At 40.7% G+C, this 576,716-nt stretch overlaps 3 protein-coding genes and 1 long non-coding RNA gene across 8 annotated transcripts; 2 read left to right on the plus strand and 2 right to left on the minus strand.

The window, feature by feature from the left end:
* The first annotated feature begins 32,929 nt into the window (after nt 1-32,929).
* On the plus strand, nt 32,930-164,952 carry RGL1 (ral guanine nucleotide dissociation stimulator like 1). The gene is made up of 18 exons (XM_082655042.1): nt 32,930-33,065; nt 34,017-34,127; nt 72,135-72,343; nt 96,669-96,746; nt 113,566-113,750; nt 119,669-119,793; nt 121,179-121,394; nt 125,344-125,447; nt 129,020-129,104; nt 139,502-139,591; nt 142,238-142,324; nt 143,753-143,785; nt 145,788-145,909; nt 148,396-148,485; nt 153,129-153,315; nt 157,155-157,409; nt 161,977-162,091; nt 164,760-164,952. The coding sequence occupies exons 1-18, from the start codon at nt 33,039-33,041 to the stop codon at nt 164,945-164,947; spliced, it is 2,307 nt and encodes a 768-aa protein (XP_082511168.1). The 5' UTR covers nt 32,930-33,038; the 3' UTR covers nt 164,948-164,952.
* Nucleotides 164,953-168,433: 3,481 nt separating this feature from the next.
* LOC309822963 lies at nt 168,434-173,482 on the minus strand. Of its 2 annotated transcripts, XR_014296790.1 has the most exons (5): nt 170,847-173,482; nt 170,257-170,344; nt 169,798-169,887; nt 169,240-169,440; nt 168,434-168,572 (listed from the first exon to the last, which is right to left on the minus strand). It is a non-coding gene; the product is annotated as an uncharacterized lncRNA (long non-coding RNA). The 2 variants fall into 2 exon arrangements; XR_014296791.1 differs by lacking the exon at nt 170,257-170,344 and having other exon boundaries at nt 170,847-173,479.
* A 6,423-nt stretch (nt 173,483-179,905) lies between these two features.
* COLGALT2 (collagen beta(1-O)galactosyltransferase 2) lies at nt 179,906-313,945 on the minus strand. Its single transcript, XM_082655052.1, has 12 exons — nt 313,854-313,945; nt 246,890-247,000; nt 244,313-244,430; nt 242,427-242,561; nt 238,299-238,503; nt 232,367-232,486; nt 214,546-214,622; nt 210,614-210,720; nt 201,171-201,303; nt 199,925-200,052; nt 182,942-183,148; nt 179,906-181,445 (listed from the first exon to the last, which is right to left on the minus strand). Exons 2-12 carry the CDS (start codon nt 246,901-246,903, stop codon nt 181,169-181,171), a joined length of 1,521 nt encoding a protein of 506 aa, XP_082511178.1. The 5' UTR covers nt 246,904-247,000; nt 313,854-313,945; the 3' UTR covers nt 179,906-181,168.
* A 13,635-nt stretch (nt 313,946-327,580) lies between these two features.
* Nucleotides 327,581-366,435, plus strand: TSEN15 (tRNA splicing endonuclease subunit 15; the record flags this gene model as incomplete). 4 transcript variants are annotated; one of them, XM_082675932.1, is made up of 5 exons in its annotated part: nt 327,581-327,721; nt 329,918-329,999; nt 330,281-330,416; nt 363,228-363,369; nt 366,222-366,435. In XM_082675932.1, the coding sequence occupies exons 1-5, from the start codon at nt 327,599-327,601 to the stop codon at nt 366,279-366,281; spliced, it is 543 nt and encodes a 180-aa protein (XP_082532058.1). In that variant the 5' UTR covers nt 327,581-327,598. The 4 variants fall into 4 exon arrangements, with proteins under 4 accessions (XP_082532058.1, XP_082532056.1, XP_082532057.1 ...); XM_082675930.1 differs by lacking the exon at nt 366,222-366,435 and adding an exon at nt 363,922-365,252; XM_082675931.1 differs by lacking the exon at nt 366,222-366,435 and adding an exon at nt 363,922-365,252 and having other exon boundaries at nt 363,228-363,265.
* Between the last annotated feature and the right edge of the window lie 210,281 nt (nt 366,436-576,716).

Consider the following 576,716-nt stretch of genomic DNA (forward strand, 5'->3'; position numbering starts at 1 on the left):
AGTCTGCTATCACCACGGGGCACAGACCTACCATCAGGGAAGTCTCTCTAGCTCCAATCTACCCACCTTGTATCTTCATATTTTTACCCCTCGGCTCTTGCTGCCAGAGTCCCAAGTAGCCCCATGTAAGACCATTTGAGTTATGGCGTGAGGTTTCCAATAAGCTTCATAGTATAAACTAAAGGGGGAGACCCCCTGATATCAAACGTTTCATATTGGTTACTTTTCAGTGTTGGTGTTAGAAGGTGCTCGAGTACCACCTCTTCAAGGAAGACATCCTTGACCCCTCTGGTCAGGGTTAGTGACCCTACCGTGTGGTCCTACCTCTGCTTATCTATCTCATAAGACTCATCACATGAATGGTACTTGTATGTTTATGTATTGCTGTCTCTCAAACTAGAATGTAAGCTTCTCAAGGGCAGGGCCTCTGTCATATTCATCTGTATATGCCAATATTACGCACAGTGTTTGGCACTTAGTAGGTGCTTAAGAAGTATTTACCAAATACAGAAAATATATAGAGGAATTAAGAGCGTGGACTCTGGAGCTAGACTTGCTGTGTGACCTTGTTAAATTTCTTAATCTCTCTGTATTTCAGTTTCCTCATCTGTAAAACGTGTATACTAATAGGTTGTGAGAATTAACTGAGTGATATTATGCAAAATGCTTAGAACAGTGGTCCTACATAACAAGCAATAGATGCAGACTTTTATTATTATTGAATGAATCAGTGAGGGGGGAAGAGTACAAAATGTTACACCATACTGGCCTACTAATTTTACAATAGTTGCTTCTGACCCATGCCGTCTAAGCTCAAGATTGCCCCCATGTTCTGGAAGGCCTCACACTCCAGGATCCTTTTTTTTTTTTTTTTTTCCGGTACGCGGGCCTCTCACTGTTGTGGCCTCTCGCGCTGCGGAGCATAGGCTCCGGACGCGCAGGCTCAGCGGTCATGGCTCACGGGCCCAGCCGCTCTGCGGAAGCCCGGGGATCCTTTTTATGTTTTAAAATTACTACAGGGTTTGAACTGGAGACACAGCTGCCTGACTCCAATGAGACTGCCACCACCAAGGTTCCTATGGGTGATCTTTCCAGGAGGAAGACAACCCCAACTAAACAGCACTGTGTTGAGATATACAGATAATTCCGGGGAGTGGCCAGATAGGGGGGTTTCCGAACCACTCAGCTCCTCCCTCTCTCCCCCGTGGGTGAGGAGGGATGACACTTGAGCCAACAGTGTGCTCCTCAAGGGCCTCTTCCTGAAAAGGAGTAGGCAGGCTGGGTTCTAAACCTTGTGTTATCCTAGCTGCTGACTCAGTTGCTCAGGTGACCATTTGAGTGCGAAAAGGCCAAGCCCTTTTAGGAGGATAAAATTGTTATGTAGAGAGCTTTCTCCTGTAGAACTCTCTTAGACATTTGCAACCAATTTAGCCTGTTCTGTTTGCCTCCCAGTCCTAGAATGCACCGCGCCTTCACGGTATCAGACATGAACATTTCTTTGCATTTTGCTACAGAGAGTAAAGGAAACTCCAGGTGAATTTAGGAAGGAAGGGAGGGAGGGAGGGGAGGAAGGAAGGAAGGAAGGAAGGAAGGAAGGAAGGAAGGAAGGAAGGAAGGAAGGAAGGAAGGAGGAAGGAAGGAAGGAAGGAAGGAAGGAAGGAAGGAAGAAAAAGTCCATTTTCTTGAGGGCCTGGAAATCATTCCTTCATGGGGCTTGCATTCATGTGGGTCTTAGGTCTCCAAGAAAAAGTTTGCAAAGTAGTTCTGTTTCAGCTCATTGTTTTCCAAAATGTGTTCGTTGTAAACCTCAGGGTCTCTTTTTATTCCCTTGAAAACTCCATGGCGTCAGGACAAGCTTGGCATGAGGCAATAAAGAGGCAAATGATGGGAGGAGAGGAGCTTACACAATGAAATAGTGCCCATGAAAGGGAAAGAAGTGTCTTCTGTCCTTTAGGCTTATCTCTCCTTCGAGGGGACAAATATGAGAAAGAAATGACATTATTTAAATTTGTCCTTGGATTACAAATGTTGGGTATTTGGGAGAGATTCAGTTCCTTCCCACAGCAGTGAGTAGCTAGTTCAAAGGCTCACTCTCTTTCAGGGGCCCAGAAGAGGAAATAGTTGAAAACTTTCACTATAAACTCTTCTCTTATGACCTGGCATCTGAGAAATGTACCTGCTTTACTTGATGAAAAACCTGGGTCTAGGAATCTGAGGAAACTTTATAAAATTTTTTTTTTTTTTGGCCACACCGTGCAGCCTGTGGGATCTTAGTTCCCCGAACAGGGATTGAACCCAGATCCTCAGCAGTGAGAGCACGGAGTTCTAACCACTGGACCGCTAGGGAATTCCCCAGGAAACTTTATAGATGGAGGACATTTCAGAAAGGTAGAGATTTAGGGGTGGTCACTGGTAGGAAAGGGTTAGCATTCTTTAAAAAATTGCACTCTGATATCAGGATATTGGTAGCCCCAGTGCATTTGCACATCATGCTGTCATCTCTGTTTAGGGTACCCTTCCTTCCACTTTGCCTAGCTAATTCCTATTCATCCTTCAGACCCTGGCAATTTCCCCTGATCTCCACAGACTATGTTGTATGCCCTTGTCATTTTTTTCTTAACTTTTTTTTAAAGTACCCTGTGGTTCCTTTATATACATTTATCACATTATATGGCAATCACTTATTTTATATTCTTTTCCAGTATACTATGAGCTCCTAACATGAGGAACTGTGTCTGCTTTATTCAAAGTTACATCACTACCTGTTGAGACATTTGTTGAATGAATGAATGAATGCGTGCATGAACAAAGGAATGGACGGATAAACAACTATCTCATGTGTTAATGCTTACTCTGAGAACACCCAAGTGACAGAATTTCTAGGGGTTAGTGGTGTTTTCTCTGACATCATAAAAGGACAGACCCAAGGCCCAGAACCATATGATTTATTCCGTGGCGTGTACTTGCCAATAATAGGAACCATTAGAATTTTACTGGATTTCCGAGAAATCAACACCATTTGTGTATAGAAAAAAATACAGTGACAATAAAAACATATAGCCTGATGAAAAGAGTCCTCAGTAAGCAAAATAACCTCTCCACCCACTCTTGTTTACCCTTATGGTCAAACCATGCTTACAAACTAACTTGTTGCTTCAGAACATTCATTTTAAGTAGGATGGATGCAATACAAGGACAAATCTGAATTGTTTCAAAGTAAAAATGTTGATCAAGGAAGCTAAGAATGGCAAAAAGACTTGAAACACTAAGATGGAAGAATCATGCTCTATCAATCAAGGTAGGAGAAGTTATTTTTAAGGAATCATGGAGGGTGGTAGACATGGGAAAGCAAGAAAGAGCCAGGATTTCAAATGGGAGTCCAGAAGTATTATAACTTACTAAGAGAAGTCCAAACTGCTGACAGCACTGTCACAAAAAAGTGAGTGATTCCCAAACACTCAGGACTTACTGGAAGAAATATAGCCAGCCCTTTGATACAAAGTATACACACAGGGACAGGCAGTTTCTCTGGGGGCAGGGAACAAGGTGTCATCCATTTTCTGAAGGGAGACAGGGAACACAAGAGAGAAAGTGCAGGGGCTTAACCGTACCCTACGTGAACTATAGGGCCACACACATGCCGACCGTTAAACAACCGTAAGAATTTGAACTGAGAGCCTAGAAGATATACTGAGAAAGCCAAATTATTTATCCCTGGGTTTCATATGCTTAACTGTTAAGACAAAAGTATAGGACACTGCAGAAATCATAAGTGACAACTGAGTTTTAAATATGACTCTTGAATATCTAACCACCTTGTAAAGTCTTTTCATACCAGAACTACAACATTGTAGTCCTTGTAGGACCAGGATAAACTTTCAGGGGCCATCTAATGTGAATGTAGCTTGTCATTTTTCATCCTTAACCTGTGTGAAGTGGGGGTGGGAGGAAATCTATTCAGCCTTTTAATGCTATTTTCTCATTGCCTTGATGGTTGCATGTTTCTTTTGCATTGGAGAAACTTCCACGGCATTATATCACCACTTAATTTATTCACAGCTAAATTATTCAAAATGCTTGTGAATGCCGTGCCCTGATTAACTTAATTTTCTGTGCATTTATGAGGTAACAGCACACACCCTTAGTAGGCACTTAATTGATGTTTTTTAAATGAATAGATGAATAACATATGTGAAAGTACATTCTCTGGCTCAAAACGTGCAAGTGCCTTCCAGATAAGGATAGGATTTGAGGATCTAGACAATAAGGGGCAAAGCCCCGTGGATTTGGATTTAGTTAGAATTTGGTTTGAACGTGGTGGTAACGTTTACTGGGTTTATTCTCTGAGGCAGTAGTTAATCGTCTAAGTCTTAGTGTCTCCATCCATAAAGTGTGGATAATAATATTCTCTTAGGACGGTTGAATATGGAGTATATATAAACCTAGGACAATGATTAGCATGTAGCTAGTGCTTAATACTGTTTCCATTTTTTTTCTCTCTAGTTAAATCAGGACTGATCACAAAATCACCTGAGGTTTGGCCCTTTGAAAATAGTCTTGACTAGACCAGAAGTACCATGCAAAACCGTTAACATTTGTCAATTCCAGATGGTGGTAATACGAACACGATTATCCATTTGTATTTCTCTTTTACAATTCTAAAAATTAAACATGTCAAAACAAAACGGTTAAATAAAATGACTGCTGTCATTAAATAAAGAAAACATCTAAAATAAATTAATCCCTACCTTAGTAAATATAGAATAGTGAAATTGAGTCATTGACTCAATAAATATTTGTCGAGTACCTACTATGAATAGGACTCATATAACCCCTGCCTCAGGGAGCTTACAGTCCAATGAGCGATACAGATTTTTTTTTTTTAATGCACCGTACATGTGATCACGGCAATTAAAAGGAAATACAGGTTTTAAGGGAGCATATGTGAGGTATATTTTTACCTAAATTTGGGAGGTTTGGAAAAGCTAAGAGTAATTAATAATGTGTAGGAGTTAGTGATATATAATATGAGACATGGAGAATGACTAGGGTAAACTACACCAAGGGATGAGGTGGGGAAGGAAGTCCTTTGCATGTGCAGAGGGAAAAGCATGTGCAAAGGCATAGAGGTTAGAGGGGATGGAGGAATAGAGAGTACTTCAATATGGATAGAAGATAGGGTTCAAAGCAGGAGGTGTTGGGAGACATGAGGCTTGAAAGGAGGGCAGGGGTCAGATCATGAAGGGCCATGAAAGCGTTGTGGCTCTGGGGGAGAGTTTGTCCTCCAAACGTCAAGACCCCTGTCTGCCACTGTTGGGGGGTGGGTCTCCATTTTTGTACCAATGTTGGTGGTGGTTAGGAACTGATAATTCAGTGCTTAAAGACTAATGGAATGCCGTGTTTTCTGGGGAGCCTGAAATTATGTTGCTATTTTTAGTGGACAGAAAACTTTACTCCAAGTGAATAAAGTGTATAGAGTATAGAAGTTCTGTCTCCTACATATTTCCAACCTAAGAACTTTCATAGATGGCTTGAAGCTGTTCTGAAATGGTGTCCTGTACACCATTTCTGCCTGCCATCAACAGGAGATGGTTAGCAGTGACTTGTTTAATATCCTCCTGGACTTACAGTGAAACAAACTTGAATGTAGCCTTTGGGAACCTGATCTGTAAGCAGATGAGCTTTGTAATAAAAAGCTAGTTTTATCATATTTTTCTTAGACTGCTGATGTCCTCTTGCGTCAGATGGATCATGTTTGTGTCCCTGATCTTGAAGTTAGCCAGAGTTTTTGAAACTAATAAATAATTTTACAATCTGGAAGATTTTTCTTTTAATAAAAAGAATGGTATTTGTCTATTATACTATGGAACTAGGAAGAATGGAGTTTGAAGAATCTGGAACACAGTCGCACTGGGACAGAGACAAAGAAGGATGATTACATTCTAATGATAGTCATTCACATTATCTGATCATGTTCAGACACAGGACCATTACACATGGTTTCATAATGGAAAATAAATGGGCCAGACAATTCAGTATACACAAACCAGCTAGTGACCTTGCCAGTGACTCCTCAGGAGGGAGTTGATAGGAAAACTGATGATCTGAGATTGTGATTTGCCCAAAGTTGCTGAATAACATCATTATACTCTAATTCCCAACTCCATGCATTTGGTATTTCCCAACTGCTTAAGGGTCTCAAAAACTCTAAGCTTTGCAAACTCTTGTTACATGGTAAAGTTCCTGGATGCTCTCATTTGGGAGTATACTTTTTATTGTCACTTGAGTTCTTCATAATGAAGTCTTTCCTTTCTTCACTCCCTGCCCTGACCTGCATCTTCCTTTCATTGAGAAAATTGACCTTAAATTTGGGAGTGGGATGTTTGAGGGGGCAGATCATCTAATAGTTTGTTGTACATGTCCAAGAAAATCTTTAAGCTACACCTCTGGGTAGCATTTTTCTTTCCTCCAGTTGTGTTATTTTTCTTACTTAATGTAATCAGTAGTTCAAAGCAGGACCTATTTATTCTTGGCTCAGTTTCCACCCCACTGGTTATGACTTTTAGATGTATATGTGGAATCTTGTTCTCAGAGGAAGATCTAAGGAGGCTCTGTTATAAGTGTGGGTTAACCGCCGTAAGGCACAGCTGGTGCAAATCAGCATGATGCAGCAATAGCTTAGGGTTATTGGCAGAGCCTGTGTTTAGAATTATATAGTAGTGAAGAAAAGAGGCTCTGTACTACAGGATAGAGAAGAAGGGAGAAGCTAGGGAGGGAGAAGAGGGATATCAAAGGTAAACAGGAGAGGGAAGACATTAGAAGAGTAGCAGTTTTCCTAGTGACCTCATAGATAAGTAGTGAGGAGGAAACTATATACACTGTGTACAGTTCTACTGAGTAAAATGATGTTCATATACCGTCCTCCATGGTTTGCAGGAATTGGGGGCACCTTATTTTAAAATATGTTCCTGTCCTTTATCAGGGTAAACAGGGGAATATGGGATAGCTCGATAGCCCGTGGAGAACTGGGAGAGGCTCTTGAAAGAAGCTGGGAAGCATAGAAATTCTAGGATGGAAAAAGGTGTGGATTCCATATCCCAGATTCTCTGTCCTCAGCCCGATTTGATGTATGTCATCCATGGCTCAGCCACAAGCCTTAGGTTTTAGATCAAGATTTACATAGTCAGCGTAAGTCTCTCTGAGTAGGGTGACATACTTTCTCAGATCACTACCAACCTCCACAGAATTAGCTGTATCTTTCCTTGAGGGCTGGCTTCAGGCTCCTCTGAAGGCAAGTGAGCAGTGGTAAATGGAGGAGTTTCTGAAAGAGAAGGTCTCATTCCAGCCCCTTACCTCCACCCCCGGCAGAATTTTACGCTTGTCACTCTTGGATCTGGGAGCCTCTGTAGACTCTTTTCTCAGTCTTTCAAGGGACATCTATAGGTGGCTGGAAGGAAAACAGAGAAAGCAAGACTCCCTCCTCCCCCAGAGGACAGATTCCTACCAGTAAGGGAGCAGTGTAGCTGCCCGTTTTCTGGGATCAGGGATTACAAACGGTGATTCTTATTTGTAGTATTGCAAACTTTTATTATCTTGAGGTCAGAGAGTTTACAGTTGCAGATGCACTCAGATTTCGAAGCATGTAAGGAGGCCCTCAACATTAATTCTGGGTCAAAGTGAGTGTGTGAGACAATCCCCAAGGTTAATTCTAGGTCTTTATATGTGCTTCAGATACTGGTGCACATGGTATTTCAGATATTGATTATGTTTGTGGATTGTGTTGGGAACTTCAGAAACAAGGAGCTAGATAGAAGTGTGAGAAAAGACAGTTTGGAAATTTGTTTCTTTTTATGAATGGTGGAAAAGCATAAGTATTGGGTTCTGTGGACCAGTTGAAAAAAAGAAGGTATTTTATGCTTAGTATATGGGTGAAGAACATATTTGTGAGGAAAGAACTAGGGCAATTGGAAGAACTATCAATTTATAAAAGAAAAAAAATGAGTATGTAATTAGTGTGAAAAACGCTCAGATCAAACAGTGACCAAAATGTTCATTTAGTTTACTTTTTATATAAAATACTTAATGAGATATAAAGGGCAAAGAATTTTATAAAACTCATCTTGATTTCAGTTTCCTCCCTAAGGGACTACCTGTAAACAAGTAGAAAATTCTTTATATACTAAACAAAGTAACTTTCTCTAAAGAATTATTTTAATGGAAAAATGGGTTCATGGTATGATAGCCTTCTTTTTAAAACAAAAGTGAGCTGTTATGAACATGTAGCTGTTTTCTGCCTGATGACCAATCTCGCAGTTGTGTAGATCTTTGAGATCTGCTTGGTGTTATTATTCCTGATCTCTTTGGAACAAAGATCAGGTGATGTAATTTCAATATTTTTAATATGCTGTGTGTCATTTTTCCAGGAGCATGAGCTCATGAGCATGAGCACGATCTTGAACTCATACATCTATGTTACTTTGGACCAGTCCCCCTTGTCATCAAGGGCATCCATTTTTGAAACAGCTGTTTGGGTTGAGGGATACAGGATATGGCCATGAAACAGATCAAAGCTAATTGGCCCTCAGGGTAAATAAGATCATGACCTTGGCCTTATTAGCCCTGTGCTGTAACTGGCTGAAGTAGCCTGGCCTGGGGGAAAGTCCACTTCCCTGAAGATGCTCCAGCATTTAGAAATTATCCAACGAGGCTTATAATGACCACCCTCCTCTGCCCTGGTGAGGAATAACTGGATGGTGAGTGAAAGAGGGGAACATTCTGTGCTTACCCTGGGACTGGTGGTCCTGGGATCACCATCACGTAGAAAATAATGTTAAAGTTGTGCTTATTTTATAGGATTTGTATCTAGACTAATGCCGTGGATATTTCACTCAGATAAATATTGACAATCTCGCTGCATAATGAAAGTCACTGAGGTTGGTTTTGGCCAATAGAAAGCCTCCATGTGTATCACAAACAAGAGTCGTGTGGCCGGCGAGTCTTTCAGTGCAGTGGACTCCATTGAATCTCAGTCTTGTCTTCTCTCTTCACTCTGTCTGGGTGGACAATGGCAAATGCCACAGCAGCCTGGACTGTGAAATGGATTAATGAAACTTCGGTTCTTCCCCAAGTCCAAGAACACAAAAGAGTCATGCTGTTCAGTAGAAAGGGAGTCACCAGCAACTCCGAAAGTTCTGTCCGCTGAGGCTGGTTTACAGTCCTCCTACTTCAAGGTCTACCCTTTGTCAACATTCCCTCTGAACACCTCTTTTAGTCTTCCGATTGGCCAGTGGGGTGGAGAAGGGATGAGTGTTCCTTCCGAGTCTTTCTAGGTAGCTAAGACAACGTTTTGGCCCCTCATACTCTTGGGCAAGGGCTAGTTCCTCTTATCAAAGTCTTTCCGAAGTAAAACAAGTAGAAAAAATTAAATTCAATTAAAATCCCACATGAGGCAATTCTTCTTCTTCTTTCCACTTCCCCCTCCACCCTAATACACAGTGAACAGTTTTTGCAGAGGCCGTCTTCCCCCTCTCTGTGGACTGGAATACTTCCTCTTTAGCTGAGCTGGCTGAGGGCATTATCGATCTCTCAGCCAAGAATCTCTTTTTTTCTTCCCTCTTTGGCCACATAACCAATTTCTCTTGAAGACACTAACTTAGAAACCATTTAAATAATAACAGAATATTTATTAGTTTGTTGTTGTTGTTGGTTTTTTTTGCGGTACGCGGGCTTCTCATTGCTGTGGCCTCTCCCATTGCAGAGCACAGGTTCCGGACACGCAGGCTCAGCGGCCATGGCTCACGGGCTCAGCCGTTCCACGGCATGTGGGATCTTCCCGGACCAGGGCAGGAACCCGTGTCCCCTGCATCGGCAGGTGGACTCTCAACCACTGTGCCACCAGGGAAGCCCCTATTAGTATTTTTAATAATGGGTAGTACAAATAAGAAACCTTCACTGGTCCCTGATCTCTCTCCCAAATGCCACCCTGCCCTATTAAGCTGGTCCTCCACCCATCTCAGGTCCTTTACTCAAAGTTCATCACTGCTAACCATTTCCTGAGATGCTTTTATGCACATGCCTGAATGTAATGATGTGCTCCTCTCCACATACTTATGTGTATTTTAACACTTAGGGATCACACTATACATACTGTTCTGCACTTGGCTTTTTTCCCTTAGTGATGTGTCATGGAAATCCTTCCATATTGGCACACCCAGATCCATCTCATTCTTTGAACTAATCCACGATACGGATATGCCATTTTTATTTAACCAGTCCCTATACTGATGGACATTTTGATGTATTTTTTAAAATCATGACAAACAATGCTTCAGTGACCATCCTTGGACATATGTTTTGTTGAAGTGTTCCATGTATATCCATCAGGTAAATTCCTAGTGGTGACATTACTTGTTCAAAGGGAAAGCGTGTTGTTAATATTGATAGATATTACCAAATTGTGCTTTAAAAAGGTTATGCCCGTTTACACTCTCAAGATTATAAAATCTATTTTGAGTAGAAAGAAAAATAATGTTTTCTCAGACTTGTGTAGCTGATTTCTGTTTTTATTCTTAAAGTGCTTTCTGTGTTTTCGCTTCTGGAATCTGATACATAAATAAATAAAGCTCACATCAGCTCTCTCCTTCCTGCCTCCCTTGAGCATCGTCACGCTCTAAAGCCAATCAATAGAGTAATTCTTGTGCCAAAGCATAAAAGTTAATTTTCAACCTGTGTTGGGCCAGAAGAGGATGTGGGTTCTAATTATGAGGACTGTCCACTGTGATGGAATTCTGTCTGCAGGGTACCTGCCACAAGGACACCAGGGCTTCGATTCCAGGTAAAGCATCTAAAAGATAGGGCTTGACCATTTTATCTCACACCAGACACATGAGGTTTTGAGAAGTCACCACCAACTCTGCTGCTTCATCAAGTTCGTGAGGCAAGAGAGAATCTTCTTTAATGTGTCTAAAGTATACTCAGCACTTTCAGCTTCATCAGGGATTGGAGCTCATTGCTCAGACAGGGAAGCAGGGAGGAATGACTAACCACTTGAAAGGCTTTGAAGCATGTTTACTCACAGTTAAATACTTCTTCATAAAACCTGGCATTTTGATGTCTGTCTGGCATCATAGGATTCCTGACCATTGGGCCTTTAGATCTCCTGGCCTAGGATCTGGCACTGTATATTTTTATAGTTGAATGGGAACGTTAGACATGAAAGCCACTCAGATGTCTAATGTTACAGAATAACACAGGTAGAGCAGACCTTGTGGTGGGCGGATTATAAGCATTTTATTTTTCTTGGTAATGTCCTCTACCTAACGTACCTGGATTTGGTGAGATAGTTGTCATGCTTTGTAAGAATCTGGAGCTCCTAAGAGGAAAGCTGGAAAATGAGTGCAAAATAGTGATGCACCATGAGCTTAACTCTCCCCCATTACACTGTGGCATAGACGTTTGGCAAAACAATCTCCGTGTCCAGAACGCACTGCTGTAGAGTGAACAAGAGGCTGAGTATCATTCAGCGTTCAAGAACTAACTTTGCCCATTTTAATAATAAACATAAACACCCACTCTCGTCAGTCTCGTTTTCCTACTCATGCTAGGGGGAAGAGCTGTGTCCCCTGGGTCCATGAGTTTCCTTCTATCACTGGGGAAAGCTGCTGTGCCCCCTTTTGTCACACCTGTGGACCTAGTAGGTGCCAAAAGGGGAACTGAAGGGATCTAAACTGGGTAACTGAATTTATTTCAGCTCTGTTCGGGGAACTATCAAAACTTTGGGTGGGGATGGGGGCTTCCAGATGCATTTGGGGTTGGGGTGGAGATGCAAAGAAATAACTCTAAATAGAGAGGCTATATAGAATAATAATGTATTATTACTTAAGGGGCTCTCAGTGAATTTCCTTGAAGTCTATAGGGACAGGGGCCCTTAACCCCCATGTTTCAGGAATGACTTAAGGATGCTAAGCAGGCACTTGACAGTGTGAGCTTGTTCACTTATAATCCTTGGTGGACCATTACTCATTTTGTGAAATTGAGCCAAGTCTCTCTTTCCCTTCTCCCCTCTCCCCTAGCTATTTTGCTTTGCTAAGTAATCAGACGTGGATCTTATTCCCAAGATGTTTATTTATATTCTTAGGGAGATAAGACATTTAAAATAAGGAAGAATGTAATAAAGTCCATAATGGAAGTCCAGATAATGAGCTGTAGGAGTTCAGAGGAGGGAGATGTAATTTGCAGTCAGGATGGGGAGGAGAGTATGACTTGTCATATTTGGGGACTTAATATTTATTAAGGGGGCTTCCCTGGTGGCGCAGTGGTGGAGAGTCCGCCTGCCGATGCAGGGGACACGGGTTCGTGCCCCGGTCCGGGAAGATCCCACATGCCGCGGAGCGGCTGGGCCCGTGAGCCATGGCCGCTGAGCCTGCCTGTGCTCCGCAACGGGAGAGGCCACAGCAGTGAGAGGCCCGCGTACCGCAAAAAAAAAAAAAATTTATTAAGAATTCCTCAGAAAATGGGGATGAAATGGGAGAAAGCCCTTTCCAGGCTGAGTGGTTGGGTGGAATGAATCAGGGGTCAGTAAGCATGGGGCACAAAAGGCAAACGATAATGAGATTATTTTGACTGGAGTAAAGGGTACACAAACATAGTGAGAAAGAAAGTTCAGTGGTGGGTGGGCCCTAATCTTCAGGGCCTTGAAGTTTAATTGTTATAGCTCAAGACATTGTTAGAAATGGCCTGGTTCACTGCCAAAGATAGAGCGAACTGGCAGAGACTAGATCTGCCCATGGGGATGGAGCAGGAGCTGCGAGAGAAGTCTAGGCTGGAAGACAAGGTGTTGGAAGGGATAGGCAGAGGAGTATGGCAACAGATGACAAAGGCGGTCACTCTACTTGCCTGGGTGAGTAGAGTTGGCATTGGGAGGTGGGTGACAAGTCTTGAGGCTGGGAGGTGCTGGTACTGGAATATCTAGCAACAGGTGGCACTGAGAACTGTAGTCAAGAATAAGGAAATAAGAAAGTCTGTCAGCAGTTAGCAGGCTCGTGTCGCTAAGCTCAGGTTCACAGGCAGACTCCCAAGCTCTGGAAGGAGGAAAGCGTGGAATGGAGAGCGAGAAGCGGGGCCCCCGCCCCCAAGGGACCAGGCAGACTTCCAAGCCAGGAGTCAGACCTGGAACACGGGGCCTGACTTGAAGGAGGAATGGTTTGATGCTCCATTCCAGAGTGCTGAGCCAAGGTCTTTTCATTCCTTCTGCATAAGGTTACGACTGGTCTTAGACACCAGGTCTAGAGAAGGGAGCGAAGAGGCCCAGCTGTGTGGAGGGGAGGATGCCCATGCTGGAGGAAAGGCAGCGTCCACTGCTGGCTAAAGAGTCTGGGCTTTATTTGGTAGGCAAAAGGCGAGAAATGGAACAATGAAGACATGGGAATATCCTAATTAGAGCTGTATTTCGGGAAGATTAGCTTGATCCTAGTGTAAAACATGAACTAAAGTAAGTTCTCACCTGTAACAAATTTCTGCTATTCCCCTTCCTTAATACTTCTCCAATGTGTTCACTTCTCTCCATACCTCTTTCTAGTACTGTGGGTTAAAGAAATCACTTTACTGTGTGATAGCTTTCGATGGTCTCCATAGCTCCAGGATAAAGTCCAGATTCTTTAATGTGGCTCCCAAACTCTTCGTAATCTGACTCTTATGGTATCTCTCAACAGCCCCTTCCCATTGCACTCATCCTTCAGGCTATCAAACTATATTCATTTCTGTCTGAGAAATTACTTTCTTCTCATCAGCATCCATGCTCTTGCTCATGTCATTCCTTTTCCTGAACTAAGCATTTCTCCCCCTTTCCATCTGCTCATTTTTGCTTCCCATTGACGTCTCAGCTTTAGGCATCCCTAACTCCCTGATTCTGGATTCAGTGCCTCTTCTTGATGCTAGGGGCCCTGCTGTGTGCTCCCTCCATGAAGCATTCTCACGTTCTTTGCAAGGTCCTATTTACTTGTCTCTCTCCACCCTAGACTGTAAGTCCTTTGAAAGCAGGGGCCCTGTATTGATCCCCCAGCACACCCAGCACCTAGCACTGTACCTGGAGCACGCCTGATTGTATGAATGAACGAATGGAGCCATCGTGCCAGGCAGTACGAACCTGAACCAGGATAGTGGCACTGGAAATGAGAAGGACAAGACACTCATGAAAGAGCCAGAAAGGACATAATTCTTGACTGCTGGCAACTGCGTGGATGCACCTCTACTTATTAATGGGTATGAAAAACTAAGGTACTTCATGAGGTGCTGTAAGTCCTAAAAAAAAAAATACAAGCAAAGATGCAGACAAATGTTCTAAAACCCAAAATGTATTCTTTGGAAAGTAGCGTGGTATTTGGAGTTGAAAGGCCTGGCTCCAAGCATGTACGTTGTCTTTGTAGTCTTGACATTTCTGTTTCTTACGTCATAAAGTGGCGATAGTAATACCTCTACTTTTGGGAGTTGTTGTGAGGATTAAGGGAACTGATGCATGTAGAATCACTTTGTAAACTGCAAAGTGACAGACAATGTTAGTGATTACCAATGCAAAGGTATTCATACCTGCAAACAGGTGACAATCATGCTGTAGTAACTAAATGGTACAAAATTCTGACCTACCCCAAGAAGGGATGTGAATCTCAAACAAACCACCAGAGCACGGAGGAACTTGGACAGCCTACGCTGGGTGAAGTTACACATTTCTATCAATATGACTCATGGAGTGCTCTGGTGAGAGAGTGAGCCAGAGGGGCAGTGGGCACATGTGCCCAGGTGGTGTGGCAGGGCTGGGTGGCCTCCTTCCCTCTGCCTGGTCTGTCATGGCCTCACATTTGACTCTAAACTTGGACTCATACTTTTCCTTCTGCTCGGACTGCTCTCTCCTTCGTTCCTGCCCTACTTCCCTTAAACCCCCTCCCTGCCACCTAGAAATTCTATTCCTACTTCAAGCCTCCTTCAGGAGGCTCACAGCATTCACGCTCTCTAAATTTCTTTTTCTTCCCTCAAAAGAGATCCCACTCTTCTCTCTCATTCAATGATCAGAGGTAGCACCGACACCGAGTATTTCCAAGGTGGGCTTGCAAGAGGTCCTTCCATCCAGCCTGTATTCCTGCCCCCAGACAGGGGTCAAACTCTTACCTGGGATGTGCTAGGATGGCTGTTCTAAGCGGAACAAACTGCAACACTAGCATTCTGATTTGGAATTTGGAGTCTATACAGTTCCATAGAAGCCCACAGTCATGCCCTTCCCTCTTGCCTGCTTACTTAGGTCATTCCCTTGTTTGCCTTCCTTACTTAGACCCAGGACCAGGGTGTGCAATCAGCACCTTACACATAGTGTGTGCTCTGTTAAAGTCATTAAAATAGTTATTTATTTACCTGACCCTTCACAGAGGATTATTTGAGGGATTATGTGATTATATAAAATAAAATAAAACAAGACATGCTTCATGTGTCCAAGGGACATACATCCAGTTAGTATATTATACTATTACGCCAAATTAGTGCTCACAAAGTGAAGCTATAGTGCTACTTCTTTTTTAGGAAAAATGTGTAGTACCATTTGGTACAAAATATTTGGCATGTTTTGTGAACTACGGGGCCATGCCTAGGATTCTATTTGGTCTGTGATCCCTCTAAGTCCTGGGTCTTCCCCTATTCTGTTCCCTCTGCCTGGATTGCTCTCTCCTCCTCCCCCATCCACTTCTTCTACTACTTCTAAGTCCATCTCATCTTTCAGAGCTCAGCTTAGAGATCATTTTCTCTGGGAAGCGATCCCTGAATCCTATAGGCTCAGCCTCTATACTCCAGTAGCAACCCTTCTCTCCGCATCTGTCGTACTGTAATGTACATGGTTTGTTCTGTTTCTCCCTCTAATCCATTAGCACCAGGAGGCAGGTACCACAACTGTCTTGTTGAAAGTTATTTCTGCAATGCCTAGCACAGTGCCTGTGGTGTAGTGAACACTTAGTCGATATTCATTGCACGGGAGTTCATAAATAGGTCAAAGAATCCCTTTCAGAGCCCAGAGCAATGTCAGAATCAGAGTGCACGAGAGTCAATCTCAGAATATTATGATCTAGCCTTTGGCTAAGTGACTTTCTTACCTCTAATGATTTCTGCTCTATTTAACAGGTATATTAAGATGTAGCTTTGACAGCTTGTAACAGGGAGTCAAATTTACAGTAGTTTAAACAAGAAGGAATTCTATTTCTCTCCCACAGAACAGTCTGGAGATAGGCCATCCAGGACTGTGACGGCAGCTCTGTTCTATGAGATGGTACAGCTGGGCTTCCTCTGTCTTGCTGCTCCACCATCCTAGGATGATACCCTTCACGTGGTTCATGGTCACAACAAAATCCTAGGAGGTCCAATTTGGTCCTGGAATCCTGGGCACCTATACCCACAGTGAAGCTAGTTTCTTTTTGGTACTGGAACTGATTCTAGGACCTTCTGGATCCTCTTTGGGCAGCTTGAGTCTGGTATGGATTTACAGGGCTAATCAAATTGAGGGATTTCCCACCCCTTGCCCAATGCTCACTTTACCCCCGAGCCTTTTCAGGTGGCAAAGACCAAGAACTTAGCCCGAGTCATATGCCAGGAAAGCCAGCTGGTCCTCCTGCTAAGGTCATGAGCCTCAACCAAGGGGGGTGTGGCTTCCTGAGGCTGAGGACACACTGACTTCGCAGCAGGGCATCCTGGTAAGTTAAGGAGAGGAATTCCTTTGAATAACGTTAAATACATTATCTATTTGACTATAAGTAAAAGTATGTTACTTATTTTGTTCTAAGGTTGCTGTATAACTTACAGTTGCACCGTCATTTCTTTATAGTGCCTTTCTGTTGGGTTTATGTTATTCCGGAGAGAAATCATTAGATTTTATGATTAAGGTTCAAGATTAAGGCCAACCTACTCTATCAATTCTCTTATCCCATAATACATACACACACTCAGTTCAGACAGACACCCCCCCCCCCACATACACACACAAAATCTCTGGATGAAAAGGGGAGAAAAACCAAGGTAGACAGCTTTCTAGAGCATCAGCTGTTCTTCTATCTATAAGAAGCTGAATAAGCCAAGGTTATGACTCCTCCCCTTCTCCTGCCCTGAACTAAACACAGTTTCATTCTATGGACCTTACTTCGTGTCCTAGACAAAACGGGATCAGTATGGGTTAGTATGAGTTGATTCTGCCAATTTAACAGGAAAATAACAAGAACCAAAGATCAGTCTAAATTTGTTCCTGGCAAAGGCAATATTTGAGATATTTTTTATTTTTAAAAAGATATTATCTAATTGATACACAATCCACAAGTAGCTCTCTAAAGTGGTAAAATTCACTTTTCTTTGTGTTTTTGTGTATCTCTGTGTGAGTAGTTACTGTATTTGCAGGATTTTGGTTAATTATTGTGAAAGTTGTATTTCCATTATATATGTTTTTCTTTTCTTTCTGCCTTCTCAAAAGTTCTCCTTTAAGGCAGAAACTTTCCATTCTTGGTTTCATCCAAAAGACAAATATTTCTGGGAAAACACCACATTTAAGCTATTCAGCAATTCTGATGTTATGTAACTGACCACACTAAGAGGTTCAATTAACTTTGGTTACATTTTACTGAAGAGTGTCACAGAATAGAATAACTGGTGATAATTAAAAAAAAATTTTTGGATGTTTTTAAACAGGGAAAATCCTTTTAAATGTGTGTATCGTCTTGTGATAATGAGAGAAGGTAGATCTTTTGTCATTTGAGGTATTCTAAAGCACACTGAACTGTATTCCAAGACTGATTTTAGTGTGTTTGAGAATTATTAGTGGCAGTAAGTTTTCCTTTCAGCGTTAGTTTCCATAACCCAAGCTCTCCCAGTTTTCCTTTCTCCCTTGCTCTTGTCTCTTGTTACTTTTGATTGGTCGTCTTCAGCTGTGGGTACATTTTGAGACAGTTTAGACTCTGCGTCTCTTCCACTGAGGAAAAATCATGTGCGTTCATGGTTTCAAACAACTTCCTGTAAGTACTAACTTGCAACTCACTTCCTTCATTTCTAGTCTTTATCTTTCCTTCCTATCACTTCAATATCTCTATTTTCTTTCTCCCCAGAACTGAACTGATCATATTTTCCCCCATTTTCTCTTTATTTTCCCATTTTCTCTTTATTTTCATGTCTCCACCACAATCCCAGCGTCCCAGTCTTAAAACTCTGCAGGTTTTTTTTTTCTTTTCTTTCCCTCCTCATTTACGTGCAACATGCTGCCTATCCTCAAGTTGCAACATTTATTTTTCCAAAATATCACTCAGACTCATTTCTTTATTTCAAAACCCTTATCTCAGCCTAGGTGTTAATTATTTGGCACATACATGACTATAATAGCTTCCTATCAGATGGCTCTACCTCTCTGCTTTCTTCCCTCTAAGCTATCCTTTGGACAAGTATTAGAATCATCTTGTTCACACTCTTTTATCATTTCAATTTCCTCTTAAGAACAATTCAGGAATCTCCACCAACTACCTTCTTTATCCAAACCTCATTTCCCTGGACTACATGAGCCACTTTTCCAAGCAAATGTTATCTTTTGAAGCTTTCATGCTCTCTACAGGAAGATCTTCCTTTCTTCCTTCCAGTTCATATTTTTCTTTTTCTTCAAAGCTAGTGGTTAACACAGTCTTAATAAAAACCGTAATTATCTGCAAGTCCTTTAAGGGTGCTCACCACGTGGCTAATTTTCTCAGTGTCCTCTCAGAGACACATTGCTCAGTGTGCCCTGTTCTCTAAATCTGTACCTGCTGGTCTGTGGCTTCGTAAAGTCATTTTTCGTTTATTCCCTTTGTTCTTTTTCTGCTTTTAGAGTATAAGCAACTTTAAGATAGAGGTAATATCTAAGATTTATTTATATTACTCAGCAACAATTACTAAGCATTTGCTGAATTTACAGCATGACATTCATCTATGTATCTATCAGTAAATCAAATAGTTATTTATTGAGCATCCACTATGTGCTAGGCACTGTGTGAGGTGCTAGAGTACAGAGATGAGAAAAAAACTAACATTACCTGTACCTTCATAGAGTTTGGGGGAAATCGATATTTATCAAATAATCATACAAGTCAGTGAAAAATTACAGCTGTGATAGAGCTACAAAGGGAGAAACATGGTGCCATGAGAGCACATAAGAGGGGGATTTAGCCCAAGTGGGAGAGGAGAAGAGGGAGGGATGTTCCCCCAAAGAGGGAATCACATGAGTAAAGGCTCTGTGATGTGGGGAGCCAGATATGTTCAAGACATTGAAAGAAGACTGGGGTCACTGAGTCCAGAGAATGTACATAAAGTAAAGTGGAAGGGGCCCACCTGGGCAAGGCCTTATAGACTATGAAAAGGATTTAGGTTTTTATCCTTAACAATGGGGAGCTACTGGAGGGATTTAAGGATAGGAGGTGATGGTATGGTGATTGGAAAAGATTACTCTGATCCCTGTGTGGAGGTAGTTTGAGGTGGGAAAGGATACAGAGCACAGTATTTTTCTGTGCCATGTAGCAACTCAGTAAATGTTGCTCATTGACTAACCAGTTTGTGGGGCTTATGGTTCTTTGTAACATGAAGTTTTAGCTTCAGGCTGCAAAATCTTGAACTACTCAATCTATAGGTCTGATTTTTAAAGTAGTCCGTCTCTTGTAGCCTTTGCAATATGTTAACTTGACACCATCATCATCGTCATCAACATTGTTAACTATGGTGCCAAAGGCTTGATGTGGATTATTTCATTTAACCCTCACTATGAGCTAATGAAGAAGGTGTTTATATCCCTATTTTTTATAGACTTAGAGATGAGATCTTGCCTCAGAGAGAAGTGATGGATCAGGACTCAAATCTAGGTGTCTCTGACTACATAGTCGTCATTCTAGCTACTATGTTCTAACAGGTCTAATTTAGTGAGGTTTTCAATACTACTTCAATACCATTATTATGGAAAAAGGAGGTTCCTTTAGCCCTGAAACAAGATATGATTTGGCTAATTGCACAGTAACTCCTTCCAGAATCTTGGCTAAAGCCCTTCATGGCATCAGGTCACCTGTCTCCCATTTTGTAGAATGTTTTATTGTATGTCACAGAGACCTGGCATTATGTCCGAGCTGATTGTTCTCTGTTTTGATCTTTTCAACCATGTGAACACATTTCTGGATGTCCTTTTTTCTTTATAGAAATCTATAATTAGATGAGCTTATAATGCTTATTAGCCCAAGTTACAAATAGTATTCCAGTAACCAACTTCCTCCTCAGGAAAGCATCATCAACAATTAAGAGTAACCACAAAGGAGACCTTCAAGATGGCAGAGGAGTTAGACGTGGAGATCACCTTCCTCCCCACAAATACATCAGAAATAAATCTACATGTGGAACAACTCCTACGGAACACCTACTGAACGCTGGCCGAAGACCTCAGACTTCCCCAAAGATATATATATATATTTTTTCCTTTTTCTCTTTTTTGTCCATGTGTATGTGTATGCTTCTTTGTGTGAGTTTGTCTGTATAGCTTTGCTTTTACCATTTGTCCTAGGGTTCTGTCTGTCTGTTTTTTAGGGTTTTTCTTTTAGTATAGTTTTAGCGCTTGTTATCATCGGTGGATTTGTTTTTGGTTTGGTTGCTGTATTCTTTCTTTCTTTATATTATTACTTAAAAGTTTTTTCTATTTTTCATAATTAAAAATTGTTTTTACTTTAATAACTTTATTTTATTTATTTATTTTCTTTCTTTCTTTTTTTCTACCTTTGCTTCTGAGCCGGGTGGCTGACAGGGTCTTGGTGCTCCAGCTGGGTGTCAGGCCTGTGCCTCTGAGGTGGGAGAGCTGAATTCAGGACATTGGTCCATCAGAGACCTCCAGCTTCCATGTAATATCAAATGGCGAAAGCTCTCTCAGAGATCTCCATCTCAACACTAAGACCCAGATCCACTCAACTACCAGCAAGCTACAGTGCTAGACACCCTACGCCAAACAACTAGCAAGACAGGAACACAACCCCACCCATTAGCAGAGAGGCTGCCTAATATCATAATAAGGTCACAGACACCCCAAAGCACACCACAAAACGTGGTCCTGCCCACCAAAAAGAAAACATCCAGCCTCATCCACCAGAACACAGGCACCAGTCACCTCCACCAGGAAGACTACACAACCCACTCAACCAACCTTAGCCACTGGGGACAGACACCAAAAACAATGGGAACTACAAACCTGCAGCCTGTGAAAAGGAGACTCCAAACACAGTAAGTTAAGCAAAATGAGAAGACAGAAAAACACACAGCAGATGAAGGAGCAAGATAAAAACCCACCAGACCTAACAAATGAAGAGGAAATAGGCAGTCTACCTGAAAAAGAATTCAGAATAATGATAGTCAAGATGATCCAAAATCTTGGAAATAGAATAGAGGAAATGCAAGAAACATTTAACGAGGACCTAGAAGAACTAAAGATGAAACAAGCAATGATGAACAACACAATAAATGAAATTAAAAATACCCTAGATGGGACCAATAGCAGAATAACTGAGACAGAAGATAAAATAGTGGAAATAACTACCTCAGAGCAGAATAAAGAAAAAAGAATGAAAAGAATTGAGGACAGTCTCAGAGACCTCTGGGACAACATTAAACATGCCAACATTTGAATTTTAGGGGTCCCAGAAGAAAAAGAGAAAAAGAAAGGGACTGAGAAAATATTTGAAGAGATTTTAGTTGAAAACCTCCTTAATATGGGAAAGGAAATAGTCAGTCAACTCCAGGAAGTGCAGAGAGTACCATACAGGATAAATCCATGGAGAAACATGCCAAGACACACATTAATCAAACTATCAAAAATTAAATGCAAAGAAAAATTATTAAAAGCAGCAAGGGAAAAACAACAAATAATATACAAGGGAATCCCCAAAAGGTTAACAGCTGATCTTTCAGCAGAAACTCTGCAAGCCAGAAGGGAGTGGCAGGACATATTTAAAGTGATGAAAGAGAACAACCTACAACCAAGATTACTCCACCCAGCAAGGATCTAATTCAGATTCGATGGAGAAATTAAAACCTTTACAGACAAGCAAAAGCTAAGAGAATTCAGCACCACAAAATCAGCTTTACAACAAATGCTAAAAGAATTTCTCTAGGCAGGAAACCCAAGAGAAGGAAAAGACCTACAATAACAAACCCCAAACAATTAAGAAAATGGTAATAGGAACATACATATCGATAACTACCTTAAATGCAAATGGATTAAATGCTCCAACCAAAAGACATAGACTGGTTGAATGGATACAAAAACAAGATCTGTATATATAATGTCTACAAGAGACCCACTTCAGACCTAGGGACATGTACAGACTGAAAGTGAGGGGATGGAAAAAGATATTCCATGCAAGTGGAAATGAAAAGAAAGCTGGAGTAGCAATTCTCATATCAGACAAAATAGAATTTAAAATAAAGACTATGGGCTTCCCTGGTGGCGCAGTGGTTGAGTCCACCTGCTGATGCAGGGGACACGGGTTCGTGCCCCGGTCTGGGAAGATGCTGCGGAGCAGCTAGGCCCGTGAGCCATGGCCACTGAGTCTGCACGTCCAGAGCCCGTGCTCCACAACAGGAGAAGCCACAACAGTGAGAGGCCCACGTACAGCAAGAAAAAAATAAAATAAAGACTATTACAAGACACAAAGAAGGGCACTACATAATGATCAAGGGATCAATCCAAGAAGAAGATACAACAATTGTAAATATTTATGCACCTCAATACATAAGGCAAATGCTAACAGCCATAAAAAGGGAAATCGACAGTAACACAATATTAGTATGGGACTTTGACACTCCACTTTCACAAATAGACAGATTATCCAAAATGAAAACAAATAAGGAAACACAAGCTTTAAATGATACATTAAACAAGGTGGACTTAATTGATATTTATAGGACATTCCATCCAAAAACAACAGAATACACTTTCTTCTCAAGTGCTTATGGAACATTCACCAGGAGAGATCATATCCTGGGTCACAAATCAAGCCTTGGTAAATTTAAGAAAATTGAACTCATCAAGTATCTTTTCTGACCACAGTGCTATAAGACTAGATATCAATTACAGGAAAATCTGTAAAAAATACAGACACATGGAGGCTAAACAATACACTACTAAATAACCAAGAGATCACTGAAAAAATCAAAGAGGAAATCAAAAAATACCTAGAAACAAATGACAATGAAAACACAACCCAAAACTTATGGGATGCAGCAAAAGCAGTTCTAAGAGGGAAGTTTATAGCAATACAAACCTACCTCAAGAAACAAGAAACATCTCAAATAAACAACCTAACCTTACGCCTAAAGCAATTAGATAAAGAAGAACAAAAAAACCCCAAAGTTAGCAGAAGGAAAGAAATCATAAAGATTAGAAATGAATGAAAAAGAAATGAAGGAAACAATAGCAAAGATCAATAAAACTTAAAGCTGGTTCTTTGAGAAGATAAACAAAATTGATAAACCATTAGCCAGACTCATCAAGAAAAAAAGGGAGAAGACTCAAATCAATAGAATTAGAAATGAAAAAGGGGAAGTAACAACTGACACTTCAGAAATACAAAGGATCATGAACGATTACTACAAGCAACTCTGTGCCAATAAAATGGACAACCTGGAAGAAATAGACAAATTCTTAGAAAAGCATAACCTTCTGTGATTGAACCAGGAAGAAATAGAAAATATAAACAGACCAATCACAAGCACTGAGTTTAAGACTGTGATTAAAAATCTTCCAGCAAACAAAAGCCCAGGACCACATGGCTTCACATGCGAATTCTATCAAACATTTAGAGAAGAACCAACACCTATCCTTCTCAAACTCTTCCAAAATATAGCAGAGGGAGGAACACTCCCAAACTCATTCTCCGAGGCCACCATCACCCTGATACCAAAACCAGACAAAGATGTCACAAAAAAGAAAACTACAGGCCAGTATCACTGATGAACATAGATGTAAAAATCCTCAACAAAATACTAGCAAACAGAATCCAACCGCACATTAAAAGGATCATACACCATGATCAAGTGGGGTTTATCGCAGGAATGCAAGGATTCTTCAGTATACTCAAATCAATCAGTGTGATAAACCATATTAACAAATTGCAGGAGAAAAACCATATGATCATCTCAATAGATGCAGAAAGAGCATTTGACAAAATTCAACACCCATTTATGATAAAAACCCTCCAGAAAGTAGGCATGGAGGGAACTTACCTCAACATAATAAAGGTCATATATGACAAACCCACAGTGAACATCATTCTCAATGGTGAAAAACTGAACCCATTTTCTCTAAGATCAGGAACAAGACAAGGTTGCCCACTCTCACCACTCTTATTCAACATAATTTTGGAAGTGTTAGCCACAGCAATCAGAGAGAAAAAGGAATAAAAGGAATCCAAATCGGAAAAGAAGAAGTAAAGCTGTCACTGTTTGCAGATGACACGATACTATACACAGAGAATCCTAACGATACTACCAGAAAACTACTAGAGCTAATCAATGAATTTGGTAAAATAGCAGGATATAAAATTAATGCACAGAAATCTCTTGCATTCCTATATGTTAATGATGAAAAATCTGAAAGAGAAATGAAGGAAACACTCCCATTTACCACTGCAACAAAAAGAATAAAATACCTAGGAATAAACCTACCTGGGGAGAAAAAAGACCTGTATGCAGAAAACTATAAGACACTGATGAAAGAAATTAAAGATGATACCAACAGATGGAGAGATATCCTATGTTCTTCGATTGGAAGAATCAACATTGTGGAAATGACTATACTACCAAAAGCAATCTCCAGATTCAATGCAATCCCTATCAGACTACCAATGGCATTTTTCACAGAACTAGAACAAAAAATTTCACAATTTGTATGGAAACACAAGAGACCCCGAATAGCCAAAGGAATCTTGAGAGAGAAAAACGGAGCTGGAGGAATCAGGCTCCTGGACTTCAGACTATAATACAAAGCTACAGTAATCAAGACAGTATGGTACTGGCACAAAAACAGAAAGATATATCAATGGAACAGGATAGAAAGCCCAGAGATAAACCAACGCACATATGGTCACCTTATTTTTGATAAAGGAGGCAAGAATATACAATGGAGAAAAGACAGCCTGTTCAGTAAGTTGTGCTGGGAAAACTGGACAGCTACATGTAAAAGAATGAAATTAGAACACTCCCTAACACCATACACAAAAATAAACTCAAAATGGATTAAAGACCTAAATGTAAGGCCAGACACTATCAAACTCTTAGAGGAAAACATAGGCAGAACACTCTATGACATAAATCACAGCAAGATCGTTTTTGACCCACCTCCTAGACAAATGGAAATAAACCAAAAAATAAGCAAATGGGACCAAATGAAACTTAGAAGATTTTGCAGAGCAAAGGAAACCATAAACAAGACAAAAAGACAACCCTCAGAATGGGAGAAAATATTTGTAAATGAAGCCACAGACAAAGGATTAATCTCCAAAATTTATAAGCAGCTTGTACAGCTCAATATCAAAAAGCAAAGAATCCACTCCAAAAAATGGGCAGAAGACCTAAATAGACATTTTTCCAAAGAAGATGTACAGATTGCCAACAAACACATGAAAGGATGCTCAACATCACTAATCATTAGAGAAATGCAAATCAAAACTACAATGAATTATCACCTCACACTGGTCTGAATGGCTCTCATCAAAAAATCTACAAACAATAAATGCTGGAGAGGGTGTGAAGAAAAGGGAACCCTCTTGCACTGTTGGTGGGAATGTAAATTGATACCGCCACTAAGGAGAACAGTATGGAGATTCCTTAAAAAACTAAAAATAGAACTACTATATGACCCAGCAATCCCACTACTGGGCATATACCCTGAGAAAATCATAATTCAAAAAGAGTCATGTACCACAGTATTCATTGCAGCTCTATTTACAATCGCCAGGACATGGAAGCAACCTAAGTGTCCATCAACAAATGAACGGATAAAGAAGATGTGGCACATATATAGAATGGAATATTACTCAGCCATAAAAAGAAAGGAAATTGAGTTATTTGTAGTGAGGTGGATGGACCTAGAGTCTGTCATACAGAGTGAAGTAAGTCAGGAAGAGAAAAGCAAATACTGTATGCTAACACATATATATGGAATCTAAAAAGAAACAAACCAAAAAAAACGGTTCGGAAGAACCTAGGGGCAGGGCAGGGATAAAGATGCAGACGTAGAGAATGGACTTGAGGACACGGGGACGGGGAAGGGTAAGCTGGGACAAAGTGAGAGCATGGCATGGATATATATACACTACCAAATGTCAAATCGATAGCTAGTGGGAAGCAGCCGCATAGCACATGGAGATAAACTCGGTGCTCTGGTACCACCTAGAGGGATGGGATAAGGGGGGTGGGAGGGAGATGCAAGAGGGAGGAGTTATGGAGATATATGTATATGTGTGGCTGATTCAGTTTGTTATAAAGCAGAAACTAACACACCATTGTAAAGCAATTATACTCCAATAAAGATTAAAAAAATATATCTTCAAGTTGAAAAAAAGGAGTAACCACCAACAATTGGTAAACTATTAGTTGAAAAGTGTTTGTCATCATGGCCAGAGGAGTCCTGTGCCTTTGGCCTGCCATCTGTTGAGTGCTATTTATGTTTCTTCTGTCTCCATTTTCTGCCCCCTAGGGCAGCCTCTACTCTAGTTGTAGTAGGTCCAACTAAAATTGACTTGTCATTTGCTTGCCTAAATAAAAAACCCCTAATAGAGAATTGAAAATTTTTAACTTATACTTCATAGTATCTCTGTGATAATTAGTAAAAATCACTTTGGGCTCTCAGAAGATAGAAGCAACTGTCTACTGCTTTAAGAGTGTTTGGAGGACTGGCCATCTGTAAACAAGCATGGCTGGCTCCTTACTTTTTGCAAAGCAAGGTTGAAAGTTCAAGCAAAGAGTAGGTGAATGGGGGCAACCCCAGTTAGCAGAGCTAGAAACAACCATAGCACGATGCCTGACTGATAGCGGGAAGCTGAAGATGGAAAGTTAATGAGCAACACAGCCTATAAACCTTAAGAGTAGGGAGAAGCATTTCATAGGGTCGCTGGGAGGATTAAGCAGTTTGCATTTTGACAAACCTTTGATATTGTTGGGGGAAGGAGTTGAGAAGCAAATAAGTAACTTATTTGCTTACGTCCTCCACCAAACGTTTTTTTGGGGACCTACAGACAGCTAAAGGTATAGTTTGTGAATAAAATGTTGCAAAATGGCTATTGTCAATTCCATTCAAAAGTGGGAAAGGTTTTCAAACTTATCTGTTTAGGTGAGGTCTTTAAGGAAGTAGAAGCAATATGCACTCAGCCGTCCTAACACATGGAAGGAGAATCCTGACCTCTCAATTATTTAGCTTTTTTCACTTAGCTGTTGTTGTTATTATTATTACTAGTGCTCTCTTAGGACTGTTTTCCTCTATACTTTTAACTGGGAGCAGGATATCATAGGCTGGCATTGAGTTTGAGGACAAAGCCATGGCCTTCCCATTTCATACCATCTTATGCTGATATTGCCATCTTTAAGACAAGTTCTTAACTACTTATTTCCAAGTCCAGCGTCTGTTATACTTGCACTGCTCTTACTTCTCTGTCATGCAGTACAATCTATTACCTAAGCAGATATCTAAAGAACATGCAGATTGCAAACCAAATGCAGTAAATGAATACAGAATTACATTAAAGGGAAAGAGTGTGGGGTTAGGGAGGGCAGGAGATATATTTTTATTCAAGGCCCCCTATGTTCCAAGCACTCTATTAGGTGCTTTATATAGCATAGTTTATTCTGTTAGATACTTTATATAGGATACTTTTTTTTAACACTCATGATAAGCATGAAAGGAAACAGATAAGGACACCAAACCTGTGAGAAGTGAGGGTCAAACTCTTGGTTGACACATTGTCTAGAGCTGGGATTCAAATCCTGGCTCTTCGATGCCAAATGTCTCATCATTTACCCAGACACATAAGTATTACTACATGTCAACCTACATGCATAAGTATACTGTCATAATTTTTATATTTTTCATTTTTTTCTTGCAGCCAGAGATGTAGAATAAAATCCAGAAAAGTATGGTATCATAGAAGCCAATGAATAAATAAATGAATAAATGGAGTACGTAAACTACGTATTTCCACTTCTAGATAGATTCTCTTAAAGAATCTGCACACCAGCTTCTTACGTTTGCTCTTACAAGTTCTCTATTTATTGGCTCTGCTGAAACTGTAGAGCAAGAAAGCTTTTTTTTTTTTTCCTTTAGTTTGGGATTCTTCCACACCTCTTCCTTTTTCCTGTTATATCCTAAGAATCTTCTATTGCTACTGACTGTCAGTCATCACCAAATATGGCAACATAAAACTATTCCTAGCAACATCCTAATGCTTTAAGTATAGATCTTTTCTGATCTCCTTCACCTCCCCCTCAACTTTAACAAATTTTCAAGTGTACAGTACATTACTGTGAACTATAAGCACAATATTGTACAGTAGATCTCTAGCCCTTTTTTTTTTTTTGCTACCATGCAACAAAACCTTTATCTAGCACTTTTTAATCTTGCGTAACTGAAACTCGATACATATTGAAAAGCATTTCCTTATTTCTCCCTCCCCCACCCCCCCGGCAACCACCTTTCTACTTTCTGCTTCTGCCACTTTGATTACTTTAGATGCCTCATCTAAGTGGAATCATGCAGTATTTGTCCTTCTGTGACTGGCTTATTTTACTTAGCATAATGTCCTCCAGGTTCATCTGTGTTCTCACACATACAGGATGTCCTCCTTTTTTTAAGGCTGAATAATATTCCATTGTCTGTATATACCACATCTTCATTTTTGTTTTTTTTATATTAACTTTTATTGGAGTATAGTTGCTTTACAATGTTGTGTTAGTTTCTGCTGTACAGCAAAGTGAATCAGCTATATGTATACACATATCCCCTCTTTTTTGGATTTCCTTCCCATTTAGGTCACCACAGAGCATTGAGTAGAGTTCCCTGTGCTATACAGTAGGCTCTCATTAGTTATCTTTTTTATACATAGTAGTGTATATATGTCAATCTCAATCTCCCAATTCATCCCCTCCTTCCCCCCTGGTATCCACACGTTTGTTCTCTACATCTGTGTCTCTATTTCTGCTTTGCAAATAAGTTCATCTGTACCATTTTTCTAGATTCCACATATAAGTGATATTATATGGTATTTGTTTTTCTGTCTTTCTTCACTCTGTATGACAGTCTCTAGGTCCATCCACATCTTTGCAAATGGCACAATTTCGTTCTGTTTATGGCTGAGTAATATTTCATTGTATATATGTACCACATCTTCTTTACCCATTCATCCATTGATGGACATTTAGTTTGTTTCCACATCTTGGCTATTATGCATAGTGTTACAACGAATGTGGGAGCACTCAGGTCTCTTTGAGATCTTGACTTAAATTCTTTTGGATAAATACCCAGTAGTGGGATTGCTGGATCATATGGTAGTTCTATTCTTAATTTATTGAGGAACTTCCACATTGTTTTCTGTAATGGCTGTACCAATTAACATTCTTACCAAGAGTTTCCTTTTCTCTACATCCTGGTCAACACTTGTGGGGTTTTTTTTGTCTTTGGTTTTTTTTTTTGTTGTTGTTGTTTTGCTTTTTAAAGTAATGGCCATCCTAAGAGGTGTGAGCTGATATCTTATTGTGGTTTTGATTTGCATTTCCCTGATGATTAGTCATGTTGAGCCTCTTTTCACATAATGTTACCATTTGTACAGCTTTGGAGAAATTTTTTTTAGGTCCTTTGCCCATCTTAAAATTCAGTTATTATTATTATTATTATTTGGTATTGAGTGTAGGAGCTCCTTATATATTATGGATATATATTACGGATATTAACTCTTTATCAGATATGTTATTTGCAGATATTTTCTCCCATACCATAGGTTGCCTTTTCACTCTGTTATAATTGTTTGCTCTGCAGAAGCTTTGTAGTTTCATGTAGTCTCACTACATGATTTTGATGTCATATCCATGCTTTTGATGTCATATCCATGAAATCATTGCAGACACCAATGCTATGAAGCTTTCCCCCTATGTATTCTTCTAGGAGTTTTATAGTGTCAAGTCTTATGTTTAAGTCTTTAGTTTATTTTGAGTTGACTTTTGTATATGGTGTAAGATAAGTGTTCAATTTCATTCTTTTGCATGTGGATATCCAGTTTTCCCAGCACTGTGTGTTGAAACTTGTCAGAACTAATAAATGCATTGAGTAAAGTTGCAACATTTAAAATCAATGTATAAAAATCAGTTGCATTTATATACATTAATAATGAATAATCTGAAAATGAAATTAAGAAAACAGTCCCACTTACAATAGCATTGAAAAGAATAAAATGCCTAGGAATAAACTTAACCAAGGAGTTCAAAGACTTGTATGCTGAAAAGTATGAAACATTGCTGATATCCCTTTAACAAAACTTGACCTGTTCTCTAAGGGCCATGCTAGATCATGGGTAGATTAATCTGGTAACTAAATTCAAACTTAGTTATAAATGGCTTACTGGTTTATCCTTCCCACATATTGACCAGAAGTATTTTAACCCAAAAGTATGTGTAATAAGGTAATACTGACTTGAGCTGCCTGCATGTGGAATATTTTAAAATAAATATTTAAAAATTATAAACTGCAACACTTGATTGCTGTATCTAAAACCAACCTTTCTTTGAGGATCAACATTTGGATAAAATCACGTACATTATCAGGTATAAATACAAGTAGTCATTCAGAGAAAACCTCTCTGAAATTATTCAGCAAGAAGACATCATTTTAGATTTCCCCACATTGTATACGTACAACTTTTCAGTGAGTCTGGGAAAATGCAGTTTGGGAGGAAGTGCAGTAATAATGAGGGAATGGAGCTTTTTCTGATCATGTGCTAGGTGTTTTGTATATAAGTTCCATTTAATCCTTTTTCAAACTCTATGAGATCGATGTTTGTCCCATTTTACAGATAAGGAAATGAAAGCCCAGGGAAGTAGCACCCAAGTTCACTCTTAATGTAAAACCAGGATTTGAAGTTGCATCTGCTGGAAGCCTGTTTTCCCCTTACACACCAGGTGACCAGCCTGGGAATTGGTGGAGTAGAGAGGAGGCTGAGGAGATATGAAACCTGAGTGGAGCCTTGTGAGTTATAAGCTGCCCTGTCCAGGAGGGCTTCCCGGGGGGGCGTGGTTGAAGAAACTTCTCGATATCCCTGGAGTGGAAAACTGAGAATGAAATTGCTTTGGCAAGCTAAAATGGTAACCAGAACTCTCTGCCTTAAAAATCAGGTTAAAATAGTGGTGAAATTAATCTTATGGGTTCCTTAACTGTCCCCAGGTGCATCTTGTGTACTTCAAGATCACTGAATAGGGGTGGTCCTGGGAGCTGAGGATGGCTTAAGAAGCAGGGAGGTAAGTCTTCCACACCGTTTCCTCTGGACACTGGGGACACTCTATCCTGGTGGTCACAGAAGGGTCTAGTTTATGCGTTTTTTTAAAATAGAAATGATCACTTCCGTTTTATAAAAAGAGTGTCCTGTCTCTCCACAGTTACTGAGCCCCGTAGGTTCTGGTTGTATGCGGGGAACTTTGCTGAGTGACTTGAAGATGTTCAAGTGTCCAAATTTTTTTTTCCTTGATATGGCCTCACTGTCATTTATTTTGCTCTCCTGGGTACATCAGTACACTTGATTCTCTAGCTTTTCAGTTCGTAATGTATTTATTATTAACCAAAGCCCAGCCTTATGCCTTAGCATGGCAATTAGTGAGAGGCCTTTCTTTAAAAAAAATTTAAAGGCGACTAAATTCATTTAGGGCTGAATAGTATAAAAGACATGAGCCCTAAACGTTTTTGCAATTGGCATGGAATTGTCACGTGCCAAAGTTTGATTATATTATCATCTGGTATCTTGCTGTTGATTTACTTTCTGTTAGGACAAAACTCCCTCTGGCAGTCTCCTCATGAATGGCTCTTTCCCTGCAGTTATTATCCCACTGTGTCCCTACAGTACAGACAACTCAACCCATGGTGATGAGTCACAAAGACTCACAGAACCTCCGGGGCCACTGGTGGCCCCATTTCCAAGCTGTCAGTCTCAGCAAAACCCTTTCCTGCTTTGTCCCTTTCCCTCCCACTGTGGCCAGTTACAGTTGGATGAGCCTTATCATATGGGTGGTAGAAAGAAGTCCAGAGCCATTTCCTGTTGATGGTGTGCTGATGCAGGACAGGGGCAGCGCTTGGGCATGGGTTTTGGAATACTCTCTGACCAATTCTTTTCTTGTCCTAATGAAAAACTTCTGGGCTTCTAGTATTGCCACTCTCATTGGGGTCGCCCTGATTGAATCTAAATTCAATAGGTAACAGGCAGATAATAGACGTTTTTCTGACCGCCTCCTCCCATCCTTTTTTGCACCTCCCCTTCCCCCTTTATTTCTTTGAGCGAAGGAAAGGAGAAACACACTTGATTCCTCATACCACACCCAGATCTTTTTTGGCACCTGGTGGCCAATCAGGAAAACCTGATCCACTTGAAAGGGTAGTTGTCTGCCGATCACTATCAGAGCTGGAGAAATCACTGCGCGCTAAGCTAACTTTATCCATGGGATTTCAGAGATGGAGAGTGTGCTCCTAAGCACAAACAGGAAAGCCTGACATCACGGAGCGGCGGAGTGGCGTGGGGAGGAGTCTGCGGCGCCCTCGCTCGCTCGCTCGCCGCGCTCCCTTTGTGGACGAGTCGCGCGCACCGGCGGCGGCGGCGGCGGGCGCGTGTCTGTGCTGGGTGCGCGGCGGCCGCGCGGGGCCGGGGCTGGAGGCGCCGTGGCTGAGCCGGGCGGGGACTGCGTTCGCCTGGGAGCAGGGCGCATCATGCCGCGTCCACACACCGGAGAGAAAACTGAGAATGAAATTGCTTTGGCAAGCTAAAATGGTAACGAGAACTCTCTGCCTTCTCCCGAGGCTGCTCTGGTGGGGAATCTCCTCCCGCTTTCTCTGGGCGGGTTTTGGACTCACTCGGAGTGAACGGAGCAATCCGATTCCAGACTTGAGAGCTAAAGCTTTCTCCCTCGGCCTTCCTCTCTGCGTGTCTTCTCCCTTTAAGCCATACTTTCTCAGCAGTTGCCTTTGGTGTGTCTGGGCAGATGTGTGTCAGCAAAGGAAAACTTTTAAGGCAAAAGGACTGTGAGTCTGGGTGAACCGCGGAGCGCTTCTGTGTCCCAGCGGCTCTTTAAACAACACAAACTTCGAGTTTAGGGAAACCCAGGGGGTCGCTGCACACAGTTGACGTGTTGCTTTTTCTGCACATGCCAGATTATTTGACGGAAATGAAAACTTTCTACCTCCCGCTAACTTTGCGGGTTCCAAAACAATAAGAGGAGAAAAAGACATGCGAAGCATTTCACTCCAAAGGAGCGAGCACTCTTGGCATTTTAAACACTTGTTTGTGGCAGAGTTTAAAATGTAGTTTGCTCGAATAACGGAGCCACTTATAAAAGGACAACCTTTTTCTGCAAATGAATTATTTTTCCTCTCACTTGAGGAGGAAAAGTTAATCAGGACTAAACCCCACTTTCTTTAAGAAGAAGAAGGAAAAAAAGACTTTAAAAAACTATTTAAGATATGTGAGTGAGTCTAGGAAAAATAACTAAATGGAAAAGCCCGGGGATCCTGATATCAGGAAAGGGCTGGGGGCCAAGAAAATCTCAGCATTCCCTCTATCGCAATGTGTCTTGTGTTCCTCTGATTGTAATATTTATTTTGAACAGCCCATCTTATGCCCTGAGTGCTGTTGTAAGCAGCAAAGCAGCTGGGATAGATTGTGCTTAGCGGAGAGGAAAAAAAAAATACTCTTTTTCTTTCTCTTTGTCCCATCTCCTGGCAGAGCTCGATTCAGGACTGGGGTGAAGAGGTAGAGGAAGGAGCTGTGTACCATGTCACCCTCAAAAGAGTCCAGATTCAACAGGCTGCCAATAAAGGAGCAAGATGGCTAGGGGTGAGTAAAGCTGGAGAGATTGTGAACTTTGGACTTGCAGTGTCTCTTGTTCTGTGAATATCATTATTATTTAGCAGAGACAGGCTTTTTTTTTTTTTCTCTTCTCTTTTGGCCTTAAAAAGGAAACCACCAATGACCAAGTGCTTGCACTAGCAGTACCGGTCTCTTTTTGTACTTACTGTTTTCCAAAGCATCTCCCTTAGGTTTATCAATAATTCAGAACCTCTTAGAAACATCTTGAGGTATTTGACAAATAAAGTGGGAGTGGAGTGGCAGAAAGTGACACAGAGTAACAGGACCAAAAAATAGCACTTGTGTTAGACGAGAGCCATTTTGCCCAGAAGGCATCCTTTTCTCTCTCTGTCTTCCCCACTCTTGATGCTGACAGCCCCTCTCCTACTCCTGTACCTTTACCAAGTACCCAGTGTGCTCAGGGGACCTGACATTCCAAATCTGCCTCCTATGAGGGATGGCAGATTTCCCACTGTTCATCCTTTCCAGAGCCTACGAGGAGGCAAATGCATGCTTAGTGCCCACGACTTCATGAGTAGAACGCGTAGAGGGCTGGGTCTTTGGAGAAACACAGCTTCCATAAACGAGATTTTTTTCCACTGAGATTTTAAAGTGATGGGTGAGATCATGTGAGTTTTTCATTATCTCCTAATGGATCCTTCAACATATCCCAGCTAAAGGGGATGTGAGGAATGGAAAGCTCGGGCAAACAGTGCTGCTTGGGCAAACATCATCATGTGGAAGAACGAAGGAATTCTTCATCTGGAGGTAGAAGTAATCACCAGAGAGCAGTGACAGATGACGCAAAAAGCCTAGGCGAACAGAGAGGATGGAGTGTGGTTTCACCTGGCCTTATTTTGGCCATATTGAGGCTTCACAGCTGATGGGCTTGAGAGCAATGAAGATTATGCACTGGCATCCAATCTTTACTGGCTTTGGGTTTCAGAAAATTCAGTTTTTTGAGCAGAAATCAAAGGTCGGGTGTGAAGGAGGACAGGAAACAAAACTACCCAGGACTTTGTGTTAAGACTAGAGGCAGCACGTGACTTGCAATTCCTGGAGTTTAAGGCAGGATGGCCAGCAGCAGTGATTTCCTCTGCCATGGGTCTGCTGGGCTGCTGACACAGGCGTTCACTGCTTTGGGCTTCCCCAGCTGTTTCAAGTCAGGCCCTTCATGCTCCGTACTTGGGGTTGAGGTACCGCCCACTAGGGCAGTAAATTGTTAGTGGCATCTGCAGGTGTGCTCTGGAGAGGTCGGAACCTTTCCTTTGAAAACCTGAGGTCTTCACTTATCCAGTAGGTACCTTACTTGGAATATGATTTTGAAATTAATTAGGTGTATCACCAGCAGACCTGATAGGAAAAGCAGAACTAGAGTTCTGACAAGTCATCACTTTGTTTTTGGTGGTTGTGTTTATTGCATTTTATTTAAATGTGGTATTGATGTGGTTTGGCCTGAGTATTTCAAAATGATTCACAAGTTCTGAAGCAGCTGCCTTCAAAAAGGTCATTACATTTTCTGATGCCAGGTTGTTCCTCTTTTATAGTAAGACTGATGTTGCTTGGGCGACAGTTTTAAGTTTTTGGCCAAACACAATAGCGGTGAATGAGTAAGTCATGGAGAAATGGAGGGGTTAACTCTGGAGGTCCCAAACACACGAAGTATGGTTCATTTAGATGTTCCCAGTTATTTAGTTATTCTCACTGACTGTTCCGTTCACTGGACTCCTCTTCTCTCCCCCTCTCCCAGAGTTCTCATATTTATACAGAGTTCAGAGTTGGTTCACCCTGGATTTAGCGGTAGAGCTAAAATATCAAGAGGGAAATATGTAAAAAGATTGCTTCTAGTTGATGGAGGAATCTGTCCTCAGAAGCCGATTCCTAGGGACTCTCCAACCCAGATCCCCCTTGTTTTCTTATCATGGGTGTCCTGTTGGGAAGCACTGTTTTTGTCCTTGGAAATTCCAGATTTAATTAAATGTGACTCAACCAATCGAGCCATAGCAATTACAAAGCCTTTCTCTTTAGGCCGTGAGTGGCTTCTCTATATTTGTTTTTCCAGTAACCCTTTCAAAATTCTTCAAAGCAACCATTTTATTTAGTGACTTATTATTGAAATATAGTTGACGTACACTCTGATGTTAGTTTCAGGTGTACTGCATAATGATCTGACATTTGCATTCGCTGTGAAGTGATCGCCATGATAAGCCTAGTAACCATTTGTCCCCATACAAAGTTATTGCAATATTGTTGACCATATTCCTCACGTCAGAGCAACTGGTTTTAGAGTGAACTAGAGACTGAAGTGAGGTGAGGGTATATCGAAATATGACAACAGTTTCTGAGGAAGGTAGTATTGTGATGATCTCTTTCTTTCCACATTAAGAATAAAGGTCCAGAGAGATTAAATTGCTTGCCAGGGTCACACAGCTAGGAAGTGGTAGAGGCTGGATTTGAACCCAGATGTTTAGTTCCTTGCTGCTGGGAGCTGCCTGGGACCCTAAGGCTGTTTCCATAGTGGTGGAAGAGAACTTCAACTCAGAAGAACAAGGCTGCTTATGATGTACTTTCCCCCCTAGATATTGCAGCTGGTGCAAGACTTGAGCAACACACCTTTCTTTTCTTTATGTTTTGAATGATAACTTGAGCTGCAAATTGAGATATTTGTTGTGAAGATGTGTATCTTATGATATGCTCTCCATCTTGAGTGTATAAAGGGTCATACATCAAAGACGTGTGAGCTTATGTAGCACCTGAGGGTGGGCACGACTCTCACTACATGTCAAAAAGCCTAAGTGACTGAGTACGATGTTTGTAGTTTCTAGTACTCAGATCACAAAACAGAATTAAGATCCAGTTTGGGAATGATAGCAAAATAATTGCACATCCTTAGATGTGAAGTATCATACAATCCAAAAACATTTGGGACATTCTTTTTTGTTTTCTTTGTGAGATTTTGTGTTCAGTTGATCTTTTGAAGAAAAACCCTCTGTCTTTGGTCATAAAATATTCAACCAACTACCAGGCTGGACTTACTGGTACAGCAGCTGCATCTTTGTGAGGTTATTTTGGGCAACTTTGAAAAACTAAATATTATTGAAACACTGACCCAATTTTTCCTTTACAATAACATCTTAGACTGGGATAATTTTACCCAACTATAGCCGTCAAGGAAAAATGGTTCTGATTATGTCAGAGAATCATAAAATCTCAGGACTGGAAGAGACATTAAAAAGTAATTTTATCAGGGCTTCCCTGGTGGCGCAGTGGTTGAGAATCTGCCTGCTAATGCAGGGGACACGGGTTCGAGCCCTGGTCTGGGAGGATCCCACATGCCACAGAGCGGCTGGGCCTGTGAGCCACAAGTACTGAGCCTGCGTGTCTGGAGCCTGTGCTCCGCAACAAGAGAGGCCGCGATAGTGAGAGACCTGTACACCGCGATGAAGAGTGGCCCCCGCTTGCCACAACTAGAGAAAGCCCCCGCACAGAAATGAAGACCCAACACAGCAAAAATAAGTAAATAAATTAATAAACTCCTACCCCCAACATTTAAAAAAAAAAAGTAATTTTATCCAACCATTCAATTAGCTTGTAGAAAATTTTCAAGTAATTTTTGGAAGAGCAAATGGTGAAAAGTTATTTTTCTTTGGTCCCAGCATTGTGACTGTACATTGACAATGATGTGTAGAAACAATTTAAGAAAATATCAGTATTCTCTGGAAGCAGGAAATGTCCCATTTTAGGAGGAATACTCAAATGGACAGAGGAAAAGGATCCCACTGTTAGGGAAGGGGCTTCAGTGTCAAGAGCCCATTTTGCTGTCTTCGGAATATGGCAGCCTCAGGGTTCAGAAAAATGTATCAAACCCAAGATAAAGTCAAAGTGGGGATATTTGTTTCACAAGCACGATTGGTAGTGCCAGGTCACCTCTGCAAGGTTTGTGGGGAGTGGAATGGTCAGCGGATAGTCAAGTGGTTTTCTCAGTTCTGCGCTTCTGTGGCTGCGTGGTCCTTGTGGGGAGGCCCCAGTGCCTCCTTGCCCTGCGTCCTGTATTTATCACACTATCTCCCACAGAGGCCCTTGTTGGTTTGAATTGAAATACTTGATAGCTGGGAGGCTGGTAAAGATAGTAAAATAGGACAGGAGAAAAAAGAATGCATTTAGAAATAAAAGGAACTGGAAATCTGTTATAGAACCCAGTGGGTTATATGAGTGCAATGGTAAGATAACCACTTGTCACATCTGAATGGAGAAGTTTGACCTCACTTTGATGCAGTATTTGGACTGACTCTACCTGGTGTTTCCGTGGCATGGCTCTCCATATTGCCTTTAAATGGCACACAGTTCCCTGAGTTTCGGCGAACTTCACTTCTGGGAAGCTTCTCCGATCTCCCGAGTCTGGAGGAGGTACCCCTTCTGCGCGTTCCAGAAGCATTCTCTATCTCTCTCTGATGCGTTTACCTCACTCTGTTGTAATTGCCTGTTTATTTGTATTTCCCATTAGACTGTAAGCTCCGTGAAGTGAGAACTATGGCCATCTAGTTGGCAGACACTCAGTAAGTGTTTGTTGAATGAGCGGATCAAGCTTCATGCCTTTCTGCGAGGCAAATATTGTCTTGATAAATATGAATGTATGGTTGCTCCTCATTTAAACCCAAATCAGCATGAAGATGTTAGCTTATAAAGAAAAGGAGGGGTGCATGGGAGTGAGAAAAACTAATTAGCTAATGATTACAGCTATCTTACATCCTTTCTGTAACAAAGCAGGGCACAAACAAAGGTAGTGATTATTCATTTTAACAACAACAAAAAAATCATGGCAGTGAATTAACTAGACAATCCCCCAGTGCCTTTTAAAGGCGAGCGGTCGGATAGTATTGAACGTTGAAGAAAGAAGGGCAATGCACAAGTTAGTGTTGGCAAGCGTTACCATTATGTATGGTCAGAGGGCTCAGGAGCGAGGGTTTTAGAACTGTAAGGAGATAAGCCCTAGAGGAGCCCTCAGTTTACAGTCTGTCATCCTTGTTTTCATCTAGGAATACAGGCCCTCGGGTTGCATTATTCCTGTCTATCGGAGTGTTTAATTTAGGCTTTAGAAAGTAAATTCCAAAATTTAGCAACCATCTGTAAATGAAGCAACTGATATATTTTTCATTTTGACCTTGGGAACACGTTTCTAAAATAATCCAATAGTACAGCATGTGGCGTACACCAATCAAGAAAATACGGTCAGTCTCAATTGCCTGAGCTATCGTTATTATGTTAAGTCCTTTCACTGCTTTCAGAATCTCTGGGGGTCTTTGTAAGGAATATTTAGCATGTAACCCAAGAACATCCATTTCAGTTCAGCAATCCTGGGGCCACTCAGCTGAGTGCAAGATACATGTCTGCCCCCAGCAAATACATAACAGTGTAATTATGAGTCACATTAATTCCTTATGCTTAAAGCATACATGCTGTTAAATTAATATTGTAAGCATATTTCATTGTTATTTCTGTAAAAGCATAAAGAAAACTTTCCTGGAGTTTTAAATTTAGAAAGAAAAGTAGAGCAATAAAGTCGATACTGTACCTTTTCCCCTTTAGCTGGAATTCACCACTGCCCCATCCCACTAATTTTAGTTTCCTTTGTCCGTGGCGTGCATATCCTTGTACGTATCCCCCTTCTACGTAATCAGAATCTTGTAGTGACTGTCTTATACATTTTACATTAAAATATGCAGTAATAAGCTGACATAAATAAAACGTTTAAGTTTCTACCAAGATATACTTTTTACAGAAAAAAAAAAAGATTTCTGTAAACGAAGCAAGGCAAGTATTGGTTAAATGGGGGGAGATGAGGAATGTAGCTTTATTCTGTGAGAGAAGCTCAGCTTAGCTCGTGTCTGGATTGCTGATGGGTGTGGTTATCCCCACAGAGTCGATTTGGAATCTGGAGTTCGGGGCAGTTTCTGGGTTGTTTGCTAGTGAAACAGCCACTGTGGACTCCCTGACTGCTGTGGCCTATCTCTGTATGGTTCTGTCATCTGCATTTGAGTCTGCTAACCTCACCTTCGATAGGATTCATTTATCAACAGCCTACTTTATGCCAGACACCACGTTACATCTTGGGAATCCAAAGTAAAGCAAGACACCCCTTGTTCTTAAGGAAATTTCAGGTAGTAGGGGAGACAGGAACGGAAGCTGATTACCATATACTGCGGTAGGTGTGATCAGTGCTGCGTGAGAGATCTGCACTGGGTGTTAGGGGAACCCCAAAGGGTGGCATATAAATCAGATGGGAGTGGGGAGTGGGCACTCCGGGAAGGCTGCACGGAAGAAGGGCCCTTTAGTGGAGAGTTGACGGATGATAGGAGTTAAATGAGGGTGTGTGGGGCACAGGAGACAGGCATTCCAGTCAGAGAGCACAGCATGGGGAGAAGCATGGGGGCCAGAGATGAGAGCCCTGTGTGAGGCTCAGCCTGGGGAAGGGGGAAGGGGGAAGGGGGAAGGGGGAAGGGCCCCTGCTGGAGGACTGATGGGAAAGGAGGCCGGAGAGCAAGACTGGAGCCATGTCTGTGCTAAGCTGTAGAACCTGCTTGGTCATAAATGCTCTATAGTCAGCACTAAAGGGGCTTCAGCTGAGTGGGGTGATCAGCTTTGCATTTGAGAAAGATGACTGACAGCTGACGGGTGGATGCATCGGGAAGGAGCCGGACTAGGGGAGGAGGCAAAAGTGGTCATGAAGTGAGGAAAGGAATGAGGATCCAGATGAAACTGGGGCAGCGGAACAAAGAGGGTGGACGGGGGAGAGTGCAGGGAGAGGCGGGACAGTGGTGGGAGTGGAGGGTGAGAGAGGAGGCCTGGCAGGTGTGGCTCTTAACCACCCTGGTTTCAAAGAGCAGGTCAAAAGCCTTCTGGCTTTCTGGGGTCAGCGCCATCCTCTTCTTATTGGATGAAATGTCCTGGGGACTTCAAGGCAGCCTTGCTCCACGTAAACACTAGCAAATGCCTCCTTTCCTGTCAGCAGGCCCTGCAGACCAGACCCAGGCATGCCTGCTGTGTCCTGTCCAGAGACGAATCTCAGTTCAGGCTCATGAACGGGGCAGCAAGCACTGCTTGCTTCTCAGATTCCAGAGCACTTTGGAGAGCTGGTGGTTTCTGGTTTTGTTTTTTGTTTTTTTTTCTTTTCCTTCTAAAGTCTTCTGTTTCCTTACAAACTAAACAGATTGAATCTGTATGCCATGGAGAGAGAATAAATATGGAACCCACAGGACTATGATTACAGAGTTGTATTTTAGACAACAGCGGTTACACTTATAATTGTGTTGTTAGGGACGCAAGAAATTTTATGGTTAGGTGTCCTGGTCTTTTTTCCTCTTCCTCCTCAACGTCTTTAAACCCTTTCTGAAACTGTTTATCCCGGGTGCTGGCATTGGTGCTCTTAGAGGCTCACTCTGATTGCTGACTCCACTTGTACAGAAGAAAAAATTTGATAAGATCTAATTCTTCCTTAGTTTACCGCTTCCACAATTTCAGTCTTTCTCTCTTGCACGCACACATAGACACACGTACACCATAAATTAAAGTGTCTTTTCATATCACGTTTTTGAGGATTTGGTGCGTCTTTCTAATGTCATCTCATGACCTCTTCTATATAACTGATCAAAGTCTGACTTTGTTATTTTTTGCTTGGTTTCCCTTGTGTCATTATTGTGATTGACTAACTTTCTTCTGTTTAGGAACTGTCTTCAGTGTATAAAAGGATACAAATAGAGGGAGGAATGAAAGAATAAAGGTAGGACAAGACTACATTAGGTAGAAGACACCTTCTTGGAGGAAGCCCAGTTAGTCTTGTGCAGAGAGAGAGGCATGTCATTTACCACTGATCCTCTGGGCTTAACACTGTAGAAATACCTGTGCCTTTTCACCAGTGTGGCTGTGTATTGTGGTCTGATAAATGGGGTTTCTGCCTAGCTTGGTTCCTCAAAGCCGTCTTCTCCTTTATGTCATGCCGTGTATGACTGACTTCCAAGGATAATAACGGTGGTGGTTGGGAGTGGGATGGCGTGTTGTTGTTGGTTCTGTATATCCTTCCACACTCACAGACTCATTACCCTACATTTTCTAGTATAATTGTTTGTGCCATCTGTGGTCCATTCATTTGAATTCATTTCCACACAGTTAATCTCATCCCATGTTAACTCCCCCAGACATTCTCTGTTTGTTTGCTCTTTCGGCAAGGAATTGAGCAATTCAACTTTCCCCCTTTATTTTGTTTCCTGCCGATTTTAGTACCCATTTTCATCTTTTATAAAAGCAAAGCCAAGGCTGAGTCCTTCCAGCTTCATCATTCTAAAGATAATTTGAAGGCCAGAAACAAAGTGTTTCTGCTAAAAGTAGGATGTCTTTGGTAGGTGATATCAACTGAGGCTCTTGGCAACTTTCTTAGCAGCAGCTCTTTTCTAGTCAGATGCTGTTCTCATGCTGTCACTGCTGGTGACAGAGCTAGAATCTGTGGACAGTTTCTGTCTAACAAAAGTACATGTAATGGATATAGGTAAAAATAATTGAAACTGGGTTAGACATTGGCTAAAAATAAAATGCTTTACAGTCATGACTTTTCGAATTAAAATTGCAATACTTGAAATTCTTTGTTGAGGTGACTGATACTCCCAAATAGAAAATTCAGGAAATTGGAAGCATTGGGTTAGTTTGTGGAGCACAGGGAAAACATTTGCTGTTTTCTATCCAAATGCTGACTTCTCCTAATGACACAACACAATGAGCATATCTGATGAGCATATCTGTTTTGCAACCTAACCAAGAATTAACAGGGCCCAGAGCCATCAGGGCGTGGCTGGGGTTCTTTCTCCTGGCTGGGGGCCTTTGTATTTGCTCTTTCTTTTCACGGGTGTTTCCAGCAGGAGCGCCAGTTGAGGGAGGTAACCTATGCTTTGGAGCCAGACAGGTGTGAATCCAGAGCTGGCCTCCGCCCCATGTGCGGCTATGTGAAGTAGGGCTCTGAAGTTACTTAACCTCACTCAGCCCGAGTTCCTCACGTGGAAAGGGAGGAGATGAGCAGTCCTCTCTGGACAGAGTTACTGTGAGGAGTGAGTTGTGTGTGTAAGGTGCTTGGCGCAGAACCTAGGGTATGGTCTGCCCTCCCTCACTGAGTGGTGGGGCTCTCATCGGGACCCCACCATCTGGGTCCTCTTTGAACCCCATGGTGGAAACTTGCAGAGGCGTGGTTCTGCCCTGGACGCTTGTGGTTGTGTAGAATCCAGACCGCTTGATTGAGACACGGTCTTAGTGAGGCTTCATGTTCCTGACATCCCTTTCTCATTTTGCACGTCTGGGAGGAAGGGCCGTGGCAGGGTTTAGTAATCCTTGTTTATTAGAAGTAATATCTGTTGCCGTGTTTTCTCTGTCTGGCTGCCTGTACAGTGAAAGATGATTATTGCCTGGGCTCCAGTATTTCGCATTTCAAATTCCTTCAGTTTTCCTGTGTAGTTAATTTGTCGGTGTTCTGGTTTTTATGCTTTAAAAATATTGTACTAGTTAACAACGGGCTGTATTCTGTCTCCTGTATTTGCCATTTCTGCCTGAAAAATGGGAAGGTAGGAAACAATTTTTCTAAAAATTGCTTGGCAAGCATTATGCTAATCATTCTTCGTTGGGCATAATTTAGGATGTGAGTAAATTGTGTTTTCACAAGTTAAAGTAAAGGTAAAATTTCTCATTGGGCTGCATGTTGATTAGCTAATGCAGTACTTGAGCCCCAAACTAGGTCTGTGCTGAATTGCTCCCGAGGTTGTGGCTTTCACAATGTCACAGGACTTTCTAAATCTTCACTTTCATCATCTGTGAAATGGGGATAATCGTTCTGCCCGTGGGTTTTGTGAGGATCATATGAGTTAATGTATATAAAAGTACTTTTTAATATGTAAATTATTATACAAATACAAGGATATTCTTTTTTTTTTTTTTTTTTTTTTGCGGTACGCGGGCCTCTCACCGTTGTGGCCTCTCCCGTTGCGGAGCACAGGCTCCGGACGCGCAGGCTCAGCGGCCATGGCTCACGGGCCCAGCCGCTCCGCGGCATGTGGGATCTTCCCGGACCGGGGCACGAACCCGTGTCCCCTGCATCGGCAGGCGGACTCTCAACCACTGCGCCACCAGGGAAGCCCCAAGGATATTCTTATTGTTATTTAACCGTAAGGCCGTTTTTTTTTTTTTCCTTCTCACCACCTAAGGGCTTGATTGGCATATGGTCTGTTCATTAGTCCTGCCTTTCTTCCCTCATCCCAGTGGGAATCGTTTCTATATTTTTTTCTTCCTATTTGCTGATTACCTAATGATATCTTCATGCTCAGCAAGGAGTAGTGTTTCCTCTGTCATGACCACTGTTACTAGTAGTATGCTTGGTGCATTGAAAGTGCAGAGATGGCTTCTCTCAATAGATGGGATGTGGGAACAAATATCCCATACTCACAGGATTCTAAAGACAAATGCAGTAAATATCTTGCATATGAAAACTTCCTACTTTGTCTTTATTTTCTTATTCCCTCTCCAGTATGATTTTGTTTTGTTTTGAGGTAATGGCTGTTGATTCTCTTTGATTCTCCCTTTCTTTGGGGTACTTTTAATTTGCTGCAGAGAAGGATAGTAAAGTTAATGTGCCCAGGAATGGAAAGTGCTTCCAGCCTTTCAGAGCTGCTGGAAAATCAGCACTTGGTTTTAGGCCAAATCCTGATGTGGGACTTGAACTCATGACCTAATGCCATAGGCAAAATGTTACCAACCAGCCCACACTGACCCTCATAAGATGCAGGCATTTAAAATACTTCCTTTGAGTAGTCAGTCCTCTTGTTGCTTTTTGGCTTCTCTTCTCTCTTGCAGCCTTTTCTTATGGCGTTCCTGGCTTCCCTGTTAGGAATACAATTTTAGTTTTATGATCTATTTTTCTCACCGTCTTTCCATTTGCTTATTACAGTTGCTTCCTTCTTGCTTTCCATTTCTCCTGTGTGAGTTCCTTGTTTTGTTCCTGTTCCTTCCTGTCCTTCTTCTGGATTAAAAATAGTCTCCGGGGTCTCTGGCTGCTTGCCCACGAACTTGGCCTTTCTTCTATTCATATAGGGTCCCCCCTGAGTATCGTAAGATCCTTTCCTATTCTCTCAGGATACTCAGACTCCTGCATCCATTCTCTGTTATTTACGCCTGTTCTCAGCTGACTTGTGGGGCTAACTGACCCCCGTACTCTGAGCTGTAATTGAAAAATTAAATCTCTTGCACAAAGATGCTGAATAAGTGATTTGCTCACGTTAAGTGTTACTGACAGACACTGAATCCTCCCTGCGTGTGCTGACTCTGTACGTGGAACAAAAGGAGAAGGGACCTTACACACTGACTCAAGGCGCTTGTGTAACATCATCTATGTGCAAAGCAGCGGGGCCGGGATCCGCTGGGCCCAGGACCAGCTTTCACCCATCACGCTGCTGTGGGTATCCTGGACGGTCCTGCTGCCGCTTCGCTCCCACACAAGTGTTTCTCAGGGAGCTAAAGTTGATTCAAGTGTTTCTTCGTGAACATTCTTTGTTTAGCTTTGAAGGATTATGATATTCTTTACAAAAATGACTTTCTATCCATTGTTGACCTAGACAATCCACAAATGAGTGTCTGCTCGAGGGATAAAGCCTTGTAAAACTTTAGATGACTGGGCCGCAAAGCGCTGATGGCAGCAGCTCTGATTTCAGCCCCCATCCCTAACCTGAACTCCCTATTTTGCCAAGAGTTACAGCAACAGGGTTGATGATACTCTCCTATGTGGCAGATGAAAGCTTAAAAGTTTTCCTTCCATCTCTCTGACCCTCCAGCTCCCTATGTGGTTATGTCTTCATTGAAAGAACTAGCCCTATTCTTAGTTGAGAATATAGAGTTGTAGATTTCATCATCCACAGTGAAGTCCACGTTTATATGCAGCTCTCTCCTCCTCCTGTCACTGCATATGCTATTGTATCAGCTTGCAGTGCTTTTCTGTTCACTGATTGACTGATAAACTACTTACCTTTCAAGTCCCAGCTCAAATGTCATCTGTACTCTTCTACTTTCCCTGATCCCTCTTTGGGAATAATTATCCTTTTATCTGGGTCATCTTAGCACTTTAGGAAAAGCTCTATTACAGCACTTGTCACATTGTATCCTTTTTTTAAAAAAATGTTTCACTTTGCCCTGTTCATTTGAGCTTCTCAAGGGCAGGGGGTGGGACCATCTTTAATCAATCTTCATATTCCCATCACTTGGAACCATGTCCAAGCCATAGTCAGTATTCAGTAAGAATCTTACACGTTGTTTGACCTAATCTCTATTATAAAACATGTGTCTTCATGACTTTTTTTTTTTGGGCCATTTGGTAATGTAAATCGCATTCTTTGAAACAAAAAGGAAAGTATTGAATAAATAAGCGAAATCTAATTTGTATTTTATACTTCAACTGATGACACAAGACAAAAAAGGAAAAATGCTGCTTTTGCCTCTTTTTTGTCATCGTTGCTTTTTTCTACACGTTTCATGATCTTATGAAAATTGGTTTAACTATGATGGTGGCCTCTATAGGTAGAATAGCGTGGTATTTAAAGTTAATCCATAAGCTTCTTGGTGACATACAGGTTTGAATCATGAGTCAAGGATAGACCTCTGAGAACCCAATTCTGCTTTGGATTCCAAAGTTGTTTTACTTAGGGTTTTCACATATTTTATTTGGTCTCTTAGGGCTGCAATTTGCTTCAAGCTTGTATTAACCCAGTATCAAAGCACTTTGGCTTTGTTCTGTAGAATACATTTTTGTAAAGGGATCTGACACCCTTTATGCTCATAACCACTAGGGTCATGCACATAATGATGAAGCTGCTTCTCTGAGATTTGGGGGGCAGGCTTGTTGTGAACGGCACCTTCTGGGGTGTGCTCCTCTTACCAGAATTCATTGGCAAGAGGGGATTTTTTAAAAAGTGACATAAATGATACTCTATTGTATAACACAGTAGTATCTGTAGACTTTTCAGTTTTCGTTAGTAAAATTCAGCTGCTTTTGCTCTCTTACCCTCTCAGAGTTTCCTCTGCTACGTGGTCTTACATTCTTAACTCTTAAATTTCGACTTCAGGCAAAACATAAAGCCTACGCTAGAAGTTTTTGGCAGTCCAGCTGTCGTTAGGTGTTTCCCGTCAGACTGTCCCAGTGTAATTGGCTCTGTCAAGGTCAAGTTTTCTGACTGCTTCTGGTCCTTCTTGCCTTTTATCCAAACCTGTTATCCTTACCCTTTTCTTTTTATAGGGATTCAATGGCATACATGTTTGCTTTGGAAAAGAGGGAAGAACCTTTTCAAAACAATATTATTCTTAAAAGAGTGATGCCACAACATTGTACACGTTATTTTTACAAGAAGAGGAAAAAATCACCCATAATTCTACCACAGTAACACAGTTCTTTAAACTTTTGCTTTTTATCTTCCAATCTTCGTTCACAGGCGCACGTTTTAACATAGTTGCAATCGTGCTGTTTATTCAGTTCTTTTAATCAGTAAGATATATTTTTCAGAACAAATTCTCTAAAAGTTACTCTCTGGTTTGAATCTTATGTGCATTTGTTATATTTCTGATGTCACAGACAAAAGAATGCATTTGGACTTGGAGGAGTTTCAGAGCGATACTGCTTGTTATTAGTTAACAAGCCTCATTTCTGTTCTTCTTCCTTGTGAAATCTCCTATCCTTTTATCCAGGCTGTGAGCTTTCACTAGGAGCCTGAGAGTACGGTGTGAGATGAGGACGTGTGAGCAAATATGCAGTGCAGTTCAGCAGGGGTGGATGGCTCCCCTCCCTTCTGTTGGGCACCTTCGTGGGTCCTGCTGCTCTGGGGGATGTGGGACCAGAGCTCTGAGGGCTGCACTGTTCAGTATGGCAGCTACTAGCCTCATGTGCCTATGGAGCACCTGAAATGTGGCTAGTCTGAATTGAAACGTTCTGTGCGTGCAAAGTCCACGCCAGATTTCGAAGACTTTGTATGATAAAATACTGTAAAATAGCTCAGTCATTTTCTATAGCAGTCACATGTTGAAATGATAATATTTTGATATAACAGGTTAAATAAAATATATTGTCAAAATGAGTTTCACCTGTTTCTATTTACTTTTTTTTTTTTAATGTGGCTACTAGCAACTTTAAAATATCGTACTGTGGCTGGCAGTATCTTTCTATTGGACAGTATTGCTCCAGGGCCTTGCCTTTCAAAATGCAGGGTATAGCTTAAGAGTGGGCTCTGAAATCAATTTAGTGGGTTAAAAAATCAATATTTCAAAATTGGAACAGAATGAGATAAAAAATATTAGAATAACATTGTTGTGAAACTTGTTTTAAATATGTGCAAGTAGCTACTGAGTCATGTGTAAAAGGCATCTTTTCTTTTTACTGTAAATCATGGTTAAGAAGTTTGAAACTCACTGCTCTAGTGTGGTCCAGCTTAATCAACGCGTCACCAGGAGGCCTGGTCTGCTTTGTAAGAGGGCAGGTTGCTACCGGCAACACCATATAAATGTTAGGTCTGGTTGGTAGAAGCTCTTCTGGAACAATTCAACCAAACCAGACCCTGCAGGAAAGTAAACCTGAGCATTGGTGCTCATCCTAAAAGCAGTAGCTCCTCAGGGGACTCCCAGAGTGAAGGGTGGACTAAGAATGGTTATAGCTTTGGCGACCGAAGTCTGGACACGTGTGCTCAGCACTAAAGTGTTCCTTAAGCCCAGGAGAGACTTTCTTTTATCTGATGAGTTGCTTCTTGAAGATGTCTTCAAAATTGCCTCATGGGTGGTGATTCTTTCTAAGAAGGAGAGTGGTTTCTTAAGGACCTTGGAGTCAAGCTGGGTTAGACAAGGGTTCTCTTTGACCCTTAGATCCTCCACCCACCGTGTCCTGTTGAAATCAGAAGAGGCTGTACAGTCATCTAGGCTCACACCAGTCCTCTTCCCTCTTGACAGAAAGAAAACATGTCCTTACAGTATGCAAGATGTAGGGGGAGTCACCAGGGCTGTGTCTTTGGCTGGGCTCTAAACAAAGGACACTTAAAGCCACAGAGAGAGGCGGAGATAAGCCTCCAAAAATGAAGTTTATGGGGTTGCTTGGGCCTTGTGTTTATTCTGACAGTTGTAAAAATTCTTTTGGGCTGACCCATTTTTCCTTTCTTAATTAAAAAAAAAAAATCTGGCAGGCAAGAGTAAGAAATGTAAAACATGTGACTAATGCCTCAGCTTTTTCTCCTGGAGCCAGATTCTTTAAAATTATACCTTAGACATGCTTGATGTTTTAAAAACAGTTGCCCACAAAAGCCACCAAACATTTGTTTCCGAAACTTGTAGACTTAGATGGCATTCATTTTCAGTAAAGAGTCCAAAACACAATATTTAGGAGTTATTGAACTGAAATCTTCTTTGGAGATTTTGCTGTGGTGAATCAGATTACCCTAGGAACTGGCAGAGGGCCAGGCAGCCTTTCGCCTCTTTTGCTTGAGTATTTCCAGTCCTGTTGGTAGTTACCCAGAATCTTTGAGGGAGTCAGACGAAATGATCTCCAAGATCCCTTGTAGATGGAAAGTACTATGATGTCGGTGATGTAGTGGATTGGCAAGCAGGAGCTGTGTTTATGTTGACCTCTTCTTGTTCTGTACCCATCACAAATAATTCACTCTTTCTTTCATTGATTCACTTATTCATTCAAATTTGACTCCTGCTATGTGCCCAGTACTGTTCTTGGTCTCTGTAGGCAGCTCATAGAATTTTTGAGCACTTTTATTACAGTGGATTTGAGGGCCTCCAAAGTTCAGTTCCAGTCTCTCCCTCTCTAGTGTTATTTCCTGTGTCTCACTTTTGCATATTCCACACTTTAACCTAACTACGCTACTTTCCTGTCCCAGGGTCTTTTTCCCCAACTGTTGCCGCTGTCTGAAATGTCCCCCTTCCCCCTAATCTCCTGTGCAAATCCCAGCCATCACCCAGATTCCAGCTCACATGCCATTTCTTTCACAAATCCACTTCGGTTTCCCAAATGGTGGTAAATTATCCTTTTCTGAGTTCTGTAGCACTTTGTACTTCTCTTGTGATTCACATGTAATCGTATCAGGTTGAACCGTATGAGATTGCCATATCAGTAAGTTAAAAATGGTTGAATATTGGCAATTTTATATTCTTTTTAATATTAGTGTTCATGTATGGAACTTAAATTAGGTCTCTTTACACATGTACTACACTCATGACTCATGTTTACCTAAGATTCCTTGGTCTTTTAAATTTTTGTAATATTAATTTTTATGAAACTAAGTCTCATTTAGCCTATAGTTGGAGAGTTGATTTTAAAAAGGTCTAGTTGTAGAAAATATTTATTTTTATGAAATCTAATTTTATTAGTCTTAGCTAATATTCCTGGTTTTTGTTGTTGTTGTTGTTGGGTTTTTTTTTGCGGTACGTGGGCCTCTCACTGCTGTGGCCTCTCCCGTTGCGGAGCATAGGCTCCGGACGCGCAGGCTCAGCGGCCATGGCTCACGGGCCCAGCCGCTCCGCGGTATGTGGGATCTTCCCGGACCGGGGCACGAACCCGTGTGCCCTGCATTGGCAGGCGGACTCTCAACCACTGCGCCACCAGGGAAGCCCAATATTCCTGGTTTTAAAAAAAGTCTTCTAAAATTCTGATTCCATAAGTCAACGTACCAGATATAACTTTCAATTCAGTTTAATAAGGTTCTATATAATTGTCTGCTTCATTTGTTAAAATGATTTAATCAACGTGGCCAAAGACAAAACTCTTTGTTATATTACTAGAGACATTCCCTGCTCCTAGCCGTACTCACTAGTTGACATTGCTTTACCATTCAGCATTCCCTGACTACAGCGAGTCCCCTACCTACGAATGAGTTCAGTTCGGAGAGCGCATGCGGATTCCAATTTGTTCATAAGTCCAACAAAGTTAGCCTGGGTACCCAACTAACACAATTGGCTATGTACCGCTGCTTTTATGCTTGCTTCCAGACATCCTGGGCTTGAAATAAAGGTACTGTACTACTGTACTCTATACAGTAATGTACAGTAAAGTACACAAAAGTACAACCACTTGTAGAGGATGCACACAAGTGACAATGTACACCAGCCACGTGAACTAACTTACATGATTGGATGTTCACATCTTTGAAAGCTCGCAACTTGAAGGTTCGTATGTAGGGGACTTACTGTATTTGACTGGAATACAACTCTACAACCGTTGAACCCCTAGGGCTCTATCAGATCCATAAAGATAAAGAAGATGTGGCACATATATACAATGGAATATTACTCAGCCATAAAAAGACACGCAATTGAGTTATTTGTAGTGAGGTGGATGGACCTAGAGTCTACCATACAGAGTGAAGTAAGTCAGAGGAAGAAAAACAAATACCGTATGCTAACACATATATATGCAATCTAAAAAAAAAAAAAGGTCATGAAGAACCTAGGGGCAGGACAGGAATAAAGACGCAGACCTACTAGAGAATGGACTTGATAACACGGGGAGGGGGAAGGGTAAGCTGGGACGAAGTGAGAGAGTGGCATGGACATATATACACTACCAAATGTAAAACTGATAGCTAGTGGGAAGCAGCCGCATAGCACAGGGAGATCAGCTCAGTGCTTTGTGACCACCTAGAAGGGTGGGATAGGGAGGGTGGGAAGGAGATGCAAGAGGGAGGGGATATGGGGATATATGTATATGTATAGCTGATTCACTTTGTTATAAAGCAGAAACTAACACACAATTGTAAAGCAATTATACTCCAATAAAGATGTTAAAAAAAAAAAGATCTAAGGAGAGAGTTGGTGGAATGGTTTTTTTGAATGTGTGAGACATCATGTCTGTAGTACTCCTTTTTTCTTGTCTAGGGTCAGAATAGGATGGAAAGTTAGTTTGATCTGATTTTTTTTTATCAGTGATTTCATGTTAGCTCCAAGTGTTCATTGCTTACAAACCATCTGGGATATTGGCGAAAGCGGTTTGTAGGCAAATCAGTCCGTTGTTTCTAGTCCACCTTAAATTCCTGTCTGAAAATCGCTGTTTTCTTGTTGCCAGGCTTCAGACACTTGTATGATTCTCTGCTTCTGTGAAGATTCCATTCATCAATATTATGATCACATCTTCTGGTTCTTTCAGTGCCCTTCAAGCTATTTCTCTGGCTCCAGAGACATGAAGTCACTTAAAGGCTAAGAGCTTTCTTAATATTGCCTTCTCTATCTTGGGCTCTAGTTTCCTCTTCATCTTGCTGGTCCTACCCTTTTTCCAGTTTGAAGATCATTTTCCTTGATAGTGAAGATAGAAGCTTAAGGGGAGTGAAGTAGTTCTCTTTTCTCTCTTATCAGTTAACATTACCCCAACTATCAGCAATGAGCAGCTCCTTTCCTCATTTTGCTCCTAATATAGCTGAAGAGAGCTCTTTAACTTGACCTTCACATATTCATAAGACTCAGTTCGTTATGACTGTTAACTTCCATGTTACCATGCTTTTAGACCCTAGGTATATAGCCTTAATTATGGGGCCTTCTTTCTGTCGCTAATAACTTGGGAGGGCTTCCCTGGAGGCGCAGTGGTTAAGAATCTGCCTGCCAATGCAGGGGACACAGGTTTGAGCCCCGGTCCAGGAAGATCCCAGATGCTGCGGAGCAGCTAAGCCACAACTACTGAGCCTGTGCTCTAGAGCCCGCGAGCCACAACTACTGAGCCTGTGTGCCACAGCTACTGAAGCCCTCGTGCTTAGAGCCTGTGCTCTGCAACAAGACAAGCCTCTGCAATGAGAAGCCCGCGCACCGCAACAAAGAGTAGCCCCCGCTCGCCGCAACTAGAGAAAACGTGCGCGCAGCAACGAAGACCCAACGCAGCCAAAAAGAAATAAATTAAAAAATAATTTGGGAAACCTGTACAACCTCCTTGGTTTCTTAAAACTTTTATTTTGTATTTGGAATATTTGTCCTACCTTTCTTGAATCCTCTTCCGTGTAACAGAAGGTTTATGCTAATTTTATTTTTTATTTTTAAAAATTTTTTATTGGAGTACAGTTGATTTACAGTGTTGTGTTACTTTCTGCTGTACAGCAAAGGGAAGCAATTATACATACACATATATCCACTCTTTTTTAGATTCTTTTCCCATGTAGGTCATTACAGAGTAGAGTTCCCTGTGCTATACAGTAGGTCCTTATTAGTTATCTATTTTATGTATAGTAGTGTGAATATGTTAATCCTAATCTCCCAACTTATCCCTAAAAAACAGTGTTTTCCTAACGTTTGGGATTCTGTCTGACACCTGTAGGGGAACATAATCACTTTCTCCCAAGGTTCCTGTAAATCCTGCAGCAGTAACTCTTTGTTAGTGATCACAACTACATCTTCAAATTATTGTTTTCATTCTCTCCTATCAGCAGAGCAGATAAAAACCTAGAAGAAAGCATCAGCAGCTGTTTCCCTGGTGACCGCAGTGCGGAGTCAAAGATGAGTCTAAGATTTTCGGTGCAGTTGAGCTGAGAGGATAGTGATGCCATTGGCAGAAATGGGATTTCGGGAAGAAGAGCTTCTTTGTGGTGCTGATGGGAAGGGGCTTCCATGGCCATTTTAATTTTAGACATCGCACCCTGGAGAAGTTTTCCAGTTAGAAGAGGTTTGGGATTAGAGGAATACATTTGGGTATCGCTCACTCAGCGACGAGTGAAGCAGTAAGAATGGACGATACGGAAAATAGAACACGGGTGAGGGCCTTGGGTGATGTCATATTCAGGAGGCAAGAAGGCAGAGAGCAGCTGGTCTAGGAGTCAGGAGAAGCGTAGCTGGAGCGGTAAGGGGGAGAAGCAGGCTAGTTCATTAGCGCAGGGGACGGCGGCGCCGGAGTTAGAGGCTTACGTCCTCTAGAAAACAGCAGAGTAACACTCTCTCAGTTTTGGTTATTTCAGCTTTCCAGAGCATACTTAAAAACGGAAAGTTATTGAAAAAATTCTCTGAGTAGCCCAAATAGCTCTCACCCCGTAGGAAAGGCCATCATTCTTAATATATACCACGTTAATTCCTAATACATAACAAAGTTGGTTATTTATGTATAGTCATAATGGATATGGCAAATTTGAAGAGAGTGGGGCTTTTAGAGGTAGACATGCTCATAATAACAGACATGGACCATCCAGTGGAAGGCTGCGTTCATATGTCACTGTCTCAGTGAGGCCTACTCTTAGCCACTCACTTAAATTGCAGCCCTCCCCCAGCCTGGAACTCACCGACCTCCATTTCAGCTTCACCCTCCTTGCCACTTAACTACTGTGTAAGGTACTGTTTTTGTTTTGTAATTGACAGACAGATTGATTGCCTCTCTCCTGCATTAGAAGGTGAGTTCCAAGAGGACGTGGGTTTTGGTCCTTTCTTCCCCAGAGTCTAGAATAGTACCTCGCAGACAGAAGATGCAATGGATATTTATTTGTTGAATAAATGAATGTGAGAAAGTGATGATGATTAGATAGCAGGCATTGAACCGTATGGGATCATTTCGCTTTGGATTAAGCACTGCTCTCTGTCATTGTCTCTGGGGGACACATGTACAATCCCTTGTAGCGCTGATGGCTCATGGAGCTCTGAATGAAGGTTTAAATCATGCTCAGGATATTCTACTTCTGAAGGCAGAAGAACAGAGACATTTCCATCGAATTGATAAAACTTTTAGAATGTTGCTGTTTAAAAGGTTCCTCACTGAGAAAACAGCTCTTTCTAGGTTGAACATTAAATTTCCCCATGAAGGATCACTGTTACGTGATTTAAATTGTACTGGTTTGTTAAAACTTTGATTTTTTCCTTGGCCTCGTTTGCACCCTGAACAGCTTCCTTCCAGGGCTACTGGAAGGAAATGTTAAAGGTACTGCCTCCTTCCTTCCCAGTCTCAGAAGGTGTGGAATTAGTTAGATGCTGGAGCTACAGAGAAGTATGTGGTGGCTAAACTTACAAATGAATAAATTAGAAACCCTCACTGGTTTTGCCTCCACACCGACTACTGCTTTCTCATATGACATCTTGTGCCTCTCGTGCCTTTTTGACAAAATGAATCGATACAGTTGGCCCCCTGTATCCACGGGTTCCCCACCTGCAGATGCAACTGTGGCTAGAAAATACTCGGGAAAAAAAACTTCAGAAAGTTCCCAAAAGCAAAACTTGAATCTGCCACTTCGGCAACTATCTACATAGCATTTACATTGTTATTACAACTATTTAAGTAGTATTTACGTTGTATTAGCTATTATATGTAATCTAGAGATGATTTAAAGTATATGGGGATGTGTGTGGGTTGTGTGACAGTACTGCACCATCTTATGTAAGGGACTTGAGCATCTGTGGACTTTGTCATTCTCAAGGGTCCTGGAACCAATCACCCGCGGATACCTACCGAGGGACGACTTTATGTGCTTCCAACTAAGTGCTAGGTGTCCATCAGATTACATAAGTATATTTGAAAAATGCTACATTTCTCCCCAGTTAGAGCTACAAAGCATAGCTCTTCAGTTCAGTTCCAGCCTGGCCACCTTCTACCTCTTCCAGGACAATTACCTTCTAGTCCCTACAGAAACATTTTTTTTCTTATTCCCCTCTTTCATGGTTTATTTTGGACACAACAGCTGTGTACACAATTTCCCTGGCTCAGTATAATTTAAGTTTCTTAACCTTACAAGTTATAGAAGTGACTCAGGAGAGCTTGTTCATGTGATGGGAAAGTCCCCCCACTTTAATTAGCGTGCCCAGGCAGTATGGAGTTATGTAATAGGTATTCATGCAGCTCCGTTCGTTACATAACGTAATGGTCGCTCACAACCAGATACTTAAATCCATCTCACATTCAGAACGATTGTGCCCACTTGCAGAGACAGTGCTTTCTTTGTTTGCACCAAATAAGCAGCTAGTGATTATTAGCTTAGCTATTAAGTTAAATCACATTCCTGGAAAGGGAAATGTTGCAGCTTTTTTTTTCTTTTAAATGGGAGAGGAGAATGCATTTTTGAAAATCCAAACATACAATTACTACTGGCAACATGACCATTACACCTGTTTGACAAGAGAAGTTTATGTTTTGTTTGATTAAGACAGTTATAATTTCCCAGAGCCCCGTGACCTCTGTCGTGTTAATACGAAATCTAAATATTTATGTTCAAGTAGTTTTGGCGACTTGGAACAGCTATGTCGTAATTTGTCTACGGTGGCGTCTTTTCCCTCCCAGTACCCCATAGAGGGAATTTTGACTTGCTGTTGAGTATAGGACCTGAGAGTTGGTGATTCATTCACAGAACCTGACGTGGAGTCAGTCGGCTCTCACTATTTGACGTGTGTGGCATGAGGGGCAGAGGGCAGTACATGGGGGACCTTCCATGAGCACCTGGGGGTCCGACCTGCTGGAGCCACGTGGCACTGCTCCTTGAACGTGGCTTTGGAGTCTGAAGGGTCCGGGCTGGACTCTGGCCTCTGTCAATTTCTAGGAATGTGACTGGGTCAGTTACTTAGCCCCTTGAGCCTTCAGTGTCCTCATCTATAAATTGGGATTATTGTGAGAATCAAATGAGATTGTGTATATACAAGAGCTTTGAATATTAGGGCCACACAAATGCAAGATAACATTATTCCCAGTCTGAGCTTTTCTAGTCAGAAATGGACTTGTATAGTAGCACTGATTAACTTATGCGTTCATTTACTCTGATCTGCTCCTGTCAGGAACAAGTCAAAGTAAGTGTATGCTTCTGCTCTGAATAAAACTAATATCAGTTGATGACTATGGAGAAAGAATAAAATCGGTCCCTTGCTATAGGTAAGGGAGAAAGGGAGCTGGAGAGGAGAGTGGTACCACCAAAATTTTAGAAGAGGGAACTCATGCCCAAGTAAAAGCAGAGGATTTTACTTCAATCCTGGTTTGTTTCATTTGATGATCATTGGAATTCCTCTGGCATTATTACTGTGTTTCTTAATCATTGAAGTTTATTATAATAATCTAGGACTAACTGCTGATTTCCCAGTTACAGGGAGCTGCATTTTGTAGGTTGGAGGTTGGCTCCATGAATCTGCTTTTGACAAGTACCTCAGGTGATTCTGATGCAAGTGGATCACATTCCACATTTTGAGAAACCTTTGCATTCTTTAGTAGTCTTTTAATTGAATCCTTTCTTATTTCCTGCAGTTCATTCTTCTTGTAGATCCATGTTATATTTGATCATGGTATACTTCCCTGCTTAAAATCTTTTAGTGGCTTCCCGTTCTTCTCCTGGCTAAGCTTGTCTCCTGCCACCCTACCTACCCTGGCTCCCTCTCCTTTGGCCACGTCAGCTTCTCTTTATCCTCCAGGATGCCAGGTTTCTTTCCTCCTTCAGGGCATTTGCATGCAGTTCCTTCACCTGAAATATTCTCTCTCTCAACCTTTGCCTGGTGAACACCTGCTGATTATTCTGATCTCTGTTTCCTCGGTGAAACTTTCCCTGATCACCAGGACACAGTCTGATCCCTTTACCTTATATTCTTTTAGCATCTTTTTATGGAGAGCTGTGATCTCTTGGCATTAGATAGTTAATTGTTAAATTATCTGTTTAGTATTTGTCTTCTCTGCTTGAATGTTGGCTTCATGCAGATAGAGACCATGTCTGTGTTCACTTCTGTATCTGCAGTGTCTTATAATATAGCAACTTAAGCATAGTAAAAGCTCACTAAATATTTCGGAATAGGGCTTCCCTGGTGGCACAGTGGTTGAGAGTCCGCCTGCCGATGCAGGGGACACGGGTTCGTACCCCGGTCTGGGAAGATCCCACATGCCGCGGAGCGGCTGGGCCCGTGAGCCATGGCCGCTGAGCCTGCGCGTCCAGAGCCTGTGCTCCGCAACGGGAGAGGCCACAACAGTGAGAGGTCCGCGTACCGAAAAAACAAACAAACAAACAAAACCAACCAAACAAACAAAAGTATTTCGGAATAAATGAATGAATGAAAGTAGGATTTGTGGTAAAGCTGCAGTCCTCTAGACCTCCACTGAAGAGGGTTTAATGCCTGGGATAGCAAGTTAGCCTTGTTATAAGGAGGAAAGCACCCTTACTTAGCATTCTAGAATGCGACGTTAGAGCACTTATTTGTTTCAGTAATACAAACTTACTATAAATTCAGGGACCTCAAACAGCGTTCTTAGTGTTCAAGGCTTAGAACCTGGCACAGAAGAAAGGGGACGGTAAAAGGCTTCAAATAAACTCCTTACTTACTTTATACCATGTCTTTCATGCAGAAAGTATTGGAAGCTTCTTGGTAGTCCAACACCTCATAAGTAAACTTGTAGTGTATTTACACTTACATTATGTAGCTGGTTGATTAGCTTGTGTATTCATTTCCTCAGATACTCCCAGTTGGGGCTGCAAGAAGTCAAAACAAGAGCATATTCCCACTCTTTGTTTTCAAAGCAAGAAATTGGTTCAGTGGCATTTACATCTGACAGAACAGTGAGGACAGTGTCAGCCTCAGAGAACGAGAGATCCTTGTGATGTGTAGTTTGATTCAGGGACTCGATCTTGATGAATTCTGGAGAAAAAAACCCCCATGACTTCAGTAATTTTTTTTTTGCTGTACGCGGGCCTCTCACTGTTGTGGCCTCTCCCGTTGCGGAGCACAGGCTCCGGGCCTGCAGGCTCTGCGGCCATGGCTCACGGGCCCAGCCGCTCTGCGGCATGTGGGATCCTCCCGGACCGGGGCACGAACCCGTGTCCCCTGCATCGGCAGGCAGACTCTCAACCACTGCGCCACCAGGGAAGCCCTTCAGTAATTTTTATAATCATGATAACCAAGTATGGAATTAATGGAGACTCAAAAAAAGCTCCAAATAGTCATTTTGAGAATTCACTGTAGTTCTCAACTGCTGTGAAGAGATAGAAACAGTTAACTTTGTTTACCTAAGATTTTTTAGTTCCGAGGAGAGTTTGGCATTCTTCAATAGATCTATGGAGTATAATCAGCCTTTCATTCAGATTTTTAAATGATTTGCCATTTAATTACAACATTGTTTTTCACTCATTACAACAAACATCTACTGAGCACTTGTGTGTTAGACATTATTCTATACCCCAGGGATATAGTAGTGAACAAGATAGATAAGAGCTCTGCTGTTGCAGAATTTACAGACGGTAAACATGCAAACAAGTCAGGGCTATAAGGCAGTTAACCTAGATGACATGATCTGGCCTGGCCGGGGAAGATGGGTAGTGGGACACCGGAGGGATGGTCCAGGTGGTGTATCTGAGGAGATACCGCTTGATCAAAAGCAGTGAATGAGGGGAAGGACCCACCAGGAGAAAATCAGGCTGAGCAGAGTGTTAGGCAGAAGGAACAAACACAAAAAAATCCTTAGGTGTGAACGAGCTTGCTGTGTTTGAAGAAGCGAAAGAAGACTGGTATGGCTGGGGCTTAGGGAGGGAGGGAGATGATTTTGGTGGTGGAGTCAGGAGGTAGGCAGGAAGGGCCTGTGGGCCATGGTAGAGTCTGCCTATTATTCCAAGTGTCATGGGAAGCCAGCGAGAGGCTTTAAGCAGGGGAGTGACATGATCTGATTTGTGTCTTTAAAGGATTACTAGGGATGCCGTAAAAACAATTTGAAAGGGTATTTACCTTAGCAGTCCAACTCAGAGGTGATGAGCAAGCATTGTACACTTTTATTGTGTATGGACAGACTTTTCTTGTGTGTATGTACATATTTTTTTATTTGACTGAATTTAGAAGAATCAAGAAAAACGTTACTTAGGGAACATAGTATCATTAGATAGATTTGTTAGATGAAAAACTCATTTTTATCTTAAAAACATATTTATTTAAGATTCTTGAAGTACTTATTGATGTGGTTATAGGCTAATTTCTGGAGCTATAAATATTCACATGACTAGACTTTGCCTTTAACAATTTTAGGGTCTAGCGGAGGATGCCTGTCAGTAAACAAATGCTTACAACATACTATGGAAAGTGTGTTTGGCTATTATAAATGAAGCTGCTATAAATGTTTCTGTCCCTGTCTTTCAGTGGGCATAATACTCGTATCTTTTAGGAATGGAATTGCTGAGTTATAGGATAGGCATGTTTAGCTTTGGCAGGTACTTGGACTTTATTCTGAAACTAGGATTTGTGCTTTAGAAAGATGATTTTAGCAAGACTAGAGGCAAGTGAAACAATTTAAGTGCTTGTTATACATACCCAGTTAAGAAATGAGGTCTAAATTAGGGTAAGACAGGGAGGATGGGGGAGAAGAATAGAATGGAGAGATATTTAGGGAATGGGACAGGTTGGATTTTGGAGGTGAGGGGGAGATAAGTCGGGAATAAAGATGATTTGTAGGTTTATGACTTGGACCGTTAACGAAGTCAGAGCTAGAGAAGGGGTGAGATTTTAGAGGAGTAAAATGAGTTTCTTTTTGTACACGTTGAGTTAGAGTTCCTTATGGATCATCCAGGTGGATGTGTAGTAATTGGAAATTCATGTCTAGAATTTAGAAGGAAAGTAAGAACTGGAGTTAAAGATTTGGGAGTTAGTATAATATTTGTGTTAGGTGAAACGGGGGGCGGGGGCAGTGTGTAGTATGTATGGAATGGCCAGAAAGAGAGTATAGACTAAGAAGGAAAGAGGCTTGAGGTTGGGAATGTTTCCATACTGATGGTAAGTGAAGGACCAAGAACTAGTGACCCACCTGTAGTATCACAGGAGACCCTTGAAGGAGATGAAATAGAATTCTGGTTAAGTGTGACTGTGGGTCCATACCACTTGGACTTGAATCCTGGCTTTGGCCACTTTTTAGCTGTGTGCCCTGGGACAAGTCACTTAGCCTCTCTGGGCCTCACTTTTCTGTAACATATCTGTAAAATGGGGATAAGAAATTTATCTGCTCTCTAAGGTTATTATGGAACACATAGAAAGCACTTAGAATTATTGTAGAATGATTGTTGTTGTTGAGAAGGTGATGTTTGTAAGCACAAGGGGCAGACAGTTTCAGGTGGGAATCTACAGTGCCAGTTCTGCAGGAAGCATTTCCATGGGATCGACAACCAGGTGGAGGAGTAATGAGGGCAGAAGTAAACTCTGTAGGCCCATGTAATACCTTCCCTTCTTGTGGGAAAACCCATTGAATTTCATAAGATAAACACATAAGAAAGATCACTTGGTTTGCTTGAAAGCATCTCAGGCCATTGAATAAGTGTCAATAATACCTTAGTTTACTATGTAGTTCTTTTATCTCAAGCGGTTCAAAGCTTATCCCACATTTTTTGGGAATCATCCATGCAACATCAAGGTGAGTAAAGGAAGGTAAAGGTAAACCTGTTCCCACTTTACAAATGAGGAAACTAAGACTAAGAGAGGCCACACGACTTTGTCTAAGCTTTATATTGGTTAATCAACTTCTCCTTTATCCCATCAATAAACCTTACTCATCTTGGTTTTTGCATTGTCAAGTACAGTATTTCTCAAAGGGTAGTCAGTAGATCTTCTGCATTTAAAATTATCTGGGATGCTGGCTAAAATGCAGATCCCTTGGCTTTATTTTAAGTCTACTGATCAGAATCTCTGGAATATGGACTCAGGAATCTGATTTTATCCAGCATCTCAAGCGATCCTCTTGAAAACTGCTTAGTGTGTTCAAGGAAACAGACAAATTCCAAGATGTACATTGTTTTTAGTGACATCTTTTACCAAAAAGATCTTAAAATATCTTATATTCAGAAACTCAAACGACTATAACTAAAACTTTAGAAGCTTTTCTGAACATACAGTCTTTATGAAGTTGAGTAGTGCCTTTGGTTAAAAATAAAACTGATTCGATCTATACAAATGAATGACGCAGTCCATTGATCTGTTACCAGAGCATGGCTGGAGGTGTCGCAGAGAAGCTATGGCTGAGGACTGTATATATTTAATTTGGCCAGTGGTTCCATCTCCAATTACTATTTACAGTTCTATAGCATTGATTAGAAAGAGTCGCTCTCTTTATAGTCATAGCTTCTATCTATTTGCGTGTCATGGTAAAATCAGCCATATCTCTCTGTGGTATTCCTTGCGGAGTAGCTTTAAACTCTCAGGACTGGGTAATTTGAAGACTCTGACTCTAGGGAATGGGCTTCATAAGACCAAGCCCAGATCCAGTCATGACGGCTCATCCATCTGCTTTCTTCTCCTTTAGTTGCAGAGGAAGGGGACTTTTCTGTGCAAGTCAACATCTTGTTGGGTTCTCTGTTGTTACCTTGGCTTTCAGCAGTCACATGAGTAGGAACTCAACAAATAGATGTTGAATGAATGGATCCTCTCAAGTGTATTTAGGAAATAACAAAAGCAATTAAATTAGAAGGAGTTATTCTAGCTCACTGCTGAGACAAACAGAGGGCACTAACAAATATTTGAAGATTAATTGACCTGGAACTAGAAAAAGAATCTAGTTCCATGCCTTCCTTATGAAGGCATGGAAGTGGAAGCTCAGGGTTGCAAGAGACCTTTATCCCCATCAGTGCTGAAATTCTCTCTGTAAGGCCACTGCTTATTTACCTGGCATTTATTTAATTTATTAAATATTCACTGATGTTAAGCTCTACACATCGTTCCTTCCGTCCCATTAAATGAAAAAATTCACATTCATATAACCTCTACTGTTAAGTTTTTAGAGTATAGTCTTTCATTGCTTTTGTAGATTCCCTTAGCCCCTCATTTGGATTCTTTGCATAATGGGAGCTCTTTTAATACTCTTTTTCCTAACTGACATCAAGAGTGGGTCATGAGCCATGGGAATGATGAGCATGTTATTAGGAAGATAAATATTTTCTTTACGACTGACATGCCTACTTCTTTACATATACTTTCGACACATTAAAGTCTAGTGGACAACGTGGTTCTCTTCTCAAAAGTTTCTGTTTGCTTGGGGAAATTGGATCTGTGTTTTTGCCGGGTATCAATTCTCTCTATCCTCTGCCCTCTCCTCTATCTATTTTTATTAAGTGTCAGCGCCACTTTGTCTGGCTATATCACATAACCAATCATATTGTCATTTTGCTTTCATTTTCCTTTCTTTCTAAAAATATGAGGCAATTGTCTCATGACTAGAGAGATTTATAAACCTAGCAGGTAGGAAAACTAATTAATAATCTGGAAATTAGATTATTAATGAGTCCTCCTGCAACCCCCAGGGATCCTACACTGTGTTATCCAGTAACTTCTCATGCAACTTACTGACCTTGTTCTCCTGGCATCTTTTGGAGCCCTTGAGCGAAGTCATTCATCTTTCTTGGACTTAATTTACCCATTTAAGAAACCACAATAATGAAGGGGAAGTTTCATTTTCCTCCAAAGAGGGTGTTTAACACAAAAACAGTATTTTTTAAAAAAATCTTTAGGTGTTAAAGATCTCAGTCAATGTCAGGAAGTAAGAGGGATAATGCCAGAGAATATTTGCTGTCATAAGACCTAATTTTGGTGAAAGTAATTGGGGTAGGGGAAAGAAAATGAAAAGAGAGGGATTTTAGTATGACATACAATATTTTCTTTTACCTGTAGAATCCTGAATAGTTCTTGTAACCGTTCAACATGCTTTCAGATCTATTATCTAATTTTATCTCTTTCTTACAACAGTGCTGTGAAGTATGGAGATTCTAGTCTTAGGTGTACAAATAAGGAGACTGAATACCTAATACTGTGTCACTTTGCGGTTTTTTTTTTTTTTTTTGCGGTACACGGGCCTCTCACTGTTGTGGCCTCTCCTGTTGCGGAGCACAGGCTCCGGACGCGCAGGCTCAGCGGCCATGGCTCACGGGCCCAGCCACTCCACGGCATGTGGGATCTTCCTGGACCGGGGCTCGAACCCGCGGCCCCTGCATCGACAGGCGGACCCTCAACCACTGCGCCACCAGGGAAGCCCTCACTTTGCATTTTAATGCAACACGCTGTAGTAGAAAGACAGGGCTAGTTTTATATTCTGACTCTGTCAGTTATGCTAATTGGCTGGCTAACCGGGTGAGACAGCTCACTTCTCCAAACCTCAGTGTCCTCAAGTCAAGTAAGAGTAATTCCTATACCCAAGGATTGTTACAAGGATTCAGCATCTAACCCATAAAGGCTCAATAAATATCTGTTAACCCTCTCTTCCTTTTTATTCAGGGCATAAGGATGATTCTCTTAGAATTAATTTGCAGCTTATGAATAGGAAAACCTGTTTTTAAAAAAGTCAGTTTACTTCGGTGTATCTTTCAGAGAGAGGTCAAGATAAACTAAATCGGTCTTCATACTTTGCCCTAGATTGGATCACCTGATAGGATGCTTGAAAGATACCTTGTCACTCTGTAGGTAGCCAGTTCTACAAGCCCGTGCATGATCTCGGAATACTACCTGTGCCAAATGCAGCGCTGAGGGTAAAGTGCTTGCCAGGGACTCTGTGTCCCAGAGCTTTGTGGGAGCTGTAAAGTGCAACTGTACATTTGAATTCATAAGCTCACATAGGCTTGAAAGATTCATTTTTGGAGCAGAAAAGGAGGAAGCTGGATAGTCATTCCTCAAAATCTGAAACCCAGGGGAATAATGATTTTGCTGGCGTTTTGATAATGGGGCTTGATTTTTATGCTTGTATCGTAATAGGTGATAATAATAGTGGGAACTGAATGTTTACTTTGCTTAAAACTGAATTTATCCCATAGGAAAGTGGGGAGGATAAGAGATTCCTTAATGTGGTGTGCAGAAGAAGAATCAAGCTAATGATTCAGTTAGGAAACATCAGGCAACTGCCACCCTCTGCTCCCGCAAAGCCTGGTGAAGGAACACTTTACATCTCAACAGGAGATGAAGCCCCGTGGAACTGTCAGTGGGATTTATGGAGGGCTGGGAAAGCTGTTGGGCTGTGAGGAAGCCTTTCCATTCAAAGCAGGCTTCATTCACAGAGAATATTAGGTCCCACAGAAGCTCACTACTCCCTGCTGACCTTTTCAGACAGAGGTTGGCTCGGTTGCACAAAAACAGAATGAGTTCCAGAAAGCCAGGGCGCCTGTTAACCTATGACCTCAGCATAGGAAGACCTTGGGCATTTGAGGTCTGAATGTGTGAGACAGGAGGGAGCTGTGAATTTTGCAAGTTCACTCTGGACACTAAAAATCCTGTGTGACAATTTGTGATGTAATTTGGCACGTGCAGCGGTGACTATTTTAGTTCAAACCTCCCTCCCCCCATATTTGTAAATCCTTGAACTTCTCAAAATAGCATGTGTTTCTTCATTTTGCTAAGCCAATGACCGAGACATTGAAACTTTAAGTTATTGCCCTAGGTACCATAGTAAATTGGCCTCAGAGATGGAAAGGGAAGCCGTTTAATCATCTTAATCATTAGCGTTCTGAGTTTCAAGCAGCAGAGTAGCATATAAAAGTGAAATTATTTTATTTGAGAAACAGAGTCAGCAAACTCCCTTTAAATCCGCTTAATTTTTGAATCTGCCTCCTTAGAGACTCCTTAAATCCTTAAAGGAGGAGGACCAGAATGCCAGCAGTAGGGGTTTGTGTGAGAGAAGATCCAGTCTGTTATGGGTTAACACCGGGCAGAACAGATTCACAGCCAGGAGGATGACCATTTTTTAGGAGATGGAAAACACAACTTCCTGTTTCCCCTTGGAGAGTTCCTGGACTCTTTGGGATGATCTAGGAAACTCTGCTGAGACAGGATGGCGGAAGGGACTGGGATTTCTGTCTGACAAAACACTGGCCCTTGTTTGTTATTACAGCTCTCTTAGCATTTTCCTGAGGATGAAGCGTACTCATCGTAGAAATCTGACCACATTCTAACGTGTGTGGCTTCAAGCAAAGTCAGCTCTTGGGGATCTTGTAATTTTTTTAAGAGCACGTTAATTTGTCTGGCACATGCTCCTCTACCTCTTCTCCTTTTTTCTTAGTTCAGAGGCATAATTTTCTATCTTCTGTGAGGTCAGAGGTCATGGTGACAACACACATGCCTTAACTGGAGTGGACACAGAAAGAGAAAAATGTTCTACCAGAATGAAGTCTCTCCTGAATTTGCCATTGGCATAATCTGAGGGGGACTTCTAGGCAGTGGTGTGCTGATAAATCAACTCTCCAGACCCAAAGCCCCGATTTGTAGCCAGTTTGCCAATTTCCATGGTGTAGATATTTCCACCATGACCAGATTCACAATACCAACATGATGTCATGGAACATAGGATTGAGGAATGTCTACAATCAGCTCTTGCAAGCGAGACGGGCTGGCTCCAGCATGCTGCTGGCTAGACCTCGGTATGTTTGTGTAATTAGGTGGAAGGTGCGTATGTTGGCATCTATATGAACCTGGCAGTGAAGATCACTCCTGGATTCTCTGTCCAGAAGTGCTACCACAGATCAGATGAGTGCAAATTGGCCCTATGTGCAGGTGCTTCTTCTGGTGCTTGCCATCTTTGCTCTTGGAACCCTCTTAATTTGGGTATTCTTCTAGATGCCATCCTCTGCCCTCTAGTCCTTTTTTCCTGTTCACTCTGCCTGGAGGGTGAAGCTGTTTTAATTGATGTGACTTCTATATATTTCCATCTTAGACCTATCCCCCAGCTTTTGGATTCTGACTGCCTGTTGGACGGTACCATTGGAAAATCCCAAAGATACTTCACATTTTAATTTTCTTTTTTCCCCCTTTTTTTGGCCATGCTGTGTGACACGTGGGATCCTAGTTCCCCGACCTGGGTTCGAACCAGTGCCCCCTGCAGTGGAAGTGCAGAGTCCTAACCATTGGACCGCCAGGGAATTCCCAAGTTTTACATGACTAAAGTGGAATTCAGTGCCTCTGCCTCACAAGAATCTGGCTTCTCTTTCTCAGTTTTCTTTCATGTGGGTGGTATCCTTATCTTTCCAGTCACTTTCAGATGCTGCCTCTATGTAGAGTCGCTCCTGGTTCTTCCATGGTATCTGCCTATCTGTCCACCATTTTACTCATATTGCGTCATAATGGTTTCTTTGTGTCTGTTTCCTCCTTCAGACTGAACATCCTGGGTGTCTGAACTGCATGCTCTTTACCTCTGTATCTCTACTGTCTCGCACAGTGCCTGGCACATAGTACCGTTTGGTTAATGTGTGCCTGAATAAGTAGATGAATAAATGAGAGATCCGTTCCGTACCCTTTGTATGCACTTAGCAGCGAATTGCCAGACTTAGGAAATAAAAATACAGGATGCCAGGTTCATTCGGAAATTCAGATAAACAACAAATCATTTTTCAGTATGAGTAGGTCCTAGATACTGCATGAGACATACTTACGCTCCCAAATTACTCATTTCTTATTTTTCTGAAATTAAAATTTAGCTGGGCATCCTAGCAACCCTAACCTAGCAAAAGAAGTTAGGTGACACCCAGAGTAGAAGTTCACACGATGCAGAAGCTCACACTGAGCTTGACGTCACATGCCTTAAGTTTCGTATAGACTATGCCTTACGTCTCTGAACGTCCCACGTGTAAATAGATCTCTATACTCAGATGCACTGGCCTCTCCATAACGTTCTGCTTTGTGCCATTACATACACATGTTTTTTCTTTGCATGGCAAGGACGTTTAATCTATACATATTTGGGCAATATGGACAAATGATCAGTTTGTGAGTCATCTCACAGCATTTCCTATACAGTGGTGGTTTCTTATTGTTTCTGGGTGGTGGTTACAGAGCATTTGAATAGATGTTACAAAATGGACCCTTGGTGTTCTGGGATGAGCGTACAGAGAGCAATGTGCTATTCTTAAAGTTCTGTAAAACCTTGGCTCTGGGATTTAGATTTTCTTAGGGAGTTATGTGTGACTGGAAGAGTGCTCACTATTTACGTTTCTGCTCAAGCCAGGCTGCCTGAAAACTGATGTACTGAAGATTAAGCATGGCTTGGAGAAGGACTTCATACTGTCTCCAGTCTAATGAGGTTGTTTACTTAACACGTTCCCTGTTAAAGTATCAGATGACTAAAGGATTATATTGATTGAAGACAATTTTTTTAAAATTAGAAACACTCAAGTTGTGAACAGTTTACATTTTAGAATGCGAAAGAGTATATTTCTCAATGACTGGAAACACGGTTGAAACATGGCACATTTCATCTCTCACATTCTCTTTCTCTTGTTCCCCTTATGTCAAAATTGGTAATTATGGAAATTCCATGGCTAGGACAGTTGGGCAGGGTTTTAGATATTTACCCCATAGGAGTCAGGCATGTTCTCTTAGGAAAAGCTGAATTCTAATGGCAGAAGGATTGGCCAAAAAAACAATTATGAAACATTCTTGTGGCCTCAGTATCATGATCTTGTCAGTAAAGCGATGGTCTCTGATTAAATCCAGATTGAGCTGTTTCCTGTTAGCGTGCTAACCCAGAGGGCATGCTCAGCTCTCCATGTCTTGCTCTCTAAGTCTGGGTTTTTAAACACTTGTCTGCCAAGGCTCTCCCCGCCGCCTCTCCCAACTATTCTTTTAAACTAGAATTTAAAGGTATTGAGATATTACAAACAAAAACAGACCCTAAAGTCTCTTAAGGGTCATGTAGCTATTGAATATTTTACTGCAAAAATGAAACTACAATTTTAGCTTCTCCATTCTAACCATAGGCGTGGTGTATTTTTGTGTGTTTCACTTTTGTATAATTTTATTTCAATTCCAGTAACAAGCAGATAATTACAGAATTTTTATTTCATAAAAATGTACTTTATCTGAATGTTGGTAAATTAAAACTCATCTTCGAAAATCTAGCCTTCCCCCTGCTATAGCAAAGAGATATTAGGGTACTTAGCAAATGTGCAGAAAATGAGAGTAAGCAAGTGCTCTGCCATCTTAAATTGCATTGTTAATTTTTGTGAGAATGACTTTAGGCATCAGAGCAATTCCTGTACTTCATTTTATGATATTGCCATTGATGCTCACCTGTTGCAATGAGAATGATTTTTTAAATCTAAATATTGCAGAATATTCTATTAGCCATTCTGTGAGCTCAATCATGGTTCTTCCTAATGTACAGATAAAAACACTGAGGAACAGAAACCATTAAAGGGACTTATGGGGATCAAGCATGCATGCTGAGATTTTTTTCAGAGTCAAAGGAGGAGTGAAGGGAGGCGACTGGGTTAAGGAGTAACATGATTCCATTCCCAAGGGAGAAACTTGGCTTCCTGCCAAATCTGCTTTCTGGCAGGAAAAGGGACCCACTTCATCAGGGTCTTTGACAAGCATTTTTCTCTGTGTTTGGATTTTTTGGCGACATCACTACTTAGGGAAAAATCAGTTCTTTTAAATAGTTATTACTTCTAATAAGCAAAGATTTAAAGTGGAATTTGCATTGTGAGTAAAATAAGAATCATCAAATTATAAAATGGGTGAGGGAACCCTGACATTGTCACAAGGTAAGGAAACTTGATTTAGGATTAGAGCTTGAATATCTGTAGAAACTGAGAAGCCATTCCTTTTGTTGTTGTTAACATTTGAAATTGAGGTATGTTTTTTAACTACTACTTTTTAATATTATCAGACTGATCATTATGTTGGCCAGATCTTTTGAGGTGACAAAGTAAAAAACACAAAATATCCCTAAATTTGGGTAGTAAGAAAGAGATCAAAGGAACATAGATTTTTGTTTTACATTAATTTTTATTGGAGTGTAGTTGCTTTACAAGGTTGTGTTAGTTTCTTGCTGTACAGCAAAGCGAATCAGTCATACGTATACATATATACACCTGTTTTTAGATTTCCTTCCCATTTAGGTCACCACAGAGCACTGAGTAGAGTTCCCTGTGCTATATAGTAGGTTCTCATTAGTTATCTATTTTGTACATGGTAGTGTATGTATGTCAGTCCCAATCTCCCAGTCATCCCATCCCCCTCTTTCCCACTTGGTAACCGTAAGTTTGGAACATAGATGTTCGAAGATAAAAATTAACATTTTATTTTATAGTGTCTTGATTTTTCTTTTTTTTAAGTAAAAAGTGGCATATGTGATTTAAGTTTGAAATGCGTCACAGTGACTTACTAAGCTAACATTTTCCAAAGTATGTTCATTCTGATGTTCTGCAAGATGCTGTGAGACTAAAGGGAAATCCATTAGAAAATGTCATATACCATATCCTTCTTTTGGAGTTTCATACCATGTTAACATGTTAAAAACTTTAAGAAATTCTACAACAAAGAAGTATACTGGACTTCGTTTAACTCTATAGTTTCCAAACTTGACTGCAGGACCTTTTGTTTTGGAACTAGCGTTTGTTTTACAGCACACACTTAGGACAACACTGTACCAAGTAATTAAGAACATAATTAGACTTTGAAACCATATATATTCTTCGTTTGTTGTTTCTAGTTAAAGTTAACTGAAGCTCCTGGAAGACAGATGGATACTATTAGGCCTATGCTAAAACTACATACAGTGGAATGATTGTAAGGCCATGATCTGAGTCAACAGGCCTAAGAGGCCTAAAGAAACATTTGGTATTTTGACTGAACCAGAACCCTTTCCTTGGTAAAGTAAAAGTATCTTTCAAAAATTAAATAAAGAAATCAAGTCATCCACCGCATATGCTGGAGTCTTAATATTAACTCCTGCTAGCAGTTAGCTGTGATGACATTAAGCTATTCTAAGCCCCTCCTAAAAGTGATGGCCTTGGCTTTGGTCTTACAGAAGGCAATCTTGCCTTTTAATTTCCTTCCAGTGGTTTAACTTTTGACAGGCCAGGTGAAGAAATAGCAAACATGTGACTTAATAAGCGCAATATCATCATTTAGAGGTTCGGTTCTCTTTTTTGCCCCTTTTCTTTAATTTTCACATGTCTGATGATTTCAATTTAGGAAAATCTGATATAAAACAATTCACACTTCAAATCCAGAGACATCGCCTGGTGATTGTTTGCATCACTTAGAATGATTATTTGCTTAGAAAAAGTTCCTCTCTGTAGGGCATCTTCCCCTATGCCTATGAAGGACAGGTTAAACTTTGAAAATCACGTCGCTGTATAATTTGTTAGGCACCGGTTTATTGTAGAATGTAAGGCACACCTGTATTTTTCTTCAGTTTATTTCACTTCCCTCATGCTCAGTTTTGAAGATTTACAGATATTATCACTAATCAGTTCTTTAGTATTATGGTTTATGTCTCCAAGGTGCAGTTATACCTACCAATACTATTCACAGTTTCATTCTCATGTGATAGCTACTTTTCAGAAGGAAACGTCTTCTCTTGTACATTGCAAGTCTCCAGGAGGCAGGGGTCACGCACCCACCTACCCTTTCCATTACTCGTCAGCGATTAGCCGAGGTCTGCTCCGTACAGACACTTCTCAGCCAACTCTGTTGATTGCCAGTGATACTGAATCAGAAAGTCTATGGCCTCCCATGAACTAAAGAACATCAGATTGCGGTCAGATCTCCCTAGATGTCTGTGGAGAACATATTCCTCCCATGGCTGATTTTTTCCAGCTATCAGCATGATGTCATCTGGCTCACACAAATCTAAAAATTTGACAATCAGCTCTCCAAAGTCAGCACGATCGGTTCCGGCAGGCCATTGTAGGAGCTGTCTTCGAGAGTGAGTTTGAAAACTTACCGTGGAACAGTACAAACGGAGTGATTGATAAAGATTTGCTAAACTTGATCCTGGGGGTCATAGAAAGCATTCTCGACAGAATATGCCAGCAACCTAGATCTTGATAGGGAAGTAAGTAGAAGCACATGTAATCTCTACGAAGTAATACCTCTGCTTCTAGAGAGGAAGGGAATGCACATACCACCCCTACGCGCCCCCGCTCGCCCATCCCGCTCTACTACACTCACAGGTGAGAGGATTGCCTTACCTGACTTTCCTGTAGGGAAATTAAGAGTAAGGGAAAACATGCTTCCACTACTTCAATGTTTTCAGTTTTACCTTAGGGAGTCATTCCTCCTGATCAAAATCATGAATTTATTGTACAGGTTGAAGGCGACCAGCTGCCTCCGGGGCATACAGTCAGTCAGTATGAGACGTGTAAGATCAGGACCATAAAAGCTGGCACGTTGGAGAAGCTCGTGGAGAACCTGCTGACAGCTTTTGGGGACAATGACTTTACCTACATCAGCATCTTCCTGTCAACGTACAGAGGTTTTGCCTCTACTAAAGAAGTGCTGGAGCTGCTGCTGGACAGGTAAGAATCTGAAGGGGTGTGAGAGGCGACAGAAAGGTCAGGCTGTTTGCAGAGTGAAGGCATGAGGTTCTGAATCGCCTGCACTTGGTATGCTGAGAGAGAGACGCGTGAGGAAGGGTTACCTGGAAGGAAGGACCTTTGGAACAAAGGGCATGGAGATTATTCAGGAGCTTCTTCATGGTCCATTTCTGGTAAAAATATCTCACAAAAACATCTATAAAAGAGTTAGGAGTGCCTATCATAAAGGTAGATTCAATTGTTTATAGAATTCAGTTATCATTTGCCACTCTAAAACTTTCTCCATGTTTTCATAATTTTCTAGCTTAGTCAATTAACCAGGAATCTTATTGGGTTGTTGTGAGAATTAAAAATGCTAAATGTACTATTAACAATCACCATGTATTGGCTGCTCTATGGGTATGCACAGACATATCGTCCTTGATCTATGTTGTTAAGTCATATGTTACATAGAATAAATAGAGCAGTGTGCATTATAATTCACACATTGATAATTGATAGCTGTATTTCCCCCCATTATTTTTGTTTTATTTATATAATTAAGCTTGATCTTTTTTTTTTTTTTTTTTTTTTTTTTTTGCGGTACGCGGACCTCTCACTGTTGCGGCCTCTCCCGTTGCGGAGCACAGGCTCCGGACGCGCAGGCTCAGTGGCCATGGCTCACGGGCCCAGCCGCTCCGCGGCATGTGGGATCTTCCCGGACCGGGGCACGAACCCGTGTCCCCTGTATCGGCAGGCAGACTCTCAACCACTGCACCACCAAGGAAGCCCTAAGCTTGATCTTTTAAAAATTATTATTAAATTGACTTGGTATTGGGAAGAAGAAAACTGTCAGCTAAACGATTGCTTTAGGATCTTGAGAGTCCTCATCCACATCCTTGTATTCTGGGGTTTCCTGCATAAGGAAGGAAGGAAGGAAGGAAGATAGGGTGTTCTGTTTGACTTAGTGAATATTGATTTTTAACTAGATTTTTTAAATTTTGAAAGTAATAGAGGCTCGTGTTAAAAATTCTTATACCATAGAAGGGTATAAAGAGAAACGTTAATGTTTTCTCATATTACTACTTTTTCCTAAATAACATTTATTAGGTTTTTTAAAATACGTGGAAGTAGGAAAAAAAAAATAGACACAGACTGTAACCTAATTAGGCAGGTAACACATATTAACATTTTAAAAATAGAAGTAATCCATGTATATAAAGTTCAAACAATTCAGAAAATTATGAAAAAAAAGTAAGAAATAAAAAGAAAACATTCCTATTTCCCCAAGTCCCATTTCCAGTCCCATTCTTCCTGGATAATAACTGTAAATTATTCCTTCTGTATTATTCCCAAGTTTTTCTGGGTGTATAGAAATGTGTGTTTATATATTTTTATTTATGTATGATATTTATCATATATATTTACGATAGAAATAGAAATCATAATACACAGTGTGTTCTGCACCTTCTTTTTTCCCTTATGTTTATCTTGGAGATGTTTTTACTCAGTAAGTTCTTCAACATGTGTAAAGGGCTTAGAACAGCGGCTGGCATAGTGAAAGCTCAAGAAATGTAAGTTATTGTTATTTTAAAGTCAGCACATATAGATAGATTTACTATATTCTTTTTAGTGGCTTTACAGTACTTATTGAATGGAATATTCTATGGATGGACAGTTAAGCTCTCTCCAGTTTAATTTGTTTTTAAACAATGTTGCAAAGAGTGTCTTTGAGTATATATTTTCTAAGTATTTGTTGAGAACTCTATAGGATAATTTCATAGAAGAGCAACTGATGGGTCAAAACTTATAAGCATTTTAAAATGTGAAAGATGTTGCTAGACTGCCCTCCAGAAAGCTGTACCAACCACTCTCCTGTCCATAGAAAATGAGAGTGTCCCTTTGCTTTCCCTACACTCTTGCCAGCTGTATTTTCATGTCTGCAATTGAAACCATCTCTGCTATCATCTGTCCATTGAAAAGTAGCTCATTGTTTTTATATTTATGTTTCTTACATTTATGAGTGAGGTATAGCATGTTTTAAAATACTTATTGGTCATTTGTGTTTTTTGTGCACTCTCTGTTCATATCTTTATTTTTATTTTGTTATCTAATTGTTGATCATCTAATTATAACTCTTTGTATATTATCAAAATTAGGTTTTTTTGCCTATCATATGTTGGAAATATTTTTTTCTAATTTGTCCCTTGGTTTTAAAAGTTGTTTACAAATATTCTTTTTTATGAAGACATTAAAAATTCTTTTTATGCAGTCATGTTTATCAGTCTTAAGAAAGGCCTTTAATAATCTAATTCTGTTATGATGTGAATAAGGTTATTGATAACAGTGAGTTTTTCTCAAGATATTTTCCTCATAGATGCATATAGAGTGAAATCGTTTGGACCAATGGTTATTGATATGTTCAAATTCAGGAACATTCACAAAACGTCTATACTTTATTATGCAGTGATCCGGTTAAGATAACTCTGGACTTCGACATAGGTGGGAAGTTCTGTAGTTTTTTTTTCACATAGCAGTACTTAAAATATTAAGCCTGGAGTATAAACCTATGGGATTAGTGAGTCATTTCTTTCATAGTTTGTTTGCTTGTATAATACCTCACACCTATAAATAGAACCTGAAGAATTATATGAATTTTCTTTCCACTGTTTCATATTTATAAAAAGGATGCAGTATGCTAACTGTTGGCAGGCAGTATGAGGAAATAGGTCAACACATCAAAAACTCCTACAAGTTTTCTTTGGAATTGGTAACCTCTTCTGCTTATGGGGTAACTCCATTGATAATAGGCCACAGATGTCCATAGTCAGTAAAAGAGTACACGTGAATTCCAGCTGCTCATCATAAATAGTGGGCCTACACACAGGAACTAGAGTGTTTAGTCTGTGGCCCATGTACATCCAGCTTTTATTTGATGATTTAAAAACATCGGTTTGTTCTCCTATCACGGTGGGTAGACATTTTTGGATTGTTAAAATATTACTAGATGACAATTATTAAATGACAGAATCAACATGAATTCAAATTACATTTAATGTATAACTGAATGAAGAGTTAAGATATATCTTGAACTGTTTAGGTAGGCCAAGGCTTGACCTTGAATTTAATCTCATAGTCAGATCCTTTGATTCTGACATGAGTGGAATCAACACGTACTGAATGTCTATAAAATACCCAGTGCTCTGCAAGACACCATGTGGACGAAGCAGAAATTTGAGACTCGGTAAGTTCTCACCCTTGTGATGAATTTACTGTGAAGCTGCTGGTATTTAACCTCCAGGGGCCCTCACTTGCAGCACACTCTACGTAATTTATATTCATAATTTTATATTCTTTTTCTTAGAGAGGACCCCTCAGATTACCTATGCTGGCCCCACAAAACATGGATCCACCCTGACAACTTAATATTTTACTGCAGAAGATAATTACGTGCAGAAAACAAGTAGACAACTACTTAAAATGGTGTAATAGTGAAACTCTGACATGTTCTACAGAAGTTCAGAGAAATAAATCCCACTTATTATGCTTCCTCTGCAGAAATTTGGATTTGTCCATATATGTACAAACTTCATTATAAATATTTCTTCCCCATTCCATTTCCTACTCTCTCTTATATCCTATGGCCAAATGTTAATCTTTGATTTTAACCAGAATACAGATTCTGTGAAACACTCGGTTCTTAAATTGGTTGTCGGGGGTTTTAATGTCTGTAATTGGGAGGTAAGCAGTAAAGCTGCATGAACTTGCCTTTTCTGAAAATAAGCTAGATACTCTATTTTATTATTAGTAAATTGTGGTAGACTTGTTTTTGGGTCTCTGGTGTTCTGATGTTATTTTTAAAATGATTTCTCTTGGATTCTTAATAGTAGATTACTTATCCTTTGTGAAATTAACACCGAGAAGTTATTACGGGATGTGCTAATCCTAACCAGTCATGAATGAATTGAAGGCAGATGCTGTGGCATTTATTTCCCTCCAGAGAAAAGTATATTTGAAATCAAGCTTTGATTTTTCTTAAGACTTCCAATCGTGTGGCTTTTCTCATATGGAACTGTTTGCTTTCTGTGATTTAAAAATATTTTTAATAGTTCTTTTCATTTTGCTAATATGAGCCTTTGTGATTGACCAGTGGACAGTGGTTTGAAGTCATATATGGCTAATTCCTTGTGTTTGCTTTATCCCTTACTTGGGGGCGATCAGCAGTTAACAAGAAATCCTGTTTTCTGTGCTTCTCACTGTGGCTCAGAGTTAATTCTAGGGCTCATTGGCTTCCTTTTATCCTAAGAGAAAGTTTGAGTTGTGGTTTAGCTGTGTTGGGGCTTCGAGATTTTATTTTTTCTAACTTTAAACATACATTTCACTTAAAAATATATTCTTCCCACCATACCATTAAAAAAAAAAAAGAGTGAGGAAATTGGATACCACTGAAAATACCCAACCTCAAATGTAGGGAGAAACCTACTTCAGCTAGTGACCCTGACTGAGAACCATGAAGTGTCTATACAAATATCTAGATTTTTCTTCAGATAGCTGTCATATAAGCTACTTTTGGGCTCTTTGTTGGTCATTCTCTCTTTCTCTGATATCAGGAATGAGCAGAACTGCCAAGGACAAACGTAATGGGGTGAACAAAATCTCTAGAAACTTTTGCTAAGCCGCTAATGGCACTCAGGTCACAGTTTGGAAGGAACTGAGTAATAATCTGAATTGCCCCTTTATTTTGAGTGAAGTCTCCCAGTGCAGGACTTTTAGAGACTAAAGGTTGAAGCCATCCCATAAACACTATGCTTTTCAGACCAATCAGACTTGAATTTGCTTGCTTTAGGTCGTAGAGAGGAGACTGATTCAGTGGGTCTTTGAACTTATTTCTTATTCCCATGTTGGATTGCCATGCATTTTCACAGACTTTTATCTCATTTAGTTCATTTATCATTACCTGCATGTTTACAGATAAGAAAATTGAGGCTCAGAAACATTCAGTCAGTAAGAGGCAGAGTTGGAATTAAAACCTATCTCTTTCCGACTTGGAAGCTCTTTTCAAGCACACCAAATCACCTCCCATGTCATTTAAAGTGTCATTTAAGGGACTTCCCTGGTGGTCCAGTGGCTAAGGCTCCGTGCTACCAATGCAGGGTGCCCGGGTTCGATCCCTGGTCAGGGAACTCGATTCCACATGCAGCTAAGAGTTCATATGCGGCAACTAAACATCCCGCATGCCACAATGAAGATCCCATGTACTGCAGCTAAGACCCGGCGCAGCCAAATAAATAAATATTTTTTAAAAAGTCATTTAAAAATGTTACTTTAAAAAAATTAATTAAAGAGAGCATGGGCTCTAGGCACGCGGGCTTCAGTAGTTGTGGCACACGGGCTTGGTAGTTGTGGCACCCGGTCTCAGTAGTTGTGACTTGCGGGCTCTAGAGCGCAGGCTCAGTAGTTGTGGCGCAGGGGCTTAGTTGCTCTGCGGCATGTGGGATCGTCCTGGACCAGGGTTTGAACCCGTGTCCCCTGCATTGGCAGGCGGATTCTTAACCACTACGCCACCAGAGAAGCCCCCATGTTAGTGTTATTTTTAAAGAAAGGGATGACTTGGTTATCCCACTCAGCTATCCTTTTCTCTGATACCTCAACTGATTTTCCTTGGAAACTGGATTTCCTGAGGAATACTCCCTTCACACAGTTGTGAGCAGGTCATTTGAACATCAGTGCTCCTATTCATCCATCCATTGAAATGATATTTACCAGGTGTTTAATATCTACCATGTATTGTGCAAGGTGCTGTGCATATAATGGTAAACAGACTGGTCATGACTCCTGCCCTCTTCATGCTTAATGGCTGAGAGTAACATTAAATAAGCATACAAACAAATGTGTGTAATTGAAATCGATACAATCCTTGGGAGGTAAGAGCTAGGTTCTATGACAGAGACAATAAGAGAGGATTGCGTGGGGGAGGAGGATGTTATCAAAACAAAACTGGATGTTGGCCAGTGATATTAGATGGTTAGATAGGTCATGGGCCATCAAGGTCCCTGCTGGGTCCAAGGGTCTGGAGTGTTTCTGTTTGTTTGATGTACTCAGACCAAATCCCCTGACCTGAATGTACTACTTCCCAAAGAGAACTCTTCTTGGAGGGTGGGGAGATAGCCAGTGAAGAAGCTTGGGAGGATTTATGCAGATATATTACCACCATGGGGATAGTCATCTTAAATCCATATTTCATGACACCTGGAGTAGTAACACCATCATGTGTAAAAGCTGGTACACCACCAATAACCAGCAAGAATGGAGCTGCCCTTGCCAGTGAAGCCAGTTCCTCCACAGCAGAGAGAAAGCGATCAAATATAAAACTTGAAAACATTTTATTTATTTCCATAGATTTTGTCATAAGTGCCGAATATGCTTCCCCTTCCTTTCAGAGTCTGAAGATATTTTATGGGAAAAGCAGTTTTCCTGTCTTTGTTTTAGTCATGAGATTTATGCCTGAGGTATAGTGATAGTTAAGAGCATGGGCTTGGGAGTCAGAAAATGAATTTGATTCTGGTTTTGCACTTCTTACTTGCTCTGTGGCACTGGGCAGGTTGCTTTATCTTACTAGCTTCATTTTCTTATCTATAAAATGAGTGAAAAATAACCTAAGTTATAGGGCTATTATGAGGGTTAAGCTTGATAATATAAAATTCTTATTATAGTGGCTGGCAAATATTAAGTGCTTAAGAGATTACCATTACCTTGTTTTCCTTTCTTCGTGGCACTTATCACTATTTGAAAGTACCTTTCTTATTTTTTTAATAGAAATTTAAAAAAAATATTTATTTATTTATTTATTGGCTGTGTCGGGTCTTACTTGCGGCACAAGGGATCTTCATAGCAGCATGTGGGCTTCTCTCTAGTTGCAGTGCACTGGCTTCTCTCTAGTTGTGGCATGCGGGCTTAGTTGCCCCACAGCATGTGGGATCTTAGCTCCCTGATCAGGGCTCGAACTAGCATCCTCTGTATTGCAAGACGGATTCTTAACCACTGGACCACTAGGGAAATCCCTGAAAGTACCTTTCTTGTTTACCTTGCTTATTTCCTGATAGCTGCCCCTATGCAGAGACCATGTCTGTTTATTTCATTGCCGTAACCTTAGAGAGGAATGGTATCTGGCAGTAGATGCTTAGGAACTATTTGTCTAACAAATAAGTAATCACTATTATTCATGCCTATTATGAGCAGGTGCACTGGAAGATACAACAGTGAACATTACACAGCTTCTGCCTACATTTAGTGGGACAGACAAATAAATCTATAGACTCATACCGTTACTGTCAAGGCAGTTAGGGCTCAATGTGTGTTTTTAAAAAAATAGACTGTTTTCAGAATTACCATATGATCAGGCAATCCCACTCCTGGGCATATACCCTGACAAAACTATAATTCAAAAAGATACATGTACCCCTATGTTCATAGCAGCACTACTCACAATAGCTAAAACATGAAAACAACCTAAATGTCCAACAGATGAATGGATAAAAGAAAACAATGTGGTACATATATACAATGGAATACTACTCGGCCATAAAAAGGAACAAAATAATTCCATTTGCAGCAACAGGGATGCAGCTAGAGATTATCATACTAAGTGAAGTAAGTCAGAAAGAGAAAGACAAATGCCGTATGATATCACTTATATGTGGAATCTAAAATATGGCACAAATGAACCTGTCTACAAAACAGAAACAGACTCACAGACATAGAGATCAGACTTGTGGTTTCTGGGGGCGGGGAGGGAGAAGGATGGACTGGGAATTTGGAGTTGGTAGATGCAAACTATTACATTTAGAATGGATAAATGACAAGGTCCTACTGTATAGCCCAGGGAAATATATGCAATCTCCTGGGATAAACCATAATGGAAAAGAATATTAAAAAAAGAATGTAAGGGGCTTCCCTGGTGGCGCAGTGGTTGGGCGTCCGCCTGCCGATGCAGGGGACATGGGTTCGTGCCCCGGTCCGGGAAGATCCCACATGCCGCGGAGCGGCTGGGCCCGTGAGCCATGGCCGCTGAGCCTGCGCGTCCAGAGCCTGTGCTCCGCAACGGGAGAGGCCACAACAGTGAGAGGCCCACATACCGCAAAAAAAAAAAAAAAAAAAAAAAGAATGTAGGTATGTGTAAAACTGAATCACTTTGCTGTACAGCAGAGGTTGGCATAACATTGTAAATCAACTATAATTCAATTAAAAAATAGACTATTTTTAAGAGAAGTTTTAGGTTCACAACAAAATTAAGTGGAAAGTACAGAGACTTCCCATATAACTCCTGCACCCAATCATACCCCCACTATCAACATTCCCCCACCAGAATAGTACACTTATTATAATCATTGACACATTATTATCACCCAAAGTCCATAGTTTACATTAGGATTCACTCTTGGTGTTGTACATTCTATGGGTTTGGACAAACGTATAATGACATGTGTCCATCATCATAGTACCATACAGAATAGTCTTGCTTCACTAAAAATCCTCTGTGCTCTGCCTCTGCATCCCTCCCTACCCTACCCTAGTCCCTGTCAATCACTGATATTTTGACTGTCTCTATAGTTTTGCCTTTTCCAGAATGTTTTATTGTTGGAATCATACAGTATGTAGCCTTTTCAGAATGGCTTCTTTCACTTAGTAACATGCAGTTAAGGGTCCTTCATGTTTTTTCAAAGCTTGATAGCTCATTTCTTTTTAGTGCTGAATAACATTCCATTGTCTGAATGGACCATAGTTTATTTACCCACTCACCTACTGAAGAACATCTTGGCTGTGTCCAAGTTTTGGCAGTTATGAATAAAGGTGCTGTAAACATCCATGTGCAGGTTTTTGTGTAGACATACATTTTCAGCTCTTTTGGGTAAATACCAAGGAGCAAGAATTTTGGATCATATGGGAAAAGTATGTTTAGTTTTGTAAGAAATTGTTAAACTCTCTTCCAAAGTGGCTGTACCATTTTGTTTTCCCACCAGCAGTGAATGAGCGTTCCTGTTGCTCCACATCCTTGTGATCATTCGGTATTGTCAGTGTTTTGGATTTTTGGCTATTCTGGTTCGTTTGCCTCTCCGTATATACTTTAGAATCAGTTTGTCAAAATCCACAGAATAACTTGCTGGGATTTTGATTGTGATTGCATTGAATCTACAGATCAAATTGGGAAGAACTGACTTGACAATATTGAGTCTTCCTATCCATGAACATGGAGTCTCTCTCCCTTTATTTAGTTCTTCTTTGATATCTTTCATCAGAGTTCTGTAGTTTTCCTTATATAGATCTTGTGTATATATATATACATATATATATACACATATATATATATGTGTATATATATATATACTAGATTTATACCTAAATATTTTAATTTGGGGGGGAGGGTGCTGATGTAAAGGGTAATAGTTTTTTTAAAAAAATTTTATTGGGGTATAGTTGATTTACAGTGTTGTGTTAGTTTCAAGTGTACAGCAAAGTGAGCCAGTTATACATATACATATATCCACTCTTTTTTAGATTCTTTTCCCATATAGGCCATTACAGAGTATTGAGTAGAGTTCCCTATGTTATACAGTAGGTCCTAATTAGTTATCTATATATAGTAGTGTGTATGTGTCAATCCCAGTCTTCCAATTTATCCCTCCCCTGCCGCTTACCCCCCGCCCCCCTGTAACCATTAGTTTATTTTCTACATCTGTAACTCTATTTCTGTTTTGTAAATAAGTTCATTTGTAGCCTTTTTTTTTTTTAGATTCCACATACAAGTGATATCATATGATATTTGTCTTTCTCTGTCTGACTTACTTCACTCAGTATGATAATCTCTAGGTCGATCCGTGTTGCTGCAAATGAAGGGTAATATGTTTTTAATTTCAAATTCCACTTGTTTATTGCTGGTATATAGGAAAGTGATTGCATGTTAACCTTGTATTCTGCAATCTTACATACTAGTTCCAAAAGCTTTTGGTTGATTCTTTTGGATTTTCTATATAGACAATCATGTCATCTGTTATCTCTTCCTTCCCAATCTATTGATATATACCTTTTATTTCCTTTTCTTTTCTCTTTGCATCAGCAAAGACTTCCTGTGCAATGTTTAAAAGCAGTGTGAGAGGGGACATCCTTGCTTAGTGGGAAAGCTTTGCATTTCTCAGTGTTAAGTATGATGTTAGCTATATTTATGTAGATGTTATTTATCAAGTCAAGGAAATTTCTTACTATTCCTAGTCTGCTGAGAGTTTTATCATGAATGGATGTTGGATTTTGTCATATGCTGTTTCTCATCTATTGATATGATCATGTAATTTTTCTTCTTTAGCCTGTTGATATGGTGGATTACATTAACTGATTTTCAAATGTTGAACCACCTTTGCATACTTGGAATAAATCCCTCTTGGTTGTGCCTTGTTTGATTCAGTTTGCTAATATTTTAAGGATTGTTGCATCTGTGTTCATGAGAGATCTTGGTCCATAGTTTTCTTATAATGTCTTTGCCTGGTTTTGGTATTAGGGTAAAGCTGGCCTCATAGAATGAGTTATGTAGCAGTCCCTCTGATCCTGTCTTCTGGAAGAGCTTGTAGAGAATTGGTAAAGTTTCTTTATTAAATGTTTGGAAGAATTCATCAGTGAACCCCATCTGGATATGGTGCTTTCTGTTTTGGAAGGCTATTGATTATTGATTAAATTTCTTTAATAATACAGGTCTATTCTGATTGTCTATTTCTTCTTGTGTGAGTTTTATGTAGATATGAATTTCTGACCTATATCACTTTCCTACTCCTTGAAGAATTTCTTTTAATATTTCTTGCAAGGCAGGCCTACTGGCAACAAATTCCCTCAGTTTTTGATTGAGAAAGTCTTTATTTCTCTTTCACTTTTAAAGAGTAATTTTGCAGAGTAAAGAATTCTAGGTTGGTATTTTTTTTTCCTCTCAACACTTTAAATATTTCTTTTCTTGCTTTCTGAGGAGATGGCATATATAATTCTTATCTTTGCTCCTTTTTAGTTAAAGTTAAGGTTTGTTTTTTGCTCTGGCTTCTTTCAAGATTTTTTATTTATCTTTGATTTTCTGAAGTTCGAATATGTAGTGTTTTTGGCATTTATACTGCTTGGTGTTCTTTGAGCTTCCTGGATCTGTGTTTTGTGTCTGATGCTAATTTGGGGGAAATTCCCAGTCATTATTCCTTCAAATACTGCTTCTCTTCCATTCTCTTCCTTCTCCTTCTAGTGTTCCCATTACACATATGTTATGCCTTTTGTAGTTGTCCCATGGTACTTGGTATTCTGTTCTGGTTTTTTCTTTTCTCTCTCTCTCTTTCTTTTTTTTTTTTTAGTTTATTTGTTTGTCTGCTTGCTTTTCAGTTTTAGAACTATTTTCTTATCCTCAAGCTCAGAGATTCTTTCTTCAGCCATGCCCAGCCTATTAATGAGCCCCTAGAAGGCATTCTTCATTTCTGTTACAGTGTTTTTGATCTCTAACATTTCTTTTTGATTCTTCCTTAGAATGTCCATCTCTTTGCTTATATTATCCATCTGCTCTTATATGTTGTCTACTTTTCTGATTAAATTTCTTAGCGTGTTAATCGTGGTCTTTATAAATTTCTGGTCTAATAATTCTACCATTCCTGCTATATCTGACTCTTGTTCTGATGTTTCTTTAGTCTCTTCAAAATGTGCTTTTTTCCCTTTTAGCATGCCTTGTAATTTTTGAATAAAAGGTGGATATGATGTACCAGGTGGAAGGAAATGGCATTCAGTAACGTAGTTGTAATGTACGGGGGTGGGGGACAGGAAGGCATTCTGTAGTCCTGTGATTAGCTTTCAGTCTTCTGGTTAGCCTGTGCCCCTGGACTGTGAACTTCATCAGTGCTTCTCTGTTGTTTTTATTTCCTCCCTTAGGGAAAGGGTGGCTATAAGGGCCTGGAGACGGGTATTTCCTTTCCCCCATGTGGAAGGCTAGAGAAGACTAGAGTTAGGTATTTTCCTTACCCAAGGTAGGTGAAGCTCTGACAAAGCCCCAGCAGGTTAGACTCTGGTAAAATTTTTTGTCCTGAGGGCAGGTGTTGTTAAGAAGAACAGAGTGCTCTAGTGTATTTCAAAATGGTTCCTTTTCCCCTTCCCTTGCTGGAAGCATGAGGAGGTTTTTCTCCTATATTAACTATGATAACCTGGTCAAGTTCCTGGAGGTAAAACTCATAGAAATGTGGTGCTGTGTCTACGACTGGGTCCCCCTGGAGTTTTTATCCCTCAGACTTGTCCACACTAAGTCTGCAGCAATTCATCAATTACAGTTCAGCGTTTGTTTCCCATGGAGATTTCTGCTCTGCTCTCTTGTGGTTTTCTGTATCTGTCTGACGGTCTCTTCAGTTTTAGTGGGCACGGGTTTGCCTTGTGACCACACTTCTCTGATGGATCTAAGAAGAGTTGTTGATTTTCCAGCTTGTTCAGCTTTTCACGTGTTGTTAGGATGAAGTGGTGACTCCTAAGCTCCTTACGTGCTGGACTGGAAACTGGAAGTCCTCTTCTGCCCATTTTTTCATCAAGTTGTTCATTTTCTTATTGTTGAGTTTTAAGAGTTTTTGTACATTTTGGATAACAGTTCTTTATCAGTTATGCCTTTTGCAAATATTTTCTCCCTGTCTGTGGCTTATCTTATCAGTTTCTCGATTGAATGTGTACTTAAGAACCCCCCCCCCCCGCCGCACCCTACCCCCACCACCACCCCGGGAACTGTGAGGTGGTTGTAGCGAACCTCCTTTTAAAAGCTCATAACACAGATCCATTCAGCTCTTAAATGCTTCCTTAGCATAAGAAGCTGGGTAAGCCTTTTTGAATTGCACACAGAAATGTTCCAAATTACTTTTTGTGAAACCTCACTTAAAAATAATTAAGCTTTAAAAGAAAATTAGTTCTGTAATTAGACTAGGCACTTGCCAAATATTCCTAGATTCATGCTGCCATGCATTGGATTCCCTAACTCCCTTCTCTTTTGGTAGGAGCAAGGTTTACTAATATCTTCCCTTTGTTCTTCCAGGTCCTAAGAGAGGGGGTTATGAGCAGAGAGCACTTAGGGAGCAGGTATTGGAATCTAACCTACTTAGAGGGCCTCACAGCATCTTATACTAGTGACGACCATAAGTCACTTCCAGGTGCTTGTCTCTTTATAACAGTAACACTTATATTAAATGTTACTATTAAACTCATAGTACAGTTTTTCTACACTTTTGTCTCAGAGTGATTTATGTCTAACTTCTATCACTTATGTAGGAAAGTTTTTCAATACCATGCCATTCTCTTCATTTATTTTAGTAACTTCCCTCCATAACTCTCAACAAAATCAAGTGGAAACAAACAGAGTGGTTGGTTCATCCATTGAATCTTTTGTCCCACCGTGCATGAAAAAGTTGAGATTTATTGGTCAGTTGATTCCAGGATGCTCATCCCATTTATAGAGTGGGAAAGCTTTCAGGAAATCCTAACATTGCTTTGTTTCCTTTTTTAGCTTTAAATACAGATACACTGGATATCCTGACGAGGGTGAGAATTTATTTAAAAATGAAGGCCATTTCTTAAGATTTTTGTTATAGCAGATGAGTTTGAATAGATTTTGTCCAGGTTTGAGTGTTGATGACCACATAGGCAAGAAAACCCTCAGTCTGTGTACATGTTATAGGTTTTTTAAAAAAGACAGATTGCTTAAAGGTAAATTGAACTCAGATCTTATTTCCTGTGGCTATTAGGACGATGAAAGTACTGCTGATAGAAAAGAGGATTCTAACAAGGGCTATGAGAATCTTTGGGTATCGAAATGCTTCTAACATCGAAAAGAACGTTGAAAACTTCTGTAGGGCACATGCTTTGTGAAGGGTCCCATGCTCTTGCTGGCTCATGCTTTATCAGGGGGAGAAAGAGGGTTTATTTCATTAAACCATAGAAGATACAACATTTATAATAATTTACACTCCCAACTGTGGCAGGCAGAATAATGCCTCCCACCCCAAAGATGTCCAGTCTTAATCCCTGGAACCTATGAATATATTGGGTTACATGGCCAAGCAGAATTAAGGTTGCTAATCAGCTGACCTTTTAAATAAGGTAGTTAACTTGGCTTATTTGGTTAGGACCAGTGTAATCACAAGGGTCCTTAAAAGTGAAAGGTGGAGGCAAAAGAGAGAGTCAGAGAAAAAGATGTGAGGATGGAAACAAGATCAGAGAGATACTATGTTGCTGGCTTTGAAGATAGAGGAAGGGGACCCTGAGCCCAAGAATGCAGGCAGCCTCTAGAAGCTAGAAAAGACAGTTAAATGGATTGTCTCCTATAGCAGCGGTCCCTAACCTTTTTGGCCCCAGGGACCAGTTTCGTGGAAGACAATTTTTCCACGGACCTGGGTGGGGGTGGGGCAGGGGATGGCTTCAGGATGATTCAAACGCATTACATTTCTTGTGCACTTTATTTCTATTATGATTACATTGTAATATATAATGAAATAATTATACAACTCACCATAATGCAGAATCAGTGGGAGCCCTGAGCTTGTTTTCCTGCAACTAGATGGTCCCATCTGGAGGTGATGGGAGACAGTGACACCCGAAGGTCCACCTCAGATCATCAGGGATTAGATTCTCATAAGGAACGCGCAACCTGGATCCCTCGCGTGCACAGTTCACAGTAGGGTTCATGCTCCTGTGAGAATCTAATGCCGCCACTGACCTCACAAGAGGCGGAGCTCAGGCAGTAATGTGAGCGATGGGGAACAGCTGATTTTAGCCCAAGGAGACTTGTGTTGGACTTCTGACCTACACAACTATAAAATAGTAATTTTGTGTAATTTGTTTGTGGTCATTTGACGCAGCAGCGATAGAAAACGAATATAACATCAACAAAACTTTTGGTCTTGTTAGGGAACAAGGGAAGTTGTTCATGACTTGATAGGAAACAAGGAATTCTTGTCAGAGAGATTGACTCTAAAAATCTAGTGCTTGTGGGCTTAGGGAAGTTGAAGGTCAAGTGTTCGCTCACCTTCACCTTGTTCTGTTCAGGCCCTCATGCCCTGTTCAGCGTGGCCCACACACTCAGCTCTGGAAGCATGGCCTGAAACAAAGGACAGGGCTTAGCCACTACCTACAAGCATTGTTCCTCTTTCTTCCCTGTACCTGTGGCTCTGCTTTGGGTTAGCCAGAAAAGTTTAATTTGGTACTGTTATAGAATTACATCCAACTGTAATCACACGAGGGAAAATGGAAATAAATTCTCTTCACTGCTGGGTTGCTTGTCTTTGGTAAATCTTTATTTTTGTCAAAAGGACCCAACTCTCACCCAGCATCACAGTGGGGATTCTCCATGGGAGCATGTGGCTGGACAGCAGAATCTGGATGGTAGTGATGGTTCTGCTAGAATAAACACTAAAAGGTTGCTGTCAAGGACTGAGCCTCAGAGCTTCACCAGGCTAGCTTTCTTTTCTGGAAATGAAAGAAAAATGTTTCTCTCAAGTAGCTCTTTTTTGAAAAAAAAAATTTCACTTGGCAAAGGGAGGCAGCACATGCAGTTATCTTTCTTTTTTAGAAAAGAATACCAAATTGCCCAGCAGGTTTTTAAAAAATGTGCTTATGTTTGGAAACTACAAAGCAAAACTGACAAAAAAAACTGGAAGGCAAGGTACATACATTCTGAGTGATTATCAGAAAGTTTTCAATTCACCTTTGATAACCTAAAGCTATGGTTTTGACCATTTTCTAGCAGTTGGTGGGAGGGATTGATCACAAACCCCTTTAAGAATCTGCTAAAAACTATGGACCCTCTCTAGCAAAACAAAACAAAACAAAACAAAAAACACATCACCAAATTTGGCTTATGGCTTAGGGATTCCCAAACTTCCCTAAGTTCATCCAGGGACCCTAGGTTGTGACTCTCCAGGCAAAGGTTTCCTAGCATGAGTGACAGGACCCTGTAGGTGGCCATTAGGAGTCAGAGGAGGGCACTGCTCCTAGTATGAGTATGGTTCTGAAAAGTAAATTCATTAATTTCATTAAAGTAAATGCAGTGGTTTTTTTTTTTTTTAAAAAGGTATATCTCTGAAACTTTAAAAGGAAAAGGGGACTGGCTGTTTTTGAGTTAATTTTATTTATTTATTTTTTTAATCACTTTTCTCTTATTTGACATTTTTTTTTTTTATGGTACGCAGGCCTCTCACTGTTGTGGCCTCTCCCGTTGTGGAGCACAGGCTCCGAATGTGCAGGCTCAGCGGCCATGGCTCACGGGCCCAGCCGCTCCGCGGCATGTGGGATCTTCCCGGACCGGGGCACAAACCCGTGTCCCCTGCCTCGGCAGGCGGACTTTCAACCACTGCGCCACCAGGGAAGCCCTGACGTTTCTTTTTTTTAACCTTTTGTGGAGTGAATTAGCCCTGGAGAATGACTTCAAGCTCCTAGTCCTGGGAAACGTAATTCTTTTGCCTTTGGTCTCTACTGAAGTTGCTAGCAAGTACCAATTTAGATAAATGGATGTTATATTGAGTTTTGTGAGCACAGGAGAGAAAAGTAGTCTCCAAACTGATGGGATACCATGATACTAAATTCATTGTCATTGTATTTGATTTTACGTAGCAATTTTCATAAGATTCTTTTTTTTTTTTAATTTTTTGGCTGCGTTGGGTCTTTATTGCTGCACACAGGCTTCCTCTAGTTGCGTTGAGCGGGGGCTACTATTTGTTGTGGTGCGCAGGCTTAATGTGGTAGCTCCTGTTGCGGAGCATGGGCTCTAGGTGCACGGGCTTCAGTAGTTGTGGCACGTGGGCTTAGTAGTTGTGGCTCGCGGGCTCTAGAGCACAGGCTCAGTAGTTGTGGCGCACGGGCTTAGTTGCTCCGCGACATGTGGGATCTTCCAGGACCGGGGCATGAACCCGTGTCCCCTGCATTGGCAGGCGGATTCTTAACCACTGCACCACCAGGTAAGTCCGAGAAGATTCTTGATGAGCTCTGCAAGAGCATCTTTTTGTGGTTGGGGAAAACTGAGCCACAGGCTCACACTGACTTGTTAATAATGTATTAATTCATCTTAAACCTAAGGAAAATTCCAACTTGTAGACAGATTCTGTGGTTGTCAGGGTGCTGCGTGCTCCCTGCCCCCAGTTGTAACCTGTTTCTTCCGTCGACCTTCTGACCTTCGTTGTGTCTGCAGCGGCTGTAGCATGCTAACAAGACAGATTCGCAGCTGATGGTTTAGAATTGTTACCAATTACAGGTGGAAGAAGGAGGCACCGATGAGCCACCAAGCTCTTGGGGGCAGTAAACAGGCCAGAGAAGAGAGATGGGTGACAAGGACCTGCAGTAGAAAACAGAAGAAACCTGACAGCAAGGGCGTGAAGGCCATCAGACTTGAGAAAAAACTTTAAATGTGAATGAGAAACAAGTTATAGCAAGAGACGCCTTTTCATTTTCTTTCCCTGGCTGAATAGTGACTGTAAAGTATTTGTCCTTTTCTTGGTCTCCCTCTCAGACAGTTGTATTGGGGCTGGAGGTGGAGATAGTGTTGTCAAGGGAAATCTTATAGTGTTTTGAAACCATCGAGTGGAACAGAAATACTAGGTACTTTGGCTATTAATGTTCCCTTAACTATCAGGGAGATGGTTAAGGGAACATTAATGTTCCTGCTACCATGATCAATAATATGGAGATAATGTGACGAATTGAAGGGCAAGGAAGGTGGAGGGCCCTTCACAGCAAAGGCCTGGAGGGGAGGACTGAGGCTCCTTCTGGGTTTTTTGACTTTTTTTCTGATCATGGGAGAACTTTGCCTAGAGAACCAGCCCTCGTGAGTGAAAGCACACTGCCTGGTTCTCTGTTTGGCATCATTGACCCCTTCCTTTCTTGCAAGAGAACAAGGAGTTTTTGCCTGTTGTCTCTGACCTTTGTCTTCTCCTTGAATAACTGGCTCCATGGTGGTAGCAAGACCTTTCCAAGGTAGGCTTGGTGGCCGTGACCCAGTTGTCAGGTCACACTTGGGTGGAGAGGTGCCTGCCGTGGAGGGTATTATTCGGAGCGATTAAAAACAAGCCCCTGGCTGCTCTGTGGTGTACGGTCTGCAGTCTTAATCAAGGCCTCACTTGGTGTTCCCGACATCTGCAGGCTATTTCACTGTGTCATTCTTCTGAGTCAAGGTCAGCTTCTGAACATTTTCCTCATACCTGACCTGTGTTCTTGTGGGTCAGTTAAAGAAAAAATGCTTCAGATGTTCACAGGCTGGGCTTGATTAGAAAAGCAAAGGCTCCCAGAGGTCCTTGAGTCAGCAGCTTCATGTGAGGTCTCTCCTGCCTTAACTTCCTCCTCTCTGTTCTTTCATCATCCCCAATAAGTAGCTTCTTCCCTTCCCTCCCCTCCCCATCCTCAACTATTCGTGATAGTAGAGGGCATTGATGAATTCATTTGGCACGTGTTTAGTGAGTGTCCGCTAAGCGCAGGCTCTACTCCAGGCTCAGGGCATATAGCAGTAAGCGAGGTAAAAGGGTGAAAGCAAAGCCCTGACCATGGCCGGCCAGGCCCTCGTGATCTGCCCCTGCCACCTGCATGCTCACCTCCTTCTCTGTCTCCGCTTCATCTGTTCTGCTCCTTCCTCACTGGTCTTCTTGACGTTTCTCAAGCGCACCATCCTGCCACGGTCCCAAGGCCTTTGCCCTGGGTCTCCCCTCCGCTTGGAAGGCTCTCCTCCTAGAGATATGTGTGGCCCATTCCCTCGCCTTCTGGAGGATTTTAGTTCATTGTCACATTCACGTCAGGCCTTTCCTGGGCACTCATGTGAAGCAGCTACCTCAGGCCCTCCAATCATGTCTGAGTGCCCTTGGCTACTTTATTTTTCTCCATTGCACTTTTCACCATCTGACTAGTATATATTAACTAATTACTAGTTTATTGCTTATCTCCCCCCACTACATTGTGCTCCATGAAAACAGGGGCTTTGCTCAGTTCACTGCTGTATCCTCAGTGCACAGAATAGTACCTGAAAATAGGCTTTAATAAATACTCATTGAATGAGGACTAAATGAGTGAAAGAATGAATGACCGAGTAAGTGAAAAGCCCAAGGCTTCTAACCTCAAAGAACTTATCATTTGGTGGAGGGAGACATAAAATAAATAAACAAAATAACTATGGTTTGTGTGATCGGGTGTTGACTCAGAGACTGGGCTCTAGAGTCTGACTGTCAAGGTTCAAATCCCTCCTTTACTTACTAGCTGTGTCTTTGAGGGCAAATTACTTAAGCTCTCTGGGCCTCATTTTCTCATCCATTAAATAGGAAGAATAATAATACCACCATCTAGGATTATGGTGAGAATTAAATGAAACAATCCATGTAGAGTGCTTAGCACAGTGCCTGGTATATAGTGAGCTCGCAATAATTATTAACTGTCGTTATCATGGGATCACCTGCCATAAACAAGTGGAGCCTGAAAGGTTCTTCGGGATTATCCCCATCCTGGTCTGATGTTGCCGAGACTTTTCTGTTAGAGAGTAAAGGTTAGAAAGCACCCCCCCACCCCCCACCACCAGAAGTACTGTCCCTGGGGATAGCTTCATCTTAAGATTTCTTTGAACCACAAGTATCCCTGGTCGTCCCTTCAAACACATATTAAACGTTTTATCTGCCCGGATAGGCGCCAAACAATACATCCATCCCCCCTGGAAATAACTGTTTCCTGTTTAAATATTAGCAACCAGTTAAACGTTATATTGAGGTTTTTTTTTTTTTCTTTTTCTAGTAAATTTTAGGCTGCAGTAAAAAATTGCGCAAGGCTGTACTTTAGGGGACATTTGTAAATCTTTCTTTTGCCTTGTGATACAGAGAAAACCATGTCAGAAGTCATTCTGATAATTTGTATTTTAAGGTTTATGAATTGCCTTTAAAGAAGGGCAGTCTGGTAAAGCCTTCTTAAGAGGTTCGAGCTTTGATCTTAAACTCTAGGGAGGTTTTGCAGAAATTGGAGGTGACATTGTTGACAGGTTTGTCTGTAGCTACTCATTAATTAAACACATACACACCCTTTATTTACTCCCCTGGAGTAAATGAATTGAACTTGACTTTGTTTTTTGATGGGAAGCTATGAGAGGGTCCAGGAAACATCAAAGAAACACTCTTAATCTCATAAAACTAACTCTTAACTCTCAAACGACCTAGCTTGAGCGTTAAAGAGTTCTTGATTCCAGTGCTGGTCTAGTTTCTTTTCTGTAAGGCTTTAATTCTCCTTAATGGTAAGAAAAGTGCAGGGGCAAATAATCGTCCCCTCCCCAGTCCATGAAATTCCAGAGGGTTATAGGCTTTTTAATTTTATCTTGCTTCTAAAGGTCTCCTTTGTAAAACTGTATATACATTTTTTTTGTATTTTTATACTACTTACACCTTCAAGGTCTCAGCTCTAGGATCTTAAAAGTTCCTTTCGCATTTTAATTTTAGATTTTTGTAACGATCGCAGCTATCCTAAAGCTTTTTTATGCTCCTAGATCGTTAGAAATGAAGGCACAGACAAGTTAAGACACTTGTATAAGCAAAAAGCCAAAGAATGCCTTTATAGACACAAATATGAACCTAGTCGTTGGGAGGTTCATTTCCACGTCTGCCTAGGGAACCCCACTAGAACACTCATTTGCTCCCAGCAAATAGCCATCCGCATGCCTGCTGGGTGCCGCCCTTGCTCTAAGCTCTAAAGAGTAATGAGCAAAAGAGACAGAAGTCCCGCTCTCATGGGGTTTGGGTTCTAATGGACAATAGCTGTATGAATTGCACAGTGTACTAGAATGTGTTAAAGGCTGTGGAGGAGAATAAAACAGTGGTGTTAGTGTTGGTTTACATAGGATGGTCAGGGAAGGCCTCACTGATAAAGTGACATTGGAGCAAAGACCTGCAGGAGCCCCAGGAGTGCACCATCGGTGTGGGCGTGGGAGGCGGTGGCAGTGAGTGTGCAGAGATTCTGAGGCAGGAGGATGCCTGGCGTGTGTGTGTGTGTGTGTGTGTGTGTGTGTGTGTGTGTGTGTGTGTGTGTGTGTGTGTGTGTGTGTGTGTGTGTGTGTGTGTGTGTGTGTGTGGAAGCAGCAAGGAAGCCAGTGAGGCTGAGGGGAAGTGAGTGAGTGTAGGAGACGTGGTCAGAGATATGAGGGGCATGTCACTTAGGGCCTCAGGAGATGGGTAAGATGTTGGCCTTTCCGAAGAGTGGAGAAGAGTGGGAGCTGGGGGAGGGTTTTGAGCAGAGCAGCGGCATGAACAGCATCGCTGTGGCTTGAGGCAGACCTGCCAGGAGAGGCGTTAAGCGCCTGTTGCACGGATCCAGCCAAAGATGGGGGCAGTGTGAGCCAGGGCAGAGTGACGAGAAGTGCTGGGATTCAGGATATGTCATAAAGGCAGAGCCAAAAGATGTTCCTAGTGGATCGGGCAGAGAAGAAAGAGTTAGGGGGGGCTTCCCTGGTGGTGCAGTGGTTGAGAGTCTGCCTGTTAATGCAGGGGACACGGGTTCGAGCCCTGGTCTGGGAGGATCCCACATGCTGCAGAGCGACTGGGCCTGTGAGCCACAACTATTGAGCCTGCATGTCTGGAGCCTGTGCTCCGCAACAAGAGAGGCCGCGATAGTGAGAGGCCCACGCGCCGCGATGAAAAGTGGTCCCCGCTCGCCACAACTAGAGAAAGCCCTCGCACAGAAACGAAGCCCCAACACAGCAAAAATAAATTAATTAATTAATAAACTCCTACCCCCAACATCTTAAAAAAAAAAAGAGAAAGAGTTAGGGATGCTGCAGCCTTTGAGCCTGAGTGCCTGGACCGTGTGCGCCACCACACACATGCCTTGTTATTGATGGTTCTGATTTGTCTCCAAGTTATTACCAACCAGTCATGCTGGTCCTGACTATGAGCCTCTACTCATAATACTCTGCTGGCCGGGAGAAGTATCCATGTGGTCTTCTGAGCAGATGGTACCGGGTTCATTAAGGAGAGAGAACTTTGCTCACTCACCAGTGTAAGTTACTTAGCGCTTTGTGACATGGTCTGACTGCACCGTGGCGTCACATTCTGGGAGCAGAACTGTGATGGGTGTTCATGTCATCCCGGCCAGCATCTCAGCTCTGAGTCTGAAAAATGCAGAGAAAGAGCAGCAGAGTGTGAGAAGCAAAAGTAAAGACAAGGAATAGGAAGACCAGGGGATTTTTAGTATGAACGTCTCTGGAAAGAAAAATATCAGGTGCAGTAAAATGTGTATCTTTCCCTCGTGAAGCTTTTTCGCTTTTATTTCGACCTCTCAGAGGTTCCAGTTGGAAGATAAAAGATGCAATATTTCCGGGATAGCCAGAAAGAGAATTAATGAAGGAACACAGAATGTGACCCAAACGAAGGTTAAGTCCCACATTTAGTCATTGAGGGCTGGCAGGCGGGAGTTTATGGATCACTCAAGTCAGATGGGCAGCAGGCACAGTGGCCTCCCTCTTCACTGTACTTACCCCATCTTTCCTACTTAAATAAACCAGAGTCTGTTGTGAGGGAACATGAGGACAGGGTTCGCTATGACGGTGGCCAAAGAGAGAGCCAAGAAATCCCACTCTATTTATTTACTAGGAATCTCATTTCCCAGCCCTGCCTTGCCCACATGGGGCTGCATAAATCTTAATCTGACTGAGTTCTTATCTCAGGGAAAGCAAAGGGTAGCCCTGGAAGCCTCTAAATAGCAGGTGCAGGACATAATGAAGAGGAACAGGGAGGGTGGAGGCCAGTGGAAAATACCTCTGGGAGGCCAAGGAGTCCGTAAAGCTGATGAGCTTGAGAAGGAGCACGTGGATGGGGGAGGGGGCTGATGCCTGTGGGCGTAAACTAGGACCTGCCGGGATAGGGCGATGGGGAGACCAGATGGACTGGCATTCTGTCAAACCAGATGGTGGGCTTTTATTTTTAAAAGGGCTTGTAAATCCTAGGAACAAGGAACCATAAGGGTAGTGGGGTTCTTAATCCTATTAGTAGAAGACAGAAGTGTTCTCTTTAAAAATGTAAACCCCACCAGTTATAGAATTTCTATTATCAAAACTTTGGGACAGATTACCAGCTTGTGAAACTCCAAGGAATCTCTGAATTCTCCACTGATGGGAAGAGAAACTGCAGAAATAGTCTAGGCATTATAAGTTAATATAAAGGCTCCTCCTTAGGAGTCTAAAGTGAATTTACTAAATGAACATTCTGAACCAAACAAAACATGATATATTTGTATGAAATAGACTTGCTTACCTATGGAGTTGGAAGGACATCTAACAGTGTAACCGGGGACTGATCAATGTTTTTGTTTGTTTGTTTGTTTTTTGCGGTACGCGGGCCTCTCACTGTTGTGGCCTCTCCCGTTGCGGAGCACAGGCTCCGGGCGTGCAGGCTCAGTGGCCATGGCTCACGGGCCCAGCCGCTCCGTGACATGTGGGATCTTCCCGGACCGGGGCACGAACCCGTGTCCCCTGCATCGGCAGGCGGACTCTCAACCACTGAGCCACCAGGGAAGCCCCTGATCAATGTTTTAATAAGTTTTGAGTTTGTAATGAGAGAAATTTTAAAGTTTAGGCACCTATTGCTTTCTAAACCGTTGTTGCCCTTTGCCCCCCTTCCCCAGTGGCTGGGGAAGCCTAGATCAGCCTGACCTCGGTGTACACACTGCTGCTCTCTTGGTTGCTGAGACACGACGATTCTGTTCTTCAGTCCTTGTCTCTATCTCAGCCTTTACTTGAGGGTTTGGAATTATTTCCATCACCTTCCTCCAGTAGGACCTATCCTCAAGGAGACCAGACTCATAAGCAGAGCATGGAGTCGTCATCTTGCGCCCATGTGTGGCACAGGCGTGAAGGTTGTGCAAGCAAAGCCACATCTTCCTTCAGTAGCTACACAGAGGGGTTGATGCTCCGGAGTTCATGAGGAATCTCCCACCTGTGCATCCCATAACGCCTGATTCTCCTGCTAAGAGGAAAAGAGTAATTTCATCGAAAAAAATCCAAAGAAATGTTAAATATTAAGAGAAAGTTTTAAGTAATGTGATTCATTGCTAAATCACTTTCCTTGTAGACCGTATATTGATACATACACACACACACACGTATATATACACACACATATATATGTTTACCCATTAAATAAATATCAATAATATAGTATCATTTTTGATGTTATTTCACAGATATTACTTTCCTTAAATACTCCTGAAAAGTATAACTGTTGTGCTTGAAATGGAAAAGAGTTGCTCTCCAACACTACTCATTGCATTTTCTGTTTGTTTGTTTTTATCTATAAAGGTATGGGAACCTGACAAGCCCAAACTGTGAAGAAGTTGGAGGCCAAAGTTCATCAGAGTCTAAGACGGTGATCAGGAAGTGAGTCTGCCTCTTCTCTGCATTACAAGCTGTCAGTCAAGACTTATTATCTTAAAAGAATGTAATTTAGTGGAGTTTTTAATCTCCTTTGGAATGTTGCCATGGTTTTTTCCATAATACAGATAAAGTCATAGAAGTATTTTTTGACCATCTAATGCTATTCATTTATTCATTCAGTAAACATGTATTGATCACACACTCTTGGCCAGGCCCTGTGCTAAGGGATACAGCTATGAACAAAATAAGTAAGTCCAAGCTCTTATGAAGTTTATATTTTAGTAGAGAGAGAGAGAGAGACAAAGAATCCAGGCAGAAAAGAATGAAGGAGGGCAGGGGGGCTAGATCCTGATGGAGACGTTGATTTACATAGGCTTTCTGACCTCATCTGAAGACATTGGAGCAGAAACCTGCAAGTGGTGCAGGTGAGGCCTTGTGAATGTCCAGGCAGGGAGAATATGGAAAAAGCTCTGCGGCAGGAACAGTGTTTGAGAAACAGTAGAGGCGTGAATGAGGCTGCAGCCAAGTGAATGAAGTGGCAGGTACTGGGGCATGAGGCCTGTAAGGGCCCCTCATCACATGGAGGCTTTGGGAAGGATGCTGAATTTTATTCTGAGAAAGATAAGAAACACTTAACAGGCCTTTAGGAGAATAGCGCTATGGCCTGGTTTATATTTAAAAGGCCTACTCTGGCTCTGTGTGGAAAATAGACCATGACACTGGGGACAGGGGCAAGGGTGGCAGCAAGGAGCCCGGTTAGGGCCCTTACGTGGGTCCAGGCAAGGGGTGATGGCAGCACGGACGTGAGTAGTAATGGTAGTTGTCAACATCGTCATTATAGGAGTGGTAACAAGAAGTAGTAGCTGGTCGTAGGGACAGCTTCTGCAGAAGTCCTGAAGGTGTTGCTGACAGGATGTACCGATGCAGTGGGTGCGGCATGTGAGACAAAGAAGAGGCAAGGATGCCTCCAAGGGTTGTGTGTGAGCGAGCGATAGAATGGAGCCCCGGCTTTATGCGATAAGAAAGTTTGGTGGGGAGCACGTGTCAATAATTTCATCTTAGGTGTGTTAATTTTGAGGTAATTGGGTGAGTGTAGATTCCAGGGAGAAGTCTAGGCTGGAAGTATACATTTGGGCATCCTTAGTTTATACATGGTGTTTAAAGCTATGGGAATGGATGTGACCTCCTGTGGACGAAGGGTGGATCTAGAAGGCAAAGGTCCAAAGACTGAGCCTTGGTTCCCTCCAGTACTGAGAGTTAGGAAAGCAGACGGTCCAGCAGAGGAGACTGGAACAGAGCAGGCAGGGGGAAGGAGAAGAAAGAAGCTGTGTTCCAGAAGACAAGCGGAGAAGGGGTTTTGGAGGGGGCGTGACCGACTCTGTCTGATGCTGTCCAGACATCAAGTGAGAGGGGTCTGGGGAGTGACTCCTAATTCTGCCACACTTTCGTCTTTGGCACCCGTGGCAAGCGCAGTTTTGGTGGATGCAGATGTGGGTTAAGAGAGGTTAGAAGGGGAGGAAGTGGGGACGACAAGTTTAACGACTCTTTGGAAGAGTTATGTTGTAAAGGGAAACAGAAATGAGGCGGAGGATGAGGGCAAGGGATGGTCTTTTCATTGTGCCTTTTTTTTTTTTAATGGGAGGTAGTTTATGCTGATGAATTTGATCCAGCAGTCAGTGAAGAAGAAATCCACGATGTAGGGGTACAGGCTGCTGAAAGAGTGAGGTTCTTGAGTAGATAGGTTATATACTAGGGTGCTTGAAACCACTCGTGGTTTCATTTTGGGATCAAAAGTTCAGGGAGGTAATCCTATGGAATTTTTAACTGTTCAGGCAATTGGCCGATGGACTCCTTTCTCCAGGAGCCAGGGATATAAAGATGAGAAAACTAGGTATCTTTTTAACTCCTGAGTTAGTTGTCAGGTAGTTTCATAATTTTATTGGATGGGCCATAACCTTCCAGAAAACTAAACACACCAGTGTAGATATTTGAATGCCAAGTGCAAGGTGTGGTGAGTGGAAGAGATACCTTATTCCTAGAGGGCTTTAGGGAGGCTTCTTGGAAGAGGTGACATCTGAAGCAGGCTTTGAAGGAGCGTGAAGGTTTGGATGGTAGAGCCGTTTAGGAAGAGGGGACAGTGGGATCAAATCAGGGAAGTGCAGAGTATATGATATTTGGGAGAACAACACAGAATTGGGGCAGCTGCTTCACTGTGTACATGTTGGGTGAGGGCAGCTAGTGGAGCTGAAGTTATCGTGAAAGGTTTGAATTTCTCACAAATTCAAGAGGGTTTGGACTTTCCCTGGTAAGCAGTGGGCAGTCAGCCCTAAAAAGTTTTTGCAGGAGGGAAGCTGTATAATCAGATAGGTAATTTGAGGGAATGGATTAGACTTACAACCTTTTTTTTTTTTCTTGTGGTTCTTTATTATCTCATTGTTGTGCCCAATCCAGATGCCGCTGCCTAGCCCATAAATGCCACATCAGCATCGCCTGGGAACTTGTTAGGAATGCAGAGTCTCAGGCCCGCCCCAGACTTAGATTAGAATCTGCATTTTAACAAGATCCTCAAGTGATTCCTATGTATTTTAAAGTTTGAGAATCGTAGGATTAGAGGGGTTTTGTTGTTGTTAGTTTTGTGTGTCCATGAAAACTTACAGAAATAATAATTTTTTTAAAAAAAGAACCTTTTTAGAATGAATTTTAAAACATATGTCAAAGAAGAGATACTCTACGAATTGAGTGGCCAGCTTGTCAAATGTAACCTCGATCTGTGACCAGATGCAGCAATAAGCATGTTGTCATCTACATATTTTGGAATTGCGTCACATCTAGAGCTACCATTCAACCAGTCACCTGAACACCCTGAGGAGAGTAACAGTATGAAAACTATCGAGAGCTTTGCTGTTTCCCAGGGGGTGTTTTGAGGTTAAATAGTTTTCTGGGAAGTAGCAGTTAAAGCAAATTGCTTTGTACTCTGGGCGTGAAGAGTGATGCTCATTCTTTCAAAGGCCTGTTCTAAAACTTCATTCAAATGAATTGTACACCAGGAACAGTAACGTGGGTGAGGCTCCAGGATAAGCTGTTTTAAAGGGCTTTACAGTTTTAAGCATATGAGGCCTTAACAAAGAGCTTCACATAGAACTCCCCTGAGGGGTCCATCATCTGAGGACAATGGTCCTTTCCTAAAGCCTCACAGTGAATTGGTAGAAAGTTCTTGACCCTTTTCCTCAGACTGAGTTGCCTTTTTAAAAAATTATGCCTGATGAAAATATGCCACTTTATCGTATAATGGGTCACTCTGTCCTACAGATACTGGAATGCTAAAATCCCTTCTCTCTGCTGACCTCTTTCTTCTTTCCATTTCCCTTTCTTCTGTCTTGTTGGGGTTTTTTCCCTCCACTTCTCCTTTTATTATTTTTCATCTCACTTGAGCATTCTCTTTTTCACAAGTTACCCTTCTGATCATTTCTGTGACTTGATAGGGTCACTGCTTTGTCTGTTTTTGGAGGAAATCAGGGAAGCACCTTGTCCATTCCACATGTAACACATGGAAAGTTCCTCGATCATCTCAGAGCTGCAGCAGCTGACTTGTAGCAGTGACTGAAGGCTTCCTGATGGCCGATAGATGTGTAGGAGATATGGCTATATGCCAGTTCTCAGTGGGGGAGTTCTGCCCCCAGAGGACATTTGGCAAGATCTGGAGAATTTTGGGTTGTTTCAACTTGGTGGGGAGGTGCTCTGGCATCTAGTGGGCAGAGGCCAGGATTGCTGCAAAACATTCTGCCATGTGCAAGACCGGCCCCTCTCCCCGCTGCAACAAAGAATTACCTGACCCTAAATATCAATAGTGCCTAGGTAAGAAACCCTGCTGGATGGTGATGAGGCTGCTGCAGTGCTCAAGTGAAAACTGTCTTTATTTATGAACATCTAAATATATGTAAAAATAATACCATACTTACTTGGAAATTTATTTATTTATGCCCCTTCTTATAATTAGGCGAATCCAATGCTGAGGTGGCCATGGAGCCAGCCTCATGGAAGGTGACAGACCCTGGGAAACGAGGCTGGAGAACTCACACTCAAGCTCCTCCTCCACCACTGTCACTTCACCTCTCTCGGTTTCAGTCTCTTTTCCTGACAAATGAGTGCTCTGAGATCCTTTCAAGTTTAAGGATGCCTAGGATAAAATTTATTTAGCTTTCTTTAAATCTTTTTTTTTTGCGGTACGCGGGCCTCTCACTGTTGTGGCCTCTCCCGGTGCGGAGCACAGGCTCCGGACGCGCAGGCTCAGCGGCCATGGCTCACGGGCCCAGCCGCTCTGCGGCATGTGGGATCTTCCCGGACCGGGGCACGAACCCGTGTCCCCTGCATTGGCTGGCGGACCCCCAACCACTGCGCCACCAGGGAATCCCTCTTTTCATCTTCTTAAAAATGAATATCAGAAGCAGAGATATGGTCCAAATATTATATTGATCGTTTGAGAGGTGCCCTTTACTGCTTGTCTCTGTTGGAAAGACTGGGTAACCAGTTTTGATAAAATAGGAAAGAAAAAATACACAGCTTCTTTGATTTCCTTATTATTAATCGTGACATCAGAACTGCTGGCTAGGATCATAAATAAAGAGATGGACTAAAGCATTGTATTGTGGGGTCAGGCAAGGAGCAGCAAAATGCCCATTGTTTTCCTTTGCTGCAAATCTGTGTTCTTGTGATTTCAGGTGGGAAACAGACGGCAGGAATTCAGTGACATTCTAAGAAGTAAACATCCTGTTTTAGGACAGATGCCTTCAGTTTTGCAGCCCAGGGATATGGGGGGTGGAGGTGGGGAATCACTACTGGGTTTAACTATGAAAAGGAAAATGCTCAACTATTGTTTGGTTTTTCAGTTTTTGTTGTAAAGCATAGAACAAGGCTTACATTTGATACAGGCTCCCAAGTCCCAAGGTAACAGTCTTTCCTGTATTTCTGAATATGGATCTAATGAACCTTTTAAAGGATAAAAGAACTTAAAAGAAGGCAGAAATGTGCAAATAACAGATGAAACAGTCAAGATGAAAGATTGGTTTCTGGTGTCTTGGACCACAACTGGCTAGTGTTCTTCATGAATTTCAAAAAGTATCTGATTGTGCTGTGACTCTCACTTGTAATTCCAGTCCCGAGTATGCCCGGTTCAGGCTTTGTGTGATATCAGGACCTTTAAAGTTATCTGGCTAAAGTAAGAATTCCTTCAGTTGCAGGGAATTCAACTTGCAAGGATTTTAGATGTTGGAATCTTTGCCACACGGTGATTTCTGATGTTAGCACTAGACTGATGTAAATAATAAGTCATGCCATGTTTGTTTCTACAAGCCCTAAACTTGTCACTGTTGGGAAATCAGGGAACTCACTTCCTATGACAGAAGAAGACATCTCTGCCAACATTCATTCTACCTGCGCCCCTTTCCTCCTTCCTGCCGACACTTTTACATGAGAAAATGCTATCTATTTAGAATAATAAAATCTGAACCAGATGGGAAAAGGAAACTTTCCTTAGTGCAGATTTATTACAATCATTGAATTCAGAAGTGAAGAGAACATGAAGAAGGGATATTAACCATACAGAGCCTTGACACCGTGAATCTTCACTCTCTGAAATGTATTTGAGATTAGAATATCATATATATACATATATATATATATACACACACACACACACAGAACTTTATTTAAAGATGTTTAAAACTATTCAGGAATTACGCTTTTTTATTCCTTTTAAAAAATTACTATTGTAATGTTGAAATAATTTCAGTTTTTTTTCTTTAATTGACTCTCATCACTTCCCTTCTGGAATGCCATGTTTTGTTTTCTCAAACTCTTTACCATAGCAGTGGTTTAAACCACTGAAATCATACTGCTTTCATCTCCAGACATTCAGATGATATAAAAGTCATTCTTGTAATCTTTTCCCAGAAGTTGTAAATAGTGACACCAGGTTTTAGCCAGTGGTAAAGAGTCCTATAAATATTAGTATCCAAGATATTGGAAACATTTTAAAGAAAAGGGAGATGAGTTAAAGGAAGTTGGCTGTAATTCTTTAATATCTGGGAAACTTTACAGTGGAAGGTATTAACAAGTCTTCCCAGTGAGTTTGCGATCAATATTCATTCCATCAAATTCAAATAACCTAAGAAGGCAATTGAAATCAATCTCAGTGATTGTAACAAAACTGGGGCAAAGAAAGAAGAGTAAAGAACAGAGCAAAAATAAGATTTAAAACTCCAAATTTAGAAGAATTAAAGGCTATAATGTGAAAGGAATATTTTTAAAAAGTAAAACAAAAGTAGAAATGGAGATGCAATAAACCACATAAAAGAGCCTGGTATTGTCTTTAAAACATCCATACTGGACAAAGAAAAACAAAGTATAGTTTTAAAAAACTCATTGAAATCTTGAATCAAAATTATGCATTTAAGGGAAGAGTGCAGGCTCCCAAGCAGAAATTACTTTTCTAATAATGGAGGAATGAAACAACATCGATAATCATTGATTCAGAGAGAAGAATAAATGGCCGCCTGAGAATCTCCTAAGGTCCTCTACATGTTAGAGAAAGGTAAAGAGACATCACAACCAGACTCTGTCCCTTGATCACCCTGCAGCGGCAGAGATGATGGAAATGATGATACCACTGTCACCTCTCTGACCACCACCACTGGCTACAGTTTGGGGTGTACTTACCTTAGTGCAAGGCTTTCTGCTAGGCATTTTGTACCTTCTTTTACCATCACAGACATGCTGTGAGATATTGTCCTGATTTTATAGGTGTGTAAACTGAGGCTCCGGAAAAGTTACGTGCTTTGACTAAGATCAAGCAACTGGTTAATGACAGGTCTGATATTTGATCTCAGGTCCAATTGACTCCAGGACTTGGATTTCTCACCGTTTTGCTCTCAGGCCTGTTATTTCAAAAATAGTGTTGGGATCTCTGGTGCTCATAAATTCCCCCTGCCCCCTCACCCCTGCCGCCATATTTGTCTATATGACAGTAAAAGGGCTGCAGAGAGAAGTACATGAGGAACTAGGGTATAGTCTCACCGTTGTGACTAGTGCTTTAGCTTGTTAGCATTCTGAGATTGTACAGTTTGGGATTATTTCCTTTAGCCTGTGTTGTTTTGCCTGGCTTTTTAATGAAATGAACACCCCAAGCAAGGTCCCCAAACAGCTGTTAGAAATGTGGAAGTTAGGCTTGTTTCCTGGGGAAGGAGATGGGTTGGAGGATGTGAGTAAAGAAGAAGGAAGACCAGATTGGTCAGGCCCATCAATCTGAGCGCCTGCTTCCTGTTCTTGGTTCTTGTAGCATCTGTCATCCCCAACGGAAACTCCATTCTAATGGTGAAAACTGTAGAACGCCTCAGCAATTTTTTCATTAGAGACGTATTTATAGCATAAAAACTCCCTTCTCGGACTGTGAGGAATTGGAGAATAATGAGTTACTGAGGTCCCTGAAAAATAACTGGTGAGCGGCGGTGTCTCTTTCTAATAATAATGGCTAGAGTTCATTGGCTGCTTCGTAGGAATAGTCCCTGTGTTAAGTACTGAGTATCCTTTTAATACCCTTATAATAACTCTATGTGTTATTATTCCTGTTTTACAGATGACGAGTCTGCGACATAGAGAGGTTAAGGAACATGTCCAAGGTCATACAGTGAATAAATGAGAGAGTGGAATTTAACCCAGGCTTTAACCTCAACACTGTGTGGTCTCTACTTCTTTCCCTGTGATAAAAATGAGACTATTTCTCTTAAGTACTTAGGTTGGACCCTCTTGTTCATCTCTTTTTCCCCCTTAGGACATTTTAAACAACAGTTTTACATTTATATAAAAATTGAGCCAATAATACAGAGTTCCCATATACCTTCCCCACAGTTTACCCTATTATTAACTTCTAACACGAATATACATATTTGTTATAATTAATGAATCAATGCATTGTTAACTAAAGTTCATAGTTTAGTCAGAGTTCCTTATTTTTATTTTTACGTAATGGCCCTGTTCTGTTCCAGGATCCCATCCAGGACACTGCATTACATTTAGTTGGGATATCTCTCTAGGTTCCTATTGGCTGTGACAGTTTTTGACTTTTCTTGTTTCTGATGACCTTGACAGTGTTGAGGGGTACTGATCCAGATATATTTTAGGACACCCCTTTATTAGAATTTTTCTTGTAATTAGACAGATATTTTTCCTCATAGTTAGACTGAATTTATGAGGTTTGAGAGAAATATCACAGAGATAAAATACCATTCTCATCACATACTTTCAACATGGTTTACGACTGTTGATGTTGGCCTTGATCACTGGATGAAGTTGTTATTTTTCAGGTTTCTTCATGACATATGTCTTTTTTCCCCCTTCCTTTCCATACTATATTGTTTGGAAGGAAGTCACTATGCACAACCCCTTTGGTTTGCTTCCCTTCTTTTAGGGTAAAGTATCTACCTAATTTATTTGGAAAACTTCTGCATGGGAGATTTGTCTCGCCCATTTATTAATTTATTCAGTCTTTTACTTATATCAGTATGGACTCATGGAAATTTATTTATACTGTGGGATATAATGCAGTGCTACTTTATGTATTTTATTGCTCAGATTATTCCAGCTTTGGCCATTGGGAACTCTTCTGGTTGACTCCTGTGTCACTTTCACACATCCCTATTATTGTATTTGAGCCCTTCCTTACTTTATGGCACTACAAGACGTTCTAGACTCATCTTGTATATTTCCCATCCCAGTCTTAGAATCAGCCATTTCTTCAAGGAGACCTGGTTCTTTTTTTTTTTTTTTTTTTTAGATTTTCAGGAGACCTTAAAGTTTTGTTTTTTTTAATATTTATTTTTGGCTGTGTTGGGTCTTCGTTTCTGTGCGAGTGCTTTCTCTAGTTGCGGCAAGCGGGGGCCACTCTTCATCGCGGTGCGTGGGCCTCTCACTGTCGCGGCCTCTCTTGTTGCGGAGCACAGGCTCCAGACGCGCAGGCTCAGTAGTTGTGGCTCACAGGCCCAGCTGCTCCGCGGCATGTGGGATCCTCCCGGACCAGGGCTCGAACCCGTGTCCCCTGCATTGGCAGGCAGATTCTCAACCAGTGCGCCACCAGGGAAGCCTGACCTGGTTCTTTTTATTGGAGAATGATACTAGAAACCAAGATCTGGGTGCTAGGTGTGCTCATCGCTACTGGGGTGTCATTTCTTCTGGCCCTGTCAGCTGACATGGCTAGGAAATATATGTGTAAATACGTATACCTATAAATATTTCTATGTATAACCATCTATACATTATATTAAATATGAATTTTCACTGATGCCTGCAACTCTAATCCTTACCACATGGACCATTCTAGCTTCCTCCCCTTGCTTATTTGTGAGTATCCTCTCCAGCAGTGAGAAAACCAGCTTCTACCCTCTGCCTTCCATTTACTTAATTGTTCAGTTTCAGTATATATGTACAGCTGTATCAGAATCGTTAACTCGTACCCCCGAGGGAAACAACTTTCTCAACCAGAGTCCAGTGTTGATGTGTAGTTCCTTTTGCCTTTAGTCCTTAATCTTATAGATTGTAATTCTTCTTTTTTAAAATAATGAAAATAGCTAATGTTTTTGAGCACTGACTATGTCTTAGGGACTATTCTAAATACTTCAGATATATTATCTCTTTTAGGCCTCACAAGAACTCTGTGAGGAGGGATCTATTACTGTATGCATTCTACAGATGAGGAAGCAGAGGCATAAAGAGGTTGGGTTTGTCTGATTAACCAGAGAGTCAGTCTGACTCCGGAGAATGTGTGTAACCACATTGGCTCTACCGCTCATGAAAAACAGGCATTTAGGGGACCTCTTAGTTTTGTTCCTTTTCTAATGGAGTGCAGTCACTGACATACTGAGTAAGGTTTGGTAATATAGGATTAAGTCTCTGCACAACAATTCTCTTCAATTTCTGTAAATTTACATTCAGTTGCCAGGGTCTGCACATGTAGTTTGGGAATGAAAGACAGGTGTGTAAACACTTGATTTTGAGTTATTGGTTTTGAGCTCATCTCCTCCTTCCCTTGACCCTTTCCCACCCATATTTACTCTTTCTACTGCGTGTCCTTTCCTATCCCAATCTTTTTCTTCCTCCTTCTTGCCTTGGAGGTTTTCCTCTTCTTTAACTGCCCATGGCCCTTCACTGGCTTTTCTGCCCTATATTGCCTTCTGGTGCTTAGTCCCTACTCTGGCTTTGTTTACATTTATTTCCCTGGATCTCTCTTAATTCCTCTTTTACTTTCCCTCCCAGCGTTCTAACGTCTACTCACCACCAGTACCAAAATGTACAATGGAAAATGTACAAGAAAGCATTGCAAGATTACCTTGACGAGTCTAGATAATGTTTCCATCCTTTACATGCTTTTACAGGCAAAAAAAAGGAAAAAAAAAATCTCTGCATCTCCCTTTGTTCTTTCTCATCAAGAAAACCATCTAGCCAGGGGTCTTAGAGGCAGACTGTAACTGGCAGCCTTCCCAGAAACAGCAGAAAATCATTCTGTGACTAGGAGAACAAGGTGGAGGGTCTAGCTCAGAGTCAGTGTCAAGGTTACTTTGCTTTCTTTCCCTGAAGGGCAAAGTGCATTGGCTCCCACCCAGAGGGCCTGGCAGTGTCCTGTGCTACACTGCTTCAAAGGCCACCCTCTACATAGATCTTTTTACCTTTTCATTATCTATATTAGGGAAAGATCCAATTCTTGGAGAGTATCCTAAAATAGAAAAAATGTTTTGCTGCTTTTAAAAAATGTTTCCATACCTAATCTTCTGCTGATGATTAAGTAACGATAAATTATTACCTCAGGGCTTCCCTGGTGGCACAGTGGTTGAGAGTCCGCCTGCCAATGCAGGGGACACGGGTTTGTGCCCCGGTCCGGGAAGATCCCACATGCCGTGGAGCAGCTGGGCCTGTGAGCCATGGCCGCTGAGCCTGCGCGTCCGGAGCCTGTGCTCCACAACGGGAGAGGCCACAACAGTGAGAGGCCCGCATACCGCAAAAAAAAAAAAAAAAAAAAAAAAAAAAAATTACCTCAAATAGATTTCTGGGGAGAGAAAGCTCTAAATGGACAGAGTTATTCTTTTTGTCATAATAATCCTATTTCTTGGCTTGGAAGTTATACATCATGGGAGCGATGACCTCATACCTAGAAGGTTTTTTTTTTATTAAACCTTTTACCAATTCTAGAGTATTTTACTACCTATGCAATTTTAACATGATTTAATGTATTTATCTTAAAATCCCTGTATGTATTAAAAATCTGTGGTTTGAGCATAATAGCCTAATGCTCACCTCAGTCAGCCCTCTTACTCTGCATTGCACGCTTGAAGGTCCCTGAGAGTGATTAGAAGTTTTGTACTATTTCCTTATACCTCTCAGCTAAGACATCTGTCTGATGTCTTCCAACCAGGTATTCTTAAGTGTGATTTCTGTTTGGCTAAGAAATCAAATGAGCATAGCAAATCTCATCATGCTCCATTTCTCCCCTCTTTTCCTATTCTTTAAACAGTTCTTCCTATGTCTCTTAAAAGTGTCTTGCTTTCTCTCACCTCAGGACCTTTGCTTACGCTGTTACCCCAGAGTCTTCACCCTGCTAATTCTCCCTTATCCTTAAGATCTCAGCTTTAACGTCATTTCCTCAGGGAAGCACTCCATGGAGCCCTGACCAGGTTTACTCTCTCTGAAGGTAAATACCCTAGACTCCCCTACTGTGACATTCATCACATAAATAGTTTTTGTGAATATGGAAAATAAAGGGTACTCAATAAATATTAGTTGGATTAGTGAATTCATTTTCCCCAGGGGTCTGTTCTATTACCAGTAAAAGTCTTAGAAACCGCATCTGGGTCTGGACACGACTTCCTTCCTTCACATACTGCAAGAACTTGCACCTTGCCAAGGATGTCTGAGGTAGAGAAAGCAATGCTGGTTGTCTGCTCTGCCATCAGATTTGGGTCTTGCCCCTGCTCTCCCCACCCCCCATCCAGTCATTCTTAATCAGACACACACGTTCCCTTGGGAGTGAGGACTGCTGGCTTTTCTCCTTACTGAGTTTAGATTATGTCACAATCTTAATCTTTCCATTTGGCTTCAGAAATTACTTCTTCAGTCTTCACAAGTTTTTTCTTTTTAATTTTTTAATTTATCATTTATTTTTGGCTGTGTTAGATCTTTGTTGCTGTGCGTGGGCTTTCTCTAGTTGTGGTGAGTGGGAGCTACTCTTTGTTATGGTGTGCAGGCTTCTCATCGCCGTGGCTGCTTTTGTTGCAAAGCATGGGCTCTAGGCACGTGGGCTTCACTAGTTGTGGCTCGCGGGCTCTAGAGCACAGGCTCAGTAGTTGTGGTGCACGGGCTTAGTTGCTCCGCAGCATGTGGGATCTTCCCGGACCAGGGCTTGAACCCATGTCCCCTGCATTGGCAGGCGAGTTCCTAACCACTGCACCATCAGGGAAGTCCCTCTATTACACTTTGATGTTCCTGAATTGATCTGTCCTGAGGGGGGCTAACTCAGGGGTGTGTGTGTGAGTGTGTGGTGTGTGTGTGTGTGTGGTGTGTGTGTGTGTGGTGTGTGTGAGTGTGTGTGTGGTGTGTGTGAGTGTATGTGTGGTGTGTGTGTGAGTGTGTGAGTGTGTGGGGTGTGTGTGTGGTGTGTGTGTGGTGTGTGTGAGTGTGTGGTGTGTGTGTGGTGTGTCTGTGTGTGTGTGTGTGGTGTGTCTGTGTGGTGTGAGTGTATGTGTGGGGTGTGTGTGTGGTGCGTGTGTGGTGTGTGTGAGTGTGTGGTGTCTGTGTGTGGGGGGTGGTATTTGTTCACAGTGTTTGCCTTCCTCCAGCAGGCCTGGAGCCACAAGTGTTGCAGGAGCATGCTTTGTATCCTGTAGCACTCTATTTTACGTGGCAGTTTCCTTGAGTTCTTTCCATGAGTGCTGATTGATGTTCACTGAGCCATACCTTTTTTAATCCCTTCCTTTTGTGACTTACGGCAAGTAGTCTTAAGACTGCCAACAGTTATGTTTCTCTCCAGATACCTCAATATCCTTATTGACATTATGTCATTTGAAATTCAACTGATCAGTGTCAGGTAGATGAAGGCAGGTATTATTATGTCTCTTCTCCAGATAAGGGTCAGTGGAGCTAAGTGATCTGTCCCACTCCCATTGTTCACAGGTGGCACAGTGAGGATGGGAACCAGGTTTTCCTCTGGAACCTCATTTCTTGTTCTGTGCATAGAGCCAAGTAGCTTCTCTAGTTTAACAGTCACACCTTTCCTGTAAGGTTGTGACTTTTAACGAGGGCTTCCCTTCGTTATTAAGGTTCTTTACACCTTCCAATTAACCAGTTCTGGTTAGAATGTACCTTAGATCTTAGGAGTGGAGCCAGGAAAGGTAAGATGGAAAAATCACTGGCCAGTAATCCTGTTGTCTCTGTCATGATTTTGTGATGTTGCTTTCCTTTCTGAAATTTCAAACGTTTCACATTTTATCTGCTTCTTAGCCTATCAAGAACGAAAGTTTCTTCCCAGGACTGGCAAACATAAAGCTGCTCTGAGCTTGGGCACACGTCCAGGCCTTTCCAGAAAGCCTGCCTCCCTGGGATGCTGATAAAACTCTGCTAATAAGAGGACAGGGGTCTGCCTCGTGTTGTATTGTGTTGTCTGTATGTGTCTTTTCCTTCTTCTCTTTATTCTTCCTCCTCTGCCTTCATTTCTCTTTTGTCTGAAAATGCTTTTTAATTCAATGTCTGGGTTTGTAGTGACTTTTCAAAGCCCTCTTGCGCTAAGCTGTGGGAAGGGCACTGTCACAAAGAGTAAAATGAGTCGATTAACAACGCTAGTAGAAAATACCAGTCTGAGGAGGACAAAATGTGCACCTAAAGGTGAGTCCAGTATGGATTAAGGTCCCCCTTCAGAATTCCCCTGGACCTTCCAAGGCTGCAGCTTTCCATGGAAGGAAGTCCTATACAACGTGCCCCATAGAAATATACAAGTACACAGAGATGTAAACAAGGATATTCATTTTGTAGTTGTAAGTGTGAGAACCTAACAATAACTTAACTACCTGTGCACTAGTAGAATACCTATATTAATTATGGTGTGTGCATGCAATGGATACTATGTAACCCTGAGAAACAGTGAGAGCTAGAGGTCCTGGCGTGGATGGAGAGGTGTCTATGACATACTATTCATGGGGGAAAAAAATCCATGGTTTATACATATGACATCTACTTAAATATGTAAACATATCCGTAGAAAAGTCTAGAAGGATATACTCCAAACTGTTCACACAAGGTCATGGTAATAAGATTAGAATGAAGGGGGGTAGATATTTTGTTGTTTTAATTTATAGATATTTGTGTATTTGTAATATTTACTTTTTTCAGTAAATTGTTTTGTAATTTTAAAACTAGCAATTATGGGGGGTAAATGAGTAAATGACATATTGATATGTTTTAACATCTGTCTTTTACTATAATTTTGGATTTCTACCTGGGTTTCTTTTAGGTTATGAACTTTTGAGGTGTTATCAGGGTCATTGAGTTGCTGGTCTCATTGTTGGTTGGATGCTCTTTTAGATTTTTAATTTAGTGATGTGAATTATCATCCCTCCATATCTGTCTTTTAATCACTGTCATCGAAAGAGTATTCCCTCATTGAAATATTAAAAAATATTAAGTGAGTGATAGTACTAATTAAATTAAATCACCCTTCTTTTGAGAAGTGCAAAACCGTACTGTAGGAGTCACCATAATGTATGCAAACGTCAGGTTTTCCTGAGTTCTGTGCCATCACCCCACCTATGTGCCTACCCCAGTTCTGGACTCAATGCTCGTGAGCAAAGAGGGGAAATTATTCACAGAAAAAGTCATCTTCCTTATAAAAATGAAATATTAGGATGCCGTCTCATCATTATCTTCTTCAATTCATGATATTTGGTTTTGGTGAAGAAAGGAGAAATAATGAGTGCCGTGTGTGGGCTCTCAAAATAATTGAAGTCCATCATTTCAGGGGGAGTTAGGGCTTCACCATATGAATTTGGGGGGCCATAAACATTCATAAATAACAGATGATGTGACAAGTGACCCGAATATTGAAGGTTCACTGACTAGAAGTTCATTAATTTCATTTTGCTCGTTCTTTCAATTAATCCCAGAGCCCAGATTAATTTCTTCTAGCTTTCTGTGAGGGAATGAAACTTTTGTTTCTCTCTTTTTTGAATCTGCACTGAAGATTTAGAAAATACTGAATTATTTCTATGGTTTTAAATGCCAACCTTAATTAATGGTTTTATGTCATCTATTTCTGCTGTAGCTATGTGAATATTATCGTTCCAAATGTCTTCATGTCCATATTGGTGAAACAGTGATCTCCACAGCAGTGAAAACAGTTAATTTCTTTCCCTTCTGTGTTTGTACGTCAGTTCCAAAAGTTCAGCATTAGATTGGCTTTAGCTGCATTTCTGCCTTGATCACAGTCTAGCTCTCTGCTATGAACTTGAGACCTGTGAAGTTTAGACACACCTATGAAAGTCCAGGCGGCGGTTTCATATATATGGATCATTATATCTTTTCGTTTCTTTGCAGTTCGTTAACTAAGCGAACAATTTGTTTGAAGTCTAATCAGATGGTAATTTTAAAATCTGCTAGACATTTTTTTTCAGCTGAAAAAATTTTAATTAGGTCTTTCGCTAAAACAAAGTGTCCCAGCTCTGTCAATAAAACATGCTTGGATTCATTTATAGTCCCTGTCATCTTCTCCGGCCATCGTCAATGGCTGCACCTTGTTCCTGGGGCTGGCTGGTCATTAGTGAGGCGAAGTACCATGTGCATGGGACACAGCCCAGCAAGTGCCCGACTCAGGAGTGGCTGTAAAGCCTTCTCTGAATATGAAGCGTAGGACAATAACACTCCAAAGTTGTCCTTTTTGTCAGCTGTTTGTCTCTTCCATTGAGTGAGGGGCTGCACCTACCTTAAAGAGAACAAGCTTGTGTTATTAGTAACATGAAAGGAGGGAAATGTGCCCCCATGATGACCCGGTCTCTTTTTGTGCCCTGGTCCTTGTTTCACCCAAGGTGGACTCAGCTGAGCCATCAGAAGAAGTCGCCCTCTCAATGAATGGCTTTGCTTATCAAGTTTTTCTCCTTTACTTTTCAAAACCTAACTTTCTACTCATACTGTTTCTCCCGCTGGAAACACATTGTCCTCTGGTAATTTGAAAAGTGAAAGGATAATTTTGTGAGGACGTTTTTGGTGCTATGCTGAAACCCTGGTGATCTTTGTAAAATTAAATTTACACATTATCTTTCCTAAACCTAGGCCCTTCCGCCCATCAAAGTTCTGGCCCACTGTCTGTTATTTCCTAAAATGTTATCACAGTAGATTTTGTGGTCTCTGACTTGAATGAATCCAGAATTGGAAACACATAATCTTGTTGTATACAGGTTACTTTGAAGTTGCTTCAGGACTCACTAAATCTTCTCTTCCGTGTCTTTTTTTGCCCTGTGTGGGTTTTTCCAAAGGTTATGGTCCTGTTTTTGTTGTTCTTTTTTTAACTTACCAGTCTTTCCCCAGCTCCCCAACCACCACTTAAAATAATACAAGGTAGTCAGGCTGTTTTCAGATGCTTTAACTTCACTGACATTGCTGGGAACTTGTAGGGAACTATCCATTGATCACTTGCCCAAGGTTTCCTGAGGCATGGCTGGGACAGGCTCTGGCGTCCAGGGCTGGTTTTGCGTCTCCAGAGCCAGTTGAGTGCAGTGACGTTCTGTTTTCTCTTTCTCAGTGCAATCGCCTCCATCCTGAGGGCCTGGCTTGACCAGTGCGCAGAGGACTTCCGGGAGCCCCCTCACTTCCCTTGCTTACAGAAGCTGCTGGATTATCTCAAGCAGATGATGCCAGGCTCTGACCCAGAGAGAAGAGCACAGAATCTTCTTGAGCAGTTTCACAAGCAAGAAGTAGAAACTGACAGTGAGTACTTACTTGTTTGATTCCAGGGAAGAAGCTAGATTCTGATCCTGCAAACCTCCACAGTGAGGAAATGTTCTCCCTGTACTTGTTGAATAGGAGGCCTTGGTTTCCTGCAGGACAGGCTGCTGGGGGATTGGGGACTGTGGTAAAATTCTCAAGGTTATTGAAGTACTAATTACAGGACCTATATAGCATTTTAGAGCAGAGAAGGGGATATTCAAGATCACCTAGTCCAACTCCCTCATTTTCTACGGGAGGAAACCGTGGCTCAGAGGTGAAGTGATTTCTCAGGGTTTCCTTTAATACCATAAAGAGGCCGATCTCCTTGATGGTCTTTTACCTTTCCTTGTCATCACACACCCCGCTGAACTTGAATTTGCTCTTCATTATCTGCCTAATTGGTTCCTCCTTCTAGCAAATGAAAGCGCCTCACAAACCACCACCCCCATTCAGCAGGCGAGGAATTAAATCCAGTTCTGCTCCTGTCCTCACAAAAGCTTGAAAAGCTCAGAAAAGATGTTTCTCCTTCAGCCGGAAAGCATCCCTGTAATCTGTCCCCTACTGGGGCAGATTACCATCATTTCGCATCTCTGATGGCCTCATCCAAAGGAAGTTTCTGTGGCTGTTTTTTCCTATCTGAGGAATTGACTGCCTATTTTCAAGGACAGAGGAAGGGCCACCACTGCAGGTCACGGGTGGCTTGGAACCATCAGGCTTTGAAGAAAGTCAGAAAGAGGCTAGGGCGGTCTTTCAGTGTGACGTTTTATCCCCTCACTGGCTGCTGGGGGATGGTTGCCATGGCAGCTGACCCACTTGGAGCTTCTGACAGGCACTTCCCTGAAGTGACGGCTGATTTCCTCAGTGAGGGAAAGGAAATGGTTCCTCAACACCGATAAGGGAAGCTGCATCAGCGCCAAAGAAAATAGCCTTAAATTCCAAACAGGACCTGTTGAATTTTTTACGTGTGGGGGACCAGAGAGGGGAAAATGCAATTGCATCATTAAAAGCTGACTGCCAAGTCCTCGGTATCTCTGATGACTTCATTTGCCGGGAATGTTTGAATACCAGGGGCACTCCTCCAGCTGCCGGACCTCAACTCCCTTCAGGGCCTCCCCTCCTGTCTTCGTGCTGGAGTGGATACACCATTAGAGCCCAGCTGTCCCCACGGGAGCTGCCCCTGGCTTCCGGCCTAATTGGGGAACCGGTGGGACCAGTGGTTCATTGTTTCCAACCGGGACTGGAAGGCCAGCTCATTTGGCAGGCTGAGGCAGGGGAGAACGAGATGGCCTGACTTTGGTAAAGCTTTTAGGCAATCCCAGAAATGAATTTTTTCTGTGTTTGGAAATTTTTAATCAAGAACTCTCTAAACTCTCTGTTTATTAAGTACAGGAATCATTACCGAAAAAGAGTTTTAGGAGCTTGGTTCCCATGTGCTTTTTTTTTACCCAGTTTCATGCCGGCAAAAGCAAACAAGCTCTCCTACATGTTTTCCAAAAGTGAAATCTTGCTTCGAGTTTTTACCTACTTACCACTGGAAAAGAATCAAAAGCAGAAACAGTGAAAGCATGGACTAGACCCCGGAGAGAAAGGACCATGTAATCTTCAGATACAGCAGCGTTGATCCAAGGCACATATCAGGCTGCTGTGGAGTGTTGGGTGAATGAGATCAAGCCTTAGCACATATACTCCTTGGCTGAAGTGGGCCAGCCTCTGCATTGCAGAGCGACTGGGACAGATTTATGCACAGTGGTTAGCAAGAGGGTTGAGAGGCCCATTCTGAACCTTTGGGATTTCAAATATCTTATTCCTCTACCCAGTGAGAGAGGACCAGAATTGTGTGGAGGAAAAGTGGTGAAATCATGGGGTTTTAGCTTTCTTTACCTCATGCTTGTTTGTGTCTCAGACTCCAGAGGCAGGCAGAGATCCCCTCCTTCCTTACCTGGTTGTAACCAACCCCGTTCACATCAGTACCTTCAACTCCAGGGTGAGGCGGCCAGTCTTAAATCACATACCTGTCACCGAAGTTGGCAGATACCCACGTGGTGCTCTGACAGGGGAGGTGATGTAGGATCCACTCAGCGCCCCTTTTCCCCTCGGAAACTAAGAAACGGCCACCCCAACTTGATCCAAGATGCCTAAAAGTCTTTTATTCTGCAAAGGCTTACAATGTAAACATTCTGGGGGAGTAGTAATGCCCTGATTTAAATGTCTGCTAAGATATAACTGAATGCAGCTAGATTTTTCTTCTTGAGAATGGATTTCACAGGCAGAAGAGCAAGGAGTGTGAAGGGGGATGAGGTTGGGGAACAACCCAGGAATTGGGGAAGGTTTCCCCGGAAGAGAGGCTAGGGACCCAAGGTAAACGTCTTCCAGGTCCACAGTCTTTCACAGTGGAGACTGGAGGTCCTGTTCCATGTGCTGAGCACTTATGCTTTTGATTTGGAGCCCTAGGTAGAAAAAATTTATTTTTTCCTACTTCTTCAGTCTGTATCCGATTAATTTGCTAATCGATGATCTTATCTCTAATAAGGCTCAGGTGAATTTAGCTTAAGGCTATCCTACTGCTTCTTGCATACTTTTTTTTTCTTATTAGTTATCCATTTTATGCACATCAATGTATACATGTCAATCCCAATCTCCCAATTCATCACACACACCCCCACCCACCCCCGCCGCTTTCCCCGCTGGGTGTCCATACATTTGTTCTCTACATCTGTGTCTCAATTTCTGCCCTGTAAACCGGTTCTTCACCTGTACCATTTTTCTAGGTTCCACATACATGCGTTAATATATGATATTTGTTTTTCTCTTTCTGACTTACTTCACTCTGTATGACAGTCTCTAGATCCATCCACATCTCTACAAATGACCCAATTTCGTTCCTTTTTATGGCTGAGTAATATTCCATTGTATATATGTACCACATCTTCTTTATCCATTCGTCTGTCGCTGGGCATCTAGGTTGCTTCCAAGACCTGGCTATTGTAAATAGTGCTGCAATGAACATTGGGGTGCACGTGTCATTTTGAATTATGGTTTTCTCTGGGTATATGCCCAGTAGTGGGATTGCTGGGTCATACGGTAAGTCTATTTTTGGTTTTTTAAGGAACCGCCATACTGTTCTCCATAGGGGCTGTATCCATTTACATTCCCACCAACAGTGCAGGAGGCTTCCCTTTTCTCCATACCCTCTCCAGCATTTGTTCTTTGCAGATTTTCTGATGATGCCCATTCTAACCAATGTGAGGTGATACCTCATTGTAGTTCTGATTTGCATTTCTCTAATAATTAGTGATGTTGAGCATCTTTTCATGTGCCTCTTGGCCATCTGTATGCCTTCTTTGGAGAAATGTCTATTTGGGTCTTCTGCCCATTTTTTGATTGGGTTGTTTGTTTCTTTAATATTGAGCTGCATGAGCTGTTTATATATTTTGGAGATTAATCCTCTGTCCATTTATTCATTTGCAAATTCTGAGGGTTGTCTTTTCGTCTTGTTTACAGTTTCCTTTGCTGTGTCAAAGCTTTTAAGTTTCATTAGGTCCCATTTGCTTATTTTTGTTTTTATTTCCATTACTCTGGGAGGTGGATCAAAAAAGGTCTTGCTGTGATTTATGTCAAAGAGTGTTCTTCCTATGTTTTCCTCTAAGAGGTTTATAGTGTCCAGTCTTACATTTAGGTCTCTAATCCGTTTTGAGTTTATTTTTGTGTATGGTGTTAGGGAGTGTTCTAATTTCATTCTTTTACATGTAGCTATCCAGTTTTCCCAGCACCACTTGTTGAAGAGACTGTCTTTTCTCCATTGTATATCCTTGCCTCCTTTCTCTTAGATTAGTTGACCATAGGTGCATGGGTTTATCTCTGGGCTTTCTATCTTGTTCCATTGATCTATATTTCTGTTTTTGTGCCAGTACCATATTGTCTTGATTACTGTAGCTTTGTAGTATAGTCTGAAGTCAGGGAGTCTGATTCCTCCAGCCCCGTTTTGTTCCCTCAAGACTGCTTTGCCTATTCAGGGTCTTTTGTGTCTGCATACAGATTTTAAGATTTTTTGTTCTAGTTCTGTAAAAAATGCCATTGGTAGTTTGATAGGGATTGCATTGAATCTGTAGATGGCTTTGGGTAGTATAGTCATTTTCACAATATTGATTCTTCCAATCCAAGAACATGTTATATCTCTCCATCTGTTGGTATCATCTTTAATTTCTTTCATCAGTGTCTTATAGTTTTCTGCATACAGGTCTTTTGTCTCCCTAGGTAGGTTTATTCCTAGGTATTTTATTCATTTTGTTGCAATGGTGAGTGGGATTGTTCCCTTAATTTCTCTTTCATATTTTTCATCATTAGTGTATAGGAATGCAAGAGATTTCTGTGGATTAATTTTGTATCCTGCAACTTTACCAAATTCATTGATTAGCTCTAGTAGTTTTCTGGTGGCATTTTTAGGATTCTCTATGTATAGTATCATGTCATCTACAAACAGTGACAGTTTTACTTCTTCTTTTCCAATTTGTATTCCTTTTATTTCTTTTTCTTCTCTGATTGCCATGGCTAGGACTTCCAAAACTATGTTGAATAATAGTGGTGAGAGTGGGCATCCTTTTCTTGTCCCTGATTTTAGAGGAAATGCTTTCAGTTTTTCACCATTGAGAATGATGTTTGCTGTGGGTTTGTCGTATATGGCCTTTATTATGTTGAGGTAGTTTCCCTCTGTGCCCACTTTCTGGAGAGTTCTTATCATAAATGGGTGTTGAATTTTGTCAGAAGCTTTTTCTGCATCTATTGAGATGATCATATGGTTTTTATTCTTCAATTTGTTAATATGGTGTATCACATTGATTGATTTGCATATATTGAAGAATCCCTTGCATCCCTGGGATAAATCCCACTACATCATGGTGTATGATCCTTTTAATGGGTTGTTGGATTCTGTTTGCTAGTATTTTGTTGAGGATTTTTGCATCTGTATTCATCAGTGATATTGGTCTCTAATTTTCTTTTTGTGTAGTATCATTGTCTGGTTTTGGTATCAGGGTGATGGTGGCCTCATAGAATGAGTTTGGGAGTGTTCCTTCCTCTGCAATTTTTTGGAAGAGTTTGAGAAGGATGGGTGTTAGCTCTTCTCTAAATGTTTGATAGAATTCACCTGTGAAGCCATCTGGGCTTTTGTTTGTTGGAAGATTTTTAATCACAGTTTCAATTTCATTACTTGTGGTTGGTCTGTTCATGTTTTCTGTTTCTTCCTTGTTCAGTCTTGGAAGGTTATACCTTTCTAAGAATTTGTCCATTTCTTCCAGATTGTCCATTTCATTGGCATAGAGTTGCTTGTAGTAGTCTCATGCATACTTAATTTTAGGTGGAAGTTGAAAGCTAATCCTAACATTTTGAGGATTCTAAGTACTTCTCGAGAATTCTGAGGACTTCATCAACATTTCTGACACCAGAATGGCCTGTTCTACTCCCCAGAGCCTGGCCTGCCTTCATGTCCATTCCTTCCAGGCTTCTGATTATAAATGGCCCAGTAATTAAGAACTGCATAGTTGGGGTTTAGGAAGTAGTTGGATCAGTGCTTGAGCTGATCAGAGGGTTTGAGGGAGCCCCCAAATGAGGGTGACCCCATGAATGTAGCCCAGCTTTGTTTCTCTAGACTTTGCCTAACCTGGCTCTGTCCTTGACCAAGGAACCAGTGGTTTGTCCAGGTGACAACATGAGGCCTCTGAACTTAATAATGCAGCGAGGAACAAGCAGAGACTGGGAAAACCTCCATTTCACTCAGGTTTATTGTCCTTGCTGTTCTCTCCCTGTGGGTTTTGTAAAGGAGCAGCTCTTTTCTTCCTAAATTAAAAAAGTCCAGTTGGACTCTGTAAACAAGGTTGTATACAGCAGCACCAAATTACTAATTTTTTTCCACCTGTGAACAGATGGGTTTCCCAGCACCATCTCCTTCAGCCTGGAAGAGGAAGAGGAACTGGAGGGTGGCGGGTCTGCAGAGTTCACGTGCTTCTCAGAAGATCTCGTGGCTGAGCAGCTGACCTACATGGATGCAGTACGTCTTCTCTTTGTGCCTCCGATGTGCTTCTACTTAGAATGTGGGGAGTGACAGTACTGGTGGCCCCGGGTCACATGATTTAAGCCTTTCCAAATCCCCGAGAGAGGCTGTGCCTGTAAATGCAGAGTGAAGATGTGATTTGAATCTATCATCTGAATAATTCAGGCCTAAGCTCTTCTTACAATTCTGGGAGAAGGTGCTTTTTACTTGGCACTCAATATCCAGAGGGAAATAAGAATTCTAATTCTAGGAAAACAAAAATCTATCCTGTTCCATGGGTATTTCTCTCCCTTTAGACTCATGAATATTTCAAGATCCAAACTGTTTATTTGGAGGATTGTAAAGGGGTCAAAGTATAAGTTAGGATAAAATAAATTCACTGAATCCACATGTGACTATATCTGGCAGCTCATTTCCACATGTGCTTCCTGGTCTTTTGAAGTTTGGATATTTTTGTTAGCTGTACATATTTGGTTTCATCAGCCACGTTTCATAGCTCAGTGCTAGCTGGTTAAAGAAAAAAGGGCTGTTATCAGTGATCACAATGGTTTTTAGCTCTTCCACACTTAGCACTTTAGAGGAAGCAGCATAGAGTTTCCATCTAGTTAACATGCAAATAGATTCTCAGAAGTAAATCAGATAGTCTATATAAAGTAAATCCTGGTGTTCTCTGTCTTACACGTCTTGTATTGAAATTGTTGTACAAATGAGAATCAGATTTGTTCAACAAATTTGTTGTTGTTTCACACACTGATAGCAGAAGAGAAAGATGGAAGACTTCATTGGCTATGACTTTCAGGCAAAGACCTGGAAACCAGGCTTTAAATCCCTCTTTCTTCCTTTTACTGTGTGATGTTGAATAGTTTTTCCTTTTGTATGTTTCTTAGTTTCTTCATTTTAAATAATGGGAAATAGAATAGTGACATTGATGAGTGTCACAAGTACTGTACTTCTGTGAATCACTTTTCAGGTGGTCATTCATATGCGTTATACACAGTTCATGATCCTGAGTGTCCAGGACGTACCATGGATATGATTTTGAGGTCAACATAATCTTAACCACTTCTTTTAGATTAGTAGTACAGATTTTTACCTGGCTTTCCTTCCAAGACAGAAAAGTCAGAATGTTTTTGGACATTTAAATTTTCTTTTGGTCATCGTGTTCCATTGGTTCAGTTGAGCAGATGTAGAAGGAACACGTGGGCTTTTCTGATCAGTTAATGTATTAATTATTTACTTTTTTCTATTGAAATGAACACCATGAGGCAAATCAAGTAGGAAAGGGTTATTTGTCCATTCACAAAGTACCAACTTACAGATGACCAGCTTTGCCATGTGAAATGTGTGTGTTGTCCTTAAAGTCAATTCCTCTTTTATTCTAGCAACTATTCAAGAAAGTAGTGCCTCACCACTGCCTGGGCTGCATTTGGTCTCGAAGGGACAAGAAGGAAAACAAACACTTGGCTCCTACGATCCGTGCTACCATCTCTCAGTTTAATACCCTCACCAAATGCGTTGTCAGCACCATTCTGGGGGGCAAAGAACTCAAAACTCAGCAGAGAGCCAAAATCATCGAGAAGTGGATTAACATTGCTCATGTAATTGTCTTTTTAAAAATATTCTTTGGGTTTAGTAGATATGGGAGATTATGCTGCCATCACTCTGATGTTTCCATTTGGTTGAAAAGCAGTCAAAAGACCATATGTGAGGGCCCATGGGTTTTGTTTTTTTTTAACATCTTTATTGGAATATAATTGCTTTACAATGGTTTGTTAGTTTCTGCTTTATAACAAAGTGAATCAGCTATACGTATACATACATCCCCATATCTCCTCCCTCTTATGTCTCCCTCCCTCCCACCCTCCCTATCCCACCCCTCTAGGTGGTCACAAAGCACCGAGCTGACCTCCCCGTGCTATGCGGCTGCTTCCCACTAGCTATCTACCTTACGTTTGGTAGTGTATATATGTCCATGCCACTCTCTCCTTTAGTCCCAGCTTACCCTTCCCCCTCCCTGTGTCCTCAAGTCCATTCTCTACGTCTGTGTCTTTATTCCTGTCCTGCCCCTAGGTTTTTCAGAACCATTTATTTTTAGTGTAGTTTTTAGTATAGTTTTATACTATTTTAGTATAGTTTTTGTTGTCCTTCCAAGGTAAGAAAAAAGTTGCCTTTCTTAACGTGGGAGTTTATTTATTTTTCCTCTTTAAAAAAATTCGTCCCTTGCTCACTTCTTTCTGCTCATGGGCCCCTTCCGGGTGCCATGGAATGTCTGCTTTTTCACAGCCTGAGTGTTGGTTCTGTGCCGTGTTCAGTAAATATCAACTGGTGGCCTCAGTGTCAAATGGACTGCTCTGACAATGCAGAAGGGTTATCTCCCACCCTTCCAGTACCTGGGAGCATTCTATTTTCTGCAGACTTGAAGAGCCAATACCTTCTTAGGATCTCGAATCTCTTTTCTAAAAGACTGAAATATACAGATTTCACATTAATCAAGGGCTTTCCTGAGGGCTTTATATCTGAAGTTGGAGGGGCAGAGTCTATTCCTAGGCCTGAATTACATTCTCCTGGGTGTCAGTCCAGTCTATCGGATCAACTCCTTCCATGCCATATGACCTTGACCTTCATTTATCAGCATCTTATTTCATGAGTGAGGAAAGGTGAACAGTATTCAGTCAGTCACCACATATTTCATGAGCCCCTAAATGCTTCAGAGCTACAATTTTATGTCCTTTGCGGACATAGATAAGCTAAACACAATTAATTTGATCCTACAGGAGCCTATAGTCAAACAAGGAAGCTAAGATATACTGGAATTATCTCAGCCTGGGCTGAAGAGGAGTAGGGCCGTATGACATAAGTGCTGCAAAAGTGGAGGAGCGAGAAATCACTTCTGACTGGGGTGATCCAGGAAGGTTTCATGGGTAGGATGACATTTGAATTTAACTTTGAATAATTGATAGGATTTTGGGTATTTGAAGATTTGGGAAGATTTTTTTTTTCTCAAAAGGAGAAATTACATCAGCAAGAGCTATGTAGTTAACAACAATTTTGACAAATAATTATTATGTAAATATACTCTGTTCTGGGCTATATGGGTCAATCCTAACCAAAACACATTTTGTTTTCTACCCCATTATATATTTTTCTCATTAAGCCCCTATCTGTGGGCATAAGGCTTAAACTTACACATTTTTGCTCTTTTTTTTTTTTCACATTCTCTTTTGTGGTCTTTGATTAAATAGCAAAGCCATAATTGTGCCAGAGAATTTGCTTTATTTTGAGTCTGTAGGTGGTCTAATACCACAGACTTTTTAGTACATTGAAAAATACTATATGGAAAAAACAAAAAAATATCTTATGCAACTTTCACTTCTCCTATTCTGAATTGAGGTTATTTATCAACAAGTAAGAGCTACAAAAGAAGTTCTGATAGAGCATGGAATTTCTCTGTCTTCTTAGACTGAAAAGAAAAAATATTTTTTGGCCACAAACGCCATATCATTTATAGTCATCTACATGTCTCAAAAGAAAATAGTCTATCTACTTTTAATCTATTCAACTGCTTAGAAAATCTGTAGCAAGCATGTAGCATCTGTATATGTGACAGCGTGACTCAAACAATGACTTTGGCCCATATAAATATCAATCGTGTGTTTATGGGATAATAAGAAATACAAGTTGTATAATTTGAGATATATTCCAAATCCCATAGCACGTGCTTAAAAGCCAAGGGTCCTTAACTCTTGGTGATGCAGTTTCCCAGTGTGGAGCATGCTGTGTCCCTTGAAATTGTGTAGGTAACTTAATAAAATAACAAGACTCACAGGTGGTTTCCAGCCAAGATTTATTTAACTTTTCCTGCATTAATCACAGTCATTTTCTATTGAGAGGATGTTTGAAAAACTGATAATTTTACATGCAGAAAATATTTCTGACCTAACATGACTGTATTTTCTTGGACTGGCCTTACTGCTACATTTTTACTTTTGTATCACCTCTCCTCAAAGATCATTCCTTTTCTAGAAATGGGGCCAGATGCCCCTTGTGCTCCTTTAAACCCTTAGCTTAAGCCTCTTTCTGAATAATGTGTTCCATATGTTTATCACAATTTGCATGAAATATCTGGGCCCGAGTCCCTTTATTTATTGCAAGTTTCCTGATTTTTAGAACATAACTTTTGGATTCTGAACCTTCGTTGAACCATGCTGTCATGGGCTTGGTTTCCAGACTGACTGTAATTCAGAGCGCGAGCTTTCTCTCTCTCCTTAGCTTTCTCTCTCTTTCTTTTTAAATAAAGGGAAAGCATTGAGGCGTTTAAAAAGCGTGGGCATGACTTTTGCAAAGAACTTTGGCATTTACTCTAAGAAAATGTTGTGGGGTTTGTTTGGCATAGTAATGTTAAGTAGCCAGATTTGGGGGTGCCAAGTCAGAGAATGCCACTCTTCCTTCACAGTCAGGACCCGCGTGACTTCATGAAGTGATCTTTCAAGCGGCGTGCATTTATGCCCAACCACCCTGGGACCTCTTGCCTCAGATGTTCTGCACGAAGCCAAGCCCATGCTCACACAGTGCACTCGATAGTCAACAGTGGGTGTAGTACCCTCCCCCATACGCCTGCACACGGAGCATCTCCTTGGGCATAAGGCACAGTCCACTCTCTCGAGGCTGCCACCTTCCCCATTCCGGCCGCAAATGGGACCCTCTCCCTGACTGTTTCGCCGTCCCCTGCCATTCGTTCAGCAGGACTTTGACTTCAGGGTCGCTGCCTGCTGATGCTACAGACTGAATGGTAGCTGAAGTTCCAGGATCAGGCAGTCTTTCTCCTTCCCCAGAAAATGACGTCCAGAATGTTTCCTGTTCTCTTTCTATTTTGTTTGAAAACGCTGCCAAAGGGAATTGTATTTTAAAAGCCCAAGTTATTTTGGAACCATTGTAAGTACCAAGGTGTTTCTGAATGTTTATGATTGCGGCACAAGCCCATTTGAAACCGAATGGTTGTGTATAAAAATATTCCCTCTTGGCTAAGAACATAAAAGCCAAAGTTCAACTTGTGGTGAGTTTTTATTGCCAAGTTATATACCCCTCTCTGGACAAGGGTTGGTCATGAGATGTTTGATAGCATCTGACCTCGAAGCAGCTGCTGCCCGGTTCACTTTGTGGGTCTGAAGGATACAGTCATCTTTCATGTGTATTTTTAGGGCATATGTGTGCTTTCTTCAGAAGAAAGTTTGCTTTCTCTAGCAAAGCTCTGTAGACTCACCTCCACTCGTGTTTTTACTGGGAAAGCTGGAAACTATAAAACTGTAACAACAACACAGAAAATATATTAAAGGGAGAAAAACAGGCGTTCAGGGCCAAAATCTGTAAAGTGTTTCAGTGACTGGGGTGGGAGCAAAGGAGCCACTTTTTGATGTTCAGTATTTATACAGCCGCCTATTTCGTGGTAAGAGTTCATGGCAGCTGTGATACCTCTAAAACAGGAAACCACCAACTCACTGTTTTATTGATATTTAAATGCCTTGTATGTTTTAATCACTCTCCCTACAGGAATGTAGAATCCTGAAGAATTTCTCCTCCTTGAGGGCCATCGTTTCGGCACTGCAGTCCAATTCCATCTATCGGTTAAAAAAGACTTGGGCCGCGGTCCCAAAGTAAGTTCCCAAGTGTTCTGCTCTGCTTTCTTTGGCTGGGCTGATTCGTGGCTGCATAAATGGTGTGGGTCCTCATTTTCAAAGCTCATATTATATAACTAGAGAAACATCTTTGAAAGCCTCTGTGTGTTCCAGGCAGGGTGTGTTTTACACATCATCATGAATGAGTTTTGAGGCAGGGCTGCTGCAGAAATCAAACTCATTCTCAAAGGGTGCCAAAGCCAAGATGATTGGCTTTGGGGATGATTTTAAGGATGTGCATGTTATCTGGGCTTTGAGGGATAAGGTTGTGGAGTGATGAAGTTACAGCAATTTGCCATTAGTTCTGGTTATTTTTCAGCCACATTCCAAAGCCCTAAGCTGTTCCAAGCTGCGAGGGATAGTGTGTGCAGATAGGACATTAGTTCTTGCTATTCAACAAGAATCCACTTAGTTTGTTTCTGCTTCCGCCTATTAAAAATTATCTTAATGATATTAAAAACCTCTAGGTATTCCTTCCTAGGTACCTGACTAAAAATGATTAACCGCCCACATCCTGTATTGTGTTTTTCTTCATATTTCTTGCCGTAACCTTTCGAACAATGAACAATTGTGTCCTTCCTTATTGTTTCACTGTCGCTCTCGCCCCCATGTCCAGAGCTTCACTGAACTCTAGACCAGAGGGCTTTTTGCAAAGGAGGGAAGAGTGAGTAAGGAGGCAGTTCTGGTCCCCCATGAGTACAGATTTAGATGCTGGGGCATGTGTCGTGACTACAAACTAGGTCAGCTACTTTCAACAAAGTCTCTCTCGGTTTGCACGAATCAAGAAGTCAGGCCATAACAGGGAAGGATGCGTGAACTGTTTATAACCTGTATTGTATGCAGCACAGTCTATACTGTGTGCAGTGCAGTCTGTGCCGTGTGAGGCACTGTCAGTTCCAGTCGGGAGCCAGGCCAGCTTGCTCCCCAGGCAGGCCTGCCTCGTGCATTTGGTGGGCTCTGTCCTTAGAGTGGAAGGTCTAGGTATTCAGTTTCATCAACTCACTCAGAGCTGCTTAAGCCTGAAGGGACTGACACTACCCAAACCCAACAGAGATCCAGATTGGTAAACGAGAGTTTCATAGATTTATGCTGAAAAAGGGGTGCCAGAGTGTTCAACCTACTGATGAGCTCACATTCTCTATCAGAGGAAAGTCTGCTCAGGGGAAGTCACGTTAGTTATTATATAATTCTTTGATGGGTTTTGAAGCAGGTGATCTTATTGCCTGGTGTTATACATCTGCAGACGCCTCAGCCACTTGGACTCCAGAGCTCGTGTTCTGTTATCTCTCAGGAGAAAAAGTGGCAGACAGGCTTTTCAAAGTCCAGTGCAATTTTCTCGATTACCACTCTTTTCCTGGGTTCTTTCTCCTCTTCATTAGTCTGAATGAAGAAGGTGACTCTGTGTGAGAGATTAGTTAATTGATTTTCCTTTGCACAGGAGTCTTAGGAAAGATAAGGATCATATAAAATCATTTAGATGTTAGGCCCTGGCGAAATATGATGGGAAAATCAGATGCGTACAGCGTCCCCATCCTCAGCACCCCAGCCCCACTCCTTCCTCTCATCACTGCTCCTCAGCTGTGGTAGCAGCAACAACGGGACGGTCAGGGGCTAAAATGAAGACTTGCCCCACTGCACCCTTCTCTGGTGGCAGTGAAAGGTAATCCTATCTTTCCTTGGTGGTTGGTAAGTAGAACACTCTAGAAAGTCACTTAGCCAGGCAAAGATTTCTACCATAGCAAATCTGAGGCTAAAACACAAGTAAAAAAATTAGTGGACTTGTTTCTTCATCTCCTTGGTTACCATATGAGAAGGTCCATCCTTCCAGCTGGCTTTTTTTTTTTTTTTTTTACATCTTTATTAGAGTATAATTGCTTTACAATGGTGTGTTAGTTTCTGCTTTATAACAAAGTGAATCAGTTATACATATACATATGTTCCCATATCTCCTCCCTCTTGCGTCTCCCTCCCTCCCACCCTCCCTATCCCACCCCTCCAGGCGGTCACAAAGCACGGAGCTGATCTCCCTGTGCTATGCGGCTGCTTCCCACTAGCTATCTACCTTACGTTTTGTAGTGTATATATGTCCATGCCTCTCTCTCGCTTTGTCACAGCATATCCTTCCCCCTCCCCATATCCTCAAGTCCATTCTCTAATAGGTCTGTGTCTTTATTCCTGTCTTACCCCTAGGTTCTTCATGACATTTTTTTCCCTTAAATTCCATATATATGTGTTAGCATACGGTATTAGTCTTTCTCTTTCTGACTTACTTCACTCTGTATGACAGACTCTAGGTCTATCCACCTCATTACAAATACCAGCTGGCTTTTGTATTTAAGAAACACCACAAAACAAACCTCAAAGCCCTATTCTTTACAACATGGGTGTCTGGTTTGTGTCTTCATTGGTTGGTGGGTTCATATTTTAGCAGGGCTGCTGGAGAAGTATCACAGTTCCCGAGAGAAGCCACTTGCATATCAGCTCTAGATAGTTTCTATTGCTAAATTCAAGGAACAGGGTTAAGAGATTTTATTCAGTTATCACTTTCCTGATAACCCTTTATGTTAATAACTTTCAGTGGACAGAGAAGACATCTATTTCTTTCTGTTTATTTAGGCCCACATGCAATTAAGTTCTTAATGATTTTTTCCAAAATATAAATAGCTTTAATGGTTTTCTTAATTCTAAGAGTAATACTACACTCATTGTAAGACACATAAGTTCTTAGTAATGGCTTTCTCATAATAATGAAAGTGTTGCGTATAGAATGACATTGGCTCTGTTAATTCTTTGCCTTCGGATCATCCTCTCAGTAACCCTGGAGGGGTGTAGAGAAAAGCGCGAGGCCCGTGGAGACGTAGTGTACCAGGGAGGGGCAAGGGAGGAGTAGGTGCTTCACATATGTGATCGTGGTGACCTTCACGGCCATCCTGCGAGGGGGCTGTCACTGTTTCCCTAGTGCAGAGAAGAAAACTGAAGCTCAGGAAAGTTGAGCAACTTGTCTAAGATCACTTAGGGAGTGAGTGGCCGCGTTGGGATTGGAACCCACCACCTCTGACTCCAGAGCCCGTTCTGGTTCCACCATCTACTCTGACTCTAAGAGGTTCAGGAAATTTGGGTTCTGTACTGCAGCTCTCAGCAGTGAGTAGTGGAAGCTCAGACCAATCCCCAACCCTGGCATCTTCATCTCTCCAACGAGGGGACTGGCCAAGAAGAGTTCTCAGGTCCTGTAGGGCTGTGGGTGTGTTGCTAAGAGAGAATTTTTTTTAACTTGCCGAAGAGAACATGTCCCAATTAGACAACTTAATACCCCAGGTTAACGATCTTTTTTTATGATTATAACATGCATGTTTAGAAAATATCCCTCTCTTCACACAGGTGATCATGTCTACCTGTAAAAAAAAGCCACCCTGCATGAGAAAGGTCATTGGCTTTGTCTGTGCTCACGTAGCCCTCCCCTCTGTAGCCAGAGGTACTGAGGGCACCTGGGCCCAAGGTGTGGGACTTTTACTAATCTTCATTTGTTAATGTTTTCTTCATCCCTTTTGTAGGGACCGAATGCTGATGTTTGAAGAACTTTCAGACATCTTCTCAGACCATAATAACCACCTGACCAGCCGGGAGCTACTGATGAAGGTGAGGGCGCTGGGTTGTACTGTGCTGACCGCTCTGGCATCCGTTCAACGGAAGGGTAGCTTGAGGGCTCCTTGGATGCCTGCAGTCCCTTGAGAGAGGCTACAGGGACTGGAAGGCAGGACTTTTGGTTTTTATGCCAAATCGAAGAAGCCTGAGGCTGAGAAAATTCAAAGTCCAGCTCCTCAGCTTCACTGCGACGCAACCAGATTGTGAAACCTGCGTTGCTGCCTGTAGCTCCTCAACAAGCTGCCCTGGAAACACTGAGTGCTGGCAGTGAGGTGGGTGAGAGAGCCTGGAATATCCTTCTCAGCAAAACAGCTTCTAGAAGGACAGGGACCAAGCCTGCAATTCTACATCCTTTATTTGCACTGAATTGCGCAGCCAGTCCGTCAGCAGTATTTATCGAACACCAGATGAGTGCTGGCTTCTGAACGGCAGGCTAGGTAAAGCTACAGCTCGGTTCATTTTCTTTCTCTAGATGTTTGTTAAACATCTAATATTTGTAAAGCATTTGACCGGCCGCTGGGAGTATGAAGAAGACGAACACAGACTCTGTTTTCAGGAACTTACCTGCTGGTGGGTGGATATAGACACTAAACAAGAACGAGTAGTCAAAGAAAGGTACAAAGATAGGTTGTGAGCAATCATCAGAGGGGAACATAGACCAGATGTTATCTTCACGGCCTCTCTATAAAGTAGATTTTATCCTCCTTATTTTGCAGCTAGCCAAGCCTCAGAGAGGTAAGGAACAAACCCTAAGTCCCACACCTGGTAGGTGGTGGAGCTAGAATGTGAGTCTGGCCTGGTGGGACTGTAAAGCCAGTGCTTTCATCACTTAGGCATAAAACTATTTCTTTTGACCACTTGGGAGTAGGAGGCAGGGTATGTCATGTGAAACTTCATGGAGAAGGAAAATAAGTTGGTAATTCAGTTAATCCTGATTGGGCATTCACTGTGTGCTGGGTGAGGGAGGTACAGCCGTTCTGAAGGCAGCCTCCAATCTTAAGGAGACTGCAGTCTCATGGGGGAGGCGAAGTGGGCAATTATGAAAAAAAAACCCCAAACCAAAAATAAAAAACAAAAAAACTATGATACGTGCTACCATAGGGGGAAGCCCTGAACTGGGCTGTTAGAACAGAGGACCCTTGTCCTTAGTCTCCTCTTCTGTGAATTGGAGATGATAATAGTACTATTTAGTCTACTGATCTCATGGAATTGTTTTGAAGATTGACTAAGGAAATATTTGAAAGCCCTGTGCAAATGTCAGTTTTTTGTAGTATTTCACAAGCTATCTACATGTGAAACCAAAGTATGCATAACAAATGAAAATGAAGAAAGTATAAGTGATACATGTAAGCTTACAGTAGACACTTGGAGTAGGAATGAGAGTCAAGTGGGGATGGGGTTACTTAGAAAAGGCATCAGTTGATAACTGTTAGGTTAGTCGTTCCTGTAAGAGCATCTGTTACGGTCTTCTTGACTGCTCTCCTAAGTCCTGCTTCTCTTCCTTCATGTCTCAGTGAGGACTACATTTCTGCTTGAATCCTTCCTTGACACCCTCAGGTCTGATTAGGCCCCTTCCCATGTCCTCCAGAAGCCCGTCATTCCTCTGTCCTAACACTTATCATATGCTCCATTAGAATCGCTTGTGCATTTCACCTGTCTCCCTGCTGGCCTGTAAGCCTCTTGCAGGCAGGGCCTTTTTCACTGTTTTGTCTCTAATGCCTAACACACTGGGCATGTAGCAAGTGTTCAGAAACTGACATCCACTGATGGACCTCCTCATTCACAGGACTTTAACAACTTGCCCACTCTTAGCCCTTCCTGGTGTAGATGATGTGAGCAGGGCAGGGTGTCTGCTGTCTGACTTTGGATTAGGCTCACCTGATGCACTGCACACTAAACAATGCTTGGCTTGCTGAGGTCGTGTTACTCCCTGCTTCACATCCCCTTGGATTTGCAGACTTTAAATGGAAACTCATCTGGCTGGAAGGAGATGGCTTAGTGGTCTCCCTGTCAGTAATACAAAGCTGGACTAATTGGGGCCACACATTCAAATCCCAATAGCTCTGGGTCATCCTTCCAAAGCAGATAAATTGAATACTGTGCAGCCCATTGCCTGGTGGCCGTGTTCTGGCTGAAACCTTAGAAGCAGAGCTATATCTAGACATTAAAGGTCCCATAAAACTTTCTGAAATGTAGAAGTTTACCTCGGTGCTCTAGGTTAAATTTCTTGTACGTGGCTGGAATCCCAAAGATGAAAAACTTGGCTATGAACTCATGGGGCCTGCGCATTATCATGAATGATAGTGGAATGTTTGGGGCAGGTCATACGTCTCTGTGGGTCCCTTTCCAGTCATCTTTGTTTATTATTCTTCATACTAAGTATATAATTCTGGATATGAATTCTCAGCACAGTTGTAACGAAATGAAGGTACTTTGGTTTTCAGAAGAACCATGGCTGGTCTCTGTTTTTAATATGCCACTCCTGGACTTAAAACTGATTTGTGGTTGGGTAATCCTAGTCGTGAATGACCTCTCTTCTCTTCTGCTTCTGAACAGATGTAAGGTGCTACCTCTATAATACTACGGCTGAGGCAACATCAGAATTAGCAAAAATCTGTGGTTTTCCTTTTAATTGTTGGAGACAAATGTTTTTATTTTACTCGGAGATTATCTTAAACCTGTTACTGTCTTAGGATTTCCAAAACTTGGATCATTCCAAGCAGGTTTTCTATGGAGTCTGCACATTTCAAACCAACAGGAAGGCAGAATCTCACCAAATCTTCTTGTTTCTTGGGATTCTTGGTGAGAACTCTTCTGGGTTACATTGCTAGAAACAAATGCTAGAAAGGCCCAGGCTTTGGTGGAGATGTCTGTTTAGTGAAGCTCCAAGCACACTGAAGTCAGAGCTGGGGTAGAAGCCCGTAGGGCTGGGAAGGCCTATTCACATAATTACCCTTAACTGCTGAGCTGTCATTTAATCAACATGTATGGAGAGGGATCCAAATGTCTGTGTAGCACCCAAGTAGAAGAGGCCCCTCTGAGGCCCAGGAACAGGATGGATGAGGGCAGCTGTCCTTTGCCACAGATGGAGATAGAGAGAAAGCGAGACTCAGGTGAGAAGTTTGCACTAGAGAGAGAGAAAGAAGGACAGAGAGGAGAGGAGACAAGAGGAGAGTGGAAGGTTGATGGAGGGCAAGATTTGGAATTCATCCAAACATGGGTGATGATTGAGGTCACAGGACTGGATAGTATTTCCAAATACCTGAGTAGAGTGAAAAACAAGATGACTTTGTCAGAAAGAAGAGTCATTAAGAGAGAGTGAACACAGGCAGCAAAAGGAGGCCAGAGGAGGGACCCAGAGCAATGCAATCACAAATCCTGTGAAGAGTCTCAAGAAGTTTCAAGGGATTGGTGTTGTGAGACCTTGCAGGGCAAAGGATTTAGGGCCGAGGAAGGAAAACACTTCCACATCCAAAACATGGTTGGATGTGGCACATAGGGGATTTCAGTTGACACCTCACCTGGAAGAGCTGGCACTACTAGTCAGTCTTTTTTTAGTTATCTATCCAGGAGTGGAATCTCGCTCTCATGAAGTCATGAAATCAGCAAACCTTCCAGCTCCTCATCCCAGATCTTTGTCCTCCCAATGAGGAGGTTTTCCTAAGTGCTCTTTTAGGATCCTACTTCTGTGATTCTCAGGAGCCTCTTAAATTTTCAGAAATCCTTCTTAATAATTTTAAGTATACCTGCAATAATGTCCATACATTAAATGTCTGTCAGTGATTGAGAAACTGAAAGGGAACCAGAATAACCTACTCCCTGGAAAGAGGTGGACATTGCATTCAAGTCAGAAAGAATTGATTTCTCACTCCAAGAAAATTCTCAAGAGTTTCCTCTTAGATAGCCTCATCCACCAGAAGGCAGGCAGCAGAAGCAAGAAGAACTACAGTCCTGCAGCCTATGGAACAAAAACTACTTTCTCAGAGAGATAGACAAAATGAAAAGGGCAGAGAACTATGTACCAGATGAAGGAACAAGATAAAACCCCAGAAAAACAACTAAATGAAGTGGAGATAGGCAACTTCCAGAAAAAGAATTCAGAATAATGATAGTGAAGATGATCCAGGACCTTGGAAAAAGAATGGAGGCAAAGATTGAGAAGATGCAAGAAATGTTTAACAAAGACCTAGAAGAATTAAAGAGCAAACACCTAGAAGAATTAAAGAACAAACAAACAGAGATGAACAATACAATAACTGAAATGAAAAACACACTAGAAGGAATCAATAGCAGAATAACTGAGGCAGAAGAACGGATAAGTGACCTGGAAGACAGAATGGTGGAATTCACTGCTGCGGAACAGAATAAAGTAAAAAGAATGAAAAGAAATGAAGATGGCCTAAGAGACCTCTGGGACAACATTAAACACACCAACATTCGCATTATAGGGGTCCCAGAAGGAGAAGAGAGAGAGAGGACCCGAGAAAATATTTGAAGAGATTATAGTTGAAAATTCCTTAACATGGGAAAGGAAATAGCCGTCCAAGTCCAGGAAGCACAGAGAGTCTCAGGCAGGATAAACCCAAGGAGAATCATGCCAAGACACATAGTAATGAAATTGACAAAAATTAAACACAAAGAAAAATTATTAAAAGCAACAAGGGAAAAACAACAAATAACATACAAGGGAACTCCCTTAAGGTTAACAGCTGATTTCTCAGCAGAAACTCTACAAGCCAGAAGGGAGTGGCATAATATATTTAAAGTGATGAAAGGGAAGAAACTACAACCAAGATTACTCTACCAGGCAAGGATCTCATTCAGATTCGATGGAGAAATTAAAACCTTTACAGACAAGCAAAAGCTAAGAGAATTCAGCACCACCAAACCAGCTTTACAACAAATGCTAAAGGAACTTCTCTAGGCAGGAAACACAAGACAAGGAAAAGACCTACAATAACAAACCCAAAACAATTAAGAAAATGGCAACAGGAAAACACATATCGATAACTACCTTAAATATAAATGGATTAAATGCTCCAACGAAAAGACATAGACTGGCTGAATGGATACAAAAACAAGACCCGTGTATATGCTGTCTATAAGAGACCCACTTCAGACCTAGGGACACATACAGATGGAAGGTGAGGGGATGGAAAAAGATATCCCATGCAAATGGAAATCAAAAGAAAGCTGGAGTAGCAATACTCATATCAGATAAGATAGACTTTAAAATAAAGAATATTACAAGAGACAAGGAAGGACACTACATAATGATCAAGGGATTAATCCAAGAAGAAGATATAACAATTATAAATATATATGCACCCAACATAGGAGCACCTCAATATGTAAGGCAAATGCTAACAGCTATAAAAGGAAAAAAAATAGTAACACAATAATAGTGGGGGACTTGAACACCTCACACCAATGGACAGATCATCCACACAGAAAATAATAAGGAAAAACAAGCTTTTAATGACACAATAGGTCAGATAGACTTAATTGATATTTATTGGACATTCCATCCAAAAATAGCATACTACACCTTCTTCTCAAGTGCACACAGAACATTCTTCAGGATAGATCACATCTTGGGTCACAAATCAAGATTCAGTAAATTTAAGAAAATTGAAATCATATCAAGCATCTTTTTCCAACCACAGCGCTATGAGATTAGAAATAAATTACAGGGAAAAAAACGTAAAAAACACAAACACCTGGAGGCTAAACAGTACATTACTAAATAATCAAGAGATCACTGAAGAAGTCAAAGAGGAAATTAGAAAATACCTAGAGACAAATGACAATGAATACACGATGATCCAAAACCTGTGGGATGCAGCAAAAGCAGTTCTAAGAGGGAAATTTATAGCAATACAATCCTACCTCAAGAAACAAGAAAAATCTCAAATAAACAATCTAACCTTACACCTGAAGGAACTAGAGAAAGAAGAACAAACAAAACACAAAGTTAGTAGAAGGAAAGAAATCATAAAGATCGGAGCAGAAATAACTGAAATAGAAATAAAGAACACAATGGCAAAGATCAATAAAACTAAAAGCTGGTTCTTTGAGAAGATAAACAAAATTGATAAACCTTTAGCCAGACTCATCAAGAAAAAGAGGGAGAGGACTCAAATCAATAAAATTATAAATGAAAAAGGAGAAGTTACAATGGATACCACAGAAATACAAAGCATCCTAAGATACTACTGCAAGCAACTCTGTGTCAATAAAATGGACAACCTGGAAGAAATGGACAAATTCTTAGAAAGATATAACCTTCCAATACTGAACCAGGAAGAAATAGAAAATATGAACAGACCAATCACAGGTAATGAAATCGAAACTGTGATTAAAAATCTCCCGAAAGGGCTTCCCTGGTGGCGCAGTGGTTGAGAGTCCGCCCGCCAATGCAGGGGACACAGGTTCGTGGCCCGGTCCAGGAAGATCCCACATGCCACGGAGTGACTAGGCCTGTGAGCCATGGCCGCTGAGCCAGCGTGTCAGGAGCCTGTGCTCCACAATGGGAGAGGCCACAAGAGTGAGAGGCCCGTGTACTGCAAAAAAAAAAAAAAAGAAAAAAGTATAAAAATCTCCCAACAAACAAAAGTCCAGGACCAGATGGCTTCACAGGTGAATTCTATCAAACATTTAGAGAAGAGCTAACACCCATCCTTCTCAAGCTCTTCCAAAAAATTACAGAGGAAGGAACACTCCCAAACTCATTCTACGAGGCCACCATCATCCTGATACCAAAACCAGACAAAGATACTACAAAAAAAGAAAATTAGAGACCAATATCACTGACAAATATAGATGCAAAAGCCCTCAACAAAATACTAGCAAACAGAATCCAACAACACATTAAAAGGATCATATACTATGATCAAGTGGGATTTATCCCAGGGATGCAAGGATTCTTCACTATATGCAAATCAATCAACGTGATACACCATATTAACAAGCTGAAGAATAAAAACCATATGATCATCTCAATAGTTGCAGGAAAAGCTTTTGACAAAATTCAACACCCATTTATGATAAGAACTCTCCAGAAAAGTGGACATAGAGGGAACCTACCTCAACATAATAAAGGCCATATGACAAATCCACAGCAAACATCATTCTCAGTGGTGAAGAACTGAAAGCATTTCCTCTAAGATCAGGAACACGACAAGGATGTCCACTCTCACCACTATTATTCAACATAGTTTTGGAAGTCCTAGCCATGGCAATCAGAGAAGAAAAAGAAATACAAATGGGAAAAGAAGGAGTAAAACTGTCACTGTTTGCAGATGACATGATGCTATACATAGAAAATCCTAAAGATGCCACCAGAAAACTACTAGAGCTAATCAATGAATTTGGTAAAGTTGCAGGATACAAAATTAATGCACAGAAATCTCTCATATTCCTATACACTAACAACAAAAGATCAGAAAGAGAAATTAAGGGAACAATCCCACTCACCATTGCAACAAAATGAATAAAATACCTAGGAATATACGTACCTAAGGAGGTAAAAAGACCTGTGCTCAGAAAACTATAAGACACTGATGAAATAAATCAAAGATGACATAAACAGATGGAGAGATATACCATGTTCTTGGATTGGAAAAATCAGTATTGTGAAAATGACTATACTACCCAAAGCAATCTACAGATTCAATGCAATCCCTATCAAATTACCAATGGCATTTTTTACAGAACTAGAACAAAAAAATCTCAAAATTTGTATGGAGACACAAAAGACCCCAAATGGCAAAGCAATCTTGAGTGGAAAAAATGGAGCTGGAGGAATCAGACTCCCTGACTTCAGACTATACTACAAAGCTACAGTAATCAAGATAATATGGTACTGGCACAAAAACAGAAATATAGATCAATGGAACAGGATAGAAATCTCAGAGATAAACCCATGCACCTGTGGTCAACTAATCTGTGACAAAGGAGGCAAGGATATTCAATGGAGAAAAGACAATCTCTTCAATAAGTGGTGCTGGGAAAACTGGGTAGCTACATGTAAAATAATGAAATTAGAACACTCCCTAACACCATACACAAAAATAAACTCAAAATGGATTAGAGACCTAAATGTAAGACCAGACACTATAAAACTCTTAGAGGAAAACATAGGCAGAACACTCTTTGATGTAAATCAACAGCAAGGTCTTTTCTGACCCACCTCCTAGAGTAATGGAAATAAAAACAAAACTAAACAAATGGGACCTAATGAAACTTAAAAGCTTTGACACAGCAAAGGAAACTGTAAACAAGGCGAAAAGACAACCCTCAGAATTTGCAAATGAATAAATGGACAAAGGATTAATCTCCAAAATATATAAACAGCTCATGCAACTCAATATTAAAGAAACAACCCAATCAAAAAATGGGCAGAAAACCTAAATAGACATTTCTCCAAAGAAGACATAAAGATGGCCAAGAGGCACATGAAAGGCTCTCAACATCACTAATTATTAGAGAAATGCAAATCAGAACTACAATGAGGTATCACCTCACACTGGTTAGAATGGGCATCATCAGAAAATCTGCAAAGAACAAATGCTGGAGAGCATGTGGAGAAAAGGGAACCCTCCTGCACTGTTGGTGGGAATGTAAATTGATACAGCCCCTATGGAGAACAGTATGGAGGTTCCTTAAAAAACTAAAAGTAGCATTACCGTATGACCCAGCAATCCCACTACTGGGCATATACCCAGAGAAAACCATAATTCAAAAGGACCCATGCACCCCAGTGTTCATCACAGCACTATTTACAATAGCCAGGACATGGAACCAACCTAAATATCAATCAACAGATGAATGAATAAAGAAGATGTGGCACAAATATACAATGGAATATTGCTCAGCCATAAAAAGGAACGAAGTTGGGTCATTTGTAGAGATGTGGGTGGACCTAGAGACTGTCATACAGAGTGAAGTAAGTCAGAAAGAGAAAAACAAATATTGTATATTAATTCATATATGTGGAATCTAGAAAAATGGTATCGATGATCTTATTTACAAAGCAGAAATAGAGACACAGACTTAGAGAACAAATGTATGGACACCAAGGGAGGGAAGCTGGTGGTGGGGGTGTGGTGGTGGTGTGATGAATTGGGAGATTGGGATTGACATGTATACACTAATATGTATAAAATAGGTAACTAATAAGAACCTGCTGTATAAAAAAAATAAAATTCAAAAAAAAATTATCAATAGTTTGGGAGGACTCAACCACCCAGCACAGGAAGTGGCACATTTCAGGACACTTTCATTCATCCCCAGGAAAAACTGTAAGCAGGGAATCATTAAATGATACCTCTTCTTATTATCACTTGTAATAGGGAGACTGAAAATTGGTAATGAGTCACTATGGATTCTGTCCCCAGTGATGTACCTGGACCTGGGTAAAGGCTGGTGAATGATACAAGACATTGATGTCGCACTGTCATTGGAAAGGCTAAGTCACTGGAAAAGATTCCCTCGTAGTCGTACAGTAGTGAAAAGTCACATGCTGTGGTCATATGATAAACCCAGGGAGAACTGACTAATGGAAAAACAATGCAATTATGCACTACTGAATTGTGAAATTTGCCTCCCATTCATGCAGTTCCTGGAAAATGAGAACTTAACAAGACCCCCCAAACCACAAAACCAAAAACACTTTATGTTCAGTCAGCAAAACTGGAGATTAGTCATTATGTAGAAGAGTTTGTTGTCGCAACAGATGGGAGGAGAGAAAGGGTAGCCATCTGTTCTCAGGCGCCAGGAGGAAAGATTGATTTGTAGGAGTTCCAAACCTGAGAGGCAAGTTGGGAGGATGGACTGGGGGAGAAAAAGGGGAGAAAAATGTATGAAGGTCTGGCTTTCATAGATCAGTGCTGGACTTCCTCAGAAAACTTCCGGTATAAAAAGTTTCATTTAGCTAAGAAATACCACAGAAATAGTCCCTTTTCTTTCACAGAATGCTGGCACAGGCCTTTCAGGCCAAGATCAAGAAATCATAAAATTTACAGAGGAAGAGATCTTCATTTCCGGGATGTGTGATTACTTCAAGTGAAATTTGGGATGTGTAAAAATTGTCTCCAGTTCCAGGAATTGCCTGCCTTGTATTAATGATTGATTTTATAACCAAATCAGGGGCTCTTCTTACAAAATAGGGGGGCGGGGAAACGGGATAAGCCATGGCCACCAGGCACCCTCAAGAATAGATGGCTCAACCAGTAGCCAGCCAAGTGTTTGCATAATAGTCCAGAGCCTGCTGGGGGCCTCTTCACTTTGCATGGCGTCCAGATAGTTGTGCAGAGGTTCCGCCCCAGAAACTAGGTGCCCCTTCACTTGCCCCTGTATCACTTTCCTCTGTGTGTGCTTCTGTTTCTTAGGAAGGAACCTCAAAATTTGCAAACCTGGACAGCAGCGTGAAGGAAAACCAGAAGCGCACTCAGAGGCGGCTTCAGCTCCAGAAGGACATGGTATGTAAGGCCCTGGGTCTCCCTGAGGGCCCACCAGAGAGCAGCCCTATGTCAGGGGCTGGGCTCCTGCATGGCCCTGGACCCTTTAGTCTGCAGGGTGCCCCTGCCCCCAAAGAAGTTCTCCATTCTTTACCTCATCTGTTCTCAGCAGCCCTGGGAGGTCTGAACCTATTTTCATTCCCACTGGACCCAGCAGGAAATAAACACTGAAAGTCGCAAATCACATTGTTTTCTGGAACATTTTTATTTTCTGGAAGTGAGGGAAAATCTGCGGCAGGTAGATTTCTGTCCCTTTTGCTGTCTTCTTTATCCACTCCTGCACTTAGGAGCTACCGCGACCTTGGCCTTGAGACCCCTGGGCTTCAGTTCCCCGACGGGAATGCCTACTGTAGCCAGCTTGGAACACACGGTGGCCCAGTACCTGGGTGCCGGGGAGAGAGAGTGTCAGCTCCCAGGAGGACTTGGTCCTTGTACTCGGAGACCTTTTCATTTGTTCCAAATCCTCTAGTCATTTTCTGGCTCTCGTCACTAACCCCAAGTACTAGCCAAATCTTTCTAGTTTTTCAGTACTCAAAGGAACGTGATACCTCCCTGTTCAAGACTGGAAGGTAGTCCTTGACATCATTGGCTTTATTTTTAACACCCTCCTAACTTTTAGCATAGAAGGGGAAAACCAGAGAGAGGAGAATGGAGACTGACAAACTCAAAATACTCTCACCCCTGCGTTGAGAAGATTTTCTCCTTCTTTGGAAAGCTGGGCATAAATCAGAAATGTTGGTTTTGAGTGATGGGAGTCTCTGTAACATAAAGCCTGTAAGGCATTCACAGCACTTCAGACCTTTTTGGTGGTTCAAAGACAAGTTAAAAATAGCCGTTAAAAAAAGAGATTATTTCAGTTCAGGATGAGACCTTGTACACATGATAGGGAAGGACATACTGCAGCTGACACAGAGTTCCTGAAGGACAAAGCCCTGCCTGGAGCGAACCTCAAGAAGCAGCTCTGGCTGAGGAAACAGCCAGCTGCACACACATCAGGCAGCCTTGTCCTGCCCTGGTGGAGACTGTTTTCTGGCCAGAATTTCCATAAGTGCCTTAATGGACTGTAGGATAAGGTGTCCATGGAAGCCCCTTTTTATTTTCTCTTCAGAATGGTTAGTGCCTCTGTGGCCTTGTGGAGAATAGGGATGATTTCAAAGGAAATTTGGTGAAATTAATATAATATGTATATACCTGCAGTGGAAGTGCTTCTACCTTTATTTCTGAAGGAAATTTCTTTTTTCTCTTTTTTTTTTGCGGTATGTGGGCCTCTCAGTGTTGTGGCCTCTCCCGTTGCGGAGAACAGGCTCCGGACGCGCAGGCTCAGTGGCCATGGCTCACGGGCCTAGCTGCTCCGCGGCATGTGGGATCTTCCTGGACCAGGGCACGAACTCGTGTCCCCTGCATCAGCAGGCGGACTCTCAACCGCTGTGTCACCAGGGAAGCCCAGGGAAATTTCTTTTTAAATAAACTTTTAATTTTAGAATTTAGAGAAGAGTTCCAGATAATACATAGAGTTTCTGTGAATCCCTCCCCCATCCCCCTTCCACCTCCCCACCTCCCCACCTCCCCACCTCCCCACCCGTTGACATTTTCTGTAACCGTGGCATATCTGTCAATGCTAAGAAACCGACATGGGCATACTGCTGTTAACTGAAACCCAGACTTGACTTGGATTTCACCAGTTTTCCATGAGCATCCTGGTTCTGTTCCAGGATCCAACCCAGGGCACCCCACTGCATTTAGTTGCCACCCTAGTACCCTCTGCTGTGTGACCGTTTCTGAGTCTTTCCTTGTTTGTCGTTACCTGACGGTCTTCAGGAAGACTGTTCTAGTATCCTTAGAATGTCCCACAACCAGGGGGTGTCTGTTGTTTTTCTAGTGACTAGACTGAGGTCACAGGTTTGGGGAAGAATATCACAGATGTGAAGTGTCTTCTCATCGTATCAAGGAGTGAATGACATCTGATGTCACTGGTGATATTAGCCATCATCACTTGGTTAAGGTAGAGTTTGGCAGGTTTTCTACTTTAAAGGGACTGTTTTTCCCTTTCCCTCCTGTATTCTTCAGAACCGAGTCACGAAGCCACTTTACTAGTGACTCCCCGTCCTCCTGTGGTCACACTTCTCCAGTGGGCAGCAGCCCAATCCTCTACCAATGGTGAGACCATCCCTCCCAGGGCCATTCTGAACCACCGGGAGTGTCCACATGCTGTGAAAGAGAACAGAGGTCCCTCTGACCTGAGCCTGCGCGATGTGTAAACCCCACTGTGAACACACTTGAACCATCCCCTGGCTTTGAGGGTTGGTTTTCATGACTTTGAAAGTTACCTTGGTGACAGAGTTCCTGACCTATTTGTGTAGGGATTTTTAAAAATCTCATTCATGTAGGTTAGCACTAGTGGCCTTAGATTAGGCCTTGAATGGTCCTTAATTATTCTCCAAATGCTGTCGAGGATCACCTAGCCATTCGAAGACTGCTGCTTCCATCTGCAAATGGGCACGTTGCTGACTGTAGCGGGCCACAGGTCCATTTGGTCCAGTGTGGAGGTTATTGAAACCCTGAACTTTCAATAACAGCGAAGGTCGTTTTACTGTGCTTGTTCTTCAGGGTGTGATGCAGGGAACTGTGCCCTACCTGGGCACCTTCCTGACTGACCTGACCATGCTTGACACTGCCCTTCAGGACTACATTGAGGTGAGTTCCAGGCTGATGGTGCAGGTGGATCGGCAGCCTTCTCCTTGGTTACCCAAGAGAGAAATACACCTTTGTTTGTACCTATCGAGGACTTTTTATGAACGTGGCATTGTGCTAGATGCTCTGAGGAATACGAAGATGAGTGACACCAGCAGTGGCTCACAATCCAGTGGAAGGGATATATCAGAGCAGGCAGTGATGGACAGAAATAGTAAGAATTCAAACAGAAATGCAAAGAGAGAAGAGGACAGGCCACGATCAATCCAGTGGAAGGGACATATCAAAGCAGGCAGTGATGGACAGAAATAGTAAGAATTCAAACAGAAATGCAAAGAGAGAAGAGGACAGGCCACCATCCATTCCCTGTGAGGGGAGGTCATGGCAGATCCTTAGGAAGGAGTGGGTTTGAGCAAAGACCGAGGTGCTGGGTGGGACTTTGGCAGCTGGAGCTGGGGGGATAGTGTACCCTCACATTCTACCTGCTGGGGTAGGGAGTCAGTCAAGCTCGTGGATTTTTAAGTATCGCTTTATGGTTTCAGATTATTACCTTCTCTCTCTCTCTCAGAATGGGGAAAGAAGTGAAACAAGCTACTTGTTAGTAACAGTAATACAGTAGAATATTACATGGAGAAGAGACTGGATATTTGAAATGAAATTTAAGGATTTCCTGTATATTTAAGTTTATCTCACCTTCCTGGTTATCACATGCAGTCAGTCAGTCTGCTTTTACTCTATCATAATTAGAAGGAGTAGCAGTTATCTTGCAAATTCCCACCTCCAAGGTCGTCGTAAACGTTGTGGACATGCTCCCTCAGAGAGAGATGCTCCGCGTCTCTTCACATCCTCTGCCTCAGCTTATCTCAGGAAACACTCATCAGTGTTGGGGAATTTGGGGGGAGTGACCAATGATTTAGAAGTTAAATTCAGCCTACTGAGAATAGGAGCTGGGACGATGGAGAATTGAAACTTAACTTCGGTGTTCGGTGATGATGTTGTGTAGAAGTTTGATAAACTTCTTTTGATAAAACATTGACAGTGTGGTTTCCAGTATGAGTCAATGACCATCTGTTTTTGTTGCTTTTGGTAAAGAAAAAAAAGTGTAACAGAACATTCACTCAAGCTTTTGTCTTTACTGTCTCTGCAAATGTATTTGGATTCTGTGTTGTAAATCCTTTATCATGACTGTTTTAGTTGGTTTCAGACATCTTAAGAGAAGGCCGTCTGCCAATCCTGTCCTATTATAATTAAAAGAATGTTTTTCTTTTAAGTGAATGATGTTTCTTTTCCTCCATTGTAGCCATAATTACAGTGTCATGAATAATTGTGACTTTATTATCCCTTTGAGCTATTTTAACAAAAACCTAGAACAAATAAGGCTGAGTTTCAAAGTAGCTTGGTTTGTCATTCATTTAAAAAAATTTCTTTCAGGGTGGGCTGATAAACTTTGAGAAGAGGAGAAGGGTAAGTAGGGGTCTTGGCTGTGGTTTTCCATTTTACTTCATCTGGGCACGAAAAAAATTAGAGGAGTGGAGACTTAAATTTTTTGCAGAGGCAGAAAAAAATTAGCATTTATTGAAAATTTATCAGGTGTCATTGTCCTTGGCATGTTGTTATGTGGTATTGCCCAAGAGCCCTGTGGGGTAGGTTTTATCATCCTCAATTCAAGGGTGAGGAAACCAGGACGCAGAGAAATGAAGTAACTTGACTAGAGTCACCGGGTAGCACAGCCAGGGTTCAAATGCTGTCCTGTCTCTCCTGAGCCTGCAGTTCTTCCTTTACCCCCTCATCATCTCCTTCTTTACAATCAGCTTCAGCAATAACAGGTCCATTCTATTAAGGAGAAAGGGTTTCATAAGAGTATATGTTATGGAAGGGTTAATAAAGATGGTTAACTCCTGTAGGCCTACTGAAGAGAGGAAAGGAAACGGTCTTCATTGTTAACATGTGGATAATTATTCTTTTCCTTTCCTGTCAGCATAGGAAGGGGTGTGCAACATCAATTTGAAATTTTTCTGTGGAGAGTAGAAGAGTTCCACACTGCATGAAAAAAGATAAAACAGAGCTTTGAAAATTCGCTATGGGTTTAGTGTTTTTTAAAATCGTATATTTAAACAATTCCAAGGAATATGAGTGAGCAAAATAATAACTTCACCCCTTAGTAACTCTCATTGTTCTTTACTTATTCTTTCATTCTTTCATCCCACAAACGTTGACTGCAGACCTAACAGGGGTCGGGCAGTGTGGTAGGTTTAGGGATTGCAGCAGAAAAAGCCCAGAGCTCCCTGCCCTCATAAAGTTCACAGTCAAGGAGGGAAGTAGACAAACAGGCAGTTACAATGCAGCCTGATAAGGGCTTGTGAGCAGAAGTAGTGGGTATTATAGGAGCACATGGGAGGGGCATCTAGCCCCAACTTGTGGGGTCAGAGAAACTTCCAGGAGGAAATGACATTGCAGTTAAAACCAAAGTTTTAGGAGCTGACCATGCTGAACTCATCAGTAACGAGATATACTACCCTAGACGAATGTAAGCCTTCTGTCCCTGGTAGCGTTTGATGATAAATGTTCCTTGGATACTGAGACCAAGGGTGGAGGTCACTGGATGGGAAGTTGACACCTACGGAATCTGCCAGTTGTTGGGCTGCTTCTGTCCTGTAACATTAAAACAAATTCAGTTATTGCCTCCACAGTTACCCGTCTCTGTCCTTTCCCTTCAGAATAACCCTGGATGGTAATCTCTTTCTTTTTAAGACTAGCGTGTTAAACTTTGGGAAAGTTTGAGTGTAAGACCTAAAGCTAAAGCTTATTTCCATTGCTGACTTTAAAAACATCTTTATTGAAACATCTAAAGAAGTATAAATAATTTTGGACATAATTATACACTTGCTTCTCTTGTGAGCTTTAAAAGACTGAGTTAAATGATTTACTGGAGTAGTAAACCCCCAAGGATTCAGGAAATCTAAACATTCAAGTTTATGAGGCCCTAGACTGTTTAGATATTCAGCCCTACCGAAACTTATTTATTGAGGGGTAAGGGTTGAAGAAGATGGGGGTGGGAAACTTGTGTGCTTCCTGACTTAGAGTAATTATTTTCCTTATCTTTTAGGAAGTAGAATTTTTAAATACATTTTAGAAGGACTCAGGCTTAAAAAGTAACTTTTCTGTCTCAAGAATGGAGATGGAAAAGAGAAAAAGGAAGTCACTCTGACTTTATGTAGTACCTAGTTTGGGTCACTTTGGTAGCTTGTTTTATTCACATAAATTGCTTTTTTCAAGGAGAAAGAAGGATTGACCACTAAAGCATGTAAGGACACCAGTGAGTCAGAGTTACAAGCAGCACTTTAGAATCCTCCTAGATGCATTTGTCCATCATTTATCCTACTGTGGTGTGTTTTCATGTTGAAAAGATGTATATTTGGTTGGCCTTTTAATTCACTCTTTCTCTTTGGTGCTCTGTCTGCTCTAGGAATTTGAAGTGATTGCCCAAATCAAGCTCTTACAGTCTGCCTGCAACAGTTATTGTATGACCCCAGACCCAAAGTTCATCCAGTGGTTCCAGAGGCAGCAGCTCCTAACAGAGGAGGAGAGGTAGGAGGACACATTGCCCATCAGGGCAGAGCTGTGGTGTTGGCCAGAGGGATACTGCATCTGGTTCCTCATTTGGCCGTTTATTCAACAACTATTTAGTGAGCAGCTCCAAGGTTCCAGATCCTCGGTTTTCAAAGGTTAATGGTATAGCAGGAAGAATTGAACTGATGGCATCAGAAAATGTGCTTTCAGATTCTTGCTCTACCATTTATTTATCTTTGTCACCTTGAACAAGTCACTTCTTCTTCCTGATCTTCAGGATGCTTACTCTAAAATGTTTCTTTGAGAAGATTAAATGTAATCATATTTGAGACAGCATCGTTACCATGTTTGTCACTATTAGTAATTGGTACTAGCTTTGAGGGAGCTTTCAAGTGGGGAGGAGAGACAGACTCATGAAGAATTGAAATACAGTGGATAGTCACAGTGCTGCAGGACCCATAGGCAGGAACAGTTCACTTGGCCAAGGAAGGGGGGGGAAAAGGGAAGATAACATGAAGGCATTAACATTTGGGCTGGGCTGTGAAAGAAAGAAAAGATTTCACCAGGAGAACTGGAGAAGAACATTCCAGACAGAGAGGAGAACGTGAGCAAAGACCTGGTGGCCTGACCAGCTTGGCATTTGGAAGAACAATTGGACTCTGGTTGGTTCACAAGGGATGCGTGTCAAAATAGAGGTTGACGAGCTTGGAAAGGTACATTAACTCCAGTGCCTTGAATGTTGGCCCAGCAGGGAGGGGTGTGTAGCCTTTACCCTGTAGTTCAGAGGATTAGAGTTCACAGGCCATACCCAGCCTACCTCCTGTTTTTACATTTTTAAATGGTTGAAAAAGAAACAAAAGAAGAGGAATGTTGTGACGTGAGGCAGTTATTTGAAATTAAAATTTTAATATCCATTAATAAAGTTGTACTGGAACACAACCCATTCATTTCCCTCTTATTTATGGCTGCTTTCGTGCTTTAAAGACAGAATTGAGTAGTTGCAACAGCGACTCGCCCTGTACAGAAAATATTTGCTGACTTTTGCTGTAGACTAGGGGATTTCCTTGAAAGTTTATCAACAGGGAGGGTGAAGTTGACAGCAAAATAAGTATTTTGCCAATGAGGAAATTGAGGTTTAGAGAAGTGTTATTACTGGTCAGTGATAGAGTTTGGAATCAAACTCAGGTCTGCCTGACTCTAAGCCTAAGCTCTGAAGGTGGTTATATAATGTTGGACAGGTCATGTAAACCCTGGAAGCCTGTTTCCTCATTTGAAAGCCAGATGATTTCTGAGGTCCTTTTAAATCTCAGAATGGGTTGGTCCTGTTACATTAAAACCTTTGACTCAAGAAAAAAAAAAACAACCTTTAATTCAGAGTACTCATCAGTTAATGAGACTTTTTCTTTGCTATGTAGAAAACAAAACAGTTGCTGCCTCTCTTTACATTTTCTGGTCTGATGATCAGTGTGTATGAACTTCCTCTGTGGGTATCCTTCTCACATATGGAACATACACACCATGGCTGGTGGTTTGGATCAGAGAGTTCAGACTCAGAATATCAGCTGTGGAATTGACTTTTTAATGATTAAAGGAATCTTGTTAAACACATCCCATTTTTTTCTTGCTGTTTATAAAACCCCTACGGCTTAAGTTAATATTTGAATAATTCCCATCTCAATGAATACTTCTGCTTGATCAACTACCTGGATACATCTTTAGGTTTAAAAAAAGTACACATAATAAGCAACTTCCCAAGCTAATATTCACCACTTAGCCTTCCTCGCCTACCGAGAATCAAGTACATCTTCTAGCTAGAGCTACAAGCTTTCATAAAAGACATTTCAAGGCAGATATAAATTCTTCTGTGGAAGTTATATCTGCCTGGCATATAGACGTCTGAATCTGGAGCATTTTTAATTTAGGAGGTTTTGTCAATTAGAAATCATATTTATATATTTTTATCAATAATATAACTGCCTATGTCTATTTACTGAAGATTAGATCATTTACAAATGTCTCTTCTTTCACTTCCCTTAGATAAACAGTAAGTTGAGCACGTGCATGGGCGCGCGAGCGCACACACACACACACACACACACACACACACACACACACACACACACACACACACACACACAGCAATGGGAGGGAGGTGGGAGAGAAGAAATGATTCTTCCCCTGGCCCAGCAGAGGGTTGAGAACAATCAGGAAAACAGAAGGGAGTCAGCTTTTGATGCTGCCAGAGCAGGCAAATTCATGTGTCTGACGCCTGCGAAACTAAACAGCCTCACTGTGCACCAGCAGGGCTTTGAGGAGGGATGTGCCAATCTGTACAGTCTGGTCATTAAGTCAGTACCCTCTGACATTCGCCATAGAACAACATGGTACATATCTTTACTTTGAATACTCAGAGCCCGCCTCTAAAAGGAAGCCAGTAAATCGTGTGGATTTAAATCTGTTCGCCTCCCTAGCTCCGCCCTCACGAGCTCCCCTCTCTCCCCCAGCTACGCCCTCTCCTGTGAGATCGAAGCGGCTGCCGATGCCAGTGCCACCTCTCCCAAGCCTCGGAAGAGCATGGTGAAGAGGCTCAGCCTGTGAGTGCCACCCTGGGGTCCCGGGGCCCCAAGGGGGTCCCGTCTGAGTCGGGAGGGGAAGGGTATTCAACAAAGTTCCCCTGGGCCAGTTCACTCACTAAATAGTTTATCTTTCTGTCATGAATTCAATAGGTTTTCTAAATCCACTCATTCTTCCCCAGTGTTCCCTCTGGTCTGAACCACCATCATCTCCTGCCTGGAGCACTCCAGCAGCATCAGTACTGGCTTCCGGCCCCACCCTTGCTCCAGCAATCTGTTCTCCACCCAGTAGTCTGGTCATGTGTTAAAATGTATACCAGATTACGTCGCTTCCTTGCTTTACAACTTCTGATGGTCTTATTTTAAGGTAGCCCTCAACTCCTTATCCTGTTTCACTAGGTGCAGCGTGATTTTCCCCTACTCTTCTTACCACCTTCCTCTTGTCCGACACGCCCCCTTGTTCACCAGGATCCAGGCTTACCTGTCTCCCAGCCATCCTTCAACCACACCAGGCTCGCTCTGCGCTAGATGCACCAGGTGTTTGCACTAGATGTCCCTGTGGCCTGGCGTGTGCTCTCTCTGGGGCTCGCTCCTTTCAGATGTCGGCAAAACCATTACCTCCTGAGAGAGCATCCTGTCTAATGTTGCCGTCTGCCCAGTCAGTCCCAATCATACCGGCGGTCACCTTCGTTGGAATGTAAGCCACCTGAGAGCAGGAACCTTGTGCATCATACCCATGGCTGTTTGCCCAGCTCAGTGCCAGGCGTAGCTAACTTCGTAACACCTTGTCTCCCTTTGAGTACAATCCAGTCTTTACAGTGGCCCTCAAGACCCTTCAAGACTTGCAGTACCAACCGAACCCCATCTGCCCGTCCCATCCCCGTCTGTCCTCTCACCTTTCCCTCTCACTCTACTCCGTGCACTCCGGCCCCCCAGGCCACCCTGAGCACACAAGTCACACTCATTTTTATTTGCTGTTTCTTCTGCTTAGAGCACTGTTCCCCAGATAGCCAAATGGCTCACTCCCTCACTTCCCCCAGATCTTTGTCACCTTCTCGTGAGCCTTCCCTGACCACCTTATTTAATACTACAGCCTGTCCACGTTGCCTACCCGTGGCACACTGTCTCGCCCTCAGCTGCTTTGGATTTCTCCATTGCGTTTCCCTCTGGCTGACGTGCTCTATGTTGTATGTGTCTGTTTATTATCTAGAATGCAAACTCTATGAAGACGGGCATTTATGTCTGTTTTTTATTCATTGCTAACCCCGGAACCTAGACTGGTGCCCGACACATAGATGATTAATAGATATTTATTGAATGAATACATTGAGCTGTGTGCCAACACTGTTCTGAGAAAACAATACATGTATTTCTCGTCCAATCCGCAAACTAACCTAGTAGGTCCTGCTATTATACCAACTTTATAAACCAGGAAAGTAAGGCACAGACAAGGTAAGTAGTATGCTAGTTATTGTAGGATCTGGGCTCAAATCCAAGATTTAGCTCTAGAGCCAAGGTTATAACTCTTTTACCGTCTTCCTAGTGGAGAAATACTTTCTGAAGGAAGAGGGGAAGGAAAGATGGAACGGGAAGTAAGAAGTGGAGGAGGGGAGAAGATGAGGGAGGGAAGGAAGAAAAGTAGGAGGAGAGAAAGGCTCAGGAGGAAGGAAGGAAAGGAAGACTGATGTCAGTCTAATTAGACCCTGTGCCTGGAAGTGGCCACTGCATGCTCATTTTTATATAACTGCTTCCCTTGACTCCGAGTATCTGTATTTACTGTGCTGGGTGCTCTAGCAGCTCGGGGTCCCCTTCCAGCACCCACTCTGGCAGCGTGCAGCCTTTGTGAGGATATTCATGTGACATCCAGGAGAGGCAGCACTGTCAGCGTGCAGAGTCCTGCACAAAGTGTGGTGGACACTCCATACATCTCTCTCGTTAGTGAAATCTTGCCGATGTGCTTGAGTTTAACCCTTGGTATCTGCAGTTGAGTTTGAACATTTATTATGAATAGCACAGGTCACATGTCCCCCATCTTATTCCTTGTACATATAAAGGTGTTTGTTCATTTTCAAAAAGTTTTATGATCTTAGCATTTTTTACACGTGTTGAAAATGTATTTTTTCCTCTCCCCACATTTAATCACCCATCATCCAAAGAGATTGGAGAGAATTTTGGAGCCTTAGGGGAAGAGGTGCCTCATTTGAAGGTCAGAGATGCTTAATGTTGTGCTAGAATTAATCTTTGCAAAGCAGAATGACCTCATGGAATTGTACCAATGGAAGAACCTTTAGTCTTTGAACAATTTAGTTCTAAGTTAGAGACTCTCAGTTAATGGGCTAAGGACCACTAATTCACAGCCTTCAAAGGTCTACCTTGTAATTCATGGAGAAGTAAGACAGTAGCATTATTTTCTCTTCTGTGAATTGTGGTCAGTTTAGCTTTTTTCCCAAAGCCCCAGTAGTGCTTGGAGGTCCAAGAAAGGAAGTGACATGGAAAATGGGGCAAGAGATGGTGGGGTGGAAATGAGACAGAACAAAGATATGCTTTAGGTCTTGGAATTTGAGCTTGTAATTCCCAAAATTATTTAATAAAAAAAAATCAAACCCATCTTCATTGTTTCTGTTATTTTATATAGCCAGTGCTTGTTTGGGTTTGGGCCTGTCTGCTAGTTTCTTTACGTGCCATTCCTTCTTGCATCTTACAACTTCCTTCCTTGCTGTCTGTTAATGGTAAACAGTCATCGTCTGAGAAAGTCTTTATTTTGCCCTCACTCTTGGAATTATATTAGATGGGTATGGAGTTCAAGGATTACTGTTACTTTCACTCAGCACTTTGAAGATATTATTCCATGTCTTCTGACTTCTGTTGTTGCTTTTGAGATGTCTGTTGAATTCTGTTCCTTTGCATTATGCCCCCTGCCCTGTTGCTTTTAAGAACTTCTTTTGTCTTTGATGTACCACTGTGCAGGTTAAGTGGGGATTTAGTCTTATTTATCCTATTCAAGATGTGGTTCCTGGATCTGAGGATTCATGTGATTCATTAGTTCTGGAATCTCCTCAGCCACTGTCTCTTCAGATGTGGTCCCTTTTCCATTCTCTCATTTGTTCTCTTTTGGAATTCTCCCTGCATACATGCAGGCGTTTCTTATTCCATTCTCTGTGTCTTTTACCCTCTCTTATTATTCATGTCTTTATATTTTGATGCTGGTCTCTGAGGATTTTCTTCAGACATATCATCTAGTTCACAGTTTTTCTCTTCCACATTTATTTAATCCTTCCACTGAGTTTTTAAATTTAAGTCACTACCTTTTTCACTCTAGAAGTGAAGTTGTTTTTGCAAATTATCTTCCTGTCCTTTCGTCAGAGCATCTCGCTCTTAACTCCCATTTTCAGTTTCTTCTTGTACGTCTTTAATGTTTTTCAACATACTTGTTTTATAGCTTGGCTCATGGTAGATACTCAAATATTTGTTGAATGAATGAATGAATAAATTATTACTTTTTTTCTGACAGTTCTTGTAATCTAAAGTTCTCAGGAGCCTAGATTTGCTGTTTTGTTATGCCGGTTGACTCTCTCTTTGGGTGGGTTATTTCCTTGTGTGTATTTTGTAACTTTGTATTGTGAGCTTATCTTTATCAGGGAATTCTCTGCAGCCTATGTTGAAGGTGTACTCCTCCAGGAAGTTTGTTGTTGTTGCTGTTGTTTTTTAAATGCTAGTTTCTTCAGAAGGATCACTGGCCTGAGAGTTCCTAGTTCCTAGATCAGCTAAGTAATAGCAGATCTGAGTGAGGTGCTGGCTAAAATCACACATGATCAGGGGAGACATTTTTCTCCTGCCCAAGCTCAGGCCAACAGGTAAGTTTCACTGCTGTCTTCCTATGTCAGTAAGAAGATTTTTCTTTTAGCCCATCTTTTTACTAAGGGTACAGCCCTCTGAGGATCCTGGCTCTTTGTAAAGGATGTCAGTACTCACTGCCCACCTTACATAGACAGAAGCCCTCATCTTTGGATCCTTTGTATGTGTTGAAACCCATGTACCTAGTTTGCCAGGGTTGGTACCTCCACTCCCCATCCAGAGCAGAATTAGTTTGCATGTTCTGGTTTTCAGTGCACTTTTCATCTCTGGCCTGCAGGGACTTTTCTTACTGTCTTGCAAGCCCAACTTTAAAAAGAATTTTTAATGTTTCTCATCTAGTTGTTTTATAGTGAAGGAGTTTAGGTTATTTTAGTTCACTAGATTGTTAGAAAAGAAGTCTTCCTTCTTGGTTTCTTATCCAGCGCAGTGCCAGCCTCCTTCTTCTGCCTCCTGGATTTTATTTTATGGTGGGAAGTGATAGGGGTGTGGCCACGACAATTTGATCCTGCCAAAGTGGTACAGAACTCTCAAAAAATGGAGAACCATTGACCCAGAAAGACCTCAGATTAATATGGCCTTTCATTCAGCTAAGCAATCTGTGTGTTCTTTGAGATTGGGAATAATCTATTGGGACAAGATGTTTACTGTGATCTGTTAGAAACTTTGTAGCAAATGTTTCCCTAAAATAATAATGACAGGGTACACAAGACTGAGAAAACATCAAGGATTCAATTAACACAAAAATATTTGCTTAATCATGGATTCCAGATTTGTAAGAGCCTGAATGCCTGGCATTATGTTTTCTGCAGACTGTTTCTGGGGTCGGACATTATCACCAGTAGCACTCCCACCAAAGAACAGCCCAAGTCCACTGCCAGCGGGAGCTCTGGTGAGAGCATGGACTCTGTCAGTGTGTCATCCTGTGAGTCAAATCACTCAGAGGCGGAGGAGGGCTCCATCACTCCCATGGACACACCTGATGAGGCTCAAAAAAAGGTATATACTTAACCCTTTTCCGTAATTCCTAATGCGGGCACCTGACCTAGTGTTTGCCACACGAGGGGTGTCTGTTTTCCAGTTGATCACTCTACAGCTTTTGCAAGTCATGTTTTTAAGAGGTGTTAAAAGCAGAGTTCAACCTGAGGACTCATTCCTTATAGAAACATGTCTAGAAGCGACATTCATTGAGCCTTTGAAATATTCTTCCATTCCCACATCCAGAGGCAACTGAAGGACTGTGACTTGTAACATGAGCTACACTTTATTCAGGAGATGGAGAATTTTCTTGGAGCAAAAAGTCAAGAACCAAAGATGTGTCAGTCTCTCGGTGTCATACCTTGTCTCAGCCAAGGTTTCACCACAATAATGGCGCAGGGCAAACCACTCCAAAACTTAGTGACCTCAAACAGCAACCATTTATCCTCTGTCCTGCATCTGCAGGTTGGATTGTGCTTGGCCCTAGGCCATGGGTTTGGTCCAGGTCTGCTCTACCTGCCTCTCGTTATTTTTGCAGTTAGGAGCCACCCAGGGCATGCTCTTATCGCGCTACATTGGATAAGCAAGAGGGCAGTCCCAGTCCTGCAAGCGCGTAACAAGGCTTCAGTTGGGTTCTGTCTCCCAAAATTTGTTGTCCAAAGCAAATCATGTGGCCAAATCCCACATAAATGAATGAGGTGGGGAACTACATGCCACTTCTCATGGGAGGAACTGTGGAGTCTCAGGGCAAAGGGCACGGATGCAGGGGAGGTTGAGGAATTGGTAATAAGGGTATAATCTACTGTGTCCGCCAAAAGGGAAAGTGATGAGAGGTGATAAAGGAATTCCCAGAGAGAGTTTTTATTCTCCATAGCTGCATAAATAAGTGAAAAGGAAACAAAAGATCCACCTTCATCTTCTATACACACCTGTTTCAGTCTGTTGGTCAAGGAGCTTGGGTCAGAAATGTTAACTTTGATGTGACTATAGGACTTGCACCATTTGGGGGAGGATCTTGGCTGTGGCCAGACCTGCTGTGTAAGTGACTTGTGGCCCCTTAGCTTATGCTTAGGCCAGTGAGGTAGGGTGTTGGTAACAATTCCTTCCTTTCATTTGTATCTGCCATTCTGCAAGGGGATGCGTGTGCTGTTTCACATTGCGTTCTAAGCACCAGCAGCAACCTGGGAACCCTCAGGTGGCCTTGTCACAAAATAGCCAATCCAGGAAGGGCTCATTAGACCTGAGATGACTCAGATGCTGCCCTAGCGGGATTTCTCACCTTTTTGCTTTGAAATCTGGAGACACATCTTTAATGCTCCAAATATTGAAGGAAAGCTCTGCGAACACCCAGGGACTGGCTGTTCTCTCAGGCATATCTCCTTAATCAGGGATGGAATCATTCTCCGTGACTTGACACTCAGCATTGACTTTGTCAAAATCTGGAGTGAGGCCCCATCATTCACCTTTTGACAGGTTCTGAAGCTTTTTAGGCCCCATTTCTGATGAGGGACATTGTACAACAGTGACAACTAAGCTATTGCCCACATCTTTGTGGGATTTCTCCCTGTCCAGGAAGGAGGTAGAATCACATTTGCATCTGTTGATGCAGTGGACGTGCACACAGGTCGGGGTCATCCCTTTTAAAGCTATGCAGAAGCCCTGCATGTGTCCTGTGCACACCCCTTGCTGCATCCTTTTTGTCTCCCCCCTTATGACACCGGCTCTTCAGTTTCTTGCGCAAGTCATGAATTTTAATTCTTTGGATGAACGGTTTTCAGAGTCACGAATTTCTGTGGGTTTAAAAATGAGTAATTGAATTGGACGCAAGTAGTTGCTGGGCTGCAGAAGCCCCGAATGTTAACTGGAAAGGCCTCAGTTCTGCTCAGTGCTTGGCTGGCCCCAGAGACCTTCACAGCTCCTCCCTACCCTGAGGTCCTGCAGCCCTCCCCGCCCACCCTGCCTTTCCCACTGGCCACACTGTGAGGTCCCTCTTTTGAGTAAAGTGTAATTTGCATTCCTTTTTCTTCATTCCCCTGATCCTGGTTTCTAAACATTTATTTCACACTTGCTCCACACTACTTAAATTCCCAGTAAGAATTTGGGCTCAAGAGGTGGTCTGTTTAATGGTGCTATATAACCCAGGCATCTTCAAGGCTTTATCTTAAATGTCATTAAAATCATGGAAAAAAATCTAACAAAAGAAAAAGCATTTATGTGGAGGAAAGGGAAGGGGAAAAAATTGAACCAGTAATTGGAAAGGGGACCCTCTTGGCTACTGTGTAGTATACCTGCAAGCAAAGTCAGGCTGTTAAAATTATCCACCACCAGTTAGCCCTCAAATTGAGCCACTAAGTTGATTCACTTGGGAAACTAAGAAAAAAAAAAGTAACTAAACAATGTTATGATAAAGCCTCAGTTAGACTCCTGCATTACTAGAGTTGTCACATCATCTTGCTGGCTCTATTAAACTAATGATGCAGTCGAATTGAATGTATGGTTATCTGATGTACAGTTATGCCACAGGAAAGGGAAGTCATAGGAAATAAAATAGAGGAGACTCCATTTTACTTGGAAGCCAGAGAATCAGAAAGCTACATTTCTGTACTTTGTTTCCATGGGAAGGTAGATGGGTATGAAAGAAATTAGTAAGTTATTTATTTTTTAAATGACTTCCAGATTATTTTATTGGATTAATGTGGTATAATTTAGCTCAGCTCATTTTGAGAAATTATTTGTAAGTTTCTATAAAAAGAATTGCTATTTCAAATGATTCAATTAATGACATTTTTTTGGACCACCACCTAATGAGTTGGGGGCATCCTATTTCTTTGGTATTTGGTGTTGCACATATAAGAACCCTGTCGTTAATCAGAAAAACACATTGACTCTAGTACCTCATTCTTCAATCATCCTTGGTATACAACATGAAAATGTGTACAGTTGGTTCTGGAAGCAAATGTGGTTGAGTGGTGGAGCCTCTCATAGGCTGTGTTCCCTTGGGCAAGTCACTCTCTTTCTCTGAATCGTGTTTCCCTCATATTTCTAATGCTCTGAATTTTGTTCACAAGATAGTTGGGAGACCAAAATGAGATAAGATGTCTGAAAGCTCATCACACACCTCACAGCCTCACAGTGCTGGGAATCCCTGGGGCAGTGGTGTGCTGTGTTCACTCACCACATTCTCACCGACTACACCCTTGCTCCGCGAACCTGGCCATGGAAGTCAGGAAACTTGAGAGCACAGCCTGACGGTGCTGTCAACAGCTGTGGCCTCAGGTTCCTCAGCAGTAGAGAGGGATTGGGGCCAGGCCATCTCCAGGTGCCTTTCCAGGGCTCATGTTCCCTGCAGAGCTGGATAATCTGTGGTCCTCATCTTAGAGACTTCTAAAAATATAGCCATTTCTCTCCTGCTCCAAAATCTGACGGTGAAACGGAATCACAGTAGAAAGGATCTCTGGGGGCAGGTCAAGCGTCCTTCCTGCTCGAGGCAGTAGGACTGGGCTTTCTGCCCGGTGAGCTTCGGGGTTCCTTCACAAGCCCATATTGCCTCTAGTTTCTGGTATTTGCTGCCACCTGCTGGTTACCCTCCTTCAGAGCAGCTAAAAGCTCTGGAAATGAGAGGACCACCTTGCCTCCCATGATGCAGAGTGATTCGGCTGAGCACTGAGTCACTGACAGGCATCTGCCATGGGGGTGCTTCCACCAGAAATAAGACGCACGTGTGCTGTGGGCCGCTGTGGAGGAAATAACGGAAGTTTATTAGTCTCAACCTCGACCTCTGCTTTGAAACTTGGGAAGCACACTGTTGGCCAGGGTTCCTAACAGTTCTGTTTCCTTCTGGGCTGTGTTTACCCTTCCAGCTCTCCGAGTCCTCTTCCTCATGTTCCTCCATCCACTCTATGGACACAGCTTCCTCAGGGATGTCGTCCTTGATGAACCCCCTCTCCTCCCCTCCGCCCTGCAACAACAACCCGAAAATCCACAAGCGCTCTGTCTCTGTGACATCCATTACCTCGACAGTGCTGCCCCCCGTTTACAACCAACAGAACGAAGACACCTGCATAATCCGCATCAGCATAGAGGACAACAATGGCAACATGTACAAGAGCATCATGGTAAGGCTCTCAGACCGACACCCGAGTACTCACGTGCCGTGTCAGCACATATACGTGCGTTCACACAAAATGAGTATGTGCCACGTGCATCAATGCCAAAATCTCCCTGGATATAGACTAATGATGTATAAAATCTGCATATCAGCAGTGCGTATAAGATATAATTTTTACGTCTTAAAAGTTGCTAAACCTTATTCATCCGGGTCAGTATCACCCTCTTCAAAACTCTCGGTTGAGATGACTACATAAATGCATCCCAGGGAAGATGCCACTGCTGCACGCCTCCTTGCAGGTCTTCCTGGGGATTAACGTGTCTGCGTTTATCACTGAATTGCTGTGCATTCTTAGCTATCTCCTCGGTGGTGGCAAAGTTTTCTCCTTTAGTCACTTGGACTCAGACTTAGTAAAGTGGGTGATCAAGCTGGACATACAGTTTGCGTCCACGAGGAGCTATGCTTATAAATAAGACACCTTCTTGAGCTTCCTGTAAAAACTGTTTCTGAGCACAGTCCCAAAAATGTGTTGAATAATGGCAGTCTTTTTGGAAAACGTACAGAGCCTCTCCTGGTAATAATGTTGGGTGTGTAAGGTCTGGTGTGTTTATTACAAGAATAGACTCCTTATCTTAAAGGATGTATCATGTATTGAAAAGCAGACTCTCCTTTGCAGTAAAACCCCACAGTAAAATGCAAATCTCGCATCTCTCCGCATCTTCATGACTTGCCTTCTTCGAGCCACACTGACTGCTTATAAGCTCAGCTTTGAATATGATGTAAGTGATAAGGAGTCACTGTCTTTTAACATCTGAAGAAAAGCTTTACTAAAGCATTCACTGAATCAACAAAATATTTCTTGAACATTAGTTGTGTACTAGTCATTGGACCAGGCTTTGGGAACAGGGAGATGAATGAGACATTTCTGTCTTTGAGGAACTTATAATCAAAAAGGAGATCATAAAGCATTTTTCAAAACGTATTAAATACTTTAATAGAGGTCAGATCAGATTGTAAAGGGCCTGCGGGCCTCATGAAGGAGTTTGTGTTAATCTTGCAGTAGAGTCTTATGGCAGGCTTTTAGGTGGCGATCAGATTTGTTCTTTAGAGAAGTAGCTGGCATTGTGGAGACCTGATTCAGAAGTGCAGGGGGAGTAGATTGGAGGTGGCCGAGCGAGTTAGAAGCTGCCATTATATTCCATGTAGGACGTGTTAAGGGTTTGAATGATGGTCATGTGGCTGGAGATGGTATGGATTTTTGCAAGATTTTTCTAAGTTAGAATTATGGAATTCATCCATTTAGTTATGAACTTTTTGGTTACTGTTCTGGGGGAGTGGAAGAGGGAGGACGAAAGGTTGTCCAGGCAGCCGGATGGTTGGTGGTCCCGTCCAGTGCAGTGTAACTACTGGAGCAGGGGGTTTGGGGTGCACTTAATCCAAGGTCACCACAGGACATCCAAATGGCATCAGCTAGTAGATGGTGAGAAACACAGGTTGGTGCAAGGCTGGTGGTGCTGGGGTCTAACGCTGGGAGTTGTCCAGCTCCACCGGCTGGATGCGGTCATGCAGCAGCGAGTGAGGAAGGGCTGAGGCGGAACCCACGTGGTAGTGAGGGAGGGGCGCCACCAGGCAGCTGAGGTCATCAGTCGTATTATTGTATCTTCAGGGTGGTTTACTCACATGGCTTCTCTCACATATGCCAACCAGGGGAGTAAGTGCCAGCTGGGTAACTACGGTGTCTCTGAACTAAAAGGAACCGAGAGCTGAACACGCAGCGATGTGGATGAATCTCTAAAACACCACATTGAGCCAAAGAAATCAGATATCCCGCATCCTGCCGGAGTCTGATCTTTCAAAAGCAGGCCCAACCTGTGGCGTTAGAAAACTAAGCTCCGGGGAGGGCACAGGGGATGTTTCGCATTCCTATTTAAGGTGTATGAGGGTGACACCCAAGCACCGTTCAGTATCGTAATCACTAGCCACAGGTGGTGGCCGAGCATTTGAAATGGGCAAAGTCCAAATTGAGATATGCTGTGTGAAATACACACCAGGTATTTGAAGGCTTGCTACAAAAAATAACAATAATGAGAACGTAAAATATCTTATTAACAATTTTGTATTGATTTTATGCTGATACAATATTTTGCACATATTGGGTTAAGTAAAATATTAAAATTTCCCTTTTGAAAAAAATTTAAATGTGGCTACTAGGTATTTAAAATCACGGATGAGGGACTTCCCTGGCGGTCCAGTGGTTAAGACTTTGCCTTCCAACGCAGGGGGTGTGGGTTCGATCCCTGGTCGGGGAGCTGAGATCCCACGTGCCTCGCAGCCAGAAAAAACATAAAACAGAAGCAATATTGTAACAAATTCCATAAAGACTTTAAAAATGGTCCACATTAAAAAAAAACTAAAAAAATAAATAAAAATAAAATAAAATAAATAAATTAAATTACAGATGAGACTCGAATTATATGTATCTACTGGCCAGTGCTGGTTCAGGATATCAGCGTAAGGCTGCACGGCTGAGCTGTTAGTATTGTCTGTGATCATCATTTCCCTGCAGTAGCGTTTATGGTACAAAGTGACAGACTCTCAAGGAAAGCCCTCGGCCAGCCCATCCTTGTTTGGACACACCTGGGGAGGTTTAAGGTAAAACAAGCGTAGCCTGGTTTTCTCCTTAGGTAGGTTTAAAGCTGATAACTTAACATTAACCACCTTAACCCAACAACCATCCCCCAAGTTGGTGTCCTTTCTCCTCTGGCTTTTTATGCTCCTGGACCAGTTTGATCCAGCTGCAGGAGTACTTCCTTTAGACTATAAAAAATTTATTTTTCTCCTTTAGAATTTTGTATGCATCTCTTTCTCCCTTGTGTAAGGAGGTGCCAGATGTTTTGGTAACAGACCCTTGAGCACGGTCTTTGTCACTTATAGGGACCCCATTGTAATGCATATTGTTTACTGAATCACAAATACAGCTGCTGCCCCAGATTGGAGGGAGGCCTGTGGGCCCAGACATCCTTGGGCTCACGATAACAGTTTCTTGGAAAAAATCAGACTACTATGTCGTCATCTCTTCTTTTTTTTGGCTGTCTCTCTCTTACCTCTTGGTGAGAACAGATTTTTTTTTTTTTTTTTTTTCTTTTGTGATACACGGGCCTCTCACCGCTGAGGCCTCTCCCGTTGTGGAGCACAGGCTCCGGACGTGCAGGCCCAGCGGCCATGGCTCACGGGCCCAGCCACTCTGCGGCATGTGGGATCCTCCCGGACCGGGGCACGAACCCGTGTCCCCTGCATCGGCAGGCGGACTCTCAACCACTGCACCACCAGGGAAGCCCAGCTTTTATTTTTAAGTAAGAATAATGTGTGTTTCATTTTGCTTTCTTTCAAATTTAAAGAAATCACCCAAGGGATAGTACATAAGTCAGCCCCCTTTTCCTGTTGCTCTGAGCACCCTGAGAATAGCTGGCTGATGGGCAGAGATGAAGGGGAGAATTGGGGTGAGAGGAGGCTTAACTTGCACTTTAAAAAATGTTAGATTTATTATTTTTAAACACTTAGAAGCTCATTTTTATTGAAGCGTAATTTACATGTAATTACATACATAGATCTGAAGTGTTCAGTTCTTTGGGTTTTTATAACTATAACCATATATATGTATACATATAGTTACATATGTATTAACCACCACCCCAAGTCTAGATAAATAACATTTTTTATCCGCCCCGTCCAAAATTCCCTTATGCCCCTTCAATCCTGCTTTAACCTTAGTTGAAGATAGGGTTAGCTAGTTTTCTAACCCCACAGGTTAATTTGGCCTGTTTTCGAAAGAACAGACTCCTGCAGCGTGTCATCTTCTGCGTCTGCTTTCTCTGGCTCACCCGTGATGTTTGTGAGATGCATCACATTGTTGCATGTTTCAGTTCTCAGCTCCCTCTAGCTGCTGAGTCGTGCTCTTATCGTGAACGCACTACACTGTCTTTATCCTCCCCTGTTCTCCTATTGATGGAGATGCAGGTTGATTCCACTTTGGGGCTGTTACGAATAAATCTGCTATGAATGTTTGTGTACAAGTCCTTTCGTGGACATAATGCTTTTATTTTTCTTGGTAGATACCTAGGGGTGGGATTCCTGGGTTGTAGAGCCACTTGTGCTTTTTGAAATGGTCAGTGTGCAGAACCGTGGCCGTTCTGACCCACAGGTTGTAACCAGTGCTCAACAGGTGAGGATAATTTTGGCCCAGGACTGCAAACGCTGTGCATTTTTCACAATTCCCTCATATATATTCTTCCACCAGAACCTCCATTGGAACTGGCAAGGCACCCAGTCTCTCTGTTTTGATGGGGTTAAGACACTGTGGCTCTGAGGGAGCAGGTGACCGAGAGAAAAGATGACCTGTTATCTGAGGATGGAGCCAGGACTGGAACTTAGGAGTGCTGGCTCTTGGTCCTTTCTCATTCCACCTGGCCATTTCTCCCAGGAAGGCACAAGACAGCAAGAATAAGAAGGTCAGCACAACTCTTCCAGGAGACATGAAGCTAAATGCTTTACACACCCTTTCATTGTCTTTCCAGTTGACGAGCCAGGATAAAACTCCCGCCGTGATCCAGAGGGCGATGTTGAAGCACAATCTGGACTCGGACCCGGCTGAGGGGTACGAGCTGGTACAGGTCATCTCGGAGGACAAAGGTAGGCGCGTGTTCCTTCTCAAGGCAGATTGCCCCAGTGTGAGAAGACAGGAAGTGGACACAATGTCTTTCTTAAGTGGAACCAAGTGAGGGTTGTTGTTTTTTTCGGTACGCGGGCCTCTCACTGTTGTGGCCTCTCCCGTTGCGGAGCACAGGCTCCGGACGCGCAGGCTCAGCGGCCATGGCTCACGGGCTTAGTCGCTCCATGGCATGTGGGATCTTCCCGGACCGGGGCACGAACCCATGTCCCCTGCATCGGCAGGCGGACTCCCAACCACTGCGCCACCAGGGAAGCCCAAGTGAGGGTTTTTAATCACGCTAGGGTGGAGCTGCCGGGAGCCATATGCCATCACCTCGCTTGTAGAATCAAGCGTCTCAGGCTGGTCCCCCAGCAACCCTTGTTGCTTTCTGCGGTTTTGCTGAGCGTTCCTCCCGCCCGTTCTCTGTAAACTTCTCCTCAAGCCTTCCTGTAGGAAGAGGTCGCTCCCTGTGTCAGGAGTTGGGAGATGGACGGGGTCTGTTGGCTCTTTGCAGACGGCCACGCACCTCCATTAACCAATAGTGTGTGTCCAGAAAGGTCGCAGTTCCTGCGATAGTTTCTCATGGTTTCAGTTAACCACTTATGAGAGTCTGTCCTTCAGTTATCTTTATTCATGATTGATCTTCAAGCGGCAAAAGCTTCCAGCGCCAGGATTGGAAGGTTCTTTACCTCACACTTACTGAGGCAAAGAACTGGTGATTATGAAATGCTCCAGTTTGCCTAGGAGTCCATTAGTTGAAGAAATCCCTTTTATGAAAACTCCAGGCACATAATCCCCCTGCATGTATCGATTTGCTAATCTGAATTGGGGTTGTATTTGTTGAGGGGTAGGAGGCGAGCTGGTAGGTAACTCCTCTATGCCGTGTCACATCCAAGAAGGAGACTCAGGCAGACTGAGTCTCTTTTCCAAGTGCACAAGGAACAGCCAATACTGTTGACTGAGGCCAACCCTGTCTGCTGACAGACCCAGCACAGACCAATGCAAGTGTCTCAAGGGAGGGCTGTTCCCCAACAAGCATTCCCCCTAGAAAGGAAAAGAAGAATTATACAAGGCGGGGATGATGGAAGGGAGCAGTTATTCATACTCCATTTGACCAACAAATCACCCAGGGCTAGATCTCGGGCCCCAACGAGAGTAGGCGAAGTTGGAGTCGTACCTTTTCTTAGCGATGAAAAACTATAGCCTCTGAGAAAATTCTTGGAAGTTTTCTTTCATCCAGCTGAGCCCAAGGTCGTGGGGCAAACCTTTCTCAGTTTCATCTTTTAATGTAGTTACTGTTAAAAGTCCAAGCCTGAAAAGTGGTCTCTTGGGTTTTACCGTGTCGTCCACAAACCAACACGCCAAGGTGAAGCCAGTGGGTGTGAAGGTCCAGGAGTCCCGGAATGCAGCTGGGGCCCAGCTTCACCAGCTGTGTGGTGGCAGGTGGGCTGCTTGACCTCCCTGGGCCTTGGTCCTTAATTAGTTAAATGGCGACAATACCCTACTGGTTCCTTGTGCATCGTGGGTGATTATGACAGGAAATAACGCACCCCAAAGTGTACCGTATTGGAGATATGTTGATATATAGCTGTGAGGTAGGTTGTTACTGACCCAGGAATATGTGGGCAGGAGACTGGGGACACTTGAAGGGAGTTATCCTTTATGGAACATTTGTGCAAAATGTAGCGGAGTCACGCAGAACCTGATTGCATCAGTCGTGCTGTGGAATCTCAGTGGTCGAAGTTAACATAAGGTCGACTTAACCCAGTTCTGCAGGCAGACACCTGTCCTGGTTGCCTCCGTCACTCCACTGCCACAAAGCAAGACTTGCACATTTTACCTTTTTTATTTCCTGTTGGTTTTTTAAGCTATCCATTACCCCTGAGTGCTAAAGAGTAATAGCTTCTTTTAAAAATAAAAATGAATTCAGATCACTTTGCTCAATAACTTCATATTATGCTTGGAATAATCCTTGTTCAAAAATTGCAGCTATCTATATAGGTGGGAGTCACTGCAGTAGGCAATGGTTTAAATGTTAAGAGATAGATACTGTCTTATTTGGTTGCCCTTTAATATTAAAATGCAAGTTCTTAAGGAAGCAAGGCCTCAAATGGTGTAACATACTGGTTTGATTTGGGATTAATTAAAAAAATATTTTGATTTTCCAAGTAAAGAGTTCTGGAAAACGGTGTAGATTTTCTGCCTTTTCCCCGTGTTATTGGATTCGCTTAGTCTCTGTGAAAAACTGCATAGTGGAGTGGAAAATGGCCTGCGGGAGGCTGGAAACCCGGGTTTGGGTCCCAGTTCTGCCCCTGACGAGCTGTGCTCTTGGGAATGTCTTTTAACTCCTGTAGGCCTCTGCTTCCTACTGCACTTCCTTCCAGCTAAAACATCCTGCATTTGCGCATTTGGTTCGTGGCTTGAATTTCTAAGATTGGATTCGCACTTAGGTTTTTTAACTTGGGATTGGGAAATTGTTGGAACCGATTTGCGGGGAGGGAGTGGTGGTCACTGTCTGGTTCCGTTTGCATTCCAGGGACAAAGGGCCATAGTCCCAGCCGTGTGTCTGAGCAGAATTTCCACCTGCCACGGTCAGTGCTGGGCTGACCTACACGAGCTGACTACCTTCTCTTTCCTCATCTTTTTTAGAACTCGTGATCCCAGACTCGGCAAATGTCTTCTATGCCATGAACAGCCAAGTGAACTTTGACTTCATCTTACGCAAAAAGAATTCTGTGGAAGAGCAAGTAAAACTGCGTAGCCGGACCAGCCTGACGTTGCCCAGGACAGCCAAACGGGGCTGCTGGAGCAACAGACACAGCAAAATCACCCTCTGAAAGGAGAGACCAGTGGCCCCTTGCTTGCCAAAGGCAGGGTGGGGCTGAGAACAGGCCGTGGTGATTGCAGCTACCACCCAGTGTTAGAGGATCATTGGTGAGGTGGACAGATATTTATTGAGTACCTCTGGTGTGCAAGGCACTATGACAGGCGTCGTGGGGAAATCGGAGATGAACTTGACACGAAAAGGATGATTCTCTTTGACCTGAGACCGAAATGCAAAATTACCCACATTTATAAATATATATGTATGTACACATATTTGGTATGTGTGTGTATATATATAAATATGAGGGACTTATGGGATATTCTGGACTATGGAGAAACAAATTTGCACAATGGCCTGGGAAGTCGAGGTCACTTTTTACAGGGAACTAGAAGGAACTGAGAACCTCGTCTCATACCTTCCAAGTAAACGGAATCAACCCTAGGAATACAGAGTGTCCTTTATGCCAGTATTATAAGCAGTCCAAACTATTTTTATAAAGGGAGAGGATTACTTTCTCGATCAAGTGCCACCAGAAAAGAACAACCGCAGAGGCGGGAACTGCCACGGGCTGAATGAAAGGCCTCCTCGGAAAGGCTTTGGATGAGCCAGTGGCTTTGACCTCTGCTTGCATCGGCCAATTTCTGCTACCCCAGGGAGGGCTAGGAGCAGCTTTGGAGGACTGTCTGAGCCACTGGTCCAGCCGTTGTGACACCTCTGGAGGCAACACAAGCCCATTTTGATTTCTGGCAACTTCATTGTTTGTTTCCCCCCCCCCTAAAGAACATATCACAGTCATTCTTGCACATACAGCCATGTTCTTTGGTAACTTATCAGCCAGAAAGGAAAGCACAAAAGGAGGATGACTCATGTGGACTCTGATCTGTCTCGGAATGCCACTACTTCATTGTTTTTTTCTGATTGCCTTTTGCATGTGAAACTACATGTCTGCAGTCTTTTGCCATCTGGATCGCAGTACCTCTATATTACGTGCAATTTGTTCCTCAGGTGTAGAAATTCCTACTGCGATTGACTATAACTGATGATTTTGAGCCTGTGAACGACTTCTGAACAGCGATTGCTCTGTGATTAGCCCCTCGGAAGGTGTTCACTGCTGAGAGCAGTGTCCTGTTTTACTTATTAACTTTTATAGCCTTCCTGTGCCTAGTCATGGGGAAAGAAATGGGGCTCCGTATATTATCCAACTCGTTTCTAAAGAGGTACATTCTTCCAGATGGAATCAATAACTTTTTTTTTTTTTTCAGGTTTCCACACTTGGTATCACAGTATCACTGTTAAGTGACACTTTTGTCTCCAGTACCACCATCATCCTCTCCCTTCCAAATCTGAGCTGTGGCTGGGGTTTGAACTACAAAGCCATACGTGGGATGTTGACACGTTTAAGAAGCACTTTCAGAATGTTGTCCTTTTTAAGAAGAAAATTCTCAAAATAACAGGTTTTTATTCCAAAAATAAAGAATGAACCCAGATATGAAGTGCAGATTGTAACGTGGAGCTTTTTTTTTTCTCCTATCCTGTAAGACAGCTCCCAAAGGTTATGTGTGATCTATGTTACATAAATAGCCATATGAAATCCGCAAGAAACACCAGGGAAAGGCTAGAGATTTGTGGCGGTGGACCCAAGAACGAGAATGAGCCAGGAAGGCCTCAGATTTCCTTTAGGTCTTTCTAGATCAGACCGCATTGTAAAGACCGACTGGTTTCAACTAGTTGAAAAGCACTTTTTGTTCTGTGTTTGCGAGGCTGGTTCGATTTGTGCTTCTGTGCGTGGAGGAGGGATGGCCAGGGTGCTAGACGTCATGGGGACTGAAGGAAACATAGCCTCAGCCTGAATTTCTTGGTTGGAAGGTCAAAAAGAAAATGTAGAACTGTTGGCCTGGTTTAGGGCGCGGCTACCAAGACATACGTGTTGTGCCCACGTGCTCGCCTTGTGTATTTATACTGTACATGTAGAGTCTAGATTTCTATACTGCAATGTAAAATATATATATATTTTTTTCCTTTTTTAAAAAAGACAATGGAAGTTACAAGTAGATAAAACATAGCCTCATTTATTTAATGCCACTTTAAATGTCTTAAATTTGTTTCCTGGTGGACAGCCGGGTTAATACTTTTAGCTGCTCGCATATGCTTGTCTTTCTGCATCTCCATCATCTGTTTACCTTTCGGTCAAATTAATAAACTGGCTTGGGACTTGGTTGGCATGTGCGGCCAGACCCAAAGGGATTGTATCTGGAGTATTAATCTGGTGGATCTGGGTTCCAGGTATGTCAAGGAGCATTTTGGAAGCCCATGCTGGTTCAGTTGGAGGGAGCAGAGGGAAAGCCAGTGGCACAGTTAGGAGGGACCCTCTCCACTGGTAAGTGTCATGCGCATTTAGGGGAAAGAATGACGTCTTAGGAGACTGCCATCAGATGTGATGCCTTGCTGGACAGCATTCTTAGGAGTAGTTTGGCTGGGGACACCTTGTATAAAATCAAACTTAGAGTTGGGATCCAAGGCAGTACTTTGCCTTCTTTTTGACAGCCTTTCCTGAGTCTCCAATTGCTACCATCTGCACAATTCTTGAAACCGTCCACGGTGCTCCGGAAGCCGGGAGGGCCTCTGTGGAAGGAAGGAAACAAGGTCTTCCCAAAAGGCAGCTTCATTCAACAGATGCATGTTGTCATTCCGTCACATTGTTTCCAAAAAAAAAAAGGGATTCCTAAATGGATCCAAATTATCAATTTTTCTGGGTCCTTGTGGGATAGTGGAGAAAGCCAAGTAGGTGTTTTAATAATCGATAATATGGGCAGGAAAAAAAGGGATTTCTATGTCTGGCACTAGGTGACTATGTTTTCAAGATCATTTGGGAAAATGGGTTCCCTTGTTTTGCCTCCCTGTAGAAGCAGCTTGGTGAGATTTTGCCTGAAGGAATAATGTCTTAAAATTTCCTTCTTTGGAGCCTTTTCAAATTTGCCACGCAGCACAGGACCATTAGAGGCATACAGTATTTATTTTTAGTGGTATCGAGAAGTTGCCCCGACGTCAACCCTCTTTTTCTACAGGGCTGCCGCAACGGCACCAGTTACAACCTGTATCCACAGTTCCACTATGAAAAGTTATTTCTGTCCTGTTTTGAGTTACCATTTCCCCTAGGATCTCTGTTAAAATGAAATAATTCTGGAAGGGATTATTAGGCTAGCCTAGGCTAAAGTAACAAACCATGAAATCTCAGTAACTTAAGATATGACACGTTGAAAACTGAACTAGGTATTGCAAATCGGGCAGCTCTCCTTAGCGGCTCCAAGGGTCCAGGCAGCTTCCGTCTTGCAACTCCGCCATCTCAGATTTTTCTTTCAACTCCCAGTGATGGTAGAGAGAACTCACAACTCTTCCTGACTGCCTTAGACGAAAGGGACCACATCACTTCCATTCACAGTCCATTGGCCAGTCTATGGCCCCAATCTAAACGCAGGGGAGGTGGGGAAATGTAGGAGGGCACCTGGAGTAGACGAGCATTTCCGTCCCCGCAAAAAGGAGTTCTGTCTTCTCACTAGGGTGCATGGCTTTGTTCATCTTCCCACATTCTCCGAAAAGTGTTGGGAGGAGATGGCAGTGAGGACTTGAGATGGGGGCTGCACAGAGCAAAGGAAGGGTTGAAGAAAGAGAGGTGCTCAAAGGAGGAGAAAAAACAAGAGTAATTTAATTTTGTTTAGAATTAGCCTTATAGAATTTATTCCTAACATGCGGTCGCCACCAATTTACATGCTTCTCATGTGGTCCCTACTTTAAACTAGGAGCTACTTTACAGACGTAGTTGTATGTCAAATTTTAAAAAATCTAGGAAATTTAAAGTGTTTCCACATAAACTGTGAGATTCAAATAGAAGCCAAATTTAGTTCATTTAAGACTCTGAATTAGAAAACCACCACTTGGTGTGGTTTCTCAACATCTCTACCCAGAAAACTGTGTGGAGGCAATTCACTTATTTAACAGTTTGAGGTATTTAACATTTTCTTAAGGGTTGGAAGGAATCTTACAAAAATCACGTAGTCCTCGCCCTTGTATTACAGATCCCGGGGCTGAGGCCCAGAGCAGTTATGTCACTTGCCAAAGGTCAAGCGCAGGGCTCTGAATGACCAAACCCTGCTATGCGGGTGTCACAGTGGACTGGGCTTTCCTGACAGATGCTCCTCTACAGCCTGCTGGAGCTGGACAGGATGCCTGGGGTCTGTTGGCTCTATCCCCAGCCTTCCAACCATGTGAATTTCCAAAAGCTACATGTGAATTTCCACAGGCTACCTTGGTTAGATGTGCATCGGGTTGGTTCTGTCAAGTCTCCAAGGAGAGATCTGCTGCTGGTCGGAGAACTGCTGCCTGATATCCTGAGCATCATTTCATCTTGCAGATGGGGAGACGGGGCCGTAAGGACCAGGATGGCATTGCGAGTTAACGCCCACCTAGGATGCATGATGAACCCGTGGGGTGGGTGAAAAGCACCAACTGAATGAGGAGTTAAAGGAGCGAACACCAGTGATCAGTATCGAGTACTTCGTCACAGTTTCCTCAAAAGAAATCATTTTTATTCCTACGATTGTCTCAACTCAGAGCAACATTTTGTGCTGCAGTCACAATCTCCCACACAAAGGGTACCGGTAAGTCAAGTTGAAAAAAGAAGAAAAGTAAATGATTTAAACTGTTTCTAGATTGCTCCAGCCGTTTTTAAAAAAAGAAGATGGGCTGGCCAAAAAGTTCGTTCGGGCTTTTCATACCAGCTCCTGGAAAAATCCGAACGAACTTTTTGGCCAGCCCAATACCAGGGCACCAGTTTCAAAATGGGAGAAGCATTCTAAATAATACCTTGCCCCCAGATGTCTACTTCTGATGATCCTCGTTTATATAACATCTGACATCCAAGCCTCCAGCAAGCCAGCGAATTGGTCTAATCAGCTAAAAAAAAAAATTAATATGTGAGATTTCATAGATGAGAAGTAAACAGGGGATGGGGTTGCCGAGCTTCTTTATACATCAGGCTGTGTGTGTATGAGAGAGAGAGCGACAGAAACATTAGATGTTAGTGAGGAAACAAAAAATGAGGCAAACTCTCTCTCTAGAAGCTTTGCATGGTTGCAGTTTGGTGTGGGTGGGATCTGACTGCCTAGCTCTTGACTCCCAGCCCACCTACTATCTTAGGCAAGTCATTTAGCTATTGCTTCATCTAAAAAGTGGGGATTGAAAATAGTTCCTACTTCTGGAGGTTCATGTAGTATATTACATTACACAGCACATCTAAAGAAAGCACTTCCCTCTGGTGCTTACTTTAAGAGTTCACTGCTGTTATTCCCGGGAAGCTCGTGGCCTAAGGGGGCGGCGTGCTGTCTTCTTAGAAGCCCTCCAGCCTCCTTCCCTAATAAGCAATGACACAGGGCAGATGTGACACTCAGACATGGGACTTCAGATGCTTGAACAGCACCCTGGGAAAACTGAGCCTGCTGCTGCTTTGGGGAAAGATTGACTCACAGAGCTGGAGGGCAGCCAGGGCTCCTGCAGCTTGCTCCACAGACCCGCTCCAAAGAGGCTGGGGAGAGGGGAGTGTGGGCCCAGCGCAGCCCTGACCACAGTGCCTCCTGGCGGGGCTGAGGCTGCACAGGGACACACAATGGGCGGACTCGGAAGGAAGCCACTGGCCCGTGTGAAACGGCCCTGAGCTGGAGCATCCCCCTCCCAGAGCCTAAGGTGATTCCTGTCAGGGTCCCCACCTTTTTTGGATTCCTTCTGTGGTCAGGGGGGGACAGGTCTCTCACCAGAAGCTGAGCCCCCATTCCCCTGTTCTCCCAGACCTGTATCTTTCTTTCCCTGCAGAATGGGGCTCTCTGCTCTGACTCTCCCTCTGCCCAGGGATGACTCACATGCAGGACAGTGAATTGTTGCTGTTCCACAGGCACTGGGGGCCCTGGGCATCCCAATTATTCCTTTGCATGCTGTCCAGCTCACTGCCACCTCAGCCTCTCCCGTTGTTGCAGGTTTGCAAGGATAAAATAGTCATTTTAAGGGCTTGGGTTGCCACTTCAATTCCAAGCCTCTCCTACTATTTTTTTCCCTCTGGTTCCCTCCCTTTCCAGCCTGTGCACCAGGCTCACTTCTCCACTAATGAGCCTGAATCTGTTTTCTTATCCCTTTGGCCCTTGCACTTCTCTCCTGGACTTGAACCTCCGTGCTGTGCCCTGGAAGCTGCCTCTTTCCTCTCCCCTCTAATTCCCTAAGGTCTGCACCCCTCATCTGTCCCCTCCCTGCTCAGCTATGGGCACGGTTTCCTCCCTGTGGCCATTCTAAACAGTAATATCCCCTTCAAGTCTTCCCAATTCATGCTGGCATTTTACAGAGCAGTTAAAACCCTTCAGACCACACCATCAATACAAACATCTCAACTCCTGTCTGAGGGTCTTCCCCAAACTGCCAGTTCCCTTTGGGAGAGGACACTTTGTCACAAGTTATTTTCTAATCTTCTCTGAAGAACAGAGAGCAAGGGCTGTCCAGGACACTGAAAATCATGTTCCCTCATGAGCAAGAGCCCAGATGCCTACCCAGCCTCCCTTAGAACAGGAAGCACCCAGAGGAGCCTCCTCTGGACCATCAGGGGGTGGGGCACGAAGCTGGTGTTCAGACATAGAGATTTGGTCAAAGTGCCCACAGCAGAGGAAGCCAAGCTGAAGAAACTCCAGGGAGGGGCAGAAAAAATAAACTCAGTAAATTAAAGAGAAACCAGTGTTCAGAGGTGATCCTTCATTCTTTCCATCCCTTTTGAGGGCATACGGGAAGGCGGTTTGGGGCTGTGAGTGGCCTCCCTGGTGTGGCAGGAGGGACCCGAGCTAAGATCATCTCAATATCAGTACACCTACGGGTGGAGGCTAAGACACAGGCCATCTTAGGCAAATCTATAGACCAGAAAGGAAGCCACTTTCCAGCCCAACAACAAATTTTAATGGAGCCATTCCACCACTTGCCTGGAACCCATTCAGTATTTAATAATTCTTCCTGAAAGCACACCTAAACTCTTCATGCTGCAATTCAAGCCATTTCCTCATTCCGTTTGCATAAGAAGAGAAGGCACCATTTTCTCCTCCCACCAGGAAGCCTGCACAAGCCTCTAAACCAGCCTCACCCACCAGGGGGCAGACACCAGAAGCAAGAAATATACAGTCCCACAGCCTGCGGCGCTAAGTCTACAAATACCCTACCCTGGGACCAGCTGGTGCCCAGACACTGGGTGATGAGAGGGAAGTGGACTGCTGGGACACATAGGACATCCTACAGCAGAGGCCACTTCTCCAAGGTCAAGAAATGTAACTAACCTTCCACATATATAAAAATACAAATAGAAGTTTAGACAAAATGAGATGGCAGAGGAATAAGTTCCAGATGAAGGAACAAGATAAAACCCCAGAAGGATAACTAAGTGATGTGGAGATAGGCTATCTACCTGAGAAAGCATTCAGAGTAATGATTGTAAAGATGACCCAAGAACTCAGGAAAAGAATGGATGCACACAGAGCACAGAAGTTACAAGATGTTTTTAACAAAGAGTTAGAAAAAATAAAGACCAACCGAACAGAGTTGAAGAATACAATAACTGAAATGAAAAACACAAGAAGGAATCAATAGCAGAATAACTGAGGCAGAAGAACAGATAAGTGAGCTGGAAGACAGAGTGGTGGAAATCACTGTCACGGGATAAAATAAAGAAAAAAGAATAAAAAGAAAAAAGCACAGTCTGAGAGACCTCTGGGACAATATCAAACGCACCAACATTCACATTATAGGGGTCCCAGAAGAAGAATAAGAGAAAGAGCCTGAGAAGATATGTGAAAAGATAATAGCTGAAAACTTCCCTAACATGGAAAAGGAAACAATCACCAAAGTCCAGGAAGCACAGAGAGTCCCATACAGGATCAATACAAGGAGGAACACACCAGGACACACAGTAATCAAATTGACAAAAATTAAAAATAAAGAGAACATATTAAAATCAACTAAGGGAAAAACAACAAATAATATACAAGAGAATCCTCATAAGGTTATCAGCTTATTTTTTAGAAGAAACTCTGCAGGCCAGAAGGGAGTGGCATGATATATTCAAAGTGATGAAAGGGAAAAACCTACAACCAAGAATACTCTACCCAGAAAGGCTCCCATTCAGATTTGATGGAGAAATCAAAAGCTTTACAGACAAGCAAAAGCTAAAAGAATTCAGCACCACCAAACCAGCTTTACAACAAATGCTAAAGGAACTTCTTTAGGTGGAAAAGAAAAGGCCACAACTAGGTACAAGAAAATTACAAGATGGGAAAGCTCACTGGTAAAGGCAAACATACAGTAAATGTAGGAAGTCATCCACACACAAATATGATTATCTAAACCAATAATTGTGAGAGGATGAGAGTACAAATGCAGAATCTTGAAATGCATTTGAGATGAAAAGACCAGCAACTTAAAACAATCATATATATACACAAATATCAAAACATACATGTATCAAAACCTCATGGTAATGGTAAACCAAAAATGTATTAATAGATATACACACAAATAAGTAAACAGAATCCAAACACAACACTAAAGATAGTCATCAAAATACAAGAGAGAACAAAAGAGGAAGGGAAGAAAAAAGACCTGCAAAAACAAATCCAAAACAATTAATAAAATGGCAATAAGAACATACATATAGATATGTACATGGATTAAATACTCCAACCAAAAGACAGATAGGCTGAATGGATACAAAAATAAGACCTGTATATATGCTGTCTACAAGAGACCCACTTCAGATCTAGAGACACATACAGACTGAAAGTGAGGGGATGGAAAAAGGTATTCCATGCAACTGGAAATCAAAAGAAAGCTGGAGTAGCAGTACTCATATCAGACAAAATAGACTTTAAATTAAGACTGTTACAAGAGACAAAGAAGGACACTACATAATGATCCAGGAATCAATCCAAGAAGAAAATATGACAATTGTAAATATATATGCACCCAACATAGGAGCAACTCAATATATATAAGGCAAATGCGAACAGCCATAAAAGGCAAAATCAACAGTAACACAATAATAGTGGGAGACTTTAACACCCCACTTACATCAATGGACAGAACATCCAGACAGAAAACTCAGTAAGGAAACACAGGCCTTAAGTGACACATTAGACTGGATAGACTTAATTGATATTTATAGAGCATTCCATCCCAAAGTAGCAGAATACACATTCTTTTCAAGTGCACATGGAACATTCTCCAGAATACATCTCATGCTGGGTCACAAAGCAAGCTTCAGTAAACTTAAGAAAATTGAAATTGTATCAAGCATCTTTTCCAACCACAATGTTATAAGATTAGAAATCAACTACAAGAAAAAAACTGCAAACCGCCCCCCCACACACACAAACACCTGGAGGCTAACCAACCTGCTACTAAACAACCAAAACAATATGCTACTAAACAACTAATGGGTCACTAAAGAAGTCAAAGAGGAAATAAAAAAAAATACCTAGAGACAAATAAAAATGAAAACATAATGATCCAAAACCAATGGGACACAGCAAAAGCAGTTCTAAGAGGGAAGTTTATAGCTATACAAACTTACCTCAGGAAACAAGAAAAACCTCAAATAAACAACCTAAACTTACACCTAAAGCAACTAGAGAAAGAAGAACAAACAAATCCCAAAGTTAGAAGAAAAGAAATCATAAAGCTCAGAGCAGACATAAATAAAATAGAGACTAAAAAACAATAGAAAAAAATCAATGCAACTAAAAGCTGATTCTTTTTTTTTTTTTTTTTTTTTGTGATACATGGGCCTCTCACCGTTGTGGCCTCTCCCGTTGCAGAGCACAGGCTCCAGACGCACAGGCTCAGCGGCCATGGCTCACGGGCGCAGCCGCTCCGCGGCATGTGGGATCTTCCTGGACCGGGGCACGAACCCATGTCCCCTGCATCGGCAGGCGGACTCTCAACCACTGCACCACCAGGGAAGCCCTAAAAGCTGATTCTTTGAAAAGATAAACAAAATTGATAAACCTTTAGCCAGACTCATCAAGAAAAAGGAGAGGGCTCCAAATCAATAAAATTAGAAATGAAAAAGAAGTTACAACTGACACCACAGAAATACAAAGGTTCATGAGAAACTACTACTATCAACTATATGCCAATAAAATAGACAACCTTGAAAAATGGACAAATTCTTAAAAAGGTACAATCTCCCAAGACTTAGCCAGGAAGAAATAGAATATATGAACAGACCAATCACAAGTGCTGAAATTGAAACTGATTTAAAAACTCCCAACAAACAAAAGTCCAGGACCAGATGGCTTCACAGGGAAATTCTATCAAACATTTAGAGAAGAGTTAATACCTATCCTTCTGAAACTATTTCAAAAAATTGCAGAGGAAGGAACATTTCCAAACTCAATGAGGCCACTATCACTCTGATACCAAAACCAGACAAGGATACTACAAAAAAAGAAAAATTACAAGCCAATTATCACTGATGAACATAGACACAAAAATCCTCAACAAAATATTAGCAAACAGAATCCAAAAAGACATTAAAAGGATCACATACAATGATCTAGTGGGATTTATCCCAGGAATGCAAGGATTTTTCAATATCTGCAAATCAATCAGTGTGATACCCCACATTAACGAATTGAAGAATAAAAACCATATGATCATCTCAATAGATGCAGAAAAAGCTTGATAAAATTCCACATCCATTTACAATAAAAACTCGCCAGAAAGTGGGCACAGAGGGAACCTACCTCAACATAATATAGGCCATATATGACAAACCCACAGCTAACATCATACGTAATGCTAAAAGCTGAAAAGATTTCCTCTAAAATCAGGAACAATCAAAAACAAATGGGACCTAATTAGACTTAAAATCTTTTGCACAGCAAAGGAAACCATAAACAAAAAGACAGCCTACAGAATGGGAGAAAATATTTGCAAATGATGCTACTGACAAGGGATTAATCTCCAAAATATATAAACAGTTCATACAGCTCAATATCAAAAAAACAAACCACCCAATCAAAAAATGGGCAGAAGATCTACATAGACATTTCTCAAAAAAATACATACAGATGACCAAAAGCACATGAAAAGATGCTCAACATCACTAATTATTAGAGAAATGAAAATCAAAACTATAATGAGGTACCACCTCACACTGTTCAGAATGACCATCATCAAAAAGTCTACAAATAATAAATGCTAGAGAGGGTATGGAGAAAAAGAATCCTCCTACATTGTTGCTGGGAATATAAATTGGTACAGCCACTATGGAGAAGAGTATGGAGGTTCCTTAAAAATCTAAAAATAGAGCTACCATGTGATTCAGCATTCCCACTCCTGGGCATATACCTGGAGAAAACCATAATTGGAAAAGATACATGCACCCCAGTGTTCATAGCAGCAGTATTTATAATGGCCAGGACATGGAGGCAACCTAAGTGTCCATCAACAGATGAATGGATAAAGAAGATGTGGCACATATACACATATATAATGTGTATATATATGATATACACATATATTACACAATGGGATATTACTCTGTCATTAAAAAGAATGAAATAATGCCATCTGCAGTAACACAGATGGACCTAGAGATTATCATACTAAGTAATCCAGACAGAAAGACAAATATCATATGATAGCGCTTATATGTGGAATCAAAAAAAAATGATACAAATGAACTTATTTACAAAACAAATAGACTCACAGACATAGAAAACAAACTTACAGTTACCAAAAGGAGAGGCGGGGATAAATTAGGAGTTTGGGATTAACATATACATACTACTCTATATAAAATAGACGACCGAAAAGGACCTACTGTATAGCACAGGGAACTATACTCAATATCTTATAATAACCGATAATGGAAGAGAAGGTAAAAAAAGTATATATTCACATACATATACACATATATAATTGAATCACTTCACTGTACATTGAAACTAACATAACATTGTAAATCAACTATATTTCAACTAAAAAAATTTTTTTAATTAAAAATTAAAGAGAAGGCACCATGTTCTATGTAATCTGTTAACACAATGTACTAAAACCTATCATTTCTCTCTTTTCCAAGCAGGCAAAAACAAAACCAAAAACAACATACTGGCCACCACTGGCCAGACTCTTCACCCTTGTCTCAGCCACCCTGCTCGATTTAGGGAATGCCATCAGCCCACTCACAGGGAGTCCCCTCCCATGTCACTGCTCTCTCCTCCTGGCTCCCCTCCCACTGACACATTTAATCAGGAAGTCTCCAGGGAAGGAAGGTTCTCTCTGAGATAACAAATATCCCCACAAAACATAAAATGTGGGTGAAATGATTATTTCCAAGGCTGCCTGTGCTGAGGTTTCTGAACAGACCATCCATGACATGCTATTTTATCAAATGACCAGCCTCACTTTAACTCTCACTTTGTCATTAGTTAAATCCTCACTGAATTAATTTCTTGTCAGTCATAAAGATCACTTACTTGGAAAGAATGTCTTGAAAGCACATTGTAGAAGCCTCTTGGGAAAACTCATCTTTATCTTAGTTACTAATTAGATGGATTTGTTCCAACTGTAAGTGAAAATATTCCCATGTGTGCAGCTGAATGGGAATTTTGTTTCCGACACCAGCATTTTACCGGAAATCTCTGCATTGTCTGTCAGGAGAGCAACCAAACTTAGAATTCCCCCCAGAAACAACGGCCTCTGCATTCGTGAGAATAGTCTGGAGCAGGAGGGTAGCTGCCTTGCCATCATGATCGGGTCTCAAGACTGTTTCCTGTCAATAACTCCAACACACAGCTGACTCTTCGGTCCTACCCAGCTCCCCATCACTCCCTAGTAGGCCCTTCCACAGCCCCAAACCCAACACAACTGTCACATTCCCAGCAAAGCTGCCCCCAATGGCCCCCTCCTCAGCAGAACCAGGTCCCCTGGGTCCTATGGCCCCTTTTGTTCCAGCCTCTGAAAGAAAGCCATCCTGCTTACATGGCTTCTCCCTTGGACCACAGACGCCACAGCAGTAGGGACCTTTTCTAGACCTCTGAGCAACTCAGTGCCCAGCACAGGGCCTGAAACAAGGGAGCGCTCACACCTGGTTTTTGAGGTTTTGGGGGAGCCTGAGCTGAAATACAGGGGGTCATTGAGGCCAACATGGGTTCTCCTTTTTTTGCCCCAAGATAAATCTCTTAGGCCTGGGACAAGCATTTCAGTATCTTTTGATGAATGGATAGATAGGCTGACCAATAGCACAGAAATGCAAAATGAATCCTCCGTCAATCACCCTCCCACTGGAGGCCTGGAATCCTTTTTGGCTTACCCACCTCTCCAGCAGTCTAAAACATGTCCCACTGGACAGGAAGGCTGGTGACCACCCTCTGTTCTTTGCCACAGGGATTGCACAGCAGTGATGATTACCTTTGGCCTCTGACATCCTTGGCCGGTGCAGACCTGGAAATTCTAGCAGTGTTGGCTGTTGACCAGCGTTGGAGGAACCAATGAACAATCATAGAGTTGCACGTTTTTTAATTTTTCACCAAGTGCTCTAGAAGGCAAGTAGTTTATCACTTCCCCACCCTGAAATGACAGAGCATGACAGACAGTGTAGGATGCTGGGATGCTGGCTCTTGTTTTCCAGAGTTCCTGGAGCAGGCCCCAGTGAACAAAGCAAGGCCCGTGCAGTGTGTCGTCTGCATATTGTACACACTCAGTCTACACTTAGCAGCACCAGCACTGCTGAAGTCAGGGCCGGCCATCCAGAAGATTACACCTTGGATCTCAAGATCCAGAGAGGGTTTAACTTCCAGAGGCAGACAGCAGGTGCCATGACGGAGGCAAAGTCCTCTGACACCGCAAGGTCTAATGTCTTGACTTAAGGCTAGACGGGAGGCAGGAAAGAATAATGAGGTCAAGGAATCCCTGGATTGCTGAAGAGATGACCTTCTAAAGAAAAGCTGCGTCTGCAGCTCACAATGTTCACAATGAAAGAACACTGCTTGGGATTCTAGACCTGAGTGGAGAAAAGCAACGGCTGGGCTAACAGAGCCAGAATTTTATTCACAGTAAAACAGTCCTAATCTAAAATTCTAGAATTTATGAACAATGTCTTTTAAGAATGAGAATTCAAAAAAAAAAAAAAAAAAGAATGGGAATTCATAAACCCACCAGACCAGCTGACAGGGAAAAAGAAAAAAAAAAACCCACCAATGTTCTCTATGAAACATAACCACACAAAAATTAATTAAATCTTCCTCTACTCTCAATACCTCAGCCTCCGCCCACCCCTTTAAAAAAAAAAACAAAACATGAAATTCACGCACATCTGCACACACTCAAATACGCAAAGGAAGTACAGCATACCCAAGGAAACCTTAGGAATCGCCTAAGGGTTTTTCACTAGCTCCCCAGATGCTCTGTTTTTCTAGACAAAGAGTCAAGCTCTGATAGCTATGTCTAAGCAGTAAAAATCAGGCAGCTGAGATCCCTTCCCTCAGTCTCCTGGCTTATTGGTCAGTGCAGAAGAACCAACCATAAGTCAAGAGGGAAGGCCAAGGTTGGTGTTCTGTGGAAGGAAGCTGCCGGCTTGTCCTGCAGCCTGGCGCCCTCATGGGGAGCAGGAAGCTTGGTGCACCCAGCAAGGCCACCAACGGGTTCTGCTCCAAAGCATGAAGCTCAGAGTCAACACCCAGGACACGGAGAGAGGAGCGTGTGTGGACAGGATGCTTGGGGAGGGGGTTTCTGGAGACCAAGTTTTACTGCTTGCAGGCATGAGAACAGAAACCTAAAACAAACCATCATGAGATATCCAAGGATCACAGATTGTGGAGCTGAAACAGATGATGTAGTCCAACTCTGCATTTTACATAAAATCCATTTATGAAGAAAGCAGAGAGGTGGTCTGCCCAGGATCCTGACTCCAAGGCTTCCCTGGTTGTTGGTCTAAATCAGTTGATCAGTCCATTGTTTCTAACCAAGGTCTCTCGCCTGAGGTGGAGAATCATTTGTTTCCAGAAGGTTAGAATCTCCCACTCAACAGGCCTCCTTGTAAGAGTCAGGCTGGGAAATGCAGAAGAACCAGATTCTGGAACCAACGTGTCTACACTCACCACTTCCCAGGGGGCAATAAAAGCCTAACACATGTTTCTCTGCCTTATCCTACAGACACCTCCCCCACATTTTGTAAAATAAATAATTCAAAATAGAATGAAAATCCCAGGCAAGGACAGTTTCTGGCCTAAAGATGTGCTCTGCCTCTTAACAGTGACTCATAAAACTCACACCTGCAACTCACTCCCAGGCTCAGGGTGGAGAGGACAGTCTGACGTGCTGGGGCAGCACATGAACCCCCGGGACAGCAATTACACACCAGTCCCAGCCCCTTATATATTAAATTTATCTTCATAAATAGAGCATCCCAACTCAAGCGACCATAATAAAGAAGGCCAAAGTTTGAGTGCTTTCCTCAAATATCTACACAAACCCTCAAATATCTATGAAACTATATGCTCATGGCAAAATGGACACCTCTTCATGGGAGCTTCAATTGTCATGATAGTCAAATGCCAAGTTACACACAGACCCAAATACCCATCCCTGTTGGATTACGGGGACTAAGATGAAAAAGTCACTTTGCAATAAGGCTCACGGCAAATGCCTTTAAAGAAAAAGCCCAATTAATTTGATTTTAAATGATCTGATTCCCCCTCCCCCACACCCCGAACTTGAAACATACTCAAGTTTTCAAGGTCACATCTATGACATAAAATGGGCCCACTAGACCAATAGATGTGGTCCAGTTGACTTGGCTGCCAGGCCTACCCATTTATTGACGTGATAGTGTGATGATCACCTTTCCCTTGTACAAATCTCTGAGCCATGCTGTTCAACCTCAGTGTGAGAACCAGTATCATATGGGTAATGAACTGAGGGACAAGGTGTCTGGATTGAAGTTCATCTTAATGGTTTCCATAAAGCCTATTTTCTAGCCATCTAGGAAATTTGGGTTTAGTTTCCCTATTCTCTTCCCCTGTCAAAAACATACTAATTTTGATCAATCACATTAGACCACTTTGGTTAGATGATCGTGACCATGAAAAGAAACTGGAACAAACATATCAACAGCCCATTAGGAAAACCAAAGGGCAGTAACCCCCCCATGGAGCCCTCATAACTCATCTCTTGAAGGCACAGTGTCCAGGGAGGTTGGCGGTGGCAGGGCCTCTGTGTTCTTGGCATTGCGGTAGATGTGACCTTGCTTCCTGGACTTCCAGGCATGTGTCCTGTCCCAGTCAGTGGCCACTGTCTCATTGTCCCAGATGGTTGAGGTCTCCGTGTCACTCAGATACCCTGGCTGGCCTGTGTAGTGTGTTGGGTAGATGAGCAAGGGTTCTGCAGAGAAGGCTTTCAAGTCCCTGGATTCGTAATGCTCCATGTACTCAGCACTGAAAACAAGAGGTGTACAGGTGGGTGAGGGAGCAGGACACTTACAGAACAGGGGAAAAGAGCCCCACTTGTTATCTCTTAAATTCTCATAGATTCATTTGATTATTTTTCAAGTTGTGTCCTGTGTGGAAAATTTTAGTCTACGAACACAATACAGTTTTCTTTAAAAGCTTTCAGATGGTCTAAACAAATGCACAAAGAAAAAGGTCAGGATGTTTCTGTTGTATTTGGATAGACTAGTTTAAAAATGAATTTCAGGTCTTATTCTAAAAATTAAGGATTAAGCTCTGTTGGACCATAATAATAAATAAATGTGATCACTTTGTATAAAAATGCTCTGTTCCCGGATTAATAAATTAGACGGCTGGGAGCTGGATGGCAATGAAGGGTTGAGTGATGTGGTGTAGGCTTGGAGGCACACCAGCGTGGCTTTGCATTCCAGCGACAAGTGAGTGTAAAGTGGAGGGATGACTTGCCCTCCCTCCCAGGGCTCCTGTGCAGATTACATGAGGTGACATCTGCTTGGCTGCTAGGTCTCAATTTCCTTTCTGTTGAGGGGATGATGATTGACCTCCATGTTTATGTTGGGAAGCAGAGATAAAAATCAGTCTCCGACATGTTGTCCATCTTTACTGAAGACAGGAGACAAAATGAGCAAGATGCAGGACAAGAACACTCAACTGCTAACATGAAGACCATCTAGGGAGGAATCACCCAGCAACTGAGAGAAGAAGCCAAGGTTAGAACCTGGTCTTCTGCTCCAGTAATGAATTTAAGGAAGCACTGATCAAGCAGCTATTATGTATAGAGTTTGGACTAGGCTCTAAGGACACAGAGATAAAGGATGGTTCCTGCCTCAGGGGCTCATAGGTTATTGGGGAGACTGACACATAAACCCATAATTTACCATGCCCTTGATAAGCACTAGGTCAGAGTGAACTCCCAGGCTACAGGAACTCTAGCATCACACTGCCTTCTTCTATGGACACCTTGCTCAGAGGCCACCTCCACTCTCTCTGAGCCTCTAACACATCTCTGTGATTGCAGGTATCACAATATATCACAATGACTGTTCTAGAGTCTGGGTTCCCGACTAGCCTGTGAGCTACTGCCTGGCCAACAGTACACTCAATGAACTAAGAAATGAACAGAAAACTCTGAGGTGTTTAGGAAGATGACCTTCACCTTGAGGTGTATATGGGTTTATGGAAGTAAGAAAATCAGAGGTGAGAGGACTGAGCAGATTACGTCCAGTTAAACTACCCGCTGGGTATTAAAGAGGACTCCTATGCAAGACTCACCATTTCTGCCTCATCTTCCCCATCTGTAAAAGGGGATAATCACTCAAATCGGCCTCTCTGGGTCATGATTATGGACAGATCACTTAGGAAAGTAGTACCCCTTAAAATATATTAAGTATTACCCAGAAACCAAGTAGCATAATTCATGAATGGATTTTGCTCAAGGGATAGGCAGGCAGTTCAGGGTAACTCACACAGGATGCTTGTTGTACATGATTGGCAGAAACTCATCCACTGGTAGCATCTTCCCAAAAGGATTGGCTCCAACAAGCTTCTGTGCTCCTTCCAGAGAGATGACATAGCCCAGAGTCCAGTAAGAATAGTCAGCTTCGACCAGATTTACCACATTGGGCACAGCTTTCTCTGGCTCTTTTAGTTGCATCCTCTTCCTGCCAATATAACTAAAAGGAAATGGGTGGAGGAGAAAATTCCAATTTTAGTATTAGACATCCATAAGAATGGAGCACAGCTCTGCAGACTTTTGAAAGCTTGGACCAAGTGTGTCTTATTTAAATGTATCACACAACAAGGCACATCACATCAACCATGGCTGTCATCTCCCATCAATGGGGCCATTTCTGTGGCTCCACTTATCAACATCCCAACTATTCTTGCCTAGCAGACTGTTGAAGCGTGAAAGTTGAGATGTAGAGATTAAAAGATCTTTCAGACGTTCGAGACAAGATGGCAGAATAGAAGGACTTGAGCTCACCTCCTCTCACAAAATCACAACTAACTGCTGAACAACCACCAACAAAAAAGACTGGAACCTACCAAAAAACATATTCTACATCCAAAGATAAAGAAGAAGCCACAGCAAGATGGTAGGAGGGGCGCATCTGTGATACAATCAAATCCCATACCCACTGGGTGGGTGACCCACAAACTGGAAAATAATTATATTGCAGTTGTTCTCCCACAGGAGTGAGAGTTATGAGCCCCACATCAGGCTCCCTGTTCTGGGTGCTCTGACATTAGGAGGAAGAGCCCCCACAGCATTTGGCTTTGAAGGCCAGCAGGGCTTGATTACAGAAACTCCACAGGACTGGGAGAAACAGAACCTCCACTCTTGGAGGATGCACACAAGGTCTCATGCACAGTGGGACCTAGGGCGAAAGCAATGACTTCAGAGGAGCCTGAGGCAGAGCTACCTGATGGTCTTGGAGGGTCTCCTGAGTAGGCAGGAAAGAGGCTGTGGCTCACTGTGGTGACAAGGACACTGGTGGTGGAGGTACTGGGGAGTATTCATTGGTATGAGCTCTCCTGGAGGCTTCCATTTTGAGACCAAGAACTGGCCCCACACAAGAGCCTGTAGGCCTAAAGTCTTCCTGAGCCCACAGTTGCCTCCAAACACACCCCTTGACACAACCCTGCCCACCAGAGAGACAAGACCCAGCTCCACCCACCAGTGGGCAGGTACAGTCCCTGCCACCAGGAAGCCTGAACAAGCCTCTAGACCAGCCTTGCCCAACAGGGGGCAGACACCAGAAGCAAGAGGAACTATAATCCTGCAGCCTGTGGAAGACAGACTGCACAAAATGTTAGACAAAATGAGATGGCAGAGGAGTATGTTCCAGATGAAGGAACAAGATAAAACCCCAGAAGAGCAACAAAGTGAAGTGGAGATAGGCAATCTACCTGAAAAAGAATTCAGAGTAATGATAGTAAAGAGGATACAAAATCTCAGAAAAGGAATGGAGGCACAGACTGAGAAGATACAAGAAATATTTAACAAAGGACTGAAGATATAAAGAACAAAGTTGAACAATACAATAACTGAAATGAAAAATAGACTAGAAGCAATCAATAGCAGAATGAATGAGGCAGAAGAAAGGATAAGTGAGCTGGAAGACAGACTATTGGAAATCACTGCTGCGGAACAGAATAAAGAAAAAAGAATGAAAAGAAATGAGGACAGTTTAAGAGGCCTCTGGGACAACATTAAACTCATAAACATTCACATTATAGTGGTCCCAAATGGAGAAGAGAGAGAGAAAGGGCCTGAGAAAATATTTGAAAAGATAATAGCTGAAAGCTTCCTTAACATGGGAAAGGAAGCAGTCACCCAAGTCCAGGAAGTGCAGAGAGTACATAGAGGATAAACCCAAGGAGGAACATGCCAAGACACATAATAGTCAAATTGAGAAAAATTAAAAACAAAGATAAAATATTAAAAGCAATGAGGGAAAAGCAACAAATAACATACAGGGAATCCCCATAAGGTTATCACCTGATTTTTCAGGAGAAACTCTGCAGGCCATTAGTGGCATGATATACTTAAAGTAATGAAAGGGAAAAAGGTACAACCAAACATACTCTACCCAGCAAGGCTCTCATTCAGATTTGATGGACAAATTAAAAGCTTTACAGACAAGCAAAAGCTAAGAGAATTCACCAGCACCAAACCAGCTTTACAACAGATACTAAAGGAACTTCTCTAGGTGGAAAAGAAAAGGCCACAACTAGAAACAAGAAAAGTATGAATGGGAAAGCTCACCAGTAAAGGCAAACATACAATAAAGGTAGGAAATCATCCACACACAAATATGGTATTAAAACCAGCAATCATGAGAAGAAGAGAGTACAAATACAGGACATATGAAATGTACTTGAAATTAAGAGACCAGCAACTTAAAACAATCTTGTATATATATAGACTGCTATATCATTGTAACCACAAACAAAAAAAAATCTACAATAGATATACACACAAATAAGAAAAAGGGTGGGCCCGGGTAGCTCAGTGGGTAGAGTATCAGACTTTTAACCTGAGGATCCAGGGTTCATGGCCCTGTTCGGGCGGAAAATGAGCTTTGGGGACTTCCGGGAAGATGGCGGAAGAGTAAGACGCGGAGATGACCTTCCTCCCCACAGATACACCAGAAATACATCTACGCATGGAACAACTCCTACGGAGCACCTACTGAACGCTGGCAGAAGACCTCAGACCTCCCAAAAGGCAAGGAACCCCCCACGTACCAGGTTAGGGCAAAAGAAAAAAATAAACAGAGACAAAAGGATAGGGACGGGTCCTGCACCAGCGGGAGAGAGCTGTGAAGGAGGAAAAGTGTCCACACACTAGGAAGCCCCTTCGCGGGCGGAGACGTCGGGTGGCGGAGTGGGGGAGCTTCGGAGGCGGAGACTGCGGGTGGCAGAGTGGGGGAGCTTGGGAGACGCGGAGGAGAGCACAGCAACAGGGGTGTGGAGGGCAAAGCGCAGAGATTCCAGCGCAGAGGGTCGGTGCCGACCGGCACTCACCAACCGAGAGGCTTGTCTGCTCGCCCGCCGGGGCGGGCGGGGCTGGGAGCTGAGGCTCCAGCTTCTGTTGGAGCGCCGGGAGAGGACTGAGGTTGGCGGCGTGAACACAGCCTGCAGGGCGTTAGTGCACCGCAGCTACCCGGGAGGGAGTCCGGGCAAAATTCTGGACCTGCCGAAGAGGCAAGAGACTTTTTCTTCCCTCTTTGTTTCCTGGTGCACGAGGAGAGGGGATTAAGAACGCTGCTTAAGAGAGCTCCAGAGACGGGCGTGAGCCGCGGCTAAAAGTGCGGAGCCCAGAGACAGACATGAGACGCTAAGGCCGCTGCTGCCGCCACCAAGAAGCCTATGTGCGAACACAGGTCACTATCCACACCCCCTTCCGGAGAGCCTGTGCAGCCCGCCAATGCCAGGGTCCCGGGATCCAGGGACAACTCGCCTGGGAGAACGCACGGTGCGCCTCAGGCTAGCAACTCATGCCGGCCTCTGCCGCCGCAGGCCCGCCCCACACTCCGTGACCCTCCCTACCCCCACCCCGGCCTGAGTGAGCCAGAGCCTCCGAATCAGCGGCTCCTTTAACCCCATCCTGTCTGAGCAAAGAACAGACGCCCTCCGGCGACCTACACGCAGAGGCGGGGCCAAATCCAAAGCTGAGCCCCTGGGAGCTGTGAGAACAAAGAAGAGAAAGGGAAATCTCTTCCAGCAGCCTCAGAAGCAGCAGATTAAAGCTCCACGATCAACTTGATGTACCCTGCATCTGTGGAATACATGAAGAGAAAACGAATCATCCCAAATTAAGGAGCCCTGTGGATGAAAGGTTCTTGGTACTGCAGCCAGGAGTCAGTGCTGTGCCTCTGAGGTGGGAGAGCCAACTTCAGGACACTGGTCCACAAGAGGCCTCCCAGCTCCACATAATATCAAACAGTGAAAATCTCCCAGAGATCTCCATCTCAACGCCAGCACCCAGCTTCACTCAACGACCAGCAAGCTACAGTGCTGGACATCCTATGCCAAACAACTAGCAAGACAGGAACACAACCCCACCCATTAGCAGAGAGTCTGCCCAAAATCATAATAAGTCTACAGACACCCCAAAACACACCACCAGACATGGACCTGCCCACCAGAAAGACAAGATCCAGCCTCATCCACCAGAACACAGGCACTAGTACCCTCCACCAGGAAGCCTACACAACCCACTGAACCAACCTTAGCCACTGGGGACAGACACAAAAAACAACACGAACTACGAACCTTCAGCCTGCAAAAAGGAGACCCCAAACACAGTAAGATAAGCAAAATGAAAAGACAGAAAAACACACAGCAGATGAAGGAGCAAGATAAAAACCCACCAGACCTAACAAATGAAGAGGAAATAGGCAGTCTACCTGAAAAAGAATTCAGAATAATGATAGTAAAGATGATCCAAAATCTTGGAAATAGAATAGACAAAATGCAAGAATCAATTAACAAGGACCTAGAAGAACTAAAGATGAAACAAACAATGATGAACAACACAAAAAATGAAATGAAAAATACTCTAGATGGGATCAATAGCAGAATAACTGAGGCAGAAGAACGGATAAGTGACCTGGAAGATAAAATAGTGGAAATAACTACGGCAGAGCAGAATAAAGAAAAAAGAATGAAAAGAACTGAGACAGTCTCAGAGACCTCTGGGACATTAAACGCACCAACATTTGAATTATAGGGGTTCCAGAAGAAGAAGAGAAAAAGAAAGGGGCTGAGAAAATATTTGAAGAGATTATAGTTGAAAACTTCCCTAATATGGGAAAGGAAATAGTTAATCAAGTCCAGGAAGCACAGAGAGTCCCATACAGGATAAATCCAAGGAGAAATACACCAAGACACATATTAATCAAACTGTCAAAAATTAAATACAAAGAAAACATATTAAAAGCAGCAAGGGAAAAACAACAAATAACACACAAGGGAATCCCCATAAGGTTAACAGCTGATCTTTCAGCAGAAACTCTGCAAGCCAGAAGGGAGTGGCAGGACATATTGAAAGTGTTGAAGGAAAAACCTGCAACAAAGATTACTCTACCCAGCAAGGATCTCATTCAGATTTGATGGAGAAGTTAAAACCTTTACAGACAAGCAAAAGCTGAGAGAGTTCAGCACCACCAAACCAGCTCTACAACAACTGCTAAAGGAACTTCTCTAGGCAAGAAACACAAAAGAAGGAAAAGACCTACAATAACGAACCCAAAACAATTAAGAAAATGGGAATGGGAACACACATATCAATAATTACCTTAAATTTAAATGGACTAAATGCTCCCACCTAAAGACACAGATTGGCTGAATGGATACAAAAACAAGACGCATATGTTTGCTGTCTACAAGAGACCCACTTCAGACCTAGAGACACATACAGACTGAAAGTAAGGGGATAGAAAAAGTTATTTCATGCAAATGGAAACCAAAAGAAAGCTGGAGTAGCAGTTCTCATATCAGACAAAATAGACTTTAAAACAAAGACTATTAGAAGAGACAAAGAAGGACACTACCTAATGATCAAGGGATCGATCCAAGAAGAAGATATAACACTTGTAAATATTTATGCACCCAACATAGGAGCACCTCAATACATAAGGCAAATACTAACAGCCATAAAAGGGGAAATCGACAGTAACACATTCATAGTAGGGGACTTTAACACCCCACTCTCACCAATGGACAGATCATCCAAAATGAAAATAAATAAGGAAACACAAGCTTTAAATGATACATTAAACGAGATGTAGTTAATTGATATTTATAGGACATTCCATCCAAAAACAACAGAATACACATTTTTCTCAAGTGCTCATGGAACATTCTCCAGGATAGATCATATCTTGGGTCACAAATCAAGCCTTGGTAAATTTAAAAAAATTGAAATTGTATCAAGTATCTTTTCCGACCGCAACGCTATGAGACTAGATATCAATTACAGGAAAAGATCTGTAAAAAATACAAACACATGGAGGCTAAACAATACACTACTTAATAACGAAGTGATCACTGAAGAAATGAAAGAGGAAATCAAAAAATATCTAGAAACAAATGACAATGGAGACACGACGACTCAAAATCTATGGGATGCAGCAAAAGCAGTTCTAAGAGGGAAGTTTATAGCAATACAATCCTACCTTAAGAAACAGGAAACATCTTGAATAAACAACCTAACCTTGCACGTAAAGCAATTAGAGAAAGAAGAACAAAAAAACCCCAAAGTTAGCAGAAAGAAAGAAATCATAAAAATCAGATCAGAAATAAATGAAAAAGAAATGAAGGAAATGATAGCAAAGATCAATAAAACTAAAAGCTAGTTCTTTGAAAGGATAAACAAAATTGATAAACCATTAGCCAGACTCATCAAGAAAAAAAGGGAGAAGACTCAAATCAATAGAATTAGAAATGAAAAAGGAGAAGTAACAACTGACACTGCAGAAATACAAAAGATCATGAGAGATTACTACAAGCAACTCTATGGCAATGAAATGGACAACCTGGAAGAAATGGACAAATTCTTAGAAAGGCACAACCTGCCAAGACTGAATCAGGAAGAAATAGAAAATATGAACAGACCAATCACAAGCACTGAAATTGAGACTGTGATTAAAAATCTTCCAACAAGCAAAAGCCCAGGACCAGATGGCTTCACAGGTGAATTCTATCAAACATTTAGAGAAGAGCTATCACCTATCCTTCTCAAACTCTTCCAAAATATAGCAGAGGGAGGAACACTCCCCAACTCATTCTACGAGGCCACCATCACCCTGATACTAAAACCAGACAAGGATGTCACAAAGAAAGAAAACTACAGGCCAATATCACTGATGAACATAGATGCAAAAATCCTCAACAAAATACTAGCAAACAGAATCCAACAGCACATTAAACGGATCATACACCATGATCAAGTGGGGTTTATTCCAGGAATGCAAGGATTCTTCAATATACGCAAATCAATCAACGTGATACACCATATTAACAAATTGAAGGAGAAAAACCATATGATCATCTCAATAGATGCAGAGAAAGCTTTTGACAAAATTCAACACCCATTTATGATAAAAACCCTGCAGAAAGTAGGCATAGAGGGAACTTTCCTCAACATAATAAAGGCCATATATGACAAACCCACAGCCAACATCATCCTCAATGGTGAAAAACAAAGCATTTCCACTAAGATCAGGAACAAGACAAGGTTGCCCACTCTCACCACTCTTATTCAACATAGTTTTGGAAGTTTTAGCCACAGCAATCAGAGAAGAAAAGGAAATAAAAGGAATCCAATTCGGAAAAGAAGAAGTAAAGCTGTCACTCTTTGCAGATGACATGATATTATACATAGAGAATCCTAAAGATGCTACCAGAAAACTACTAGAGCTAATCAATGAATTTGGTAAAGTAGCAGGATACAAAATTAATGCACAGAAATCTCTGGCATTCCTATACACTAATGATGAAAAATCTGAAAGTGAAATCAGGAAAACACTCCCATTTACCATTGCAACAAAAAGAATAAAATATCTAGGAATAAACCTACCGAAGGAGACAAAATACTTGTATGCAGAAAACTATAAGACACTGATGAAAGAAATTAAAGATGATACAAATAGATGGAGAGATATACCATGTTCTTGGATTGGAAGAATCAACATTGTGAAAATGACTCTACTACCCAAAGCAATCTACAGATTCAATGCAATCCCTATCAAACTACCACTGGCATTTTTCACAGAACTAGAACAAAAAATTCACAATTTGTATGGAAACACAAAAGACCCCGAATGGCCAAAGCAATCTTGAGAACGAAAAACGGAGCTGGAGGAATCAGGCTTCCTGACTTCAGACTATACTACAAAGCTACAGTAATCAAGACAGTATGGTACTGGCACAAAAACAGAAATATAGATCAATGGAACAGGATAGAAAGCCCAGAGATAAACCCACGCACATATGGTCACCTTATCTTTGACATAGGAGGCAGGAATGTACAGTGGAGAAAGGACAGCCTATTCAATAAGTGGTGCTGGGAAAACTGGACAGCTACATGTAAAAGTATGAGATTAGATCACTCCCTAACACCATACACAAAAATAAGCTCAAAATGGATTAAAGACCTAAATGTAAGGCCAGAAACTATCAAACTCTTAGAGGAAAACATAGGCAGGACACTCTATGACATAAGTCACAGCAAGGTCCTTTTTGACCCACCTCCTAGAGAAATGGAAATAAAAACAAAAGTAAACAAATGGGACCTAATGAAACTTAAAAGCTTTTGCGCAGCAAAGGAAACCATAAAGAAGACCAAAAGACAACCCTCAGAATGGGAGAAAATATTTGCAAATGAAGCAACTGACAAAGGATTAATCTCCAAAACTTTTAAGCAGCTCATGCAGCTTAATAACAAAAAAAAAAAAACAACCCAATCCAAAAATGGGCAGAAGACCTAAATAGACATTTCTCCAAAGAAGATATACAGAGTGCCAACAAACACATGAAAGAATGCTCAACATCACTAATCATTAGAGAAATGCAAATCAAAACTACAATGAGATATCATCTCACACCAGTCAGAATGGCCATCATCAAAAAATCTAGAAACAATAAATGCTGGAGAGGGTGTGGAGAAAAGGGAACCCTCTTACACTGTTGGTGGGAATGTAAATTGATACAGCCACTGTGGAGAACAGTATGGAGGTTCCTTAAAAAACTACAAATAGAACTACCATATGACCCAGCAATCCCACTACTGGGCATATACGCTGAGAAAACCATAATTCAAAAGAGTCATGTACCAAAATGTTCATTGCAGCTCTATTTACAATAGCCCAGAGATGGAAACAATCTAAGTGTCCAACATCGGATGAATGGATAAAGAAGATGTGGCACATATATACAATGGAATATTACTCAGCCATAAAAAGAAACGAAATTGAGCTATTTGTAATGAGGTGGATAGACCTAGAGTCTGTCATACAGAGTGAAGTAAGTCAGAAAGAGAGAGACAAATACCGTATGCTAACACATATATATGGAATTTAAGAAAAAAAATGTCATGAAAAACCTAGGGGTGAAACAGGAATAAAGACACAGACTTACTAGAGAATGGACTTGAGGCTATGGAGAGGGGAAAGGTAAACAGTGACAAAGCGAGAGAGAGGCATGGACCTATATACACTACCAAACGTAAGGTAGATAGCTAGTGGGAAGCAGCCGCATAGCACAGGGAGATCAGCTCGGTGCTCTGTGACCGCCTGGAGGGGTGGGATAGGGAGGGTGGGAGGGAGGGAGACGCAAGCGGGAAGAGATATGGGAACATATGTATATATATAACTGATTCATTTAGTTGTGAAGCTGAAACTAACACACCATTGTAAAGCAATTATACTCCAATAAAGATGTTAAAATGAAAAAAAAAACTATCAAGAAGGAAAGGATCTGCTTGTAAAGCAGTGAGTTCTCCATCACTGGAGGTATTCAACACCAATGGAACACCCAGTTGGTAGGGATGCTGTGGTGATAACCTTGAGGATTTTCCATTCTGGTGAGCATTCTCATTGACCTTTCCAGTGTCTGAAACCTCACCATTACAGATACCCCTGGACATTAAAGTCCTGTCTAATAAATGTCATTTAAAGTCATTGATATTCCACATAGTAGAGAAAAGTTTGCAGTGCTCTGTGCACGGGTAGGGATAAGTAGGTAATGCTGGGAGATGGGGAGAAGAAGGTCTGGGGCCAGGTGTTGGCCCCCTTAAGGGCCAGCTCTCATGAGGCAGCCCAGCTGGGAGCAGGAGGAAGAGCACAGAGGCTGAGCACCTGAACCTGGGGCAGCAAGTGGGTAAGGGAAGGGACCTCAGGGCCATGGCTATCAGTGGCCTAGGATGCAAAATCTGCAGCTGCCTTCGCTCTAAACGGATGCCACCTGCCATTGGGTTTGAGGCTTCCCTCAGCTTCCCCTGCAGTTGCATCATCCCTGCCTGAGCCCCAGGCAAAAGCTGCAAACTGAAGCCAGCTTTGGAAATGTACACATGTAACCACATTCTCATCCTTTTGGAAAAAAAAAAAGAAAAAGGAATCCAAATAAAACACTAAAGATAGTCATCAAATCACAAGAGAACAAAAGAGGAAAGAACGAAGACCTACAAAAACAAATCCAAAACAATTAACAAACTGGCAACAAGAACATACATATAATTACCTTAAACGTACACGGATTAAATGCTCCAACCAAAAGACATAGATGGGCTGAATGGATACGAAAACAAGACCCATATATATGCTGTCTACAGGAGACCCACTTCAGACCTAGGGACACATACAGACTGAAAGTGAGGGGCTGGAAAAAGATATTCCATGCAAATGGAAATCAAGAGAGCTGGAGTAGCAATTCTCATATCAGAAAAAATAGACTTTAAAATAAAGACTATTACAAGAGACAAAGAAGGACACTACATAATGATCAAGGGATCAATCCAAGAAGAAGATATAACAATTGTAAATATATATGCACCCAACATAGGAACACCTCAATACATAAGGCAAATGCTAACAGCCATAACAGGAGAAATCAATAGTAACACAATAATAGTGGGGGACTTTAACACTCCACTTACATCGATGGACAGATCACCCACACAGAAAATCAGTAAGGAACACAGGCCTTAAATGACACAATAGACCAGATAGACTTAATTGATATTTATAGAGCATTCTGTCCTAAAGCAGAAGACACATTCTTTTCACGTGCACATGGAACATTCTCCAGGATAGATCACATGCTGTGCCACAAAGCAAGCCTCAGTAAATTTAAGAAAATTGAAATCATATCAAGCATCTCTTCTGACCACAATGCTATGAGATTAGAAATCAACTTCAAGAAAAAAAAAAAAACTAAAACAAAACACACAACGCATGGAGGCTAAACAATGTGCTACTAAGCAACCAATAGATCACTGAAGAAATCAAAGAGGAAATCAAAAAATACCTAGAGACAAATGAAAATGAAAACGCATTGATCAAAAACCTATGAGATGAAGAAAAAGCAGTCCTAAGAGGGAAGTTTATAGCAATACAACCCTACCTCAGGAAACAAGAGAAATCTCAAACAACCTAACATTACACCTAAAGCAACTAGAGAAAGAAGAACAAACAAAGCCCAAAGTTAGTAGAAGGAAAGAAATCATAAACCTCAGAGCAGAAATAAATGAAATAGAGACAAAGAAAACAATAGAAAAGGTAAATGAAACTAAAAGCTGGTTCCTTGAAAAGATAAAATTGATAAAACGTCAGCCAGACTCAACAAGAAAAAAAAGGGAGAAGCCTCAAATCAATAAAATCAGGAATGAAAAAGGAAAAGTTACAACCAACTCCACAGAAATACAAAGGATCACAAGAGACTACTACTATCAACTATATGCCAATAAAATGGACAGCCTAGAAGAAATGGACAAATTCTTAGAAAGGTACAATCTCCTAAGACTAAACCAGGAAGAAATAGAAAATATGAACAGACCAATCACAAGTACTGAAATTGAAACTGTGATTTAAAAACTCCCAAACAAAAATCCCAGACCAGACAGCTTCACAGGCGAATTCTATCAAATATTTAGAGAAGAGTTAACACCTTCTGAAACTGTTCCAAAAATTGCAAAGGAAGGAACACTCCCAAACTCATTCTATGAGGCCACCATCAACCCGATACCAAAACCAGACAAGTATACTACAAAAAAAGAAAATTACAAGCCAATTATCACTGATGAACATAGACACAAAAATCCTCAACAAAATATTAGCAAACAAAATCCAACAAGACATTAACAGGATCATATACTATGATCGAGTGGGATTTATCCCAGGGATACAAGGATTTTTCAGTATCCACAAATCAGTGTGATACACCACACTCACAAACTGAAGAATAAAAACCATTATGATCATCTCGATAGATGCAGAAAAAGCTTTTGATAAAATTCCACATCCATTTATGATAAAAACTCTCCAGAAAGTGGGCATAGAGGGAACCTACCTCAACATAATAAGGGCTATATATGACAAACTCACAGCTAACATCATACTTAATGGTGAAAAGCTGAAAACATTTCCTCTAAGATCAGGAACAAGACAAGGATTTTCACTCTTGCCACTTTTATTCAACATAGTTTTGGAAGTCCTCCACAGCAATCAGAGAAGTAAAAGAAATAAAAGGAATCCGAATTGGAAAAGCAGAAGTAAAAAAAAAACTGTCACTGTTTGCAGATGACATGACTCTATACATAGAAAACCCTAAAGATGTTACCAGAAAACTACTAGAGCTCATCAGTGAATTCTGTAAAGTGACAGGATACAAAATTAATACACAGAAATCTGTTGCATTTCTATACACTAACAACAGAAGGTCAGAAAGAGAAATTAAGGTTACAATCCCATTTATCATCGCCTCAAGAAGAATAAAATACCTAGAAATAAACCTACCTAAGAATGCAAAAGACCTGTAACTCCAAAAACTTAAGACACTGATGAAAGAAATCGAAGATGACAAGATATACCATGTTCTTGGATTGGAAGAAGCAATACTGTCAAAATGACTATACTACCCAAGGCAATTTTCAGATTTAATGCAATCCCTATCAAATTACCAATGGCATGTTTTACAGATTTAGAATAAAAAATCTTAAAATTTGTATGGAAACACAAAAGACCCTAAATAGCCAAAGCAATCTTGAGAAAGAAAAACGGAGCTGGAGGGATCAGGCTCCCTGACTTCCAGCTATACTATAAAGTATGCTACTGGCACAAAGACAGACATAGATCAATGGAACAGGACAGAAAGCCCAGAAATAAACCCACACACCTATGGTCAATTAATCTACAACAAAGCAGGCAAGAATATACAATGGAGAAAAGATGTCCCTTCCATAAGTGGTGCTGGGAAAACTGGACAGCCACATGTTAAAGAATGAAACTAGAACATTCTCTAATACCATACACAAAAATAAACTCAAAATGTATTAAAGACCTAAATGTAAGACCGGATACTATAAAACAGAGGAAAACAGGCAGAACACTTTTGGACATAAATCATAGCAATGTCTCTTTGGTTCCACCTCCTAAAGTAATGAAAATAAAGACAAAAATAGACACACGGGACCTAGTTAAACTTAGAAACTTTTGCACAGTGAAGGAAACCATAAACAAAATAAAAAGACAATGTACAGAATGGGAGAAAATATTTGCAAACGATGTGAACTACAAGGGATTAATCTCCAAAATATACAAACAGCTCATGCAGCTCAATATCAAAAAACAAACCACCCAATCAAAAAATGGGCAGAAGATCTAAATAGACATTTCTCTAAAAAGTACATACAGGTGGCCAAAAGCACATGAAAAGTTGCTCAACATCACTAATTATTAGAGAAATGCAAATCAGAACTACAATAAGGTATCAACTGACACTGGTCAGAATGTCCATCATCAAAAAGTCTACAAACAATAAACGCTAAAGAGGGTGGGGAGAAAAGGGAACCCTTCTACACTGTTGGTGGGAATGTAAATTGGTACAACCACTATGGAGAACAGCATGGAGGTTACTTAAAAATCTAAAAATAGATCTACATATGATCTAGCAACCCCATTCCTGGGCATATAATCTGGAGAAAACTGTAATTCAAAAATGTACATGCAGCCAATGTTCAGAGCAGCACTATTTACAATAGCCAAGACATGGAAGCAACCTAAATGTCCATTGACAAAGGAATGGATAAAGAAGATGTGGTACACATATACAATGTAATATCACTCAGTCATAAAAAAAGAATGAAATAATGCCATTTGCAGCCACATGGATGGACCTAGAGATTATCATAGTAAGTGAACTAAGACAGAGAAAGACAAATATCATACGATGCCACTTATATGTGGAATCCAAAAAAATGATACAAACGAACTTATTTACAAAATAGAAATAGATTCACAGACTTAGAAAACAAACTTATGGTTACCAAAAGGGTAAGGTGGAGGGGAAGGATAAATTAGAAAGTTGGGATTAACACACACACACTACTATATATAAAATAGATAATCAGCAAGGACCTACTGTATAGCGCAGGGAAATAAATATACTCAATATTTTGTAATAACATATATGGGAAAAGAATCTGAAAATTATAACTTAATCACTTTGCTATACACATGAAACTAACACAACATTGTAAGTCCATTATACTCCAATATAAAATAAAAATAAAAAACATTTCAGACAAAAAACGTCTTTCAGATCATTTCCCAAAGATGGTATAGGATTTCTAGCTGTGTTTATAGTGGTTGGAAGGGGACAACAAAGGCCAGATGTGAGAATCCTGAGTTTGCTTTCAAGTCACCAGAGTTTCAGCCTGGGGACTTGATATTTTCTGCACAGTTCTCCAAATTCTGGTGGTAAACACAAGACAGAAAATGCTTTGGGAAAGATACAGTCCACAGTAAAAGACCTAGGAAGCCAAGAGTAGCCCCAAGGGGGTTTCCTCCAGGAGAGAATGAATGACAACACCTGCCTGGCTTTCTCCCTCTCACCCAGCTCTGCCTATGCTTCCTCCTGGGTCCTGTCTTCCATGAACAACTCCTGCAACACAGGATGTACCCTCAGCCATTCCTACCTTCCCCAGTCTACTCATGCATCTGTGATCCATTACTTTTGTCTGGAGCCTAGTTGTTTCCACTTGCCTGGACCAAGTTGAGGAGGTCCGGCTTCCTACCTGCTAGGTAAAGCTGACTTGCTCTATTTTGCCCTAAAACTATCTCTTTCAACATTCAAGGGATCCCACTTATTGAAACATCCTAGGATTTGTAGAATAAGTCTATGTTCACCTTCAGTTCTTCTGAGGACAAATATACCTGTCTCTCAGCCAATGTCTCTTCAGAGCAAAGAGCCTGAATTTCTCTCATGTACCAAGTGGAAGAGAAAATCCTACTGAGCGCTTGAGATGTGGCCAGAGTGACTGAGGAACTGAGTTTGTGCTCAATTTATTAATTTTACTAGATTCAAATTGTAATTAAAAAATTGAAGATGTGTAAAATAATATTTTCTGTTAGACAAAATGTATTATTTCAGTAGGACTACAGTTTACTTCAACAGTTGAAAATTTAGCAGCTGTATTGAGATGTGTTATATGCATGAAATACATACTGGATTTTGAAGACAGTATGAAAAAAGAATATAGACTATCTCATTAATACGTTTAAAATATTGATTATATGTTAAAATAATATTTGATATGTTGGATTCAATAAAATGTATTATTAAAGTTAATTTCACCTATTTTTATCTTTTTAATATGATTACTAGAAAACTTTAAACGATGTTTTTCACATTATATTTCCACTGACATGCTGCCCTAGACGATTTCAATGGCTTGTTCTATTCCTCCCACTTACTATTTTCTTTTTCTGGAGAAACTTAATACTGCAGTCACAGACAGTCTATCTGGTTTCATGTTTTGAGTTCAAATAACATTTGCTTTATTCATTTCAGAAAATGAGATGTGAAAAATTTGAAACCACTAATTCTTTATGATTACATAATAGATTTCAATGAAATATTTTGACTTGATCAGTCCGGGAAATTTAGGAAACATCTTTTTTTCCTGTAGCCTTACCAGGACAATAACTTTTCTTTCTTGGATCTGTTGGTACTTTGTCCTGAGAAACGCATCAACCAAATTGGAAGTGAACTGGGATGTATGTCACCTCTAAGCCTTAGACTGCCCAAGTCCAGTCCTCTGTGGTTCCAAGGCTTAAGTGAAAATCACCTTTGCACATGTCATGTAAGCATAAAATAGCTTTCGGGCTCCATGCCTGTGGGGCCTTAACCACAGGCTACAGAGCCATAGATTCAGAAAGGCTGAGGTGCGGGGACTTCTGGAGGATTTTAGGAACAATGATCTGAAGAGACAGTGCAGAATCTAATCACATGACAGGGTGCCAGTCTCTTTATTACATAGTCCTGGGTCTATTTCCCACAGGTTACTTGAGCCATTACTGGGTTTCTTTTGAGCTCAGAATGGTACATTTTCTAAGAGAACAAGTATTCCACCCGGGCCCATAGTTAAGTTTCCCTCCAAGGATGGGAGGAGCAGGGACAGCTTGTCTGCCGCAGCTGCTCCAAAGGAACAGCCTCTGATTTGATGAAACTGCCTTTGACACACAGCTGGGAAGTGAACATAATGCGTGGGAACTTTCTGCCTCATTGGAGGGAAGTAAAAAGTGTCATCTTAGCATAAAAAGAAAAAGAGAGAGTTCAATTCCCAGAGGTAGCAGGCAACGAGCATTAACTAAATTGTCAGTTTGGAGCCAGTACTCCCTTGATGAGCCTGGTTTTTCTAAGACAGCCTCTGAGCCTCCACTAAGCCCAACTTCAGTGTTCTCCCTGTTTGCACAGCTTCCCTCCCCAACAGGAGCTCTCCCACTGACCTTCCAAACCTCCCACACCATCAGAGGCTACAGAGGAAACCTGTTCTCCTGGGAGCTGAGGCTCAAGTGTGACACAGGAACCTTGCCCTTGAATGGGTCCTCCCTCTACATACTCCCTCCATGTACCACACTGGTTCATGAGTGGATTTCTGCTGTGTTCCCAGGTGAACACTCAGTCTGAAGGCCCCTGATCTGCAGGTAGACTCCAGGTCTCAAGGAATCTCCCAAAGTTTCTTTCTCACCCTGAGGAGCATAGAGATGCAAAATCTAATGGTTATCCCCTACTCACTTCTTGTTTCTGGGAACATTTATGGAGAGAAAACCAGGTAAATGGAAGCTTGAGCTGCATCTCCTACGAGCTGGGGCTCTCTGCCCCTTGGAAAGAACTGAAAGCCTCTCAGTACACTTTGAACAGCTTGTCATCTTGTCACTCACATCAGTTCCCAATCCAGCTGGACTCGATCAATATCATCCATCAGCTTCATGAGCTTCTTCTTAAACTGATGTTCAAAACGCACATCATCCTCAATAACGAGAGTCTTCTCCAGCTCTCGGTCAATTACCTGTAAAGGCCAGTGGGAAGACACCTTATGAAAAGTTGATACTTATTTATCTAATGAAAAATAGGTATCAAAAAGTCAAAAGTATAGTAGCACAACATGTAGTAGCTCATAACTGGAATCTAAGCCAAAGTCCATCAACAGTAAAATGGATAAATAAACTGTGGTGTCTTTACAGCAATGAGTGTAAATGATCTACAGTTAAATGCAAAGTTATGGGTGAATCTCACAAATGTAATGTTGAGAGATTGAATGGAACCATATGGTGTGTACACATAATAAAAGGAAACATGTAGACAAAATTATTCTGTGCTGTTAGAAGTCAGGAGAATGGTCACCCTTGGGGAACTGACGGCTAGGAAAAAATTCAGAGAAGGGCTGTGCTTCTGGGGTGCTGGTAACCAGTTTCTTGATGTAGGTGCTGGTTAACCTGGCTGTATTATTTAATTTGTGAAATGTCGTTGGCCAGTATCTTATGATCTACATATTTTTTCCTATAAAATTTAAAGTTTATCTATAAAACAAAGTTTCTTGAACAAAACAAGATAGGCATAGACTGGATCATTAAAAGGGAGAAGGCCCTTTCAAGAGGACTTTCTTTGGGGACTCTCTTTTCTTGTGGGAACTGACCCTTAACCAAGAACCCCACACTTTAATACCACCCCTATCAATGTCTGATCTGTAAGACAGGGGTTCAAGTCCTGGCTCTGCCCCTTCTTGCCTGAACAAGATAACTATGTTCTCTTGGGTAAAATGGGCCCATCTCTCCTAACCCATCTCACATGACTTCCGGGTGATTTCTTATACTGAGTCACTTGATAAATGATGACATGTTAGATAAACACAAGGCATTCCTACTGAGGATGAGGATGCATCACTAGGCGTGTGGTCCCCAGAACGTGGGTGTCTTCCCCTATCATCATCCCAAGTGGCACCAAGGCTACCCTTCCTTGTTTGTCACTGGCCTTGTGTCAGAGGGAGACATAAGGCAATGACAGCTTCCAAGCACACTCCCAGAACAGTTATGGGTTCACTTTATATCTGGCCCGAGTTCACCTACAAGGTCCCACTCTCCCTCCTCCTCATTAAAGAACTGCACATTGAAATGAAGCGTTATTTACCTCTTTCCAGACAGAGTAGTGGCTAAGGAAGCAGCCAATTTCACCCCTAGTTAGAGGCCTGGAGGAGTAGGGATCTCGATATCCTGGCAGCATTTCAATATTCAGGGCCTTCAGCTGGCTTGTGTTGAGTGCCCTGCAAGACAGAACATGCCCCAAAATTAACAGGTTGAGAGGTCCCCACCACAGAAGCCAGAAGGAAGAGTTCTGCATATTCCCTGGAGCCTTTCTGCACACTGAGAAGGACTCCTCATGTTTCCCATTATTCCTTACAAGCTCCTCAGGGTTAATGTGTTGTGGTAGCATAATGAGCTTTGTGAGGACAAGAAAGAGTCTTATACTTTATATACCCCTCGCAATGCCCGACACAGTTCTTAAGTGTCATCACTATTGACAACTTTGAAAAGGTATTTTCCTAGTGAAGGAGAGTGGCTAACAGAAAGCTTAAATACTGTTAAACACTGGAAGGGATGAGGACAGGAAGGAATCAGAAGAGAAATTGTGTGTATGTGTACATCTTTCCTTTGGACATAAAAAAAGATTAAAGATAAAAATGCAGAGAGAATCTTGTAAGCAAGAGAGAAGTGATTCACTACATACAAAGTATTCTCAGTAAGATTAATAGCTGATTCTCATCAGAAACCGTGGAAGCCAGGAGGCAGAAGATTGATATATTCAAAGTGCTGACTGAAAGAGACCGTCAACTAAGAATTCTATGTCTAGTCAAGATAGCCTTCAAAAATGGAAAAATTAAGATATTCCCAGATAAACAAAAAGAGTGTCACTAGTAGATCTGCTCTACAAGAAATACTAAAGGGAATCCCTTAGGCTGACATGAAAGGAAACTAGACAATAACTCAAATCCACATAAAGAAAGAAAAGCACTGGTAAATATAACTGCATAGGTATCAATAAATACAAATAATGTATGTGTTCTTTTGTTTATAACTTTCCCCTTATCTGATTTAAATTATAGCTGCATAAAGCAATAAGAGCAAATAATGTATAAAGAAATAATTTGTGTAACAATAGAACAAAGGAGCGGGGAAGGAATGAAGCTATATAGTAGCTAAGTTTTTATATAGTATTGAAGTTAAGTTGGTATTTTTTTTATTGAGGTTTAGTTGACGTATAACATTAGTTTCAGGTGTACAACATAAGGATTCAATATTTTGTAAAATGATCCCATGATAAGTATAGTTAGCATTCATCACTACATAGCTACAAATTTTTCTTGTGATGAGAACTTAAGATTTATCCTTAGCAACTTTCAAGTATGCCATACAGTATTATTAACTGTAGTCACCACATTGTATATCTCATGACTTATTTTATTAAAAAGTTTATACATTTTACCCCTTCACCTATTTCATTCACCTCCCAATCCCACCTGTGGCAATGAATCTGTTCTCTACAAGTTTTGTTTTGTGTGCTTTTAGATTCCACATATAAGTGATATCATATTTGTATTTCTCTGACTTATTTCACTTAGCATAATGCCCTCAAGGTCCATCCATGATGTCACAAATGGCATGACTTCCTTCTTTTTCATGGCCAAATAATATTCCATTGTATAGATACACACATATTTTCTTTATCCATTCATCTACTGTCAAACACTATGTTACTTCCATGTCTTGGCTATTATAAATATTGCTGAAATGAACACGGGGGTGCATATATCTTTGAGTTAGTTTTTAAATTTCCTTTGGATAAATACCCAGAAGTGGAATTGCTGGATCACATGGTAGTTTATTTTTTTTGAAGAACATCTGTTTTCCACAGTGGCTGCACCAATTTATTCCCAACAGTGAACAAGGGTTCCCTTTTCTCCACATCCTTCCCAATACTTGTTATTTCTTGTCTATTTGATAACAGACAGTCCAATAAGTGGGAGGGGAGATCTCGTGGTTTTGATTTGCATTTCTCTGATGATGAGTGATGTTGCTCAACTTTTCATGTATCAATACCTGTTGGTTTTCTGTATGTGTTCTTTGGGAAAATCTCTATTCAGATCCTCTTCCCATTTTTAAATCAGATTTTTTTTTTTGCTGTTGAGTTGTACGAGTTCTTTATATATTTTGAAAGTTAAACCCTTATCAGATATATGACTTGCAAATATTTTCTCCCATTTGGTAGCCTGCCTTTTTATTTTGATGGTTTCCTCTGCTGTGCAGAAGCTTTTTAGTTTGATACAGTCCTACTTGTTTAATTTTTTGTTGTTGTCACCTTTGCTTTTGGTGTCAAATCCAAAAACTCATCACCTAAGCCCGTGTCAAGGAGTTTATTCCCCCGTTTTCTTCTAGGAAGTTGGTATTAATATGAAATAGATTGCTATAAATTAAGATGTTAATTGTAATCCTCAGGGCAATCACTGAGAAAATAACTAAAAATATATATAGGAAAAGAAACAAAGGAATTAAAATGTTAAAGTAGAAAATATCTTTTAAACATAAAAGAATGGACATTCTTATGCCTCATAAGAATGGAGGCATAGAGGAACAAATAATACATAAGATGTATCAAAAACAAATAGAAAACAGCAGGTGTAAATCCTACCTTATCAGTAATCACATTAAATGTGAATGGATTAAACCCTGTAATCAAAGACAGAGCTTAGCAGAATGAGTTTTTAGAAAGACGATCCAACTATGTGCTATCTACAAGAGACAGACTTTAGATTCAAAGGCAAATAGGTCTAAAGTAAAAGGATAGAGAGAGATATACCATGTAAACAGCAACCACAAGAGAGCTGGAGGAGCTATACTGCTGTAATATCTGACAAAAAAATTTAGACAAAATTACCAAAGGAGAATATTTTATAATGGTAAGAGTCAATCCATCAGGAAGACATAATTATAAATACATATGCATCTTACAATAGACCAAAAACATGAAACAAACCGACCTAACTAAAAGGAGAAACAGAAAATTCAAAAATAGTGGGAGACTTTAATACCCCATTTTCAGTAATGTATAGAACTAGCCAGGAAACAGAACCAATTAGATCTAACATTTATAGAACACTCTACCCAGAAGCAGCAAAATACACATTCTTCAACTGTACATGTAACATTCTCTAAGACCATGTTAGACCATAAAGACTATACAGACCATAAAGCCTCAGTACACTTAAAACGATGACTGAAATCATATAAAATATGTTCCACAATCATGATGAAATTAAAAATTGATAGGAACTTGGAAAATTCAAATATATGAAATTAAACAACACACTCCTTAACAGCCAATGAGTTAAAGAAACCACAAAGGAAATGAGAAAATATTTTGAGACAAATCAAAATGAAAACATAGTATACCAAGGCTTACAGGAGGCACCTAATGTAGTACTTAGAGGGCTAGTTACAGCTACAAACGCCTATGATTAAAAAAAAAAAAATCTCAAATAATCTGCTTTTCCATTTTAAGAAACTAGAAAAAGAGCAAAGTAAACCCAAAGCAAGCAAAAGGAAGGAAACAAAGACTAAAGTGGAAATAAATGAAATAGAGAATAGAAAAATAGAGAAAAAATAAGACCAAAAGTTGGTTCTTTGGAAAGAACAAAATTGATAATCCTTTAGCCAAATAAAAGAGAGTAAACTCAAATTATTAAAATGAAGAAAGAAAGAGGGGGCAATCCCTACTGACCTTATGGAAGTAAAGAGGATAAGAAAATACTATGAATAATTATACACCAACAAATTAGATAACCTGAATAAAATGGACACATTGCTAGAAAGATACAAACTGACTCAAGAAATAGAAATTCTAAATATACCTATAACAAAGTAAAGAGGTTGAATTAGTAAAACAAAATGTCCCACAATACAGTCCAGAACCAGAGAGCTTCACTAAAGAATTCTGCCAAACATTTAAAGAATTAACACCAATCTTTGATAAACTCTTACCAAAAATAGAAGAGGGAGCACCTCCCAACTCATTCTATGAAGTATTATCTTGATACCAAAACCAGAAAAAGCCATCACAAGAAGACTACAGACCAATATCCCTTATTACTATAAATAGAAAAGTCCTCAAGAAAATACAAGTAAACAGAATCCAGGATCACATAAAAGGCATTATACATCCTGACAAGTGGGATTTATCCCAGAATTGCAAGGTTCATTTAACATGTGAAAAAAAGTCATGTGATGTTTGTCTGTTAATTATTAACAGACAAAAATCACATGATCATCTCAATAGACATAAAACTTGACAAAAATCCAACTGTATATGGATTAAATGTTTATATTCCCCCCAAGTTCACAAGTTGATGTTATTAGGAGGTGGGGACTTAGGTCATGAGGGTGCAATGCTCATAAATGAGATTAGTGCCCTTATAAGAAGAGCTTGCTTTCTCTCCTCTCTTTGCTGTATGAAGGCACAAGAGGATAGCCACCTACAGACCAGGAAGGGGTCTGTCACTGTAATCCAGCCATGCTGGCACCCTTCTCTAGGACTTCCCCACCTCTGGAATTTCGAGAAATAAATGTTATCTGAGCCACCTGGTCTATGGTAACTTGTTACAGCTGCCCAAACTAAGATACCAACACCCTTCCATGATAAAAAACACACAACCCAATCAAGGCCATCTGTGAAAACTCCACAGCTAAGATTGTATTTAATGGTGAAAGACTGAATGCTTCTCCCTAGTATCAGGAACAAGTCAAGGCTGTCCACTCTTATCACTTCTATCCAACATTGTACTTGAGGATCTAGCCAGGGTAACTTAACTGGGTAAACAAAATAAAACGATATTCAGGTTGGAAAAGAGGAAGTAACACTATCTACATTTGCAGATGACATAGCCTTGTATAGAGAAAATCCAAAGGAAAACACACACTGTTGGGCTGCACCTTGAAGGCCTTCAAGCCTCGTAATTGCCTGGTCTCAAGAAAGAGGGAAGAGCCCAGAGACAGAGACAGCAACACCAATGGTTTATTGGCCAGGGGATCTTACAAGTTGAAACGAAAGGTCCTGGAGAAACACTCCACCGTGTATGGCAGACAACAGGCAAGACACAGCAGCAATCTTTGCTACCTAGGAGAGGAAAGAGGCTACCATTTATAGGGGGAATTGACGTCAGGTGAGCTCATCAGTTACCAGGGAAACCAGTGGCTGGGGCAGGGGGCAAGTTACTGATTAAGCCCTATAATTAAGATAATTGGATAGTCATGTGAATGAAGCCGGCACTGGTTAAGCAGAGAATATACACAGAGCAAGAGAACAGCCATCTGGAGTGGCCTGACCGTACACTCCACCCCTAAGTACCCTGCACGACCCTTACAGTCTTGGTCTGCCCCTCTTCTGAGATATCCCTGGGCTCAGGTATGCAGAGGTGCACTGCAAACAAGCACCACAAATGCAACACAAACAACAGCAGCTAAGGAGTACCAAGAGTAAGCCAGGGGCTTGGCTCGCAGGACAGGAAGAAGGTGAGAGTCTGCAGTCGTCCCCAGCGTGGTCACATTAACGAGGTCAGCTTTCTCTGGCATCTTACTGCAGACCCAGTAATCCGACTCAGTTTGCAGTAAGGCCACTGTTTTTGCCCAGTCCTCAAACAGATTCCCTCCACTGAGGCTAGGGATGGAATGTGATGTTTCAACAGGCACAATACAGGGGAGATTATGACCATTAAGCAAATTATAAGCAGTAACAGCATTCTGAGATCATACCCTCGCCTGTGGTTTTTTGCCTGGCCTGCTGTACCATACAGCCTGTCCACCTTCAGTCCCCACAGCCCAGCTGCTGCTGAATTACAGAGATGGTATAACAACAGAGCACAAGAATAATATAATGGTGCCTTTTTCCAGTAGGGCGTCCTGATTAATTACCTTAGTAGTCTCAGGTGGGGCCGGGTAGAAGCTAGGTGAAATCTTTCCAATCCTACTGCCCACAGGGCGGCAGATCCAAACCACCGGGGACTTATCTGCCAGTCCCAGGGCCATTTTATAATGTGTTTCCCTGAGGGTAGATCCTGTGGAAGGGCAAAAGTGAGTTACTGTCCTGACCGATAGTTGGCAATGGTCCGTTGGTGGTCAACAGCTGAACTTGGATGGTGTTGACTAGTTGCCTCAGGGTTAACATGGCATAGGCACTGGGATGATAGCTCCCGGGATGTTGTTTTAGTTTGTAGGGCTTGAATTAGCCTCCTGGAAACTTGAGAGGGCAAGTTTCCCATCTCAGTTGCTGTTTAAATGGTCCATTTATCCTTTCGATTAGCCTGGCAGCAGTGGGGTTGTAGGGCAGGTGGAAATACCAGTGTATGTCACTTTTATCAGCCCATTTCTCAACTTCATGGCCGGTAAAGTGGGTTCCTTGGTCTCCATCGATGTCCATGGGGTTCCTGTATGTCGTGCACGGCTGTTCTAGATCCTGCAGGGTGGTTTTTTGTGTTGCTCCAGGACTCTGGTAGGCCTTTTGTAATGTCTTCCACCTGCTGTAACATGTTGCAGACTAAACAAAGTGTTTGTATTCACTAGCCATCCCTGTGCAGTCAGATGAGCCATGAGCATGGGGCTGATGTTTCTAAACTGGTCAGAGACTCTGAGGTTAACAGGACATCATCAGTATAATGGAAGAGAAAGACATCTCTCAGGGTGGTCAGTTGCCTCCAGTCTGGGGAAAGGAGCTGCTCTCCATCTGTATCCTGTGGGACAAGGGACCTCTGACCTCGTCCCAATCTTCTTCCTCTCCTCCATCACTCTTGGTAGGATACCACACCTTGGGGTCCCAATTTGACCATCCAGGCTCTCTTGACAGCCCCCATTCATCAAGGACAGCAGCCACAGGGCCCCATGTGCTAGTGGACAGCCACCTCAGGATTACCCCCACAACTTTTCGTTACCTGTCCTTATTTCCCAACATTTTGGTGCTCACAGGAGTTTCCTCAGCCTCCTGGCTAGCTCGACAATTGTTGAACTGCACCCCGTAGGTCTGCAAGCTTTATAATTATCCAGCCTCAAGACTGAAGAAAGAGCCCAGACACAGCCACAAAGACATCAATGGTTTACCGGACAGGGGGATCTTACAAGTCTGAAGCCAACAGTCCTGGAACATCACTCCACTGTGTGCGGCAGACAACAGGCAGGACACCGCAGAAACCTCCGCTACTCCAGGGAGAAGGAGTTTACCATTTATAGGGGGAATTAACATCACGCTTTCTCATCAGTTACCAGGGAAACCAGCAGCTGGGGCAGGGGCAAACATGCAGGCAGTTACTGATTAAGCCCTATAATTAAGGGGATTGGATAGTCATGTGAGTGAAGCAGAGGCTGGTAAAGCAGATGTACAAAGAGCAAGAGAAGAGCCATCTTGAATGGCCTGACCATACACACACACACACACACACACACACACTATTAGAACGAATAAATGAGCTCAGCAAGGTTGTAGGATATAAGATCAGTATACAAAAATCAACTGTATTTCTATGCACTTAGCAATTTGCAATCTAAAAATGAAATTAAGGAAACAATTCCACTTACCATAGCATCAAAAAGAGTAAAATACTTAAGAATAAATTTAACAAAATTAATGCAAGACTTGCACACTAAAAACTACAAAACATCAAAGAATTAAAGCTCTAAATAAATGGAAAGATATCCCATGATCATGAATCAGAAGACTTCATATCGTTGAGATAGAAATTCTCCCCTCAATTGATCTACAGCTTCAATGCAATTCCTATTAAAATCCAAACTGTCTTTTTTTGTGTGGAAAATGACAAGCTAATGCTAAAATTCATATGGAAATCCGAGGGACCTAGAATAGCCTAAACAATCTTGAAAAACAATAACAAAGTTGAAGGACTCATACTTCCTTACATAAGAAGCTACTGTGAGGCATAGGGACTGGTGTACACATCAGTGGAACAGAATTGAGAATCCAGCAATAAACCCTTATAGTTAGAGTTAATTATTTTTTGACAAGGTTGCCAAGACAATTCAGTAAAGGAAAAGAATAGTCTTTTAACAAATGGTGCAGGGACTAGATAACCATGTACAGAAGAATGAATTGGACCCCTACCTTACACCATATAAAAAACTAACTCAAAATGTATCAAAGATCTAATGTGTAAGAGATACATATAAAAGATAAAACTCTTAGAAGAAAACACAGAACCAAGTCCTTGTGGCTTTGGATTTGACAATGGATTCTTAGATACGACACCAAAAGCACAAGCAACAACAAAAATATAAACTGGACTTCATCAAATTAAAAACTTTTGTGTTTCAATGGACACCATCATGAAAGTGAAAAGATGACATAAAATGGGAGAAAATATTTGCAAATGATATATCTGACAAGAGGCTTGTATCCAGAGTATATAAAAAACTCTCACAATTCAACTAGTTTTCCTTGGTCCGTGTGGCCTATGAAGGAGATGGGGGCTATTAGAGGTATTTGAAACAGTGGTTCCCAAACTCTAGTGCATCCAAGAATAGGGTTGCCAGATTTAGCAAGTAAAACACAGAATGTCCAGTCAAATTTATATTTTGGATAAACAGTAATTTTTTAGTATAAATAAGACCCGTGCAATGTTTGAGACAAATTTAACTGGGTATCCTGTATTTTATGTGGCAACCTTACCAAAGAATCACCTTGAGACTTCTTAAATGCAGATTCCCTACAGATCATAATTCAGCGGCTCGGGGACTCAGGAAGCTGCCCTCTTAACCAGCCCCTAGGGACTCTGACATGGGTGTCTAGGCCACACTTTGATAAACACTGATGAGATTCTCTAAAGGAGTCATAAAAACTTCCACAACAGCTTCTAGTCATACTCCTTAGAGCCATTCATATTCCAAATTCACATATAACATGGAATTGCAGGTTTTGCAAATATCTATGCCTTGAAATAACAGTGTCAAATAAAAAAGCAAAGCAAAGCAAAACAACATTAATAACAAAAACCCTTGAAGGAATCTAACTGGGTACCCTATGTGACTTTCCTGACGTGTTCCTGGGAAAAGTGATCAGCCCAGGCAGACTGTGGCAAGCATCTCATGCAACAGGAGACACAGACTGTTATGCAGTTTTTCCATTTACTTTCTTCAGGTCACCCAAGGTTAGACGCTTTGCTCTAAATCAGGCTCTGAATGCAACTCTGATCGCATACCTTCCAATGCACTACAGGGCTGGAAACCACCACAACCACTGGAAGAACCCCCAGAGATAGTGGAAAATCACAACCAGTGCAAACCTCCAGCATAATGAAGATCAGAGAGCACTGGATGGCGAGTGGATTTCTGCTCTACTCGGTGAAATTAACATATATAAGCTGCTATGAGTCATAAAGTTTTCCCAAAGTAGGCTGCACTGTGAAGACGTGTCTATCTTGCAATGAGTGCAGATTCCTCCCACCAAGACTAAACCTCTGTCAGAGAGGGTGCATCCCCACTCCAACCACATCTGCAAGGGCTCGAGGAAAAACCCCGACTCACTTTCCATCCACAGCCTCGACAATCTTGACTTCAATCTCCTGCTCGTACAGGGTACGTAACATCCGGTCCCGCCTGTCCTTTCTACGCTTCAGGTTTATCATGAAAATCTAATGCAGGAAGAAAACAGGAAAAGAAACACAGATGAGTCAACTCTTTTTCTAGGCTATTTGAAAAGTAAAGTAAATGTAATGAACCAAGTTTTGGAATAAGGATTGGAAAAGACAGGGAAAACTGTGGTGAAGATTTCTTTATATTTCATATCAGGTCAAAAAGTTATTCTTCAGGAGGCCAAAGGTAAATCAAACCTAAAACATATGAGATGAAGGGGGTAGGAAGCAGTTTGGCAAATGGTTAGATTCATCAGCAGACCTAAGTTTACTAAGTGTTTGCCTTGGACCAGTTCCTATGCGTCAGTTTCATCATCTGTAAAACTGAGATAATACTGGTCCTGTCACCTGGGTACAAAACATTAGCTATTCTTATCATTTATATCCACTGTAGAAAAATTTAAAGTCATTCAAAGAATAAGAAAAATCTAGTCTTAACAAATTCCTTTTAGTTCCAAAGGTTCCAAATTGAATTACCAAGGTCTTAATTTGAGTAGCTTCTTTACCAGAAGTTTTCAACTCCCTTAGAATTTTTCTGAAAGAAGTAGAGAGAGAAAGGGTCCTGCACTTGGTGGTAGCCCTTTGGGAAAAGGCATCATTTCCACATCACGTGGATCTGAGGGAAACCTTATAGAGGGGACACATACTGGTCCATGAAGTCCCCAAAATGTGCATTCAGATTGTCCCGCATGAGGACTGGGTCTTCCTGCAGCCCCTCACCTTAGCCCCTAAATTCCCAATGACTGCACTAAACACACACATATCCTGAGGCTACTACAGGGAGTTACACAGATAATGAGGCTGGCCTGATTATTCCCAGATTTAAGGAGCCAAATAAATACCCAAAGGCTCATGAATGTTATTACAGATATCTATGTGCTTTAATAAGGTTCTTTTCTACGAGCAGTAATAAACTCACTTTGTCCATTAAACTAGTCCTGCAAAAGAGGGAGACTTCAGCTACCAGTAAGAAATACTGAATAGCATGGGAAAGGAGAACCCTCCAGGAATAAGACGGATGACATTGGCTTCATCCTAACGACCCATCTAGATGACTTTGAGGAAGACGTTTAATGTTCCAGGGTCCAGTTCCCTTGTTTGTAAAAAGAGGGAGTTGAACAATCTCATCTCTCAAGACCAGTACAGATTAAAATGTCTATGATATGTGGTTTATGATAAAGTTTGCATTATGCTGTCTAGAATAAGGAAGAAACTATGTCTTACAAGCAGGCTGGAGTTCAGACTTTACTGGGGGTTAAGCTGTGGTTCACACAGTCGTTCTGAATGTAATCATCGAGTTGCTATATGTTTTACCGGATCAAAAGCTAAATTAACTAAAATTTCAACTCTTCCTTACAAAATATTCTCACTTCTATCCATTTATACAGCTCTGGGCAAAGAACTGATGGGGGAGCAAGATGTCCTCTTTGAAGAAATCATCCATCTGAATCAGAGCAAAGTGGATTAGGTACGTCATGATTTCATTACCTCGGTTGTTTATCTAACTGGGCAATTATTATTTGTTTTTTTTTTTAATCTTTATTGGGGTATAATTGCTTTACAATGGTGTGTTAGTTTCAGCTTCACAACTAAATGAATCAGTTATATATATACATATGTTCCCATATCTCTTCCCTCTTGCGTCTCCCTCCCTCCCACACTCCCTATCCCACCCCTCCAGGCAGTCACAAAGCACCGAGCTGATCTCCCTGTGCTATGCAGCTGCTTCCCACTAGCTATCTACCTTACGTTTGGTAGCGTCTATATGTCCATGCCTCTCTCTCGCTTTGTCACAGCTCACCCTTCCCCCTCCCCATATCCTCAAGTACGTTCTCTAGTAGGTCTGTGTCTTTATTCCTGTCTTACCCCTATAACTGGGCAATTATTTTTTAAAAAACAATTTCTGTGGTGACTGTATTTGCCTTGTTACCTGGGATTTTAAAACTTAATGAGTCATGTTCATTTATATTTCATTTTCTTCCTGTTTAGAATCATACTGTGATGGGCCATGTTCCATCTCCCAATTTTATGGCTATGGAAAGGAATGGGCATTTCCTCATGTGTTCACACGGAGCTACCTGAGGTCACTCCAGGAGAGCAAGACAAAACAAAAAACAAAAAATTGACAGAAATACAACAAAAAGTCCCCACAGATCCAAGACCTCTAGTCTGGGCAGACTTTAGTAAATAACAAACCTGCCAGGACAAGTGCAATAAAAATTGCAGCCATGAAGGAAAAACACAGACGGCTCGCTCATACTTAGTGAATAGTAAACAAACAAAAAGGCACACAGCCGAATGCAGCCCAGACACCACCAACAAGGTCACAGAGTACTGGGAAGGTTGAAAAGGCCCCTGAAAATCCCTTTTTCCACTATCCTCTCTGTTCCAAACACAGAGATGACTACCAGCGTTCAGGAAAGTAGAGTCCCCCTATCTGCATCCTTTACAGAGCTGGCCTTTTCCAGAAGGCTTCTAAGAGTGACCCAGTCCTTCCAAATGGAAGACCAGAGCTAGAAGATCCTGCTTTTGTCCCATTGTATCTGCTCTGATTTGATCCTTGTTGGAATGTGTTTATAAAGGGAAAAACGAATATATGTAAAGACCCTTGAGTTCTTTTACCTGGAGACCTGAGAGCTGGTGAGAGCTGCAGGGAAGGAAAGTTGTAGTAATAGGTGGAAGTGGGTTCAGTGCCTGGGTGGTCCAACTTTTCTGCAGCCCTGATTGTTTATAAAACTATGTACACTTTAGTCTAATTCTTCTCTACCACACTTAAAGTCATCTTGTCTCATCCTGCCCTCTGTGGAAATAGCATAATAGCTGCTAATTCCTTTCCACTTAATATTCATGAAATACTCCTTTCCATTCCTGAAGTCTGCCTGCAAATAAATTTTATAGAATAAATTCCAATTTCCAGTTCCAGCAGCAATTTAAGATGGCTGTACTTTGGGGACCTGTATGACATAGTACAGGGGGATAAACAGGGCATTTTCTTTCAATTAATCAATGGCAATGAGCATGCAGCACAAAGCTTGGCTTATAACATATCCAAAATTCACAGAAAAGTTCTGTCTCGGTTTGTGGATTCCTGAGGCACTGTCCTAGCTTCTAGACCACCAAGCTCCTGAACACTGATCAGCAGTTATGTGACATGAGGGACCCATGAAGGATTCAGTGACTTGGAGTCACAATTCTGGTCCCACCAAGTATCTGCTGTGCATATTACTAAGACAGGCATCTCTTTATATTTCTGCTTCATTCTTTATACAATTGAAACTTAATAATAAATATGACTCTCAGAACACTATTATGAAGTTCTTGCCTGCTGAAGGGAGAATTTTAGAATAGGTTTCTTTTTTCACTTTTTCTTTGTCCTCTAAACTCTGCCCTCCAATCTTTTCCCATGGAAAAACAGCAGAGAGAAAATAAAGCAAAGAATGTTCCAGAATGGTTTCCACTTACTCAGAATAAAGTTAAAGTCCTCCAATACCTAAAATATATATCTTCCTTACCTTACCCTTGAAGCTTGATAAAATATGGCAATATCTGCTCCTAGAAAATATCACTTTCATGACTAAATAGTAACATCTTTCTGACTCAATCATTAATTTACTTTTACCATGATGCTCCTTTTTTAAGATAAGTGAACTGAGGCACAACAAAAACTGAGAACCTTTTCCAAGACCTTGGTTTCTTTTCAGCAGCCAAGCTGGTCTGGCTGGCTCCCAGACGTGTGATCACGCTTGTGTTCTGATACAAACATGTAATCATGATGTACATATGTGCACAGGTGCACGTGCACATACACACAGACACCTTTCCTACCTCATTGAATCCCATCTTGTCTGGATATTTAGGGACAACTGAGACGAACTGGGAAGGTTCCATTGGAGGATGGTCAACTGGAAGACACGAGAAACACACAGAGTGCTTTGTTAGTGAGAGGGTCAGAGAACAGCATTCCAACCACAGGTCTGACCTCTAGAAACACAGCCTGCATGTTCAGGGCAGGGGATAACTGCAGTTTTCTAGGACTGAGTGGCTATATAAGAACCCCAGATGGTCACAACGCTGGTTTTGAGAGCACCTGTTTTTATGCAGACTGCAGTATTTGCTCCATGTCCCTCAAGAGCTATTTTAAGAGCATTTGAAAGGTAGTCTAGGGTAATGATTTAGGGTGAGGGCTCTAAAGTCAGATGACCTGGGTCCAAACTTTGGTCTATGAAGGTCTGGAGCAGATAGGTGACCTCTCTAAGCCTGTTTCTTTGTGTGTAAAATCAGGATAATAAAAGTGTATCTCTTAGAGTTATAAAATTTAAATGAGACCTACATGCAAAGCATTAGCCACAGTAAATGAACACGGTAAATGCTCAATAACTCCTAGCTACTACTCACAGTGGCCCATGATGAAAGAGCTCAGAAATAGGCTGGACTTTTTTCTAAAGAATGCTTTTTTTCTATACGTTTAAGATTGTAAAACTCTGGGACTATTTTATTTTAAGATCCCATCCAGGCAGGTTTAGCTACAGGTACTCAAAAGGTCCTTTATTTTAACGCAAACTCACCTCCAAGGCCCAGCCCACATCCCAGAACTTGGTACAGGGCTAACAAGGAAGTTTCCAGATGGGAGGGGTGTTGCATCTCAAGTAATAAAAGTTTTATTTATTTCATACTCTAAAAAAGCTTTCTTTATAAACTATATATTTTAAAGGTTGAAAGTAATATTGATTAAAGAACCTGAGAAGGTCTTGAAAATTTTAGTATTTCACAAACTCAAAGTACTCACTTGGTTTTCCTTGAAGACATAATACAAGGAAAATGTTAAGTGAGAGCTGGTAACTGGGTTGTTTGAAGAACTATAGTTGATGGCCATTGCTACTGTTCACCGGTATCCATTCCCCTCTATTTCAGGCATATGAGAGGGGCTTTTCCACCTTCAGGTTAGTCATGGCCACATGAGTTGCTGCCACTCAACTCTCCAAACCCTCCTCCCACCCCTGCCCCAGCCCCACCTCAATGATCTTAGCAGCCTATGTTTATATGGAGAAGCCAAAACATTGAAGCAGCCTAGAATGATGTGCCAACATGTGGAGGACAGCTGCCCAGGAAACATACGAGGACCACTGTAGACTTTGCATTACAAGAAACGAGCCATTGTTGTATGAAGCCCACGAGATTTCAGCATTCTTTGATATTCCAGCATAACATCACCTGTCCTGATTGAGATCCTGTCCAAAGGGTATTATTTGTTTAACTTACCCTCCACTGGTATATTAAAGAGAAACCACGACATCCAGTTTCACTTATGATCAAATGATGTGAAACCGTAGAAAGTAGTGAAACAGGTTTCCTAAGCCAAACACAAGAGTTGGTCTTATTATTTCAATCTTGATCCTAACCATCACATTTCTATGAGCACACAGTGTGTGTGTTTCTGTTTCCCTCAGCAACCCAGAATATTTTGGTCCTCCCTGCTCCACCCCACTCCATTAATTTCTTTTAAAATCAACAAATGTTGATTGTGGGGTCACCATGTACAGTGTTAGGTTTTTACGAGAAAAAATCTTAACATACCAACTCCTTCCTGTTCATGTTGTTTGAAGAGCTGTCTGGCCCTCTCTCATGGGGCCTTAGACTTGGGAGGGGGGTATATTTCGGGTTACCCTTTCCACCCTGTTGGTCTCTGTTCGGCACTCACATGGGCTGCCTGGCTTTAACAGTTCAGCCAAAGAGTCTGCTTTTAGCCACTTTGCTTCCATCAAACATGGGTAGTCATTGTGTTCACACGACAAGTATCCCCCCAAAAGCCACAAGTGGCTGGTCCTGAAAACCACCGTTGAGCAGAAATATGAGACACAGGCCTGGGTTTTGTCGCTGAAGGTAGAGCTAAGCCATAGGGAAAAACAGGAGATGATATTAATTAGACTTAAGAAGCTTACTATGTGGGGAGAAGGGATGCATCTTTGCTGACATCAGACTTGAAGATTAGGTACATCCCAGCTTTTGTTTGGGATCATTTCTGACTCCATCATTCATAATTAATTCAGTTCCTCTTTGAATCCCTCTCCATACATGTCCCTCACTGTACCACCAATTGGGATGTGCTTCATTGGCTCCAGGATAGTTTCAAGATCTAGGAATAATAATAACTATTGGTATAGAGATCTTACTACTCACTGCACTCCGGGCTACACTCTTGACGTATGTAATTACATTTATTTAATCTTCATAACATGTACCACAGGATAGATCTGAGTATCCCTATTTTTACAGATAAGGAAACAAAGACTTAAATAACATGCCCAAGATCATAGAGCTCATAGAGCTGGTATTTGAACCTAGGTCTAACTCCTGCACCTGAACACTTAACCCCCACTCTCCTCTACCCCCAAAGCTAGACCTTGGTAGCCATTAGCATCAAGTTGGCCTTGGGCAACTGGGCTGGGTTCACAGTAGCTCAGTTAGGTAAGTCCTCGCTCCTTTGTTGCTCTTTCTGGGGTCTACACTGGTGCACACCCATCCAGTGTACAATGTACCAGCCCAGTCACGCCCAGAAATATATTGGAGGGACTGTGCTTGGAGCGAATCCTAACACTTGTCTATAGTTTCTCCTGGACTTCTTCCATGGCTGCAGCCACCACCCTAGCTCAGGTCCTCCCTCACTCACATGCTTGGGCCATTTTAATATTTTTCAAACACTTGTATGCTCTTCGTCTTGCCTCGTTATAACTGATTATGCACACTGTCGCCAAAATAACCTTCTTCCTTAGGCACAGCTCTATTCTTGACCATAACAGTCACACTTGGCACTTAAGTGTTTTACAATTTGTTAACTGATTTCATAATCACCATGTCATTTTATCTTCACTTTTATTTTTTTGGGGGGGGTGGTATTGTTTGTTTTTATAGATACAGAAATTGAGACCAACCCAGATGTAGTCTTGCCAAGGTCAAATAGTGAGTGATTGGCAGAGCTGGAACTCAGTTTTAGATCTGACTTCAGATCCAATATTCCTAATGAACTTTACATGACATGCTGTTGCCTCAAAATGTCATCACTGAGAAGAGGTACCTAAGATTTCCCATTGCCTCATGCTCTGATTTGCACAACCAATCTCCTCATGCCTCACAACCCATTTACTACTATCACCTTTACAAGATCTAGCCTCCTGTCATTCATCTCCCAATTTTCCGTACAGCTCCTAATGTACTCAATGAGCAAGTACATGAAGAGTGCTTTTAAAAGTGTTAGCCAGTGCCGCTGCGCCAGCTGCCACAGGAGCCACAGCCGGAACTTGGAGAGGTCTTTTCTCCTCACCTGGAGGGAAGTGGAAGTGCCTTGGCTCCAATTTCCCCACTTTTGCACACTGACCATGTATTATATGCCAGAAATATTACATGGGTCCTGAAGATGTAAACATAGGTAAATAAACATAAAAGACTCATTTCAGACAGGAGGACCTTCAAGATGGCAGAGGAGTAAGATGCGGAGATCACCTTCCTCCCCACAAATACATGAAAAATACATCTACATGTGGAACAACTCCTACAGAACACCTACTGAACGCTTGCAGAAGACCTCGGACTTCCAAAAAGGCAAGAAACTCCCCACATACCTGGGTAGGGCAAAAGAAAAAAGAATAAACAGAGACAAAAGAATAGGGATGCAACCTGCACCTCTAGGAGGGAGCTGTGAAGGAGGAACAGTTTCCACGCACTAGGAAGCCCCTTCACTGGCGGAGATGGGGGGTGGCGGGGGGAAAGCTTCAGAGCCACAGGGGAGAGCGCAGCAACAGGGATGCAGAGGGCAAAGCGAAGAGATTCCTGCACAGAGGATCAGGGCCGACCGGCACTCACCAGCCCAAGAGGCTTGTCTGCTCACCCGCCAGGACGGGTGTGGGCTGGGAGCTGAGGCTCGGACTTCAGAGGTCAGATCACAGGGAGAGGACTAGGGTTGGCTGTGTGAACACAGCCTGAAGGGGGCTAGTGTGCCACAGCTAGCCAGAAGGGAGTCTGGGGAAAAGTATGGAACTGCCTAAGAGGCAAGAGACCATTGTTTCGGGGTGCACGAGGAGAGGAAATTCAGAACACCACCTACACAAGCTCCAGAGATGGGCGCGAGCTGCGGCTATCAGCACAGACCCCAGAGACAGTCGTGAAATGCTAAGGCTGCTGCTGCAGCCACCAAGAAGCCTGTGTGCAAGCACAGGTCACTATCTACACCTCCCCTCCCAGGAGACTGTGCAGCCCGCCACTGCCAGGGTCCCGTGATCCAGGGACAAGTTCCCGGGGAGAACACACGCCACGCCTCAGGCTGTTGTAACGTCACACCAGCCTCTGCCGCTGCAGGCTCACCCCGCATTCCGTACCCCTCCCTACCCCCAGCCTGAGTGAGCCAGAGCCCCCTGATCAGCTGCTACTTTAAGCCCATCCTTTCTGAGCGAAGAACAGATGCCCTCAGGTGACCTACATGCAGAGGCAGGGCCGAATCCAAAGCTGAACCCCAGGAGCTGTGCGAACAAAGAAGAGAAAGGGAAATCTCTCCCAGCAGCCTCAGGAGCAGTGGATTAAATCTCCACAATCAACTTGATGTACCCTGCATCTGTGGAATACATGAATAGAAAACAAATCACCCCAAAATTGAGGTGGTGGACTTTGGGAGCAACTGTAGACTTGGGGTTTGGTTTCTGCATCTAATTTGTTTCTGGTTTTATGTTTATCTTAGTTTAGTATTTAGAGCTTATTATCATTGGTAGATTTGTTTATTGATTTGGTTGCTCTCTTCTTTTTTTTAAAATATATATATATATTTTTTTTGTGGTACGCGGGCCTCTCACTGTTGTGGCCTCTCCCGTTGCGGAGCACAGGCTCCGGACGCGCAGGCTCAGCGGCCATGGCTCACGGGCCCAGCCGCTCCGCGGCATGTGGGATCCTCCCAGATCGGGGCACGAACCCATGTCCCCTGCATCGGCAGGCGGACTCCCAACCACTGAGCCACCAGGGAAGCCCTTTTTAAATATATTTTTTCCTTTTCCTCTTTTTGTGAGTGTGTATGTGTATGCTTCTTTGTGTGATTTTGTCTGTACAGCTTTGCTTTTACCATTTGTCCTAGCATTCTGTCTGTCCAGTTTGGGTGGTTTTTTTTTTGTATCATTTTTAGTGCTTGTTATCATTGGTGGATTTGTTTTCTGGTTTGGTTGCTCTCTTCTTTCCATCTATCTTTTTTTTATTATTACATTTTTACTTTTTAATTTTAAATAATATTTCTTTTTTATTGTAATAACTTTCTTTTATTTTTTTCTTCTTTCTTTCTTTTTTTTTTCTCCCTTTTCTACTGAGCCGAGTGGCTGACAGAGTCTTGGTGCTCTGGTTGGGTGTCAGGCCTGAGCCTCTTAGGTGGGAGAGCCGAGTTCAGGACATTGGTCCACCAGAGACCTACCAGCCCCACATAATATCAATCAGAGAGAGCTCTCACAGAGATCTCCATCTCAACGCTAAGACCCAGCTCCACTCAATGACCAGCAAGCTACAGTGCTGGACACCCCATGCCAAACAACTAGCAAGACAGGAACACAACCCCACCCATTAGCAGACAGGCTGCCTAAAATCATAACAAGTTCAGAGCCACCCCAAAACACACCACTGGACACGGTACTGCCCACCAGAAAGACAAGATCCAGCCTCATCCGCCAGAACACAGGCACCAGTCTGCTCCATCAGGAAGCCAACACAGCCCACTGAACCAACCTTAGCCCTGGGGACAGCCACCAAAAACAACAAGAACTATGAACCTGCAGCCTGTGAAAAGGAGACCCCAAACACAGTAAGTTAAGCAAATGAGAAGACAGAGAAATACATAGCAGTTGAAGGAGCAAGGTAAAAACCTACCAGACCAAACAAATGAAGAGGATATACACAGTCTACATGAAAAAGAATTCAGAGTAATGATAGTAAAGGTGATCCAAAATCGTGGAAATAGAATGGAGAAAATACAAAGAACGTTTAATAAGGACCTAGAGGAACTAAAGAGCAAACAAACAATGATGAACAACACAATAAATGAAATTAAAAATTCTCTAGAAGGGATCAATAGCAGAAAACCTGAGGCAGAAGAACAGATAAGTGACCTGGAAGATATAATAGTGGAAATAACTACCACAGAGCAGAATAAAGAAAAAAGAATGAGAAGAATTGAGGATAGTCTCAGAGACCTCTGGGACAACATTAAACACACCAACATTCGATTTACAGGGGTCCCAGAAGAAGAAGAGAAAAAGAAAGGGGCTAAGAAAATATTTGAACAGATTATAGTTGAAAACTTCCCTAATATGGAAAAGTAAATAGTCAAGTCCAGGAAGCACAGAGAGTCCCATAGAGGATAAATCCAAGGAGAAACACATCAAAACACATATTAATCAAACTATCAAAAATTAAATACAAAAACAAAATATTAAAAGCAGCAAGGGAAAAACAACAAATAACATACAAGGGAATCCCCATAACGTTAACAGCTGATCTTTCAGCAGAAACTCTGCAAGCCAGAAGGGACTGGCAGGACATATTTAAAGTGATGAAAGGGAAAAATCTACAACCAAGATTACTCTACCTGGCAAGGATCTCATTCAGATTCAACAGAGAAATTAAAATCTTTACGGACAAGCAAAGGCTAAGAGAATTCAGCACCACCAAACCAGCTTTACAACAAATGCTAAAGGAACTTCTCTAGGCAGGAAACACAAGACAAGGAAAAGACCTACAATAACAAACCTAAAACAATTAAGAAAATGGTAATAGAAACATACATATCGATAACTACCCTAACTGTAAATGGATTAAATGCTCCATCCAAAAGACACAGACTGGCTGAATGGATACAAAAACAAGACATGTATATATGCTGTCTACAAGAGGCCCACTTTAGACCTATGGACACATTCAGACTGAAAGTGAGGGGATGGAAAAAGATATTCCATGCAAGTGGAAATCAAAAGAAAGCTGGAGTAGCAATTCTCATATCAGACAAAATAGACTTTAAAATAAAGACTATTACAAGAGACAAAGAGGGACACTACATAATGATCAAGGGATCAATCCAAGAAGAAGATATAACAACTGTAAATGTTTATGGACCCAACATAGGAGCACCTCAATACATAACACAAATGCTAACAACCATAAAAGGGGAAATTGACAGTAACACAATAACAGTAGGGGACTTTAACCCCACTTTCACCAATGGACAGATCATCCAAAATGAAAATAAATAAGGAAGCACAAGCTTTAAATTATACATTAAACAAGATGAACTTAATTGATATTTATAGGACATTCCATCGAAAAACAACAGAATACACTTTCTTCTCAAGTGCTCATGGAACCTTCTCCAGGATAGATCACGTCTTGGGTCACAAATCAAGCCTTGGTAAATTTAAGAAAATTGAAATCGTATCAAGTATCTCTTCCGACCACAACGCTACAAGACTAGATATCAATTACAGGAAAAAATCTGTAAAAAATACAAACACAGGGAGGCTAAACAATACACTGCTAAATAACCAAGAGATCACTGAAGAAATCAAAGAGGAAATCAAAAAAATACCTAGAAACAAATGACAATGAAAACACGATGACCCAAAACCTATGGGATGCAGCTAAAGAAGTTCTAAGAGGGAACTTTATAGGAATACAATCCTACCTCAAGAACAAGAAACATCTCAAATAAACAACCTAGCCTTACACCTAAAGCAAATAGAGAAAGAAGAACAAAAAACCCCCGAAGTTAGCAGAAGGAAACAAATCATAAAGATCAGATCAGAAATAAATGGAAAGGAAATGAAGGAAATAATAGCAAACATCAATAAAACTAAAAGCTGGTTCTTTGAGAAGATAAACAAAATTGATAAACCATCAGCCAGACTCATCAAGAAAACAGGGGAGAAGACTTTGATTCAACCAATCAATAGAATTAGAAATGAAAAAGGAGAAGTAACAACTGACACTGCAGAAATACAAAGGATCATAAGAGATTACTATAGGCAACTCTATGCCAATGAAATGGACAACCTGGAAGAAATGGACAAATACTTAGAAAAGCACAACCTTCCGAGACTGAACCAAGAAGAAATAGAAAATATAAACAGACCAATCACAAGCACTGAAATTCAGACTGTGATTAAAAATCTTCCAACGAACAAAAGCCCAGGACCAGATGGCTTCACAGGTGAATTCTATCACACATTTAGAGAAGAGCTAACACCCATCCTTCTCAAACTCTTCCAAAATATAGCAGAGGGAGGAACACTCCCAAACTCATTGTACAAAGCCACCATCACCCTGAAACCAAAACCAGACAAGAAAGAAAACTACAGGCCGATATCACTGAGGAACATAGATGCAAAAATCCTCAACAAAATACTAGCAAACAGAATCCAACAGCACATTAAAAGGATCATACACCATGACCAAGTGGGGTTTATCCCAGGAATGCAAGGATTCTTCAATATATGCAAATCAATCAATGTGATACACCATATTAACAAATTTAAGGAGAAAAACCATATGATCATCTAAATAGATGCAGAAAAAGCTTTTGACAAAATTCAACACTCATTTATGATAAAAAAAAAAAAACCCCTGCAGAAAGTAGGCATAGAGGGAACTTACCTCAACATAATAAAGCCATATATGACAAACCCACAGCCAACATCGTTCTCAATGGTGAAAAACTGAAACCGTTTCCACTAAGATCAGGAACAAGACAAGGTTGCCCACTCTCACCACTCTTATTCAACATAGTTTTGGAAGTTTTAGCCACAGCAAAAAGAAATAAAAGATTTCCAGATTGGAAAAGAATAAGTAAAACTGTCACTGTTTGCAGATGACATGATGCTATACATACAGAATCCTAAAGATGCTACCAGAAAACTACTAGAGCTAATCAATGGATTTGGTAAAGTAGCAGGATACAAAATTAATGCACAGAAATCTCTGGCATTCCTATACACTAATGATGAAAATTCTGAAAGAGAAATTAAGAAAACACTCCCATTTACCACTGCAACAAAAAGAATAAAATACCTAGGTATAAACCTACCTAAGGAGACAAAATACCTGTATGCACAAAACTATAAGACACTGATGAAAGAAATTAAAGATGATACCAACAGATGGAGAGTATACTGTGTTCTTGAATTGGAAGAATCAACATTGTGAAAATGACTCTACTACCCAAAGCAATCTACAGATTCAATGCAATCCCTATCAAACTACCACTGGCATTTTTCACAGAAGTAGAACAAAAAATTTCACTTTGTATGGAAACACAAAAGACCCTGAATAGCCAAAGCAATCTTGAGAAAGGAAAACAAAGCTGCAGGAATCAGGCTCCCTGATTTCAGACTACACTACAAAGCTACAGTAATCAAGACAGTATGGTACTTGCACAAACACAGAAATATAGATCAATGGAACAGGATAGAAAACCTAGAGATAAACCCATTCACATATGGTCACCTTAACTTTGTTAAAGGAGGCAAGAATATATAATGGAGAAAAGACAGCCTCTTCAATAACTGGTGCTGGGAAAACTGGACAGCTACATATAAAAGAATGAAATTAGAACATTCCCTAACACCATACACAAAAATAAACTCAAAATGGATTAAAGACCTAAATGTAAGGCCAGACACTATAAAACTCTTAGAGGAAAACATAGGAAGAACACTCTATGACATAAATCACAGTAAGATCCTTTTTGCCCCACCTCCTAGACAAATGGAAATAAAAACAAAAATAAACAAGTTGGGCAAAATGAAACTAAAAGCTTTTGCATAGCAAAGGAAACCCTAAACAAGATGAAAAGACAACCCTCAGAATGGGAGAATATATTTGCAAACGAAGCAACTGACAAAGGATTAATCTCCAAAATATACAAGCAGCTCATGCAGCTCAATATTAAAAAACAAACAAACCAGTCCAAAAATGGGCAGAAGACCTAAATAGACATTTCTCCAAAGAAGATATACAGATTGCCAACAAACACATGAAAGGATGCTCAACATCACTGATCATTAGAGAAATGAAACTCAAAACTCCAATGAGGTATCACCTCACAGTGGTCAGAATGGCCATCATCAAAAAATCTACAAACAGGACTTCCCTGGTGGCGCAGTGGTTGAGAGTCTGCCTGCTGATGCAGGGGACACGGGTTCGTGCCCCGGTCCGGGAAGATCCCACATGCCGTGAAGAGGCTGGGCCCGTGAGCCATGGCCGCTGAGCCTGCGCATCTGGAGCCTGTGCTCTGCAACGGGAAAGGCCACAACAGTGAGAGGCCCACGTACCGCAAAAAAAAAAAAAAAAAAAATCTACAAACAATAAATGCTGGAGAGGGTATGGAGAAAAGGGAACCCTCTTGTACTATTGGTGGGAATTTAAATTGATACAGCCACTAAGGAGAACAGTATGGAGATTCCTTAAAAAACTAAAAATAGAACTACCACACGACTCAGCAATCCCACTACTCTGCATATACCCTGAGAAAACATTAATTCAAACAGTCGAGGGGCTTCCCTGGTGGTGCAGTGGTTGAGAGTCCGCCTGCCGATGCAGGGGACCCGGGTTCGTGCCCCGTTCCAGGAAGATCCCACATGCCGTGAAGCGGCTAGGTCCGTGAGCCATGGCCGCTGAGCCTGCGCGTCTGGAGCCTGTGCTCCGCAACGGGAGAGGCCACAACAGTGAGAGGCCCGCGTACCGCAAAAACAAACAAACAAAAAAGTCATGTACCACAATGTTCATTGCAGCTCTATTTACAATAGCCAGGACATGGAAGCAACCTAAGTGTCCATCGACAGATGAATGGATAAAGAAGATGTGGCACATATATACAATGGAATATTACTCAGCCATAAAAAGAAATGAAATTGAGTTATTTGTAGTGAGGTGGATGGACCTAGAAACTGTCATACCGAGTGAAGTAAGTCAGAAAGAGAAAAACAAATACCGTATGCTAACACATATATACGGAATCTCAAAAAAAAAAAAAAGGTTCTGAAGAACCTAGGGGCCAGACAGGAATAAAAACGCAGACGTACAGAATGGACTTGAGGGCACGGGGAGGGAAAAGGGTAAGCTGGGACGAAGTGAGAGATGGCATGGGCATATATACACTACCAAATGCAAAATAGATAGCTACTGGGAAGCAGCTGCATAGCTCAGGGAGATCAGCTCGGTGCTTTATGACCACCTAGAGGCGGGGTGGGATAGGGAGGGTGGGAGGGAGATGCAAGAGGGAGGAGATATGGGGATATATGTATATGTATAGCTGATTCACTTTGTTATATAGCAGAAACTAACACACCATTGTAAAGCAATTATACTCCAATAAAGATGTTAAAAAAAAAAGTGTTACCCATTGTTGTTATACCCCATCTCCACCCAGCCCAAACTCTTCTCTGATCTCAGAAACTCCAGTCTGAAATTCATAAACTCCCTGATATTTTCAGTCCCTTCACTTTTTCTTAATGTCTCTTTGCCTTTTTGTTTTGACTAAAACTTGGCTTTCCTTTGAAGACACTGCCTCCCTTTCAGCTGTCAGAGTGAACACTGATTTTTCTCATGTCCCCCAACTCACTGCAAACTGTTTCTCTTTCATCCTTCAAAACCTGGCTTCTTTGAAGCATATTTTAGCACTCTGTACCTCCTAATCATGTTCCCTCAGCCACTGATGACTCCAACGTCCGGCTCACAGTTTCAGTGTCCCTGCCATCGTTCTTTCAAACCTCAGCATCCACATGGTGATCCATCCAACAACCAACAATCTAGAACCAACAATCATTCTCTCAGTGACCCACTACCATGTCTGCATCCATCACACCCTTCTTGTTCTCACTCTCATCAGTATCCAACCTAGACTTCATAGTTCATCCCTTGTAAGACCCTTGATTCCCTTTACTGATCTTGCTTGGCAAAACCCCAAACCTAGTTAAACCTGACTGTCCTCTTAGTACCAAGAAGAACACTATGAAAGAAATTCACACAACTGCGTATACTGAGTCACTTCAAAATTATAGCCACAGATGTCAAATTGGCACTCGATACTGCCAAATGATGCAGCTGTACTTCCCTAGTAAATTTATTTTCCCATTCCCTGAGAGGTCTATTTTATGTCTTGTTCTCGCTCCTGGAATCTTCAACATCTCTCTTGAGCTGTTGACTGGACTATATATGTCATAGAGAAAATGTTTAAAGCCAAACTAGACCTACCTTTTCCTTCCACCTCAAGTCTACAGACCCAGCTGCATCTCTGCCTACGCATGCTGCCTTCCCATCTGCGATAGCATCCCTGTTCTATCTAGAACTTGTTTTCTCAAGGATCTTAAATTATCTTTTTTGCTACATCATTAAATTCTCCCTATATTTTGGATTTTTCTCATCAGCATACAAACATGCTAAAACCCTACCTAAAAAAAACCCACAAACAGCATAAAAGACAAAACCAAACAACCTCTCCCTTGATTTGTCACTCTCTTACAGCCACTACCCTACTTCTCTATTCCCGTGCCAACAAGAGTCCACTTTCTCATCTCCCCATGGCCCTCTCTTCAGCCCACTCCAGTGGGCTTTATTCCAATCGTTTGCACTGACGTGGTTCTTATCAAGGTCATCACAGATCTCTACCTTGAGAGAACCAGTGATCAGTTCTGTATCCTCATTTGACTTCACTTCTCAACAGCATCTGGTTCCTTTTTGAATCACTTCTTAATTCTGCCTTCCAGCTTTCTGCCTGTTTGTGTCCTCCAGGGATCTGTCCTCCACTCTCTCCTCTTCTTTTCTACATTCTCTTACAAAACAAGTTCACACTATTCCATGGCTTCAAATATCCTTTTAATGCTGATGACTCTCAAATGTCTGTTTCCAACTGGAGTCTCTTCCCTGAACTCCAGATTCATATATCCAAATATCTCCTAACCTTTCAATTTAGATGTCTAATAATTATCTTAAGCTTATATGACCACAACTTCCCTCCCTAAGTCTTTTCCTGTAAAGCCATTCCCATTTCATTAAATGGTATACTAGGCCAAAATCCTGGAGTCATTACTGATTCCTTTCTTTCCTTCATGGGCTGCATCCAGGTCTCTGTATGTCCCGTTGGCTCAACCCCCAAAATATATCCCAAATCCACCTGCTTCTCATCACCTTCCTACTACAATTTGCATTCCAACCACCATCATCTCTCACCAGGAGAGATGTACTGGTGCCTTTACACTCTAGTATCCACACCCCAGCCTGAGTGATTTACCTAAATACATAAGTCACATCATGCCACTCTCCCTGCCCCACCCACATAGAATCCTGTTACCCAAAGAATAAAGTCCAAATTCCTTATTGTGGCCACAAGGCTCTGCATGATCTGGACAGTTCTTCCACCATAACCCCATCTCCTACTCAACTTCTCATTCTGTACATGCCAAACACACTGGCCTGTTGTTCTTGGAGTACCCCAGGCTGTTTCCTAACAGCCTTTGCATGTGCTGTTCTTTCTGCTTGAAACACTCTTCTCCCAAATATTCACGTGGCTACTTCCTTGATATATTGTATAGTTCTCTGTGTTGGAATATAAATTCCTTGATGGCAGAGCTTCTGCTGGTTTGTCGACTGCTGCATCCCCAGCATATGAACAACCCATGGAACATAGTATGTGTTTAATAAATACTTATAGCCTGATGCGCTCTTCTAAAGCCTTCCTTGCATCCTTACTGCTTTTAGAATGGGCATTGTACTTTAGCTGAGCGTTCAAGAATCATAACGATTAAACCACTCCAACACTCAAACTTTATTGCCTTCTACTGTTTAAAGCCTGCTCTCTTCCAGGGTGTGAATGCTTTTCGAACAATGCCTTTGTTCAGTCTGTTTCCTCTATGTATAGTGCCCTCACTATAACACTCCCTTTGTTTAAACTCCACACTTCTATCAAAGCCCAGCTTAAGAACTGCCAGGCTCTCCTAGATCATACCAGCCCACAGCAATCTCTCCTTACTCCAAATTCCTACTGCCCTTATAACTGCTCCTTTCACAAAGCAATATACTGCATCATTGGGGTCTTTTTAAAATGTCTGTCCTGTCTCCCTAGTTAAATATAAACACCCAAAACAGAATTGGTTGTAAAATGTTGTGAATCCCCAGTACCCTCATAGAGTGACCCACACATTGTAGGTAGGCATTCGGTGTTTGTACATAAATTTTATGCCTCTTCTAATGCTTCAGTTGTACAGTCTATTAGCAGCCATTTATTAACTGCCCATTGGGTTCCAGATGAACTAGTGCGTTTAGTGTCTAGTTCATCTTTCCTGAGGACACTTGACAGCTATGATTTCATCATCACCAGCCTCTTCTTAATCCTACATAGGCCTTCAGTGTGTGTTTCTGCATTATTACCCTCAAAAGTTTATTTTCCAATTATTTTATTATCCCAATTATGTTCTGTCTTTTAAAATTTAGGGTCTAAAATTTTAACAAAATTATAACTAGAGAAGGTAAATACAAGAATTAAATAAAACGCCATATATAAAGTGCCTCTCACTAGAGTTGGAGTGTACGGGGGATCAATAACGACAGCTATAAATTACAGGTTCTTCCCAAATGAAATCTACCTGCCTAGCATAGTGTTGTACATATCTGTAATCATTAAAATTGATTTTGACAGTGTGTGTGTTTCTGTGTACAGGGAACTTTCTATGCTCTCAGTTCTGTGGGGGAAAAGAAGAGAAGGCAAGGCTCTGGTCAGCCTCTCTGAGGGGACATCTACTTGGAGTCAAGATTGAAAGCCATGGCATGGGGATGATAAGGAGACACACATTACCAAGCATTAAATGGAGTCCTAATAATAGCAACACCTCTTTGTTTTATGGAGTTGATGTATATTCTTTTATTTGCTCCTCTCAGCCCAGCAAAGTCAGTGTTATTATCCTCACTCCACAGATAAAGGAACTAAAGCTCTGAGAGGCTGATTCTCCCTTCTTACATGATAGAGCCTGGGTTCAAGTCCATTATTCTGGCTTCATGTTGCATGTTCTTTGCAACACAGTTTTTATTCATTTGCTCATTCTTTCATTCACTTGTCTGGTCATGCATTCAGCAAATATTTGTTTGTTACGAATTATATGTCAGGCACTGTGCTAGGTGATTGGGATAGAAGGCAATAAGATATTGCCCTTGGCCTCTGTGTCTACAACATAGAGAAGAGGCAGAGACACTATGTATTAAAGAAATTCACAAAAGAAATTCCTAAGGGCTGGTCCTAGACATACTATCCCAGTGAACCAGCTGATTATTCAATCCTCATTCTCCCCAAGAATACTCTATTATTCTATTATTCTACTCTATTATTAATAGAGTATTAATACTACCATTAATACTCTATTATTTCTCCATTATCTCTATTATTCTCTGTACTCATAGAGAATAGTAGTGCTCTCTTGTTTCTGTTTTCAAACTCAGGGACATTGAGACCGGGAAAGACCAAGTGGCTTGCAAACTATCATGCGCATCAGCAACAAAGGCTGTAATGTCAGGGATGCTTTGCTCGCCATCCCAGGTATAGTCTACAGATACGCTTTGCTCGTCACCACCAATATGTCCCTGGTATACTGGGCTGACTGATGTTTTGCAAACACAATCCTGTGTAAAAACAGTAGGAGAGCTTGCTATTTAAAGGAATCTTCTGATGAACCTTTATAATTATTATTGTCTTACCTTCTGGTCCTAACCATGCTTCTTAAAAGAAAAAATTCTGCTTTCTCTCTATGTCCTTGCTTTTTAATTACTTCTCAAACACTTTAAATTCTGAGTCAGCCTTTTCTGAAGCCATTCTTGTTATGGAAATTAGCTGAAAAAAACCCACTGGACTCTTTTTCAGTCCTTATCTTACTTGAACTTCCTTCCATATCTCATGCTCCTGTTTTCTTAAAATTCTGTGATATCACATTATCTTGTTGATGAATCCCAACTCAACATCTTTAGACTTGATAGAACTTAAGTTTCAGATTCATCTCTCCATCTATCCACTGGGCAACTCATTCATTCATTCAACAAATATTTACTGGGTGCCTACTGGGTGGCAGGGAATGGGCTATGTCTTGAGACTAACATGAACAAGGAATTTATTGTCTGGGGGTGAGAAGCAGGAAATAGATATTCACAAGCAACTCAATGGGTCTAAAAATGAACTCATGATTTTTCTTTGCAAATGTCTCCTTTAAACTACATGCATTTAAAATTCCTGCAGTCATTCCAGACATTCAAGTCAGAACTTACAAGGTTTCCTCTGCCTCCCTTTTGTTCATCCACAAATTCTTGGCTAAGTCCTTTCAAGTCTATGTCATAAGTTTATCTCCATTCCCACTGCTCCTGCCCTAGCTCAGATCCTCACCATCTTTTGCCTAGTTTACCATATAATGTCCAAAACGGTCTCTTCACCTCTGACCTAAGGCCAGCACCCATTGCCCCATGCTGCTTCAGCCGTGTTTCTCTTACCATGAGTGACCTTTCTAAATCCCGACATTTCAACCTTTCAACCTTTTAACCTGACATTTCGCTGCTAAAATCTCTTTAAAATCTCCCTTCCCTTCAGGAAAAGTCCAAACACCTTCTTATATATTAGAGGTCCTTCTAACTGGGCTCCTGCCTACCTCCTAGCCCTGCTTCCCATTGTGCCTCCCCAGTCACCCCGACTGCCAACATACACACATCCTATGCTCTAGTGATGAATAACAGAGTTTCTCAGATACTGCATGAAAATTCATTGCAAATATTCCCTCCTTTGGGTAGCCATTTCCAGCATCCTCCCTTAGGCAGAGTGCTTTTGTTACTTTCTCCTTTGGACACCACTGCTCATTACACATAATAATTAGTGTAGTCCCTGATCATTGAGCATTTACCAGTTCTGACATCATGCCAGACCCAGAGACAATATGATACAGTGTTTAAGAATCTGAGCTTTGGAGATAGCAAGGTTGGTTCAAATCCCAATGTATCATTTATTTAGCAGAATGATCTACAGCAAGATACTTAAACTCTCTACATCCCAATTTCTTCATCTTTAATATGAGCAATAATAAAACCTTTCATTGAGTTGTTGTACGGATTAACGAGACAAAGTACAAAACATGTTTAGTATGGTATCTGTTACACCATAAGCTATTATTAAGTTGAAGTCATAATTATTGTTTTTGCTAGTATACTTTTTACATATATCATGGGGAATTTGCCCCCAAACCCTAGATGTTTTATCTTCATTTCACAACTAAGGAGGTTAGATTACTTGCCCAAAGTCATATAATTAGAAAGCAACAAAGTTAGATTTTAAATCCATAGACAAAATACCATTATAGCCCTTAGGACACTGTGTGAAATGTATTTACTGGGTACCCAGCTCTCCACGTGGAAGGGAAGCTCCCTGAAGGCAAAGACTTTGTCATATTCGTATTTCACATAGGAAAAGTTTGAGAATGAATGAACAAATGAACAACTATGTTTCAGCCTTGGCTGACTGATGGCTGTGAGATTCCAGTCCTGGGAGAGGGAAGAAGTGGCTGGTATGTTCACGGTGGCAACGGAACATGAGCCACTACCAGGCCCCTGGGTCACTCACTCATTGCTTCTATCTGCACATGGATGAGGTTCTCAATGTCCTCCTGTAGGGTCTGATGGGGCTTCAGGGGGATGGGCAGGTAGCCGTAGTGCTCTCTGTTGCAGAGGTGCATCTGGATGCCTGAGGACAGAAGAGAGGGACAAAACTGGCCAATCAGAAAATACACTTCTTAGTTCTACAGTGACAACTAAGAAAAAAGAGACTAGGCTGTGGCCAAAGCTGAGTTGGGCACTGAAATTGAACAAGTAGTTGTTCCGGGCAGGTTGTGTAGACCTCAAAAATGCTCCTTTATTAAGAAAGTGTAACCAGAATTTGGGGCAAATAGAAACCCTGGGCCATTCTTCAGCTCAGAGGAAATTGATTTTTTTTCTCTCTGAAGAGAAAGCATCCTTGTGGCCTGAAATGAACACTAAAGGCATGACGGGATCAAAAAAGGAGGCAAGGAATTCCTGCTCCAGAGAACAGAATGGAACACTGTAATCCACCTACAGGAAATAAAGAGAAAATGAGGAATAAAAGCCACATTTGATATGAAAGCAAACAGGAAAATCCTGTAAGGCTGACAGATTATTAAAGCTAACTCTAAGCATATGTAGAACAAAAAATAAAAAACAAAGGAAACTTAAAATTTTCCATGATTCTCCATGGTTTGATTTCTTCTCTTAGCACGCATGGATTTGGAGTCAACCAACAGACATGAAACTTCTATAAAAGAGTCAGAAAGGGACAAAAGAAAGTCTGCATTTCAAGTCCTGTTAAGAACCTTCAGTATGACAATACCAGAGACATAGCACAGCCCTCTTGTTTTCAAAACCCGTCTTCACAGCCCCAGCTGGCTAACTCCAAGAGTTATATATAGCACCTGTGTTCAACCACGTAGCTATGAATATTGGAATCAAGAGGGTCTCAGAGGGATCCAGCAACTGACAGTCCTGACTAATGAAAAGACTGCTTAGGTAAAAGGATGAGTCTGCCAAGCTCTGGTCCATGTGTCCAAGCTTATGATCTGTTAATTTCTATAATCACCTATGCTTTGCAGACAGAGAATTACCTGCATAGTGACTTCTCTATTTTGTGCAGATGAAATTTCCTCCAGTCAGCTGCATCGCCTGCCAAATCAGGTGGAGCTGTCTTGTGGCATTAACAGAGAAGAACGAACAAAGAAAAGAGCTCTTATCCTCCCCTTTACTGAACCCGGCTCCCACCAGGTCTGGTCCAGCAAGCACTGTCACTTCTCTTGCCTTCACCAACAGGACTCACTAGCTCTACTGTTTGCCGACATGAATGCTTCTGAGAAACTTCAAATCCAAACGGACCCTCTTGCAAAGTCGTGATGAATTCAGGAAACAGAAGGGAAATGATTTAATGTTTAGGTTGCCTCTCTACCCTAATTAGGTAAATAATTTTACCATTCAATTTTCCAAAGCTTCAGTAAAAAGGGGAGGTGAGACCTAGCCAAGCTATCCATCAAGTGTGAGGGGAGAAGAAAGGCATTTTCAGACGTGCAAGGTCATATTTACTTGCCATCACACTTCCTCAGACAGTGACTGGATGATGTGGAAGAAGAAGGAGAAGAAAGAGGGGCAGGGGGAAGATTACAAAAAAACCAAAAAACAAAAAACAGGGAATATGCAGGACATAGTGAACAGGAGAGTCAATACAGAAGAGAAGAGGAGGGAGTTGCAGCTCCGCAGCTGTGGCACCTCTCACATTAGAGAACAACAGGAGGCTCCGGGACAGACATCTTTACACACACACACAAAGAACATCTGCTGAATCTGACCATTCTAAGAGGAGTTTTAGACAGTCAGGGATTAGATTTGGATGGCATTAGTAATAATAAAACTAAGCAAATATAAAAGGCAATTGTTAGGTCAGATATGAAAGGAAAAGTAGCCATAGTCCATAAATGGAATTAGGTTCATATGATTATAAGAGCAAAAACACTGACCATGGCTCTTTCTTAAAGTACCACGTAACTACATCAAGAGGACAGGGTGATGGGAAGAATGCGTTTGCGTGAACGTGGCAGAGGGAGGGGAGAGGACTAACTCCTCCTCTTCACTAGTGAGTCAATAGGTATTTGCCTAAAGCAAAACCAGAAAATCAAGAAGCAGTATTATAAACATGCTACTTAGAAACATGGATGTGACTATTACACTTGTACCATCATCTAGAAGAGTTAAAAGTGCTTGTCTTCTAAAAGAAGGAAATGGTACAGGGAGGTGACACCCAGGGGACTTCTGATTTTATAATAAACTGTGGGGGACTATTCGAATTGATTCAACTATCTACCTGGATAATTGGATAAAAATATTAAAAATTTAAAAGAAAATGTGTTGGTAATTAGATAAAATCTATGAAGGAACTTGGCACTCAGTGAAAGCTACTTCTGGGGCAAACAATTTTCTCTTTGTAAAAGAATGGTGAAGGATACGATACCTTGAAGGCCTGTACTTCTTTTATGAAGATAGCAAACATTTTCTTGCACTCACTTAGTACCTTAACATTGCAAGATTGATCTACCATCAAGATTGATGGCCTGTACTTCTTTTATGAAGATAGCAAACATTTTCTTGCACTCACTTAGTACCCTAACATTGCAAGATTGATCTACCTACCTTTATCCTTGGTGATGGAAGCTCAGAGTTTGAGAAGCTGTGATTTGCCCAAGGTCACACCTCTGTCGCTAAAGAGCCATTAGTGCCAAACGTCTGCCCCTAAAGAGCCAACATCAAGTATCTCTCTACCCACCCAGGATCTGGAAACCGAGTCTCAAAACCAGTAAACACTCTGGATTGCCATCCCCGCGCATGGGAGGCACTTTCAAGCACTCCCCGTGACGTGCAGGAGGAAGATCTGCCTGCCCGTCACCCACATCTCTTCCTCTTTTGACTCACGGCAGACATGTGGAGGATGACTGGCTGGTGCCAGAGATGGTTACTGTGGCCGCGACACACAGCCCAGATCACTGGCCACAGCGGGAGGTGAACTCCCAACCCTGGCTTCATTAGAGCCACGGAGACTTGCCCATGACCCCTGTGCTCTCTTCTTGGGCTGGATGGGCAGCCACGCCCCAGCACTCCAGCACCCTTGGCTTGCCCCTGTCACTCCTCACCCACATGTGGCAATGCCTGGAGTTGGAGGTGAAAGATTAAGGGTCGAGGTTTGTGGTTAGATGGTCCTGCCTGGGACATGTGGACCCTCTATTTCCTTCTGGACATTTAAAAAAGGATACTCCATGGGACTTCCCTGGTGGTGCCGTGGTTAAGAATCCTGCCAATGCAGGAGACACAGGTTCGAGCCCTGGTCTGGGAAGATCCCACGTGCTTCGGATCAACTAAGCCCAGGCACCACAACTACTGAGCCTGCACTCTACAGCCTGCGAGCCACAACTACTGAGCCCATGCACCCCAACTACTGAAGCCCGCACGCCTAAAGCCCATGCTCTGCAACAAGAGAAGCCACCGCAGTAAGAAGTCTGCGCACCACAACGAAGAGTAGCCCCCGCTCACCACAACTAGAGAAAGCCCGTGTGCAGCAACAAAGACCCAACACACCAAAAAAAAAAAAAAAAATGATACTCCAATGGATGATCCATAGCTAGGGAGCTTTATAAGAGTGAGAACAAAAGAATATAAATCATCTTTCATCAAGACTCTTTCAAGAGAGAAGGGAAGTGCCTTGCTTTGAACCTAAGAGGGAAAGAGCTTAGAAACACTACATGGGCTGCATAGAACTCCAGGCTCATTCAAGTCTCTTCTAAAAATACTTCAAGCTGAGTAAGAGTGCTATTTTAGAGCCACATGACTGTCAGGAAAGCTCTTTCATTCCCCCAAATGACAGTCATTCTTTCCTATCTTGACTCCTGCCCTATTCACAGTTTGTACCACTGATCTGACCCCTCAGCATTCACTGCTTCATAACTATTATTTGTTTCCACATGTAAAGATCTTATCTCCCCCACTGTCACAGAGCCTAACACAATGCTAGGCACAGCAGGAAAGCCTACAGGACTGACCCTCTCTCCTTGCTTTTCTGCCTCTCTCCTCCCAGCGGAATCATCAAACAGCTCTGGGCCTTTGCACCTGCTTTCAATGTCCTGGGTAGGCCTATGGGAATCTGACCAATAAAGAATGAAGGCAAAGTGAACAGGCCAAGCAAGGGGCATAGCTGAAAAATTCCTATCTAGCTCATGTCATTCTTCCAGCCCCAAATCCAATTCTTGGTTTTAAAAACTATATCATAATAATTTAGTGACTGGGTCACAATAATGCCTTGTGCAATGTCTATCAAGGAGGCCTTTGTTAGGCAAAGATCATTATTGTAATTGTTAATAGCTCAATTTCTTGGAGCATCTTTACTTCAAGCTCTTAAGCAAAAGGACTGGCACAAGTTGAAGGACTGGGAAGGCCCTGAGTCTGCTTCCCATCCTGGAGAAATCAGAGCCAATCACAGACCAAGTGGAAAGAAGCAGTTACCATTAACGCTGACACAAGGACCTTCACGAAAACTTCCAATCCACATGAGTATGACAACCTTGCTTTTGCCCTGACACAGACCTAAAACATGTCTACACCTGGCCAAAGGGTCTAAATGGTTCTAGCTGACAAGGGAAAAAATAATCAGCTTTCCACATTTCCACCAAATATTCTCATTCCTACCAAATCTACAACTGATAAGTGGGATACCTAAGGCTTCTAGGATGGCCTGATGTGTGAGTTGTAGCTTGAATTTTATTAATATTCGCAGCTGCCAGCAACCTGCCTCACCTGCCTGGGGTCTGTGCATGATCTCATCCACCCTGACTCTACAGCCACATGAGTTTATACACCATCTGCCCGGTTTCTAAACTCACTTTTGCTAGTGGTTAAGTGGCACATTTCTGGCTCATTGATAATGGGACCTGGCCTCTGTCAGGAAGGTCTGAATGATCCTGAGAAGAAAGTCTTGCTTTAGGAATGTTGTGTATCTTCATGTTGAACCACTTTAGTGAATTATATCCTCCCTGACTGCATGTGCAAGTGACACAAGAGTAATAACCTACTTTCCTACTGACTTGTCGTCCTCTAAAAGTCTACAATGGTTCATGAAAGAGTGAAGTCTGGTTTTGCCTTTCCTTCCAGGGGGACTGTGGCAGAGACTGCTGGTTACCTCCCAAAATTTGTTTTCTCCTCCCAGAGAGAGAATTGGGGCTCTAGACTGCATAGAATAAAGACAACATTTTGAGCCTCCCAACATTCTGAGCTAGGTGTTGTCCTATGTCCTAAGTCTGGCTAATGGGCTATGCATGGCAGTGATGTGTTCAACTCCTGGATGGTACCCTTAAAGGGCCGGAGAGTGCCCTCCCCTCTATGGTTTTCACTCAACAGCTGAAATGCATCTATACTGATGAGACATGTTGGATCATAGGATTAAGGACAATACCTCATGGAAGGTGGAGAAGCAATAGAGAAGGAGCCTGGGTCTCTGAAAACTTTGTGGAACAGAGCCACTGTACTAGTTCTGATTTTTTTTTGAGAAGAAATAAACTTCCATTTTTTAAGCCTGGGTCTTCCCCAGTGTACTTTTGGCCCTCTGCCACAGTTTTCTAATTAAGTAAAGGACTCCTATATTGAACAAAGCAATGCAATAGCACCGTAAAGAACGAATCACAGGCCCACGGCAACCACCACCACCTTTTATTTTTTTAAAAAGAGAGTGGATTCTTGGGTAGGGACCAGTCCTGGCTCTTGGTCATTGGTGCTCACAGGGACAGCAACACAGAGGGGGCTGGTATGGTTACTGCAGACAATTAATTGCCTCTAACACTACTTGAATAGGAAGCCTATTTCCTTATTAAGAGTGTTTTTTTAATAAAATGCACAAAACAAAGGAGCTGGTTATTTGCAGTGTTTCCATGGTGGCAGTACAACCACATACAAACAAGTACCTGCTTGCCTGCTGGAGAAGGCAAAGACGATGATGTCATCAAAGGTCCAGGTGTAGTCCTGGTGCGGAGGGTAGAACACCAGCTTGTCAGAGGCTTCCTTCCTGAGGTCAATTAGGAATGTGGAGTGGACCATGGGGACCGGAAAGCAGCCCAACCTCTTCCATTCTCTAATCTGAAGATAGTCTGGGGTCCGTTTATAGAAGCCCTGTAAGGAACAAATGGCTGGGTTATGTTCACTGATCTGAGGGCTTCCTCTTTCCCAATCTTCTGTTAGGCTGACTCCTAAGTCATCACCAGTTAAGTACAAGTTCCCAAGCAAAGTCACCTTCTCTCTTCTTATCTTGGCCTAAGGATTTCCAGCTGAGCTCAGGAAATGCTATTTACATATAAAACAATACAAAAAGTGTCCTGTTACCAGAAATAATTTTGGCTTCAGCATATCTCTTGATTTAATAGTTTCATAAAAGTATACTTTGTGTTGACTAATGATTGAATATGACATGAGTTATCAGAGGTGGTAGAGCAGAGCAGTTAAGAACACATGTTCTGGGATCTGGCTGTCTGAGGTTAAATCACACCTCAGCTACTTACTGTCTGTAGGTATTGGTCACGTTCCTCAACCTTGCTGTGCCTATTTCCTCATCTGTAAAATAGGAATGATGGCGCTATCTACTCCATGGGGTTGTCTGTAACAATTAAGGAAGGTAAACCTGAAAAGTGCTTAGAGCGGTACCTAGCACCAAGAAAGCATCAATAAATATTGGCTATTATTAAAATGACTACATTACATTGGCTGATATTTTTAACTAAACATGCAGTACTTAAACATATAAATGGGGTCTTTTTTCAATGCAATTACTTATTCACTATCCTGGTGGAGCTGCCACTGCTCCACACTTTTGGGGGGATTCCCCTTTTGAAAGTTCCCTCTGGGCAAGCACATAGGACAACCAGTGCCCTTACTTTGTGGTTTTTGAACACACTGGTTTGGAGCAACCCAGCTTGTTTTTCCTCCAAACTCAACTGTTCATTCAACAAACATCTACTGAGTGCCTACTGTAATCCAGGCTGTGTTAGATGCTGGAGGCTTAGCAGTAAATTGACAACCCCAGTGTTATTAGCCCTCATGGGGTGCAGAAACCACTGGAGCTTTATACTCCAGTGGCACCAATTATAACTTGACTATTGCCAAAGCTCAAACCCATTCCAGAGAAGATGAAGATGTGTCTTGACAAAACATACTTAAAAGCATGTGAAGCTTGGAAAGGCATTTCCAAAAACATTTTAGGCAACAGCAGGCTCATGGAATGAGTGTAAAGTTTCACAGGGCCAGCACTCTGAAGGGCACAATACTCAGTAGTTGCAAAAGTTCTCTCATATTCATTAATCAGTCACATTCCCTTACGGTCACACTTTCTGCAGTGGTGTCAGTACCCACACATTAGGCACTGCAGCCTCGTCTCTGACATTTCTTTCAGGGTCTCAACTAGTGTTCTAGCTGAGCTAATGCTCACACTGACCACGTGGTAAGGAAGAAGGATCACAAATTAAGACTTAGAAGCTGTGCGTCTTAGAGTCATCTTTACCATCTAGCTGATTGATCTTGGGCCCATGCTTAACCTCTTTGAGCCTAAGTTTCTTCTCCTGAAAAAATGGGGTAAAAGCTGGTTTGTCTATCTCGCAGGGTTGTAGAAGGGATCACATGGGATACGGTCTGTGAAGATATTTTGGAAACTGTAATGCATTATATGAAGTATTATTATTCCTACAATTTTATTAGAAGCCTTAAACTTAAGGATCACTTAACATCCTTCAACTTATCAATATTCTTCCAAGGGACAAAGGGAAAACTGGTTCTTCAGAGGACCGCCTAAGAACACATGTCAAATACAAGGTTCTAGACTACTTAGGACAATATTGTCAGAATGAGAAGCTTGGAAAATTCATGATGATAATGAATCACTGAATATCCTGGGGGCAGGGAGGAAGGAAGCAGAGAAGGAAAGAAAGAGAGAAAGAGACTTAATATGCTTCCTGCAGACAGGCAGAGGCAATAGATGTGTCATTTTTTCCACATAAACTGAATGTTGTTGGTAATGATTCTGGTTCATTGACCAGATAAAACTGAGGTCATTTGGTTTTGGATGTGTTTAAAGGCTCTGGAAACCAAGGCCTGCCTCAAGCTTATGAAGTCATCGCCTGTTTCTGTTCCTGCCCTAGCAGAAGCCTCACTGGGGATGATAGAGAGCCAGAAACAGAAACAAATTAGAATTGCCTCTAAATTGCTTAGATTTTACTTTCACTGTGCAGAGTAAGTGAGCTGTTAATATTCAAGCAAATAAGACAACAGAAACTGGGAGGCTGCGGTTACTAAGATAATCCACTCTTGATGCTGGTGTCAATGTACAACTCATTAAAAACACCCCAGGGTGATTCTGCCATGTGAAGCACGGCAGATTATTAACTGAGAGTGTATGAACTTAAATTTAATATAACAGCTTCTCCCCAAGGAACTGATTGGCTTTTATAAATATGAACTTAATCTGTCCCTAAAAGAGATGTGGATAACATGCATTCAAAATCTCTTGGAGCTACGGGAGATAACTGTAACGAAAGAGTACCGCTGCATGCAGCAGCGTGCTATAGCCAGGAAGTTTGCAAGTCAGTTGACACGTTGGTAGCTTAAAATCCATAAAATCAAAAATCACGTTAATCCCCACCATTGTAAATAAACCATAGACAGCAAGCTTTGCATATTTGTAATAATTATATCATCAAGTGACTGTACCGCGATTTACTTAACCTTTCCCTCAGCTTAAACAACATTTGCATGGTAGAATTACTTATACCATGAAAACTGGTAAATGCTACCAATCAAGGGTTTTCCCCCACAGAGAACCAGTCATTATATATTTATCAGCACACCACTGGCCTCATTCTTCATCTAAAACCAAACCAAATATAAAAGAGGGACTGAAAATTTAGCTCTTTGAGCATGAGAACACACTTAACATATAATTTTTCCCTTAAAGAATCTTTATCCTACATTGATATGTACTACATTGATCAGTTTATCTCTCTATTTTATTAACTAAAGAATAAAAACTATAATCAGCCATAAACATTCACTGCAACGGATCTCCAGACTTCGAATATTTTACAATGGAAAAGAGAGATGATGGAAATTTGAAATTTTTTTTAACTCGAATTTTGTAAAAACATCTACCATGGCAGTTCTAATTATTAGATCTCTTTGGAAATATTTTGGCAACATATCAAAGGTCATTAAAATATTTAATACTCTTTGACTCACTAATTCCAGCTCTCAGAAGCTGTCCCAAGGAAATAATATTAAATATGGAAAATTTTATATTAATTATGATGGTCATTATAATAGTTAAAAGTTGCAAATAGGGCTTCCCTGGTGGCGCAGTGGTTGAGAGTCCGCCTGCCGATGCGGGGGACGCGGGTTCGTGGCCCGGTCTGGGAAGATCCCACATGCCGCGGAGCAGCTAGGCCCGTGAGCCATGGCTGCTGAGCCTGCGCGTCCGGAGCCTGTGCTCCGCAACGGGAGAGGCCACAACAGTGAGAGGCCCGTATACCGGAAAAAAAAAAAAGTTGCAAATAGCTTAAATGTTTTTAAACTAAGAGAAAGGTTAAGTAAATTGCATTATAGCCACTTGATGATATAGTTAAAAACATGCAAGCTGTCATCTATGATGTTAGAGTGGTAGGGATTAAAATGGTTCTTTAAAAAACGGTTTTCTCTTCCCAGTTTTTTATAGTGTTCTTATGTTAGTTTTGATGAGCAAAAAAAATGTTTAATTTTTTGAAAATCTCTGAATCAGGGAGAAAAAAAGTACAAATTTCAGCAAGCTATGGTGGTGAATTGAAAGCTTCTAATGCTAAGTTCATTAGAATAATTTCTTCATAAGTCATCAATACAGAAGAGCTCATGGGGTTGTGGCATTGGACCTGGATTTACCACCTTTCCTAAAAATGCTTGCTCCAACAACACAATGACAGGCATGTTTCAAGGGAGAAAATCAGAAAAAGATTGATGGGGCTGTTGACAGGTGGTTTCCTTGTTAAAACTCATAACCTTAATTCATTACCCAAAAGACTTGCCTGAGGTGTGATTCCGCACCAGAAATTAGAGTACAGGCCCCGAGACTCCAGCATGGGGGCCACAACGGTTTTGTTTTCTGCAATCAGTAGATTGAGGGTCTGTGGATTAGTCAGGAAGTTGTCAACATCTATGAACTAGGAAAAGAAAAGGATAACGTCGCATGAAAAGGTGCTTTTCAGTAACGTACAAGAGTAACCCAACACTTGGCAAAGGATCATGGAAACTTGCTCATGACAGATGGAACCAGCTATCCATGTTATCCGTGTTTTCCTTATGGAAACCCCTTGCAGCTGGATGGCTTTCATTCAGGCAAAATACATTTAGTCTAACTTCCACATGTTTAGCTCTGCATAAGGCACTGAGCAATGAATTGGGCACATACTCAATGAGGACCTAACCTACACCTTGGTTAGTGGTTTAAGTATAAGCTACTAATGGCTCTCAAGCCCTTAAATAAGGACTTATTCACACTCACTGAGTGCCCACTCTAGGTACAACCGAACACACCTATTCAGGTTGTCTATAGTAAAGCCAAAATGGCCCCAAACCGATCCATAAATGCTATCTTAATGTTACAATTAGAATTTTTGTTTAAAGTACATTATAGCAACCCATGCTAACCAATGAAGCTATTTCCCATGCTTACCAGAAATCCATGTTAACACTGATTCATTTACAGGGACAGTATAGCAACAGTTTCTATCATATAAAATAATCACACTGAACTGTACACTTAAAAAAATTAAAATGGTAGATTTTATGTTATGTATATCTCCCCCCGGCAACACACAAAGTAAATAATCAGAAGCTTTCATTCTTTGATAGTCAATCTCTTTACCAAAAATTTTGTGGTTCAGCACTTGTACACTTCAATGACATTTAAACAGCTATACAACGTTAAATATCAGCACAATTTGAAACTTCTATGAAATTATTTGTATTGAAATTATGTGTGTGATAAACTATTGGGCTGATTTTTGTTGTGGTTGAGAGGCTGAGGATGGACACAGGTCAACAGTATTCCCTTTAGGAATCAGAGTCTAGTGACAGAGAACAGACGTCCGTAAGTTTAATGAAACAACACTGGCTTTGCTTTACTGGCGTTATTTGTAGTGTTGTACTGGAAAATGTTTGCCAAAAGAATTAAATGGATTTTGGGGGCCACAGAGGAAGAACTTTGTTCCCATAAATTTTGGGGGAGAAAAGCCTGTGTCAATTTTCCAAAGGGAATAGGGACTGTAGCTTCTTGCTGATTAGGGAGCTGTCCTTTCCAACTGAGACAGGTTCCTGGAGGATAAGGATAACATTGATTCTTAATTGTCAAGTCCAGCATTTTTCTGGACCACTCTCGAAGTTCTGAGGGAAGTAATGGAACCTCTTCACGGAGAGAAATTCTCCACGAGAGTCCAGCATAATTCGGAGCAACCAGGAAGCCAAGCAAGAGATACCATTCTCCAGACACTCGGGAGCAAAAGTGAATAATAGCATTTCAGAACTGTTAATTTGAATCTCTTTTTATGTAATCAATTTCTCATATCCCCAAAACTCTTCTAAAAAGCCAAGACCTTTTATATTGCTGTACCCATAGCATTCTCTATAAACTAAAAAGTATTAGAGTTTCTTATGTCTACTACAATAAAGAGATTGAATAATTCAGGAGCTTATTTGCTTATTCACTAAAAATACCAGGAATGAGTCTGAGATGAAATCCAGGTATCCCGATATTAAGTTCTCCAGATTTTTTCTTGTGCCTTTATTAAAACGTTGAGGAGGAGATATCTAAAAAAGGTTTGTTTTGATTGTTCCCACAGTCCTACATTATCAACAACTGATTTGGAAACATTCTAGATAACAGTTGTCAAGAAATTAAACGTCTGTTTTTTACCAGAATGTAGTCTGACCATTTTTCCCTCGCAGTTCGAAGGGCTGCCTGTCGTAGTTTCATCACATGGGCAAAACGGGAGCCAGGCCAGTGCTTTGGTCCAATTTCATCAGGATAAGACCTATAGTAATGATAGCAATAATATTAATAATAATAATAGCTAATAATTATTGAGTGCCTATATATTCCAGGCACTATGTACTAATTCATTTAATCTTCCAGTAGTAACCCTAGGAAGTCGATACTGTTATGGCTATCATTATTCCATTATTACCAATAAGAAACTGGAGCAAGGAGAGATTAAGTAATTTGCTGCTTCCCATACACATGACTCTTTACATGAAATATTTCAGTGGGTTCTCATTAGAACTCACTGAGTCCTTGTGATGTAAGTGCTACCACTCTCCCCATTTCAGAGCTGAGGAAATTGGTTAGAGTGGTTAAATCATTTGCTTAACATTATGCAGTTAATAAGGGGTACTGTCAGAATTTGAATCCAGGCATAATCCCAATGCTCATGTTCCTAGACACAGTCTTATACATTTAGACATCAAATAAATTTGGAAATGTTACAGCATCAAAATATGAGTTTCCCAGGAAAAACAAAGGTTTACCTTACATGGTCAAGTCTGAGTAAACGATTCCACAGAGTCTAACACGTTGATCTGCCCCAGATGGAGTGAGATCATGGAGCGGATGCATAATGCTGGGCTCTCTATCAACATCCACAAAGCAGCCAGGCCAGGATTCGTCCACGGCCATGGAGGCAGGTGGGTTAGCACACCCTCAAGAACCTTTCTGAAAGCTCCCAACTGGTATGGTCATTGATAAAGTCGCAGTAGCCCCACCCCAAACTGGCCACCACTTCAAGTTCTTAATGCTGCACTGGCAGTACATTTCCCTCAGTGAATGAGAAACCGCAAAAAACAATGAGACCGTAACCATACAAATAAAATTAATAAAACTATTTTTGCACAGGAAGTCTCTGGAATGTCTTCCTCAATTACTGTTTCTACAAAAATCAGTGGAATTTCTGTTTTTCTGAATATGTTGCCCCCAAAAACGCCATCTCTGGTATTTCTCACAATGACCTTGGCATACAATATATTTAGTCAAAATCTGGCAATGGAGAAAATTACTAGGATGCAAGAGAGGTACATAGAGTCTTTCTGGGATACTCTAATTAGGCCAAATTCCATAACAAGGAACTCCAAAAGATTGTTCAAAATTTTTTACAGTGTTCAAACTTGGTTGTTAAATTTTGCTCCATATATGGACCATATACTGAGATTTGAGATATATATGTAGATACGTACATACATACACATAATAAAAATATTATATAAAGAGAGACTAGAAGAACAAAAATTTGTTCTGGAATAGCACTTCTTATTATGATAATACATATTTGGCTTCCAATAAATGACTTATGCTGGGCAAAATTTCAGCAGCTTAATTCATCCTATTTCTACAATTTCTTAAGCTAGAATTGTAGTAGCCTTGGAAACATTTCGAGTAGTAAGTTTAAATATATTTATTCATGTTCTCATTTACTTATTTGTTCATCCAACAAGTATAAATTTAGTGCCCACCAAGAACATAGCACTGAGTGAAATATAAAGTATTTGTATATTTTAGCCCCTGCCAAAGAAATTAAAAAAATACTTAGAAAAAAAATGCATGAATCAGATAGTTAATGTTAGTTAAGTTTATTGTTGTGTCAAAGAAGAAGATATAGGACATAAGCAATACAAGTGTTGAGAGAAGGTACATCTTTGTAACTGGAATGATTAGCAACAGCTTTTGGTAGCAGTTAACTGGTAGCAACATCCAGATGAAGCAGTTTTCTTTTAGGAAATATTGGTGTATATGTAGGGATGCTAAATTTATGAAATCTTTTAAAAATATAAATCAGGTATTTGAACTTCATTCTGTAGGTACTAGAGAGTCACTGAAGTCTTTTTAAATAGAGAAATGACAGCACATCGCTAGTATTTTAGGTAGACTGATTTGACAGTGTGGTATAGAGAATGATTTGAAGATGGAGGCTACTAAGAAATTGTTATGGTACAGACTGGAAATAACATAAATGTCCATCAGTAGGAGGTTGATTAAACAATTATGATACATCCACACAATGATACTCTGCAGTCATAAAAATAATGGAAGACACTCCTTAACTACTGCTTTGGAATGATTACCAAGATATGATGAGTGAAAAAGCAAGGTGTATGTCAGAAGTATACAAAGTTTTCACTATGCTCCCTCAAGGATAAAAGGGTTATCCTCAAAGTATGAATAAAAAATATCAATATTTAAAAATATATGCTGCTGTGGTAATTTACTTGAGAACTAATGAGAACCTGAACTTGGCCAGTAGCTGCAGGAGTAAAGAGGAAGAGAGACATGAAGATTTGTCAAAGGAAGAAATGGCAGGTCTTTGTAACTTACTAGACACAGAGATGAAAGACAAGGGAAAGTCACATGTGCCCCCAAGATTGGAAGCCTAACACGGCTGGAAGACTGGTTAAGCGGGGAAGGGTGAATAATGAGTTCACAAAATGTTCTCTTGCTACTCACTCAGGTTCATCCATAGGCCTCCACTCCACATAGTGATAGGCTCTCTGGACATTTTTCAACCACTCCCTGAGTATTTCTGTTGTATTATCCACATTGTGATCAGTGGCTGCCCTGCATGAAAGAAAGCACAACACATTTCAGTTATTATGTCATCCAAAGAAAGAGGGGGAAAACCAAAAGACCCCAGATTAACTGAAAGGAGAATGGCCAGTTCTAGACATTGTGTGTATGAAAATGACTCCCTCATGGTCCAAACTAGACAATGAATTTCTGAAGTGAGAGATGTTGCTTTAAACCATCTCTGTGTCATTAGATCCTTAAGCAGGACTTGGCCAATAGAATCAATAAGTGGTTGTACTAAAATAGTATATACTTAAAATGAATTAAAGTAGAGTTAGGTAACTAATATTCTTGGAAAGTTTCTTGTTTGTTTGAATTTTTAGTTATCCAAGATGTAAACTCTATCTTTTAACTTACATAACAACAACCCTCAATTTAAGCAATTATTCAGAGTTGCATTTTCATTTCAAGTCCAACAAAAATTTTAGCCAGTGCTGCTTTAATCGTATGCACTAGAGGGGAAGGTCACAATAACAGTTCCCAGTATAAAATTCAAAATCCAAGGTATCTTCACCTATCTATTTTGGATTAACTCTACCATCACTTATACACCATAGAGTACCTTCAAAAGTCTTCAAACAATGTTCACAAAACTTGTTTCTGTTCTACCTTGACAGTTTAATAAACTGATCCACTTCAAAAGGAGCTTAACTCACTTATTAAAACAAAAGTATTTTCAAATTTTATCACAAAGCAAACGCATGCTGAGTATAAGATATACATCTAAAACAAAGTTATTCAGAACACCTAAAAATGAACCGATATTCCAGTCAATTGGAAAAGAAAGAAGGAAAGCAGGGATTGTAAACTTGACATCAAATAAGGTAGAATTCAGGCCAAAAAATATTAAACATGACAAAGCAAAATTGTAATTCTACTAATAATGCTAAAGGATATAATTCACATCAAAGATATAATAAATGTGAATATCCATGTACCTTCATATAGCACAGGGGTTGGCAAACTTTTCTTTAAGAACCAGATAGTGACTATTTTAGGCTTGCAGACCATACACTCTCTGTTGCAACTACTTAACTCTGTCATTGTAGCAGTAAAGCAGTCATACACAATACATGAATGAATGAGCATTGCTGTACTCCAATAAAGCTTTATTTACAAAAGTAGGCAACTAGTCTGCTGGTTGTAGTTTGTCAACCCCTGATTTAGCAGAAAGTATAGAAACTGCAAGGAAAAACAAGCACCAATAATAAGAGATGTTAATATACCATTTTCAGTTGAAGAAAGTGCAAATGGGAAAAAAGTAAATATATAGAGGATCTACAGAACACAATAATAGAGGTTATACTTTTTTCTCAAGTGCACATGGAACATTCACAAAAACTGACCAACAATTACATTATGAAGAAAGTCTCTATAAATTGGAATAATATAAACAGCATTCTCTGATCACAATGTCATAAAACTAGAAATTAGTAATAAAATAAAACCCCCAAAATTCCATTAAAAACTCTCTATTAAACAACTATTGAGTGAAATAAGAGCTACAAATCAACTTTATAACTTCTAAATATAAATAATGAAAACACTAGATATCAGAGCTGGGGGATACAATTAAAGCAGTGGTCAGAGAAAAATTCAGTTTTTTTATCCTTAAATCAATAAAAATAAATGAGTTGAACTCCTACTCAAAAAGCTAGAAAAAGAGCAACAACACAAACAAGCATAAAGAAATAAAGACAAAGTCATGAGGTAGAAAACAGAAAAAGAGCAGAACTAATAAACAAAAGAAATGTTACTTTTTTTGAGAACAAAATCAACAAAAGACAATCACTAGTTAATCTAACCAAGACAACACAAAAATTACAAATAAGAAATGACAAAGCTGAGGGGAATATGGCTGATATGGAAGGAATTTTTAAAAAATATCATAAGTGGTCACTTTGTGCAACTCAATGAAAAATAATTTTAAAAACTAGATATAATAGAAGACTTCCTAGCAAGATGCATGTTAGCAAAACTGACTCCATTAGAGAGACAAAACTTAAACAGAACAATTTTCTTGGAAGAAATAAAGAGAAAAACGAAAACACTGGCCCAGGTGGTTTCATAGGGGAATTCTACCAGATATCTTAATAGATTAGATATTTCCAATGTTATGTAGCTTGTTCTCCAGAGCATTAAAAAAAAAAAAAGGGGGGGACTTCCCTGGCAGTCCAATGATTAGGGCTCGGTGCTTTCACTGCTGAGGGGCCTGGGTTCAATCCCTGGTTGGGGAACTAAGATCCCATAAGCCTCATGGCCAAAAAAAAAAAAAAAAAAATCCAAGTCCTTTTAATAATGCAAGTACAATATTGATATCTAAACCTAATAAAGATACACACACACAACTACAGGCCAATATTTTTCAATGAATATGCTGCAAAAATCCTAAAGTATTAGCAAAGAGAATCCAATATCCTATTAAGAAAATATGATATATCATAGCCTAAGATTGTGCAATATAAAGGAAATTCATTAATATAATTCACTATATTAATAGACCTGAAGAAAAATCATATGATTATCTCTGTAAATGCTAAACAGGTCTTTAACAAAATTCAACACCTATTCTTGGTTTTTTAAAACCACACTGAATAAAATTAAAATAGGAAGGGAGGGAGGGCAGGCAAACAGGAAAGAAAGAGTCATGGGAAGATAGAGGTGTCTGAGACTCTTAAAAGGCTTATACTTTATTGGCAATTCAGCAGTTCCTCCGGGGAGGGAAAGCTATTGGCATTATCAGCAGCAGTGGTTCCCTGAGAGCCTTGATAAGAGCAAATGAAGAGATGTGAAAAGTGGTCATGTCCTCCATTTATGTCAATTTCAGTAAATAGGATTTTGTTAAACCCAATCTATAATGGTTTTTGTTTTTCCTACTTGAGCTTTTGGTGGTCACTGCTGCTCCAAAAGTAAAAAATGAAATCTTTAAGAGAGAGAATATTTAGGAATGTTCAAGAGAAAAAACATTGTTAAGCAAAGCATGGTGAAACTCCATGCTACGTAGGGAATAAATTTCTATAAAACACCAAGTAACGTGAAGGTATGCACTTAAGTCACAAGGTATAGAAAAATGAAGGATAGAGGTCTATGACTAATATCTGAAAATCTTATTTCATAAAATGGATATTTGAACGAAAACTATCCTTCTTTAAAACATTATTCAAAAAACAGAAGATCAAGAGGTGATGCCGATGGCCACTTGATCTACTTTCAAGTCTTTTCTGGAAATCAGATTAGAATCAGCTCCTTTCTTCAAAACAAGGTCTAGGAGGGAGAGAGACCCACAGGCCCACCCAGACATTCCATTATCTGGAGGGAAGAGAGGTGATGTGTGTAGCTGACGGTATTGGGGGATACCAGGTAAGTACGTTGGGACAGAGATGGGGGTGTACAAGGAGGTGAGAAAGTGGGCCAGGAAGCAATGTGGGAGAGAGACACGGGCTCCATCCAGTTTGCAACTGTGCCGAGAAGTGTAGCATGTCAGCAAAAATCACATCCACTCTCACACACTGCCACAAGCCACTAATGTCCAGCATGATGGCCAGCATCATAGCCAGGAAGGGCACTAGAATTGTCAAACCACTCATCTCACAGTATGAAGCATGTGTAGAGCAATTCCTGAAACTGGGAATCCACTCCAATGCACATTATTCTTCACTCAAAGTACTATGAGTAAGAGTATGTTAAAACAAAAAAATCTTGACGATAGTGTTAGCCAAAAGTTTTAGGAATTCTAAATTATTCCCAAATTACTTATAAATAGTGTAGGAAAATTTAGATAGCATCTACTTCTTTCCTTGACTGTTGTTTCTTCATTACACAGGATTTATATTCTCTTTGTCCTCCATAGACGTTGATGCATTTCCTCCTAATCATTTTAACAAAGTTAAATTTAACAAAGGTCTCATTGTATGAAATTTACTTTCCTGGAGTACAGACTAAACAACTCCAAACTCTGCCTAAGTATCCACTACTGACAAACATCCAGAGAAATTAGCTGCCTGGTGTATGCAAAGATAGATGTCTCTAATTAAAAGTAGAGGCAGAGATTTTAAATACTGTCCTGATGGAGTTAAAAAATTTCCTGTACAGATACTTCCCCAAATTGTTAAGACTCTCTTTGTTCTCAGGCTTCTGAGGAAATGAGCAAATCCTCCAGCTGTGGTCACAGGTTCATCCACTCTGGCCTTTTATGAGCAGGGCCAGTCTCCTGCACTGTCCCAGAGAACACCAGCCCACTGAGGAAGGCTTACATTCCCCCCTCAAGACCAACTGCCCTGCCTCTCCACTCCCCTGGCAAAGGCAAATAAACAGAAATCCAGGCAGATAATTCTAACTGCTGCCTTTTAATCCCTCTTATGAAAGTGTGTTTCCATTTGAATATGTAATCATGAAAACATGCAGGCGCTTGTCTCTTCAGAGGGTTGGAGAAAGAGATATAGAAAAGGCCCAGATGCAGGCTCCCTGGAGGAAACATGAGGCTTTAGTTAAAGGTTCTATTTTCAGAGTCCTGTAGAAAATGTAACAGTGCAGTGCCTGACCTGCTGTGAGGCTCCACAAGCAACAGGACACAAAGACATGATCCTATACATAGAGAATCCTAAAGATGCCACCAGAAAACTACTAGAGCAAATCAATGAATTTGGTAAAGTAGCAGGATACAAAATTAATGCACAGAAATCTCTTGCATTCCTATATATTAATGATGAAAAACCTGAAAGAAAAATTAAGGAAACACTCCCATTTACCATTGCAACAAAAAGAATAAAATACCTAGGAATAAACCTACCTAAGGAGACAAAAGATCTGTATGCAGAAAACTATAAGACACTGATGAAAGAAATTAAAGAAGATACAAACAGTTGGAGAGATATCCCATGCTCTTGGATTGGAAGAATCAACACTGTGAAAATGACTCAACTACCCAAAGCAATCTACAGATTCAATGCAATCCCTATCAAACTACCAAAGGCATTTTTCACAGAACTTGAACAAAATATTTCACAATTTGTATGGAAACATAAAAGACCCCAAATGGCCAAAGCAATCTTGAGAAAGAAAAACGGAGCTGGAGGAATCAGGCTCCCTGATTTCAGAGTATACTACAAAGCTAGAGTAATCAAGACAGTATGGTACTGGCACAAAAACAGAAAGATAGATAAATGGAACAGGATAGAAAGCCCAGAGATAAACCCATGCACATGTGGTCACCTTATTTTTGATAAAGGAGGCAAGAATATACAATGGAGAAAAGACAGCCTCTTCAATAAGTGGTGCTGGGAAAACTGGACAGCCACGTGTAAAAGAATGAAATTAGAACACTCCCTAACACCACACACAAAAATAAACTCAAAATGGATTAAAGACCTGAATGTAAGGCCAGACACTATCAAACTCTTAGAGGAAAACATAGGAAGAACACTCTATGACATAAATCACAGCAAGATCTTTTTTGACCCACCTCCTAGAGAAATGGAAATAAAAACAAAAATAAATAAATGGGACCTAATGAAACTTAAAAGCTTTTGCACAGCAAAGGAAACAATAAACAAGATGAAAAGACAACCCTCAGAATGGGAGAATATATTGGCAAACGAAGCAACTGACAAAGGATTAATCTCCAAAATTTACAAGCAGCTCATGCAGCTCAATATCAAGAAAACAAACAACCCAATCCAAAAATGGGCAGAAGACCTACAGAGACATTTCTCCAAAGAAGATATACAGATTGCCAACAAACACATGAAAGGATGCTCAACATCACTAATCATTAGAGAAATGCAAGTAAAAACTACAATAAGGTATCACCTCACACCGATCAGAATGGCCATCATCAAAAAATCTACAAACAATAAATGCTGGAGAGGGTGTGGAGAAAACGGAACCCTCTTGCACTGTTGGTTGGAATGTAAATTGATACAGCCACTATGGAGAACAGTATGGAGGTTCCTTAATAAACTAAAAATAGAACTACCACATGACCCAGCAATCCCGCTACTGGGCATATACCCTGAGAAAACCATAATTCAAAAAGAGTCGTACCACAATGTTCACTGCAGCACTATTTACAATAGCCAAGACATGGAAGCAACCTAAATGCCTATCAACAGATGAATGGATAAAGTAGATGTGGCACATATATACAATGGAATATTACTCAGCCATAAAAAGAAATGAAATTGAGTTATTTGTAGTGAGGTGGATGGACCTAGAGTCTGTCATACAGAGTGAAGTAAGTCAGAAATAGAAAAACAAATACCGTATGCTAACACATATATATGCAATCTAAAAAAAAAAAAGGTCATGAAGAACCTAGGGGCAGGATGGGAATAAAGACGCAGACCTACTAGAGAATGGACTTGAGGACACGGGGAGGGGGAAGGGGAAGCTGTGACAAAGTGAGAGAGTGGCATGGACATATATACACTACCAAATGTAAAACAGATAGCTAGTGGGAAGCAGCCACATAGCACAGGGAGATCAGCTCAGTGCTTTGTGACCACCTAGAGGGGTGGGATAGGGAGGGTGGGAGGGAGGGAGACGCAAGAGGGAAGAGATATGGGGATATATGTATACGTATAGCTGTTTCACTTTGCTATAAAGCAGAAACTAACCATTGTAAGGCAATTATACTCCAATAAAGATGTTTAAAAAAAATAAAATAAAATCTTTGTGGCTAAGATGGATATTTCCATCAAGCTAGGACGCTGAGGACACAGCAGGTGTGAACCCCTTCAGGAGAAGCCGAGGGCTCTCTCCCAAACTGACAGCTCCCTCCACTCCCGTGGAAAATGAGTCTGCCATCCTTCTCCCAATCAGATCAGGAAAGGCACCCAGAGAGGTAACGGACATTGCTAAAGGATTCCTTGAAGGAAACAAATGAAGTGAAGATACATCTGGAGAGGTGATTTACAAGTGATTTACAGTGATTAGTGATTTCACTAATCAAACTGGAAAACCAGTGTTTGTGAAAGCACAAGCAAGCACTGGCCAGAGGACCAGGCTCCTGGGAGGCTAAGCCTGTTCAAACTTTGCTTCAATTGTCCCAACCAGAGTAGAATCACATTAAATCACATTAAACCTCTGGCTCCGGCTGACATAGTAAGGAGAGCTCAGATCTTGAGCTGTGCCAATCATCACATAATTAATTTTCTTTGAAGGCCCCATCGGGACAGCAACTTTGCTTTATCTCTAAGGAGCACCAGGACCTGCCAGCCACTAAGAGGTCTCCCTCCTCCACCCTCAGGAGAGCTGTGGCCCTGATACAGCTGTGAGGCTCATGGTTGGTCCCCTCTTTGTCCAATAGTCTTTGCTGGCTTTCTTTGGAGCTAGTACCTGAAATGGAAGAGGTGGCAGATACAGGTGCAACATCCACATGGCCTTAGGGGGGAGGCTAGGCCACTTCTTACCATAAAGCTGCACATCTGCTTTCTCTCTGATTTTGCTTCTAGTTCCTCTTGCCTCTTCCTCTTCCCTAGCTGTGCAAGGCAGCAAAGGCCCATGAGTCTCCGATTCAAAGTCACATTAGGACAGGGGTAAACACATACTGCAAATACAATCAACAGCATGTACAGGGATCTCCTTGGCTCATGAAGTTTTCAGGCCAGCAGGTGCATTGTCACTGTTACAGGGGAAAGCAAGAGACCCTGGAGCAGACCAGTAGACAAACATGTTTGCAGGATGACAGAGCTTTCCTACTTGGCTGTGGCCAAAAATAAAATAGAGGTTTCTTTGGCAACGTCTAAACACGCTGACATTTCTCCCTGTTTTAGAAGGTCAGTTTTCATTCCTCAGCCTTGGCTCCTAAACTAATAGCCAATTTGAAATAATTACAACTGACTCATTTCCTTTTACAAGAACTACTGAGGTTGTGAGGGCTAAACTCACACTGGTAAGTGTGGGGCCACTGGAGCCATATTAAAGATACAGGCTGGTGCCTTGGGAGTCAAGATGGCGGACTAGGAGGACACAGAATTCGTGTCTTCTCACAACTAGGGCACCTACCAGACACCGGTGGGGGACCCCCAGCGACCGGGTAGGATGTGGGATATGGGGGGAGTGAAGGGGGAGGAGAAGTGGAGGCGGGATGGGACTGGCGGCCCTGAGGGGTGGCTGGGGGAGGGGAAGGGATCTCACGCCCGAAGGGGGAAATTGGGGAACCACCGGGAGGGAAGAGGATCAAAAGGGAGCGTGGCCAGGTTTCCCCTGCCCACTTGGGCCCCCAGGAACCTGCTGAGATCCCAGGCCTGATCCTCTGCCCACCTAGGTCCCCTCCAGCCATGCGGGTCCTGAGGGAGTGGGAGGGAGGGAAGGGGGAGCAAAAGTAAAGGCCGGACCTCAGGACCCACACCCCTGAGGGATGGCTGGGGGAGGGGAGGAGTTCCTACACCCAGCAGGACCCACCCACGGTTAGGGGTCCAAAGGGGATGGCGGAGACCCTGGGGGAGACAGTGGGGAGGGCTGCAAAGAAACAGAAGGGAACGCGGTCAGCTCCTTCCCTGTCCACTTAGGCACTGGGGCGCCTGTTGGGCTCCCGGGCCTAATCCTCTGCCCTTGGAGCCTCCCTCCTGCCGCACAAAGCCCGAGCCCCGCCCCTACACCCCCACCCAGGGCCCTACCTCTAGGGAGACCCCCTCCAATGAGCTGGGCCTAAGCCCCACCACACACCCTCACTCAGGACCCTAACTCCCAACTCCAGAACTCCACATTCCAGAGGCCCTCCTTTCCACCTGCTGCCTCTCGCCTTCTGGCCATGTGCTAAGCAGAGGCCCCACCCCAGGCTTGAACGTCGCCCCGCCTAGACCACGCCGCAGGCTCAAACATCACCCCCGACCCGCCTAGGTCCTGCCCCACCCTAAGCCCCTCGCCTGCCTAGTTTCCAACCCTACCTAAACTCCGTCCCCATAGCCAAGTCTTTTTTTTTTTTTCTTTTTTCCTTTTTCCTCTTTTAGACTGGGGTTCTGTTTTACCTTGTTGATTCACTATTGTTGATTCTTTTATAATTTTTATTTTTCCTAATAAATCTTTTATTCTTCTAATTTTATTTTATTCTTTATACTTTGTTACTGTTCTCTCCTTTTGGCTTGTTTCCCCCACTCACAAACTTTTTTTTTTTTTCTTCTGTTGTGGTTTTATTTTAACTTGTTGCAGTTGTTACGATTATGGTTTTATTTTTCCTAATATTATTTGTATCTTTCTAATTCTATTTTGTTTTTTATTCTTTGATATTGTACTAGTCCTTTTTTTCTTTATTCCTTTTTTTTTTTCTTTCCTTTTTTTTACTGCGCCATGAAGCTTGCAGGATCTTGGTTCCCAGGCTGGAGGTCGGGCCCGAGCTCCTGTGGTGGGAGCTCCGAGTCCAAACCGCTGTACTAACAGAGAACCTCAGACCCCAGGGAATATCAATTGGAGTGAAGCCTCCCAGAAGTCCTCATCTCAGCACCAAGACCCAGCTCTATCCAACTGCCTGAAAACTCCAGTACTGGATGTCTCAGGCCAAACAACCAGTAAGGCAGGAATACAGCACCACCCATCAAAAAAAAAAAAAAAAAAGAAACGACAAAAAAATATGTTACAGATGAAGGAGCAAGGTAAAAACCTACAAGACCAAATAAATGAACACGAAATAGACAACCTACCTGAAAAAAAATTCAGAGTAGTAATAGTAAAGATGATTCAAAATCTCAGAAATAGAATGGAGAAAATACAAGAAACATTTAACAAAGATATAGAAGAACTAAAGAGCAAACAAATGGTGATGAACAACACAATAACTGAAATTAAAAATACTCCAGAAGGAATCAGTAACAGAATAACTGAGGCAGAAGAATGGATAAGTGAGCTGGAAGATAAAATGGTGGAAATAACTGCCAGGAAGCAGAATCAAGAAAAAAGAATGAAAATAATTGAGGACAGTCTCAGAGACGTCTGGGAAAACATTACACACACCAACATTTGAATTATAGGGGTCCCAGAGGAAGAAGAGAAAAAGAAAGGGTCTGAGAAAATATTTGAAGAAATTATAGTTGAAAACTTCCCTAAAATGGGAAAGGAAATAGTCAATCAAGCCCAGGAAGCACAGAGAGTATCATACAGGAAAAACCCAAAGAGAAACATGCTGAGACACATATTAATCAAACTATCAAAAATTAAATACAAAGAAAAAATATTAAAAGCAGCAAGGGAAAAACAACAAATAACATACAAGGGAATCCCCATAAGGTTAACAGCTGATTTTTCAGCAGAAACTCTGTAAACCTGAAGAGAGGGCAGGACATATTTAAAGTGATGAAAGGGAAAAGCCTACAACCAAGATTACTCTACCCAGCAAGGATCTCATTCAAATTTGAAGAGAAATTAAAACCTTTACAGATAAGCAAAAGTTAAATGAATCAGCACCACCAAACCAACTTACAAAAAATGCTAAAGGAACTTCTCTAGGCAGGAAACACAAGAGAAGGAAATGACCTGCAATAACAAACCCAAAACGATTAATAAAATGGTAAAAGGAACATACATATCGATAACTACCTTAAATGTAAATGGATTAAATGCTCCAACCAAAAGACATAGACTGGCTGAAATGGATACAAAAACAAGACCCGTATATATGCTGTCTACAAGAGACCCACTTCAGACCTAGGGCCACATAAAGACTGAAAGTGAGGGGATGAAAAACGATATTCCATGCAAATGGAAATCAAAAGAAGGCTGGAGTAGCAATTCTCATATGAGACAAAATAGACTTTAAAAATAAAGGCTATTACAAGAGACAAAGAAGGACACTACATAATGATCAAGGGATCGATCCAAGAAGAGGATATAACACTTGTAAATATTTATGCACCCAACATAGGCACACCTCAATAAATAAAGCAAATGCTAACAGCCATAAAAGGGGAAATCGACAGTAACACAATCATAGTAGGGGACTTTAACACCCCACTTTCACCAATGGACAGATCATCAAAAATGAAAATAAATAAAGAAATACAAGCTTTAACTGATACATTAAACAGGATGGACTTAATTGATATTTATAGGACATTCCATCCAAAAACAACAGAATACACTTTCTTCTCAAGTGCTCATGGAACATTCTCTAGGACAGACCATATCTTGGGTCACAAATCAAGCCTTGGTAAATTTAAGAAAAATGAAATTGTATCAAGTATCTTTTCTAACCACAACGCTATGAGATTAGATATCAATTACAGGAAAAAATCTGTAAAAAATACGAACACATGGAGGCTAAACAATATGCTACTAACCAACCAAGAGATCACTGAAGAAATCAAAGAGGAAATCAAAAAATCCCTCGAAACAAATGACAATGAAAACACAATGACCCAAAACCTATGGGATGCAGCTAAAGCAGTTCTAAGAGGGAACTTTATAGCAATACAATCCTACCTCAAGAAACAAGAAACATCTCAGGGCTTCCCTGGTGGTGCAGTGGTTGAGAGTCTGCCTGCCAATGCAGGGGACATGGGTTCATGCCCCAGTCTGGGAAGATCCCACAAGCCGTGGAGCAGTTGGGCGAGTGAGTCATGGCCGCTGAGCCTGCGCATCTGGAGCCTGTGCTCCACAACGGGAGAGGTCACAACAGTGAGAGGGTCGTGTACCGCAAAAACAAAACAAAACAAAAAGAAACATCTCAAATAAACAACCTAACCTTACACCTAAAGCAATTAGAGAACGAAGAACAACAACAACAACCAAAAAACCCCCAAAGTTAGCAGAAGGAAAGAAACATAAAGATCAGATTCAAATAAATGAAAAAGAAATAAAGGAAATGATAGCAAAGATCAATAAAACTAAAAGCCAGCAACTTGAGAGGATAAACAGAAGTGATAAACCATTAGCTAGACTCATCAAGAAAAAAAGGGAGAAGACTCAAATCAATAGAATTAGAAATGAAAAAGGAGAAGTAACAACTGACACTGCAGAAATACAAAGGATCATGACAGATTACTACAAGCAACTCTGTGCCAATAAAATGGACAACCTGGAAGAAATAGACAAATTCTTAGAAAAGCACAACCTTCTTAGACTGAACCAGGAAGAAATAGAAAATATAAACAAACCAATCACAAGCACTGAAATTGAGACTGTGATTAAAAAATCTTCCAAGAAACAAAAGCCCAGGACCAGATGGCTTCACAGGCAAATTCTATCAAACATTTGGAGAAGAGCTAACACCTATCCTTCTCAAACTCTTCCAAAATATAGCAGAGGGAAGAACACTCTGAAACTCATTCTACGAGGCCACCATCCCCCTGATACCAAAACCAGACAAAGATGTCACAAAAAAAGAAAACTACAGGCCAATATCTCTGATGAACATAGATGCAAAAATCCTCAACACAATATTAGCAAACAGAATCTAATAGCACATTAAAAGGATTATACAGCATGATCAAGTGGGGTTTATCCGAGGAATGCAAGGATTCTTCAATATACGCAAATCAATCAATGTGATAAACCATACTAACAAACTAAAGGATAAAAACCATATGATCATCTCAATAGATGCAGAAAAAGCTTTTCACAAAATTCAACACTTATTTATGATAAACCCTCTCCAGAAAGTAGGCATAGAGGGAAGCTACCTCAACATAATAAAGTCCATATATGACAAACCCACAGCCAACATCATTCTCAATGGTGAAAAACTGAACCCATTTTCTCTAAGATCAGGAACAAGACAAGGTTGCCTACTCTCACCACTATTATTCAACATAGTTTTGGAAGTTTAACCACAGTAATCAGAGAAGAAAAAGAAATTAAAGGAATCCAAATCAGAAAAGAAGAAGTAAAACTCTTACTGTTTGCAGATGACATGATACTACACATACAGAATCCTAAAGATGCTACTAGAAAACTACTAGAGCTAATCAATGAATTTGGTAGAGTAGCAGGAAACAAAATTAATGCATAGAATCTCTTGCATTCCTATACACTAATGATGAAAAATCTGAAAGAGAAATTAAGGAAACACTCCCATTTACTACTGCAACAAAAAGGATAAAACACCTAGGAATAAACTGAGCTAAGAAGACAAAAGACCTGTATGCAGAAAACTATAAGACACTGATGAAAGAAATTAAAGATGATACAAACAGATGGAGGGATATACTATGTTCTTGGATTGGAAGAATCAACATTGTGAAAATGACTATACTACCCAAAGCAATCTACAGATTCAATGCAATCCCTATCAAACTACCATTGGCATTTTTCACAGACTAGAATAAAAAATTTCACAATTTGTATGGAAACACAAAAGACCAAGAACAGCCAAAGCAATCTTGAGAAAGAAAAACGGAGCTGGATGAATCAGGCTCCCGGACGTCAGAATATACTACAAAGCTACAGTAATCAAGACAGTATGGTACTGGCAGAAACACAGAAATATAGATCAATGGAACAGGATAGAAAGCCCAGAGATAAACCCATGCACATATAGTCACCTTATTTTTGATAAAGGAGACAAGAATATACAATGGAGAAAAGACAGCCTCTTCAATAAGCGGTGCTGGGAAAACTGGGTAGCTACAGGTAAAAGAATGAAATTAGAACTCTCCCTAGCAGCATACACAAAAATAAACTCAAAATGGATTAAAGACCTGAATGTAAGGCCAGACACTATCAAACTCATAGAGGAAAACATAGGCAGAATACTCTATGACATAAGTCACAGCAAGGTCCTTTTTGACCCACCTCCTAGAGAAATGGAAATAAAAACAAAAATAAACAAATGGGACCTAATGAAACTTAAAAGCTTTTGCACAGCAAAGGAAACAATAAACAAGATGAAAAGACAACCCTCAGAATGGGAGAAAATATTTGCAAACGAAGCAACAGACAAAGGATTAATCTCCAAAATATACAAGCAGCTCATGCAGCCCAATATCAAAACAACAAACAACCCAATCCAAAAATGGGCAGAAGACCTAAACAGACATTTCTCCAAAGAAGATATACAGATTGCCAACAAACACATGAAAGGATGCTCAACATCACTAATCATCAGAGAAATGCAAATCAAAACTACAATGAGGTATCACCTCACACCGATCAGAATGGCCATCATCAAAAAATCTACAAAAACAAATGCTGGAGAGGGTGTGGAGAAAAGGGAACCCTCTTGCACTGTTGAGAATGTAAACTGATACAGCCACTATGGAGAACAGTATGGAGGTTCTTTAATAAACTAAAAATAGAACTACCACATGACCCAGCAATCCCACTACTGGGCATATACCTTCAGAAAACAATAATTCAAAAGAATCATGTACCACAATGTTCACTGCAGCTCTATTTACAATAGCCAGGACATGGAAGCAACCTAAGTGTCCATCGACAGATGAATGGATAAAGAAGATGTGGCACATATATACAATGGAATATCACTCAGCCATAAAAAGAAATGAAATTGAGTTATTTGTAGTGAGGTGGATGGACCTAGAGTCTGTCATACAGAATGAAGTAAGTCAGAAAGAGAAAAACAAATAGTCTGCTAACACATATATATGGGATCTAAAAAAAAAAAAAAAAGTGGTTCTGATGAACCTAGGGTCAGGAAAGGAATAAAGACACAGACGTAGAGAATGGACTTGAGGACACAGGGAAGGGGAAGGGGAAGCTGGGGCAAAGTGAGAGAGTAGCATTGACATATATATATATATACTACCAAATGTAAAATAGATAGCTAGTGGGAAGCAGCTGCATAGCACAGGGAGATCAGCTTGGTGCTTTGCGACTACCTAGAGGGGTGGGATAAGGAGGGTGGTAGGGAGACGCAAGAGGGAGTGGGTATGGGGATATGCGTATGCATATAGCTGATTCACTTTGTTATACAGCAGAAACTAACTCAACACTGTAAAGCAATTATACTCCAATAAAGATGTTAAAAAAAAAAAAAGATCCAGGCTGGATGTCTCAGCAGGTGGAACACAGATACTGATGACATGGTACTTCTGATCACCTCCATCTGTACTGACCCTCAGGGAATGTTCTTAGCTTCCCTGCCACCCCAGAAAGTCTAGACTTCTGATGCTACAGAACAACAGGACTGCAGTCAGTGGGGCAGGAGGAAAGCAATATTGTGCAGCGATTGATCTTTGCTGCCTTAGAACCTGCAAAATATGCTTCCAAGAGGCTCAAGGGAACTGTGACGGAATGAACAACAAAGTCACCACCTGGAAGATTCACACCATGACCAATGATCTGGCAAAAAATGAAATTTCCAACTTGAGAGAGTTCCACCTCAAAATAAAATTTCACTTTTGGAAGCAACTAGTGAAATTCATCTTCAAGGAAGGGAATGTCATCAAGTCCTCTGTCTCTGCTCTCACGGAAAGCTTCACCAGCAGCTGCTCTGCCAAGGTGGGAAGAGATATGCTTGGCCACTTGGCAAAATGTGACGATAGACTCTTGCCTCTTGGCTACTGTGCAGAGTTGTTTAAAGAACTAGAATCCTTCTGTTGGGTGGAAACTAGCTATAGATACGGTTCAGGATACAAATATGAACTGGGGGCTGGGGATCTCTCCCAACAAAAGCCTTCTCCTAGGTCCTACCAAGTCACTTAGTAGCAATTCTTCCTAATGAACTAAGAAATCAGGAAAACTCACTTCTCATGAAACCGTCCTCACCAACAAATAAATATTTATACTCTCTCAGTATCCTTCCTCAGTATGTACCATTTAATCCCAGAAACAATCATAGGCGTTACACACCTGAAGACTGGGTAAAAGTGATGTAAAAAGAAATGTTAATTCTGAAAATACAATCAACCAAGTAATCAATTTCATTCCTAAAGGGCAGGAAAGAGAAGTGGTTAAAATTTACCGACTGACCCATTAACAGTCAATTCCAAAGCCCAATATCATCTTAATAAAATCAGGATGAACTTAATTAAACATATTACAAATAAGCCATTTCTTGCTACTTTTGATTGTGAGCTCTAGTTTTCCTCTCTTGGTGTTAAGAACCCCTCACCTGTATGTCTTGCACTGTCCCATTTTGAGCCTCATGATTAGCTAGGTAGGCATTCTTTTTATCTCCCCATGTTATAGGTGAGAAGGCTGAGGATGAGAGGTTATGTCTTGCTCAAGCCACACAAATGGTGGGGGTTAGAGCCTGGACTCTTCCTTCAGGCCTTCTGGTGCCCCTCCCAACCCTAGCTCAGACCGTCCCCACCGCACTCACCCACAGAGAGTGGATGCCCACCTGTCAAACTGGAAGGAATTCTCTGCATCGTTAAAGACGTTAATCACCATGACCAATGGGATCATCTCAGTGTGAATGGATGGGAGGAAATAAAATAAGAAAAATGGGAAGATTCATTAGTTCCCTTTAAGCTGTGTTGAAGTTCCCTTCAGCATAATTTTCCTTGGAGTCAAAATCCTTGGAATTCCATGAAAACATCAGTGGCAGTGTCTGAGACAAGATAAGTATGTTTCTTGTTTGCCTACGTACTTTTTCCTGTTTTTCTTCTCCTTTGTCCTTTGTTTATTCTTCTTCCCACTCCTTTTCACCCACTCCTCATTTCCTCTTTTCTCTTCCTTGCTGGATTTTCCAATTCTATTAAGTTTTTAAATTTGTGGGTGTGCCCTGAAGAAATGGAGTTACTGGTGAAATGTTCTCCTGCACGGCCAACGACTAAAGCACCAATACTAGAGAGAGAACACCACAGGATCCAGAAAGGTGTTATTCTCCAGGAGCCCTGAACCTCCCACCCCCACACCTGTAACTACACATCAATTCCCTGCCCATACTCCCAACATTGAACCTGCTCCTGTAATATAATTAACTGGTTCTATGTCTTTCTCCATTACCTGACTCTCTTCCCTGAGGACAGGACTATTCCAGCACCTAACAGATTATTGTGTAAAACAGGCACTAATCACGGGCTTGATGAGTGAATGAATGAACAATTTCAAGAGGACTTTCCCCAGTTCAACCCAAATGCCTACAAAGGCTGAGCACAGATAACATAAAGGAGTGAGCTGACAGTGTGAGAGAAGGACTGTTAAGAATAGACACACGCAGGCCCCATCTGATTGCTGCCATGCTAGAATGTGTGCCCAGAAATGCTAGACTTTCCTATCGTTTCAAGAGAAGCCAGATATCCAGGTTTTAGAGATAAAAGTCTGTTTATAACCTATTAGGCTGAAACGCCACGAATATATTCCAGCATGACAGCGGCTCTCTGGAAACCAGGGACCCAACACAAAGACCACATTATTTCACCTCTTAATAGCCACTGCCCATCCATCCGCACATGTTCAGGGCACACATTTCAGTAATTCAATATTTCATATATGGTTGGGAGGATAGCAGTAATATCACTGCCCTGCTTTCACATACCCAGAAAGCATCTTCAATGACAAAGAAAGATTGACATGCACAGGTTGAGCAAGGTCTAAATAATTCTTTCAGTCAGTCTAATAGCAATAGAGTTGCTATTAGAGAAAAGTAAAAACAATGATACAGGCATGGGCTGACCATACGGGTACACTTCCCACAAATGCCATATGTAACAGCTCTTTGCAGAGCAACTAAGGCCTAATTACTGTTGCCCCCATTTTTAAATAAGAGCTTTATTGAGATACAAGGCACACACCTAACATCATCCTTTTAAAGTGTATAATTCAGTGGTTTTTAGCATATCCATAGAGCTGTGCAGCCATTACTATGATCTAATTTCAGAACATTTTTGTCAGCCCCAAAAGAAGCCCTGTACCTGTTAGCAGCCACTTCCCATCCTCCCCTCTGTCTAGCCCCTGGTAACCACTCTTCTACTTTCTGTCTGTCTCCATGGATTTGACTTTTCTGGACATTGCATATAAATGAAATCATTCAACTGTTGCCTTTTGTGTCCGACTTCTTTCACCTTAGCATAATGTTTTCAAGGTCCATCCACGTTGTAGCATGTATCAGTACTTCATTTCTTTTTATGGCTGAATAATAGTCCATTGTATGGATAGACCGCATTTTGTTCACCCATTGATCAGTTATTAGAGGTTTGTTGTTTCACTTTTTAGTTATTATGAACAATGCTATGAACATTCATGTACAAGTTTTTGTGTCAACCTGCATTTTCATTTCCCTTGGGATTGTTGCCCAAATTTTAAATATTACGGAAAGTCAACAAAATAGATTTTATTTTATTCTCTCCCGTTTATGGGGAATCCACTATGTTCTGGGCACTAAGCTCGGCATTTTCCAGCTATATCTCTAACCCTTATAGTAATTCTCAAGGTAGGTGTTATTATCCTCATTTTACAGGTGAGGAATCTGAGGCTTAGAGACTCTCTCCCAAAGCTTGTTCTCTTTTCACTTCTACTTCATCTCTGATAAGTATTTTTCTTAATTTCTGAAACTTGCAGTTTTCTGTTCCAATGCAACAAAAAGGGCCCCTTTACTCAGCTATATGAATGTCTTGACTGTATATGATAGGAAGAGATGCAACCCAGGAACATGCGGCAGTCAACAAGCATGCAAGTTCTCAGCAGAGAAGCTGGGAAAGGCTACCGATGTAAACAGTTGGTCCTCAGGCCTGGCAGGGCAATGCCCTGGCCAAACACAGAGCATTAAACAACAGGTCATGATGAACTGGGGCCAGGGTCCCCACCGAGAAAGTCACAGCCCAAGGACCGGGCTGGCTAAATGAAGCACGATGGGAGAACTCACCACTAGGATCCAATCTCTGTGTGAAGAAGAAAACTGGCTATCTGGGCTAAAAATGTAAAGAAAAGGTGGGCATTTGGGTGGAGGATCAGAAGAAAGGTGAAAGAAGTGTCTGTGTTCTATACAGAAAGATTTACTTTGATTCACTCATTTCTAGAGAAAACTGTAGTTAAAAACAACAGTAAATATTTCAGTCACCCAGTGAGCCTGAGTTACTTGACACTATTATATAACTAACCACATCCTTAACCAAATAAAAAAGTATCAAGTCGGGAGACACGGCTCTTCTGACAATTAGCTCTCTAATCTTAATTTACTTGAACTCTCTGTGCCTAATTTTCCCACCTGTAAAGTGGAGTAATAACACTGTTGTTCATGCCTAGCTCACTGGGCTATTGTGAGGAGACAACGGCATGTGAAGGAGTTTTTGATAACTTACTTTGAAAACGGGGCTCTCTCTAGCTGTCCCCAACACACACACACACAGCCTCAAATAAGAAATAAGACAGCCTATTAAATAGGCTCTTAAGATGCATGATAAACAAAATTCAACACACGCATTTAAGTCAGAGAAAGCAGAATTATCACAGTCTACCATTATTTAAGAATAAAAAAGCCACGTGCCCATTTAAACACAGAGAAAGGGAAAGAACAGTGTGGCAAAGACTGCTAGTTGTCTCAATATCAGTTTTTCCTCTTCTTCCCTAGTAATAGAAGTTTTTAGTTGAACCCATGACCAACAGCTTTAAGGAGTAGATTGTAAGCACCATGACAGCAGGACATTTGTCTGTTCTGGTCACTGCTCTATGCCTAGCATTTCAAAGAGTGCCTGGCACACAGTAGGTGCTCAACAAATATTTGTTGGATGGTTCCTTTCCCATAAAACTTCTAATAAGAACTGTAAAAATACCTGTACAGTGCTCTCAGTCCAACAGACACCTGTGCATCTCCTATGCACTTCCTCTGTGCCAGGCACCACAGCACCTGCTGGAGAACACAGTTTAATGGAAAATACAGGTGTGCAGATGGTCCCTGACCTAACGATGGCTCCGTTTTACGATGGTGCTAAAGCAATTTGCGTTCAGTAGAAACCATACTTCAAATTCTGAATTTTGATCTCTTCCTGGGCTAGTGATAAGCAGTAAGATACTCTCTTGTTATGCTGGGCAGGGTCAGTAGCCGCAGTTCCCCATCAGCCACTGGATCACAAGGGGAAACAACCGATACACTGACAACCATTCTGTACTCAGACAACCTTGCTGTTTTTCCCTTTCAGTACAGCATTCAATAAATTACATGAGATATTCAACATTTTATTATCAAATAGGCTTTGTATTAGATGATTTTGCCCAGCTGTGGCTCACGTAAGTGTTCTGAGCATGCTGAAGGTAGGCTAGGCTCAGCCATCATGTTCAGTAGGTTAAGTGTGTGAACTGAATTTTCGACTTCTGATATTTTCAATCTACGATGAGTTTATCGGGATGTAATCCCATCATAAATCAGGGAAGGTCTGTATAAATAAACAGCTGTAATTTAGTGTGATATTTGCAATGGTGGATGTATAGCAAGGTCTCCAAGTACCAGAGAGGAGAGAGTGGCTGGGAAAGTGTGGGAGGGGGCAAATAATGAGAAGCCTGAACTGGGATTTGAAGAACGAGCAGATATCTAGAGGGAGGTGGACAGTAGATAGAATACTGCAGAAGGAGGAAGAGTAAGTGTGGAGACAGAGAGGTATGAAACAGTATGATGTGTTTTCAGAACTACATGTAATTTTGTTGGTCTAGGACTTATAGGTCACATGGTGAGGTGGCTGCTGAAGGTCAGGGATGACACAGCCGTCCCTCAGGAAAGGGGTAAGCGTGGGAAGCAGTGAAGGTGTGTGTCCCGCTTTCCTGGGTCCTCGGCATCTTGCCCTACTAGGAAAAATAAACCAATGAATAATTATCCGAAATAATATATTTTGCTAGATTGTGACAGGTATTGCCTTTAGGATAAATCTGTTCTTTGAATTCCTCAAAGGAAATGCTCAAAATACATACGAAGTGCTAGCCCACTTTATTCCATTTTCATACACAGGTTTGGCAGCCATATATGATGGGCTTTTGGGGAAGGAGTGATGTCTAACATGCTGACCCATTTTCTTCATAAATTCATTTATATTTCTCAGACCATGTATCCAAATTTCTCACTCAAAAACTGTGCCCGGTGCATAATAAACATTTAGCATGTGCTTGTTGAATGACTAAGAGAATAAATAAATGTTCACATAAATTGATGACAAAATCAAAAAACAGGTCTCTGTATTTATTAAGGGTCTATCACGCAGGCAGAAAAAGCAGCAAATAGAATAATATGAAACTCATACAAAGCATTTTGATTTTTTCAAAAGCTATCAAACTTTTTCCTTTATAGCACTTGTTTCCCCATTTGAAAAAGTTGGGCTAGAAACATGAACAGACAGAAAGTGTCCAATATGTAAATTGACTTCAAGGCTGTTTTTTTCCCACAGAGTCACCTAGAATGAGAACTTGCCTCCAGCTGGTGAAAAATTTCCATCCAATCCTTCGCTGTTACCCAATACCTGTTGTCTTGGTTCCAGTAATAACACACCCGGCCAGCTCAGGAGGGAGAAGAGGAAATGTTTGCCTTGAAGTTACCTACTTTGAAAAGTTCTAAGTCTGGCCTCCCCACATCACTTCATTTGGGGTTTCTTTCCCGGGAGGGGTGGGAGGCAGGGACTACTGTTTGGCAGGTGTTAGATCCACGTTCTTATTCTGTACTCACTCATGCAAATTGAAGAGTACCAAGACAAATTTTTGAGCCATTTCGAGGTATTTTACTCTTATTCCTGGTGTCAGAGGCAAACAGGAGGCTATTCTGATGGTATTTTTTCCAACCTCTATTATGGAAAACTAACGCAGAAAGAAGGAACACTCTGTGTTCCCAACATTTCCAGGATCCACATGGCTTTGTAACACGCTACTGGGGAGGGGGGCATGCACAAATACATAGGGTCTCAATGGGTCTCTGCTACCTTTATTACTTGCTACACTTCTGCAGGGAAGGGAGCAGCCTCAGCTGAGCGCTCACTACCAGACAGGCACTGAACCAGAACGCTGTAGTTGTAACATCTCATTTAAACCTCACAACAACCCTATGAGGCAGTATTCTTATCAACCTATTTTACAGATGAGGAAAATCAGGTCCAAGAGGGGACACATCATGCCCCAAGACTCAGTAAGAGAGCCAGACTTGAAGTCACACAACAGGACTCAGATGATTGTCTTGTTAACACCTAAGTCTTTTTTTGAAATTGTACTTGGAGTAAAATTTAAAACAGAAGGAAATACTTTTTAAAAGGTAGAGAGTATATTGCAGCTTTGTCTTCAAAGTGCTAGATATACCAACAGATGTTATGTGATTAGTAAAATGGCTGTAGCCATGGGCATATATGTTATTTTAGAGCCCCAGAGGTCACTGGCCTCTTATCTTCATGTGCTTACAATTTTGAATAATGCCTTGAGGAGCAAGTGGCACTTAACAATGGCTAATTGATTTCTCTCTTTAATGTTTCTCAAAGCTTTATGTTAACTTGGTTATCTCCTCTCTAATGGATAGGCTTAAGGATCTTTGCCCTTGTTGTGAATGGAGACACCAGGATTTAGAGAAAAGACAATGGAGACACAAGCTTTTTAAAAGCCTGCCCCAAATTTCATCCTGTGACTTTGGAAAGTAGGACAAAGATCCCAGATCTGAGGCTTCCAAGGTCTTCCCTGACCTCCCCACGTGGGTCAAATCCCCTGGTTATAAGTTCTTTGGGTACCATGCATCTCTTCTTTCTAGTACTTATCAGAGTTGCAATTTTATATTTATTTCTATAGTATTGGGTAATTTATTTCTCGTGTCTGGTCTATAAGCTGAGGGCAGAGATGTGTTTGTCTTTGCCCATCCTTGTATCTTCAAGCCCAGGACAGCAGCTGGCACTGGCACTGAGTAAAGGGATGCTAACTGAATAACTGAATGCAAGATTGGTGTCCCCACCTTCCTTTTTAATCACTAAACATTTAAAATGTGGATACTTTACTGTAAAAATGAAACACACAATCAGACAAGACTGGGGAAATATCTTTTAGAGCACTTCCTGTCTGCTTCATAATCCTTATCTGGAAAGTCTGACTTTCAAGTGGGCCCTGGAAACAGGCTGGGGTCAGATGCTATTGGGTATTGAGCTGTTGAAAGGCTCTCAATGAGCCCAATAGCCTGTTCGGGAGGAAGTAGGGGGGCAGGTGTCATCAGTTGCTTTGAAGGCAATCCCTGGAGACATTTGGCCAGGGAAGAGTTCAAGCAAATGGAATGTGGTCATGGTAAATATGACAACAGGTGAATCACTCTTCCCGGCTTTCATTAGGGTGTGTCCCTCAAACCGAATTAGAAAACCAGCAAAAGGACTTGGCACCACTGTCATAAACAGAGTTCAGATCCAGTCGATGCAGGGAGAAGGCTGCAACTTCCCTTTCAGACCTACAAGAGGGTGCAGTGGCTTCTCCAGGACCACGCAGCCCAACGGTAGCTCTCACTGCCCTTCCTTCCCTAGCCTCAGGTCAGGCCTGGTCTAAGGCAAGCTTTAGTCTTCAGCTGCAGCCACATTCCCCTGGTGGCATCATGGGAAGGAAGCCAACAAGGTCCAACCTTCAAATTCACTCCCCCAGAATCTCCTAACCAATTTTTCAGTTCAATTTTTCTGTAAATTACCTCATAACATGTCACTGGTGACATTCTCATTTTCATTCCCACATAGCTGATGTTTAGAGAGAGACTTAGGCATTCCTAGAGCCAGATTTGAAGAAACTGACCCAAGTTTCTTCAGCAGAGCATAGCCTGAGAAGAACCGAATTTTTCTCTGGACTACTACTTGTACGAAGACATAACAGGAGCTCTTTTGTGCAAGGTAGCACTCAAGATGAGGATCTGGTAAAATGAATCACATGTATTTTTTCATTTAATCCTCACAACATCCTAGGAAATAGGTATTCTCCCCACTTTATGAATGAGAAAATAGCCACAAAGCTAGTAGGTGATGGACGCAGGATTCAAGACTAATTAACCTGCAAATTAAAGATGACTTTTCAAAAGCAATAGAAGAAGAGATTTCCTTGTGGTAACATCTCAGGGGCAGGAATAACAAAATACCAGGCATTATATCAAGAATTTTATATTTGGTCACATTTTTAAAAAATAGAAAATAAAGTCAAGTGTATCGGATTATACTATCTACAGATAGATTCCATCCTGTCCAGGAAGCTGTGTACTGACTGAAGTAGCTTCTGGTATCTTTCAGTTATTAATTCTGACTAACTTACCTAACATCTCTAAGCTGTAGGTTCATCTGTATTGTTATAAAGACTAAGACACAACATACAGAAAGAATAAACTTAACAGAAAGAAACAAAATGGAGAGAAATAATAGTACTGATGCATAACTTCAATAGTCATTTTTTGAATATACAAAATTTCCAAACACGTAGCAAGACATTGTAATTGGATGTATACATTGTATATATATACAGTATATAAAAGACATAAACAGTGTAATCCAATAAAAGGCATTTGGCCCTGATTCAGTGGGGAAAAAAAATCCTCCAAATAACCAAAGAATCTTTAAAAAAACTAATGTATTCACAAAAATGATTTGGGGATCCCAAATCTATAATGAACAATTCCAAATATATATGAACAGAGATGAAAAAAATCTTGAATAAAACCTTAGCAAAATAGAATACAATGAATGTGTAGAACTCAGAAAAAGAACTATTCACTTGTGCTAGTGGGGAAGGTGGGGAGAGGGGCAGGGGATATCCCCAGGCACCCTCTTCAGGGATGTGAGGACCCTGAGGCCAGGGGAGAAGAGCCACGTCAGGCCAGCAAGTGCTCAAAGGCTTCATGTATCACTGCCTTGCTGCCAGCTGGTGTGTTGGTTTTTTTCTTTTTTTTTTTTTGGTTTGACGATTTGTTTTTCTAAGGAAACCTTTTGGGTTTTCGTCACAATTTTTTTTCTCTTAATATCTCAATTTACTTAAAAATATCCCAATTACCTTAATATATTTAAGTACCTTGTCTTCATTTATACGCTTAATTGTATTTTTATGGGGTTTTCTAATTTACCATCTTTCCCTAATCTCTTTATGATTCTTTAAAAAGTATAACCCTTTTTATTCATTATTTACTCTTATTTCTTGTCCTTAATCTTCAATCCCAACTATAATACATGCGTATATGTTTTGCTCTTTTAGCTATCTATGTGTTATCTAATGAAACAAATCTTAGGTTTCCTTTATTTTAAATCTTATAGTATTCTTTTCAGCCCCATCCTAACTAGTTTGACACTCCAACGCCCAATACAGTGCTGGGCCCATGAAAGACATATGTGATCCTTTTGAGCTAATGAAAGAAAACCTATATGAGGAACAGAATGCAGAAAGTTCAAGTTGGTAATGTTTAGAAGTCACTAGAAGCTGAATAAATCCACCTAATCATAAAATGATTTAAAGGTATAGAGAGTGATTAGGTTTCCGTGTTCAATAAAGAAACCCCAAAACTCAGGACCAATGAGACAAGTGAAGAGAAAACTATGAAGGTGCAATAAGGAGACCTAGCTCAAACCTCGGACTCTGGAACTCCGAGAAAGGCAGGATATTTTCTGCCAAGTTTTCTCTCCGTAGACAAGAATAAATGTTTTGACAGCCCTGCAGGCTCACTGAATCCTCCACCTTGCGAACAAAGGCTGGCCTGCCTGGAGGTCAGGACCTGTCAGCTGAGTGCTGTTTATCTGCCCTAAAACCTCAGGGCACCAGTGTTCTTTAAACACAGGCAAGGGTGTTAACTGGAGAAGACTGCAGCTTACCTGCTGAGAGAAATTGAAGGATGGGTTAGGACACACAGAAGGTGTCTGAGATCCTGAAGAAAGCAAATATGTGCAAGGCTGAAGGACATGACCTAGTAGAAATATGTGAGTGAAGCCATCTGGACCTGTGCTTCTGTTTGTTGGGAGATTTTTTGATTATCCTTACTAGTAATCATCGATTCAGATTTTCTATATCTTCATGATTCAGTCTTGGAAGATTGCATGTTTCGAGGAATTTATCCATTCTTCTAGGTTGTCCAATTTGTTGGCATATAATTTTTCATAGTAGTTTCTTATGATCCTTCGTATTTCTGTGGTATCTGGTGTAACTTCTCTTTCCTTTTTGATTTTATTTATTTGAGTCCTCTCTCTTTTTTTCTTGGTGAGTCTAGCTAAAGGTTTGTTGACTTTGCTTATCTTTCCGAAGAACCAGTTTAGTTTCGTTGATCTTTTCTATTGTTTTTATCGTCTCTATTCCATTTACTTCCATTCTGATCTTTATTATTTCCTTCCTTCTACTATTTTTGGACTCATTTGTTCTTCTTTTTCTAGTTTCTTTGGGTGTAAAGTAAGATTGTTTATTTGGGATTTTTCTTGTTTCTTGAGGTAAGCCTGTATTGCTATGAACTTCCCTCTTAGAACTGCTTTTTCTGTATCCCTTAGTTTTCGCTACGTTAAAAACATCAGTCTTAGCGATGTTTTTGTGGATCTGACTCCAAAGGCAAGGGAAACAAAAGCACAAATAAACAAATAGAACTGCATCAAACTTAAAAGCTTCTGCACAGCAAAGGAAACCATCATCAAAATGAAAAGGGAACCTACAGAATGGGAGAAAATATTCGCAAATCATATATCTGATAAGGGGTTAATATTCAAAATATATAAACAGCTCATACAACTCAACAGAGCAAAAAAACAAATAAACAAACAACGCAATTAAAAGATGGGATCTGGACAGACATTTTTCCAAAAAAACATGCAGATGGCCAACAGGCACATGAAAAGATGTTCATCATCACTAATTATTAGGGAAATGCAAATCAAAACCACAATGAGATATCACCTCACACCTGTTAGAATAGCTATTATCAAAAAAACAAGAAATAACAAATGTTGGAGAGGATGTGAAGAAAAGGGAAACCTCATACACTGTTGGTGGGAATGTGAATTGGTGCAGTCACCATGGAAAACTCAAAAAATTAGTAATAGAACTACCATATGACCCAGCTATTCTGCTTCCGGTTATTTATCCAAAGAGCACAAAACCACTAATTTGAAAAGGTATATCCACCCCTATGTTCACTGCAGCATTATTTACAATAGCCAAGGTATAGATACAACCTAAGGGTTCACTGATGGATGAAGAGATAAAGAAGATATGGTATATATACACAATGGCATACCACTCAGCTATAAAAATGAATGAAATTCTGCCATTTGTGACAACATGGTTGGACCTTGAAGATACTATACTAGGTGAAATAAGTTCGATGGAGAAAGAAAAATACCATGTGATTTCACTCATATGTGGGATCTAAAAAACAAAATAAATAAACAAAATAAAACAAAAACATATTTATAGATACAGAGATCAGATCAGTGGTTACCACAGGGGAAGGGGATTGGGGGGTGAGCTAAATGGGTGAAGTGGGTCGACTGTATGGTGATGGATGGGGGTGGTGGTGGTGATCACTGTGTAGTGTGTACACATGTTGAACTATAATGCTGTGTACCTGGGTGAATATGCACCCAGAGGCCACTGGCACTCAGATAATCAAAATAGTAAGTACTTAAGCTTTTTATATTCTTGACTTTTATCTCCTTGAGAGAATTTTAAAAGTACAGTGCCTGAGTCAAAAAGGGAGACAGTTTATTCAGTGAATGTATGGGTGGACAAGGAAATACATGAACAATAAATTAATGGCATGGGAAATGGCGAGCAGCAGAAATCTCTCTATAGAACAAGAGACTTAGGATCTGGCCCCAGCCAGCCTCGTATGGAATTTCAAGCAAATACATTTATATTCCAGATTTGTTTTCTGTAGGATTAACAGAGGTGTTATGAAGATAAATATAAAATAAAGTTTCATGGGACAGCATTACATAAAGCTAAGAAATTATAAATTGTCTTATTTCTTACTGTAAACTACATCACACAAAAGTGAATACAACATACGTGTAAAAGAGTGGTAAATGTACCTATGTGCCACTCTCCACCTTGCTTAAGAAATATTAAGAAGTATTATCAATACCTTTGAAGTCCCCTATGTGTCCTTCCTAGTCACTCCTCCTCCGTCTCAGCCAGTAATCTCTAGTGTGAATTTTTGTTTATTAATTCCTTTGCTTTTCTTTACATGTTCACCACAAATGTATGTAACCCTACACAATGAATACTTTATTTTGGACTGTTTTTGAACTTTATATAAATAAATTCATAGTATGTGTGTTTTCTGTGGCCTTACCTTTGACTTTAAAATTCACATATGTTGATGTTTATATCTATAGTTAATTCATTGTTAATGCTGTAATTCAGTGATCTATTGACTGTCAATGCACATTTAGGGTGTTTCCAGGTTTTGCTATTAGAACCATGTTGCTATGACCTTTGTTGTATGTATTCTCTGATATGCATGGCCAATAGTGTATTTAGGAGTAGAATTCCTGGGTCAGAGGACTGAGAATATTCACTTTTACAAGGAAATGCCAAACTGTTTTCTAAGTAGTTGCAGAGAACCATACTCCCAGCAGTAGTATATGTGAGCTCCTGTTGTATTTCCAGCAATACTTGGTGTTGTCAGGCTTCAAAATTTTGGCCCACCTGGCTGGTAAGAAATGATATTTAATTGTGGCATTTATCTGCATTTCCTTTATTACTGATCAGGTAGTACAAAGTTTCATATATTTATGGTCATTCATGCTTCCTTTTTTGTGAATATCTGTTTATGATTTTTGCCCCTGTTTCTATTGAGTTCTTTGATTATTCTTATTTATTCATAGGAGTTCTTTGTTTATTCTCAATACTATTCCTCTGTCAGGTGCAAAAATAATTTCCCAATATTTTTTTGGTGTTTTCTGATTAAAAAAAAGTCTGCCCCCCTGCCCCCCACCAATTAGTTCTTTTGCTTTAGGAATGACTTAGGTATTCTTGGTTCTTTGGTATTTCAAATAAATCTTATAATCACAGCTCTTCAAGGTTCATGAAAAATCCTCTTGGGATTTTGATTGGAATTGCATTAAATCTATAGATCAGCTTGGAGAGAACTAATATCTTTAATGAGTTTCCTATCCATGAACATCTCTTTCTCCACATTGTCTTCTTTATGATTTTAATAAAGTTTTAGAATTTCTTTATAAAACCGTTACCTATTTTTGTTAGATTTGTTCCTCTGTATCTTACATTTTTGGTAGCTGTTATAAATAATATCTTTTCTTAAATGGATTTTCTGTTACTTGGTGGTAAATAGAAATCCAGACTTTTGTATATGGATTTTGCTAAATTTTTCTATAAATTCTCATAACTTACCTGCAAATTCTATTGGGTTTTCTATGCAGTCATATCATATGGGAATGATGGTGTCTTATTTCTTCCTTTTTAATCCTTAACCTTTTATTTCTTCTTTTACTTCTACTGCTGAGGCCAGAATCTCTAGAACAAAGCTAAATAAAAGTGATGACAGTGGCACCCTTGTCTTGTTTCTAATTTTAAAGGAAATGCTTTAGCATTTCACTATCAAATATCATGTTTGTTACAGTCTGCTTTGGTGTTTGGTTTTTCTTGTTGCTTAATTTTGGTTTGTGGGTAGCATTCATTGGGTTGAGAAAGTTTTCTTGCTTTCCTAGATGGTGAAATATTACAAAATTTTTTTGCATCTATTGAAATGAACACATGGTTTTCCTCCATTAATATGTTATTGTGATAAAATACATTTATAGATTTTTCTAATGTTGAACTAATTTTCCACTCTTGGTATAAACCCAACTTAGACAGGATAAAATATCTCTTTAACATTGCTGGATTCAGTTTGCTAGTACTTTGCCTAGAATTTTTACATCTATGAAAACATGGGTAAGATTTGCCAGTATTTTCCTTCCTTGTATTGCCCTTCTAAGATTTTAGTATTCAGTTATGTTAACCTCATAAAACAAGTTGGAAAGTACTTGCTGTTTTTCTAATAGCTCAAAGAGTATACAGAATGTTGGAATTTTCTGTTCATTAAATAGGCGGTAGAACTAATCTAGAAAATCTTCTAGGCCTAATGGTTTCTTTGTGGAAAGATTTTTTAACTACTGACTAAATTTCTTTAATGGTTCTAGGAACATACAGGATTTCTCTTTCTTCATGAATCAGATTGTTGTATCTTTTCCCTAAGATTTTTTAATATTTTACCTAATTTCTCAAATTTATTAGTATAAACATTTATAGTATTTTTATGTTCTTAACATTAGTTTTATCATTATTTATATATTCTCTTTTTCATTTCTTATAGTGTTTGCATGATCAGTCTTACCAGATTTTATTGATTTTTAGAATATTTTAGGAGAATTAAATATTGGATTTATTTATTCTTTTTACTTCAGTTTTTATTTTATTAATTTCTATCTTATTTGTATTACTTTGTTCCTTCATCTCTTGTTGGGTTTATTCTATTTTTTTCCCTAGTGACTTAATTTCGCCGCTTAGCTTATTTAATAGTATGCAACCTTCAATGTCTTCTAAATTTCCATTATTATTTCTTTCTTGGCCCTTGAGTTATTTATAATTGTGATTTTTATTTTCAAAATATATGGCAATTTTTGAGTTACCTTTTTGTTGTTGATATCTGTCTAGTTGTGCTATAATCTGAGAATGCAGTCTGTATGATACCATACTGTTAAATGTTTTGAGGCTTGCTTTATATCCTATATGGGTTTAATTTTTGTAACTATTCCATGTGTGCCTGAGGAAGAATATGTGTTCTGCAGCTACAGTAGTTCTTTTTTGTTTTTAATTTTTCCTCTCCTAACTTATTTTAGATTGAGATATTTTCCTCTCATTTCATTAATTTCTCCTCCAATAGTTATTAGTTGTCATTGGAATATATGTATATAACTTAACAAAGTTTTAATTTAGCAAACATTTTTACTCTCTGCAAACCAATACAAGGACCTCAGAATGATTTAACTCAGTCACGTCACATCCCAAACTAAATGTTATTGTTATACTATATTTTAGTTCTATCTTGATTTTCTAATTCTTTAGACATTGTTACCATTTTACAAGGCCAATAATTTTTTAAGATTCACCCACATGTTTAACATTTTCCTTGTTCACCACTGCTTTCTGCATCTTAAATCTTCTTTCTGGTATCATTTTCCTTCTCCTTGAAGTACAGAAACTTAGATGCTTCTTTAGTAGGTATCTGCTTGTAGAAAATTCTCTCAGTTTTTGTTTGTCTGAAAATGTCTCCATTGACTCACCTTGTTGAAAGGAAGTTTTGCCAGTTAAAGAATTTTAGGAGGGGAGTTTTATTTCAGCACTTTAAAGATATTCTGGCTTTGATTTCACTCTTGAAAACTCAGCTGTAGTATGTTGTTCTTTTTTAGTGATCTATCCTTTCTCTCTGCTGTTTTTATGGTCTCATAATTCTAAAAATATATATTTTGCAGGGCTTCCCTGGTGGCGCAGTGGTTGAGAGTCCGCCTGCTGATGCAGGGCACACGGGTCCGTGCCCCGGTCCGGGAAGATCCCACATGCTGCGGAGCGGCTGGGCCCGTGAGCCATGGCCGCTCAGCCTGCGCATCCGGAGCCTGTGCTCCGCAACGGGAGAGGCCACAACAGTGAGAGGCCCGTGTACCGCAAAAAAAACAAAAAAACAAACAAACAAAATATACATATATAGATATATAGATATATAGATATAGATATATATATATATATATATTTTGCAGTTTAACTATGATGTATCAAGTGAATTTCTTTTTACTTACCCTGCTTGGGATTCATTGGAATCTATATCTGAAGACTGGTATCATTTACAGATTCTTGAAAATTCTCAGCCATATTCTGTCCAAATACTGCCTCTCCCCTATTCTCTTTCAAATCTACTCCTGGAATTCCAACAAGCATATATTAAGTCTTCTCATCCCTTCCACCACATGTCTAAACCTCTCCTTCATATTTTCCATCTCTTTGATTTTCTATACCGAATTAAGGATAAATCTTCAACTCTATATTCCAGTTTATTAATCTGCTCTTATACTGTCTGCATTTCTAAGTTAAAGCATCATATTTTTTTCATTTCTACAAATGACTCACACATCCCTATTTCAGAGTTTCATATATACAGAGAATCACATTTTTCCAAAGCACTTTTATTACAGGCCAATTCAATTCACGTTATTTTTAATTAAGCTATTATTGAACTTAGTATATGAGTCTCTTTGTTATTAGGAAAGTCGGCTGGAATCACATAGAAATAGTCTGTCTCATTTATAAAACCCCATGAAATGCCCTGCTCCAGAGCCTTCTTACCCCTGAATCCCAGTCTTTACAATCTTTTTAGGTCAAGTCAGAAGTCTAAACCCTTAGTTATAGTCGGGAATATTCCACAGGCCTGCAGTTTGGGGCTTTATGCTCCTCTGGTACAAAAATCTCATTTCTTTATAAGGGTCTTTCAACTGGAGATTTTGAATGACAAAGTTTAAACTCTCTAGCTATGCTACCCCATGCTCCTTTTTGCTCCTCCTCACTCCATTTTGAAGACTACGATTTTCCCATTTTGCTGCTGCAGGAAGCACACACTCCTCCACCAGCATTTTGGGATGGAAGCCCAGTGCTCACTGCGTGCCAGTCCCAAGCTCCACAGGTGGTGCTCCTACCACCAAGCGTTTGAGACCCTGAGCCCGACAGCGAACATCGTCCGCTGGGCCTGGAGTGGACAGCTGTCAGGTAACTGCCCTGCAGGCTGCAAGGAGAAACCTGGGTTGGACTCCAGGCCTGCAAATAAACTCGTGGCCATCTGCATTCCCTTTCATGACTCAGCCGTTCTTCATGAAAGGATTCACTGTGTGTGAGGAGCAGGAGGCTAGACGATCTGAAAGAAGGAACAGCACAGGAAAGCTGCGGAGATGATTAAGTCATTGAAATCAAGGTGCAAAGGAAGCTGTTAGAGGCTGCTGCTGCTCTGTAGCAACAGGAAGAGAATGCTCCACGTAAGGAATAATCATCACGTGGGAAGGTTAATCTTTGTGTACACCATGCAAACACCACATAACAAAACAGTACTAAAGCACCTTACTAGGATCTCAGAGAAAAGCAGTAATATAGAACAGGCTGAGTAAATGTTGAGTTTGTAACTTGAAGTCCTCTTCTAGTTTAGAATAGTAGAAAAAGGACTTGGGTCTGAATTCTTGTTCCACACTTTCTATTTTGGGGCCCACTGGCAAACATTTTACCATTTCTAAGCTCCAGTTCTCTTATTTGAACAATGGGCATAATTATAACTATGTCTCTATGAAAATCAGAGATGATACATATAAAGAAATGATACAGAAATTACGAGTTACCTCCTGGTATCCATTTTCCCCTTCTTTCCTGGTAATAAGAACTATGATTTTATCTGGGCACATCCCCACTCAGAGAAAAGGATACACTCCTTTAAGTAACACACCTATGAATGTATAAGATTGGGATATATATATATATAATAATAATATACAATGATATATAGGAAATGTTGCACGTGATTCCCATGAAGTGCTCTTAAAACAAGGGGATTGGGTGGCCTTTGTTCCTTCTTACTTCCTGGAAGTTAGATGATATGGCCAGTAACCATTTAGGACTAGGAAGACAAAGGATACATTTGTCTCTGAGTTAAGTCAAAGTAGAGATTCAGAGTAAAGAGTTGGAAGAACACTGGGCTCCTAATGATACTATGGAATCACCATACTGGTCTTGGGCTCTTTATCTCCAAATTCCTTTACGGGGAAAAAGAATTTTCTCGTGTGTTTAAGTCAATATTATTTTGAGTTTCTGTTTTAAATCACATTCAACCAAACAATTCTGATGCAAAAAATTAGGCTTCCTATCGACCAAAATTCCACATTTTTTTGACCCAGAATCCCACTTTTAAAAATATATCTTATAAATGTACTGAGATATGTACATAAAATATATAATCAAAAATATGTATTGCATCATTGTGATATCAAAAGACTGGAAACAAACTAAATGTTCAACAGTAGGAGATTGGTTAAGCAAATGACTTGTACTCAAGTGGTACATTTTTATGCAGCTGTTAGCTTGAGGAATCTATATGGAATAATCTTCAAGTGGAGTAAATTCCCATTTGGGGGAAAAAAGATTATGTACTTTGTTTTCCAAAGATAGCTGAAACAATATCTCCCATCTCGTGATGTGACCTTGATACTCTTCCCATCAAGATATGGGGGCTGGTCTCCTTCTCTTGAATCTGGGTAGCAGAAATGACACTGCGTGACCTCCAGGGCTAAGTCAGAAAGGTGAGGCAGCTTTCTCCTTGTTGACCAGAAGGCTCAAGCCCAGAGCCCAAAGTCACCATGTGTGAGGAATGGTGTGAGGAAACCACAGCATGTGGAGGGGCTATAAGTAGGTGCTCTGCTCAGCAGTCTCAGTCTTCAACGGCACCCAGTCCAGGCACCAGACATGGGAGTGAATGAGCCTTCGATGATTCTAGCCTTCAAGTCTTTTGAACTGAGGATCCAGATATCACAGAGCAGAAGAAAGTCATCCCTGCTGTGCCCTTTCTGAGTCTCTGAGTCACAGAGTTGGTGAGCGTAGGAAAATGGTTGTCTTTTTATGTCATGAAGCTTGGGGTTACACAGTAATGGCATGTTTTTTGTGTGTGTATAAAAATTTTCAAGAAGAGTTTACAATAAAGCCTTTAACCTTGATTGTTTCTGGAGAGTGAGACAGGAGATCTAGAGTGGGGAAAAGACTTAGCTTTCACTGTGTGCTATTTCATAACATTTCGATTTTTCTTTTATTATGTGCATGTATTATTGCACCTTTCAAGTATGTATAAAAAAGGACATTTATTAGGAAGATGTGACCAGAGTCAAGCAGGCCTGCCAGCTCCCACTAGCGACATGACTCTAAAAGCCCAAATCCCCATTGAGCGCATGTGCTAAAAAGTCCAAAGAAGATGAAGATAATATTACAGGCATTCCAGTTTTTAAAATTAGGGAACATGTTACCAACTTCATCAAGTATAGTATCTCACTATGATAAATCTCTATCACTTTCTTTTCCACAATGAATTATTAATTTAAAAAAATTACCACCATCTAGCCTAGTGCCTAGGATCTAAAACGGCATTATTTCAATCATAGATTAAGGTGCACATTGAACACAACTTTCACTTTACATCTTCCAAACAGCAAGCCGGCCACGGGCTTAAGCCCCTGTCCCGTGTAAGCAAGGGAGGCATTGGGCAGTCAGGTGAGAACCTAAAATGTGAAAGGTAGAAAGTCCATCTTCCCCAATCACTGCAGGAAAGCATGTGTCCTTAGAATTCATACAAGTGCTCTGAAATCTGGTAATGACAGGAAAAGAAACAGAAACACCCTTACCCATCCTCTTCGCCAGACTGTAAAGTTAATGGAGAAAAGGGGATGTAACCATTAACTCAGAGGACTTATTCCAAACAATACTAGGAAATAGGAATAGAAATGATAAACCAAAACAACTAAAGTACTTAATCATGTTCTACAACAACTTCCTTAAGCATTTTAAAGTATCCTCCCATTTCCTTAAATTTACAAAACTCTTTTAGGAGGAGTTGTAGCAAGAGACAACCAGTTCTCTATAAAAATTACTCAGCAACTAAACAGTACATGATACAGAATTTTCTAATTCCATAACTTCTAAATAGGAATAATGGATGCTTTACAAACATCCTGAGGGACAGACTGGCCCTTTTTGGACATTTAGAGAACATTAGTTCTGGGAATTTCTGTAGAAAAATCATTTTACTTTGCTCTATTACAAAACAATCTCAGTACAGAGCAACAGGAAGCCATGTATCCGGGAAGGGGATGGGGGGTGGGAGTCGCTCACTGAGGTTGGGATCAGTGGTTAGTCCAGGGATTGATTCTGAATATCATTAAAAGACTTCCTCATATAATGAGGTTCATGAAAATAATTGGGAATAATTCATATTTTCCACCCAAAGGAAGTTTTTTTTTTTCTACTAAGAAGAAAGGATTTCCCACACTGAGGGCAGGAGGCACCTAAAAACAGTGGGCCCCATGCAAGCTGCTGCAAAGTGCTAGCTTGTGCTCAGCGCCCCCTTTGCCTGTAACCAGGGCAGATCTATAGCAAAACATGAAGGAGCACAAAGTGGGGGCTCCAGAAAGATTTTCTGAATGAATGCATGAATGAATGACTATCAAGGAAGCCCCAAACCTCTTCAGCCTTCCCTGAAGACACAAACTCATCAATAAGCATCAGGTCCCCCAACTACCTGACTTGATCCTTCACCTTCTTGCAAGGACCTCTAGCTCCTGTAGAGCTCCCCCGACCCCCATCACCCCACGTGAGCTGGTCGTCTTAATCTCTCCTAGCCGCTTAGTCACTCCCTGCCCATAGCACTTCTTTGTTGATTGCCAAATGACCAGGCGTGTCATACTCAGAATTTCCACCCCCCTGCCCTTCCTGCCTGGAATAAGTCTGATGGGATAATTTTTCTCTCAGAGGCTTTCTCGGCATCCTGCACAGCCCACCCACACTCTGCCTTGCCATCTCCACCCCACCCAGCTGGTGCACGCCATGCAGATCTGGTCCCCGTGTGCTGATATTAACTTGAATTACTTCCCAGGAGACTCCTGGTATGAATCACCGGACTTCTCCTCCACCAGGCCTATTGTCATGGACTGAATGTTTGCGCTCCCCCTAAATTCGTATGTTGACATCCTAGCCTCCAATGTGATGGTATAAAAATTCTAAGTGATAAGAAAACTGTATGTTTTAGTTTAACTTGCAGCTTTCCTTTCTTTCTCTTAGAATACATAAAATCATGGTGTATCTTGGATTTGATACAATACCGTATTTTAAATTAACAGCAACTGAAGCAATTTTTAATATATTTCATACTTGCAACAAATCACGTGCCTCCTATTTTAAACTGCTTATAGGTCTTTCCTTCCTAATCTGTTGTCACTCTTGAAGAAGAGTAAGAACAGAAGCTCGTTTACTTGGGACTGTGGTTCTTCTGAGAAATAAGACCACAGCTCCATTTGGTGTGGAGTTCTGTGAGACAGGTCCCCAGGGACACACACTCCCTGGGTCCTCAAACAAATATCTTGAAAACAGCCGCACCCGGCTAGTCTTCTTTCATCTTTCCTTTACCAAAGTTAGCTCGTCTTTCCCCCCAAAATCTCTGAGACCTACTAAAGTAGAATATATACCCAGATCCATTTTATCTAACAAATACTCCGTACCTGCACTTACCAGGTCCCAAGGTCCACAATGAAGATACACTGGGGAACACAGAATGTTTCTTGCTAACAAGGAACTTAAAATCTACTGAGACAAATTACTAATTTCAAAAGGAAAAAACTACAATGGAGAAACTGGAAACACATTAACCTGTGTTAACATGTTGATCAAAATTAACATCACCAGAAAGGAGCAGACATCAGCCTCCAGATGGATCCCAAAGACATCTGACTTAGGATTCCAGCCCAAATGCCTAAACAGAAGCTAATCATGAGGAAACATCAGAGAAACCAAACTGAGGGACATCTTATAAATGACTGGCCTGTAGAGTTTTTTAAAGGTCAGTGGTTCAGTGGTGTGAAAGATAAAGAAAGGCTGAAATTAAATATTTATTCAGATTAAAGGAGATGAAAGGGATGGAATGACTTAATGCAATAAATGATCCTGGGCTGGAGCCTGTTCTTAAAAAGAAAGGAAGAAGGAAGAAAGAAAATTCTATAAAGGCATTATTAGAACAATTCAGGAAGTGGAAATGTAGATTGTAAATTCAACTAGTATTGTATCAGTGTTAAATTTCCTGAATTTGATAACTGAACTGCTGCAGATACGTAAGAAAATATTCTTGTTCCTAGGAAAAATACAGAGTCATGAGGTATGCAAACTATCTTAAAACAGCTCAAAAAATAATAATACATATATACACACATATAGAAAAAGAGAATGATAATGCAAATATGACAAAATGTTGGTATAAAAAATTCTTTGTATTATTCTTGCAACTTTCCTGTAATGCTTTAACTTACTTCAAAATAAAAAGTAAAAAACAGATAATCCCCATGAAAGTCTTTTGCATATACTTGTAAGGTTGTAGCACAATTAAAAAGAACTCTATTCTTAGTTGCCACATGATCCAGCAATCCCACTCCTGGGCATATATCCAGACAAAACTCTATTTCAAAAAGACACATGCACCCCTACGTTCATCGCAGCACTATTCACAATAGCCAAGACATGGAAACAACCTAAATGTCCATCGACAGATGAATGGATAAAGAAGATGTGGTACAAATATACCACGGAATACTACTCAACAATAAAAGTGAATGAAATAATACCATTTGCAGAAACGTGGATGGACCTAGAGATTCTCATACTAAGCGAAGTAAGTCAGAAAGAGAAAGACAAATACCGTATGATATCACTTATATGTGGAATCAAAACATGACACAAATGAACTTATCTACGAAACAGACTCACAGACATAGAGAACAGACTTGTGGTTGCCAAAGGGGGAGGGGATGGATTGGGAGTTTGGGATTAGCAGATGCAAACTATTATATATAGGATGGATAAACAACAAGGTCCTACTATACAGCATAGGGAACTATATTCAATATCCTGTGATAAACCATAATGGAAAAGAATATGAAAAAGAATGTATAATATGTGTATAACTGAATCACTTTGCTGTACAGCAGAAGTTAGCACAACACTGTAAATCAATCATACTTGAATAAATTAAACTTTAAAGAAAGAGAACTCTATTCTTAAACTAAAAAAAAAAATCCAATGAGAGGTACAGACAAGTAAACTTGCAAACCTGGGGTTAAGAGTTCTAACACATTAACCTCCAGATCCTGAGAAATGAACCTGAACGAAGTCAAGATCAGAGAGGGAGTTGTCAGAATTAAACATAATTAAATGTGAATTAAGAGCAAAAAAAAAAATTCCCCTCTGTTTCAACATTCCTAGGATTACATTTTATTAAGAGATTGGCATTTTCATAATCAACATAATTCCCTCAAATCCTTTTTGGAAACAGGTGAAGTATAAGTAAATTAACAGATGTGTGATTCTTATCTTGGTCTCTTTCTCAGCCACATGCATTGCATTAGCCAATTATTCCAGAAACCTCTAAAGGAACTGAAAATGGCAATTCTTCAGTCAACTTGTCTTACACTCTGCCCTCCATATGAATCCCCCTTCCTTTCTCTAAACATCGAAACATCAGTTTTTGTGTTTCTTTCAGACTTTACATGGAGATTTATGAGTCGATCATCTTGGGGATTATATTTGGATGGTTGACAGAAGATGACACAACGTTTTTCCAATCTCTGAACGCCCAGAACACTGGTGGTGACATCCCATGAAGTCAACAGTGACAAAGGTAAAAAACAAAAAAGATTTTGGCTTAAATTTAAAATTTGTGTTTATTCTGGTGACTTAAAGTATGACTTCTCTCCCTACTTTTTGGACATAATTTATATCCATTCCACTCTTGCTCATGTACTCTAGTTCATAAGAATAGTGGTTATGTAAGGATAGAAAGGAAAATGACAGGGCAACTAAAAATCTGAGGCTAGAGTTGCCAAACGCCCTGCTTTTGACCAACTCCTGGAGGAAAGAACTTCAAGATTCCTTTGGAACTGGGCCAGTCTTTGCTCCAAAAGTACTGGCCACCTGTCACAGAGGCACCAACAGAACTCCTGGCCAGATTTGGGGCAACTGAAACAAATGATCATCAACTTCGAGGAGATGAATCACAGCCACCAAGCAGGGAGCCAGTGGTGCCTTACAGCCAGGGGAAGCAAAGACAACAGACCAGTGGGGAAGGAAGGTCTGGTTTTAATTCTCAGTGGCACCATATGGCAGCTCAGTGAAGGGCTGCGAGTTGGGAGAAGGTCATTGCTTGACATATAATCACCAGTGGCGGCAACCTACCGTGGAAGCTAGTGGAGATCCAAGAGCTACTGCAGCCTTTTCAAGAAACAATTCAAACCATGGTCAGAACAATACCACCTATATTTCACCTCCCTCCTTAGTGCACGTTCTGACCTAGAGCTGAACACAGAGACACTTGTAAACACTTCTTAAGTTAATGTTAGCTACACAAGTGTTGGCCACATGGTTTGTTTTGAGAGCCTATTTAACTGAAAGCTGGAATCTGGGCCAGTAAAGCTTTCATTTTAGCACCCCTTCTCCAACATAGCTCCCCTGGTGGCTTAACTGGGAAAGAGAAAGTATCCAGAAAGAGACAGCAAACTGGAGACCATTCTGCTATTCACAAGCTCCTGTCTCTTTCCAACCTCCAGTGACCTTCAAAGCTGTCTGCTGCACAGAAACCTAGGCAGACTCCATCTCTACTATCAGCTCTTATTTAAGGTGCCAGCCAGTACGTGCAAAACCAACTTCCTCATTCCAATTGGCTGACATGATATTTGACACAAGGTCAGAGACCACTCTTAGTAATCCAAGGCATCACAATCTTACACCTCCCCTTAGCTCTCAATGTAATTATATAGTATCTTTATGCAATTCTCTGAGCTGTCTGTCTTGTCTCACTTTTAGAATGTGTAAACCCTATGTGTAAAATCCATATGTGAGACACAAGTGGGCAGCAGTCTGATCTGTTGGTCAATATGCTCCCAGATTGTTATATAAACCAATAATGAAGTGACCTGACCACTATAGTTTGGCAGGAAATGCAAATTGTACAAATTCCCTGCACTTACCCTGGCTCTTATTATAAAATACTTTATTATAATTCAGAATACTGTTATCTCCAAGAAGGATGTAAGAGAAGGAAAAGGGCAGAGAAAGAATTATATTTCTTTGTCCTTCCTTATGCCTTCTGAAAACACATTTCTCAGAACCCTCTTCCCCAAAAAGAAGAAAGAAAAATAGAATAACAAAGAAAAGAAAGAGAGCAGAGATTCCCCCAAATCTCTCCTGAATCCCATCACATCCACAGCTTACAACATTTCTGCTGCCTCCTTCTTTAGGATGGTGAGTACAAATGATTTTTAATCCATTATCCTTACAAGCATTTTTGTGCAGATGTCTTTATAAGTGATTAGAACCATTGAAAAATGTTATCTGCTAATACAAACAAAGAAAAGAAACTATTTCGTTAGAGATTTTGATAGTCACGAAATCTAAATGAAACTGTGTATATGGTATCCTACAGCATCTAGGGTTATCAGAGGAGAAAAATGAAAACACCATAGTGGATTATATTTCAAAATTCTTTTTCTTAAGAGAGAGAAAAAAAGATTGAATCTAATTTGCATAATGAGGGTGGATTACTCTTTGAAACAATGAATCACTGTTTTATTGAACTTAGTTTTTTTGTCATGACAAAAAACTGTATGTTTTCAGTGTGGCTGTGGGATTCTAATAAACGTGAAATTCATCCTCACTGTGTACTTTAAAATGCACTCCATTTCCATCATCACATAAGCAAAATAAGAGACGGGATCCTACAGAGGAGAATTCCAATTCCCCTGCTTCTGGGAAAAGAAGCATAAGGTCTCAGTTTGGGGTCCCGACTCTGTAACCAGATAAGCCCCTGAGGAACTGGGAGGAAACCATTAGTTATCTTCGGGGGCCTCAGTTTTATCATAAAATGTAAATAAATAAAGTCGATATTGATGAGAGAATCTATTAAAATAACTTATTTACCCTTTCCTGAATATTTATTGAGCCCCTTCCTACTAGGCACTTTAGTGCCAGAATCCGAGGATACGATCAGAAGACAGGCCCTGTTAGCAAAGAGGTAATTTAAAAACCTTTACAAGAAAGCTATGGAAGACGCATGAAACCATACCAAAGAGGTCTTGCCCAGATCACAGCCCCCAGGAGACCCTACTGGAAGAGGGTAAGGTCTGTTACAAACTTTGAAAAACAGGCAAGTAAGAGTAGAGAGGCAATCTGGATCTAGCAAAGAGCATTAACAAGGACCCAGATATCAGAGAGAGTTGTGGTCCCCTGGAAGGCAGCTCAACATGATTACAGCATGGGGCATAAAGGAGGAGGGAGGACAAATAGGGCTGGAGAACTAGCAGAAGCCCTTTATCTTGAAGGGCATTGTGTGCCATTTCAAGATGTATAGACTTTACCTTCAAAGGCCATCGGAAGTTTAGAAGTAGCAAAGCCTGATTTTATTTAAAGAAAGATGGTTACTATGTGGGTCATGGATTATTGGGGGTTGAGATTGAGGGCAGAGCAATCCATTAGGAGATGGGAGAGTACAGTGACCTGAACTAAGGACACGGCAGAGAGGATAGGGAAAAGCCAAAAAACTCTGGAGGATTAAGAAAGAAGATTTGACAGAATTTAAATAATAACTTGATATGAATGGTAGCAGAGAGGTCCATGTTTCTGTTTTGAGGGAATGGTTCATGGTGGTAGGAACATGGGAGATGCAGCTGGCTGAGAAAAGGGAAGAGAAGGTAGTGAGTTCAGTGTGAGATTTACAAATTAGAGGAATCTCTGGACCATCCACATGAAGATGTCTAGGAGGCCACTAGGTGTGGAGCTCTGGAGAAACAATCAGGAGTAGAATTAAGAGTTGGGAGTCATCTGCACACATATGGTAACTGAAGCTACAGGAATGGACAAGACCATTTAGGGTGAGGTTGTCCAATGAAAAGAAGGTCCAATCTAGATTCCCTGGGAAACATCACTTTTAAGGATTATGAAGTGAGAAAGAAGTAAGCCAAAGAGAAGACAACAAGGTAAGAAGAAAATTACCTCAGCATATTCACGGAAGTTAATATGTTGTCAAGAAATTATAATGAGTTAGAATTAAGAGGAATTCTTAAGAGAGAGGAATTATGGATCCAAGTGAAGACACTCTTATAAAAAAGGAAAGTGTGGTCCACATGATGGAATGCAGCAGAAAGATCACTGTACAGAAGTTGTCAAAGTGCCACTGGATGTAATGACTGGAATTGCTGGTGACCTTGGCGAGGAAACTTTCAATGGAGAGGAGGTTAGGGAAACCAGATTACAGAAACCAGAGGAGGAATGAATGCAGGTGAGAATGCAAAAGTGGCAAATGTAGACCATTCTCTCAAACAGCTTGACTCTAAGTCCTTGAGAGCTAACACTATTGTATCCCCAGGTCTAAAACATAACAAGTGAGAAATAAACATCCACTGAATTAATGCTAAATTAAGGGGAAGAAGATGAGATAAAGGCTACTGGGACGATAAAGTCAAGGAAGAGGATGGGATCCAGAGAAGAAACTGAGAAGTTTACTTTAGGCAAGATGAAATCTCTCTTCCATCCAGATAGGATTAAAGGAGGCAAGGAAATTGAAACCATGGTCATCAAATGGCTTCCATTTTCTTGCTGAATTCAGAAGCAAGGTGATATGCTGAAAATGTCAGTGGAGATGATGGAGTAAGTAGACTTACAAGAGTGGAGAACAGAACAAGAACAACTAACTGGGAAACAGAAGGATCACTGGGCCCACTTGAGGGTAGAGAGCTCAACTCGTGTGGCAAAATTAGCATGAGTGTGTGTTAGGGGAATGAGGAGGGGGATGAACCAGACCCCGAAGTAGAGACTGCAGGAAGACTGATCTGGGATTGGTTTTTTTCTAGGTGAGTAAAACAAAAAAGACAAGGGAAATCTAAGGTATCTGCAACTGGGCCAGGCTAGAAGGAACTGAAGAACAAAAGGGACTTTGGTAGCAAGTAGGATCAATGAGGTCTTACAGAGGACAAAGATAAGATTGTAGAGGGCATGACAGAGTGAGAGTTGAAGGCTCCTTAGAGCAGGACATCCTATGTAAATGCAAGGTAAATACACACCTAATCCTGGCGCTTTTCTGGATGGCCGTTAACACGGAGCCATAACCGAACTCTCCAGCTCCGTCTCAGTGCCCCTCCAGGCCCTCAGAACACTGCCTTGTTTCTGAACCCCCTGGGCTTCTCTTGTGATGCTGGGCTTCTAAACAGTAGAGAGAGGCAGTATTTTACTCACTTTCAGAACAGAATTCCTGCCATTAGAAAGATTATTGACATCTTTGGTGAATGAAGAGATAAAAGTATACCTCCATGTATTTGCATATCTTCTAATTTGGTGAAATGCAGACTATTTTGCTCATTTTCCCTGCACAGGTACATGTGGAACATTCTTAGTTCTGAAATCCACAGAGCAAGTCCCCGCCCCTGGGCCGTGAAGTCATTATATTGAAAGTTAGAAAACAAGCGGAAGAAGAAACCATGTGGCTGATGTGAAGAAGTGAGGCTTCGGTGGCAGGTGACAAGTCACACTGTTTTCAGGGCACCTTCTGAGTGTGTAGAGGATTTGGTGAATTAAGTAAAAGGCTATTTATGTGAAACTATGAAAATATCCTGAGTCCCAGATGCAGACATCATAGATGTATGTGAAAGTCAAACAGAAATTCTAACTCATTATCATTTCTTGACGACATATGAACTTCAGTGAGTATGCTGAGGATCTTAAGATGTCAAAGGTGATGCTATGAAAATGAATTCTTACTCCAAACCTCCTATTGTCACGGGTGGCTTTATTTATAGGCACATGGTGGTTTCTGAGGTCATATACAGTTAATAAAATGTGACAAAATGGTCTTTTTATGGACTCAATAACCCTTAGGTACTACATTTATCTCAGAGTCAAGATGATTTAAAAATTTCCACTGTGATTATAAATTATCAGTCACTAAAATTTTTATCATTCCCTGAATTACACCAAAGATCCAGGAGGGAATTATATAGCAAGCCTGGAGTAGGGTGAGTCGTCCTGCAAATTGCCATGCTGTGTGGCAAAGCAGCCGGACAGAATGTTTTCAAAGCATTTTACTGTGGGACATGAAGATGGGTGTTGAAATACTATTTATAACTCCAAGTTTGGGGATTTTTTTTTTCAGTAGTGAGATTTCAGTGTTAAATAAGGATAAACTTCATTAATTCAGAAAGCCCTAACATGAAAATTTAATTGAAAGAACAGCTGGTTTGTGAGACAACCAAAAGTAAAAGCAAGGTTTGAAAGGGACAATTTGTACCACTCAAGTGGTAGAGGTGTGCAGAAGGGCAGCAGTTGGGTTTGAAATCTCAGGGCTTCAGCAGGATTGAATCAAGGTTTTATGGGGCTTGGAGCTTATATAACTTGGGGGAACCCATTTTAAGAAAAGGAATACAAGATTCCAAATGTAAAATTAAGTATGAAAGTGAATATTTACTTAGAATGAGAAAATTACTGTATAAATAATTATAATACATTAATAAACTTGTTTTATAATCAAGTCATTATAAGAAATTTTCAAAGGCTGAGAAATGCCACAAACATCCAAAATCCAGAAAAAAACATTTTATTAACTACCTGACATACTTCTATAAACTTACTTTCTTAGATTTTGTTAAAATGGCCATCATCAAACAATCTACAAATAATAAATGCTGAAGAGGGTGTGGAACCCTCTTATACTATTGGTGGGAATGTAAATTGATACAGCCACTATGGAGTACAGTATGGAGGTTCCTTAAAAAACTAAAAATAGAGTTACCGTATGATCTAGTGATTCCACTCCTGGGCATATATCCAGAGAAAACTCTACTTTGAAAAGACACATGCACCCCAATGTTCAGTGCAGCACTATTTACAATAGCCAAGACATGGAAGCAATCTAAATGTCCACCGACAGATGAATGGATACAGAAGAGGTGGCACATATACAGAATGGAATATTACTCGGCCACGAAAAAGAATGAAATAACGTCATTTGCAGCAATATGAATGGACCTAGAGATTATCATACTAAGTGAAGTAAGTCAGACAGAGAAAGACAAACATCATATGATATCGCTTATATATGGAATCTGAAAAAAATTACAAATAACTTATTTACAAAACAGAAATAGACCCACAGACATAGAGGACAAACTTATGGTTACCAAAGGGGAAGGGACGGGGAGGGATAAATTGGGAGTTTGGGATTAACATACACACTCTACTATATATAGAATAGATAACCAACAAGGACCTACCGTATAGCACAGAGAGCTATACTCAATATTTTGTATCAGGGAAAAGAAGCTGAAAAAGAATATATATAACCAAATCACTGTGCTGTACACCTGAAACTAACACATTGTAAATCAACTATACTTCAATAAAAAAATTTAATAAAAATTAAAAAAAACTCTGATCACCTCTTCATATGGCAATTATTTTACAGTATCTCATGTATAAAGACAAGAGAAATATAATTTAGTCTTTCCTCAACTAAGGTTGGCTGGAATTTTCTTTTTATTATTAATAATGTAGAAAGCTTTCAAGCCATTTCACTGTGTTGCTAACAGTTTTGAATGCCATTTCAAATGGATCTGCCAGACTTTGTGAAGCCAAGATGCCTTCGGTCTGCTAGAACACAAGCTGAGGTGTTGGGATGCAGAAAACTTCCATGTACTCAGACACAATGCCTCTGGTTGTGCTCTTCAGAGAGCAATTCTGATATATTCTGTTCCATGTGATTCCCATAGAAAAAAGGAAGTGTCCAATAGCTTAGGACACTATTATATTCAATTGTATTCACTATATTACCAAGTATGTTTCTAATAGAAGTTTTGTTTTGCCCAGGAATTTATGAGAGAACTAAATCATCCACTTAAAAATTTTCATGTCTGATGACTGGAAGTATTTTCCACAGACAAGTTTCGATTATTGTTGCTCCTCTGCACCTCTGTTACTTCTGAGACCAGCTACGCAGCAGAACCCTCGGTCCTTCACCTGTGTGTCAAGTGGACCACAAGAGTAATAAACTATACATGGAAGTGACTATGAACCACATTTTTCCCACTATCCCCAAACTAAGTGTATCCCCAAGTCAGCCTCCTCTTAACCAGATCCCAGATACAACCATTGCCACTCTATCACCACCCGAAATAAGGGGAAGAGGGATGGAGGGCAAGTTGGCTCCGTGGTCTTAGCCCATTGCTGATGAAATATTTTCCCTTTGCATGTTTTACCAAAACAGATGGGAATACATTGCAATGGGACCCCAGCAGGGGGACTGAAGCTTAAGCTTGCTTAACTTCCAAGTCAATCTGCCTCTGGCCTGGGTCAGGTCACTCTCTGCCACTAAGTCTATGGCTCTGGAAAAATCTTAGTTTGTCTCAATTCAGTTTCCCCTTTGTCAGATGAGGCTGCGGCTAATAATAGGTGTTTCATGGGGTTGTTGTGAGCTCTGAATGAGTTAACTCATGGAAAGTGTTATCATAATGCTCAGGACACCGTAAGTATCCAATTCATATTAGCTCTCACGATTAAGCGAAGGGTACTATATTGCAGAGTACTATATAAGATAATAAACTATTTAGAAAACTAATTCATATACCATCAATAAAGATATTAAGCAGACAAGTGCCATATATTAATTTAACGATTTCTCTAAGGATAGCAATAGAATTACCCTAATTACCATATGTATTTGAGAACAATAAAACTGCTTTTAAAAATTGTATCTGAGAGATTTAACTTGTACAAAATGAACACCTCTTCTTCCCATCTCATTATGTTTGAGCTGGGGGGATGGGTGATTTGTTCCACTACAGTATTATAGGGGCAAGAAGGATGTTGCTTTTCTGGTATTCATTATTCTAAATGGCATGTTATATTTCCTTTCCTAGGAAGCATATAAAGAATTCCAGTCCCAGAAATCAAGGTTTCAAGACATCTTCAGAAGCAAAGTAAACAAAATGGAAAACAAATCTTAACAATGGTTTCATTCATAGGAAACTTCTCATTGCTAATAAAATCAAGGAACAGTATAACCCTTTTTCAGACTACACACATTCTTCACTTTACCTTCAAAGTCTAGATATTTAATAAAATATACATAGAATTACTGCATAAATTACCCAAGTGAAAAAGCTTAAGATATTTTAAAGCCAAATTTGACACAGAGGCCCCTATAAAACCAAATATGGGATCTTTCAAAGTCATAAATTATTATGCTGGAAGATGCTCCAGACAGCAGGACCAGAATAAACTGAGAAGGAAGAAATATTTTCTGCCAGAGGCAAGCAGTAAGAATGTCAAATGTAGGGGAGATAGGGAAGCTTTCAAAAAACAGAAGAGATCTCTGTGGAACCATATATCTGCTTAAAGTAAACCAGATTATAATTATTACTTTATTAGAGATTAGATTTTGAAGCGTCTTAAATTTGAACATTTGAATTTGAACGGCTCAAGTCCTTTCTCACAGTCCCCATAAATGTGCCTCTCGCTTCTGAAATAATTAAATCATTGCTCTCTGCTCTGATTTTTGGCTTCTCAGTATCAACTCACTTCGTGGTTACACTGTATGAGAGGCAGAGGAAATGTCATCGACTTAAGAAGCTAAATCTTAAGGGGTGACAGGCAGCACTTGTGAGGACTCAGGTACGAGACAGAAAAATCCTGGCAGTTATCTTATTTTTCATGAAGAAACCAGAGCTGAGCTTTGCCAAGCAGACAGCTATGAGCTCACTGGTCTGAAATAGTTACCCATTGAGACTTTTCTCCAGCACAGAACTAATGGCTTTATGCAGAAAACATAACTCAAATATTGATTTGCAGAGTTTTTCTTTTTAAATCAGTAATCAGTAGCCTTCGTCTGTACTTGAGCCTGACATAGCTCTCGGTTACATTAACTGACAAAGTAGAAGAACAAAAAGAGAATAAATAATCAACAAAAGCAGATTGTTTTTAATTCACATTCTTTATGTTTGGTGGTCTCATTCCTGTTTTAGGAGATAAAGAAATCAAAGCCTCAAACATTTGAAACGGACAGAAGAGTTTTTAAGGGGTTTAATATTCCACAGTTGTAACTCAGAAATTAAGCACAGACTGAAGCAAACCCAAAACAAATTGCTCTGTTTAGCCTAGAGCTGACCTGAGAAATGTTCTTTATAATCAAGATGAGATATGCTGTGATGTTAACAGAGGGACCAAGGACACCAAAAGTGGACTGTGTTCAGATGATTTCCACGGAAAGATACAGAGAAGGATCTAAAACACCGATCTGTGTTTCTGCAAAATTGTGCTTCATGCCTCAAGAAAACAAAGTACAGCAAATAGTATGCAACTAACACTCAGTGATGCATGCCCTAAGCTTAGTGCATTCTTTCAACACTCCTAATCTGTGGTTTAAGAAACAGTTATATGCAGAACTGGCGATGTCCAGCATTCACTTGTTTTTTTAGACTCTTTGGATGGCTGTGTAGAATGTCTTCATTTATTGCTGGGGTTATATGTTGTGTTTAGTTTTATTTTGTCATTTTAAAACAAAGCACTTTAATTTTTTTATGAATACGGCCCCCGGAATCCTATTAGTAATGGCATTGCCATTGGTGACATACAGAAAAAAAGAAAAAAAAAGTCTTTTGAGAACATTCCACCGTGTAATCAGGATGCAGGGAAAAAGTAGAGAATTTGCTGACGTAATACTCAAAGGTTTACAGCACATTTATTTCCACTAACAGCACATTTATTTCCACTAATTTATAATTGTATAAGTTACACAGGTTGAGAAGAATTAAAATAAAAACTTTATACTATTATTGATGATATTGAAAACTGACCATATTTTCCCCAAAAGAAGCCCAAAGAAGAATGGTATGCAATTTAGAGGGCAAATCTGACCTAAGTCCAAGACAGATCAGCCACACCAGCCTTCTTCTTTCCTTCCAACAAGTGTAATCTTTCTCTGATTTAGGAATCTGCCTGGTTCCCCTTCTCTTCTCCCGTCTTACCCTCTGTTGCCAAGGTGGCTCCTTCTCATCATTCAGGGCTTGCCTCAAGTATCACCTTCTCATAAAGCCCTTCTCTGACCACCTTATATATGAAGTATTCTTCTGTCCAAGCACTTCATCTATACCCCATTATCCTGTTTTAGTTTCTCCTTAACACATCTTTTAAAATCATCTGGTTTGTTTATTTTTTGTCTGTCACTGCTCTCCCCCAGTAAAACAGAAGCTCCCTGGATGCAGAGCCTATATCTGTACACCCAGCATCTCACACAATGACATTGCTTATGTTCGTAGATGTGTAGGCCAGGTGTTTAGGACACTTGCGCTTGAAGTTTCTCATGAGCTTGTAAATAGATGTCACCTGAAAGCCGCACTAGGCTGGAAGACTGACTTCCTAGGTGGATTCCTCATATGGCAGCAAGGTGATGCTGGCTGTTGGTTGCTGGCCTTAGTTCCTTCCCACATGGACCTCTCCTTGGGATTGTTTTGATGTCCTCATGGCATGGGGGACATCCCTCAGGACAAGTAATCCACGAGACTGGGGCAGAAACTGCAATGCCTTTTATGATTTGACCTCGAAAGTCACGCACTCTCACTTCCACCCATGCCACTGGCCATGTGAGTCAGCATGGGAGGAGACTGGGAGAGTGAGTACCAGAAGGCAAGGACCCTTGGGGGCCACCATGGAGGTTGGTTACCATACCACTGGTTACAGTTAGTTCACTATTAAAAAAGCAGGCCTTTAAGGTAAGGCAAGAAAATACCCATACACCTTATATTTTTACATATTACTTCAATATTTAAAACACTTTAAAAGAAATAATCAAAGCTGTCTACTTGGGCTTCCCTGGTGGCGCAGTGGTTGAGAGTCCGCCTGCCGATGCAGGGGACACGGGTTCGTGCCCCGGTCTGGGAAGATCTCACATGCTGCGGAGCGGCTGGGCCCGTGAGCCATGGCTGCTGAGCCTGTGCGTCCGGAGCCTGTGCGTCCGGAGGCCACAACAGTGAGAGGCCCGCGTACCAAAAAAAAAAAAAAAAAAAAAAAGCTGTCTACTTTTCTATGGAGCCTGAAAAAATATATGAATTTCTTCTTAGTAACAGAATTAGATGAAAAGAATCATAAAATGACTACTGTTGTCCCTTTCATTTTTCATTTAACAATAGGTTGCTGGTTTTGTTTTACTATCTACTTAGTTGGGGATATGCAGCACTCAAGCTCTTTGAAGTGTAAAAGTAAGATTAAGGTCAAGTGCAAGCTGAGCTGGGAGGAGTTCACACAAGTATTTGGAAGCAGGTCCCCAGACAGGATCTGCAGCCCATGTGTCTTTTGAGACAATGATATATGCAATCCTTCAACCAAAAATGACCTCACTTGTTACCAGTTGATTGTTCAGGGGTCTGGAAACCACAGTGTATTATTTTACCACCCAGGGTGAAATTAACTACAGACCATAGCCATGTGGTAACCTTGGTCTTCTTAGGGATCAAAGGCCAAGGAAGGCAAACACAGTTTTTTTTTAAGTTGCTGAAAACAAGAATTATCTGTCTGGATTTTTCAAATTCATAATCATTTTTTACAAGGTGATGCGAAGAATAGCTTCTCCTAATTATTTCAGATAAGACACTTGCATTTCTAGTACTGCTAATTCTATATTTAAATAAACAGATCAATCCATCAGTAAACTAACTAAGATCTACCTAGAAAAATGCTGCTATGAAAAACTGAAAAAGAAAGGATTGGAAAAGAGAAAATGGAGACAAATCTATGATGTTAGTAAGAATAGGAGTAAAAGTAGTGAGATTTAACTGGAATCTCAAACTAGATTCTAGCTAACTAGATTTAACTAGAACCCCAAAAATCTGCTACGGAGAAATGATTTCAGAAGGTGAAACACAGACTGTGGTTTATTTATCTGCTTCTCCTTTGACATCAAAAAGATGAAGTGCTCCTTTTAGAGAAACTCTTTGCTTTCTAGCTCAAAGCTACAGAATGTCAGTGCAATTTACTATCTAAAACTTGACAGATGATACACAGATTAGGGGAAGCAACACCAAATCTCAGATACCTTGTTACACAGAAGAGAGGAAAAGCTTCAAAATCCACTTCACTACAGGGCAGAAATTGACCTTCTGTGCCTTAAATCACATTTACTGTTATATCAGAGGAAAAGCTCATTAGCACATTTTATGCTACCATGCCTGAACCCAGGGGTAATGAAAGCATCCTAGAAAAATCTTACTTCAGAAACTCAAAACAGCTGGCGCTAGATTGTTGGGAAAGCAGGCAGCTAGCTTGCAGCTTGAGAGTATCAGCTGAGTAGCCAAGATCAGAGCGAGCTGAGAGAGGCAGCCAAAGAGCAGTGCTTTCTCAGGATAATTCTGATCCAGCAGGACTGCTTTTTTACTGAGCTCAAAAAAGGAAGAATTTGATTTTAGAGGCTGAACCCCAGGAATATAAGTCGGAGACACCAATGAGAACTCTCTTTGGAAAGAAAATTGTTGCCCTCCTGATTTTATCTTTCTAGAGCCTATATACAAAAACTCAACTTTTTCTTCTGCTCCTACATTAAAGCCTCAGCAAAGAAGGACACGGCCCCAACCAGCTCCATGTTACAAGGACCTTTCACAGGCACTCATGCTCCTGGCCTCTGAAGGTGTCAGTGCGGACCAATCTTCAGCATCTCTACGGTAAATGACACCGCTGTGAAGTAAAGCCTCTCCCTGGGGAGGAGCTATCAGTTCAGTGCAATAGCCCATTAGCCTGCTGAAATGTGACTTCTATTACCAGGTTCTCCTAACCCCAAAGTGCACATGCAAGCTAATTCCCTCACACGGTAGACTGAGCAAAATACACAGGTCTGCACGCTGGCCAGCAGCTTTTGCAAAGAACAAACACATATGTTGTTTCCCATCACAATGGCAAATGTCCAACTCCTATTTCTGCCTCTTCAAAAAAAAGGGGGACCTTCTAGGGAAGACCTGCACTTACTTATTTTGCACGCATGAGAAAAGTCAATATATGCACTCATGCCACAACTATTCCATCCCTGGTGCCCACAGCAATGGTTTTCCTAGCTTTCAGATCTGGAACTATCTCCTCTGACATAATTCTCTGCGTTCTTTTTCTTCTCAGCACAGCCCTTCTTTTGGCTGTTGTTGTTCATGAAAGAGATGGTATTTTCTTTCAGGTTAGAGGTTATATTAGTCAAGGTTCTCTGGAGAAACAGAACCAATAGAACAGATAGCTAGAGAGCCAGAGAGAGAGAGAGAGAGAATGTATCTATCTATCTATCTATATATATAATATATACCTCAATATAATATATCTACTTCATATCTATCTATTGAGAGAGAGGTGGAATGATTTTAAGGAATTAGTTTGTGCATTTATGGAGGTTGGCAAGTTCAGAGTTTGTAGGGTAGCCCAGAAGGCTGGAGACTCAGAGAAGAGCTAATGTTGCAATTCAAGTCCAAAGGCAGTGCGACGACACATTTTCTTGTCGCTCGAGGAGGTCAGTCCTTTGTTTTATTCAGGCCTTCGACTGATTAAACGAGGCCCACCCACGTTATGGAAAGCTTTACTCAAAGTCCACTGATTTAAATATAAATCTCAGAAACCCTCAGAGAAACACCCAGAATAATGCTTGACCACATATCCAGGCACCATGCTCAGCCCAACTGACACATAAAATTAACCATCCCAAAGGGCAAAAAAAGTTTTAATTTTTATAATTTGATGTAGATATGAACCATCAGTCTATTCACCAAGGATATGAGACAAGGATAAGGCAAAACTACTGAAAAGTTACATCTAAGTACAAATAAAGAAACAAAGGCCCAAGTGGCATTTTAAATAATGTGGCAACAGAGTAAGCTGTTTTATTCATGGTATCGGTGGTGGAACTGCAAATTCACAGCATGCTATGGCTAGAAAATTCTTTAAAGATCAGCCTATGCAGTACTCATGGTATAGCTAAGGAGACCAAGGCAAGGTAGAGAATTTAAGAAAATCCGAAAATATGGTGGGGCATGGCATAGATGATGCAGAAGAGCCAACAGCTAAGAAACCAGATAAAACTCATACTGGAATGCCTTATGTGGAACGTTACTGAGATAAAAATCACTCTCCATTGTCTAAACACACGACTATTGGGCGGCACAGAGAGAGAGAGAGAGAGAGAGAGAGGAGAGGGAGAGAGAGAGAGAGAGAGAGAGAGCTCAAGGGGGTGCTGGATGGTTGGACCAAACTGGTCCATTATCAAAAGCTGGCCTCTGTATATCCAAAAGACAGACAATCCATGCATGGATAACTGAGAGTTCAAATACTGCCTTTATTTTGATAAGACTCATGGGAAAATGAGAGTTTGGCCGTCACCATGCCAACATCAGCAAAGACTGGCCAATGGGTCTGGGACTTCATGCTTCCCAGTGGGACTCAATAATCTGCCTCTCATGGGGTAGGGGAGTTCGGTAAATATTAGTGAGTTACTGTCCTTTCCTCCACAGACAAATGCCAGCAGTGTCCCTTTAGTTCACTAGTATTTGCCCAGGCTTTGGGAAAAGCTATTAAGATTCAGCACCATTATCAAAGGGGACTTGGCAGCATCTAATCTTTGGGAGACAGAAAACTGGCCCAGAAGTGGGGCTGTAACCTTCAGTCACCTTCTGGCATTGCTGCAATTTGATGCCTAAGAAATGAGGATCCAGTGCATCTTTGATGCCCAGTCAAGGCTTTGAAGCTGTGTCAAGACCACAGGACAAAGGCAGCACTGTTTATGCAAATTTAGAAACAAAAGAAGCTAGAATCCAAAGCCATTAAAAGTAACATCAGAAATCCAATACCCAGAGGTGATTAGAGGCCCTACACCAGTATGAAACAGAACGCCTGAAAGTGAGGCTGGGCAACACACCAAAACACACACTGGGGAGCAATCCTGAACGGCCACAGCCCGGCTGGATGTGCTTAGAGGCCTTGATGTCCGCAGCTCCTTAGCCAAGGGGCAGCCTCTGTGTACCGCAGGAAGGAAGCCCTCGGCCACAGCTGCTCTACACCTGGTGCACGCAGCCCTTTCCTGAGAAGTTCCAATTTGTGCCCTCAAGGCCAGCCCTCCTGCTGCCACGTGGTCCCCTTGGCAGTTCAGTCATCATGTGGCGCAGGCCTTCCACAGGAGACGACACTATTAGGGCACACCTCTGGGCACAGTACACAGCAGGGTGATCTACAAATGAGCTTCCGAGAAAACTTAGATATTTTGTTTTAGATCTCCGAAAAAGATCTAAAATTGGGCTGAGGGTCCAGGAAACATCAATCGTGCAGAGTTATGATTCATGACAATTCTTTAGATCCACTCACTCCGTGAAGGGGGTACTGATGTCAGACGGGGAAGGGACCCGAGAGAACATCTGTCTCATCCACAGGTTCTCAAGTTTAGCTCCGCATTATCACCCCCGGGAAGTTTCCAAAATATGTCACTTGCCCCAGTCCTACCCCATAGATTCAGACCTAAGTGGTCTGGGGGTGGGGCCCAGGCATCAGTACTTTTTTAAACCTCATCAAATGATTCTCATAAGCAGCCACATTTGAGAGCCACAACTCTGGCACATCTCCCTGATGTTATGGAGAGGAAACTGAGGCCCAGAGGGAATAAGGGGTTTGTTCTAAGTGACACAGCACGAGCAAATGAACAATGCCTCCCAGTCCTTTCACAAGACAACATAAATAACAAAATGAGGGCATTTGCATACTGGGGGGAAAATGGAGGCGGCTGCTTTTGGCTGGAGGGAACAGTTCCGGAGAACCCCCCCGCCGCCGCCCGGGAACCTGGCCTCATCTTCCTCCCCAGGTGATCATTATCTCCCTGGCAGGACGCATTAAGCAGTAGAATGCAGCTCACATTTCAGGGAAGGAAAAGGACTTAAAAAGAAAATGGGAGGGGCTTCCCTGGTGGCGCAGTGGTTGAGAGTCCGCCTGCCGATGCAGGGGACACGGGTTCTTCGTGCCCGGGCCCGTGAGCCATGGCCGCTGCGCCTGCGCGTCCAGAGCCTGTGCTTCGCAACGGGATAGGCCACAACAGTGAGAGGCCACCTCAACTACTAATTTCAACATGATTACCTGAATTTTGCCTACCGCAAAAAAAGAAAACAAAAAAAAGAAAATGGGACACATAAACTTGAATTTTGCCTACCGCAAAAAAAGAAAACAAACAAACAAAAAAAGAAAACGGGACACATAAAGTTGAGGACATTTACAGTGGAATCTGTGATAGACCGGTCACCTAAAGGACACAATAAAGCGAGGGTGTGGGACTGTATGAGATTTATCAATGGAGCTGTGATCATCCCCAGAGAAGGCTGCCTGTTGGTAAGCTTATAATAATGCTACTATATCAACTCTGAACATACCTCCGTGCAGCAGCGACAAACTCAGAAAAATCTTTTGTACGGCGGACTCGAATAGTGTAAATTTCCCAAAAGTTCTATTTTGGATTCATAACCGGTGAAGACACTAGGTTAGAGACTTTGTAATATCATGTAGTTAAGGCTGAACTTCAACTAAGCTCATTTAGTAGACTGTTTATTCTCCCAAATGAGGGGAGGAGTTTTTAAGGGCACGCCAGAGAGAAAATCAAAGGTAAGAAAATTAAATACCAGCAACAAAAGAATCAAGATGAGGGGATATGGAGACTGAAGTGGTTCACATGACTACTATTTATTTGGAGGAAATGCACTGGTTTGATTTCCCTCCAGTCTATTAAGAGATGTTCATCAATAGCTATCCTTCCTTCTACAAACCTACATGCTTAACGAGCTCATGATGTGAGATACCTGAGCAAAGAAAAGGGTTTGAGGGAGTGTCACATTATACTGAGCCCCAGTGCAAGGCACTTCCTACAATGGGTAATCTGGAGCACGGCCTTAAAAAATATATATATTATTTTTTTTAAATAGCCGCTATTGGAAGGCGGGAAAACACATGTGCTTGACTCAATAAAAAACACAGATGCTGTCTGTCTGGCAGAGCCTCTTCTTTGTAATCCTGTACATTACTACTTCTCTTAATAAGAAACCCCTTGGCCTTCCTGATTGCTTACGCATCTGGAACCTGGGGTTTAGGAGATTCCAGTGTGTGCCAAATTACCAAGCTTTGAAAATCCCACGGCCTGTACTTCAGACACATATACAGCTTTCAGTCCTTCCATGAGGGCCCCCTATTTTTCATGGGGGCTTCTGGGAGCTCATCTCCTGCAGTTCCCAGACCCAGAAGTGTATACAAATTACTTGTGCACATGTTTAAGACACAGATTCCCAGGCCCCTTCCACAGGCCATCTGATTGAATGTGGCTGAAACGGGGCACAGAAATCTATGTAACTAACAAATGTCCTAGGTGTTGTGATACAGCTGGCCCATGAACCAGTATTTAGGAACCACTAGTAGAAGCCCAGCAGCCTTATAGCAAAAGGTCAGCAGAAGAGTGATGAGGGCCACGTCCACTCATGGCCAATGAACTCGACCAATGGGGTTGAGTTGCTCTGAGGCCACCTCAACTACTAATTTCAACATGATTACCTGAATTTATCTACCTAGACAATCCATGATGGTCAAATAAATAAAAGGAGGCATATAATTTTTTTTAGTCTGCTGCTTTAGAAATTCATAGTTTATCTTGCTAAAGAGAATTTTCTAGGATAGAAATCAATGTGTCCAGTAAATCTTAAAGTCTAACAAGATTGAGGAAAGGCATAAAGGAGATTTGTAATTTTCTAAAACGTTTTAGTATGCTGAGCCTTAAAGGCCAACTCCACAAAATCCATCTGAAACATAAGACACGGTCTGACTGTCTGAATGCACTCCCACCCCACCTGCTTCTAGCAGAGGGAATGCAGCAATGTAGGAGCTTCATATAAGCTTACTGTTCAATGTTGCAGTGATGACATGAAAAATCCTGATTCCACCTGGCAGCAACCTTCCAGTATCTTGGCGGTTCTCAGCCATAATCACTGTGGTGTGTGGAGCTTGGACAGATTATGGGGCTGGCTGGAATCCAAGAAACTAAAAAGCAGTCCAGCAGTCCAGCAAGGGACTCTGTGTTAGAAATGCCATAGCCCCAAATGCCCATGACCATATTTCTCATGGACAGCCCAGGAATTTAAGTTCCACTGTTAGTCTCCAGAAAATCCTGCCTTTCCCAAGGTCCTGAAAAGTGGCAATTTCTCACTTAATATGACGTTTAGGGAGAATGTCTATCAACATACATCCATGTATTCCCCTTTCTCAGAATCATCTCTCGCCCTGTGAGAACAGGAAAGCTTGACGTGGCCCGCTGCCCTCCCCACCTCCAAAATGTATACAGTCAGTCTCAGAAAGGAAAGGGGATGGAAAGTAAGAGTTCTACTTCTTTACTGCCTAAAATGTAGGCACTTTGGGCCACCTTCATGGTTTCCTTGGGCTTGACAGCTATCTTAGTCTATTTGGGCTGCTGTAACAAAATACTACAGGCTGGGTAGCTTATCAACAACAGAAATTTATTTCTTACAGTTCTGGAAGCTAGAAGTCCAAGATGAGGATGGCAGCATGGTCAGGTTCTGGTGAAGAGCCTCTTCTGGGTTGTAGACTTCCTGCTGTGTCCTCACATGGTGGAAGGGGTGAGGGATCTCTCTGGAGCTTCTTTTATAAGAACACTAATCCCATTCATGAGAGCTCCACTCCCATGACTTAAGCACCTCCCAAAGACCCCCCACCTCCTAATATCATCATCTTTAGGGGTTGGAATTTCAACACATGAATTTTGCCGGGAGGGTGGTGGATGGGGAAAGCTCCATTTGAGGAACTTCCTCTCTCCAGCCTGACATGTGCCTCAATAGACTTTGAAGTGATCAAACCTAGGAGGTAAAGAATTCTTCCAATGTAGGCAATTTATCACTTAAATCAAGTACTCATGAGGCTGCTTCATCAGAGTGGCCTGGTTCCACACACAGCCTTCTGCCATCTTCTTAGGGGTGTGTAGTCTAGGATCATCACTTAAGTTATCATTTATGTTTTTGAAATGCACGTCTTCTAAGGGGTGTTGAAACATTAATCAAAAATTCTTGGGCGGGGGCTTCCCTGGTGGCGCAGTGGTTGAGAGTCCGCCTGCCGATGCAGGAGACACGGGTTCGTGCCCCGGTCCGGGAAGATCCCACATGCCACGGAGCGGCTGGGCCCGTGAGCCATGGCCGCTGAGCCTGTGCGTCCGGAGCCTGTGCTCCGCAACGGGAGAGGCCACAACAGTGAGAGGCCCGTGTACCGCAAAAAAAAAAAAAAAAAAAAAAATTCTGGGGCGAAGAGGATTACTTTGCACTATGTTTGCAGAGGAACACGATCTCATCAGCTAAACCAATTAAGTCAGGGACAGGTTTCAGCTTGCTGAACTTGACAAACAACTAAATAATAACAATGACTGCCTCGATTAAATGAAGTGTGTTATGATATCATAAATTCAGCCCTGGTAGGATGTCATGAGGCTATTACGGGAAGTCTAAGTCTGAAACGATTTCTGTCCAGTGCTCCTAGAGAGGAAAAGAAATGCCCTGCAGCCAAATCTAAGGTTTAATTCATACAAGAGACTTCGCTAATGTCACCAACCACAAATGCTGCGTTTTCATGGCTCTGGACGGCAGCAAGTTCCAGTGAATTAATTACAGCCACTCTATTTATATTCTGCATGGCTTTTCAATTACTACCTATAATGAGATGGTTTTTACCTTTATGGACATTAACGCATAGCTTTCCAACCATAGGGATGGAGAGCCGAGGGAAAAGTAATACAATCCTGATCACTTTACTACTAGGTCACTCACTGGCAGCTTGCCAAGCCTGCTGGTTCTAGAAAGCAGTTACTACTCGAGTCCTAAGGTTCCTGAGGAGCCTGAGCAGGGAGCAAAGGTCACCACCCAAATGCCTACAGGGGCCAGACAGCAGGGACCAATCACAAGTGCACAGAGGGTGGGCTTGATGGGACGAAGTCCGGGGGACAGCAGCTCCTAGGCTAACCATTTGTTGCTGTGGACAGATGCAGGCCTGGTGGGGCAGGTGCTGCTCACTCTGGCATGTTCAGTTTGTGAAAAGTTATCTAGTTATACATTTATGATGGATGCACTTTTTGGATGTGTGTTATGCTTCTTAAAAAAGTTTTTTTTTTAATGGGCTAAGGGCCACATTTCTGGGGGCCAGAGACACAAGAACAAGAGAGCAAGATGGGTATAATCAGGGAGGGTTCAGAGTAACTACCTAGAACAGGTGTTGTGTGAAGCTGGCTTTCACTGTGCCAGCCAGGACATAGGTACAGGTGGGATGGCAGAGTTTAAAAAACCTGGGATAGAGAGATTGACTTAAAAACATCACATTTGTGCAGAATAGGAGATATCAAACACTTCTATTAGGTTGGCCAAAAAGTTTGTTCTGTTTTAAGTAAAAATGAAAGACTCGTTTCCACCAAGAACTTTATTGAACAACATATGCATTAACCAAATGTACTTTTTGGCCAACCAATATTTGGGTTAACACTTAAAAGGATATATGTATATGCACAGAAAGTTTCTAAATGATACACAAGAAACTGTTAACAATGGTTGCCCCTGGCAGGTGGTATGGAGTGGAAGGGAGATTAACTTTTTTTTGTATTCCCATTCACACTTTTTGGAGTTTTATTATGGGAGAGTATTATTTTTTTCAATTTTAAAAAGAAAACGTCAGGAAAGAAAATGCCTAAAATAATTAAATTACTATAAACCTACAAGGACTCTGACGGATTTAACTTCTTTTACGGCAATTTTTGATATGCTAACGATGTAAATGCAATAAAATGAACAGATCACTCCTTTGAGAACAGAAACGTCAAAACGTATACAATACACACACTTTGTAATTCCTGATGAATAACAGCTATGATTTAAACACATATAGTGAAACCTCTTCATAATATGGTAACTGGGGAATAGAACTAAGAACCAAACTACAGGCTAATCATTTTCTCTCAAACTTTAACTCGAATGTATATTGTTATGTTATTTGAAGAAATGTGCAGAAACGAGCCTTATAATAGTCCTACTATAGTCCCTATATAAGCCTTATAATAGTCCTACTATAGTCCCTATATAAGCCTTATAATGGTCCTACTATAGTATGCCTTAGACTTGAAGACAGTGCCACACCGTGATAGGACCCATGAGGACATTTAAGTGTTGGAAAAAGGAACGAGGCACAACCAACAGCCTTTCAGGTTACAAAGCTTTCATTGTTCATTCCTACGACCACCGAGACAGTCAAGGGAGAAGGCCGTGGGAAGCACGCTTACGTACCTGGAGTCATAAGCGTGCACCACGCACTAGCTATAGAATCACCTGGAGAAAGGAGTTGAAGACAAGTACGTAAAGCCAAACCCTGCTTAGAATAACTGGTATGCTCCTTTAGTCATGAGCTATATTCCTTATAAAATACTCAACATTAAAACAGCCATATAGGGTTTAAAATCTAGAAATCTGTTATCTCACTCCGACACTTATTTATTATGTAATATACTGTGGGAACATCCCTTAACTGCCCTGTGCTTTGGTTTCCCCACCTATGGAAGTCAATTAATAAAATAGATCCAGGACAATTTAGGCATCCATTCTAACTCGCAAGTGATTTGTCTAAACTAGAGCAAGAGGATAGGTGACTTCAGTATTTACCCAAAGGAAATATATAATTCTGAGGTCCAATTGTGTTTTAAAATTGTACAGTGGAGGGAGGATTGATAGTTGTCTCCGACTATTTGGAAGAAAGTTGAGTTTACATGTCAACCAAATCCAAGACCACTAATTAAAAAGGCTGAAAAACTGACCCTCTGTCTTACCAAAATGCTGCAGCCACCATGCATATGAATAATGCGGCCTTATTCGTTTGTCACTAACAATACGTGATAAATTTCTTTCTGTTACTATATAGCTGTGATCATGACAAGTGACCTGCATATTTAAGTACAACCCACATATTTAGTCTCGTTCTGTTCCTGTGAAATCTACCAACACAGAACAGAGTTTAGTAACTAGAAAGGGCCTAAGTGACAAAATCATCAAGACAGTGGAAGGGAGCCACTGAGTCCCTTGTGTCATTCAAGCAGAAGGAGCCATTCTTCTCTGAAAGAAAACACTGGCACTCTTATCTTCCTAAGGTGGGTCAACTGACAGAAGCAAAAACTAGAACTAATTGGTCTTTTCTTGATCTTAAACAGAGCATCTGTACTCAGTCTGCGACGTTAGCTGCCTGAGTCACATCCTGGCTCCACCGTGCACTAGGCTTGTGACCTTAGACAAGTTATGTAAATTCTCTGTGCCTCAGTTTCCTCCTGTGTAAAGTGAAGAGCGTAATGACACTTCTCACCTAGGGTTGCCGTCAGGAGTAAATCAGTTATCACACCGAAGTGTTTAGAACAGCCCCTCCATGAATGTTAGTTTCCATTATGCTGACAACTTTTTGTTGGAAGGAAGAAAATAAACAGAGCTTCTTTTGAACATATTTTCTTTTTTAAAAGTCTCATTTGTGAAGAGAAAGGTAATGGAGATGAGACAAAAAGGAAAAGATGTATAGGAAATAGCAACTATTATCTATTTAGTAGCATGTGTGTAAAAGACATTGTAATACTTTATCTCATCTGCTTGTTATAACAACTCTTTGAGGTAGGTGTTATTATTAGTCATCTCCAGATGAGGCAGCTCAGCTTAGAGCTTCATGATGTGCCCATGATTACACAGGAGATTTGAGCCCTAGTCTATCTGACTGTAAGCTGCATACTCTGCCCTCCGTAATAAACTGCCAGGCTGGGAAAAATAAGGAGAAGGAGGGGGTAAGGTGAGAGAAATAAACTAATGGAGAGAAGCAGACCAAAGTACCATATACATTTTCAGCCATGAGCTGCAACTAGAGGGAAAACATAAACACTTAATGTCAAGATTGTAATGATAAAATGTGACATCATTCTCACCACTGATGAAAACTAGCATTACTAGTATCTTGGAACATTTTGTAAACACACTTATATTAGTGTATCAAGTTAAACATTCACCAAAATGCTCCTGATTGGGCATTAAAACGTAGAGATAAATCCAAGCTAATCCCCAAACACCCCACAAAGTTGTGTGCAAAATGTCAGGGTCCGTACCCCAGAACAAGTAGAAGTTCATCATTGTTAATGTTTATGTCAACAGAAACATCTCTTTATTTAAAAGCCATATGACGGTTTTCAATTTAGCATACATATTACTTTTCAAAACTCTACCAAATGAAATGCCCAAATTGTTCTGTAATTACACGATAGTTACTGCCTTGTGACTGCACAGACTCCATGAATCCCAACCGTCTTCCCACACAGAACAGCAGGCTCTCCAAAAGACAAACTTAATGTATCTTTTGGGTCAAATGTTTTTCCTTGTGCCCTGCTCCATTTTCCATCATCATGTTACTTGCCACTGCCCCCCTTAATCATAGGCTTGGGAAGGGGGATGAGGTCAGCCTTCCCTCTACTGCTAAGGCCACTATTCATGGCTCCACTGAATTAAAGAGAACCCACTCAAGCGCACTGCCGCATGTTACAATGCCAACCTGTCCCCTTCATCTCAGCACAGCAGTGATCCCCATTAACCCAGTGCTGGTTTTAATTACAACACAAGGATTATCTCAGTTCCTTATCACAGAACTGTGATATCTGAAGGAAAACAATTAGTTTGGTGGGGTTTTGAGATCAGATAGGTAAATGTGATAAGTTTTCCCTTATGCCGGTACAAAATATCTCTAAAATATAAACTTTCCTTAATTCAACTGAATCCAAATAAACTTGATACTGAGATAACTGCACTCAACCTCTGAAAAAGTTTTCAGGTCAATTTGTTGGCACTCAGTGCAGATCTGGTCCAGAACTTTAGGTGAGGGGAAAAAAAAAATCACACCACCGGGAAATCTGAATACGATCATTGAACCAGGGTCTCAATTACTCATACAGGAAAGAAGTCTTATCAGATGCTCCTCCAGCCATTGTTAGAAGTAAGCAGATGAATAAGAAGAGAGAGTCTGCACAGAGTTACTAAAATAAGATGAAATGGAAGCTGGCAGCCCAGTCTCTATACCCAACGTGGTTCTGTTTTATGAAGTTCTGGCCATTTTTGACACTGACCATTTTTGACCTCAGCATGTGCGAGCCTTGCAGAGTGGAGACTAGCCAGTTTGGCATCTCGGAATGTTGAGGAGAGCTTGGGACTGAGAGACTAGAGTAAGTCATTGGCAGAAGCCCCTCAAAACTGCAGCATCCTAAACTGAGGTACTGCCTCTCCTGGAGGGTTATAACCCATCACCTTCCCCGCAAATACTCCTCTAGCACTAGTCATCAAGTCAGCAGCTCCAGGGTACAGTGCAATGAGTTTGGAGATTTGCAAAACTTAGACCTGTCACTCACTTTATCTCCCCTGATAGGAAGCTCTGGTTAATGTTCCAGTACCTTTTTATTTTCCATGCTTCTCCCTCTTTCTGGAACCCTCCTTCCTTCCCAGGTTTTTGTGGATTCCTATTTGTCCTTCAAAACTGAGTTCAAACTAAGTGTCAACTCTCCTCAAAAAAACTTTCATGACCACACAACTGCCCCAATCTGATTTATATAGAAGTCTTTTGTCACTCTCCCAAATGCTATAAATGCCATTCAGATCACCTTACACTGCCTAGTTTTAAAAAGCCATACTTATCTGTGAGGAGCCACATCTTATTCAACCTTTTCCAGCCTGAACCTGGCATAGTGCCTGATTCTCACAAAAGAAGGTCATTACTTGCACAACCTCTCTGTGCCTCAGTTTTCTCATCTATAAAAGGGTATAAATAATAAGACATAACTGATAGGGTTATTGTGAAGAGGAAACCAGAAAATGAATGTAGAGTGCTTAGAAGAACTGTGAGCTCTTATTATTAAATATTATTATTAAATTTGTAAAATTAACAAGTAAATATAATCTTCAGTAAGTTAGTTACTTTAGACACAATATCTTCTATGAAATGGAGATAATCTTGTTTCTTTAAAGGATGGTAGTTAAGATCAAATGAGATTACTAGTTGATGAAAGTACTTTGAAAGCTGTAAAGGACTATTTAAAAACTGGCATTTTATTATTATTACCTAATAAATTATATAAGATTTCTAAGTCAGAACTCAAAGAAGAGTCTTTAGTGGCTGGTTAATGCAGGGGCTGCCCAAGGCCTTACCCAAGCCTTGGGTTTCTTCCTTTACTTTCCAACACAGACCATAAAGGTACAGTCACAGGGACTATGAATAAGGGTAAGGGAAAAGAGATCCCTAAGGTCTAAGCAGAATTGAGAATACTACCCATCCATAGAACATCCATAGAATCTGGAACATCCAGGGAACTCGGATGTACAATCATTGCTGAGTGATTCTGATCATATCACAAAATCTATGAAATTCAAGAGCTGGAAAGGAGTTTTGAAATCACTTGTTCCTATTCCCTTATTTTACTGATGAGAAAACTGAGGTCTATGGATCCCAAGCCACTGGCCCAAAACTACATGTCAAGCTAGTGACAAAACAACTCAAGTCTCCTTATTTGTAGCTTTATGTACATTTTGCTTATACTGTATCATGTTCCCTTTATCCTTTCTGGGGTGGTCTTTAGAAACAAACCTGTGTTCAAATTTCAGTTTAACCATTTATTAATTCTGTGACTGAGTTACTGAACTGATCCAAGCCTCAATTTCTTCGTTTGTGAAATAAGGATGATAGTATCTTTTAAAAGTTTACTATATGATAAAAGGGGTAATGTCTGTACATCAGGTAGCAAAACCTGTGCCTGGTACTCACTTCCCCCCTCACTAATTTCCTATAGCAACTATTGTGATGTTCTTTAAAACTAAACAACGCATAAAGACCAAGACTATATTGTAATGCATCTCTTTTGAAGAAAGCATCTAAGAACTGACATTTGTAAAATTTTCTTTTGGTATTGAAATGGTTAAAAAAAATCTTTCTGGTTTAAAATCTGACTGCACCAACGTTCCTACTTTCCACATAACATGCCCTTCTCCGTGGCAAACGTCACGTATAACAGGGTATATAGTAAAGCAGTGTATAGCACAGTGCTGCACTATATCTCATGTTTGCTTTCTCACCTCTGCACCTTTCCCACCAGGTACCATTAGGCTGCCAGATCCAGCTACTGCTTTATCCTTCCTTTTCCCTTTATGCCCAACCGTGGCTTTAAGGATGTCTTGTCTGTGGACAGCTCCCTTTATCAACACAAGACAGAAATTGCTCCAGAGTGACCTGGGCTCTGTCTTCCTCAAGAGACCAGAGGCCTCTTGTCCATGTATCTGGTGGCCTATCTCCCCTGGCCAGTGCCCACCTCCTCCTCCACAGGCCCCTTAGCGGCTCACCTGGCCACCAACTTCTCACCCTCTGATACCTGCTTTTATAAAAAGATGTGGAGACAGAACCAAGTGGGAAAGTTGAAGTGGGCAGCCACCTCCACAGCAAGCACAGGGCCTAGGCCCGGGTCTCTACCCTAAGTGCAACAAAACTTAGCTGTTTGCCTTCCCGGGGCGGCTCGGTCCCCAGGACGCCGGCACCCCAAGGCACCCCGCGCCGTTTGCATCTGCGGCGGGGTCCCGGGAGGATGCAGGGCCGGGACAGCATGGAGCGCTCAGAGGAGACAGGTGACGTAGTTAGGAAGACACAGCTGGCCCCAACTAGCCTCAAACTCTGGGTCCTGATCCCTTCTCCCCTTCCTCCCCACACCCAGGGAGAACCTTGAGCCGCTTTTCCAGCCTCTGAGTTGGGAGCAGGAACCTGGCACCGGGAAGCCAGGACAGCGCACTCCAGCCACTCCGGAGGGCCCTCCCCCCCCGGGCCCCCAGCCGCAGTTTTGGTCCATGTCGCGTCCGGACGAGTAGGCGGCAACGGGCAACCTTATTCCCGCACTCCGAGGCGAGGGATATGAGGTGGGGGAAAAGGAATCTTCGCGAGTGTTAAGGGGGGAGAAGGTAGCACTCCTGCGGGGTCTCCCCAGTCCTGTCCGGGAGAGCGACGAGGTCACCCCGCTCCATACTGTCCCCACGGGAGCTCGCGGCGGGCTGCTTATCCTGGTTAGCAGCCGGTGCGCACGCAGACGCGCGCGTCCTTCCCCACCCCGACCGCTGATCCGCCCAGGACCCACGCCGGCTGTGAGGGGTGTGCGCACCTCGTCTCCGCGTGCCCCGAGCGGCCCCCTCTCCCCTCAGCGACACTTCGGGCGCCGCCCCCGCCGCCGGCCCGGCGCAGCCAGCTCACCAGATGGCCATCCTGCTCTTGGGGTAGTCCAGCCGCTCCAGGCAGCCGAGGAAGTGAGGCAGCGTGTGCGCAGCGTTACGCGCGAGGACGGCCACCATCACCGTGGGTCTCTGCAGGGGCGACTCGGAGAATACTACCGCCTCCCCTTCGTCGTCTTCGGAGTCCGGCTCGGCAGCGAAGCGCGCCCGGCAGCCGCCGCGGAGCAGAGCCCACGAGAGGAGTAGCAGCGCCCAGGCCAGGGGGGCAGCGGGGCTTGCGGCCATGTTCAGGGCCGTGGCGGGCGGCTGGACCACCGGCCGTGGATGCCCGAGGCCGGCAGCGAGGGGCGGAGGGGAGGCGGCTGGCGCGCGCGCACTGGCAAGACCTCGGCAGCCCGGGACCCTCCCGCCGCCGCCGCCGCCGCCGCCCCAGCTGCACTGCTCAGGCCCTGCCGCACGGGCTCGGAGTACCTGCCGCCGCCGGCGCTCGTCTGGGACTCAGGCTCGCAGACAGTCGTGTCGGTGCGGCTGTTTGTCCCGAGTCCCGCGGAAAGTTCCTCTAGTCCAGGCTCAGCTTGTACAGCTGAGGTCTGTGGCTTCCCCCAGAGCCGTGAGGTGTGGCCGTGTCTGCCAATGGGCGTGTGAATGCGTGTGTGTGTGTGCGCGCGCGCGCGCGCGCGCGCGCGCGCGCGAGCGTGTGTACATAACGGTACGACTCCAAGAAAATTTATTCTGCTTTTGCAAACCGCAGTCTAAAGTCCTTCACAGTGATGCAATGTATCCAGTTTTTCATAATGCACTTATTGACTAAATGGTAGAGCTCTAAAATGGAAAGTCACCTAATGATTCACTACTATGATAAACAGTTTTTTAACTTCCACAAAGGCAGAATGTTTGCACTTCCTCACACTCAAGTGCTCTTTAAATTCACTCTTGACTGAGTAGACCCCCAATGAGATCAAGTTGGAAGACTTGGAGAATTTTAGAGCCAGATCGAACCCTTGAAATTAAAGAAAGCCCCTTGGGGGCCAGGTCCTCTACCTGCCAACTCAGGGTCCTGAGCTTCCTGACAGGGTGGCATGTTAAGGAGGAGATTCGCTTAGATGGTTTTCTTTCTCCTTAATGACCCAAACTGACAAAGAGAGGGAAAATCTGTACATGCTGGAGGAGAAGTATAAGGAAGAAGGAAGGAAGAGGGAAGGTAAATTAGCAGATAAAGTGAAATTGCTAGGATACACTATCGAAGGATATTTAATCTTGAACATAATGGAGGAAAGCTAGTTTAAAAATCTGGAGTTCTTTCTCTGTGGAATTGTGTAGACTTTAATTTATCTGTGTGCAGGATGGATTGATGACCTCCAATCCCAGCTTGCCCTACACGGTCTTTTTACTAGTTGTATCCAAACTTCTCCACAACTATTAGACACCTTCTTCACTCTCCTTCCACCCCCTCCCTTCCTCAGAAGAATATCACCTCCTTTACTGAACTCCCTAAATGCCCCTGTCTCTAATTAATATCCCTATCAATGCACTGCTTACTTGCAGGTGCCTATTCATGACAGAGCTTTTGATCCCATCCTCTCCCTTCTAGCCCAGGACTTTTCTCCATTTATCTCCACTCTACTGAACCTTCAACTTGTCCCTTTCCATCAGCTCTTTTCCCTCAAGCTAAAAACTCAATCAGGGGACTTCCCCGGTGGCACAGTGGTTAAGAATCTGCCTGCCAATGCAGGGGACATGGGTTCGAGCCCTGATCCAAGAAGATCCCACATGCCGTGGAGCAACTAAGCCCATGTGCCACAACTACTGAGCCTGTGTGCCACAACTACTGAAGCCCATGTGCCTAGAGCCTGTGCTCCGCAACAAGAGAAGCCACTGCAGTGAGAAGCCTGCGCATGGTAACGAAGAGTAGACCCTGCTTGCCGCAACTAGAAAAAGCCTGCGTGCAGCAATGAGGACCCAATGCATCAATCAATCAATCAAAAGAAAAGAAAGAAAACTAAAAAAAGAAATAAAAACTCAATCAGTCATCTTCTATCCTTAAAGAATTAAAAAACAAAAAATCTTGGCTCTCTTTCTAGCAATCCCCTCTCTTGGCCAAGTCCCTTTGAAAGAGAGCTCTACACTTGCTTTCTCCACTTCTTCATTTTCCTTCTCTCCTACCACAGTGCATGTGGTTTCCCAGTTTTTTACTGAGGTTGTTCTGGCAAAGCCATAGATGACCTCAGTATTGGAAGATTCAGTGAACCATCCTCAGTTCTCACCTTCCTGGATTTGTTGTGTCATCTCTCCTCCTTGGTCTCCTCTGAGTCTACTTGGGTGCAAGCCCCTTCACCGTGTACTACTCTTCTAGCCCTACATATTCTCCCAGGGTGATTGCAGCCTCCAAATCTCTGTCTCCTGCTCTAACCTCTTTGCTAACATTCATACTGTTATGTTTAATGGCCTGCAGACATTTCCTTCTGCTCCATCCTCCTACAGGAATTGCCCTCACTCTCAGTTTTGTAGGGCAGGCTGAGAGTTAAACACCTGTCAGAGGTGTCCTGACAGGCATGTACGCCAGCCACATTGGAGGCACAGACAAAGGCACAGCCACTTATGCAGGGGACATGTTGCTGGAGGGACTATTCGAAAGGTTCCATGGAGACCATCTCCATGTTGTTCTGTCTTCCTTCTTTCCCTTTCTTGGCCTGTTTCCCTCATCTTTCAAGACTAAGATCCCCACTCCAGCAAAACTTGGTTTAATGCCCTGCATTTGTAAATGCAGGGCATTAAAGCTAGGGAACCATGTTTCTGTCTTATTTCACTTCTGTTACCAAAGCTTATCCAAATCCATGTTTTTTTGAAAAATGAAATGAGGCACCAAAACTACACTGGTGCTGCGCCCTGTATGACCTCTAATGACATTTTAATGAAAATCAGCTGCACAGAGTTCTAAAATAATTACGGCCTGGTCTACAGATAAAATCAAGTTTCACAGCCATGCACCTTGAAAAACACCTATTTAAAACTTTTAGTCAATTTAGAGTGTTCATTTAGTCACTGAGGATATTGAGGGCATGATAGGGTAGGTAACAGTGGATCATTTTAAAGACGGGGGTTGAGGGGTGGGGAGCGAAGAGGGGAAGCTCCGGGAAAGTTGCGTCCTCATCTTATTAACGGATTTATGCCACAAGTTCTTTAGAAATCAGTGATGCAAGTCTTGGATGATTTTCTTTCCTCATACAATCAATGTTATAAAACAGTTAATTTGTAAAAACTAATTTAAAAATAAAAGCTAACTATGCTTCAAAATATTCATCACTTATAATGCTCTTTCCATGGAAAACTTGTTGAATTGAAAGCCACGCGCATCTCCTTGTCTCTGCTGCTAACAGACTGTCCCCCACAGTTCTTGCATGCATGTTAGAAGTAAGCACTTATGCTCACCTCCCCTCTCCACACCGTGCCAGCCCAGGGAACTTCCCTCTTAGTCTTTCCCCAGGGACAAAAAAACCTCTTTGCCTCTCATTCTCAGCACAGCTGTGGCAGGGGCAGGGCCTCTGAGGTGGACAGAGGGCTTCTTGCAGGAAAGAGTCTTGAGGTGTCTGTGGCTCCAGCAGCCAAGAAGAGGAGGAAATAAATGACTTCGGGGCAGAAGTAACACTAGAAAGAGAAATGGATGCTTAGAGTTGGAGCTAAATTTTTGTCTCACATGCGTCACTTATTATATGTGTGACTTTGGAGACTTGACCTCTCTGGACATCAGTTTCTCTCTATGTAAAAACATTTTTAAATGCTTGCCTTATTTCTTCATTCCACAAACATTTATGAAATTACTAAGTGTCAATCATTTGGGTGTTGAGTGTTTGAATCCTTCTTCTCTAGAGAAAGGGGCAGAAGGTGTCCTGCCCTGGTGTCCTGCTGGGTCAGAGTTGGAGAAGGGAGTCTCTTGGATGAATCAACAGGGATAGTTTTTCCTGCACCGAAATACCTTTTTTTTTTTTTACTACTTGGATCTTTTATTCCCTTTTCTTAACCTGCCTAAAATCCTACAATGTAAACATTTATCTGAATTGACAATGATGCCAATTTCAACACAAAAACACTTGAGAGAAGAATCTTAGGCAATAGTTTCTGTCATTCCTACATTTGTGTGAATTAAATCAGAGTTTGTAATCTCAGTACCTAAACTGAGGTGCACTATAAGAAGCTTTGATGAAGGGAACAGAACGGGATCCTCATTTGGAGCACGGAACCCTTTGATGACAAAGCAAATCCTGTGGATTTCTGATATGTGGGCTTGAGGCCTCCAAGTCCAAGAGGGGGAAAGGATATGGGAAGGTAGAGGGAGGAAAAGAGCCATGACCAAGGTGGAAAGGGCTAAAATTAAACTGTTCCACTTTCAAAGTTTTGTCTAAGCTCTGGCCTGCATCCAAGAACGATATAATAGTCACCATAGGAAAATGTTTTTCAATTCCAAACACATTTACACAAATTTAAAATACATGCCTTTATCTCATTTGAAAAGACTAGATATGTTTCTTAAGTTGTATTCACTTATTTGTTTCAGGGTTTCCTCACTGCCTGCTGTGTCAAGGCACAGGTGCTGGAAATGCATGGATAATTAAGATACATCCAATGAACGAATAAATGTAATAAAGTGGTATACATCTTATGGTGGAAAAGGAAGAGAGTGAAGGTGGTTGGGAAATGCCGTATTAAAGAAATGCCTTTGAACTAAGTATTGAAAAATGAGGAGCATGTTTTATGCCAGTGGGCAGAGTGTAGGGAGAGGTTGGAAATTCAGGCAGATGGAACTATAAAAGCAAAAGAATGAGAGAACATAGCACATGAGAAATCACAATGAGTACAGCATGACTGGAGGGTAGGATAGGAAGTGGGAAGAGAGAAATCTGGAATATTACATGATTTTTATATAATTATCATATATAGACAATCATTTCTAGAAAAGCAAAAATTCAGTTAAAAATGGAAAAAAATGAGCTAAATAGCTGATGTATAGTTAGCCTACATAGTGCTTTCAAATGTTCATCTGTTTTTAAAGATACTGAATGGTCACAATCATATGGCAGTTGCAGGTTTCAGGTGATTAAAGTATCAAAACCAAAATTTTAGTTTAAATATACAAATTTTCAAACTCAGTAATTTTGAATTTACATGGTTAAATATCTTATTTTAAACAGATAAAAACCATTCTATTTTCAACATATAAAAACATCTTACGAGCATATAAAAGCATTTAGTTCTTCATTTTATTATCTAAAACAATAGTTCCTAATACTTTTTAGAATGAAGACCCTTTTTCGAATATAAAGAAAAAGAAGATAAGACCTTGCACATGACAGTAGTTGTATTTTTGGTAACCACCAAAAGTACCTAATGGCATGATCTGCTCTGGCCTCAGCCACTGTGTGCAAGGAGTCTCTTGGACTACCCTGCATAGGCCATAGGGACTTTTTGACATTGCCTTTTCTCTGGGATGAGATGGGATTGATGGACAGTTGCTGGTGTTCTTGAGTGTATTTTAGTTTTCTGAATGTTCTCCTTACTGATTTACAAAAAGAGCCTGTTAATTAATTATGGCCTGGCAAAGAGAATGGAATTTCCCCTGATCTTGGCAGGTTCTAAAACATATTAACAGAATTAACACAACATTTTAAATCAACTATACTTGAATTAAAAAATACTAACAGAATGTATATTTTATTAATCATAACTGCATGTATAAAATATGAAAACAGGGCTTCCCTGGTGGCGCAGTGGTTGAGAGTCCGCCTGCCGATGCAGGGGACACGGGTTCGTGCCCCGGTCCGGGAAGATCCCACATGCTGCGGAGCGGCTAGGCCTGTGAACCATGGCCGTTGAGCCTGCGCGTCCGGAGCCTGTGCTCTGCAATGGGAGAGGCCACAACAGTGAGAGGCCCACATACCGCAAAAAAATGAAAACAGAAATTTATACGTATGAGATGTAGTGCAGATTTAATTAGTCTGTAGATAAAGCTTGGTGCAGAAGTTGTTCCACAGTGGAGTAGATTACACAGTCTTTGCAAAACTCTTTTATCTGCTGGGGTAACTAATAAATGAATTCAGTAAAGTTGCAGGATACAAAATTAATATGCAAAAATCAGTTGCCATTTTATACACTAAACACAAACTATCTGAAAAAGAAATAAAGAAAATAATCTAATTTACAGCAGCATCAAAAACAATAAAAAATTTAGAAATAAATTTAACCAAGAAAGTAAAAGATCTGTAAACTATAAGACATTAATGAAACAGAAGAAGACACAAATAAATGGAACTATACATCTTTATGGATTAAAAGACTTAATATTGTTAAAATGTCCATACTACTCAAAGCCATCTATAGATTCCATGCAATCCCTATCAAGTTTCCAATGGCATTTTTTATAGAAATAGAAAAAAATTCATAAAATTCATATGAAACCATAAAAGACCTTGAATAACCAAAGCAATCTTGAGAAAGAACAAAGCTGGAGGCATCATACTTCCTGATTTCAAACTATATTACAAAGCTATAGTAGTCAAAACAGTAAGGTACTGGCATTAAAAACAGACACATAGACCAATAGAGCAGAATTTAGAGCCCAGAAATATGCCAATTAACATTTGACAAGGGAGCCACAAATACTCAATGGGGAAAAGGATATTCTCTTCAATAAATGGTGTTGGGAAATCTAAATAGTATTCACATGCAAAAGAATGAACTTGGACCCTTATCTTAGACCACTTGAAAAATTAACTCAAAATGGACTTAAATGTAAGACCCCAAAATGTAAAACTTCTACAAGAGAACATAGGGGAAAAGCTCCTTGACATTTATCTTGGCAATGATTTTTTTTGGATATGACACCAAAAGCACAGGCAACAAAACAAAAAATAAACAAGTGGGACTACATCAAACTAAAAAGCCTCTACACAGCAAAAGAAATGATCAACAAGATGGAAAGGCAACCTACAGAATGGAGAAAATATTTGCAAACCATATATTTGATAAGGGGTTAATACCCAAAATAAATAAGGAATTCATGCAATGCAATAGCAAAAAAACACAGACAACAAACAAAAAACCCAACCACCAACACCAACAACAAAACCAAATAACCCTATTAAAAATGGGCAAAAAACCTGAATAGATATTTTCCCAAAGAAGATATACAATGGCCAACAGGTACATGAAAAGGTGCTCAACATCACTACTCATCAGCAAAATGCAAATCAAAACCACACTGACATATCACCTCACATCTATTAGAATGACTATTATCAAAGAGACAAGAGATAAGTGCTGGCAAGGATGTGGAGAAAAGAGAACACTTGTACACTGTTGGTGGGAATAAAAATTGGTACAGTCACTACAGAAAACAGCATGGACGTTTCTCAAACAATTTAAAATAGAACTACCATATGATCCAGCAATTTCTATATGTGTGTGTGTGTATGATGTTATATATATCAGTCATAAAAAAGAAAGAAATCCTTCCATTTGTGACAACATGGATGAAATTTGAGGGCATTATGCTAAGTGAAATAAATCAGATAGAAAAAAGGTTAATACTGTATGATCTCTTCTAGCTGGAACCTGAAAAGCCAAACTCATAGAAACAAAGAGTAGATTGGTGGCTGCTGGGGCAGGGGATGGGGTAAATGGGTGAAGGTGGTCAAAAGGTACCATCATCCAAAGAAAGAAAAAAGGTACAATCTTCCAAATCTTCCAAAGGCAATCTATAGATTCAATGCAATCCCTATTAAAATACCAATGGCATTTTTCACAGAACTAGAACACATAACTTTAGAATTTGTATGGAAACACAAAAGGCCCTAAATAGCCAAAAAAATCTCGAGAAAGAAAACCAGAGCTGGAGGTATCACACTCCCTGACTTCAGGCTATACTACAAAGCTACAGTAATCAAAACAGTATGGTACTGGCACAAAAAAAGACACATAGAGAGCCCAGAAATAAACCCACGCACCTATGGTCAATTTAACCTACAACGGAGGAGGCAAGAATACACAATGGAGAAAAGACAGTCTCTTCAATAAGTGGTGCTGGGAAAACTGGACAGCTACATGTAAAAGAATGAAATTAGAACATTTTCTAATTCCCCATTAGATATGCTTGCCTCCTTTCTTGTAGATTAAATTGACCATAGGTGTGTGGGTTTCTTTTTTGTTGTTGTTTATTTATTTCAGGATACATTGCCTGAGGCAAAGAAAACAAAAGCAAAAATAAACAAATGGACTTGATTAAACTTAAAAGCTTTTGCATAGCAAAGGAAACCACTGACAAAGTGAAAAGACAACCTGCTGAATAGGAGAAAAGATTTGCAAATGATATGACCAATAAGGGGTTAAAATCCAAAATATATAAACAGCTTAATATAAAAGAAAAAACCAACCTGATTAAAAAATGGGCAGAAGACCTGAATAGACATCTTTCCAAAAAAGACATACAAATGGCCAATAGGCACACGAAAAGATGCTCAACATTGCTAATTACCAGAGAAGTGTAAATCAAAACCACAATGAGATATCACCTTACACCTGTCAGTATGGCTATCAAAAAGTCTACAAATTACAAATATTGGCAAGGATGTGGAGAAAAGGGAACCCTAGTACACTGTTGGTGGGAATGTGAATTGGTGCAGCCACTGTGGAAAACAGTACGGAGGTTTCTCAAAAAACTAAAAACAGAACTACCATATAATGGGACAATCTCACTCCTGGATATATATCTGAAGAAAACAAAAACACTAATTCAAAAAGGTACATTTGCCCCAATGTTCATAGCAACATAATTTACAATAGCCAAGATATGGAAGCAACCTAAGCATCCATTAACAGATGAATGGATAAAGAAGATGTGGCATATATATACAATGGAATATTACTCAGCCGTATAAAAGAATAAAATTTTGCCATTTGCAACAACATGGATGGACCTAGAGGGTATTATGCTTAGTGAAATAAACCAGACAGAGAAAGATGAATACTATATGTTATCACTTATATTTGGAATCTAAAAAATAAAACCAACAAATGAATATAACAAAACAGAAACAGACTCACAGATATAGAGAACAAAGTAGTGGTTGTCAGTGGGGAGAGGGAAGGGGGTAGCGGTACGATAGGGGTATGAGATTTAGAGATACAAACTACTATGCATGAAATAAATAAGCACAAGGACATATTGTACAGCACAGGGAAATATAGCCATTATTTTATAATAATTTTAAATGGAGTATAATGTATAAAAATATTGAATCATTATGTTGTACATCTGAAACTAATGCAAAATTGTAAATCAAGCGATACCTCAATTTAAAAAGAGTGGAAAAAAAAGAAGAAATCAGATTTTGTTTATGGTGCAATTAGGGATCCAATTTCTTTTTATACATACATGTATATGTATATGAATATATATGAATATACATGTACATATATATTATGTATATGTATACTTATATGTATTCATTGCCTCAACCCTGCATTGTGTCTGCAATGTCATCTCTGTCCATATTTGTATGACTCTCTACTTGATTCTGTCGGTTTATCTACCCCTGTAGAAATATCACATACTCTTTTTTTTTTTTTTTTTCCGGTACGCGGGCCTCTCACTGTTGTGGCCTCTCCCGTTGCAGAGCACAGGCTCCGGACGCGCAGGCCCAGCGACCATGGCTCACGGGCCCAGCCGCTCCGCGGCATGTGGGATCCTCCCGGACCGGGGCACGAAGCCGTGCCCCTTGCATCGGCAGGCGGACTCTCAACCACTGCGCCACCAGGGAAGCCCTCACATACTCTTAATTACAGACCTTTATAAGTTCCCTCAGTTTGTTCATCAGAAGGGTCTTGGTTATTTTGGGCCCTTTATGCCCACATTTCAGAATCAGTTTATCGAGTATTAGAAAATCCCTGTTGGGACTGTGATTGAAATTTACAGTTTATACAATTTATAGATCAGTATTATAAAGATGGCAATTTGCCCCAAACTGACCAATAAATGTTATTGAAGCTCGTTAGAGAAGACCTAAATTAATGGACAGATATACTTCTCTAATGAGCTTCAATAACATTTATAATGTTCTCCATAAAGGGTTTGCTCATTTTTATTCTAGGTACCTTATTTTTGTTGGTTTTTTCCCAAAGGTAAGCAGTATTTTAAAAAAATTAAATATACTATATTCTGATTTTTTAAACGGGGAATTTAGATTGCACTCTTAAGTTTATGAGAAATTGGAGAGAACATATTTTGATTATTCTGAATTCTTTTCTATATGTATGAGATTCTTCATTCATGCTCATACATATGAATAGTAAAGTATCATAGCATTCTAAATATTTTACTTTAAGTATCAGCATCTCACCTATTCTCCTGGAAACACAGAGAATGGGGAATTGTATGCTTTGTGTACAAAAGAAGGAACGAGATATATAAGAACATTCTTACAATCAGTGAATTAAAAGCTGATCCAGAATGCTAGCCTACATTTTTCAGCTTGAGATCATTGTCTTACACAATACTGTGTCAAAGCTTTTTCTTTTTCACACACTAAACATTCGTATCACAATTCAAAGTTCATTTTTCCTCTGAAGACTCTAACTGAATTAATGTCTCTGCCTAAACCTTACAGACTTTTTGGTAGGAATAAAATGGTCTGGTTCAGATATCAACATGGGAAATCAGTAGAGCAAGTGCCAGATTACACTGAATTTGATTTCACCCAGTATACTCAGGGGGAATTTTACTTGTTACTTACCTAGCTTTTTTCCTAACCACTTTGGTTCTCTGATATAGTGAACCATTGAAGCATTTATAAAAGGAGAAATTCTTCAGTCTATCAGAAGCTGAAACTCTAACTTGTCCTTGGTGGATTTTACTCTAGATAGTCACAACAGACATTTTGACTATACTTTAAACACTAGGTTAAGTGTTCCTAAATATTTTGTTTTCTTTCTTAACCATTTCCAATCACCAAGACTTATTTATGTTTCCATTGTTTAGTACGAATGGCAAAAGACATTTTATTTTCATTCTTCAACTCTTTATAATAGATGATGACATCAAAAGTCAGAAGCATTTAATATTTATGCTTAAATATACCATGCTTTTTCTAAGTAATAGAACTTCATCTATTTACCAAAGGATAGCATTAGCCTGTGTTTTTTTTTTTTTTTCAGTTTATGGTTCTTTCTGTATACTTTTGGGATTCCCTAACCTCCCTGCCCCATACACCTTTTTTTTTTTTTTTTTCTGAAGTTGAAAATCTTCCCTTGAAGATGTCTGAGCTTTGTTCACATAGTACCTAATTCCACTGGATCTCCTTACTGATTTATAAAATTTCCCCTTTCCTCATATGAGGAACAGAACACTCTTAAATGCTTCTATAAGTACCATCACCTGAACTGATTGGGATCTTTAGAGGTGAGAGAGAAAGATCTACTTACCTCTGATTATTTGAATTAGTGTCAGTGCTCAGTGCTTCAAGGAGCCTACTAATTTCAGTGTCATTTGCTTCTTTAGAGCTTAGCAGCTGCTTGTAGAAGCAAAGGTTAATGACTTCATTCAAATGTAATACATGCTAGGGCAATTTACGAATCTTCATGCACTTCTCCTTATATGTAATGCATTTTTAAAAATGCATTCAAGCTTTTTATCTGGTTTTAAACAGTTTGACTTCAGCATGGACTTCATTGTGTTTATTTTACTTGGTATTCATTTAGCATTTTGTACCTGCAAATTTCTTTCATCAAATCTGGGGAATTTTTAATTTCTTCCATTTTTTTCTGTCCCATTCTATTTCTTTTCTCTTTCTGGTATTTCATTTACATGTATGTTGGATTGACTGATATCATGTGGCAGGTCTCTGAGGCTCTGTTTATTTTTAAAAAATCATTTTTTTCCTTGTTCATCTTTGATGATTTCTTGGATGACTGCTCTACCTTCAATTTCGTTTAATTTTTTCCTCTGTAATTTCCATTTGGCTGTTAAATCCAACCAGTGAAATTTCTTTTATTTCTGAAACTTTAATTTTTAGGTCCAGAATTTCCATGTGATTCTTTTTTCTTTTTCTCTGATGAGATTTTTTTTTTGTCTCCTGAGAGTTTCATTCACTGAAAATATGTTTTGTTTTACTTCATTGAGGATAGTTATAATAGTTACTTTAAAATCTTTATCTGTCAGTTTCAACATCTGATTCATCTCAGGGTCAGATTTTACAAAATGTGATCCACTTTCTTGATTTTCATTTGTCAGTAGTTTTGAATCATATCTTGGACTTTATGAATAATAAGTTGTGGAGGTTCTGGATTCTATTACTTTTCTATGATGAGTGTTATTTCCTTTGCATTAGCAGGTTATTTTCTTGGCTAAATTTGAACTGTAAACTCTGTTTCTTTGAGGATAACCCTAGTCTCAGTTCAGATCTTTTGTTTTTTAATTCTGTTTCAGGTGGTTCAGAATCTGTCAGAGATGTGAGCAGAGTTAGGGGATCCTCTCTCTGGCTCCTGCCCTTTTGGGATTTCTTAATTTCTTCAGCATTCAAAGTTTCCTGGCTTCACATTTTTGGTTCTCCAGAAAAGAAAAACTGGGAGTTTTCCCACATGCACCCCTGCTGCCAAAGAGCCTGCCTCCTGGACTGCACTTAGCTCCAAGCTAAACTCCAAGGAAAGGGCAACTTTCGTTTATGGTTCCTCAACTGCCCTTCTCCAAGCAAGCTTGCCCTCCCCACCAGAGTCATGCTTCTGTTCGCATTCCAGGGCATTCTGGTAGTTGCTTTTTGTATTATGTCCCATTTTTCTAGATGTTTTCTTCTGGGGGATAGTCCAGTAGGGTCTTAGTCTGTCATATTTGGAAGCAGAAGCTCTATCCCTGCCTGGTACTTTGACTCTGGAGAGTCACTTTTTGCTTTGGTTAATGCAATACCCCCTAACCAGCCCCTGCTTCCACCCTTGACTCCTAAGGTCTATTCTCAAAACTTCAGGAAGAGGGATGCTGTGAAAGCGTAAGAGCAACTTCTAGCGTCCCCCCATTTCACTTTAGGGATTTAGGTAAATGCTTAAAATGTCCTACTCTGCCTGATTGAAACTCCTCGGCCTTGACTTCCACGTCACATGCTTACGCTATGCTGGTTTGCATCCTACTTTTCTGACCGCTCCTGTTTACTTTCAACAACTCGTGTTTACTCTTGCTCCTCTAATCCTGAAAGGTCGGTCCACCCTAAACATAAGGTCCTTGGCAGTCTGGTCTTTCTCCTTTCCACTTTCTTCTCTGGAGATCTTATCCACTTCTACACTTTAAGCTTACATGTCAGGGCAAAGAAGCCTTAAGTTTCCCCCACTTTCTCAGCAGAGTTGCAAACAGCGCTGACGTAAGAAGAATTAAGGGCTTCTGGACTCGGGGTATCCTTGAATCTTCTTCTCGCTAGCATCTGCCCAGATTTGAATAAGCGCAGACCGAAAGCTGAGTGCGTTTGCCCAGGTTCTAGCTATGTTTGTCTGAAGATGGGTCTGAGAGAACTGTCCTCCCAGCATCTGAGCTCTCCCGCGCCAGCGCAGCGGACGACTGGGAAGCGGAACCCAAACGCGCGCGTCTCTGCTTCTGGCCGGGCGCGGAGAGCGCAGCGCGGTGCACCACGGGCGCACCGCACAGCAGGGCATGGAGGAGAGCGGCGAGTCCGAGCCGACCGCGGGCTGCAGCGATGTGCGCCCGAGCGGCGATCGCGGCGGCGGCGCCCTCTCATGGGCCCCCGAGGACGCCTGGATGGGCACGCACCCTAAGGTCAGGAGGCGTGAGAGGAGCAGGGCGCCGGTCCAGGCCTCTACCCCAGGCGGAACCCACGGGCCGTGCTCCCCTTTGGGCCCTTGACTCCCAACCGCATGGGATCGCCGTTTACGCGCGAACCTCACCGAAGGGGATCCTTTATGCTCACTGCTCGCTGCAGGCAACCTTGTTTTTGTTTGTTTAAATGAGTTGAACTCTTGTTCTGACACCGCCCCCTTCCCCCTCCCTCAGACAATTCTTAGCTGGAGAGAACAACATTGAATACATTGCCCCTCAAGGCCAGATAGTAACCACTCCACTAATCTGAGTTTTGCTGTCTAGGGCTCGTTCTGGGGATGGTCTCATTTAATACTCACAGTAACCAAGCAAAACAGTTTGTGGGCCATGGATAAGATGTAGTAGTCTACAATGATTAAGGTTTACGCACAATCCTCATTTGCCTGTGCTTGGCAAATTGCTGCCCTGTACCAGTCATGGCCCAAACAATGAGCGGATAGTGAATGGATATAAGGGTTTTTGTAGGAATATCAGGGACTAGATACTTTGGTCTAGTAACTTTAGTAGAATTGCAGTCTTCTGCTGGAGAGCAATATTTCATAGATAATAATCTAAAAACAGTCCAGAAAAGGAACAATTTGAAGATCTTTTCATCTTCTCTTGCTTGATTTTATCCTCCTGCTCTGATCCCCTTATTTCCCCTCAAGGTGAGAAAAACAAACACTAGCATGGAGGTGTTATTCAGTGCCGTAAAAGAACCAAAACATGGTGGTTAGGAGCATGAACTCAAAGTTAGACTGCCTGGGTTTGAATCCTGGTTCTGTCACCAGCTTTGTGATTTTTTTTTTTTTTTTTTTTTTGGTGCAAGGTGTTTTATCTCATTGTTTCTCAGTTTTCTCATCTGTAAAATGGGGATAAGAATAGTACTAACCTTATAGGGTTGTTACAGGATTAAATCAGTTAATATTGGTAAAGCACTTGACATATAGTAAACATTACCTAAGTGTTTAATAAGTGGAACAACAGTAACAAATTTTAAAAACTTCTTCTAGATTTCATGTTACTATTTATATTGGTTGTTTGATTTTTCAGTTCTGCATTTGTATTATTCAGTTTGAAAATTACTTAGGTCGATCCAGTAACACAGTATCAGATTTATCATCCTCAAGCACCATTTTGATTATATTATTCCCATGCTTAGAGAATTTCCTTATGGGTAAAATTCAAACTATTAGCTTGACCATCAAGACCTTGCCACCTGGTCCCCAATTGCCTTTTCAGTGTCATTTTCAAACACGTTTAAGGTTGGAGGAGGACAGTTAATAACACCCCTCTTTTCCTGTACCTGTGCACACTTAGGAGGACTCCGATGGGGAAGTGTGACTTCAGATCTGCACCCAGGCAGGTCTGCTGGCGCCTCACTTCTGCTTTGTCCCTGCTTCCCCACCTAGTCACTGACATAGCTCGAATACCTCAGGCTTCTCTTGCAGGGGCAGGCTCCTGAAGAATGTTTGCTCAGTGCTGACCAACAAGTCTGAAAGCAGCAGCAGCTTGTTTGGTCCTTTAAAAACCAACAATTAAATAACTCCCTACTCTTGAGTGAGCAGGGGTGGGGATAGAGGCCAGGAATGGTCTTCTTGCAGACTTTCTCCACAGGCAAATAAGAGACCAGGGAAATAGAGGCTCCGACTAACATGCGCCAATAAAAGTTCTATTAAAAAATGTCTCTACTCCTGGCAGATATGTTTCTTTATAGGCCCTTGAATATGTGTTGCTTATTCCCACCTTTGTGTGATTACTCACACTGTTACTCTACCTTCTCTATTTATTCAAATCATACACGACAAGTCCTTCAGGGCCCAATTTGCATCCCACTTCTGCCAGGAAACATTCACCAACCAAGCCACCTGAGTGGAGCTCCTTTGACCCGTTTCATGTTTTTTTATTCCACTCACTTGGTTTTTAGTCACTTACTGTCATGTATTTTTATTTACCTACAATTGCAGGTGTGCGTGTGTTTACCCTAACAATCCATAAGTTTTTTATTGATAGGGATCAGGGCTTAATTGCCATGTAACTCCCACTATACCTATAAGAGAGTCTTATATATTATCTATTTAATGAATAGTTGTTGATTGAAAGAAAATATTAAGAGATTCTTCCTTCTCTATTTGACAATTACATTTTGATTTTCAGTATTTAGAAATGATGGAATTAGATATAGGAGATGCCACCCAAGTGTATATAGCATTCTTGGTTTACCTGGACCTCATGGAGAGTAAGTATTTGTTTTATTATTGTTTTGTTATTAGGGCGGTGGTGGGGGGATGAGGAGTTGGGTTGGCATATAGCGTTTATACATTTGCTATTAATGTTGTCACTGTTGTGATTTCTTTATTCCTTTACATTGGGAATTACTGGGTAACAGAAAATACTAGAATGATAAGGAGACATAGCTTTATAAGTGATGTTTGCTCAGCTGAGTATTAGGTAGATGTTTGGAATTTTTATCTTTTATTTTTGATAAACATTATTGTCCATTCAATGATGCACTTTCAGGTAAGAGTTGGCATGAAGTAAACTGTGTGGGATTACCAGATCTCCAGCTCATCTGCCTTCTTGGTACTGAGATAGAAGGAGAAGGGTTACAGACTGTGGTACCTACACCCGTCAGTGCTTCCCTCAGCCATAACAGGTGGGCAGGTGATTTTGATCTTTGTTTAACAGGTTAGTCCCTTTCCTGAATAAAGTGCTAGGAATCATTAAATTAGAGGTAGTAATATATATATAATATTTGTATACATTTTGTAAAATTTTATATTCCACTTTTTTAGTTAACTCCAGGTCACAGCAATGTACACTTACATACAGATACAAACAGAGCATTTGTCATTTACACTTTTCCTTTGAAAATAAAATATCTTAATAGTCTGTCTAATATTGACATATCACAGATGCTTCAACAGGTTGGTTTTAATTAATGACAGAGATTCTGTAGAGACAGACATTGGAAAGTTTTGAAACAAGGAATGTGGTTGAAAATCTTGATTTTTCCCTCTCACAATGCCACATATTGTTAACATTTTCAGATAATCCGCTGTTCGATGACTGTAAAAATTTGGAGGTTTTGTTCCTTTCCTCTCAAAGCATTTGTAGAAGTAGTAATATATTTTAAAAGGAATTTGGGGGGCTTCCCTGGTGGCGCAGTGGTTGAGAGTCCGCCTGCCGATGCAGGGGACACGGGTTCGAGCCCCGGTCTGGGAAGATCCCACATGCCGCGGAGCGGCTGGGCCCGTGAGCCATGGCCGCTAAGCCTGCGTGTCCAGAGCCTATGCTCCGCAACGGGAGAGGCCACAGCAGTGAGAGGCCTGCGTACCGCAAAAAAAAAAAAAAAAAAAAAAGGAATTTGGGGTACAGGGATCATTGCTTTACTTTTGGTTATTTGAGGAATAAGTTAAATATGAGTATTTAACAAGTATTCATTTACTGTAAAGTATTACTGTATTTTTCATGTTCATTGGGAATTGTTTCATTTTAGATCTTTTTAACTTTATAAAAAGGCATGTAATCGTTTGAGGCTCACTTTATGTACTTAATGTCATACTGCTAACATTGATCTATTGTGTATTTTGGAGGTGGGGAGCTGCCATATAGCATTCCATCGTGTGATTGTACCACAGTTTTCACACCTACTCTCTTGATGATGGAGTGTTGCTAATGTTCAACTTCAGGGGGTAATTTCAAACTGTTTTCCAAAGTGGTTGCCTCAATTTACTTTCCCCTGCAATGTAAACAAGATCTTTGGAAGCTGTGTGGTCTCTTATATTTAGTATTCTCGGACTTTGAAATTTTTGTCAGTTGAATGGCTTATCTCATTGTGGTCTTAATTTGCAGTTCTCTGATATTGAACATTTATATATATATTTAGTATTTCCTCTCTTGAGAAATGTATTTTCATATCCTTTGCCTACTGGATTGCTTATAGTTTTCTCATTGACTTCTAGGAGTTCTTTATATATTCTTGATAATAATCCTTTGGGTTGTGTTTCTGAGCTTTAAAATCTGTCTTTCAGGTATCTTTTGATGAACACAGTTCTTAATTTGAATATAATCCTGTTTATCCATTTTCAATAATCAATATCTTTGTATCTAATTTAAGAACTTTTTCCTGTCTAAAGGTCTAAGAAGTTCACCTATATTTTCCTAAGAGTTTTAAAGTTTGCTTTTTTTAATGGTATGAGAGGAAGGCTAGGAACCCTGTTTTCATTTGGATAACCATTTTTCTCCACCTCCGTTTACAGAATATTCCCTCCTTTCCTTATTGTCCTACATATCATCTCTGTCATTTTCCAAAGCTCCCTCTATGCACTGATTTGTTTCTGGGCTCTCTTTATATTCCATTAGTCAATATATTTATCCTTGTGCCAATACCACATTTTCCTAATTGGTAGCTTCATAGGAAGTCCTGGTATCTGGTTAACAAGTCTCCCTTTTTGCTTTTCTTCTTTAGAAGCTGTGGCAGGCAGCCTCTAAGATGGCTTCTTATAATCCAGCCTTCTGATGGTCACACTCTTGTGTATTTCTGTTCCCTGGAGTGTGGTCTGGAGTTAGTGACTTGCTTTCAGTAAATAAAATTTGGCAAAAATGATGGAATGTTACTTCTAAGATTAGATTATAAAAGACTATGGCTATTTGGGGTCTTTTGTGTTTCCATACAAATTTGAAAATTTTTTGCTCTAGTTCTGTGAAAAATGCCATTGGTAATTTGATAGGGATTGCACTGAATCTGTAGATTGCCTTGGGTAGTATAGTCATTTTAACAATATCAATTCTTCCAATCCAAGAGCACAGTATATCATTCCTTCTGTTTGTGTCATCTTCAATTTCTTCCATCAGCATCTTACAGTTTTCAGAATACGGGTCTTCCTGACTTCAGACTATGCTACAAAGCTACAGTAATCAAAACAGTATGGTAGTGGCACAAAAACAGCTACATAGATCAATGGGACAGGATAGAAAGCCCAGAAATAAACCTACACACTTATGGTCAATTAATCTACCACAAAGGAGCCAAAAATATACAATGGAGAAAAGACAGCCTCTTCAATAAGCAGTGCTGGGGAAACTGGACAGCTATGTATAAAAGAATGAAATTAGAACATTCTTTAATACCCTATACAACAATAAACTCAAAATGGATTAAAGACCTAAATGTGAGCCTGGATACTATAAAACTCCTAGAGGAAAACATAGGCAGGACACTCTTTGACATAAATCTCAGCATTCTTTTTTTTGATCCATCTCATAGAGTAACGGAAACAAAAGCAAAAATAAGCAAATGGGACCTAATTAAACTTACAAGCTTTTGCATAGCAAAGGAAACCATAAACAAAACGAAAAGACAACTTATGAAATGGGAGAAAATATCTGCAAACATTGTGACCAACAAGGGCTTAATTTCCAAAATATACAAACAGGTCATACAGCTCAATATCCAAAAAACAAACAACCCAATCAAAAAATGGGCAGAAAACCTAAATAGACATTTCTCCAAAGAAGACATACAGATGTCCAATAGGCACATGAAAAGATGCTCAGCATCGCTAATTATTAGAGAAATGCAAGTCAAAACTACAATGAGGTACCACCTCACACTGGTCAAAATAGCCATCATCAAAAAGCCTACAAATAATAAATGCTAGAGAGGTTGTGGAGAAAAGAGAACCCTCCTACGCTGTTGGTGGGAATGTAAATTGGTGCAGCCACTATGGAGAACAGTATGGAGGTTCCTTAAAAAACTAAAAATAGAGTTGCCATATGATACAGCAATCGCACTTCTGGGTATATATCCAGAGAAAACTCTAATTCTGAAAGATAATGCACCCCAGTGTTCATAGCAGCACTATTTACAGTACCCAAGACATGGAAGCAACTTAAATGTTCATTGACAGATGAATGGATAAAGAAGATGTTATATATATGTGTGTGTGTGTGTACACACACACACACACACACACACACACACACACACACAATGGAATATTACTCAGCCATAAAAAAGAATGAAATAATGCCATTTGCAGCAATATGGATGGACCTGCAGATTATCCTATTAAGTGAAGTAAGTCAGATAGAGACAGACAAATATCATATGATATCACTTATATGTGGAGTCTAAAAAAATGATACAAATGAACTTATTTACTAAACAAATAGACTCACAGACATAGAAAACAAACTTATGGTTACCAAAGGGGAAAGAGGGGAGGGACAAATTTGGAATTTGGGATTAACAGATATACACTACTATATGTAAAATAAACAACAGGACCTACTATATAGCACAGGACACTCACTATATTTAATATCTTGTAATAACCTATAATGGAAAAGAATCTGAAAAAGAATATATATGTCCACACATATATATTTTTTTCAGGTATACAGCAAAGTGATATATATATATATATATATATATATATATATATATATATATATATGGAGTAAACAACTATACTTCAAGAAAAAAAAAAGACTATGGTTTCTGTCAGGCACTCTCTCTGACTTGCTTGTTCTGAGGGAAGCCAGCTGCCCTGTGAACTGTCCTGGAGAAAGTCTGAACATAGAGGAGTAAAGGTAATTACTGATGGAGCAAGATTCTTGAGAGGTGGGGAGTGGTGGATTCAAGAGACTAGTTGAAGAGATTAATATTGAGCTAGAGGAGGAACACCTGAACCACTGAGGCTGTGGGGCAGGTAGAAAGGACAGAGGAAGACATAGGTGTATCTGAGTGGGTTTACACGCAGGGAAGAGGACAGAGCACCGTAAATTCTAACATGAAGCACTTTGATAAACACCTATTCCTTTCCTAATTCTCTGTGATAAATGCATATTGATTTAGTAGAAAGACCACTGGACCAAAGCCATAAGACCTAAGTTCTGGTCTTGACACTGACACAACATTTTCTTTGATGATTGGAGACACACCTAATTTTTCTGAGTTTCTGAGTTTCTGAGTCTTTTATTGAGGGATATAGATTATCAGTAGATAACATGTAAGATCCCTTCCAAATCAATCAAAGGAAAATAACCATAATTGGTTATTTTCATTGTGTGTATTGCATAAAATTAAATTTTTAGATTTCTATTAAATATTTTTTGTATGTGTGATTTGTTATGAGAATTGTTTTTTGATATATCAGGCTATTTATACCCTTCTTTGAGAGGCTCCTTACTCTGAGATTTTTCTGTGTGTTTGACTATCAACACACAATTTTACTAGCATTATTTCCAATAATGCTTCTGTCTAAAAGACTTAATAATTCACTCCTTAAATCTCTCCCTTTGTGTCTGTTAATTACTCTAACAAATATCATCCTACCTAGTATTATTAATATATTATTTGTTTGGAGAAGGAACTACCATTTAGAGTTTACCTGAATTTAATCCTAAAAAATAAAATCAATAGCCTGTTTGAATCAAATCATTTCATAAGTCTAGAATAAATTTGTGTCCTATTTATTTCTAGTTTTTCCCAACTGGTGATTATTGCTTTTCTAGCTTTTTAAGTTTGTTTTCTTCTTCTTCTTTTTTTTTTTTTTATAACAAAGTGAATCAGTTATACATATACATATGTTCCCATATCTCTTCCCTCTTGCATCTCCCTCCCTCCCACCCTCCCTATCCCACCCCTCCAGGTGGTCACAAAACACCGAGCTGATCTCCCTTTGCTATGCGGCTGCTTCCTACTAGCTATCTACCTTACGTTTGGTAGTGTATATATGTCCATGCCTCTCTCTCGCTTTGTCACACCTTACTCTTCTCCCTCCCCATATCCTCAAGTCCATTCTCTAGTAGGTCTAGTAGGACACAGTCTTTATTCCTATCTTACCCCTAGGTTCTTCATGACATTTTTTTTTCTTAAATTGCATATATATGTGTTAACATACGGTATTTGTCTTTCTCTTTCTGACTTACTTCACTCTGTATGACAGACTCTAGGTCTATCCACCTCATTACAAATAGCTCAATTTCATTTCTTTTTATGGTTGAGTAATATTCCATTGTATATATGTGCCACATCTTCTTTATCCATTCATCCAATGATGGACACTTAGGTTGTTTCCATCTCCGGGCTATTGTAAATAGAGCTGCAATGAACATTTTCATACATGACTCTTTTTGAATTATGGTTTTTGCAGGGTATATGCCTAGTAGTGGGATTGCTGGGTCATATGGTAGTTCTGTTTTTAGTTTTTTAAGGAACCTCCATACTGTTCTCCACAGTGGCTGTATCAATTTAAATTCCCACCAACAGTGCAAGAGGGTTCCCTTTTCTCCACACCCTCTCCAGCATTTATTGTTTCTAGATTTTTTTGATGATGGCCATTCTGACTAGTGTGAGATGATATCTCATTGTAGTTTTGATTTGCATTTCTCTAATGATTAATGATGTTGAGCATTCTTTCATGTGTTTGTTGGCAATCTGCATATCTTCTTTGCAGAAATGTCTGTTTAGGTCTTCTGCCCATTTTTGGCTTGGGTTATTTGTTTTTTTGTTATTGAGCTGCACGAGCTGCTTATAAATTTTGGAGATTAATCCTTTGTCAGTTGCTTCATTTTCAAATATTTTCTCCCATTCTGAGAGTTGTCTTTTGGTCTTGTTTATGGTTTCCTTTGCTGTGCAAAAGCTTTGAACTTTCATTAGGTCCCATTTATTTTTGTTTTTATTTCCATTTCTCTAGGAGGTGGGTCAAAAAGGATCTTGCTGTGATTTATGTCATAGAGTGTTCTGCCTACGTTTTCCTCTAAGAGTTTGATAGTTTCTGGCCTTACATTTAGGTCTTTAATCCATTTTGAGCTTATTTTGTGTATGGTGTTAGGGAGTGATCTAATCTCATCTTTTACATGTACCTATCCAGTTTTCCCAGCACCATTTATTGAAGAGGCTGTCCTTTCTCCACTGTACATTCCTGCCTCCTTTATCAAAGATAAGGTGACCATATGTGTGTGGGTTTATCTCTGGGTTTTCTATCCTCTTCCATTGATCTATCTTTCTGTTTTTGTGCCAGTACCATACTGTCTCGATTACTGTAGCTTTGTAGTATAGTCTGAAGTCACGGAGCCTGATTCCTCCAGCTCCGTTTTTCGTTCTCAAGATTGCTTTGGCTATTCGGGGTCTTTTGTGTTTCCATACAAATTGTGAAATTTTTTGTTCTACTTCTGTGAAAAATGCCAGTGGTAATTTGATAGGGATTGCATTGAATCTGTAGATTGCTTTGGGTAGTAGAGTCATTTTCACAATCTTGATTCTTCCAATGCAAGAACATGGTATATCTCTCCATCTATTTGTATCATCTTTAATTTCTTTCATCATTTGTCTTATAATTTTCTGCATACACATCTTTTGTCTCCTTCGGTAGGTTTATTCCTAGATATTTTATTCTTTTTGTTGCAATGGTAAATGGGAGTGTTTTCTTGATTTCACTTTCAGATTTTTCATCATTAGTGTATAGGAATGCCAGAGATTTCTGTGCATTAATTTTGTATCCTGCTACTTTACCAAATTCATTGATTAGCTCTAGTAGTTTTCTGGTAGCACCTTTAGGATTCTGTATGTGTAGTATCATGTCATCTGCAAACAGTGACAGCTTTACTTCTTCTTTTCTAATTTGGATTCCTTTTATTTCCTTTTCTTCTCTGCTTGCTGTGGCTAAAACTTCCAAAACTATGTTGAATAAGAGTGGTGAGAGTGGGCAACCTTGTCTTGTTCCTAATCTTAGTGGAAATGCTTTCAGTTTTTCACCATTGAGGACGATGTTGGCTGTGGGTTTGTCATATATGGCCTTTATTATGTTGAGGAAAGTTCCCTCTATGCCTACATTCTGCAGGGTTTTTATCATAAATGGGTGTTGAATTTTGTCAAAAGCTTTCTCTGCTTCTATTGAGATGATCATATGGTTTTTCTCCTTCAATTTGCTAATATGGTGTATCTCGTTGATTGATTTGCATATATTGAAGAATCCTTGCATTCCTGGAATAAACCCCACTTGGTCATGGTGTATGATCCATTTAATGTGCTGTTGGATTCTGTTTGCTAGTATTTTGTTGAGGATTTTTGCATCTATGTTCATCAGTGATATTGGCCTGTAGCTTTCTTTCTTTGTGACATCCTTGTCTGGTTTTGGTATCGGGGATGGTGGCCTCCTAGAATGAGTTTGGGAGTGTTCCTCCCTCTGCTATATTTTGGAAGAGTTTGAGATGGATAGGTGTTAGCTCTTCTCTAAATGTTTGATAGAATTCGCCTGTGAAGCCATCTGGTCCTGGGCTTTTGTTTGTTGGAAGATTTTTAATCACCGTTTCAATTTCAGTGCTTGTGATTCGTCTGTTCATCTTTTCTATTTCTTCCTGATTCAGTCTTGGCAGGTTGTGCATTTCTAAGAATTTGTCCATTTCTTCCAGGTTGTCCATTTCATTGCCATAGAGTTGCTTGTAGTAATCTCTCATGATCTTTTGTATTTTTGCAGTGTCAGTTGTTACTTCTCCTTTTTCATTTCTAATTCTATTGATTTGAGTCTTCTCCCTTTTTTTCTTGATGAGTCTGGCTAATGGTTTATCAATTTTGTTTATCTTCTCAAAGAACTAGCTTTTAGTTTTATTGATCTTTGCTATCCTTCCCTTCATTTCTTTTTCATTTATTTCTGATCTGATTTTTATGATTTCTTTCCTTCTGCTAACTTTGGGGTTTTTTTGTTCTTCTTTCTCTAATTGCTTGAGGTGCAAGTTTAGGTTGTTTATTCGAGATGTTTCCTGTTTCTTAAGGTAGGATTGTATTGCTATAAACTTCCCCCTTAGAACTGCTTTTGCTGCATCCCATAGGTTTTGGGTCGTCATGTCTCCATTGTCATTTATTTCTAGGTATTTTTTTATTTCCTCTTTGATTTCTTCAGTGATCACTTTGTTATTAAGTAGTGTATTGTTTAGCCTCCATGTGTTTGTATTTTTTACAGATCTTTTCCTGTAATTGATATCTAGCCTCATAGCATTGTGGTCGGAAAAGATACTTGATACACTTTCAATTTTCTTAAATTTACCAAGGCTTGATTTGTGACTCAAGATATGATCTATCCTGGAGAATGTTCCATGAGCACTTGAGAAAAATGTGTATTCTGTTGTTTTTGGATGGAATGTCCTATAAATATCAATTAAGTCCATCTTGTTTAATGTATCATTTAAAGCTTGTGTTTCCTTATTTATTTTCATTTTGGATGACCTGTCCATTGGTGAAAGTGGGGTGTTAAAGTCCCCTACTATAAATCTGTTACTGTCAATTTCTCCTTTTATGGCTGTTAGTATTTGCCTTATGTATTGAGGTGCTCCTATGTTGGGTGCATAAATATTTACAAGTGTTATATCTTCTTCTTGGATCGATCCCTTGATCATTAGGTAGTGTCCTTCTTTGTCTCTTCTAATAGTCTTTATTTTAAAGTCATTTTGTCTGATATGAGAACTGCTACTCCAGCTTTCTTTTGGTTTCCATTTGCATGAAATATCTTTTTCCATCCCCTTACTTTCAGTCTGTATGTGTCTCTAGGTTTGAAGTGGGTCTCTTGTAGACAGGAAATATATGGGTCTTGTTTTTGTATCCATTCAGCCAATCTGTGTCTTTTGGTGGGAGCATTTAGTCCATTTACATTGAAGGTAATTATCGATATGTATGTTCCTATTCCCATTTTCTTAATTGTTTTGGGTTCGTTATTGTAGGTCTTTTCCTTCTCTTGTGTTTCTTGCCTAGAGAAGTTCCTTTAGCAGTTGTTGTAAAGCTGGTTTGGTGGTGCTGAACTCTCTCAGCTTTTGCTTGTCTTAAAGGTTTTAACTTCTCCATCAAATCTGAATGAGATCCTTGCTGGGTAGAGTAATCTTGGTTGCAGGTTTTTCCCCTTCATCACTTTAAATATGTCCTGCCAGTCCCTTCTGGCTTGCAGAGTTTCTGCTGAAAGATCAGCTGTTAACCTTATGGGGATTCCCTTGTGTGTTATTTGTTGTTTTTCCCTTGTTGCTTTTAATATGTTTTCTTTGTACTTAATTTTTGACAGTTTGATTAATATGTGTCTTGGCGTTATTTCTCCTTGGATTTATCCTCTATGGGACTCTCTGTGCTTCCTGGACTTGATTAACTATTTCCTTTCCCATATTAGGGAAGTTTTCAACTATAATCTGTTCAAATAGTTTTTCAGTCCCTTTATTTTTCTCTTCTTCTTCTGGAACCCTTATAATTCGAATATTGATGCATTTAATGTTGTCCCAGAGGTCTCTAAGACTATCCTCAGTTCTTTTCATTCTTTTTTCTTTATTCTGCTCTGCAGTAGATATTTCCACTATTTTATCTTCCAGGTCACTTATCCGTTCTTCTGCCTCAGTTATTCTGCTATTGATCCCATCTAGAGTATTTTTCATTTCATTTTTTGTGTTGTTCATCGTTGTCTGTTTCATCTTTAGTTCTTCTAGGTCCTTGTTAAATGTTTCTTGCATTTTGTCTATTCTATTTTCAAGATTTTGGATCATCTTTACTATCATTATTCTGAATTCTTTTTCAGGTACATTGCCTATTTCCTCTTCATTTGTTAGGTCTGGTGGGTTTTTATCTTGCTCCTTCATCTGCTGTGTGTTTTTCTGTCTTCTCATTTTGCTTATCTTAACTGCGTTTGGGGTCTCCTTTTTGCAGGCTGCTGGTTCGTAGTTCCCGTTGTTTTTGGTGTGTGTCCCCAGTGGCTAAGGTTGGTTCAGTGGGTTGTGTAGGCTTCCTGGTGGAGGGGACTAGTGCCTGTGTTCTGGTGGATGAGGCTGGATCTTGTCTTTCTGACAAGACGTGGGCAGGTCCACGTCTGGTGGTGTGTTTTGGGGTGTATGTGGACTTTTTATGATTTTAGGCAGCCTCTCTGATAATGGGTGGGGTTGTGCTAGTTGTTTGCTAGTTGTTTGGCATAGGATGTCCAGCACTGTAGCTTGCTGGTTGTTGAGTGAAGCTGGGTGCTGGTGTTGAGATGGAGATCTCTGGGAGATTTTTGCCATTTGATATTATGTGGAGCTGGGAGATCTCTTGTGGACCAGTGTCCTGAAGTTGGCTCTCCCACCTCAGAGGCACAGCACTGACTCCTGGCTGCAGCACCAAGAGCCTTTCATCCACACGGTTCAGAATAAAATAGAGAATAAATAGAAAGAATTAGTAGAAGTAGGAAGAAAGGAAGAAAGGAAGAAAGGAGGAAAGGAGGAAAGGAAGGAAGGAAGGAAGAAAGAAAGAAAGAAAAGGAAGAAAGAAAAAGAAAGAAAGGAGGGAGGGAGGGAGGAAGCAGGGAAAGAAGGAAAGAAGAAAGAAAATATAGTAAAATAATATAAAGTAAGATAAAATATAAAGTTATTAAAATAAAATAATAATAAGAAAAAAATTAAAAACAAAACAAAACAAAAACCGCACGGATAGAACCCTAGGACAAATGGTGGAAGCAAAGCTTTACAGACAAAGTCTCACACAGAAGCATACACATACACACTCACAAAAAGAGGAAAAGGGGAAAAAATCATAAATCTTGCTCTCAAAGTCCACCTCCTCAATTTGGGATGATTCATTGTCTATTCATGTATTCCACAGCTGCAGGGTACATCAAGTTGATTGTGGAGCTTTAATCCGCTGCTTCTGAGGCTGCTGGGAGAGATTTCCCTTTCTCTTCTTTGTTCTCACAGCTCCCAGGGGCTCAGCTTTGGATTTGGCCCCGCCTCTGCGTGTAGGTCGGTGGAGGGCGTCTGTTCTTCCCTCAGACAGGACGGGGTTAAAGGAGCCGCTGATTCGGGGGCTCTGGCTCACTCAGGCCGGGGGTGGGAGGGGCACGGAGTGCGGGGCGGGCCTGCGGCGGCAGAGGCCAACATGGCGTTGCACCACCCTGAGGCGCGTGTGCGTTCTCCCGGGTAAGTTCTCCCTGTATCCCAGGACCCTGGCAGTGGCGGGGTGTGGATAGTGACCTGTGCTCGCGCACAGGCTTCTTGGTGGCGGCAGCAGCAGCCTTAGCGTCTCATGCCCGTCTCTGTGGTCCGCGCTTTTAGCCGCGGCTCGCGCCCGTCTCTGGAGCTCCTTTAAGCAGCGCTCTTAATCCCCTCTCCTCGCGCACCAGGAAACAAAGAGGGAAGAAAAAGTCCCTTGCCTCTTCGGCAGGTCCAGACTTTTCCCCGGACTCCCTCCCGGCTATCCGTGGCGCACTAGCCCCTTCAGGCTATGTTCACGCCGCCAAGTCCAAGCCTCAACTCCCAGCCCCGCCCGCCCGGGCGGGTGAGCAGACAAGCCTCTCGGGCTGGTGAGTGCCGGTCGGCCCTGATCCTCTGTGCGGGAATCTCACCGCTTTGCCCTCCGCACCCCTGTTACCGTGGTCTCCTCCGCGGCTCCGAAGCTTTCCCACTTTGCCACCCGCAGTCTCCACCCGCGAAGGGCCTTCCTAGTGTGTGGAAAGCTTTCCTCCTTCACAGCTCTCTCCCAGAGGTGCAGGTCCCGTCCCTATCCTTTTGTCTCTGTTTATTCTTTTTTTTGCCCTACCGAGGTACGTGGGTGGGGGGGTTTCTTGTCTTTTCGGAGGTCTGAGGTCTTCTGCCAGCGTTCAGTAGGTGTTCTGTAGAAGTTGTTCCACATGTAGATGTATTTCTGGTGTATCTGTGGGGAGGAAGGTGATCTCCGTGTCTTACTCTTCCGCCATCTTCCCGGAAGCCCCGTTTTCTTCTTTAAATAGAATTAGTTGGAAGGTTAACTTAGTAATCCATTTTTATACTCTTGCATTTAATAACTCAGAGGGCTTAAGTCTATGTGTTTTGTTTTTATATAAATATTCATAATTATATTATGCAGTGGAATAATAATATACAAAATAGCACAAATGAGGCCCAGTACACATTAGATTTATTATGCCTTTTATGGCATGAAATTTTCTCAACTCAAAGTATGCAGATAACCTTTTAGCAAAGATTTGTGTGTGTTTGTTTGATTTCATTCCTCAGTTTTTAACAGGAGTGATATTTTTAGGTAGTAGGCAAACTTTTATCTATTTTTACTTCTATGTGTACTTTGTATATAAAATGTTACATATCTAACAGAGATGCTGCAATTTCAGACGTTTGTTGTTAATGTAGGAATTTTCCTTCATTAATAACACAAAGAAAATTATTGACTTTGAAGCTTTGGCAGCCTTGTATAGGGAAGAAATTCATTAAGCCAAGTCCTAAAAGTATTTGGTTAGGAATTTATGAAGGTAGCTCACCTTAAAAAAAATACATTTTTTTAAAATTTAAGGGAACAAACAGCTCTTAATTTATCTGATAATAAATCACCTACGAAAATAAATAACTCTGTGTTCACTTTTGAATATCATTACTGTCAGATAATATTGCTTGGACTTTTTAGTTTAGCAAATATTTATAGACAATTATGTGTCAGGAAGTGGTCTAAGTGCTAGGAATACCGTGTTGATCAAGACAGCCTCTTTCTTTTTTTGAGGTATAATTGACAGGCAACATTATATTAGTTTCAGGTATAAAACATGATGATTTGATATTTCATGTATTGGGAAATGATCACCACAATGAGTCTAGTTAACATTCATCACCATACATAGTAACAGAATTTTTTTCTTATGATGAGAACTCTTAAGATCTACTTTCTTAGCCACTTTCAAATATGCAATAGTGTTATTAACTGTAATCACTATGCTGTACACTACATTCCCATGACTTATGTATTTTATAACTGGAAGTTTATACCTTTTGACTCTTTTCACCCATTTCACCCACTGCCTCTGGCACCCACCATTCTGTTCTCTGTATTTATGAATTTTGTGTGTGTGTGTGATTCCACATCTGCATGTGGTATTTAAGACATTCTGTGGAAAGTAATGTTCTAGCACTAAATGTTGGCTGGAAAATAAATTTTATTTCATTTTTTGGTAATTGTTAGATGAGATCTGGTAAAAACAGAATTGTCCTTTGTTCAGAGATTTAATTAACTGTAATTTGGGACCACCTCCACTTATTTTATTGTTAGGTAATTGAATAACAAGGGTAGTGGAGTACTGATAAGTACTTTACACTAGGTTGTGTCAGGACCCAAAAGAAGGATAGAAAAAGCCTCCTGAAAGTTGTAAGACACCATGTTTTAGTAGGACAAGTGCAAGTAGTTAAATGTGCCTGCCTGCCTAGCATGGAATCTAGTTCAGAGTAGGTGATTAATGGCATTGATTAAGGCCGCTAATGAACAAATGAATGTATAGAACTCATGAGAAAAGAAGGGAAGGATGGGAAATGAGGCTGGAAGAGTTACCTACATCACGAAGGCCATCACTGTTTTCACTTTTTTGCTGTTACAAATTGTACTGTAATGAATAGCCTTGTAAATATATCCTTGTTCTCATGTATGAGCGTTTCTCTAATATAGAAACCTAGAGGTGAAATGGCTGGGACATACAGCATTTATACCTTCATCTTTACTGGTTATTACTAACTTGCTCTCCAGAAGGTTATCAGTTTATGATCCCACTGACAATATATAAGTTTCCATAGACTAGGAGAAGAGATTTACTGACATATAGCTGACAAAGATTAATTCAGAATGTGTAAATAACTTCTCTGCCTCAAGGAAAAAAACAACCCAAATGAAAAACATGGGCAAAGAATGTGAACAGGCAGTTCATAGAAGAGGAACTGAAATGCTCAAATCTATTTGTAATCAGGGAAATACAAATATAAGACGTGCTTGTTCATGTTTATCTTGATGCAGAAGTTTTCAGACAGTTTATGTTGTTATTGTTTGACAAAAAGAAGACATGGGGGTATCTTTGAACAGGGCTATAGCTAGCTCATAACATGCCTTGGAGCGAATTAGAAAAAGGGACTCTCTCTGGACATACAGAAAAAGTCTCTTCACCAGGATTCAAGGTTTGGCAAGCACCATAAATCAGATTTCAGACGCACTTGTACCTCGCATCCTTGTGCAAGGCACAGTCTGTACAATATACATGATTCCTTACCCCTGAAGCATGTCTGTTGAGTCCTAGGTTTCCAGAAGGAACTCTAAAAGTTGCTGGTACATGGATGGTGTTATTGAAGGGCTTTAAGCAGGGGAGTGATGCTGTAGGTTATTCCATGTGGTTATAAGAGTATTTTGCATTTGTAGAGAAGGTACAGAATTTCAAAGTACCTTCACATGTATACTCTCGTTTCATCAGCTCTAACATCCTTAGTGGTATATAGGGTACTTGTTTTATCCTAATTTCACATATAAAAAGCTTAGATTAAAAATGTGGTTTTATTTATGCTCTACTGTTTCCAAAAGATAATAAAGGATTAAATGAGTTGCGCCAAGATCTCATAGTAGATAACAAAGTCTCATAGCTATAGTTCTTCTTACTTTGTTGGTGATTTTAAAATCTTTTACTGTAGAATAAAACCAGATACAGAAAACTACATAATATAAATGCATAGATCGAGTTACAAGGCAAACATTTTGAACACTTGTAACCCACCAAGTCAAGAAACAGAACTTTTCTAGCCATCCCAGAACCACTTGAGTGTGCCCTGTCCTAAGCATTACCTTTTCCTTTCCCGTTATTCTTACTTTTATAATAATAACTTTTATTTTGGCTATACTATTTTATGGTGTACTCATGGTACATTTCAACGTTTCCCTGTCTTCTGTATTTTCTGAAAATTGGCAACTGGAACCAGGGCCTTGATTATATTATATTAATAAGACTGTAGCTGGTGGTCTGTACTTTGGTCAGGAGGCATGTAATGTCCTTTTACTTTTTTTTTTTTTTTTTTTTTGCGGTACGCGGGCCTCTCACTGTTGTGGCCTCTCCCGTTGCGGAGCACAGGCTCCGGACACGCAGGCTCAGTGGCCATGGCTCACGGGCCCAGCCGCTCCGCGGCATGTGGGATCTTCCCGGACCGGGGCACGAAGCCGTGTCCCCTGCATCGGCAGGCAGACTCTCAGCCACTGCGCCACCAGGGAAGCCCCTTTTACTTTTTATATACATTTTAAAATCAACTTAATTTCTACAAATAAAGCACTTCTTTATTTACATCTCAAATTTTTCCCATTAAAAAACGTTTTTGGTTATATCCTGTAAATCTCTGTTGATCTGCAGTAGAGTCCAGCAAACTCTTTCCGTAAAGCTCTAGATAGTAAATATTTTGGGATTTGCAGGCCATTTGGGCTCTATTGCAGCTCCTTAGCTCTGCGATGTTATGGTGAAAGCAGCGTTAGACAATACATAAGCAAATGGTGTGGTTTTTATAACTTTATTTACAAGAACAGAGGGCAGTCCAGATTTGGCCCATAGACCGTTGGTTTACCAACTCCTGATCTGTGGGTTTTGCCTCTATCCTTCTCTTTTCCTTACAATTTTTCTGTTAAAGAACCTGGGCTGTTTGACATGCATACTCTCCCATAATCTGGGTTTGTCACTCACTCACGGTGCATTTCAGCGTGTCTCCCTGTCCTCTGTATTTTCTGCAAATTAGCGGCTGAAACCAGCAGCTTGGTTAGATGCAATTGGATCATGTTAGTAAGACTATAGCTGGTAGTCTGTTCTTTCATCAGGCAACATATAATGTCTGGTTACCTCTCTGTGTGACCTTAGTAGCATTGATGCTTAATGCCTAGCTTTGACTGGTGGTTTTAACCTTTGTTGTCCTTGTTGTTCTGACCTATGATTCTAGTCCACTTCCCTTGAACTGCAGCACAGATACAGTAGAGCTTTGGTTCATATATTGTTCCCAGGACCTCTTAGTGCTGACTTCCCCCTTTGACTTTCACTCAAGAAAGCACAGTAGAATGGGTGTAGGTGAGAATGATGATATATTATGGGGAATATTAATTTTATATTAAAATATGACCTGCCAACTTTGATGCTTTGTTGTTAGAAACAAATTACTTTCTACACACTGCACAACCAACCTGAGCAAACCAGCCGTACATCACTGTCCTAGACTGTGTTGCTTAGCTGCTTGATTATAGTGCCTTTTTTTTTTTTTTAATGCTCTTTATTCCTCAAAAACTTTAAAATGACGTTTTTATTACTAGGGAATCTGGGTAGTATACAAAGCCTGAGAGCCAGAGGAGCTGGCAGCTGCTGCGGGTGCAACTTCATGTTATCTACAAAGGGCGTATTACACATTAAGGCATGATAGCTGTCTTCTTTATTGAAGTCCCAAGTTTTGGAGTCTGTTGTTTGTAATACTGGACCACACTCTTGTCATTTACATAGTTAACTACAACTTAGTTATAAAATATTTCCCCAGTGATAACAATAAATAATCTCACTGTAGCTCTTAAAGCTACAGCAGTAGCTACCTTGCTGCTTGCCTGCTGAGCGGCAGAGTGGCATATATATTTGCAAGGCTTATGCTTTCCATTGTTTATTTTATGGTGTATATGTATTTGGTGACTCCTTAAAAGGTAACAAATCTAGACAACATTTAATGTTATATCTGCGTCAGTTTCTAAGAATGCCCAAACAGTTTTTGTATCCATTTCCTATTTATCTTCCCAGGCTTTGGACCTAGTGATTTTATGTACATAGTTTCTGGCAAGAGTACAGACAGATTCCATTACAGAGCAAATGTGTATTTGAATAGCAGTGAGTGAATGCATTACTTTGAGCAAAAGTACAGTTTATGATTGGTGTTTTCTGTAAAGCAGTTATGCATAATATTTGCTCATAGTTAAAACACTTTGGCGTATTTTTCAAGGCTCAGAAGGTCTTATGTATACTGGTCCCTTGTGAAAATATTGATTTAATACTACTTGCTGATCTCCAGTGGCAGAATAGAATTGGTAAAATGCCTATATCTGATACCTAGTGGGAAAATTATGTTGATGGAGTGTGAAGTTGTTTGTGTTTCTTGAAGGGAAAGACACAGCTCCTTTTTCTCTCATCTAAAAATACTTCCTAAAGCTAATGTAAAATAATCTTTAGCTTACATTTTAAAATAGTAAGTTATGTATTCAGATGGCATACGGAAAGTACTCTAGATTGTTTCTCACTAAAGTGAATCTAAGAATCCATGTAGCAGGTTTGGTCAGTGACGGTAGAAGTATGACTACAGTTTGCCCAGACTTCGTGATGGTATGAAATCATAGTAATAAATTCACAGAGGTCAGAGAGATCTGATGAATTTAAAAATGAGACAACCAGAGGAATGCTAATGAAAGACAAGGGCCTTTTTCAGAGCTAAGGAAGCAAATGAAGTCAAATTTATGTTCACATGGCTTAATTAGCTTCTCTTTGGACCATCCTGCCATTGATATTTGTTGAGTGTCCCTAAATGTGTGAAGTATATTACAACAAAGTTAGGATAATAGTTTTACAGGCTTCTGTAATTATTAGTATTATAGGTAGTTACAAATGGGAAAATATCTTAATAAACTGACACAAGGACCCATACCAAATTGTGAGGAAAAAAAATGTTTTTCTGTTTTTTAGCTATCGGTTTTGGGGTTTTTTGTTTGTTTGTTTTCTGATAGAACTTATGTTGTCTTCCAGTTTCAATGTCAATTTAGTTTCTTCGGTAAAATATGAGAGATGTGCTGAAAACTGAAACCCCAGTTGCCATATTTTAAGCTTATCTGCTTTTATACATAAGTTTTAAAAAAAAAAACTTAGCAAAGTGTTTTCTACAATCATGAGATTCAGGGACAGTTAAGATACTGTTTTTTGAAATGCTGTATAAATCTCCTTTGTTACAAAGGACCATAGTACTTTGCTTAGTAATATCAGTGAATCATTCATCTTTTTAAACCCAACTAAATTATAAATGGCTGTCTTCTCTCAGTGCCAGAGAAGGATAGTGGATAGTTTATGTGAAGATGGAGCCTGTCTAATGACCATTTTATCCACCCCACTTCCACAAATTTGTGACATTTCTTTTGATGTGTGGTGATTGATAACCTCTCTAAAAGAGTTACCTTCAGCCAGTTTATCTGAGAGGCAATTTTTCCAAATATTCTCTTTCTTAGCATCTTCCAGTCTGAATAATACTCTAGAAATTTAGGAAAAAAAGCCTTCAACATTCCATATACCAAATTGGTCATCTGCTAGTTCAGCAGCCATAAGGCTAAAAGTCTAAGAACTTTTGTCATTTGGTTTGATCAGAACTCTTTTGGCAAGATTCTTGTACAATTTATGCTTTAAGAGAACTGAAGACAATTCATTCAGAGCCAAAGTTAGGATTTCTAGCCTGTAATTTTTTTTTTTTTTTTTTTAAAGTGAGTCCAGGAATGCTCTTGCTCATCTACCTGCTCTTACTGGTCTTTCAAAGCTCACTCTTTTTTTTTTTTTCTGCGGTACGCGGGCCTCCCACTGCTGCGGCCTCTCCCGTTGCGGAGCGCAGGCTCCGGACGCGCAGGCCCAGTGGCCACGGCTCACGGGCCCAGCCGCTCCGCGGCACGCGGGATCCTCCCTGACCAGGGCACGAACCCGCGTCCCCTGCATCGGCAGGCGGACTCCCAACCACTGCGCCACCAGGGAAGCCCTAAATACAGTTTTTAAAGACTGTAAATAGTAATTTCTCTTTTCTTAAAGGTCATGATTATTTTTAAAATATTTTATTAGCTGTTTATGTGTTATCACAGCAGTAACCCAGGTAATAAAATAGACCAACTGTTTATTTTTAAATTCATTGTACCATTGTTTTTATGGGGAGAAGAAGAACTCATATTTTAAAACACTGAGATGTGTAGGAAAAATTAAAATTTTATTTATTGTTCTTATACTAAAATAATATAACTTTCAGTAAAAATACTATGAACGTATATAATTATACTTTTTCTTTAAGCTTTAAATGTAATGAATGTAAATGAATATTAATATAATTATAGACTATCTAGAGTCAAAGAAGCATGTTTTGGTTTGGGGGGAAAGTATAAAAAAAGTAAATTGCATATTACTCCAGCATTTTCTAGTTTGCTCATTCATTTACTAGGCATCTGTTGTGTGCTGGACTCAAGGGATCCAAAACATCACAAGATGCTCACAGTCTTTAGCTGAGACGGACAGACATTTATAGCCATCGTGATGAATGTAATGAGAGACGTGTACGAGGCACTGAGGAGGATTGCAGAGGGAGGAGATAGAACTTGGCTGGTGGTACAGGAGGTGCGGGAGGCTGAGAAAGCTTCCTGCAGGACGAGCTATTTGAAATATGTGTAGGCATTCCATGTGGAATGGAGTTGGGAATGGATGTTCCTAACAGAAGTAATAACATGAGCAAGGTATTGAGGTCTGAGAGGGCATGGAAACTGCAAATGGTTCCTTAAAACGGGATATTAGTAATGGCAGAGGGAGGGCGTGCCTACAACTGGTGAGAAAGCCCTGGGTTAGGGGGGTGTGTGTGTGTTGATGTGAGAGAGATGGGAATGGGAGAAGGAGGAGGGAGGGAAGGAAAGAGAGACAGAGATAGAAAATATGGAAAAAGTACCCCTTCTCCTGGTAAGCAATACATCAGGAGAGGCTGAAGGGGTTAGGGAATTCAAAGATAAGAGAAAGTTAAATCAAGTGTTTTGCCACTTTGGGAGATGCTGGTATATCCTGAAAAAAAAAAAGGGAGGAAAATTATTTGAATCAGAGTATTAGGAATTGTAATGCTTGTTTCCATTTTCTCTAAAGATACCAATTAAAATATACAAATCTGCAAGGATATAGGAAATGACCAGCAGTTAGTGCAAAACCAAATTTTAGGGATTTGAGGAGATTAAGTAACTCCCTCCATCTCTTGCTATTTCACAAGCTTCCTTTGTTGAACCTTTTCAAGTTCCTGGCCTCAAAATGTTAAAATGTTCTAGGGCTTAGGCCTAGAACTTAGGCTTTTCTCTTCTTAGGTAGCTTCATCTGGTTCCATGGTTTTAAATATCATCGATATACTGATGACTTCCAAATTTATGTCTCTTCCTCTGCCTCTTCTATGAATCTAAGACTCATATTTAACTGTCTACTTGACATCTCCACTGAGATCTAAATGGCATCTCAAATTGCCATGTCCAAAAAGAACTCTTTCTGTTTTGTAAATAAGTTCATTTGTACCATTTTTTTTTAGATTCTGCATGTAAGCCATATCATATGATATTTGTCTTTTTCTGTCTGACTTACTTCACTCAGTATGACAATCTCTAGGTCCATCCATGTTGCTGCAAATGGCATTATTTCATTATTTTTAATGTCTGAGTAATATTCCACTGTATATATGTACCACATCTTCTTCATCTATTCACCTGTCCATGGACATTTAGGTTGCTTCCTTGTCCTGGCTATTGTAAACAGTGCTGCAATGAACATTGGAGTGCATGTATCCTTTCAGACCATCTTTTTCTCTGGATATATGCCCAGTAGTGGGATTGCAGGATCATATGGTAGCTCTGTTTTTAGTTTTTTAAGAAATCTCCATACTGTTCTCCACAGTGGCTGTACCAATTTACATTCCCACCAACAGTGTCGGAGGATTCCCTTCTCTCCACACTTTCTCCAGCATTTATTGTTTGTAGATTTTTTGTTGATGGCCATTCTGACTGGTGTGAGATGTTATCTCATTGTAGTTTTGATTTTCATTTGTCTAATAATTAGTGATGTTGAACATCTTTTCATGTGCCTCTTGGCCATCTGTATGTCTTCTTTGGAGAAATGTCTATTTAGGTCTTCTGCCCATTTTTTGATCGGGTTGTTTGTTTTTATGATATTAAGCCACATGAGCTGTTTGTAAATTTTGGAGACTAATCCCTTGTTGGTCGCATCCTTTGCAAACATTTTCTCCCATTCTGTGGGTTATCTTTTCGTTTTGTTTATGGTTTCCTTTGCTGTGCAAAAGCTTTTGAGTTTAGAAGATAAACTGATGGTTACTGGGGGGAATGGGTCGGGGGGGGGAGCAATAGTTAGGGAGTTTGGGATTGACATGTACACACTGCTATATTTAAATTGGATAACCCACAAGGACCTACTGTATAGCACAGGGAACTCTGCTCAAAATTTTTATTTTAAAAAAATTTTTGTTTTATATTGGAGTATAGTTGATTAACAATGTTGTGTTAGTTTCAGGTGTACAGCAAAGTGATTCAGTTATACATATACATGTATCTATTCTTTTTCAAATTCTTTTCCCATTGAACTCTGTTCAATATTATATAACAACCTAAATGGGAAAAGAATTTGAAAAAGAATACTACATGTTAAAAAAAAAGAAAAAAGAATTCTGTATTTGTCCCCTAAACGGCTCCTACTTTCAGTAAATGGCAACTCTGTTCATTCTGAGGCTCAGGCCCAAAACCTTGGAGAGAGTTCTCTCTCTCTATCTATCTATCTATACTTTATTTTTTAGAACAATTTTAGATTTACAGAAAAATTGAGCAGATAGTACAGAGGTTTTGCATATAAGCTTCAGTCCAGCACAGTGTTTATTAGTTGTTACTATTGTCTTGTCTTAGTATGGTACATTTGTTGCAAATAATGAACCAATATTGATATATTATTGTTAAGTAAAGTCCATAGTTTACATTAGGATTCACTCTTTTTATTGTACAATTCTATTGATTTTAACAAGTGCATAATGTCATGTATCCACCATTACACACAGAATAGATTTCCCGCCCTAAAAATCCCCTGTGCTCCATAGATTCATCCCTTTGCCCCGACCCTGAAGTGCTGGCAGCCACTGAACGTTTAACTTTCTCTGTAGTTTTACGTTTTCCAGAATGGTATATTTGAAATCATACAGTATGTAACCTCTGCAGATTGTCTTCTTTCACTTAGCAATACACGTCCTGGCCACCATGGTACTGTTAGTTTTTTGAATTTTAGCTATTCTAATTCATGCATAGTAATGTCTCTTTTTTTTTTTAATTTGCGATTTCCTAATGACCTATGATGTTGAGAAGTTTTTCATATGGTTATGTGCCATCTGTGTATCTTCTTTGATGAGGTATCTGTTTGGATCCTTTGCCTATTTTTTATTTGGGCTGTTTGTTTTCTTTTTGTTGAATTTTGAGAATTCTTTATGTATTTTGGATACAAGTCCTTTATCAGATATGTGTTTGGCAAATATTTCCTCCCAGTCTGTGGCTTCTCTTTTCATTCTTTTAATAGAGTCTTTTGGGGAAGAGAAGGTTTTAATTTTAATAGAGTGCATCTTAATTATTTCTCTTACAAATCATGCTTTTGGTGTTGTATCTAAAGGCTCATCATCAAACCCAAAGTCATCTAGATTTTTTCCTATGTTGTCTTCTAAAAGTTTTATAATTTTGTGTTTTACATTTAGTTCTATGTTCCATTTTGAGTTTAATTTTTGTGAAAGATGTAAGATGTGTGTCTAGAGTCATTTTTTTGCATGTTAATGTCAGTTGTCCAGCACCATTTGTCGACAAAACAGCTTCTTCATTGAGTTGCGTTTGCTCCTTTGTCAAAGATCAGTTGACTGTATTTATGTGGGGTCAGTCCTGGGCCCTCTATTCTAATTCATTAACCTATTTGTCCATTCCTTCACCAATACCACATGGTCTTAATTACTGTAGCTTTATAGTAAGTCTTGAAGACAGGTAATGTCAGTCCTCTCACTTTGTTCTTTTCGGTATTGTGTTGGCTATTCTAGGTCTTTTGCCTTTTCATATAAACTTTAGAATCAATTTGTCAGTATCTACAAAATAACTTTCTAGGGTTTTGGTTGGGATTTTGCTTAATTTATAGATCACAGTGGGAAGAATTGTCATGTTAACAGTATTGAGCCTTCCTCTCCAGGAATATGGACTGTTTCTCCATTTATTTAGATCTCCTGTGATTTCTTTCATCAGAGTTTTATGGTTTTCCTTATACAGATGCTGTACATATTTTTGTTAGGTTTATACCTAAATACTTCACTTTTTTGATGCTAATGTAAATGGTGTTATGTTTTTCATTTGAAATTCCAATTGTTCATTGCTGGTATGTAGGAAAACATTGACTTTCATATATTAACCTTGCTATGTCTCTTATTGGTTTTAGTCTACCCAGTTCTCAGACCTCCAAATTAATTTGTTAACAAATTCTGTCAGTTCTCCCTTAAAAGTATATCCAAAATCTGACCATTTCTCACCGCTTCTGCAATACTCTGTCACTCTGGTGTAAGCTACTATTATCTCACTCTCTGTACTATTGCATCCTGAGAAGTGGGCTTCCTTTAATAACACAACATTTGTCACTACTCAATATACTATATATTGGTTATTTTTTGTTTGTTTGTTTGTTTGTTTACTCTCTTCTTCCCCCACTTCCTCCATGGAAGCAGGAACTTTGTTCTATTCGTTGCTGTTTCCCCTGTGCCTAGCCTGGTACCTGGTATTTGGGGTTAAATATGTATTTGTTGTATGAGTGAACTCACTCAGACTACTCAGTTCCTGCAACAGAGACTTGCTAAATAATATCTTAAAGACCATAAGGGTGCTACAAGCAACCTTCCAAGAGTTTCTAAAAAATTAGAATGTCTGCAAAATTCATCACTATTTCCCACACTTTACACTGTAACTCTAACTGGTATACATCTGAAGAGAGAACAATCACAGATCTGGAGAGTCACTCTGCCAATGCTATGAATAGTCTCCTTACCTTTTAGTTAAATTCGTTTTCATCCATATCTTCCCCTCCTCAACATGCCCACCCCCACTTCAACCCTTAGTTTTCCTTAGTGCCTTGGAAAAAGGACTTGTATTAATGGTGCAGTAAAGGGTTAATAGAACTGAGTTCCTTCTTTAGAACATGTTTAAAGTTATGAAATCTAACTCTGAAAAGCTACATATTTTTTGAATGATACTCCATTATTATTTCCCTGTAATCAAAAATATTCCTCTCTCCAAAAGTATATTCTTTATTACAAATTCATTAAATGATCATTATTTTATATGAGGCCTGAAGTCTAATAACTAGTAAAACGATTTGTCATTTGGCTTCCCTGCATATCAGGATGTGTGTCCTCATACTACCTCTGTTGGAAATCTGTTTCTGGTGAAACCCCCAATTCTGGCAGCTTCTTTCAACTGACATAGCATTTTTTTCTTACCCTCAAAAAAAGCTTGCAGTTTATTTTAGAACGGCTTCCCACTGGGGTGAATAGCCACACAGGCACTTAATTGTTCAATAAACCCCCTTGGGCTTTTAGCTGCCTTGATTTTTTAGGAGGAAGGCATCGGCATGATTCCTAAGGAGGTGGTCTGTTATTCTTGAAACTTTCTTCAGGACTGAGCCTGTGGATGAATAAGGCACCGTGGGCACCAATTTAATTTTGCATTGTGTTTCAGAGTTGCATTATTGCGTGTCGTTTCAATATATCATAATGAGGCAGATCAGGGAGTTAATGTCTTTTATTGATGAAGCTACAGTGTGTATCAGTTTGGCTACGTTGAAGAGGACAGGAGGAGATATTGCTTTCTGTGGATTGAAATTAATAATAATTTTAACCCATGATGCATTCTAGTTTGACAACATTGAGGTTAAAATTAATGTTGTCTTTAACTTTCTTGTCCTCTGTGCAAATCTCCAGAGATTACTTAGTCTCTATTGTAGGATTGTTACCCAAAAAATGAATGCTAAGGTTTATGGAAAGCATTTGAATAGCTTGGAGAAAGGGCAGTAGTCAAATAATGTTCCCTATGTGTTTGCCTCTGGCACATTCTCAAGTTAGCTTTGTTAAACTTGGGAGCCACTCTGTTTTCAGTATGCTGAGCCCCTCTCTGAACAATTACGAGAAAGAAAAACCTGTTATAAACATCAAATTCTGTTGCTGTTCATGAACAACTATGATTATTACTGATTTATCTCTTTCTTTAGATGGGATTTTTTCCCTTAAAATATAATGAACTCAGAACCTGAAATTTTTATTATTAATACATAGGTTATGTTTTACATATGTGTATTACTATCACATATGAACCATAAAGGGTTTTATTATCTAAATTATTATTTTAGATTTGTGTGATGAAACTTCTCTACAATATTTTTGCAAAGAACTGAGCTTTTAAAAAATATGCGTATAAGGAAGCTTTGTTCTGTGGTTTCTAAATTAAGATTTCAAGCTGTAAGCTTGTTAGAGGTTAAGTGAGACTATTGTATTTTAGTGATGCTTCAGTGTCCTCAGCATCTTTACAACCATGTGTGGTTTTTAAAATAGAACTTTGGAACCTGTTGTTGTTACATTGAGATTGTGCACTCTGTTGACTTAAAGGCAAAGTAAACATTTTTAGGAGTTTATTAGTATCCCATAAAGGAAACATACAGGACAGATCTCAAATGGGCAAAGATGATGGCATTACTTTAAACATATGTTAAAAATTGACTAGAAGAGATCCTGAACAAGAATCTTTGTAAGACTTCCCAAGTGTGCTTTGGGTAACAGAGGCAGATAAACTATTTTATTCTGTTATTACTGCGAGGATTCATTGGTAATTTTCCCCTACGCTACCAAGTAGGATAAACAGAGCTCTGAGAGGGGAACTTCTATTTCATTTGGACAGTGATTTCCCTCAACTCCAAAGACAATACCCCCTTTACAACTCTGAGCTAATTTTCAAATGTTAGCATTTCCCACATGGGTGTTTTGAGTAAGTCTGAAAATGTTTTGCTATTTATATCAAAGAACTCTGGAAACAAATATGAATGAGATGGAAATTTCTATCCTAAATTTTAGTATATGGTCTAGAGTTCCCACACAGTTTACATTAGGAAAACAACCATGCACACGCACACACGTATGTATGTACATTTCTGATTTAAACCACGTCCTATCTTGAGAAAAAGAAAATACGTAAAAGTTGTCTTAATAGGTTTTATTTCCCTTTCCGTCTGTGTCCCGTCTTCGTCATACTCTGCCAGTTAGGTATATTTAAAGAAACTTATTTTTAAGTTATGTGTATTACAGTGGCTTCAGAGTGTTACTTTCCATCAGTGCTGTGTAATAAGGTTTCTGATTAATATTTATGGTTGCTTTATATCTTTCTAAAGTAAACCTCTGATATGAACAGTAATCTAGCCAATTGTCATACAATTCAGCATAGGTGGAAATTATTTTTTAAGGGGAAGGTAGTGGTTACACTACCTTTGCAAGAATGCAAATCTGGTATAGATACTATATATAATAATACTGTATTCAGTGACTACTTGACAGTTTGCAAAGCCTTTTCATGTATGCCACCTCATTGATTCTTAAAAAAATCCTATTTGTAGACATAGAGGTATACTATCTTCAGATTACAGCACCATTTGTTAAAAAGACTTTCTCCATTGAATTGCCTTTGTCAAAAATCAACTGATCACACTTATAGCATATTAAGAAGTAATACTTATGACAATATTAACACAAAGGATGGGGCTATATTGAAGCAAGGAAATGATATCAGAGATAACAGAGACTAACTTGAAGAAATGAATAGTATCAGAAATATTAAATATGTAGGTTAATATATTTTTTATCCTTTTTCCTCTTAACTTTTTAAAAAGACATAAGATTGTATAAAGCAATAATATAACACTGTATTGAGTTTATAATATATAGGCATAATATATATGACAATGATAGCACAAAGGAGGAAGAAAGGAATGAAAGTTATACTGGAGTTTCTATATTTGTTTTAGAATTGAATTAGTATTAATCTGAGGTAAATTGTGATAAATTAAGATACTAATATATTATAGTGATCTCTAGAACCACCACTAAGAAACTCGAAAAAGTACAGTTGACCTTTGAACAATGCAGGGGTTAGAGGTGCCAGTCCTCTGCACAGTTGGAAGTCCAAGTGTAACTTTACAGTTGACTCTCTGTATCTGCAGTTCTGCATCCGCAGATTTAACCAACCAGGGATCATGTAGTACTATAGTACATATTTATTGAAAAAAATCCACATATAATTGGACCTGCATAATTCAAATCTGTGTTGTTCAGGGGTCAACACAAATTAAAATTACAATGGTACACTAGAAAACATCAATTTATTACAAAAGAAGGTGGTAAAGGAGGAACAGAGGAACAAAAAAGACATGTGATATATAGAAAACAAACAGCAAAATGGCAGATATAAATCCAACAATATCAGTATTAATTTTAAATGTGAATGGATTAAACACTCCAGTCAAAGGACAGAAATTATAAGACTGGATGTAAAAACAAGATCCAACTACATGCTGTCTGTAAAAGAGACACTTTACATTCAGAGACAACAATTTTGGAAAAGTCTCAGCTGTTTCTTCTATACTGCTATAGTCTGAATGTATCCCCTATGTTTCATATGTTGAAATCCTAAACCCTGAGTATTAGGAGGTGGGACTTTTGGAGGTGCTTAAGCCGTGATGGTGGAGCCTTCATAAATGGAATGAGTGCCTTAAAAAAAGACCTCACATTTCAGATAGCTCTGAGAAACTGCTCCAAAGAGGTAGGGGGGAAAGGTCAGTATATATATGTGATTTTGGTGAAGGGGGAGTACCTGCAATTAAGCACACATTTTTTGCAGAAGGTTTCTGCTAGTCACGAGGAGCAGACGTCACCACAAAGGATTTTAGTGCTTTTCTAGATATGAGGAGACACAAGAATTGGGCTCATAAGATCAGCTCCTGAAAATATCTAACTATCGGAAGACCTGTTCTGCCAGTTTTTCCCAGAGCACAGGGCGCCTCATTTCTGCTCTCCACACTGAACTCCTTTCAGGGGGTGTCGAAAGTCAGCAGCTGCAGCAGCACATGACTTAATCCTTGTAGAGGGAGATGGCAAGTGCTAATGGCAATGCCAGTTTGTAGTTGACAGCGCCCACAGCCTAATACCAGAAATCTGTGAATATGTTATGGCAAAAGAGACTTTGCAGATGAGATTAAGGATCTTATGATTGGGAGATTTGCCTGGATTATCCGGGCGGGCCTTATTAAAAAAGAGAGAGAGAGAGAGACCTTACAGAGATCCCTTGCCCCTTTTACCCTGTGAGGACACAGTAAGAAGGTGCTGGCTATGAGCCACAAAGAGGACCTCCACCAGAATGAGACCATGCTGGTGCCTTGATCTGGGACTTTCCAGCCTCCAGAACCCTAAGAAATAAATATCTGTTGTTTATAAGCTGCCTGGTTCTGTGATATTTTGTTATAGCAGCCTGAACGGACTAAGACACACACCATTCTCTCCTTATTTTCCTCTGTAATTCTATTTACACATATGTTAAACTGATACTGCATCAAAGGCCTCTGATGTTTTATTTAAAGAAAAAAAATTTCTCTTTGTACTTCAGTTAAGTTTCTTGTGACCTGTTTTTAGGTTCACTAAATCCTTTCTTCTGCTGTGTCTAATCTACCATTAAGCCTAGTCTATACTTTGAAAATACATTTTTAAATTCTAGAATGTTCATTTTCTTTAGAATTTTCGTTTTTTTGCTTATATTTTTCATCTTGTCACTCATTTTGTCTGTCTTTTTCCTCAATGCTATAACATTTATTATAGTTATTTTAGAGTCTTTACTAATTCCAACATTTGTTTTTCAACAGCCTTAGTTTTCTGACAGCCATCTTGTATTGACTTTTTGCTCTTGATTATTAGATATATTTTCCTGCTTCTTCGCGTAGCTTAGAGTTTTTCACTGGATGCTGGACATTGTGTATGAAGAAAAGACTGATGTTGATAGACGGATGTCGATTCTACTCCCCGCCTCCAAAGAGCTCATCCTTTCCTCTATCTGGCAGGTAGAGTTAGTGTCTAGTTTAGTCAAATCAGAAGTCAAGAGGAATCATGGCTGAATTGCAGCTTCAGTTATCTCAGTTCTCTTCTTGGTTTCAAATGTCTTAAGAATGGGATCAGCCCTCTCTCTTCAGCAGGGCTTAGTGATTAGGGCTTACTTGCCATTTTCCAGTCCCTTCCCCAGCTTCTCATGCTGTTGCTTAAACACAGCAAAAGTGCCATGAGTGAGAGTTGGTGAACTGGAGGGATTGGTGGCTTTTAAGATTCCATTCCACCATGCCAGTTCACGTGCCATTTTTACAAGTAGTGCTTTTTTCTCCTGGTCCCAATGAAGTTGCTTGTGTATGACTGGCTTACTCTTCCAGCCACTGTGGCCAGACTTGGCAGTTGCCCTCAGGGATGGAAATGGCCGTGTCTTGGTCTCTATCCTGGCAGGGCTCATTGCTCATTGGAATTTAGTTCCTTTAAACTTCTTTGTGTTTACCTCTCTTTTATGGCATTAAAGAAAAATGGCATATTGTTAAGCAAATCAGGTGTTTTCTCTTTATTATCATAGGAATGGTGGTCTTTTGAGATCTTTTATATCCTCATTAGAAGTGAAAACTTCTGTGCTGACTCTTGAATAAATAGTATTGAAAAAAAAGGGAACACTGCCTTGGTGATCATATCTTACCATTTTTATTCTTAACCTTTTTTTTTTAATAAATAAATTTATTTTTATTTTTGGCTGCATTGGGTCTTCGTTGCTGTGCGCAGGCTTTCTCTAGTTGCGGTGAGCGGGAGCTACTCTTAGTTGTGGTGCGCGGGCTTCTCATTGCGGTGGCTTCTCTTGTTGCGGAGCATGGGCCCTAGGCGTGCAGGCTTCAGTAGTTGTGGCATGCGGGCTCAGTAGTTGTGGTTCGAGGGCTCTAGAGCACGGGCTCAGTAGTTGTGGCACAGGGGCTTAGTTGCTCCGTGGCATGTGGGGTCTTCCCAGACCAGGGCTCAAACCCATGTCCCCTGCATTGGCAGGCAGATTCTTAACCACTGTGCCACCAGGGAAGCCCCCTTAACCTTTTTCATAATGTAGAGTAGGGGTCAGCAAACCTTTTCTTAAAGGGCTAGATAGTAAATATGTTGGGCTTTGCGGACAGAGTGGCAAAATCGAGGCTATTATGTAGGTATTAATATGACCATTCAAAAGGTACCATTTAAAGATGTAGTAAAGATTATTCTTAGCTCATGAGCCATAGAAAACAGGTCACCATAGTTTGCCAGGCCCTGGTATAGAGACAAATGATAAAACAATTTGACTGTTTTGATGAACTAAAAGCAAGCAAATATCAGATACTTTTTTTTTTTCGCGGTACGTGGGCCTCTCACTGTTGTGGCCTCTCCCGCTGCGGAGCACAGGCTCCGTACGCACAGGCTCAGCGGCCATGGCTCACGGGCCCAGCTGCTCCGCAGCATGTGGGATGCCCCCGGACCGGGGCACGAACCCATGTGCCCTGCATCGGCAGGCGGACTCTCAACCACTGTGCCACCAGGGAAGCCCCAGAAACTTTTAAGAAATTAAATTCTAAGGAGTTCTTTGGTACACCATCTACCACTGTCATCTACAATAATAAGTACCAAAAATGATGATCCTGAGCTGTCAAGACAAGTTTAACTTTTATTTAGTGTTATTGAATTGCATAATAAATTTTAGAAAAATGTTTATCAGAAATATTTTAAAGTTTATATGCCTGAAGAGTTAGTTGTAGCCATATGGAAACCTGCATTCAAAAAGCCTCATTCAGGGACTTCCCTGGTGGTCCAGTGGGTAAGACTTCGCCCTCCCAATGCAGGGGGCCCCAGGTTCGATCCCTAGTCGGGGAACTAGATCTCACATGCGTGCCGCAACTAAGAGTCCACATGCCGCAACTAAGACCCGGCACAGACAAAATAAATGAAGTAAATAAATAAATATTATAAGGGAAAAAAAGCCGCATTCATTCTACCCAAGTATTCTACTATATATTGAGCATTAACAATTTTTATAAAAAAGCTTTACCCTCAAAATGGGTACAATCCAGTGGAAAACAGACACTTAGATGTAAATATAAATACAAGGTAGTGATTGCAGTAATGTAGGTTTGCACAAGGTGCCTCTGTAGGGTTGGGGAAAGGTGGCAGGGAAGACTTCAGAGAGAATATGATGCTTTGCTGACTCTTGAAAAGGAATTAAGATTTTGTCAGGTAAACATTTTATTTATCCAGTATTACCATATTGTTGAATTGACTCTTTCAAGATCATTTTAGAAATGGTTTGACTATGAGGAAACAAACTTAGAAACTCATTCTCTCCTTATCTGATTACATACCTGTGAAATTTAAATGATAGTAGGTAAGCAGCTTTTTGTGACTGTTTTAAGAAACCAGTTATCACTCTGTAACATGTAGTGACTAAATGATGGTTTAGCAAGAACAATTTAATTTCAGCTTTTCTAGAAGTTTATTGCTGTTTTAAATCACTTTTAAAATCTTGTCTCCACCACAGGTTTTTAAAAAAGCATTATAATTACTATAGGAAGAATATTTCAAAGCAGAGACTTTTCTTTTTAGATACTTTATAGATTCAGTAGCTAGTAGGATGGGTGAAGAATCACAAGAATTTTTACTTAGGGTTGGGAGTAGAATTTAAAGGGACAAATCAGACTTTTGTTAAAGAGAATATAGTGTTGAGTTATTTATGTATTCAGTTGTAGCATGTTAATATGCTAGTAAATCTTTTTCTAATTCCTGGAAAATTGGTTACCTTCATGAAAAAACAACTGATCATTTTTTAATTTGCCTTTTTAAGAAAGCTCCTCTGGAGATTATATTTTACTGAATTATTGAATACAGGTTTTATTGAGTAGGTAATAAGGATTTTTAGTTTGTGGTAAACAAAAGCTAATAGTGTTTTGAAGACCTAGATATTGGATTTAGTAGATTATTTTCCACAGCAAGCAAGCTGAAATCCTTTATAACATTGATGTTTGATATATAATTTTACAAAAAAGTTTTTTCTCTCTATATTTTTCTTTTAGCTTTTATTAAGTAACAGAATACATATTGAGAGCTGCAAAAATATCTATATTCGTATCTAATAATTCTGATACCTGGAAAGACCCAACAGAATTATTTAAAAAGAAACAACTACCTGCAGAAAGATGATTATTACAGCTTACCTTTATTAGCACCCTCCTCCTCACAAAAAACCTGAAAGAACTTTACAGCAATAGGGGAATGATTGGATAAATTATGAAGCAATAGAATATTATATAGCCATATAAAGGTTGTAATTATTAACACCAGTAGAAACATGGGGAAATGTTTACTATAATCTATTTTTAAAGAAACAAACCTGAATACCAAATTGTTCCACTGTAAGATACCAAGTTGGAAAATGGAAAAATGAGTAACCGGGATCTTTAGCTAATTTAGATGCCCTAAATACTGTTAGTGTCCCATTCTGTTGGTTCCTAAATGCAGTTTTGATTCTCTCAGGTGTGATGATCAGGAGAGATGGGTGAATACAAAAGAGAAGGACTGAAAGTCAGTAGATGGCTCTTATTTGCAAGATTTTCTGTATAAGAAGACAACTTTAAATGTTTATATTTGAGCCTTCATACATTTCCTGAGTCCGCATTATGGAAATAATGTTATTGCCTACCTCTTCTCCAAGATTTTACAGTATTTGATCTTATTATTAATTGCGTGATTGTGAATGCTAAATGTGTTGTGACTTTATTTTCAGGATAAGGGAGATCTTGAAGGCATCTCGAAAATTGCAAGGTGATCCAGATTTGCCGATGTCTTTTACTTTGGCCATAGTGGAGTCTGACTCCACAATAGTCTATTACAAACTTACTGATGGATTTATGCTGCCAGATCCTCAGGTCAGTTTTGGGGCAACTATCAGTAAACATTGAAAAAAGAAGAAAGTTATGACATGATTTTAAGTGTGAATCAGTCCATTCACAGAACCATCACTTCTTTTGCAATATGAACATTCAAGGAAAAAAAAATGACTTGGTTTTTCATACCTCAGAAATGGCTATGTTCTGTTCAAAGTAACATGTTCCTAGCTGTTTTCACAAAAATAATTTGACTTCCCTACTCTACAGAAAATTTCATAGTTTCCCAGAGTACTTCATGAAGTCATGATGCATTTAATGATTTGATGAGTAACTGGGATGGAATATAAAGGCTTATAATAGTAATAGTTCTGAGAACACTTAAACACTTCTTTAAGGAAATGTTAAATTGGTTGACATTTTGACAGGAACAATTTAATAAGTAAATGTGTTTTATATGATTTCTTTACATATATTGTTGGCATAATTGGCATAATCACATTACATGTCTTCCTAGTTTTGCTTTTAAATTACATTATCTATTGGGGAAAAGGTCCATCCTTATCTTTTTTTTTTTTTTTTTTTATGTTGCAGAATATTTCCCTTAGAAGATGACACCTATACTTCCCGATGCTTGCTTTATTCACACAAGATTGGACTGAGACCCATCAGCCTGATTCATCTTTTACCTCAGAGATAGTCAGGGTTGACTTAGCTGGTCCCATTCCATAAGTTTTCTTTTTGAAGAATAAAACTTTCCCAGATAGAAGAATTTATTTTATTCAGAAATATAGGGTAGTTGCTCTAGAACTTTCTCATCTGGAGACAGTTTAATTATAGTTGTATACAAGTTTATGCCTAGGGTGTGTTCAGAAGGGTAGAACATTGTTGAGACTGCCACCTCTTTCCCTTACTCAACCCTCTCAGTGCCTTTTGGTCACTACAGCTAGCCTGGAATGGCATTTCAGGTACACCTTGACACCTGGAGAGTTTACTTTAGTCTGCTTTTTCATCCCCAATAGAAAGTATTCTTTCAATTGGTTTTTTCATGTTGCAATTACTGTCACTTCCCTCTTTGGTTGACTTTAAATCAAAACTAAAAATATGCTCATCCAGAGTGTAAAATTACATGTCTAGATTAATAGGGACCAGAGAATTGCTACCTACAAGAGTACTGGGTCTTTTTCTTCTGTTCTTATTACCACCACCTGTACTGTATCATAAGCTAGAATATTATAAGAGAGATAGTAGGGGACAGTGTTAACCTTAAAAACATCTTTCTTAAGTAGACCCAGTTTTTCCACTTTTGTTAATACCTCCCAATTAAGTTGCCTAAGGTATAAACAATTATATGCACAAAGATGTTTCAAGTGACATTTTGGGGCATATAATAATCCAAATTATAAATGACTTAAAAGTTTAAGGCAAGGGTCAGCAAAATTTTTCTGGAAAAGGTCAGAAAGGAAATATTTTAGGCTTTTCAGGTCATATAGGCTTTCTCACAACTTCTCAGCTCTGCTGTTTGTAGGACAAAAATAACCATAGACAGTATCTAAATGAATGGATATGGCTGTATTCCAATAAAAGTTGTTTGCAAGTACAGGGCCACAGTTTGCCAACCACTGGTCTGGGGAGATAGTCAATGAACATATATAGCTAATGAATGGTGTGTTATGTACCCATTAAAAATTAGTAATTACCGAAAAACATGAGAAAATATTTAGTAACAAAAAGCAAGATACAAAAGTATATGAATGTGTATGACTATGGCTATAAATAACACACCAAGTATATAATAAAAAGATGACAAAATAAATTACTAACTGGTTATAATAGGATGGCAGGGCAGGAAATGGATGACTTTGTCTTTCTTCAATATTTTAGTTTTTCTCTATTTGTATTACTTTTATAATAAAAATGTTTTAAAATAAAAAAGTGTCCTGAGATCTATATTAGTTATCTGTTGTTGCATACTAATATCACCACAAACTTAGCAACTTAAAATAGCACACATTTAATATCTCAAATTTGCGTCCTTTGTAAGGTTGCAGTCAAGGTGTTGGCCAGGGCTGCAGTGTCATCTGAGGCTTCACTGGGGAAAAACCTGCTTTTTCACTCATGTGGTTGATAGCAGCTTTCTGTTCTCTGTGGGCACTTGTACTGAGGACTTCAGCTTAGTGGGGTGTTGGTAAGAGGCCACCCTCTTTGCCACATGAGCCTTGCCAGCACAACTGGTTGTTTCCTCAAAGCCAGTGAGGGAGAGAGAGTTAGCAGGATGGACCTCCTAATATCATGTAATGTAGTCATGTACATCCTGTCACCTTTGCCATATTCTGTTGGTTAGGAGCAAGTCATGGCTAATTACGCTGGGAAACAACAATTACAAGAATGGAAAAATGACCAAAAGTAGGAAAATTACAAAATTGTATAAAGCATCATTCTTGATCTATAGTAGTTCCTGAACTCCTTTCCTTTGATATTTTTTGAATTTTACTTTCCTTCTTGATGGAAGGTCTTAGCAACTCCAGACTCCCTCTGCTTCCCCAGAAGGCCCAAAGATGCACCAATTCAGAACAATATGGGTTTCTGTAACCCTAGTCAGCAATTTGCAGATCTAAGGATCCTAAAACAGTTTATGATCAGTTCTTAGCATCTCTGCAATTTGATTCCTTTTGAGGGCTTTCATTACAGTGCTAGAAAAACAGTCTGCATTTTCAGAAAGAAATGTAAGGCTTAATGAATGTTAGATTGGTGTGTCAGATCTGGTGACCAGTGGGCCCCTATGTAACTACAAGACCAGAAGTGTCTTGACTGTGAAAGGAGCTTTCTTACAGAAATCTTTAAAACTAGGTCTTAATCTCACTGTATGTCCTGGGATGTCTACTCTTTTTCAGAATGTTCCCTGTGTACTTGACCGAAGTTGTTCTGTCCAAAGCCAGCCAGATACCTGCTAGTGTGAGTAATGGTCCAGGACAGTTTGGAAATGGAGATGACCCGCCTCTGTCAGTCTCATTTTAGTGAAAAATAGGTAAAGTGATTTCATTTGCCTGATCAAGTAACTTTGTAATTGCATTTACACTTGTCTTTCTTGTTAGGCTATGGGCTCCTTAAGAACAGAACAAAGAACTGTATCTTTAAAAAATTTTTTTAATTGAAGTATAGTTGATTTGCAGTATTATATTTTATCAGTAGTTTCAGGTGTACAACATAGTGATTCAATATTTTTATAGATTATACTCCATTTAAAGTTATTACAGCATGATGGCTATATTTCCTTGTGCTGTACATGTATCCTTGTTGCATATTTATTTTACATATTTATTTTATTAATCCCCTACCCCTGTTTTGCCCCTCCCTCCTTCCCTCTCCCCACTGGTAACCACTATTCTGTTCTCTGTATCTCTGAGTCTGTTTCTGTTTTGTTATATTCACTAGTTCATTTTATTTTTTAGATTCCACATATAAGTCATAACAAACTATGTCTTTTTTTATACATCTGTGTATCCCACCACCTTCCACAAACTGGCATATACAAAGTGCTCAGTAAATATTTGGTGAATGAATGAATGCTGATTGTAGACTTGTTTAATGGTTTACTTTTTGCCTGAAGGCAAACTAAAATGATCCATTTGGACACCAGAGGGCACTGCTAAATAAGCACAAAATTTTCAGACTTCAGGAATGAATTAACTTGAGAAGTGGTGCTCTTGAAAGTTTATTTTCAATCTGTGGGAAATAGCATAAATAAAAATATAAATAAGTTTTATGTGCTCATACCCCCCTCCCTTTTTCTTTCTGGCATGACTCTAAAATTACGCTGTCTACTGACATTAAATATGTGACTTGATTCATGCTTTACTCAAAATATAAATCTATATTTAAAAATCAAAGCTTGGGGCTTCCCTGCTGGCGCAGTGGTTGAGAGTCCGCCTGCCGATGCAGGGGACATGGGTTCGTGCCCCGGTCCGGGAAGATCCCACATGCCGCGGAGCGGCCCGTCCGGAGCCTGTGCTCTGCAACGGGAAAGGCCACAACAGTGAGAGGCCCGCGTACCACAAAAAAATAAATAAAAAATCAAAGCTTGTTTGGGGCCAGGGTGGGTGTTTTTTCCTAGATTATGGTTTTGTTCATATCCATATGCCATGATGCATTTCATTTTTTCCTTGCAAAAGCCCAATATATTAGATAAAATTTCAAGAGCAGATCACCTAGCAACAGATCCCAGCTCTGAAACACTCATTGAACTGGCTAAATCCCAGTGGTGAGAGACATAAACTGCTGCTGTTATACCTATAAACTTTTCCGTTAAAGGGAAGCCCCTCTCTAGGTGGGAGCAGGGTGGGGGAAAGGGTATGCAATGATTCCTCTCTAGTGCTGCCTTTGCCTGTGTATTTTGGGGTCCCTAGTGAGTGCACCCTCTGCGCTGGGATGGCTTAGTAGAACGCTGAGTGATCTAGGTCCAATGACTCCAGACTGACTTATTTTGCTTCCTTGCCTGGGCCCCTCTAGGAGAATGTGTTCCTAAACACCACAGGTCTCTTGTGAAGAACATGAGGGTGGAGGCACTTTGGAATTCTAAGCTACAACTAGAATAGAATAATAATCTACAAAGTTCATGTAATCTGTGGTTTTTTAAAAAACTGAAACAGCTTTACACTTTTATATTCCTGGAACCAAGTGACTTAACCAAAACTTCGTGATATTTCATCTTTCTGAGCATTTTAGTTCTGAATTCCTCTCTGAGGTCACTTTTTCCATTGCAGCCCCAGCAGGAGGCCTTTCACTGCTGCAGCACAGTGGTTCCTGCCAAAGTTTATAGTTCTTCTAGACAGAAGCACTTTACTCATCTGCTGTATTTTACCTTGACTGTTCACATATGCAGAGTAGTGTCGTATTCTGAACAATCAGTACAATTTTCCCTCCTTTCAGACCAAGAGCTGTCCCATTCCTTACCACCGACACTCCAGCAGCCTAATCGGCTTAATGATCTTTGAGTAAGAATTTGGTTGGGCTAACTAAGGGAAGAGTGTGGGGAAATCACGTGACTTATTGGACAGGTCTGCTTTTAAAATGTTTAGATGATTCTGGAAGATTAAAAATCAGTTTAACTAAAATCAAACAAAGATTGGCTTTTTAGATTGCAGAGTACTAAATGGAGGTACTATTAAGGAAGTATTTAATTAAAGTTCATTAATTTATTAACATGCTAATTTATCTTCAGACATTAACTGTGCTTAGATGACTGTGGTAAGTGCTGAAGTAACAAAGGTGAATGAGATATGACCTGTGCTCTCAAGGAGCTCAGATAGCCAATTACAACTCTCCTAGCCAAACTCTAAAAGACTGTTGCCAATGTGAGTGAGGAATACCCATCATGCAGTGTATGAAGTCTGAAGTTTATGCGGTTTACTTAATGGTGAAGGGGTTCAACAACTTTTGGTAAATTAAACAATTTTCAAACAATCATTGTATGTATATTATTTGTCCCATAGGACTGAACATACAGAGAAATATTACACAGTGCACCTCTCAAAGATTTATTTTCTGGCTTAAAAGGAGAAAATCTATGTGTACAAGTTACAGAGAAATATTACACAGTGTACCTCTCAAAGACTTATTTTCTGGCTTAAAAGGAGAAAATCTATGTGTACAAGATAACTGAGAATGTTACAAGGCAGTATTACATATAAATGCTAAATGATAGTTGTAAAGCAATTTATTCACTACCAAGTACTTCAGTACTCTTTATTTTGATTCTCACAACAGAGCTTATATTATTTACTTGCTATTATTAATTTATTATGCTTATTCAGTAGGTGGAGAAATTAGGGCACCAAGTGGTTAAGCAACAGCTTCATGTAGTAGCAAGTGAGTGGGTAATGAGGACTAGAGCCAGGTCTCTTAATATCTAGCCCCCTGTTCTTTTCAGAGTCTTGTATGGTGCAGAGAAATATATTAATGTGTGTCAAACAGGCTTTGGGAAGAAAAAAATTAGCTCTACTTAGTCCTGGAGGGAGTTTTTTTTGGTTTTTGTTTTTTTTAGCGGTACGCGGGCCTCTCACTGCTGCGGCCTCTCCCGTTGCGGAGCACAGGCCCCGGATGAGCAGGCTCAGTGGCCATGGCTCATGGGCCCAGCCGCTCTGCGGCATGTGGGATCTTCCCGGACCGGGACCTGCATCGGCAGGCGGACTCTCAACCACTGCGCCACCAGGGAAGCCCATGGAGGGAGTTTTTTAGTGATTTAGGGATCAGTTACATTATCCTCTTGGACTCTTGAACAAATGTATCAAAATGTCAAGCTGTGTGCAGATAATTTGGAAAATCATATTCATAGGCAATGTATTTATAAGTTTTATTCCAAAGAATAAATACGATCATCTGAATGCTGTTATGTAGGCAAACCTAAAACAATAATTAATGTTAAATGAGAAAGAGCCCAGAAAGTTTCTTTGCTTGTTGGAGCTAAATTTTGTGCTGGTACAAAGAGTAGACTCAGGGAATTTTTAAATGATGATTTCACACTCAATGAGGAAGGGTCTTACACCATAAATATCCCCCAGATATGCTTGCTATTGCTTAGAATCCTACCGTAATTCGATTTCTTAATCATGAAGCCTTGATCCAATTTAATTTGAGAAGCATTTTTGCAGGACCCCATGGAAAGGCCCAGTGCTAAGATTTGGGGGGACTACAAGCCCAAATATTTATTATTAGAGAGTCAACAGATTCAGTTGAATTGTTATATGAATTTCTAAATGTTTATTCTCAATTTCTGTACTTGCCTAATTGCAGACCAGCGATATCTTGTGGATTGACACCTGTATACAGACCACACTTTGAGTAGCCTGTGTTAGAGCTCAGATGAGAAGTGATGAGAGCCTGAAACCCAACAGTAGCCCAGGTATGTTAGGATGGGCAAGATTATGATGCTGCTGGTTTACAACCTAAGGAATTTCCCAGGTGAAATCTGCAACTGGCTCCTGTAGAGAGAGCAAGGAGAGACTGAAGAAAGTGGCAGGCCACTTCTATTGGTAGGTGGCAGTTTTAATAAGCAAGGGAACTTACATACAAGGCTTATCTTGGGCAGCCGCAAGATAAGTAGATCTCTGTACCCACCCTCCAGGATCTTAAAAGTTTATATAGAGGCCTTAACTGGATTCAGTCATGTATTCAGTCCAGATGGTCTCAACAACACATTACTATCTCAAGGCTGCATCCTTGAAAATGGCTCCCACTGTGGGAACTGTGGGCAGAGCATACGTTATAAGGACGGGGGAGGGGTGAGAAGCCTCCAATTGCCCTGGTCCAGCTCGTGGGTCAACGGGGGGTCGTGTCCTCTTGTAATCTTTTCCAACAGATTCAGTAAAAACCAGTGAATTAGTTAAACTTATGTTTATTTCTTGCTCACATTACAAGTCCTTGTACATAGACTTGGAAACTGGGAATCAGATCAACAGAACCTCCAACAGCTAGAATGTTGCTGGTTCCAATGGTCGGAAGAAGAAAGTGCTGTAGTGTCACATACAGCAATTGAATACTTCCAGGAGAAGCAGCATGTCATCCCTGCCCACATTTTTTTGGCCAAAGCGAGTCACATGGCTGGCCATGATGAACTTCAAGAAAGAGGAAGTGCAAGTCCACTGTGTTCCTGGACTGAGAAGAGGGAATAGTCAGAGAACAGCACTCCCAGATAATGAAAAGCAGAGGAAAGGTAGCAAGGAGGTAAATTTAACAACTGATTAGCTGTGGGAGCAAAGAAGGAGGGGAAGTTAAACCTCAGACTATTCCGAGTCACTTACTTATATGTGAATGGGTTTCAGGTTGCAATGGGGAGATAGTGAGAGGACTTTATAAGAGGGACACAGAGGTGGGAAAAGGGCCGACCTAGGGGCTGAGGGGCAGAGGGGAGTTTGGAAGAGAAACTTCCCCCGCTTTTATTGTCAGGTTCTAGATTTAATAGCTGAGCTCCAAAGGGAGATCTTTTATGTAGCAGGAACCCAGGATCACTGTAGACCTTACTCTTCTCTCTCTTCTGATGCACCATGGGCTGTTGCACAGACTATGTTGTCTGGTCTTTACTTCCTAAGAATGGGGGAATGGGGGGAAGTATTTGTGCTGGTAGCATGGGGGATTTAGTTGAACCCTGCAAGAATATTTCTGAAGGAAGCTGATTAAATATGGATGCGTGGATGGGACTGGGTTTGTGAGGAACTGGGGGCTTTTTTCGGGGGCTGGATTATTATCTAATGAGATCACAAACCTGGGGTATTCATGTAGATCTAGGGGGCTTTCAGAGTGTGTTAGCATGGGCTAGGGAGAGAAAGTTGGGAGTAGACACCAGTCCAGGGATTCCCATCAGTCCATGCTGGCACTGGCTGAATTGAGTATCATCCCGCAGTGCTTCCATTCCACCTCAGTCACCGCTGTGTCCTGATCTCTGGCCACAAGATCTTTCAGTACTCTTTCAATACGCTCGGGCACTTAGAAAATATTTCGTTCTTTCCCTGAACTCCATGGCACGTGGGGGGAGCTTTTCAGCCATCTCGGGTCCTCTCCATCCCGATATGCTTTCCTAGCCAGACCTTCTTCTCTGCTGTCTCAGTAAAATGCTAGGTGAACGACCATAAGCGTCTGGGGTCTGTGAGGTTTCACCCGAGCCTGGAGGCAGCAGCGGGTGGCTGGGGGACGGCTGCTGGCCACAGATTCTCATCTTGAATGAGAGGATTTCCCCTGGAGTGTCTACTGTTTCTCCTCTGCAGTGGGAACTCAGCCAGAGGGGGTCAGGGCAGAGGGAATGGAGTACAGGCCTCTGCTTAGTGACCCAGTCAAGGGTCTAGCTCTTCTGCTTTTGCTCTCACGTCTCCCCGCCACCAGTTTTTTTTTCTTTTTTTCCTAGTTTTATCTTATTTTAGGAGTAGGAAAATACTATGACCATTCCCAGATCTATTTTTCTTCCAAACATATTGTTTTTGCCAAGATTTCACGTTTTGAAACTCAAAAGGCAAGAATTTTCCTCTTTTGTTCTGTAGTATAATCCCATCCCCAACGCAGTGTGCCAAGAAAGACTGTATGGGAAGAGGTTCACAGGTAACAAGAATTACTGAGAAGGGAAAACATTTCAGTTAATACATCAAAATATTATCCTTCTACATTTGCCAACAGAAGGTGTTAATTATTGTTAACATGTATATTTATACTCACAAGAACTACATAATTTCCTTAGTGTATATCATATCTTACCAATCAGACCGTACCCTACCTATTGGCAATATAGTACTTGGCACAGGAATTCCCTGGCAGTCCAGTGGTTAGGACTCAACACTTTCACTGCTGGGGCCCAGGTTCAATCCCTGGTGGGGAACTAAGATCCCGCAAGCCACCAGGCATGGCCAAAACAAAACAAAACAAAAACAGTACAAAAAAACACTTGGCACAGAGTAAGAGCTCAATAAACGTTTACTTTGATCACATTCGAGTTTATAAATGGACTGCTCCTTACCCAGTCCTATCCCTGTCATTCTAGGGGATAAAACTGCCTTTCTGCCCCGTCAACTGCCTGTAGAAAGGGGAGCCCCATGTTCCATGGGCCACAAGAAAGATGCTATATGCTCTTGTAAACATGCTTATGCTGTGAGATACATTATATTTTGATCCTTTCCCTTAGTAGTTTTGAGAAATCAAGACAGAGGTTTCTAAACAAAATATATCCACTTAATATTTTTATTAATATTTATTAATATTACACATTCTTTAAAACTTAATATTACACATTCTTTCCTATGCCAAACCTGTGCATTTTTACTTATCCAACAGTTTTTGGAGGGAATGTAGACATGAAAACGTTGCTAAATTTGGAAACTCTACTTAGAAATGGCAATTCCCTACTCATAATTATTAAATTAAATTTAGGTTTAAATGAGTATAATTCACCCACTTTGGGCCTTACTGTTCCACTTCTGTAAAATGAAGGGGTTTGTGCAGACAGTCTGAGATCCATTCTGTCTTAAATGTTGGTCCACCTGTAATTGAAAGATCTTGCTGCATAAACCTTCCCTTTTCATCAACACTTTCATCACTTCTTCTCACCTCCACCACTGTATAAAAAAAAAAAAAAGTTCTTCCAATCATGGGCTTTGATAATCTACCATGAGAAATGTGCTCATTTGAAGTTTTGAAGCTCAGGAGGCTTGAAGGGCAGAGCTTTGACTTCAGACCATCCAGAGTGACATGGGAGAGGTAGGTAATCTCTTTGAGCCTCAGCTTGCCATCTGTAAAATGACGGACAAAATGTGTCCTTCTAGGTTGTATTTTCCTTGCATGATGAAATGACTGTGCGTGGATAAACAAAGCCTTGCACATAATGAGCTATCCGTATGCCATTCCTTTGCAGTCTCTAAGCACTTCCCATTGATGTGCAAGTTGCCACCTTAGGAGGGAATACATGTAAATCGCTGGGAGCCAGGCCTCCAAGGAATGGGCCCTAGGTGCCCACTAGGGTAGGAAGAGGATGCAGGAGGACACCAAAGATAAACTTGGCTCCTGTCAACTTTATCAGGCCTAACCCTGCTGCTGCTGCTGCTGTTGGTGATGATGATGATGGTGATAAAAGTTTTTGGTCCCATTTTGGGGAACCCTTTGAAGTCAGATAAACTGCACAAGAATAAGACAACTACTAGCTATGTAGTTGGCGGCTTACATCAAGTAAGGGAAATTTCCACTACAGGGAAGCTGTACTGGGATAATTCACTGGGATTGAAAGCAACTGAGTTAAACTTAGCTCAGCACAGCACAAAAACACATTGAAAAATTCCCTCAGAATAGAAGCTGGAATGTTCAGGGTGGGTTTAAGTCATGGGCCCTGGCATGGAGCCCTCTGTTGATGGTAGGGATTGGGCCTCTTCTTGAAGGAATGAATAAGTAAAGAAACATGATATAATAACTAACAAACTGTATTTGTAGAGCCTGCTTACATTAGTGTGGGGGACATAGGGACTTTATTTCGTTTTCCTCTGTGTCCCCAGACCTTAGAACTGTGCCTGACATATAGTGGGTTTTCCCTAAATATTTGTGGAAGGAAGTAAACAAATGAATACATCTAAAATAATGTCAAGTGGTAATAAATGTTATGAAGAAAGTAAAGCAGGGTGAGAGGATAGAATGCAACAGGAATGCAACTCTAGTTAGAGAGGTCAGGAATGGCTTTTCTCTGCAGGTGACCTTGGAACAGAGACCAGAATGCAGTGAGGGAATGAGTCTTGCAAGGATTAGTCATACAAGGACTAGCTTTGCAGGCAAAGGAAACAGCAAGTACAAATGTTTTGAGGTGAGAGCATGATGGGGTCTTAGATTTTGCATATTCAACAAGCTTTCAGGCAATGCTGATGCAGCTGGTCCGTGGACCACACTTTGAGGAGCAAAGGTTTGGTCTAGAGCCTGACCATGGAGTCTGTAGCTGATATGAGGAGGTCAAGGAACTGAGAGGCAAGGTCATTGCATGAGAAAAAGAAGATGAAAAACTGCATATGCAAGATAATATTATTATGTAAAATTATATGTGAAATGGATATTAAAAATATCAGTAATGTTTTCCTCAGTGAGGTCACATGTCAGGTGATTTAAATTCCCTTCTTTTTAGATTGTTCCAACATTTCTGTGTGTATTTATCAGAAAACTTTTTATTTCTAAAAAGTTAATTTTAAAACAGGAAATGTTTTTGGATAAGACACTGAATTCAAAATGTGTGAAAACATTTCTAATTAAAAAATTTTTTATAGACATATGGGAATCTACTGGGGTTTGTTAGAAAAAGTTTCATAGAGGGGATGGTTTTGAAGTGAATCTTGATGTCTAAGTAAGTGAAACCTAAGTTTGAGCTCTTAGCAACTTCTCTTCTCTCTTCTTTTCCTATCCTCGGGTGGAAATGTGGAGGGATTTAGGGCATGAGTGGTGTACTAGTTATCTATTGCTATGTAACAGATTATCCCAAAACTCAGCTGCTGAAAACAACAAACATTATCTCACAGTTTCTGTGGTTCAGAAATTTGAGAGCAGCTTAGCTGGGTGATTCTGGCTCATGTTTTCTCATGAAGTTACAGTGAAGACACTGGCTAGAGCTGTAGTCATCTCAAGGCTTGACTGGGGCTGAAGGATCCACTTCCAAGATGGCTCATTCACATGGCTGTTGTCAGGAGGTGTCAGTACCTTGTCATGTGGAGCTCCCCATAGGGCTGATTCATTGAATCTCTTAATGATAAGGCAGCTGGCTTCACTCAGAGTGAATCATCGCTAAGAGAGGTGGGTGGGGGAGGGGGAGAGGAGGAGGAAATTCCAACACTTTTTATGACACACTGATATTTCTGCTTTATTCTATTTATTTACTTAGTCACTAAGTCCAGTCCACACTCTAGGAGAGGGGAATTAGAGTCTACCTTTTAAAAGGAGGAGTGTCAAGGGATCTGTGCCTATATTTTAAAGCCATCACAGGAGGAATAGGGTATGATAGTTCAAGGGCATTCTAATTTTCATTTAAAGTGTGCTGTATAAGATTATAAAATACCATAGCTTGCTTTGTTAGTCACTGAGCATGCCTGGTGTTTAGCAGAGTATGAGATGGAAAACATAAAGGGTAAGAAAAACATCTAGAACATAATGCAAGCCACATATGTATGTTTAAGTTTTCTAGAAGCCACATTCATAGAGGTACAAACAAGTACAATTAATTTTAATAATATATTTTTAACCCCATATATGCAAAATATTTTTATTTCAACATGTACATATTCAATACAAAAGTTATTACTGAAACGGTTTACATTCTTTTTTCTCTCTACTAACTCTGAAATCTGGTGTATGTTTTACACTTACAGCCTCAGTTTGGACCAGCCCTGTTTCAAGTGCTCAGTAGCCATATGTGGCTTGTGGTCACCATAGTGGACAGTCAGGTCTAGAGAGCAGGCCAGGAACAGGTCATTGAGAACCTTGGGTGGAATCCATGATGCAAACAGTGGGCCCAATAAAGGGTTTAAGCTGAAGAGGAACGGGAACAGACGTCTGTTTTAGAAATCACTCTGACTGTGCTATGGTTAGAACCTAGAGGGATGGAGTAGGTAGGACTGGATGTAGAGAGACTGCTAGAATATTCTGTGTAAAAGATTGAACTAGATTGGTTACACAAATGATAGAGAAGATGGCATGTAAGAAAGATAGTGCTAGGCTGTGCCCCACAGGCCTGCAAGCCCAGTACTTACCCAGCCTCAATACTGAAGAAAGAGCCCAGAGTCAGTGACGGAGACATCAGTGGTTTAATGGCTAGGGGGAGCTTACATATCTGAAGCAAGGTCCTGGAGTGACACCTCCCCCTCCCCAACTGTGGCAGCAGAAGCAGGCAGGACCTCACAGCAGTCTCTGCTCCTGGTGGGAGGGGGAAGTTACCACTTATAGGGGGAATTGAGTTTGGCTCATCCGTTGCCAGGGAAACCAGCAGGTGGGCGTGCCCCTCACCACTCCTTTGACAAACTATCACAGTGGAGATAGTTCTGATCTAAAGATTAGAGCTGGCTGGGGCCAGGGCCAAGTACATAGGCATTTACTGATTAGGCTCTATGATTTAGAGGGAAGGTCAGTCAGGTGAGTAGGGTGTAGGACGGGTCAAGCAGGGGATGTACACAGAGCAAGAGAACGGCCGTCTTGGGTGGCCTGGTCATACGGATAGCAAGGAGGTGGGTTGTTCTTGGATGTGGAAAAGTAGGTGGTCAGAAAACAGAGAAGCCTAGAATGATTCCAAGGTTTATGGCTTAGGTGATTGAGAGGATACGAAAAGGAAATACTGGACACAACATATTTTGTTCTGGGAGGATGGCAAGGGAAGATTACAAATGTAGATTTGGAAAAGTTTTGATTGAGATAATTGTGGAGGACAGAGGTGGAGATAACCGTGGACAGTTGCATGGGTGGATCTCGGGCTTAGCAGAGAAAACTAACTTCAAGTAGAATCATCACAACGCTTCTTCCTTCTATATAACACCACTGTGAAACACTGTAGAAAGTTCCAGTCTTCTCACTTGCTTACGGTGGAGGCAGAATAAGCTGAGGAGGAAGGAGCAGAGCCCCTCAGGATAGGCCTGGGGGGCCTGCTTTCCTGGCCCATTGACCTGGTTCCTTGGGAGCAAGAGAGATGCCACAGGAGCCACACTAAGTGGTCATCTTAGAGAGAGGCAGGAACCCCTCAGCCTCCCATTGAGGGGGAAAAGGAGAAGGAAAGTGTCTGGATAAGATATTAGAAGCTAAGAATTCCTGTCCTGGAGTGTGGTTGTTCACCTCGTATGTTGTCTCCACCTCTGACAGTACGTTTCCTGTCAGTGAAGTGTGTCCAGCCACTTCTTTTCATTGGTAGATGTGATGCTTTGATGCCAGAGTTGCAAACCAAAGTACCTACAAGGTAGACAACATGCAGGAGTGAAGTAAGTGCAGAGAGAGCGTGACACACTCGGCCAAAGGGAGCAGTTGCCTCTCACCTCCTGGAGATTTTTGTGAAGTGGCAACATGGACCTAGTTGCCAGATATTCTTATTTTTGTGTGTGTGAGTTTTTTGTGTGAAGTTTTCACACTTTTAAATGTCGGATAAATTTTATTTAAAACCCAAAAACCAAATAAAACATGTCTTCAGGCTCCAGCTAGCCCATAGTCCACCAGCATTTGACATTAGTCTGAACACCTTTTTTGTGTCTATATATCACGCTTAATTGTGTTTTTCTACTTATGTTTCCTACTGTAACCACCAATTTTGTGTGGGTTGCTTTTGTGTGTTTGCTTTTTTGTTTTGATTCTCTAAGAAAAAATATAATGGGTCAGACCCTATTTGTTGATTAACCTGATTTCTGGAAACTGGACAGAACTATGTGAGGTAATGAGGCCCTTCAGTCTTTTCGGAACCTGAAACAGCAGACCACACAGAAAACGGCATATTCCTCTGGCAGATTTCGGCCTCACAATTGGGGTGGGAGAGGAGTAGCCAAAATGCACTTGGCCGTGTCTTGGTGATAACTCCTCTAATAAGGTCACAGATTATTTAAAGTAGATCCTGTGTTTAATAGCGGGATGAAACATCAGAGTCATTCATGAAGGTATTAGGTCTCATGATGAAAAAACACTCTTTCCAGTGCTCAAGGCTAAATATATATATATTTTTTAAGTTGAATGAAGAATGAGGTAAGAGAAAATACAAGAAGAAAACTAGTGAGGGAAAATAGGAGAGAAATACATGGGATAAAATGGACATAATAGGCATTACCCATGGATATGGAGCTATATGCCTTAGATTTACAGAAGAGAAACAATGCTTCTCTTACCGTGCTCCTTATTCCTCTTCCTTCTTTCCTATCCTATGGGGCAGAGTTGCTACAGATTGGCAAGATTCTAGGACACTGGACTGTGTTTGCCAGTAGGTGCATTAAAAGATCATGGACTGGGCTTCCCTGGTGGCGCAGTGGTTGCGAGACCGCCTGCCGATGCAGGGGACGCGGGTTCGTGCCCCGGTCCAGGAGGATCCCACATGCCGCGGAGCGGCTGGGCCTGTGAGCCATGGCCGCTGAGCCTGCGTGTCCGGAGCCTGTGCTCGGCAACGGGAGAGGCCACAACAGTGAGAGGCCCGCGTACCGCAAAAAAAAAAAAAAAAAGATCATGAACTGTCCATTAAAAGATTGTGCACAATGTCCACAAAAAGACTTATACACATATGTTCATAGCAGCTTTATTCATAATAGCCCAAACTAGAAACAGCTTAAATGTCCATCAGTAGGTGACTGGATACTGAGCAATAAAAAGGAACAAACTACTTTTATATATTTTATATATATATAATTCATAAAACATTGTGTTGAACAAGAGAAGTCAGAGCCCAAAGAGTTCATACTGTATAATTCAATTTATGTAAAGCTCTAGAGAGGCAAATCTCATTTATAGGGACAGAAAACAGATCAGTGGTTGCTTGGTGCTTGCGGTGGGGGGCATGTAATACAAAAGAGCGTGAAGGAATTTTCAGAAGGGATGATGGAAATGATTATATCTTGATTGTTGTGGTGGTTACATGTGTGATTATAGTTTCAAAACTCGTCACACTTACACTTCAAATGGGTATATGTTATTTTATGTAAAGTATACCTCCATACACTTGATTTAAACAAAGAGGTCCTGAATAAAGATAGAGTTCTCTCTGGTGCTCTCCTGTACCTCTTTCACCTGTGCTGCAGAAACTGTCAATAGATTTAGCTCACCTTTCTGCTTCCATGTGACTTGAATGAGGGAAAAGTCAGGGCCTTCCTGCTTAGAACATGCCCAGCTAACCTTTTGCTCTTACCTTGCATCATGAAGCCTTTTCATTTGTTTGGTTTTCGGTCTTCATTTTTGGCAGGTGAGGTGTGGTAAAATCCTGAAGTTGGGTTTGGACTTACAGGGAGAAAAGGTGTTCCGTCTCTAAGCCCTCAGACTTGCTCATGTGCTCCAGCCCAGCTTACAAAGCCTCTGTGCTGGGGTAAGAGCCCAACTTTAGCTGAGAATGGGACACTTACTTTCCTTTACCATTGTTCTTTGGGTACATAGCTCCCTCAGGGACGTTTCGGAGAAAGATGGCTGAGGTTTAGGACATGATTTTGGTAATCCTAAAACACTTGGATAAATACTATCTAAACATCATAATTCTTTTTAAAATAAGTCTTCCACAGGCATACCATGCTTATTCAGGCCTCACTGCCTTTGCACATATTGCTTCAAGCAGGAACGTCATTCTCCAGTCTTAATACCTCTCTGGGCTTGTCAGATACTTATTTTTTAAAAATCCAGCTTGGGTCATTGTCCCTAATCCTTTCCACCCCCTGGTCTCAAAGCAGATCTGTGTATTTCTTGCTACATCGTGCAAAAGAAGAGACAGGGGCTTGAGTGTCATACAAGTCTGAGTTCACATCTTGACCTGCCACTTGATCTGCCACTATATATATATAGTCACTGAGGTTTAGAGATTGATATACATATTTACGTGTTCTTTTCATTTCTGAAATGGCAATGATAATTCCTACTTTTTAGGCTGTTTTATATACTGTATGAAATAATTAAAGTACACAATTTGCAAAATGAAGATGAATAATATATTCTAGCTATTATTATTAGACACTGGTGGCAGAAACAGCTCACAGGCTGTTCTTGCATCTGGGTGTGGACATATGGCATGGAGAAAATGGAATGTGAGTGCTGTGTGTCACTCCAGGGGCAAGGATTTTAGAAGAGGGTGTCCCTTCTCCCCTCTCTTTTCCTTTCCATTGGCTAGAAGCAGAAAACAAAGGGACCATAGGAGATGGTGGGACCACAAGATAGATGGAGCTTGGGGTCCTTAAATCACCACCTGGAAGAAAGCTGTCTGTCGCCCAGTAACACCTGCGTTGGACTGTATAAGGAAGAAACAAGCTTATTTTGTGTTGGGTCCCTGAAATTCTGGGGTTTATTTATTATAGCAGCTTGTGTTAATTACCTTAGTGAATTTAGAAATGGGCACTTTGAAGTGAGGGTGAATGTAAGAAAAACCTAAAATATGTTGCATTGACTCAGCAGTTGGATGGTGGGTGGCACAGACACTGATAGTGAAGGCTGGGAAGATGGAGACCAGTGGAAGTGATGGCAAAGCATTTGGTAAATCTGTTGTTACTGATAATTTCAAAGGCAGGCCAAGTGCCTTACAAGCCTTTTTCTCCAAGTGAGAGATAGCTTATCACTTATTGCGTTTAACAAAGTATCACAAAACAGAGAGATGCTGCTCAGGCAAGAACTGGTTTGTATGACAGCAGAAATGAAAGGGACCAGATAGAGGCCAGAAATTTGAGGCTTCACAGGACTGGAAGGGAAAACTACTTATTGGCTCAAACCAGTAGAAGATGCGACTGAAAAAAGGCTTGAACAAGAGGTGCATTTAAAAATCTCAATTTACTAGATGCCATGCTAGCTTCTATAGAGGTTATAAAATAACTAGGGACTGTTCTCTGCCCTAGAAGAGGGCAATTTACAAAAGTGCAATTTACAAAAAAGGATAAAACATTGTACAAGTGACTGTAGTGGACACAGTTAATGATTGAAATATTTGTTGCTATGAATAATGGAGGAATTACAACCCTCCTGCGGGAGCCCAGAGAAGGGGTTCTCAAGGGCGCAAGGAAGCTTGGGCCTTGTTTACCCATCAAGCCCTCAGAATCATGAATGAATGAACCTCAGTCATCTTTCAAATTCATCTTCACCTTTTTGAGATATTAGAGTTCAAGTTTGGTCTGTGGAGTAGCAGCTGATACCTGGCGCACTGGAGGATCCTTCCAGGCAGCCCATGACTTCCCTATTGACATTCTTCCCTGACTTCACAAGTAGTTCAGGCTGAGATCTGCTCAGCTTGCCTCCTTAGGGCCTCATTTCTGTAAAGGTAGAAGAGGACCCTGCTATCCTCATCCCTCCTCAACTGCCCCGAGGCTATGAGATGGTCCAGATCTTAAAGCACTGTGTGTTTGCAGAGATTGCTTGTTTTTACTGTCTCTTGTTTTTTGTTTTTTTACATCTTTAGAGTATAATTGCTTTACAATGGTGTGTTAGTTTCTGCTGTATAACAAAGTGAATCAGTTATACATGTACATATGTCCCCATATCTCTTCCCTCTTGCGTCTCCCTCCCTCCCACCCTCCCTATCCCACCCCTCCAGGCGGTCACAAAGCACCGAGCTGATCTCCCTGTGCTATGCGGCTGCTTCCCACTAGCTATCTACCTTACATTTGGTAGTGTATATATGTCCATGCCTCTCTCTTGCTTTGTCACAGCTTACCCTTTCCCCTCCCCATATCCTCAAGTCCATTCTCTAGTAGGTCTGTGTCTTTATTCCTGTCTCTCTTGTTTTTTTAATAATCATCTTTGGGCAAAGAATAAGAACTTACAGCTTCTTAGTGTTTCCTGGCATGGGCCTAGTACATTTTTATCTTGCTTTTATTGCCTCTTTGGCTGCAGAGAGCACTTATCTAAATATAGAAAGGTACACCACTATGGAAAGGACTGGAATAAAATAACATTTTCTTTCCAATCAATTCCCTTGCATCTTCTAGTGAACACCAGGTACTGTTCTTTTGTCAGAGTGGCAAGAGTGGGCAGCAAAAAAGAAACGATATTGAATTGTGGAGCTTTCCAAAGTAGAAGTCAGTGACTGCAAGGCTTTCCGAGGTAGCGGGGCCAAGGTAGTTAGTGCTCTGGGCTGGCTCTCCTGTGACCTTGGGCGAACCACACAATGACGGTAGCAGCACACACCTGTCCTTTGGAGGAAGGGCAGTGTAGTGGAAGGGACGCAGGCTTCAGCAGACCCAGATTGGATCTCCTGCCCAGCTCCTTATTTACGGATGACCCTGAATAAATTACTTAAGCTCATCTATAAAATGGGTGGTACTAATAAAACCTATCTCTTAGGGCCCTTATACGGGTTAGATGAGGTGAATATATGTAAACTATTCAACACATTTTCAAGAAATGGTAGCTATTACTTTTTGTAGGCTGGTATTTTATAGCATTAATGTTTCAAATGTGACCATATTTTCAATTTTGTTTCTGGGGAAATTATATAAGTTTATTCTTGATCATAACAAAAAGCAGCTCTTATCTACCATATGAATCAAATACAAGTCTCTAACTACCTTCATTCATTCTGGGGAGAGGGTTTCATTGCTGGAGGCAGTGCTGTGTAGTGGTTAGAGCGGGGGCTGTGGCATGAATCTTTGGGGCTCAAATCCTGGGGTGTGATCTTAAGCAAGTTGCTTAACTTCTCTGGGACACAGTCCTTTATCTGCAATTCCAAAATGAGATTTTTTATGAGCTTTAACCCACTTTGCATAAATCTTCCTAGTTTTGTACAGAAATATTGTGATTGAGTCTAGGGGACTCCCCAAGACCCTGAGGGGGTTCTGTAATATATGTTACATGTGCCATGGTATCTTTATTAAATCTGAATTCTGAATTTCAAAACTCATCTGGCTCTAAGGATTTTGGGTAAGTGACCCATGACACACCCTCATAAGGCTGTTTTGAGCTACATTAACTTCATGTAAGCCTCTGGGAATCCTATTGGCTATTATTGTCATCCTTGGAACAATTCTTTGAGGCAGCAATTATCATCCCATTTTATAGATGAGGACAATAGGATATAGAGACATTAAGCAGCCAGATGGCTCATATGTGGTAGACCTAGAATCCAAACAAGACATTTCTGACACCAAATCCCATGCATCCTATTGAAAGATTTATTCCCAGAGCCCTGCACTTGCCCTGGCAGAATTAGTCCCAATTAAGTTTCCACTCAGAGAAGTTAGGAAACACCGTCAGCTGGGGCTGCCCTTTCCAAACATCTCCGCAGGGAGACCAGCTCTGATGTGGGCTCCCCACCCTCTTCTCATGGCCATGCAGAGGAGGGAAGAGTAGGGGTGCTGGTAAGGCTCCCCACAGGGGACTGCCAATGACACAGCATGATGAGAGAGCCTGGCCTGTACACTGTCCTGCTGCACACCTCTGTCCATTTCTCTGATGGCCACCCTTTCTCAGTTTGCTTCCCTCTGGAAGATGACACTGAGAAAAGGGTTTCAGTGCAAGTAGTTGATTTGTGAAACACAGGAAACACCATTTGCCATTTGGCAGTGAAGAAGGGAAGGGGAAGCAGCCAATAATAGGTATATTATTATTCATTTTCTACTGCGAGTAACTGAAACTCCACAGGGAAACGTGAGGTCACAGTGTAAAACATATGCCTCAAAGTGATCCCACCCAAGGGATGAGGGAGCTGAGTTATTTATACCCCATCCCTGGAGAGTCATTGGTTGAGGGTTACTCCCAGGGACGTCCTTGGCAGACAACCAGAAGCAGCATGGCCGTCTTCATTCTGGAATATGAAGTCTGGGAGATAGGAGTGAAGCACTGACAGGGGCTGGTACACACCCTTTAGCCCAGTTCTGTGTAGTAGCAGGAATAGCCTTATTTGTGAAAAGCCCAGGATGAATGATGTCTCATCCACCGTGGGTTTGATGCCCATTGACAGACTCAACTACCCTCAAAAAATTCCCACCATACTGCCTGCTGTGGTGCCTGAAATTGTTGCCAGTCTCCAGAGGCCACCAATAAAACGTCAGGATGTTACCCAAGAGAAGGAACAAATGAGCTATGACCTTTCCTTTCCTAGCCAGACTTGCCTCAAGGGAGAGGGACTTGGATCAAAGATGTTTTAGTGGAAGAAATATCAAGAGATTTCTGATGGGGTGAGTCATCACCAGCGAAGACCCTGGATAATCAGGGGTGCCAGCTGCCAGATTGAAGGTAGACATGGAAAAGGTGGCCTCTGAGGAGAGTGGCACCAATGGGGGACCCAAAAGTGTGACTCAGAGAAGGAAGGAGCCCAAAGGGAAAATTTCCTACTTCCCAGTTGTATCCAGATCAGGGGGCCCGGAAAGGAAGACTCCCTTCACCGCTGCCGAGACTGTGAGTGCCCGGAAGATAGTGACCACATCTTCTTGTCTTAGTATTCGGAGCTCAGACACAATGACCAGTGACTCGTCTAACTAAACTCATCTTTCTTTTTTTCCCAGAAAGAAATATTTCATTTTAAAATATATTTTCTCCTTGTGCTGTGTATACCTGAGCCTATGAAACCCCTATGAATGCAGGGCAAAGCAGTATTTTGGAACCGACCCCAGTCGAGACTCTCCTGGTCTTCATGTTCACGCAGTTGAACCACCAGGCTTCTCACATACTTTACATTCTCCTTTCAGGCGGTGATCTGCTGGACGCCAGGTTCTTAATCCCTTCTTCAGTTTCTGCAGCACTGGAGGCCATGTCTGGCCTTTCCTATGGCCTAGCTTCTTGCTCTTACAGAGCCTTGAAGCGAAAGGCTCTATCCCAGTGAATTCAGTGCTTTGCTCTTGCTTCCACCTGCCAGTTCCTTTCTGACTTTTCTACTAGCAACCCTACATTCATACCAATGAGCTCTGTGTATTTCCACTTCTCCTTCTATAAAAACAAGCAACACCAACACCAACAAGTTACTTATTGGCAGTGAGACTTTGGGCAAATTACTTAACCCTCAGTTTATTTAGCAATAGAAGGTAGAGAATGCCCCTGACTTCCCAAGCTTGTGGAGAGGACTCAGTGAGGTTATTATGAACTGAATTGTGTTCCGCCAAAATTCATATGTTGAAGCTCTAAGCCCTGGTGTGACTGTATTTGGAGTTAGGCCCTATAAGGAGGTAATCAGATTAAAATGAGGTCATAGGAGGTAATCAGATTAAAATGAGGTCATAATTCAATAGGACTAATGTCCTTATAAGAAGAGGAAGAGACACAGGGATCTTTCTCTGTCTCTCCTTGTGTGCACAGAAAAAAGGCATGTGAGGACACAGTGAGAAAGTACCATCTGCAAGCCAGGAAGAGAGGCCTCACCAGAAACTAAATTTTCTGGCAGCTTGGTCTTGGACTTCTAGCTTCCAGAACTGTGAGAAAATTAATTTCTGTTATTTAAGCCCCACAGGCTGTAGATTTTGTTATGGAAGCCCTAGCAAACTAATACAGAAGTAACTCACATAAAGGGCTTTGCTGTGGCACCTGACACAAGGTGGAGAGTCATTAAGTGTAGCTATTGCTGTTACTATTGCTTCTAATAAAATACCCACCCTTCTAGGAGAGAAAGAGAATTCTAGAAATCCTGTACCAAACAGTTGCAAATCCATATTAAACTTCCAGTGAGAAATTGAGGATGTCAGAAAGAAAGCAAACCATACTCCCTGAAATCTTCCAATCCTATTTCTATATATAAGTCATAATGATTTGGGTCAAATAATATGAGTGCATCTTTCCTCTGAGGAACTTAATGTGCTTTTGCCAACTACTTATCCATCAGGCAAATGTCTGCATCCTGAGGCTGAGCTAAGAGAATGTCTTCGATGGCCAGGTGCCTGAGACCAGGACAGTGCACAGGGGGGCACTAATAAAATATGATAATTGCATTTGTTCCACTCTCTCTTTAGTTTAGGTTGTGCAGTCTGGAAGCAGGCCAGACTGGTCCATTTTAGGAATTGTGGGGTTGAGCTTACAGTACAAGACATATTTTCCTTCAAGTTGGCCTTGACTAATGGCTGTTCTGTCTCTTAGAAGCATAGCTAACTCTGACTCATGGACACATCAGGGAGAGGGACCTCCCAAAACTCCATTCTCTCACCAAAACTCTGAGGTTCTGGTTTCATAATGCTGTTTACATTCCTCAGGACGCCTCCACCAGGGCCCTCCAAGTAGACTTCTGGGCTTCGGACCTCCTATGGACAGATCGGGGAGGGGACAGAAGAGGCCTCTTAAGCAACTGTAATTCTGTTTGTCTTTATTTTTAATCCAAATGAATGCATTAGAGATGGTACTAAAATCTATGTGGGAAAAAAGAACCATCTGAGATCATTGGTCAGAGTTCTAAGTGGTGTGGAAAGAGAAAAAAAAAAAGTGCTGAGTCCTGATAAATGGGAAGGGGGTTACATTGGCTAAATTGAAACCAGTTGAAGGGGTTCTTTTGTCTGGGTTTTTTTTTTTTCCCCCTCAAATTTCTCTTTAAATCAGTGTTGTCCTGCTGTCCCCAGAAACTACAAAAGACACAGATCAAATTTCTATTGTTCTTTCTTGCTACTGCCTCTCCACCGACCCTGGCTTCACCCAGAAGGGTGTTGTAGCCTATAGGATCCCTTGCCATTTATTCCTCTGTCACAGATGGATGAAGTACTCGAATATGAATCATTAAACCTACTGCTTTTTGTATCTCCCAGATGCTAAGTATTTGTTCTCTGATTCAACGTTGATTCAATGTATTCATTAAATCCAAACATTTACTCAACACTCACCATGTGCTAGGCCCTCTTTAAGGCACTGGATATGCTAAGGCAAATGAGACACAGATCCTGCCTTCAAAGAGCTCCAGTTTAGTGGGAGAGCAGAGAAATAATTACTAACACATTGTGGAAGAGGAGGACGGAGCATGGAAAAAGGCTTTGAAGAGAGTACCAAGGGATATGGAGCTCACCTTCTAGGAGGGAAGAAGAAGAGAAGCCCCTTAGTGGGAGGGCAAATGTAATGGGGAAAAAGCAGCAGCCAGCTGATTGCTTGTGAAAGAATCAATCTTTTTAATATACGGCTGAAGGCAGCTAGGGATGTCGGTGTAGACTGCAGACGGCTTTAGCTTGGGCACCAAGAAGCAGCCTCGGAAGGTGAAAGCCTGAGTGGAAGGAACTTTCTCATATTGAGCAGCACTGCGTAATCACTTGGCTCAGAATGGAAAAGAGGGAGGGAGGAAGGGAATCACCTTACATACTTGAGAAAATATCATATGAATCCATTTGCCACCATTCCATAATCCCAACCCCTCTTCCCAGGAGGAGTTGAGAGATTGGTCCACTGGAGTTTCTCTCTTTAACTTTCATAAGATACAACTAACAAATGCCAAATTCATTGATTCCCTTATTTCTCAGAAGACTAAGGAATGGACTGACCCTGTACCAAACCTATGAAAGTTGTTGATTTAGGAAAAGCAACGATAAGATGATGTCTTTTACTACATAGGGTGATATTAAGATGGACAAAATGAAGTATATATTATTATCTGGTTTGAACAATATAGTTAATTAGCATGTAGCTTTACGTTGGTGGCCAAAATCTGCTATAAACAAGTCGGAATGCTATTCAGATTGTGTCATTCTAAAAAAAAGGTATCCAGAAAGGTGCCCTGGCGTATACCTACACAACTGTCTATGTACTAAGTTAAAGCTCAATTTAAGGATTGCTGTAAGGATTTCACATGAATTGAGGCCAGTGGTAAAACTTGTACGATGGCCATTGGGGAGGAAGAAGAGGCAGTGGGAGCAGGAAGTCTTCCTGAGAGCACCCACGCCCCTCTAGAGCTACATTCCCCTATTTTTTCTACTTTCTTCCCATTAACTCATTGGGCTTAACTAATGGGATTTGGTTTTGACTTTATCTGCTTAACATTTTTTTACATATCTATAGACCCAGATAGTGGTGGTAAAGAAGTTGACTCAGACTTTCTCAGGCCAGACGTTAGATGACTGAAATCATGTCTTATTCATCTCTGCACCCTGAGTATCCAGAGTAGGTGCTCAATATGTTCACTGTATACATTAATGGACCTCCTTGCTCCACCTAGTTCTACCACTAGAAAACCAGGTTCTTCAACAAATACTTATTAATTACCTCCTCCTTGCCAGGTGCTGTATCCGGCACTAGGTTTATAAGAGTGAGCAAAAGAGACATGACCCTGTCTTCCAGGAGCTTGTTGCCCTTAAAGAGAAACAATTAAATCTGGAATTACAAGAAATTATGATAACCTCACAGTATGGGAAGTGGGGTGTTGATGGGGTCAATAACGTGGGACCACGTCTGTTGGGGAGGTGGATCAAGCAATGTTTCCTGGTATAAGTGACTCAGAGCAAGTTAGAGTTCTCAGCTCTCCTAGGATTTATAACCTATTTAGAGAAAGAAAACTGTCATACATACGAAAGTAAGAAACAGAATGATGTAAGACACTCTAAACTCAGTGTTAGGTCGTGGATTAGAGATGGTAGAAAGGGTGAGATCAGAGGGCAGAAGTAGACATGGATGTTTTCAGGAGGAAGGGGCTCTTGACTGTCCTTGAAAGATGGGTAGAGCCAGTAGAATGGAATAAGGGGAGAAAAGGCTGAGGTGAGAATTGCACACAATTGGACAGGTGAGGCCTAGATGAAAGAGAGAGGCTGAATTAGGCGAGACCTGGAAAGTCGGGAAGAAATAGAAGTACAGTAAGCACAGTCATATTGTAGTTATTATTCTTCATAATGTGATCAAAGCTACTATCTGTCAAGTTCCAGTCTGGGTTAGGTTCTAGGCAGGAAGTGTTTAACAATAGGCCTACAACCCATCCTCCCTCTTTACCGGGGGGAAGCCCATGGGAAAGACAGAAGGAAGGTAACTCAGTCAAATCTTCATGTAAGCATGCTAATGATAGACATCCAACTAAGCATACTAATGATATTTGCTAGTTGCAGGATCCTTATCTATGAAATGCTTTTATAAGGAGCTACCTGATCTGCCTGGGTTGCTCATTTGTTACAAATCTAGAACCTATGGATACGTTGAGCATGGTTTCTGGGAAAAAGTAAAGTAAATTAGGTAACTATCTGAATATAAATATGAAGGTACTTCCCAATGACTCTTTTCCGTGTAGGTGATGTGGCCGTATATATGGCTTAAAGGTTTTCTATGTTCATCTGGGCAAGAGAATATCTTGATGTGGCATAAAAGGGCCTGGGCGGCTGCATTAGTCTCAGACCACTCATTGCTTTATCTGAACCTTGCAATGACCTGTTTCACTGATGTTATTAGTAAAGCTTGACACTGGGTAAGATCTATTCTTATGAGTATGCTTTAACAATCTGATCCTTTGTGTTTTCTTAGGTACGTTACATATATTGGCTCACATCAACCCTCTAAGATGCTCAGAGGAATTAGTGAATGTGTCCAATATCACACAGTGAGGAAGTAGCAAGCTTAAAATTTAATCACAGATCTGACTCCCCAGACCTTACTCTTCCCACTGCTCTATATTTCCCCCTTTTTAAACCTGAGTAAAACAGAACAGGTCACGGGGTAGGGGTTGGGGGAGCAGTCAGGCCCTAGGGCAGCAGTCCCCAACCTTTTTGACACTGGGGACCGGTTTCATGGAAGACAATTTTTCCACGGACCGGGGTGGGTGGGGAGGGTGTTTCAGGTGGTAGTGCCAGCGATGGGGGAGCGGCAGATGAAGCTTTGCTCACTGCCCTGCCACTGACCTTCTGCTCTGCAGCCCGGTTCCTACCAGGCTGTGGCCCAGTACCGGTCTGTGGCCCAGGAGTTGAGGACTCCTGGGCCACTCCTGCCCTGGAGGACCATCAGGAAGCTCCACAAGCCCTTTGAGAACCACTTCCCCAAAGTACAGTTTTAATGAGAAAAGTGTTTCTGGCATAAGATCTGATTCATTTGAGACCCAAAAGGTAGTGTTTGTGTCACATTTTCCATGGAAGTTCATTTTCACCAGAGGCAAAACACTTACATCTCCACTGGGACTCTGCAACTCATGGAGAGTTTGTGTGCTATCAGGGGAATAATAGCACATTCCTTGAATGCTGAGAGAATAGCCCAAAGACTCTGCCCTTGATCAGATTAGATGATATGAGTTGGTGTTTCTCATTCCATTTTTAGCCTTAGAGCAAGCTGGGCCTTGTGGGAAGACTCGCTAATTCCTGATGTGTTGGATCAGCCATATTTCACATGGGCTGCAGTTTTATGAGGACATTTGTGTCATTCATTCACAGCTCTGAGTTTTGTGGGTTTTTCTTTAAACAATGCTTTGCCAAACATTAGGATCAGCTTCCTTTCGGGGAACTCAAGTTTCCCTTTTTAAAAAACTAGTGTGTGAACAATGGGAAAGGAGGTAGACCATATCATGGAGTCCACTTCTTTTTTTCTGGAGAAGTAAGTGGTTTAATTCTAGTTGCCTCAGATCAAGGAGTCTTATTCTTAGGGGACAGCTGCCTAGTGCAGCACCTTGGTTCCCGTTAAAAGCACCACAGGACATTCATAACTGGGATGTGACAGATTGCCCCATGCCTGGATCTCTTGCTCAGGGCTGCCAGCATCATTAATGGACAGATGGAGCCATCCTCCCTTCCTTGGCTGTGTCTGTTTAATCAACTTTGGAAGTAGCTATAATACCACCAGCTAATAAAAGTGCTTAATAAATACCTAAATTTCAGTACCCCCAGGAAGATGTTCATCTTGGTAGAAAAATCTGACAAAAGAGTGTCAGAATCTTTATTTCAAATCAGAGCAGACCCATGCAGACCTTGTATCTATATGTAGCAGTATGTTGAGGGGCACTTTAACTTGGGTCTTACTAAGAAAAGCAGAAAGCTTAGTTGAGAATTACTGAAACCTATGGAGCTGAGCTGAGAGAAGACAGTGGTCTGATGCAGACCTTAGGTTTGTCTTCTGGATTCCACTGACCCTCTTCTTAGGCTACACTGTTAGTATCCTGCTCTGATCTGCACTGGGTTATTGCTTTCTTGCTTCTAGACCCTTACTGTTTTCAGAGAGTTCTCAGTCTTTGTTTATACTTTTACCCAATGTTCCCTTTAAATACAACCTTTCTCAGTTACAAAGGAGAATGTTATTCTTTCCAGTGTGTGGCAAAATACTGGCTATTTACTTTGTTTACTACCAGCTTATTTGCTGATGGTCCTATGCCTTTCCAAACCCAGCACTAGCTATTCTTTTTGTCCTGCTCTTTATGTTCTTTATTTTGCCTGTCATGTAATGGAAGAAAATTATAATTTTTAAAGGGAAGAACAATCTCCAGCTGAATACGAATTTCCTGCAATGTGTTGTAGGGCTGTCTTTGTAATACCATAGTCCATTGGAATCATCTTGGCTGCAAATAAACAAATAACTAATATTAACTTAAACAAGGAGGAATCTATTTTATGAGGGTGATTAATATAGTAACAAGGTAGTAAAGATTCCATATTGACTTATCTGTCATTCTTTAGGCTTTCCCATATGGATGTAGGTTAGCCATCTAGCATTAAGCATTATGTCTTCACAAAAATATCCAAAGGAAGACAGGGAGAAAGTGCACACCATTCGAGTTTTATCTCTTTTTTAAATAGGGAGGAAAATTTTTTCCAAAATTTTACCCCCTGGCAGATTTCTCCTTAGTATCAAGGGTCAGGATAGGGTCACATGCCTATGTTCTACCTATGGTGAAGCTGGGAAAGTAACTGGCCTCTCTAGTGGAAGTGGACTTCTGTGTGTAAAGAAGAAGGAGGGGAAAAGCTGCTAGGTAGTCAACCACTGTTATGGACTGAATTCATATGTTGAAAACCTATACCCCAGTGTGAGGATATCAGAAGATGGTGTGGGGCCTTTGGGAGGTAATTAGGATTAGATGAGGTCACAAGGATGGAGCCCTCACAAATGGGATTAGTGCCCTTATGAGACTCAAGAGAGAGCTTGCTTCCTCTCTTTCTGCCATGTGAGGATACAAGGAAAAGTCTGAAACCAGAAGAGGACCCGATCACGCTGGTGCCCTGACCTCAGTCTTTCAGCCTCCAGAACTGTGGGAAATGCATTTCTGTTAGCCATCCAGTCTATGATACTCTGTTACAGCAACCTCAACAGACCAAGATGACCACAACCATCAAATACCTTTAAAGTGCAACAGCCCAGGGATGGATTATATTTAATAATTTCACACTTGCTGTCGCATGGGCCACACATACAGTTAACATGGAGTCATAAAAGAAGAGACCTCACAAGTTCAATATAAACTCATCCTCTCAAAAATCTATCTAAAAATCTATCTCAATTTTTAAAAATTGTGGTAAAATGGGTATAATATAAATTTACCATTTTAACCATTTTAAGCATGCAGTTCAGTGTCATTAAGTACATTCATTGTTGTGCAATCATCTTCTATCTCTAGAAAGACTTCATTTTCCCATACTGAAATTCTGTACCCATTAAAGAATAAATTCCCCACTTTGCCCTCCCCCAGGCAACCATCATTCTACTTTTTGCCTTTTTTAAATTTGGCTACTCTAGGTACCTTATATAAGTACAATTATGTATTTGTTCTTCAAGCTTATTTTCAAAATATCTGATAACCTCTCTGGAAATACCCTTCCTGCTTCTCCTCCTTCTCTCCTCTTCGCAAAACCCTTTCCATCCTCCAAGGCTTAATACCAAGATTTTCCAGTTGCTTCAGCCCATGGGGATCTCTCCCTATCCTGGACTCAGAATGCTCAGAGTGCTCAACTCCCGTACTCCCTTGGCCCTTGTGTATACTGTCTCAAGCCATATCTTGCATTATTATTCTATATTACCCGTCATTTTGTGAGTAATTCTCTCCTCTCTCCAACTAGATTGTGACCTCCTAAAGGGCAGAGACTGAACGTACCTTGCTTTTCTTTTCATCCTCCACAACCTAAGCCTTCTATGCAATAGACACCCAGTAAGTACTTGTTAAATCCCCTGCTCCTCTTTAGAGAAGCTGCATAAACCAGCTGTCTAATCAACAAGCTCTCGCTTAAGCCTGATCATACTCTCTCTGGTTGAAACTTAAGTCCATTTTTTCGTATTTGATCTTCCTTGAAATGGACAGCAAACGTCCAGTGTCCTCATTAAACCTCTGTCTATACTTGAGAAAGGTTAATGCATCTTTGTTAGCTTCTGCTTTTCCAGGCTAAGCCAAGATAATAAGACAGAACCACTATATTTACACAACAGTTTTTCCTAAGAAACCCATAACATTTCCCTCACATTAAGATCAGTTCTTTTTAGTAGTTAAAAGTCAACAAAGTTTTCACAATCTGGGAAGGAATTCCTCTGTTGTAAGTCATAGTTGGGAATTCCAGAGCCTCTGGCAAGCCTTTATTTTTTGCAAAAACTCCTTTATTGATCTGGTGTGATATGTACTGATACCCTGAGGATAGCACACACAGACATACACACACACACACACACACACACACACACACACACACACACACGCACACCTGACCCCCTTTACTCAGCCTTGATCGCAGCAATGCACATTACTGGATCATTTCTATTGATAAAATCAGAACAGGAGTTTACCAGAAAGTAATCTAAAAAACTCAAGGATTATAATTTTGTGTACCAAAATCTTAGATGTGCAAGGGCTGGATGTGGCTTTTTCTCTGAGTATTGCTGATTAAGTGACTAGTAGAAGATTTTAGCAACTAGGATTTTCTAAGGATGAAATATTGCTCCTGTGTAATTGATACTAACAAATTTAACTGAAGTAATTCCAAGAAATGGTAATTATGGATGTATTTCCAACTCAGTTTTTCTTCCCCAGCCTATAATGAAAGAAACAGAGCTCAGGCCGCTAGGGAAAGTGAGAAGCAGCTGGGGTTGTGTACTTTTGGTGAAGACACCCAGGTTCCCATCTCAGATGACGTGTCTGCAGAGTCATGTGGAGGGGCAGATGTGAGGAAGATTAATCTGCTCGCTTAAAATATCCTGAAGTATCAAGAAAAACAATTTGAATCTCAGAATGTTTGCAAGCTAACTGAAGGTTAATTAATATCTGGTTTGTTGAAGTGGCTTGTTGAGGGGTTTCATAGAAACCATAGAAATAACAATAATGGTTGGGTGATCAGAGGGTCACCCTAGGGCACCTGGAGGGAACCTCTGTGGGATTATTTCATGAGGTTTCTCTTTGGTTTGATTGTGTTTTTAAAGGTCTGAGAAAAATTAAGAAATTTTAGGCCTGCTTCAGATTGGTTTATAAAACCCTCACATAGTGGTGTACTAATGCTTAATGAAGAAATTTTATATCTTACGCACGACAGTTTTGACAGCGGTCGTAAACATGAAAGTTGGGAGGAATGGCAAGCACTCTAGCAGCACTGAGGTCATTCCCCAATCAGAAGAAAGAGCTGCCTGTGACACATGGCATTTAGAAATGAAGTATTTGATCCTTGAGTTTTGGGTAGTCACAAAGGAAGGCTCGCAGGGACAAAAAAAAATCTTCTCTAGGAAAAAAGAGCAGAAGGGATATTTAGAGCAGGTTAAAAGTATGAATGTTAAGAAAAATAACATTTTCTCTTTGAAAAGAGTAAGTAGATAGTTATGCTCTTTTTATTCCACTTTGAAGTTTGAGAACCAATGCATCCTCCCCGGGGAACTGCAGACAGGCCAGGCACTTTCATAATATTCATACATTTATTCACTTATGTATTCGTCCAATCATCATTCATTAATCATCTGTCCAAAATCATTTATTGGGGACTTATTATATTTCAGGCATTGAGGCTATGATGATGAATAAGAAGTAGCTATGGGCACACAGGACAAAGATCCCCTCGCTTATCTGGGATTGCCGGGAAGGAGTTCACAGAAAATGATACTTGACGTGGGTTTGGTAGGATGAATGAGAGTTCAGGGTAAGAGAAATAAAATCCCACTGAGAGAAGGGTATGCAGAGGACAGGGGACAGCATTAGAGCAATATGGTAGAGGACCAGGTACAGAACACGCAGGAGCAGTGATAAGGGAGAGCTGAAACTGAGACCTTAGTGCACAAAGAGGCCATTTGTCCTCCAGCTCAAGGGCTAGAAGGCAGAAGTGCAGCCCATGGGCCCTCCTGCCATTTTACACACACACACACATGCACACACACACACGCACACACACACAGGAACCTCTCTATCAGTTAACCCCCTCTTGAGAGCAGAGTTGACTCTGTCTGCTGTATCCCCCAGAGCCCAGAATTCTAGGAACAACACTGTAGAGTACTTTGGTAGAGGACCCAACATTAGTTTTGAAGCGTGAGAATGACATACACACATTATCTCCAGCCTGTAAGTTCACAGACGCAGGACTAGGTCTGACTCATGCCCTGCTTGGTCTCCTGTGAAGACCTGGCATGTATAAGGTCCTCCTTAAATATTTGCTGCATGAATAAATGAACTAAATGAATGAGGCAGAGTGGAGAATGGACTAGCACGGGAGGAGGCTACTCTCAGGCCACTTAGGAGACTGTTATAAGAATCCAGGTGAGGAATCACGGTAGGGTTGGAGAGAAAGGGCCAGAATTTAGACCAGCACTCCCCAGTAGAACTTTCTGCAATGATGGACATGTTTTATTCTGCACTGTCCGTTACACTAGCCACTAGCCACATACAGCATTGAATACTTGAAAGGTGGCCAGTGAGACTGAGGAACTGAACTTTTAATTTAAATTTAAATAGCTATATGTGGCTATTGACTACCATATTGGACAGCACAATTCTAGGGTTTCTGTGACAGAATCAAAAGAACTTTTAATAAATTGTATTTATTTATAAATTCAATCAACAAATATTCATTGACTGTTTACTAGGTTCCGGAGGAGAAAATTGGGGCCAATCTGTGGCAGTTGTGTGTGTCATGCCAAGGTGTTTCGACTTTGTAATAAAGAGTGGGAGGCTGGACAAGCTATTTTAGCAGGATTGATCAATGAAATCTCACTGAGAGATGATAAGCTGAGAGTTGGATGATGAGAAAACTATGGGGATTAGGAAAGAAAAAACCTAAAACCCGAAACAAGAACTAGAACAATCATTGATGAAAGAAAGCAATAAGATTCAGCCTGAAGACACTTAAAGCAAGAAGGTACCTGCACCATCTGCAAGTCTAACGCACTCATTTTCTGTCTCCAGAAGGGAAATCGAAGCCCAGAGAGGTAACTAGACTTGCCTGTGGCCACACAGCTAATTAATAACATAGTTGGGAACAGACTTAATCTCCTAACTTCCAACTTCGCACCCTACTGGGTAAGTCTGAATCTCATTTTCCTTGCTAGTAAAAAGGTTATTGTGAAAAATGAAAAATGTAACATAGACAAGGTGTTAAAAATGGTAGCTATATTTATTATTGGATTTGTTTCAATGTTACAGTGTTCCTCTCAAGTAATTACGTTATTAATAATAACTGTAGTATTGTTTTAGTAATACAAAAGTATAATGCAAAAAATTTAGTAATTTAATAATTCAAAAAGCGTGAGAAGGGCAATGAACATTCAACTCCTGATTTGTTTTAGTTATACTTGTTTGGGGTGAATCTCGGCTTTGGGCCTGTGTAATCAACATCAGGCACCACCTGCCATTTGCCTAGAGGCAGCTGCTGGAATTACAGATGCTGTCAGGGAAGAAATAACCAGCCTCTCCACTGCTGGCCTTGCAAGCCCACCTTGTTAAGTGGTGGCAAGTATCACAGTTCTAAGGTTTTTTTCTCTCTTCTTCTGAAGAGAGAGAAAAATGAGGCTGTGGTTTTCCCAACAGACAGAGCTGTCATCAGGCTCTTTATGGGAAGCTGCTGTAGACAGGGGTTGAAAAGACGATGAAGGCTTTAACACAGTGTGAAAGTTGGAATGATGAAAAGGGTGCACTAATAGCATGTGACCCAAGAAAGGATTTTCTGCCTTCAGGGTTAGGCCTTCCTTTGGTTACTTGCCTTTTTATATCATACTCCCTCCCACCACCCCTCTGCCCTTTGAGCTTCTATTTTTATAAATATTCAGATAGGACAAACAATATGATGAATAAGGTCCTAGCTTTGCCAGAGTGATGGTGTTGAAATCTCCATGTTGACTCTCCTTGACTTCTCTGTGTCACTTGACTTTCTGACCACACCTTTGGCGTTCAGCCCAGGAGTTCGGACCCCAAGCCCATGCTCTGTTGGTTCTGTTTTGTTGCATCTGAGTTTGATGACTATCGAGCCATCTGTGCAATTATCAGTAATCAATAGTTTCATATACCTATTGCATGATCGCCAGAGTAACACTGACAATGAGGCATTGAACAACTGCAGGTTGCATGTGAAAGAGTGACCTGAGAGCCACATCTGTGGCCCACTGCCCACTGCCTCATCACTCCAACCCTCCCTGGCCAGGGCCAGGACCCTCTCCCCAGACTGTAGCCCCATCACCTCCCATCATTCCCAAGTATCAGTAGCCACCAGGATAATGCCTCTGCACTTTCCAGCCCTCTGGTGCTCCCAATGCATCCTATAGTGGACACAGTGACATACTTGGAGCCACAGAGGCAGAAGGTCCAAGTCACTGGCCTGAATCCAAGCAAGTGTGGATTCCATACCTCTCTCTATCACTTAGTTCAGCTTGGACCAATTATTTCATTTCCCCAAGTCTCCATTTCCTCAAATGTGAAGCTGGAATAATGTCTACCTCATAGGATACTAAAGAATTTTTAAATTGTATTATTGTATATGAAAATGCTTTGAAATTAGAAAGTACTACTCGAATGAGCGCAAGGCATTTTCATTAGTCTATGCTACATGGTATTTTTGTGGAAAAAATAAAACCTAATGAATATTAAATTATATTCATATCTAGCCAATATTTTATAATAAGTATAAATGGAGTATAACCTTTAAAAATTATGTCACTATTTTGTATACCTATAACTTATATAATATTGTACATCAACTGTACTTCAATAAAAAAATTATATTCACATCACTTCATTCATTCATCCATCCATTCATTCATTCACACATCCATTCATTCATTCACAAAGTTTTATTAGACACCCAGTCTGGGCCAGGCACTCTGTCAAGTGCTAGGTAGTTATATGGTTGTGAACAGCCCAGATTCCTCATGGAGTTTACAGTTTATTTAGGGGAGGGGGACATTGTAAGCCACTAGTCATGCAAATATATCTGTAATTACACAGCATGCTAGGTGCTATGAAGGGAAACGTGCATGTGGATAACAGTGGAGGGGCATAACTATGAGACTTGGTTGAGTTGACTTATGCAAAGCAAGGGCCTTCTAGGGAGCACGAAGTGCATAATGGAAGACCTCAAGACAGCAGAGCACTTGGCAAATTCAAGGATCCAACAGGCCCTTGTGGCTAGAACACAAGAAAGGAGAGAGATTGTGTTGCCAAAATCAGGCAGGCAGAGCAAGAGTCACAGACGACTCCTAGGATTCTCTTATGAGAGAGCTGAGAAGTGTGAGACTAGTGGAAGAAATGTAAGTAGAAGTTGTAAGACTGAGAGAATGTTCTTCCTAGAGAAATGCAGTAATGTGGTCCATTTAATTTGAGGTAGGATAAATTCATAAAGATTCTATTCTCTCGGGTGGTGAGAATTTTTACAGCAGTGTTCAGGATTTAAACACAGACATAGAAATTAATTTTTACATTGTTATTTGTAACTTTCCACTTCACACGGCTCTATATAAACATTCCTACATGTTTGTAGTCCATAAACTTGTTATTTTTATCAGCTGTGTAGTATTCCATCGTGGTATTTTTGGAGCTTCTATACACTTGTCTGCTTTTTCGTTCTTTATAGTTTTTTCCCTTAAAAATAGTGCTGCTGGGAATATTTTTGTTTTCCCACGAGTTATTTTCTTGGGTTACATTCCCCTCATGGGTCATTTCTCTGCATGTCAGATGGCCGCTCTGATGCTCACAGTGTTTTGTGTCAGGCTTCACTTGCCCTGCCTGGGTGGGAACAAATTCCCAGGGTACCAGATGCTTCGGGGAGTTGGTGGGGGAGGGGCAGTGGCAGGCAGGAGGAGGATTTTCCTCATTAGATGTACAGAGAATGCAGGTTGTTGTGTTAATACGCTAATCCTCTATGATGTTGCCTCTATTGGGGTTTTTTATGCACTCAGAACCTCCATGGTCCTTAACCTGACAGGTAACTCGTTCTCCTCCCTCACTTTTCAGTTTCCCCCAAGGACTTTTTAAGTTCTGGTGAGTGTTGTATGTGGAACAGAAAGGTGCAAAGGTAGTGGCAATGAATTAACTTGTTGTTAGCAGGAAGTGATTGTGAGACGAGGCATAAAATCTCTGTGATTGTAATTAACTGAAAGTTATAATTACATCATCTAAGGCAAATTGTTCCCTGAGTGTCAACATGTTTACTTATTCCTTTATTTAATATTTCATTCTAACTTTCTAGATGTGGTTGAGAAATTAGTCAGGGACCAGCTTACCAGGTCAAGCAGGTATCTGGGAAATTCATCCAACTAATATATTTTCCTTGCCTGGTCATATCTCACCTGCTCATCTGATCTAGTGTATCTTTTCAGCATTTTTAATTTATTATTAATTTTTTTTTTTTTTTTTTTGCGGTACGTGGGCCTCTCATTGTTGTGGCCTCTCCCGTTGTGGAGCACAGGCTCCGGACGCACAGGCTCAGTGGTCATGGCTCACGGGCCCAGCTGCTCTGCGGCATGTGGGATATTCCCGGACCGGGGCATGAACCCTTGTCCCCTGCATCGGCAGGCGGACTCTCAACCACTACGCCACCAGGGAAGCCCTAATTTTTTAAATTGAAGTATAGTTGATTTACAATATTGTGTTAGTTTTAGGGGCACACCATAGTGGTTCAGTATTTTTGCAGATTTTATTCCATTATAGGTTATTACAAGATAATGGGCATCCCTGTGCCTTGTTGCTTATCTATCTTATATGCAGTAGTTTGTATTTGTTAATCCCATGCCCCTAATTTGTCCTTCCCCCACCTCCCTCTCCCCTTTTGATAACCACCACAAGTTTGTTTTACATATCCATGAGTCTGTTTCTGTTCTGTATATAAATTCATTTGTATTATTTTTTAGATTCCATATATAAATGATATCATATCATATTTGTCTTTCACTGTCTGACTTATTTCACTATAATATTCTCTAGGTCCATCCATGTTGCTGCAAATGACATTATTTCATTCTTTTTATGGTTGAGTAATAGTCGTGTGTGTGTGTGTGTGTGAATACCATGTCTTCTTAATTTGGTCAAAAAGTTACAGGAACAAAACAGAGTAACTGAACTCATTTGATTTGGGACAAGAGTATAGCTTAAGTTCAGTTCTCTGGGGAAAAAAAACCCCTCAATTCCCTGTGTCAAATATAATATAATATAATAATTTAGTGTACAGTTGTTGAAAACTGGGGAATACGTTCCAAAAGTTTTCTCTACCTTATCAAAGCAAAAGAAGACAAAAATGGAACATAATAACCAATTATCCTCTTTCTCAAAAAGAATATGTAAGAGGGGAGACAGGATCCTGATGGACTCTCAGCCATTTTGGTCAGGACCACCATCACTTACTGTCAGTGATGTCTGTAGTTATTCATACTGGCAAGGATATTAACCTGCAGCACCTATGGAGTTTTATGCTTGACACTGTATCCTTATCTCACCACTGTGAAGTGGGTTTTGTCAAGATCACAAAGCAGTGAGTGATGGACTCCGATTCACTGCTCCTCACTTCTTCTCTACCCTGAGGACACAATGGCTGGAGGCCATGTAGGGTAGCAGGACAAGACCATGCTGCGAGCATGGAGAATTGCTGGTCATGTTAGCCTCTAATCTGTTAGGTGAGTTTAGGTAAGTCACATAAACTCCCTGAGGTTTTGCTTCCTGTGAAGCAGAAGGGACTCCTGTTTTTTCTAACTCCCATTGCGAAGGCTTGTCAGATAATAGCTGTGAAAGTTTTTGGACAGTCAACCATGAAGTCATAACAATAGGACATTATTTTGTATTGTGATCACTATGATGATGTGGCAAGATTCTCATATGAGACATGGTAGCTGCTCTGGGGTAAAGATTCGCAGAGGAGTCAAATTCGAATGTCACATCCAGTGAGGTTGAGATTCAAAATGAATCATTTGATATGCTGACATGCCAGGGAATCAGATAATTCACAGCCAGGAAGCAGCAGGAATCATGAACGTTGTGGATCTGACTTGATTGATGTGGTGACAGATGTATTCAAAGCATCACCAGGCTCCCTAAACAGATCTCCTTCTAGGGAAGCTGATGTCTGTGGGAGGCTCCCTCCAGAGACTGCAGGCCAGGAATTGATCATAACAGATCATGAGGGAAATTTTTACAAGACTCAGGGGCTCTTCACAGTGATCTTGCTGACGTTATACTGACTCAGGCTCTGCCGTGCCTTGAACAATTACATCTCAGTCTTGGGTTTCTAGATGATGGAATACTTCCATAGCTGATCCAGGCAGCAGGACGTGAAGGCAAGGCAGAAATGTCATCCGTACTTCATATAATCCCAGTAGACTGGTGGGTCTCAAACTCCAGCGAGACTAAAATCCCTTAGAAAACTTGTTCAAAGGCAGATTTCTGGGCTCCATTCCCAGGGATAGAGAGATCCCATTGGTATAGTTTGGGGCCCAGAACTGTGCATTCAAACGAACTCTTAAGTAACAATGCAGGTAATGTAAAATTAACATTTTCAGGGAAAAAATGTAGAAGAGAAGGGCCCTGAATGAGAGTTGCTATGATAAAAATTAAAAATCTAATATTTATTGAGCACTTACTATGAACCAGGCACTCTTCTATACATAAATTACTATAATACCTAATATGCCATATGTAAATTAACTCCTTCCATCCTCACCATGATCCCATGAGATATACAATAATATTTCATCCTTTTTTTTTTTTTTTTTGTGGTACACGGGCCTCTCACTGTTGTGGCCTCTCCCGTTGCGGAGCACAGGCTCCGGATGCGCAGGCTCAGCGGCCATGGCTCACGGGCCTAGCCGCTCCGTGGCATGTGGGATCTTCCCGGACTGGGGCACGAACCCGTGTCCCCTGCATCGGCAGGCGGACTCTCAACCACTGCGCCACCAGGGAAGCCCTCATCCATTTTTTAAATGGAGTAACGGAGGCACAGATTGCTTAAGAAGATCCTAGCACCTGTGAGTTCATGTCTTGGTTTCACAGTAAAATGTAAAAATGTTAATATCTCAGAAGAACTTTCTAGGAAAGGGATAGATTGTTCAAATCCCACCCAGAGGGAGAGTCATTACTCCTATAGCTCTAGCAATATAGCCTGATTCTAATATTAAAATTCATGCCAGCCTGGTAACTTACAGTAGGGATGGAGCTTGGGGAAAACTGCTCACCGTAGAATCTGTTTCACAGGATCCAAACATTGAGATTGGGGACCATGAAACCCCAATAGTTACAGCTTTATTCATAGGGCCCCGGCCTCTAATGCAGAAGTTGCTCTTCTCCCAACCAACTTTCTCTTTGATGGAGTCCTGTTGAAATGCTGCAGGCCTCATACTTGCCTACCAGGTTTACAGAAGGAGGAGTTTGTAAGCCTCTACTAATTAAAGTATAATGCTAACCATCTATGGCCAGTTAGCTCATTTAATTAGAGCCTATTAAGAATAAGGGTAAACTCACTGAACCCTACATTTACTCTCTGTTACGAAAGAATTCTTTGGATTTTTTCCCTTTCCCTTGGTTGAGAAGAGCAAAGAGGCAGGAGACTTGGAAGACCCTCTTAACTGGGCGTAGTTACTGAGACAAACAGGCCAGCCCAGAGAGGAGGTAGTACTTGAATGTTTGTTTAAAAACGCTCTTTCCTGGTTTAATTATCCATGTACCATGATTTAAAGAACGTTGAAGGTGGCTGATCATTGCTTAAAATTTCGGAGCTCCAGAGTTCCAGGCCTACATTTCTAAGTGCCTGACTGCTAGAATGTTCCATTTGATTGCTCTGCCAGAATCCCTTCCTCCAAACATATCCCAAACTGAATCTATCATGTTCTCCACCAAGTCTCTCTTCTCCAGATGAAACTGTTTCTGTTCCTGATGACACTGTTCTCCCAGTCCAGGCTCAGAACCACAGCCATCTTTGAATGCACCCTCCCTAGATAGTCATCCGTGAGAGAAATTCACAAATTCTCTCTGTTCTGATTTTATTCTTCCAACACTCTCATCACTGTCAGTACCACAGTGCAGATCCCTTTTCACCTCGTGGTATCTGGACCACACTCTGGAAGCTAATGTTGTCTTCCTTTGTTCATCCTGTGGCTTCTTCCTACAGTGGCTCTGGGAAATTGAAACCATATCATTCTTGAGCTCAAAATTTCTCCATGATTTTTATTGCCTATGAAAAGGTTCTGCAACCAATTCCATTGTGTGTGTTTGGGGCGGGTGCAGGGGGCAGGGCAGGGTGGGCGTTCTACCCACACCACCAAGCAATTCTTGGACACCAGCTGGGTATCCTACAGTTCAGCTCAATTTTGACTATCTACCCAGATGGCATCAGATTCCACAAGTTAAGGGCTCAGTCCCACAAGATGTCCCTCTACTTCTGATGTCAATTGCAAGTCCAGGTTGTCACCTATATTTCTGACCAGCTGGCTATAAATCAGAGATTTCCTCAACCCTTTCCTTGGGTCTGATTAATTTTCTAGAACCGTACACAGGACTCAGGAAACCAGTTTACTCACTAGATTAAAAGTTCATCACAGGGACTTCCCTGGTGGTACAGTTGTTAAGAATCTGCCTGCCAATGCAGGGGACACGGATTCGAACCCTGGTCCGGGAAGATCCCACATGCCGCGGAGCAACTAAGCCCGTGAGCCACAACTACTGAGCCTGCACTCTAGAGCCTGCGAGCCACAATTACTGAAGCCCACACACCTAGAGCCCATGCTCCACAACAAGAGAAGCCACCGCAGTGAGAAGCCTGCGCACAGCAGCAAAGAGTAGCCCCTGCTCAATGCAACCAGAGAAAGCCGGCACACAGCAACGAAGACCCAATGCAGCCAAAAATAAATAAATAAATAAATAATTTTATGTTAAAAAAACCCAAACAGTACATGGTGGGAAAATGAAGCACAAGTATTGTTTTTAATCCACATGTTGATCTGTTAAGTGACTGTGATGGTTAATTTTATGCATCAACTTGACTGGACTAACAGATGCCCAGATAACTGGTAAACTATTATTTCTTGGTGTGTCTGTGAGGGTGTTTCTGGAAGAGATTAGCATTTGAATCAGTAGGCTGAATAAGGAAGAAATAAAGAAGATTGCCCATACCACTTTGGGTGGGCATCGTCCAGTCTAGTGAGGGCCTAAATAGATCAAAAAGGTGAAGGATGGGCAAATTTGCTGTCTTTGCTTGAGTTCGTACACCATCTTCCCCTGCCCTCAGCCATCAGTGCTCCTGAACTTCAGACTCAGACCAGGACTTACACCATCAGCTGCCCTGGTCCTCAGATCTTCAGAGGTGGATTGAATTATACCACTGGCTTCCCTTCTCCAACTTGAAGATGGCAGGTAGTGGGACTTGTCCTCCATAATTGTGTGAGCCAATTCCTATAATAAATTTCCTCTTAAAGATACATATATATATATATATATTCTATTGGTTCGATGTCTCTGAAGAAATCTGACCTGGATCAAGACCCTGGTCTCCCCATTATGCTCACCTGTAGTATAATGTTGTCTTCTACCATCTGCTGGTAGCACTTCTCATCACCTACCCTCTGAGACCCCATAACCAAGCCACCATCACCTCTCTTTTTTTTATTGAGGTGTAATTACATACTATAAAAGTCACCTATTGTAAATGTATAATTCAACGATTTTTAGTAGTCATTTAGTAATAGAATTGTGTAACCATCATCACAGTTTTAGAACATCTCCATCACCCCAAAACATTTCTTTGTGCCTATTTGCAGTCATTTCTGCTCCCACTTTCAATCCCTGGCCACCACTGCTCTGCTTTCTATATCTATAGATTTGCCAAGCACTGCTCTGTTTTCTGTATCTATAGATTTGCCTTTTCTGGACACTTCATATAAATGGAATCATACAATATGTAGTGGTTTTTTGTGTGGCTTCTTTCATTTAGCATAATGTCTTTGAGGTTCATCTATGTTGTAGCATGCACTGGTAGTTTGCTCCTTTTCACTGCTGAATAGTATTTCATTGCATGGACATACCACATTTGTTTATCTTTTCATTAGTTAGTCAACATTTGGATTGTTTCAAGTTTTTTGGCTATTGTGAGTAAGTCTTCTCTGAACTTTAAGTCTTTCTGTGGACGTATGTTTGTATTTCTCTTATGTAGATATCTAGATGTGGAATTGCTGGGTTGTAAAAATATATTTAACTTTATAAGAAGCCGCCAAACTGTTTTCCAAAGTGGGTCTATCGTTTTTCATTCCCACAGGTATAAGGGTTCTAATTTCTCCACATCCTCACCAATACTTGTTGTTGTCTGTCTTTTTGATTATAGCCATTCTAGTGGGGGTATAGTAATACCTCATTTTGGTTTTAAACTGCATCTCTTAATGATTTATTGATGTCAAGCATCTTTTCATGTGCTCATTAGCTCTTCTTATATTTTCTTTGGTGAAATGTCTATTCAAATATTTTGACTATTTAAAAATTGAATTGCTTGTCTTATTATTGAGTCATATGAGTTGTTTATATAATCTGGATACAAGTTCTTTATCAGACGTATGATTTACAAACCGTTTCTCCCAGTTTGTGCCTTCCCCCTTTCATTTTTCTAATGGTGCCTTTTAGAAGAGCAAAAGTCTTAATTTTTATAATGTCCAATTTATCAATTTTTTTCTTGTTTTTGATATCATATATAAGAACGCTACATCTAAATGTCACTACATTTTTTTTTCTTATGTTTTCTTCTAGAAGTCTTGTAATTTCACTTCTACATTAAGTCTATGATCCATTTTGAGTTAATTTGTGTATGGTGTGAAGTTACTATCTACATTCTTTTTATTTTCAATTTTTTTTGCATATAAGTGCCAATTGTCTCAGCCCTGTTTGTTGGAAAGACTACCTTTCCCCTATTGAATTGCCTTAGCATATTTGTCAAAAATCAGCTGACCATAAATGTGAGAGTTTGTTTCTGGACTCTCACCTCTGTTCCATTGATCTATTGATTATCCTATGCCAGTACCACATTGTCTTGCTTACTGTAGCTTCATGGTTAAGTTTGTAATTGGGCAATATAAATTCTTTTCTCTTTTTTTTCAAGACTGTTTCAGCTACTGTAGGTTCTTTGCACTTTCACATGCATTGTTGAGTAAACTTGTCAATTTCTATAAAAAATCCTGATGGCAATTTTATATGGATTGTGTTAGATCTATAGATCATTCTGGGGAGAATTGCCATCTTAATAAAATTGAGTCTTCAGTTTATGAACATGGAATGTAACTCCATTTATTTAGCAATGCTTTGTGGTTTTCAATGTACAAGCCCTATCTTGCACTTCTTTTGTTAACTTGATTCCTAAATAATTTATTCTTTTTGACGCTGTTGTGAATGGAAGTCATTTCTTAATCTTTTTTTTTTTTTTTTTTTGCGGTATGCAGACCTCTCACTGTTGTGGCCTTTCCCGTTGCGGAGCACAGGCTCCGGACAGGCAGGCTCAGCGGCCATGGCTCACGGGCCCAGCCGCTCCACGACATGTGGGATCTTCCCAGACTGGGGCACGAACCCGCATCCCCTGCATTGGCAGGCGGACCCTCAACCACTCCACCACCAGGGAAGCCCCATTTCTTAATCTTGATTTTGGACTGTTCCTTGCTAACATGTAGAAATATAATTGATTTTTGTGCATTGATCCTGTACCTTGTGACCTTTCCAAACGTGTTTATTAACTCGAATATATCTTTTAATGTGAGCATTTCTCAAGATTTTCTACATACAAGATCATGTTGCCTGTGAATAAAGGCAGTTTTACTTCTTCCATTCCAATTGGTATGCTTTTAATTTTTTTCTTGCCCTATTAAACTGACTAGAACTTTGGTACAATGTTGAGTAGAAGGAGTAAGAGTAGGTATGCTTGCCATATTCCTAGTCTTAGTGGGAAAACTTTTGTCAGTGAATCCATTTGGGCGTGACTTTGTCATTGTGGGAAGATTTCAAATTACAAATCAGTTTTTACCTTATTATATATCAATTCAGATTTTCTATTTCTTCTTGAGTCAGTTTAGGTAACATGTCTTTCTAGAAATTTTTACATAAGTTGTCTAATTTGATATAAAGTAGTAGTTTATAATATTCACTTATAATCCTTTAATTTTTTGCAAGAATGGAAAGGATTGCCCCTCTTTTTTTGGGGGGGGGTGGTAATTTATGTCTCCTCTTTTTATTTCCTGGTTAGTCTAGCTAAAGATTTATCAATTTTGTTGGTCTTTTCAAGGAAACAACTTTTGGTTTCATTGATTTTTCGCTACTATTTTTCTGTTTCCTATTTCTCTGTTTTCTACTTCTCTGTTTTCTACTCTCCTCTTCATTATTTCCTTTCTCTTTCTTGTTTTGGATTTAGTCCCTCTATTACTAGTTTCTTATGGTTGATGTTTAAGTTATTGATTTAATAACTGTCTTCTGTTCTAGTGTAGACATTTATAGCTATATATTTCCCTCTAATTACTGAATTAGCTGCATCCCATAAATTTTGATATGTTGAATTTTATTTTTACTCAGCTCAAAATATTTTTTAAAATTTCCTTATGGTGTTTTTCTTTGACAAATGGTTTATTTAGAAGTGTTTTGTTTAATTTCCAAGTATTTAGTAATTCCCCCAATTTCCTTCTGTTGTTGATTTCTAATTTAATTGTATTATAGTTAGACAACACACTTTCTATGATTTTGGACCTTTTAAATTTATTGAAACTTGTTTTATAGCCTGACATATGGTCCACTCCAGACAATGTTCCATGCATGTTTGGAAAGAATGTGTATTCTGCTGTCATTGAGTGGAATGTTTTATAAATATCAGTGAGGGCAAGTGTTTTTAAGTCTTCTCTATACTTGCTGACTTTCTGCCTAGCTGTTCTATCAATTTAAAGTGGAGTACTAGGATCTCCAACTGTGATTTTTGAACACTATCATCTCTTGCTAATGTTATTGTAATAGCTTAGCACTCCCTGTCCACCCTCCCTGCTTTATTTTTTTCAATAGGACTTATCATCATCTGACCTTGTATATATTTTACTTGTATGTTAGAATATATAGGTCCTATTATGGCAGGGATTTTGTCATTTTTCATTGCTCCTGTAACCATAGTACCAGTAAGAGTGCCTGACACATATGTCACTCACAAATATTTGTTGGATGAATAAACTCATCACTGAACAAATGGCACCCACTATTCTCTTGGACAAGTACAAAACTCCTTACCCTACCATCTGGAGGATAACCGTGATGGATCAATACCAGTGGAATACTGAGAGGGAGTGGCCATAGGTGGAAACTCTCCCTTCTCCCTCATGTTTTTCCTTAGGGTTTCTCTCTCCTTATATTTTCTAGTCATCAGAGTAGTAGGACTTGAGGACCAGGACTGGATGTAGATCTTGAGGAACTAGGCCACTGTGTTTGATTGAGATCCAGGCTGTTTGGTGGCCTTCTCCAGGCAAAGGAATCCCCCTGGCATCAGGTGGCCCTGTGCAGCTCAGTGGGGATTAATTTCCAAGTGGAGAGGACAAGGAGGGGCTAAAACTTCACAGTAACAAACAGAGCAGCTTTCCCCTGCACCTACACTTTTTCCTCCTGAACCTGAGACAGCTAGCCATAGGGGGCTGGTCCAAGATTGGGTGTTCAAAATTCCAGCCAAACATCATTCCATCTCAGCACAATTGACACTATCTACTCAGATGTACATCTTGATGTAGCTTTGAAATTTTATGTTTATCCTGCTTTGGAGGGCTATATTATATATAACAACATCAGAAAAAATAATACCCCAGCATGTAACATTTACTGAGTCCTTGGCATATGATATCAAGATTTTTCACATTTATGAAGTATATTGGATACTTTATATATCTATATGCTTAATCAGTTAAAAATAAAAGACTGACTAATATTTTTCTTGTACTCATTAAAGTTAGGTCTAAGTCTTATAAACTGTTCTTGTATGGTGTGCATAACCAACTAGAGCTCAGAGGAGTGGTCTGAGCTAGAGACAACAATTTGGGTATCATGTATAAATGTATGATAATTAAAGGTATAGGGATAGATCATATGCTCTGGAGAGTGATAAAAGGAGAGAGCCTAGCTCAAAACTTTGAGGAATTTAATTTTTAATGGTTGAGTAGAAGATGATGAGCCTGAAAAGGCAGAGAAGGAGCACCCAGAGAGGTCACAGGAACACTGGGAGGATGTTACACACAGGAAGGTATGTGTCAGCTGTCTGAAAGCTTGCAATTCTCATAACACACTTTGCTTTGGGGGAGTCTAACTCCTAATAAAGTACCTGTCATTTAATTAAAAATTATCATTAAGCAGGTGGTCCTGAAATTGCGCTTGACACTAGATAAATAGTTCTCATCCAGATGTACCTGCAACACTGGAAGGATGTAGATTTTTGCATTATTAAGATGTTGTGTCTTCATCAAAATTAGTTTATTCCAATTCTTGCATTCCCCCTCTGAGTGTGGCATATCCTTTCCAGTTACCCTATTATTCATCTATGGCTTTTTGGCATTCTAGTAGTAAATTTGAATATTTGATGTCAGTGAAACTTGATGATAAACACTGTACAAATAAAGTTGAATTATTATTGCAGCATTCCTGGGAATGAGGTTATTTCTTATTTTTGTGTTTAATGCTAGTGGCAGTAAATTCCCAATGAATTTTTATTGCTTTAGACTCAGCAACAAATTTATTTTGCTCATTCATACACCAAATGTATGTTAAGTGCCTACTATATGCCAGACACTGGGAGCGTTAAGACACGTCAGGCATGATTTTCAAGCTTTGGTATGCATTGGAACCACCTGGAAAACTTGTGAAAAATACATATGCCCCAATGCATATGTATTCACAGAAATGAGGTAAATACAAAATTAGGTAAATACCAAAATGAGGTATTACTATACCCCCTCATATTCAGTCCAGGGTCGTTTCTGGGAATCTATATTTAACAAGCTCTCTGTGTGATTCTGGTGCACAACAAAGTTTTAGAACTATTGTTCTATGTAAAAACATTTATAGTGAAAACTTAAATATACTAAAATGTAAGAGGTGTCAGATAGAAGTATACATGGGGTAGAGTGTATATTAAATTTTATTATATTTGTATCTTCCTATAGCAGTAGACTGTACACTCAACAATATTATTGCAAATTTTCAGCTATAGTGGAATTTTTGTTTGGTCTTTAAAGCCTTAGCAATATGTTTATTTTCATTAATATTGCAGAAAATTTTAATGTCCTTATAACTGATCATAAAGGTAAGAGCATGCTGTAAACATACGAATATCATTATATCCATGCATACAACTTCCTTTAGTAGGAATGAGGAAAGCATCTGGCAGTTCTTACTTAAATGCTGGAGAGCATATTCTGTGGCCATTATAGGACTGGTCCTGTTATAAATGAAAGGGTTCTTTCCTTTTCTTTTATTCCTTTGTCTACTGGGCTCTTTTGCAGCCAGTTGGTACAAACAGCATTAGAGGAGTATCAGCAGTTTCTAAAACACTCACAATAATGCAAAGTGCAAAACTCTGAGTCTTGCATTGAGGAAAATAAGCTTTCTTTTAAAGAATAATTGGTGTTTTCTTCTTAAGAGGAGGCACTCAGTTACTGTGCCATTCACAAAGAAACTTAGGCTGTGAGGGATGGATCAACTCCACTTTTATTGTAGGGAAGCTGTGATGTTCCTTGACTACAAGATTTAATAGGAAGAGATGTAGGTTAGAAGCAACTATTTAACAAGTCTGATTCAAAATTGAGTGAAAACAGCACAGGAAATTTGAAAAAAATTCTAGAATTTTTTCCAAATGTCAATTCAAAATGTCTCCTGGTCTCTTGAAATAGCTTCAAGAAGCTCAATATGGTGGCTGCTGATCCCCAAAATTCTTGATTTTCCTCTCTTTCCTGGGAACACAGGTAAACTACACGTCCGAGCCTCCTTTACATTCTCTATATGGTCATATACTAAGTTATAGCCAATGGAATATGAGTGGAAGTTATGTGTGATAGATAGATAGATAGATAGATAGATAGATAGATAGATAGACCTCTTCTAGGCTTGACCCATAAAAACTTCCCACTGTGGTTCTCCATGCACCTTTCTGTCTACGGGATGATGACACCCAGGCAAACTTGAAAGCCACAAATTGAAAACTGCAGGGCTTCTGTCAGCCTGGGTTCTTAAATGACTGTATGGAGCAGGGACATCCCACCCCCACTCCTCCCCATCCCAATGCCAATGGACTTTGCTTGAGAGAAAAACAACCCTTCACCCTGTTAAGGCTCTGAAGCATTGGGGTTAGTCTGTAACAGCAGTTAGCCTACTTTAATACAGGATGTAAGAATACGGGCAAGTCTGTACCATGAGACCATGCACTACCTATTATTTCTGGAGCCAGAGTCCTGAACGTTGTCCCATAATTCTCCTGCAGAGGTTGCCTTTACCATAATCCCCCTGACAAAATTCTGTAGAAAAGACTCTTCTAGCTCCAGGGGGCAGTACTTAGGCTGTCAGGAGTATTCTAGTCCTGCAAGGACAGTTCAAAGCGAACATTTCTCTTGGTCAGTGGGACATGGTCCTAGCAGCACACAGAGTGTGAAATACACTGAAATTCTCACTTCAGAATTTGGAGACAACGGGATTGGATAGAAGGAAACCAGAGGCACAGCCACAATGGAGCATGACACGCATGCAGAGAACCAGAGCACAGGACCACCTGCTAGGTCCCTTAATGGCACTTGCCACAGACTGGCAGGTATTGTCATTACAATTTAAGAGAAAATCCTCCTGGCTTTTAAAAAGTTTTACTGCGTGGAAGTCAGATAGCAAATTTCACGATGTTCGAAGTCCTAGTCCTTAGGAAAAGATAGATTTGCCTTCCCTTTTAAGATAATGACCGAGCCCCTCCAGATTGTCTCCTTCCTCTCCCAGCAGCCAGCCTTTCACACACCAGCACCCTTCCCACGGTGATGGCTTTCCACTGGGTAGCTATTTATGGCATCGCCCATTCCAAATACAATCTCGGTGGATATAGGAACTACTTAAGAATTTGCAACCTGACTTTATTTTTAATTTTGGCTTGGTTTTTATCCGAAATGTTCCTCCAAGCCTTAATGCTCTTCAGCCATTTTACAATAAGTACCTCTCTCTCCTTCCTAGTCCATTAAATAAAATAGCCACCATCCAAGCAACAGTTATTCTGTACAAGGCACTGGGCATGGCCTTTACCTACATTACATTACTTAATCGTCACAGGAGAGTATTATTGTTATCCCATTTTGCATATGAAGAAACTGAGGCAGCAAAAGGTTAAATAATTTGGCCAAGCTCACATAACTAGTAAGGGGCAAAACCAGGGTTCAAACCTGAGCACTCTAGCCACAAACCTCCAACCTTAACCACTGTACTCTACTGCCTCTATTTCTATTTCAATTTTTGCTCATGGAAGACATCTCTTGAGAGAGTAGTTGATCCTTCAGAAGGAAGATAAATAATTCCAGTTCATCAGAACTTCTTCTCTGCACCTTTGTTTTTTTTTCATTCCAGCACTTGTGGAATTTGGGAACCTCTTACCATGGTACCAGTGTTCACTCTCTGAGGTACCTCCCTTCTCTAAATCTTAGCAGTTCTCTGGCATGGCGAGATCCTGGGGCTGTTGCCACAGTCTTCCGGAAAAGAGAAGCTTCTTGGCTGCAGCATGTTCTTAACGCTCAGGAGAAGAGCTGCACTGAGGGGCCAATCTGTCGCTGTGTCTATATTTAACACCATATGCCAGGAATATTTCAAACTGCCTATTTTAGTACATGCCATTTCGTGCAAATGCGACTGCTCCACCACTAGTTCGTGGGAAACCAGGGGCATTGGTGGGATAGGGAGTTTCTGCTCTTTATGTTAAGTGTTGTGAGTCGGCCCTTCAGGCAACCTTCCAATGAGACAAGGGAGAGGATGGAGGGAGGGTTTTCCCAGGGTGTTAGTCCCAGGGGTCCACACTTGTAGGGGCTCAAAAGCGATCCAGGGGTGGCAGCTGCCGAGGAGGCGGAGGGGGGTTCTGGATTGGGGGAGGAAACGTAAAAAGCCCAAGGCTTTTATACAGCATCCCTGAGGCAACATGCTGGCCTTTCCCATTTCAGAGCTCCCCATTCCACCTCCATAAATCACTGGGCAAACTCTTCCAGCCTTAACCAACCCTGTGCAGCCTTTGTGATCCATCTCAGGGAAAGACAAGGGCTCCCGTTTACAGAGGGCTTCAGTTTTCAGTGTTGGCTTGTACAAGCATCAGTTCAACTCGTCCATATGACATCCTTATGAGGGAGGTTCTAGTCTTAGTTCCACCTTACAGCCAAGGAAACTGAGGCTTGGAGAGGCTTAGGGACTTGCAGAGTTAGAATCTGAGCTCGGGCTCTCTGAAGCCAGACCATGATCTTAACTATTGTTATCATACTGACCAGTTCTAAATCCCCTACCCAATCAGTCTCTCTGCAATAGACACTGTATTTTTTGCATATTATTTCCACCTGCAGCTTATTTTCCAGAATCAATGCTTAACTGTATTTGAGAGGTTCTGACCATAGGTTTGTTATCAAGCCCCACTGTGACTGTGTTGACTTCCCTAAAAACCCCTCCCAGACTGGGCCCAGAAACAGCCCAGTGAGGTGGGGGGCTCTTGGTTTTGCCCTCAGCCTTGAGTAAGAACTGCTTGGAGGAAGCAGTTGAACAGCCTTATGAGAGCCTGCCCCAGCTGCATAGAGGTGCATAGAGATGTATGGAATTCGTCCTTGTAGATGGCAAGGGCTGCTGGAAAAGGAAATGCTACCAGGGACTGGCGTGGGGCCGGAGCTGAGAAGACTGACAGTGGAGTGCAGTTCATTAACCCAGCTGTCCTGGGTGACTTATTTCTCTTCAGAGTGGCTGAATCCAGGCAAATTCTGAACTGTTATAATAGGAAAATATCAAAATATATGTGTACTTTTTTCTAAGCACAATTCCTGAGGATGACCAATCACCCTAGGATGAAAGTTAGAAGAGGTGGTTACATGCATGCTCTGGTGTTGTAGGTTGGAAACTGAGTCCTTGGGAAGTAGAGTGAGTGGTACAGAATAGAGATTAGAAATTAGAGCTTTTAACAGACAACTCCATATCCCATCTGTTTCAGTTGTTTATTCCTATATACCAAGCCACCCTTAAACTTAGTGGCTTAAAACAAAAACAATCATTTTATTATTACCTCCCATGGATGTTGGTGGGTGGCTGTCTGGCTAGGTGGTTCTCACTGGGGTCTCTCCTTCAGTTGCAGCTGGACAATGGTTGGGGCTGGAGTCATTTCAAAGGCTTCTTCATGTATCTGGAAGTTGGTGCTGGCTGTGAACTGGGACCTCAGCTCGGCTGTGTGTCAGGACAGCTGTACATCATCTCTCCATGGGCCTGACTGTCCCCATAGGAAGAGAGCTGTGTTCCCAGAGGGAGAGACCCAAGAGAATGAGGCAAACACTATATCACCTTTTATGATCTAGCCTTAGAAGTCACGTAGTGTCATAGCATACTCCCATTGTGGTCGCAGGCCAGGCCAGATTCAAGAGGAGAGAATATAGACACATTCCTCAAAGGAAGGAGAATCAACATTTGTAAGAGGAGCATGTGAGATGGGATATATATTGTGGTGGCCATCTTTGAAAGATACAATCATCCATACCAATGACAATGGACTAGGGAACAACTTGGATTTGGGAGAAATTGGACGAGGTACTATAGCCAGTATTAAGTGCCGAGGGCTGGAAGGGCAGTGGAGAATCAAGACTCCAAGCAATTCCTTCCTACATTCAACAAGTGTTTACTGGGTACTTATGAGGTGCCAGAAACTGGGGATACAGCAGTGACAAGAGACAAGGCTCCAGCAGCTTTCATGTAATTTAGAGTCTGGTGGGGATGCGATGAACAACTGCTCAAATAAATACGGAAGTGCCACGAGGAACTATAAAGTTGGATAAGAAGACTAGTAATATTGGGGCAGGGTGTCTATTTTAGGTAAAGAGCTTAGGGATGACCTCTCTGAGGTGGGGACATTTGAGCAGAGACTTAAATGGACGGAGTGAAGCATGCAAACATCTGGAGGAAAGGCATTCCAGCCTGGGGAAGAGCAAGGGCAAAGTCCCTACAGAAGGATAAACTTGAGTATTCAAGGTATAACAGGAAGCCCTGTGACTAGCATTTAGGGATTAAGTTGGAGAAGGGTAGGAAATGAGGTATAAGAAGTTACCAGTAGTTGGGGCAAAATCTATCACAAAACATTGCTTTTGCTGGTGTTTGGTTCCCTCGGTGTTAGGATGGTAGAACAAATCCTCCTCATTAGAAAGTATCCATCATGAATATAGGCTTCCTGTTTTCTAAACATAAATGACCATGTTTCCATTTGGGGCAGAGCTGACTGAATACGAATTTCAGAAAACATCTCTGACATGAATGTAGAAGCATCTGGCCGCCCTCAGGGTAACTTCCCACCACTTACCACAGTCAATCTGGTCTTTGTCAGGGCATCTTCCTTTTCAGAGGGTAACTATGACAACGGAGCATGATGCTGATGCTGTGGCTGTGCAGCAGCCCTCTATTTGCACACATGATGCTGTGGGAACACAGAACTGTGAATCAGGGTAATGTCGGCCTCTCTCTTTGTAGTGAACAAGTTATCTGCTATTTGATTCAATTAATGTTTTTTTACTCACTTTGTTTTTACTATGACTCTCTCATAACAAAATGATTAACATGTCCTATAATCTGTAACGTCATTTCCCAAATTTATTTGATCAAGTTTTCTGTTGCTGCTGTAACAAATCACCACAAACTTAACAGCTCAAAAAACACAAATGTATTATCTTACAGTCTGTAGATCAGAAGTCTGATGTGGGTCTCTACAGGCTAAAATGACAGTGTCAGCAGGGCTATATCCTTTTCTTGAGGCTCAAGGGGAAGGTCCATTTCCTTGGTCATTCTAGTTCTTGGCAGAATTGAATTCCTTGTGGTTATAGGACCAAGGTCTCCATTTTCTTGCTGGCTGAGGGCCATTCCCAGCTTCTAAAGGCTGCCCAAATTCCTTAGCTCACGGCTCCATCCTCTATCTTCAAAGCCAGCAATGGCAGGTCGAATAACTCTCACACCTTGAATCTCTCCTCCATCTTCTTCTGCCTCATCTCTCTCTGACCACAGCCAGGGAAGATTTTTAACTTTTAAGAACTCATGTGATTAGACTGGGCCCACCTGGATAATCCAGGGTGTTCTTTCCACCTGAAGATCCATGCCCTTAGTCACATTGGCAAAGTTCCATTTACCATGTAAGGCAACACAGTCACATGTTCCATGGATTAGAGTGTGGACATCTTTGGGAGAGTCATTCCCTACCACAACCTTCATTCCCCAACCCCATTAAACTAGAGTTTAATGCAATGGAGTTTGGGAAGCCCTGTGGTAGAGGTATCCAGAGGGTTGATTCTTGACAGGAAAGAAACTATTTCTTGAGGGGCTGTTGCAACAGCCAAAGCACTGGGCGAGCACAAGACCAGGTGAGGTTGGATTCCTCCACGTGGTTGGCGCAGGGTGGGGGGGCAGAGGAATAAGGTTTCAGTGATGGGTTTAAGCTTCTTGCTTACCTCGAGTATGAATCAGGTAGATTTTTCTGATTAGGCTTGTCTGTCAAGAACTTCTGCCTCTAATGCCAGAAAGGAGAGGAAGGGACAGTTACTGCAGCAGGTGCTTTTCATGATCACCTCATATAACGGTCATGCTAACTTGTGAAGGTGAACCCTGCATTTGAAGCTACATGAGGCAGATTCATTTGGTGCCTCACTCAGTTCCCCTTTACTGGGCTGGTGCACCCGTCCACAGAGGTGGTGAACTAACAGCTCCCAGCTCCCCCCTTTCTCTAGAAATTACCCTTACAGCTGATGGGGGCTGCCTCAGCTTTGAGGTTATGCCACCGACCACCTCCTTGCTCAACGGGCGCGCGCACACACACACACACACACACACCCTCCCAACCACAAAAGTCTGGCCCTCTTGCCTCATGGTGGGGACATTTCTGTGATGCTCCAGAGTCCTCTGGGGATCAACTTCTTCCTCGCTTTACTCTTTTCCCTTCACTTTTCTGCTTCCCTTCTTCCCTTACAAGTTTTTCCTGAATAAATCACGTGTTCCCAAACCCCTACCTCTGGCAGTACTTCCACAGAGCCCAACCTAAGATGTAATAAAAAATTAATTCAAATATCGGGACCCACAAAATGGAGGCTGCCCGAGCGGCGGGGGTCCACATCACAGATCTAAATGAAAGTCAGTTCCCACTTACAAGAAATGCCTCACTGTCAAGGACACCTAACATACACCAGTCACAGTCCTCCAACTCAGCTTTAGCTGGCTCCCCTCACCCTGGAAAACAAGACCTGCTAGCCTTAATACCGGACCTGCTAGCCAATCATGCCATTTCCTTGTTGCCTCTTCTAACTCTCTATAAAACGTAGCCCTCGCTTTTTTGCAGGTTCTTGGGCTAGACTCAGACAGCGCCAAGAAAAAAACAGGAGAAAATGCCGCTATCGCCCCTGGTACCTGCCCCTTTCCGGATATGTAGTTGAATAAATCAAATGAAGTTTGATTATTTCTTTGTAGAAGTGGGGCGGGAATTATGTGTAGGATTCTAAAGACTAAGTTTATAGGAAAGGACAAGCAGTGAGAGTGGAGAATAAGTATGAATTCAATGGTCCCTCTCACTGTAAGCTCCGTGGGGGTAGGGGGCTGTGTTCATCTCATGCACACTGTATCCCTGCGCCCAGCACAGGAGCTGAAACGTGGCAGATCTGCAGCAGTAAGTGAAGGAAGTTGAGAGAAGCAACCGGTGAGGTTTCTGTAAGTCCGGAGGTTAAGCCAGGAGAAAGTTGGGGAAAGAGGATCTGTTCTCCGTAGCACATGCTCCTCTGCACCCTTCCAAGCCCTTCTGTGATGACCTCACCTTTCCCGGGAACCTGCTCATAGTTCCCAGGAAGCTGTGGACTCAGGCCCTCACCCAGAAAGTGGCACTTCCGGTCAGCCCCTCCTCCACCTACACCGGGATGGAGTGTCCCAGCTGCTCCTTAACCTAGGACAATGCCCCGCCCTTCAGAGATCTAGTGGACCCTTGGGTTAGACTTAAATTAGGTTTATTAATATATATATATATATATTTTTATTTTTATTTTTGCGGTACGCGGGCCTCTCACTGTTGTGGCCTCTCCCGTTGCGGAGCACAGGCTCCGGACGCACAGGCTCAGCGGCCATGGCTCATGGGCCCAGCCGCTCCGCGGCATGTGGGGTCTTCCCGGACCGGGGCATGAACCCGTGTCCCCTGCATCGGCAGGCGGAATCTCAACCACTGCACCACCAGGGAAGCCCTATTAATATATTATTTAAATCTGTACATCAAAAAACTAGGTAGTATTAACCCATGTTACCTTAGTGCTCATATAAGACTAAAACAAATTTATGATCTAAACACCAAAAAAGTCACAAAACCAGTAAAATGAGCATTAATAACATTAATGAAATGTGACATCATATTGTTTTCCTAAAACCAAGTCTGTATTCCCAGCACAGTGTGGTCCTAACTGTCCAAGCCCAGCTCTTTCCCAGTCAGCCCATCTGTATTATCCTGGACCAAGTGCAGGCATCCTCTCTTGCACACAGCTTTTCTCTCTTCCTACCACCTCTAAACCTACTTTTGGATAAAATGCACCCTGCTGTTTATTAGCTTCCAGCAGATGCAAACACATTTATATGTTAAGCCCACCTCTCTCTATTCCTCATTAGAGGAAAATAAATGAAGTGGCTTTACTTGGCATTAACGTGATCCCAGACACAAACTGGAGGCTGCAGTCATGCAGTGACTGTGGATTATACGTTGGATATTCAGATTATTTAGAATATGTGTGCTTATAAGAATATATATCATATTTATTATATATACATGATATATATGTATGTATACATATGCATTTATGTACATGAAATAATCGTCAAGTTTTAGTTTTAAAATAAAAAAGTAAAACATTCTCTTAGAAAATTTGTGGCCCCTTGAGGAACAACACTGTTTTAGGCATAGCCTCATCTGGAATGCTGCATCTCTGTATGTGCTATTATTTCTCCTTCTGCCATACCCGTGCATTTGGTCATGCCCAAGAAATAAAATTAATTTTCTTTACCTCCCCTGTTTGCGTATCCAATCATCATCCTTATTTATTCATCTATTCTAGAACAACCAATCAGCCACATTAAGCATGTATCATAACCACTCGAGACTTCACAAGAACTCTGCAAAGTAGATATTATTATTCTTGTTATGGTACCAGTTTAAAAATGAAAAATCTGGAGCTCAGTGAGTTTGAGACTTGGGTTGCATTGGAAGTAGGGCTTTGATTCAGTTCTGCCTGACCTCAGATCCCACACTCTTATTCTTCACTGTATCCCCAAGGTATTGAAAAGTGTGTGGTACATAATCAGTACTCAGCAAATATCTTTTGAATGAATACAATAACAGTGAACTGTTTCCATTGTGCCAGTTGCCTCTACTCACAGCCCCACAGGAGCTGGACTCCACTATAGACCCGACATAGACCCTGTATGTTTCTCCTTTACAGGCAGCAAGGCCCTGCAGAGTAGAAACTAAGGATCCCTACCTGGGAATCCCCATCATGCCTGGCACATAGTAGGTGCCTAAATATTTATTAATCAGAATTGGCTCGAGCTCTTAGGTAGTCATGGCCCAGCCTGGGATCTTTCTTCAAGGTTAACTTAGAATTAGAAAAAAGACCTTGAGGAAGAGAGTGGGTTTCTGACGACTCCAGAAAGGCACCACCAGCAGCCTTGGTAAAGGAATGGGAAGCTTTGGCAACTTCCTTCTAAGGTTGGACTCCAAGCCCTACTACGTAATGTACGCAAAAGCATGTGATTCAGAGAGCAGCAGAACCATGGAGCAGCATGCCAGGTTTAGAGTCATTGAAGCAAGTGGTGTAAATGATGAAATTTAAAAGGCAGAGACCTTTTTAGAAAAAGCCAGGGTGCACAGAAGTGACAGCATTGCAAGCTGGGTGGAAATGACAAATCTTCCCCATTCCCCTTGCAGGAGGGCCTTGGAGAATGGCTTTTTAAATGCCCTTTTAAGTCGCTGAAGGAGCCGTCAGGGGGATCAGCTAAGGCTGGGAAGTTCCTCGTGATCATCTGCAGCATAACTGAGGTTCCCACATTCTTTCTGCCCCGGCTGCTCCTCGGGTCAGATAAAATGCACCGGGGGCTCACGGTTCATCTGTGTTTACATTTTCCCCTCTTTGCTGTCCTTGTTCTTCTGCTCACCCCAAATCACCAGGCTCTTGCTGCCCCTATTTCAACAGGAAACTTTCTTTCCCCCCAGACTGTTTACAGCTTCCTCTCCATGCAGTTTTCCAGCCAGTGGAAGCCTGGCCCTTACTGGTTTGCGGCGGGTTTATGGTGGGTTTGCGGTGGGCACCCACTGAGCAGCAGGCAGCTTGACCTGAGCGTGTTCTCTCCTCACCCACTTGCTTGGGGTGGGGGGGATGGACAGGGCCTCCTTGTGCTTCTGGAGGAGTCCCCAAACGTCTGATAAATTGCAGGGTGTTTTCAGTGACTGGGTACCTTTCCAGAGCTGGTGCATCTTTCCCTACCTCAATGAGATGGGTCGGAGAGGGGGAAGGAATTGACATCATGCGTAACCATCCACGCCAGACATTGGACCAGGGACCCAATGGACATTAGCTGGAATTCTCACAGCCACCTGGCAGGCTCAGTTCTGTCTTCACTCGGCAGATCAGGGACCCCAGATTCACCAGAGACACAGCTAGGGTGTCAGAGAGTCAGGACTCAATTCTAGGTCCCGGGCCCCAGAGCCCAAGCGCTTTTCACTTGAATACGCGGGAGGGACTTTGGCTTCTCCCCTGACACCCACACTCGCAGAAGGGAACCTGCTCTCCCTCTCTCCCGACCCGTCGCTGATTCATGCAGAAATTATAATAAAGTCAGGATTTGTAAAGTTTCATTCGCCAGCTCTTCTCAGGTACACTTCAGTTCAAACACAGTTTGGGTTCCTGCCAGAGTCTCCAGCATACTTCCAATTTCATGCAAAGTCACCTTTTCTGATAAGTTCATTTTGTTACATTTATGACTAAGTATGATTTCACTTTATACCATTTTAAGGCATCTCCTGTATGCAAATTCAGAAACCAGAGGAAAACTGTTTTTGTTAGATGCCATGCCCTGATTTTTGGATCAGAAAATGCATCCCCTCCCCAAGCTCTGCACCATGTCTTATCATCATCGTGGTAATCATCGTGGCTTAGTTTTCCTTTTAGCAGCATTTTTTATTTTTAAGTTCTCTGTTCCAGGCACTGGAAGAACTGTTGTGTATCCCTCATTGCAGGTGCAGCACCAGAATATCCCAGCCCCTTCTCCAAACAGATTCTTGACCACGCAGTCTCAGCCTCCCGCTCCATACTAAGAGTTAAGATGCTTTTCTAAATCCTATAGCAGATGGAACAGCTGCTCCTGCCTGAGGATCCCCTTCCCAACCCCCGTTCCAGGGAAATGTGTGTGGTGGGGGGAACCCCAGTGGAGGATGAGGTTGCTCTGTCTTGGCACCAAAAAGAAAGTCCTGCCCTTCCCTGGTGGGACTCCTCCAGACTGGCTACCCTCCCTCCCCAAGGATGAAGCTCCAAGTGGTACCTCCAGCCCTGCCGGAACCCACTCTTTCCAAACCACTGAGTCATTTCCCCTCAAGGACTTTCTCATTAAAACCTTCCTGTTTGCTTTAGCTCTGGAGCTCCGTTCTGAGTTACTGTTTCCTTCCCCATCCCCACTGAGCTGGAATTAATGGCCCGGCACCTTTCAACTCTCCCTCCCTTTGCAGTTTTCCTTCCCACTCTAATCTCTTGGCTGGAGTCTCCACACTTTGTACACATTTGTGCAAAGCCCCAGAGTTTCTAAAGCTGTGAGGGAAGATATTGTTTGGAGGATAAATTGGGAAGATGAGCATCTACGAAGAGGCACCAGGGAGAAAACCCTCTGACCAAGAGCTTGTCCCAGATCCATCTGACATAGCGAGCAGAGCAGTTGGCAATAGCAACCTTTGACTAATGGCCTCTGAGCTGCTGGACCTTGAGCAGCTGCTGAATCCCCTGGAAGGCAGCTGTGGTCTCCTCAGAGCCCTGGTTAGGAGCGTTGCATGCACGTCTGAGACCTGCTGACCAGGGGATAGTTTGCTGTGTGGTCAGTAGCCACAAAGCAGGACTCCGTGGGGCAGTAGAGGCCAGAAGACATTGGCCCTTTCTGGTTCAGTGATGGAGTGATGGGAAGAGAGTACAGAAAGAGAAAAGAAATGGTCATAGTAAACAGTGCACCTTAGTTCCTCTTCTATCAGTCTTAACTTTTTAGGGAGGCTGTTCTCTGTTCCAGGCACATGGAGAACCGTTTTATATTTCTCATTTCAGGCCAAAAATATTCCGCCCCTTCTCCAAACAGATTCTTGATTGAATAGAATGTCACGGGCTGTACTAAGAACAGTGTCCTTTGTGCCCTGTATTGAGTAAAAGTTCATTGAAGCAAGTCAAGCTGAAGTTCAAAAAGTGTACGTGACAGAAGAGAAGGGCCAAAAACTCGTCTGCTGACTCAAAACCTTTTATTGTTTATTCATTCCATCACAGTGTCGTTATGAAAAGCTTTGGGGAGATTTTCCTGGGGTGATGGGTCCACCCCTCAAGTCCCATCACATTGACAATCCCCTGCCCCAGTAAGTGTGAGGCCCCCATAATCTAGTGACCGCTGATGTGGCTTTGCAGAACTCCAAAACACTGCCACTTGGAAAACCTGCTCTCAAAGTATGCTTATCGTTGCTCATCATCACCAGCTTGGTGACTTCCACAGAAGGTGAGAATTCCATGGTTTGGGTCCTGGCTCTCTTCCTGCTGATTCAGAGATCCTCCACAAGGCTCATCGGCCTTGTCTGCTGCTCGCCACGTTATTCCCTGCTCTGTGAACTTCTGCATCCTGTGCCATAAGTGATCCTTCCTTCTCTTCTTAGATTTTCAATCTCTGCATCCCTACTGACCTTTTCCAATTAGTCTACAAATTGCTTAACTCTCCATTCCCTAACAACTCTGTGTACTCTGCCTGCTTCATAAGCCCTTCCCTTTGTGTCCTCCAGGGGGCGCCACCCACACTGTATTCTGGGTACAGGAGTAGTTTCGAGGAGTTTCATTTACCCAGGATACAACCTGAATGCAACTCCTCCTCTTCCACCTCCTCGTGCAAAGATGGGCACCGTTGCTTCCCTCCAGTTACTGTCCTGTGTTCTTCCTTCCTTCTAATACCATTCTTACAAGAGCCATCTCTGTTACTTGCCTTTCCACGTGCAGAAGTCTCCGAGGACTTCCTACTGTAATATCAGTGGCCTCCTTTTCATCCTCCCGCTCGCCTGTCTGTAGCGTATGATACACCTGACTTTTCCCTCCTTCTGGAAACACCCTTCTCCCCTGGTCTTCCTGCTTCTTCTGTTGTCTCCTGGCTCCTCGTCAGTCCCCGACCAGCTCTCCACCTCCAGTGTTCTCTCTGAAATCTTGATTTTTCTGAAGGCTATGTCCTCAGGCCTTTTTTTATTCTTCACAGTCCCTTCCCTGGACAGTTGCATTTACTCCCAGTTAATGATCTGAAACTTTCCATGTCAATACATCTTAATAATAACCAGTCCATATTTGATTATCTAAATCATCCCCCAAATGTCCTTTCTAGCTAGTTTGTTCAATGAGGAGCCAATTAGAGCATGTACATCACATATCCAATTTTAAGTCCTTTTTTAAAAAAGAGCAAGTATAGACATCATAGCATGCTTGTTAAACGGATTTGGCCAGTTATCTACAGAACATCCCATCTTCTGGATTTGACTAGGTGCTTCTTTGCAATATCATTTAGCTTGTTTCTCTAACCCACTTATTTTTTTATAAACTGGAAGGAAAAAGCAAAGGCATGATGATTCAATTTAAATCTTGTTACCTAGATTATGTCATAGATGTGGACTTTATATTGCATTTCATCAGAAGATACATATGTTCTGGTTGACTCACCACTGAGGATCCTAGCATTGAACCATCAATTAAGGCAAAAGGTAGTCTCATCCTTCCATTGTAGCATGATGTTTTCCCCATGTGACTAGCAAGTAAACGATGCGATGTTATTTTGGCAATATACAAATGTCCAGTGCCCCATCAGCCATATGCCTAATGCTTTCTATCACCAGTTTATACTCACTGCATAAGTCAATAATTCCATTAAGAGTTTAAAGTGATTATCAGCCAGGGTTCTTGGTAGGATATGGATGCCACACTCCAATTAATTAAAGGTTAATTAAGAACATTTTTAGGATGGAGCTATATACTGAGGTGTGGGCCATCAAGGGGTGGGTGATGAGTGCCAGGTGGGCAGCTGTTACCAGCCCTGGTCCTGAAGGGGCAGGAGAAGAAAGTGGTACTCCTGGTACTGGGCAAGCTGCAGCCCTGGGAGGAGAGCTGCCCACCGGGAGGAGTGGCTGCTGACAGAGGAATGCAGTTATAATCCAGACCTTCACCTGGCAGGGCACTCAGATGAAATGAAACTTTTCTGACAACTTTATTTTCTGCTTCTTACCTGAAGCACAGTAGCAGGACAGGGGGTTACAGTTGAGGTGCTGGAGGCAGGTATGTCCTTTGAATAGCTGTTTCTGCACCAAGCTGACTATTGGTATTGAGAGCTATCAAGAGAAACAAAGTGGACAGCGCTCTCAGGTGGAGGTTGACCTCTGGTTGCCAAAGCACAGAGTGTATGTGGGGGGGAGGTATCACATTTACAAAGGATAATTGTATTTGTTAGCAGGTCGGGGCCAAAGCTGTGTTGTCTCCCTGCAGGAAGCAATGAAAACAAGACGATGTTAGTCCCAGGGAAATACATCCTCACTCCTGAATAATTGTTTGTTTCAGCCCCCGGACACTTTTCATTCAAACGTGTAAATGCACAGAAGAGAGAAGTTAATGATCACTAACCTTTTACCATCTTGGGAGGAGCGACTTCTGGTGCTAAGTATCAGGAAACTTCTGAGGGAATGATTCCAGGTGCCCTTAGCTCAGGTAAGTTTCCTCAGCTTGGGAATAAAACACCCCTGCTTTCACTCACTGCAGATTAAAAGAAATAGCACTGATAACGTGTGTCATGTCATTCAATCAAGTGTTGGAGCCTGAAGGCATGCTGGTTCTTCTGGTCCCTGGGGGAGGGTTCATTACTGAGTTCCTTCTCCCTGACAAGCGATTTGAATGTCCCCCTATTACATGGGATGCCAACAGCCTGGGGCTGAGAAAGAGAAGATTAGATTGATGGCTGCTCTATCACTTACCAACCAGGTGGCCTTGAGCGTGTTACTTGATCTCCCCAAACCAGTGTTTACATCCATAAAACAGTAATAATCATCATTCCCCTAGTTACAGGAGAAACAGCTGTCTTGAGGTAAGGTGTGTAAGAATGGATTCTAGAATCAAAAGACTGGAGCTTAAAATGTAGTTACGCTTCCTAGTGATTGTATAAAACTGGACAGTCACCTGTAAACCAGGTAAAACAGGGAAAGCAATGGAATTTTCCTCATAGATTATTTTAAAGATTAAATGCTGAAAAGCACCTAGCACAGTGCAGGCGAGGAATACGCACTCAAGGGTTCATGGTTATTAACATCAGCTGTCCCGGCTGCTGGTGCTAGGTGGGATGCCCTGGTGTGATGCCCTGTTTAACATCCTTGGGCAAAGCGGAGCCTGTGAATATGACGAGCGACCACTCCCATGGCTGTGGTACGTAATATGGCAAAAGGGAGGTCATGGGGTGGACCTGACCTAGTCAGGTTAAAAGCACAGAGCTTTCTCCGCTGGTCACAGGTGAGAAATCCTAGAAGTGGGCTCCTGCTGGCCTGGAAGAAAGTAAACATCCATGCTGTGAATAGCATGGGGACCACATGGCAAGGAATACCGATGTCCTCTGGGAGCTGAGTGTGATCCCCAGATGACAGCTAGCAAGGAAACGGGGAACGTATTCCTACGAGGTCATGAGAAACTGAATTCTGCCAACAACCCGACTGAGCTTGGAAGGGGACCCCACACCTCAGATGAGAACTCAGCCTGGCCGGTGCCCTAACTGCAGCCGTGTGATCCCCTGAGCAGGGATCCAGCAAAGCTGTGCTCAGACTTCTGATCCATGGAAAACGTAAGATAATAAGTTTGTGTTGTTTTAATCCACTTAGTTTGTGGTAATTTGTTCACAGCAATAGAAGACTAATATCCTACCTAGAGTTAATCAACACTACTGCTATTGTTCTCGCTGTGTCAGGTTCTGTTCCTAATTGCTGTCATCTGCAGCAGTACCTCGCTGCTTAAATCATGACATTGCAAGAATGGCAAGAGGTGCTTTTCTTCAACACACCCCCCTTAGACGGGAAGTATTCGCTCTGACTGTCTTCTGCTAATGGGCTGGTGATGGTCACGGGGAGGAGTGGCTTATCGACCTCTGTGGCTTTAGAAAGGCACACAAATATCATCAGAACTGAGTCTTTCCTGGAAGACTTGACTTATTATGTGAAAGTCCTTTTCTTCAGAGGCTTCCTTTTGACACTACAAGTTTCTCACCTACCAAGGCCTTCTCTGCACCATAGACCAAACGTAGCCAAATGATCTGTTGAAGAGTTTTTAGGTCCTCACTGAGCTTGCAGCATGTTGGGAAAGGCAGATATTAAACAAGTAATTGCACGAACATAGGAGTATAAACTGTATGGTGTGCCTTAAAGAATAACGAAGTATCAGAGAAACTTGAGCCTGGAGGTTCAGGGAAGGCTTTTCTTGAGGAGATGATCCTTGCCAGGAGACCAGGAGGATGAATAGGAGGTAACTCGGCCAAGGGATGATAAAGATGCTCTTCATCACAGGGAACAGCTCGTGTAAAGTCCCTGAGGCAGGAGAGGTCATGGCCAGTTTAAGAAACGGCAAGACTAGTGAAGTAGCAAGGAGAATGAGGAGAAGAGTGTGTGTGAGTCGAAGGTGGGGAGGGAGCAGAGCTAGATCTTGCAGGTCCTGTTAGGCTTTGCTAAGGATTTCAGTCTCAGTCAGGCTTTCCCTTTTAAGAGAGCACCCCAGCTGGGATGGAGGGAAGGGATCGTAGGGAGAAAGACAGATGTGAAAATACTAGTTGGGAAGCAATTGCAACTATCCAGACAGGAGTTCAGGGTGGCTGTGACAGAGATCATTATGTGGACAAGGAGAGAAGTTAGATAAAACTAATCTAATTTGGGGAGCCTTAACTTTGCCAGTTTTAAAAATTAAGAAAACGTTTTCAGTCCACCCTACCATTTTGAAGAATTCACATTCATTCACTTACTTATTTGATAAATATGTATTGTGTTATTTTTATGTGCCAGGCACTGTTCTAAGCATGGTGATATAGTAATGAATAAAACAGGCAAAAATCCCCGTTCCCAAGGAGCTTGCAAGGGATTTAGATCATAAGCAAGAAAGATAAGGAACATATAAAATATATTTGTTAGCAAAAAATGCTAAGGAGAAAGTTAAAATTAAAAGAGGGAAATAGGAAGTGTTAGAATAAGATTGTATTATATATGGCCAGACAAGATCTCACTAAGAAGATGATATTTTTTTTCCTATCTTGATTAAACTTTTTTGTAATCGAAGTATAGCTTGATTTACAATGTTGTGTTAGTTTCAGGTGTACAGTACAGTAATTCAGTTGTACATGTAGATATACATATAGATATAGATATTCTTTTCAGATTCTTTTCCCTTATAGGTTATTACAAAATTTTGAATATAGTTCCTTGTGCTATACAATAGTTCCTTGTTGGTTATCTATTTTATATATAGTAGTGTGTAAATGTTAATACCAACCTCCTAATTTATCCTTTCCCCTTTGGTAACCATAAGTTTAGAAGGTGATATCCTACACTGTTGGTGGGAATGTAAATTGGTACAACCACTATGGAGAACAGTATGGAGGTTCCTTAAAAAACTTAAAATAGAACTACCATATGATCCAGCAATCTCACTCCTGGGCATATATCCAGAGAAAACCATAATTCGAAAGGATGCATGCACCCCAATGTTCATTGCAGCACTATTTACAATAGCCAAGACATGGAAGCAACCTAAATATCTATCGACAGAGGAATGGATAAAGAAGTTGTGGTACATATATGCAATGGAATATTACTCAGCCATAAAAAAGAATGAAATAATGCCATTTGGAGCAACATGGATGGACCTAGAGATTATCATACTAAGTGAAGTAACAGAGAAAGACAAGTATCATATGATATCACTCATATGTGGATGTGGAATCTAATTTTTAAAAAAAGATACAAATGAACTTATTTACAAAACAGAAGCAGACTTATAGATATCAAAAACAAACTTACGGTTACCAAAGAGAAAATGTCAGGGGGAGGGATAAATCAGGAGCTTGGGATGAACACACGCACACTACTATATATAAGACAGATGACCAATGGGGACCTACTGTATAGCACAGGGAACTCTACCCAGTATTCTGTGATACAGGGAGATCAGCTCAGTGCTTTGTGACCACCTATAGGGGTGGAATAAGGAGGATGGGAGGGAGATGCAAGATGGAGGAGATTTGGGGATATAGGTATATGTATAGCTGATTCACTTTGTTATAAAGCAGAAACTAACACACCATTGTAAAGCAATTATACTCCAATAAAGATGTTAAAAATAAAATTAAATTAAATTTTTAAAAATATTCTGTGATAACCTATATGAGAAAAGAATCTTAAAGAGAATGACTATATGTGTATGTATAGCTGAATCACTTTGTTGTGAAACTAACCTGAAACTAAGACAACATTATAAATCAACTATTCTCTAATAAAATTAAAATATTAAAAGATAGAATGAAATAAAATAAAATAAAACCTTTACACACTATTGGTCAAGAAGACAGATCATGTAAAATTTTTTAATGTAAATTGAAATTAACATTTTGATGTAAATATATGATTTCTCATAGGAAAGATAAGTATCATTCTATGAATTTTTAATTTTCATATTTGTATACATAGACATAGTGTGTGTGTTCCAAATGATGATTAAAAAGGTGTTTTTTTTTAATGTGGATCACAATTTTAAAAATTTGAAAGCCATTGCTTTACCTCATTGAATTGTTACAAAAATGCTGCAATAAAAACATTATTCCAGTTTTGCAGATGAGGAAACTTAGACTGAAAGAAATTAACTCAACTTCCTCAGCACTGTGGAAGTAGAGAAATTAGCATTCAAATTCAAGTAAAATGAATCCAAAGTCAATACTATGTCCACTGTTTCATACTCCCCTATATTCTACAACTAAATTCTAGACTCAAATTTTAAATGCTATGATACATATGAATGTCAAATTTCTTTTGGAAGATATTGTTGATGAATTTGTCTTTGTTACCCCAGTTGAAATCATGTCAGCAAAGCAAAACTAGATTTTAAGAAAAAAAAGTTTAGAAGGTTATATTTGAGTAAAGATCTGAGGGAGGTTAGGGATTAAGATGTGCAGATATTGGGGGGGCTGGGTCAAGGAAGAGTATTCTAGTCAGAGGGAACAGCAAGTACAAAAACTCTGAGGTAGAGATGTGACTAGTCTTTTCCAGAAGGCTACTATGACTGAAAAATGTATCAGTTATCTATTCCACAATAATGCTAAGTAACAAGCTACCTCAGACCCCAGTGTTGTATCATAGTAAACACTTAGTTTTACTCATGAGTCTGAAGATCACCTGGGTGTTTCTGCTGAGCTGAGCTTAGCAGGGCTCATTCATGCCTCTGCAGTCAGTGGCAAGCCAGCATAGCTCTGATCTTGGGCTCTCTCACATGTGTTGAGACTTGGATAAGACAACTGGGTTGACTTAGCTCTGCTCCACATACCTGTGTGTCTCTCATCCTCCAGTAAGATGATATTCTGTTCTCATGCCTAGCAGGGAGGGTGGGGAGAAAGGTGAGGAGAGAAAGAAAGAAGAGCGGGAGAGACCATAACAGGAGGAAAGGGAGAGAGGGGATGGAGAGAAAGAGAGAGAGAAACAGGGTGGGGAGAGGGAAGAAAAGAGAGAGCATGCATGTACACAAGACCTCTTGAGCCCTGGGCTCAGAACTGAAACAACGGTACTTCTGCCGCATTCTGTTGGCCAGAGCAATTCATAAGACCAGCTTAGTTTCAAGGGGTCGGGAACAAACTTCACTTCTTCACGGGGAGAGCCTTGAAGTCACACTGCAAAGGATGTGAAAATAGGGAGGGGTGGAAAATTAGGACCGGTTTTTGCCATGAATCTACCACATTGAGCTGGTAGGAGATAAGGCCAGAGAGGTAATGGGAATCGAGGTGGTATAGGGCCTTGCAGACCAGTGTAAGTCTTTTGGCTTTTACTCTGAGGTGAGAAGCCATTGGAGGGGTGCCAGGAGAGGAGTAACACAGCCTGACTTGTATTTTAATGGAATCACTCAGGCTGTCAGGTTGAGAGTAGACTGAAGAAGGGAAGGAGACCAGTGTGGAGGCTACTGCAGTGAACCAGGCAAGAAACGATGGCGACTTGGCCAGGAAAGTAGTCATAGAAGTGCTGACAAGTAGTCAGGTAATGGACATAATTTGAAGGGGGAATGGCCAGGATTTGCCTACAATGCAAATGTAGGATATAGAACGAAAGAAGAAAAACAGATGACTCCAAAGCACTGGCCAGTTAGTTACTCTAGAAAAACTGTGTTGCAGTGTACTGAGATGATTAAGGTTATGGGAAGAGTAAATTTCAGAGGAAATATTTTTCAAAAATCCTTAACTGCCTGACAGTTTCTTTCAGTACCTTGAGATGCAATTAAGTTAGACCAGAAGATATGACTTCAGTCAGAGCAGCCAGGGGCTCTCCTACAGTCCTTCCCTTGACCTTAGACACTGGTTCTCACAGATCCAGAGCTGGCGGCCACTGGGACGTACTATGCTGTACAGCCTGACCAGTTGTTTACAGCCAGCATTTCTGACGTTGGTTGCGGCATCTGCTCTGATTGGTTGTAGAATCCACTCTTGTTTCACCCTCCATTTTGATTGGTTGGAGCCCAGTTTAATTTTCTTTCTCCTTGGCAGAACCAGGAGAGGTAAAATATGGGTGGAAGTGCTCTACTTTCTAAAAGGCAGGGACCGTATCTCATCCAACTTTGTACTTCCAGATGGAAGAGGGTGGATGGATTCACTTAGATTCACTCCATTCATAGCAAAAGCATCTCAGGTTTCACACTCTATTGAGGATTGACATATGATTTTTTTCTGTTAAAAAAAAAGGCACTTTGAAAGATAATCATGATTCTATGTGATCAGTATAAAGCGTCGAATACTCTGTGCAGTCTTAAAAACCCCCTACTTGGATAGGTAAGGAAAGTTACTATTGGAAGGGAGGAGTGTTTGTGTTCCTTGTCTCCCTAAGTTCCGTCTTGGCTCATGGAGGGGGCAACTGACACCAACATTTTAGTGCTGTCTTCACGGGGGCGGGGAGAAGTGCAGGAACGGGAGGTTCCACCTCTCTCCGCTCCTCATTGCTTACTCCGCCTCAGACAAAAATGGCAAATCCGATGGGTGAAAATCTGACATGTACTAAGCCACGCTTTCCTAATGGGCAGGGACTTTCGTCTGCTGAGCAAAACCAGTTCAGTGCGTTCCCTTCACCTGAGCGTTCTCTGTCCCAGGGAGCAGGCTCCGACTCTGCCACCTTGTGGTTGGAGCAGTGACGCAGCTCTGTTCCTTACCGCCGGCTGCTGAGTGAACCTGGCTTGGCTCTGCACACCCAACCCCTTTCTCAGATACACTGGCTGAGCAGATCCCAAAGTCTGGCTGTGATGGGAGTAGGAGGACTCACTCGGCCCCAGCCATGCTGCCTTGCATTCAGAATCCCTGAGCCAGTGCCCTACTCAGCTCCATTTGTGTGAGTCCCCACTGGTGATAAGTGAGGTGAGTCCTAGACCCTGAATCCTCAACATCAACAGCAAACCCAACTGAGATTCTTAAAAAACTGGAAGTTGCTCTCATGTTTATCTTCAGCATAGTCTTCCTTCCTCTCCCTTTTTGTTTTTTTTTTTGCACTTCTGGAATAGTCCTTCTTTATGCCTCCATCCTTTTTTCTGAACCACATTTGAGAGAATGTGAAATTGCATGTTTATTATTGGTTTCAACTAACAGAAACACACGTGAGCTCTCTTAAAGACAAGAGATAGAGCTTATTTTATTTTTCACAAATTTATTTATTTATTTTTGGCTGCATTGGGTCTTCGTTGCTGTGCGCAGGCTTTCTCTAGTTGCGCCGAGCGGGGGCTACTCCTCGCTGTGGTGCGCGGCCTTCTCATTGCGGCGGCTTCTCTTGTTGTGGAGCACGGGCTCTAGGCTCTCAGGCTTTAGTAGTTGTGGCACACGGGCTCAGTAGTTGTGGCTTGTGGGCTGTAGAGCGCAGGCTCAGTAGTTGTGGCACACGGGCTTAGTTGCTCCGCGGCATGTGGGATCTTCCTGGACCAGGGCTCGAACCCATGTCCCCTGCATTGGCAGGCAGATTCTTAACCACTGCACCACCAGAGAAGCCCCTAGAGTTTATTTTAGAGACAGGTTTATCTCCGAACCCAGGGGCAGGTAGCTAGTGTACTCTAGAAATAAACTAGAGCCAGAGCCTCAAATGCAGTCAGGACCTTCCCTCCCGTCTCTAGAGGAGGCGACCATACATTTCAGTTTCTGTAGGAACATCCTGGGTTTACTCTTTCACTCTGCCCACAATCACTGTATGTCAGTCTCGGTCCAATCAAGAGGCAGAAACCTCAAGGTGACTTAAATAGGAGAAATTTCATGTAAATATTTTAAATTTTCTGATAAAAGAGCAATTATAAGATATAAGGGAACTCTATGTGGTACCCTAAAGCTGAGGGCGAATACCCAAGGAGGAACAACAGCAAAAGAGGACTCCCTTCCCGAGGCTGGGATTGCAACCACTGGGCAGCAGAGAGGTCTGCTGATCCACCCGGTCCAGAGCTGGTCTGCAGTCACTGGGCAAGCAGGAAGCAACTCTCTGAGACATAGTGGGGTGTAGAAAAACCACATCCAGTGGCCTGACACATGGGCGTGCAGAGCGAGTACAAGTGCCATTGCAGATGGGAGGCCTGGAGCATATGGTGTCCATGTCAGGAAGCCCACAGGAAGGGGATTGTTAGGGCAGGCCAAGGCTGCAAGGACACCAAGGGACCATGACTTTGGGGCCTGTGCCAGAACTGGGTCAGAGTACCACCAGATGATAATGGAGCTGCCAGAAACAGCAGGAGGGCCCCTTCCTCCTGCCTTCTCCCTTGAGTGACCTCTACTGAGAAAGCTTAACAAGTGCTCTTTGTAAAGGAGAAATGCTTAAAGGAATTCCATCTATCATTGCAGAGCACGCCTTGAAGGGTGAATTCGGATGTGAGTGACAATAAATTGCTAACTGGCACAAATTTCAACAGTACCCTGGTAAGAATGATTAATTCCCAGGCTTGTCAGATTCATAGAGAAGGAGAGCAGAATGGTAGTTAGCAGGGGCTAGGAGAATGGGGAAACAGAGAATTATTGTCTAATGGGTACAGAGTTTCAGTCTGGGAAGATAAAAAATTCTGGAGATGGATGGTGGTGATGGCTGTACAACAATGTGAATGTACTTAATATTAATACCACTGAATTGTTCACTCAAAAAGGGTTAAAATGGTAAGTTTTCTATTATGTATATTCTACTACAATTTTTAGAAAGATTAATTCATGGTTACTATATTCATGCCTCACTTTTGCTCCTCTCCATACATCCACTTTCTTCTTCCTTTCACTGTTTCTCAGTCCACACACTAAAAACATGGCCACCAACAGCTCCTCACCTAAAACAGCTCTCCTTGTGTCAAGAAACCAGCCAGACTGAGTCTGGACTCTCACCATGTCCTCTTCCAAATTCTCCTGGAAGTTCTTCCAAAGCAGCAGCTTTTGTCCAATGCCCACTTTGGTTATTTGGGCCAGTATCATCTGCTATAGACCTGTTTTCAGAAGTGTTTATTTGTCGTTTTGGGGGTAGGATAAATGAGGAGGGAACTTTACTGACAAAACAAGAGGAATCCACTATAATCATTTAAAGACTCCCCTCCAGAGTTTTAATCAAATGGGGAAGTCAGGCAAAAGATACACACACACACACACACACACACTCACATCAAGAGTAAAATCAATAGGTAAAATGATGCCAGATCAGTAAAAGTTTTTTTATCCTTTCCACCTATGCTAGCAGTCTGAATTAATATTAGAGGCATATGGCAGAATAATCATAATTGTTTATCAAGCTAATTAGCCATATTTAGTTTCCTAATTGGCCATAAAATGGCAGAAATCTTTATATATACAGTGAGACTTAAAAATGAATTATGGTTGTTATAGGGATTGTCATTTTTTATTTTTGTAGGCACAACTCCTTGAAATGATATATATATTCCCATCAGGTGCTTCAGAGAAGCACTGGTCTTTCTCTTGACAGACAATGTGCATTTTGGCACCAAATTATTGGATGGAAAAATACAGGCATTTTCCAAGCTCTAAACACAGAGCATGTCATCTATTCGTTTGGATTTCTTCCTAAACTATTGTCACACCAATATGTGGTGGTTTTTCTAAGAAGAAATCAATCCAAATCTGTCTTTGGACTCAGAATCCAGGAAGCCTGGGTTTTATCACTGGCTTGGTCACAGATGCACTGAAAAATGCGCAAGTCACTTCCATCTTTGTCTGAATTTCTCCATCTGGCAAATGTAGATTCTGACACTCACCATCAGATAATGTTTGCAAAATGTTTGACAGTCCTTGATGGTAGACAGTATGTAATTGCAAACTGTTGCAATGTTTTTTCTGCCCTAAAAATTCTTCTCTTTTCTAGAAACTATTTTTAAATTAAAAATATCACTTTTAAAATATGGCTACCTGGCAATAACAATTCAGTTGGTAATGGAGAGTAATTTGAAAAAAAAAGAAAGTACAGGTCTTTTTCCGTGGCATTCCCCAGAGGTAACAGCTTAAAATTGCTCTAACTTTAATCCTTCTGAGACCAACACCCACAATAATAATTTATTAGCCTTTTATCTTCGATGTATCAACTTCAAAGTACATCTGATGGGTCCCCTCATGAAAGATGAAGATCTTTGCTCATTTACACTTCAACAACCACTGCCAGATGTATTTCATTTTTTATTATTCTGTTACATACTTCTATAGCTTTACCCAGTACATCCCTCCATTTCTTGATCCATCAATTTCAGACGGTATCTCTTGACTTCCCTCTAAGACGAGAGATTTAATAGCCCTGTGTTCCCCTCCTCCCCTCATGGCTACCCCCAATGTCACAGCTTCAGTTCATCATATAGTTAATTTTACATTGTCAAAACTTATAGAATTTATACTTTCTTATATAATTAATTCTTCTGCATTTTGGCTGTTTATTAAGTTTAAAAATAACCAGGACTTATTTTAATTAAATGAATATTAGTCATTATTTGGTAAATTTCATTCTATTCAAATAAAAAAATATTTATTGATTACATACTCTGGGCCAGCACCATTCTAAGTGCTAGGGATAGATCAGTGAAGAAAACAGACAAAGTATCCCTGCCTTCATAGAGCTTACATTTTAACGTATGTTTGGACTCATAGAAAAAGTGAAGAAATTCTATGGCATATAACCTTGCCAGTAGAAAAAGAAATGCACATACCTAAACTGGGAGGAAGAGGGAAGAAGTAGAGGAAGCAAGGTGCTGAATTTTTATAATGTATTATTGTCATATGCCTTCACTTTCTCACTAAGATAATAATCTAGAATCTGCAACACTTTAGAGGAAATTTATTTTCTTCTTGAAGCTCTTCTTTCCAGAGCTCCTGACTTGCTAATCCAACTTGGGTTGCTAACTTTTGAGGCTTAGTTTTCAATGTCATTTTACTCCAGGAAGGGAGCGGTGTTGTTCTGTTTATTGCAGGGATTTGTTTTTGTTTTTTTCCAGATTTACTTTGTATCGAGCAGCTGAGTTTAGTCAATTGCTATTTGAATTGCTTGTTTTTCTCTTTTCTTTATCTTTCTGGAATAAATTCTCAAATCATTATTTCAAGAAGCAAAATTATGAAGATAGTAAAAAAATCAATGATTGCCAGGAGTTGGGGGCAAGGAGGGAGGGATGAATAGGTGGAGCACAGAGGATTTTAAGGCCAGTAAAAATACTCTATGGTACTATAACGATGGATATATATTATTATACATTTGTCCAAATCCAAAGAATGTACAACACCAAGAGTGAACCATAAAGGAACTGTGGACTTTGGGTAACTGTGATGTGTCATTGTAGGGGCATCAGTTGTAACAAGTGTACCACACTGGTGCAGGATGTTGATAACGGGGGAGGCTATGGGTGGGGTTTGGAGGCATATGGAAAATTTTCGTACCTTCTTCTTAATTTTGCTCTGAACCTAAGACTGCTCAAAAAAGTCTTTCTTTAAAAATTATGCTTAACCTACTATATAAAAAATAAATTAATTAAAGTAATTTAAAAAAAATTACGTTAACTGAAAAAAGCCAGTCACAAAAGACCAATATTGTATGATTCCCTTTATATGAATTATCCAGTATAAGCAAATCTATAGACAGAAAGTAGGATAGTGGTTGCCTAAGGCTGGCAGAACGGTAGGTTTAGGAGTTGATGGCTAAAGGATACAGGGTTTCTATTTGGTGATGAAAATATTACCAAATTGGTTTTGGTGATGTTCGTACAACTCAAATGTACTAAACATAACTGAACTGTACGCTTAAAAAAGTAAGATTGGATCAGGAGGCAATATTGAATAAGGTTTAAGGATATAGATTTTGAAATTAGGCTGACCTGCGTTCAAATCCTGGCTTTACTACTTACTGGTTGTGTGACTTTAATGAGGTACTACATTCTCTGTGAACTCCACTGTCCACATCTGGAAAATACAAATAAAGATATCTGACTCAAAACATACACACATACCCCATCCTCAAAGACTCTGGAAAGTGTCCTGAGGAAGCAGGACAGTGGTGGCCAAAGGCTCCCACCCCCTCCTCCGCAGCAGCTTCACCTCACTGATTGACTGCTTTGGCATGGAGGTAGCTCCTTGCTGCCATCCTTGCCTCGAGGAGGGAAGACAGATCAAATTCAGTGAGAGATCAACTAATTGTCACCCTCTCTTGGCCCTTTCTTTCCGTCTGAGTTTTATCAGTCTCAGTCCCATGTCCATAAATCCCCTCCCTCAAATTTCAAAAAGAGGGATGAAAAAGAGGAAGAAATTTAAAATCTCCATCATGATGTTATACCCAAGGTTCCAGGTTCACTGTAGACAAGGATTGGACACTTATCAAGTACAAACTCCAGACTAGGATGAATTACATCATTTGTTGTGGAAATTACAAGTGGTACTTAGTTGCTAGCTTACTTTAGCCAGACCAAGTGGATTAATCATTATAGTGTAATATAAAGTCCAGATGAAACAAAGTCAGCCTAGCAATTTTAGCTAGAAAGAGCAGTGTAAACACTTCAAAAACAACCAGGCAAAAAAATATAAACTGTGGAGAGCAGCCACTTCCAAAGCCACAGCAAACTCAGGGACCAGTTTTCCAAGAGAATGTTTTATCTCAAGCCAAGTGGACCTAATACTAAAGCCCTAAGATTAAAGCCTGTTGTATCTACCAGTCCATAGTATCAATAAAGGACCACTCATCCAAGGAAAGAGCATTCCCAACTCCTTTTTTTAGCCTACTTTACTCTGATCGAAAATGGACTCTTACAGAGAAGTCGACACGGAAGCCATGACTAATATTTGGGCAGGAAGCAGATACACCCTACCGTGGCAGTACAACACTAGAACTAGCCATCAGGGATGGTTGGTTCTTAGCAAGATGATAATGATGACATAGAGTCATGAAATTTCCAAGCTGAAGTGAAAATAAGAATATTAAACATGATGACAGTGATACAGTAATTAGAGCAAACATTCATTAAGACCTGATTATGTCCAGGAAGTATTCTAAATACTTCACATGTTTTAAATCACTGAATCCCAACCATAACCCTATAAGGTAAGTACAATAAACATTCCCATCATACAGAAGAGAAAACTGAGGGTAGAGACCAATTCTTTCTTTTGGCCCTTCTCAATACTGCGGCCAAGTGAGGTGAGGGATCTTGTATATAGTTACTGAGGTTGGTTTTATTTGCCTTCAGACTTCCTTCTTCATAAATTCTTCATCTTCTTCCTCTTTACTCCATTTCAGAGGCTCAATTACCCCTTTTATAAGTAAAGAAGACTATTTTCATGGAAAGATCCTTTATCAGCCCTTACTTGTCAAGATCACTGACATCCAAATGATGTGAGCCAAATCCAGTGTTAAATTCTCCATCTTCCTTTTGCTTGTCCCATCAGCAGGATTTGACATAATTGATCACTCTTTCCCTTCCTCCTCGGAAATCTTTTCTTCCTTTGGCTTCTGGTACACTATTCTCTCTTGAATTTCCTTCTACCTCAGTGGCTGCTACTTCACTGTCTCTTTTACTGGTTCCTTTTCTTTTCCCTGACTCTAAGCTGGAGGCTTCATCATTGGACCGCTTCTCTTCCATAACTACACTCACTCCCTTCGTGATTACTTCTAGTCATGTGGCTTTAAATATGATTCCTCAATTTATACTTGCAGTCAGGACTCTGTCCCAGAAGTCCAGACACATATTCAGTTGCCTACTTAACATCTCCACTTGGATGTCTAAGAGACATCTCAAACTTACTAGGACCAAAACCAAAGGTGTGGTTTCCCCTATCAAACCTGCTTCTCATACACTTTTCTCCACATTGGTAAATGGTAACTCCACCCTTCCAGTTGCTTAAGTCAAGAATCTTGAAGTCATCCTTGACTCCTCTCTTTATCCCATATTCAAATGAACAAACCCTGTGTCTCTACTATCAACAATATCAATATAGTTCAATATCAATATATCTCCAGTTCTCACCATCTCCACAACTATTGTACTGGTCTGATCCAAGCCTCTACCATCTTGCCTGATTTGTTATAATGGCATCCTAACTACTCTACTCCTCCACTCCTGCCCTACTAGGGCAGCCAGAGGGCTCTTTTAAAAGTATAATGGCTTCATATGTCACTCAAAGCAATGACCAAATTTCTTCACTAGTTCATCGGCTCTGTGTGCTTTGCAAGTGTCCTGATCCCACCCAAATACCTCTCTCCTAGAACTTCTCTTATCTCACTTGTTCTTGGTTTCCTTGCTGTTCTTGAATTATGAGTCATGCCCCTACCTCAGGGTCTTTGCACATGCTATCTCTCAGTCTGGAACACTCTTACATATATGGTCGGCATCCACTCTTACTTTACTTACTTTTCACTGTGCTCAAAATCACCTTATTACAGAAGGCACCTACTATAAATAACAATCCAGAACTTCTGCATTCCTGATACCCTTTCTTTTGATTTATTGTGAGCCTTGGCAGTTATGACCACTTGATTATTATATGTTTAATTGTTTATTGTTGGTCTCACCCAATTAATTATCAGCCACATGAAGGCAGGGACTTTGGTTGTTTCGTTCACTATAATATCCCCAGCACCTCAAACAGTGCTTGACACTATTAATGAATGAATGAATGATGTTGAATCAGACTGTTACCTATCGCAGGCGTACTTGCAATTAAGATTTATCTCTCATTGCAAAAATAAATGCATCTCTCCTCTCAAGGAACTTCATGATTTAAATACGGTGAGGGTGAATGTATCCATGAAATTATCTTTTTGCGGTCTCCAACTCTGCCGTCATATGGATCTATCCTGAGTACTGTTTTCTCTAAGAATTCACTTCAAAATTAAAATGAATGATAAAAGGGTAACTGTATTGCATAAGTTTGGGCAGGGTTCTTTCAGGCATTAAAATGAGTTCATCATTATGGCCACTGGCTTGGCTTGAGTCCTTGTGCCACCTATGTGCTGTGGGAAGTCTTTTTTTTTTCCCCTCCACATCCTTTGGGGAAAAACCTGAAGAACTGAAAGTACAATGGCCACAGCTATTCTCTGAGAACAGACTTAGGACTGTGTCCCTTCCTTTGAAAAGCACACCACACATACCCACTCCCAATATAAATACAATAACCATGAGTCTGACTGCCATGGAGATCCAGCTGCATCACAGACCTCATGCCAGATGAACAGAAGGTTAAAAGAAGGAATCTGCTGAAGAGGCCAAAAGTTTGGTTTGCTTGTGGACTGTTTTTTTAACCTTTGCCCATTCAGCAACTGTTAGTAACTGTTTTGTCTCTCTCCTCACCCCACAGTATTGTGCAGGGTCAAGCTTCCATTAGAGAGCACCTGACTTATATTACCCTTCTTCTTTTTTGATGTTAATATGGTTGGGCTTGATTAGAGTAAACAGAACAGGAGATTTGAATGAGTTCCTGTTTCCAAGGAAAGGAGGATCTGTTGATGCCTCACCCATATCCCCTCCACTTACCCTGGAGGTCAACTGCCTGTGGTTCCCACACACTCTGATGAATTCCTGTGACTCTGCCTGATGGCTTTGTCTAGCTGCAGGACTAAGCTTGGCCGTGCTCTCTTATGCTCTAAGGAATGGAGTGGCCAACAGTGCTGAGGGCCGATGCCCCAGGTGCAGCACTCGGCCAATGAGGGATGGGAGTAGGTGAATAAAGTATTCAGCTTTCTATTCCTCCTACTCCTGAGGAATAGTTCTCAGGTATGTTCCATCCATTTTCTTAGAATGTCCCCAGTAGTATTAAGCCCCAGTCACCCACAGTTCATTAACTCACAATTTATTGTCTTTATCCCTTTTATGACTCAATTTCTTATTCTCTCAATGTCCATCCTGTAATCACCTCCCAAGTAAATTTCTTGTACTGAAATTCTTCTTTCAGATTCTGATTTTGGGGAATACAAACTGAGATAGAGGCATATTTTGTTACCTGAAATGGCTTGGGCTGAAGCTTGCTCTTGAGGAGAATAAGCACCTGGAGCTACAGTGTCTGAACTAGCAGCTGCTGCTGCCACCTAGACATTGTCACTGAGCTGTGTGAAGCTATATGGCAAGGCTGAGTCTGGTAATATATTTTATCACTTGGATAATAATAAAATTACTTGGTTAGTAAATACCAAAGAAATGATACTCATTTCTTCACTTACTTTATTGACTTAAGCATACAGGTGTAAGTTATCAATATGAATAACATAGTAATGCATGTTATCATTTGATGATCAGTTAGTTGTTTGTTATGGTTTATTATTAGTTGTCTGTAATAGTTACATTGTATGTTTGTTATGCTTGTTTAAGAAATGATAATCATTTATGAATTTAATTTATTGAATTTAAAAAACATGTTTAGGAAGCTCCAGAAATGAGGAAGCTTTTCAAAAGAAACCCTCCAGAAATCTATATTAAGGTCCCTTTGAATCTTTGCTAAGTACTGACCTACACATGCACAGAGTGAAATTATACAAAGCTGTTCAAAGAATGGTAGGGAGCTGTAAGCTTGCACAGGGATGAATGTGTTCAAACTCTGATCATCCACAGTGGAGGATCATTGGGATCACCTGGGGCATTTAGTGGGGATTCCTGAGAGGTCACACCTTAGAAGTAAGTATGAAATATTCCTGGAGTAAAAACTACTTTAGCACTACTTACAAAAGCTTAAAAAGAGTTATCAAGAAGATTATTTGGGGCTTCCCTGGTGGCACAGTGGTTAAGAATCTATCTGCCAATGCAGGGGACATGGGTTCGAGCCCTGGTCCGGGAGGATCCCACATGCCATGGAGCAACTAAGCCCGTGTGCCACAACTACTGAGCCTGAGCTCTAGAGCTCGCGAGCCACAACTACTGAAGGCCACATGCCTAGAGCCCATGCTCCGCAACAAGAGAAGCCACCACAATGAGAAGCCCACGCACCACAACGAAGAGTAGCCCCCGCTCGCCGCAACTAGAGAAAGTCCGCACACAGCAACGAAGACCCAACGCAGCCAAAAATCAACAAGTAAAACAAATTTTTTTTAAAAAAAGATTATTTTGATCTGATAGTGACTTAAGTGTCTACAAATATAAAACCCAACCCTCTTTAAAAGAACACAATGAAATCCAGACACTTAACAATGTAAGATTTACAAAGTCCAGAACCAATAAGTTTTTTTTTTAAACTAGATGTGACAAGAAAATGGAAAACGTGTCCTCTAACGTGTCCAGGAGTAAAGACAATCAGTAAAAACAGATCCATAAATTACAGTGATGCCAGAAATTACAGGGTGATAGAACAGTTATTAATGTAATATTCAAGTATATAAAGAAAGACATAAACGTAGTGAGAAGAGAAATAGAGCATATAAAAAAGAATCAATGAGAATGAAATTCTGGAGTGGAAAAATAAAATATTTGAAATGAATTCACTGGAGGGGATTAACAACAGATGTCACACTGCAAAAGAAAAGGCTAATGACTTTGAAGACATAGCAATAGAATCTATCCAAAAAGAAACAGAGAACAATGACTTTAAAAATAAACAAAACCTCAGTGACCTGTGAGACAATATCAAGAAGTCCAAGATGCATGTAATTGGAGTCCCAGAATAAGAAGAGTAAGAGGTAGGGAAAGCAAACATATTAGAAGACTCAAGGCTGAAACATCTCCAAATTTGATTAAAACTATAAACTCACAGATCCAGTGAGCTCAGAGAACATCAAACAAAATATCACACACACATACAAATACCCACATACAGGGTCACACAAGGCACATTATAAAGTGCTGAAAACCAGTGATTAAAAAAGAAAAATCTTAGCAGACACCAAAGAACAAAGATAATTTATAGAGAGAAACAAATAAGAATTATTGTATACCTCTGGGCAGAAACTGTGTAAACCAGAAGAAAATGAACTAACATCTTCAAAATACTAAAAGGGCAAAAATCCATATGCAACTAATATATTCTTCAGAAATATGGTAAAAAAAATTTTCAGACAAACAAAAGCTATGACAATTCATCAGGAGATCTATATTACAAGAAATGTTTTTAAAAATCTTGCTCATAATCAATAAATTTGGTAAAGTAGCAGGATACAAAATTAATGCACAGAAATCTCTTGCATTCCTATACACTAATGATGAAAACTCTGAGAGAGAAATGAAGGAAACACTCCCATTTACCATTGCAACAAAAAGAAGAAAATACCTACGAATAAAGCTACCTAAGGAGATAAAAGACCTGTATGCGGAAAACTATAAGACACTGATGAAAGAAATTAAAGATGATACAAACAGATGGAGAGATATACCATGTTCTTGGATTGGAAGAATCAACATTGTGAAAATGACTGTACTACCCAAAGCAATCTACAGATTCAGTGCAATACCTATCAAACTACCAATGGCATTTTTCACAGAACTAGAACAAAAAATTTCACAATTTGTATGGAAACACAAAAGACCCTGAATAGTGAAAGCAAACTTGAGAAAGAAAAACGGAGCTGGAGGAATCAGGCTCCCGGACTTCACACTATACTACAAAGCTACAGTAATTAAGACAGTATAGCACTGGCACAAAAACAGAAATATAGATCAATGGAACAGGATAGAAAGACCAGAGATAAACCCACGCACATATGGTCACCTTATCTTTGATAAAGGAGGCAAGAATATAAAATGGAGAAAAGACAGCCTCCTCAATAAGTGGTACTGGGAAAACTGGACAGCTACATGTAAAAGAATGAAATTAGAACACTCCCTAACACAAAAATAAACTCAAAATTGATTAAAAACCTTAATGTAAGGCCAGACACTATCAAACTCTTAGAGGAAAACATAGGTAGAACACTATATGACATAAATCACAGCAAGATCCTTTTTGACCCACCTCCTAGACAAATGGAAATAAAAACAAAAATAAACAAATGGGACCTAATGAAACTTAAAAGATTTTGCACAGCAAAGGAAACCATAAACAAGATGAAAAGACAACCCTCAGAATGGGAGAAAATATTTTCAAACAAAGCAACTGACAAAGGATTTGTCTCCAAAATATATAAGCAGCTCATGCAGCTCAATAACAAAAAAACAAATAACCCAATCCAATAATGGGCAGATCTAAATAGACATTTCTCCAAAGAAGATATACAGATTGCCAACAAACACATGAAAGGATGCTCAACATCACTAATCATTAGAGAAATGCAAATCAGAACTACAATGAGGTGCCACCTCACACCAGTTAGAACGGCCATCATCAAAAAATCTACAAACAATAAATGCTGGAGAGGGTGTGGAGAAAAGGGAACCCTCTTGCACTGTTGGTGGGAATGTAAATTGATACAACCACTATGGAGAACAGTATGGAGGATCCTTAAAAATAGGGCTTCCCTGGTGGCACAGTGGTTGAGGGTCCGCCTGCAGATGCAGGGGACGCGGGTTCGTGCCCCGGTCCGGGAGGATCCCACATGCCACGGAGCGGCTGGGCCCGTGAGCCGTGGCCGCTGAGCCTGTGCGTCCAAAGCCTGTGCTCCGCAACGGGAGAGGCCACAACAGTGAGAGGCCCGCGTACCGCAAAAAAAAAAAAAAAAAAAAAAACTAAAAATAGAACTACCATACGACCCAGCAATCCCACTACTGGGCATATACTGGATGTTTGAATGCTAAAACACCATGAATTAATACAAAAAAGACAGAAAGAGAGCAAGTAAGTAAATAAATAAGTGGTGGATGGGTGAATAGAAAAGAATAACAAAATTTTAAGTTTTAACCCAAACATACTGAATATTTCATTCAATGTAAATTGTCCAAATGCCTTAATTAAAAGATTCTCAGATTGAATAAAAAGCAATATCCAACTATATGCTATCTATAAGAAACCCATTTTACATATAAGGGCACAGCTAGGTTAAAGGAAAATAATAGAAGGTTTGATACAAGAAACAGAAGAAAAAATAGATAAATTGGACTTCAGCAAAATTTAAATTTTTCTGCTTCAAAGGACACCAGCATGAATGTGAAAAGACAACCCACAACATGGGACAAATATTTGCAAATTGTATATCTTATAAGGGACTTATATTGAGAATATATAAATAACTGTTACAACTAAATAATAAAAGATAAATAATCCAATTTTTAAATGATTAAAGGATCTGAATAGACATTTCTCCAAAGAAGTTACAGAAATGGCCAATAAGCACATGAAAAGATGTTCCACATCATTAGCCATCAGGGAAATGCAAATCAAAACTGCAATGAGATACCATATCACTCCCACCAGCATGGCTGGAATAAAAAAGACAGATAATAACAAGTGTTGATGAGAACACAGAGAAATTGGAACCCCCATACACTGCTGGTGGGAATGTAAAATGGTCCAGCTACTCTGGAAAACAATCTGGCAGTTCCTCAAAATGTTAGACATTGAGTTACTATATGAATCAGCAGTTCTACCCCTAGGTGTATATGCAAGAGAAATGAAAACATATATCCACACTAAAACCTGTACATAACTATTCGTAACAACATTATTTATAATAGCCAAAGTGAAAACAACTCAACTATCTATCAGCTAATGAATGGATAAGTAAAATGTGAGAAATTCATATAGTGGAAGATTACTTGGCAATCAAAGGGAATGAAATAGTGATACATGCTACAACATGAATGAACCTTTATAATATGCTAAAGGAGTCAGACACAAAAGCCTACATATTGTATTATTCCATTTGTATGAAATGTGCATAATAGGAAAATCCATAGAGACAGAAAGTAAATTAGTTGTTGCCAAGGGTTGGATGGGTAGGGGAAATGGGGGTGACTGCCAGAGGATATGTGGTTTCTTTATAAGGTGATGAAAACGCTCTAACATGGTGGGGATGGTTGCACAACTGTGACTATGCCAAAAAATACTGAATTGTACATTTTAAAATGAATTAATTGTATGGCATGTAAATTATATGTCAACAAAGCTGTTATTTAAAAAAAGAAAAATGATGGGAAAAGTTATGTCAAGCAAAAACCAATAAAAGGAAGCTGAAGCAGACTTCAGAAAAAATATTACCAGGGATAAAGTGAGACATTTTATAATGATAATGAGTCAATTTACCATGAAGATATAACAATCCTAATGCATTTGCACCTAAAAATAGAGCTCCAAAATACATGAAGCAAAAGTCAACCAAACTGAAAGAGAAATAGGAAAATCCACAAATATGGTTGGAGATTTCAAAATTTCTCAGTAATTGAGAGAGCAAGTATATAAAAATTAATAAAGATATTAAAGTCCAGAGCAACTTTGTCAATTAACTTGACCTGATCAACATTTATAGAATACTCCACCTAATAACAGTAGAATACACATTCTTTTCTAGTGCATTTGGAACATTTATTAAAATAAGCCATTTTCTGGGCCATAAAACAAATCTCAATAAAGTTAAAAAGCAAAGAAATCATACAAACCATGTTTTGTGTCCAAAATAGAATTAAATCAGAAATCACAGGAAGAAAGTATTTAGATATTGGAAAATAAAGTAAATATTTCTAAATAATCCATGGGTCAGAAAAGAAATCACAAGAGAATTTAGAAAATATTTTAAATTGAATAAAAATGAAAATACAACATGTCAAAATTTGACACAGCTAAAACACTTAGCTGTTTAGTTTGTAAATCACTCTTGGAGAAAAATTTAAAGCTTTAAAAGCTTGTATTTAAAAAGGTGAAATGGCAAAAATAAATTATTTGAGCTTTCAATGTGAAAATCTAGAAAAAGCATAGTAAATTGAAATGAGTTATGGAAAATACAAGAAAACTAGAGAAAATGAGATCAAAAGGAAGTTCCTTAAAATAATCAATAAAATTGATAAACCTCCAGCTCGATATATCACGATTAAAAAAAGGGGGGGAAAATCACAAGAGGAGACATCACTACAGATCCTTCAGATACTAAAAGGATAACAACAAAAAACTTTTTAGAAGGAAATATAGGAGAAAATCTTCATAGCCTTCAGATAATCAAAGATTTTTCAGATAGTTCAAAACATGTAAACCATAAAAGAAAAAATGATAAAGTGTACTTTATCAGAATAAAAAAAAACTTCTTTCAAAGACACGATTAAGAAAATGAAAAGGCAAGCCTCAGACAGGGAGGAAAGATTTACAATGCATATATCTGACAAAAGATTTATATCCAGAATATGTAAAGAACAAACTTTTTCAAAATCATTCAGTAGGAAGAAAATAACTTTAAAATGGAGCAAGATTTGAAGTCACTTCACACATATCAAAATGATACAACAGTCCTCAATAAGCACATGAAAAATGCTTAACACCAATAGTAAAGAGGAAAATTAAAATTAAAACCACAATGTGATACCACTACAAATCCACTAAAATGATCCAAAATACTGACAAGTGTTGGTGCAAATGTAGAGCAACTATAATTCTTGTACTGCTGGTGGGAAAGTAAAATGGCACAACCACGTTGGAAAGCAGTTTGGCAGTTTCATATAACTTAAATATACGCTATCACACAAACCAACAATTCTATTTCTAGATATTTCCTTAAGAGAAATGAAAACGTGATTCACAATATACAGATGTACACAATGTACACAAATTTTCATGGCAACTATATTCATAATAGCCTAAACCTAGAAACCACCCAAAATATCCATCAACAAGTGAATGTATAAACAAATTGTGATATATTTGCACAATGGAATACTACTCAGTAGCAAACAAGAATGAACTATTGATATATACAGCAGCATAGATGGTAAAGATAGTAATGAATATCAATTTTTTCATCTGAGGTATATCAGTATATATATCTGAGTGTATATATCTGAGATATATCAGTGTATATATCAGTATATATATCAGTATATATCTGAGATATATCAGTGTGTATATCTCAATATATACATTTTATGGAGAAATAATTGACATACATCACTGTGTAAGTTTAAGGCAGACAGCACGATGGTTTGATCTACATGTATTGTGAAATGATTACCATGATAGGTTTAGCTAACATCTATCTTCTCATATAAATACAATAAAAAGAAAAGAAAGAAAAAAATAGGAAAATATTTTTCTCCTTGTGATGAGAACACTTAGGATTTACTCTTACCAACTTTTCTATATATCACACAGCAATGTTAACTATAGTCTTCATGTTGTACGTACATCCCTAGTATTTATTTATCTTATAACTAGAAGTTTGTAACTTTTGACCACCTTCCTCCAATTCGCCATCCCCCTACTCTCTGCCTCTGGTAACTACAAGTCAGATCTCTTTTTCTATGAGTTTGGGGGTTTTGTTTGTTTGTTTTTTGGCTTTTTTTTTATTCCACATATAAGTGAGATCGTACAGTATTTGTCTTTCTCTCTCTGACTTATTTCACTTAACATAAGGCCCTCAAGGTCCATCCACATTGTCACAAATGGTAGGATTTCTTCCTTTTCATGGCTGAATAATATTCCATTGTATATATACACCACAACTTCTTTATCCATTCACCCATCAATGGACACTAGGTTTTTTCCATGTCTTGGCTATTGTAAATAATGCACAGCAGCATAGATAAATCTCAAAAACATTATTCTGAGTGAAAGAAGCAAGACACAAAAATGAACATCTGATTTCTTTTTGAAACTTGGTATATGCTTTGAATGTCTTTTAATCTACAGGTTACTTCTCCATCCCTCTGTTGAAGAATCTATGCCATCTTTTTATCTATGTCATTTGAACTGTAGTTTCCCATAATTTGGATTGCCTACCCATAGTGCAGTTCAACAAGACCCATGTATTTCTGCAAATTGGAAGCTGGATCCAGGGGCTTGATCAGATTCAGGTTTGATGTATTTTGAATCAAAGGATGGCATGTTCTTTCATCAACAAACACGTAATATCTGGTTATTGTTCTTTTATGACATTAGCAAAATGGTAATATTCTAATTCTCTCATTTTACTGGCCTGAATAATTTTATAAAGAGAAGAGTCTCTTCATTTGCTATTCAGTTTTTCCAGTGGTACAGTTCTCAAAGGAAAGCAAGGATAAATGTTTGATTTTTTCCTTTTATTTAATCTGTTTTCAAGATGATTCAATTGCTTATCATCCAATTTTTAAAATATCTCTAGAAATGCATGGACTTAAAATATTTGATGGTTTCAACCCATTACAATTCTTATCCTTGTTGAAATTCAAATTGTCTTATCTTTGGAAGTAGAATACAGGAATGGAATGGAATGGAATTGAATAGAACAAAGTGGGAGCCTCTTTAAATTGGCTTCTGAGTCCTTTTGACATAACCCTAGTGGTCTTTAATAGTTTCCTTGATATCTGATATGTTGAAACATATGAAGAATATGTTATTTCTTTTAATAGGAAATGGCATTTCAAGACCACATTCTGAATACAGTTTTTCAGGATATCACTGGTTAGTCATTGCTTCAAGGCCTTTTAAGTGGATATAATATATCTAATATATATATTAGATAGATGATAGGTAGATAAATAGATAGATACACAGATACATAGATGATAGATAAGTAAGTAGATTGATACAAAGAAAGAATATGTTGCATGTTTATGATATTTATTCTGATATTTCCAATTAAATTCAGAAATACAGGATTTGCATTTAACCTCTTCTGGATTACATCTCTATCTCCTTTCTTCCACATTGAGAATCCTTATTCTCAACAATACAAGGGAAAATACAATTAGAACATCCCACAGTTATTCATTTGCTTTATCTCATATGACACATAACAGTCACAAAAAGGCAATGCTAATACTATCACCACCAATCATTATTACTAAAAAACAGTTTAAATTTTTTGCATATAGAATCCTATTTTCCCTACAATTTTTTATGCATATACATGCAACCTTTTCATATACCATCTGGGTTCATATCTGTCCTGAAGCTGATATATGGGTCTCAGTGTAAGAATGACTGCCATTCATTTAGCTCTCTTACAATCTCTCTTCATCAAGAAACAGATGTGATTAAGATACATTTTCCTGGTGCAGTCCCACTTGGATCTCTTTATTTATTATCATGCACCATTTATTGAATAAACCATCTTTTTCCCAGTGTCTCAGTGCTACCTCTATCATATATCAACTTTCCATATATGTGAGCATCTGTTTCTCAGCTCTGTTAGTCTAGTCTTATGCCAAACCCTACATGATCTTAATTACTATAGCTTTATAATAAGTATCATATCTAATAGGGCAAGTGTCTCTGGCTACAAGAAACAAATGCAAATTGTTTCCAAATAAGTAAACTTGACAAGCAAGCCCCAAAGAAATACCATAGTTAAAGTTCCATGTTCCATATACTCACCAAAATACCTCTACACACATACAAAGCATACAACTATGAATAAGATTCAAAAAAACAGCAAAACACAGAATCAGACTTATAAAGACTGATGATATTATGATTATCAGATACCAAACATACAATAAAAATAAATATGTATAAATTAATATAGAGAGAGATATATAACTGAAAAAGGGGTTCTGGATGAATCTGTAGAAATAAAAATTATAATAGTTGAAAGTAGAATCTGGATGAATGGATTTACCATTATATTAAACACAGTTAAAGAAACAGTTATTTGGAAGGTAAAGTTGAAGAAGTTACACATAACATGAGACAGAGACAAAGCAAAGAGAAATATGAAAAAGAGATTAAGAAATATGGAAGAAAGACTTAGCAGGTCCAACATACATATAATCTGAGTTCTAAGAAGAAATGACAATTGGGGACATTCAGTGTTAAACGACATGAGTGAGTGTTTTCCAGAAGACCATCAATCTTCAGATTAAGGAAGTTCCCCAAGTGCCAAACAACAGAAGTAAAAAGAAATACATAACAGAGTGAAAAATTCAGAATAATAAAAACAAAGAGAAAGTAACAGATGCAGCCAAACAGGGAAAAGTTGGGGTGGAGTGGGTGGAGACACATCTGCAATGACTAACTGATAGGTGACTTCTCAGAAATGAGAGTGGAACTCAAAAGAATTGAAAACGAATTTTCAAAGTACTGTAAGAAAATAACTCTCAACCTAGAATTGAATATTTATTAATACAATCTATCAAAAATCAAGGCAAAAAAAGACATTTTCAGACACAAACCTGAGGACTTACTACCAACACATCTTCACATAAGGAACTTCTAATGAAGATACTTCATGTCAAAAGGAAGATTTGCAATACATGAAAATGGAAAGGATAAATATTGACTGTGTATAATGGTAAAATTAATGTCTAATGTATGAGGCTAAATATCAAGAGAGAATAACATATAACTTAGGGAGGGTGATGACTGGCATGACAGTATTCTAGTATTCTTATATGATTCAGAAGAAGATTATAATTATTAATATTGAACTCTGTTAATTATGTATGTTAAAATTTCCATGACTATCACTAAAGGAGTAGAGATAGCTATAAATGTTAGCTATTTTTATTATTATTATTGTTATTATGATTATAATTATTATATTCCAGTAGTATTATAGAAAAAAAGAGAAAGAGAGAGGGAGAAAGAGAGAGAAAGAATTCTGTAGTCAAATCAGTTTTGTTTAACCAAGTTAAATATATTTCCTGCTTGATTTCTGTTTTTTCTCAAGTAATGTGCTTTATAAATCCCTAGAGATTTAGAAGGTTTGCAGCGTTTCTTTTTATTATTTGACATCACTTTATCTCGTGGAATATCTATTAACATCTTGAGAAACTTGACATTCTGGGGAACACGTTTTAAGTTGAATCTGAATCCCCTTGGGCTTGGATTTGCCTGTTTAAGAGGGTAATATAGCCGTATAGGCTTGAAGAGAATAACAGACTAGAATAACAAGGTCAGTTTCAGAAAGACCTTAGGTTTGGGAAAATAAGACATAAGGAAGAATTGAAAATACGATTGTCCAGTGATACCAGGAAGGGTGGGACATATTGCAGTCTGTTAAATGGAAGGAAAAAAAATAAAAGCTCTGCCTAGCAAACGGGTTGCAAAGCTTCTGCTACAAGACTGTTGGAACATCTGGGAACACTGCCAAGCAATTCTAGGGAACAGACTTGGCACTGATTGTGGCCTTGTGTTCTGTATGAAAGAAAAAAGATTAATTTATTTTATGTCATAATACACTACCTAGAAGCCAAATTGCCAGTTAAAATTCTATTTGCAAGCAGGTGTAGGATTTCGATATAGCTTTCACCTAACATCATGGAATGCTGCTTCTCCATGATCAAACATGATGCAAGCTGTCTTTTCAACTACATTTTCAGTGTTTCAAAATGTTTAGAAAAATGGCAGGTTAGTAATGTCTGTAACTATAATTGAATCTTATGTATCTGCTCTAAATGCAGCTGTTTGGTTTATACAGTGTGGAGGAAATAAATCACCACATATAGAAAGGAGTGTTTGCTCTTATCCATCCAATTAATGTTTTCCTCTAGAAGTTAACATTTTAAACGTGTCCAAGCAAAGAGATGTGTAAAAGGTATTTGATGGTTAGTTTTTCTAATTCCATGCTATTAGGAATATAGGATGTTACCTTTTTTTAAGTCCAGAATACTTTAATTGCAACTGATGTAATGCAACCCCACTGATACTTTTTTGTAACTCTGTGTATATACTTGTTTTCTCTGAAGACTCAAAGATACCTGCAGGCATTAATCTTCACAGTTCTCATGGTGGAAGACTACAAGGGCAAGCCAGACCTGAGCTGACCTGAAAAGATTTTGATAGGCGGAAAGATGGGAGGACTTTCATCCACTTCTCCACCACTGGAATGCCCTCAGAACTTCTCTCTTTTGCTCTCCAAATCCTAGTAAGTTCAAAGCCGGCCTCCTCCATGAAGCTTCCCTTGATACCTCCGGTCCACCTTAATCTTTTTTCCTTTTTCTGAAGGAAAAGCCCATATCTCTAGTTCTCCTCAAGGTAGCACTCAGATCTTACTGCCTTGCATTGTCCCCTAATTATCAATCTGACCTTCTCTCTAAACAATGCATTTCTTTTATTTATTATTTTGTTGAAGTATAGTTGATTTACAGTGTTGTATTAATTTCTGCTGTATAGTGAAGTGATTCAGTTATATGTATATACATTCTTTTTCATAATTCTTTTCCATTATAGTTTATCACAGGATATTGAATAGTTTCTTGTGCTATACAGTAGGATCTTGTTGTTTATCCATCCTATATATACTAGTTTGCATATGTTAATCCCAAACTCCCACTCCATCCCTCCCCCACCTGCCCCTCCCCCTTGGCAACCACAAGTCTGCTCTCTATGTCTGTAAGTCTGTTTCTGTTTTGTAGATAAGTTCATCTGCATCATATTTTAGATTCCACATATAAGTGACATCATATGGTATTTGTCTTTCTCTTTCTGACTTACTTTACTTTGTATGATAATCTCTAGTTCCATTCATGTTGCTGCAAATGGCATTATTTCATTCTTTTCTGTGGCTGAGTAGTATTCCATTGTATATATGTACCACATATTCTTTATCCATCCATCTGTCAATGGACATTTAGGCTGTTTCCATGCCTTGGCTATTGTGTATAGTGCTGCTATAACATAGGGGTACATGTCTCTTTTTGAATTATAGTTTTATGTGGATATATGCTCAGGAGTGGGATTGCTGGATCATATGGCAACTCTATTTTTAGGTTTTTTGAGGAAACTCCATACTGTTTTCCATAAGGGCTGCATCAAATTACATTCCCACCAAGAGTGCAGGAGAGTTCCCTTTTCTTCACATCCTCTCCGATATTTGTTTTTTGTAGGTTTTTTAATGATGGCCATTCTGACCCATGTGAGGTGGTACTTCACTGTAGTTTTGATTTGCATTTCTCTAAGAATTCGCAATGTTAAGCATCTTTTTATGTGCCTGTTGGCCATTTGTATGTCTTCTTTGGAGAAATGTCTATTTAGGTCTTCTACCCATTTTTTGATTGGGTTGTTTGGTTTGTGTTGTTGTTGAGTTGTGTGAGCTGTTTGTATATTTTGGAAATTAAGCCCTTGTCAGTTGCATCATTTGCAAATATTTTCTCCCAGTCCATAGATTGTCTTTTCATTTTGTTTATGGTTTCCTTTGCTATAAAGAAGCTTGTAAGTTTGATTAGGTCTATTTTTGCTTTTATTTCTATTGCCTTGGGAGACTGACCTAAGAAAACATTGGTACGATTTATGTCAGAGAATGTTTTGCCTATTAAACAAAGAGCTTCTTGAAGTCACTTCCAGGTCCTGTGTTTCCGATTCTTGCTCAGTTCAGTGATGGGTTTACAGAGGGTAGCCCATAAATACTTATTAATAAAGTGACTGATGAAAGAACCAGAGAGTTTAATTGTTTAGGAACCAATTATTCAGGCTGCTCCCTAATGGTAGGGAGGTTTGGGGTTATCGGTGGTTTGGGGATTACTTATATGTTATCATTTTTTCATCCATTTTCAAAGAGTTTAAGGAAACACTCAGAGCTCCTGAGAGCACTTATTTCTCATCTGTGCAAATGATTGGATTAGACCATAGGCAAAATAAAGGCCTTTCCCAGGTATCCCAAGCTCTTTTTGTGACAAGGATCCTCTGGGAGGGGATGGTGGAGGAGGGAGGGCAGGGCAGGAAGTGGGGCTGGAGATCCACCTCTATTTTTGTCTCCCTCTGCCCCTTAGCCACCACACCTTGCTACATTGTTTGTTCTTCCATTCCCCCTCACAGGCCCCTGCACCTTTATGTCTTAAAGGACTGCTTCAGAGATGAGGATTTGGAAACATGTGTTTAGCACTTGTAAGCTCCTCCAAGGCTTTGCAGAGTCAACAGGAGGCATTTTGATTATAGCTATTGGTTCTCAGCACACAGCACGTTGGCAGAAAATAGAGGTTAGACCCTGTCTCTTCTTGCTGCTCGAGAGGAGTCTACACAGACAGGGCCTGGCTAAGATTGCAGGCCTGAACCAGGGAACACAGTCCTGAACCCTGGGGCTTTGGGACAGTGTGACACCTGGGTGAGAGGCCTCCTCTACACTGAACAATGAACACGGGAGGCTCCAGAACGTGATGCTGACTGAGGCAGAGGCCCACAGAGCCTCTGCCTCTGATTTATTTCTGAGGCAGCGTTTCCACAGGACTCGGGAATGATTTAGTCTCTGATCCTTAGGTGGTTTCCTTTTACATCATTTCTGCCTCTTTCGATTGTTGGCACATTTGGGGAGTTCTAGGGTCCTCAACCTTACAGGTGTGTAATTTTAATAAAACACAATTCATTAAAATCTGAGCTTACAAAATTGGTAAATTATGGGGATGGATTATTTTTTCTACCACCAAAGGGTCTTGTGATCAGAGTCCCTTTTATTAATCCATAATTCTCTTATTATATATAACACTACATTTGTGGGTTTCTTTTTCCTGATTTCAGAAGTAATCTGCGTTTCTAGCTAAAGTACACCTTGGTGATTAAAACCATGTTCTTTCATTTCAACAAGACCTAGATTTGAGACTAGGCTCTGCCACTTACTTCCTATGTGTTTGGATAAGTTTCTTATTGGCTCACAAATACAACATTAAAATTTTTGCACGTATTAAATGAGATAGCATACCTCAGGCGCTCAGGGCATAATAAGTGTTCGATATATTAGTGAGCAATTCTTAGTCTTTTTGTTATTAGAATATTTATACATAAAGGTTGGTTTACCCACATCTTATTTAAATGCAGCTTTTTTGAGACTTCCCTGGTGGTCCAGTGGGTAAGAATCCGTGCTCCCAATGCAGGGGGCCGGGGTTCAATCCCTGATCGGGGAACTAGATCCCGCACGCATGCCACAACTAAGAGTTCACATGCTGCAACTAAGAAGTCCGCAGGCTGCAACTAAAAAAAAAAGGTCCCCATGCTGCAACGAAAGATACCACATGCTGCAGTGAAGATCCCGCATGCCACAACTAAGACCCAGCACAGCCTAAATAAATAAATTTTTAAAAAATAAATAAATGCAGCTTTTTCTGTTTCATTTAACTGTGAGATCTACCTTTATTGCTGTGACATATCTCCTTAACCATTCTGCTCATTGCCCCTCCTGACCAGTGGTTTTGGTCCTCTGGCTCTGGGAGTCTCCCAAGTGCCAGAGTCCTCCTTCGACCCACCCATCACAGAATGGAGTAGAACATGGCTTCTCCCAAATCATACTGGCTAGAGACTGAGAGTGTGAAGTTAGATGGGGCTTCTCTCTAAAATAATGCTTCTCACTGTGAGGCCCATGGACCTCTCTATCAGAATCACCTAGGAATGTTTATTAATTGCAATCCCTAGGGTCTTGTGCCAGGGCTTTTGGCTTTCGAAGTAGAATCTTTTGTGGGCTTCTGGGGTAGAACTCTGCATTTGTATTAATAATAAGCACCCAGGCTATTCTGATGCTAAATAAATAAAATTCTAGAACTGCTCCAGTGCAGTTTTCAAGCTTGCCCAATTCTAGTGGGGGGTACTTAATAGAAGTAGAGCTTCCTGAGCCCCACCCCAGCGTTTCCAATAGAGGAGCCTGAGGATGTATATATATGTTTTATATTTATTTATTTATTTAGCTGCATCAGGTCTTAGTTGTGGCACTAGGGATCTTCGTTGTGGCATGCAGGATCTTTTGTTGTGGCGCACAGGCTTCTCTCTAGTTGTGGCATGCGGGCTCTAGGGCACACGGGCTCTAGGGCGCATGGGCTTAGTTGCCCATGGCACATGGGATCTTAGTTTCCAGACCAGGGAGCGAACCCGTGACCTCTGCATTGGAAGGTGGATTCTTAACCACTGGACCACCAGGCAAGTCCCAGGATGTGTATTTTTAATAAGTAGCCCCAGATGACTGTCCGGCTGGCAAGTATAGGAATGCTGCTGTAGAATGACTAGCCAGTGACGTGATTGCTGCTGGTGGTGGTGGCGACAGTAATGGGGTTGGGTGGTGATTAGGGAGGTTTGAATGATCCAGAGAGTGACTTGGGTCAAGGGCCCATCTTTAGCTCTCTAACATCCCCTTCAGGTATGAGAGTCTGTGTCCAACCATTCCCATGGTGTTTGAGAAAGCAAAGCCAAGCCAGTCTGGAGAGAGTGAATAGTGCAAAAGTGAACAGTGAAGCTCTTGGGCAGACACCAGCAATGCCAGATGAACTGCCATGGGACCCTCGGTAAAGGAAAGAGCAGCTGCTTATCGGAACAGCCGTTCCTGGTGTTCTCTTGTAGCCTGGCTGAAGTTCCTACCAATATCTTTCCCACAAATTGCCTCCGTGCTTTAAGGCTGTCTGGGTAGGTTGGTAACCCAAGTGGCCTTAGTCAAAACAATGCCCTGCCACCAGCTGCCGGCCATTTAGTGACCCGTGACTAAGCTGCACCTCCCTACGCTCCTCTGGGCCTCTGGGCCAGACTCTGCGGTCAGATTCATTCTCTCAGAGCCTATTCTGCCTTCTTAAGGGGCTCATGCTGGGTCAGAGCTTCTCCTCAGCAACCCCAGTCTAGTGATGACAGACTGACATGCTTTGTGCACAAGTCTTATCTGTGGCAAGTAAAACAGTAATGCTTCAATCTCATATTTTATTGACAGACGTGGCTACTGGGTTGAAAAATCTAGTTGTTGTAAAGATGTTCTCTTGGGCTACTCATCCCCTCTCCATGGTGGTCTCCTTCCTCCCAGCAAAGCTGGACAATACTTTTCTCAGTCTGCTGCCTACCCAGTGATGGGAAGGCAACCTACAATCAGATCAGGGTCTGCCCTCTCTCCGTCTTCATGGCCGCATGGGTTCTGTACTTTTGTCCCCAACAACTTTGGGTGTGGGCCCAGCCCTTCGTGACAATACTGCTTTTTCCTTTCTCTTCTTGGAGTATCAGCTGTGACCTCAGAGGGTGGTAGGGCTTTGCAATGAGGACGACTCTGATACCACTGTCATCTAGCTTGTTTCATGACATTCCAGCCAGCAAACATTTAATGATGAGGGATTCTTCCTGGCGAGATATTATAGTAGGCTCAGAGGGGCATCCAAGATAAATAGGATAAAGTACAAGCCAGGAAGAAATTCAGATGAAGAGAGCAGTGACATTCCAGTGGATGATACATGCAAGGGTCAACCATGCTATGAAAATATTAGAGTCAGGATATTAAGGAGAGAAATAATGTGGAAATTTTTTCATTGTGATGTATGTATTTATATCTTTATCTACAGAAATCTGAAATGTCAGGAAAAAGCAATGATAATGTGCGTTGTATTAAGTGCTGTGTTGTCAGCTCATCTAAGCCAATTTAGTCATTCACAACTGTTGGGTTCTTTTGGCAAATAATGGTGGCCTCCAATGCTAAAGGTAGAGGAAGTGTCTAGGTCTCATTCCCAAGAAACTTGCTACCAAGTGGTCCATTACAAAGAAAACAAATCCTGCAACGCACACACAAACATTTATCAGCACACAGACACAAGGAGTCATACAATGTGCTCTTATTGGCTCCCTGCCTTGGTTCCTCTGCTAGGCCCCCTGTAGGACAATTTCACTAGTGGCAGATACAGAAATATTATCTTGGGGGGATCAGCTAGCCATCGAGTCAGAATCCGACAGTAAATCCTCTGGTTAGAGATGGGACACAGGACCAAATGGGACTTCTAGGCTGGGGCATCACACTGAGGGGTATTAGGATGCTGAGTGGGACAGATTCATGCACAGGTGGAGATGTCTGTACCTTGCTAGTCACAATTGGACACTACTCAAATTGTCTTTGAAAATTATTTCTAACTCCGCTAAATGCTACTGAATAACCCTTTCACTACTGATGGAGATAGAGATAATGGAAGCACTCAAAGTACTCTGGAGTGTGGACTCCTCAGTGTGACTTTTAAAATCTAACTAAGCACATCTGGACAGCTAATTCCAGGTTAGGATGTTAATCACCTACCCCTAGCATGTAGAGTAAAACCAACACACACACACACACACACACACACACACACACACACACACACACATTTATATCACAGTACTAAGCTAAAGTACTTTCAAGTAAATTTTAGACATCATCCAAGTGGACAATGTAACAAATCTTCAATTGAGTTATCATAATAATCTCAACAAGAAGATTAAATGAGAATGACTAAGTTCACACTTAGTGAAAAATAAATACAGCTAATTACTAGTTAATTTGAACAAGCTTATCTTAACAGACAGAAGAACAAATAATATACGCTTTATTTCTGATATTCAGCTCTAATTCCATTAAGGAAAATCACATCTGACCAAGGGAAATTACCCTGCCCTGCTTCTGTCTGGATCCTCATCCTTCATCATCCAGGTTTGCTTATTTATTCATTGTTTTCCATCTGACAGCATTTACTGAGTCTCTGCACTATGACTGGACTGGGGTTACAAAGATGAATACAAATAGTCCCTGTCCTCCAGGAGCCCACAATCCAGTGGAGAAAGCTGACTATTAAACAGGAGCCACAAGTAGTAATTCTAAGTCACAGATTCAAGACAGCACGAATTATAACAGCCTTTTCTACGACGACATTAAATTTCTATCTTGGTCTCTCATTATGCTTATAGTGAGAAGTTTACTTCTAGCCAGTTCAGAATGATAGACAATTCGAGGTTTTCCCCTTGCCCTTCGTCCTCGGGACTACATTCAGACTCCATTGGCTCCACATCAGTGGGAGGAACACCATTGTCTAACATGTGTGGGCATCTGCTCTGGGGTCTGGGCTCACATCTGACTTTCAGTGACCAATTCATGCAGGACACACTGTACCCTCCCACTCCCCACTGAAAGTTCCCTTCAGAGCCACCGACTTACTCCCAGCTCCTTCGGTTCGCTTCTTGGATGTGGGAAGTGAAACTCTTAGAAGCTCTCCTCCCCTATATTTAAAATGCGTAACCAACAAGGACCTGCTGTATAGCACAGGGAACTCTGCTCAATGTTAGGTGGCAGCCTGGATGGGAGGGGAGTCTGGGGGAGAATGGATACATGTGTATGTATGGCCGAGTCGCTTTGCTGTGCATCTGAAACTATCACAACATTGTTAGTTGGCTATACTCCAATATAAAACAAAAAGTTAAAGAAGAAAAAAGAAAAAACAGCTCTCCTCCCTTCCTGGGCCACCCTTACCCACCCTCAGAGTCACTCGCCAGTGGCTTACTCACTCTTGCTTCTGCTTCCTTTTTCTCTGGCGCCAGTCCATAAAATCTTCCAAATCAGAATGAACTTTGTGCTGTAAAACATTCCTGACCTAGGCTTTTGATCTTTTAAAATATTCTCCTTTAAACAATGAACGGCCAACTTGAGTCTACTTGCGGAAACTCAAAAAGCTAATATTAACTGATATCTTGCTCTTTGAATTTTTCACTTAGTGGCCTTACTCTGAAGGGTATTGAGTAGAGACTGCCCATCTGATCTAAATGGAAGAAAGGACAGGGGTATCAGCAGAAATAGAGGCGCAGATGTAGAGACCAAACGTATGGACACCAAGGGGGGAAAGTGGCGGGGGTGGTGGGATGAATTGGGAGGTTGGGATTGACATATATACACTAATACGTATAAAATAGATAACTAATAGGAACCTGCTGTATAAAAAATAAATAAAATTCTAAAGTTCAAAAAAAAAAAGAAAATACTAGAGAAAGAAGTATAGGGTTTTTTTTCCTAAATGCTTTCTCTCTATATTGGCAATTTCGGTAGAGTGGGCTCAGTAAAGGTTTTGACCGAGTGGACCCATAGGATGTCATGAGCACACAAGAGAGGGGCACTGAAGGCTAACTGGGAGGTTCCAGGAAGGCCTTGTGGGGGAAGAAATTAGCGAAGTGGATAAGTGAGTTCAAGAGGCAGAGACAGTAGCACAACAAAGAGCTATGGCCATAACGGAGAATATGTCATATTTGGGGATCTGTAGCAATTTAGCGTGGCTGGCATAAAATTTATGGTAGGATGGGAGCCTGGTAAAATATGGGATTGAACTGGTAAACTGGGCTCAGATAATGAAAAGCCATGGAAAGACACAGAAGGATTTTTTGTAAAAGAGAGTGACATTATCAAATTTACACTGTACAGAGATCAATCTACCATTGGTGAGAATTGACTAAAAGGCAGGTAAACCAGTTAAAATGAGCTTTCAGGAACCAAGAAAGAGATTTTGAGGCCCTGATTTGATATAATGGCAAGAGAGGATGAAGAGAAAGAAGACAATGGAGACATAATTAGGAGATAGAATAGATGGGATTTAGCAATGGATTGGACATCTGTGAATAAGGAAGACGTAAGAACAATTCCCATGTTTTTAGTGGATGATGGTGTCATTCTCCACAGCAAAGAGTGTAAGGGAAAGAGCTGATGGAGGGGTGGGTGCGTGAGGTGGGAGGATGAAGAAAACACATCAGTGTCTGTGAGATATCCAAACAGAGTTGCCCCAGTAGGGTCAGGAGCTCAGGCAAGAACTCCGGGCTAAGGTGGGACCTGGGATTCTGTTCCACAGAGGAGGTGGCTGAAGTCCAGGGAGTGAATGAAGGTCAGCGAGAGAGAATATACACACCACAAAGAGAAGAGGAGTAATTCCGGATTCTTAGAGATCACCAACATATAACAGTCGATCCCTTTCATGTTTTTTCTCTTCTGTTTTCAAGCTGGTTTGCATCAGAATGGTAATTCTCTCATTTCAAGATTTTAATGCCAACTGCAGAGAATTCTGTGTTTCTGTTTATAATTGTTTAAAGTTCTGATTTTGAGCGCAGCATCTTCAACAACTATTTTCAACCACTGTGGAGATCTGTTTGGAACATAGTTTTTCTCTGTTAAACCTATTGTGTGTGGAATGTCACAGCCCCCTGATAACTGGCACTTGGGATCTCCTACACTGGTCTGCCCTGTAGTAGTGGAGGGGGCAGGAGGGTTTTCATGGCTCCCAAACCTAAAGGTAAGAAAAAAGTCTAGATTTTGTGCTGCTAAAAAGACCTCCATCTTTTTTCAAAAGTCCTCAACTCTTATACTTTTTGTGTTACAGGATGAAGGTTCCAGGTCTGTAACAGAACATCTATTAAAGTTTTGATATCACGAAACCCCACTGATAATATTTTTATGCATAGGCATATAAGATGTTTCTGTAAAAACTGTTTTCTTAGGACAACAACAAAATCCCCAAAGTTATATAAGGTAAAAACAAAGTGATTTGATCTTGAAAGGTAAGGAAATAAAATTGCTTTGATAATTATCACTATCATGATAAAATGGTTATCATAAGACTTGAAAGTATTTTTCCATTTATCACAGCACATCTACAAGTTATTCACGGAACACCCGTGTTCCCTGGCACGCAGTATGAGAAACACTATCCTAGTGGTTTGATTGTGATGGTGCACAATACTATGCTCACCGAACGGGACCCCATTATCTTTACGTTTAAAAGGCAATTTCAGAAAAGAAGAGGGATGGCTCCAGAAAGCTGGTTAGTTCTGTCCTTCAGTCTCTACTGCCCTTGTCTTTAGCACTGTTGGGGAAAGCAGGGCTCTGGAAGTCTATAGACAGACCCTAAAAAGACTCTGCAAAATAGGAGGCAGCTGGGCAATGCTCTGGCAGCAGCTGCAGCAGTGAGAGGTGTAGGAGCAGTCATTAGACAGGCCACCCAGAGGGTAGAGCAGCCAAGCCAGTGATTGCAACCAGCTTAGTTAGCAGCAGGCGCGACCACCACATCACAGATGTGAGAGGCAGAGAAGGCTGGTGCACTGGCCTGGCCTGGCCTCATCTCCTGCTGTGCTCACACACACCAGCGGCAGCAGCCATGCTGCAGAGCTGTGTCACTCTCTCCCTCTCTGAGAACACATGAATGTGCATGATACACTGATGAAGGATATATTTTTTAAAAAGGGTAAAATCATGCTGTCCTACAAATATAAAATGAACACGTGTCAAATATTGTGTTTAATTCAGTAAACGAATGAACCAATAAGACATTACGACTGGTTTAAAGAATTCCAAGAACCATACAGAAATAGAGCATAAGGACTTCAGAAATGAATTTACTAATAGATGCAAGATGTGTCCACCCACAGGGCAATAATCAATTAATTTGCATTTCTATGGATATGAATAATTTGTATTATTATCTGTGTTTTACAATTTACAGGGTTATAAAATAGCTCAAAGGCAGGGAAAGATGGAGAGAATCCAGATGGGTGAGCTGCTTAGACTAGTTCCTAGTTCATAGTAAGTTCAATGCAAGTTTTAGCTATCATTTATTATTACAATAATAGTGTATTTAGAATCAGACAGGCTTGGTTTTGAATCTCATCTCAGCCACTCACTAATTGGGTGACCTTGGGCAAGGAAATTTATCTTTCTCAGCCCAGTTTTCTTATCAATGTGCCATTATTTTGGGACTAATGAGGAATAACTAGAATAATGTTTGTAAAATACTCCATATAGGGATTAGCACAGAGTAAACATTCAATAGTGGTCATATTATTTTTATTATTAAAATTGGCAATTTTAATAGTGCTGAAACTTCTGTTTATATAACCAGCCATTGCTGTTTTCATTACTGGTGTAATCAGCTAAAATTCCTTTCGGATATAGTTAAAGTTGTAAATCATAAATAGATAAATAAACCAACCTCAAATATTGAGTCTGGCAAAATGGTACTCATCATTTCTGTACTTATTTCCAAAGCTAATTATTGAGTAGGTCTATGTTTTTGCTTTTCTTCTCTTTTTCTCTTTTCTAAAAATTAGGCACCCTTGTCCTTAGACATGGAAGGGAGGTTGTCAATGCTCCTTACAAACAAAGCGTACAGCACAGAAACTTTTATTAAGGATCATTTATGAAACAGATCACTCAGCATCACAAGTCATTTATTGTCATTTCAAGAAACTCATTGACTCAGAAAATCGTAAGACTGACCGGAAGCTTCAAGATTACCAATCCATCCATCTCTTTGTTTTAGAGATGGGAAACTATTATTCAGAGAGGTTAAGTATATTGTCCAATGCCACACAGCTAGCCATCAGCAGAGTTGGGACCAGAAGCCAAATCTTTTGATTCCTAGGTTAATTTCCTCTGAATCTGCCTAATAAGAGCTTCATCTAGTTGGCAATAGCTAAAAACAGAAGTACTAACTTTCCTCTGCATATACTGAATTGAGAAATCAAGACCCACAGAAATGTCATGCCAGCTTCCCTACAGCACTCAGGACAGATTGGAGATGCCAGAAAAGGAAATTCCACTTGACTAGAGCTCAGCAGCCATTGTCCAGGGTGGAGTGAGCGACCCACTTGTCTGCAGCGCCTCATGATTTATTAACTGCTACTGGTGCCCATAAAATATTCATCCACTCTCCTAGTCACTGCTCCACTGCATCAATAAACCATTGCTCCCCCATCTGTCTAGGTGTGCAGCTTGGGGAAGAAAAGCTTCACACAAAATGGAAAAGAGTCCTCTTTTCATGTTTAGCTCAGAGACAGAACACCAATGCACTTCTTAGTTTTGTTTTTTTTTTTCAAAGGCAAAGTCAGGGCTGTCTTCCTGGACTCCTGGACCAGGAGAAACCCCAGCACCTAGGTGAGGAAAGGCCAAAATAGCGAGAGGGAAGGGTGAAAGCCTTCATGAGGTTGGCTTGTTGGTTGTCACGCTCCCAGTTTCAGCCTGAGTTTATTTTTACCCATAAGCAACAGAGCAGGGCACAGGGAACCACGGCTTGCCTATCAAGGATGCTTCCCTGACCTTGAATCGGGTTCAGTGTGAAGCCTTGAATACAGCCTCCACTCTGTGATCAGAAGCACTGCTCACCAGGAGCAGAAAGGGTAAACTCTCTGCCCTACTTCCCTGCTCTCACTTCTTTGGCGGCTTCTTCATGGACTTTTTTCTGCTACCCATTGTGATTGTTCCTCTTGAGCTCTCTTCTCTTCTTACTTATGTATATTCCCCATAGGTGTTTGTATCCGCAGTCATGCAGTCTCCCTCCGTAAATACCATTCGCATACCTCTAGTCCAGATCTCTCTCCAGTTGCAGATACCTGTATGTCCAACTGTACCATCTATCTCTACCAGATAACCCCTTGCTTCTCAAACTCTGTAGGTCCCCAACTGAACTTATCATCACCCTCCAATGCCCCTCTCACCTCCTCCACTCTCCAAGCCTGCTCTACCTCTAAATCTTATCTTTGAGAAAGGAATCTCCATCGTGTTACCTATACCTGGAGACCTGGGGGTCTGATCCTGATTCTCCCCTCTTTTTACCTCCATGTTTCAGTAATTACTGCTAATTTTTAATGTAAAACTTAGTGACTTAATGACACCTCACTCACATGGCTGGCAAGATGGTGCTGGTCATCAGCAGGGAATTCACCCAGGGAATCTGAGTTCCTCTCCATTTGGGTCTCTTCCTGAGGCTCCTTGGGCTTCCTCACAGCATGGTGGCTGGGTTCCAAGAGACAAGAAGTAGAATATACAGGTCTCTTAAGGCCTGGGCCTGAAAACTGGCAGAGTGCCACTTCTACTGTATTGTATCGGTCAAACAGAGCCCACCCAGATTCAAACATAAACCCCACCTCTTAAGGGGGAGTATCAAAGAATTCAGGGCTATCTTCAATCTATTACACTCTATTCCAATCCAACTCTTGCAGTCCTCTCCCTACTTCTGTGCATTTTTACATGCTGTCCCTTCGGTCTTGAATGCTTTTCTCACCTCGTCCTGTTTCCTGCTCTTTCTTCAAGATTCTGCTCAAGAGTTATAATATCTCCCCAAATCTTACTTAACCCTACTTCCTCCAGGGTGTAACATAACACACTATGTTAGCATTTGTTATTCTGTATTATAATTGTTTGTGTGTCTTTCCCATAAGACTGTGAGTGCTGTGAAGGCAGGGACTGTCTTATTCTTTTTTTGTGTCTCCAGAACCTGTCATGGAGCTGGGCAGAGTAAAGGACCTCAGCAAACATTTGTTGAATGGGTAAATGTTTCCTTATTTTAACCTCTCCATGGTCCTGTAAGGTGGCAGAAATTGAGTATTATTCCTGTGTAACTGCCTGACTTCCTTATCTTAGATAAAAGAAAGAAACAATCATGACGAAGAATAATGACATAACCCAAGGTCACACAGCCTTGGAAGATAATTCAGTATAGTCAATAAGAGTTCAGTTCCCCAAAGTAAGTTGAAATCATAGACCCAGAGACAAGGTCGGGAAAGCAAAGAAAGAGCCCCACCATGAATGGACTCAGTTGTCTAGCAGAAAATGCCCCTGAGGCTTCCCACTCTATTCTGTGTTTACTGGGGGCTGCAAAAGACCTCTGTCCTCTGCCAGGAAACTGAAAATGCCAAAAGAGATGGAAGATAATCTCAGAATCTGTTAAAAAAAAAAAGAGAGGGAGTGGACACCGTGCAGTGCTTTGTGCAAATAGGAAAGGTAGATTTAATGTAGATTCTCAAAATGACAGTGGGAGAGTGAGAGTTTGCTAGTAATTCTCAAGTGACTCTTCAGAGCAGAGAGACACAACTATTATCAGAAAGAGAGGCTGTGTCTAGAGGCCCAAGTGTCAGGGTCAATTGGATAATTCACTGGAGTTAAAACCTCAGCTAAGATAAAACATCCCTCAAGGACATCTGATTTTCTGTGCTCTGATTTCATGCTTAACACGTCCTTTCTGTTCACTAATTTGGTTTCTTACCTATTCTTTTATTAGGAAAATATCCTGTAAGGTGTCAGACATTGAGTATTATTCCTGTGTTACTGACAGTCACTAGAAAGAAACCTTCTTTCTTGTAAATTCACACATTGGTATTGCAACTTGTAAGCCAGTTTCTTAGAAAAAATTCCCTGTATACAATGGATTTTTTTTTAAATAGCACAAATAATTTATATATACGTTCTCATTATAAGAGATTCAAACAATTGAAATAAATATACATGAAAGCCCCTTTCACCACGAGGCCCCCATCCCACTTCCAGTCTCAGAGATAATCATTGTTACAAGTCCAATATGCAGCCTTCAGTCCCTTTTCTATGCATTTATAGAGAGATATGTGCAGATTTATGTGTCCCTTTTGATTTTTATACAAATTAGATCATACTATACATTTCCCTATTTCCCATGACTCTATCCCATGAGGATCCTTCTACATTGGTCCACAGAACTCTGTCTTCTTGTTTCTTAGGGCTGCACTTTTTCTGGAGGAGGTATTAGTCAGTGTCCTCCAGAGAAACAGAACCAATAGGATGTATATATTAGACAGAAAGAGAGAGAGAGATTTATTATAAGAAATTAGTTCATGTGATCGTGAAGGCTGGCAAGTCCCGAGATGTTCAGGGTGAGTCGCAGCTGGAGGCCCAGGAGAGTCAATGCTTTAGTTCCAGTCTGAAGGCCTACGGGCTCAAGATCCAGGAAAAGCTGATGTTTCAGTTTGAGTCCAGAGGAAGGAAAAAACCGATGTGCCAGGTGGAAGGCCATCAGGCAGGAAGAATTGTCTCTTACTAGGGGGAGGGTTAGGCTTTTTATTTTATTCAAGCCTTCAACGGATTGGATGAGGTCCACCCACATCAGGAAGGGCAACCTGCTTTATTCGGTCTACCAATTCAGATATTAATTGTATCCAAAAACACCCTCACAGAGGCACCTAGAATAATGTTTGACCAAATATCTGTGTAACTCGTGGTCCAGTCAAATTGACACATGTAATTGACCATTACATGGAGTTATGTAATTATTCTACTTTTGATGATATTTAGATTCTTTCTTTCCCTCTTTCTTTCTTTCTTCTTTCTTTCTATTAGAAACACTACTGAAATAAAAATCTTTGATCATACATTTTGTGGCACGTGTGTGTGCGCAATTCTGTAGGGTATATTCCTAGAAGTGGAATTTCTGGAAGTGGTAGGAAGACTAATGACCTCCCCTGACAAAAATGTCTATGTCCTAATCCCTGGGACCTGTGAATATGTCAGGTTACATGGCAAAGGGAAACTAATGTTGCAGATGGAATTAAGATTCCTAATCAGCTGACTTTACAATAGGGAGATCATCCTGAGTTAGCCAAGTGGGCCTAATGCCAAGGGTCAAGGGTCCTTAAAAGTGGAAGAAGAGATCAAAAGACAGAATCAGAAAGATCACAGTGTGAGATGGACTAGCCCGAAGTTGCTGTCTTTGAAGGTGGAGGAAGAGGCTCACAAGCTGAGGAATGTGGGTGCTCTCTAAAAGCTGGAAAGGACAAGGAAACAGATTCTCCCTAGAGACTCCAGTGAGGAACGTAATCCTGCCAATACCTGGATTTTAGGTCCGTGAGACCCATGTCATTCTTCTGCACTACAGACCGTAAGATAATAAATTTGAGTTGCTTTAAGCCACTAAATTGGTAGTAATTTGAAACAGCAGCCACAGAAGACTAACATACTGGGTCCTAGGAAATACATATTTAAAAATTTGATGAATAATGAAAATGGCCTTCACCAAATATAGCATCTTCAATTGACAATTCTTTCACCAGTATAAGAGAAAGCCCATTTCCTAATACCTTCACCATCACTACATTTTATCAACCTTTTGTATTTTTAGTAATTTAATTGGGTGAAAAATTATTATTGCTTTGTTGTTGAGATTGAAGTTCTTTTTATGTGCTTACTTCCCTATTGACAGATGGAATATTTGTCTTTCCTATTTTTAAACAAGTTTGATGATATTTTTTTCTTATTGACTCATAAGTGCTTTTTTTTAGGTATTATGACTTTTAGTCCTTTGCCTGTCCTCTATGTTCAAATGTTTTCTCCCAGTTCATCACATCTATATTAACTCCAAAAATGGTATCTTGTCCTGTAGACAAACATTTCCTTCATGACTATGGGTTTTGTGTCTTCTTTAGAAAGAAAAGATACATCTTTACTAGAAAAACTGCAGATGCCTATCTGACCCAATTAATAAACAGCTTGAGTGACTTTCAGTAAGTCCAACACTCCCTTGAGCATTAATTTTCTTATTAAAGTAACAAACGTATTCATTCAAACATTATTTACTGTGAACCACTTTATGCCATGCCTAGATGCTAGCAAGACATAAGTGAATACAACATTCAAGGAATAGACAGTCTCATGGGAGGTATGGATGATTAAACGACCATAATAATAACAACAGAGAATACATGTCCTGTGATAGAGTTTGTGCAAAATTCCATGGGAATCAGTGGGAAGAGCCCCACGTCCAGACCGGGAGGTTTTGTAGGGTTGGTCCAGGTAAGGTAGGAGAACAGGATGCTGGGCAGACAAAGGTGCGGGTACAGAGGCTTGGGAGCAAGAGAGACGACCTACCAACAGGTCACAGAATGGGGTGATGATAGTGGTGAGTTATGAGTCTGGATAGATAGGCAGAGACTGTTGCTGCCAATGTCATTCAGTTTAGCCTTTTTCCTAAGGACACTAGGAAGCCTTTGAAGTTTGAAGCAGGGGAGTGAGATATGGACCAGCATTTAATAGAGACCATTTTGGCTGTTCGGTGGAGACGGGGCTAAAAGAGAGTGTAATCAGAGGCAGGGAGGTCAGTGAGGAAGGAGGCCATCGTACTAACCTAGGAAGGAGATGGCAAGAGTGAAAATAAAGTAGTGGCAGAGGAGATGCACACGCTGGACAGGTTGAGAGATTTGTGTCCACCTTTTCCACCACTCATATTAGTTGTGGGTCAAGAATAACATGTCACATTTTTCCAAGTAGAAGTTCTTTATAAACTAAAAGAATCAACTTAATAATAGAACCGCAGGCAATAGAGATATTTCTGAACAGAGAAGACTTTCCAGAGAGAAATAAAAGTCACTATTTTTAAAGTGCAAAGTCATTATATATTTGGACCGTGCGTACTTTTTCCTTTGTATTTTGATTGTCTTTACGTGACTATGTTGTATAACACAAGCTCAGCCTGTCTGCCTACCCCTCTTATTCTTTGTTGATTATCTTCCCATGGATGGGTCAGGAAAGAATAGGGCTTATTGCCCATCTTTCCTGAGATTTCTACCATTCTCAGCCCTGCTATTGGCAACCATTCACCTCACTGCCTTTCACTACCTACAGATCCTGGACCAGTGGATAAGAGTCGGCTTCCAAAGGGCCAGTGAAGGTGTGAACAAGAAAGAAAAAAATTTTTCTGATATTTTCCCATCCCTTTATTCTACATGACATCACTTCTCAAAGTGATATAGGGACTTTACACTTTACTGTGACATTAAACTAGTCAAAGGGAATTACAGTAGAAGAGCAAACCATTAAAACTATAAACTAATATTTTTACCTTGCTTTAAGGGACAAGAGCTTCCCTCCTCTCCACCCTCATCCCCAGCTCTGCTTCTGTTTCCTCTTCCCAAGCAAGTGACTGGACAACATGGGGGGACAGGACACGCCCTCTGCCAGGAGTAAAGCTTTCCTTATCACACAGTATTATTCTCTCGGCTCTCTGTTTCATTCAGAAATGGAAAAAGATATTGAACAGCATTTCCCAGGCCTACCGCTGGCTAATAGCCTCAACTGCGAATGTTTTATGAAATCCATCTCAGCCAATGTGGTGTATTAAGCAGAACCCACTGGGTTAACACTGGCCCCCTTTCCTGCTCTCTCACATTGTTGGGCTTGTCCTGCTATGTGAAGAGGCTCTGTAGGATCCAAAGCTCTGTGTCTGCCTGGCAACAGTGATGGAAAAGGAATGCCACCCTGAAGCTGCCCATTGCGCTTTGGGGCTGACGTTTGCTGGGCCTTCCAAAGAAGCTGAGTTTGTCGACACTGTGAGTTTGGTTATCACCCATTTTTCTAGGACAAAGGCCTGAGGCAGCTCCTAGTACCATTTGGCTGACACTAATTTCATCTATTTCTGTTTCTCATGGTGAAAAACAGAAGCTGAGTCATTGGTGCTTTGGCATGAAGATGTCCAGTCTCACCCATGAGACATCTGGCCTTATTAAATGGCAACATGTAGAGGGTGAGGAGGGAACCAACTGGAAATCCATTCAGAAACTGTAAAAATAATCATAATACATTTACACATCCTGTCTTACTTGATTCTTAAGTGAGGTAGGTATTTTTATCCTTATTTTAAAGATGAGAAAACAGGCTCAAAGACTTCAGAAACTTTCCCAAAGTCATACATCTTGGTGGGAAGAGGTATATAGATTTATGTGATTCTAGGCCTAAATGTTCCAATATTTAGGCTGGATGCCATTATATCCCTCTGCCGAGACCAAAGCATGCCATAATCCAGGAAAGTCAGTGACCAGGTCCAGGTGAGTATTGAGTTTGGTTTTGAAGATGTAGAGAAATGAGATCTTGCAAACAGGAAAGAGTGACATTTGTTTTGGGGATGGGGGTAAGAGTTTATTAAATCCTGGGCACTACATGCATCTGATTGGGAGGTAATATTGACAGTAAAGATCCTACCAAGGAGGGAGCTCCTGCATTCATCATTGTTCTCAAGGAACTTTCCTGTTTCACCTGTGATCTGGTTAGCCTCAGGCTCCAAACATGGTCACAGACTCAAGTACAATGGTCTCCAGTACCATTAGGAAGTGGGAGCTGAGGAAAGATAGGACTGAAATGGGCTGGGTGACGGAAATGTGACCTTTTGTCTTAGAGCTTGAGAGAGTAGCCAGTGTCACAACCAGGAGCATCAGCTGGGCACCATGGGGCTATTTGCAGCTTGACAGCCTCTGCTGAATTATTGATGCCCCTCACTACCTCGGGACCTCTCCCTTGTTAACAAATCGCACTCCATATGAAAATTTAAAGAGGCAAAGGAGTGCAATCTCTTGTCCTATTATTACCCTCTTCTTTTGCCATCTGAGCTCTAAGTCAATCAGCCTGATAGGCATCTCTTGGGAGATGGAACAGCTCATAGAGCCAAGCCCAGGACAAGAAAACTGAAGGCCACGAGTGAGACCGTGACCTGAGTCCCGAGTCAATTCATGGAGCCTGAGTGACGCTAAGCTGGGTGAACGCTGACTCTCTGAGTTACTGAAACACAATAGGGAAAAAAATCTGTTCCCTCCTTACTGGGATAGCAATGCCCCTGCCCCATTAGCCACATCCCTAAAATTTCCCTAAAGCAAAGGACAAAAAAATTAAGTTAAGGTTCAAATTTGGATTTTGGATGTTTTGTTTGGCCTGCAGGGTACTGTTATTTTTAAAAAATGAAAATAGTTGTCAACATTTTTTAAAGTAGGAGGTTTTACAGAAATATCCAATTTTCTGACTTCTCTTGAGAAATCGGAGGACTTGGGCTTTCATTTGCTCATTGCAGCACTTACTGGGGCTTATAGTAGCTGCTCCTTTAAGTGAAGGATTGGCTGTTTGCTTTTTCACAGTTCCTACCACTTGCTATGAGTGCTTGCACCTGTGACCCTTGGTCTCGAGAAAGATGGCGAACAAGTTTTTCTGTGTGCTGCCTCAAGTCTGCTAGTAGGACTGCCTGGAGTACCGTAATGGATCTGATCTGTTATGGTAGATTGCACTGCGGTTGGCAATTATCCACCTCCCCTTCCTTGTGAGGATTAGACATCCCTGACCATTGCCTTGTGACTCTGTGTGTGGATCATTCAAGCAGTGGTTTTAAGAGGCATCATGGATTATCACCGGCTCTCTGGCTCTTTCCCTCTGCCGTGGGAATAGCACACCTCATGATCCTTCAGCCTGGATCCCAGAAAGTGCAGCCCAGCAGCCAACTTCCAGCGTGGAGCTGAGCCACACACTGGAACAGAGCGGCAGCCAACCCTCGGCCTTCAGTAATGTGAGTGAACAATAAATGTCACTGTATGCCACTGAGAATTGGGGATTGTCTGTTACTGCAGTAGAACTGACCAATACAGCAAGACTAGGCTTACTATGAAAGGGTACTGTGATGAAAAAACAATGTTTTCCTATTTTCTGAGGAGAGAAAAATGATGGCATTAGGGAATTCTTAAACATTAATTTTAATTGTCTTTAATTTAAAAATAATTTTAGAGGATTCTGGAAAGATCACGGCAGTGGCATCAGAAGAACTGGGTTGAGTCCCTGAACCCACGTTTAATGACCATGTTATAAAAATTTTAATAATTTTCCTTTTATTATAGAGAATTATCTTTTAAAATCTTACACGTATTAAAGTTGTATTTGTAGTTAATATCATTTTGTGATAGTAAGAGGACATTACAAAATATTTGTTCTATAAAGGGTGCCTAGCATCTGATAGAGTTTTAACCACTGCCTTATTGTGAGGATCAAATGGCGTAAACTATCTGAAAATCCTTTATCAATATTGAGTGATTACAGATTCTAGTTCTTACTAGGTTTCTAGTGATGTGACGTCTTTTTCTCATTTTATTAGGAGGCAGGTCAAGCAGTACTGTCCCCATTTGACAGATGTAAATACTGACGCAGCAGGCAGGGAAGGGACTTGAGCTAGTTAAGCGGAGCATTGAGGGAGAGCCAGGTTATCACCCCGTCTCCAGACCACCAGGAGTCTGTCCTGTGTCTTACACAGAAAGAGAGTCAACGGAGAACTTTTGAACACTTAGGCTAATACACAGATTTCTAGTCTAATGGTGTCAGTTATAATGAGATTTTGCCTGGGCTGATTTCTTGGAAATAGTTAAAACCTAATTAATGTCAAGATCTACTTCCATATCTCCCTCCTACCTCCTTTGGCCTATAGTGTTGCTTCTAATTTATACTTTCAGTTTATAATATAAATATTCACCAGCCCCTTTCAATCCTTGATTAACCTGGTCATCCTCTGAACCATCTAGTGGTAGGCATGGTAGTTGTTTTTATTTAAGATAGTCAAGATTTAATTTGCACATGGATAATGTTAGTTTGAAAATAACGTACAAAGTTAAATACCAAGAGTTGGGATTTGTATAGTTTGGTATCATCCAGTAATTTTGGACTGTGTTTCCTGTTACAACTCTAGGTCATCCTTTTGGACATCAAGGGCATTTTGGCCCATTTGGGAGGCACCTCCGTGTAATGTCCCATGGGTGGCCAGAGCGCTCTGAAGGACAGGGACCTACCTAGTGCTAGCGGATACATCCCCCTTTTAGGGGATGCTGCTTTGGGGCAGAAGCTGGGTCACTGGTTAGATTTCCTCTGCTGTCAGGATCCCAGGAGTCTACTGCTGCATATTGCCCTCTGGAATCCTCAAGGATTTGGGAATGCCATGTCAGTTGCTCAGGATTTGAGGGCAGCCAGGCTATGTGGACTGGTCCTTGCTTTGGAACCATGGTACATTTTTAATGATAACTTCCATTCCCTGTGTTCCTCCCTGACTTCAAACTACTTTATGGAAAGTAGGCTTATGATGTGGCCCCACTGGGTAATAGACATCTTTCCCATTGACTTAAAATTGATTTGTTTTTTAAAAACGAGTGCACTGGATCAGAAGGAGGCAGGTCAGCAACCACCAGGTCTTGGAGATGTTTCCCAGGGGTCAAGGAGAACAGGGAAGATCTGTTGCAGATGGAAGGAGTGAGGCTAGAGGTTCTCCTCTCACACAGAAGGGAGCAGAGACCTCCAGGCTGTCTGGAGTACGCTCCAAGTCACCAAGCACACTGGCAAGCAATCTTGGCCAAGTCAAGATTGATACCAAAAGCTGCTGTTGATAGGGTCTATCCTCCAACCACCAGCCTGGGTTGATGAGTATGTTTTTAGAACATGCTTTGCTCCTTGGCTCCCTTCACAGCTCCTAACCAATGTTTTCTTATTTACTTACTTTCCATGTAATCTGCTCCTGCAGACTCGCCCTGTGTGAGAGGAGGCCCATGGGGGCTTTCACTAAGGGAAGAGAATCAGTGTGGTCTGGAAGAAAGAGCACAAGCCTATTAGAGGGCTTTTGCCCTGCCAGGGGTTTGGGGACATCTAAGCTTCCTGAAGGCTGGACGTGAGGAGGTGAGGAGGGCAGTGGAAAGGAGTCACAAAATAAACTAAGTGTACTCTGGATTCCTCCAAGGACAGTTTGTATGCCTGAGAACTTGATCTCTTCTCACTGCTTTTCTTTCACTGTCCAGTATTGCAAAAAAGCTTTGGCAAATCATGTAATTTCCCCACATGTTAGTCCTTCGTCTCTAAGGTAGGATTATAGCCCTGCTGGTCCTAAAATGGGGCCACAGCTGTTAAGGCTAACATGAGGCACCATTAAGTCAGCACCTAAAGTGATTAGAGGAAGGTGGTGAATGCAGGAGAGATTAGATGGGGGCTCTCTGGTGGTCTTGCCTACTCCTCCAGAGCTGTAGGAGCTGGAGGAAGATTGCAAACCAGGCCCACACCTCAGAGGGATTGCAATGCTGGCTGGAGGCCTCAGGAAGGAGACTGGCCCGGTCCTGCCATCTGGAATGAGCCTGTTTCCTACTGGTTTTGATATTAATGAGGTAATTATTGTGCGTGTTTATGCACCTGTGCCTCAGCCTCTCTGCATTTCTTCTCCAAGCAATGTGGTTCCCTCTGTCCTTACCTTCCTCTAGCAGGAGGGGATTGAAAGGAAGGGAGAAAAAAAGAAAGGTTTTCCTCTCTTTAATTTTGGCTTTGACTTCTGACTTTATCTCTGGTCATAATATTTATAGTTTTTTGTTTGTTTGTTTTTGGTTTTTATTTATTTGTTTTTGGCTGTGTTGGGTCTTCGTTTCTGCGCGAGAGCTTTCTCCAGTTGCGGCGAGCGGGGGCCCCTCTTCATCGTGGTGCGCGGGCCTCTCACTGTCGCAGCCTCTCTTGTCGCGGAGCACAAGCTCCAGACGCGCAGGCTCCGTAGTTGTGGCTCACGGGCCCAGTTGCTCCGCGGCATGTGGGATCCCCCCAGTCCAGGGATCGAACCCGTGTCCCCTGCATTGGCAGGCAGACTCTCAACCACTGCGCCACCAGGGAAGCCCTATTTATAGTTTTATTCACCATAATAGTAGCTACTAATAGTAGCTATTTAAGTTTTTGAATGTCCAGGTAAGCCCTGGCATATGGTTAGAATGGGTTAAAGGGGGTGTGCTCTGGCTATGCCTCATTATAACCCTGGAACTTTGGCCAAATGACTTAATCTTACCCATCCTCAGTTACTTCAACTAGAACAAGAGAATAATAATTAGTACCTACCTCACAGAGTTGTTATTAGGTTTCAGTGAGTCAATGTATAGCACTTAGCATGTGCCTGGCACTTCTTTAGTGCTCACTATAGTAATAGCAGTCAGAGCAAAGATGAAGTCGCTCTGGTGTCTAGAGTGATGGGTCTAGTCTATCCATTGCCTCATGGTACTTGACAAGCTAATATTGAAATATATATGGAAGATCAAAGACAAAGGATTATAAGTGGTAGTTTTGAAAAAAGAACAAAATGGGAGATTTCCCTTGCCAGAGAGCAAGACTTTTATAGTTTATAGCAATGGTGCAGATACTGGTACAGGAATAGAAGAATAGACCACTGGAACAGAGAGCAACAGAAGACCACACAAAGTGAAGATTTGATACGAGAAAGCAGGAAAAGGATGGGAAACTGGTTATCCATATGGAGAAGAATAAAAACAGATCACACACCCAAAAATCAATTCCAAGTGCATGATAAAGCTCTACATGAAAGCAAAAACGTAATACTTTTTTTTTTTGAGGAAGAACCATAATTTATTCAAGCACTCTTTGTTTTGTAATTTTAATTATAACATTTATAAAAATACTGTGGTGATCATCAGTGTACCTTGATCTTTGCATAAATCTGGAATTATTTTCTTAGGATTAGTTCCTTGAAGTTTCATAGGTGGTTCTAAGCTAGCACCTGGCTTGATTCTTACTGATGGGCCACATGTGCTTAATGATAAATACCATTTTTCTTTCTTTTTTTTAACTGAAAGGTAGTTGATTTACAATGTTCTGTTAATTTCTGCTGTACAGCAAAGTGATTCAGTTATACATAATTTTTTATTCTTTTTCATTATGGTGTATCACAGAATATTGAATATAGTTCCCTGTGCTATACAGTAAGACCTTGTTGTTTATCTATTCTATACATAATGGTTTGCATCTGCTAACCCCAAACTCCCACTCCATCCCTCTCCCACATCCCCTCCCCCTTGGCAATCACAAGTGTGTTTTCTATGTCTGTGAGTCTGTTTCTATTTCATAGATAGGTTCATTTGTGTCATATTTTAGACTCCACATATAAGTGATATCATATGGTATTTGTCTTTCTCTTTCTGACTTCACTTATTATGATAACTCCTAGGTCCACCCATGTTGCTGCAAATGGCATTATGTCAGGTTTTTTATGTCTGAGTAGTATCCCATTGTCTGTATGTACCACATCTTCTTTATTCATCTGTTGATGGACTTTTAGGTTGTTTCCATATCCTGGCTATTGTGAATAGTGCTGCTATGAACATAGCGGTGCATGTATCTTTTTAAATCATAGTTTTGTCCAGATATATGCCCAGGAGTGGGATTGCTGGATCTTATGGCAACTCTAGTTTTTTGAGGAACCTCCATACTGCTTTCCATAGTGGCTGCACCAATTTACATTCCCACCAACAATGTAGGAGGGTTCCCTTTTCTCCATGCCCTCTCCAGCATTTGTTATTTGTAGACTTCTTAATGATGGCCATTCTGAATGGTGAGAGATGGTACCTCATTGTAGTTTTGATTTTCATTTCTTGAATAATTAGCGATGTTGAGCACCTTTTCATGTGCCTATTGACCATCCATATGTCTTCTTTGGAGAAATGTCCGTTTAGGTCTTCTGCCCATTTTCTTGATTGGGTTGTTTGTTTTTGTTGTTGTTGAGTTGTATGAGCTATTTGTGCATTTTGGAAATTAAGCCTTTTTCAGTCACATCATTTGCAAATATTTCCTCCCAGTCCGTAGGTTGTCTTTTCTTTTTGTTTATGGTTTCCTTTGCTGTACAAAAGCTGGTAAGTTTGATTAGGTCCCATTTGTTTATTTTTGCTTTTATTTCTATTGCCTTGGGTGACTTATCTAAGAAAACACTGGTACGATTTATGTCAGAGAATGTTTTGCCTATGTTCTCTTCTATGAGTTTCATGGTGTCATGTTTTACAAAAACATAATATTTTTAGAAGGAAATGTAGGGAAAGCATCTTTGACTTAAGAGCTAGGGACTGATTTCTTAGACGATAAATAAAAAATAAAAACAATATAGAAAAATAGTGACAGATTTGACTACATTAACATTAAATCTAAAACTTCTTTTTAACAAAAGACACCATAACCAAAGATTAAAGGTAAGCCCAAGACATGCAGAAAATATTGGAAACACAGATAATTGTTAAAGGCCTAGTATACAGAATTTTAAAAGAACTACAACTCAATAAGAAAAAAAAAAAGAAAACAGGCAAAATGTAAGATGATAGTCATTAATTGCCAATAAACACATGAAAAGATGCTCAAGGTCCCCCCTAACAAAAATACAAATTAAAACAACCAAAAGATACCATTACTCACTCATCAAGTTGACCAAAATTTTAGAAGTCCTATCATAAAAAGTGTAAGCAAGGATATGGATAGATGAAAATTCTCCCACACTGCTTTGTTACTGGTTGCAATAACTTTGAGCCAGAGACTGCACTTCTAGGCATACAATCTAATGAAACAATAAAGGTATATAACGAAATGGGAGATTTGTAGAAGAGCACTGATTACAACATTGTTAGTAACAGAATAAAATAAGAGGAAACTACCTAAATGACCATCAAGAGTGGATAGATAAGTTATGGGATAATAATACAATGAAATATTACATAAGAATTGAAATTAATAGACTAGAATTACATGCATTAACATGGATACATCTCAAAAACATAATGTGGAATGACAAAAAGCAAATTACAGAATAGGTGTTATAAGGTACCATTTATATAAAGTTTGAAAGCATATGAAACAGTGCTACCAGTTACTTATGGATTCACACATGAGACACATATTGTGGAGAGTAATATAAAACACGAATGGGGGCTTCCGTGATGGCGCAGTGGTTGAGAGTCCGCCTGCCGATGCAGGGGACACGGGTTTGTGCCCTGGTCCGGGATGATCCCACATGCCGCGGAGCGGCTGGGCCCGTGGGCCATGGCCGCTGAGCCTGCGCGTCCGGAACCTGTGCTCCGCAACGGGAGAGGCCACAGCAGTGAGAGGCCCGCGTACTGCAAAAAAAAAAAAAAAAAAACACGAATGGGAATGATAACCATCAAATTTATGATGATGGCTCCCTGTAGGGAAGGTTTCAATTATAGTTGTAATCTTTTATTTAAAAAAAAAAAGAAAAGTAAAGCAAATCACTTAAAATGTTAAGATTTGATAGAGGTAGATAGTGGGCAGACAAGTGTTCATTATGTTATTTTCTCTCACTTTGTGCATCTTTACAGAATTTTGTAATCCACTGTAAAAGATTTAAAATTGGCTTTTACTTCCAACACAAAGGAAGATGAAAGTATAATGGTTTGCTGTTACAGTGCTGATGTATGACCTGCCACATCCTTCCAATGGCCTAGGACAACTATCCCTAGTACCTAGCACAGTGCCCAGGTCCAAAAGAGCATACAATAAATGAAGATGGAAAGAATGAATGGATGAATGGGCCTGTGTTTGGAAATACAGTATGCCTGGTCACACGTACGCTGTGCCCCTTCTATCATTAAATCACACTTGGAGAGTCATTTCCTCCCCATCCATCTCACTCAGCCTGAGTTGCCATCTAGTATAATAATTCAGGGGAATTACATTTAGGGACCATTTCTTGCAGGACAGCAAGGAGCTGCAATTCAGTCCTGTCTGTGCTCCGAATTCATTTTAGTGTTTTTTCGGCAGCGTGTGGTGCTCAGAAAAATGATCCTCTCTCAGAGCGGGTCACTACTGTCTTTCTCATACTATAACAATAATAATAACCAAAATAAACCCAAGGAAGTAACATCACCAGGGAGGCCTTCCTCTTTAATTAAGGCGTTCTAATGAGTCACAGTCCCACCATGCATGGGACTCAATTCTCCTTTATAAATAGAAGATTATCAATGTGGGGTGTACTTTCAAAAGAAGCCCTGCTGCTGTTTCTCCTTCATTGCCTTGTCCTGGTGCTTCAGTCTGTACATGCACATGCACACGTGTGAAATGTGTGACATCAAGAAGATCCAAACCTCTTTACTCACTCAGCCAGCTTGGAAATCTTAGATTCTTTGGGTGTCATCCAAGGAAATGTAATATGGACCAGGTAGCTTAATTGGTTGGTAAGGGTGCTAATGAAGGTAAAGTCTTAGGTTCCATCCCCCAAAGCCAGAATGATGAACTCTGTTCAACAGACACAGAGAGCATCTCAAACACTGGCAAATGTAGAGTTGTTTATGTGAGAGTAGGGCCGGACAAGGCAGGACGGCATGAATCATGGCAAATGTACCACCACCAGTGGAACTCAAAATTGACCTCACCCTGTGAGTCTGTGGATTCCTTTTATGAGAAAAGGAGAGTACCTTACGTGGGTAAAACCAATTAGTGACGTCCTAGCTCACTTACAAATGTGGAACTGAGAAAGTGGCCTGGGCCGAGATTCCCATCTTTATTGCTAAAGAGTAGAAAATAGAGTCCTGGTCTTTCTTACTGTCATTTTTCTGAATCTGAGGATACATAATGAGGAAAAATGTGACAGACTCAAGTAAAGAGAAATTTGGGCTGAATCTCTGGGAAAAAAGTAATCATGGTAAAATCCATTAGACGGTGTAATAGTTTCCCAAGGGAAATGATGTAAACCTCATAGCTGCAGTCATTTAAATTTGATTGAACCATACATTTGTGAGCAGACCCCAGGGAACAATCCTGCATTGAAGAGGGGATGGGAAGGTGATAGGCCAGATGACCTAATAGAGCTTTTTCAACTTAATTTCTAGGGTTGTAGAATCCTAATTAAAACGAACTATATTGCCTGTTATGAACTCATTACATTAATATTCTGTAAGGTGTCTCCAAACAGGCCAAGGGGGTTTTATCCTTTTCTTCTTTCTGTGGAGCCAGAGTCCAGGAACCCCTTTAACTACATACCTGCTGCCCATGTACTGACTTCTTCCCAACAATGCTTGACAAAGCCTTTAAAAGAAATTAGAGCACATATTAAGAATTAACAGTTTCTTCAATGTAATCCAGTGGAATGAGAAGCATGCTTTAATATCCTTGAGATGAACTGTGACAATAAATATTCTTCTGGCAAATAACACAGTAGTGATCTGGCTCTGTGATGGTAGCAGTCGTCTCCACATAAGATCCAGGACTAAAATCTGATTGCTCGCATACGGCCCTGACTTTTCCCTTTAGCTTCAACTGATGGTTGAAAGGGAATGTTGATCACTGGAGAAATCTTAGCAGAGGTCTTGCCATCAAGGACCAGCCCACTTTTCCACTAATGTTAGCCTCTCTTCCTTGACTGTCCTCTTGAAATGGACTCCAGTGAGCAAGCTCAAACAAGACCACTGGTGGGCTGGCCAGGGCTGGTCTGAGAACCACCAGTGAAGGCGCACAGGGCACTGCAGCTCCCAAAGTAGTGGCAGTTTAGGGCAAGTGGAAGAGCTAGGTGGCTCCACTGTCCATTTGGTATTTCAGGTGAATGTAGCTGCAGGATAAAAAGAAAGGGTGGTAACAGCCAGCTGGTAAGCTACTTTAACAGTCTTTTCTCATCCTGAGGATTCCCCAAAAGGTTCTTGATGAGCCACAGAATCCTACTGGCAGGGGTAGACATTGGCGTGTATCAGAGAATATCAAGCTCTACCTATTTTAAATTTATAAACTGGGCTTTAATTAGCCTTCAGGGAGTTTCCGTGGAAATTGGAGAGATCACTTTGCAACAGCACAAGGGTGCACCATCAGGTAGGCGGGAGGACTGGAAAACCCCTATTCCTTCAGGAGTCAGAGGGTGTCACCTCACTATGAAATTGTCCCTGGCTCCTTCAGGCAGATCCCAGGAGCTCCCACTTCCATTATAGTATTTCTAATACATAATTGTCAGTGTGCATAGCAAATCCTACAGGCAAGGGAGAGACTGTGTTACTTCATCTGTTTCCCCCAGAGTATAGCTCAGTTCCTGATATAGAAGGCACTTAATGAAAATTTGTTAGGTTATTATAGTAATATCTTAGAACCTTGGTTTCTTCATTGTGAAGTGGTGTAATAATACTAACTCAAATGGCTGTTCTCAGGATTAAACGTCAGAATAAAGTACTTAGGACAATGGCCAGCACTCAGATAACATGTAGTTCATTTCCCCACATTTTTGGTGTTGGAAGGTTATTTCTGGTTCTGATAGATAACAGGCAAAAAGTATTTTTAAAGCAGCAAAGAAACCAGAATGTTGCACACTTGAATTTTGTGTTGCAGTGTTATTGGGTTTCTAGAATAGGTCAGCGTTTGTACTCCACTTAGCATGGTAGAGCTCCAGCCCAAGTACCTGGGTATTCAATCTTCTCCTCATCATATACCATAAATAAGGGAGATTTCTGAGATATTCAGACTTATTTCTATTTTAGATATCCATGAAATAAACTTGGAGAATGAGTAAGCAACTGTCATCAGTAATAATAAAAATGACTTTTAGGAGGTGGCCCTGTTTGTTTGTTGATCATCAGAATTTCACCTTTGTTGTACCAGAATACCTCCAGGCCCTTCCTGTAAACACCCTTAGAGGTATCTTCTTCTTTGCTTTATTTCTACAAAACAAAGAGTTCCTATAGGGTGACTTGTAAAGGAGGTTTGTATAGTCAAAACGCACCAGAGTGTGATGCTGGGTTTGCAGGGCCATCCTGGGACTGCTTGGCAGGAACTCACACATAGGATAGTCTGCTTCTAACCAAAGCCAGGTTTCCACTTTCCCACCAGCTCTGAATTTCACCTCTTACATCACTGCATGCCCTGCAGCTCAGTCCTTGCAGCTGTCCTCTGATTGCTGTAGTAGGCACTGGACCCATAGGAAGCAAAGTGAAGGCTGAGAGGAGGAGGTGAACACTGCCGGAACCCAGCTGCTACTTGAAGGCATTTCCGAGGCTGATTCCCTCTAGCTCTGTTGTGAGCACAGTACCTGGCAATGGGTCTGGCTCTCCACCCAGAGCCCCATGCCCGCCCTGGCCTATCATCCCTGGGTTCCCAGTTCTTCCACGGTCTCATCTCTCAGCCACGTGAAATCTGTGTTGTCCTGGAGTCAGTGAGCAACTGCCTTCTCTTTTTCCTGCTTTTACTTCCAGTTGAACTCCTGACTTTTGGTATTGAATCCTCATCAACGGAATCGCCTCCCTGAAGGGCAGAAGTGCCCCTACTCCTGCTCTGTTGCCCCAGCTGCCCTCTGCTGGCCGTCAGTGGGTACTGTGATCAACCCTTTGTCACGCCTGGCATGGAACAGGAGCTCTTTCTTTGCTCTTTCCCAATTCTCATGTTTTCTTTTCCTTCTTTTAAAAAAATGTGGTTGTACACTCAGAATTTTGCAAGTAACACTGAAACACCTCCCCTCCCCATGCTACCAATGACTGTCTCCTTATGTGCCATAAAGCATCCGCCATGGTGTCCAGCACTGGCCAGGCACTTGGTCAAGTTGGCCCTGGTGACTGGAAGGGGACATTGCTGAACGGGCTACGGAACACTGCTTGGGTGTGGGCTTTATAAACTGGAGGGTGTTATGTCAGAGCAGGGTTTCTCAAACTTGGCCTGATTGACATTTGGGGCCAGATAATTCTTTGCCGTGTGGGTCTCTCCTATGCATTGTAGGGTGTTCAGCAGCATCGCTGGCTTCCACCCTCCAGATGCCAGTAGCCCCTGTCCCAAGTTGGTTGTCCTCCCAGACAACCAAAAACATCTTCTCCAGCCACTGCCAAACGCCCCCTGGGGAGCAACATAGTCACGGTTGGGAACCACTGCATTTGGGTGATGGAGGAGAAGGCCTGCCTTCCTCAGAAGGACTTCTAAACACAACACGTGCAGGTCTGTTCTCTGGGCCACTCAGTGCTTTGAAGTACGCCCTAACTGACTTTGGGGATTGACACTCAACTGCTGAATTGCTGTGGGGAGTGAGGTGGTCTCATGGAGAGCCTCTCTCATAAAGGCTTTAGATCCATCCTCCCGCTTCCTGCCGCCTGTCCTACTCTAGCACTCAACTCTGTCAGGCCTGAGCTCTACCTTCCGAGCCTTCCTGAGCCTTACTGCACAGTCATATCCTCCCCTCCTGTCCCTCTCTCAGCAGCCACCTCTGGTGCTCTGGGCAGCTGCAACCTCCACCTTTCTTTCCCAGAACCTCTCCTCCATCCACTTTGTCTCTCCCGTTGATGGGCTAAAAGTCTCTTGTCTGAAGGTATTTCTCCCCGTTCTACATCATTGTGGGTTTATACTCATTTGTACTCCATTACAATATTGGTTATGATCTCTTAAGAGAGAAAGGGAAGTTAACCACGTGGGGCTGACCAATCATCTTTAACCAGAAGCCATTCCTTCCACCATGATAGAGGCCCCTTGTCTGTCTCCCTGGACCTGGGCCACACCCTGGACTTACATCTGCACAGCACATACTTAGATTGTCTATCTTTTGTCAATCCTCCTGACTGGACTATAAGCTCTTTAATTCAAGCATCATGTCTTTTTCATCCTTAACATCTTCAGTGCTAAGGACAGAGGTGCTCACGATGCATAGGACGTGCTGAGCAAAAGATCACTGAATGCACGAATAACTTCAGTCTTGGAAAAAAATTCCTTAATTGAAAGTCAGAAGCAGTAGGCTTCCTTGAACTTTAAGAAAGCTGAGGACAAAAGGCTTTGAACATTTTGTACATGTGTCTCCTCAAGGAGCATATCTCTGCTTTAAGTTGTCAGAAGCTGCATTCAGCCTCTGGGATTTCCCAGAATCTTGGACTGGAAAGCTCCTGATCTTGTTTGTGATCTGCTGCATTGTACAGTGGGATGAAGTCCATTCCTCTGACATCCTAGCTGGCATGCCCTGCTGATACCGCTACAACACTAATGCTGCAGATTAATGGCATGCCCTGACACAGAGATGCCTTTTTCACAGTTGTGACTAATGGTATATTGATGGTGTCCCCTTAGACAGCCATCTATATATAAATGAAGCAGGATGAGCTAAGAGAATAAAATGCAAATATCACTTTCTTTGTGTAACAGTTCCATAATATTATCTGGGAGCCAGCCCAACTTTATGGAAATCACTCAGAAGAATCAGACAAGCTTTTCCTAGGACACTTTTATATTTGCAAAAACACCATCAGTGTCAGCTTTGATTAATATTTATTGGTGTGGATCACAGCTCATTTTATAAACTCTTCCCCAGGACTATTAACAAACTAAACTATTAACGGACTAAACTATTAACACTTACGTTATATTTGAGGAAGCAGAGGTATGAGACGTTTGGCAACTTGCTTAAGGCCAGGGGGTAAATCTTCTGTCAGGCTGAGACTGGGAGGCTCAAACCTTTAATATCCTGTTACCTCGCTGAGAAGGGCTGCTGCCCTGGGTCAGCTTTGGGGGGGTTGCCTCACCTTGGTCCACTCATCACACGAAATGAGCCACCTGGTAACTCTCCAGGACTCGCACAAGGAGCAAGCTTCTGAAATGAAGAGGAAGCCAGCTCATTTTCCTGACACATGTCACATCTCTCACTGAAGGGAGAGACCCACTGCTGCCTGGTTGTCCGTTGGGGCATGTCAGAGTCTAGATAGCGTATGAAAGACAAAAAGCTCCCTTGTCATCTGCCTTTCACTGTACAGAGAGACAGCCTGGAAAGTGCTGTGAAACACCACATCACATATTAATTAGGAGGAGCATATGTAGCATTTCTGGGCCATGTGTGTCTATGGCAGCCACACAGGAGGGAGTGAAGACGGAGCTAAACAGAGATTTGCTCAAGGTTTAAGGAGACAGATCCTAGGGTCAGATGCTGAGACTAAATCAGTAACATCATCTTGCCTGCCTTTCTGCTCCTTGCTACTCCCCTTTGCAGCCCGGCTGGGTTCCTATCCCATCAGAAGCTTCCTGGGCGGAGGTCACCTTCTTGTCCTCTGCTCCATAGCCCTGTGAGACGGGTGGGGGAGCAAGGACGCATGCGCAGAGCAGTCTGGGGGCAATGCACTCACCTGGAAATGCTGCTGAATGGTGAGACGAGTCACACCGCCGTTCCCCGCCCCCACCTCCTCCTCCCCTCTGTGGACATGGCTTTCTGTGAGTGTTCATGAGAGAAAAGTTATCCAAAGCCAGGGACAGAAGTCCGAGGCCCCATTGCTGACTGCTGCCTGCCCCTTGCTAGCTGTGTGGCCTTAGGCAAGTTCCTTAACCTCTCTGAGCCTCTGAGTCCTCCTTAAAATGAGAATGGTAATACCATCTCATCTATGATGCAGGGTCCAAGGAGATACTGAGTATTGTATAGAAAGCGTGCTCCACAAATATGAATGATGGTGACAGTGCTTTTATATCAGCTATGTCAGGTATACCCTTAAAGTCTTAAGCTGAAGTTAAGAGACACAGGACCCCTTAGGCACCCAGCTACTGTGATTATCCATAATTATCATAACTCTGAGGATTTGCTGCCCTTCTTGTATCATTATGCCCTGTCAGCTAGAAAGACTGGGATGTGCCGATCTGTGACCCCAGCAGACTTTTTTAAGCACTTACAGTGTTTTTATCACTAGGTAGACCTTGTGGAGGATAGAAGAACAGACTGAACACAATCCCTCCCCCTAGAGAATGAACAGTCTAGAAACTAGACAACAAGGCAAGAGTTGGAAATATAGCATCTTCTGGCCCAGCAGTATTCAACATTTTAGAAGCACCATGTCCTTTTGGTCACCTAAGTGTCCAGAAAGTACATTTTATATCGATCTGCAGTGCTGTCCCCTGAATATCACAAAGTCTCTCTTGTCTTCTTAACAGAGGTGCGGAACAAAAACGTGCCTCAGGTTTCTCTTAGGTCAAGAGACCTCTCACCCTCTCGCTTAAGATTCTCTCTGTGGATCCTATTTCTTTCATCTTGATTTTGAATAGAACAAGTCCTTTCTCTTCCTCAGGCCCGTCGTCCGGCTGCCGGTGACAGGTCACTGACCATGGCTCTTGCGTCTCCTCCTCACCAGCCCCTGTTCCCAGCTTCTTAAGCCAGTGCGCCACAACACACGTATACTTTCCCCACTCTGCTTCAGAGGTGGCCTGGTTGTTCTCTATCCCTGTTAATAGCATTTGGCCTGCAAAAGCTGAGACCAAGAAAAGATTTACATAACAGTTCAAGGCAACAGAGGATTTGTCATAAGGCAGCTGGTGATTAATTGCCAAATGAACTGCACAGACAGCCTCGTTGTTACAGGAGTGGAGCCTCCTTGGGTCCTTTTTGGAAGAAAGCAGAGCATGCATTATAAACAAGCATAAATGAACAAGCTGGCTGAGAGGAAAGAGGTCGGAGTGAACAGAGGAAATCTAAGGAACTTGCCTCTGAGTGGTCACTGACCAACTGTACCAGACAGGCAGTATTGGGCCATGAAAAGTTACTGCCATTTTATTTATTTCTTTTATTTTTTAATTTATTTATTGTATTTGTTTATGTTCGGCTACGTTGGGTCTTCATTGCTGCACACGGGCTTTCTCTAGTTGCAGCGAGCGGGGGCTACTCTTGCGGGGCGCAGTCTTCCCATTGTGGTGGCTTCTCTTGTTGCGGAGCACGGGCTCTAGGCACGCAGGCTTCGGTAGTTGTGGCTCGCGGGCTCTAGAGCACAGGCTCACTAGTTGTGGCGCACGGGCTTAGTTGCTCCGCAGCATGTGGGATCTTCCCGGTCCAGGGATCAAACCCGTGTCCCCTGCATTGGCAGGCGGGTTCTTAACCACTGCGCCACCAGGCAAGCCCTGCCATTTTAATAAGTCAAAACCAGTTGAATATTGATTGTTTCACATGGTTCAACTTAAACATTTTGGGGTTTGGCAAACATTTTTATGTTTACGTGAAAAGTTAATGTGGCTCTTCCTGAGGAAGAAGATAAGTCTGGAGCATATTTTTGGTATCTTATTTGGCCACTGGTACTGATGGCTAACATGTGTATCATCCTTTCTGTGTACCGTACACACCACATGGTTTGTCTCATTTCAAACTCATGAAACCTGTGAATTAGGTAGTTTTTATTCTTATTTTATATAGGAAACCGAGGCTCAGAAAAGTTCATTAACTTGACCAAAGTTATACAGTTGATAAGTGGTGGAGCTGAGACTGGGACTTGAACCCAGGACTCATCTGGTTCCAGAGTCCACATCATTAATGCAGCAGTGCTTCACAAGGATGCATCCCGCACGCTTTGCTGCCCAAACCTCAGCTGCTCAGTCAGCTCTCCTATTTATAGTCTATGTTCAAGAAACATCTTGAATCAAACTAAATACACACATTCAAAGGTTCAGTCACTGCATCTTCTTCCAAAGCACATGATTCTCACACACATATGTTTAATGCTTATGCAGACCATCTAAAACATTTCCCTTTCCCTTATGCAGTTACTGGGTATCTCTGAACCTCATTTTCTCTTCCAATAAACAAATATTTATTGAGCACATACTATGTGAAAAGGCCCATTCTTTCTGCTTCTCATGTCCTTAATCTCCTCAATTAAAAATATACACATGCAAAATATTTATATATGTATATGTTTGTGTATATATATATCTCAACACCCACTATGTGCCGGCCTCTGCACTCTGAAGATACAGAGATGAATGAATGAGGTCTCCTGCTTTCCATGAACCCAGAGTCAAGCAGAGGAAGTAAACCATAAACCCAAGCCAGTCCCTGTCCAACAGTGTGAATTGGAGCAAAATATTGATAATAGAGAAATAGATGCAGTACATAGGGTAGGATATCGGGAGATATGATAAACTAGAGGACATCCAGGGGACTTCACAGAGAGAGCTAAGCTTGACAGCTCTACAAACCCAGGACACAGTGCCAGGCATGTAGTAGGCATGCAGTACATTTTGATAAACAGAATTACATTGGCTAAACCTAAATGTGGAGTGGAACATGACATGGAATGTGGCTTGAGAGTTTCTACAGCTCTATGGATTTTTCTCTGCTGGGCAGTGGGGATTCCTGAAGACGTTTAAATAGAAGAGCTCAGGATCAGATTTCTGGATGTGTGGCTTGTATGCGTGACATAGAAGAAGAGGTGAAAGGTGATAACTGTGCTGAAGGACACCACTGCTTGCCAACCCAGAGCCAGAGGCAGGACGGCAGAGATGCATGTCATGCAGGGGACTAGGAGATGGAGAGATTCTTTCAGGGTCACCAGACTGACCTGCTGTGCCTGGTTTGCTCTAGGACTTCTCTGCTTTCTTTCTTTATTTGAGTATTTACATTTATATCCTACTTTCTAAATTTGAAATGGTTTGCAATACAAGAAACATATATAATAAATTTTTATTTTATTTTTTAATTAAAATTTTAAAAAATTTTTATTGAAGTATAGTTAGTTTACAACACTGTGTTAGTTTCAGGTGTACAGAAAAATGATTCCATTATATATATATTTTTTTCAGATTCTTTTCCATTATAGGTTATCACAAGGTATTGAATACAGTTCCCTGTGCTATACAGTAAATCCTTGTTGTCTGTTTTACATATAGTAACGTGTATCTGTTAATCCCATACTCCTAATTTATCCCTCCCCCTTCCCTTTCCCCTTTGGTAACCAGAAGTTTGTTTTCTATGTCTGTGGGCCTATTTCTGTTTTGTAAATAAGTTCATTTGTATTTTTTTTCAGATTCCACATACAAGTCATATCATATGGTATTTGTCTTTCTCTTTCTGACTTAACTTCAGTTAGTATGATAATCTCTAGGTCCATCCATGTTGCTGCAAATGGCAATATTTCATTCTCTTTTATGGCTGAGTAGTATTCTATTGTGTGTGTGTGTGTGTGTGTGTGTGTGTGTGTGTTTATGTGTGTGTGTCTGTCTGTGTATCACATCTTCTTATAATAAATTTATTAAAATAGAAACAGATTAGGTATATATCAGAGAGCTACATTAAATATATATATCAGAAAGAGGCAGAGAGATTCTAAAACCACAGCCTAGGCCAACATCACTACTATTACTGAGTATTAAGTTCGGTTCTCAGCTTCCACGCAGCCAAAGCAAAAAGTACAGCACACAGCTATTTTGTCCTCATTGCGTTTTAGGAGAGACAACCTTTTTCCTGGTACTAAATTCCGAAAGGGATTTCTCAAATTGGACCTTATTCGTGATATTAATGGCAACACTGCCTTCATATTTCATCCCTGTCTGTCCTCAAACGTTGCATCTTCTGGCTGTCCCATATGAATCTGCACCCTGCACTCAAGTGCTAAAGGAGATACAACTCTCTGATTCTGCACTGTGTCTGGACCTGCTTTCCCTTAGTTACGACTTAAGACTGTATCCTCAGTTCCTGTCAGAAATGGGTATGAACAATAACACATGAAGAATCTTTCTGTATTTACAGGAAAACTGGACACTGTCCATTGTTCATTCAACAAGTACTTACTGAGAACCCACTCTCAGCAGGACACTGTTTTAGGCAAAGATCGTGCAGTAGGGAACCACACAGGTAAAGTTCTTGCCCTGTGGAGGCTGTATATTTCTGGGAGGGCAGACAACACATAAACAAATAAATATATTTTGTCAGGTAGTGACAGGTACTGGGAAGACACATGAAGCAGGCTAAAGGGACAGCGTGTGCTCTTTTAGGGATGGCTTACTCAGGAAGCCTCCTTTACACGGCTCAGCTTTCATCCCCATGCCTTTCTATCTGACTACATCACCTTTTCCTTAGCAACAGAACACAGAGTAAACATTACAGAACCAAATACCTTTTGCCAAGTTGACCACTAAGGATGGCAGGAAAATATTCTGCTACTATTTGAGGCAGAGGTTTTGGCCAAATTGCTCCTAACAAAAATAACCGTTCATACTAGCCTGGTCGTTTCAATGGTAAATCTAATCTGCACCTAAGCTGTTGACTCCACGCTCTTTCTGAATTCCCTTCCAAGGCGCCAGAATAGAGTCATTTATGCAGCACTCGTATGACTATGCCCTTAACATATGTTAGCTCATTGAATGAGATTCTTGGTAATCACGAAAGGAAAGCGGCAATAGAGAAGACGGTTAGAAAACTGGGTTCTGGGGCCAGACTACCTGGGTCTACACCTGAACCTCAAGAATTCTTCGCTGGTGATCTTAGGCAAGCTATTTATCCTGTCTGAGATTGGTCTTCTTGTTTGTAAGAACAGTTAATACCTCAGAAGTTTATTGTGAGAGTAAATTAGTTAATATGTGTATGACACTTAGAACATATCTGGCATATTACAATTAATAAGTGTTGACTGTTATAACTCCAATTTACAGATGAGGATATTAAGGCTCTGAGAGGTTAAGTAACTTACCTGAATTCATACAGGTAATGAGTGGCAGATTCAGAATTTAAACCTAGGTTTTTCTGACTCCAAACTCATGCTCTTCCTGTTATGACTGCCTCTGTCACCAACAATAGAAATTAAAATAATGTTTCCTATAAGAGATTTAGGTCCAAATAACAATAGCAAAACAGAATCACTCACGAGAACCTGGGGTCATGAGCTATACTGGTGAATCAGTCAATAGGCAATATTTATCAAGTGCAAAGTGGATTTTGTCTTTGCCTGATTTTTCACTTTATTCCTTAATTTGTTTGTTTGTGTAGCACTTACTGGGCTGCGGGAGATTCACAGGAACAGACGAAACGATCCCACTCTCAGTCTTGGGGAGGAAAGGGCAGAAGACATCTAGAAATGAAAAACCAGTAGCGAATATGGTCAGACTCTCGAGATGGTGGGCCCAGTCACAACGGGACTGGAATGAGAAGTGAGAGCCCAGTTGGTCCAGGGTGGGACTAGTCACAAAGAGTTTGATCTAGGCCCTGCAGGAAGTGACCAACATAAATCAGCCAGGGTTCTCTGAAACAATCATGTCACATTTAAGGCCTAGTGAATGAAGGGATACTGAATAAAGTTAAGGGCAAAAACATTGGAAATTCAGTGCATGTTTTGGAGGGAAGCTTTTATGTGAAGGTGCCACATTTGTAACATGTTTTTTAATCCATCAGTGTTTTTATAAGAAGAACTCTGAATTAGAAACCCTTATGCTAAAGGATTTCTTTGGTTCAGTGACTGTATCAGTCAGGGTGAGATCAGAAAATTTTAACAGTAAATTTAGTAAAAAGAATTGTTAACCAGATATGTTGTTAACTAGGTAACTAAAAGTGTAAAAAGGAGAACTCTATAGTATCATGGAGGTAGAAACTGCAGGAAGCAGCTTCTATGCGGGGACCAGGAAAAAGGTTGGAATTATTAAAACTTAGAAGCTGGGGAGCAGGGGTCCTAGGGGCTGGGACCCAGACCTCTGAGGAGAGGGTGCTGGCCCACACTGGTGTCTCTTTGGGGACACAAGGAGGCTGGTTCCATAAGGGTTGGAGAAATTGCAAACTGGACTCAGCTGCTACTGCAGAAAAGTGAAGAAGCATGTCTGGACTGTTCCTCACAGGAATAAGAAGCAGACATGAGGCCAGCAAGCAGCAAGTCCCTTCCCTTTGGCAGAGCCTAACACGGAACTAGTTGCAATACAAACATGAACAGAATACAAGGATGAACATGGTGTCATCCCTCATCTTCAGCCTAGAAGGGAAGGGAGACGTGGAAACCAGAAAGCACAATACTGTATATGTGATACCAGACAACTGAACAGCTTTGAAGGGAGCACTGAATTAGAAATGATTACTTTCAAGGGAGCAGATAGGAAAGACTTCACAGATAATTCCTGAACTGAGCCTTTAAAGGTGAGCCAGGCAGTTCTGGTCACTCAAGAGAACATTCTACACAAGAGCAGCCTGAACAAAGACATAGGAGCGGGAAGGAGGAGGGTGCCTTCAGAGTTCATGAAAATAATTCAGCCTGGCTGGACTGTGGGATAAGAAATGAAGGATGTGGTAAGAGAGAAAGTTCACAAGGCAGGCAGGGGTCAGATCATGAAGATTTTTCTATGCCCATTGAATTGTTTGAACCCTATTCTAGAAGCAGTAAAAGATTTCAACTAGGGGAGGAACATGAACAGAACTGTGTTTGAATGACAACCCCTGATTCATCATGGAGAAGGGGTTACAGGAGAGCAAAGGAGACCAGTTAGGAGACTGTTGTAATATTCCACTTGTGCAATGGTGAGAACCTGATCGATGGCGGTAGCAGTAGGGATGCAGTGGAAGGGACAGACAGGAGAAATGCTAAGGGAGTAGAAATGAGAGAAGCAGGAACTACAGGGAGGAAACAACACAGGAGTCTGGGCTATTGGCTTAGGTCACTGGATAGATGGCTGTGCCGTTCTCCAAGATGGGAGGTTAGTAGAGGTTGCTCTATGGGTGAGGGAAGAAATAAAAAGGATAAGATCATGACTTAAATTTTGTGCACATGGACATTTCAAATGAAGAGAAGAGTTCCTTAAAAGGCAGATGAGTTGATGGTGAACTCATCTTTAATAGGATGCTGCGCACAGATGACATCAACTACTGCCTTCCTAAGGAAGTGTTGCTCATAAAGGAGATGGAAACCATTCAGCGATTCCAGGAAAGATCTCCAGGATCTTTGACACTTAAGAAGATGTCGTCATCATTTCCCATATTATCACTTTTCCCTTCTGTCCACATGACGATAGTGAGGCCTGTGTTGGCAGTATGTCAGGTGACCACAAAGATTGACATGTGAATGGATTTGTCCCCGTGCTTAATGCCTAATTCCTTAATGTAACTTCTGACCTGAAAGCTCCTCCTAAGCAGATGTTCAGAAAATTCTTTTAAAACTATTTTATTTTGTGCCTGAAGTAAATTCAAATCTCAGGTGATGATGCTACTGCTATTCTTAAATTCTTGGAAGGGACTGCTATTACTGCTGCTTTAGTGAGCTACTATAATTATTAAAGCCTACATTTTTCCTCTCTTCGTGTCTTCTGCATTGACATAGCAAGTATACACTAGAAGTAATTGAAAGCTAGCACTACCATAGAATTCTTTTTAAGGGTTTCTAGAAGGCCGGCACTTGGTCTCCTTTTGCTTTTCGTTCACATCATCTTCCTTTAACATTGTTGTTTGAAAGGGAGAGGAGGGAATAATTTGAGGGCACGCAGGGGGTCTGTGGATGTCCCAGAATCAGCAGGGGCCACCTCGGCTGTCTTGTCCCTCTACCTCTGTGACTTCTCTTCACACCCATCTTCATCCACCCAAGCATTCAGCACTACTCTGCAAAGCCCAGCTCAAAAGCACCTCTTCCTCCCCAGCTACTCAAGCCCGCAGCAATTCTCTGAGCTCCTGCAGCATCAGGACTGTAACTCCGACAGCCCTGAAGTGTCAATATTGAGCATGCTCGAGCATATTTCCATGGGCGTGATCCCTTTTCCTAAACAGAGTGCAAATCTCAGGAGGGCAGAGACTCAGCTACCTTTTTATGTACCCTGTGTATACATTTCTTCACTGATAGCCTTGACCTGAGTTCTCCTGGGCTAAGCCCCAGAGGTCGCCAATATTTACTTAGGGGCTCATCTCTGTCCTCTCTGCTGTTTACACTCACGCCTCCTTGTAGCAGGGCACACAGGCACTGAGTAACCTGCTTCCTTGCTTTAATCACCCCGTTTATCTCATTTATTCCTCCCCACACGTGAGCTGCTTTAAAAAATTTGCACTGTACTTATTAACTCTGCTTCCTAGTAACATAACACACACACCTCCAGGTACACACCAGTTGATAAGTGGGATACACCACAGGCTCTCAGAAGGAAATCAGCCGCCATAAAAGTTAATGTGTTTTCTCAGGGTATATGCCCAGAATTGACTTGAGGACACGGGGAGGGGGAGGGGGAAGCTAGGACGAAGTGAGAGAATGGCATGGACATATGTACACTACCAAATGTAAAATAGATAGCTGTGGGAAGCAGCCGCAGAGCACAGGGAGATCAGCTCGGTGCTTTGTGACCACCTAGAGGGGTGGGATAGGGAGGGTGGGAGGGAGACGCAAGAAAGAGGGAATATGGGGATGTATGTATATGTATAGCTGATTCACTTTGTTATACAGCAGAAACTAACACACCATTGTAAAGCAATTATTTTTCAATTATATTTATTTATTTTTTTATACAGCACGTTCTTATTAGTCATCAGTTTTATACACATCAGTGTATACATGTCAATCCCAATCTCCCAGTTCATCACACCACCACTCCCTCACCCTGCCACTTTCCCCCCTTGGTGTCCATACGTTTGTTCTCTACATCTGTGTCTCAATTTCTGCCTTGCAAACCAGTTCATTGGTACCATTTTCTAGGTTCCATGTATATGTGTTAACATAAGATATTTGTTTTTCTCTTTCTGACTTACTTCACTCTGTATGACAGTCTCTAGATGCATCCGCATCTCTACAAATGACCCAATTTCGTTCCTTTTTATGGCTGAGTAATATTCCATTATATATATGTACCACAGCTTCTTTATCCATTCGTCTGTCGATGGGCATTTAGGATGCTTCCATGACCTGGCTATTGTAAACAGTGCTGCAATGAACATTGGGGTGCATGTGTCTTTTTTTTTTTTTTTTTTTTTTTGCAGTACACGGGCCTCTTACTGCTATGACCTCTCCCGTTGCGGAGCACAAGCTATGGACACACAGGCTCAGCAGCCATGGCTCACGGGCCCAGCCGCTCCGCAGCTTGTAGGATCTTCCCAGACCGGGGCATGAACCCGTGTCCCCTGCATCGGCAGGCGGACTCTCAGCCACTGCACCACGAGGGAAGCCAACATGTGTCTTTTTGAATTATGATTTTCTCTGGGTATATGCCCAGTGGTGGGATTGCTGGGTCCTATGGTAATTCTATTTGTAGTTTTTTAAGGAAGCTTCATACTGTTCTCCATAGTGGCTGTATCAATTTACATTCCCACCAACAGTGCAAGAGGGTTCCCCTTTCTCCACACCCTCTCCAGCATTTATTGTTTGTAGATTTTTTGATGATGGCCATTCTGACTAGTGTGAAGTGATAACCTCATTGTAGTTTTGATTTGCATTTCTCTAATGATTAGTGATGTTGAGCATCTTTTCATGTGTTTGTTGGCAATCTCTATGTCTCCTTTGGAGAAATGTCTATTTAGATCTGCCCATTTTTGGATTGGGTTGTTTGTTTTTTTGATATTGAGCTGCATGTGCTGCTTGTATATTTTGGAGACTAATCCTTTGTCAGTTGCTTTGTTTGCAAATATTTTCTCCCAATCTGAGGGTTGTCTTTTCATCTTGTTTATGGTTTCCTTTGCTGTGCAAAAGCTTTTAAATTTCATTAGGTCCCATTTGTTTATTGTTGTTTTTATTTCCATTACTCTAGAAGGTGGATCAAAAAATATCTTGCTGTGATTTATGTCAAAGAGTGTTCTTCCTATGTTTTCCTCTAAGAGTTTTATAGTATCCAGTCTTATATTTAGGTCTCTAATCCATTTTGAGTTTATTTTGGTGTATGGTGTTAGGGAGTGTTCTAATTTCATTCTTTTACATGTAGCTGTCCAGTTTTCCCAGCACCACTTATTGAAGAGACTGTCTTTTCTCCATTGTATATCCTTGCCTCCTTTGTCATAGATTAGTTGACCATAAGTGCGTGGGTTTATCTCTGGGCTTTCTATCTTCTTCCATTGATCTGTATTTCTGTTTTTGTGCTAGCACCATACTGCCTTGATTACTGTAGCTTTGTAGTATAGTTTGAAGTCAGGGAGTCTGATTCCTCCAACTCCGTTTTTTTCCCTCAAGACTGCTATGGGTATTCGGGGTCTTTTGTGTCTCCATACAAATTTTAATATTTTTTATTCTAGTTCTGTAAAAAGTGCCATTGGTAATTAGATAAGAATTGCATTGAATCTGTAGATTGCTTTGGGTAGTAGAGTCATTTTCACAATATTGATTCTTCCAATCCAAGAGCATGGTGTATCTCTCCATCAGTTGGTATCACCTTTAATTTCTTTCATCAGTGTCATAGTTTCTGCATACAGGTCTTTTGTCTCCTTAGGTAGGTTTATTCCTAGGTCTTTTATTCTTTTTCTTCCAATGGTAAATGGGAGTGTCTCCTTAATTTCTCTTTCAGATTTTTCACCATTAGTGTATAGGAATGCAAGAGATTTCTGTGCATTAATTTTGTATCCTGCTACTTTACCAAATTCGTTGATTAGCTCTAGTAGTTTTCTGGTGGCATCTTTAGGATTCTCTATGTATAGTATCATGTCATGTGCAAACAGTGACAGTTTTACTTCTTCTTTTCCAATTTGTATTCCTTTTATTTCTTTTTCTTCTCTGATTGCCATGGCTAGGACTTCCAAAACTATGTTGAATAATAGTGGTGAGAGTGGACATCCTTGTCTCGTTCCTGATCTTAGAGGAAATGCTTTCAGTTTTTCACCATTGAAAATGATGTTTGCTGTGGGTTTGTCATATGTGGCCTTTATTATGTTGAAGTAGTTCGCTCTATGCCCACTTTCTGGAGAGTTTTTATCATAAATAGGTGTTGAATTTTGTCAAAAGCTTTTTCTGCATCTATTGAAATGATCATATGATTTTTTTTTTTTTTTGCTACACGTGGGCCTCTCACTGTTGTGGCCTCTCCCGTTGTGGAGCACAGGCTCTGGACGCACAGGCTCAGCAGCCATGACTCATGGACCCAGCTGCTCCGCAGCATGTGGGATCTTCCCGGACCGGTGCACAAACCCATGTCCCCTGCATCGGCAGGCAGGCTCTCAACCACTGCGCCACCAGGGAAGCCCGATCATATGATTTTTATTCTTCCATTTGTTAATATGGTGTATCACATTGATTGATTTTGTATATTGAAGAATCCATCCCTGGGTTACATCCCTGGGTACATCCCTGGGTACCCATCCCTGGGTACATCCCTGGGTTAAATCCCACTTGATCATGGTGTATGATCCTTTGAATGTGTTGTTGGGTTCTGTTTGCTAGTATTTTGTTGAGGATTTTTGCATCTATATCCATCAGTGATTTTAGTCTGTAATTTTCTTTTTTTGTAGTATCTTTGTCTGGTTTTGATATCAGGGTGATGATGGCCTCATAGAATGAGTTTGGGAATGTTCCTTCCTCTGCAATTTTTTGGAAGAGTTTGAGAAGGATGGGTGTTAGCTCTTCTCTAAATGTTTGATAGAATTCACCTGTGAAGCCATCTGGTCCTGGACATTTGTTTGTTGGAACTTTTTTTTTTTTTTGCAGTACGCGGGCCTCTCACTGTTGTGGCCTCTCTCTTTGCGGAGCACAGGCTCCGGACGCACAGGCTCAGTGGCCATGGCTCATGGGCCCAGCCGCTCTGCGGCATGTGGAATCCTCCCGGACCGGGGCACGAACTCGTGTCCCCTGCATCAGCACACGTACTCTCAACCACTGCACCACCAGGGAAGCCCTGTTGGAAGACTTTTAGTCACAGTTTCAATTTCATTACTTGTGATTGGTCTGTTCATATTTTCTATTTCTTCCTAGTTCAGTGTTGGAAGGTTATATCTTTCTAAGAATTTGTCCATTTCTTCCAGTTTGTCCATTTTATTGGCATAGAGTTGCTTGTAGTAGTCTCTTAGGATGCTTTGTATTTCTGCAGTGTCTGTTGTAACTTCTTCTTTTCATTTCTAATTTTATTGATTTGAGTCCTCTCCTTCTTTTTCTTGATGAGTCTGGCTAATGGTTTATCAATTTTGTTTATCTTCTCAAAGAACCAGCTTTTAGTTTTATTGATCTTTGCTATTGTTTTCTTTGTTTCTATTTTATTTATTTCTGCTCTAATCTTTATGATTTCTTTCCTTCTGCTAACTGTGGGTTTTGTTTGTTCTTCTTTCTCTAGTTCCTTTACGTGCAAGGTTAGATTCTTTATTTGAGATTTTTCTTGTTTCTTGAGGTAGGCTTGTATAGCTATAAACTTCCCTCTTAGAACTGCTTTTGCTGCATCCCATAGGTTTTGGATCGTCGTGTTTTCATTGTCATTTGTCTCTAGGTATTTTTAAATTTCCTCTTTGATTTCTTCAGTGATCTCTTGGTTATTTACTAATGTATTGTTTAGCCTCCATGTGTTTGTGTTTTTTACCTTTTTTATCCCTGTAATTCATTTCTACTTTCATAACATTGTGGTCAGAAAAGATGCTTGATATAATTTCAGTTTTCTTAAGTTTACTGAGGCTTGATTCGTGACCAAGATGTGATCTATTCTGGAGAATGTTCCATGAGCACTTGAGAAGAAAGTGTAACCTGCTGTTTTTGGATGGAATGTCCTATAAATATCAATTAAATCTATCTGGTCTATTGTGTCATTTAAAGCTTCTGTTTCCTTATTAATTTTCTGTTTGGATGATCTGTCCATTGTTGTAAGTGAGGTGTTAAAGTCCCCCTCTATTATTGTGTTACTGTCGATTTCCTCTTTTATAGCTGTTAGCAGTTGCCTTATGTATTGAGGTGCTCCTATGTTGGGGGAATATATATTTATAATTGTTATATCTTCTTGGATTGATCCCTTGATCATTATGTAGTGTCCTTCCTTGTCTCTTGTAACATTCTTTATTTTAAAGTCCATATTATCTGATATGAGTATTGCTACTCCAGCTTTCTTTCGATTTCCATTTGCATGGAATATCTTTTACCATCCCCTCACTTTCAGTCTGTATGTGTCCCTTGATCTGAAGTAGGTCTCTTGTACACAGCATGTATATAGGTCTTGTTTTTGTATCCATTCAGCAAGCCTGTGTCTTTTGGTTGGAGCATTTAATCCATTCACGTTTAAGGTAATTATTGATATGTATATTCCTATTACCACTTTCTTAATTGTTTTGGGTTTGTTTTTGTAGGTCCTTTTTTTCTCTTGTGTTTCCTACTTAGAGAAGTTCCTTTACCATTTGTCGTAGAGCTGGTTTGGTGGTGCTGAATTCTCTTAGCTTTTGCTTGTCTGTAAAGCTTTAGATTTCTCCATCGAGTCTGAATGAGATCCTTGCTGGGTAGAGTAATCTTGGTTGTAGGTTCTTCCCTTTCATCACTTTAAATATATCATGCCATTCCCTTCTGGCTTGTAGAGTTTCTGCTGAGAAATCAGCTGTTAACCTTATGGGAGTTCCCATGTATGTCATTTGTCATTTTTCCCTTGCTGCTTTCAATAATTTTTCTTTTGTTTGATATTTGCCAATTTGATTACTATGTGTCTCAGTATGTTTCTCCTTGGGTTTATCCTGTGTGGGACTCGCTGCGCTTCCTGGACTTGGGTGGGTATTTCCTCTCCCATGTTAGGGAAGTTTTCGACTATAATCTCTTCAAATATTTTCTTGGGTCCTTTCTCTCTCTCTTCTCCTTCTGGGACCCCTATAATGCGAATGTTGTTGTGTTTAATGTTGTCCCAGAGGTCTCTTAGCCTGTCTTCATTTCTTTTCATTCTTTTTTTATTCATTCTGTTCTGCAGCAGTGAATTCCACTATTCTGTCTTCCAGGTCACTTATCCGTTCTTCTGCCTCAGTTATTCTGCTATTGATTCCTTCTAGTGTATTTTTCATTTCACTTATTGTATTGGTCATCTCTGTTTGTTTGTTCTTTAATTCTTCTAGGTCTTTGTTAAACATTTCTTGCATCTTCTCGATCTTTGCCTCCATTCTCTTTCTGAGGTCCTAGATCATCTCACTATCATTATTCTGAATTCTTTTTCTGGAAGGTTGCCTATCTCCACTTCATTTAGTTGCTTTTCTGGCGTTTTATCTTGTTCTTTCATCTGGTACATAGCCCTCTGCCTTTTCATCTTGTCTGTCTTTCTGTGAATGTGGTTTTTGTTCCACAGGTTGCAGGATTGTAGTTCTTCTTGCTTCTGCTGTCTGCCCTCTGGTGGATGAGGCTATCTAACTGTAAAGCAATTATACTCCAATAAAGATGTTTAAAAAAAAAAAGTTAATGTGTTTCATTCATAAAGAAAAACACTCCCCACGCACAAAGGTAGCTTGGAAATTGGAGTATTCACTTTATGACCTCGTTTATTAGCGAGAATGATGCTTTGTTTGATCTCTGAAATTTGTTTAGGATCATTAGGAAAGGGCTGCTGGGTGTCCCTCACTGACACTTTATACACTAGCCTTGCACACACACCCTGGATATAAAGACTAAGGAAAACACAGTTTTTATTTCTTCTAGGCCATAATTTCTTGTCTCTAACCAGTTAGTACCTGAGTACTCAAGTAGTTTATATGTGCAAATTTTCCAAACATCTTTGCAAGACTGTGTTAGTTTTTTATCCCCACTTTGGAAAAGGGAGCATTCTTACCAATAGTAGAAAGCAACAATTTAGGATACAGTGACTCCTTAGAAAAGTCACTATCAGAACTGAGCTCTAATATTACACTACTGGATATTATTTTCCCTTTTAGGTAGCACCCTCTGCCCTGAAAAATTAGAATTATACTATCTTCTCCCTCTTGTGACCTGCTGGCTGTCAGAAATAGAATTTGAAAGAGCTGCTGAGAAAACCTGCTTGCTGAATACTGCTTCTACCTCTTCAGATGCTTTATCTCTGTCACAGAGGGTGAATGGGAGGGGAAAAAAACCCATATAACTTTTTACTTCAACTCCTCACCTCTAATGGTCACCTAGCCTCATCCCCCAAACCACCACTCTGCAGACACAAACACATGACATTGTTACCTTTGCTTCTAACCTTGGTTTTTTAGCAACAGTATGTATTGGATGAAATGCGTTTATTCCCCTCCATCCTGTATTTTAACTGGGTATTGTCTATGTGCCCGAGGATGTGGTAGGAGATCATTTTCGAATAAGGGGATAAAATTTGCACAATTAACTCTGCTAGTAAGGCCTTCTGAGCTACACCAACACCATTATCAGTTTGCAGCTATTTCATGATGAGGTCGAATTTGGTAAATCTGGGGAATGTTTGAACTTCAGAGGAGGTTAATCCAGTGGCTCTGTGTTGTCCTTGATGAGCTGCTTTTCTTGCCTTCCTCAGGTAAGCATTGTCGTAAGGCTCTTTTCTCTCATGGTGTCAACATGGTTGCTGCAGTTCCAAGCTTCAAATCCATAAAGCACACCATCCAGGAAAGAGTCCTTCTCTTTCCAAGCATTTCAACAAAGGCCACGTGGCTGTCTCTGAACCAGTGGCTGTGGCTAGGGTTATGGGCTATGCTGATCAGCTTAAGCTAAGGAGAACCCATCCCTGGCGCTGTGAGTCAGATCAGTTTCTCCTGAGGTAGTTACCTGTCCCTAGTACTCATCTCTTTTCCAATCATATCCTATCATCCGAGGCCAAGCCTTCTCATATCATACCTGGTTACTTTCTAAAAATTTCCCAGCTGAACTCAGCGATGTTTCTTCTCCATTCAGTTTATTAGGTGTTGCTCACACTTCTCTCCTATACTGTTACCTACTTTTCATCTTTACTTCCTCTTCTTTGACATGTCCTAGGGTTCTGTTTATTTTCCACTACTTTTTGCAGTAGAGATTAGACCTTCTCTCCCCTACTGGCAGGATTATTCCTCAATCTCTTTTTTTTTTTCAGCAAGTTTTCCCCAGCTACCTGCTAATCCCACCTTCCCTAGGAATCCCAAAACACACTCTTCCATCCCTACTTACCCATTAAGATGTGATGCAGAAATAAAATCATGCCAGAACCCAGACAAATGGCACCAAGAGTAGATGTCCCATATTTTAGAGTTGGATGTAAACTGTATTTATACTTCCAAAATGGCTATGTTACGTTTCTTCTACTTCATTACGTTTGCACCTAAAATTTGACCAGCCCTGGCTCAACATCTTTTCAACAAGTGAGCAAATCAACAAGAACCCAAATCTTAAGTTCCGGGACTTGAACCAGAATCATAAATCTCACAGTGAAATCTAGTCAGTAATAATGGAATGCAACTTGGGATATGTAAATTACTTTGGTATTCAAATAGCCCTCAAGAGTTGAGATGCTTATCCATTTCTCAAGATGGAAGGTATCCTACTTAGGGTCTTAGTCTCCTCCAAGATTTGGTGATCAGATGTGAAAATCTCTGTGGTAATTGTGAATTAGATTTTGGACATTTTTCAAAACCTATTATTCTTATTATCTAGGAATTGTTCATCCACATACTTCCCTGGTTTGGGGTCACTTCAGTCAGTGAATTTTCCCTAAGAACTCTTCCCCATTATTCCAAAAGCAGTTCTCCGAAAAATCTATTTTAGACGCATAGTTAGAAATGATAGGAATCAAGGAACCCATCAAAAAGAACAGATGGTTACTTTCTGTGAGAAACAAATCCTTTAAAAACTTCTATTCAAAGAATTAACCAAGAGAGACTGACGCATCCCCAGTTGTTGCTGAGATCTCTGTCAGCTGGTTCTTTGTTAACATTGATATCAAAGCTTTGGGTTCATTGTAAAAAAAAAAAAAAAAATCTGTATTAATCCATTAAGTTACAGTGTTGTCAAAAAGGGGCTCGAATGAATACGTGAGTGGATACATGGATGGATAGGTATGCCATAAACCAAATAACCTAAAAGATTAATGATAGAATCTAGATGATGCATTTATGGGTGTTCACTGTCTATTTTCAGTTTTTCTATATGTTTGAAATTTTTTTAAATGAAATGTTGGAGAAAAACAGGGCCTTGAACAACAATGAGATGAACCAGATGAGGGTGAGGTAGTACACGGACAGACTGTTGGAAGAAGCCTACAGGCAATGGTGGGGCGTGGGAAATCTATATAAGCACAGGCATTATGGACTGGGGTTGGCAGTCACTAGGCAGAACAAGAGGAAGAAAACATCAAAGATTCCTGCGAGAGGCTATCAGAAGGCAGACAATAGATACAGCTAGTAGAGGATAAATTCCCTCCAATATACTCCTCTCGCTACTATTAAATTCCCCGTTTCTGAATGCTCAGGCAGGAGGGAAGAGAAAGCCCTGCTCCCTGTGTCAAGCGCTCTGCCTAAATTATCTCCTTTGCTTTTTGCTGTATGCATGAAAACAGGTTTTAAAGTGTTTGCTTAGTTGCTTTTTGCCTTCACAGCCTCCCTTCATTCCTTACCCACTTTCTAGGTAAAATCACAGGGATCTTCTTTGGGAAACTAATGCTCGATCACTGAATGCAGACCCGGTGCCCTATCTTATCTGGTTAAAGTTGTGGACAAGTAACATGAGCAAGTGAGGCCAGGGAAGCCCCATCTCTAGGGAATTTGAGTCTTGAGCACAGTCAACCATGAATGGAAGATGGTTGGAGCTGACAACATAGGAGCCTTGAAGAGTGCATTCATTAATTGCTGCTATCTGGATCCTTTAGAACTCTCTGGATTCCTGTCATTTTGGGCAGTGTTTTTTCTGTTGCTTGCAAACAAAGACTCTCTAACTGGCAGAGGCAATGTAATTTCCATTTCAGCAATAAGGAAACCTATGATCAGAGGGATTAAGTGTTTTGGCTCAGGTCACCATTTGATATCTGTAGCCAAGTCTCTCTCTGACTTCAAAACCTGTCTTCTTCTATACTTATTTTGCTATGCTCCCTCAAATGCTACATCTTTCCCCTTGCTTTGTTAAATATTTATTTTTTAAATTGTGGTTGGGGTTTTCAAAGTGCATCGACAATGTCCTCATATGCAAAAGCTCTTCTTAAAATGAGAGGTGGACACACGCTCGTAAAGAGGTCCTGCTGTATATTGCAATATCTTTCCATACATATTTGAAACCTACCATTACTTTTTTCTCTGTACTCTTTTTTTATTGAAGTATAGCTAATTTACAATGTTGTGTTAGTTTCAGGTGTACAGCAAAGTGATTCAGTTATACATATATATCTATTCTTTTTCAGATTCTTTTCCCTTATAGGTTATTACAAAATATTGAGTATAGTTCCCTGTGCTATACAGTAGGTCCTTGTTGTTTATCTGTTTTATGTATAGTAGTGTGTATATGTTAATCCCAAACTCCTAATTTATCCCTCCCTACTTTCCCTTTGGTAACCCTAAGTTTGTTGTCTATGTCTGTGAGTCTGTTTCTGTTTTGTAAGTAAGTTCATTTTTATCATTTTTTTTTCAGATTCCACATGTAAGTGATATCACATGATATTTGTCTTTCTCTGTCTGGCTTACTTCACTTAGTATAATAATCTCCAGGTCCATCCATGTTGCTGCAGATGGCATTATTTCATTCTTTTTTATGGCTGAGTAATATTCCACTCAGATGTGGCATATATACACCACATCTTCTTTATCCATTGGACTATCAGTGGGCACTTAGGTTGCTTCCATGTCTTGGCCATTGTAAGTAGTGCTGCAATGAACATTGGAGTGCATGTATCTTTTCAAATTATGGTTTTCTCCATATATATGCCCAGGAGTGGTATTGCTGGATCATATGGTAGCTCTATTTTAAATCTCATCTTCGCCACTTACTAGCTGGGTAAGTTTGGGAAAGCTATGTACCAATTTGTAAATGTCAATTTCTTGATCTCTAAAATGGAGTAACAATAGTCATGCATCTCATATAGTCGTGATAAAGATAAAATAAGCTAATTCATGTAAGGTGCCTGGGACATAAAAAGAGCTAAGCAATGTTAGTTACTATAATGATAATGACAATGATAATGATGATGGTATCAGTCAGGGTTCTGGCAAGGAAAAGGGAGTATTTGAAGAGAGTTAAATGAAGGGTCTATTTAGAAAAGTGGGGGCAGGGTTAAGGGTTAGGAGAAGAACCTCAGCAAGCTGTAAAGGAGGGCTACCCAACGTAGGCTGGGATCTCCAGCTATGTTTCTAAAATAGTGGGTGTGGCAGACACAGTCAAATGTAGCCTCACAAAGAGGGAGTCAGGAAAATAAATACCCTGCCCTTTTCCTCTCAGCTTACCCTCTAGTCTCTTGCCAGTGCCTCGAATGGGCCAAACCCAGCTAGAAGCCAGAGGATGAGGAAGCGTGGTTGATGTGGTCCATAGAGGTCAATGTCTCAGGACACAAAGCCGGGTGGAGAAAGGTGGAGACACGCTTCACGTGAGCATCCTTTTATCTGCGTGAAAAAACATGTGTCCCCAACACAGAGCACCCCCAGCTACCATTCATTGTAGGTGATACGAATTCAGTCAAAATCTCCCCTACACCTAAAATGTTAACCACTACCAGTGCCTTTTATGTAAGGTAGCAGGGAAATAAAGTCGAAAAAAGAAATGATTAATATAAAACATAGCTGCACAGTCCTGCTTCTGAGGCTGGTCATGAGGACTAAGTTGATAAGCATAGCTTCCTTCATTTACCACCAACCCCATGTTCTCCAGCCCCTCTACTGGGTTGGGGGGATTATATGCAAGAAAGTTTTAAGAGAATTGGGAGGCTCAAAGTTCTTGGTCTTGCCTGTGTCTGTCAAACGTTCCCATCCCACAACCCAAGTCCTCAGCAAATCAGATTTTGATGTTGCAATTCTCAGATTCTGGATTGATCCTCACTCATATCAAACGTGCTGAAGAGGATAAGCAACGTTTTTCAAGCTGCCAGAGAGGTTTCCTACTTGGCTCTGACTGGACCTTAAAAGCTTTTAATTAGTACTTTTATCTGTGCACATTATTTAAAGCTGACAGAAAGAACCAGCTCACACCACTATCTTAATAATTACCATTGTCACCATAGCAACTAAGGACCATTGCTAATTGATCTTTCAACACCTTGCCCTCCACCTACACTGCATCCCAACCTTCGTTACTTGTAATAATTTGAATAACATACAATGGATTATACATATTTTATTTTCCTTCATCAAGAAGGTTCTATGTTCCCACCAAACATGTTAGCAATCTGTATCAGATTCCTATTGCTGCTATAACAAATTACCACAATCTTACTGGCTTAAAACAACAGATTTATTATCTTACAGCTCTGTAGGTCAGAAGTCTGATATGGGTCTCACTGGGCTAAAATCAAGATGTCAGCAGGGCTGCATTCTTATTGGAGACTCCATGGGAGAACGTGTGTCCTTGACTTTTCCATCTCTAGAGTCTGCATGCATTCTGTGGCTCAGGGCCCCTTCCATGTTCTAAGTCAGAAATGGCTGGTCTGTCTTTCTCACATCACATCACTCTGACACTGATTCTTCTGCTTTCTTCTTCCACTTTTCAGGGCCCTCGTGATTACATTGGGCCAACTTGGATAATCCAGGATAACCTCCCTATCTTTAGGTCAGTTGATTAGCAACCTTAATTCCATCTGCAACCTTAGTTCTCTTTTGCCATATAATATAATGTATTCAAAGATTCCAGGGATTAAGGTGTGGACATCTTTGGGAAGCCATTGTTCTGCCTACTGCTCGATACAACCCCGATGTACAATCTTGGAGGTCCGTTTCCTGAGGCCATTCATAGCGATATTACTGTATCATTCTGGGTCCTCTCAGAAAACAGGTGGCATATTCTAAAGAGATGATTGGAGAACATTTAATGAAGGGACAGTTTATAAAGTTGTGGGCAGGATTAAAGGAATCAACAAAGGATGAGAAAGAACACTAAAGACAGTAACAGCAGAAAAGGGCAAAGACTGGGGGAAGCAATTACCAGAACCAGGTGAGGGCTGTGGTTTTAGGTAAAGAAAGACAGCCAGTGTCAAACCAGGGTCCAGCCGGGAAGGAACTAGGGGAATAAATACCTTGCCCTCTCTCTCGTCCCACCCTTTGATCTCCCCCCACTGGCCAGTGTTGCTAGCTGGCCAAATCTGCCCAAGCCAGAAGGCAAGGGACCTGGGTTGATGTAGCCAATAAAGTCAACATCCCAAGACACGAAGCAGGCGGAGAAGGCTAAATAACTGGCCTGCAGGGACAGACAGACTATAATGCGCATATTATTTAGTTACATAATTCTTACAAGAGTATGAATGGGACCTAGTGCGCAGCAGGGCATTTGTATTTTAAAATAGCCAGCTTAGACCAAATTAAACAACAAGTGGAATTTATGGGGAAATATTTTTTTATTTTATTGAAGTATAGTTGATTTATAATGTTGTATTCATTTCTGCTGTACTGCAAAGTGAGTCAGCTATACATATATATTCTTTTTTGTATTTTTTTCCGTTATGGTTTATCACAGGATATTGAATATTGTTCCCTGTTCTGTACAGGGAACTATACTGGGTCCTTGTTGTTTATCCATTCTATATATAATGGTTTGATCTGCTAATCTCAAACTCCCAGTCCATCCCACCCACACCTCCTCTCCCCCTTGTTAACCACAAGTCTGTTCTCTGTATCGTTCATTTGTGTCATATTTTAGATTTCACATATAAGTGATATCATATGGTATTTCTGGCTTACTTCACTTAGTATGATACTCTCTAGGTCCATCCATGTTGCTCCAAATGGCATTATTTCATTCTTTTTTATGCCTGAGTAGTATTCCATTGTGTGTGTGTGTGTGTGTGTGTGTGTGTGTGTGTGTATCACATCTTTTTTTATAAGTTTTTTTTCAAGTTGTTTTTTCATTTACTTCTCAATGCATGAGAGCTCTTTTTTTTTTTTTTTTACATCTTTATTGGAATAAGATTGCTTTACAGTGTTGTGCCAGTCTCCACTGCACAAAAAGGTGAATCACCCATATGCACACATACATCCCCACATCCCTTCCCTCCCGCATCTCCCCCCACCACCCTCCCCATCCCACCCCTCTAGGTGGCCGCAAAGCACCGAGCTGATCTCCCTGTGCTGTGCAGCCGTCTCCCATCAGCTATCTACCTCACATCTGTAGTGTATATATGTCGATGCTACTCACTATTTACAATAGCCAGGACATGGAAGCAACCTAAGTGTCCACTGACAGATGAATGGATAAAGAAGATGTGGCACATGTATACAATGGAATATTACTCAGCCATAAAAGGAAACTAAATTGAGTTATTTGTAGTGAGGTGGATGGACCTAGAGTCTATCACACCTTCTTTATCCATTCATCTGTCAATGGACATTTAGGTTGTTTCCATGTCTTGGCTATTGTAAACAATGCTGCTATGAACATTGGGGTACATGTATCTTTTCACATTATGGTTTTGTCTGGATATATGCCTGAGAGTGGGATTGCTGGGTCATATGGCAACTCTACTTTTAGTTTTTTGAGGAACCTTCATACTGTTTTCCATAGTGGCTGCATCAATTTACATTCTATGGAGAAACGTTTTTGAGCCGCAAGGCCTAAAGCAAGTCCTATCCAGTCACACTACATAATGTGTACATCTACAACTAATAAAAATAAAGAAGTACCATATAGACATAGAAATATATGGACTTGCAAGGATTTCATTCCATCACAGTGATGACAGCAGTGATTCAAAGGGTGTAGCCATGAAGGAACCATAATTTTCCTGCCATTTCACCAGGACTTTGTAAATAAACATAATGGTGGTCATCACATTCAGAACAAAATACTAGTCTGTCAACGCATGCAAGTTATATATCGCTTTTTCATCTTGCCTTGGTTACCCCAGACACATCAAGCCATATTTTCCAATAACTGCGATGCAAGTATAGGTCCAAAAAACAGGGAATGCAAGGAAATTAATGAGTGTTTGTCAGTCACTCACATGCCACATGCATGAAAAACTTACAAACAAACCAAACAAAAAAAATACCAACTTGGCTAAATACTGCTCAGAGAAAAGAGTTTTTTTCACAGTTGAAGAGGTTTCCAGTATGAGACAGACACAGTTGTCTGTCACAGAGGAAAGAGCCTTTGGGTAAATGAGAAAATTTTTCAGGGAAAAAATGCAGAAGAAATTCTTTTTCCTTCCTCAAACCATAGAAGTCTATAAATTCCTACCTCCAGAGTGTTTAGAAGGGAAGGACCTTAGAGCAATTGCTCTTCTTATTCAAAGTGAAGTTCAGGGAAGAATTACACTTCCCAAGGCTCTGCACTGCATATACCTACAGAACAATTTCATTGGTAAAGAAATAGTGAGAGCATTTAGACATACAGTAACTGAAGTCTGGGTAATTGAAGCCAAAGTAACCTCCCGCCCTTGATTTTCTAAAAGATGTTAAGAACAATTCATGCTTATTATTCAAAAACATTTAAGCAGTACAGAAAAATATAAATTTAAAAGTAAAAGTTTTCTTCTTGTCTTTCTTTTTCTCTCTTTCCCTCCCTCTATCTCCCCCTTCCATTCTCTCTCTCTCTTTCCATATCTGTATCTATCGATAACTACCTGTATGTGTGTATACATATATGCATATATACACATAGACACACATTTTAGGAGCCCCAGTCCGGGAGGATCCCACATGCTGTGGAGTGGCTGGGCCTGTGAGCCATGGCTGCTGAGCCTGTGCGTCCGGAGCCTGTGCTCCGCGATGGGAGAGGCCACAGCAGTGAGAGGCCCGCGTACCGCAAAAAAAAAAAAAAAAAGTCTGGGTGAGACCTTGGCTAAGGACTAGGCTGTGCATGTTCCAGGTGAGATCACGCTAGGTTTACCAGAGAGTGGTTGCTATGGGGTTGAGAGGAGAAAGGAATATTAGAGATCAAGCAGTGCTGGGAAATATTAGAGGGCTGCTCCAGCCAGAGTGTAGAGACCTCATTAATACCATGGGTATCCAGCTGAGACACCAGGAAGGCCATGCTTTAGATGTAAGGACCATGCTACAGAAAGGCCTACAATAGACCCACCCTAACAAAACCTAAAAATAAGACTTAAACAGATCTGTAGGGGCAACAGAGTTTGGAAGTTGACTCTACCCAGCTTAGAGAGTTTTAGAAAACACCTAGCACTTTCCACATATCTGCCATAACAAAGCATAAAACAAGTCCATATAGATTCAAGGTGTTCAGCTAATAATTGAGCTACCTTCTGGAACAAAAATCATGCTCTTCAGAGGAATATTACAGAATCCCAAGAATCTACAATATTGCCCACAATGTCTATTATACAATTAAAAATTACTTAAAATGCAAAGAAATAGGAAAATGTAAATCATAGTTGAGGAAAAAAGTAATCAATAAAAATTGATTAAAAGATAGTTCAAATATTTGATTTGCAGACAAAGACCTAAAGCAGCAATCATAAATATTTTCAAAGATTTAAAATAAACTATGGTCTTAATGAGTGATCAGTTAGGGAATCTCAACAGAAAAGTAAAAACTATTAAGAAAGATAAAAATTCTAGAACTAAAATGTACAATACCCTGAAATAAAAAGTTCACTGGAAAAGATTCATAACTGAGCGGAGATGGCAGAAGAAATAATCAGTGAACTTGAAGACATATTAACAGAAGTTATCAAATATTAAGAATATTAAGTGAAAATATTAAAGAACACTAGTCTCAGGGGTGTATAGGATAATTTAAAACAGTCTGACATATGTGTAATTGAAATCAAAGAAGAAGAAGAAAGTGAGAAAGGTGCATAAAAAATAATTTGTAGAAGTAATAGCATGAATTTTCCCAGATTTTATGATTAACATTGACTTACAGATCCCAGAAGCACAATAAATTCCAAGCAGGCAGACTATAAAGAAAACCACACTTAGACACATCACGATCAAACTACTGGGTATGATATGTGAAGAAAAAACTCCCAAATCTAACGAATAGTGTTAGAAAACAGACCATTGTTTCCCTGGGGCTGGGAGTGGTGGGAGAAGATTGAGTGGAAAGGAGTACAAGGGAACTTTCATAATAATAGAAATGCACTGATTGTAAGGGTAGTTAAATGCATTTGTCAAAACTCATCACACCACATGCATTTGTCAAAACTCACTTAAAATGTGTATATTTTATCATATGGAAATTATTTCTATGTAAATTTGACTCACAACACTGGAGGTAACACTTAACACTTCAAACACCCTAACTTGATTATTTTCTGTCTTATTTTCATGGCTTTAGTCTCTATATTTTTATTCATATAAATCTGGGTTTTGTTGCTTTCTGTAAAAGAATGAGCTAGACCACAGATGAAAATTGTCAACACTCAAATGACATATGTTATTTGCCTTTTTCTCCTTATTAAGTAGCAGACCTCAGCCTAGTCAAGTTCGCTCACACAAAATTCACCCTACTACTCTTTTTCTCCTGTCATTGAATATTGAATCTCTTAATAGAATGCCTTGGTTTCCGCATATATCCATTGGATATTATGTATATTACTGTTACTATATGTTAAAATGCAGATTAAATAAAATTTTACTTTTAAAATATTCATACATTACAAATGAATATGAAAGTGCTATAAAAACAACATGTGTTTATAATTTGCCATTTTGTTTCTCATGGAATTATTTAAAAAATTAAAATGCCAGTATTTTTAATGTGATGTAATCTTTCATCTCATTTTTTAAACATATGCTGAGAATTTTATCCAATGCAGACAAATTTAAGGTACTTCATGTGGGAGTAAAATGCTTTAAATTACTTAACAGCTATAATTGTTTGCAATTAGTTCTTCCCTTCCAAAGGAATGCTTTAGCTGTAGATGAAGGCAAATTCTGTTTGAGGTTTATGATGTAAAATTAATGATCAGTAATGTGCTAGAAAAAAACAGAAGAGATACAGTCTCAGTACACAAAACAATGGTACCAACTATGTCTGTGATGTTATTTTGGTCATTTCTACTAAATTTTTTTTGAAAAGTTGAGCCTATAGGAATTAAACAAGGTGATATAAACAGAGAAGAGCAGTACATTTGATAAAGTATCTGCTGAGGTAGAGATCTTTTATATTAAATAATACAGAGCAGGAGAAGAACGATGATAAACAATAAGGCTGACAGTAGACTGGACAGTTGTTTTTAGTCCAGGATTTGGAACCAGGCAGATAGGTTTTAAATCCTGGTTTTATTGCTTAATACCTATTTGACTTCTCTAAGTCTCAGTATCATGTTTGAAAAATAGATCTAGTAATAGCCCTTGCCTCCTAGAATTATTGTGAAAATTAAAAGAGATAATACATGCAAATTGCCTAACATAATGCATGGCACTTAGACACATTCCTTAACAGTAGACTAAAATAAAATGACTAGTATCCTTTTAATAGATTAAATCTTGGTACAGAGTGTGGCAAAGGATTTTCTTTCTGGCTTCTACAAACTTCTAGAAAGTCAAGAGATATGGAAAAGATTTCTGTCATTGTGCTTGTCAAGCTTCAAGTAGCCCAAATGCCCCAGAGGGAATCTTATACTCTAGATTTTCTGGGATCCAACCATTTATGCTGCAGAAGGAAGCTGGAGCAAGGTGAACTTCTTCTGAATAACAGGAAAATGGTCTTTATGTGCTATGATGATGATAAGAATAGCAGCCATTTCCCTACCCAAGTTGACTATTGAACCAAAAGTGAGATAAAAATTTTATATTTTTTTCCTGAGTCCTGAAAACCCTGAGTTGAGGATTAGGGAAAGGAATAAGCTTGAGACCTGAATTTTGTCTAGATCAGTGGCATCTTCAATTAGAATGCTCTTCTAATTGTTATGTCACTACAAACTTAATGCTCACAATGTCTGCACATTTTTATTTCAGACATGAAATAATAATTTAATTATGACAGGCAATTAAAAATGGTGACTACCATTTTCTGTTCAGTAATCTAAATAGATCAGCTACTAGTAAGGAGATTGAATCAGCAATCAAAAACTTCCCAACAAACAAAACTCCAGGACCAGACCACTTTACTGGTAAATTCTACTGACTCTTCAAAGAATATATAATACCAATCCTCCTCAAACTCTTCTAAAAAATAAAAGAGGAGGGAACTCTTGCAAACTCATTTTATAAGCCCAGTATTACCTTAATACCAAAGCCACACTAGGATGCCACAAGCAAATAAAATTACAGGCCAGTATCCCTGATGAACATAGATGCAGAATCCTCAGTGAAATATTAGCAAACTGAATTTAACCATATATTAACAGGATCACACATCATGATCAAGTGGGATTTATTCCAGGAATGCAAAGATGGTTCAACATCCACAAATCAGGCAATGTGATACACCACAGTAACAAAATGAAGGATGAAAATCATATGATCATCTCAATAGATGCAGAAAAAGCATTTGACAAATTCAACATCTGTTTATGATAAAAACTCTCAACAAAGCAGATATAGAAGGAACGTAATTCAACATAATAAAGGCCATATATGACAAGACCACAGCTAATGTCATTCTCAATGGTGAAAAGCTGAAAACTTTTCCTCTAAGATCAGGAACAAGACAAAGATGTTCTGTCCAGTCTCTCCACTTTCACTCAACATAGTATTAGAAATTCTATCCAGAGCAATTAGGCAAGAAAAAGAAATAAAAGGCATCAAAATTGGAAAGGAAGAAGTAAAACTGTCACTATTTGTAGATAACATTATATATAGAAAACCCTAAAGATTACATCAAAGCACTCTTGAGGGGCTTCCCTGGTGGCGCAGTTGTTGAGAGTCTGCCTGCTGATGCAGGGGACACGGGTTCGTGCCCCAGTCTGGGAAGATCCCACATGCCACAGAGCGGCTGGGCCTGTGAGCCATGGCCACTGAGCCTGTGCGTCCGGAGCCTGTGCTCTGCAATGGGAGAGGCCACAACAGTGAGAGGCCCGCGTACCACACACACAAAAAAAACACTCTTGAGGATAAATGAATTCACTAAAGTTGCAGGATACAAAATCAATGTGCAAAAATCTGTTGCATTTCTATATGCAAATAATGAACTATCAGAAAGAGAAATTAAGAAAATAACTCCATTTATCATTGCATCAAAAAGAATAAAATACCTAGAAATAAATGGTTTGGTTAACAAGGAGGTGAAAGATCTGTCTATTAAAATCTACAAGACAGTAGTGAAATTGAAGAAGACACAAATAAATGAAAAGATATTACATGCTCATGGATTGGAAGAATTAATATTGTTAAAATGTCCATATAACCCAAAGCAATATACAGATTCATGCAATCCCTATCAAAATTTCAATGGCATTTTTCACAGAAATAAAACAAACAATCCCAAAATTTGTGTGAAACCATAAAAGACTCCAAATAGCCAAAACAATCTTGAGAAAGAAAAACAAACATGGAGGCATGACATGCCCTGATTTCAAACTATATTACAAAGCTATAGTAATCAACACAGTATGGTATTGGCATAAAAACAGACACATAGATCAATGGAACAGAATAGAGAGTGCAGAAATAAACCCATACATTTATGGCCAATTAATTTATGATGAAGTAGGCCAGAATATACAATGGGGAAAGAAAAGTTTCTTCAATAAATGTTGTTGGGAAAATTGGATACCACATACAAAAGTATGAAACTGGGCCACTATTTTACACTAAATACAAAAAATAATTCAAAAAAGATGAAAGACTTGAACATAAGACCTGAAACCGTAAAACTCCTTGAAGAAAAATATAGGCAGTAACCTCCTTACATAGGTCTTGGTGATGATTTTTTTAATTTGACAGCGAAAGCAACAAAAGCAAAAATGAATGAGAGTACATTATACTACAAAGATTCTGCACAGCAATGGAAACCATCAATAAAATGAAAAGGCAACCTACTGAATGGGAGAAAATATTTCTCAATCATATATCTGATAAGTGGGTAATATTTGAAATATATAAAGAACACATACAACTCAATAGCAAAAAAATCTAATTAAAAAATAGACAGAAGATCTCAACAGATATTTTTCCAAAGAAGACATACAGATGGCCAACAGGTACATGAAAAGATGCTCTACACCATTAATCATCAGGGAAATGCAAATCAAAACCACAATGAGATATCACCTCACACCTGTTCAAATGGCTATTATCAAAAAGAAGAGAAATAACAAGTGTGGGCAAGGATGTGGAGAAAAGGGGACCTTTGTGCCCTGTTGGTGGGAATTTAAATTGGTGCAGGCACTATGAAAAACAGTATGGAGGTTCCTCAAAAAATTGAAAATAGAACCACCATATGATCCAGCAATTCCACTTTGGGGTATTTATCCAAAGAAAAAGAAAACTCTAACTTGAAAAGCTATACTCACCACCATGTTCATTGCAGCATTATTTACAATAACCAAGATATGGAAACAATGTAAGTATCCATCAATGGATGAATGGACAAAGAAGATGTGGTATATATATACAATGGAATATTATTCAGCCACAAAAGTGAATGAAATCTTGCCATTTGTGACAACATGGATGACCTCAAGGGCATTATGCTAAGTGAAATACATCAGACAGAGAAAGACAAATACCATATGATCTCTCTCATATGTGAAATCAAAGAGATAGATTGCTAGATAGATAGATTAGATGATAGATAGGTAGATAGATAGGTAGATAACCAAGGTCGTAAATACAGACAACAGATTGGGGGGGGCTGGGGGGGGTTGGAGAAATGGGTGAACTTTTTTTTAGTTTAAATACATTGAATTTTAAAAATAAAGTAATAAATCAAGGGTAATAAAAAGAAAAATAAATAATATATTTAGTACAATGATATGAAAAAACACATACATGGAAATAAGCAACAGTGGTAATGGTAGTTACCTAGCTAAATATGAGAATCATCATAATAGACTGTCTAATATATATAACTTTATACTGTACAATGGTATGTAGAATAATAGCATTCTTTTTGTTTGTGGCTTCCCATTTATTACTATACGATTTTTTAAAACATGCATAATATATATATATATATATATAAATCTAGTTTAATAAATACAAAATGTATAAAGATGCAATTGAGACAATAGCAACATGAAGGAGGTGAGAAGATGCACATGTGCTGAGACTTAGTGTCCAATTTAAATTAAGTTGGAATGTGAAAAAACTGACTGCTATATTTGTGTCTCCTTAAGAAACCTGACAATTTTCTTATCCATTCTGGCATATAGTGTGTGTTTGTGAGAGAGAGAGAGGGAGACAGACAGAGATTGAGAGAGAGGGAGAGGGAGGAGGAGGGTGCAGCAGGGGAAGAGTTGAATGTGAGTCAGGCAACCTTCTGCCTCACTGAAGGGACAAAGAACCTAAAAAATTTAAAATCTACTCTTCTAGGAACTACATGTTATTAAATTGCTATGGCAACCCCTATCGCCTTAAACAATACAAGTTTAAGGCTTTTCTTTTGTTTTTAATTTTAGTTTTGTTTTTTTTTTTTATCAAAACAACACTTGTACTTGGTAAAAATCAAATAATACAGAAAAACTCACAAACACTGGTAGTTTCCCAGCCAGCTCTGGATATAGTCTCATCTCTTTTAATTGTTTCTGTACTTAGTTCTTTGGCTAGTAATTTCCACAAGTATTGTTACTATAATCATAAATATATACCCTGATTATCATTTATAGTCATCAACTCATGAGAAATGAAAATTTATCTCACAGTAACTTCTTTCCCATCATCTTCCCAATATTTAGCACTGTATTATTTTTAATTCTTCTATTAGTTACTTTTGTAACATTAAATAATATGATTACATATTTGTTTCCATCAACCTTCTATGGGGTCATTCCAATTTGAAAAATGACCTTACCCTTCTTCTGCATACCTCCCTGGACCCTGCAGTCCACCTTCCACCAGCTATATATTATTTTTCATGGTCAAATGTTTTTTGACAATTACATGTTGTCTTAAAATTTCACCAATATTCCTGTTGTGTCCATGGATTGACTCTGAAATTTGAAAATGAAAAATTAGTGTTTACATTAGTATAGCAATGTAAATATTGTTTACTGCTTGGCCAAGTAGTATATTAGGATTACTTTTCATTTTCTATAGGTTCTGTAATTCCAGGGTTGAGCTGCTTTCAAGAGGTTGTCCCTAGCATCAAAGCCAAATAGATTTTCCTTTTTTCCACTATGTCATTTGCCTAAATCGACACCACATTTTGGTTTACTTCTTATTTCACCACACTTTTCTTACAGAGTTTTTGTTTCTCCCAGAGTCCTTTTTGCCCCCCTCTTATTTGATAGGAGGGGGCATTTCAGCCTTTTATTATATCCTCAATTATCTCGATCACATGTTTTATTCCATTGCCTCTTCCCTCCTGGTCCTGTCTTGTCTCTTCCTCCAATCAGGACTAGAGCTCTCTAGATCTGCTGCAGATATCCTGAAATTCCCATCTTGTTTTACTTGGTTGAACTGACTGTTTCTTGAATCATATATCTTCCCTTTTCTTTTTTATTCTAATTATGTTGGAGTACGTCCTCCAGTAACTAAGACAAGTTGCTTACAAATTACATTTTCTGAGTGTTTTCATGCTTTAATCTTCTCCCTTTGTTGGCCAGATAGAGAATTTTAGGATGAAAATAATTTTCTTTAACATCTTTAAAGTACCGCAACTTTTGTTTTCTAGCATCCAGCTGCTCTTTAGGAGACCAGTGACAGTCTGATTCTCATTCCATTGCACATGAACTGTTGTTTCTTTCTGAAAGCTCTGGGGATCTTCTCTTTTTAGTGTTCGGTGATTTTACGAAGAGGTATCCAAGTGTAGGTCTTTTTTAATTCATTGTGCTGAACGTGCTCAGTTTTCAGTTCTAGGAATTTCTCTTGTCTTTGTAATAGAATTTTCTTCCTTATCTCACCTCCCTTTTTCTGAAGCTCTTATTAACAGGACAATGGCTTTCTTGGATTGCTCTTCTAATGTCTCATTTTAAATTTTCATATATTTAATATTTTATATCTCTTTGACTTATTCTACATTTTGAGATATTTTCTCAACTTTAATTTTCAATCCTTCAGTTGAATGCCTAATGTCGTTAATCACATTTAATATCTGAGAGCTCTTTCTTCTTCTTTGATTGTTCCATTTTGTAGACAATCTGTGGCAACTATGGAGGTGCCCTGCTCAGATATCCCTTCAAGGAGAACCTGCTGGAAGGAGTGCAGTTGACTGAGCGCCTCCAGGTGCAGTACTGTTGGGCTCCACTGTAGCATTCAACCCGAGCCCCACTTCCTGGGAAGCTCCCAGGCAACGACTGAGCACAGTGGGGACTAGAGCCTGGGTGGTCATTCGCCCCAGTGGGCTGGCTGAGACCTTCTCAGACGGCACTGCAGTCTGGAAAGGAAGCCCTTCCTTTCCAATCCTTTTTCCTTCCCCGTCTCCTTTCAAAGTTGTTAGACCTACATCACAGACTGAAGGTTCTCTCTGTCTACTCCTGTTCCCTCCCCTGTTTATCTTTCATAGGCATTACCCCCAATACATCGTTATACTTCTTACTTTTTCTTGGCTTCTGTTTCTCTGAGGACTGAAGCTGGCAGAGCATCCTAGTCTTGCTTTATGAATATACTATCTTCTCACACCTCTCTGAATATATTTAACTTATTCTTATAATGCCCAATACATCTAACAGAGTGCATTTTACCTAGTAGGCTCAAACCACACCACAGTAAACTGAAATTAACTAGGAAAAAGCGATGCCAGCAACACATCAAAAAAAGAAGGGGGTACAATAGTATATGAAAGTATGGTTCTGTTCCATCTGCTACTCCATAAAATTTTCAGATTTCATGGCAAGGTATGCTGCTACCTCATTCAAATAATCCTCAGCAGGAATCACACAGTGCCTTGCACTTCTGCTTATCCTAGTACTTGCCCATGCCTTGTCTTGCTACCGGATTTTAGGATTGTTGAGGGCAGGGACCTTGTCTTCTCTTCAGTGGCCTGTAATAGCAACAGTAATAATTGCTGTTTGTTGTATGCTGAAGTATTTACCACCTTACCTTACCAGATATGGTGGTAAATACTTTACAGCCCTTGTTTCACTTAATCCACGCAAACAATGCAATTTTGCAAAGGGATACACTAAATCTCGGACAGGTTATATAAGTGACCCGAGTTCCCCCAGTCAGGAGGAGACACACACCTGCCCCCTGCCCCCAGGATCTTTGCTCTCAGTCACATCCATGCACTGACTCTGCCTGTGCCCAGCACATAGAGGACACTCAATAGCTTCAGCTGTACACACAAATAGGTCATCAAAACATCATTTAATGTCAGGTAATACGTCCTCGATAGACTTGTGATGGGGAAGGAATACATGTGCAAAGCTAAGGAAGCCTCATACATTTTGAAATGATCTTCTGGGGAAGAAGTACACTGTTTATCAATATCAAATCTTGTTTCATTTGAAGTTCCGTGATCCCATGGAGCTCTAATAATGTCACTTTTTTAATCTTTGAAATACAGATGCTGATTAGAAGGCAGAACATAACAAGTCTTTTATTTTCCCTCTTCTGTCATGCAGGGCCTCTGTGGGAGGAGAGGTAATGTGTTAACATATGCAGAACACAGTCTCTTATAGAAAACCATCTCTTTACTTATCTGAGCGTCTCCTCATGCCCCTGGAGAAGTAATTAAACCAAACCATTAACCTCTTCTGGAGTAGTTAATGAGTCAGTTTTCTTTATACGAAACAAAGGTTTTAGGAAAAAGAAAATGTCATTGGTCCAGAATCAGAATAAATGAGTTTATACAGAAAATATGCACAGGAGATTTGTCAGCAACTTTTTTGGTCTTTTTTCCCAATATAAAATATGAACTTTTAAAAAAAAAGTCATCCTTTTTGTTCTTGGAATTCCTTTGTGCGTCATACATAGCTCATCAAAGGTTGCTTGTCATGACAGTTACAGCTTTGCATTCTGCTGTTTATTAGAAGGTTGGGATTTGCCCAAGAATTGAATATGGGACTCCTCTCCTCCTCCTGGAGTTATGTAGTTATTTGGAGGCAAAATTGCTTTCTTTTTCCTCCTAATCTTTGTTAGCACCAGCCCATAATACCATAACATGTGTATTCACCTCCCTTAACTCATCCCTTCAGAAGTTATCAGAGATTAGCAGTCATAACCCCAGAATATGAAGTGGTGATCCCAGTCTTTAGAATTGAGCCATGACTTGGACAAGGGACTGGTACGCAAAGGATGTTTGGAAACTAAGGCTGGCTAGTGTCCGGGTACTAGTTCAGTTGTGGCCAATCTAAGGGTCCATGGACAACATATACACTAATGCTCTCTCAACTCCAGTTGCTGATGTTTCGCTTGTCTGTTTGAAGGTATCACGTCCCCTAATCTAGAGCTAATCAGGTTGCTTTTTCCCAAACCTGACAATGCCAGCAAGACTTTAAAAATTTAAAACATTTTTATGAAAGATGGAATTTATCTGAGGGACAAAGAGACAGTTGCCTAATGATCTGAAGTTCATTCATTCTATAAATATTTATCAGTTGCTCACCCCTTTTAAGGCAGTGGGCTGGATACCAGGGATACGGTGGAATAAGACAGACCTGGTCACTGCCATCATGGGGCAACGGCAGACAGATCATCATATAAACAGACGTGAATTGGGGTTACTCTAGGTCCTACAAGGGCAAGGTCTAGGGAGCTTTGGGAATGAGTAACAGAGGGAAGCAATAGTGCTTAGGGGAGACAGGGAAATCTCTGAGAAGGTGGCATTTAGGCTGAGGGGAGCTGAGTTAGCCAGGGAAAGAGTGAGAGACAAGAAGTCTGGCCTGTGTGAAAGCTCAGAGGTGAAAAGGAACCAGAAAGTCAGTGTGTCTTCAGAGAAGCATCTGAGGTTCTTCTTCTGGGGTCCACAGGCAGTCAATGAAGAACAGAGACTTCCATGACCACAGAGAGCAAACCTCAGTTATGAACACCTGCACAATATTAAGTATACATAAATAATGAGCCACTTGCCAAGGTGCCACAGCACAGCATGGTGGTGAAACATGGACCCTCTGCCACAGACACACCTGCACTCATACCAAACAATGTGCACACGAGCTTACTCACTGCAGCCTTGTCTGTCTTAGCCAGATGGAAACAACCAGTCAGTAAGGGACTGGTTAATAAATCAAGATATGGCCACACAATGGAATAGTATGCAACTGAAAAAAAGAATGATAAACTCTCTACACACTCAAATGAAAAGATGTCCAACATTTCATATTAAGTGAAAAGGTAAGATCCAGAAAAATGTGTACCAAGTGCCACCACTTATATTTTAAAAGATAAAAAGTAAAGAATGTTCACAAGAATAAGAACACCAGCCACAGACTGGGAGAAAATCTTTGCAAAAGACATATCTGAAAAAGGACTGTTATCTAAAATATAAAGAACTAAAAAAATTCAACAATAAGAAAATGAGGAATTCAATTTAAAAATGAGCAAAAGATCTGCACAAACACATCATCAACATATATATACAGATGGCAAGTAAGCATATGAAAAGATTTTTAATGTCATATGTCAGCAGGGAATCGCAAATTAAAACAATAATTAACAGAATCGTGTAAAAAATTAAGATGCTAAAAGTACGAGAAGTAGATTTCCACAAGGAATTAGAAGTAAGATTTTGTAGTAAACATCATATTTTAAAAACGAGATATGCTGTGAATGTATTTCCTATAGGAGTTTTTTCTCTTTGCTGTTCTCCCTCAGCATCTGACTAGTAAAAACATAAATAAATAAATAAATAAATAAATAATGAGATACCACTACACACCTATTAGAATGGCCAAAATCCAAAACACTGACAACACCAAATGCTGGCAAGGATATGGAGCAATAACAATCCTCATTCATTGCTGGTGGGAATGTAAAATGGGACAGCTACTTTGGAAGATAACTTGGCAGTTTCTTTCAAAACTAAACATGCTCTTACCATATGATCCAGCAATTTCCCTCTTTGGCATTTACCCAAATGAGCTGAAAACTAATGTTCACACCAAAAACCTGCACACAAATGTTTATAGCAGCTTATCATAATTGCCAAAATTTGAAAGCAACCAAGATGTCTTTCCATAGGTGAATCTATAAATAAATTTGTGGTACATCCGGACAATGGAATATTATTCAGCACTAAAAATAAATGAGCTCTCAAGCCATGAATAGACATGGAGAAACCTTAAATGCATATAACTAAGTGAAAGAAACTGATATGAAAAGGCTGCATACCATATGATCTCAACTATATTAAATTCTAGAAAAAGGGAAACTATGGAGAAGGTAAAAATATCAGTGGTTACCAGGGGTTAGGGGAAGGGAGGAATGAATAAGCAGGGCACAGGAGATTTCTAGAGCAGTGAAATTTTGTAGGGTACTAGAATCGTGGATACATGTCATTATAGCTTTGTTCAAACCTACAGAATGTTCAACACTAAGAGTGAACCCTAATATAAACTATGGACTTTGGTTAATAATGATGTGTCAATGTTGATTCATCTGTTGCAACTACTGTACCACTGTGGTGGGGGATATTGATGATGGAGGAGGCTGTGCACGTGGGTGGACAGGGGTTATGTGGGAACTCTGTATTCTCCACTCAATTGTGTTATGAACCTAAAACTACTTAAAAAAAAAAAGGTAAGCAGAAAAATAAGCAAACAAAATACAGAGTATATTTGTGTCTGGTTGTATTTGCATGAGAAACTCTTGAAGGTACCCCCAAAACTAATAGAAGTGGTTACTTATGACGGGGGGGCATGAAACAGATGGGGATGGAGGTGGGAACAAGGCCTTTTATTATACACCTTCTACATTCTTTTGACTTATGTGAATGTATCATTTATTCTAGAATTAAATTATGTGGCATGGGTGCCCTAGAGCCAGCCAACCTAGGTTTGATTCCAGACTCCACCAACTGTTACTGGCCAGTGTCGTAATGTTACCTAAATTCAGCGCCTGAGTTTTCTTGTGAGCAAAAGGGGTGTTAATAATAGTTTCTACCTCACAGGAGTGTTTTGAGAATGCAGTGAAGTAATTACATGTAAAGCCATGAAATCAGTGTCCAGCACATAGTAGGTGTTCAATAAATCATGATGATGCTCATGATAATGCTGCTCTCTAGAGGTATATCATTTTTCAGTTGGTATGTGTGGCTCTCTCCAGTGATTGGAATTATTGATAGATTTGTGGATGATTTTTATTTTCTTTGCTGTGCTTAAAGTATTTTCCAGATTTACTATTAAGATCATGCTGGTTTAATGAAAAAAATCAATTTTTTTATAGTGATAAGAACACTTAACATGAGATCTACCCTCTAAACACATTTTTAAATGTACAATACAGTATAGTATATTATACAGCAGATCCCTAGAACTTAATTATCTTGCAAAGCTGAAACTTTATACTCATTGAATAGCAATTCCTCTTTCCCCCTACCCTCAGCTCTGGCAACCACCATTCTACTATCTGTTTCTATATGTTTGACTATTTTAGGTATCACATGTAAGTGGAATCATGCAGTATTTGTCCTTTTGTGATTGGCTTATTTCACTCATCATAATGTCCTCAAGGTACCTCCATGTTGTTGCATAGACAGAATTTCCTTCTTTTTTAAGGCTGAATAATATTTCATTGTATGTATATACCACATTTTCTTTATCCATTCATTTGTTGATGGACATTTAAGTTGTTTCCACATATTGGCTATTGTGAACAATACTGCAATGAACATGAGAGTGCAACTATTTCTTCAAGATTCTGATTTCAATTATTTTAGATAAATACTCAGAAATGGGGTTGCTGAATCATATGGTACTTTTATTTTAATTCTTTTAGGGACTTCCATACTGTTTTCCATAGTGGCTGCACCATTTCACATTCCCAACAACAACAATGTACAAGGGTTACCAGTTCTCCACATCCTCATCAACACTTGTTATCTTTAGTTTTTGTTTTGTTTTGTTTTGTTTTGTTGATAATAGCCATCCTGATAGGTGTGAAGTGATATCTCATTGCGGTATTAATTTGCATTTTCCTGATGATTAGTGATGTTGAGCATCTTTTCACATACCTATTGGCCACTTGTATGCCTTCTTTGGAAAAGTATCTATTCAAGTCTTTTGCTCATTTTTAAAACAGGGTTATTTTTATGCTTTTGAATGGAAGTAGTTACTTGTAAATTTTAGATCATAACCCTTTATCAGATATATGACTTGCAGATATTTTCTCCCATTCCATAGGTTGCCTTTTCACTCTGTTAATTGTTTCCTGTGCTGTTCAGAAACTTTTAATTTGATGTAATCTCACTTGACTATATTTGCTTTTATGGTTTATAAATGCAAATGCAATGTCTTGAAGTTTTCCCCTTATGTTTTCTCTGAAGAATAACAAGGTCAGGTCTTCTGCTTGTCTTTATTCCATTTTGTATGATGATAATAAGTTTCTTTAAAAAAACAAACTGAAGTCTGTTCCTTCTCAGTCTTAAACACTGCTCAACTTTCACCTCTGCCCTGCTTCTGGCCCTTCTAGATCGACTGACCCACTCATTGGCTTTTATATTCTCTAGTTTTTGAGATAATTACCCCTTCGGACTACACCCTTTTTCTTTGGTTCACTGTTGTTCGCATATAAGTCCCACTCCTGGCTTTAGGCTCCTAATTTCAGCCTTACCTCTGAGCTATAGGACTAATGTTTGCATTTGTTTACTATTTGAACCTTGATTGTACTTAAACTTGGGTATGAATCCCACCCTAGCTTTGTCCCAGGAAATCACCCCTGACAAATCACACTTTATCACAGTGGCTACACCAACCCTGACCATCCCCTACATTGGGGGAGGGGGTGGCAGGTGGGAAGTCAAGATGATTCACATTTTATGCAGAAAATATATTTATTGGCACAATAAGAGAGTTGGCATCTGGGCATGATTTCCAAACAAGTATAGAATTTATAAAAGAGTCATTTGACTTTCTAATGATAAGCATGTCTCCTTGTAAAATCACTTTACAGAAAAACAGAATGGCACAACACCAGGTTGACAGTAAAGGGAATTCTGTCAATAACGACTGGAGCTGTTCCATGCAGCATTCAAGAACTGCTTGATTCAAATAACAAATAATTTGGGCTTCCCTGGTGGCGCAGTGGTTGGGAGTCCGCCTGCCGAAGCAGGGGGCGCAGGTTGGTGCCCCGGTCCGGGAAAATCCCACATGCCGCGGAGCGGCTGGGCCTGTGAGCCATGGCCGCTGAGCCTGCGTGTCCGGAGCCTGTGCTCCGCAACGGGAGAGACCGCAACAGTGAGAGGCCCTTGTACCGCAAAAAAACCCACCAAAAACAAATAATTTTTTAAAAACTACGTAAAATTATGAAGATGAAAGAGCCATAGTATTGCCTGGAGCACTAAGGAAAGAAGGGCAATGGGGGTGCATTTCCAGCCTAAGGTGCACACTGAATTTGACAACCAGAAGTAACTTGTCCTGATGCTTGGTCCTACCCAAGGTCTCTGTATTCTGTGCATTCTCTGCATTTCCAAGAGGCAGGAAAAATGAGGTGTCATTATCGTGTTTTATGTTAACTATCAAGAGGCAGAATTTGTGCACCTGGCACATGCTTAACATTCGAAATAATTCCCTTTACATTGACATAGGAAAGAGAAAAGAAAAGGTTTTTTAAAAAGTGAATATTTCTGCTAACGTGGAAACATTTATAGCCTGGCATTTCTAGCCACTAGCATGGAAATATCTACCTTTGTAACCCTCAATATCATTTTTATGCTTATAGAATTTTCTAGAGAATGCTTAACTTTAAACTGGTAATGTAATGTTCTTTTCCTACAGGTATATTTCCCCCTGGTATATGTGTAAACCCAGGCATTATAAAAGCAAATATACATTTTTATTTCTTCTCCTCCTCCTCTTCCTCCTCCTTTTTCTTCCTCATGAGTTGTAGAAAAAGCAGCAGAAAGTGTGCTTAATAGTGAAAATCGAGATCAAGAGAATGCAAAGTCACATAAATTCAGGTTTGATACTCAGCTAATGGTAGTAGTAATAATTAATCAGCAATTCCAAAGTGTTCTGTAAATGGCCCTATGTGACACTTACATGTAGGCTGGGTAGTTTGTTTTGCTTCACAGCTATGTCCTAAGGGTCCTCCATAAACAACGAGCAATATAAAAAAGCCACAAAAGAGAAGAGGAAAGGAAATAACATTTACCAAGTACTTAATATACACCAGCCCTGTGCTAGATGTATTATATACCTTAACTCTTTTATTCTCCTCAGGGCCCTATAAGAGGGCCACTAGTGTCCCAATGATGATGAAGATGTTGACAATGACCATGGTGGTGGTGATGGCTACAATTATTAAGACTTTCTTTGTGCCAGGCACTAAACTATCTTCACTGGACTGTTATTCACTTATTGAGTGCCCACACTGTGTGCCAGGTACTGTTTTAGACACTTGAGATATATCAGCGTACAAAACACACAAAAATCCTGGCTGTTGTGAAGCTATATTGGGGGGTGAGAGTGGCACTGGGGATTTCCAGGCAATATACATATATATAGGGAGCTAGAGAATATGTTAGGAGGGGAAAAGTACTTTAGAAAAATAACAGATCAGAGTACAATGGACCAAGATTTTACGTGTGGGGTTCAAATTACAATTTAAAATCAGCTGTCCGGGGCTTCCCTGGTGGCACAGTGGTTAAGAGTCCGCCTGCCGATGCAGGGGACACGGGTTCGTGCCCCGGTCTGGGAAGATCCCACATGCCGCGGAGCGGCTAGGCCCGTGAGCAATGGCCACTGAGCCTGCGCGTCCGGAGCCTGTGCTCCGCAAAGGGAGAGGCCACAGCAGTGAGAGGCCCGCGTACCGCAAAAAAAAAAAAAAAAGAAAAAAAATCAGCTGTCGGTATTAGTGTTTGTGGCAGCAGACTTTACTGAGAACGAGCACCTTCAACTTGCAGCAGTTGAAGAGGCTGGCCATATGAATAGAATAGGACTCCATGCAGAGGGAATGGCCAATGGAAAGGATGCTTGGCGTGTCCAATGAACAGCAAGGAGGCCAGTGTGTCTGGGCAGAGGAGAGCAGTACAATGGGCCAGATCCTGTAGGGCCTTGCAGGCCAGTGGGAGGAATTTGACTTTTACTATGAATGAATTGATAAATCACTGGAGAGATCTGAGCAGACAATTGACATGGTCTAAGGTATATTTTTACAGAACTGTAATAGTTCTTGTGCTGAAAATAATACTCCACCCGGCAATAGTTCTCTGAGGTTTCTAGAATTCCCATCTTACAAATTAGCTGGAGAGTGGAAAAATCAAGTAACCTTAGGTGAGTGATAGAGCCAAGACTCAAACCCAAACCAAGCATTGGCTGTCTTCCAGACCTGGGCTCATTTTATGACCACCTTGAAAGAAGAGCTTCTAGGTTCATGCTGGTTCAAGTTCATGATGACTGAAATACAGGTTTCAGGTATGGAAAGAGGTCATCTGTCCTACCTGGCCTGGTAAATAGAAGGCAAAAAAAAAAAAAATTAATTCAGCCAATGACTACTGAGTTCCTATGTTTGTAGTTACCACGTGAAGGACTGGAGGTACAAACTCACCCATTAGGTAGATTATGGTCTGAAAGGAGAGAGATGGATATGAACAAATATGTGCAAAAAAGTATTATAGGAATCATTTAAAAAGAATCTATAAGCTGCAGTTTAGACCAAGATGGGAGTGGTCAGTTCTAAGACGGAGTGGGTAGGCTCTTGAAAGTTGTCAAAATCCTTTCTCATATTTAATGTTTTGTATTGTTAGGTTGTCCACTGGCTCTGATTTTGGTTCAGATGGCTTAAGAAGAAAGATGTTTTTTCTCTTGAGGTACTTTCCAGGAAAAAAGCAGATATTTTCTCATTTGAAGCTTCCTCCCTGGGTGTTGCCATTGACTAGTTTTGCAATTTCAGTCTCTTGAATTCTTCTGTCTGGGACACGTTGCAGACTGTTGGAAATCCAGAAAACGGAACAGAAAGCTGTCTGTGCCTTTGATGTCAGCGAACTCTGCTTCATCGTGTGCGTCTGCATGTCTGTTTCATGGCGTGTGTGTTTGTGTTAATGTGTGTGTGTGCGTGCACATGCATCTCAGTTTCTTGGAGAGCCCGCCAGGGCTGGGCAGCCCACCCATGGTTCTCCCCAAGGAAATTTTCTTGTTTACGAAACTTAATTGGTATCACATCACCGAGTTGGAGCGGGTGCCTCTGTTGGATAAAGCATTCATGTTCCAATTTCCTCCAAATAAACTCTTGCCTCTCCGCCACTTTTCCATCCTGCTGCCTTGGTGATTCCTTTGGATGTGATTCTTCCGAAGCTCCCTTGCCAACCGTCAGAGAGGCAGTGCCGTGAAAGAGAAACAGGATGGCCTGTGGACCTCTGGTCTATGCTGGGTTAGAATTCCCAATTCTGAAATTTCTTAAACTGGCTGACACTGGGAAATCCATGTAACCCTCTTCATCTGTAACTCAGACATAAAAGTACCTACTCCATAGTGTTGTCTTAAATAAGATAACCCATGCAATGGGCCTGGCTCGTAACAAAGGCTCGATGAGTGTTAGCTAGTCGTAGGCTCACTTTAACAACGTTGTCTTCCCACGGATGAACCGGTGGCAGTTCTGAGCACTGGGTCATGGCCTTGGTCAACAATAAGAACCATCGGTCCATCTGAGGAGGACCTCCAGATGGCTGGCCACTGGCTTGACTTATATTCCTGCTGGAAGGGAAGAGGTAGAAGGTTGGAGAATCACAGGCCCCCTGCTGAGATTTCACCTCGGCTGCTTCCATCAGTAGATTCACCCCAGGGATTGTAGAGATATTTTGTGTTCCTGGAACCTTGCTCTGGGCACCATCCCAAGAGAGCTCAGTGTTTAAAAGGCTGTGTCCTCAGCAGTCTGGTCTCAGACCTTACAAGACAAGATAAATTGCAGCAGCAGATGGGAGCCTTCCTTGGAGGGTTTCTAGGGAGGGCATGAGGAGACCATCGCCACAATCACCGACAGGCACTGACTTTGTCTACGGCAGTTTGCTGGGTGTCCAGTCCTTAGCGTCAGCTCAGTGCCGACTTACTCCCTCTTCCACTCTGTGGTCACAGTTGCTTATACCCCATCGCTCTGACATGAGACAGCGGGGACAGACATCAGCCATAAATGTCTGAGATGGCTGCTCCCTGAAAGAGTCAATCACCGATTCATGAGCTTGAGGATGAGGCAGAATCCAAACTCCTCAGCAGAACCCACAAGTTCCACACAGACAGTGCTTTTCTGTTTTCCTAGGAGGCACCCCCAGGAAAGCAGAGTTGAGGCACCCAGAGGTGGAGGCAGGGGCCGGCAGAGGGGGCTTTCTCGGGGAGTACATCCATTCCGCAAACGAGCAGGCACCATCCCCGTATGCACCCCCTGCAGGCTCTGGAGCTCCCAGCCTGGAGCCTGGCTTGGGGAGGAGGAGGGCAGCAGGTGAGACAGGTACGTGGGTATGAGACAATGGGACACATGCAGTGATGGTGAACAAAATGCTCAGGGAGCACAGTGGAGGGCCTTACAGGAAGGTAGCTTGGTAGGAACTAGAAAATAAACAGATTCCCCCAAGGATTTAAAAAATGCTGACTCACAAACTCCTGCAAGGGCAAAGCTTAAGCATCTTGAATTTGCTTTGTATCTTAGCTGCCATGGAGTTGAAAGCATGTGAACAATGAATATGGAGGAACTGCTGCACCAGTAAATAAGAGGAGGCATTGGCTGGCAGTTGTGAGAGGTTGGGGGAGGGGTGCCCTAAATGTGGACTAACTGGCTCAGTGCTGACTAGGGATAAAGTCACCTCTCTGCCCACCAGAATAACCTTCACCCGTCTTCATAGGTGATTCAGGCTAAATCAATTAAACTTTGGACACTAATCTGTCTAACCACAAAGTTGGAATTTGGCAGGTTACCCACTCCTCCAGAAGCATCTAGGAGGCCGGTATTCTTAGAAAGGTGCTTTGTGTTTCCAGAAAGAAAGATGTTTTGAACATCTGAGGTTTTATCCTTCGCAAGGGTGTGCTCAGTAAGGGCATCATTACACTTGGGGAAGAAAACCAGACCCGAGACACGTGAGATGGGAGAACGTGTTCCAGCATGTCAGAAATAGACCAGAGAGTCATCATCAGAAATAACCCCCAGAGCAAGCATGGCATTGGAATGGATACCTAGAATGTAGGAACACTAAAGCAATCTTCTATTTATGCTCAGATAACATCAGACCCCTCTGGGGTCATGTGTCTAACTCCAGGAGCTTCAGTTGAGAAAGGGCAGCAGAAATTGGACAGGCTTCAGAGGACGGTTGTCAAGATGATTGAAGGGCTGGAAATAATACCTACCAGAAAGGATAAGGGAGACAGGTCTGGCACCAACTAGCTGTGCCATTTTAGACAAGTCGCTTCAACTCTGAGGAGTTCCATTCCCTCTTCTATGAAATGAGAATGGTGGCCTGACTGAGCGCTCAGGACCGCCTGGGTTTCACAGTACATTTGTAGTCCAGAAAGAGAGAAAGCTAGGCAATAACTTTCTCATTCATTTTAATTATATGCCTATCTGTTGCACATCTCCGTCTTCTTCCTTACTGGAGACAGAATAAGAGAATAAAGGTTGAGACTATAGATTCAGATATTTTGTTGAAGTAAAAGTGATGCAGTAGAGGGCTTTTCCCAAACAGGGCAGAATTCAGAAAATTAAATAGAGCTAACCTTTGAAGTTTTTGTTTAAAATAACATTTCAGTTCTCACGTCTTCAGAAATTGTAAGCCAGCTCTCTCACATGGAGCCCGTTCCCCTTACCCAATCCATGCTGCCATGAGAGCTTCTGGTTTCCTCCGCTTGGGTGAGGTGAGATGGAAATGGTCATTTACTTGCTCCCAAAGAGATGCCAGTAATCTGTGCCTACAGGTTACTTTTTTGTAGGGTACAAAATCCATGTAAAAGCGAGAGGAGAGAAGCACCTACAGGAAAGCCTCGCCCTTCCTTTAATGACGTTCCCATAGTCAGAGACTGCCTGCTACCTGCTTTCAGCACGTAGTGGAGAGGAAGCCCAAAAGGGTGACTTGCCCCTCATGGCACTAGCCTTAGAATTCTGCCCCCAGGCTCTGCTTCCTTCTCTCCAGAGGAGCCATGGATTGGGGAGCAAGAGTAGGAGACACATGGAACAATCTGAGACAGTAGCTGGAAAACTAAACTCTAGAGCCTATGGTTCCCACTCATCACTGCCTGGGGTGTGAGGGACTCAGTCTGATCCAAAGGCGCAGGGCCATGTCGCATGGAGTGTGGAGCCCAGCATCATGGTCACACTGACCTGGGTGAACACCCTGGGTCCCAGCATCCAAGTGCTGGTAGTACTCTCAGTCAGAATGGTTCCTAGCCTGGGCTGCATTTTGCAATCAGCTGAGGTGCTTTAAAAAAAATACTGATGCCGAGGCTTCATCTGAGATGAATTAAATCAAGATCTCTTGTATTTCAGGAGGAATTTCCTTACACTATAGACTGGACCATGAACCACTATATGCTTCCACTGGCAAATGAACTTAAAACACACAGAACATCAGAAGAATCACAGAGGAATAGAAAACCCCCAGTTTATCATATCCTATCCCTAACATATATAACACGCCTTAAAAAATCCTCTTCTTGTGGAGATGCTATGTTTGTTACGCCTATGATAAGCATGCTTTTACTCAGTACCCTTTTATTAGCTTTGATTATCTGATGTACCTGAGGAACATCTGCCCCAACGAGTTGTCTGCAAAAAACTTAGTTGCAGGTCAATCTTAATAGCCACTTTTTTTTTTTTTTTTTTTTTGCAGTACGCAGGCCTCTCACTGTTGTGGCCTCTCCCCTTGCGGAGCACAGGCTCCGGACGCGCAGGCTCAGCGGCCATGGCTTACGGGCCCAGCCTCTCCGCGGCATGTGGGATCCTCCCAGACCGGGGCACAAACCCGTGTCCCCTGCATTGGCAGGCGGACTCTCAACCACTGCACCACCAGGGAAGCCCAATAGCCACTTTATTGCTCGTTCTCCCAACTAATGTGATTTTGTCATAGTGCCTGGCACTTAGTAGGAACTCAGTATGTTTTTGATAACTGATGGGCAATTCTTGATCTTGGCCCTGAAAATTTCAGCTCACTGGATGCTTAGATGCTATTAGGATAATTTATTCAGAACTTAGAATGATGGTAGCACTAAATCAATATTTCACATCCATAGGGGCTACTGGCTATAGTGTAGATTTACAGAATTTATTTCCATCTACAGTTTTCCTGCCCTGTCTCATCTGTCAGATAAAGGGCTTCCATTTGTACTCTCACTGCAGGATATTTTCACCTTGTCTGTATATGCATCATTAAATAGTTCAAGATTAATTGCAGAAGAGATAAATAGCAATCTTTCTTGCTGTTGATGGCAAATTTCAGAGCCAGAATCTTTGATTCCCCTTAAACCTGGGTTTTTGTTGCTGTTGTTGTTATTTAACATTCCTTTGCAGCTCTCCTATAGGTGCTAGATGATGGATGGGGCAGGAGTACAATCTATCAAAGCACTCTGCTGGCATACGGATTGCAAAATCTATTATGCCAACCATCGGTACCCACTTCAAACCTCTGTCTCTCAGCCCTATTCATCTTTGTTCGAGCTTCTGTCTCTTGAAAAGCTTCATTCACAACCACCCTCTTTGCCTCATCATCTCCTGGTCATTCTTCAAGGTACCTCCTCTCAGAAAGCCTTCCTCAGGAGGCTTTATCCTGATAATATCTACCATTGCTCCCTATAGGACCAAACTACCACTGAATTTGAGCTCCTTGAGGACAGATATCATGCTTATTCACTTCTGAATTCACAGCATTTAGCAGATTTTAGACATTTGATACGTTTTTAATTAATATGTACACTCAACATATAATTGTCCAGCCATCGTCCAAAACTACAGTCTTCTAAGAAAAAACATTTTCTATCTCCTAAAAATAAAAACAAGTCACTGTTCTTTGCTACACAAGTTCCCAGGCTGGAATGGTGGTTCCCCTGTGATTCGCTTCTCTTCCCATAGCAAGTCGATCGTTTCTTTGGAATATGCCCTGTAGCCCCCGACTCGCCACATGATGCCCCCCGAGCCTCGGCCGTGACCTCCTCGCCTTCCTCGTGCAGCTCCGTTCAGTATTGCCTCCTCACTTGCCTCCCCTCTTGGTAGGTCTCTCTCACCCCCACCCAGTGTTGCAATCAGCTCTCATCTAATCTTCACAAAGGGAAAGGCTTGCTTTTGCTTTGCGCTTTGCTCAAGAACCTATGATGGCTCCCTATTCGTGTTTGTTTTTCCCTAAAATGCTTCTTTTATTCCTTGTCTGACTTCATTCAAACTACTTATCCTAAACCTATTTGCTCCTCTCCTTCTTGCACCCACCCAACATAGATCGTCCACTCCAGTTCAGTGGGTTGTTTTCCGTCCCCTCCCATCGGCATGTCCAGCGCCCTCCTACTCTGCTCACTCTGACCAGCCTGCTGTGGAGCTCTGTTCAGTTCCTCACTCAGCAGGCAATGCCCTCACCTCCACTGTATGCCTGAGAGCCCACCTACCTTCAAGGCTCATCCATACCCCATCTCTTCCAGGACACCCGCCCTCATCACTCCAGTCCCCACTCATCTCTTCTCTCCCTGGTTTCCTTTTACATTATTAGCTGGTACCATGACTGCTTAGAGTTCCCAAAATATTACATATGTTTTAGTATCTCTTCCCCTACTTCATTTTAAGCTCTGAGATCATACATAACATTTCTTTGGTATTCTTCCCTTTGCCTGTCACAATGGATCCGGCAGACTTGTTGATGGTTATAATCTCTTAGTCATTGTGACTGATGGGAATGTTAGGAGAGGTCTGGTCGAGAGGTTATCAAACGCCAAGAAACAAACTCTGAACTTGTGTGGGGAAAATAAAGTTGGTCCATGTAGATTATTTTTTATGTAATTAAGATACATATTAGGCCAACTATTTAGATGATGCTAATAATCATCATCCTAGTAAACTGTAACCATTATTTCAATTTAATTGAACACACATGACAGCATTTAATGAGTATGTTCCACGTGCCAGCATTGTGGTGAGGTAGAGCTAGAGGTTCCCAAAATGAATAAACTGTAGGCAGGTAATAACAACACTAGGTAGACTATGGGCAAAATTATAATAGTGGTTTTAAAAAATTTAAGCATATTTTGGTTTATAGGTTATGGGAAAACTCCTGGACTCAGGGCATTGATATAGGATGTAGGAATTTTAAAGGACGAGGTAGAACCTCACAGGATAGTAGGGGGCTAGGGGGCTGAGGGGAAGAGTGAAGTAATAGTGCTAAGTAATAGTAATAGTGCTAAGAGGAGCAAACTGAATGGAATTTGAAAGTGCAGGAAAACAGTTTTTAGAAAATGGTTGATTATATGCCATTTAGTTGGAGCATAAGGTATTGGGAAAAGGGAGGGAGTGGCAGAAAATCTGCAAAGGTAAAAAGTTTCATTTGTACCAGGATTTTTGGGCGTCAAGAGTTTGGACTTTTCCTATAAGAAAAAAGAAGCCATTGAAAGGTTTTGAGCAAAGTCCTGATTGCAAATTCTTGCAGAATTCTGTGGCATAATTCCCTTTATGATGTTGAAGTAAAAGCTTGGCCTATGGCAACCAATTTCATTTTTGCTTGAAATGCTAGACTTGAAAGAAATATGTCACATAAAGCTGAAAACTGTCGAACATCTCAGAGAGCCAGGAGTTTGCTCTCTAATGTGTGGGATTTTGCTAAATGTATAATATTTGCATGTTTCCAGCGTTGTCATAGAAGCAAATGGCATGTTTTTGAGAATGTAGCTCTCCTGTGGTGTTTCCTGGCTAGGACAGGATGTACTTTCACTTGGAGGGTTGGATATCTGGAGCCCAAACTGGGGTCGACTTGTACCTTCCAGAGTTGAAGTGATTGGAGTTGAATGGCGGCCACCATCTGCAACACAAAACATTCTTTCAGTCTTTAGCAAGAGGGTCCCACTAGTGGAAAAGTACATCAGGGAGGCTGAAGTCAAAAGGAATTCACTTTCACTGAAAATTTCAGTTGCATTTATTTATTCAGACTTAATATTTGCTGGAAGTGGAAACTTGTGTTCATTTTCTTTGGATCATTAAAATGTGCTCATCTGAGCCATAAACAAAGCCAGCCGTGCCCAGATATCAACTAGAACAACTCGATTAGTGATAATTGCATCACAGCTCCCCTGTGCATTTCACGGAAGCTCATTTGATTACAGTTACTAAAGACAATCTTGACAGATGGAGGGGATTAGACAAGTGGTTCTTAGTAGTTTCCACCCTCAGACAGATTTGACCAGGAAAGGATGCAGTCATACAACTGCTCTCCCTCAAAAGCATTTCAACACCTCAGCTAAACTGGTGGGGAGAATAGAGTAATAGTTTAATAAATTTTTAAAAGTTTATTTTAGCTATGGTTTATGATAATACTCCTAAAATCAGGGGCTTAAGACAAGATACAAAATTTTGACAGGAAGAGGTAGGACCTTGTAGAGTATTGGGGAATGAGGAAAGAGGTGGAGTAGATTAATAATGCTTCAAGGAGCAAATTGCATGGGATTTGAAAGCATAGGATCAAGCAAGCAATTATATCTGGAGAAAATGTATTGTTATTGTCCGACTTCAAGTATGAACATTTAAACTTTAAGGAACTGGTGTTACCAATCGGGGTCCCATGAATTATATTGTGAGGGCCATTTCTCAGATAACTGATAAATGAAAATCAAATTGAAGAACTCTAATAAGGCAAGGAGAGGTGAAAGAATGGGTGAGAGGGGCTTCCCTGGTGGCGCAGTGTTTGGGAGTCCGCCTGCCGATGCAGGGGACACGGGTTCGTGCCCCAGTCCGGGAAGATCCCACATGCCGCGGGGAGGCTGGGCCCGTGAGCCATGGCCGCTGAGCCTGCGTGTTCGGAGCCTGTGCTCCGCAACGGGAGAGACCACAACGGTGAGAGGCACGCGTACCGAAAAAAAAGAATGGGTGAGAGATGGCCCAAGGGCACATTTTGGAGAGAACCAGCCCAAAGGGTCTGGGCATGCAGGGCTTCTAGGAATGGAGCAATTTTGAATCTTGACTTTCAGATTCTTAGCTGTAAATGCCTCACTTTACAGCCCCTCAAGTTCAAACCTGACCTGAGACACACCCTCTTTCTGTGTGATCACCCTTCAATGGTGTGCACGTAGCAGGTGCTCAAAGATCCTTCGCTGAACACATCTTCATAGATACTTCAACCTCACACATTTAAGTGAAGCTAAACCTGAATGAAGAGATCTCCGTGTCTGCTGAGGATCCCTGCCCTGTTTTCAAAGGACGCAAAGGCTGAATGTCTCTCTTTGTTGATTTGTGCATAGTAGTTATCTCTTTTTTGAACGTTAGTTTTTTCCCATGTTTTTGACAAATCTGAGTTGATTGCAAAGGTAAAATGAGAACTTCCTTTCCCCAGGGCTTCATTCATTCTTCCAAATTGAGCTGGAAAACACTATTACTAATTTTACCGACACTTGGGAGAACTTTTCCCTAATATATTGCTTCTAGGGGACACTGGCAAATTCTTAAGCCTGGGTAACCAACATGAAAGATCTGGAAAGAATCAAGTATAATGAGAATGTCTGAAAGAATTTGTTCTCTTGAGCAAACTAGCCTATTCCTAATAATTTCATTATTTTTATTAACATTATTTTTTTTTGAACTTCTAAAATAAATTTGTACCATAGCAATCTCCTCTCCTTGTGGCTTTAGAAATAATATCCACCATCTATGGAGCATTGATTATGTTCTGGTCATTCAGCCCAGACCTCATTTGACCCTCACAGTAACCCTATGAGAAACGTGCTGGAAACTGAGGATCAGAGAAATTAAATGACTTGGTCACATCTACTAGGGGATGGAGAAGGGGTTTGAACTCAGGACAGAATGAGGCTAAAGCCCATTTTCCTACCCTACTGTGTGCTACTTCTCTAAGACCTGAGGAAACTGCTTTGTACCCCCAACATGAACCGAACTCCGTTAAAAATAAGCACAGAGGCCAAAGACTTATCTCTCAAAGGATAGATTGCTTGGTGCCTCCCAGAAAATTTCAGCCTAACACCCTGAGATTAGTTAGCCTTGCATCTCTGATCCATGGAGGTCTGTTTAATTCAAGTCACATGTGGGCATTTTGACTCCAATTATAACGTCAGTTCTAAATCTGTTGGTATGTCACAGAGGCACAAGTTAAAACCCAGGAAAGAACTTGAGCTGTTACTGTTCCCAAGCAGAAACATCCTTGGAAGCTTATCTGAACAGAAGGCCTATCTGAAAACTTGGAGGATTGCCCAGCCTTGGTTTCCTGTCTAACTGCAAGTAGAGAGACCCAGACGTGGAGCCAAGAGGTTCACACTTGTGGGATCAGCGATCTAAATTTGAGGATTTGGACCAGTAAAGCCAGATGCAGCCTGCAGCCAGGACCCTGCCAGCATTACCACGCCAATGGGCCCAATGGTACGAGGAAAAACTGGCAGAAGAAGATAGGAGTTATAAATGAAGTAATAATACAACAAGGCAAATCAACCTCCCAACTGGCAGAGATGGGGAGAAAGATCCCCTCTGGATTATTTTTGTAGATTATTCTGCTATCCTTGGCATCCAAAAAGGATCTTTTGCTATCGGTGACAATGCTGGTAACTAACGTGTATTGAGCACTCGCCATGTTTGTGATACTCTACTTAGCACCTTACACATATTATTTCAATGGTGAGTGATTATAATGAAAGTGGCTGAAAAGGCAAATGTGCACCTTAAGGGTTTCTACAGAGGGTTTCCTTTTGGCACAATCTTTGCTATAAAGGAGACAACTCTGTTTTTAGAGCTGCATCACCTCAACTGCCTGCACTGTTTTCAAAATCCCAGCCCAAGGTCACCTTGAGTCAAGATGCTTCGCTGTTGCCGTGCCACGGCCATGACTGCAGGAATAACCCCATCACCTACTTTGGGAAGCAGAACCTCTGATGCACCCAAGGTCCTTTAGCAGATATTTCCAGCCACCTCCCGGTGATGCTTCCTGCTCTGGCTACACTTAACCCCACAATCAAACCATATCTCTTCCCTGCTCTACACCCTCCCTTTGCTTAGAAGAGACAGGGCAACATCTGTGAGAGAAAGGGCAACCTTTCTTCATGTGTTGTTTTCTCAGGAGGGAGGAAGATGTCCTAGATATTCCACAGAAGACTTCCTGTCTCATTGGCCAAAATACAGTCATGTACCCATTTCTAAACCCAACCTTCACAGGAATGTGACTGCCATGATTATCTTAGACCCATTGGGATCTACCCCTGGAGATGGGGATGGGGGTGACTTCCCCAGAGTCATGTGAGCAGGGGTAGACACTGGAATAAATGGAGGTTGGGAAGGGAGAACCGAGGGGACCAGACACTGTGTAGTAACCACCAGTGTCCTACACAGGCCTCCATATTTCACAGCTGGGACTGTCCTTCCCACCTCTGCCCCAGGGAAAGTCTTACTTTCCCTCAAGTATCACCACTCCAGGGCTGAGTCCTGCTCTTCTTAAGGAAAACAAACCCGTCCCTCTTTATGTTTCCACGCCACTCTGTACCTACCTCTATTGCAGCACTTACACCCCCATCCTCCTCCTCTTCGTCCTTCTCCTTTTTACAGGTATCTTCTTTTTACACGTATTACACATATCTCTTCCAGGCGGACTAGGAGCTCTGTGATCAAAAAAACCATGTATTTGGGCTTCCCTGGTGGCGCAGTGGTTGAGAGTCTGCCTGCCGATGCAGGGGACACGGGTTCGTGCCCCGGTCCGGGAAGATCCCACATGCCGCGGAGCGGCTGGGCCCGTGAGCCACGGTCGCTGAGCCTGCGCGTCCGGAGCCTGTGCTCCGCAACAGGAGAAACCGCAACAGTGAGAGGCCCGCCTACCGCAAAAAAACAAAAAGCAAAAAACAAACAAAAAAATGTATTATTCAATGTGGTATTTCCAACACCTAGCTGGAATAAAATAGGTGCTCAATAAATGTTGGCTTGAAATTATTTCTGAATTTCCTTTATGAAAGTCTATTTCATCATTACCTAGAATGTGGGGCAGGGTGCAGAGTTGATTTAAAAAGTGGGAGAGAAGAAAAGATGACTCTGCTGTTGGTTTGTTTACTTGTTTGTTTGAATTTATTTTTATTTATTTATTTTTTTTTTGCGGTACTCGGGCCTCTCACTCAACCACTGCGCCACCAGGGAAGCCCTGTTTGAATTTATTTTTAACCTGCCTAATTCAAAAAAAAGGATGTAAGGGAGCAGGGGTGCCAGCTGTCATGTACTATGCTGAATGTCATTATGCCTGTATTCCCCATAGCACACAGGAGAGGGTGGGGTACAGCGATTCAGACCTCATCCGTCTGTATTCGAATTCAAAGACTGGCATATTTCCTAACTTGCCCAAGGCTCTGGCAGGGAAAACTCAGATCCCCAAACTCAGGTCATTCTAGTGCAGCAATAACCATCTGGGTTTTCAGCAACTTGGATGGAGCCATCTGTTTTCCCAGCCCACATAAAAATATGCACAAGAAGGGTGCAAATCAGCAAATCTACAGCTTCCAGGGGACCCAGCTGGGATGAGCCCTCCCTTTGAGGACCGCTGAAAGGTAAATCCGGCACTGGAAGACAGAGGCCAGCAGCAAGACTAAGGGGCCAAGCAAATCCAGATTCTGTCATCCCTTCTTGCCTTTGCCTAGAATAGAGCCCACCTGGCTCCCCGGCCACGTGGCCATTGTGCTTGTGCGAGGGTCACCGTGGAGCATGCTGAGAGCCCGGAAAATTACCAGCAGACTCACACAGTTCCCACCGGGCCACCAGGAACTGACCACAGAGGAGCTCCCTTCTCTGACCCTCCTGGGTCCTCTGACTGTCCAGTCAACCCTCGCGTTCTCACATAACGAGCGTGGTGAGCCCAGGTGGTCGGGAACAGAGGGGCTTTTTGTGTCCTGGTCTTAGAGAAGAGACCCCCTTAGCTTTTCCCACATACCCCACTTCTGTGGCTGCGGCTTCTCCTCTCCTACCACGCCACATCACAGAAGGGAATTTAGAGCCGTCTTGGCGCCCCAGCGAAGACAGAGAGCAGTGGATTCCACACGAAAAACGGAGTAAAATGGGGGTGCTGTTAGCCAGCCACCCAGGTGCAGGCGGCTTTTGGCAGCCCAGGACCTTGGCGGTTATTTAGAAGGGCCTTTCTCATGCTTATTACAGTTAATTGTCACAGAGTTACAGATTCATCCATAGGCAAAGAGCCAGCTCCAGAGCCCCAGGGAATTTCAGATGGATTAATAAGCAAAATGGCATGCACGTAAGGCAGCCGATTTTCTATAAGGAAATGATTTCATTATTTCTTTATTCCTCACTCCTGGATCCCATGCTTGTTACATGTTCTCCTTCACATCTTGGAAGACATCTGTCCAACAGGGCTCTGGGTCAGGGGAAATTACTGTGTTCCTTGTTTTTAATTTGGCAACACACTTCCACGATGGGACTAGTGCGTTTTTCATGACTCCTGATTCATCTCAGAAAGATGCATTTCAACCTGGCCAGCTTCTAGACTCAGTGGTATTTTGCTGTTAAACCAAAATTCTGCAGAGTGACAATGATGCAGTCTTAACAAGATAGCATGAATGGCAGCATCGCCATTTGCGTAAAGAAAGCCCATGCGCAGTTGGGAGCCAGAACAGTAGCTTAACTGACATCACACACAGAAACAGGGGATCTGTTAATTAGAGCTGGTGCTGAGCAAAAAGACATGTACTGAGCTTTGAACGTAACTTCCTCTTCCAGTTTCTTTTTCTCTGATTTTTGTGCTAAGGTCTCTATCATTACTCCTGAGAAGCAGGAATTATCTCAGAAAGTATACTGCTCTTTGGCATCAACCCCTGCTGGTTCAACTCTGTCCCACAAACCCTACTAGTCCAGTGTAGAGGGAGAGAGCTGTGTATCTGCTAAATCCCCCTCCATTGCAAATGATCAGTGCCTGGATTCATCTTTCTTTGCTGCTTGTGAATTTCCATTTCCTCTAAGCCTTCTCTCCATCACATAGCCCCAAGAAGCACAGGTTAATGAAAAAATGAAGAGCTTGACTTTATAAGTGAAACATTCTCTAAAAAAGCAGAAACTAAGTGAACTAATATCTGTGCAGGAAAAAGAAAAGTTTTTCTGAGCTGTTTAAGAGTAATGATTTAATGACCATGTTGCTACTTAAAGATATTCTTATTTTGCTCATTATTGCTATTTCCCATTTAAATTTTTCAGTGTGACTGAGGAGTCTATCATACCAAGTCCAAGCTTCTTGTATTTAAAAAATGCATGAAAATAATGCGGAAAATAATTGGGTTGCTCCCAGCACATAAACTAGTCAGGCAAGACCTGGGCAGAATAATACTTTATGGCAGTGGTTGGCTATGTGTGTTTTCTGTAGGGGCCAGAGAGTAAATATTGTATGTTTCATGGGCCATGCAGGTTCTGTTTCAACTGTTCAACTCTGCCCTTGTTAACACAGAAGCAGCCATACCCAATACATGAATAAACGAGCATGTCTGTGTTCCAATAAAACTTTATTTTTAAAAACAAACCACAGACCAGATTTGGCCCATAGGTCATAGTTTGCTGACCTCTGCTTCATAGCAAAGCCCTAATAAATTTTCTTCTTTGGCTAAACAGTGAGTGGGAGCTTGCAAAACCAAAGCTGTTCTGAGGGGATGACACATCCCCACATGAGATGGTAGCCAGCACACAATAACTGGGTTTCTTCCTTTTACTTTCTAACAATTAATAACTGACAATTTAACAGCTATTTTCAGCTTAGAAAGTACATGTTATCTACTTGAACTGCAAATTCTGTGAGGTAATATCAACATAATGCAGATTATTTATTATCTTGGACTTCCAGTTTCTGGGAATAGCAGATAGGTTATCCAGACCAATTATCCTATGGAAAACAACTGAAAATACAAAAGGCATCAACCTAAAAGCACCCAAGAGCTAACAAAGTAGGGAGCGACTACCAGACCTAAATGGAGACAAAATATTAAGCAAACACAGAAACAAATTTTGCCCTGATAACATGTGCTGATCCTGGCAAAATTGAACTTTCCTTTTGGTGACTTCATGGGGTGATAAGGACAGAAATCAAAGCCTCGGGCCTGTACAAGCTAGAAAATCTACTAAGAAATCACCACTACAGTAAACTTGAACCTCAAAGGAATAACCTCTGGGGTAAGAGAAAGCCAGAAGTGAAGCACCCTTCCTGCAAGTAAGCAGGTAGTTTTCACATCCTCAGGTAGATCTAGGACCCTCAAGCGTCAAACTTGGTTTAAGGTGATAGTTCCTCCAGACATCTTTCCGAAGAAAATATAAATCATATCTGGAAGAAGATACATGTAATTTATCCTGGGCCTTGAATTACTCCTACAAACTGTTTTCCAAGCACAAGAACCTAGCATATAGTCAAGAAAACTAGCTAACAATTAAAGCATCAGGATGTCAACTAAAAACAGATTTGCCAATACTTTAGCTATTAGAGTTATCAGAGACAGGTTAGAAAGCAAGGATATTTACTGTTTTTAAAGCAAAAAAAAAAGAGCAGGCTTGATACCAGAAAACCGTAGAAATGACAGCATAAATTTTTCTTTAAAGAACCAATTGAATATCTAAAAAGGGAAAGTGAAACAACCAAAAATTTAAAACTTAATAGAAGTTTTTAATAACAGATTAGACACACTAAAAGAAAGAATCAGATATTAGTAGCCCCATATTTGAAAAAGAGGTGCCCAATATCCCACAATTAGCAAGTGTTCAACAGTGATGTTTATTTTTTTGGATTGGAAGTCCCACTAACTTTTCAGTACGTGGCCAACTTTGTAGTAATACGTAGTTATATTGCTAAGGGAGAGAGGAAACCTCATCTTCTTCTCTTGCCCACCTTAAACTGTTAATTTTCAATCCAGTTTTGGAGCCCCATTCTGCCTAGTAACAACAAACTCCCCATTGGGTCACCAAAACATTGATCCCTTTGTCCTATCTAGGAATTTTGGTCTTGTGATCAAATTCACTTGATCTGCCACAATGGAATTCAAGTTCTTACCTTTAGTTTCAGTTTGTTCTAGATAATGAAATGAATAAAGGACAGCCTGCTACCCATCAAAGGGCCCTTGTGTTTAATAATCAAACATAAACAAATTTGGTAATTGAGAAAAAAGCAATGAAAAAAGTGTTAATGTAATATTTCTTCATCTAAAATTATTTAAAAATCTATCCATGAGAGTGTTCGATCCATTGGAAGTCCCACTGCTTAGAGAGAGGGCTATGTAATCCTGTAGTCAAACTGCCCTGGACACTGCCCTTAGCCTGATGCTCCCAAGGTCCTCTGACCCCTTCTGTAACTCACTTCACTGTGGCTGAACTCTGCCCAGATACCTTCCCAGGGATCACAGAGACTTGACCAAATCAATAGGATTAAGTTTTTTGGCTTCTAATAATAGACTACAGTCCAAACGATACCCCTGTCCTAATTTTGTATTATAGTTTTCATGAATTGTAATTCTCTGTATATTTTAAGCCCCACAAAACTGTCAATATGCATTGTATTTACCATCTGTTCTACCTATTGCTCTTCGTTCCTTTTGGGATTTCTGGTATAACTTTCCTCCTGTCCAAAGAATTCCCTTTAGCATTTCTCTTAGTGTGGGTCTCCCGGTGATGAATTCTGTGTTTTTATATGTCTAGAAAAACATTTATTTCACTTTCACATTTGAAAAATATTTTCACGGGGTAATCAATTCCCTGGTTGACATCTTTGTTTTTTCCTTTGCCCTTTGGAGACATTGTTGCATTGTCTTCTGGCTTTTATTTCTCTTTTGAGAAAATAGTTATAAGTCTGATTGATGTTCCTTTAAAGGTAATGAGTCAGTTTTCTCTGGATTTTCTTAAGACTTTGGTTTGCAGAAATTTTACAATCATGAGCCTAATTGTGAGTTCTTTTGTTCTTATCCAGCTTGGAATTAGTAGCACTTCTTTGATATCTTTCATTAGTTTTGGGGAAAAAATCTCAGCTATTATTTTTTTCATATATTGCTTCTGCACTATTATCTCTCTCCATTTCTTCTGTGACTCGTTTTATGTACGTTGGATCTTTTCTCCATGTTCTACATATCTCTTATGTGACTTTCTTCATTTTTCAACCTTTTGCTCTCCGTCCTTCAATCTGAATGTTTTAACTGATTTATCATCCAATTAACAAATCCTCCTTTGTTATGTCCAATGTATGATTAAACCTCCTATTTAGATCCTAATTTCAGTTATTACGTTCTTCAGTTGTAGAAATTCCATTGATGCTTTTATAGACTTTAATTCTTTAGTGAAATTCTCCCTCTTGACATCTATTTTTCTTGAATATATTAATCAGGTTTTTAAAAAATCTATGTCTCATAATCCTAATATCTAGGTTAACTATAGATCTGTTTCTATTGTCAGATTTTGTTTAGAATTCCATTTCTTGGTACGTCTAGTTATATTTTATTGACTGTACAACATTGTTCATGAAAAATTGTAGATGTTCAGAATGATGTTATCTTTCTCCAAAGGAAATTTATCCTGTCCTCTGGCAGACAGCTATAGTAGCAAGCAACTTGTAGTCTCTGTTAGTCTTTACGTGCCTCTGGCATATCAACTGAGAACCTAGGGTATTTACTGGTGAAACCGAGGGTAGACATCAGTTAGATCCATTAAACTATAACTTGCTTAATAAATAATAAACTGTAACCTGCCTTCAATTTTCAAGCTCGCTGCAATTGTTTTTACAAAAACTTACATATCCTCCAAGCGTCACGCAGCCTAAACAATAAGATGTTTGCCCAAGTTGTTTTTCAAGAACTTGGAGTCAGCTGTGTCCAGTTCAAGCTCCAGCTGGTTAAGACGGGTTGGGACCACCAACCCGTCAACTGGGCATGTGTGAGTATCCGATTCATGACCTTTCGGTGTCAGAGGGACCAAAACTTCACCCTCAGAACATGCTAACACTGCCATTTCCTGAATATGCATCCCGTGAAGAAGCATGTGTCTTCGCTGTGCCTGCACAGAATGATTACCTCACCTTTTTCTTCCCTGCAATCACCTTTCCTCAGCACGCCTCAGACCACCCTGCTTCTTCATCACATAAATATTCCAAGCCCCTCACCTTCAGGGAGGCAGATTTTAGGTTTGTTCTCCTGTCTCCTCACTTGGCTGCCTCGTGAAGAAACCTTTTCTCTGTTGCAAACCTCAGCATCTCAGCTTTTGGCTTGCTGCACGTCAGGCAGATGAGCCTGGTTCTGGAACATGAGAAGTCCTCCTGAGCAGACCCTGAGCTTCAGTTTTTATCTCCTCACCCTCCTGAGACTGCTCCAAACTCCTTTTTGTTTTTAACCTGCTTTCTGCTTGACTTGTACACCTTAAGAATGTGACCAATGCCTCTAGATGAACACCAGAGGATCCTCTACACCTCTCTTATCTCAGGAGATCTTGGCCTCGGGTGCCGTCTCCCCAGGTAGTCCTGAACTCCACCGTTTGTCTCCCTGGTTGCGTAAGACTGCTGAAAGCTCGGATGGATTCGCTGCCTCTTAGCCTCTACCTTCTGTCCAATTCTCAGCTTTTCCTTCTGTGCCAAAAATTGGCAAATTCCCTGAACGTGGCACAGAGAATGTTGGCCTTACCTTAGTGAGTTTCTCTCCTTCTGGGATCTTGACTCCCCGAGTCCTGGGTATTTTGGCTGCTCTTTGATGTCTTATAAAAATGTGTATTTTGTGCTTTTCTATGGACTTTCTAGGTGTTTTCAACGGGAGACTTGATCTGTTGTGAGATACTCCATTATAGTCAGAAGTAGGATAAGCTTCCTATAATAGAAACATAAAATTTTTATCTCTCTGCTTTCATCTTTCTTCTTTTGTCGGTACAAGAAAATTAGGCTCCAGATTCCTTCTCGATACATTAGAATCTTCTTCCAATACCACTTAAATGTCTTATGCCTTCATTACTTTAGGGTTAACCCTACGTTGTTGATGCTTCTGAATATGCCCAGACCTTCAATAAGAGAATGTATCTGTCACATGTTTCTTGAGATGTGGGCTTCTAGTTCAATGTCTGGGAAGACATAGTTTCCTAATCTTTGTTATCAAGCTTCATGTTAATCTCTGCTAACTTCTAAATTTCTCTAATTTAGTGAGTTTCTTCCTGTTGTGTAGAGATGGAGTTTCCTCATTTATTCTGCAAACATTTACTTGGTCCCAATTATTTCTTGGTCCTTTGTTTTTGAGCCTATACTTGCATTACAAAATGCCTCAAAAGGAGGAAAATATGAGACAATTCTATGTAAATCTGTTCAAATGCCCATTGCTATTCTCCCTTTTTTTTTGTGACTCTTTTAAAAAATACCTTTTAACTATATTTAGAATCCATCCCATAAGTCATTATTAAATCAATTAAAATATATCATTCAATAGACATTGTATTGAGCCTCATTTAAAATGCATATGTTGGAGCCATAATGGATCACTGTGTTGTCAGATATGGTGGTTCTTCATCTGTTGCTGATAAAAGTGAAACTATGTTTTGAAAAGTAAAAGCCATCTGCAGCCGCTTTGAAAGTCAATTGACATTTTGTTAATTAGCATTTATTTACAGTAGTTGAATAACAATATCAAACTACAATAAGGAATGAGCAGTTAACATTAAAAAAAAAGCTGGTGACATTAAGTTTCATCGTTTGGCATCAAGTTAAAAGCACAAATTCTCTCACTTCATCCCATCTTACCCTTCCCCCTCCCCGTGTCCTCAAGTCCATTCTCTACGTCTGCATCTTTATTCCTGTCCTGCCCCTAGGTTCGTGAGAACCGTTTTTTTGTTTGTTTGTTTTTTGCGGTACGCGGGCCTCTCACTGCTGTGGCCTCTCCCGTTGCGGAGCACAGGCTCCGGACGCGCAGGCTCAGTGGCCATGGCTCACGGGCCCAGCCTCCCCGCGGCATGCGGGATCTTCCCGGACCGGGGCACGAACCCGTGTCCCCTGAATCGGCAGGCGGGCTCTTAACCACTTGCGCCACCAGGGAAGCCCTCGTTTGTTTGTTTTTTTAGATTCCATATATATGTGTTAGCATACGATATTTGTTTTTCTCTTTCTGACTTACTTTACTCTGTATGACGCACTAGGTCCTTCCACCTCACTAATAAATGGGAAGCAGCCGCATAGCACAGGGAAATCAGCTGGGTGCTTTGTGACCACCTAGAGGGGTGGGATAGGGAGGGTGGAGGGAGATGCAAGAGGGAGGGGATATGGGAATATATGTATACGTGTAGCTGATTCAGTTTGTTATACAGCAGAAATTAACACAACATTGTAAAGCAATTATACTTCAATAAAGATGTTAAAAAAAAAAAGCACAAATTCTTTCAGAGACTAAAAGGGGATTCATTGAAGTCTGTTTAAATGGAAAATAAACTAGAAAAGGGAATGAGAGATCTCAGAGAGGTGGGGTTAAGGTGTGGCTCTTGGGTCTTAGAAGGGAACAGATGAGCAAACCACTAGTTGAGTAGCTAGTTAAGCAAAAGGGGAGAATAAGAAGTAGACGAAATTATTTCCTTATTTAGTGGCTTTTTAACACAAGCCAAATTATCACTGGAATTTTGGCAGTCAGCAGATTCCAAATGACTAGATGATCAAGTTAAGAAATCACATTTAACTCAGGTCCTGAACCGTTACCATCAACCTCTGGACATGAAGCAGTCAGGGAGTGAGGGGAAAAGAGAGGGGCTGATTTTATCAAGAACATTTTGACATATTAAAATTAGATATCAGGAAAAAAATGCCCACAGTTTTTACTTCTTGCTTGCTTTCTTCTCTCCCTATGACTCCTAGAAGTATGAAAGTCAAAACTCAAAGCAACTGAGATATTTCCATAAAAAATAACCAGTGCTATGTTACCAAATTTCCAGGTGATCTTAAGTGATGTTATCAATAAACAAAAAAATCACAATTTCACCGTAATCCATAGAGAAGGACATTTACCACTTCTGTTCATCCCCTATAATTGGCACTAATACTAAATGTTCATTGAAGAAGGAGAAAAAATAAATTATTCTGCTATTTTATCTTTTAGGAATGTTAATGCACTTTCTAACACAGAGGTCCAAAGTGTCTAAACTTTTGCATTGATATACAGGGCTGTGCCCTGCTTTTTCTTTCTTAAAAATGCTGACTTCACCTCACAATTTCAATACTCTAGTGTTATTTTCTTCCAAGAGTGCAGCAAAACAAAACATATTGCCAGTAAACAGCTAATGATTTCCATGGTTGTAAGCATGCAAACAGCTATGCATTTATGGAACTAGGTATCCATTCTCTCATATCTCTGCAGGTTTGGTATGATTTTCCAACCCAACCATGATTCCCCCTCCGTGAAATAAGATAGATAATTAGTGATCTGGGGGACTGCCTGTCAGTACTGCACAGAATCTGCAATTCTGCCTGTCTTAATGGTCATGTACAAATTAGGAATACCAATATAGCACATTTTAGCAGAAAAAAATGCATCAACTTTTCCATTCTCCAGCTCACTCCAGCCAAGTGACACTGACGGACCAGCTCTGACCAGGAGTTCAAAGCTAGTTTTTCTTTTTTAACATCTTAATCGGAGTATCATTGCTTTACAACGGTGTGCTAGTTTCTGCTTTATAACAAAGTGAATCAGCTACACATATACATATATCCCCATATCTCCTCCCTCTTGCGTCTCCCTCCCACCCTCCCTATCCCACCCCTCTAGGTGGTCACAAAGCACCCAGCTGATCTCCCTGTGCTATGTGGCTGTCGAAGCTAGATTTTTAACCCACCCTCATTTATTGACAAGCAATTGATGAGAGATCATAAAGGCCAGTTACTCAGAGAATTTTCATGCCACTGAAGCCAATAATTGTAGCTTAAAAAGAAGTGGTGGCTATATATTTTAATTATTAATCTCACTTTCAGCAGATGTGCTCTGAATCTGCCCAACTACCCGTTGGCTTCAGCCAAGTGAACTGTTTCCCTTGTTATGCATGCAGAATGCTAGTAAATAAAATATTTGTCCTACAAAGTATTTCTCTTATAAATATGATTAGCTAAGATCCATCAGTTTTCCTAAAGATTTGAGACAGGGAGATGTAAAAAAAAAAAAAAAATACAACCAGCCTAAAGTGTGGTATGATGACAGGGCACCATCTTATTTTCTTCATTGGATCTCCATTTGGTGTTAATATTATTCCAGTTACTCTTTCACTTCAAAGCATGGAAAGGCTTAATTTTTTTATTAAACTTTCCCCTTCCGCAGTAACTTTATTTGAGATCTAGATAGGCCTGAACCTGCCTACCCTTGTTCTCACACAGGAGAACAGTGTGAGCATCTTTTTCATGATAAGTTACCAATCATTTTATATTAAATCAAAGTGTGCCAGGCACTCTAACAGACATCATCTTCTTTAATGTAATTCAATCCTTCAATTATCTTGTAAATTAGGCATTATTATTTCCATTTTATGTGTTAGGAAACTGAGGCTCACAGAGGTTAAGAGAGGAGTTCAAAGTGACACAACTGAAAGCAGCTAACTACAATTCAAACCTCATTCCATGATGCCAGTGCCAATGCTCTATCAGAGTATTTGGCTTGCTTTATGAAGACAATCAGAAAGAGAGTTGATATTACTAAGGTGATGCCCTTATCCCTAAGTTTTTAGCACAATTTTGAGCTATACTGTCTTTTATTTGAATTGGACCTCTTCTTCTATTAAAAATCAAAACTAATGCCAAATGCTCCATTATCATTAGATATTCAGAAAAGGCTGGCTTAGGCTTCTGTTTCACCTTTTGTCAATTTAAGAATAAATTAAGCATATCTGCTCTTGAGCTTTCAAATTCAGAAGTCAAAGGAGGTAAGAAACCCAACATGATCTCTGGAAGCTAACAGAAACTCCCTTAGCCTACCATAGATTATCCATCTCCCTTGTTTTGTTAGGGACCGTTTCTTCCTGCTTCCTCTTCCCACAGCTGAGCAGTGTTTGCTTTTTCTTAGATGTTCCTACGTATGGAGGTAGGAGTATTTCAAACTCAGTGAAAACTAGCCCTTTAAAGAAAGTACCGTGTAGAAGAGAAAGTGGGCTTTGTCACAGACAGACTCGACATCAAATTCTTTACATGATGAAGAAGAGTAGACTGTAAGAATAGGCAAGCTAGCGACCTCTGTGCCTTGGTTTCCTGATGACCTTTGCCCTACAGAGTTTTTGCTGAATGAGATGACATTAACTTAATATCTGAGATAGCAGGACCCCTTTACTGTAAAAATTACTCCATTTGCCTGTGTTAGTTCATCTCGAGGTGGCTCATTTTCTATGAAGCAATTTTCTCCACTGCTGTTCTTTCTGGCCTGGACAGGTGTTTTTATTATTATTATTGTGGTGGTGGTGGTGGTGGTGATGGTGGTGATGGTGAAACACACATAACCTGAAATTTGCTATTTTAACAATTTTTAAGTCTACAGTTCAGTGGTATTTAGTACATTCACGTCGTTATACGATCACCACCATCCGCCTCCAGAACTTTTTCATCTTCCCACACTGAACCTCTGTACCCACTACACAGCAACTCCCCATTTCTTTCTCCCCTCAGCCACTGGCAGTCATCATTCTACTTTTTGTCTCTGCAAGTCTGACTACTCCTGGTACCTCATGTAAGTGGAATCTCACAGTATTCCTTATTTCCCTCAGCACAATGTCCTCAAGCTTCATTCATGGTGTAGCACGTGTGAGAATTTCCTTCCTTCTTAGGGCTGAACAATATTCCATTGTATATATGTACCACGTTCTCCTTATACATTCGTCTGGACTGATAATTTTGATCGTACGGATGCTTGGGCAGAAAAAATGTGATGGAGACCATCTTCTTTCAGAAAGGATGTATATAGCTCATTCTGGGGGTTGGAGAGTTTGAGAAGAGAGGACCCCCCGCCCAGGAAAACTAGTGTGGGGTGGATTGCCCTCAGCATCTCCCCCTCACTTTCTCCTCTTACTATTCAGTACTTTTTGTTTATTATCCTTTCCTGGCTCTGTATTTTTTGCATCATTTAAATAGCAACAGCCTAAATTAGGAGGATAGGATTAACGTATACACACTACTAAATATAAAAGAGATAACCAACAAGGACCTACTGCATAGCACAGGGAACAATACTCAATGTTTTGTAATAACCTATAAGGGAAAAGAGTCTGAAAAAGAATATCTATATAACTGAATCACTGTGCAGTACACCTGAAACTGACATTGTAAATCAACTATACTTCAATTTAAAAGAAAAGAGCAATCGTCTAACCCAAACCCTAAGCTCACGCTTTTATTCCGACACTAACTTAGGGAGTCACCCGTTGTGAGGACAAGGTAAATAATATTTACTGTGAGTTTAAAAGTCTTCCTGAAACAAAGCTTTGGCTATCGATGGCTCAGGATTTTTATGGCTGTGAGATTAGGAAAGAACCCGTTTTCATTCATTGGTTTCTCTGTCTCCCTTCTCTCCTTCCTCTCTATCTTTCTCTCCCTTGCCCCTCTTTCATTTCCCACCTTCAAGATATTTGTTTTGCTATCATGATACATTTGAGTCTATGTTCTTTCCCTGAAATGGCTGCAAAGAAACATAGTAGTAGCCTAACTAAATAATTTTCTAGTTAAAAAGATATTCCTAAGAAATTCTCCCTTTTTTGTTCATTTCATTTTGTATCTCTAGATCTCCAAATCTTAGGAGGAAGAGAATAGTGAAATGCTAAATACCGCTGAACGATGTTGTATAGTTTAATGGGAATTTGAAATAATGGAAAATCTGGTACAAATACAATCCACTTACGCCAAACTTCCAGGTTTGTCCTCAAGACATATATCTTTTTAAAGAATTGTTTCGGGCTTCCCTGGTGGTGCAGTGGTTGAGAGTCCGCCTGCCAATGCAGGGGATGCGGGTTCGTGCCCCGGTCCCGGAGGATCCCACGTGCCGTGGAGCAGCTGGGCCCGTGGGCCGTGGCCGCTGAGCCTGCGCGTCCGGAGCCTGTGCTCCGCAACGGGAGAGGCCACAGCAGTGAGAGGCCCGCGTACCGCCAAAAAAAAAAAAAAAAAAAAGAATTGTTTCAACCCCAAACCTGCTGTAGGTAAAAAGAGCACACAGAACATCCATCTTCCTCTTTAGAAAATGCAGTGATATAAATCAATCTTAGTTTCTTGCCTTCAGAACACTGTGAAAAATCACTGTGGGAAATGCGTGTTCTTCCCAACCTAGGCAGCTCTCTAATTCTCTCTTTAAAAAAGGGAATGAGTGATTTTGATCAGAAGGTCTTTAAAGCCCAACTCCCAAAGCAAAACTTTTTATAATCAAACTGTCCCTAGAAACACGTCTACCACAAACACTGAATGGTTTGAAGCCATAAAAAGAATTGTAGAATTTTAGAGATGGAAGGATCTTGGTCCAAACCTCTAAATGGAAGCTTCTCTTCTAGTTTACAGAATGGAAGAGGTAGCGCCATAAGAGTAGGAACTGTGGCTTGTGTGACCCATGATCGCTGTAGGATGCTAGGAGTAGGATCAGTGTATTTGGACGGCACGAAGGTGGAGGAAAGAAAGGGAGAGAGAGAGAGGAAGGAAGGAAAGAGGGACAGGAAGGTAAATAGTATTTATTACATGTTATATACGTTATTTTGGACCAAGAGCTTTTACTGTTTAGATTAACTAATTGAATTATCCCAGCAAACCACTAATGAAGATATTAATATCCCACACTTAGAGTTGAAGAAGTTCAAGTTCAAAGAATGTAAACTCAAGTAATTCTAGCACATTGGAGAAAGGAGGCAGTGATACAAGAGGCAGAATTCCTCTTGAAGGGGACACAGGGTGAGAGAAAGGCAGAGAGGATGTGTGTGCAGACCCACACTTATTGAATGCTTCTACCTTTGACTACAGTACTGTAATGACATCATAGCCATGCCCATGAGTTCAAAGACCCTGAATTAATACTGACTGAAATTAATTTCCTCCTTCTTTGTCAGATATGGTGAGAGAAAAGGTGATAGTAGGATTTATAATATTTTCCTTTCTACAAGTTCTAGTATACCACTAATGTCTCCGTGAACCCCTCACCAATTGCAGTGCATAGTACATTATAGAAACATAGGAGGAAATGGCCTAATGCCAATATATAATGCTAAAAAGAAGAAAAACATCACTTTGATCCAAGCAGTGTTTGTACCCCAAGGTGTGAGTTTTGGTTATTCTGATTTCAGCTCCTAGAGCAATGGGTGCTACGACCAGTTGGCCTAATAACTCATTTCAGGAGAAGAGAAAAGACCCCTGAAGCACCCTGTGTCTGATTTGTAAGCAGGCCTTTGCTGACACATTATTTAAATAAGTTAGGAAAAGTGAAGGGCTCTCAAATTCACCAGCGTCCCTGGCCTCAAGGCACACAAATCTCTTTTCAGCGTCTTACATGTAAGGTTCTGAGGCTCCAGGCAGACTTCTCTGGCAAATCGTTTAACTTCTGCGTGTCTCAGTTTCCTCCACAATAACGTGAAAAAGCGAGGCTGGTCTCTAGGGCACATGCCAGCTCCAGCTTTCTGGGCTCCTGTGATTCCCCATGTATGGAGTGTCATCTGTGTACAGAGTATTGGATTCACTCTTGAATTTTCTGTACCAGTGGAAAGATTTATACACAAATTTTCATCACCATCATAATCATCCAGTAAGTTTCAGAGAGTAGGCTAAGAATTATTTCTATTTCTATTTCTGATTCTCACTATAATCCTTAAAATAGGCATTATTACCTCCAATATACTGATGAAAAAATCGCACTAGTTCAAGAGTTATTTGATATTAGTGATGAATTTGGGGTGCTGTAGAAATGCTGTAAGATATTTTCAAAGTTGATTCGCCAAAAAAGATTTTTGTTTGTTTTCTTTGTTTTGTTTTTTGCTTAATTCTTTTTATTTAAGATTACTTCCTTAGGCTGGACATACAAGAGAATAATTGTATTTTCAAACATACAAAGATCAACTCCTCTTCAAGGCAGCAGAAATCTCACTCTATCTATCAGGTAAATTCCTGTTTGTGGAATTTAACTTTCCACAAGCAGAATGAACCACTTCTTCCTTGGTGTCCTTTCTGGACACTGAACATATTTCTGTCACAGCGCCGTAACACTTTAGCGAATTTAACCACTGCATGCCTATATATATATATACACACACACACACATACAGGTTTATATTTCCTCTATTGGATACATCTAAACTTATTTTTCCATCAGTATTCTTTCTTAGTTTATGCCCTCAATTTGTTGAGGAGCACATCTTCAAGTAACTTCCTAAGAAAGGTACATGAGAGGTAGACTTCCAATATAGTGGTATATTTGAATATGTTTTATTATTGGAGTGATCATTTGGTTGAGAATTCTGCTCTAGATTGAAAAAAAAATTTCCCTCCTACTTCAAAGACATTGATTCATTTTACTTTAGCAACACTGTTATTGTTGAAAATTTTGATGCCAATCTGGCTCTACCCATTTGTGTGTGCCCTCTCTCCTACCGCTTTGTTCCTGCCCCTGCTGCGGGAAACCTTATGACCTCACATCCAGAATTTCACACAGGTAAGTCTAGGTGTGTATCATCATCCACTAACTCTTCTTGGCATCCAGTAGGCTCTTTTTTTATAGGAAATTTGTGATTCTCTAGTGTCTCAAATGTCACCATCTGACACCCAAATGTTTTTGTCCGTAGCACATATCAATCTCTAAAATATGGAATAATTTCCTATTTTTCCTCTTCCATCACTAGAATGTAAGCTCCAACAGGGCAGGAATTTTGGTCTTTTTTGATCACTATTGCATGCCAAGAACTGTGCCCAGCATCAAGTGGGTATTTAATAAATACTTGTTAAGTAAATCTTTGTTTCATATTTAAGAAAGGAGCAATAAAAGCCACATCTGCATATGTAGGTCTTGTCAACAGGCAGACTTCACTTTCTTTTTTAATTGTATTTTACTTTTTATACAGCAGGTTCTTATTAGTCATCCATTTTATGCACATCAGTGTATACATGTCAATCCCAGTCTCCCAATTCATCACACCACCACCACCATCCCCCCGCTTCCCCCCCTTGGTGTCCATACGTTTGTTCTCTACATCTGTGTCTCTATTTCTGCCTGGCAAACTGGTTCGTCTGTACCATTTTTCTAGATTCCACATGTATACGTTACTATACGATATTTGTTTTTCTCTTTCTGACTTGCTTCACATTCACGTTCAGATTGAGTGAATGGGCAGCTGACCATGCGGAGAGCCAACGATTACACTGGGAACTCTCAGATGAGAGACTGGAGAAGAATTTACACTAGGGTGCAAACACCAAAGTTATTTCCAGAGAGTTCATTCTGAAAAGCAATTGTGGTAAAAAATTTTATTTAGAGTATTGAATAAGTATCTTTAAAAATAACATGCTGATGAAGCAACCTACAAAGGATTAATCTCCAAAATTTACAAGCAGCTCATGCAGCTCAATAACAAGAAAACAAACAACCCAATCCAAAAATGGGCAGAAGACCTAAATAGACATTTCTCCAAAGAAGATATACAGACTGCCAACAAACACATGAAAGAATGCTCAACATCATTAATCATTAGAGAAATGCAAATCAAAACTACAATGAGATATCATCTCACACCAGTCAGAATGGCCATCATGAAAAAATCTAGAAACAATAAATGCTGGAGAGGATGTGGAGAAAAGGGAACACTCTTGCACTGCTGGTGGGAATGTGAATTGGTTCAGCCACTATGGAGAACAGTATGGAGGTTCCTTAAAAAACTACAAATAGAACTACCATATGACCCAGCAATCCCACTACTGGGCATATACCCTGAGAAAACCAAAATTCAAAAAGAGTCATGTACCAAAATGTTCATTGCAGCTCTATTTACAATAGCCCAGAGATGGAAACAACCTAAGTGCCCGTCATCGGATGAATGGATAAAGAAGATGTGGCACATATATACAATGGAATATTACTCAGCCATAAAAAGAAACGAAATTGAGCTATTTGTAATGAGGTGGATAGACCTAGAGTCTGTCATACAGAGTGAAGTAAGTCAGAAAGAAAAAGACAAATACCGTATGCTAACACATATATATGGAATTTAAGAAAAAAATGTCATGAAGAACCTAGGGGTAAGGCAGGAATAAAGACGCAGACCTCTTAGAGAACGGACTTGAGGTTATGGGGAGGGGGAAGGGTGAGCTGTGACAGGGCGAGAGAGAGTCATGGGCATATACACACTAACAAACGCAGTAAGGTAGATAGCTAGTGGGAAGCAGCCGCATGGCACAGGGATATTGGCTCGGTGCTTTGTGACAGCCTGGAGGGGTGGGATGGGGAGGGTGGGAGGGAGGGAGACGCAACAGGGAAGACATATGGGAACATATGTTTATGTATGACTGATTCACTTTGTTATAAAGCAGAAACTAACACACCATTGTAAAGCAATTATACCCCAATAAAGATGTTAAAAAAAATAATAATAATAAAAAAAATAAAAAATAAAAAATAACATGCTGGGGGGAGGCTGCAGGTAGAGAAAGAGAGAATAGAAATCAGAAGTAACTCCACTTAAATAGATAGTAGGATTATTGGTGATCATTTTTCATCTCTGTATTCTCCAATATTTTTCCGATTTTCTATGTATTATAGAAATATATAAAAATTAACAAACTGTGTTTACAAGATGCTCTAGTGAGGATTATCCCTATGATTTCTGTATGATATTAACTGTTCATGTCAGTATCTATTCAGTACTTCCTCTTCATTCCAAGTTACTACCTGATTCTCTTCAGTTTTTTCCATGTCTTTTAATTCTTTAACCATTTGGAAATACCACTTTAATTTAGGCATAGGTCTATATTTGATACAGTTGTTATCATTTTTGCTACCTAGGCAACAAAGCATGATTCTGTCACTAACATCTTTTCATTTTTAGCAAAATGAAATCTTAAACTCTGTTAACAAACTTGTAAAAATCAAAGCCAAACTTAAATATATTCCTTTCTCTTAAAGAATAAAATGGGGAGTGGGGATAAGTATAAGGGACTGCATATATGACTATGTTTCTTGGTGAAAGCAGAACAAGTTTGGAAAGAGAGAGAGAAGGGTGTATGTTTCAAAATAAAAGAAAAAACGTCTGGAAATATCAACAAAATCTACTTCTAATTTCCAAAGTTTGATTAATTTCTTGAAGAGGATACTGACTACCCATATTGTACCTTAAATACACATAGACCCACATATGCTATTTTTTTTATTATGGAAGCAATGCATCTTATTATAGAAAACAAAAAGTATTAAAAATGCAAATAAAGATTCCAACTGAAATAGCCTACCCTAAATTCTAGATATAACTTCTCTTGGATGCACTTTTGAATTCTACACTTTTACTTTAAAATTATATTGTGAGGGATTTCCCTGGTGGTCCAGCGGTTAAGACTCCGCCCTTCCAATGCAGGGGACACTGGTTCAATCCCTGGTTGGGGAACTAAGATCCCACATGCTGTGTGGCCGAAAAGAAGATAAACAAACAAATTATATTGTGAACATTTACATATAATTAAAGTTCTTCAAAACCAGAATTTTTCAGAATCATCAATATACCATAGTCTACCATTCCAATACAATTTTTGTTGAACTTATTTCCAGTTTTTGACATTATAAATAGAAAGTAAAGAATATCGCTGTGCAAAAAGCATTGTCCACATCTCTTTTTCATTTCTAATGACAGAATTCTAGAAGAATTCCTGGGCCAAGTGACCAGAGGTTTTTGGGCTCCTGAAACATACTGCCAAATACATCCCCAGGAAGATGGTAACACTAGACATTCCTTCCAGGTTACCTAACAGTATCCACCACCTGACCATCTCTCACCCTGAGTTGGCAATTAAATAGGTAAAATGATGTTTAATAAAATAGAAAACTAATAGCACAGCGAACTCTACCCAATACTCTGTAATGACCTATATGGGAAATAATCTAAAAAAAAGAATGGATATACATATATGTATAACTGATTCACTTTGCTGTATACCTGAAACTGACATAATATTGTAAATCAACTATACTCCAATAAAACTTTTTAAAATAAAATGATGTTTAGATTTGTGAGATTATCAGGAAAGTTGAACTTTCCCCTATCTTTACTGACCATTCATAATTCCTCCATAAATTACCCTTGTCTTTTTATCCATTATTTCTATGGAAGTGTCAGTAATTTTCTTACAGATTTATAAAAACTCTAGAAACAAATATTACCTCTTTGTCTATCATCAGTGGCAAACATTTTTCCAACTTTGTCATTTTATTATTTCCCATGTTATTTTTCTTTTTTGTTTAAGAAATGATAGTTTTAATAGACAGCATTTAAAACTTTGTCACCGATTCTATTGATTCTGTCCTTTGGTGAAAGTTTCTTCCTCCTGAGGGTCATTTTTATTTGCTTCTAATATTTGTGTTGTTTTATTTGCTATATACATTGTTTTATATAGACATCACTGGTATTGATTACTGTGTGTGACATATGGGATAAGGTAAGGACTTAGACTAATATTTTCCATATTCCATTTATTGACTTCCATTTATTGACATCCCTTCCTTTGTTTTGAGGTCAACTTTATAGCATCTCAAGCCATTGTACATAATAGGGAGCTTTCTTTTTTGAGGGCTAGTGTCTTTTATTGATCCATACTTATGCAAGTACCACTCTTTACCGTAGCTTTGCAATATATCTTCTATCTGGTAGGACAAGTTGCACCCTGCCTCATTAGCTTTCCTTTCCAAATTTTCATTGCTATTCTTATGTATTTATTCTTCCAGAAAAACTCCCAAAGGAAAATCCCATTGAGAATGTATTGAGTTGCATTAAACCTAAAATTTAATGTGGGTAAACTTGATATATTTATAATAGTCCACACAGACACACTCTATGGCTTCCTGTTTATTTAAGCCTTACTTTATGTTTGTCTAATTCTGTGGTATGTCAAAGGTCTGACATATCTTTTTATTAAGCTTATATTTCTGGGTGTTTTATATTCCTGTTACTATTGTAAAAGAGATTTTTCCCTCATTATATTTTCTGATTGTGTCTGGTGCGTTTGAAATCCATCGACACATATTCATTCATCTTGCTGAACTCACTGCTAATTATTTTTTAGCTGATTCTCTAGGGTTTTCTAGATATATGATGATATCATCTGCAAACAATGATAACTTTGTTCTCTTTTTTCTAGTAATCACACTTCTTATTTTTGTTCTGCTGCGACCAAAACTTATAAAATAATAATTAACTGTAGGGAGAATAGCAGACATTCTTGGTTTGTTCCTGATGTTAATGGAAATGTCTCCATTGGTATTTTTGCAATAAATTATATGAGCTGTCAGTGTAAAACATTTTTTAATGTGTTAAGGAATTATTCCTTTATTCATAAATAACAAAAATATTTTTCCCATCAGAAATGATTTTAATACTTTACTAATGCCTTTCAAAATTTAATGATCATGTGTTTTTTTTATTTGACCTCTCAGTATGATATAACAATAAATATTATAATATTAAACTAAACTGATAGTTTCTACTTGGTCATGGTAGATTATTCTTTTCAAATATTTCTTTTTAGTCCCAGTGGCTAGTATTTAGAATTTTTTTAAATCTAATTTAATTTTATTTATTTATTTTTGGCTGCATTGGGTCTTCGTTGCTGTGCGTGGGCTTTCTCTAGTTGCGTCGAATGGGGGCTACTCTCTTCCTTGTGGTGCGCGGGCTTCTCATTGCGGTGGCTTCTCTTATTGCGGAGCACGGGCTCTAGGCATGCAGGTTTCAGTACCTGTAGCACGAGGGCTCAGTAGTTGTGGCTCATGAGCTTACTTGCTCCGTGGCGTGTGGGATCTTCCCAGACCAGGGCTCGAACCCGTGTCCCCTGCATCGGCAGGCGGACTCTCAACCACTGCGCCACCAGGGAAGCCCTAGAATTTTTAAATATATAAGTTCTTTTCTTTTTATCCTGTCTTTGTTAGGTTTTATTATTAATAATAATAATGGCAGTTGTGATAAATTTGTAAGCTCATACCATGTTCCAAACACTACATTTTCTCCTATATTTTCTTACAACATTTACCAATGAGATACAGCATTATCTACATTTTGCAGATAAGGAACTGAGGCTAAGATCATACAGCTCGAGGGAGGAGCCTGCCTCTCCAGGCTGTGCTCCTTAGTTTTGAAGAGTTAAAAATGAGTTAGGTAGCTTTCCATGCTCTGGAATAGACTACATAGAATAGGAAAAATCTGTTCCTTGAAAGCATGAAAAGAGCGATCCATATGTGTACAGGAGGCAAAATGATGCTGTGAAAGTGCTTGGGCTTTGAAACCAGATAAATGCTGGTTTGAATTCCAGCTCTGTCCATCACTTAGCACTCAATAAATAGAAACTATGGTCATTATAAAAACATCTTGTCCCTAAGCCTTCTATGACAACATTTTCATTTATGCCTGGGTCTTTTCCTAATATTTTTTTTCTATAACACCCTGTTGCCCCAAGATCATTTATTTCATCTGGATAATGAAATGTATTTTTTCATCGTCATAGGTACTAATCTCTTATGGTTTTAAAATCTCCATATCTTTTGTTATATTCCTGTTGGTCTTTGGTATTTAATTGTGTGCTCCCTTTTTGTCTCAGCTAGATTTTCTAAGTATTTGTCTGTTGTTTTTATTAAATAAACTTTTAATTTTAGAGTAGTGCAGTAAGCTGAATAAGAGCCCCACAAAGACGTCAATGTCCTAATCTCCAGAACCTGTGAATGTTATCTTATAGGGCAATCATACAACTTTGCGGATATGATTAAATTAAGGATTTTATGATGAGGAGGTTATTCTGGATTATCTGAGTGCGCCCTGTGTGATCACAGGGTTCTTAAAAGAGCGGCCCAGGAAGATCAGACAGAGGAGAAGGCAACATGACAACAGAAGGAGAGTTTGGAGTGATGCAGCCGCAAGTAAATGAATGCTGGCAGTCTCTCAAAGCCAGGAAAGACAAGGAACAGAATTGCCTCTGGGGCCTCCAGAAGGAACCAACCCTGCCGGCTCCTTGATTTTAGCCCCCCTAAAACTCATTTTGGACTTCTGACCTCCAAAACTTCTTAAATTTGCATTATTTTAAGCCAATAAATCTGTGATAATTTGTTACAGTAGCAATAGGACACTAACACAAAGTTTTAGATTAACAGAAAAGTGGCAAAGATACTACAGAATTTCCATATGCCCCATCCAATTTTCCCCTATTGTTACTATCTTACGTTAGGATGGTACATTTGTCGCAATTAATGTTGATACCTTATTAACTAAAGTCCATACTTTTTTCAGATTTCTTTAGTTTTTTACTTAGTGTCCTTTTTCTGTTCCAGGAGCGCATCCAGGATACCACCTTACGTTTAGTTGTCGCGTCTCCTTTGGCTGCTCTTGGCTGTGACAGTTTCTCAGACAGACCATGTTTTGAATGACCTTGACAGTCTGAAGAATACTGATCAGGTATTATTTAGCATGCCCCTCAGTTGGGATTTAACAGCTGCTTTTCTCATGACTAGCCTGGGATTATGAGTTTTGGGGACAAGGACCACAGAGATAAAGTGCCACTCTCATCACATCATTCAAGGATACATATTGACAACATGACCCATCATTGTTGCTGTTGACCTTGATCATCTGGCTGAAGTAGTGTTTGTCAGTTTCTCTACCATAAAGTTACTCTTTTTCCTTCCTTTGTTTAGTGTTTTTAAAATAAGGAGCTTTTAAAATTTGTCAGTTCCACTGTTTTTTTGTTTTATAAGTAATTAATGTCTCCTTTATGTTGATTAATTACTTCTGTTATGCTTGTGGCTCCTTTTTTTCTTTTTCTAACTTCTTAAGTCTTAGGTTGACTTATTTTTATTCTTTTTCTAAAAATACATAAATCATTTAAGGACACATATCTCCAGTTGGCAAGGAGTTGTTTGTTTAAATGTTTAAACATTTATTATTGAGTTCTATGTTTATAGCATAGTGGTAAAAGAGTAATTTTATATAACTTTTGCCTTTTCGAGCTTTGTTTTCATTCTGTTCTATTATATGATTACTTTCTGTGCTTTCTGTATTTCCATGAATACTACGAAAGAAGTTATATTTTCTGTTTGCAAGGTATAAACTAAACTCTAAATTTCGCAGTGGGTAGGAACATATTTGTTTTGATTACCACTGAATACTCAGCTTCTCAAACAGGGCCTAATTATTTAGTGAAGTATGACTTCACTAAATAATTACTTAGTAAATGACTACAAAATTTTGACACTCTCAGTTGTGACAAACAGAAATGTCTCCAGACATGGCCAACTGTCCCCTTGTGAACAAAATCACCGAGTGAACCACTGCTCTAAGGTGAGAAGATTGTCCACATACGAAACACAAGTGAATCTGCTCAAAAAGTATCAGAATTAATATTTGAATTCAGCAAAGTTAGCTGATAGATTAAAAATATCAATATTAAAATAAATTACATTTCTATATAGCAGTAATAAACCTTTAGAAAATGTAATTTTTAAATAAATAACATGAATGATAGCAATAAAAATTAGAAAGAATAAATCTAATAAAAGATATGCAAGGGCTTTAGGAAGAAAATTACAAAAATGTATTAAAGATATTAAAGACATAAGAACAGAGAAATTTACAATAATCCTGTATGAGAAGATTCATTGTCATTGAGGTGTCGTTTCTTCCCAAACTGATCTATAAATGCAGTGTAATTCCAATCAGAAGCCAATAGGGAGTTTTCATGGGATTTGACAAACTGATTCTAATTGGGGAACATGGAATAAAGATAGCTAAAGCACTTTTGCAGAAAACTAATTTGGGAACCTTGCTATATCATATATCAAAGTTTACTCTAAAGCTATAGTAATCAAGAATGTAGGCGGAGCTAGGCAAATAGAACCAGGAAACAGAATAGATATTTTATTTATAGACCTGCACATATATGGAAACTTGATATATGACAGAGGAGGCTTTCAAAACAGTAGGCAAAGGATATAACATGCTGAGATAACTGACCTTATATTTTGAAAAATTATTTTTATTTGTTTATTTATTACCTGTCTTTTCCCACTGCAAAGGAAACTCCATGAGGGCAGTGATTTGATCCATTTCCTCCACAGTTGTGTTTCAATGTTGCCTTGGATAACTACTGTTCAGTTACATTGTAACTCACCAACATAAATATTTTGCTTTTGCTTTCCAGTCTTTGTGACTTCTGGTCTCAAATATTCCCTTGTATTGTGGGAATCCCAAAGAACAAAGGGGTCCACATTTAGTTCTCCTCCACAGCTTTCTGACTGGGCACTTTATGCTACTGAGCAGTTATGCCCACCTGCGGGTCCTTTGGCCTGGCTGGCTAGAGCATGGCCGTCATCAGGCCCGCCCCGGACTGAGCCCCTAAATGGGTCAGTCACTTCTCACAGATGAAAGACATTCACAATCACACAAGGTGCCCTCATCCAGGCCCCTCTCTCCCACGTACGGGTCTAAGAGAGTTTGCCTAAGAGAACCAGGTGATATTAGTAGCTCAGGGCAAATCCATTAACCCTCCAGGAAAATTGAATAAATCTGCATGCCTCTCAGACATTATTCACTCATTTACCATGAATTTGTGAGCTTTTTTATTTGCCAGGCACTACCCAATCATTAATACTTCTGACTCCAAGAGTTCTGTTTTCTATTACAGGGTCTGAGCACCTCAGCCAGCTGACATATCAAGTTCAAGATCTAAAGCCATAAGTAGTGGCACAGGGATGTGGCAAAAGTCTTGAAATGGCTCTCTGAGCCTTTCAAGCGGACCATAAACACCTAGCATTCAAGGTTCTCCTTCATCTTGACCCAACAAACCCCCTCCGCACACTGCACACAGGCCCCTCACACTCCAATCTCTCCATCCCCTCACTACCCAGCAAACATGCCAGCATCCCTCCTGACTCTGGCTCCATGCTTCTGCTCTGGCTACCCTCTCAGTCTACAAAACCCTCCGTGTCCTCTGTGCCCATCCAAATTCTTCTTTCCTCCAGGACCCAGATGCTTTGATCAGTGTGTGCCCCATTGAATGTAGGGCACTCTGATGGCCCTGGTCCTGAGTGTGGAGGCTCGTGACCCCGCCTAGACGTCTGTCTGGGATTGCTCTTCCAGTGCCTCATGGGTTGGTCTAAAGATGATATCAAGTGAAATTCCACTCCAGGAAAGAAACCTCTGTATTTTATAGTATAGGAAACTAATGCATGGAGTGATTGAGTGACTCATTCTAGGAAACAAACTAGAAATAGGAGGTAGCTGGGCACAGTGGAAAACACTTGGTTCTCTAAAGTTAGAAACACCTGACTGTGAATCCTGCTTTGGGAATTTACTAGCTGAGTGACCCCAAGCAAATTGCTTCACCATCCTGAACCACTTTTTCTTTATGCATAAATTGGGAAGGATAATATCTTCTTTGCAAGATTGTTGTGAAGGTAAGAGATAAAGTACGTAAAATACCGGACGTACGAAATTTAACTGCAGGTTTCCATTCTTTCTTAATTTTATTACACTGTCTCTTTCTACAAGACCAACCTCCTTGAAAGTATGTTCTATGTTGTGTCAGTGCCCTATATGCTCCATAACACCAGCGCAGTTCAGAGCATACCGTGGGGCTCTCAGAAATACATTTTTAAGTTTAAAAAAAAAAAAAAAGGTTGTTTTCTGAAAGAACAATATTAACTTAAATGAACAATAAGTTGAAACCTACTCTCTTGTTTTTTCCCATTCTTATTGCTCTGGTATGCTCTTATCTTTTACATATATTCCCATATGTGACAAAATATTATGTAAACAAAGAAAATGTTAATAATGAATGAGATTTATAGCCTACAAGAGAGTCGTGTTCTTGAACAGGATTTGGTTTTAATCCATGAAAAATAATGAATTATTCCCAATGTTAATTTATATTTTTGTATAAAACCCCCAGATATCAGAACTGAAAAGGTTTCCTGAACCGTGCCAGAGGGTAGCTTCTAAGTTTAGAAGTTTAGTGTGCTCTGGCACAATGCCACTTACACGGTGAGAAAAGTTCATGATTTCCCATTGTGTGAAGTCACATGTACAAAGTCCTTTTGTCCAAGTGGCCTTGTCATGTGACATCATTAAATATTTTTCACTTGGCCTTCTAATCACGTCCAAAATGTCATACCCTTAGAAGCAATTCGATGTATGAATAAATGGAAATTTGAGGTGAGGCTCAAAGGGGTCACCAGAATTATACTGTGACTAGTGAACCAAACGCAGACATCTCCAAGTTTACTTAAAACATGTACAAAGTGAGAAAAATTCAAATTAAGAGCTAAAGTCATATCAGGGTTAAGAGGTAAAAATAGCAGATGGGTCAGGTTATTGGAGGACAAAGAGTGAAGGAGGTTCTTTTGTTTGCGAATAGAGTTTGAATCAGGATGGAGTTCATAGCATTTGAGGACTTGTTCATTTTTCCAAAAGGAAACAAAAGCAAACTGATGATTTAGTAGAAAATAGAAGACAAAAGAATTGGAATTTTACTTCTCACATGACATGAATACAAACATGCAACATTTTTCTTATTTTGAAAAATCACCAAGGGTTATTTGGCAGGAATATTATTTTTAAATTTCTGCTTTAAGCTATTCATTTTTACCTTCTGAAGCAGTCTTTGTCTCTTACACCAGACGATCCCCCTATCGCTGTTAAATCACATGAACCCACAAAAGCCTGTGTCTGCTTGTTTCATTCTACAGATTCTCAATCAGCCTTCGTGAATGCTTGTTTTGACACTGCGCTGTTAGCAATTCTGTGTGCACTCCCCAGGCTCCTCCTTTCCTTCAATAACAAATCTTCATTAGACTTCAATTTTTCAGCCATTTAAACCCTGACTACACATTTTAGAATATTATCTAGCTCATCTATTTGCCAAAATTATATGGTAACTTTTTCAATAAAAGATACAGTTGTTGTGACACAGCTCCACAATTTCTACATGTTAAAACAATATTCTTTTAACAACAATATTAGCACGCATTTGAAAAATTATTGGACGGGAGGAGTGTTATTTTCTTTAAGGATTTCTTGAGAAGGAGCCACATACCAAGTCAGTATTACACTCTCTAACAGAAATAAAGGAGATGAAAAGAAATTGTAAGTGGATGAGCTATTCCCCCAGTGGTGTTAATTATGGAAATGAATTCTGGGGCCCCTGATGAAAGCTTTTTTTCCCTCGCTTTCCTGCCTAGAAGGGTTAATAGAGCTAAGGCCACTTTAAGAGTTGAGCAAAGGAAACACAGCCCAGGTCTTCCACAAATCTCTAAAGGGCTTCCAATATCCAGAATCATCTAGTTCTTTGCCATTACCCAGGAGTCTCAGGGAACACTGATCTTCCTTTCATGGTGCCCTTGTGAATACTGGTCTTATTGATTTAAAACTGATGGCACTGGAATTTCTAAAGAAAGTGGTGCTCTGGATAGGGAAAGTGACACTTTTTGAAGCTGCACAAATTTCAAAGAAGACTGAGAAAACATCAGTTGACCATCTCAAAAAATGATTTTTAAGAGGTTTATGGAGATTATGGGGGGACTAGAGACCCCAGTATCTCCCACACTTGCATACACTGGCTTTTCTTCCCCTTTACATATTTCTCCTTAATAATGAACCTCCCACCTCCCTGGCAATCAGCCAAACTGAAAAAGCCTACTGCACCATACTTTGAAGAATATGTCATACTGTATTAATACAAAGTAAATTCCAGGAATCATGTACTTTTGTAGAGTTCTGCTTTCCCTAACTTTAAAGAAAATACCTTTTATTTTTCTCCTTGGATTCACTATGTGGAGCTAAGACGAATGTGATGCTTTCAATATTTGATATGTGAATTTGATATGTGAATCTAATATTTGATATGTGAATCTAATAATATGAATTTTCATTGCCCATTATAGTTTACAATGCGCTTCCTTTTATATAACATTGTTTCTCAAACAGAGCTAATCATAGATGTCATGGGGGAATAGAAGATCAAAGAATAAAGAGCATCAATTTATTTTTCCTGCTGGTAAGACATTTAAAATATTATTTTGTATTAAAACAAATACACATCTATTTTAAGTATAATGCATAATTCACATGAATTTCTCAGATGAGACTTCAAAGACATGTCAGGACTAAAATTTGCAGCTACAAGCTTTGCCCGTGGTCTGCTAAGAGCATTAAGGGTGCTGGGTAGAAATTTGAGTAGGATAGGTAAACATTTTTCTTATTTTATTCCCCCATGCCAAAAAAATGTACAGTAAATAACATGTTTGTCCATTTACCAAACTAAACTTAGCTTAGAAAACTAAGGCTTGGAAGGTTCAGAAATTCTCCAAATCAATTTCCCACTTTCTACTTGACAGGGCCCTTTCTGGCTGCTTCTCCACGAGTGAGACCTCAGTTTACAATGGTTTCGCTGGTATGGAAGGCTGGATAATAGCCTTCTCAAAACTTCCACATCCCAATACCCAGAACCTGTGAATACATTACCTTACAATTATCTTATTTTTCTGATGAGCAAACTGTGGCATGGAAAATATTAAAAGCATGACCAAGAAACATGAATATACACTCTACAAAAGAATATTAAAGTGTCAGTGGGCATATAAAAAGATCCTCAGCACCCTGGTCATCAGAAAAATGCAAATTAAAATAATAGTAAGGTACCTACATATGCATTAGAATGGCTAAAGACAATATTAAGTGTTGACAAGGCTATTGAGCAACTGGTGCTCTCATATATTATTGATATGGGGTGTAATATGATAAAAATCACTATGAAAACATTTTCACAATTTCTTGTATGGTAAGCATATACTTAGTGACACCCAGCATTCCCACTCCTAGGAATTTACTGAAGAGAAATAAAAACATATGTCCGCACGGATATTTGTTATTTATTATTATTAAATACACAAAACAAAAGTTCCTAGGAGCTTTTTTCACAATAACTTAGATTGGAAATAACTCATAAGTCCATCAATAGATGAGTGGACAAATTCTGGTATATCCATGTAATGGAATACTTCTGAACAATGAACAGGAATAGTGAAACACGCAAAACATGCATGAATCTCAGAAACATGCTAAGTAAAAGAAGTCAGATACAAAAGAGTACATACTGTATGATTCCATTTACTCTAGAAGAGACAAATCTAATCTATAGTGATAGGAAAGCAGATCAATGATTGCTTGGGTTGGAGGTTTCCAGGTTAACTGGAAAGCAGTACAAGGAAGCATTTTAGGGTGATGGAAATGTTCTTTATCTTGATAGTGTTGGTAGTTATACAGGTATATAAATTTGACAAAATTTGTAGAAATTAACCCTTAAAATGAGAACACTTCACTGCATATAAATTATACCTCAATAAAATTGATTTTTAAACAATTTACAGAGCCACACAGCTAAAGTCATAAGGCTTGGATTTGAAACCAGGCCGTCCAACTCTAGAGTCTGTGCTCTCACCACTAGATAATACTGCCTCTCAGGGCTATTCAGGTACCATCAACGCAAACAATTGTCCCTAACTGTGTGAATTAAAATTCCTTGACACTCCTCCCACCAAGAGATGGAGTCTAGTTCTCCTTCCTGTGAATGTGGGCTGGCCTGTGAGCACCTTGACCAATAGAGTAAAGCAGAAATGGCACTATTCCAGTTCTGAGATACCCTTTAAGAGGCTGGCAGCTTCTACATTGGTCTCTTAGAACTCTGAGATGCCTTACAAGAGGCCAGAATACCCTGCTTGAGAGCCTACATGGCTCAGAGCCCTGAAACTTCATAGAGTGGGAGAGGGCTCCAGCCGAGCCCAGCTTCCTGCCATTCTCCAAAAGACACAAAGTATATGAGTGAAAATGTCTTAGACCCTCCAGGCCAGACAACCCCTGCATGAGTACTACTGAATGACCCCACACAACATCATATGGGGCAGTAGAATTGCCCAGCTGAGCCCTGCTTGAATTCCTGACGCACAGAATCATGAGATATAACTCAGAAGCTATTGTTTTAAACATTAAGTTTTGGGTACACTGTTGTGCAGCAGTTAACTGGAAAACTGATCGAAGGGCATTATTCCCTTTTTGTTGCTGCTGGGGGTTTTCAGTGCTTCATGGAAACCTCTCTCTCTAGCATTCCAGATGTGCTACTATAATTGTCCTACTCATAGGCTCAATAAAGGATGAACAGCTGAATTATGGAGGTCCATCATCACTTGTTACAGCAAGTCTATAAATAAAGAGAAATGTGAAATTAGAACCACCAGGACGCCCTGCTCAGCTACCGCATTAGGGCTACTGATGGTTCTTCATTGTATTTACGGTAAGGTATAGGTGACCTGTAGCACTCCTAACCCCAAAATTAAACAACTTCAAGCTTTTGTGCAGTAACTAGATACTTATATAATTGTTCTATGAAAGGTGACCTTTTCTGAAACACTGCATCATTTACTGGATACAGAGAAGCCATTGGATGCAGCAGAATGAAGATTATTTTCTGAAATATTGGGCGATGTGTGACTTCAGCCTCTGTGCTAATGCAGTATGATAAATACAAAGTACTGAGGCTTCACTCTACGGGCTTAGCTATAAAATGCCAGCTGTCCCTAAGCACCAATCACTTGCCACTCAAGAACACTCAGTGTAAAGAATAGACCTGTGCCCAAACTGGCAGAGGAGCCCTTGTGGGTACTGCAGATGCAAGAATTGTCCGGACTATGCTAATGCCATTCAGCTAAAAATGCTTCCACTTGTTATAATTTCTGAGTGTATTCTCCTGAAATCAAAGTTTTAAATTCAGTTGTTTGGTTGTGTGTGTGTGTGTGTGTGTGTGTGTGTGTGTATACAACAACCCAGACTCTTTATCTACAGTCTGAAAAAACAATATTGAATGCTAATGCTTAAATGATCTGCCACTACTATTAGTAATGCCAGGTCACGTCCCTCCTGGCATAAAAGCCCCTACGAGCCACTAACTGAAAGCTACTTACCACAGCTGAAAAATTCTGACATGGTCTCCCCACTGCCAACCTCTTTCATCTGACGTTGTCTTTCCCTTCCCTGTTCTCTAGTTACAGAGGCCTTTATTAAGCACTTATTATGTGCCGGGTTCTGTGGCAAGTTCTTTAGATGTATTATCTGATTTAATATTCATAACAGCCCTGGGAAGCAGATCCTATTGCAATGTTACAGATAAACAAATTAAAACCTAGAAATTGTGTATCTTGGCCAAGGTGACATAAATATTGGGAGTTAGAGCCAGATATTTAACTCTCTATAGACTGATTCAATCCCCAAGTGTGTATCTTCCTTGAATTCAGACCATATATCAAACTGCCTTATTGATCTCGCCACTTGAATGTCTAATAGACGTCTCAAACTTAACGTGCTAAGTGATCCAACTCAGAAATTTTGTGTTGGCAAGGATGTGGAGAAAAAGGGAACCCTTGTATACTGCTGGTGGGAATGTAAATTGGTGCGGCCCCTGTGGAAAACATTATGGAGGTTCCTCAAAAAATTAAAAATAGAACTACCATATGATCCAGCAATTCCACTCCTGGGTACATACCCAGAAAAAATGAAAACACTAATTTGGAAAGATACATATTCCCCAATGTTCACAGCAGCACTATTTACAATTGTCAAGATACGGAAGCAACCCAAGTGTCCATCAACAGATGAATAGACAAGGAAGATACACACATATAATGTGTGGCATATAATGGTACACACACATATATGTACCATATAATGGTACACACATATAATGGAATATGACTCAGCCATAAAAAGAAATGAAATATTTCCATTTGAAGCAACGTGGATGGACCTAGAGAATATTATGCTTAGTGAAATAAATCAGACAAATACTATATAATATCACTTACATATGGAATCTAAAAAATAATACAAATGAATGTATATACAAGACAGAAACAGACTCACAGACATAGGAGAAAAACTTGTGATTACCAAAGGAGCGGGGAGAGGGACAAATTAGGAGTATAGAATTAACACACACAAACTACTATACATAAAATAGATAAACACAAGGATTTATTTTGTAGCACAGAGAATTACACCCAATATTTTGTAATAACCTATAATGAAATATAATCTGCAAAAAAACCTTATTATCACTTAGATGTACACCTGAAACCAACACAGTATTGTAAATCAACTATACTTCAATTAAAGAAAAAAGCACATGGAACAAAAAAAAGAAAAAGCGAAGTTTTGGTTTCCCCTTTTTATCCCCATCTTCCCAGCCTCAGTCAGTGGCACCACCCAGTTGCCAAAGACAAAAGCTTACGTGTCATTTTTCATTTCTCGCCTTCCCTCAACACCAACATCCAATTTCTCAGCAGCTCCTGTTAGGTTTCTATCCAAAATGTAACCTGAATCTGCCTACTTCTCTCATCTCCATTGCTACAAGCCTAATCTGAGCCATCTTCAACCTCCTACCTGAGATGAGAGTCTCCTGCCTGGCTGCCCTGCATCCTCTCATTTGGTCATCCTGCAGTGGCCATAATGGTCTCTATGAAGAGGTACCGCTCACTCCTTAAGACCCTCCCATGCTTTCTTCCCACTGCACGTAGAATGAGAGCTAAACTCCTCTCTATAGCCTCCAAAATCACTTGATCTGGCATCCCTGCCAGTTTTCAACCTCTCATTGCTTGTTATTGTCTTTTTTTGTTATTGTTGCTGCTGTTGTTTGGGAAGGGGAACTCAAAAACTGAGAGATGTGTCAATCATACTCCTTAATACATGGTGTATTATCATCTTTGATCAACATAGATCCCTCACTTGTTTGTTAGTTGGTTGGCTTATTTCCTTTTGTCCAAATTCCCCACTTGCACTTCCTCTTCCTAATGTGTTTCATTTTTATGTCTTATTATAAATTGTGTATTGATGTTTTGTGTACATATATTTCTAATTTATGTAAATGATACTGTGTAATAAATCACATTCTCCTTCTTTTCAAATCCAGTGCTGTGTTTTGAAGATACGTTTATGCTGCATGTTGCATGTTGCCTCTAGTCTATCTTCTCATTGCTGTATATTACTCTCTGGTCCATCCATGACTTTTTGACTATCTGTCCCCTGGGGAGTGGACACCCAGGTTAGCCTGGCTCCCACTCTGGACGACCACAAACAATAAGCATCCCATTATTGTGGACTTATGTGAGAATTGCTTTGCAATATATTTCAGAGTGGAGTGGCTGGGTAATCTTGTATATTTAATTTGAAAATATACTCCCAAATTGCTCTCCAGAAGGCTACAGCCTATGTCCCCCCCCCAGCAATGCATAACAGCACCATAATCCCTGACCCAGTGTTCCTGCCAACCTAGGCATTATCCCACTTTCTGAATTTCATCACTCAAATAATGGAAAGTTTATGATAGCTAATGACTTTGAGCATCTTATATGTATCATAGCACTTTAGGTCTCCTCTTATGGAAATTGCCTGTTCATGGCCTTTGCCTATTTTTCCCACTAGGATTATGTGTTTTTCTTGCTGATTTTTGCAAAAGCTCCCTTCTAATGCTGGATATAATTCGCTGAATGATGTTAGACAATGAAAATATTTTCTCCCAAAGTATCATCTGTCTGTTAACTTTATCAATGTTATTTCTTGTTAAGTAGCAATTTTTGGCTTTGATAAAATTGAATTCACCTTTCTTTCCTTCATGATTTATGTTTCTGAATATTTTTAGGAAGTCCTTTCTCACCACCAAGATGCAGGTAATAAGGCTTTTTGTTTTTCCCTTCCAGGGCTTGCAGCTCTTTTTTCCCATTTCTTATTGCTTGGAAAAGCCCTCCAGTTTATGTTACATAGTAGCAATAATAGCATTTTTTTCTTGTTCCCAGTTTTAAAGTAACTGCATCTTCAGTTTTTCCACAAGTATAGTTTTTGTTGTGAGTTTTCAGTTAAAGTGAGTCCCTACAGTTCCTTTTCTTCTGATAGACTGACCATAAACAGGTATTGACTTATTTATGTTTTATCAAATGATTTTTCTACATCAATTGAGATTAATAATATTTTAATAAACAATTATAAATGTTTTACGTTAGTCTACTCATGTGGTGAATTATGTTGATAAACTTTTCTCATGTTAAACCATCCCTTCATTCCAGGGATAAGAAGGATAACTAATCTTTTATGTAGAGTTTGACATTTATGATCATAAGTAAAACAGACCTATCATTTTCTTATGTGTATTTTTTTTGTCTTATTCCTATCTACTTCCAAAGTCATTACACTGGCGTCACAGAATGATCTGCTCAATTCATTTCCTATGTTCTGTAAGTACTTATATAAGATAGAAATTGACTGTTCCTCCAAATGTTGCTAATACTAATGTAAAAAACCATCTGTACTTGAGATCTGAGGGGACGGTTTGTCTTTTAGACACCCTTTTAGCTAGTAGTTATTGATATTTAAGTATTAGGTACTATTGATATTTAACTGGTATATCTAAGTTATCCATTTCTTCTTGTGCCAATTTTGACATCTTGTAATTTCTTGGCATTTGTCTATTATATATAGGTTTTCAAATGCTATAATACTCTTTTCTTATTTTTTTAAATCTTTCTTGAGACTGACCTTATTTCTGCTTTTTAATTTTGATTCTTATTTGCATTCTCTCTCTTTTACCTTTTATTAAGTGAATATTTTACTGAAGTATAACATACACACAGAAAACTCTATATCATAGGTGTGTAGCCCTATGAATTTTTGTGAGGCATATATTTTGGAATAGAAATGGTGGATCAAGCATACATATGTACACAAAAACACAGGTACAAAAATTATTATAGCAATATAATTTGTAACTGCCAAAAGTTAAAATAACCTAAATGGTCATCAATGATAGGCTAGATAAAGAAACATTAGTATGTTCACATCATGGAATACTATGCAGCAATAAAAAATATAAACCACTACCACACACAAAAACATGGAAAAATACACAAACATAATGTTGGACCAAAGAAACCAGATACAAGTGGGGATATACAATATGATCTCATTTATATAAAATTCAAAATAGGCAAAAGTAAATTCTGGTTTTGGGGGTCAGAACAATGGTTAACTTTGGGTAGTCAGGGACTGGGAGGGGCTTCAGGGAGGGATCTGGGGTGCTGATATTGTTCTATGTTGTGATCTGGGTAGTAGTCACAGACGTGTTCACTTTGTAAAAATTCTGTGAAATACATGTACTTATGATTTATGCACTTTTCTATGTATATAATATACTTTAATAAAATATTTACAAAAGAGACACTGACTGTCACAGTGGAGCAATTACAAACCCTAGGAGGAACCCACCCATGGTAAGAACGTTTCAAAAAAGCGATTTCAAGAGGTTAAAAATAAAGACTTGGCAGAGTTACAAGACAAATGCATACAAATAAGCAAACAAACAAAAGGAGTGGTAATATTAACATTAGGCAAGGTGGAAAATAAGGTTAAAAGTACTGCATGGGATACAGATGAATATAATGTGATGGTTAAAAAGCACAATATTTATCAAGAAGTCATGATGGTCAAAAGCTTTCTTACACCTAATAAAATAGCTACATACATAAAGCAAGTCTTCTAGAACCTACTTAAAAGGCAATTAGAGGGCTTCCCTGGTGGCGCAGTGGTTGAGAGTCTGCCTGCCAATGCAGGGGACGTGGGTTCAAGCCCTGGTCCGGAAAGATCCCACATGCTACGGA

Source organism: Grampus griseus, assembly GCF_964374135.1.
Source record: "Grampus griseus genome assembly, chromosome: 1".
NCBI classification, from domain to species: domain Eukaryota; kingdom Metazoa; phylum Chordata; class Mammalia; order Artiodactyla; family Delphinidae; genus Grampus; species Grampus griseus.

Excerpts from the sequence above, each read along its gene's own strand:
- RGL1 (XM_082655042.1), top strand. The coding sequence starts at position 33,039 with ATGAAATTGCTTTGGCAAGCTAAAATG. Across the intron at positions 129,105-139,501 it reads GCCGGGAGCTACTGATGAAG|GAAGGAACCTCAAAATTTGC; the intron begins GTGAGGGCGCTG and ends TCTGTTTCTTAG. Across the intron at positions 143,786-145,787 it reads ACTTTGAGAAGAGGAGAAGG|GAATTTGAAGTGATTGCCCA; the intron begins GTAAGTAGGGGT and ends TGTCTGCTCTAG.
- COLGALT2 (XM_082655052.1), bottom strand. Across the intron at positions 238,504-242,426 it reads GGTGCGGAATCACACCTCAG|GGCTTCTATAAACGGACCCC; the intron begins GCAAGTCTTTTG and ends TGTTCCTTACAG. Across the intron at positions 200,053-201,170 it reads ACTACTCTGTCTGGAAAGAG|GTAATTGACCGAGAGCTGGA; the intron begins GTAAATAACGCT and ends TGGCCTTTACAG.